This window comes from Cupressus sempervirens, chromosome 3 (assembly GCF_028749045.1).
Source record: "Cupressus sempervirens isolate cs-2001-9-10 chromosome 3, ASM2874904v1, whole genome shotgun sequence".
In the NCBI taxonomy this organism is placed as follows: Eukaryota; Viridiplantae; Streptophyta; class Pinopsida; order Cupressales; family Cupressaceae; genus Cupressus; species Cupressus sempervirens.
The window spans coordinates 39,885,906-40,462,621 of record NC_143120.1 but is presented as its reverse complement, the minus strand read 5'-3'; the positions used below and the strand labels follow the sequence as shown (position 1 = coordinate 40,462,621).

Here is a 576,716-nt window from a genome sequence, read left to right as displayed (position 1 = left end):
AAAGTTCAAGAATGAAAGTTATAAATAATGTAATCAGACATAGAAATCTGATTGTGTGAATGAAGATGTTGTCTAAATATTGGTGTATAATGTCAAGGTTCTTTGTTGAAAACTTGAGATTTTCTTGGTTCCTTGAGGGTTTACCAACCTATTTTGAATCCCTTGAGTTGAACTAAGATTCATTGAAGGTAAATATAGAGGGCTCTGCATCAAATTGGTAGTAGAGCTTGAAGATCTTGAGTGTGTGGGTAGAGCACCGAGGTAGGCAATCCACATCAGGATCTTAGAGATTTGGTATTTATTTTATTGAAGAGTTTTGGTTGCAGGGTTCTTATCCATCAAAGATGTTGTAAAAAAGTGTGTGTGTGGAAGACCTAAGAAGGGGTCTTAATATTGTCTCCATCAAGATGAAGCTGGGTAGAAGGTGTAAAGAGAGAAACCACTAAGAGAGGGTGGTAGTGCATCTTCCAGGGTCTTGGATGGGTAAGATGGAAATAGGTTGGTAGTTGTGTAATAGCAAGAGGAATGGTGGATTTATGGAAGCTTTGTATGAAAGCCATTAATGCTCCACTTATAGGAGTATTTGAGAAGGTGATTTTAAGGACAGTCCTATGTCCTTGAAGGGTAAGTTGATGAGAGAAAAGGCATGAAGACACAAACGTGAAGGTCAAGATTTTTGGTCTAATTTTTTTCTTACAGGTTATCGGTTCCATGTTTCCAAGAGACTTGGAAACTTTTAAAGGTTGGGAGTATGGTGCAGGAGCACCTAAAGTACAAAAACATGAGAAAGTTAAGATTTCTTATTTGAGATATTTAAATCCATTTGAGTCATTTATATTGTATTTGTTTCAAGTTTTAAAGGGTGTGAAGCCATTTTGTCAAAAATGCAAAAGTTACATAAAAAGTTGTAAAATGCAACATTGAGAAAGTTGCTAACAATACAAATAAATGATGTAAAAAGGTATATGGTTGGTCTTGGGGGTAGTTAGGAAGTTTTATAACTATAAAATGGATATAAATACCATTTTATGGTTGAAAAAAATCAATTTTGAGAAGAGGAAATACTTTGATACATTTTTGGTGCATTCTATTGTTGTGGTTTTGATTGGTTGTTTTCAGGCCTTGTACGGTCATGTACAGCCTAGAAACCATGTGATATAGTAATGAATAGATATAATTATGAATCCTCTTTCTCATTCTTTTTTTTTGGTTCCCTTTTATAAAGAAATGAATAAGTTATGAGCATTTTGGTGAAAAGGGGTATTTGCAGATTTGAGATTCCCTGAATACAGTCATATTGCAACGTGTGGTATGAAACATTTTTGGAGACTCATAACCTCTAATAATATTCATTAGAAATATATGTAAACTATATTTCATTTCCAATTGGTTTGAATCATTTTCATTTAGATTTGTGAAAGTTATGAAGATTTGAGTGAAAACTAGTTTTTAAATGCCTTCAATGGTGTTGCAGACAAAGATTTGATCTTATACAATGATTTATGAATGGGAAAAATAAATAGCTTATGGATTTGAAAACTAAACTAAAAAATGGATACTATGGAATTGGTTTGGTGTTATTTTAATTTTCTTTGTGAAATATATTTGATTCCCTAGCCAGGGTTACTATTTTTACTTTTAGTTTATGACAAAGAAAATGGGTCTTGATACAAAGACCATAACTTGTAATTGGTTTATTGGATGGGTATAATATTTTAATATATTTTATTATTTCTAATTTGGAACAATTAATCCAAAGATTTTGGCAAGAAAATTTCAAGAATGAAAGTTATAAATAATGTAATCAGACATAGAAATCTGAATGTGTGAATGAAGATGTTGTCTAAATATTGGTGTATAATGTCAGGGTTCTTTGTTGAAATCTTTGAGATTTTCTTGGTTACTTGAGGGTGTACCAGCCTATTTTTAATCCCTTGAGTTGAACTAAGATTCATTGAAGGTAAATACAGAGGGCTCTGCATCACTTGGACTCTTTTTCCTAGACCCAAGGATAAAAATGTAATTGGCACTAAGTGGATATTCAAGAATAAGCTAAATGAAGATGGAGAAGTTTCTAGAAACAAAGAAAGGTTAGTATGCAAAGGTTATTCTCAAGAAGAAGGTATTGATTATGGTGAAAAAACTTCTCTTGTTTCAAGATTAGGTAGTGTTAGAACTTTACTAGCATATGCAACACATAGAGGATTTAAATTTTATCAAATGGATGTAAGACCTGCATTCTTGAATAGAATTCTTGATTAGGAAGTCTACATAGAACAACCTGAAGGTTTTGTAGATCCTAGCAAAAGAGATATGGTTTGAAAATTTCACAAAGCATTATATGGTATCAACAAACCTCCTAGAGCTTGGTATGAAAGACTTCATAACTAGTTGATACAGATTGGTTTTCAAAGAAAAAATGATAACAACAGTCTGTATATCAAAGAAGGATCAGATTAGAAGATTATGTTGGTAGAAATATTCATGGATGACACTTTATTCACAAGAAATGATGACTTGTGCAAGAAATTTTTAGAAGAAATGAGTAAAGAATTTTAGATGTCTATGTTTGGAGAAATAAAATTCTTTGTTGGATTGGAGTTCTAGTAGAAGAAAGATGGTATCCACATTACTCAATCTAAATATATCAAGGAGATACTAAAGAAATTTGTAATGGAAGACTCAAGACTAGCTAGAACCCCTATGTCTACTAGACATAAGCTTTCCAAAAATGATAATTCTATAGAGGTAGATCAAACCACATATAAATCAATGATTGGAAAATTGAGTATATAGTGCATAAAAGGCCTGATATTTCATTAGCAATAGGTATGGTGGCAAGATTCTCAACAAATCTCAAAGAAAATCACATGATGACAATCAAAAGAATCATGAGATGTCTAAAAGGTATTGAAGACTATGGTTTATGGTACAAAATAGGAGGCAATTTGGATTTAAAAGTATTCATAGATGTTGATTGGGTAGGAAGTATTGATGACAGAAAGAGCACTAGTGGTGGAGCATTCCTTCTTGATAAAAGAACAGTGTCTTGGACAAGCAAGAAATAGAATTTTATTTCTCAGTCCATAGTAGAGGTAGAATATGTGGCAGCAGTAGTTAATCATTCTAATATTTTTTAGTTCAAACAACTATTGGTAGGTATGAAGATAGGGATCAAGGATCCAGTGGTCATATATTGCGATAACACTAGTGTAATTAATATATCAAAGAATCCACTAATACATACCAAACAAAACACATTGCTATAAAATATCATTTTTTGAGATAATTGGTAAAATATAAAGAAGTAAAATTGGAATATGTGAATGCTAAAGAATAAATTGCAGACATATTCACCAAGCCATTACCTAAAGATGCATTTTTATATCTAAGAGGTAAGCTAGGGGCCATTCCCCTATCTGAAGTTTAGTGATGCATCAACCAAAACATGTTGAAGATCAATTAGTTGGTGCAATATTGACAAATGGAATATTGCAAATGAATCAGTACATAAGGTACATTGATATTCACTAAATATTCTCTTTGACATGAGATGTCAAAGAGGGAGAAGTTTGCTGTAATATCTTATAGAAATTTTATAAAGAAAAAGAGAAAGAGATGTCAATAAGGGAGAATGAACTTGGTTTGATATCAAAGACAAAGTTTGCTATCAAAAGATGTTGAAGACAGAAGTTTTCCAGCAAAGGGAGAAACTGAAGGCAAAAGCAGTTCACACTGATAGAGGGAGTTCTCATCGATGAGAATTACAATTGAACTAAGGATATGTTCCTTACTTTATTCTTGCACTAAAAGAATTATTGCATTATGACATGTTGTGTTGCCATCAATGTCAAAGATGGAGATTGTTGAATACAATTGATTAATTGTGTATTGTCTTTATGTTACAAAAAATGTCATATCATTGTCAATTAGTGTATGTCAAGCTCTCTTGGGCATTGAAGATAGTTTCCTATGTCTACCGAGCATTTCAAATTTTTCCTAGTTCAGAAGATAGTTTCTATTGAGTTCACTCACGCGATAAAGGAAAGTTTGTGAAAGTTGAGTGTTCACCAAGCTCACTTGGTTAATGAAAGAAATGTTGGATGAAACGGTTGGTCTCGGATTGGTTTTGATAATTACGTGTGAACACACTTAACCAAATTCTCAAGATGATGTTGAGTATAATATAGAAGCCTAGCTACAGTGTGTGCAAAGCCAAAGAATTCAATAGGTGCCAAGTGAACCTTAGGTACCGAGCGAAGTTCAAGTGTCGAGTGATAAGTGTTGTCAAGTCACTATAGGTGCTGAGAAAAGTATAGATGTCAAGTGAAATAGAATTACTATAAGAGTTGAGTGAGACAAAATTCTTATATTTGTCGAGCATCAGCAACTAATAAGTGTCGAGTAACACAAAATCAGCATATGAGTTTGTGCCTTTACAAACTTAGATGTAAACTATTTTTTCTGCTGACTTGGGATGAATCTCGAAGGATCTTAAAGATAAGATTGAATCTTTTGCATTACCTATGTAATCAGCATGCAACCAATAAGAAATTGGAGAAGGCATGCAACCAATAGGAAAAGTGCAAGAATTGAGCAGAAAATGAAGAGTAAATATTTATTGTAGATTTGTACCTAACCCTAAGTCTTCAAAGCCTTTAAAAGGAGGATGAAACCCCATTATGATTATATATGAGAGAAGTGTATGGGTGAATTATAATGAAGTGATGAAGGGTGAAAAGGCTTAGAAAGAGAAGAACAATATTGCAGAATTCAATTGATCAAGAACAGAGTATTAGAATTTCAAGGAGAAAACTTATCAGATCAAGCAAGGATCAGCGTAGTTAGAGAAGAATGAGGATCTGGAATTAGCAATTAAGGATTGCAAGTCATTAGGTTAAGACTTTCTAATACTCTCTAGCAATTGTAATAGGAATGAAAATCCTATGATGATAGGTTGGTTTAATAGCCATGTTGTAAGCCTTTAGACAAGGTGCTAAATCCTTTAATAGGGTAACATTCCAAGTGAGTGTTTGTGAATCCTTTAATCAAGTCACTTTTAACTGCGTGTAAAGTCTTTAACAGGACAGGTCTTTCATAGTGCAGACCATTCGAAGTGGTCAAACTTTGTAACTTTAAACAGTTACATATTTCTACAATGATACTTTGTGGGTGTCATCCCACCCCAGTTTTACCTTCTCATTTTGGAGGGTTTTTGGGTTACCAAATTCTTGTGTTATCTATTTTCATACATGTCTTTACTTTTATGTTTATTATATGAATTATATGCATGTGAAAGTTATGAGTTAAAAGGTTTTGAAAAGGTTAAAGTTAGTTACTTCTAATTCACCCGTCACCCCCCCCCCCCCCCCCCTCTCAGAAGTAAATCTTCCCACTTGTAAATTCCAACAATTGATATCAGAGCCAAGTTCTCACAAGGAGGAGCCTTACAACTTGAAGAAAAGATCTGGAAATGGAAGTTTACAAACTTGGGAAGATCATAGAGAATCAAGAAATTGGTATACAACTTGCTTTACATGCTTTGAAAGAAGCTAGAGAGGAACTAAGAAAATCCTTAAAGAGAAGAAGAGAGATTGTCATAGCTAAAAATGATACACAATACAAGGAGATTGACACCTCAAAACTGTTTATAAATGGAGATTCCAAAGAATTTGATGCAGCAATAGCAAACCTAATGGAGAAGAATAGAGCCTAAGTAGAATAAATCAGAACACTTAAGCTTGAACAAGAATCACAAGCCATGATGCTTTGTGAGGTGACTAAACAGAAGAAAAGATTCATTGAAGATAAGGCTATGCTAGAAAAAGATAAGAGAAATCTAGCCAACAGACTGGAAGAAAAGTCAAGGACATTGAGATCTCTACACTAAAGATGCAAAATGAACAACTGCAAAATAACCTGTAAAGAGAGAAGGAGATTGCAAAGAGCTTCAACAAACCTAATGAGGACATCAAATACTTTGAGTAGCTATTAAAATCACTAAGGGCTAGCAATGATACTTCAGGACTAGGATACACCAACACTAAACAAGGAGAGTCATCCAAGATTGTAGAAGAAAGGAATAAAAAAGGTAAGAACACTAAACCTACTTGTCATTTCTATGGCAAAAAGGGACATACCTCTAATGTATGCAAGAGCAAGAATGCTCATCAGCATGACAAACCTAAGAATGTGAGTCACTATCATAAGTGCAACAAGCAAGGACATCAAGCACATGACTGCAAGACTAGGACTACCAAAACACCAAGATTTGAAGGTCACTGCTACAATTGCAAGAAGTATGGACATAGAGCTTTTGAGTGCAGATCAAAGCCTATGTGGACACCCAATTAGCCAACAAGAGGAAATAACTATGGACAACACTACAATTGGGACTACAACACGATGTAGAGTTGTCATTACTATTAGGAATATGGACACATTCCTAAAAATTTCATAAGAACACATTTTAGTGGAAATTATAGTAGATGGTTGAGTCAAACCACATGTTTCAGTTGCTTGAAGATTGGTCATATTAGCAGAAATTGACCAACAAGGACAAAGGCACCCAATTCAAAGAAGAACAAAGGTAAAGAAAAGGTAGATGCTGAGCACATCAGAGGAGAAATGACTAAGACATGGAAGAAGAAATATGGGAGTAGTTCATCAAATGAAGGGATCACTTCACCTAAAAGGTCAAGTGGTCACACTTCATCAAACTAAGCAAAGAGAAGGCATGAGGGACTGATTTACAAAGCTTTATCATACATCAACTCCTAAGCAAGCAAGTACTAAAAAGAAGAGATCAGCATGATCAGAGATGCAAAGTTAAATTTTAAGGATTTTAAAAGTGTTGTCAAGTTGCCCTTAGAAGCCAAGTAAAATCCTAGTACAAGCCAAGTTGATTGTCAAAATCAGTAGAAGTTGAATGATTAGTTGAAGCTAAGCAAAGGATACTCCTATGGAAGCTGAGTGATGGAAAGGCAATGGAAGATGAGTAATGTAGAAATCCTTAAGAAGCTGAGTGGATAGTTGTAAATGCACTAACCATTAAATGCAATGAAAATAGGGTATATTATCATGTTTTCAATCATTTTTCTTCATTGCGAATGAAGAGAAAAGATGAAAAAGAGTGCAGAATGACTTCAAAGCAGAGAATCCAATGTTTAAGTAGATTTTAGCAGTGATTCAACATGATTTCATCAATTTCAAGGTATTTACATTTGTATCAAGCTACGTAGTTTCATATTTCCTTTGTGTTCAAACCCTAGATCGTATAAATGGCTTCTAGCTCTAGGAAAACTCAAAAGAAGGAACCGTTTGAAGTTTAGGTAGTGTCCAATAAAGTGAAATAATTTGATTTTTTGTCAATCCCAGAGGTAGCATATAAAAATGACCCAACCGGAGCCCTATCTATCATACCCCCTAAGGTAGTTATGGTTCAACATGTTAGGAGATGTTACAATTGCAATATTGGAGCCATAGGTGACATGGAGATGAGGGAAGCTTATGTGAAAATGGAGTTTTAAAAGAAGAATATTAGATTGTTGAGAAGAAGGGTTTGACGCATGCCCTAAAATTCTCCACAGTATTCAAAACTGAATGGATCAGGCTAGTGCTTAGCAAAATACATGATGGAAGCTTATGGTTGGAGGATGGCCCAGTGAAAATCTTTAAGAGAATTGTACATAGAGTGATAGGGTACCCAACCCTAGATCAGCCAAAGACCCTTAAGAGTGATTCTAAGGAAGCAATAGAGAAGAATAATGGTACTAAGTGGAACAAGAGAGGGATGACAATTGACATCATTCAAGACCTTCTTGTTGACTTTGCTATTAGAGTCATTGCACACAAATTCTACCAATCTAGTAGACTTAACAGTGTGCCTTGCATTGCAATGGATGTAGGCTACAAATTGGTGAAAAAGGACCATACTTATGATCTTCCAAAATTGCAATTATAGAAAATTAATGAGAATTTAGTAGCTATAAGAAGAAACAAGGGAGCCCAATGCAAATTTGGTGCCATTTTGATTTGTATATTCTTTTATGTTCAGAATGAGTTTCCTTCTTTTGGTAAAGTAGTATGGAAAGAAAATAGGTCAATAATAGCTCAAGTTAATGAATACGTAGAGCAAATGGGAGCTAATTTTGAGACCTTAATGACTAGCTATTTTGAAGACTTTAAGAAGACCATAAAGCAAAGGCTAAGAATTCTAATTTCTTTCATACAGAAACATGTAAATGATGTATGCTTTCTTGTAGATATTGACTACACCTATATACAAGCTACCATACCAAGAGTTAGATGGTTAAGACCTCTTGGCTATGAAATAAATATAGATGAGGCATTAGTAGCTATAATAGCATTACTAGCTAAGGAAGTAGACAAGAGTGCACCACATTTTGGAACTTATGATGTGGTCAGATCAAAAGTGGATATGGAGTTGAAGACTACCTCCACACTGAAGAAGAAAGATAAACTTGTTAAGAAGTTAAAAGCCAAATTTGGTGAAGGCACAGCAGAAGAAGAAGAAGAAGGCAAGAAAGCCAAGCCTAGCCAAGCCAACTACAAGGGTAGATACTAGGGCAAAAACCCAAGTTGCAAAAGAATAGGGGAAAAAAAAAGCAACATAGGAAGGAGGGCCTATAGAACTAAAGAAGAGAAGAAAATATGTTGTACCTCTAGAATACTACAAATAAAAGATAGAGTCTGATGAAGATCAATTCAGATTAGTAAGGCATTCTACCAAATCAAAATTTGAAAATTTTTGTAATAACATTAGAGATAACGTAGATTTAACTAGTTTAAAGACCATTGATTTTAATAAGTTTTCAAGGGAACAACAAAACATAGTGGAAGATTCTATCTACACTATGATGGCTAAGTTCAAGACCACCCCACTTAAACTAGACAATTCAATGCCTAAGGAGCTAAGCTCCATTGTAGAAAATAAATGGCATTACTGCCTTAAAATGGAAAAGGAGATAAGGGAATCTACATTGGCTCATGTAATGCCTAACCTAACTAAAGGTAAAATAAGCAAAGCTAACAAGAAACATGAGATAAAATTTATACCTAAATATAGAGTCTTTAGAATTTTGCAAAATCAAATTGAAGATGTTGTGCTAAAATCCACACAAATGTGGAAATTAATTTATGGATTGAAAACTATCAAGGAAGGGTAGGAAGATCCCTTTGAGGGAAGGAATAATGAGGAAGAAGAAGAAAATGAGAAAGATGAGGAAGGAGAGAAAGAAAAAGAAGAGGCAACCATAGAGAAGACACAAGGTGAAGAGGCAACAGCTAAGGAGCATTAGCCAGAACAGAGTGTCCAAGACACCCAATTGCCACCACCAAGTCCTCCACATACAAAACTTATAGAAATAGTAATTGTTAAGGATGTTCCTAAGACCTCAAGTCAAAAAATCAATCCACTCACTATAGAGGATCTCAAAAAGATCCTTCACCAAACAACATTGCAATCACAACTGTGCACAAATCCTTTTTTGCTGAGTGTGGAAGAGTTACAAAAGACTGTAGCAGAGATCACTAGGGAGAAGGTGAACACACAAGAACCACCTTCACAACCTCCCATAGCTACATTAGATCAACCAAAAGAGAAAGAAGCATAGGATACAATTGCTAAGGTTGATCATACAATCACAACAACAACAACTATCGGGGAGCCAACAAAGGAACAAATAGGATAAGATGCTCCTACAACACAAAACCAAGGTGCACCTCCTCAAATAATTATCATTGATCAAGGTTTTAGATAAGAATAAAATGAAGAGGATAAAACTCCTAAAGAAAAGGAGTAGGAGGCAATATAAAAATTAGTGAACTTGCCTACCTCAGGGACTCCTACCAAAAAGCTGAGCATTGATGTAGTACCACTACAAATTTCAGCACTAGGCTTGAGCTCCACCAAGGTTGCAAGGGTTCTTCACTATGGATACCCTACACTTGATGAGAAAATAGTCATACCTAGTTATGGCTCCAAGAAAATGAACCTAGTATAGATAAATGAAGTGCAAGAGGCACTAGAGAGAAGGAAGAAATAAGAGATACTCATAACTGAGTATAGATAGAAGCAAGCACTTGTGGAATTCAAAGACATATTCCTTGATGCATTTAGCTTGCTAGTACTTGATGAAACTAAGCCCATCATGGAGCGATTTTCCAACATAGAGGACCAAGTACAAAATGAAGACCTTGATACAAATGTTAAATTATTAGAATGGTTAGAAAAGAAGTTTCAAATGAAAGTTAATGAGAAAATATCTAGTGAGATAGCACTTTCACAAGTTGAATTGTCTAAGAAGGTGGAAAAAGTGAAAATAGTACTTGAGAATATATTCTCAATGTACTCAAAATTGTGTGACTCCTCATTCTTCACACAAGAAACTAGCCAAATAATTTTTAGCTTGGAACAAAATTTCAAGATTTCTAGCACACAGCTACCCAAAGATCTAGCTCAAAGTGAGAAATATTTTGCAACTATACTTCACACTCAGAAAGAGTTAATTGAATTAACAATAGAAGAAGCCAATGTCAAGACCAAATTGATATAGATCCAATCTGCTATTACTCCACATCTAGAAGTACTACATAAGGAAATGGCCTATGTAGAAAATGTTCTAAAGAAAGACCCCAATCTTTCTACCCTAAAAGGCCTAGTACATCTTGTAGGAGAGATAGCCATCTAGCACAAATTATTGGAAATTGCTTTCAATAATTGGGATGGTTCTCTAAAGATGATCATGGAGGTAAATAAAAATTTTTGGCTAAATATTCTATTCATTCTTAGAACCCTTTGACATAAGTGTCAAAAAGGGGGAGATAAGTATTATGGGGGAGAAATTACATTTTTGGAGATATTTATAATAAGTATGGGGAGAAAATAAATTCTTTGATGGAAGTAATAAAGAATATCCAAAGGGGGAGATATACCAATTCTGTGGAAGTAATAAGGAGATAGAGCCAAAAGGATGCAAAAACTACAAGAAGATGTGAAATGGGGATCAAAAACATCAGCATGAGACAAATTCAGCACAAGAATATTTGGTTACAGTAATGAAATTTTGGTTACATAATTGGCACATCAGGTTAGGGGGAGTTACAAGATTTTGAGGTATACAAAATTTTGAACAAGTTTTTACAGTCTTGTGCATATTCGAAACAAAATGTGTAGTATACTCATAGAGATCAAATTCACAATGTTTAGTTAAGTGCTTTTGCCACTCATGTCAAAGGGGGAGACTGTTGGTCTCAAATTGGTTTTGACAATTGAGTGTCAACACACTAACTAAATTCTCAAGGTGATGCCAAGTATAATACAAAAGCAAAGATATAGTGTGTGCCAAGCTAGAGAATTCAATAGGTACCACTAAACTTCAAGTGTTGAGTGAACCTTAGGTGCCAAGTGAAGTTTAAGTGCCAAGTGATAAGTGATGTTGAGTCACTATAGGTGTCAAGCAACGTATAGATGTCAAGGGAAATAGAATTACTATAGGAGCCAAGTGAGAAAAAATTTCTATATGTGTTGAGCATCAGCAACTAGTAAGTGTCAAGTAATAGTGAATCAACATATGAGTTTGTGTCGTCACAAACTCAGATGTAAACCATTTTTTGAGCTGACTTAGGATGAATCTTGAAGGATCTTGAGGATAAGATCAAATATTTTGCATTACCTATGTAATCAGCATGTAGGCAATAAGAAAAAAGGAGAAGGCATGCAACCAATAGGAAAAGTGCAAGAATATAGCAGGAAATGAAGAGCAAATATTGATCATAGATTCATACCTAACCCTAAGTCTTTGAATCTTTTAAAAGGAGGATGAAACCCCATTATGAATGTGTATGAGAGAAGTGTATGGGTGAATTATAGTGAAGTGCAGAAGGGTGTAAAGGCTTAGAAAGAGTAGAACAACATTGTAAAATTTAGTTGATCAAGAATAGAGTATCAAAATTTCAAGGAGAAGACATATCAAATCAAGCAAGGATCAGAATAGTCAGAGCAAAACAAGGATCTAGAATCAGTAATTAAGGATTGCAAGTCATTAGGTCAAGACTTTCTAATACTCTCTAGCAATTGTATTAGAAATGAAAATCCTATGATGATAGGTTGGTTTAATAGCCATGTTGTAAGCCTTTAAACAAGGTGTTAAATCCTTTAACAAGGTAACATTCCAAGTGAATGTTTGTGAATCCTTTAACCAGGTCACTTTTAACAAGGCATAAAGTCTTTAACAGGATAGGCCTTTCATAGGGTAGACCATCGGAAGTGGTCAAATTTTGTAACCTTAAATAGTTACATACTGCTGCAGTGATACTTTATGGGTGTCATCCCCACCCTAGTTTTACCTTCTGATTTTGGAGGGTTTCTGGGTTACCAAATTCTTGTGTTATCTATTTGCATGCATGTCTTTACTTTCATGTTTATTAGATGAATTAGATGCATGTGAAAGTTATCAGTTAAATTTTTTTGAAAAGGTTAAAGTTAGTTACTTCTGATTCACTTCCCCCCCCCCCCCCCCCCCCCCTCTCATAAGTAAATCTTCCCACTTGTAAATTCCAACAGAAACCCGTGTTAACTGAGCTTACTTAGTTACTAAAGGAACTTTTTGAATATGTAGTATTAACCTAGCTCACTTAGTTAACACAGGAAAATCATTTCTAAGTTAGTGCCTACCAAGCAAGATAGCCTAACAAAGGATTTTCTTATTTTTGCATATTGAGTTCAATTGATTTATCTATTGGTTCTAGCCAATTGAGAAGATGAATATTAATTATTCTAAGTTGTATCCAAGCCAACTTGACAACATGAAAGATATAAATATAAGGTCAAGTTGAGGATTAGAAAGGAAGCATAGTGGAACATAATTGAAGATTTGATGATGCTAAGAGGAAGTAAATTAGAAGGATAAGAAGAATATCCTTGTTGAGATGAAAAGATACATTTGATCAAGAAGGATCAAGTATACAAGTCAGAATTGAGATCTGTAATCAAAAATTTAGTTGCATCAAGAATTAGGTCATCTCATTGTTACTCTCTAACCATTGTAGCAATGATCTAAATCTCTTAACAGAGTTGGCTTAACAGCTATTTGTAAATCCTCTAACAAGGTGGCATTTCTGTTGAATTATCTAAAGACCTCTAACAAGGCCACTCCTAATAGGGTCATTAAATCCTCTAATAGGGTCACACATAACAGTGTGTTTTGTAACCATTAATAGAGTTGGCTCCTAACAAGGCTCACTTCAGAAGAGTGAAAATCAATAACTAGTTGCAATTGGCGATTTTTCCCAAATTGGGTTTCCACGTTAAATCTTGATGTCAAGTGTGTTCATTCTATTTCTCTTATGTGTATGCAACTAAGTTAAAGTACTATTAATCACAAATAATATCTTAATATTTTCATGTTAACCATTTACCAAGCTATTTTAGTATTTATTGAGTTACAACATTTTGTCTATGTGTTTGTCAAGCTTCAACAGAGTTGAGTTTTCATAGAGTTTGTTTTGTACTGACATCTAAGGGATCTAAGATTTATTTTAGTCATAACTTATTCACCCCTCCCCTCTTAGTTACTCCTCTTATATTTTCAATAGGAGTAGTAATCAAAACTATGTTAGAAATGTTTAGAATAATTATGTATAATTTGAACAATAAAACAAACACTCACTATTCTACTTGTTGTTGCTTAGTATCTACTGAAAATACTTGTTAGAGTAATAAAGTATTTTCTTATTAATTAAATCATATTGATTTAATTATTAAGTCATTTATTATCTCTAATTTACTTAAGCTAAACTTTGGGCATATAATAATCGTAAGAATTTGCCTTAGGGAAAAATGATGCCAAGATCAAGAAACTCAAAAACAAAGCACAATATGGACCAAATGATGTATGATCATAATAACAATATGAGAATGAATTGATGTACATGTACACTAGAAGTGCTTGTATATAAAGGCCTCTAGAGTGACTAGGAGTTAGCAAAATGATAAGCCTCACAACTAAGCACATGTCCACCAAGAGTGGATTATCATCCATTAAGCATAGAAGTTTGTGTGATAATGAGAGGATAAGCTTACATTGGTGTGTCACATAAAAAGATGTTGTAGATACCATGTGCTTAATTAGAGTTTGAACAACTATGTTGTCTACATGACAACTCAGTTGAATATGCAAACTCATGTATTGTAGACACCATGTGCTAAAATGATTTGCTAACTCCTATGTTGCCAACAAGACAACTCATATGAGTATGCATACTCCTAGGTATCTACATGACAGATAATAAAATAATGCATTTAACCTAAGTAAACTTAAGTAAAGTGTAATAATAATTAATCATTTATACTAAAAATAATTAATTTTTTTATTAATTATTAGTATAGAACCTAGGTTTTACCTGTTAGGGTTTTGATCTATTTTTATAAGGATTGATCTCTTTGTAATTTATTAATTTACTTTTGATTATAGCAATCTTTCTTTTCACTCATCAAGAATGTCTCATCTTTGGATCTGAGAATTCTAACCTCCGTAGCTTTTTCTTCTCTCTTTTTGTGATAGGTGTTTTTATGTAGGTTATTCTTGGGAGTTTTGGGCTTGATCTTTCATCAACTTCAATATGGTATCAGAGCTCAAAATTTTCATGCCCATGTTCTGTTTATGAGAAGTTTGACTTAGCTTTCAAATCTGTGTTTTTTTTTTTCTTTCAGATGGTTTCATTTTTTAGTTTTTTAATTTTTTTGTATTAGATATGGGGGTCACCTTTTTTCAATGCACTTTGAGCCTAAAAAAACCTTGCCATTGAGCTCAAAGCACCAGAAAACACTTATTTTCATATAAAATTTGTCCAATTTGGGCATAGTTGAAATCTAAGACAAAAAATATTGCACCCAGATTAGGGACGTTTGGTGTAGGGAACCTTCCCTTTTTGATGTTTTGGTTTGATTTATGGTTTTCTTATATGTTTTTGTGTGTGTTAGAATAAGATCCAATGGGTTGAATGCAAGGGTTGTCAACTTCATGTTTGTAAGAGCAATGATGCTGACAAGGTGAAAAGTTTCTCTTTTGGATTTAAATGGTGGAAAGTTGATATTTTAGTGTAGTATGGGCTTGAGGAGTGTTTTAGGACCCTACATACCCTATCTAGGGCCCAAGAAGTCAAACTCACCCATCAATTTGCCAAAATAAGGCAAAAGGCTCATTTTGCAAAAAGTTGCTAGCAATTTTGGAAAGTTGCACAAGCAACTTTGACAACTTTTGCAAGAATGGAGCAAGATTTAGTTATACCAATTGTAACTACTTCTACTTGGGGATATAAGCATGGATTAAATATTTTGATATGGTTAATGTAATTTTGGATTGAAATAATTGTTTTTGGTACTTCTATACAGATATTTGTGATTACATTTGTGTAAACTGTGGAGTTTTCTTTTTGTTGTATGGATTTGTATGGATAAGCAGAGGAGATCAAAGTTGATACAGATGTAATGTTTTCAAATAAATTTCATTTGTAGTAGATAGTTGTGCTTGAAGTTCCAATCGTACAAAGTTAGGGAATTTTGAAGGCCACTAGACTGTAGTCACTTTGATTGTGTTGTATTGATAAAAATGGCTCTGACCTAAGAACCCATAGGTGGAATTGGCTAAAACCATGGGGGAAGTAGGGTTAGGGTCTATACATATTGTTTTTGTTTAAATTTATTTTTTTTCATTGAGTTCCTTGGATCAAATGGAAAGCACTGTGGCTGACTATTGAATATAGGTGAGCTAGGATAGGGATAATTGTGCTTTGGCACAGGCACCCATTGATTTGTGAAAAAGATTTGATGATCTCTACAGATGCCCTAGATAATCTCCTAATAATATTTAGAGGTATAATGAATTGAATCAAGGCTTGGAGAAAAATTTAACATTTTTTTATGCTAACTAGTCCAAAGGCTTGATTAATAGACTTGAAACTAGGGCTTGGTATAAAATACGGTTATGGGTACAACCATAAGTTAGAGTTTTGGATTTTGAAAGTATTAACACATACCTTAAAGAATTTTGAGGATTTTTGTGAGTTTATTTGGATAATTTGGGTGTTCTAACCCAAACCAATGGAACTAGAGCTACTAGGAATTAGGAAAAAAGGCCTCCTAGTGAAATTGAAACCAATTAGATAGGTAAAGGGCGTAGAAGTGGGGGTAAAGGTTTAGAGTGACACTAGATGGACTAAGAAGACTAAGTGTCTAAGTGAATGTGTGAAAAGATCCTAGGCCAATTTTTAGGATTCTAGGAGAAAAGACTAGGGAAGAAGGCTAGGTATTTGGGGAACTAGTTGGACTAGTTAAACCTTGTAACCTTGGTGTCTTCCAAGATCAACAATACCTTGGAAGAGAAGTTGATAGTGAGGATCTTGGATATCCTAATTAGGGGAAGACCCAACCAAGATTAACCATTGTATGGTTAGGGAAATAAAGGAGCATTTGGAGTTAGGAAGACCTAAAATACCAATGCATCTACATCATAATGGTATTAGAGCCAACTCTTAGGTCGGTACATGTTTGACAAAGAAGGAAGTCAAGAAGATGAAAGTATGCCACCCAAGGAAATGACAAAGGGTGCCATAGTGGATTTGGACAAAGACCTATTGGCCAAGGCTAACTAGGTAAAGACAAATAGAAAGAAAAGATCATAGAATGGGGAGATGAAAGTGATGAGGAAGATGAAGGCCTCATAGGGGAGAAAATAGAAAGTAAGGATCCTAAGGTGGATCAGGATAAGAAGATGTTTTTGGAAGCCTTTAAGTCTCTTAACAAGGATAGTACGGAGCACATCTCTTACTATAGTGGTAGTATGAATGGGGATGAGTTGATAGATTGGTTAGAAGCCATTGATAACTAGTTTGACTACAAGGAGGTACAAGAGGAGAAAAGAGTTAGTTATGCTAAGGCTGTGCTTAAGGGATCAACACTAGTATGGTGGAACATGATGCAATATGATAGGGTAGTAGTAAGGAAGAAGAATATCAAAATTAAGGCTCAGTTCTTGCCCATTGATTTTGAGATCCAAATGTATTAGAAGCTATAGAATCTAAGGTAGAGAGACATTACAGTAAGTGTTTATATTGAAGAGTTTAATAGGTTGATTCTTAGAGCTAGAAGACAATAAGAAGAGGTGGAAAAGGTAGCAAGGTACCTTAATGGCTTAAGGAATTGGATCCAAGATGAGATCACCATGATGGCCCCTAATAGCATGCATGAATTCTTCCAAATGGCATTAAGAGTAGAGGATAAAGCTAGAAGGAGGAATGAGTCATACCAAAGGGGAAGGGGAATATCAAAGGGTTTAGAGGTAGAGGAAACTTTGGAAGGGGACAAGGTCCTCGAAAAACTAATGAAGTTTAATCTACTAGTGATAGTGGTAATAACTAGTACAAGGGATCCTTTCAAAGGGGAGGATATAGAGGAAGGGGACCTTCTAGGTGTAGGTCTCAGTCATAAGGGAGGACTAATTCAATCTTTATTAGCAGGTGCTATAACTACAACCAAGTGGGTCACAAATGGGTAGATGTCCTGAAAGGGATACCTCATCTTCCATGGGGGAAAGAAGAAATCAATTGATGTAGGAGGATGACACACAAAGTGTTACTTCTCCCATTTCTAAATTAGGGCTAGTAGTGGATGGAGAAAACATAATGCTAAGAAGAATCTTGTTGAAGGTGCCAAGTATTGTAGACCCTCCACAAAAGAAGAATTTGTTCAAGACAACTTGTAGGTCTCATGGGAACATTTTCAAGGTGATAGTGGACTCTAGTTCCACTAAGAACATTGTGTCCACAAAGATAGTAGAAAAATTGAAGTTAAGGAGGATACCTCATACCAATCCCTAAAAGGTTTCATGGTTTAATAAGGGGCAGCAAATAATGGTGGATGAACAAAGTATGGTTGAATTTGAGATTGGTGAGTATAAGGACAAGGTCCTATGTGAAATATTGCCCATGGATGTATGTCACCTACTCTTAAGATGTCCATGGAAATATGATGTCAAGGATATTCATGATGGTGAGAAGAACACCTATATAATCACTAAGCAAAGCAAGAAATTCAAAATGGACCCATTGCAAGAACCTATTGAGGAGAAACATGTGGGAAGTGGTGTGATGTTATTGAGTGGGAAAGAGTTTCCCCAGGCTATGAAGAAGGAGAAAGGGATCTATTAGGCGTTACTAGTGAAACCAAAGGAGGAGAACAAGGAGAAAGCCAATATGCCACCAGAGGTACAAGCATTGTTGGAAAGGTTCCATGACATAGTGGATAATTGTTTTCCAAGTGCATTGCCACCAATGAGGTATGTGAGACATCTGATTGACCCTATACCTAGAGAAAAGTTTCCAAATAAAGTAGCCTATAAAATGAAACCAAGTAAAAATGAAGAGATAGCAAGGAAGATTCAAGATTTTCTAGATAAAGGCTTAATAAGGAAGAGTTTAAGCCCATGTTTTGTACCTCCAATACTTGCACCTAAGAAGGATGGAAAATGGAGGATGTGTACATAATCAAAGGCCATAAACAAAATCACAATCAAATATAGGTTCCCAATAATCTGAATAGAATATTTGATGGACAATTTAGGATGTTCATGTTAATTTTCCAAGGTGGATTTGAAGTTAGGATATCATCAAATAATAATAAGACTCAGTGATGAGTGGAAAACAGCCTTTAAGACAAATGAAGGGTTGTATGAGTGGCTTGGTATACCCTTTGGCCTAATAGATGCACCTAGCACCTTCATGAGGCTCATGAATAAAATGCTAGAAGATTTCATTGGTAAGTTTCAAATTGTTTACCTTGATGACATTTTGATATTTAGCAGGTCCAAGGAGGAGCACATGAAGCATTTGGAGATGGTCTTATAGAGGCTACATCAAGAGAAGCTACAGATTAACCAAGAAAAGTGTGAGTTTCTACAAGCTAAATTAGTTTACCATGGTTTTTTGGTTGCTAGTGGATGAATAAAGATGGACCCTGATAAGGTTAAGTCAATCTCAGAATGGCCTACACCTAGGTCCATAGGGGATGTTAGAATTTTCCATGGTTTGGCCTCCTACTATAGGAAATTTATAAGAAACTTCAATCATGTATGTGCCCCTATCCTCAACATCATAAAAGGTGGAGTCAAATGTTAGTTTAAATGAACAGTAGTAGAAAATCAAGGTTTTGAGATGTTGAAGATGAGAATTACAGAGCTACCTACTCTTAGGTTCCCCAAATTCAACCAAATATTTGTGGTGGAGTGTGATGCTAGTAATTTGTCCATTGGAGAGGTTTTAAGCCAAGAGGGACACCCTATGGCTAATGTCTTTGTAGAGAAGTGTAATAAGGCTAAACAAAGGTATTCCACCTATGACTTGGAATTATTCACTATGGTACAAGCTCTTAAAAAATGGAGACACTATCTCTCACCTAGAGAATTTGTGGTCTATACTAACAATCATGCTATAAGTTTCTTGAATGGGCAAGAAAAACTAAATCAAAGGAGCTTGAAGTGGGTAGAATCTTTGCAAGCTTATACATTTTTTTTATAAAGCATAAGAAAGGAGTTAGTAATAAGGTAGCAGATGCTCTTAGTAGAAGAGTCTTAACCACACAAGAAATACAACTTTAAAGTATAGGGATGGACAACTCGAAGGATCTCTACAAAGAATACAAATATTTTAGAGAATCATATGAGGCATGTGTGTAGTTTCAATAGGTATTAAAGGTAGACTTTAGTGAGTTTTTTTTGTAGGAAGGTTTATTGTTCAAAGGACATCTTATGTGTATACCCTAGTGCTCAATAAGGGAGAATGTTGTGAAGGAGAAATACCAAAGAAGCTTGGAAGGACACTTTGGAGTGGACAAAACACTTGAACAAGTGAATAGGCATTATTAGTGGCTTAAGATGTAGTCTAATATAAGGAAGTTTATGGAACAATGTCAAATTTGTCAGAACGAAAAAGGACAAAGTAGCAATAGTGGGTTGTATCAACCACTTTCCATACCTCAACGGCCTTGGGAGTGCCTTAGTATGGATTTTGTATTGGGGTTACCAAAGATAGCAAGGGGTAATGATAGTGTCTTTGTGGTAGTAGACCATTTTAGAAAAATGGCACACTTCATTCCATGTAAGTAAACCAATGATGCTTCTTAGATTACAGGTCTATTCTTTAGGGACATTGTGAGGATCCATGGATTGCCAATGAATATAGTATGTGACAAGGGTAGCAAGTTTTTGGGTTACTTTTGGAGGACCTAATGGAAGAAACTTGGCACAAACTTGTCTTTTTCTTCATCTTACCATCCACAATCAGATGGACAAATGGAGGTACTGAATAGGTCACTTGGAAATTTGCTAAGATGCTTAACAAAGTAACATGGACATTCATGGGATCATATCATAGGGAAAGTTGAGTTTTCCTACAAGGACTCCATTAATAAGAGCATCGGAAAATGCCCTTTTAAAAAAATGTATGGGGCTCATCCTAGAGGGATCCTAGAGCTAAGATATTTCAATCTATTAGACAAAAGGAGTGCACAAGCGGAGACATTTGCAAAATAGATGAAGGAGCTTCATGATCAAGTCAACAAGACTTTGCAAAAGCAAGTGGAGAAGTATAAGTCCAAAGCTAATCAAACGAGAAGAGATTTGTAGTTTAAGGTAGGGGATCTAGTGCTTGCCTACCTCAGGAAGGAGAGACTACCCAAAGGCTATCCAATGAAGCTATTGATGAAGAAGATAGGTCCATTAAGGATTTTGCATAAGTATGGAAAAAATTCCTATCAGGTGGATCTCCCTCTTGATTTGGAAATTTCAAAAATTTTCAATGTTTGTGACATGTATCCCTACAAGGGACCACCCTTAGGCTTAGGTCAATCTCCTCTTAGAACTTTGGATGATGATGATTGGGTGAAAGACTTGCCTACTCCAACACCTATGAAGTTGGACAATATACTAGATTCTAAAGTGTTCAAGAAGACAAGGAAGGGTAACTACAAGGAGTATCTCATCAAGTGATAGGGACTACCTAATGCTAAAGCTACTTGGATGACAGAGGCACAATTCTAAAACATGGGTCACTATTGAGGACCTCCTAACTCAAGGGACTTGAGTTATTTGTCCCAGGAGAGTATGGTGCATGATACCTCCCCTTTTTGAATTTTTGGTGTGATTTAGGATTGGTTTATATTTTTGTGTGTGTGTTATAATAAGATCCAATGTGTTGGATGCAAGGGGTGTCAACTTCATGTTTGTAAGAGCAATAATGCTCACTAGGTAAAAAGTTTCTCTTTTGGTTTTAAATGGTGTAAAGTTGCTATTTTAGTGTAGTATGGGTTTGAGGATTATTTTAGGACCCTACATACCCTATCTAGAGTCCAGGAAGTCAAACTCACCCATTAATTTGCCAAAATGAGGCGAAAGGCTCATATTGCAAAGAGTTGCTAGTAATTTTTTGTAACTTTTGAAAGAATGGAGCAAGATGTAGTTATACCAATTGTAACCGGTCATGCTTGGGGATATAAGCATGGATTTGATGTTTTGAGATGGTTAATGTAATTTTGGATTGCAATAATTTTTTTGGGTACTTCTGTATGAACATTTGTATTGCTTTGTGTAAACTGTCGAGTTTTCTTGCTATTGTACAGCTTTGTACAAATTGGCAAAGGAGATCAGAGTCCATAGGGATGTAGTTTTTCAAATACCTTTCATTTGTAGTAGATAGTTGTGCTTGAATTTCTAGGTGTACAAAGTTAGGGAATTTTGAAGGCCACTAGACTGCATTCACTTTGATAGTGATGTATTGATAGAAATGGCTCTAACCTAAGAACCCAGCTATGGAATTAGCTAAAAACATGGGGGAAGTAGGGTTAGGGTCTGTACATTTTTTTCTTTTACATTTTTTTTCAATTATTTCCTTGGATCAAATGGAAAGCCCTATGCTGACTATTAAATTCAGGTGAGCTAGGATAGGGATAACAATGCTTCAGCATGTGCACCCATGGCTTTGTACAGAAGATTTCATGATCTCTATAGATACCCTAGATAATACCTTGACAAGATTCAAAGGTGGAATGATTTGAATCAAGGGTTGGAGAACAATTTAACAATTGTTTATGCTCACTAGTCCAAAGGCCTAATTAATAGGCTTGAAACTAGGGCCTAGTGGAAAATAGGGTTATGGGTGCAACCATAAGTTAGATTTTTGAATTTTGAAAGTATTTAAGAGTACCTTGAAGACTTTTGATGACTTTTTGTGAGGTCATTTGGAGAATTTGGGAGTTCTAACCCAAAACAGTGGAACTAGACCTACTAGGAATTAGGCAATTAGACCTCCTAGTGAAATTGAGACCAATTGGATTGGTAAAGAGTCTAGAAGTGGGGGTAAGGATTTAGAGTGACTCTAGATGGACTAAGAAGACTAACAAGTTTCTAACTGAATGTGTAAAAATATCCTAGTTAGAGTTTTTGGATTTTAAGAGAAAATACTAGGCAAGAAGGCTAGGTATTCGGGGAACTTGTTGGACTAGTTAAATGTAACCTTGGTGTCTTCCAAGAACAATTATACCTTGGAGGAGAAGTTGATAGTGATGATCTTGGAGATCCTAATTAGGGGAAGACCCAATCAAGATTAACCATTGCATGGTTAGGGCAAGAAAGGAGAATTTAGAGTGAGGAAGACCAAGAATACCAAAGCCTCTGCATCAACATTTCCCAAGGTGGCAATTTAAAGATTTTTGGCATGGAAATGGAGATTTTTTATTTGCAAATTGATATTTTTGGCACAAAAATTGAGATTTTTCAGTACAAAAATCAAGATTTTTGTCACATAAATCAAGATTTTTTGGCACGTAAATCAGATTTTTCATATGTAAATCAAGATTTTTTGGTACACAAATCAAGATTTTTGTCACACAGATAGAGATTTTTTTCCACACAAATTGAGGTAGTTTTTGTACAAATTTTTTGTGCTTCCTAAGGTAATTTTGGTACTCATGGATGCCCTTTCCAATACATTTTGGAATCGATCCCCAGGTAGAAAATATTTTTATTTTGCCTTTCCAACTTTTTTTTTGTAAGGCCCCTACACCAACACCATATAGTTATCTCTAATTAACAAAGATATAGTAAGAACTAGGAAGCATGAGGAGGAGAGGTGTCATGTCCTTGTCTCTCATGCATGGTATGTGAATTATAGATTGTCATCATACACCATATGATAAAAGGATGATAAATAGGTTATGGGATTTAGGTACATCATGATTGGCATCTTCCTTATTAATATTGGACCTAAGATCTTATTAAAAATAATATACATTGTAGTCATTTGTCATAAATATCATATTCAAAACTCCATCAAGTCAGTAAGCTAGGACCCTATGGAATAAAGACTCAAGATGTTGTGACTTAGAAAACTATGCCAATGGGTTCATATTATGTTATGATCTATTAGGATAGTTGTTTTAGGAGACCTTTGTGGAAAATATGATTTAACACCTTCTCTTATAATGTAATAACTCATAATGATAATTAGATAGTGTTAGTAATCAAAATATATGTAATTGAATCAAAGAATACTAGCTATGATGATTTCATTTTTGTGGTGTTAACCTAAGGTATGTAATCAGAACTAATTTTCATGATTGGCTAATTTAGCAATATAGATCCAATACTTCATCATTTGATAAAAAATGGATTAGAATGTGGTTCAAAATGTGAGTTGGATCATTTGATTAGAAAATTAATGTTGATATGCAGATTCTTGCAGTTTAACATTTCAAAAACTTTATATGAAAATGATTGAGAAATAAAAGTTGATTATGACAATTAAGTAAGTTAAAATTGATTATATGATTTATGAATGAATTATTTGAAATCATTAGGAAAGGAAATTTAATTTAGAATATATTGATATGGATTTCGTAAAATTTGAAATTTTATGCATTTATGATATATATTTTATATGATCTCCTTGGACAACTGATGTTCGAGTTTAATGTGCAAGAAGTGGAACCATGGAAATTCTTAGGGGAAATGAGTTCCAAACCTTTGTGAACACAATTCAACAAAGGTGAATCTTTGGAAGTTTCAAAAGCCTCATTGTGAAAGTATGTTTCTTTGTAAATGTGAGTTTTCTTGCATGTGGTAATATTAATCATAAAGATGCATTAGGGACATGTCATGTTGATGTGGAATGTGTTTTTATGTGTCACCTAAAACTTGTGAATTTTGTTTGCAATGACATGTCATGTAGGGTTTTGGTCAAGGTAGCATTTTACCCTAAAACTAATTACCTTGTTAAAGAGTAAGTAAACCCACTTGAAAAGGGGTCAGATGGGTCACAATCAAAGGAAATTCGAATTTGGACTTGGCTAGGGTTTTGAGAGGTCATTAGGTGGTCCCAAAGTGTCTTTTATGTGAAAATGAGCTTCCCATGTGATAGTATAACATGTTAGGGAGCTAATTTTGACCATGATAGTGACTAGACAACCTAGAGGGCCCCTTTATCCATGCATTCTTCGACCGATTCGAAAATGGACTTGTCACATGTGTTCTCTTCCATGTTCCCACTATGTCAAATATAGAAAAATTAGAGGAGACATGGTTGTAAGAGGGAGTGTCTTAGTGTCTTTGCTAAAATAGTTAGTAAGAAGGCCTTATTAGAGAGTCTTGGACAAACTAGTGGGGTATTCACCCACTCTCTAAGTTTAGAGATAATTAGGGTTTTGGAGGGAGATTAAGGGAGCTTTACTAAAACTATCATTGCATTTAGCTTGGACCAAGGTTGGTGATTCAAACCATGTTCATTCTCTTCCCTTCTAGTACTACAAAACAAATCTGCATGTATGGATTTTGTGTCATGGAATCATGCATTGTGTGGTGAATCTTTGGATTGTAGATTTGGGTATTCCGTTGTAAAAAAGTGAATATGTATTGTGTTCATGTAAATTTCTTGGCTTTCTTTCTTGATTTTCTTTCTTTGATTTGAATGTTGAATGTGATCATGGGTGTGAAGGCTTTACTCACCCTTGGGAGGGAAGAGAAGCCTTGGGTGAAGGGATTAGTTGGGCTCAAAAATGTAGTAGAGAGCCTCTTCTCTTGGAGAGAAGGGGAAATTTTTCATGGAGTATGGGCTCCATTGAAGCCAATGTCTTGATATTATGATTGGGGTTGATAAGTGGAAATATGAATTTGGGGGTGATAAGTGGAAGATTGTGATGTGAAGCATGTATGATGCAAGCCTTGTAGAGGCATAATGAATTCAATGTGTGTAACTTGTAATGATGTGGCAAATCTCCTCTTAAGGATCCCACCTTCACCCAATGTGTAAATCTTGGAAGGGAGTATTATGACTCCAATGGTGAATCAATGTGTAAATCTTGGAAGGGAGTATTATGTGTTATCTTGTAAGTTTTCATGCATTATCATATGTTGTATGTGTGTATCCTGTTTGGATCTTGTTTCCCCTGCTTGGTGGGTGGCTTCCTAGAAGCCTAGGATGGGAGGTGAGCCTCCATGGTTCCAAGTTTTGTGTTGTGTTGAAATTTTTGTGAAGATGGATTCCTTAGAGATATTAGGGTTTATTCTTGGAAATGTTGGAAACCAAGTGTGTGTGGAGATACAAATCCTCCATGTCATTGTAAATGTGTCATAGGATGTTAAGTCTCCATGTTCATTTCATTGGGAAGTAAAGAGGTATATTCTTATTATTGTATATTGTTAAAAATGTGTAATGAAAGATTGAAAAAAAAAAATTATATAGTTTACTTGTAAGGAAACATTCATGGTGAGTTTTGTTTTACATTATGTAAATTGATGTAAAATGGAGAATCATGTAAATGAAACACTTCTTCCTGCAATTCAATTAGTGTAAATATTTCATAGTGGTTGCATCCTTCTGATATAGTTGATTTGATTCAATGCATAAATGGTTGTATTGTAAATATATATGTTTTTCATACAATATGATGGAAGAAAGTTAACATATTTTGATAGTTCATCCCTATGTATGAAGAATTAGGTCTCTTGGATTTCAAGTTCTAATAAAAAAAATTGAGGTGAGGCCATCACACCATCAAACATGTGTACTAAAATCCTATGGTAGGATAATAAAATTTATATTAAAAAAAAAATTTAAAAGCTTGGGAAGAACACATAATCCAAGTGCATAAGGGAAAAATCATGTAGGTGTAAATTAAGCCTCTAGAAAATGTATGGGGAATGAAGTTAATTCCCTCCCCAAGATTACAGAGCAATAAAATATAAGGGAATATATTGGATACCCTAGTAAGGACCTATAAGACTTAGGGGTTATAATATAAAATGACTAACACTAGGTTCCCTAAGTTTTTTCCTAAGTGACAAGTTTTCTAAAAATGACATAAATAAATATATAATCACATAAAGTACAAAGAAAAATAAAATAAAAAGAAATTATATAGTCAATGCACTTGAACCAAGACAAAAAAAGAGGATAATATCTATTTATCAATCTTTTAAAAAACAAAATTGACTAACCCATGTAACCTAGGCCTCACATTTAAACTATTTTCCTATTTAAAACATGAGGTAAAGGGGGCTTTGGTCCCCACTAGTCAGCCTTGCATTGGTCATGTCTTGGGTTATGCAAAAAGAGCAATGATGAAGACCTTGTTGATATGACTTAAGAACTTCATTCTTTCCTAGGCATCTAACAAACTTTGAAGAACCCTTGCAATATTTAAACACTCCTTACAACCCACACATGCCTAGAAAGGAGAAGGTAAATGCATGGGGAAGTGGGAGGAGTAGAGTTGGTGGTTGCAAAGTGGAACATGGCAGATTTTTGCCTTGGGATTAATGTTGAATAGACTTTGCAAAAAGGTGTTTTAGGGGGAGGTAAAACCATCTTTTCCTAAACCTTCTTGGAGAAAGAAGAAAGGGGACACATGACCCTAGACTTGGGAAATAATTTTCTTGGGAAGATGCAAGGGTTTTAAATTATGATTAATTTAGGCGGGCCATGTGCAGTTTAGGTTAGAAGCAAATAAGTGGTGAATATAGATCCCATCCAAATTAATGGTGTATGGATTTATTATACAATTGTTAGAAGTAAGGTGAGAATTAGATAGACATAGGTAAGGGAGAATTGGGTTAGATTTATATATGTATTAATGGTGTTAGTAGTAGTGCCTTTAAATAAACATATGTTAATATTTTAGTAGTAACCATTATAGTGAATGTGAGGGGAGACGTACCTAGTAAGTAGATTGTAAGGGAAATGACTACTTAGGTGAATCGACATGTAGATAAGATGATAGTTAAATTTCTTAATAATAATAATATATTAATAATTGAAAATCATAACTAAAATTTTAATTACAATTAAATTAGTTGCAAAATCTATAATCAAATTAGTAGTGTTTAATGAAGAGGTTTAATTGTGTGGGAAAATTGGTTAATAACAAAATATTAAATAATAGGTATATCAATTTTGATGATACATAATGATGCATAACATGAAATTATAATTCCTAGATTTAGGTGATCATCTATTAGAAAGTTGCGCATAAAGAAGTTGATTAGAGTTAAAGTTTGCATGTTGATTAATATCAATGAAGCTAGCAGAGCATTCCTTATCAGTAAGCAAAGTTTGTTAGGGACATGTATGCCTAGTTAGTTTTGGTGGTAGGATTATTGAAAAAAAAAATCATTGATTAAGGATTGGTGAATGGTAATACAATTGTAGTAGTTTGAAAAAAATAAAAAATAAATGATTAATACTACATATTTAATAAGGGATAGTCATTATGGGATAATTTAACATGTATATAAATCGATGTATTATGTAAGTTTCATTAAAGATTTTGAACTATCCTGATTAAATTGTTAGTGATTTATAAGATGAGTGTAACCATATTATATGGCACTCAATGAGAACAAGTAATAAGTATCATTGCATTTTTATGCTAGACCCTATGTAGTAAAAACACATCCTCATGTAATGAATAATAAAACTATATGCCCAACTTAAGATAAATCCAAACATTTTTACCTAACCTAAGAATTGAGAGAATTCCCACAAGTGCATGTTTCATGAGATCTCCTAGAGAGTAGGTTCAAGTTAAATTAGGTGAGATAGAGACTTACTATCAAGCATATTTTATAACTCATAGTTGAGTTAAAAGAGTACCTAGGGTTGATATTATAAATGTTTAGGGCAAATGCTCACTTGATATGCTCTATATCCTTCTGTAGATCATTTGTCACTATAGCTTATACTTTCATGACTGTAGCATGCCCTGAACTTATAATTAGAGATAATCAAGTTAATACTAAATAATCCTTTATGAGAACTTCTAAGTTATGTAACCAAAAAAAATGGTTTTGTTTTTCTCAATAAGTTTGGGCATGATAGTTTTGACTTGCATGTGGTTTTTTGGTCACAACTTGCTCATCCAAACTCCATTGTTTGCAAATGAGATATCGTCAGAAAGATGGTTCTGAGCCCATTGTGATGATGTAGTTGTTGGATACAATTGTCTAATTATGTGTTGTCTTTGATGTCACACAAATGTCATATTAGTTGTCAATTAGTGCTTATCGAGCTCACTTGGTCAGCAAGATAGTTTTCCTTGTCTACCAAGTGCTCCTAAAATTTAATCTGCGAAGATAGTGTCTACAAAGCTCACTTGGGTGTTGAAGGGAATTATGGAAAAAATAGTGTTAACCGAATTCACATGGTTAACAAAGGAAAGTTTGACAGAGTTAGTGCTAACCAAGTTCACTTAGTTACCAAAGGATTTTTGTAAGTTTGTAGTGTTAACCGAGCTTCTGTTGGTTAACATAAGAAATCATCTTAGAACCAATGTTTACCGAGTAGGGTCAACTAATGAAGGATTTTGTTATTTTGGCATATGAAGCTTAACTATTTCAAGTATTGGTTCTAGCAAACTGTGGTAATGATTATTGGTCACTCTTATTTGTAATGAGCCAATTTGATAATTTGGATGATATAAATATAAGGTCAAGTTGTGATTTTCAAGTGTGTGTACAAGTGTGTTGATTGAATTGAAAAAGGAAAGAGAGGGAGCAAACTTGAAGGATAAGCAAGTATCCTTGTGGAGCAGAAAAGTAATATTCAATTAGGAAGGATCAAATTTTAAGCAGAACAAAGATCTAGATTCAGCAATTCAGTTGCATCACAATCAGGTCATTTCATTGTTACTTTCTAACCATTCTAGCAGTGATGTAAAATATCTTAACAAAGTTGGTTAAACAACCAATTGTAAATTCTCTAACAAGGTGGCAATTCCATTGAATTCTTTTAAGACCTCTTGCAAGGCCACTCCTAATAGGGTGATTAAATCCTCTAACAAGGTCACACCTAACAGTGTGTTTTGTAACCTTTGACAGGGTTGGCTCCTAATACGGCTCACTTTAGAAGAGTGAAAAATAGTAACTAGTTACATTGGTGGTTTTTCCCAAATTGGGTCTCCATGTTAAATCCTGGTGTCTCATGTGTTCATGTTATTTCTCTTATGCTTGCAAACTAATTACTGTTAATGTTTTAAGATCTGCTAAAAGTAATTCACACTCTGCATATACTGAGTTATAGCATTTTTTGTGTCTTTATCGAGTGACAGTAGCAATCATTTTTCTCAGTCTAAATTTTATTATTAACATCTAAGGGGTCTGGGATTTATTTTAGTGGTAAATGATTCACCCCCCCCCCCCCCCCCCCCCCAGTTATTCCTTCTATATTTATAATAGTATTTGATTTAGACTTTTGATGCTTTTTGGTTTCCATTTCTTGTAGTCAAAGTTAGAGGTTCTATTTTCCACTTTGGGAGACATATCTTTCGGCATTCTCTTTTCCAGATTCTGCTCCAAGCACATCCTATTCAGTTTTTTTTTTTTTTGGCATTCTAGTGGATATCTTGGTTGTTTCAAGTCCAAAGATCAATTTTGTTACTTGAGCTAATTTTTCATGGGTTTTATTATCTCTTATATCAGCCTTATGTCTCTTTTGATCTATGTTGACGTCCTTTTGTAGTATTTTTGCAAATGCACTAAGATAGAGTGTCACTCTATTGTATTTCAAGATCTTTCACATCTTTTTATTTTGTTGTACTTGTGCTATATTGTAAATTTCCTTGGGGGTTTCATGTTGTCCATATTTTCCATCTTCCTCTTTCAAGTGAGTATTCCTTCCATGACATTAGCCTCATGATGTGTTGATGACATGTGCCATTATATGTGTTTGTACTTCTTTTGCACTCTTGATGTTCTTCATTCTTCTTTCTATAGGAGATATTGCATTTAGATTTAGTGTTCATGTCTTACCTCTAAACATTATAGAGGAGCTATGTTGGTTATATTTCTTTCTTGGTTCAATGGACAGAGCTATGTATTCAATATTTGATCCTATGTACTAGGCAATTACAGTGATTGGATACCTATGCATTTCAGTGAGATGGATCATTTACCATATAGATGTTCTTTCATTCCTATTTTTTGAGGCCATGAAGATACCTTCTACCTTTGATTGATCAACTCTTCAGACTTAGTCTTCTCTACCCAATCATGTTCTATACAATGGAGGTTCTTCAAATCAACATTTTGGCAATGTTTGCAACTTCATGCTTCAATGTTGTTCTTAATGATTATATTTTATTCCTATCTTTTGGGACATTCCCTATTTTGGAGGCTTCTTTAGTCCTTCACTAGTTCTTTTAGCATTATTTCCATCTCTTTTTGAGTAGGGATTTTTCCATTTGGTTTTCTCTATTTCTCTTCTTTTTAGAGATTTGGTTGTGCTTGGATACCTCATCAAACTTTGTTGTCAGGACTCAAATTTTCTTTTAACAATAGTTTCAAATTTTTTAGCTACTCTCTAAGGTTATCTTAAGGGGGGGTGTTAGAGTAATAAAGTATTTTCTTATTAATTAAATCATATTGATTCAATTGTTAAGTCAATTATTATTTCTAGTTTACTTAAGCTAAACTTTAGGCATATAATAATTTTTTTTTATTAATTATTATCATGCAACCTAGGTTTTACCTATTAGGGTTTTGATCTCCTTTTATAAGGATGATCTCTTTGTTTTTTATTAATTCAATTTTGATTATAAAAATCTCTCTTTTTGCTCATCAAGAATGTCTCATCTTTGGATCTGGGAATTCCAACCTCCTTAATTTTTGCTTCTGTCTTTGTGTGATAGGTATTTGCATGCAGGTGATTCTTGGAAGCTGTGGGGTTGATCTTTCATCAAATTCAACAATACTATCTTAAGCCTAACTTCCTTTGCGTAATGAAAACATTATCAAATGTAAAACATATAAAGCATTCAACATGGATTTGACACTAGGAGTTTTACATGGAAATCAAAATTAGGAAAAACTACCAGCAACATGTCACTTTTTTTCACTCTTTCAAAGTGAGCTCTATTAGGAGACAACCTTGTTAAAGGTTACAAAACACACTGTTAAATGTGACCTATTTAAAGGATTTAATCACACGTTTCAGAGTAGCCTTGTCAAAGGACTTTGATCATTCCATTAGAATGTCACCTAGTTAAAGGATTTACATAGACTATTAAGTCTTAAAATGACTATTAGGTCAACCTCTGTTAAAAGGGTTTCAATACAAATTGTTTACAATGACTAGGAAGAAAATAGTAGGTTTTGATCTATGATTACAACTCACTTTTGTAAATTCAAATCATTGTTTAGTCTTAGTGTTGATGCACTAATAAGCCTTCCATTGCTATCTCTAATCTTAATCCACTTGGAAACCCTTCAAGTAATCAGTCCACTCTTCTTAACAACACTTAAACCTTCTACTTATATTCACTTATTAATATTAGCATCATCTCTACAAGCTTTCTCCTTTAGCTTCGCATTCACTTACACACTTGTGTGTTCTTGATCCACCTTACTCCATATGTGCCTTTTTGCGTACACTTGCACTTCTTTGATCACCCCTATATTTGTTCAGATTTGTACCTCTTTAAATAGGCAATTCTTTCTTTACCATTTTCTACCACCACCATAGATCTTATGGTTTACAATCAAGTTCATCTTGATTCATTGTATTTGTCCATCTTCTTGATCTTCTTCTAGAAAATTCTCTTGAATTTGTCTGTTAGGTCTTTACCTAATCTTCTTCTTGAATTTAATGATCCAACTCATCAATCTTATCTTCAATGCAGTTTACTTCTCCCAAGAAATCAATTGTGTTAGCTTGATCTCACAATTTCCTTGAATTCATTCTCATATTGTCACTTGGAAATCTCTAAGTTTTGACACTTGGTCATCACTAAATTACTTGGTTGTTGTAAAGATTTCAAGCTCAGCATCAACTATCTCTCTTGATTAATGCTAATGTGCGGTCAACACTAGATTTTCTGAGTACTAACTATAGCTCTATTGACACTAGTATTACTCAATATTCCTTAGTAATCTATGCTATTTCTCGAATTGGCTTAGCTTTCTTGACATAAATAATCACTTTTTTTAATCAAAGTCTATCTAATAAAATGTCCATTATAACTCCCTTTTCATAACACAACCTTTCCTCTAAGTGTTATTGTTATGAGAAGCTTCTCAAATCCTCTTCATCAATCAAATAGATATGGCATTTAGATTAGGTAGCAATATATCTTATCAATAGATTTAACATTAATGAAAAAATAACAATTGTTCCAATTGTAATTTTCCAACAATCTCCCTCTTTGGCATTGATGGCAACATCGCAAATTTCTTAGCAATCTCAATGCTAGTAATAGCTTGGTTACCATATAATCCAAAAAAATCACTTTGATTCTCTTTTCTAAATTTCTCCCTCTGAAACAATTCTCTCTCTTTGTATATTCTTTCAATATCTCCCTCTTCGACAATAATCTTTGTTTCTCTTTGTAGTATCTCTCTCTCTCTCTCTATAGTAATCTCTCCCTCTCTTAAGTAATCTTTATTGGATACAATTGACTAATTATGTGTTGTCTTTGATGTTACACAAATGTCATATTAGTTGTTAGTCAGTTCTTACCAAGCTCACTTGGTCAACAAGATAGTTTTTCTTATCAACTGAGCATTCCTGAAGATTACTCTACAAAGACTGTGTCTACCGAGCTCACTCGGGCATCGAAAGAAATTATGGTAGGAAGTAGTTTTGAACGAGTTCTCATGGTTAATGAAGAAAAGTCAGTTAGAGTTAGTATTAATCAAGTTAACTTAGTTGCCAAAGGATTTTACAAGTGTTAGATTGTGGTGACTGATCAGGAAAGTACTGTACATACTTCATAAATAGTGGGGTTCGGGGCATCGCCCCGAAAAAAAAAAATTTGGAAGTAGCCGACATATTATGGCCGACATATGGCCGACATGTTATAACCCTAAAGCGGTTTAATACTTGTATAAAAAGGGCTTAGGGTTGGGTATTTTTCCATGTGTGGTGATACGAAATTGGTTCTTGCGGCAGTATTGAGCTGTAAGGGATTACGGATTGTAATCAGGTTGTAATCACTGGATTGTAATAAGATCGGACTTGCTGTTTGGTGCATGTAGCCCAGGGATTGGGTGAACCACGTTAAATCTTGGTGCCTTGTGTTCATTTTTGTGTGTTTTATTATTTTCTATTATTGGTTATATTTGCATGTAATTTTTATTTCTGTTCGTGGTTTATCCTAACAACAAGTTCACAGTGTTAACCAAGCTTTTGTTGGTTAATATGGGAAATCATGTTAGTGTATATGAGAAATGTTAGTATGCTAATTGAAACCAAATTTAAATAAAGCTTCTACAAACTAAACAAAATTTATAAACTTCAAGATAGACTAAGATGAACTCTCAATTGAGAATATGAGCCATTAATGGACTCTCTCAATGAGAAGCTCTCTTGTTGAGTGGCTTTGTCTAAATAGATAGGATGTATGCTCAAGCTTATGCTTCAAAAAGGGCTTCAAATGGAGTTGGAATTTGGGTGTGAGTGTATGGTTTTGATGTAAAATAGCTTCTTAAAATGGCATTATGACTTTACTTCATGGACTGTGTTATTTTGCAAAGGTGAAGGATCCAATTTATAGGCAAGAGGCTTGAGGGTTTGAGGGCTAAGATGCAAGGATGGGAAAAAGCTCATGGAGGGCTTAGATTGCATGAGAGGAGAGCACATGGATTGTGCTTCCTTACAGCCAATCAGGGAGTGACACATGTCATAGGGTGAGAGGATGGAGAAAAGGAGAAGGATGAGTCAACAAAGGAGGCTCAAGGGATAAAATCTTCATAAAGACCCTCATAATGGCTTGGAAGAGCAATAAAAGGGCTTGGAAGAGTCATTTATGGCCTAGTGGGCTTCATAAAGTTTTATGGTTGAGATATTTTGAGGGAGATGAGAGCAATTTCAACTTGGGCTTGATTAGGAGGGTTTTAAGCTTTCTTAGGATTGTGCAAATGATTAGAGGATGGATTAGGATGGTTTAGGATTAGCTTAGGGATAGGCAAGTGGATGGAATTTAATGAGGGTGGGTGAAGGAGGAGATATTTGTTAACTTTGGCTTGGGTTAGTAAGTTTTAACCCATGTTTAGGGAATGTGACAAGGTTAGGAGGGGATTAGGATTAGGTTTAAAGACATCTTCTAGAAGAGTCTAGACTTTGGATGAGGATAAAGACTTTCTAGAAGAGTCTAGACTTTGGATGAGGATAAAGACTTTCTAGAATAGTCTACAACTTCCTAGGATGAGGATGAAGACTTTCTAGAAGAGTCTAGAACTTCTTAGGATGGGGATAAATTAGATTTTTAGGAAATAAATAAAGTTTTATTTATTTCAAGGGTTTGGGTTGAGGAGATATTTATTAAAACTTTTTTAATAAACATGAGAATTAATATTTAATCTTAATTAAATATTTTGAGTTGGGATTAGGGGTAGGAAATGATGGGATTAGCCATAAATCAAAATTAAAGAAGGATTAGAAGATTTTGGAAGAGGTTAGTGGTCTTAAAGAAATTGGCCAAGTTTTGGACAAAAAATAAATTTTTTATTTATTTTGGGTTTTTTGGTCAATTTATTAATTAAATAATTAATAAATAAGGAAATAATGTTTAAATAAGATTTAAACATTTTTGGGAGGGATTCCTTAATTAAATATTTTTAATTAAGATAAAGGGATTTAATGGCATAAAAATAAATTAATTAATAAATGATGATGTCATCAGGAATTTTTCAGAAAATAAAAATACTTTATTTTCTAAAGGTTTTTAGGTTTCTACATTTTACCCCTCTTTGATGTGATGCCGCAAAGATAAGAAAATAAGATGCCCAAGTCTAGAGCAGAAGAGGACAGAATTGACTGCAAGATGCCCCCTCAAGAAGGCAGCGGGGAGAGAAAGCGAGGCTTGACAACTTCTTGAAAAGTACAAAAATCTGAGATGAGCAAGAAGACTCAGATTGGCTTAAGAGAAGAGGTTTAGTTAGCTCAAGCTCTCACTACAGGAGAATGATAAAGGGAGAATTAGAGGCACAAGAGGAAGCAAGCTTAAGATCTCAAGGATTGCAGAGGATGAAGGAGCATAGTGCTATAAAAGGAATCCAGGATGAGGAGATGGATAAGGGGATTAAAAAGCTGATGCAACAGGATTTCAAAGAGTCAGATTGGCGGAAGATGGATTTCGGAGATCCCTAGGACTAGGATTGTGGATCTCGAAAGATGAGGCTTGGTGGATTGATTTGGATTGGTGGATCCCTAAGACTAAGATTGTGGATCCATAAAGCTAAAGGTGAGGAGTGATTCAAAGAGATACTGATGCATAAGCTTGGGTAGGAGAGACGGATGCTGGATATGGATGGGGGATAATGGAGATGAAGGAAAACCATTGAAGCTTTTTTTTGAGCAAGGGGATACTTCAAAGAGAAGTACCACCAGGTAGTTGAGCACTAAATTTGCTATAGGACTATTAGTTAATTGCCAAGGTTACCAAGAACATCAAGGCTGTGTCACCAACCGTCCAAAGGACTGACGAACCGACTCGAAACAAACACACAAGGATTGCCTCAGCATCACACATGAAACTCGGAGGAAACAGTGTGGAACCGATACTGGGTAAACCACAAGTAAAAAAAAGAAACAAATGAAAGACTTGATCAAAACTGTACGCTCAGAGTGCCCCATTTGCAGCATACCATGATATGGAAGATCATGGCAACCTTGAGGAGGGAACAAAAAGATTGCTTGGAAAAGATACTTCAAGACCCAAAAGGGAAGATTCCAAATCAAATGGAAGCGAAAATCCAAAAGAGAATTGTTTGCCAATGAGATGGGTAGGACGAGGTGCTAACAGACCAAGATCGGACATGAGGAAAGCTATATCCTGCAAGGATCTATCAGAGAGCACCTAAGCTGGTGGATCTGGATGAGTGATGCGTCTAGCAAGATGAACTAAGAAGGATAACACTTTGGTGACAAGATATCTAGCTAAAGGATGCATTGGGATAGCTAACCAAGGGTTGTGCGATGTGTGCAAGATGCTGATCAAGGAGGAACTGACACGAAAGCTGGATAGATACAATGGTACTAAGCTAAAGAGGATGTACAAGCTAATGGACCAAGATATTTACAATCGGGCTAATCAATATATGGTACAAGTTAACGGACCAATGATAGGTATGGTACAGATGGATAAAAAGCTCAGGATGAGAGGATAGCGGGATGGCTCAAGTTGGTGCAAGAGGCAGAAGCTAAGGATGAGGTGATAACAAAAGATATGGATTTGGACAATGCTAAGGTTGGTGGTAGCTGAATGGATAGATGGCGCTAGAGTGAATTGCTAATGAGAAGATGACATTGGATTTGCATGAGGATAGCCTAGAGCGGGATACTAATGACAAGGGAGGATGGACAAGACAAGATCTCCAAGGAATACAGTGCCCCCAGTCAGAAGATGACATGTGGAAGGAGGTCTTATGATGGATGTGAGAGCATTCAAGCTAGGATGGAAAAGTGGAAGGCGCTAGGGAGATGGATGATAGCTGGGATGATTGGCTGAAGCTGCAGAAGATTAGTGGATGGTGTGAGATGGAAGCTGGAGGATGGAGGATAGGTGTATAGATTGGAAGATGGAGTTGGATGTCAAGATGCGACCAAAAGCATGAGGATGATAGGCTAAGCTGGGGATGGCTGGATTACGCATGATGCTTGTTTGCCAAGTTTTCATCATGGTACTTGTCCAAGGTGCTTGAATTGCCAAGTTTTCACCAGTGGACGCTTTATTTTTCTTTATTTATTTTTTTAACTTTTTAACTTTTTGACTTTGGACTTAGCTGGAATGATTTTGGATTTCTTCAGCTATTTTTGGCTTTTTTGGGATTTTTCACTGGCTGTTGGAATGTTTAATTTTGTTGCTAGCTATTGGTACACCGAATGTGTGATTTATGCAATAGATCAGATTAGATGGGATTGATGGTAGGAGATGGAGGGATGAAAAGGTTGGAAAGGAGCATGAGATGGAGATGCTTGTAGGATCAACATTGGCACATGTTGGGATGGGTGTGAAAAGAGCAGATGGGGAATAGATGGTAGACGGGGGCTTGATGGAGGATTTGTGGAAGCGCACTTGGGGATATAGGCACCCAAGATGGAGTTAGGAGATGGGGGACACGAGTCACTGGATGGGGGATTAGCAATGGTGGATGCCATGATGCATTGGGTTTCAACTTTTTTCTTTGGGATCCACATGGTTTTGGATTTTCTTTTCATAAGCTTTTGCATTGTTTTGCATTCTTTGATTGGATTTTGCCTTTTTGGAGTATGTTTTTTAGAATAGGCATATGATTGCCTAGGATGTGGATTTTTAGCTTTATGCATTTTGAAGTTGGCATTCACATTGTTGTGGTAAGCTTTGGGAAGATGGTTATGAGAAGCTTTGCGAGATGGAGAGGATATGTAGGAGCTTATAGTGGGAGGATGATGATGGATGATGTGCCTCGATATGTGTCTTTGCTGATCTTGCATAGGAATGGAGGGAATAGGAATTGAATGATGGTTGATAGGAGGATGGAGGATGGTAGATTTTGGGACATAGGGACCCAAAATGGATTTAGCGGATGAAGGGGGGATATGGTAGGTTGTTTTAGGTTGAAAAGATGGTGGAGGGGGGATGACATAAGATTTCTTGAAGGAGTGATGGGAGGCTGGCATGGGGGGTTTGGAGATAGGCTTGGTTTGGGGGTGTGGTGTACCAACACCTTTAGATGGTGAGCCTTTGGATACATATCCAAGACCATGAAATCCTAGATTTTTTTGTGCAATAATAGGCTTTTTGATTCCTTGCTCTTGTGGTCCTAAACCTTGACCTTGATAATGCCATCAATTGAGCATTTGAACTAGCTGAGGATACTTTTTGCTTGCAGAAAATGGTGGAAGTGCTTTATCAGATGTATTGCAATAGGGAGATACTATTCTTAATTCTTCTGCTGAGAGGAGGCCACTATGGATGAAGGTAAGTGAACCAAGAAGGTATATTATAGATGGTGAAATAGCTTGGATAGGTGGTAAGATGGAAGCATGGAGTGGAGGAGATGGTAGGATAGGATCTTGATTTAGCTGATGGGATGAAAAGATATCTTGTAGTAGAGGAGGTATGGCTTGAGGTTTTGGAGATGGAGGGGATAGTGACTGCACTATGGATGGAAGACATGGTACGATGATATCTTCATTTATGCTTTGGGGGATGTCAACATGCTTTTGGGAAGGATCTTGATAGGATTGGTTTGGAGTGGATGGTGCGATAGGAGGTGAAGGGATGGACTCTTCAAAGGCAGTGGATGGATAGATGGGAGATTCAGTAGTGGAGATGGTTGAGTAGAAGATGGATGCATAAGGGTCATTATGGGAGATTTGGGAAATGCTTGGAGGTGATGTGGATAGGATTTGGAGGGTTTTGATAGATGGTGGGATTTTGATGCTTGTGGGAAGTGGAAGGATATTAAGCAATTTGATGGATGGTATGGGGATGATAGCTATGGGAGATGGAGGTGATATTATAGATGGGGAAGCTTCATTACTAACTACTTCACATGGTTGGATTAGATGACATGGCTTATCGATTGCTGGAGGCGACTTTTCTTGTATTTCCTCTAGGAGATTCCTTGGAGACTCGTGTGTCGGAGGTGGAGGTGGATTGACAGGAATAGCTAGTGTGATGGGGGTGGAAGATTGGAAGCTTGGTTGATTGGGTTATGGAGGGGAAGCTGGGATATCAGATGGCATGACTAGATAGTTTGGAAGAATGCATGGATTTTGTGGGATGCTTGGGAGAATGTTTCTAAGCCTTTCAATATACCTGTCATAGTCAACAAGATTTTCATCATCATTGGAATAGGAGGTGGCGGGAGCAAGGACAATATGATCGAACACATCATGATAGGTTTGGGATTTCATGTTTTGATGATGAGTCAGATGGGGATGGGGTCTTGCATATGGATGAACACAGAAGCTCATGGTTGGATTTGGATTAAGCGCAGATTTTGGATTGGCTAATGAAGGATTTCCTAGGGAGAGTCAAAGCTGTATGACAGACCTAAGGAGGATTGGCTAGAGATTTTTGGCTTTCCTGTGGATGGAAGACTTCAAGGGCATGCTGTCAAAAAGTGAGAGTTTTGCTTTCCTATGCGCTGGATTGGTGGAGATTGTGTCAACTTAAGGATAGACTAATGATCCTATGGGCATGACACGAGATTGACCACTTGTGGATCCCAACCTTTAGCTCAAGGTGATGAAGGATAACAAGTAACAAAGCTAGATTACCCTAGACAAAGCTCTGTCAAAGGGATAACCTTGGTGAGGCTGGTGGATTGGTCAGATTGATTGGATAGAAAATTCTAGCAGAATGAAAACAACTCTCTAAAGGCTTGGGTGTGATTTTGGATTGGGTTGCTAGCTGGCTGGGGGGGGATGATTTGGAGAGACTTTGGATTTTGGATTTTTCTAAAGCAAGGAACTAGATAGATTCAGTTGCAGTGGGGGAGCTTGGATGATTTTCTAATGAGGCAGTGACTACGCTAAGTATGCCTTGAGCTAGGAGATTTTTGCTTTTTTGGGATTTTGACCAAAGTTGGAAAACATTCATTCAAAAGCTATGAACAAACAAGCAGAAAAAATTTTGGAGCAAGCACGTCAAACACACCAACATCCTAGGAAGCTTTCTACAAGGATGAAATTTTTTATAGCTAGGGAGTCCTCGATATACACAAGGTACGTGAGGCCCAAATCCATAGATGAAACCAAAAAGATGTCACACAGCCGAGAGGAGCAATAACCCACTTCTCCTCTTTCACTTTTGAAGGGTATAAAGTTCCTTGAGGCTTAGCCCGAGTGACAAAATCTTGATCCCAAGAGAGGTGTCTTTCAATTTACCTCCCGATTTTTATACTCCGCCGGAACGCTGGAGTTGAGGTCATCCCAAGGGGTGATGAAATCCCCAAGTAGGCCTCCTAAAAAGTGTAAAACAAAACCACATACATGATCTTGGGCTTTAAAAGACACGCGTTTATTCCAATTGATGATTTAGATTTTGTAAGCTATGATTGAAGACACTTGTGATTATGGCATACTTGTGATTATGGTAGCTCATGTGTTCATGTTATTTCTTTTATGCCTGCAAGTTAATCACTATGAATTTTTAAGATTAGTTAAATGTAAATCACACTTTGCATTTATTGAGTTACAACATTTTCTATGTGTTTACCAAATAACAATAGCAATCAATTTTATTGTTAACATCCAAGGGATCTGAAATATTTTAAAAGTAACTGATTCACCACCACCCCCCCCCCATCGCCCCCCCCCCCGCCCCCCCCCTCTCAATTACTTCTTCTATATTTCCAACAATTGGTATTAGAGCTTTTGGTGCTTGCAAGAAAGGTTTCAATGACCTAAGCTAAAAATCAAGATGTCTTACAGGAGAGAAATTCCAAAGCTTAACAGAGACAACTTTTCAGCATAGTAGGGACTCATGAGACTTCATCTGGCTTCCATTGGTGATTCAGGATTGAAATACCTTGACAAAGAATACACAAATCCTACTAGTACATTATCTATTGGAGATATTGCTAAGAAAGAGAACCATAACACCATGATGGTAGATATTGCATTTGCTCTTAGTTATGATGAATTTGATGAAATCAAGGACTGCAAAACTACTTTTAAAATGTGGAATAAGCTAAAAGATATCTATGGTGGTGATGACAATGTAAGGAGAGCCAAAGTAGAAAGCCTTAGAGGATAATTTGATTAGATGAGAATGAAAGAAGATGAAAATATTGCCAGATATGTGGAAAGAATCAAAGCTAGTGTACATTCAATTAGAGCATCTGGAAGAGAAATCAAAGAAGAAACTATTGTAATTAAATTTCTTAGAACATTACTTCCTATCTATGCAATTAGAGTATCGACTATTCAAGAAAGGAAATGTGAGACAAATCATAAGATAACTTTGGATACCTTAGTAGGAAGATTGACAACTTTTGAGCTAGACAACTTTGACAATTATGTTCCAGCTTCCAAGAATATTGAATCTAAATTTGAGACCAAGCTTTTACTTAAGGAGAAAGACAAGAAAATAAAGGACATTCAGTCAAAAAGTGAAGAGGAATCAGAGGAAAGTTTTGATAGTGATCTTGAAGTTGTTGAAGCTTTACTTGCAAGGAAATATTCTAGAGGCAAAGGAAAATACAATGGTAAAGTTCTCCTAATTTGTTTTTCATGTGAAGAAATTGGTCATATTGCTGCCAAGTGCCCAAATAAAGAAAACAAGGATGAGAAGAAAAGTCACAAGTGTGATGGCAAGAAGGATTTCAAAGGTCATAAATCATACAAGGACAAAGGTAAGAAGACTTTTTTATGGCTAAAGATTCTGATAACAGTGAAGATGAAATAGTTTACATTGTTGTAAAAGATGAATCTAATTATGAAGAAGATAAGATGGCACTTATCTCTCATGTGAGAAAAAATGATACATGGATCATAGATAGTGAATGTTCACATCATATGAATAGTGATAAAACAAAATTTGATCACTTTGAAGACTATGGACTATAATGGTGGCAGTGTAAGGTTTGGAAACAATGAACCTTGTTGTATAAAAGGGAAAGGCCAAATCTCATTAACCAAAGAACTTGTATGCGACAATGCTTATTGGGTTGAAAGATTAAAACATAATCTATTGAGTGTGGCATAGCTTATCAACATTGGATTCAAGGTGGAATTTATGCATGGCAAGTCAAGACTATTGGATGACAAAGGCAATCTAATTGGGTTAGGCAAACAAACAAAAGGTAACTTATTTTATCTTGATCTTGGTGATTGCTCATGTTTAATTGATCAAGTTGAAGAAAGTTGGGTATGGAATAGAAGGTTATGTCATGTAAATTTTGATAACATGGTGAAAATAAGCAAATTCAAGAAAGTAAGAGGTATTCATAGTTTGAAAAAACCAGACGTTGGTTTATGCAAGAACTGTCAAATTGGCAAAATAGGAAAGATTAGTTTTAAAAGCAAAAACTATCAGTCTGAAGATGTCTTGGAATTGTGCATACTGACTTATGTGGACCCATTGTAATAGAAAGTTATAGTGGAGAAAATTTCTTTATTCTTTTTGTTGATGAAAATTCAAGAATGATGACTATTATGTATCTTAGAGAAAAGTCAGAAGCATTTGAGAAATTCAAATGGTATCTAGCAAGAATAGAGAAGGAAATAGGGAAAAGATTAAAATGCTTAAGATTAGACAGAGGTGGTGAATTCATCTCCATTGAATTCAACAGCTTTTGCATTGAAAGAGAAATTAAAAGACAGGTATCAGCCCCTAGAACTCCCAAGCAGAATGGTATAGCTAAAGAAAGAAATAGATTTATCATGGATTGTACAAGGACTCTAATGATTGAAAAGAATGTTGCTATCAAATACTAAAAGGAAGCTATCAGTATTGCAGTTCATACTTTGAACCAAGTATGGTTGAAGAAGGATTCATATAAAACTCCTTATGAATTATGGTATGGCTACAAACCCAATGTAAGTTACCTAAAAGTATTTGGAAGTAAATGTCATATCTTGAAAGAATCTAGAAAAGGTAAGTTTGATGTGAAAGGTAATGAAGGTATATTGTTAGGATATTCTTGCAGAAGTAAGGCATATAGATGTTTGAATTTGTCTACTCATAAAATCATAGAAAGTGCATATGTGATAATTGATGAGTTTGTAGAAAGGACTGAAGAAGAAAGCAAGAAGGAACCAAAAGATTACAGGAAATTTGTTTACATCAAACCTGATACATTGCCAAACACATCTATCAATAAGGAGACTTCCACTCCTGAGTCTTCCTCAATTACTAAGTTGCAAGAAGTTTAAACCGAGTCACAAGGACCTGAGGCACATTCTCAAGCTACCAAGTCAATGCCTACCAAGTCTGAGCAACCAGAGCCAAAAGTTGAAATTCAAAATGAAGATAGTACAATTCATTCAAAAAGAAAAGAACCTGTATTGGCTAAGTATGTCAGAAGGCATCATGCACCAGATCAGATTATTGGAGATAAATCAAAAGGTACTATTACAAGAAGTAAGCTAAAAGGTACATGTTTACTTACTGATTTTGAACCTAGAAGTGTTAAAGATGCATTGGAAAATGAAAGTTGGATTGAGGCTATGAATGAAGAAATTGAACAAATAGAGAAGAAAAAAACCTAGACTCTTGTATCTAGGCCCAAAGATAAAAATGTGATTAGCAAAAAATGGGTATTTAGGAATAATTTGAATGAAGATGGTAAGGTATCAAGAAACAAAGTTAGATTGGTATGTAAAGGCTACTCTCAAGAAGAAGGCATTGATTATGGTGAAACTTTTGCTCCTATTGCAATATTGGAATGCATCAGGACCTTACTTGCATATGTAGCACATAAAGGATTTAAAGTATATTAGATCAATGTTAAATATGCATTTCTCAATGGTATTCTTGATGAAGAAGTCTACATTAAATAACTAGAAGGTTTTGTTGATCTAGACAAAAGGGACATGGTTTGCAAATTGCACAAAGCATTGCCTGGTCTGAAACAAGCTCCTAGAGCATGGTGTGAAAGAGTACATAACTACCTTATGCAAATTCGTTTCCAGAGAACTAATGATAACATTAGTTTGTACATCAAGGAAGGACTAGATAACAAGATTGTATTGGCAGAAATATTTTTGGATGATACTTTATTTATAGGGAATGATAATCTATGAAAAGAATTTTTAGAACAAATGAACAAAGAGTTTGAAATGTCTATGTTTGGTGAGATTAAATTCTTTGTTGGACTTCAGATATAGTAGAGTAGGAATGGTATCTACATCACTCAGTCTAAGTATATCAAGGAGATACTCAAGAAGTTTGGTATGGAAGATTCAAAACCAGTTGGAACTCCCATGTGTACTAGATTAAAGCTTACCAAAGATGGTGATTCAAAAGAGGTAGATCAAGCCTTATACAAATCAATGATTGGAAAATTATAGTATGTAGTTCATACAAGGCCTGATATTGCTTTAGCAGTTGGTATAGTGGCAAGATTATTGGCAAAACCTAGAGAAAATCATATGATGGAAATCAAAAGAATCTTGAGATATTCAAAAGGTACTGAAGACTATTGCTTATGGTATAAAATTGGAGGAAATCTAGACCTAAAAGTGTTTATTGATGTTGATTGGACAGGAAATATTGATGACAGAAAAAGCACAAGTGGTGGAGCATTATTTCTTGATAAAAGGTTGGTATCTTGGACAAGTAAGAAGAAAAACTACACATCCCAATCTACAGTAGAAGCAGAATATATTGCAACATCAGTGAATTGTTCTAACATTGTTTGGTTTAAACAGTTGTTGGAAGGCATGAAAGTTGAAATCAAAGAACTAGTTGTCATGTTTTGTGATAATACAAGTGCAATTAAAATATCAAAGAACCCAGTGATGCATTCCAAAACCAAGCATATTGCTAAATATCATTTTGTCAAAGAATTGGTGCAGGACAAAGAAATTACATTGGAATATATCCATACAAAAGAACAGATTGTAAACATATTTACCAAGCCATTACCTAAGGATGCATTCCTGTATCTAAGAGGTAAATTAGGGGCCATTCCCCTATCTAAAGAACACTAAATGAAGTTTTAGTGATGCATCAATAGGAACCAAGTTTAAGATCTATTAGTTGATGCAACATAGTTAGGAGAATATTGCATATGAATCGATACTCAAGGTACATTGATACTAATTTGGTATGTGTTATCTTTGGCATGTGTTGTCAAAGAGGGATAGTTTGCTATCATATCTTTTTGAAATTTATTTTGAGAAAGAAGCTATGTAATTCCTTCACAAAGGGAGATTACTACATAAAAGAGAAGCTTGTAGTATAAAATCTAAGAGCGAGAAACTTTCTATCAGAGAAAGTCTTGTTTTCAAATTTCATTGTCCTATGACATGTTGTGTTGCCATCAATGCCAAAGAGGGAGATTGTTGGATACAATTGACTAATTGTGTGTTGTATTTGATGTTACACAAATATCATATTAGTTTTTAGTTAGTGCTTACTGAGCTTGCTTGGTTAGCAAGACAATTTTTCTTGTCTATCGAGCATTCCTAAAGATTACTCTGCAAAGATTGTGTCTACCGAGCTTACTCAAGCATCGAAGGAAATTATGGAAAGTAGCAGTGTTAATTGAGTTCTCATGGTTAACAAAGAAAAGTTGGTCAGAGTTAGTATTAACCGAGTTAACTCGGTTGCCAAAGGATTTTTCAAGTTCGCAATGTTAATCAACCTTCTATTGGTTAACATAGGAAATCATGTCATGACTAGTGTTTACTAAGCAAGATTGGCCAATGAAGGATTTCATTGTTTTAACATAAGAAGTTTAATTATTTCAAGTATTGATTTCAGCTGACTATGGTAATGATTATTGGTCATTGTAATTTGTAATTGAGCCGACTTGATAATTTGGATTGTATAAATGAAAGGTCAAGTTGAGATTCTAATGTGTGTGCAAGTGTGCAAATGTATTGATTGATTAAGAAGGGAAGTGTGCGAGTGAACTTGGAGGATGGTTAGATATCCTTGTGGAACAAAAAAGAAACATTCGATCAAGAAGGATCTAGTATGAAGCAGAACAGAGATCTGTAATCAGCAATTCAATTGCATCTCAATTAGGTCATTTCATTGTTACTTTCGTACCATTATAGCAGTGATCCAAAATATCTTAATATAGTTAGTTTAATAGCCATTTTTAAATCCTCTAATAGGGTGATAGTTCCATTGAATTGTTTTAAAGACCTCTTACAAAGACACTCCTTATAGGGTGATTAAATCCTCTAACAAGGTCACACCTGACAGTGTGTTTATAACCTTTAACCGAGTTGGCTCCTAACAGGGCTCACTTCAGAAGAGTGAAAAATAGTAACTAGTTACATTGGTGGTTTTTCCCATATTGAGTTTTCAAGTTAAATCTAGTATCTCATGTGTTCATATTATTTCTTTTATGCTTGCAAGTTGATCACTGTGAATGTTTAAGATTAGTTAAAAGTAAATCACATCTACATTTACGAGGTTAAAACATTTTTTGTGTGTTTACTGAATAATAGCAGCGATTAGTTTTATTGTTAACATCCAAGGGATCTAAAATATTTTAGTGGTAACTAATTCATCGCCCCTCTTAGTTACTTCCTCTATATTTCCAACAATCTCTCCCTCTTTGACAACAATGCCAAAGACATCTAGTTGTCTGAGCTTAAAACTCTTCATACATATGAATTATGTAGATTTTACATGTTGGTTGTGTATATGATTTAGAATAGTGTACATGAAATAGACCCTAAACCCATATTTTACACATACATTTAAATTCTTATGATATAGAAAGTAAATATAAGAGACAAATATTCAAATGAAGAAATAAAAGGTACTTACCTCTGAAAAAGAATCGACTAAAAACCCTCTAAAACAGTGTTAAAAATTGTTGATTTCCATGATCCTCAATTGAAATTGCGAGATTTACAAAACTTAGAAATCTTTTATTTTCTGAGGGTAGTTCAACCTTGACCTAGATAGAGGGGCACAATTGTGTCCCAAAAATTTGACCTTGACCTACAATGCTTCGATGAAATTTTTGTTTATGGATCCCGCAAGTTCAATCAAAAGAGTAACTTCAATTTGTTGTTCCACACTTGTACGTGCAAGAAAAATAGTTTTTCTTGTTAGAGGGGGAGTTTTCCTTGGTCAAACCCTAGTTTGGAATCAACCTTGAAATGTAATTGAAATTGTAATATATATAAACAAAGTATATGGAACTATTCGCCTTACTTATGTAGAAATCCTTGTGGAGGATTCGAATCCTTGAATCTGCAAGTATGGATGCTCCAAATGAATGTAAGATGTCTCAAATCAATGGAATTAGATCTTCAACATCAATCTTGAATAGATCTCGGATTAGGAAGAGGCTTGAATGAAAATGGATGAATCTTCAACAAGAGGGCTCCATAGAGCCTAAATCCTTCAATGGCTACTAATGGATCTCCTTGAAGAATTGAATTCTTGAAGATGGATGTTTTCTTGAACTTGATAATGTTTGAATTCTTAATCACAAAAGAGTATAACTTTGTCTCATCTCCTTGTGCCTTGTTAGAGAAAATGAGGGAAGAAGGCTTTCTTATATAGAGGTCTAGGGCAAAAACTTCTAGAGAAGGCCGACATGGGAGCATTAAATCCAAATTAACCTTAACCCATAGAAATGGACCCAGATTAAATGCAATTTAAGAGTTTATCATTTTGGAGACCAAAATAGTTGACCCTAAAGTGGGAAAACAATTCTTTCTGAAACCTAACATCAAAAAATCATGGAACCTTGAAATTTGAACCTTGGCTCAGGGTCGAGGTAATTTTTGACCTAGGTTAGGGTTGAGGTCGACCTTGACCTAAAAGGTTTTCCTTGACCCTGAGGTCAAAAATCTCAGGATCTCAGTCTAGAATGCTAGAAAAGTGTAGAAAGAAAGTGGAAAGGGGGCCAGAATCAAGGGCAAAAGCCAGATCTAAGCCAAGGACCGATTCAAGGTGCTTGATATGACCCCAAATCACCTACTTGGAGGGATAAACACTCTTAACATGGAAGTACTTCTATTTTAACATGATACATTTAGCCCCCACTTTAGTAAGAGTATGGATTCGATACAAACTCTTGGTAAAGTAGATCATAATGAAAAGATAATCTTATCAAAATCAAAGGGATAAAGAGATCCTTAAGCCCCCAACAACTCAAGTCTTTGTCAACTCCAAGATTACAATAAGAGAGACATTTTTAGAAAAAAAAAAGAAAAAAAAAAGAGATGAGTAGCTAGCTTGCCTAGTAAGATGTGTGTATTTCACAATGAACCACAAAAAGGATAGGATGGCCCACTAGGAAAGCAATTGATAGTCACCCTATAAAGGCGTGTGCCTTCTAGAAACTTTTTGCATGTATATAATGTGTCTTCTGACAACTTTTATAAAGTACCATGGATCCATATTCTCATATCACCATAGAATACATTTGTAAAGTGCATATCTCTTTAGGATTTAGCAACTTATGTGCATTACCTTCAGAGGATTTAGCATATTAAAAATTAAAACTATATGTCTCTACAAGATTTAGCAACTTATGTGTGTTACCTTCTAAGATTTAGCATGTTGCAAAACAAAAGGTTAGAACAAAAATGCATAATATAGAATGAGGGAGGCCATATATATGCCCCCCTCCTTAAGATGGAAAAGAATACATACTATTTAGAAATGTTAAGGAAATAAAAGAATAAGAATAAAGCTTTCTTCGATATCAAGACAATATCCATAGAGAAGTCACAACACCCAGTCCAAGCCATGAAGGTCACATCTCCTATGAGACCTTGGAAGGGACAAATGCAAAGAGATGTCATGCAAGAAGAGAAAAGTAACCCTTGTGATGGATAGCACACTATTCAACTTCCAAGGTGAGAGATTTGTCAACCATGGAAACCCAATGTCAAACAATAAAATAGATTATGATTAAGGAAATAGATCCTCAATGCAAACCAAGATTTTCATGTATGATTGGATATCACATAATAGATAGATATTGCTTAACCAAGAAAAAGTGGATCCTGGAAAGATAGAAAAGAAGGAAATGGAATCCTTGCCCCCGAAGAGTAGGAACAAAGATGGAAGGGGACCTATTATATCGCTTGCAACACTATATATAAGACAATGAACCCCCAAGGATTAGGCTAACATTGTTTACATAATGTGGAACTTTATAATAGGAACATAAATTTTATTTAGAGAAAATAAGATCGAAATATAACTCATTTCCATAGGAAATATAAATAACCTTACTATTAATGATTTTCCTAATCTTATAATGTAAAGCTTGACATTCAGTAGTAGAGTGATCATGAAATCTATGATATAAATAAAAAGGAAGAGTCTTCAAGTGCAAACTATGTTTCTTTTTTGCATTTAGGTCTAGTAATCATCTTAGAAGAAAGGAGTTTAAGAAAAAGAATTTGGTCAAAATCCTTCATAGTTTCATCATGTTTTGAAGTGTTTTTTGAGATGTTGTTAACATTTATTTGTTGTTGAGGATTAAATCCCAATCCATAAGAATGCTTATGCCCCACATTCTATAAGGGCATTTGAATTCCCTATTTTTGCTTATTACATGCTTGACCATTGAATCCTTGTTTAACTAGGAAATGATAACTAGGATCATAATGAGAAGAATATTAGAAGGAGTCAATGGAACTTAATTAGTCACTATTTCATCATTAGTAGTTTTTCCAGTTTCATTGAGGATAGAAGTAGCGACAAATTTGTTACAAAATTCTTTAGAAGTAAAAACTCATTGTTCAAACTCTCTTTGTGGCTTCATAAAATCAAGATCAGAAACCTTATACTCTCCAATAAAGGTAGGATTAAAATCCAAGGTTCCCTAATCATCATGAGGAAGAGCATTAGAGGAAGAAGGATTACTATTAGAAATAGGAGTAGTGGGGATTTGAATATTTAGACAAGGATTTGGTGCATCATCTGCATGAAGCATATGCATCATGTTGGTATGTATAAACTAGACTTTATGGTGAAGGGTGGAAGGGATAGCATGCATCTCATGCAACAAGGTATACCCAAAAGAAGGTTATAATTGAGAGGTCTAGGCATAACATTAATAAGTGTATTCAGGATGACTGGACCTACTTTGATAGGTAAGGTAATTATTCCCAAAGTGATCTTATAAATGTTACCAAAGCCACATATAGGAACATTATCAAGTTGAATAGTTGAAACATTGATGTTAATTTATTTGAGTATGTCCATGCTACAAACATTGAGCTTAGATTCAACAGTAAACAGAATCATAGAGAGGCTGTCTGCATCGACAATGGAAGATTTGGTGAGAATTGATGCTTGGCTGGACAAAGGACTAGAGGGAGAAGAGAATCCTTGGACAGAAGTCAGGAGTAGAAAGAAGAAGAATAGCAGGGACCCTTCTCCGGTATCTCCCCCTTCTACTAGAAGCATGGCCAAGGCTGATCTCGGCCACAAATCTAACCTAGTGGGAAGGAAAAACAAGAATGAAATCAGGAAAGAGGAAGCCAGAAGAAACATTAAGGATGGTACGCAGCGCACCATCCAGGAAGCATGTTCAGTAGTTAAATCATGAAGATCTTATCTTGGAATATTCGTGGACTCAATGGAATCCACAAGCAAGAAGTTATTAGAAATATGATAAGGGATCAAAGGCCTGATGTGTTTCTAATCCAGGAAACTAAAATGAAGAAGGAAAGGATGGAAAATATTAAGTTCAACAATAGCATGAAGGGCATAGCCTCTAACTCTGAAGGAGCGTCTGGAGGATTGCTGTTACTTTTCAATGATAAGTATTTCAATATAGTAGCTGAGTATGATGAAGATAACATTCTTTTCTGCAGAGTTCAACATTTGCACACCAATGATTCCTGGTTTTTAGTGAATATTTACGCCCCCAATAATAAGAGAGATAGAAAAAACTTCTGGACCAAAGTTGGTAATACGGTGCAAGATTGTGACATTAAGAAAGGTATAATCATGGGAGACTTTAACACACCGCTAGAAGATAAAGAGAAAAAGGGAGGTATGCCCCTGAATTGGGAAAGTAAACAGGATCTTTCTAACTTCATAAATAATCTGGCCCTTATGGACGTAGAGCTTAAGGGCGAATCCTTTACCTGGTCAAACAAGAGAAAAGGCCATGATTGCATTCAGGTTAGGCTGGATAGAGCTCTTATATCTTCGGACTGGCTTCAATCCTTCAGCTGCAGACTATCTCTGCTTCCCAGAATTGGTTCGGACCACTCTTCCATTTCTCTTTTAGTTTCCCCTCTGGTACACAGGAGATACCATCCTTTCAGGTTTGAGAAAATGTGGACCTCTCACCCTGACCTCCTGGATAATATCAAGAAATGGTGGGGGATAGAGGTGGAGGGCTCAGCCATGTTTAGAGTCACCAGAAAACTTAGCAATGTGAAGAGGATGATTAAAATTTGGAACAAGTCTGATTTTGGTCATATCTTCCATGAAAAGAAAGAGTTATTTGATAATCTAACTATTATCCAAGATTGCATTCAGAAGGAAGGTTACACTGAGACCAACAGGGTTTCGGAGCTCAAGACCCTGTCTGAAATTCATAACATTATTAATAAGGAAGAAAAATTTTGGAGGCAAAGATCGAGGATCACTTGGCTAAAGGAAGGAGATCGGAACACTAAGTTTTTTCACCTAACCACCCTCAAGCACCGTGCTAGTAACAGGATCTATGGTTTCAGAAAGGGGCAGGAGCTGTTAACTGAAGAATCTGCCATCTCGGAAGAAGCTGTTTCCTTTTTCTCTAGCCTTCTCTCTGAGGACCCAATGCTTTCCAATTTGGACCAGGAGGATTTGTTACACTGTATCCCTCAGCTCATTCAACCTATCCATAATAAATAGCTCTGTGCTATTCCTAATGCTTCGAAAGTTAGAGAGGCTCTCTTTTCTCTGCCTGCTGACAAGGCTCCAGGCCCGGACGGTTTTCCCACTTTTTTCTTCCAAAGGTTCTGGCCGGTGATCATGGGAGAGGTTGTTCAGGCTGTCCAGGAATTCTTTGGAGCCAAATCTATTCTCAAGGAGCTAAACTCGACTTTTGTGGTTCTCATTCCTAAATCCCCTGGGGCGGACTCGTTGGACAACTTTAGACCTATTAGTCTGTGCAACTCACTCTACAAGATCATCTCTAAAGTTCTCACTTTAAGAATGCTCAAGATCTTGCCCATGATAATCTCGCAGCATCAATCGAGTTTTGTTCTAGGGAGACAAATTTTGGATTCTGTCCAGATGGTGCACGAAGTCATCCACTCTCTTGAGGCATCCAAACGGGAAGGTATGTTTCTCATACTGGATCTTTCTAAAGCTTATGACAGGGTGGACTGGTCTCTCCTTGGGAAGGTCCTCTCGACTTTTGGCTTTGACAGTAAAGTTTGCAAAATTATCTCTCAATTGGTGTCCACCTCCTCCTTGGTTGTTCTGGTTAATGGAGTCCCTTCTAATTTTTTCAAACCTTCCAGAGGCCTCAGACAAGGAGACCCCCTTTCGCCCATTTTGTTAATCATCTTAGCTGAATGTTTAGGAAGGATTATAGACTGTAGAAAGCGTGAGGCTTGTATCAAAGGGATCCTTCCCTCCTCTAATTGTGTTCCCTTCACTCATCAGCAATTTCTTGACGATACTATCTTGGGGGGGGAAGCTTCTGTCAAAGAGGCCAGAGCCCTGAAGAAGATTCTTGATACTTACTCCAGTGGGACGGGTCAGCTGATTAATTGGAACAAAAGCTCGCTCTTTTTCATCAACACCTCTGAGGTTAGACAAAGAAAAATTGCCAGGATTCTGGGTTGTGGGGTAGGCTCTTTCCCCTCTACCTATCTTGGTCTCCCTTTGGGATCCTCACCCCCGGAGTCTTTTTGGAATGGTATTTTGGACAGATTCAACAGGAAGATGGCTGGTTGGAAAGGGGTCTCTCTTAGTCAAGCGGGGAAATGCCTCTTAGTCAAATCTTCTCTTCAAAATCTGTCAATCTACACCCTAAGCCTCTTTGGAATTTCGGGGAAAATAGCTGAAAGAATGGAGAAAATCCAGAGAGACTTCCTTTGGAATGGTAATGAAGGGAAGAAAAGATACCCTCTTGTTGCTTGGGAGAAGGTTTGCCTCCCTAAGAGGTACGGAGGTCTGGGCATTAGAAAGATCACCCACCTCAATAAGGCTCTCCTAGCTAAACAAATATGGCGGATCTTCAGTAGCACCGGTGAATGGAGGGACACCCTGGTAAATCAGTACCTTAGATGACCCACTCTTCTTTTCACCCTTTTTAATGAAGATATCCCAAAAGGATCAAACATTTGGAATGGGATCATGAAAGCCAGGGACCTGGCTAAGGCCAGGATATCATGGAAATTGGGAAATGGGAAGGACATCCAGTTCTCGTCGGATAGATGGCTTTCCCAAGATCCACTTATCAATAACCCTATTTTTGAGAGATGGATGCAAGCTTGTACTGATCAAATTGGGTCCAAAGTTTGTGATTATTGGAATGGCCAGGAATGGAGTGACCTATCCCTCATCTCTGAGGACTTGACTCCTATAATGCTTATGCTCAATTCCATGATTCCTATCAATTTGGGGGATGAGCTGGTCTGGAGCGATAATCCCAATGGAAGATACTCTGTTGCCTCAGGCTATAATTCCCTTTGGAGCTTAAAAGAGAAGGCCCCTTGGGCGAAGGCTTGGATTTCGGGTCTCACTCCAAAGATCAACATTTTTTACTGGCTGGCTCTTCAAAACAAAATCCTTACTCATGACAATCTCATGAAGCAAGGACATGTTATGCCCAGTAGATGTCCCTTGTGTAAGAATCAGGCTGAGACCGGAAATCACATTTTCATCTTATGTGACTATGCCAGGGAGGTGTGGAATGTCATCACACATGATAATGAAACCCTCTGGTGCAAACCGGATAATCTCATGGATTTTTTCCATCAGTGGAAAGGTCTTTGTAAGATTGCTGGTTGGCAGGATCACTCGGACTGGATTTTACCCCATTTTTGCTGGGGAATTTGGAAGGAAAGGAATAATAGAATATTTAGAGACAGAGAGGAGCCAGCTATAATCCTTGGCAGGAAGGTCTTGAAGAATATAAAGGAAAATCTCCAAGTGCTGAAGGAGGAAGAAGAAGAAGAAGGGGACAGAAAGATAGCTAAAGAAAAAGACAGGAACCTCAAAAGGCAGGATGCTAGCTGGCTTCTCCCCCCAGATGGTTGGTCAAAAGCCAACTTTGATGGGGCTTCTAAGGGTAACCCAGGCCCTTCAGGTTGCGGTGGAATCATAAGAAATAGCTATGGGGAGGGAATAGCTGCCTTTGCTTCCCCGCTGGGAATCCAGACTATTCATCTGGCTGAAGCAAGAGCTGCGAGTAAGGTGGTCAAGTTGGCTTTTGAAGCCAGGATTACTAAACTCTGGCTTGAGAGGGACTCCAAAAACATTATTAATACCATTAATGGTATTTCCCCTCACTCATGGACGATTGCGAACATAATTGCTGAGACTTGCGCCACTCTCACAAAGTTCGATAAGGTCCACGTCACTCATGTTTACAGAGAGGCAAACCCAGTCGCTGATTGGTTTGCTAATAAAGGGGTTAACGCCACCAATAATCTGACCTGGCATGCCGGAAAAGATTTTTCGGCAGAGGCAAAGTTGCTTATCGACCAAGATAAAATCTTGGGAAGGACGGCTCAAATCCAATGCAATTATGGATAATAAAGATTGCTTAATAAATGGTAAGTGCCATTATTGGCATCGTGATTTTCACCAGCAAAAGGGGTTTCCTTTGACATTTCGACACGTTCGAAAGGACGATACCATTATTTTCAGAAAGGGGTATATTCACGGGTATCATAAAAGAAACATCACCATTTTTTCGAATGTAAATAACTTGCACAGTTCAGAGTTCATGAGAATTGTGGACGTTGATCAGGTAAACATGACGGGTGAGAGGAGCAGAAAGGAGCCGGTGGGGGAAGTTTAGAAGTGGAAGAACAAGGCCAAAGTTTGGAGAGAGCTGGAAAAGGGTGGGGTTACTAATTTCTTCGAGAAACTTCATGGCTCGGATCCTGAGATCACTAACAGCATGGTGAATTCGTGGAATAATGGTAAGGTTAAGGTGAACGGGGTCTACTTTCAAATTACTGAGGATGTGGTTGCTGAAGTCACAGGGATTCCAATGGAGGGGCATAAATTCTTCAGAGACAAGAAGATGTCTTCTAATGCAATCAAGGATTTTGTGAAAAACACTGAAGAGCTGAACAAGCTGGGCAAGAAAGAGACATTTTTTGTAATGGATACTATAAAGAAGCTCTGGAGGTATGTTCTCTACGCTGTCATTGAATATATAACCCTAGACCCCAGGTTTGATAGGGTTAGGACTCACCATTTTGTGATTCTGAATCATTTTCGCCATGGTAGTAAGATCTCCTTCCCGTATTATCTTTTTAACTCGATGAACAAGGCCATTTCTAGTTTTAAAAAGAAAGCTACCGTCAACCCGACCCTGCATGAGGGTCTTCTACTTCTGATTCATGAGCATTTCCACACTCAAACCATTAGCAAAAACCCTATCCAGGGGGCGGATGTTGACAAGAGCAGCTCCAATTTTTCCTCAGATTCTGACGATGTCGAGAGCATCAGCTCTGATGAGGTTTTTGAGCATTCAGGTAAGAAGACTAAAAGCCATAAGAAGGATTACCCCTCTATCAAATTACCCAGCAGAAAGAGCCCTAGAGGTCATACCCCAGCTAAAACTGGCTCTGCTGAGGTGGAGGAGGAAATGGATACTGATGATTCTGACAAGGTTTCGAAGGAGGAGCTGGATGAGGAGAAACTGAGAAAAAGACAGAAGAGGGAGGGAGAGAGCATGGAGCGCTCCAGTAGTCAGGGAAAGGATTCTCTGCCCATTCCCCTCTCCCCTATACATCCTCAGCCTCCTTTGGAGGAAAATGACAACTCTGGACAGATTGAGGGGGAAGTGCAAGTTAATAACAGAAGGAAGGCTTGGAAGAACTTCAATGTGAGAATGGCCACTATGGGAATCTACAGAGAGGTGATGAACCCCCAACTCCTGGTGGACCACCTCGAGAAGCCTAGACTCAATGAGCTAATTAACCCAGCTATGGTGGCTATTTCTGATAATGCAAGAGAAACGGGCATGAATCTGTTGAACAATGCCCACAATAGCATGATCGACAACTTCAGATCAATTAAATGGCTTTTCCATGAGCTTGAGGATGTCAGAGATAGGGTTTCCCAAATGGAAAAAATCAAGAGCAAGATAGGTGCAGAAAGCCAAGGCGACCGGAACAGCTGGGAGACTCTGATGGAGAGGAGAGTAAAAAATATTGAGAACTACAATCACAACCTGGCAAGTCAAATGATCTCCCTCCTCGCTTCGATCAACGACAACATCCTCTCTCTCTTGGAAAATCTCAAAGACAAGAACCAGATGGAGGAAGATGATAAACAGAACAGAGACAAAGATAGGTTGGATGTGGATAAAGCCAAGGATAGCACTATGGAGCAGGATTTGACGAACGCCCAGGATCATAAGGCAGAAGAGCAACAAGAGTGCGCCGAAGCTGCCCAGACCATGCTCGAGATGGAGAAGTAGTCTGCTAAGTTGGGTCTCTGTCCTTTGGTTTTTGTTTCTTCTGGCTTTGGCTTTTTGTCTGGTCTCTATTTTTCTGGTTGGTTCTCTAGCCTTTTTAGTGGGCAGTTGTTTCGTGCTGGGCCTTTGGGCTTATTTTCAGCCGTAAGGCTTATGTTTTGGCTGGGCATTTTTTCGCTTATTTTCATCCTTTCTTGTTGTTAAACTTATGGGTTTCAGGACCCCTTAAAACCTGTTTACCTTATCAAAAACATTGAGCTTAGATCCATTATCAATCAAGGTCCTACGAATAATACTTTTATTAATAGTAACAGCCACCATAAGAGCATCATATTTATTTTGAACTCCTTTAGAAGGTAAATCCTTTTGAGTAAATACAATGTTAGGAACACTCAAGGTAGTATGCATGCAGTGTAAGAAGTTATTGATTTTCTATTGATTAGGAGGTGAAGTGGAAAGAGTTGCTAGAGCTTTTTACAAGGCTTTATAGTAGGTAGGTGAAGTTTGAAGAAGCTCCCATAAATAAATCCTAGCAGTTGTATTTTGCAATTGGTTTATCAAATCATACTCCTTGCTAGGAAGATGGGGTGGAGAAGGAAGAATGGGTTGAGAAGGTGGCAATAAAGTAGAAACCACTAGATTAGGTTGAAGGTTACTCCTTGTATGATAGTGTAGGCTATAGAACCTTGGTTACTGAAAGACTCTAAAGACTCCATAGATTTACCTTTGATAGTAATGTGAGGACAACCTTTGATAGTCAACAAAAGTTTTGGATAAATCATGTTATTTGTCTCAATACTACAAACAAATTTATAAGAAGTGAGCAAATAAGACATCCTAGGAGAAGATGAAGTAGAATATTGATTCTCCATAAGATCATCACTAAGAGGGAGAGCATTAAGGGAAAAAATATCATTCTCCACTAATGCCTCATCATTAGAAGGAATCTCAAATGGAGGTAAAGCATCTATAATGTCATCTACTTCTAGTAAAATGTCTACATAAAGGGAGTGTGTGTTAGAAAAAGAGTTATCATCATTTATGAATATATCATCCATTGATGAATCACCATCTTGCATTGAAGTTTCTTTGTGAGGAGGGGATAAATCAATGTCTTTATCCAAGGGTTCATCCCAAAAAGTAGATTCATTCACAATGGTTTCATGAGGAAGAGAGTAATCAACATCCAAATCCAAAGGTTCATCCCAAATAGAAGGATTATCATCCCTATCAATAAGGTATTAGAAAACACTTGAAAATAACTTGTGCCACGTGATAAAAAGTAAAGAAATGCATATAAAATAGATCTAAATATATCCAAATGCATTCAAATGAAATTTATAAGGAAATCAAACACCACAAACATAGTAAAGGCATCTAATTCCACAAAGCAATGTAATTTTTTTTTAGTTTTTAAAGAAATTTTGTAAATTTTTTGAAATATAAATGCAAGAAATCTAATTAGCATACAAGATTTAACATAAAAGATAAATCTAACACCAACAAGATAATATAAAAGGAAATTTAACACCACAAAACACAATAGGGCATCTAATTCCACAAAAGAAAAGTGGGTAAGTGTATCGGGTTCACCAAAATGTATAGGATAAAATATGGTTGAATAGGATTTAGAATAGTGTACATGAAAGAGGCCCTAAACCCATATTTTACACATACATTTAAATTCTTATGATATAGAAATTAAATATAGGAGACTAATATTGAAATGAAGAAATAAAAGGTACTTACCTTTGAAAACAAATCGGTTGAAAACCATGTCAAATGATCTAAAAAACTATTGATTTTCATGATCCTCAACTAAAAATCCTAGATTTACAAACCCATAAATGTTTTTATTTTCTGAGGGTAGGTCAACCTTGACCTAGATAGAGGGGAAAAATCTTACCCCAAGGCACAATTGTGCCCCAAAAAAGTCAACCTTGACTTGCACCACTCTAACAAACTTTATGTTAAAAGATCTCGCAAGTTTGATGAAAACGGTATCCAAATATGTACTTCAATTCACTGTTCCACACCTATACTTGCAAGAAAAATGGTTTTGTTTGTTGGATGGGGGTTTTTTTTGGTCAAACCCCATTTTGGAATCAACCTTGAAATATAATTGAAATTGCAATATGTATAAACAAAGTAAATAGAACTATTCACCTTGCTTGTGTAGAAATCCTTGTGGAGGATTTGAATCCTTGAATCCATGAGTATGGATGCTCCAAATGAATGTAAGATGTATCAAATCAATGGCATTAGATCTTTAACACCAATCTTGAATGGATCTTGGATTAGGAAGAGGCTTGAATGAAAATGGATGAACTGTCAACAAGAGGGCTCCATAGAGCTTGAATCCTTCAATGGCTACTAATGGATCTCCTTGATGAATTGAACACTTGAAGATGGATGCTTGCTTGAACTTGATAATGTGTGAATGCTTGATCATGAAAGCATATAACTTTGTCTCATCTCCTTATGCCTTGTTAGAGAAAATAATGGAAGAAGACTTCCTCTTATAGAGATCTAGGGTACAAACTTCTAGAGAATGCTGACGTAGGAGCATTAAATCCCAATTAACCTTAACCCATAGAAATGGACCTAGATTAAATTTAATTTAAGTGTTTATCATTTTAGAGACCAAAACAATTGACCCAGAAGTGGGAAAATAATTCTTTCTAAAACCTAACATCAAAAAATCATGGAACCTTGAAATTTGAACCTTGGATCAAGGTCGAGGTCGACCCTAACTTACAAGGTTCTTCTTGACCCTGAGGTCAAAAATCTCAGTAGTCCAAAATGCTTGAAAAGTGCAGAAAGAAAGTGGAAAAGGGGGCAGAATCAGGGGAAAAAGCTAGACCTAAGCCAAGGACCCATTCAAGGTGCTTGAAATGACCCCAAATCACCAACTCAAAGGGCTAAACACTCTTAACATGGAAGTGCTTCCATTTTAAGATGATACAGGCTCATTCCTGCATCTGTTTATGACTGATCTATTATGTTGTATTGAATTATCTACCTTAGGCATGTCCCAAAGTAGAGTTGGATTGCATCATTGTATAGGATATTATGATTAGCACATGTGATTCAATGCATCTTGTCTTCTTAAGTAGCTTTGATTAGGGGAATCACCCCTAGTTTACCTCTAAGATATTCATGAGCATCTTTAGGTAAGGGTGTTGTGAATATTTCAGCAATATATTCTATAGTATTCACATATCTAGCTTCACTTCTTTGTCCTAAACTAATTCCCTCAAGTAGTGATACTTAATAGAAATGTGCTTTGTCTTGATGTGCATCACTAGATTCTTTGAAATGTTGATAGCACTTGTGTTATCATAATAGATAACCACTGGATCTATAATTTCTTCTTTCAGACCTTTGAGTAATTTCTTGATCCACATAATATTTGAATAGTTTTCTGTAGCTGCCACATTCTTGGCTTTAGTTGTTGATTTGGAAATACAAATCCGCTTCTTTCTTGTCGATGAAATCAATCTTTTTCCTAGAAAGAATGCACCTCCACTAGTGCTTTTTCTATCATCAATATTTCCTGCCCAATCTAAGTTAGTAAATACCTTTAGTTAGAACTTATCATTTCTTTTGTAATATAATCCACAGCCTTCTATACCTTTCAAATATCTCATGATCCTTTTCACTATCATCATGTGATTCTCTTTAGGATTCGCTAAAAATCTAGCAACTATCCCAACTGCTAAAGCAAAATCTGGTCTGTTGTGAACAACATACTATAGTTTTCTAATCATGGATTTGTATAGTATCTAGTTTTCATTAGTAGAATCATCAGTCTTAGATAGCTTATGTCCTATAGACATAGGTACACTTACTGCCCTAGAATCTTCCTACCAAAGGTCTTTAGTAACTCTTTGATATATTTGAATTGTGTAATGAAAACACCAAACTTCATTTGACATACTTGCAATCCATTAAAGAAGTTGATTTCACCAAACATAGACATTTCAAATTCCTTCTATTGGCTTCTGAATTAACAACTTTTGAATAACCTAGTGATAAGAACATTTACATCTAGGGGTAGCTAACTCTAATCCTCAATGCACCTATTTAGACATCAGGGTCAACTATAAGGCTATTTAACTCTCCTTCTTCTTCTTCAAGCTCTACAAAACCTAGGTAGGTGGACCTCAGATTCTTTATATGATACTAGTGTAAAAGCATATAACTGAATCTAGATAATAGATAAAAACCCCTTAATCTTCTATGTTTATGCAAACATTAATGGACATGAAATAGCAAATAACAGGGCACATGAATCCGATAAACTAAGTGAGGGAAACTCTTTTCAACTCTTAAGCATAAATGGGAAAAGGTATTCAATTAAAGATTGAATCAGTATAACCCAAGTATGCAATAGCAAAAACATGTAACATCTAAACTAATCAGTCCCTTATCCATTGGGCATTAGCTAAGTCTTAGCATAAACATGGATACCCAAAATACTTAGATATCTGATCTATCTATCTACCTTGCAAATAGACATATATCTTCAAACAAAATTCATACTTATCAAATCCTCTTATGATCCTTGTAGTTCTATCAATGCAATATGAAGCAAGTTCCTCAAGTCCTTGACCCAAAAACAAGATACACAACAACATACAACTTCAAAAAAAGCTACAACTGGATGATATGCACTGTGGGCATACATCAACAAAAAAAACTATAGACCCACAAAAAGGAGATAAACTTCATAATGAAATTGTCAATGAAAGTTTGTATTCAATTCCTTAAAATCAATACATCATGTATATGCAAAAAAAACTCAAAGAATACACTATGAATGACTGTATAAGTTAAAATTCTTTAAAATAAATATAACTGTTATTGTTCATAATAGAGGAATACTAAGAAAATATGGTCTCACAGTAACCAGACTAGAACTAGAATCAACCTTGTGGTTTCTTAGTTGCAGAAAATGGAATTAGAACCCTTACAAAGAGAAAAGAGAATTAATATATATAGAAGAAGAAGGCTCCTAGATCAGATTCTAAATTTGACATGTGTCCTACTCAAACTCCTCATCCTAATGTTGTTGAACACATCTCCTTTCATCTACTAGCAAATCAAATCCTGATTAATACTATTGTAGAGTATTTGAAATATCTTCCTTAAAGTAATCAACAAAACTCTTTTCTAAAGGAATATCTGATATTTGATAAGATGTGGAGAGGATTTACAATCTAATCTTTCTTTGTCCTATTATGTACTCAACTGTGAAACTCCAACTACTCATCATGCCGATAAAACATATCCTCTGCATCTGTCTTTAAAACAATCAATACTATTCTTTAAAGTGGCCAATGAATCTAATCACATCTAAGGATAATCCAAATCTGATCTTATTCCTTCTAAAATAATAAATTTGGATTTGCACTAAGAATGCCCCCAAAAACACAAAACTACCTATAGCTTCTTCTGATGAATAATTGTGTAAAAATAATTTATAGAAATGGAAAATTTGGATTCTCTTGATTCTGACAGTATATAATAGTCCATATCTCTGATAAAAAAGGTGCCTCTAAGGTCAATTTGAAAATCCATGCCCCAAGCCATGACAGAGGATTAAAATGATTTTTTTTTAAATTATATAGTATAAATTATATAATATTACCAAATTCAATTAAATTTCATGAACTCTTCAACTTCAAATTAGAGATATAATTGAATTTGAATAATATTATATTGATTATTTATCTTTTCATCTAGCCACTTGTCAAATTTCCATTGGTTGACTGCTTGGGCAGGACCCACATCTCCTATGCAACATTTGAAAATCATTTTAATCTCATGAGCTTATGATATTATGATCCCATTGTAACTTCATAGCTCTCAAATTTATCTCTCATGACCTTTCGATAATGTGGATTTTTTAATATCTCAAGAATCCAATTCTGATGTCCCGATCTCATGATACTATTGTAGCATCATACTACTTCTATTTTAGATCTCAATATTAGGACAATGACATAATATCTTAAGCCTTTTCTCCCTCCTCACCTAACACTACAAGCTGGCGTAACATTGGAAGCCTCCTCCGTTCTCCTTAAGAACCTACAAACTATCTTCTGAAGATACCACGTGCCATCTTTTGTTTGTGTATTCAAAACTTGTTTCTATCACTGCCAAGCTAGCCACGGCCCCCGCACAAACCTTGTTTCCTTTTGCCATGAAGGAGAACCTTCAGAATTTTTTACATAGTGATGGTTATGGTTAAAAATAATCAAAATTGCCCATGCATTTAGGAATGTGGGACTAATGTCTTAAAACAATAGTGTCAGGTAAAAAAACTCATTCCCTCATTGCTACTTCAAATTGGGACAACCACTTTTCATATTGGCTCCCTAATCTCTTGCATGTGACCCTCCTACATTTGGTAGCTCTTCAAATTCATCAGGCACTTCCTCACCTAAGTAGAAGATAAAACTTTCCTTCCTCAACAGGCCTCATGGCCATTTGGTGATCAAACCACCTATACCCTATAATCTTCCTTTAATTTGGAGGTCTGCTCCCCTTTCCATGTTCATGAGGCTTAGTCCTCTCTGTAGTGGTTTTTGATTTTGGCTATGTTTTCAATAGCAAGCTAAGGAGATTGATCTCCCCTGATTTGACTACCATGTGGATTGTTGCTCTAGTGCCCTTGCTCTTTTTTTGATGCTCTACTCCTTTCCACCATGCACATTGGTCTAGCTTGCAACATCTCCCAATGCTCTCCTCTCACTATGGAGCTCTGTACCTTTCCTTCCAACATGGACTATTCTCTCACGACGTGGGCTTTGCGCTTTCTTGTGATAAAATGATACTTTGAATTCTTCTATTCATGCTAATTCATCAATGATTAAATGTTTCAAGTTGGATGGCCACAAGTTAACCATGCCTAGCTTAACATTAGTTGTGGAGAAGTTTGTGAGCACCTTCAACTGGAAAACTAATTTATACAACATGATCAACAACAAACTTTGTAAATTTGGTACCCAACTTTTGTAAATGTAGAGCAACTACCTTGTAACCCATATGCATGGGTAAATACAAGTATCTTTTTCTCATGCCTTTTGCTTTCTTTTTACTCAAAGCTCCAAATAGATGGCTTCCTTCCAATATCCAAAAGATTTACACAAAACTCACATCTTCCCTATTTAATAATATCATTTCCCATCTATTCATCTCCTTACAACTCAAGAGATAGGATTGCAAATATTAAGGGGGAAAACACCTAAAGAAGTCCAATTATTTTCTTGAATTTTGTGAGCTTATTAGGAGAAGAACTATTATTTAGAAGTTCTATTCTACAAATAAGTTCACAGCTTACTATAGGATTTCTCACTTCTAAAAACTAGCCATGAGTTTTACTGGCATGTTCTACTTGCTCCCCTTTTGTTATTCACTGTGTATAACCCTATACCTATTTGACATTGAACAATGATGTCCCCACACTAGAATGTTTAAAAGATTACAATTACTATACCATCTTTTGAACAACTTGAAACCCTGATGCCATATCAATTTGCTAAAGTCAGTCGGGCCCCAAACAGGGTCTGGCTAAAAAAATTTCAAACTAAAACACTTGAAATCTCAAATTGATCCAATGAGTACCTGGTACTAACTAGACTCAAACTAGAGCATTGAATCATCATTTAAAACTCGTTTACCCTATTTTCATAGATTAAGATGTTCTGATAAGAAGACCTATAGGTTGGCTTTAAAAATTGACCCAAATAGATAACTGGGCTTTGAAAGCTAACATGTTGGTTCTTTGTTCTACATCCTTGCACCTTGTCAAATCTCGTATCATGATGACATATGTGTTAAAAGATATTGACCATCAAAGTTGCCTCATTAAAACTATCTGCAAATAAACATGTTAGAAAATAAGAAAGTGCATTTGGATTTGGCTTCTAAAATAGGGCAAATAGATACTTGAGGGTACAAAAACTAGGGAAATAGTTTGTTGCCATGAGAAGAATATATATCTATGATTTGGGCTCATGATGAATAAAAGGGTGCATTTGGCAAGTGGTCAAAGTTAGGTACTCAGAATTGTAGGACTAAAAACATTAGTAGAACTATGGTTTTCAAAAATAGAATGGACCTGGGAAAGTGTGCAAATGGATTTGTCAAGATTTGCAAACTGACACACTTAAAGAATTTTTGATGTGGAACATAGTGGTGCAAATCATTTGATCTCATCTATCACAGATTTAGAGTTATGGCATCCCAAACAAGAATACTGATCAATCTACATTCCATGACACTAGTAAAAAGTTATAAATTACATTTGGAATCACATTTGAAAACTGAATAAATGGACTCGTCATAGGCTCAAACCTAGAACATAGAAAGTCTTTAACCTCTAGAATATAATGGAAAAATAATTTTCTAATTTTGGTTAACTGGGTCAAAGTTATAGTCAGTCAAACATGGCCTCCTAGAATTTAGGGCAATTTGCATTAGCATGACAACAATAAATAGCTAAAGTTAAGGGATTCAAAACCTAGTCAAAACATATCAAAATAACTTGAAATTTTAAACATAGGTTCTTTGATATGTGCACTAAACACTCCCAAAGTAGCAAGTCATGAAACATAATCGGGTGAAAGATATTAAAATGCAAACTAGGCTTCCTATCGAAGTTTGACACTTGAGCAAAACATGCAAAATTGAACATTACTCGAAATAAAACTTCACAAAATGACTTGGAATGATAGTTTATAATTATAGGATGCATGGACATACTAAATTCAAGGTGTTAGAAACATAAAACACCTCTTAGACCTTAAAATGATAGTCGGGTACACAAGCAAGAAAATGTGTTTATAGGGCTCAAAATGACTCAAAAGTTTGGAATGGTACTCAAAATGGGAACACAATTTTGAGTCCCATCACCTTCATCATTTCATCAAAAAAATATTTGAATAATACTTCTCTTCCTCCAAATATCATATCATCAACAAATATTTCAGATAATAATACTTCATTGTTCTTACCATTCTTCAAATATAGGTTATTTTTATCATTTTTCCTTTCAAAACCAATCTTCACCAAATAGTTATGTAATCTTTCATACCATGGTCTTGGGGCTTGCTTCAATCCATAAAGGGCTTTGTTCAGTTTACATACCATGTTCTTCTTTTTTAGATCTACAAATCCTTTAGGTTGTTGAATGTATACTTCTTCCTCTAGTATACCATTTAAAAATGCAAATTTGATATACTTTGAAATTTGACTCCTTCAAGGCTTGCCACATGGTAAAAAATTTCTCCATAATCAACTCATTTTTGAGCATAACCCTTGCATACTTGTCTTGCCTTTTTTCTTCTTACTTCTCCATTCTCATTGAGTTTGTTCCTAAAAAACCACTTTGTCCCAATGACATTTTTGTCTTTAGGTCTTGGCAATAAGGTCCAAGTATTATTCTTCTCAATCTAGTCAATTTCTTCATTCATTGTTTGAATCCAATCTTCATTGTCTAAAGCATCTTCTACTCTTTTGGGCTCAAATTCACAAAGTAAGCATGTATAATCTTTTAGTCTTTTCTTGGTTATAACACTTGACTCGGCATCACCAATGATTTGTCTAGGTTTATGATGTCTTCTTACATATTATTCTAGTATAGGTAGTTTCCTTCTCTATTCTTCTATAGGTCCATCTTGAAAATTAATCTAAATTTCATTTGCTCTTTCTTGTTCAAGTTGTGGTTCATGTTCTGCATGTTTGGAATTCTCTATCTAATGGTCAACATTGCATATCTGTGACTTGGCATCTTTAGTCTATTACTCGACACCCATTCGTTGTTGCTCAGCAATTTGTATTTTTATTGCATCATTTCCTTTCTCCTAAGAGACTGTAGCTTGATTATTAGGAGTGCTTGGAGCATCATCATACTCATAGGTGGATGTATTATAGTCTTCAAGTTCTTCTTTACATGCAGTGTCACTTCTTTCTACAAACTCATCAACTCTCACATTTGTACTTTCCACAATTTTTTTAGTGTTAGAATTTAAACACTTATAGGCTTTTCTCTTGGTGGAATATACCTTCATCATTTTTTGCATCAAGCTTTCCATTGCTATTATCTTTAAGTATATAACATCTACTTCCAAAGATTTTAAAATACTTCACATTAGGAGCATAACCATACCATAGTTCAAAAGGTGTAGTATTTGTACCTTCCTTGACTTGTACTCTATTTAGATTATAAACAACAATACTGACTACTTCTCTCCAATACTTATTTTATACACTCTTCTCCATCATTAATGTTCTAGCACAATCCATTATTGATTTGTTTCTTTTTTCAACTATCCCATTCTGAGGAGGGGTTCTTGTTGCTAACATCTATCTTTTAATTCCTCAGTCATTGCAAAATATATTGAACTCATTTGAAATGAATTCACCACCTCCATCAGATCTCAAACACTTCATAATCTTGCATGTTTCTTTCTCAACTTTGGCTAAATACTACTTGAATAATTGAAAAGTATCAGATTTATCTTTAAGAAACATCACAATCATCATCCTAGAGTAGTCATCAACAAATATAATGAAATACTTAGCTCCACAATAACCTTAAACATCAATAGGTCCACATAAGTCAGTATGAAACAATTCCAAAATATTACTAGAAGTGTATGTTTTTCTCTTGAAACTAGACTTGGCCATCTTTCCCAATTGACATTGTTTACACATAACATTTTTAGGCTTCTTTAGTTTAGGCAACCCTCTCACTTTCTTCATCTTACTACTATTCACCAAATTGTTAAATTTCACATGACATAATCTCTTGTGCCATAACTAAACATCTTCTTGTTGTTCAAACATATATGTCTCACTTGATAGATCTAGATAGAACAAATTACCTCTTGTTTGATCACCACTTCCAACTAGCTTACCATTAGCATCATGTATCTTGTCCTTCCTAATGTGAAATTCAACTCAGTAACCTAATTTTTTCAGCTATGAAACACTCAAAAAATTATAATTGAGTCTTTCAACCCAATAAACATTGTCACATGTTATCTTGTTATTTAGTCGAATAATTCATTTACCTTTCGCATCACATGGAATATCATTACCAAATTTAACACATCCACCTTTGTATGGAACAATATCTTCAAAATTTATCTTTATCACCAATCATATGATTGAAGCATCCATTATTTATTATCCATATGTCACTTTTGTTTACATATGAAATTGATTCAGTTTTCTCATCTTCATTAGAATCTTCTATCATAGAAACATAGATAACTTAATCATCATTACTCTCAAATTCATTGTCAATTTCTTCTTCAACAATATAACAAGATTTCTTACCTGTTTCATCCTTGTTTCTCTTGTAGTCTTTGTCACCTTTTCTTCCTTTGTACTTTATTTCCTTCCTTTCATACTTATCCTCCCTATCAGGACATCTAGAAGCAATATGACCAACTTTGTTGCATGAAAAATAAATGTTAGGTAATTTACCTTTGTATTTACATCTTCCAAATATTTTTCAATAAGGGCTTCAAGTTCATCAATTTCATCATTAGATCTATCATTGTCACTCTTCACATGTTTACCTTTTCTTTTGCTAAGAACTAGTTGTGACTTGAAAGTAGATTCAATAGTGGTAGGTGTATGGTTATCAAACGTAGACATCTCAAAAGTAGTAAGCCTACCAATTACACCTAAGGTCAAAGTGTTACCTGGTGTGCATTTCATTTCTTGGATTGCAGAGATTCTAATGGCACGGATAAGGAGTATAGTCCTCAATACCTTACTTATCACTATTTCATCTTTGATTTCTCCATGTGCACCACAAATAGCATTAACAACCTCTTTAACTCTTGTATAGTAGTGTACTATGTTCTCACCTTCCATCATTCTGATGTCATCAAATCTTCCTCTCAGGCTTTCTAATTTGGCTCTTAGGACATTGATATCACCTCCATATATGGTCTTCAATTTTTCTTGCATTTTATTTGCACTATCACAAGATTTTAATTCATCAAACTTGGCTTAGCTTAAGGCTTAGGCAATCTCCAACATTGCTTGATTGTGTTCTTGTTTCTGCTTCGATTGATCAACTATCAAAGGAGTAGTGGGAACCTTTACATACTTATTTTCTAAAAAGTTGATAGCAACATCATTGATACTAGATATGTACAACCTCATCAAGGTCTGCCATGCAAGAAATTTCTCCTTGTTTAGCTTGGGTACATCCCTCTTATGAGTCATGATATTTAGCTTTAAGTATCTTCAACCATTTCTTTGTAAGCACTGAGCTCTGATACTAGCTATTAGAAATGTTTAGAATGACTGAGAGGGGGAGAGGGGGTGAATCAGTTACTCAAGGTCCTTATGTACCATTTGAACAATAAAACAAGCACTCATTGTTCTACTTTTCATGTTGTTGCTCGATCTCTATTGAAAATACTATCTTGAATATAACTTGCTTTGCATAATGAAAATATTATTATTCAACACAGATTTGACACTAGGATTTTTATGTGGAAACCCAATTTGGGAAAAATTACCGGCAACATGCCACTCTTTTCCATTGTTTTAAAGTTAGCTCTGTTAGAAGCCAACCCTTTTAAAGGTTACAAAAAATACCATTAAATGTGACCTGGTTAAATGATTTAATCACCCTATTAGGAGTGTCCTTGTTAGAGGACTTTGATTGCTCCATTTAGAATGTCACCTAGTTAAAGGATTTACATAAATTGTTAGGTCAACCTCTATTAAAAGGATTCAATACAAACTATTTACAATGACTAGAAAGAAAATAATAGGTTTTGATCTATGATTACAACTCACTTTTGTAGATTTAGATCACTATTCAGTCCTTGTGTCGACTCACTGATAAGCCTTCCATTGGCATCTCTGATCCTAATTTTCTTGGAAACCCTTAAAGCAATCAGTCTATTCTTCTCAACACACTTAATCCTTCTACTTAGATTCACTTGTCAATATCAGCATAATCTCTACCAGCTTTCTCCTTTAACTTCACATTCACTCATGCACTTGTGTGTTTATGAACCACCTTGCTTTGTATGTGCCTTTTTGCATACACTTGTACTTCTTCGATCACCCCTATATTTGTTTGACTTTATACCCCTTTAAATAGGTAATTCTTTCTTTACCATTTTCTACCACCACCATAGATCTTAGGATTTATGATCAGGTTCAACTTGATTCATTATATCTATCCATCTTCTTGATCTTCTTCTAGAAACTTCTCTGGAGTTCATATATTAGATATTTACCTAATCTTCTCCTTGAATTTAATGATCCAACTCATCAATCTTATCTTCAACATAGTTTACATCTCCCAAGAAATTAATTGTGTCAGCTTGATCTCACAATTTCCTTAAATTCATTCTTATATTTTCACTTGAAAACCTCTAAGTTCTGACACTTGGTCATCACTAAATTACTTGATCACTATAAAGCGTTCAGGCTTAGCATCAACTATCTCAATTGGTCAATGCTAATGCTCAGTCAACACTAGATTTTCTCAGCACTAAGTGTAGCTCAGTTAACACTAGCATTACTCGACATTCCTTAGAAATCCACACTATTTCCTGGCTTGGTATAGCTTTCTTGACATAAACAATCATTTTTCTTTATCAAAGCCAATCTAATCAAATGTCCATTGTAACTCCCTTTTCATAACTCAACCTTTCCTCTAGGTGATATTGTTATGAGAAACTTCACAAATCCTCTTCATCAATCAAATATATATGACATTTATATTAGGTAGCAATATATTTGACATCAATGACAAAACAACAATTGTTCCAATTGTAAATTTCCAACAAGCTAGGCTCAACCACTTAAGAACAAGTTCATGTCACCCTAGACTCTCTAACTACGCCATGTGACACATTTTCAAATTGTAATCTTTTCAAATTCTAGAAAAGTACATTTTGTAATATGAGTTCACAAATAAAAAGTTATTATTATTTGTTGTTGAAAATAAATTATCCTAAAGATCTAACTACAAAGAAAGGTGGTGGCATTTTTGAGCTCAATATTCCTTGAAAATATAGCTCAATAATTTTCTTACAATGGGGCTTCCTAAAAATAATATAATTTTAAATGAATAACCAATCCTCATTGTCTAACCTAACTTGAATTGGAGGCCCTAGGTAGAAAAAAAAGACAGTGTCTCTCAGTATACTCAGTCACATGAAAGTAGAAAACTAGTTATGTTAAATATTAAAGTGTGACCTTCATCATGGAAAGAGAGAGTCATGCCAAACTCCAAAATCACTTCATGGAAATCAAATAAATATAGATAGAGACCTCACACCTAGGTAAGGTTAATCTACTTCTTGTTTTAAGATGTAGACAATCTATTTGTAATTAGTGGTAGTAATGATAATCTTTTGCCACAAAATTATTTTCATTTAAAAAAATTAATGGTATTATTTATTTTAAAAGATTTATATTAAACTAAGTGGTATTATTTTTATTTATACATAAGATTTTTGAAACGCTAAGGAGGGAAAAATAAAAGAAAAAGGGAAAGAGAAATATTCATCTAACAATAAACTTGAGATATAGCCATTTTTTACTATAACACATCCAACTTTGTGTCATTTTTGTTTGGAGTCTTTGAAGCATGAATACATAAATTTCAAAACTATGCATTTGGTTTTATTATCTCTTGACTAAAAATTAGCTCTTGAGTTATGATGGTTGTTGTTATGGTGCCTTTCTATTCAATTTGGTTATAAAACCATGTTTATTTTGACAATTTTGAGTTCCTAAATAATTATTTGCTTGGGACAAAATAATTAAACCCTTCTCTTATTCATGTACTATATCAATGAAATGAACTTTATGTCATTTTACTTTTCTTTTTCCTCTGTCCACAAGCCTAATTCACACCTACAAAATGTTTGTGCTCAAATGTTAGCTAACCTTCCTAGTTTTTTGGTTAAAAATGTACCCCAAGTACCCTAGTTACATGGTAAGAGGGAGTTGGAGCTCCAACATTATGAAAAAATTTACCAACTCAATGGAAACTTCTCCAACTGGTTGTTCTTTAATTTGTCTTTAATTTTGGGCATAAGAAGTTCTTTTAGAGGTTATTTTGGAAAGGCAAATTTTACAACTAACAAGATATAAGGATCCAAAATGGATTTAGTAGGTATAGGATATATGAAGGTTGATTGTGGTAGATAAGGAACCAAAATGGATTTAGAGGGTGAAGGAGTTATAAATGATAGCTATTTAGGTTGGGTATGATGGAAGAGGAGGGATATTGATTAAAAAAATGAGATGGATGTTGATACCTTACTCATAAAATCTTAATCCTTTTCGTTGATATTTCATGTCTTAAGCATTCAATTTATAATATGATTCTATTTATTTCAAAAGAAATATACAATTTCATTATATGTGGATGGGGATGGGTGGTGGATTAGGTTATTCCTCTACTATGAAAGAACCACTACCAATGAAGGTAAGATGGTCAAGATAATAAGGTAGTGTATGTGCTAATCGTGGGCCTCTGTGATTCACACACACTTAAACATGATCCATATCTGAAGAATCATCCCAAAATAAACATGGGATTGTTCATGTGAAATGTCCAACAGGTCAATCTGTTGCCTCCTAACTAGAATGATTTTGCTATTCACTCTCAGATTGAAAAGCTAGCAACCAGACATCTAGAATGAAGGATTCTAAATCTGTATGATGTGCAAGATTAATCTATATGAGATGCAAACTTAATCTAGAAATAAAGAAAGCATTTTAATCTAAATAAATGCATATTTAAACTAGATGAGATTAATATGCAAGAATAACAAAAGCTATGAATGTAAATAAGTGACTAATTAATTTAGCATAAGTTTGATATAATTCATTTGCAACCTCTAAAATGAGTAATTGAGAGCTTCTTAAATAGAATTGAAGAACTTGATCAATGGTTGAGATCAAATTGAATGAACAGTTGAGATCTGAAGAAGATTCAATCAAAATAGAAAGTTTCCTTATGAAAAGGAAGTTAACTGATTGCTTTTGAGTGGAATAAGGAGTTAATTGATTTAATTCCTTTTTTGATTTCAGTCAACTCAGAGTTTCCATTTTTGAACTGAAGAGAGAATATTGGAGAAGATATTTGATTTAAAGAAATTAAATATGACCTCGTAATTGAATATTCTAATCAATTGAATAATTAAATTCAATAATTAGAATGAGGATATTTAATTAAATAAAATATATTTAATTCCTCATGTATATTAGCTAAAGGGGTGAATTTAATTTAATTAAAGTACTAGGACTTATAATTAAAATAATTCTATTAAAAGGTTAATTTAGCCAATTTCGATCAATATCTAGAAATTAAATGAAGTATGTGATCAATGCAGATTAGGGATTTTCTACATTTGACACTTAGGTCAAGTAGCAATTATCAAAGTTTAGAATTGCCTAGTAAAATGGGACTTTAAGATTGATTAAATAGACTAGAATTGGTTTAGCATGGTAATGTGCTAGTTTTGGGGTATTACATTTGCCCCACTTTGAACCAATGTATGAGTAGTACGTTGATTCAAAGAAATCAGAAGTATGAAGCATAGACCAAGAAATGAGATTAGTTTCGAAATTGATGATACAAAGACCAATAAATAATCTTTTTAAGGCTATCTCCATAATGAAGTTTAACCTTAGGTAATCCAGATAGAACACTTAGATACAGAATTGATAAGATTTTTAAGGTTATCTCCAAAACAAATCCTAACCTTAGGGAATCTAGATAGAACACATAGATACCAAAATTGGTGAAATGAAGAATGTCAAACTTCATAGAATTGTTCCTAGAATGAGACTCAATTCTCGGGAGTCGAGGTTAGACTTCTTGATACCTGTCCATTAGAAGATGACAAGATTAATCATGATTTATAGAATTACCTGTAGAACAAGGCTTAATCCTCAGGAGTCAAGATTAGACTATCTCGATACCTGTCCATTAAATAGTGATTAAAAGCAAGAGTTTAGAATTATCCTCAGAATGAGGCTTAATTCTCGGCAAGAGTTAGGATTATATCCAGAACGAAGCTTAACCCTCGGCAAGAATTTGGAATTATCTCTAGAATAGAGCTTAATCCCCTAGAGTCTAGATAGAACATTTGAATACTGGTCCATGAAAGATAACAAGACCTATCATGCATTATAGAATCATCCCTAGAACAAGGCTTGATATTGAGGGGTTAGGGTTTAGTTGTCCCAATACCTATCCATCGAACTATGATATGGGTTGTTATGAGTGTGATTAGCTAATTGAAAGATGAGATAGATGACATATGATGCTAGATAGAGGGAATAAGATTCCCTGACTGATGAGATGCCCCTAGCGATTAGGGCATTATATTTAGATTAAGTTGAATCCAGTTTTGAAAGATTTAATGATGTAATCATCCTATCCCCTTGGAAGTGAAATCAAAAGATGACACACTAGAACAGTGATGTAGAGCAATAAATTGAGATATATTGAAGAATTTTGAGGTTTGAAAGAATACAAAAGAGATCTGAAGGATCTAAAGAAAAGTTGAAGTAGATTCAAAGTGATTTCAAGGTTCAAAAGACCAAGTTTGACCATAGTTGACCAAATTCGACCAGAGTTCAATTTTTCTAGAAATTTTGAAAATTTTGAAGAAAATATGATTTGAAAATATTCAAAGATTCACAAAGTATCATAGAAGTGGACTGCACAAGTGTTCAATCACGTCGATCACAAAAATTTTAAGTGTGAATTTGAGTTGTTTAAGTGTGTTAGATTTCAAATTTGATCTCGACAATGAGTTCAAAGTAGCCAGATTAGCCAAGGAGGTGATTAATTGATCACTTATGCAATTAAGATGAAATGTGATACTTTGAAGAAACCAACAACCTCTCATACCAAAAGATGCAAGTAAAGTAGTGATCGAAACGTGCTCTTATGCAAGCAAAGTATGAAATGCAACCCTATGCTAGATGCAACCCTAGGTCTAGTTACCAAACTCATAAAATTATCATCACCGAGTGTTTATCTAAACCCACAAATTCATACAATTCCCACTGACATTGTAATAATGGAAATATGAATATGACACATGTTCTAGTTTCATCAAGATTAAATGTAAGAATTCGAGGCACAAGAAGCCAGAATGACTAGAACACTTGTCCCTTTTTATATAGCAAGCAAACATAAGCATCAGAGCATAAACACTAGGGTGACTAGAATGTTTCTTGCATGAAGACACACCAAACACACAAGAGATCCTTCTTATGCTAAGTAATTCGTAAGTATTATGTCTGTAACGACCCTTGCATTCATAACCTAAGACAAAATTGTGCTAAGTATACTCGCAATGACCTGTACATTCACTTAATAGGATGAGTATCAGTATTTACTATAGCATAGAGAATTCACTCAAACAAGCAAAGAAAAGAACCAACCTTAGTGAAGAGTCCATATAAAATGAGTCAAGGTACACACAACCATCCAATACAAGATAGAGGTTCTTATAGTGGACACCCCTTTTATATGGATGCTTCAGATCATTGGAACTAAACCATCAAACAAAAAGCAAAGAAAAATCATACCCCTAGTCCTCACTTCTCTAGTCAAAAGATACATCCTCGAGTTGCTCAAAGGGAAATGATAAAGCAAAAGAAAAACAAACAAAGAAAACCTTAGCATATTTCAAACAATATGAATGTTTCCATTTCAGTGTCAGTGTTATAGGATTGATGTCAATTGGTGACTGAAGTCATAAAGAATCTTGATTGAGAAGAATTTTCATAAGAAACTAAGCAATAGTAGATAGACTCGGCTAGAACAAGTGGTGATTGACATGAAAGAGATCTTCTATGAGAGGAATCTCAATAGTGATATGAGCAATGGTAGGTAGACATAATTAGAAGGACTAGTGACTATTGTGAAAGAGATTTTTCATGAGAGGAGTCTCAATAGTGACAAGAGGGATAGTAAACAGACATAGCTAGAACAATTGGTAACTGACATGAAAGAGATTTTTTGTGAGAGGAATCTCTATAGTGACATAAGCAACAGTAGGTAGACACAGTTAGAACAAATGGTGGTTGATGCAAAAGAGATTTTCTTTGAGAAGAATCTTGATAGTGACACAAGAGATAGTAGGGAGACATAGTTAGAACAAATGGTAATTGACATGAAAGAGATATTCTTTGAGAGAAATCTCAGTATTAAAGTAAGCGATAGTAGACAGATGCAGTTAGGACAATTGGTGACTAATGCGAGAGAGTTTCTTTAGGAGGAATCTCTAGATTGACACAAGTGACAGTAGGCAGATGCAGTTAGAACAACTAGTGACTAAAGCTTAAGAGATTCCTATGACACTAAAGGGTGTTGCCCCTTAGTTATGACAAGATTCATTCCATGGATGCACTAGCAAAAGCAACAAACTAAAGTAGGAAAGAAATTGTACAAGAGCCACAAGATGTGCTACAAGATATAGCATTTGAAATAAGAGACGCCTGCTTACCAGGTTTTCACCTTTTTGGTAGAGATTCTTTTTTTGCTACCATGATGCATGTTTGTCGGGCTTTCATCAATGACACCTTTCTTGTTTTTCTAATTTTTTTGTTCCTTTTTTTTTCTATTTTTGAATTTTTTTGGTATTACCAAGGCACCTATTGCTAAGTTTTCACCAAGATAATAAATTTTTCCAAGAATTTAAAGTATGTACAAAGAGCTTTTGAAAGCATGTCATCTATAGAACCTCTTTAGATGAAGAATGTTGATCAACTCCTTGAGAAATTCACCCTCAGTTGTTGAAAGTTGGTAAGCACTAGATCCAAACACTATAGTAACTATGTATGAACCAAGGCAATTGGGTTTCAACTTCCCTTTCTGTACCTATTGTTGTTGATTTTAAGGTTCTCCCTTAGGATGAGATCACCCACTTAGAAGTCACATGGCTTGACTTTCTTGTTGTGACTCTTAGACATGCATTTTTGGTAAGCTTGAAGATGATCACATGCCAATTTTTGATGCTCATCTAACAATTCTAGCTCTTGAAGCTGAGATATTCTATAGTCATCATTAGTAATGAGACCTTTCATAGAGATTCTCAAACTAGGAATTTCAACCTCAATTAGAAGCACTACATTCACTCCATATACCAAAGCAAAGGGTGTTGTCCTTGTTGGAGTTCTGATACTAGTTTTGTAAGCCCATAAAGCTAAATTAATTTGAATCTGCCAGTCCCTTCCAAATTTGTTGACTGTGCGATGTAAGATCTTAAGGATAGCCTTGTTGGATGCTTTTGCTTGACCATTACCCTAGGTGTAATAAATAGAAGACCTTGAAGTTGCATGATTCTAAACTTTTTTCCAAACTCGTTAAGATCCTTGTTTATAAAATGTCCTCCATTATCAGTAATGATAGAGGAAGGTATACCATACCTACAAATGATGTAATTCAAAATGAAAAGAACTATAGTTTTTCCATTTGCTACAAAGAGAGGGATTGCCCCTACCCATTTAGTGAAGTAGTTTGTAGTTGTAATAATGAACTTATGTCCATTTGAAGAAGATGGGTGAATCTGAACCACTGGATTGAAGGCCCATTGTTGAAATGGCCACATAGTGATAGATGGAATTAGCTCCCTAGCTAGAGCATGAATCACATTTCCATGGAGCTAACATTGTTTACAAGACTTGGCGTATTTGATTGCCACTTGCTCCATATTCAGCCAATAGTAACCAACTCTAATAAGTTTACAAGCTAGTGTCAAGTCGTTAAAGTAAGATTTGTAAATTCCCTTATGTATATTAGTTAATGCGCATTTGGAATCATTGGGTTCTAGATACCTAAGGAGTTTTCCTCAAGACCTCTCCTATACAATTCATCAACAATAATAACATATCGTGAAGTACTGTAGATAAGGTGACATTTTTTCATTCTAGGTTAGACTGTCCAAAATTGTTTGGTCACATAGATAAGAGTATATATGATGGTAGCAGGATGAGTCATGTCCTATAATAGAATAGATCATCTAGGATTCAAGGGAATTATAGGCAAAGTAGAGTAATGTCTCAATTAGGAACTCATATTGAAGATCATTCTCTAGCATATGTAACATGGAAGAAAGAGTATTCATTGCATCAGCCACTTTGTTGTCTGCCCAAGGAATTTCTTGAAAAGTGATATGAGCAAAGTATTTCTTCAGGTCATCCAACATGCATTTATAAGGTATCAATTTCTAATCCTTTGTCTGGTACACATCGTTGACCTGGTTGATTATGAGCTATGAATCACCAAAGATATTGAATTCATCAACTCTCCATTCAACTAAAATCTTCATGCCATTAATTAGGGCTTCATATTCTACAATGTTGTTTGTACATGGAAACAAAATCTTGTATGCCTTAGGTGGTGAATACTTATGTGGTGTTATGAACAAGAGCCCAACACCATATCCCTGTTATGTGAAGGAGTCATCAAAGAACATCACCAAGTTTGTTGTGTTAGCATTAGAATTGATTCATCAAGAAAGTCAATGTTCAGTGGAAGAAGACTTTGCATTGGTGCTTCTACTAATTGATCAGCAATTGCATGTTCTTTAATAGCCTTTCTCTCAACATACTAAATATCAAACTTGCTTAGTATCATGACCCACTTAGACAATCTTCCTGTTAGAGCTACCTTTCTAAGTAAGTATTTCAATGGATCAATCTTAGCAAACAGTCACGTAATATGGGCAAGCTTGTAGTGTCTCAAATTTTTGGGAGCAAAGATGACTACCAAGCACACTTTCTCAATGATGCTATAATTCATTTCATAAGAAATCAGCATGTGACTAAGATAGTTGATAGCTCATTCCTTGTTATCATTATCTTCTTGAGCTAGAAAGATACCAAGAGATGGCTCTATTTTTGAGATGTACAAAATGAGAGGCTTCCCATAGATAGGAGGCATCAGGATTGGTGGATTAGCAAGGTATTACTTTATTTATGTTAGACGCTGATCATAATCTTTTCTCTAGTTATATTTCATACCTTTATGCAGAGTCTTAGCGAAAGGTTGTGACCTATCTGCTAGCTATGAGATGAATATGCAAATGGATTGAAGTCTTCCTTGCAAGCCCCTCATCTGACTGATATTACATGGTGGAGGCATGTCCATGATTTCTTGAACTTTCTCCAGATCTACCTTAATTCCTTTTGCACAAACAATGTGACCAAGTAGTTTCCCAACATTACACCAGATGCACATTTCTTGGGGTTGAGTCTTAGAATGAATTTCTCCATACAGTCTAGGATGGGTCCCAAATATTGAAGATAAGTGTTGTGTTTTGTACTCTTAACCAAGGTGTCATCAACATAGTCCTCCATTTTCTTATGCATCATATCATGGAAGGCTGTAGTAATTGTCCTTTGATGCATGGAGCCAACATTTTTTAAACCAAATGTCATCACATTCCAACAAAAGGTTCCCCATGCACAAGTGAAAGTAGTCTTTTCCTGATCTTCTAGTGTAATTTCAATATGATTATAACTAGAAAATTTGTCTATGAGTGAGTACATTACATATCCTACTATCATATCCACTATCATACCAATGTTGGGGAGTAGAAAATTATCCTTGCGACATGCTAAATTTAGATCTTAGAAATCCATACAAACTCAGATAGACTTGTCATGTTTGGAAACTAGAACAATGTTTGATATCCATTTAGCATAGTTGATAGCATGGATGAAATCAACTTTTAGAAGCTTTTCCAATTCATCTTTAACAAGTAATGCAATATGAGGACGCATTTTCCTGAGCTTCTATTTAACTAGTTTAACTCTTGGTGCAATAGATAAATGATGCATTATGAGATCAGGATCCAAACTTGGCATGTCTGAGTAGTTCCATGCAAAATTAATATTTTTCTCTTGGAAGAAGGCAATAAATTCCTCTCTCTCTTCTATAGATAAAGACTATGCAAGATGTATCATATGAGGCTCTTCCTCTATTCCCAAGTTGATTGGTTGTGTCATTTCTATCAACACTAATTATCTTTCCTAAAACTGAATAGCAAGTTCATCAAATATCTTATCCTTAGTCACCTCAAAGAGGTTTTCACCTTTGGATACATCTTTTATTTTTACTATTTTAGGTTATGATACTACCACAATGTGGTTTTCACCATTGGACCTTCTATTTATTTTCTTTTGTATTGTGTGACTAAGATATTTGATGTCAACTTCAGTCATGTTGATGCTATGTTTTTTGGTGGAAGACGTTATAGGTTTGATAGTGTTTAAGTAGCAGGCAAGAGCATAGTCATTTTGGAATGTAGGGACTTCACTGGATGCATTAGAATTCCAATATATAAGTTTGGGATAGGTGAGTGAAACAGATGTGGTGGGTTTGATAGTGTTCACAGTGTAGTCATCAAATGCCTAGATAAGTAAGTCAAGACCTATAGCGACTTCATCCACAAGTGCGTTTGAATTCCTTGGAGTTCTAACGACATTAATCAAAGACTTAATGACACTAGTTGGATGAGACTCATCCAACCTAACCCTACACTATTTGCCTACTTCGAGTTGATTTTCATAAGCATGAACTTGATCTATATCTTTGTCTACAATTGCTTCTAAGGAAGAATCAAATTCATACTCTTGAGAATTTGTGCTACATGGAAACAGATTATAGAATTCCCCAAAAGTAATAGGGACCCATTCTCCTTCATCATCTAGATTTTTACAAAGTTTCTCAATGACTAAAGCATTACTTGACTCTCCTTGTTCCTTAGTAGTGTTGTCAGAAGAATCACTATCAACATTTGCAGTGCTGACACATGGTACAAAGTCATCTGGTTCTATGAAGCATTTAGTAAGATCAAAAGGAATTGGATAAGGATAAGGATCCTCATCGTTAACATCATCCTCAGGATCATTTGACTTAGTTTGTGACTCGTGCTCAAATGAACTCTCATATTCTAGTATAAATTTGTTAATCCCTAGATGAAATGGGATCTTCTTAAAACCTAGGCCTATTGTATCTTGAGACCTTCTAGCAATTACTTTGACAAGATCAATTAGGCCATTTTTGTTTCATCCAATTGGATCATTCCTCTTGTAGTCAAAGCATTTCATGAGTTTAAGACCTGGACCATACTTTTTAGGAGTACTCTCATGAGACTATTCTATGAGATCAACTAGAGTTTCCTCTCCATATATCCATGTAGCAATGGCTTTGTTGTCATATTCCTCCTCTAAAGGTATAATAAATTTTAAAAAGGTACCGTTGTAATTAGTTTGAGGTGATAGCACAAAAGGTCTCATCGCTTCAGACTGTCTCCCATAATGATCGGGAGACTTAGGAAGAGAAGTCAAAGATAGAACCAGTTCTATGTGATATTCACCCATCCTAGTTTATTTCAACTTATCATCATAATGATCTTTAGATTCCCTATTAGTATGTATAAATCTTTCAATATATTTCAACATGTTATAGGTGTAACTAGTATTTGTAGGTATGGTGACTTTAGAGCCATGAAATGGAAACTCGACACATTGATGGTAAGTTAAAGGCACAACTTGCATTTCATGTATCCATGGTCTCCCTAGTAGGATGTTGCACACTAATGGAATGTCAAGGACTTGACAAGTGACACCCCTTTTTACAACACCCACTAAAAGAGGCAACACAACAAGACCTAGGGATTTATGCTTGACTTCATCATATGCCTTGATGGTTATTTTGCAATGTGGATCAATAGACTCTTCAGAATAGCCCAATTTCTTGAACAAATTAGCAGAGCAAATGTTTAAACCAACTCCATTGTTAATGAGCACAAGATGGACATGTTTTTGATGTATCATGACTTCAATGTGTAACGATTGATTATGTAGATGACTTAGTGAAGTATCATCCTATTCAGAAAAGGACAAGTAATGAGGTGAAGTTAGGTGACCCACCATAGATTGAAACCTGTCAAGATCAAGATCTTGAGGTACATTTGCCTCATTGAGGACTTTTTTGAGAATCTACCTATGAGCATGTGAGATTTTGAGTAATTCAAAGATTGTTATTTGAGCACTTGTCTGTTGCAATTAGTCAAGGATACTATAGTTGGTATACATGGAAGATGTTTCAATTTTCATACCTTTCCCAGATGGACTAGCAAGGGGTTTGTCTTTGTGTTGATCTAACTTAGGAGCAGAAGGCATAGGGCCTTTGAGTACTATCTTGGCACAAGAACACGTAACAACATTGGCACAAGATTGTGATCATTCTTTGTTAGATGTAGTAGATGTAGCACCCCTTAAGACAAATGGTGTGTTAGGTTTTGCATTGTCTTGTTTCCCTTAATCGTGATAACATCACAATATTCAGAGCCCACAAGTTCAACCATGTTGATCACATCATCATCATTAGTGTATGCATAGTTGACCTTGTTATGAGCTTTTTGTTTAGAGTTTTCTCCTTTCTCGTAATGTGGAAATGGCTCCTTGAAAGCCTTGTGATCCGTATTCTTGTTGTGTCCATCCACAATGATTTCACCATCATCAATTAAGTCTTGGACTTTGTGACGTAGGTTGATGCAATTGTTGGTTTTGTGACCTTTTTTTGATGGTATTTGCAAAATGCAATCTCATTCCACCATGAAGGTCGTGTTTGTGGATCATAAGGTCAAGAATTATCCAGTGGAGAAATGAGCTTGCTTTGCAGCAAGATCTTATAGACCACATCCAGAGGTTCACCAAGAGGTGTATATTCTTGTTTTTGGCATGTAACCCAAGATGAGTTCCTCATTTTTTTTATAAATGTCTTGTTGTTAGGAGGATATTTTTCAACATTTTTAGATTCCTTGAGATTGTCTATGAGATTGAATGTTTTTTTGATAGGTTTAGGAGTAATGTTATCAACTACTCCATCGGGTACTACCTCTCGATTCTTGTTCACATACTTGGATTTATCTTTGCTAGAAGTTGATCCTTGCTTAGTGCCTTTTTGAAGGGTTATCTCACCCTTTTTTACCATTCCTCTATTCAAAGTGACCATGTCTTCAAAGGTGTCAAGACCTTGAAGTTGTATTTTATACCCAAAATCAGGTAAAAGATTATCTGTGAAGATGTCAAGTTTTTATGGTTCAGGAATCTTTCATGAGTATTTGGTGTATAATTGTTGTCACCTCTAAAGGAATGTGAGCAAAGGTTCCCCAACTTTTTGTTTGAGGTTACACAAGTCACACATATTAATTGGATGATGTATGTTGTGTGAGTATTGCCGAACAAACATGTTAGCAATCTCATCAAATGTTTTGATACCAATAGGAAACCTTGAGAACCATTCCATGACCTGACCATCTAGACTTCATGAGAACAAACACATAAGATATCTCTAACTGTGCATGAATTCCATAGACAAAGCACCAAATTCTCTCAAATGATCTTAAGGATCAGAGGTTTCGAAGTATTTGTTGTACTTGGGCACCTCAACTACTTTTGGAAAATGAGGCATGTCTAAACTCTTGTCAAAAGGAAATGGACAAGGAGTTTCTAAGGTGTATGTTTTGGTTGGTTTGTCCTTGTCATGCAACACTTGGGTCAATTGCTCTTGCATGAATTGAAGCTATTTTTGCAACTTGAAGTTTTAGTTTCTTCTTCTTGTGCAATAATTCTTTCGGCATTAAAGAGATGAGGTAGTTTTGCTCCTTCTTGAGCGAGTTTGAGAAAGTATTTCTCTTTCTCTTCATTAAGCAAGATTTCCATGACTTTTTGAAAGTGTTTATCCTTTTGACATTTTTTGATGTCTTCGGGAAGTATTTCTTGAGTTTCCTCATTCTCATCAATAAAAGGTTCTCTATGTCTTTCATTTCTTTAATGATCTTGTCCTCTACTATGTTCTCCATTTTCTTGGTCTTGATTTTCCATTTTAGGAATGTGGTAAGTTTCAATGTATGTTGGTTGAAAAGGTCTTCTGAATAAAAAATTAGATGTTTTGCTTGGAGATGTAGGTATTTTGCTAGTTTCAAGCTCCTCTTGATACAAGGGATTCCAAGTTTGCTGAAAGTTTATGGAAAATGTTCTTTGAACACGAGATGGTCTAACAAGTGAAGGAGATCGTGAAAACTCCTCACTAGATTCAGACCATGTATAAACTAGGCAGTGACCTCTATCACGATTCTGAACCCTAGCTCTACCTTGTCTAAGTCTATGGGGAGGAAACACGTTTCCACTACTTTTTGCAACAGTCATAGATAGTGTTGAAAATAAAAGCTTAGACAAGGACCACACTAGAATGTAGCCTCAAAGTGAGATAAGAGTATTGTATAGCCAAGTATGAGTTGTCTAAGAAACAGCTAGAACAACTAAGAGTTATGACTATCATGACACAAGGTATAAAGAACACAAAAGGACAGAATAAGATAACCAAGTGAGGAGACTAGTTCATGTGTAAATCAAAAGTTGTCAACTAAGAAAGAAGTCAAAGTTGGACATTGTTGCAAAAAAAGGAATGACCAAGTGTTCTAGACATAGATCATACTTGGATCAGATTTTGAAGAGGGAGCTCAAAATAGCTTGTTGTTTTGGATAGATTTTGATAGACTCATACAAGGAAATGACTCTAGGGTGAGGAAATATAGACAACCAGGTGAAAAGACACAATTGGTAGAGTAGTTTTGACAATTTCAAGGCAAGATGTCGCACAAAGATTCTCAAAGAACCACACAAGATAGTACAAAGAACCAAGTGAAATTTTAGAACAACAATTTTAGACTAGTTTTCTCGAGTGAGAACTTGCACAGAGTCGTGCAAGGATTTGACAGTTAACCAAAAAATATAGGATTTTGACAGAAAAAGATAGTGTTTGGAAAGGTTTCATGTGAAGCTACACAAAAAGTCATGTGAGGAACTACCAAGAACCCATCAAGGAAGTGTAAATAGACAGTTTTCTCGCATTAAATTTTGCAAAACTGGATGCGAGAAAAGGACTAGACTGATAGGTTTTGATTGAACTTGAAGAGATTTTCAATGGTTTTGACAGTTTCTAAATAGAAGACTAACTATGTTTACAAGTTTTAGATAGATATCAACATTGTTTTCAGATTTTGGACATTAGTTTGGTTTACAAGTAGACAATTATTTTCATAGGAAACAAGAGGTAGTTGCAAACAATCCAACCAAGGACAAAGAAACTCGGAGGGATAGGGGAGTCTTGACCTTTTGTTTATTTGAAAGATTTGGACAAGTTTAAAGACTCGAAAAAGACACTCTTTATCCCTATAACCAAAAATGGTAGAGGAAGCAAAACCTTTGTCTCAAAACGTATGTGCATGCGTTCACCTCACACAACTGTGTCACCCCACTAGAGGGCACCTGTGTTTTTGGTGTATTCCAAAGACTCAATAACATATACGCTGAATAAGAACCTTTATGGAAGGGGTCAAGTGCATATACCACCTTCCATCATCCAAGTACATGCCTATGGTGAGTATCTACAAGAGAGATTCTCCCCCCTCCTTGCACAAAGATTATGCCCCCTTTCAGAGGTGAACCAGGTAGCAACTATCTAAAAGTTTTTACTTGGCTTCTATTTACATTAATCCCGAGTGGCTTCGTGAATGAAGTTGAGGCTAGTAGCCCACACCAACATCTAAAAGTGCACACACTTGACTAGAAAGACTAGGGGTGGCACCAACCAGTGCAACAAGCAAAGCCTCCTCTTGATATATAATATTAGGAATCAAGAGGAAGAAATTAACATGGTTTTGGAGTCTTTCACTCTACAAAGCTTCTTTATTATAGTAAGTTGGAATCACCGGCAAAAGGTGTGTGCTCACTTAGGTCATTCCTGGAGGTTAAATCACTCCAGCAAGCCCTCTAAAGGTTGACTCGGACTGGTGGTTTAGATCTAAGGGCCCAAGTTTATGATTTCCCTCTAGGGGAAAGAGCATACTCCTCTACCTCATCACATTACCCAAGCACACATAACATGTTCATCACTGAGTTAGCTTATCAATCCCAACTTGTCTTTTCTCAAGATTTTGATTCCCTAAAAGGAAACTATCATCTCTTCATTAAAAAGACTCATATAGGAGAACCACTAACTTTCTTCCCTCCCTCAAGTACCATCTTCCAAAGGCATCTAGGTTTTTGATTTACCCTTGTACATCACTTCCAAGTAGCAAAGAGCATACTCCCCTATTCCTTTGTCTAGAGCCCTATGAAGTTCACAAGCCTTATTAAACTATGTGTAAGAAAGCAGTAAATGAAGACACAATGTTCTAGTGGGTTTGAATTCATTCTTTGACATGCGTATCTTCGACTAAGTGTCCTACAATCAAACTATCAGTATTTTTTATAAATTTGTAATAGGGTGTCTTCGACAAATGATCTGCACACCACTATTAGGCTATTAAAAATTGAAAACTGAAAACAAAATTCTTTAGAAACAAACATCAGTTAAATCATCATGATAAAACCATAATTTGGAAAATTGCATTTTATTTTTTTTCTGATGCTAAATTTTGTGCAAAGTTGTACAAATCTTGCACGAGAAAATGATGTGTACCACACGAGTAATCACACAATTATACACTTTTTTGCACGAGAAAGTGCAGAACGAGGAGCAAAATCTTAGTTTGTTCATGCAAGAATGAGATTTTTTGTGTGAGAAGCTGAGAAATTTTATGGACAAAAGAAACAAAAAACAAAAAACTTGTAGAATAAAGAACAAATGAGGCCAGAAATTTGATTTCTCAGCCCCACAGTGAGCGCTAGAAATGTATGTGCTAATTGTGGGCCTCTATGATTCACACACACTTCAACATGATCCTTAGATGAAGAATCATCCTGGAATAAACATGGGATTGTTCATCTAAAATGTCCAACAGGTCAATCTATTACCTCCTAACTAGAATGATTTTGCTATTCACTCTCATATTGAGAAGCTAGCAACCAAACATCTAGAATGAAGGGTTCTAAATGCATATGATGTGCAAGATTAATCTATATGAGATGCAAATTTAATCTAGAAATAAAGAGATCATTTTAATCTAATGAATGCATATTTATACTAGATGAGATTAATATGTAAGAATAATAACAGCTATGAATGTAAATAAGCGAGTAATTAATTCAGCATAAGTTTCATACAATTTATTTGCAACCTCTGAAATGAGGAATTGAGAGTTTCTTAAATAGAATCCAAGAACTTGATCAACGGTTGAGATCAAATTGAATGAATGGTCGAGATCTGAAGAAGATTCGGTCAGAATAGAAAGTTTCCTTATGAAAAGGAAGTTAACAGATTGCTTTTGAGCGGAATAAGGAGTTAACTGATTTAATTCATTTTTTATTTTAGTCAACTTAGAGTTTCCATTTCTGAACTAAAGAGAGAATATTGGAGAAGGTTTTTGATTTAAGTAAATTAAATAACCTCATAATTGAATATTCTAATCAACTGAATAATTAAATTCAATAATTAGAATGAGGATATTTAATTAAATAAAACATATTTAATTCCTCATGTATATTAGCTAAAGGGGTGAATTTAATTTAATTTAAGTACTAAGACTTATAATTAAATTAATTCAATTAAAAGGTTAATTTAACTAATTTTGATCAATATTTAGGAATTAAATGAAGTGTGTGATTAATGCAGATTAGGGATTTTCAACATTTGACACTTAGGTCAAGTAGTGATTATCAAAGTTTAGAATTACCTAGTAAAATAGGACTTTAAGATTGATTAAATAGACCAAAATTGGTTTAGCATGGTAATGTGACAATTTTGGGGTATTAAAGGTGGTAGTGTTATGATGGTTTGGGTACAAGGTGATAAGGGATCACAAAGAGGATTAGATGGGACAACATGATATTGATTTAAAGACAACATAGGATGATTTAGCATTCTTTGGAATAATGTCTTTACATGTTTGGATTTGTACAAATAATACAAGGGGGAGAAGTGTACAATAGAATCCTAAAATTATGTGGATGGAAGGATGAGGGATTCATGAATTTCAAAGGATTGGGGTTGGATAGTTTTAATTGGTGGGATGCTTTTCTTATTTTTGAGAGTGATAAATTTTACATGGATGAGAACCTTGATAATAATGACTTTAGATGATTAAGCTAGGTGATATGACCTGATAACTTTGTGATGGTTTCCTTTGTGGTTGGCACATTGAGGAATTTGAGAGAGGAATATGTGCATGTATTAGGCTTAGATGGAGAATTGGGATTACATGGAGGATTGGGAGTATGAATTGGTGGGTAATAAGATAATGGATTTGGATTGGGAGTGGAGGTTGTGTAGAGTTTGTAGAAGGATATATTTTGGGATATTGACAAGGGAGAAGATAGAGGTGTGGATATTGGACCAAAAGTATATGCAGGTGAGGCATAAGAGGGGGATGTGGATCTAGGGGATATAATGTATTTATTTTATCAAATATAGGATAAACATGAGCAATGAATATGTACAGAGGTTTGATGAGACAACTTGCTATAGTTGTTTCTTGGTCAAAGGTATTTTTTGTTGATGTTTGAACGGTGGAAGCTTAGAAAAATATTGTTCAAGACAATTGCATCAAGCGGATTGGTTACATAATCATGTTGAATAACAAGACTATCATTATAAAAAAAAATTGGGATAGATTTCGTGGATGTTTATGATAAGGAGAATCATAAAATAAATAAAATAAAATAAAATAGGTCATGAAAATCATTTGATGAATTGTGTGGGTAGGAAAGATAATATTGTATGGGAAAAGATGACTATAAAAGAAAAAAAAGAAAATGATTAGAAGAAGGTGGAAGAAAATATCTTAATATTAGTTTCAATGTCAAAATATTTTAAGATTCATTTTTTAGGATCAAATAAGAATTAAAATTAAGTTTGCATTAGTATAAAATTAAGCTCATATTAATTTTCATATTAAGATCAAATACATGATAATGTTAATTGGTTAGATTAAATGAGATGAATAGGATTGGGGATCCTAGAAATAGAATACCGAAAAAATAAAAGATTAAAAATTAAAGGAGAAGACATACAGGTCAAAACATGAATAAATGTACTAAAAGGTAATTTGGTAAGAGTATAAAGATTGTTATCAAGTTCACTGATATTTGATCTTTCTTTTTCTATTTTTAAATTAGCATTTCTATTGCTATTTCAAAGAAAAATAATTTCACCATGGTAGCATTAGTGGAATTTTATATATTTTTGTATTCCCACGAAGAAATAAAACAAACTTTCTTCCTTAATATTGTCAATCTAAGATTCTAATTAAAAACCTTTAAGCATGAAAATTAAATTAAGTGTATTCAAACATTTTTATCTTTAAGATGATATTGTCATGCTTTGCAATTTCGTTTTCAAATTCATATTGTATTGATCTTATTGTTGGATTTGCAAGTTATTGAAATTATTATTTTTCATATTCTTAAGCATAATTTTTAAGTTGGTTGGATTAGGCTTCAAAATCTTTACATCTTTCTAACACTTTCTCCTTTCTCTCGAGTAACTTAAAGGTTACAAATTGTTTAATCATTATAGAATCTAAACTACCTTACATTAGCTTATAAAATTAAATTGTTATATAAATTCATGTCATGTGTAATTATCAAATATGTATTATACCATTATTTTGATAATTAGCAAGTGCCACATAGTGGCATATACTTGCCATTTAGTCATAGTAGATAGTTTGAAAAAATTTGTTATAGTTTTTTTTTCAATTTTTAAAAATATTTTTTTACAAATGTTAGTAAAATATTAAAAATCTATGTATATTGTAAAAAGATATAATGATAAAATATAATATATAGTAATGCTTAAAAACTTGAATTAATTTAAATTATTTATTTCAATTAACTTAATAGTAGTAAAATTATATATGTATGTGTTGAGATAATAGGTGTTGCACACATTGCATAATATTGCTATATTGTATTATTTTATTTTATTATGTAATGTTGCACCTAGATGAATGTGCAACATATAAAGATTCTCATGAGATATACTTGATGAGTTGTATTGTAACATTGTGATAATATTTCATGTAATTATCTAATATTGGAGAAAATAAATTAAATGTCCAATATTAAATGTGGGGTCAATGGGTTAGGAAGTATATGGTTTTGGCACATGGTTTATGCAATACCACTTGGCGGTTTTGTGAGACTTGCTACTATGTAAGCAACTACAAGGGTAGTTGTAGAGACAAGACAAAAAAAAAAATAGAAGACAAAAAGGGAAAGAGTCGAGCGGGACAAAGCTTGATAGGTTAGCCAAGGGAGCATTTGTGAAGGTTGGAAGTATGACATAGGATGTGTGGATTCATGCTTGTTAATATAGATTGTTTAGTAGTAGCCATGGCTTTGAAGGCTTCCATGGTTGTATTGTAATGATGTTTTTGTTAAATAATACATGGTGATGGATGCTTTTGGAAGCCGAGTTTTTTTTCCTTAATGAGGGTTTTCTAGGGTGTATCTTGCATCACATTTTTGTGGGTATGTTGTCTATTCTTTTGCATCTGAATTTCAGTTGCATATTTGTTTCAAATCTTTTATGGGTTATGTGGAAATGGTTATATTCTTTCTTGCAAGTTTCCTTACAAGTGGTGTCAGAGCTATGGTTTTATTGTTGTAACCCTAGATTGAATCCATGGGAATGCATGAGAGGATAAAAGAAAGGGTGAGATATATGAGTTGTTTTTTTGCAAATCTAAGGGTTTTGGGTTTGTTGTTATGATGAGATGTTGGAAGATTTTAGGCATGTAAAATTGTTGGACAAATGATTTTTTTTAGATGTTCAATTTAAATGAGGCTTTTAGGGGGGAGCTTTCATAAATGACCTCTTGGGTAAAAAAAAACCTCATCATTGGATCGAGGTCAATGTTTCCATAAATTTTGATATATAATATGTCCTAGTTTGGCCATGTTTAGAAGAAATGAAAGAGTTTTTTTAATCCCATTAAAATTTTCATCACAAAAATAAAATCCCAATGAAAATGGTAAAAAGATTGTCTTAGTAAAACGACCATAATTTTCTCTCGAGATAATATCAGATTTCAAACTTCTTATAGGCGTTGGAAAGCTAATTTAGAGCTTTAGAACTTGGTGTGGGTTTGGTTCTATGATTTTGATATTTTGACATGTTTTAAAAGTCCAAAAGTTAGATGTTGTTTATTTTGAGCACAAATTAGGGCATAACTTAGGCATACAAAGTTAGATTTTGGACTTTGAGTAATCAACAAAAAGCTCTTAGAGAGCTCTACACATTGGTATAAATTTGATGTAGGTTTGACATAGTTTATTTGTTGATATACTAATATGAATAGTTTGTCATATATATTGACTATGGTAGCATTGTGAGTTTATGACATTGTATGTTTAGAGATTTAAGATTTGATGTCATTGTATACTCAATTTATATTTTAGATTGGTCTTATGATGATATGGTTATCAGTGTTTGGTTTGGATATGTATTATGACTTGTTGGGTTTACAAGTTGTGTAGTGTTGTAAGCGGTCTATACTTATAGGTTGCATTTATAGTTTGGTTATGAGTTGTCTTTGCCCATTTATCTTTCATTATTGATGCATATTCAAATTGGTGATTTGGATTTGAGTTGTCTATGTTTTAAGTCACATGATTTGCTGATTTTTTCTTTATGTAGAGGGGATGAGATGTTGTTACTAGGTATAGTCATGGTGGAGGATTGTGCTTGACTATTTTATGCTCATAAGTTAGATATATTGAGAGTTAGATACTTGGTTCATGGATGTGATCATGGTGCCATGGATTTTGGCATGACATGAATGGATATGTAGGTACATCCTTGATGTTCATTGGCTTATATTTCTAATTTGGTTATGGTGGTATATCTTCGTAGTTGAAGATCATGGTTAGTTGGTTTCTTTTAAGGAACTCATGATGTGCACTTTGAGTTCTTTAATGGTTTGATGCCTTGGTTGATTCTCATGGTTAGAGGATGATTTTTAATCATCATGTCATGGATAGTTTGGATACACAGTTTAGTGGGAGCTTGTGATAGTGATGAGGTGATAGTGCATGATTAGTTTCTAGTTTGGTTTGTATCTTCTTGGTTTGGAGATCTTGGTTTCACTTGGTATTGACACTTTGGTTGTGTGTATAGACCTGAAGGATCTTCATGTAGGAGATGGATTTTATGATATCGTAGGTGATTTGGTACCATGGTTGAGTGAGATTTTTTTGGCATTGATATATTTATTTAGCGTTTACAAATGTTGGAGGTTTGTCTTAGATCCTGTTGCTACATAAATGTCTTTGACATTTGCATGGTGCACCTATTATCTTCATGGTGTGTGAAAATGGTTAGATCTTGAGGACTGATGGGGTTTTTGGCTATCTTCATCGTGTGTGGAGATGGTTACATCTTGAAGACTTGTGGAGTTCTTGGTAAAGGTGTGGTTTATGCTTTCATTCGACATATTGTCCTTGGTGTGAGGATGGTTTCATTATTATGTCGTGGTATACTCTTGATACGCGTTTAGAGTTTTGACACGTTATGGTATGTTATTATGGAGCATGTTATCTCTTTGGTTGAAATGGTAAGATCATGTTGTCATGTAACTTATGTTTCTGAGGCCATGGTTAGAATTTTGACATTGATCTTGGTTTAGTTTCTTGGTATTGAGTACATTGATCATAAGTTGGATACTTCATGATATATTTCTATGTTGTATTTGAATTTGACATGGATTGATTGATTATAGGTTCTTATGGATACTTAGAGATGGTGGTGATGTTGATTTCTCTTGCAGTAGAGATGTGTTTGTTGAGACAATTGATGGTTTCAGTAGAAAGTCTGAGGGGCAATCACCTGATATGGACTTGAGAGGAGATTGTTCTTAGACGAGTCTTGGTTGGAGACTGGGAATTTTGATGAGCATTCTCATTCCCCACTCTTGGTCTACCTGGCAGTTTGCTATTTGAGAGGTATAGCCCATTTTTTCTCTTAGGTGCATTATGTTTATGCTTGTCTTTTATAGATATGGATATTGAGTTAGTTCTTGAGGGTTCATTTGAGAGATTGATTAGCATTGGTTATCTCCATTTGTATATATTATTATGTTGTTTGAGTTTGGGAGATGGTTTTATATTGGGCATATTCCTTAGATTAGGAATAGGTTATGAGTTTAATCTTCTTGTAAGAGGCTTATATCCATGATTAGACATAAGGTAGGGTTTGGGTGTTATTGAGGCTTCTTGGTTGGGGTTTTATGGAGGAGATCATACTTACATAGTTTACATCTAAAAGTGTGTGTAGAAGGACATGATACAGGTTATAATTTGCATGGTTTCTCTCTGGTCTTAGTTATCTTCTTCGATGTTCGATTTTGCTTACATTGGGTTTGAGATTGGTTGGAGATTGTGATCACTGGTTTGTGTTCATGTATGTTATGTGAGAGATGGCATGGTTATGTCTTTATCTCTTTCCCTTGTTGGTTGTGGAGAGCTTGGGAGACTGTTATAGATTTTTATGAGAATTGTTCTTACATGTTATTGGTTTATGTGTTGTGGATGTCCTTGAGACTGTGTGGATTCACTTCTTTGAGATGTTGTGAGTGGATTGGTTATAGATTTGACATTATTTTTTGCAATGGGAGCTTCTTGGTATATATGTGGCAAGTATTGCTCTTGAGGCTTGTGATTGTAGGTTATAGATTGGATATGTTGATGATGTGAGGTTAACTTGGTATACCTTTGGAGGTATGGATAGTTGGATGGATTTGACACTTACTGTGAGTGTTATTACAACTATAGATATTGAAAACTACGGATATATGTGATTACCTTTAGATCAGGTTTTTGTGCTTGATATTTTAGTTGGTACAAGATTTTATGATCTTCTAATGCGACAGGTTGGGTGGCATTCTCTTTGGATGGCTTCTATGTATGTCTGATGGTAATGACATAATAGAATGTAGCTTCATTCATGTTTGAGAAGTTGAATACTTGGATTTTGTTGTGGGTGCTAGGATAGAGCACATGGTGTACTTTGATCCATTATGGTAAATGTGATGGGATGGATTGTTCCTTTGTTCATTTATGTGGCTACAAATTGACCCTTTGCAATGTATACAAGTGGAAGATTGTTGAGATAATGGGTGTTGCATACATTGCATAATATTTGTATATTGTATTATTTTATTTTATTATGTAATGTTGCACCTAGATGGACATGCAACATGTAAAGATTCTCATGGGATATACCTGATGAATTGTATTGTAACATTGTGATAATATTTCATGTAATTATTTAATATTTAGAAAAATAAATTAAATGCCCAATATTAAATGTGAGATTAATGAGTTAGGTAGCACATGGTTTTGGCACATGATTTATATAATACCACTTGGGGGTTTTGTGGGACTTGCTACTATATAAGCAGCTACAAAGGTAGTTGTAAAGACAAGCAAAAAGATGGAAGACAAAAAGAGAAAGAGTCGAGCGGGACAAAGCTTGACAAGTTATCCAAGTGAGCATTTGTGAAGGTTGGAAGCATGGCATGGGATGTGTGGATTCATGCTTGTTCACATGGATTGCTTAGTAGTGACTATGACTTTGAAGGCTTCCATGGTTGTATTGCAATGGTGTTTTTGCTAAATAATATATGGTGATGGATATTTTTGAAGGTTGGGTTTTTCCCTCAATGAGGGTTTCCCAAGATATATCTTGTGTCCCATTTTTGTGGGTATGTTGTCTATTCTTTTGCATGTGGATTTCGATTGCATATTCATTTTAGATTTTTTATGGGTTTTGTGGAAATGGTTATATTCTTTCTTGTAAGTTCCCTTACAGTATGTAAGGTTAATTTTAATATAAATATAATACATAGTTTTGTGATGATTTAAAAAAAAATGTAATAGATTTAATAATAATACTAGTTTTATTATTAATCTATCTCTTAAAAGTGTGCTGCAAAAAATGATTGGTATAGATTAATTGAATACTCAGAGAGAAGCGTTGGCTGCCGGCTGGGCTAGGGTTTTTCCCCTAGCCTGTTCTTGGTGTTTGATCTTTACTATTTTTCTGTTCTGTTTGGATTGCTAGCTACTGGACATAATTTGCGTCGGTGTTTTTGGAGATCTTCTGCAGTCAATTTTGGATTAGGGTTTTATTGTTTGCATGGCAGGGCCTGGGATTTCTTCTCCGTTGGTGAGAACAGATGGTTCTTCTCCAACTATGCATGCAATGCGATCTGAATCATTTTATTCAGGGGAGAGCTCTAAGCTGAAAAAAGTTAATGGGTGTTTTCTGCGTAGCCATGATCGCCCTGTTCTGGTTATTCCTCCAACGGCTATAATGGAGGACATTGATTATTGGACCAAGCATGCTTTGATATGCAAATTTCTTGGAATCCAGATTTCCCTATCCGCTCTTGAGGCATGGATCCGCCGCTCTTGGCAGGTGGAAGGCGATATGGAGATTATGTTGGCAGGGAATAGTTATTTTTTTGTTGTATTCTCTTGTATGTCTGATCGTGATCGTGTTTTTAAAGGAGGCCCTTATTTCTACAACCATGTGGGGTTATTTGTCAAACCTTAGCATTCAGGTTTTAATTCTGCTGAGGATCTCCCTTCAATAGTGCCAGTTTGGGTTCGCTTGCCTCGTCTTCCCTTGGAATTTTGGCGTGAAGACATCCTTCGACAAATTGCTGCTTTGTTGGGGAAGCCGGCTGCGATCGCACATCAATCCCTCGATAAAAAGGTTATTTCTTATGCTAGAATTTGTGTTGAAATTAATTTGAATAACCCATTACCAGATTCTTTGGAAATTTGTCTGGGGGATTCTTCTTAGGTGCAGTAGTTAGATTATGAATCCCTCCCTTTTCGTTGCTGGATTTGTCATGAGTATGGTCATTTACTATGGCAGTGCCCCCGTAACTCAAGTTTCAAAGGAGTGGATCGTTCTACAGCTGGCAATGCTGGTGGTTTGGCAGATACTACAGGGAAAGGACAATCTCAAATGGTTAATACTACCAAGGGGATGAATCCACAAGATGCTACAGGTAAGGGTAAGGCTCAAATGCAGGATAAGGATGGATTTACCCCTGTTCGCCCTCGAGCTAAGGGACGTGGTCAAAAGAGGCCTTTGAAAGAAAAATTATCTGATTCAGGTTTTAACCGCTTTGAGGTGCTGGATAGTATGGTTCTAGAGGAGGGTATTCCTCCTCCTATCTCTTCTGATCCAGTTTGCCCAGATGAGAGATCTGTTCCTAATGATGCTTGTGGGGCATCTCAAGTTGTAGTATATCAGAACTGTGAGGTTCCTGTAGCTCCTGTGACAGCAACTCTGGTGACTCCTGCAGTGTTGGAAGATGATGATGTTGTTTTGGCTGACTTGGTTAAGGATGTGCTACCATCAGGTAAGGGCAAGGGATCTCCTCTCCCCTTGGGATTGCTGCCTCAACCCTTTAAGCGGGCTTCTTCTACTCCCCCTCTAAGGAGTGGGCGCAAAACAGACCAAGAGAAGATTAAACTCACAGGAGATATATTGATTGAGTCTGGTTCAGTGAAACCTTTGGATTCTCATTTTCCCAATTCTACCCAATGATGATTATTCTTTCATGGAATGTAAAGGGGTTGAATAGCATCCCTAGACAAAAGGTTATTCATAACTTGGTAGTTGATCATAGTCCTGATTTTTTTATATCCAAGAGACTAAGCTCTCTGTGGAGTCTATGGTCCAACATGCCTCTAGTATTTGGTCTCATGGCCAATGCCAGTGTGTTGGGGCAACAGGCAGTGCTGGTGGTTTAGCTATATTTTGGGATCCTCAAAAAATTTCTCTTCTTGGCTGGATGTCTTCTCACTTAGCTCTCTCTATGGTAGCTTCTGCTCTAGACTCAGGAGAGGTAATCATGGTTACTAATGTGTATGCACCTGTTGATCTTGTGGGAAAGGAGGAACTTTGGGAACATATTCAATATGTTAGAAATTGTCATCCTTATCATCCTTGGGTGTTAGCAGGGGACTTCAATTCAGTTTTAAGTCTGGAAGAGAAGCATGGTGGTTTGGCTAGATTGGGGCCTTCTTCTGCTCTTCTTCGGCAACACATATCTCTTTTGCATCTCTCTGATGTTAAGCCTTCTAATGGTCTCTATACCTAGAATAATCGCAGGACTGGTGTTGCTGCTATCTCAGAACGCCTGGATAGATTTCTTGTTTCTTGCTTCTGGCTTAGTGGCACCCTTACTATCTCTTCAGAAATCCTTGATTGGAGGGGTTCAGATCATTGGCCAATCAAATTTTCCGCTATAAGGGGCTTATGTTCCAAAGAATCCTCCTTTTAAGTTCCAGTTGATGTGGCGTCATGACTCCTCTCTTCATGATTTTGTTTTTTGTTGGTGGAAAGATGGTGCTCCTGCATATGGTACTGCAATGTTCTCATTTTCTAAAAGGTTTCAATATGTTAAAAGGCAGCTCAAGATATGGAATAGGGAATGCTTTGGGAATCTTCACTTTATGAAGAGGCTTGCTCAAGAAAATCTTGATGTCATCACAAGGGAGATTAGAGATCGAGGTTTCTCAGAGGATCTTGGCCAGGCTGAATCCCTTGCTTCCAGAGCTCTAGAATGGGAACTTCGAGAGGAAATTTTTTGGAAGCAAAAGGCTCGAGTTGATTGGCTCCAGGAAGGTGATCGAAACACTGCCTTTTTCCATAAAACAGTGCAATCTCGCCGAAATCAGAACACTATCTCTTCTTTGGTTAATTCTCAAGGTATCCAACTGAATTCCTTGCCAGCTTTGTTCCAGGAGGCTATTTCGTACTTCTCTACCCTCTTCTCTGAGGACTCTCCTCCTGCTGATAATGAAGAAAATATTATTTTGTCCTGTATTCCTTCCCTTATCACTCAGGAAATGAATGATTATCTCATGCATCCTATTTCTTTGGAAGAGCTGGAGGAGGTGGTCTTTGGCATGCCCAAGGGGAAGGCTCCTGGTCCTGATGGCTTTCCAGTTGAATTCTTTCAAGAATTTTGGGACATCATTAATCATGATTTGTTGGAGGTGGTTAAAGAATCCTATGCTAGCAAGTAGATGCTTCGAGCTTTGAACTCTACATTCTTGACTCTTATTCCTAAGAGAGAGGGTGCTAATCAATTGGAGTTTTTTAGACCAATTGCCTTATTTAATGTGGTTTACAAAGTTATTACTAAGCTGATTGCTGAGAGACTGAAAAGGTGGCTTCCCATTATTATCTCAGAAGAACAAGGTGGTTTTGTTGCTGGTAGACAAATTTTGGATGGGGTGGTTATTGCTACTGAGGCTATTCACTCTATGGCTACTTCAAGGGAGAGAGCCATGTTTGTTAAGCTGGATATGGCTAAGGCCTACGATATAGTTAAATGGAGCTTCCTAAGGAGTATTCTTCTTTCTTTTGGATTTAGCTCTGACTCGGTGAATTGGATTATGAGTTGTGTTACTTCTGCCTCTTTTTCTGTTCTTATTAATGGTCAACCTTCACAACTATTTGGTGCTTCTAGAGGCCTCCGCCAGGGTGACCCTCTCTCCCCATATCTATTCATCATCATGGCTGAAGGCTTGGGCAGATTCATTAAGCATCAGGTGTCCCAGAATTCTATTCAAGGCTGGCGGTGGGGTAATGGCTTACCTTCTTTTTCCCATCTTCAATTTGTTGATGATTCTGCTCTTGCCGATCTTGCTAGGATCAAGGAAGCTGAAGCCTTTCGACATGCTTTGGATGTTTATTTGGCAACTTCAGGCCAGAAAGTTAATGAGCACAAATCTTTCACTTACTTTTTTAACACTCCTGATTCTATTCAGCACAGGATTGTTGGTATCCTACGGTTTCAGATAGGTTCACTTCCTTTGACTTATCTTGGCATTCCTATTGCTGTCTCCAGGCAACCACGTCTCTTCTGGCAAAATTTGATTACCAAGCTTCAGGATAAGGTAAATCATTGGACTCATAGATGGCTTTCTACTGCTGCCCAGGTTACTCTTCTTCAAGCTGTTATCCAAGCTCTTCCTACTTATAGAAGCATGGTTCATGCTGCACCTATTTACTTTCTCAAGGAGTTTGATGCTCTTTCTCGACAATTCCTTTGGAGTGGTAATTTGCGTAGTACTAAATGGAGCTTGGTTAATTGGGCAACTGTTTGTAGGCCTAAAAAGGAGGGTGGTCTTGGTCTTCGATTTGCTCTATTGAGTAGTCAAGCTTTGGCTGCTAAACTTTATTGGCGATGGTGCTCTGGACAACATCAACATTGGGCTCGTATTATCACTCATAAATATTTTCATGGTGTTGATCCTTGCTCTGTTTCTGCACTTCCTCTTGAAGGTCGTGGCTCAATGGTTTGGCATACTTTGAAGACAGGTGCGATGTTGGTGAAGAGGGGTCTGTTCTGGATATGTAAAGGAGGTTCTCAGGCTTTGTTTTGGTCTGATGCTTGGGATGGATTCCCTTCCATTTTATCCATATACCCTCATCTTCAACCTCTTTGTGACTCTTTTCTTGCCGCTGGATGGGATAAAGTGGCTCATTACAAGACTCCTTATCAATTGGGACCTGTTGTTGGTTATAGATGGAAGCATTCCTCTGATTGGCCTCCTGGAGGTACAGACATGGATCGTCAGGAGCTTTCTCAAATTCTGGCCTCTAGAGAGTGTTCTTCTTTGCTTGGTCCAGATGTTTTGGCTTGGGGCGGTACCTTGTCTGGTAAATATCATGTCTCTGCTGGGTATCAGGAGATAACTAAACAATTATTTGGGGATGCTGAGGTCCCTTGGTGGAAGCAAGTTTGGAATAAAGTTTCTTGGTCCAAGTGCAATTTTTTCATGTGGCTAGTGGCTCACAACCGTTGTCTTACCTGGGATAATCTTTGTAAACATGGATTTCAGGGCCCCTCTTATTGTGTTTTGTGTGGTAATGGAGAGGAGTCTGTCTCCCATCTGTTCTTCCATTGCTCCTATTCTACTCAGATATGGCACCTTTGGTGGAGCGCTTGGGGTTGCTCTTGTCGGCATGCTTCCTCTTTGCCTGAGTTCTGGGCCCGCTTGGGTAGTGCTCCCTCCAAGTCTTCTTCTCTCCATGCTGCTTGGATTGCTGGCCCATCTTTCATGCTTTGGCATATCTGGTTGGAGAGGAATCGTCGCATATTCCAAGATGTTCGGCTTGGTGTTTTGCATCTTTGGTGGAAAATATCACATTCTTTTCAGGAAACTATTCTTGTGAAGTGTGAGCTTGATGGGGGTATGGATCCGGTTGATCTTGCTATCTGTAATCGCCTCAATTTTCATCTGCAGGATGGGGTTGCAGCTCATAGGTTTCCTTCTATGTCCGGGCAGCTTCACCATCAGAGGAAGGGTCGGGTTAACCGGGATGGGCACTGGACTCCTCCTCCCTGTGGAGTTCTCAAAATTAACATTGATGGTTCTTCCCATGGGAATCCTGGTCCGGCTGGTATTGGCGGAGTGGCTCGTTGTAGTTCTGGGGATGTTAAATTTTTCTTCTCAGTTCATAAGGGTGATTATACTAACAATCTCATGGAAGCTCAGGCTATTTTATATGCTGTGGAACAGTGTTGCTTGCGGGGATGGAGTAAGATTATTTGTGAGTCTGATTCCTAGGTGGTGGTGAACATGCTTTCTTCACAAGAGCTTGAGGATGTTAGTTGGCAGCTGGCCACTGTTGTTAAGCAGATTCTTTTCTTCTCTTCCTCTTTTCAGTTCATTAGGTTCATGTATATTCCTCATGAATGGAATAGAACTGCTGATTGTTTAGCCAAATGGGCTTCTAGTCATGATCCGGGTTGGAATATTAGGGATAGGGGGCAACTGTCCTTTGAGATAGTGCAAGAATTTGATGATCTTGTTGCTCAGGATCGAGCTCCTTGTTGAGCTCTCCTTGTTGTATTCCTTTCTGTCTTAATAAATTTTTACACCTCTTTTTGCAAATTGAATACTCAGAAAAAGTGAATGCAAATAGTACCTATGGCAAGTACAATAACTATCCAAATATGTATCAAAATCACGATACAATGTTACAAGCAGTTACAAAAGTCTATATTTGCCAACAAAATAGTCATTTATAAATAAAATATACTACAATCTCCATAAACTAAAATCCCTATAAATTGTGAGAGTCGCCCATGAGACTCTCATATACAAAATTAGTAAGATTAATATTATCGCTCCAAAATATTAATAAAAATCATCATCATCAATAAAAAAATTTAAAAAAAATTCTAAGACATTTTCAAAAAAATCTGCAAAAACAGAATAAATTAATATCGATGATAGAACAACTTAGATTTGTCTTTGCTTTGTTTCTAATTTAAGCTTGAAAATATATAGATCACGATGGCAGCGAGGTAACTTTCACCCCCATTACATCTCGTCAAAATGGATATTATAGTCATATTATTAAAAAAAATCCACATGTTTTTGTGATTCGATTTTTAAAATGCAATCGACGACCCACCCCAGATTAGGGGTTTGTTGTTCATGACCCTGTTGGAACTCTCAATCTGATATGGATCTGACTTTGCATTCATAATCCTTTTGGGTTGCTTTGCTGGAATACTTACCTATTTGCTTCGATGGAATTCTGACCTATTTAAAAACATATATGGCTAATATTTGGATTTGCATCAATATACATATGGAAGATTATGAATGGCAGTTGAGAGGGCTGGTTTGAATGGCTGACTGGGGGTTTATGGTGGATCTCATGAGGATTGCTGTCTTATCTGTGGATGTGCTCGCCAGAGCTTTAGAAGAGCTTTCATTCAGACTGAGGGAAGTGCTTTAGATTCAATGAAAACCCTCCATTTAGCTGTCTGCATTGGTTTTGTAACCGGTTGAGGGGCTCGCGAGATATCTATTCATGGTTGGTAATGGAAATTTGTGTGGTTTTTTTAAATGGTAGTGGGTTTCCTGGATTTAAGAGAAAACGTTTAATGGAAAAGATAGGACTACTTTCTGAGTGTGTGTTGTTTCTCTTTCCTCATCGGTTCTGAAGATTGCCATATTTCCTGTTCAAGAAAGCAATGCAAGTATAATATCTGCCAACGCTTTAACTGTTAAATAGTCTTGCAGTTTTTTCATGATGAAGAATTCTCATGTGTAATCGTATACTTTCATTGATTTTTGTTAAAATTGTCTCTACACAAAAAAGTTGAATGAATGAGACGATTATTTTGAATATGTCTTTTCAGGATATCTGTCCTCTATTGGAATGCAACTGTGCAATCCGTATTAATGATAGTTATAAAGGTTTAATAGCCAAGTTATTCCTCAAAAGAAGTGGTTCGATATAATCCCACCGTGACTTTGGTGTAGGGTTTCGTTTCTGTATATTTTTATTTTTGTTCACATAGTAAATTTTGGGTTAGAATATGGGTGGCTCTGAAAGCTGTGTCCAATAAGCTTAGATTAGATTCTTGAAATCTATTAAAGTCCGTCAATCTCGAATTTATTCTGTAATAGTTACATTGTAACCTTTCTTGCACCTTTCTATTGAAGTTAAGAACCCTTCGTTAATTTGGGTTGTGTTCTTAGAGGTTAATTATAATCATTTCACCTCAAGCGCTCCCATAGTAATTCTGTCGTCAAGAAACACTGTTGACCGAATAAGGTTGATAGGTTATTTGGGATGGTTTCTGAGTATGACTGGCACAAGTTCTCACTAGTCTGGGTGAATGATGTTAAAAGTTCTGTAGTAAGGAAGCCACCAAAAACGAGGGTCTTTTTTTAATAATAATAATGGATATAGTGTAGGCTCTTGAGTTTATTGGAAGGGGATCGCCAGATACCCCATTTTCAGAATCTTGGCAATTGTCAATTGTGAAAAGCTTCAATAACAATTCAAACGAAAAGTTTAATTTAGTTTTTGTACTTGGTAAATCATGGGCGAGGAAGCGTAAGCTTGTAATTCATTTTGAGAATTTTAAAATGGGTCATTGCTTGAATGTACGCGTTATCAATACCCTCAATATCTTGTTTCTAAACATGGGTCATTCTGGAATCCAATCTAGAGTTGTAGCCTTTTCAATTGTGATGTCGCAGATTTCAACAGATGTCATACTCTAATGAGCGAATCCCAATACGATCATATTGCAACCTCTTGAATCTAGGGGTTTCTAATCTTATTATTTGGTTGGAGGATATGACCCGTTTTTCCCATTGGGTGGAGGTTTTCCATAGTCTCCTTGAAACAATTCAATACTCAAATATGTTCTCGCAAAAGGATTTCTCAATTATATTCTGAGAGAATGTTTATTTTCAGTCATCTCGGGTCTTATTGTTATAAAATCGCCTTATAATCCTAATGAGGATGGTAGTTACCATATTTGTGAACTCGACTGCTGATAATTAGCTAGATAATATAGCTAAAGGTGATTTTTGGGTATAAGGGCTGATCTGTAAATGGCAAACATTTTTTGCAGTTTTATCTACGTAGACACATATATCTAACTTGTCAAACACCGTATTTGTTTTCTTCTAACTTTTCTATGCTATAAAGTTATAAACTATATAGAGGAACCATCCAGACAAATGTATTTCCATGTGCTAGATGCCAACTATTTTGAAAGTCTTTGCCATTGCCGCGTCAAGAATTTCTATTAATCGGTTTGACAGTTGTTTATCTCTTGGGGTTCTGTTTTTTTTGGTTTTATGATCTTCGATTCACCTGATTACCTTTCTTCAGAAAAGATGTTTGCCTATTTTCTTAGTAGCTTCATACAGGTCTCTAATTTCATGATCATGGACTAAGGTGCCAGTAAAGGTTATCTTGGGAATTGCATGTTTGTCATTTACAATACAGTAGAAGTTAGAGTTAAAATGCATTTTTTTGTTGGTTGTGGAACTCTCGGTGAGCTACTAAACCAAATCAGTATTTGGGGTGAAGCTTGGAGGACTTGTTGAAGTATCCATCACCAAGGAGAGATCATATTTGCAGAAAATGACCAATATAATTTATTTATTTGGACAGGCATCCAACTAACATAAATTCTACAATATAGTATTGACAAAGAAATTTTATGGCAAATAAATTAACAGCAATTTGATAACTAAAATATGCACTCTGAGTTTTGACAGTAGAATTTATAGTCAGAATTAGAAATATGAATGGTAAGAGATCCAGGACCCCAAATACACAATTAGTGTATTAAAAGTTGAATGGTGGAACCAATACTCGGGACAAAATCAGTTTGTAGAAATCTGAAATGTGGAAAAGAAGAACAGAAATATTCAGGAAAAAGTAAGGGCTCGATGATTAAGTTGACTAATTGATATGATTATTTTTGGATGTCTATTTGTATAAGATAAACATCTATATTATACATTGGCTTTTAACATCCTTTGCTTTGGGGAATGTCTTCCCACGAACTCACTACATGGTTTTGGCATGGGAACATCTGAGAGGAAGCGCCCCATGTTCTCTGTGGATACGTGCCCTTGTATCCAGGCACAGAGAACCTGGACCTCCCAGCGCTCTCCAAGAACCCTCCCAAGCAAGAACCTTAACCTGGATGCTCTCGACAACAGCACAGGAACTCAGTATCATGGAATCATCAACTGAACTTGCTTTAAGACATAAGTTTGATTTTGTCTATTTCCATTCCTAGCGATTGAGATTTGAATGTTAACCTCTTCAAGGATTTTGTTAACTTATGGGAGGCTACTAAGGCCCTGTTGTTCAAGAGGGGACTTCTCTACCCTTACAATGCCTTATTGAAACAACTATATGAATTGGGGTTGGATCCTGAGTTGTTTTAGGAAGCAACCATAATGTGAAGCCTTAATTAAGGACCCTGGAAGAATCCAACAAAGGTTACCATCATGAAATCAAAAACATTAAAAGCACCAACTACCAGCAAAAAGGCTATGAGGTCTGTTTCATTGTTCATTGCTGTAATTGATACTAATTTCTAGGTGTCAGGATTTGACTATCATAATGATAATGTCTTGTGGTCTTGATGTTAAGATATTTTCAAATTTGCTAAAATATTGAGAGCTTCGTAGGATGTTTGTCACAGATTTAGAAATCTGAAGCCAAGTCTGACTCGCCAGTCTTGTCATCACTAAATGATGGCATTATTTTTGTAGAAAAAAAATTCTTAAGGGCAATGTTTTGTAATACTTGTCTTCTGCATAGATGAATTTGAAATGGATAAGAAACAAAACACGAGGGCTTGTTTGGCACCTCTGCGGTTAATTCTTGTAGAAGATTATAAAGGTTACGTGTTGAATTGACAGCCGGCAACCATACCTTTTTAAGTAGGAGACTGGGACTGTTAACAAAGAAACATTATTCTGACCATAATGTAAACTTTTTTTAGTGGTAAACATGTACTTAAGTACCTAGAATAGCTTCCAATGTGGAAACTGAAAGCTAAATCATAAACGTTGAAGCCATCGTGATGTGATCATCCAGTTTACCATGGTATCAGTACATTTGGTGTCTGATCAAGATCTGAAAACATGGCAATATTGATTGCATTCAAATATGAAACCAAGTTCAAACACAGTCTCTTTTACAGAAAGTACGATGTGAAATTGATATTGATACGGAGTGGAAGAAGGAATCTAGTTTACTTGGAATCTCCTACTCATTAACAATGTATCATGTCTTTGCTGTCTTTGAGCTCAGATACTAATGCTTTTGAATGTTGTTATATAACAGTCAAGGATTACAGAATTGATGCTTGTTCAGATTTAGCATATTAACCTTATCTGTGTATGGTTGTCTAGTAGTTGAACTAGATTGGCCGTCTTCCGTTCAAATATTTCCCTGAAACTGTGATGACTGTGTGTCAGTTTTACGTTATACCCTTCCATATTACTAGGTTTTGAAGTTTTAACTTACACGGCATAATACAGTGCTTTCAGGCGAAGGATGAGGTCTCCCATTTGTGGCTTCACTGAGCTTGGGTCAAGTTAAAAGTCCCCATGAACCATTCAAAATGAAATATTAAATGCACAAATTAAATCTGAATGATTGTGAAAATCATCTGTAAATAATCGAAAACTCACCTTTAGCCCTCAAGCATCTGTTCTATTAGCTATCTGAGAATTGAGTTCAATCTAATAGTCATATTTACTGCTGATAACAATAATGCCAATAACGATTATGGATCTTACTGGTGTGACAGAGATGTTTTTGATTGTATCCCGGGCTACTGTTTAGAAGGTTGGGATCGTTTGTGCTTCTGGCTGTGCTGAGGCTGGTTGCTGTTTCCTGATTTGATTGTTGAACTGCATTTGTGATGAGGCCAGCCCTTTCCCTGCTAATACAACCAAAAACAAGTATGCTTACTATGTGTCCAAAAACTATGCGTAGCTCAAGATATTCCAGCTAAAATAGTCCAGAATAAACTGCAATGCACAATTGCAGATCAAATAAGATTAATTGTGCAGTAAACAACAAAGTTACCAATTTGGAAGTCATGCACACGACGCAAATGTAGATCAAACTGTAGATTTTAACACAATAGCAAAGCAAAATTTTCTCTGTAAAGTATCAAGTCTGTCATAGTCATGTGCATTGCTCACTAGTAAAAGCTCCCCAAATCATTGCTTGAAAATTTATGGATTGAGTCAAAGAAGAATTCAGAAGCTACGTTCTCCGTTTTGTTGGTATAAGAGCTATTCCTATGGATTTTGGCAAATTAGATGGATTCCTATGGATTTTAACAAACATTACTGTGGAAGTTCCATGATTTTAATATTACTACATTATCAAGCTATACAGAATTCAAAAAACGGACTGCAAAGTCCAGAAGACCCTGTGTAAATTTCTGCAGATCTGAACACAGCCAACATTCATAAGATTAGACCATAACTGAATGCAACTACTTACGCTTTTTTTTTATGTACTAAGTTTCTCTCAAGTAAATTAGGATTGCACCCATGCTTCGATTGTGATATTGTACCTTACTTTTCCTTGGTGAATTGCATCCCTTGCTCCTTTGTGTGGTTATTTGCAATAAATCATTTACTGAGGTTACGATCATATCTAACCAATAGCTTATTGCAAGATTAAGGTATAGTTCTTGTAGCGATTTACCATCATTTGACAAACATTTTCTAACTTCACATAATTCTACCTTTTGTGGTTATCTATTAATTCTGTATTTTCTTGATGTTCAACTTTGGCTGTGGCATATTTCATTTTCAAAATCAAGTTTTCCTTTGGCTTATAAAGATGTTTTTTTGCAGGTCAGGCTTAGACATCCTAATTCCCACAGTTTTGAGGTGATACGACTTGCAATGTTTTATTAGATCGTCAGAGGTTCAAATTACATTTTTGATGCACTTTGATGCGCCTTCTATTTATGTTCTCGTGTGACCATGTATGTGCGTGCAACATGTTTCATCATTTCATCATTTGTGACTCTGGAGAAACACAAAAACTGAGCCATCACTTAGGCTCTCTGGCATTTATGAACCTAAATCAGTACATCATCCACTGGAAGAGTGGCCTTTAGGTGATTTAAACGTATGGCAAATGTAGGTGCGATATGTTTTTTGAGGCTCTGGAAAAATTTAGTTGAATCAAAATGATATGTGAATTGCTGTTTCTCTGTCCTGTATGTGGTGAAATCCTGATGTTAACAGTGCTTTAAGTGTGCACTTAGAAGAAGATGATAGGCTTACATGCCCCAATTTTCAAGAATCTATTAGAGGTGCTTTTGTAACTATGAGCAAAGAACGACCCATTATGAACAGCTGATACTTTAAATGGATGCTGCTAAAAATTCAATGTACATTAATGGGAAGAGATATGGTCAAAGAACTACAAAAGTCTTTAAATTAGACAATTGTGCATATAACAATAGGCACCTGATTATTTCTAACCCAGTTTCCATCAATGTGAAGTTTGGCCATCATTTGGAGATAATCCATTCTGCCGCTCTGACCAAACTTGAGTTATTTTTGGAGGCTCAATTTCTAACGCTGAGATTTGGATAATTTTTTGAGAAAGAGTTGTTGGAAAAAATTTATCGTTGATGGGTGAAAACCAAAAAGGATTAGAAAACAAAAGTGGAAGAACAGAGAAGCGGCTACAGGGAAGAATAGAGAAGCAGCAGCTGCAGAAAGACCGTATATGGTAGCTCCGGAGAGAGCACACACAACAGTCCCAGAGAGAGTTCACACAACAGCAAGCAAAACTAATCTACAAATTATTTTTTGGAATCTGTTTGTAAACTTTTCTTAAAATTTCTTTATTACTATAAATAGAGAACATCTCTCTTACTTCAGAGAAACGTCTCCTCCTGTTTTGGATTAATACTACCATGTATGCACTTTTTGGTTACATTTGAAACCTTAAATTTTCTAGAATGAATATATGTGAGCTGTTTGACCTCACCTTCTGTAAGTGAACAATCAATTATTTCCTTGCAAAAGCAGAAACTTTCTTTTTAAAATTAGGATTGTAGGAGGAGTTTAGAATCAAAATTTCCATACGATTAAGTTTCCATATACGCTAGCGAAAATGTGTGTTACATGTGTTCGAAACTAAGATCTAATATGTGCAATACCATGAGGCTTGAATTGTTAGTTCTTGGGGGAACGACAAGTCAATCAACCAATCAAATCGAATGATTAAATTTTATTTGACAAGAATACAATAGTCACTTAGTAATATTTATTTACAATAATTTAAAATCATGAGTTTTCTAAATTTTAGTTGGTTCGAGTAATGTGAAAAATCATTTTTGTGTGAAAAAATACAAAATTAGAGATAGACTGAACAAAAGCAAAAACAAAAGGAACCAGCACCGGAAAGAGATAGAAAATAATATTCTTCTAATTAATTCATTATTTGAACAATATATACACTTGCTCTCCTATAGATTTATTCTCCCTATAATTTCATATCCAAAAACTTGACCTAAATCTAAACTTAAACCTAAAATCTCTATTTATACTTGCTAAGACGGTCTATGGAACATTTTAGATTATTACAAAATAGGAAAGTTGACCCAAAGAGACTTCTTGCCAAAATGGTTTATAGAAAACTCTAGATTAATATAGAATAGGGAAGAATGACCCACAATGATCTGAATGAATTCCAAGAAAAGATCTTATCCTAATGACGAAATCGGGATAAATTCTTCGTGCATAAATTATGTCCGAAATATTTTATGTGGGTGCTCTTCCACCATACTCCCCAGAAAATGTTATCTCAAGCCCACTTGAGATGAGCTCTTGTAGAGTGGTACCCTACTTTTTGATATCTTGTTCGGTCATCCACACAACATTTACATCTGAATAACCTTTGACTTTTACCAAATACTACTTGGACTCCTTTCCTTTTGTCTGCTTTATAACTCTGGTGTCAAGTATCCTTTTTAGCTATGGTGTCTGCTTAAATGGTAGACGTTGAATGTCTTCTGTATCAGTAATATGTCTCGTGTCAATTTCTTTAGTGGGTGCTTTGAATGGTGTGAGGTCTACTATGTTGAAGATGGAAGAAATGCCAATCTTAGGTGGCAATCGAATCTCATAAGCATTGGTTCCAAACTTCTTCAATATTTGACAAGGACTTAGTTTCTCAACATAAGCTTAGTAGATTTACCTTTTGGCAGCCTCTTTCTTGAGATTTGCCCATACTAAATCTCCCATTTCAAATTCTAAGTGTCTTTGTTTCTGATTTGCATGCTTCTTATATTTGTCAAAGGTTTGTTGAGGTTGTGCTTGGACTTCATCATGGATTTCTTTTATGACTGTAGCAAATTCTTCTCCTTGGGCACTAATTTGTTGCTGTGAACTCATATCTCTTAACTCAAAAATCCCTCGAGGATGAATTCCATACACCACTTGAAATGGTGGCTTTCCTGTACTTTATTGATGGAGTCATTATATGCAGATTCAGCTTGGGGTAGGAGTACATCCCATTTTGCTGCATGTTGTCTTTTGAGTGTTCTTATCTAATTGCCCAATGTTCTATTAACTACTTCTATTTAGCCACTAGTTTGAGGGTGGTACGCTGATGAGAATGATAAATTGGTTCCAAGTTATCTCCATAAAGTTCTTCAAAAGTGTCCTACAAACTTCACATCCATGTCTGAAACTATGTTGAGAGGTAGCCTATGAATCCTTATGACTTTCTTAAAAAAGAGATCTACCATATGAGAAGCATCATTGGTCAACTTACATGGTAAGAAGTGAGTCGTTTTGTTGAACCTATCTACTACAACAAATACACTATCATGCCCCTTTTGTGTCCGTGGCAGCCCCATTACAGAATCCATCGATATGCTTTCCCAAGGTCTAGATGATATTGGCAAAGGTTGATAAAGCCCTGCATTTGTAGTCCTTCCTTTGGCCCTTTGACAAATCATACATGTTTCCACAAAGTTTCTAACATCAGTTTGAAGTTTAGGCTAATAGTAGTACCTTCTAACCAATTTTAAGGTTTTATTCAAACCAAAATGTCCACCCATTGTTTCACTATGCTTCTCTTTGATAATGGTTGTCCTAATAGAGCACCTGGGTACACATAGTTCTCCTCCTTTGAAAAGAAGTTTGTCTTGTATCAAAAAATTAGGAAAATTAACACGCTATTTTTCACCAAACTCCATACATACCTTGTAGATGTCGCCAAAATCTGGATCTGCTACATACATGTCCTTGAGTGCTTCAATTCCCACACTTTCTAGCAGTATCTGGGAGATAGTTAGATTCCTTCTACTAAGAGCATCAACAACCTTGTTTGATATGCCTTTCTTATGTTTGATGGTGAAGGTATAGGCTTGTAAATACTCCATCCATTTCATGTGCCTATGACTTAATTTGTCTTTGCTATTTAGAAAACTGAGTGCTTGGTTATCGGTATACACAACAAACTCCTTTGACAACAAGTAATGTCTCCACCTTTTGAGAGCTTAAACCAATGCATACATTTCTAGGTCATATGAAGAGTATTTCTACTTGGCTTCATTGAGCTTTTCACTTGAGAAAGCCACTGGTTTTCCTTCTTGACTAAGAACTGTCCCAATAGCAACCTTGCTAGCATCACATTCTACTTGGAAAACTTTGTTAAAATCAGGTGAAGAAAGAATTGGCTGCTCACTAACATTTTTCTTAAGCAATTCAAAAGCTGCATTTGCTAATTGACTCCATGCAAACTTACACTTTCTTCCTCCTTTAATAGTTTCTAACATATGAGCACATATATGACTGAAATTTCTTATGAATTTCCTATAAAATGTAGCAAGACCATGAAAGCTTCTAACATCTCCAACTATTCTTGGGGGTGGCCAGGATATTATAGCACTTACCTTATCTTTATCCATCTTTAAGCTACCTTCGGAGATAACAAAACCAAGATATGTCAGCTCCTCTTGCATAAACAAACACTTTTCCAAATTTATTACCAATTTCTCCTCATGAAGTCTTCTCAAAACCATGTCAATGTGCTCTAGGTGTTCTTCCTTTCTCTTGCTGAAAATTAATATGTCATCTAAATATACTATGATGAACTTACCATTGAAGTCTTTGAGTATTTCATTCATAAGTCTCATGAAGGTACCAGGAGCATTAGAGAGTCCAAATGGCATTACCTTCCATTCATATAATCCATCATTGGTTTTGAGTGTTGTCTTCCACTCATCTCCAGCTCTTATCCTTATTTGATGGTACCCACTTTTTAAGTCAATCTTGGAGAAATACTTTGCACCTCCCAAACAATCAAGCAAATCTTCAATTCTTGGCATTGGAAACTTATACCTGATTAGAATCTTATTAATGACTCTAGAATCAACACACAACTTCCAAGTTCCTTCTTTCTTGGGTGCCAAAACAACAGGTACAACACATGGGCTTAAGCTTTTCATAATCAAGCCAAAATCGAGTAACTCCTTTACTTGTCTAGCAATCTCCTCATTTTGTTGGGGTGTCATCTTGTATGTAGTCTTATTGGGTAAAGTAGCTGCAGGAATGAAATCAATACAATGACTAATGTCTCATATAGGTGGTAAAGACTTTGGCATGCCTTCTGAAATCAAACCTTCATACTTATCCAAAAGTTTTTTCACTTCATTAGGAATTGTCTTCTTTGTTTCAGCCTCCTTTCTGTCATTTACAACGGGTTCTTGTGGTTGTGGGTTAGGCAACAAAAGAAAACAAGGTTTAGGTTCATACTTCTCGTAAGAATTCATTTTTATCAACTATCATAATTTTGGCTTCCCTCTCTTTATTTTCTTCCACTTCTTCATGATCAGCAAATGGAATCAATCTAATCACCTTTCCATCCTTCTTAATGGTGTATATATTGAGTTTTCCATCATGTTGTGTCAGCAAATCATAATGCTAGGGCCTACCAAATAATAGATGGCACGCATCCATGTCAACTATATCACACAAAATTATGTCCTTATACTTTCCAATCTAAAAATCAACCTATGCTTGCTCATTTACAAGAGTTTGTTGACCCTTTGTTAGCCATGAAACCTTATAAGGAAAAGGATGAGGTATCCTCTTAAGTTTTAACTTTGTGAACCATCTCAAGAGAAACTAAATTCTCAGTATATCCTAAGTCAATAATGACTTTACATACCTTGCCTCTGGATTTGTAAGCATTCCTAAAGATAGTTTTCTTTTGTGGTGGTTCCATGGTAGTAGACACTTTCAAAAGTGTTATTTTCATCATTAAACTTTCTTCTCTCGTAGGTACACTATTTGAGTCAGCCATCTCCTTCTCTTGATATTCATCATCTTGTACCAAATGTTTCTTCTTTCACCTTGTGAATTTGAACTTGCTCTATCCAGACACCTAGATGCATAATGTCCCTCCTTATTGCAATTGAAACAAATAATCAGATTTACCCTTCTACCACCAAATCCACCTCTTGAATTGCCTCTTCTACCTCTGAAGTTACCTTTGAAATTTTTTTCGCTTTGACTGGTTTCTTGGTTGATCTCCTTACGATCTTCATGGTTTAGTCCTCTTCCTTGGAAATTTTCTCTTCCCCTTTGATTTCTTCCTCTTCCTCTACTATTTTGTTCTTGCCTTCTTTTCAATTTGGCTTCCACCTTCAATGCTAGTTGATAACATTTTTGTACTGTATCGGGACACAATAAATTAAGTTCTTCTTAAATGTTCAATCTCAATCCATTAAGATATCTAGCAACTTTTACACTTTCACATTCACTCTACTTCGCCTTTAGGCTTAATTTTTGGAATTCTTCAATATAGGCAGTGACATGTAGCTCCTTTTGTCTTAAACTTTGTCTCCATCGATGAAGTTGGATTTCATAATCCTTAGGTAAGTATGTTTCTCTCACCTTGGCACACATCCTTTCCCATGAAGTTATCATGTTCTTACCTTCTTTGACCCTTTCTCCTTGAGTGAAATTCCACCAAGTGAGGGTTGGTCCCTTCAATTTTGACTTGCCAATTTTTACCTTGTCTTTTTTTGATATATTTTCACATTCAAAATGGTTGTTCAAAGCTTCTATCCAATCCACAACAACATTAGCATCCATCTTTCCCAAGAAGATGGGTAGGTCACCTTTGGCATCCTTCTTGCCAACTCTTTCAAGGGCTTCTATGAAGTCTCTTTGGTCTACAAGTAAGTTAACCACCTCTTGCTTAGGGGTATGCTTTTCTTCCCCTTCTTCCTCTTGCTCTGAGGAAATCTTTGCCCTTCAGCTTCTCAAATTCATCCAATAACCACTTATTGATTTTCTCATGTTCTTGCATCTTCTTTGCCAATTCAACATTGGTGACCATGTTTGATGTTTCAGCTTTTGACTCTGATCCAAACATAAAATCTAATTTCCTCAAGAGCTTTCCCCAAGCTTTGTTACCAAAAATGATGTAGAGATAAACTCAACGGAAACAAAAAAAAAACAAAAGGAACCAACACCAAAACGAGAGATAATAATATTCTTCTAATTAATTCATCATCTGAACAATATATACACTTGCTCTCCTATAGATTTATTCTCCCCATAATTTTATATCCAAAAACTTGACCCAAACCTAAACCTAAACCTAAAAACTCTATTTATACTTGCTAAGATGGTCTACGAAACATTTTAGATTATTACAAAATAGGAAAGCTGACCCAAAGTGACTTCCTACCAAAACGGTTTACAGAAAACTCTAGATTAATATAGAATAGGGAAGAATGACCCCACAACGATTTGAACGAATCTCAAGAAAAGATCTTATCCTAATGACGAAATCGGGATAAATTCTTCGTGAAGAAATCACACCCAAAATATTTTATGTGGGTCCTCTTGCACCAGCCGTCTACTTGTTTTAAGATCCAATGATATGGGAAGCTCCACAATTTCACCTTCTAGATGATTTCGGGAAAGCCTTCGTGTTTGAGTTGATTGACTAGGGTTTTAATCATCATTTTTCTACTTGAAACTATGTCAGCTAAATTTAGGTCCAGGTTGAGGGCTCTGCGGAAGCTTGGGACTAATTTGGCCAATGTAACTAAATCTCTAGGGAGAAATTTTTTTAATTTTAAATTCTTTTTGTGTTCGTAGCTAGGCTCGAAAAAGCACAGGCCAAGTGACTTTTAGTAGTAGGATTATTTTGCTAATTAAATCTTCATCCTGTTTTGCTTAAGTTTTATTCACAGAAATCTACAACAGCACTTAACTTTCTGTTAAGATGGAGCTTGGCTTGGATGCTAATTTCGTTGAAGCCGATGAGGAATTCTTGAGTACTCTGGTTAGGAGGAGTTCCAAAGTTGACTGAGGAGTGATTTGGAGGAAAATGTTGCTAAATATCCAGTGAAGCCTAAAGCCTAAAATGAACAAAGATTTTATCACATATGGTGAAGAAAATAATGATATTAATGTCGCAATTACTTCCCTGGAAATTGCAGCGAGCAGGATATTTTAGCGAGAAACAAGAATGAAGACGGATTTCGGCTCGTTTAACAAGGAATCCCCCCCCACTCTGGTTTTAAGCAGAGTCTGAACTTAATAGAGGAAGAATTTTTAAGGAAAATGAGGCTAGTGGTTCAAATACAATAATCAACAACATTGAAGTTGAATTGAATGAAGTTCAAAGCAGCCAGGCAAAGGTAGGTTGCAAAAGCTTTTAGGCAGACAAATCTCAAGTAACCACGGTTGAACATACCAAACAACATGAAACTAGAGGATATTTTAATAGAGGTTCCAGTTAATAGTGCCATATCCTAAAAGATGTAAAAGCATGGAGTTCGCTGTTTTGTAAGATTCCATTATATGTGAGTAGTCTTAAAATAAATTTGATAAAATGCTTACAGATATTTCTCTGAGTTCTCTTCACAAGTGGATTAACCTTGAGGAACATTAGAATCAGTGGTGGTTCATATTTGAATCTGAAATCCACTGCCATTAATAAGTTTGCATATCAAAAATAATAAAAACCTTACATATTTTTGAGCCTTTAAGCAGGAACAAAAAGACCAAATCACCTAACTCAAAGAAGTTGTCTGCTTTAAAAGCAGGGAATACACCATCAATGTTCGCGCTTGATGAAGATCAAGGAAATGTAGATGTTGTCTGGTTTCCTTTGGAAAGTTCTTCTTAAATGTATTAAGTCCATTTTCAAGCCCTGTTTACGCCTAGGCAAGTGAACAGGGCTAGCAGGAGCATTGAAGATAAATCCGGCGATTTGATGACCAGGGTTAGAAGGTGCGCTCAAATAAAGAGGCGAACTACAGGCACTCTCATACGCATAACAATTTCCATCGCCATTGTTGTTCATGACATGCAATCCAATCCCAACCACCCGCAACGTCTCTATCTCTAATATTTCTTCTCGAACATGCACACAAATCTCGCCTCGCTGAATCACAAAGCTCATGAAAAACACCAATTTGAGAATTTTAGAACACCAAAGCCCGTGCAGAACAAGCAATAATGGTACAGGGCGCTTGAATTTGTACTACTACGGAAAGACAAGGGAGCGATGGCTACATGCCTATATGAATTCAAGTAAAAAATTATAAAAATTGATGAAAAAAATAATAGATTGAAGATTGCAGACGTGCATTACCAGAAGCTCTTTTCCATAGCGGATGAGTATGTTTCGAAACAAAATTGTCAAAAGCACACTATTCATCAAGGATTGAGAGATGAGCACATTAATATCTACAAAGCTTTCATAGCGATCTATATAAAAATTAAACATATCCAATTTCAATTTTGTTGTAGCCGTTGAAAGATAAATTCCACTTCGCCACTATCCTACTGACTCTTAATTAACACCATACAACACGGTACCCTGTCTATGCATAGTGAATAGTGAAGTAGACATACACTAAGCATGTAACTGCCCTACATGCCCTTTTTTATAGTCCATTCAAAGACCTAGTTTCCTTGAATTTTTAAATTGTTTAAGAAATTTTAAAAGCATACATTTTTACCACATTCTACAACTCTATACCTATTTTTAGATAGTTTTAACAACAATTTTTTCATAAAAGTATATAAAGATTTTTTAAAATTATATCTACGAAGTTTGTTTAAAAATATAATTTAACATTTTCAATTGTATAGAGAACACTAGCAACTCACACCAATGTCGGAATAATTTTAGGTTCCATTTAAATCAAATTTCTTAAAAAATCTTTACATCTCTCTAGTACACTTTTAGTCCTTAAAAACTTATATATTTATAGTTGTTAAATTTCAATATCATTTTCTCACTATCTAATGATAAGACACACCACAATTGAAAATGTTCAGTTATATTTTCGAACGAACTTGTTAGATATAATTTCAAAAAATATCATTTAATCTTTGTTTTTTAATTATTTATTAATCTAACATAAAATTATTACTTTCTATTTTATTTGTGCATCAATACATTCACAATTAAAATATTTATTAATATAAAATTATTTTAAATTTTGTAATGCTTCACTCAGAGATCCTTGGAAACAATGATAAATATAAGTCAAGATTTTTTCTTTTTGAACAAGTATGAATGCACATGGCATATAACATACGATGATCACAAATATTGCAATAGAAGACAATTCACACATCTCGACACTAATGGATCTCCAAACGTCACTACCGACCAAAACAATTAACAATAGAAGACGCAAAATTAAATTTGAATCAAAACATTCCAAATTCAAAATGTGACACCAAAGGATTGAAGAGCACTTAAGAGGGTAGCCAAAACACTTCCTGCAAAGTTTAGGTCAAACCAAAAAGTGCCTGCTATCCTCCGGAATAGGTTTTTGCAAATACTAGGTGATACTTTAACTCAACACTAGGCGGTACTTTTCAGTATCGTATGACCTTTCTCAAGAAGGGATGCGACACTTTCAGGGTTTGAGTGACACTTCTCTAAAGGGTGTGTGATACTTTACAAGTATCGTACGACACTTCTTCAATGGGGGTGCAATACTGGAAAGTATCGCATGACATTTCTCTAAGAGACGTGCAATACAATCAGGGATTGCATGACAGATATCTATTGGGCGTGCAACACTTTATTGTATCACCCCATGCTGACACATGGTCACCCACGAATGCAAGAAAAACTCCTTAAGGACAAACTAAAGAGATAAATAGAGTTCAAAACCTCCACACCGGGGAGTGCCGGATCCACAAGTTGAGGCGTAAACACTCGAACACAATACTAAAAGATGGAAACTAAATTTAACCATCTAATCATGCAGTGAAGGGAAAGTACAAAAGGAACATCATAGTGTACGTAAACAATCATCGCAATAAACTAAAGTAACATCGTAATAAACAAAATAACCAAACTAAGTGTGTGGTTCCTTCCAACCATAATAACATCGTAAGACCATTGTGGCCCCTAGCCATCCCCGTGCATAACATCCCAGGCTACCGATCGGATTGTCAGTACTATCATATAAGGACGTCACTACTAAAACATGCTACAACATAAGCATAAGGAAATCTAACATGCTTAAAAGTAAAGTATAAGATAATCGTACAAAACCAAATGACATCATCTATCACATGCTAATCATCATAATAAGGAAATGCGTCAATAACTAACATCATCTAAACATGATAGACAAGCATTCCGATGAAAGCATAAATCACAAGAAAGCATACTCTGGAGCCCGAAGTACCAAGTGAAAACATCCAACAACAATCGCACTAGGACAAAAGACCGTCTCTATACACTGGTCCCTAGCAGTGGTATAGGTAGCTACATCTCCCAATCATGTGGAACCTGTAGGCCCACACCTGTCATGTTGATGGAGATAATGATTCAACCACAAACATAGACAAAGCAAATGTTCATGGCTAACACTCACACCAGACAATATGATGACTGAAACCAAGACATAGACAATGCATAAACTATAAGTCTTGGTTAGACACTCAATGGACTACTAAGTAGGGGCTGACATCATGGAGAGTTGCTTAGCATCAAAAAGCCCAAGCTAGCATTGATAGCTACTCTTCTCAATAGAGGGCGCACAACCTAGACAACAACTCTTCTTAATGGAAGGTGCACAACCCAAACATTTCATTATCTTAAAATTATTACCACCTAGTATTTTAATTTAGTTATCACTTATATAAAACTTCTTCTACCAACCAACTAGAAAATAATCACCAGGTTGTAGGATAGAAGCCCCTCCATATGCTACCCTACCCCACCCATGCTCATCCAACGATGAGTGCTTGTAGGCATGTAAATTTCCAACCCAACCCCAATGATCAGAACTTCTAAAAATACCATAGAAGATCGGGCTTCACAAGTCACCTGACAATTGTATGCGCACATACTCATGTGTGGCGCACCACCATCATGAAGTTCATAACACAAGGACTAGATGAGAACACATTGCAAAAAGCCACTCAATCGAAAACAAATTCAGAAGGACAGATGTAGCACACATCCTAATGCAACATAAAAAGTGCAATAAAGGTTCGAATGACATCCAAATGAATGATCCAAGTCCATGACCAAATTAATGCCAAAAAAAACCCAAGAAAATAGGGCAACACACAAAATGACATAAAAACTCCAAAAACTAGAGAACTTCAAAGTTAAAACCCATTTGGTCTTTTGGTACAAAACCCTTGAAAATCCAATAATATTTGGGTTTGGACACCATATGCAAAAACAACTAGCATAACAATGGGAAACCCCAAACACACATCCCAAAAACTAGGAAAATGTTCATACTTGACCAACTAGGTAGAACCAACAAATAGAAACATAGGGGAACGCTAGTTCTCAGCCTCCTAACAAACTACTACTAGAAATAGAAGCTAAAACAAAGCAAAAACAAGAAAATGGGAAAGCCCCCTACCTGACAACAAAAGGGACAGAAATCGAAATCAGCTTAATACAATAAATCACCCACTGAATCTGTTAGAAATCATGACAAAGCAAGGTCTACCTGAGCCAAATCCAACGAGACTGATCTCACGAAAATCCCATGCTCACATCTCTCAAAACGAATAGAAAACCAATCCTTGAGGAAGAGGATTTCACAAAAGCTCTTCAATCTTCTAATTTGCAAAATAGAAAAGTGAGGAATTAAATTCCTCTTTCCAAACTTATTCACTTTTCAAGTGAATAGTCGATTAGGAAAAATAGCTAGTTAGACTAGCTAGATTCTGAATTGACCCAAAAAAAAAAAACTTATTCCTCGTAACGAGAATTCACCTAAGGAAAAGTTGCCAAAAATTAAAATTCAAGAAGATTCAAAGCCTGAAAACCCAAAATCATAGAAATCACTTAACAACTTCCACAACAATGTGAACCTCTAAATGCACAGAGACACTCACTGGTTTAATCACATAATGCAAATGAGTTTAGATTTAATAATCATCTAAAGGTTTAATTTAAACAATTAAAATAAGGATACATTGACCATACAGGGATGACATTGGTAAAATGAATAGTTGAATCACTAACTCCATAGGCCACTGTTGGGATATAATTCTTGCACACTAAAACACATGATCAAGTGCAATTGCATATAATATCTAGCCAAAGTAATAATGCATTAAATACCTCATTAATCCATTTACATCACTCACGTTCACATAAAGCATAAAGAGACAAGAATGAAGTAAATCACCATAGCATAAAATCCATTGCATAACATAATCAGATATCATCACAGATGTACTGTAATCTCAAAATGGCATCAACATGCAAATATGATAAAATGAACAACATAGCAGTATAACATCTATGATACTAAATCGAAGTATAACATTTGACCCTTAGGTCATCTCAAAGTACATATAATAAGAGTATCAAGTATCTCTCAAATAAAAAATAGACAAGGTACATACTACAAACATGAGAGGCACTACATCCCCCCCCTCCCCCCCCCCCCCCACCAACTAGCATAAGCTTACTCCTGGAAGCTAGCAAAAAAGAAGGGTACAATCCCCTCAATTGTGTAGCATCCTCCCAAGTCGCAGAGGTCAGCCTTTGGTGTTGTAGGATATGAATGGGCTCCAAAGTAAGCTAATCGTCCACTACCTGCAAAGCATCCCAATCAAGAATATAGGTCACATCCGAAATATACTGCCTCAAAACATAAACATGAAAGACATCATGGATGTGCGATAGGCTAGGTGGAAACACTAGTCAATAAGAAACAAGATCAATCCTCTTGAGGATATCAAATAGTCTGACAAAACATGGTGCCAACTTAGAGCCTTTTCCATAATGAATGGGGCTCTTCCTTGATTGCACTGTCAAAAACACCCTGTCACCAACAGAAAAGTGACGATCCAACCTATGGGTATCTGCATATTTATTTTGCCTATCCTGAGAAGTAACCAAATGCTCCCTAATGCAAACAACTTGTTGCTTCATATTTTGAAGCATCTCTAGACCCAAAAGAATTTGGTCCTCTAAGCAATCCCAACTCAAAGGGGTAATGAAATGATCTATTGTACAAGGCCTAAAAAGGTGAGATGCTAAGAGAACTATGATACTTGTTGTATGCAAACTCAACAAGGTACAAATAGTCCTCCTATTATACCTACCTGTCCATAACATACATGTGGAGCATATCCTCTAGAACTTGATTCACTCTCTTAGTCTGACCATCGGTCTCTAGGTGATAATGTTGGAAATCTGATTGAAAAGATCATTGATGAAAAAGATTGAAGATCAAAGAGGGAGATTGTTGCAAAGAAGGAAGTTGGTTGTTAAAAGAATGTTTTCAATCATTGTTTTGTCATTGATGTCAAACTTGCTATTTGTCAGAATGACAATTACTTATAAGATCCAAGTACTATCACTTAATTGATTGATGAAGAGGATTTGATCAACAAGATGTAACACGAGTACCTAAGGGAAAGGTTGAGTTATGGTTTTGTAATGAAGTGCAAGGATCAGTTAAGACAGTGATTAAATGATGTATTGATAACATACTTAAAGATATAGAGGTTGGACACACTTAGAAACATTGGAGGTATAAGTTAGAACCAGGTTGACTACAAAGCCTAAACTAAGTTCATTAGTGGGTGCCGAGCAAATTTTTAGTTGGAGTCGAGAAAATAGAAAATCTAGTGTGTGTCAAGTGAACTTCAGGTGTCGAGTGAAGTTCAAGTGCCCAGCAAAGTAACAAGTGTTGAATATCAAAAAATCTTAGGTGGTGCCGAGTGAACTTCAGGTGTTGAGCATTAGTAAAATCTTAGTTAGTGTCAAGTAACACAATATGTGCCAAGCACCAGAATTTCAATAATGTCGAGTTGCTGCATTATTGGAAATGTCAAAGAGTTGCCAAATCTAAGATGACAAAGTTGTTACCTTGAATTTTGTGAACTAGTTAGAGGATAAGGATGATGAGCTGGTGGCACAGAATTTTATGTAAACTATTTTTGAGTGAATTCAAGTGGATTCTTCATGATATTTCTAGAAGAAACATAATATGGGTTAGATTCAATGAATCCTACCTAATCCATATGAATTGAAATTAAAGAGGGAAGAATCAAGCGAGAAAAAAGAACTCCAAGACTTCTATTTAAGGAGTCACAGACCAAGAAGCAAGAGATGTTGGTATCCCAAATTGTGAAGTGGTTGAAAAGGTGTTAAGGAGAAGACATCTAGGAGAATGAAGAACAAAGTATAGAGACTCTTCTTTGACAAGTGGTCAAGAAGAGAGGATTGCACTGGTATAGTAAGCATGAACACTCATGGAGACTAAGCTTGAAAGGAGGGCAAGCTGTTAGAGTTGTACAGATTGAAAGCCAGATAATGATATGAGTTGAGAAGTGATTTGAGATCTGCAAGTTGAGTTGTATTTTGTAATCAGGTCTAAACCCCTTATTGTTACTCTCTAGCAATTGTATTAGTTAAGGTAGAAGGAAAATGCTATGGACTTAGGTTGGTTTAATAGCCATTTGTAAATCCTTTAATAGGGTGATATTCCAAGTGAATGCTCTAAAGTCCTCTAACCAGGCATGCTTTGAACAAGGTGGTTAAATTCTTTAACAAGGTCACATTTAACAGTGTATTGTAAGCCTTTAATAGGGCAGGCCTTTCATAGAGGATAACTTTAGAAGAGTGAAAATTGAGTAACATGTTACTGGTGGTTTTTCCCCAATTGGGTTTCCACGTAAATCATTGTGTTATGTGTTAATTTTTTCATGTGTTATGCTTGCATGTTGATTTACAGTAACTTGCTCAATAGGAAAGTCTAAGCTTGGATGAACAGATAGTTAAATGGGCACACTTTACTGATGAAAAAGTTTGAATAGGAAATTCGGACCTTGAATAACTAATTCACCCCCCCTCTTAGTTATTCTAAAGAATTTCTAACAATTGGTATTAGAGCCAACTGTTGATTTAATTTCAAGTTACTAGAAGCAAGAAGATCAAGATGTCCAAGAGAGACATTCCCAAGCTCAAAAAAGACAACTTTGTTGCATGGAAAAGTCTGATGAAATTGCACTTTGGATCAATAGGTGATTATGCAAAAACCTCAATTGGAACAAAGCATGTAGACCCCGCTGGACCTCTTACTATAGATGATTTGAACAAAAGGAAGGAGCACAATCAGGCAATGCTAGAGATTGTCTCTGCACTCAGTTATGCTAAATTTGATGATATCAAAGAATGTGACACTACATTCAAGATGTGGAAAGCCTTGACAGATATCTATTCAAAATGTTCAAAGAGAAAAGAGAGAAAGACTCAGAGGAAAGTTTGATGACATGAAAATGGAGGAAGGTGAAAATGTTGCTCAATATAGTGCTAGAATTAAAGAAGTGGTAAGTGAAATAAGAAGTTTGGGTGGTCAATTGGAAGAAGAAACTTTCAATAGCAAATACATGAGAACCTTGCTCCCCATTTATGCCATTAGAGTTTCATCCATCCAAGAGCTAAGGTGTGTACAAGGAAACACACTAACCTTTGAAGGAATAGTGGAAAGACTTACTGCACTTGAATTGTCCAAATTTGACAACTACAGACCTAAGAATCTTGAATCTACGTTCAAGGCCAAGCTGACATTGAAAGATACTAAGGAGGTGACATCAAAAAAGAAGAGAAGAAAATGAAAACATGCATCCAATGATATAAGCACAGATGAGGAAGATGTGGAATTGCTAGAGGCACTACTGGCTAGAAGATTCCATAGAGGCAAAGGAAAATTCAAAGGTAAGTTGCTTGTCATTTGTTTTAATTGCAATGAAGCAGGTCATATTGCTACAAGGTGTACATAGAAGAAGAACTACATTTGAAGGAATAGTGGGAAGACTTACTGCATTTGAATTGTCCAAATTTGACAACTACAGAACTAAGAATCTTGAATCTACTTTCAAGGCCAAGATGACATTGAAAGACATTGAGGAGGTGACATCAAACAAGAAGAGAAGAAAAGGAAAACATGCATCCAGTGATATAAGCACAGATGAGGAAGATGTGGAATAGTTAGAGGCACTACTGGCTAGAAGATTCCATAGAGGCAAAGGAAAATTCAAAGGCAAGTTTCCTATCATTTGTTTTAATTGCAATGAAGTAGGTCATATTGCTGCAAGGTGTACATAGAAGAAGAACTACAAAGAAGGAAATAAGTACAAGAACAAAAGACAAGATGATAGCAAAAATTACAAGGACAAAGGCAAAAGATGCTACATTGTTGAAGAAGATTTCGATGAGAATGATGATGAAGTAGTGTATGTAGCCATGAAGGATGAATCAAATGAAGATGAAGCTACAACACTAGTAACCTATATGAACAAGAATGACAAGTGGATCATAGACAGTGGTTGCTCACATCACATGTTAGGAGACAAAAGTAAGTTCAATACCTTTACTCAATATGATGGAAATAGTGTTAGATTTGGTAATGATGCTCCATGTCAAATCAAAGGAAAAGGTTCAATTAAACTTACAGAGAAAATTTCATGTGATAATGCATACTATGTTGAAGGATTGAACTACAATTTGTTGAGTGTATCGTAGTTAGGCAATGTAGGTTGCAAAGTAGAGTTTGGAAACAAAACTGCCAAGATCTATGACATTGATGGAAATCTGATAGGAAAAGGTGAACAAACTAGGAGTAATGTATTTTATCTAAATATGGAAGATGAAACTTGTCTTGTTGTTAGACTTGATGATGTGTGGTTATGGCATAACAGATTGTGTCATGTTAACTTTGACAATCTGATTAGCATCAACAAGAAGAAGAAAGTCAAAGGTTTGCCTAAACTGAAGAAGCCTGAAAACACAATTTGCAAACAATGTCAACTAGGGAAGATGACTAACTCTAGTTTCAAAAGAAGAACATATACTTCCAAAGAAGTACTAGAGTTAGTCCATACAAACTTATGATGTTTAATAGAAGTGCAAAGCTACCTAGGAGACAGATACATAATGCTATTTGTAGACGACTACACTAGGATGATGACTACTATGTTTTTAAAGTAAAAATTTGATGTATTTCAAATGTTTAAGTGGTATTTGGCTAGAGTTGAGAAGAAAACAAGTAAGAGTCTAAAATGCCTAAGATATGACAGAGGAGGAGAGTTTAGATCAAAAGAATTTGAGATATTTTGCAGTGACAAAGGTATCAAAAGGAAAACATTAGCACCAAGAACTCCACCTCAGAATGGTATTGCTGAAAGAAAGAATAGGTCAGTAATAGACTGTGCTAGAACCTTGATGATGGAGAAAAATGTTGCTCTAAAGTACTAGAGAGAAGCTGTAAGTACTGCTATTTACACCCTAAATAGAGTCCAAGTCAAGAAAGGTAAAAATGCAACACCTTTTGAATTGTGGTATGGTCACTCACCTAATGTAAAACATTTCAAAGTCTTTGGTTGTAAATGCTATATTCTTAAAGACACTAAAAATGAAAATTTTGATGCAAAAAGTAATGAAGGCATATTCCTTGAATACTCCACTAGAAGTAAGGCATATAAGTGTTTGAATACTAACACTAACAAAATTGTGGAGAGTGCAAATGTAAATTTTGATGAGCATGCAAAAATTCAAGTATATAAGTCCAAGCAATTAGAAGATTATAGATCCTTTGTATACTTCTATGAAGGAATGACTATTGAAGATAATGTTTCCAATCAAGTTGGGAATCAACAACAAATCTCAGTATCCACAACCAGTGAATTTCAAGTTGCATTCAGAAGTTGAGTTGCAGAATGTAGGAAATGTACATTTTGATTTTGAAAATAGTACACATGGAAGAGATGATGAAGTACCAGATGAAGGAGAGCAAAATGACTCTGAAGTTGAAGGATCAAACATGGAAAGAAGGACATAATCAAGGTTGGCCAAGTATGTGAGGAGACATCACCCTGCTGATCAAATCATTGGTGATAAGGATGCCAGACCAATGACAAGGAATAGACTTAGAAATGAATCGTGTCTATTGAGCAAGGTTGATCCCAAAGCAGTGAAAGATGCACTACAAGATGATGACTGGTATAAAGCTATGGAAGAAGAGATAGACTCGACTGAGAAGAACAAAACCTAGACCCTAGTTTATAGACTAGCTAATAAGAATGTAATTGGTACCAAATGGGTGTTTAGGAAAAAAATTGATGAGAATGGTGAGATAACAAGAAACAAAGCTAGATTAGTTTGCAAAGGCTATGCACAAGAAGGACTGGACTATGGGGAAACATCTGCCCCTATTGCAAGAATTGAAGCAGTCAAAACATTACTTGCTTATGCTACTTACAAAGGTTTCAAAGTCTACCAAATGGATGTGAAGTCTACTTTTATGAATGGTATACTGGAAGAGGAAGTCTACATAGAACAACCAGAAGGATTTGTTGATGACAACAATAAAAATATGATTTGCAAACTGCATAAGGCACTTTATGGTTTGAAGCAAGCACCTAGAGCATGGTATGAAAGACTGCACAAATATCTTGTGAAGATAGGATTTGAGAGAACAGATGACAACAAAAACTTGTACATCAAGATAGAAAAGAGTAAAGACATTTTGATATCTGAAATCTTTGTTGATGATATAATATTTGGAGGAAAAGATGATCTATGCAAAGATTTTTCTAATCAAATGAAACATGAGTTTGAGATGTCAATATTTGGAGAAATTAAATTCTTTTTTGGATTGCAAGTACATCAATTGAAGCATGGCATATTTATGACCCAATCCAAATACATCAAGGAGATACTCAAGACATTTGGGTTAGAAGATTCAAAACCAGCCAGCACACCAATGGTTACAAGACATAAGTTATTCAAGAATGATGTGTCAGCTGAAGTAAATCAGACAATGTGTAGATCAATGATTTTGAAAAGTTGCAATATGTTGTACATAGTAGACTAGACATTGCATTAGCTATTAGAATAGTGGCAAGATTTTATGCAAACCCAAGAGAAAATCATCTGATGGCAGTAAAGAGAATATTGAGGTATCTAAAAGGAACTGATGGCTTTGGTTTGTACTACAAGAAAAGTGAAAAGTTTGAACTAAGAGCCTACACTGATGTAGATTGGGGAGGTAATATTGATGATAGAAAACACACTAGTTGAGGAGCACTTTTCTTGGGAAAAAGATTGATTACATGAACTAGCAAAAAGTAAAGTTGTACCTCACAAGTCCACTGTAGAAGCTGAATATGTTAAAATTGCTATCAATGGCACTAATATTGTATGAATCAAATATCTGTTGCAAGGTATGAAGGAAGAAGTGAATGAGCTTGTCATACTTTATTGTGACAATACAAGTTCTATCAACATATCAAAGAACCCTATAATGCATGCTAAAATCAAGCATATTGCAATCAAGTATTACTATATAAGAGAACTAGTGGAAGACAAACAAGTGAAGATGGAATATGTTAGCTCAAAGGAACAGATTGGTGGCATCTTCACAAAAGCACTACCTAAAGATGCATTTGAGTATCTTAGAGGTAAGTTAGGGGTGATACCCCTAGCCAAGGCTACTTAAGACAAAGCAAGATTGCCCTACATCAAATGAGCTTATTATTGAAATATTACATATTGATACAGAGGATACCTACTTTAGGACCATTCTTGAAGTAATTAAGGTGATGAAGCTCCAAATCAGTCACAAGCAAGGAGATAGAGGGAGAAATTGAAAGAACCTACTAAAATTACTCTTGCATAATAAGATGATGAAATAATATGTCTTTGGCATTGTTGTCAAAGAGGGAGAAATGTTGAGAAACTAATCAACAATATTTGATCAATAGTATAAGGGAGAAGTAGATAGAAATGATCAATAGTTGAGGGAGAAGACACAGAAGCTTATCAGAACAAAGAAATAGCAAAAGACGAGAAATGCATACAGAGGGAGAGAATGTAAGAAATGATACAATAGCTAAGAGGGAGATGTGAAAACTGATAACAAAATTTTCTTTTTGGAATTTGATTTATTGTTCTAACCTAGTTAGGACTTTGATAACTTGGTTGAAAAGTTTAGTTTGATGGTTGATCAATTTGGTTTGTCATCAATGCCAAAGAGGGAGATTGTTTGAAATTTGATTGAAAAGATCATTGATGAAGAAGATTGAAGATCAAAGAGGGAGATTGTTGCAAAGAAGGAAGTTGGTTGTTAAAAGAATATTTTCAATCATTGTTTTGTCATTGATGTCAAACCTTCTATTTGTAGGACTGAAAATTGCTTATAAGATCCAAGTACTATCACTTAGTTGATTGATGAAGAGGATTTGATCAACAAGATGTAACAAGAGTACCTCAAGGAAAGGTTGAGTTATGGTTTTGTAATGAAGTGCAAGGATAAGTTAAGACAATGGTTAAATGATGTATTGATAACATACTTAAAGATATAGAAGTTGTCCACACTTAGAAACATTGGAGGTATAATTTAGAACAAGGTTGACTGCAAAGCCTAAACTAAGTTCATTAGTGGGTGTCGAGCAAGCTAATTTAATCTAAGCAAATTTTTAGTTGGAGCCGAGCAAATGAAAAATCTAGTGTGTGCCGAGTGAACTTCAAGTGCCAAGTGAAGTTCAAGTGCCAAGCAAAGTAAAAGGTGTCGAGCATCAAAAAATCTTAGTTAGTGCCGAGTGAACTTCAGGTGTTGAGCATTAGTAAAATCTTAGTTGGTGCCAAGTAACATAGTATGTGTCGAGCACCAAAATTTCAATAGTATTGAGTTTTTGCATTATTGAAAATGTCAAAGATTCACCGAATATGAGGTGAAAAAGTTGTTACCTTGAATTTTGTGAACCAATTGGAGGATAAGGATGATGAGCTGGTGGCATAGAATTTTATGTAAACCGTTTTTGAGCAAATTCAAGTGGATTCTTCATAATGTTTCTAGAAGAAACATAATATGGGTTAGATTCAATGAATCCTACCTAATCCATACAAATTGAAATTAAGGAGGGAAGAATTGAGTGAGAAAAAGGAACTCCAAGACTTCTATTTAAGGAGTCACAAACCAAGAAGCAAGAGTTGTTGGTATGCCAAATTACGAAGTGGTTGAAAGGGTGTCAAGGAGAAGACATCTAGGAGAAGGAAGAATAGAGTACCAAGACTCTACTTCAACAAGTAGTCAAGAAGAGAGGGATTGTACTAGTATAGTGAGCATGAACACTCATGGAGACTAAGCTTGAAAGGAGGGCAAGTTGTTAGAGTTGCAAAGACTGAAAGCCAAGCAATGATATGAGTTGAGAAGTGATCTAAGATCTACAAGTTGAGTTGTATTTTGTAATCAAGTCTAAACCCCTTATTGTTATTCTCTAGCAATTGTATCAGTTAGGTTAGAAGGAAAATCCTATGGACTTAGGTTGGTTTAATAGCCATTTGTAAATCCTTTAATAGGGTGACATTCCAAGTGAATGTTCTAAAGTCCTCTAACTAGGCCCACTTCTAACAGGGTGGTTAAATCCTTTAACCAGGTCACATTTAGCAGTGTGTTGTAAACCTTTAACATGGTAAGCTTTCACAGGGTATCACTTTAGAAGAGTGAAAATTGAGTAGCATGTTAATGGTGGTTTTTCCCAAATTGAGTTTCCACATAAATCATTGTTTTATGTGTTAAATTTTTCATGTCTTATGCTTGCATGTTGATTTACAGTAACTTGTTGAATAGGAAAGTCTAAGCTTGGATGAACAGATAGTTAAATGGGCACACTTTACTGATGAAAAAGTTTGAATAGGACATTTGGACCTTGAATAACTGATTCAGCCCCCCTCTCAATTATTCTAAAGCATGTCTAACAGATAAGCCAAACTAAAATTGAGTTGTGCGCCCAAAGCATGTTGGAGAAACATTCGCAGTGTAAAAGTTAACACTGGATCTCTATCTGAAATAATTGAATGAGGGATCCCATGCAAACGTACAATATCCTCCAGAAAAACATGCACTTCAGACGAAGTTGTGTAGGATGCTCTCATGGGTGAAAAATGTGCTACTTTGGACAACTTGTCCACTATCATCATAATACAATCATGTCTCCATGATGACTCAAGCATATAACCTAAAAATCTCCCCTCAAGGGTACATCCAGACTCAATCTTTGTCCTCACCTCCTGATACCTAGTGTCACTAGGAAAAACCTCTAAGATACAACCTCACAAATCCACTCATAATGACATCACTGGTACCTTATGTTGCCTCCTACTCAAGGTATCCATGAAATTTTTTTGCTTCCCTTTAATGCAATGAACATCAAAGTAATACTCGCACAAGAACTCCATCTAGTGATGATGTTGTGCAATCAAGTTTGGCTAAGTAAAGATATACTACAAGTTTCTATGGTTGCTATGCAACTCAAACCTGTGTCCCAAGAGAAAATGCCTCTAATGGACAAGGGAATGCACTACGAATGTGAGTTCCAAATCATGAGTGGGGTAGTTAAGCTCATGGTCCTTGAGTTTCCTAGACTCATATGTAATCACTTGACCATCTTGCATCAACACCGCACCCATGCCTTCCAATGAAGCATCTGTGCAAACCATGAAATTACTTAAAGGAATAGGCACTATAAGGAATGGTGCACTTGTCAAACACTCCTTAAGAGCATTAAATGTTGCCTCACACTGGTCTGACCAAATGTACTTTTTTCCATTCCATTGAAGAGAAGTGATGGAATGAGGTACTCATGAGAAATCCTTCAAGAAGTGATAGTAGTAACTCGCCAATCCCACAAAACTATGAACTTCTAACACATTAGTGGGTACTAGCCAATCCATGATAGCATGAATCTTCTTTAGATCCACTACAATTCCATCACTAGTGATGATGTGTCTCAAATACTTCACCTCTAACGGGAAGAACCCACATTTACTAAAGTTGATATACAACTGATTGTCTCTCAAGCACTAAAATACTTGACGTAAATGGACTTCATGCTCCTCAATAGTCTTTGAATAGATCAATATGTCATCCAAGAATAAAATGACACACTAATTGAGGTACCTATGAAATAATCCATTCATCAAACTCATAAACACTAATGGCACATTGGTTAACCCAAAGGGTAGAATTATGAACTCATAGTACCCATATCATGTATGAAAAGTTGTTCGATGAATGTCGGCCTATTGGATATGAAGCTAATAGTATCTCGACTTTAGATCAATATTTGAGAACACTCGTGCTCCCTTCATCTAATCAAACAAGTCATCTATCCTCGGCAAAGGATAACAGTTCTTCACTATTACCTTATTCAACTGCCAGTAGTCAATGCACAAATGCAAAGAACCATCCTTCTTCTTCATGAAGATGACTGGTGCACCCCATGAGGATACACTAGGACGAATATGGCCCTTGGTCAATAATTCCTCCAACTACAATCTCTGCTCACTCAACTCCTGAGTAGTTATGTGGTAAGGAGCTCGTGAAATCGACTCTGCTCCTAATATAAGATCAATCCAAAAATTAATGTCACACTATGGTGGCATACCTGGAATCTCTTCAAGAAACACATTGACATACTCATGAAAGAGTGGGTGATCATCAAGTGTCACCGTACAACTTTCGGCTTCCATTTGAGTATCAAATATGTACAATATGTTTAAGTGCTAACAAGTTAAACTCCTCAAATAGCTTGTACATCAAGAAGGTAAGGAGGCAAAGATCATAGTTGTGCATTACACAGTCATTACAATTACCTTTAATAGAAACATCCACATACTAAATAATCATAACATAGATTGATTGAATTATGAAAAAGAGAACAAGTTACTCTAAAACTTTCCTTTAAATATCAATATTATTTGCCAATCAAAATAATTAAAATATCAAACATTTACAATATGTGTAATCGTTGTTAACTTAAACAATACTCACTTCATTTTGGTTCTTATGGAATATTACAAGATAGTCCCTATCTTAATACACATTAGCTACCCACTCAAATAGATTTCTAAAAATTATTGTGAAAGTAAATCACAAAGCTATTTTTCCAATGGATATAATGATAAACATTTAGTGGCAAGTATACAAAATTATGATGTCAATATCAAAGTGTAAATGCATAGTCACATAGGACTAACTATTTTAAAGAGTCAATGTGAACTTATTGTATTCATTAACTCTATTAGTTATTTCACTAGTAGAAGACTTTTTCAATAATCAAACACCTAAAAAGGAAGATCAACTATGATAAATGGAAAAGCATTCAATACTACTTATTGTTATTGGTATGAAACCCATATTCCACAATGTTTAGTATAGACATAGGAACACACTACACGTCAAGCAAGGCGAACCATTCAAAGCACACACATTCCTTTTGACATGTGATGAAAATATTTGATCCAATCTCCAAATCTGCATAATCTTCTATCATTCTTTAGGAACATAGATTAGAGGTGCTCAATCTCCCTATACCCCAATAATGACAATACATTTTTAACTGTCTTTCACTAGACACACCATACCAATTAAAACATAATTCAATTTAGCATTCTTCTATTCTAGACAGACTCGTACTCAAAGATGCATAACTTTTGAACTAGAATAAAACTTCTCAATCGCTCTAGTGAAGATGGGCATAATTAGCATTGGAAAAACATATCCAATTTTTAGGGAAATCCAATGCTTCATTTGAGAGATATGTGTTTCATTTGAAGACCATTTTTTCTATCATACATAGAACCAAAAACAATAACACTTCACATTAGCAAAACCCAATAATCTTCAACATAGTTAGAAGGAACCAATATATTAACAACCTATTTAGTTTCACTTAATCCCCCTTAAGAATCTATAACATGTTATTGTCATGCTCTTCCATTTAGGAAACAACTATTCATGAATTGTAACCAAATACATATGTAGCAAATCAAGAATTGATAATGAGAAAACTCAACAAAACTGAAACACTATTAAATATATACTTCCATTAGCAAAACCATCAACACATTACAACTGTGTGGCTCTCTGGCTGCCACTAGAGAGCTATATGGAAACTCTATCTATTCACTCTCTTCTTAACTATTCCATCCCTACCAACTCCTATTTCTCCTATTACAAATAAAGTTTATTTAATAGAACATGTTCGGTGGTCACAAACCTTTCAATGACTCTATGACCATTTGTATTCCCATGTTTCAAATCTTGATTACAATTATTATGAAATATCTTTCTCAATACAATAATGTAGATTAATAATCCCACAATCTTTTAAAATAACATTAATGATTTAATTTGAATTCTTTGGTGGAGGTGGTGTCCTACACCATACTAGCGAACTTGAAATGTTTCCATGCCCCATGGAAATGCTCTAGTGGGGATTTGAAAATAAATATTTTGCTTCTTTGTCTTCACCACTGGATTGATTTCTCTACTACTCCCTCTTTATTCTTTCAAATGTGACTCCTATCTATGGAGTTTATGCTGGCTGCCTCCAAGGTGCATCTCTCATCTGAAGTTCACTCCTCCATGCTACTACAAACACCAACTTTTGTCCCTCACCTAGGAGTCCTCGCTTGCCTCTGTCCCCAATATCTTGGCAATACACAATGGACCATCTTGTTAGAAATGTTTTAGAATAATTGAGAGGAGGGGGGTGAATCAGTTATTCAAGGTCCAAATGTCCTACTCAAACCTTTTCACTAAGTGTAGTGAGTCCATTCAACCATTCATTCATCCAAGCTTTAACTTTTCCTACTTAGCAAGTTACTGTAAATCAACATGCAAGCATAACACATAAAAGATCAACACAAAACATAGTGATTTATGTGGAAATCCAATGAAAAAACCACTAGTAACATGCTACTCAATTCTTACTCTTCTAAAGTGATGCCCTGTTAAAGGCTTACAACATACTGTTAAATGTGACCTAGTTAAAGGATTTAACCACCCTATTAGAAGTAGGCATGGTTAGAGGACTTTAAAACATTCACTTGGAATGCCACCCTATTAAAGGATTTACAAATGGCTGTTAGGCCAACCTAAGTCCATAGGATTTTCATTCTATCCTAACTGGTACAGTTGCTAGAGAGTAACTATTAGGGATTTTGACCTGATTACAACATACAACTCAACTTTCAGATCTCAGATCACTCTTCAGCTCTTTGCATTGCTTGGCTTTCAATCTCTGCAACTCTTGATAGCTTGCCCTCCTTTCAAACTTATTCTAATTGAGTCTCCATGCTCAATATACTAGTACAATCATCTCTTCTTGACCACTTGTAGAAGTAGAGTCTCTGTGCTCTATTCTTCCTTCTCCTAGATGTCTTCTCCTTGACATCCTTCAAACCACTTCACAACTTGGAACTCCAACAACTCTTGCTTCTTGGTCTGTTACTTCTTAAATAGAAGTCTGGAACTCCTTTTCCCTCTCAATTCTTCCCTCCTTTTATTTCAATTCATATGGATTAGGTAGGATTCATTGTATCTAACCAATATTTTGTTTCGTCTAGAAACTTCTTGATTACCTTTTGAATTCACCCAAAAATGGTTTACATAGAATTTTGTGCCACCAGCTCATCATCCTTATCCTTCAACTAGTTCACAAAATTCAAGATAACAACTATGTCGGCTCAGATTTGGCAAATATTTGTTATTTAAAATAATGTAGCAGCTTGACACTATTGAAATCCTGATGCTTGACACATATTGTTACTCGACACCTACTACATTTTTACTGATGCTCAGCACCTGAAGTTTACTTGGCACCAACTAAGATAAGATCTATTAGATTTCCACAATCCATGAGAATGAGATGCTTTCTGGATTTGATTGTGTAGAGTTTTTTATCATCAACATTTTAGATCATACTACATGATCCATCATCAGGATGTAGGAGAAGAACATAAAATGATCATTTTATGTTCTTCTCCTGTATCCTGATGATGGATCATGTAGATCATTTTATGTTCTCTTGCATCCTGATGATGGATCATGTAGTATGATCCAAAACGTTGATGATAAAAAACTCTACACAATCAAATCCAGAAAGCATATCTCACCAACTAAGATTTTATGATGCTTGACACTTGAAGTTCACTCTGCACCTGAAGATCACTCAGCACACACTAGATTTTCCTTTTGCTCAGCTCCTACTAAGAATTTTCTCGACTTTAACTAGCTTGCTTGACACCCACTGATAAACTTAATTTAAGCTTTATAGTCAACCTTGTTACAACTTATTCCTCCAACGTTTCTAAGTGTGACCAACCTCTGTATCTTTGAGTATGTTATCAATACATTGTTTAACCATTGTCTTAACTAATCTTTGCACTTCATTACAACATCATAAATCAACCTTTCCCTTAGGTACTCTTGTTACATCTTGTTGATCAAATCCTCTTCATCAATCAACTAAGTGATAGTACTTGGATCTTATAAGAAAATGTCATTCCTACAAGTAGCAAGTTTGACATCAATGACAAAACAATGATTGAAAACATTCTTTTAACAACAAACTTCTTTCTTTGCAACAATCTCCCTCTTTGATCTTCAACAATGAGCTTTTCAATCAAATTTCCAATAATTTCCCTCTCGGGCATTGATGGCAAACCAAGCTGATCAACCATCAGACTAAACTATTTAACAAAATGCTAACTAGGTTAGAATAGTAAGTCAAATGCCAAAAAGTAATTGTATTACCATTACCATCAATTTTCACATCTCCCTCTACTATCCTGATTGCTTCATTTATGCTTCTCCCTCTTAGCTGTTGTATCCTTTCTTGGTTCTCTCCCTCTGTATGCATTGCTCATCGTACGCTATTCTTTCTCTGTTTTGATCAACTTCCTCATCTTTTCTTTCAACTTTTGACTAGTTCTTGTATTTCTCCCTCAAACTTCATTTGATCAACATTTTCTTGACATTTCTCCCTCATACTTTTGATCAAATACTATTGATCAATTTTCTGCTATTTCTCCCTCTTTGAAAACAATGCCAAAGACATATTAGCATCTTACCATGCAAGTGTAGCATTTGTAGATTCATTCAATTTCTTCGTCTGTCACCTTGCTTGTGACTGATTTGGAACTTCAGAATTTCAATTACTTTAGGCATGGATCTTAAAGTAAACATCATCTGCATCAATGTGTAAAATCTTCAACAATCAGCTCATTTGATGCAGGAGAGTCTTGTGTTTACCTTAAGTGGCCTTAGCTAAGGTTATCACCCCTAACTTACCTCTAAGATACTCAAAAGCATCTTTAGGTATTGTTTTTCTGAAGATGTCAGAAATCTGTTCCTTTGAGCTAACATATTCCATCTTCACTTGTTTATCTTCCACCAATTCTCTTACATAGTGATACTTGATTGCAATGTGCTTGGTTTTAGCATGCATTACAGGGTTCTTTGATAGGTTGATAGCACTTGTATTATCACAATAAAGTATCACAGGCTCATTTACCTCTTCCTTCATATGTTGCAACAAATATTTGATCCATACAATATTAGTGCAATTGATAGTAGCTGCAACATATTCAGCTTTTGTAGTGGACTGTGAGGTACAACTTTGCTTTTTACTGGTCCATGCAATCAATCTTTTTCCCAAGAAAAGTGCTCCTCCATTAGTGCTCTTTCTGTCATCAATATTACCTCCCTAATCTTCATCAATGTAGGCTCTTAGTTTAGACTTTTCATTTCTCTTGTAGTACAAACCATAGTCATCAGTTCCTATTAGATATCTCAGTATTCTCTTTACTACCATCAGATGATTTTCTCTTGAATTTGCAGAAAACCTTGCAACTATTCCAATAGTTAATGCAATGTCTGGTCTACTATGTACAACATATTGCAACTTTCCAATCATTGATCTATACAATGTCTTATTCACTTTAGCTGAGTCATCATTCTTGGATAGCTTATGTCCTATTGCCATTGGTGTGCTGACTAGTTTTAAGTCTTCTAGTCCAAATGTTTTGAGTATCTCCTTAATGTATTTTGATTGGATCACAAATATGCCATGCTTCAATTGATGTACTTTCAAACCAACGAAGAATTTGATTTCTCCAAACATTGACGTCTCAAACTCATGTTTCGTTTGATCAGCAAAAGCTTTGCATAGAACATCTTTTCTTCCAAATATTATATCATCAACAAAGATTTTTGATATCAAAATGTCTTTACCTTTTTCAACTTTGATATACAAGTTGTTGTTGTCATTTGTTCTCTCAAATCCTATCTTCACAAGATATTTGTGTAGTCTCTCATACCATGCTCTAGGTGTTTGCTTCAGACCATAGAGTGCCTTGTGTAGTTTACAGACCATATCCTTGTTCTTGTCATCAACAAATCCCTCTAGTTGTTCTATGTAGACTTCCTTTTCTAGTATACCATTTAGAAAAGTAGACTTGACATCCATCTGGTAGACTTTGAAACCTTTGTATGCAACATATGCAAGTAATGTTCTTACTCCTTCCATTCTTGCAATAGGGACAAATGTTTCCCCATAATCCAGTCCTTCTTCTTGTGCATAGCTTTTGCAAACTAATCTAGCTTTTTTTCTTGTTATCTCACCATTCTCATCAAGTTTGTTCCTAAACACCCATTTTGTACCAATTACATTCTTATCAATTGATCTAGGAACTAAGGTCCATGTTTTGTTCTTCTCAATTTGGTCTATCTCTTCTTCCATAGCTTTATACCAGTCATCATCTTGTAGTGCATCTTTCACTATTTTGGGCTCAACCTTGTTGAGCAAACATGATTCATTTCTAAGTCTATTACTTGTCATTGGTTTGGCATCCTTGTCACCAATAATTTGATCTACAGGGTGATGTCTTCTCACATACTTAGCCAACCTTGGTTATGTCCTTCTTTCCATGTTTGATCCTTTAGCTTCAAAGTCATTTTTCTCTTCTCCATATGGTATTTCATCATTTCTCTCATGTGCACTAATTTCAGAGTTAGATTGTGCATTTTCTACATTCTACAACTCGACTTTTGAATGCAGCTCAGCATTCACTGGCTGTGACTTAGTTGATACTAAAATTTATTGTTGATTCCCAACTTGATTTGAAGCATTGTCTTCAACAGTCATTCCTTCATAGAAGTATACAAAGGATCTATAATCCTCTAATTTCTTGGACTCATCAACATGGATTTCTGCATGCTCATCAAAATTTACATTTGCACTTTCCACAATCTTATTAGTGTTAGTGTTCAAACACTTACATGCTTTTCTTCTAGTGGAGTATCCAACGAATATGCCTTCATCACTCTTTGCATCAAACTTGCCATTTCTAGTGTCTTTAAGAATATAGAATTTACAACTAAAGACTTTGAAATGTTTTACATTAGGAGAGTGACCATACCACAATTCAAAAGGTGTTGCATTTGTACCTTTCTGACTTGGACTCTATTCAGGGTGTAAACAACAATGCTTACAACTTCTCTCTAGCACTTTACAGCAACATTTTTCTCCATCATCAAGGTTCTTGCACAATCTATTACTGATCTATTCCTTCTTTCAGCAATTCCATTCTGTGGGGGAGTTCTTGGTGCTGATGTTTTCCTTTTGATACTTTTATCATTGCAAAATACTTCAAATTCTTTTGATGTAAACTCACCTCCTCTGTCTGATCTTAGGCATTCTAGACTCTTTCCTGTTTCTTTCTCAACTCTGGCCAAATACCACTTGAATATTTGAAATGCATCAAATTTTTGCTTCAAGAACATAGCAGTCATCATCGTGGAGTAGTCATCTACAAATAACATTATGTATCTATCTCCTAGGTAGCTTTGCACTTCTATTGGACCACATAAGTCTGTATGGACTAACTCTAGTACTTCTATGGAAGTGTATGTTTTTCTTTTGAAACTAGAGTTAGTCATCTTCCCTAGTTGACATTGTTTGCACATTGTGTTTTCAGGTTTCTTTAGTTTAGGCAACCCTCTGACCTTCTTCTTTTTGATGATGCTAATCAGATTGTCATAGTTAACATGACACATTCTTTTATGCCACAACCACACATCATCAAGTCTAACAGCAAGACAGGTTGCATCTTCGATATCTAGGTAAAAAAGATTACTCCTAGTTTGTTCAACTTTTCCTATCGAATTTCCATCAATGTTATAGATCTTGGCAGTTTTGTTTCCAAACTCTACTTTGCAACCTACATTGCCTAACTATGATACACTCAACAAGTTGTAGTTCAGTCCTTCAACATAGTATGCATTATCACATGAAATTTTCTCTATAAGTGTAATTGATCCTTTTCCTTTGATTGGACATGGAGCATGATTATCAAATCTAACACTATTTCCATCATATTGAGTAAAGGTAATGAACTTACTTTTATCTCCTGTCATGTGATGTGAACATCTACTGTCTATGATTCACTTGTCATTCTTGTTCACATAGGTAACCAATGTTGTTACTTCATCTTCATCTTTATCCGGTTCATCCTTCATGGCCACATAGACTACTTCATCATCATTTTCATCAGAATCTTCTTTAACAATGTAGAATCTTTTGCCTTTGTCCTTGTAGTCTCTGCTATCATCTCCTCTTTTCTTCTTGTACTTGTTTCCTTATTTGTAGTTCTTCTTTTGTATACACCTTGCAACAATATGACCTACTTCATTACAATTGAAACATATGATAGGGAGCTTACCTTTGAATTTACCTTTGCCTCTATGGAATCTTCTAGCTAGTAGTGCTTCCAACTGTTTCACATATTCTTCATTTGTGTTGCTATCACTGGATGCATGTTTTCCTTTTCTTCTCTTCTTGTTTGATGTTTCCTTCTCAGTGTCTTTTATTTTCAACTTGGTCATGAAGGAAAATTCAAGGTTCTTAGGTCTGTAGTTGTCAGAATTAGACAATTCAAATGTAGTAAGTCTTTCCATTATACCTTCAAAAGTTAGTGTGTTTCCTTGTACACACCTTAGCTCTTGGATGGCTGAAACTCTAATAGCATAGATAGGAAGAAAAGTTCTTAAGTATTTTCTACTAACAATTTCTTCTTCCAATTGACCACCTAGACTTCTTATTGCACTTACCACTTCTTTCATTCTAGCAACATATTGAGCAACATTTTCTCCTTCCTCCATTTTCATGTCATCAAACTTTCCTCTGAGACTTTCTCTCTTTGCTCTCTGGACATTTTTATCTCCTCCATAGATGTCTATCAGGGATTTCCACATCTTGAATGTAGTGTCACAATCTTTGATGTCATCATATTCTATATAGTTGAGTGTAGAGGCAATCTCCAACATTGCTTGATTGTGCTTCTTCCTTTTGTTCAAATCATCTGCAGTAAGAGGTCCAGCTAGATTTACATGTTTTCTTCTAATTGAGGTTTGTGCATATTCACCTATTGATCCAAGGTGCAATTTCATTAGACTCTGCCATGCAGAAAGGTTGTCTTTGTTGAGCTTGGGAACTTCTCTCTTGAACATCTTGATCTTCCTGCTTTTAGTACCTTGAAACTAAATCAGTAGATGACTTTCATACCAATTGTTAATAATGCTTTAGAATAACTGAGAGGGGGGGTGAATCAGTTATTCAAGGTCCAAATTTTGTACTCAAACCTTTTCACTAAGTGCAGTGAGTCCATTCAACCATTCATTCATCCAAGCTTTAACTTTTCCTACTCAACAAGTTACTATAAATCAACATGCAAGCATAACACATAAAAGATCAACACATAACATAGTGATTTACGTGGAAACCCAATTTGGAAAAAACCACCAGTAACATGCTACTCAATTTTGACTCTTATGAAGTGATGCCCTATGAAAGGCCTACCTTATTAAAGGCTTACAACACACTATTAAATGTGACCTGGTTATAGGATTTAATCACCCTATTAGAAGTGGGCCTAGTTAGAGGACTTTAGAACATTCACTTCGAATGCCACCCTGTTAAAGGATTTACAAATGGCTGTTAGGCCAACCTAAGTCCATAGGATTTTTCTTCTATCCTAACTAGTACAATTGCTAGAGAGTAACAATTAGGGATTTTGACCTTATTATAGCATACAACTCAACTTGCAAATCTCAGATCACTCTTCAGCTCTTTACATTACCTGGCTTTCAATCTCTGCAACTCTTGAAAACTTGCCCTCCTTTCAAGCTTAGTCTCCTTGAGTCTCTATACTCAATGTACTAGTGCATCCATCTCTTCTTGACCACTTGTAGAAGCAGAGTCTCTGTGCTCCATTCTTCCTTCTCCTAGATGTCTTCTCCTTGACACCCTTCAAACCACTTCGCAACATGGCACTGTAGACACTTAAAATCGTCCCTAGATACTATATTAATTAATTTTAATATTGCCCATGACATTGTAATTAATTATCAATTAATTAATTATATTGCTCACATTCCTCTACTTATTTAATTAAATTATTTTAATTAAATGAGTTCATTCTCTTAAGTATTTAAATCTAATTTAAATACTTCTAGCCTTAATGTGTTAAATTAATTTAACACACGATCCTCCATCTTTCCCCCTTTTTAAATAAATTTTATTTATTTAAATCCTCACATCCTATTAATTCCTCTAAACCCATAATTAAATTAAATTTCACTTAATTTAATCTTAAACCTAACCTAGAGCCTAGTCTACACCCATCATTTTCATCCTCTTAAGCCTACTTTTTCTCTAATCTCACTTAATAATTCCTAATCATCTCCCTAATCCCCTTCATTAGCCTAAGAGTGTGCTCACACATGTGTGAGATGGCATGCCTACACACTCTTGTCTCCCACTCTTCTTCTCAAAAAATTTCACACATGTATGAGCAAACTTTGAATTCTTGACCATTTGCATGGCTTACATGTCACCTTATGTGGCACCTACTTGGATTCCACCTCACCAAGCCCTCCCTCAAGCCTATAAATAGAGGGCTTGTCTCAAGCATTGGCATCTCCCATTATTGCATTATTATCATGTTGGTTTGAGATTTGAGCTTGCATCCATAGTTTGAGCTTTCATGGTAGTTTTAGCTTGCATTTTTATCATAGTTTGCATATCTAGTTAGTTCTTTCATGGCATATCATCTTCATCTTTGAATGCCTTCAAAAATGGCTCTCTCCATAGCCATTTCTTGAGGTATTCTTCATCTCATTTAGTCTAGATACATATCTTGCTTGCATACACACTTGCACTCATTCACTCAAGAGATTTCATTATTGTTGTGTTTGGGCGAGCACACCAAACATACCTCCCCATCCTAACACACCAACAAGGCCTCTCATGGGTGCCTTTGTTGAGCTGTAGAGGTGGCTGGAAGGTTGGATTTGTTGGTTACTTAGCGTTGCAAAACCCAAGCAAGCATTAGTTGATATTTGTTATTTTCATTTTGATGAATCTTTGATGCACTTGAAAGCTTTTAAACTAGTGTTTGTTTGTTAACCCATGCTTCTTGTAGGTCACATTTTCTAGCGCATAGGCACTCCAGTAGCTCTTGCTTCTTGGTCTATGACTTCTTAAATAGAAGTCTGGAACTCCTTTTCCCACTCGATTCTTCCCTCCTTTTATTTCAATTCGTATGGATTAGCTAGGATTCATTGTATCTAACCCATATTTTGTTTCCTCTAAAAACTTCTTGAATAACCCTTTTAAATTCACCCAAAAATGGTTTACATAGAATTCTGTGCCACCAACTCATCATCCTTATCCTCCAACTGGTTCACAAAATTCAAGATAACAACTATGTCAGCTCAGATTTGGCAAATTTTTGTTATTTAAAATAATGCAGCAGGTTGGCACTATTGAAATCCTGATGTTTGACACATACTGTCTTACTCGGCACCTACTACATTTTTACTGATGCTCAACACCTGAAGTTCACTCAGCACCAACTAAGATTTTCTAATGCTCAGCACTTGAACTTCACTCAACAACTAAAGATCACTCGGCACACACTAGATTTTTCTTTTGCTCGGCTCCTACTAAGAATTTGCTCTACTTCAACTAGCTTGCTCGGCACCCACTGATGAGCTTAGTTTAAGCTTTGCAATCAACCTTGTTACAACTTATTCCTCCAATGTTTCTAAGTGTTACCAACCTTTATATCTTTGAGTATGTTATCAATATATCGTTTACCCATTGTCTTAACTAATCCTTGCACTTCATTACAACATCATAACTCAACCTTTCCCTTAGGTACTCTTGTTACATCTTGTTGATCAAATCCTCTTCATCAATCAACTAAGTGATAGTACTTGGATCTTATAAGAAAATTTCACTCCTACAAGTAGCAAGTTTGACATCAATGACAAAACAATGATTGAAAACATTCTTTTAACAAAAACTTCTTTCTTTGCAACAATCTACCTCTTTGATCTTCAATAATGAGCTTTTCAATCAGATTTCCAACACATCTCCTATGGCCCTTTTGGTATATCTCCATGTCGACTTATCTATAGTGAGTTAACTTGCCCCTGCAACCAAGCAACTTCACAACAAGAATCAAAATACCCAACACTACCTAGTGTAGATTGTCTTCTATCTACATGCTCAGAATCTTCTAAGCTTTGATACCAATTTTGATGCAGAGATTTAATCCAATCTCCAAATATGCATATTCTTCTATCATTCTTTATGAACATAGATTAGAGACTCTCAATCTTCCTATACCCCAATAATAACAATACATTTCTAACTATCTTTCTCTAGACACACCATACCGATTAAACCATAATTCAATTTAACATTCTTCTATTCTGTAAAGACTCTTACTCAGAGATGCATAACTTTTGAACCATATTAAAACTTCTTAATTTCTCTGGTGAAGATGGGCATAATTATCATTGGAAAAACATATCCAATTTTGAGTGAAATCCAACAGTTAATTTGAGAGATATGTGTCTCATACCGAGACCTTTTTTTCTATCATACATACTACTAAAAAAAATAACACTTCCCATTAACAAAACTTGATAATCTTCAAGAAAGTTAGAAGGGACCAATATATAAGCAACGTATTTACTTTCACTTAATCTCCCTTAAGAATCTGTAACATGTTATTGTCACACTCTTCCTCTTAGGAACTGACTATCCATGAATGGTAACTGAATACACATGCAATGAATCAAGAATTGATAAAGAGAAAACTCAACAAACTGAAACACTATTAAATATATACTTCCATCAGAAAAATGATCTAAAGATTACAATTGTGTGGCTCTCTGGCTGCCACCAGAGAGCTATATGGAAACTCTATCTATTCACTCTCTTCTTAACTATTCTATCCCTATCAACTCTTGTTTCTCCTATTACAAATAATGTTTATTTAATAGACCATGTTTGGTGGTTACAAACCTTTCAATGACTCTATGACGATTCATATTCCCATGTTCAGAATCTTGATTACAATTTTTATGAAATATCTTTCTCAATACAATAATGTAGATTAATAATCCCATGATCTTTAAAAATAACATAATGATTTAATATGAATTATTTAGTGGAGGTGATGCCCTGCACCAACATGTCAATACTTATAGGATGTAGCTATCCTCCTAATGAATCGTCCACCCATACTAAAATATTAGCATTATGCATGCACACCATCCATCTTTGACATAACAAATAGAGTAAATAGAGAAAACTTTGTCACAAAAAGAACACCTAACTTCATCCTATATGATTTGATTGACGAAAATTCATCACACAAGGAATGCATTATTTAGTTTTAAAAGACAATCTTTCTTTTATAATTATATTATTATTAATTTTTTTAAATTACTATTATATTCTCATTTTAAAATTATTATCCTAAATTGTGTGTTTTGAAATTGAAGGAGTGACTTATTGTATGAAGATTTTATTCTTCCTTCAATGCACAAAACTACACAACATTACGAGATCGCAACAAGGATTCCCTTCACTTCAAATAGTCACGGGATCCTACACAGGCACAAAAATGCACCATAGTTTTCAACTTGCAAATGCCAAATGAGTAGAAAGATATTCATTTGATATTTGATTCATTTGATGTAGCTCCTTCAACACATGAAACTACACAACATCACAAGATTGCAACAAGGAGTCCCTTCGCTAAAATAGTCCTGTGATCCTACGCAGGCACGAAAATGCACCATAGTTTTTGACTTGCAAATGTTGAATGAGAAGAAAGATATTCATTCGATATTTGACTTATCCTATTTATCTCCTTCGATGCACGAAATTGCACAACATTGTAAGATCAAACAAGGAATCTCTTCGCTTCAAACAGTCTTGTGATCTTGCACAAGCATGAAAATGCACCACAATTTTTGACATACAAATGTCGAATGAGTATAAAGATATTCATTCGATATTTGATTCATTTGATGTAGCTCCTTCGGTGCACAAAATTTTTGTTTAACCGTTAATGAGGTTTATTTTGCATAGGCGCATCAGAAATATCAATATATAGAAATGTTGTTTCTTCGTTCGATGTTTCATATACCACTATAGTTGTAACGATTAGGCTTCATGAGTTGGGATACACTATAGTGATCACAGTATATTCAAAAGAGATTTTGGGTACTATATCACTATAGAATATAGCAAACTTTTCTATCACTATATGGAGAAGGCCTAAGCTTGACATAGCGATGAGCGATGAGGAAAGTATATCTCTATGACATATAGCGATCCCTTTTATCGCTATGCAAAGAAATTGTAAAAAAAAATAGTGATGAGTGATAAAGGAGGTTTATCACTATAACATATAGTGATCATCGACAAACATAAAACAAATATAATCATTACAATGATGAGTGATAGAGATGTTGTATCACTAGAAGTCATGGTGATGAGTATTTTTTATGATTGAAAAGGAGGAAAGTACATCGCTATGACGTATAAGAATCCCTTTTATCACCATGCGAAGAAATTGCAAAAATAATATAACGATGAGTGATAAAGAAGGCTTATCGCAATAACATATAGGGATCATCGAAAAAAAAACAAAAAATATAATTATTATAGCGATGAACGATAGAGATGTTGTATCACTATAAGTCATGGTGATGAGTGTTTTCAGTAATCGAAAAGGAGGAAAGTATATCGCCATGAAATATAGCAATCCCTTTTATTGCTATGCGTAAAAATTGCAAAAACAATATAGAGATGACCGATAAAAGAGGCTTATCGCTATAACACATAGCGATCATCGACAAACGAAAAACAAATATAATTATTATTGTGATGAGTGATGGAGATGTTGTATCGCTATAAGTCATGGTGACGAGTGTTTTTGATGATCAAAAACTTATATTGGTAGCACACACATTCCTTTTGACATGTCAATACTTATATTGGTATCGCAATATGGGTAGATCATGGCATCTATCACCTATATGTTATTAGAAGAAGTCTATCCAAACCTTGTGAAAGTTAGTAGCTCTCATCATTTATCACGTGCATGTTAGTGGTGATTCTTGTTACATCAGAGATATTTCCTTATATGAAAAGCAGAAGCTAAAATTTGAATCCAAAGGTAGAAAATGTTGTAGATAGAATGACTACCATTGAATCCATTCTGAGCATAGATTGATTCTGCCACTTATCTTAATATCTACCTGCACAAAAGATTTTTTAAATTATGTGATGCATTTATTGTATCTACTTCCATATCATCGAGTACACTTCCTTTTATTATGCATTCAAAGGTAGATTAAAAAAAACCCTCTGAATGCCTTATTATGGGATGACATAGTACCTATAAAAATTATGCACAAGGTCCAAGAGGCAATCCACAAAGACACATGAAACTTGTTGAGTGATTTCCCTTGAGGAATCTCCTCACACAACTCATTATAGCTGACATTAACCTCCATTAGATTGCTTAGATTAAACATCTCTAGAAATTTTTTCAATTAACCCATTCTTTGATAGATCCAAAGTGGTCAAAATAGTCAAGTTGCTAATAGAAGTAGATATGTTTCCACATAGATGATTGGAATGGAGATGAAGATTTGCAACCAACAGGAAAAGCAAAGTACTATAGTTGGGAAGTTATGGCTTAGTTGATTGTTTGACAAATTGGTGTAGTCAATGAATGTCATTGCCTCAAAAAACTATAAAGCATTTCAAAATTCAAATATCAATTAAAATAGTGAATAATAAATAATAAATTTATTAAATTAATAAATAGTTAGATAATATATTTTTTTCTAAAGTCAATATTATTATTATTAGTATTATAATTATTTTTAAATTTAAATTTATTTTATTAATAATTAAATAATTAATTATACTATTCTTCATTTGTATCATATATTTGCTCATTATTATGGTGGCTAGCGAGATCTCTCCTAGCCTCTAAGTACCCTTAGCTTGCTTAGGTTGGGCATCTATGGCAATAGTTTGTTGATAAAATCGTTATCCAATAGAGAGAAAAAGAGAAAAAGATAGATATAAGGGGGAATAGGGATGTAGAGTGTAACACCCTACCAAGGGATAAAAAAGAATTAACCTAAAGTTTTACTAAGTTTGCCAAACATTTTTAAAAAAAAGAAAGAATAACATACACGTCAAACATAAAGTAGCCTAAGCAATAACATACAATCATACATAAGCAAACATAACAGATTACATTCCTTAAGGATCCCAAGACATTGAGTCACATTTAATTTTAATTAATACTAAGTCCAACAATTGCCACATCCACATGAAAGAATAATTAAAAGTCCAAAGTCCATTTAAATAATGTCCATTTAATAGATATCATCACAGATCTACTGTCATCTCAAAATGGCATTAGCATGCAAATATGATAAACTGAACAACATAGCAGTATCACATCTATGATACTGAATCAAAGCATAACATTCAACCCTCAAGTCATATCAAAGTACATATAATAAGAGTATCAAGTATCTCTCAAATAAAAAATAGACAAGGTACAAACTACAAACATGAGAGACACTACAAATTTGATCTAATTTTTAGGATTGAGATTTAAATATAGTTTAGTTTTATTTTAAATATTTGTTTTCAACAAATTTAATTTTGTAAATTTTCAAAATTTTAAAGATTAAATATTTTCAATTATAGCTTTTAAATTATTGTAATTTAAAGTAATAATTTACAAATTTCACCTTGTTTTAAGTCTAATGTATTGCACATTATTGACAATAACTTTTAATAACTTTTAATAATTGTAAATTAATTTAAATATTATACTTTCTTCACTTATTAGGTCCATTTAGTAGATTCCCAAGGCAATAATAAGTATAGTTTTCTGAATCAAACTCCCTCTCATAATTTATTCATTCTTTCATACTCACATTCCATTTGGCCACATCTTAACCTTAGAAATATTACACTACAGATAATTTAGTCACAAATAAGAGTATAAACACAATCATTGTGTATTAAGTTATTACATTTTGATTTCACAAAAGTATGCATATTATCTTTTCTCTTACCACATTTGACATATAATATTTTTTCTTATCAAAATTATCCATGCATATCAATATAATTCATTAATTAAATTAATTAGAGTATCAAATATGTACAATATGTTTAAGTGTTAAGAACTTAAACCCCTCAAATAGCTTGTGCATCAAGAAGGTAAGGAGACAAAGATCATAGTTGTGCATTGCACAGTCATTACAATGACCTTTAATAGAAACATCCACATACTAAATAATCATAACATAGATTGATTGAATTATGCAAAAGAGAACAACTTACTCTAAAACTTTCCTTTAAATATCAATATTATTTGCCAATCAAAACAATTGAAATATCAAACAGTTACAATATGTGTAACCATTGTTGACTTAAACAATACTCACTTCATTTTGGTTCTAATGGAATGCTACAAGATAGTCCCCATCTTAATACACATTAACTATCCACTCAAATCAATTTTTGAAAATTATTATGAAAGTAAATCACAATGCTATTTTTCCAATGGATATAATGATAAACATTTAGTGGCAAGTATACAAAATTATGATGTCAATGTCAAAGTGTAAATGCATAGTCACATATGACTAACTATTTTAAAGAGTCAATGTGAACTTATTGTATTCATTAACTCTATTAGTTATTTCACTAGTGAAAGACTTTTTCAATATTTAAACACCTAAAAATGGAAGATCAACTATGGTAACTAGAAAAGCATTCCATACTACTTATCATTATTGGTATGAAACCCATATTCCACAATGTTTAGTATAGACATAGGAATGCACCACATGTCAAGCAAGGCACACCATTCAAAGCACATGCATTCCTTTTGACATGTGATGTAGAGATTTTATCCAATCTCCAAATATGCATAATCTTCTATCATTCTTTATGAACATAGATTAGAGGCTCCCAATCTTCCTATACCCCAATAATGACAATACATTTCTAATTGTCTTTCTCTAGACACACCATACCTATTAAAACATAATTCAATTTAACATTCTTCTATTCTCGACAGACTCTTACTCAGAGATGCATAAGTTTTGCACTAGATTAAAGCTTCTCAATCACCTTGGTGAAGATGGGTGTAATTAGCCTTGAAAAATTATATCCAATTTTGAGGAAAATCCAATGGTTCATTTGAGAGATATATGTCTCGTCCCAAGACCATTTTTCTATCATACATAGAACCAAAAACAATAACAACACTTCCCGTTAGCAAAACCCGATAATCTTCAACACAGTTAGAAGGGACCAATATATTAGCAACCTATTTAGTTTCACTTAATCCCCCTTAAGAATCCATAACATGTTATTGTCATGCTCTTCCATTTAGGAACTAACTATCCATGAATTATAACCGAATACACATGCAGCAAATCAAGAATTGATAATGAGAAAACTCAACAAAACTGAAACACTATTAAATATATACTTCCATTAGCAAAACCATATGTAGATTACAATTGTGTGGCTCTCTGGTGACATATGAAAACTCTATCTATTCACTTTCTTCTTAACTATTCTATCCCTATCAACTCCCATTTCTCCTATTACAAATAATGTCTATTTAATAGACCATGTTTTGTGGTTACAAAACTTTCAATGACTCTATTTCGTATTCCCATGTTTGGAATCTTGATTACAATTTTTATGAAATATCTTTCTCAATACAATAATTTAGATTAATAATCCCATGATCTCTAAAAATAACATAATGATTTAATCTGAATTCTTTGGTAGAAGTGGTGCCCTACATTATACTACCGAACTTGAAATGTTCCCATGCCCCATGGGAATGCTTTGGTAGGGATTTGAAAATAAACATTTTGCCTCTTTGTCTTCACCACTGGATTGATTTCTTTGGTACTCCCTCTTTATTCTTTCAAATGTGACTCCTATCTATGGAGTTTATGTCGGTTGCCTCCAAGGTGCATCTCTCATCTAAAGTTCACTCCTCCATGTTGCTACAAACACCAACTTTTGTCCCTCACCTGGGAGTCCTCTCTTGCCTCTCTCCCCAGTATCTTGGCAACACATAATGGACCATCTCCTATGGCCATTTTGGTAGACCTCCATGTCCACCTATCTATAGCAAGTGAACCTGCACTTGCAACCAAGTAACTTCACAACAAGAATCAAAATACCCAACACTGCCTAGTGTAGATTGTCTTCTATCTACACGCTCAGAATCTTCTGAGCTCTGATACCAATTTTGATGCAGAGATTTGATCCAATCCCCAAATTTTCATAATCTTCTATCATTCTTTATGAACATAGATTAGAGGCTCTCAATCTTCCTATACCCAAATAATAACAATACATTTCAAACTGTCTTTCTCTAGACATGCCATATAGATTAAAACATAATTCAATTTAACATGCTTCTATTCTGGATAGACTCTTACTCAGAGATGCATAACTTTTGAACCAAATTAAAACTTCTCAATCACTCTAGTGAAGATGGGCGTAATTAGCATGGAAAAACATATCCAATTTTGAGGGAAATCCAATGGTTCATTTGAGAGATATGTGTCTCGTACCGAAACCATTTTTTTTTATCATACATACAACCAAAAACAATAACAACACTTCCCATTAGCAAAACTCGATAATCTTCAACACAATTAGAAGGGACCAATATATTAGAAACCTATTTTCTTTCACTTAATCCCCCTTAAGAAATAACATGTTATTGTCATGCTCTTCCATTTAGGAACCGATTATCCATGAATTGTAACTAAAGACACAAGCAACAAATGAAGAATTGATAAAGAGAAAACTCAACAAAACTGAAACATTATTAAATATATACTTCCATCAACAAAACCATCTACAGATTACAATTGTGTGACTCTCTGGCTGCCGCCAGAGAGCTATATGGAAACTCTATCTATTCACTCTCTTCTTAACTATTCTATCCCTATCAACTCCAATTTCTCTTATTAAAAATAATGTTTATTTAATAGACCATGCTTGGTGGCTACAAACCTTTCAATGACTCTATGACCATTAGTATGAACCTATGTTTGGAATCTTGATTACAATTATTATGAAATATCTTTCTCAATACAATAATGTAGATTAATAATCCCACGATCTTTAAAAATAACATAATGATTTAATCTAAATTCTTTGGTGGAGGTGGTGCCCTGCACCAACATGCCAATACTTATAGGATGCAGCTATCCTCCCAACGAATCATCTATCTGTACTAAAATATTAGCATTATGCATGCATACCATCCATCTTTGACATAACAAACATAATAAATGGAGAATACTTTGTCACAAAAAGCACGTGCCTAACTTCATCTTATATGATTTGATTGATGGAAATTCATCACACACGAAATGCATTATTTAGTTTTAAAAGACAATCTTTCTTTTATAATTATATTGTTATTAAGTTTTTTAATTACTATTATTTTATATTATTATTATTTTCTCATTTTAAAATTATTATCCTAAATTGTGTGTTTTGACATTAAAGGAGTGACTTATCATATGCAGATTTTTTTCTTCCTTCAATGCACAAAATTGCACAACATTGCGAGATTGCAACAAGGATTTCCTTCACTTCAAATAGTCCTGGGATCCTAGGCAGGCACAAAAATGCACCATAGTTTTTGACTTGCAAATGTCAAATGTGTAGAAAGATATTCATTTGATATATGACTCATTTGATGTAGCTCCTTCAATACAACATCACAAGATCGCAACAAGGAGTCCCTTCGCTTCAAATAGTCCTGTGATCCTACGCAGGCACAAAAATGCACCACAGTTTTTGACCTGCAAATGTCAAATGAGAAGAAAGATATTCATTCAATATTTTACTCATTCTATTTATCTCCTTTGATGCACGAAACTGCACAACATCATGAGATTGCAACAAGGAGTCTCTTTGATTCAAATAGTCTTGTGCTCCTACACAAGCATGAAAATGCACCACAATTTGTGACTTGTGAATGTTGAATGAGCAAAAAGATATTCATTCAGTATATGACTCATTTGATGTAGCTCCTTTGCTGCACAAAATTGCACAAATCACCATTTCATTTAACTGTTAATGAGGTTTATTTCACATAGGCACATCAAAAACCTCAATCAATAGAAATGTTGTTTCTTCATTCAATGTTTCATATACCGCTATAGTTACAACGATTAGGCTTCATGAGTTGGGGTACACTATAGCGATCACAATATGGTCAAAAGAGATTTTGGGTACTATATCACTATATAATATAGCAAACTTTTTTATCACTATACGGAGAAGACCTAATCTTGACATAGTGATGAGCGATGAGGAAAGTATATTTCTATGACATATAGTGATCCCTTTAATCGCTATGTGAAGAAACTGCAAAAACAATATGAGTAATAAAGGAGGCTTATTGCTATAACATATAGCAATCATTAGCAAATATACAAATTATATAATTATTACAACGATGAGCGATAGAGATTTTGTATTGCTAGAAGTCACAACGATGAGTGTTTTCGATTATTGAAAAGGAGGAATGTATATCGCTATGACATATAGCAATCCCTCTTATCGCTATGTGAAGAAACTGCAAAAATAATATAGCGATGAGCGATGAAGAAAGCTTATCACTATAACATATAGCAATCATAGGCAAACAGAAAAAAAAAATATAATTATTACAGTGATGTATAATAGAGATGTTGTATCGCTATAAGTCATGACGATGAGTGTTTTTGGTAATCGGAAAGAAGGAAAGTATATCGCTATGACATATAGCAATCCTTTTTATTGCTATGCGAAGAAACTGTAAAAACAATATAGCGATGACCAATAAAAGAGGCTTATCACTATAACATATAGCAATCATCGACAAACGGAAAACAAATATAATCATTATAGTGATGAGTGATGGAGATGTTGTATCACTATAAGTCATGGCGCTGAATGTTTTCGATGATTGAAAACTTATATTGGTAGCGCACACCCTCCTTTTAACATGTAGATACTTATATTGGTATCACAATATGGGTAGATCATGGCATCTATCACCTACATGTTATTAGAAGAAGTCTATCTAAACCTTGTGAAAGTGAGTAGCTCTCATCATTTATCATGTACACGTTAGTGGTGATTCTTGTTACGTTGGAGGCATTTCCTTCTATGAAAGGCATAAGCTAAAATTTGAATCCAAAGGTAGAAAATGCTACAGACAAAATGACTACCATTGAATCCATTCGGAGGGTAGATTGATTCCGCCACTTATATTAGTATCTGCTTACAAAAAAGATTTTTCAAATTATGCGATGTATTTATTGTATCTAGTTGCATATCATTGAGTACCCTTCCTTTTATTATGCATTTAAAAGTCGATAAAAAAAAACCCTCTGGGTGCCTTATTATGGGATGAGATAGTACCTGTACAAATTACGCACAGAGGTCCAAGAGGTAAGCTCCATCAGATTGCTTGGATTTAACATCTCTGGAAATTTTCTCAACTAACCCATTCTTTGATAGATCCAAAGTGGTCAAAATAGTCAAGTTGCCAACAGAAGCAGATATGCTTCCACATAGATGATTGGAATGGAGATTAAGATTTTGCAAGCAACAGGATTGTTTGACAAATTGGTATAGTCGATGAATGTCATTGCCTCGAAAAACTCGACTCCTGCGAATATTTCCACTACGCCAACGACATGTCAATCTCACACTCGACGAAGCTCATCTCGATCCTGGAGCATCTTTTCGTCTTTATTAAATAAGTTAAAGATCATGAAACAACTTTATTGAGGTTTTGAAATTAATTTAAGATGTAAACAAATTGTCACTTAAGTGCATTTTTTATAAAGTCAATATTAATATGATTAGTATTATAATATTTTTTAAATTTAAACTTATTTTTATTAATAATTAAATAATTAATTATATATTCTTTATTTGTATCATATATTTTCTCATTATTATGGTGGCTAGCGAGATCTCTCCTAGGCTCTAAGTACCCTTAGCTTGCTTAGGTTGGGCATCTATGGTGACAATTTGTTGATAAAATCCTTATCCAATAGAGAGAAAAAGAGAAGTAGATACATATAAGGGAGAATAGGGATGTAGAGTTAGAAAAACAAACCAAAAAAAAAAGTAGAGAGACAGATAGAGATGTGAATATACATACAAATATACCTCTCTCTCCATACCCCCCCCCCCCCCTTAGCTAAAAAACCAAATAGTTCTATTAAAATCATCACGTTTCCACAATCCATTAGAATTCGTCTATGTGTTTCTAGCTTAGATTGTGTATGAATTTTTTAGCATCAACATTTTGGATCACACTCTATGATCCATCATCAGGATGAGAGATGCAAGACAGAACATAAGATGCAGAACAAAGTCTCATCTCAAGCACAAATAGAAGAAAGGAGGGAGGACACTAGAAACAAGGAATAAATTAAAGAAAACAACAAGAAGGAAAAATAAACAAAGAAAAGAAAAAACAAACTAAACAAAGGACCCTAATAAAGATAAACCTCTAAGTTCCTAATTACATGTGAACACACATGCATGTGTGTGTACATACATACATATATATATATATAGGATTGCACCTTCTTCCAAGTCATTTCAAATTTTAAAATTTATATATGTTTCCACAAAGCTTCAATTACTTGTAAGAATAGGTTAAAGCATTGTAGGAGTGTGCAAGATTATTGGATAGATGACTATTCAACTCATATTTGAGCTTAAAACTCACATTAGAACTAACAAAAACCTATATTAGAATTGAGTGTATTTAGTCATCAACAAATCAATGTACAACACTTTCATCAAATCACTATTGTTGGATAGCATATCATAGCTAAATGTTAAGATCTTGGCCAAGAATTGACACTCGCTGATTTAATTTACTTCTTGTGAGTGTAACTTTGTACCCTATACTTCAAATCCAAGCAAATGTATGAACACAATCAAAAGATAGCCATTGACATTTTCATTGAAGAAAGATGCAAAAACATATGACTTTGATAAAACCCTCAACATTTTTAGCTTGCAAGATGATTTACCCTCCTCTATAACTCAAATCCCTAAGAATCCTCACCAAAATACACATGAATACGAAAAACAAGGGAAAAATAATAGATCAAAATCATAACAACAATTGATAAAAAATAAAAATAGAAGAAAAATTGATCAAGATTATACTTTAAGAAAAACAATGTCAATTCATGAAAACTTTACCTCCTTTCTCACCAAATATCCAATATTAGTGTTTCCATTGGATGATATTAATATCTTTGAAATAAATGATAAGAAATTTATACAAAGAGATATAAATATAAAAAGATAGATGTAGACAAAGATATGGATAAAAGGAAATAAAGAGGAGTTCATGGGATATATAAGAGAAATATAGATACATATACAAAGTAGAGGTGGAGTGAATGAGAGAGGAGAGACAAAATGACATAAATGGATAGAAACATAGAGAGATAGAGACAAATAGAAGAAGATAGATAGAGCTAGAGAGAACTCAATTGAGGTAGATAGAGTTATTCACAAAGAGTAATGTTATTGTTCTCTATTTACCCCTCCTATTGATATATTTTGTAATAATTAATCTTCAATATATCTTAAGTGTGCCTATTGAACACCAAGGTGTGATTGCTAGTTAGACTTTATGATAGAATTTATTTATTCTGTAAAACAACTTTCTAATTATTGTCGATTTAGAAGCTATAGTTGATTCACTACAATATTTGGGGTCAAATTGTGATGATAATTTGCAACAACAATGTAATTTGTGGGTGATTTTCATTTTTTTTTTGCAATTGTCCCTAATGTCATCGCAATATCGATCTTGGCATCGTAATTGTGACATTGATGTGATTATAAACAAAAAAAATAAAACCATGACATAATTCCCCCCTTTTTTTGATCAATTGTGGAGTTGTATAGGAAAGAGGTGGAGAGCTTTAAATGAGGGTGGAGAGCTCTAAATGTTGCCGTGACCTTGTGATCGGTGCATTTCGTTGCTGTGCCCTTATGATCTTTGCATTTCATTTCCATGGCCTTGTGATCTCCTTGCACTTGCTTTGCGATTTTGTTACCATCTCATGTCCTTGTGATCTTTGTGCCCTTGCTCTACAATTTTATTCAAGGGGAGAATAGGTACCTATGTAATTATTCTTTTCTTTTCATTCTAAACATGTATCTCTTTATATATACAAAGAGATATTTTTTAAGGTGCTTATTACATATTAGCACATCAACAAAATTGATCCAACTGCATACATATTCCAAAATCCAAATAATAAAATAATAAAGTTGACTCAACCCGTGCTAAGTGACTTACCCCAAGACCCTGCACAAAAATAATGCAGAACAGGAAAAATGGGTAGAATTCGCAAGAAATTTTACAAAAAACATATCATAGCAGATATTTTTAGAAAGAAACAAGCCATAACCCAATTAAATTGTTCTATTTGTTGATTAGCTAGTTTGATTAAAAATTCTTGTAGAACTATCATCAGATTAGGTACAATAAAATGAACAATTAGCTGTTCCCAGCTAGTAGGATCAAATACAATTTTCCAAGGTGATATGATTACATATGCAGATGCATCACTTGCATGCCATGCATGAAGCACATTCCCCAACTTATAATGAATGGTTAGATATAAAGGCTCCATACATTGGCCCAACAATGGAAGCCAAGGATGTAACATGCATGTATTGGCATAATCTCCCTACGAGGATCCCAAGTATCTAATGCTTCTGTAAATTTGGGCATAACTATATGATCCAGAATGTTATGAAGTATTGAAGCCTGTAGTAACTTCTCACATGTCTCCAAAAAATGTAGCAAAGGTTCAGGGTCCCTTGGCTCCTAGGAATTTGTAGCAACTATTCTCACCACTAGAAGAATAACTTCAATGAAGAGTTGAGTGTAAGGAGCTAAAGAAGCAAGTTCTGCTTCTATGTAAATGCCATAATCACGAGGCTCATTCCCTTGCAAAAGCCTGTACCTCAATGACATTACCTCTAAACCATGCAAAGGATGTTAAAGTGGTTCCCAACCTTGAAACACTCTTATAAGAAATGGAAAATCTGAACATTATGCATAATAGAGAACATCTTATCTAGTGTAATACAAGATTGAGTAATTGCAACTATAAATTTTTATCTTCTATAAGGTACAACATTGACCAATTGTGCATATAAGGAAATATATTATTTGTAATACATGTGAGTTCCCATTACAATTCATTCTCTATGATGATAGATCTAACATATGTAATGCAACTCTTTATAGGTGCAAGACATCATTTAGTGGTATATGATTGTACATTTATATGCGTGGGGGGTTATTCTTTAATCATATTCAAGGCAATTCAAAAAAGGTTGGCAAATGGGTTATTATAAAATAAAATCAATTAAAAAGGTTGTGAGAATGTTAATTGGATATGAATAGGAAGAAAATGAGACCTATCCTCAACTTGAATTCCCAAAAGGAATGATCCAAATTGAGTAAGCACAAGAAAGTGATCAATGCACAAATGGATCAAGCAATGAAGAATAGGGAGAAAGGAGGTCCCATGGTCTTGCTATTTGAAAAGTATGTGTTTAAATATTGAATAGATAAAAGATAAATACTTACCTTGAAGTAGGATAAATCTAGAAAACATTGATTTCTAGTGTTTGTGAATAGTTTTAGGGATCTCTGCAACCTGTTTTGGACTCGAAATGTTGAGATGGAGAAAACCCATAAAAATTTTGTCCTTTTGAAGCAAGGTTGACCTTGACCTAGATAGTGGGACACAATATTATCTTGGGGCACAATTGTACCTTGAAAAGTTGACCTTGACCTGCACTACTTCAATGAAACTTTTGTTTGCGGATCCCACAAGTTCAATGAAAACAGTATCCAAATTTGCTCCTTAATTCATTGTTCCACACCTATATCTACAAGAAAAATGGTTTATTTGTTTGGATGGGGGGTTTGCCTTGGTGAAACCCTATTTTGGAATCAACCTTGAAATGTAATTGAAAGTGCAATATGTATAAACAAAGTAAATGGAATTATTCACCTTTCTTATATTGAAATACTTGTGGAGGATTCAAATTGTTGAATCCACAAGTACAGATGCTCCAAATGAATGTAGAAATGTATGTAGGATGTCTCAAATCAATGGCATTAGATCTTCAACACCAATCTTGAATATATCTTTGCATAGAAAAAGGCTTGGATGAATATGGATGGAGAAATCTTCACCAAGAGGGCTCCATGGAGATTGAATCTTTCAATAGCTAACAATGGACCTCCTTGATGAATTGGATGCTTGAAAACTTGAATGCTTGAATGCTAGTAGATCTTCACTTCATAGTAGGTAGATAATACATTTTCCCATAGATAGTGGATGAAAAGTAGATGGCAAAATGAGGAAAGAAGGCTTCCTTATATAGGGCACTATAAGAATTTACCTTAGGGCAGAATTCACCCAAGACCAAGGAACTGAAACACAAGCACAACAATAGACTAAAGAGAGAGTATGATCAAAATGATGATATATTCATTCAATATGCCATATGAAAGTACACTAGGAGTGCCTATATATAAAGGCCTTTGGAGAGCTTCTAGAATGCATAGAAGTCAACAACATGATAAGTCATACAACCAGACACATGTCCACCAGATATGGGTTATCCTCCATTAAGCACGGGAGTAAGTGTGATGATGTGAGGATAAGCCTACAATAGTGTAGCACACAAATTAATTTTGTGGACAACATGTGTTAAAATAGGAGTGTGAATAACTATGTTGTTTACATGAAAACTTAGTGAATGATGTAAACTCCAGTGTTGTAGACATCATGTGTTGAATTAGAGTTGTGTACTTCTATGTTGTCAACATAACAATTCATGAGAGTACACAAACTCCTAAGTGTCTCACCTAAATAAAAATAAAATAATGCAATATAATAAAATAATGCATTAACCTAAGTAAACTTAAGTAAAGTGTAAATAGTAAATACTTATTTACACCAACACCCCCCCTTAAGTGCAACTTAGGGGAATACCCTTAAGCTTACAAAATCTAGGATGAAATACATCATGGGTCCCGGCTACTAGGCCATGTTAGGTACCCATGTACATAATGAAATGAAATCTCTCATAAAGCAGAGAAAGAGGGAAAAACCCTCCCCCAAAAAGAGAGATGAAAAAAAACACACATGATGTATGGATGGATGGAGTAATCAAGACCCCCCCCCCAATTACGACATACATCCAGTATATACATAAGAGAAAAATGAGAAGAGGAAGAGAGACAATATAGGTTCCCCCCCCAAAAGATGAATGCCTACCAGTGACTGCTCAGATGAAGAAGTTGATCCCTAATTGCAGAATGGTGTTCCTCCCCTTAGGGAGAAACAAGGCCAAGGGCACAAATGAGATGCTTCTGCTATGCATGGAAAGAATCTCATAGGTAAGTGATGTCTTTGAAACCTAATCAATTGGTTGAAGAAACTATCTCAAAGAACTGTTTATCTCCTCAGCTAATGAAGAACCCCTCTGCAATTGTTGATCAGAAGTATCTACAATCACTTCAACCTGTAACGATCGATCATGTAGAGAATGAACAAGAGAGTCAGATGGAGCCCTCATACCAACTGGAGAAAGTGATGTTGCATCAAGAAGAAGAGGCAGATCATCAATAATATCCCCCAAATCTATCACTAATGCTAGACCTAGAAGACTGGATGTACCCTATTGTGCTAGACATATCACTGTGGTGATATATGTGTGTGGACTAGACTAATTTCGTGACCTCTCACTACAACTATTGATAGAACCCCATGTGTCTAAATCTGTTGAAGCGCTATCATTGGTGTCACTATCAATTTACACACGGTATGATGTGTGGAGAGGATTAGAGGACAAGCTTGGTGAACTTTCCTCAAAGTGTACATCCTTCTCCACAAAGATCTGATGGGTCTCTGGATCCAATAGTCTATATGCCTTCACATTGTCTTCATAACCAATGAAAGTACAAGGCCGAGGTGATTATGTCTTGCATCCCTTAGAAGTTATATTTGCCCATGTAGGACAATTGAAGACTTTGAAGTGTGTCACAATAGGTTTTCTGCCACACCATGCCTTAAAAGGAGTCTTGCCATCTAAGGCTGGATGAGAAGACCTATTAAGAATGTGATTGGCATTTCTTATGCTTTGACTTCAAGTGATGGATCTAGAGACTTGGCTTGTATCATGCAACTTGCCATGGACTTAAGAGTGCAGATCCTCAATGTTGTAGTATCTGTCTATTACAAACTAAATGTTGGTGGATTTTGAAGATCAAATCCCTCAAGTTTGCAAAAGTCTGTAAATCTTCTCTTCACATATTTTCTTTAATTGTCCATCCTTAGAACTTTGATGGCTTTCCTTGATTTGTGCTCAACATGAGACTTAAAGGATATAAACTTGTCCAACACTTCATTCTTATGATAAATAAAGTAGACCCAAGTGTATCTTGAAAAGTCATCAATGAAGGCAAGTATGTAGTGACCCTAGCTAACTGTTGTCACTACAAAAGGTCCTGCTAATACCATGTGAACCATTTGAAGAACAACTAGTGCTCTTGAAGACTTCCCGTTATGTAACTTCTCCTCTAGATGCATATCCACTATACCTGTCGAACATTCACTTGTGGAAAAGTTGATTTTGGGTAGACCTTTGACCATTCTATTTGTGCAAAGTTGCTAAAGATAGGGAAAGGAAAGATGACCAAACTGCTCATGCCATAATTGATTGCATTTGAGAATTGGATTGTGTTAACAAGGCCTATGAAGGAGACTTGGGCACAAAGTGAGAGAAAGAATACAACCTTTTGTCATGATTAATTTTCCTACGACAACCAATAAGTCATCTTTCAAATTGTGCACATATACTGAGTCAGGAAGGAACTCAACTCTATGTCCATTTCTGAGGTGAGTGATTTGGTAAATCGAGAGGAGATTAGAACTTAGGTTTGGAACATAGAGAATATCATGAAACTCTCCATTTTCCATTTCCATGTTTCCTTGCCCTTCAACTTCTATTTTTGTATCATCTCCAACGAAGATGTGTGGTACCTTTGACTACTTCAATAAAGAAAAATCCTCCTTTGAAGAACCCATGTGATATGAGGCACCAGAATCAAGTATCCATTCCTTTGAAGAGTTTGAATTTTCCATGAGTGCTTTCCCTTTTCCCTTTGAATCTTAAGAAGACCCTTTATCCTTATAAGCATTAGGCAATGGAACATTATGTTTGTCCATGATGTTGGTCAACTCATCAATCTTCTTATGATAACACTCATGTTCTTCATGACCCAATTTCTTGCAATAGACACACTTTCTTATCCTTATTATTGTCCCCCTTCTTGTTGGAATTTGAGGAAGACTTTCCTTGTTGATTAGATGACGGTGTTGTCTTTTCTGCATCCTCTGATTTGTTCTTCCACTTCTTATTCTTACTCTTTCCTTTATTTGAAGCTTGACCAGCTGAATTTTGAGAACCCTCATTATTGGCCACCAATGCTTTAGACTTAGGTGAATTGAGAATCCTCATTGATATCAACTTTTCTTCTATATCCAACAGATCAGTATATTCATCAAAAGAGGCTTTCTTATAGGCAGACCCTAATGTAGTCTTTGAGGTGTTATAAGAAGAAACAAATGTGGAATACTCTGATGGCAGCTTATTATGAATAAGATAGATCAGCCTGTCATCTTTAATAGGATTTCCACAATTAGTAAGCTTTATCCTTAATTCATTCACCTTAATGGTGAAATCTTGTATAGAATAAAATGACTTAAGATCTAAGAAGACAAGCTTATCTTCAATTTTGAAAACATCCTCTTCAGACACTTTACCATATAGGTTTTTGAGGGTATCCCAAGCTTCCTTGGATTTAGAAGACTTCTTAATTTGATACATGATCTTGTCATCAACCCCCAAACATATATCACCTAGGGCTTTCCTATCCATTGCCACCTAAGCTGAAATATCACTTGCTAATACATTATCACCTATTGGTTTAGGAAGGGTACCATCTACATATTGAGAAACTCCATTATGCATTAAATGATACCACATTTTGATGGACCATGTAGCATAGTTATGTAGAGTTAATTTTGAAAAATTAAAAGTATCTCATAATGCAAAAAATGAAAGAAAATTGCAAAAAAGAAGAAACGCAACACCAAGAACACCGCCCCCCCCCCTCAAAATAGATGCTTTTGGCACTTTATAACTAGTACGATTACAATGGCCACTTGCCAATTTTGGCCTTTGTGGACTTTTAATTTTACTTATTACAACCTCTTAAAAGATAAAAAATGTGGAACTTTATAATGTACAACAATTTGAAGTAATACAAAGCAAAGAAAGACCCTATTTTTGAAAGTGACACTTTTGTCCACACAACCCTACAATCTGATTGCAGATCTAGAAATTAGACAAAAAATAATGCATTTAGAAAAAATAAAAATTATTTTCGTGTCTAGATATGCCTATATGAAGCATTTGAAGTTGCAAAATGCAGGATTGGATAGGTACAATCACCAAAAGATATATTTTTTGACAAATCCGTGCACCAAAACTAGAAAAGAGTTGTACCACTAAAAAGTTTAGGAAATTCTACCCAATTTTTAAAAAATTGCACCTAATTTGGAGTCCAGATGACTAAGATATGGCCTCCCAAAGTCAAACTAAAATCAAAAATCAATCTAGAGAGGGTTACATCAGCAAAAGATGGGGTTAAATTTGATAGTCATATGACCATCTTAGCAGTTCAAATTTTCCCTGGAATGACGGTCAAATAGCCATCAAATTTTGAGCTCGTGAACTTGATGATGTCAGCTTGTATAGACGATATAGATGAATGATAGGGTAAAGTACGATCTGTTAACTGTACATGTGATTCAGCGTACGGCCTACTTGTGTCTTTGCTAACATGTGTGGGTGACTGGACTTGCCATGTGGGTGGGCCATACTGATTGTATGTGTCGCTGTGCAGTCCCAACCACGTGGCAAACTTCATGCATAGCAGGCGAGAAGATGAAGTTGCATGTACACTTGTTGGCCTATCGTGGGGTCACTGTAGGATTTTCCCGTGGCACAATGGAAGTGATGGTAGAGTTTGAACTTCCCATCGCTAGAGAACAATTTTGCAAGCTGACAGATTCAAAATGTGATGTTAGCTTTGCAATTTTAATCCCACATTTGTGGGTATTATGAGAAAAGTGGTGTTTAAAAACAAAACACCACACTCTGTTTGTAAACAAGAGGTGGTCGAGAGTTTGTCCTCGTCGTGGTTAGATGCTTTCCAAATTTATGCGGTTCGATTCGTCAATGTGCTTTGTGATGGTTGAAATGATGTAGATGCCTACCAATAAATGCAGAGCTTTCGGTTAGTGAGAATTAATGCCCACCTATAAAACAAAATATTCTCCCAAATTGTAGGGTCGGGATGTGACTATCCAGTTCTGCAAAAAAATTTCTCTAACTAGGAAAAAAATTCAAAAATACTCAAATCAAAAAATAAATTGTAGAGATCAAAATTAAATTTAGATCTAAAATAAATTCACAAATCGAATTAGATCATACCCAGTTTGCAAATTGGTGCCTTTGGGTGCCGGTTTGCAAAACAATTTGCCTCACGATCAACTTTAGCCTAGCATAGGCAAATTTATAGTTGACCTTCACTGAATTGATGTTTCGGATGCAATGGTGAGGTTAGATCTGGCTCTAGACACTCCCAACTTCTACAAAAAGAAACTATGGTCTCGAATGACTAGTGATGAGAATCTCCTTGATCTTTGATACCATGTAAGAATTTTCCTTAGGGCAGAATTCAACCAAGACCAAGGAACTCAAATACAAGCACAACAGTAGACCAAAGAGAGAGTATAATTAGAATGGTGATATATTCATTCAATATGCCATATGAAAGTACACTAGGAGTGCTTGTATATAAAGGCCTCTAGAGAGCTTCTAGAATGCATAGAAGTCAACAACATGATAAGTCATACAGCCAGGCACATGTCCACCATATATGAGTTATCCTCCATTAAGCATGAGAGTAAGTGCAATGATGTAAGGATAAGCCTACAATGGTGTAGCATGAAAATTAATGTTGCAGACAACATGTGCTAAAATGGGAGTATGAATAACTGTGTTGTCTACATGACAACTCAGCGAATGATGCAAACTCCAGTGTTGTAGAGACCATGTATTGAATTAGAGTTGTATGCTTCTATGTTGTCAATGACAGTACACAAACTCTTAACTGTCTCACCTAAATAAATGATAAAATAATGCATTGATCTAAGTAAACTTAAGTAAAGCATAAATAGTAAATACTTATTTACACCAACAAGCACAAACTCCTAGAGAAGGCCGAAATGGGAGCATTAAATCCCAATTAACCTTAACCCCTAGAAATGGACCTAGATTAAATGTAATTTAAGAGTCTACCATTCTAAAACCCAAAACAACTGACTTAGAAGCAAGAAAATGAATCTTTTTGAAGCTAGATGTCCCAAAACTCCCATAAATTAAAAAGTGGACCTAGGGATAGGGATGAGGTGGACCCTACCCTAGGTCAAGGTTGAGGTCATCCTTGACCTAGGTTAGGGTTGATGTTGACCTTGACCTAGAAAGTCAAAGTCCTCAGTTTTAGAGAGAGTTATCATAAATAGGCTAAAAATAGAGAGAGGCAAAATAGAGAAAAACTAGCTAGATCCATGCAAAGACCCTTTCAAAGCACTTGACATGACCCCAGACCACTTACTCAAAGGGTTAAACACTCTTAACATAGAAGTCCTTCCACTTTAAGATGATACATTTAGGCCCCACTTTAGCAAGAGTATGGACTCGATGCAAACTCTTGGTAAAGTAGATTGTTACGATAATGGGTGTTGCACACATTGCAATTATGTAATGTTCTTCCTAGATGGACATGCAAAATGTAAAGACTCTCATGGGATATACTTGATGAGTTGTATTATAACATTGTGATAATATTTGATGTAATTATTTAATATTGGGGAAAAGAATTAAATGCCCAATATTAAATGTGGGTTTAGTGGGTTAAGTAGCACATGGTTTTAGTACATGGTTTATGTAATACCACTTTGTGGTTTTGTGGGACTTGCTACTATATAACCAGCCACAAGGGTAGTTGTTGTAATGAGAAGGGAAAAAGGGAAAGAGTCGAGTAGGACAAAGCTTGATAGGTTAGCCAAGGGAGCATTTGTGAGGGTTGGAAGCATGGCATGGGATGTGTGGATTCATGCTTGTTCACATAGATTGCTTGGTAGTGGCTATGGTTTTAAAGGCTTCCATGGTTGTATTGCAATGGTATTTTTTGCTGAATAATACATGGTGATGAATGTTTTTGGAGGCTGGGTGTTTCCCTCAATGAGGATTTCCCAAGGTATATCTTGTGTCACAAATTTTATGGGTATGTTGTCTATTCTCTTGCATGTGGATTTTAATTCAGTATTCATTTCAAATCTATTATGGGTTATGTGGAAACAATTATATTCTTTATTGCAAGTTTCCTTATAGGTGGTATTAGGGCTATGGTTGTGTTGTTGTAACCTTAGATTGAATCCATGGAAATGCATGAGAGGGTAAAAAGAAAGAATAAGATATATGAGTGATTTATTGTAGATCTGAGAGTTTTGGGTTTGTTGTTATGATGGGATGTTAAAAGATTTGGGCATGTGAAAATTTTTGGTCAAAAGGATTTTTTTGGGTGTTTCATTTAAATGAGGTTTTAGTGGGTAGCTTGTAGAAATGACCTCCTAGGTAAAAATAGACCTCACCATTTGATCCGAGTCAATGTTTCCATAAATTTTGATATATAATGTGCCCTAGTTTGGCCATGTTTAGAGGAAATGATAGAGTTTTTTAGTTTCAGCCCGTGATGGCCGTCAAATTTAATCCTGTACAAAATTTTCGTCAAAAAAAATCGCTGTGAAAATGGTAAAAAGATTGTCTTAATAAAATGGCCATAACTTTCTCTCAAGATATTAGATTTTAAACTTCTTACAGGTGTTGGAAAGCTAATTTAGAGCACTACAACTTGGTGTAGGTTTGGTTCTATGATTTGGATATTTTGTCAAGTTTTAAGAGCCCAAAATTTAGATGTTGTTTATCTAGAGCATAGATTAGGACATAACTTGGGCATAAGGAGTCAGATTTTGGACTTCAAGTAGTCAACAAAAAGCTCTTAGAGCTCTACACATTGGTATAGATTTGGTGCAGATTTGGCATTATTTATTTGGTGATATATTGATCTAAATAGTTTATGATTTATATTGACTATGGCAACATTATGAGTTTATGGCATTATATGTTTTGGAGATTTAAGATTTGATGTCATATTTCATATTGGTCTCATGATAATATAGTTATTAGTGTTTAGTTTGGATATGTATGATGACTTGTTGGGTCTACAAGTTGTGCAATGTTGTAAGTAGTCTATACTTACAAGTTGCATTTATAGCTTGGTTATGGGTTTTCTTTTCCCATTGATCTTTCATTATTAATGCATATTCATATTGGTGGCTTGGATTGGGTTTTCTATGCCTTGAGTCATTTGATTTTCTGATTTTTTATTCATGTAGAAGGGATGAGATGTTGTTACTAGGTACAATCATGGTGGAGAATTATGGTTGACTATTTTATGCTAACAAGTTGGATACATTGAGATTCAAATGCTCAATTCATGGATGTAATCATGGTGCCATAGATTTTGGCATGACATAATTGGATATACAGGTACATCCTTGATATTCATTGGCTTAGATTTATGATTTGGTTATGGTGGTATATCTTCTTGGTTGAGGATCATTATTATTTGGTTTCTTTTGAGGAGCTCATGATGTACACTTTGAGTTCTTTGATGGTTTGATCCCTTGGTTGTTTCTCATTGTCAGAGGATGGTTTTTCATCATGATGTCATAGATAGCTTGGATACATGGTTTAGTAGGAGCTTGTGATAGTAATGAGGTGATAGTGTAGGATTAGTTCCTAGTTTTGTTTGGATCTTCATGTAGAAGATGGATTTTATGCTACCATAGGTGACTTGGTACCACGATTGAGTGGGAGTTATTAGCATTGATATACTTATTAAGTGTTTGTATATTTTGGAGGTTTGTCTTAGATCCTGTTGTAGCAGAAGCATCTTTAACATTTGTATGGTGCACTTGTTACCTTCATGGTGTGTGGAGAAGGTTCTTCATGGTATGTGGAGATGATTTTTCTTCATGGTGTGTGGAGACAGTTGCATCTTGAGGAATAATAGGGTTCTTGGTAAAGGTGTGGTTTATGCTTTCATTTGGCATGTTATCCTTGGAGTTAGGATGGTTTTATTATTATGTCATGGTATACTCTTGATATGCATTTAGAGTTGTGACATGTTATAGTATGCTCATATGGAGCATGTTGTCTCTTTTTAGATGGTAAGATCATGTTATCATATTTATGTTCTTAAGGCCATGGTTGGAACTTTGACATTGATCTTGGTTTATTTTTTTGGTATTGAGTACACTAATCATAAGCTAGATACTTCATGATATCGCTATGTTGCATTTGGAGTTAGCATGGATTTATTGGTTACAGGTGCTCATAGATACTTAGAGATAGTGGTGATGTTGATTTTTCTTGGATTAGAGAAGTATTTGTTGAGATAGTTGATGGTTTTAGTAGAAATTCTGAGGGGTAGTCACTTGATATGGACTTGAGAGGAGATTTTTCTTCGATGAGTCTTGGTTGGAGACTTGGATGTCTTGATGAACATTCTCATTCCCCACTCTTGGTCTACTTGGTGGTTTGCTACTTGAGAGGTATAGCCCATTGTTTCTCTCAATTGCATTATATTTATTCTTGTCTTTCATGGATATGGATCTTGAGCTATGGTACATGAGTTAGTTCTAGAGGGTTCATTTGAGAAATGGTTTAGAATTGGTTATCTCCATGTGCATATGTTGTTATGTTGGTTAAGTTTGGGAGATGGCTTTATATTGGGCATATTCCTTGGATTAGGAATGGTTTATTAGTTTGATCTTCTTGTGAGAGACTTACATCCATGATGAGTTATATTGTATGGTTTGCATGTTGTTGTGGCTTTTTGTTGGGGTTTTATGGAGGAGATCATACTTGCACAGTTTACATCTAGAGGTGTGTGTAGAAGGACATGATACAAGTTATTATTTGCATGGTTTCTTTGGTCTTGGTTATCTTCCTAGATGTTTAGTTTCACTTAAGTTGGATTTGAGATTGGTTGGAGATTGTGATCATTCATTTGTGCTCATGTATGTCATGTGAGAGATGACATGGTTATTTTTTTATCTCTTTCCTATGTTGGTTGTGGAGAACTTGAGAGAGTGTTGGAGACTTGTTATGAGAGTTGTTCTTGCAAGTTATTGGTTTATGTGTTGTGGATGTCCTTGATACTACATGGATTCACTTCTTTGAGATGTTGTTGGCTATAGGTTTGACACTATCTTTTGCATGGGAGCTTCTTGGTATATATATGTGGCAAGTATTTCTCTTGAGGCTTGTGATTGCAAGTTACAGATTGGATATGTTGATGATGTGAGATTCATTTGGTATACCTTTGGAGGTATGGATAGTTGGATGGGTTTGGCACTTGCTATGGGTACTATTTCAGCTATGGATATTTTGACAACTACGGATACATGTGATTACCTTTGCATCAATTTATTTGTGCTCATCATTATAGTTGGTACAAGATTTTATGATCTTCTAATGCAACTGGTTGGGTGGCTTTCTCTTTGGATGGCTTCTATGTATGTCTAGTGGCGGTGGCATAATAGGAGGTGGCATCATTCATGTTTGAGGTACTAGATACTTTAATTTTGTTGCAAATACCAAGATGGAGAACATGGTTTACTTTGGTCCATGATGGTAGATGTGTTGGGAGGGATTGTTCCCTTGTTCATTCATATGGCTACGGATTGACCCTATGCAATGCATACAACAAGTGGGAGATTGTTGAGATAATGGGTGTTGCACACATTGCATAATATTGTTATATTGTATTATTTTATTTTATTGTGTAATGTTCCACCTAGATGGATGTACAAAATGTATTCCCATGGGATATACTTGATGAGTTGTATCATAACATTGTGATAATATTTGATGTAATTATTCAATATTGGGGAAAAGAATTAAATGCCCAATATTAAATATGGGGTCAGTGAGTTAGGTAGCACATGGTTTTAGCACATGGCTTATGTAATACCACTTGATGATTTTGTGGGACTTGCTACTATATAAGCACCCACAAGAGTAGTTGTTGTAGTGAGAAGGGAAAAAGGGAAAGAGTTGAGTGGGACAAGGCTTGAAAAGTTAGCCAAGGGAGCATTTGTAAAGGTTGGAAGCATGGCATGGGATGTGTGGATTCATGCTTGTTCACATAGATTGCTTGGTAGTGGCTATGGCTTTGAAGGCTTCCATGGTTGTATTGCAATGGTATTTTTTGCTTAATAGTACATGGTGATGGATGCTTTTAGAGGCTGACTTTTTCCCTCAATGAGGATTTCCCAGGTTATATCTTGTGTCACAATTTTTATGGGTATGTTGTCTATTCTCTTGCATGTGGATTTTAATTTCGTGTTCATTTCAGATCTATTATGGAATATGTGGAAACAGTTGTTTCTTTGTTACAAGTTTCCTTACATAGATTGTAATGAAAAGATAATCTTATTAAAATCAAAGGGACAAAGAGATCCTTAAGCCCCCAGAGACTCAAGTTTTCATCAACTCTAAGATCACAATAAGAGAGACATCTCTAAAAAAAAAGAGAAAATAAAAAGAGTGTGATTATCTTGCCAAATGAAAACTTATGTCTTATTATGAAGCACAAAAGGAAACTACGCAACTGGAAAGGTGGAATTGAACCGCCTAGTGAATGTAGCTACTCACTAGTCAACCCATCAAGGATTTACCCTCAAGAATAGTAATAATCCCTATTGGCTATGATAAAGAAAGTCAAATCTAGACTAGAATAATTTTGTCAAACAGTTGGCAATTAACCAGGATATTAAGGTCTAGGATTTTTGTTTGATCTAAGACTCTAGGAGTAATCCCACAATCATCCACTAAGGCATAAATTAGAGAGTACAATTGAATCCAAATACTATTTCTTTATCCACTTGTTATTATAATAGTAATTACCAATGCAAAACCAAATGAAGAAAACATTCATATGAACTAGATATTTTCTTAGCATTTCAGATTCTGACATCTTATAGAAAGATAAGTGCAAACTTGTGGACATGACACTTTACTCAATCATAGTTCAAAATTTTTAACTATAAGTTCATTCACTTAAATGTGATAAAAAAGAGATTAGATACAATGACTTGAACCTGGGTGTCTTCAAAAGAAGTCAAATTGTTCACGTGACCTGGTATATGTAATGTTTTTGTTGGCTACTCCTTTAGTGATAGTCACAACCTAAGATCATCTATCCTTGATGCAAAGTCCAGATAACTACTATCATGGATTGTATAAACTCTGTGACTATTGCTACTATTGGTGGAACTCCTGTAGCTTATTAATCTCAACTCGCAGGTTACACCACTCATGAATACCTCAATTGGTCTTCAAGGATGAGAGAAGAAGAATGTTAGTTATTGGGTGAGTATAAGGGTGATGTTCAGACTAAGATTTGTTACCTCCTGACTATTTTTGGAATGTTACACTAGTCCACACCTTCCAGTTCTATTCTAGTCACTCCTATACTCCCTTGGATAACATAGCTACTACTCACCATATATAGAAGAAAAACCATGTGTCTTATTACTATTCTACTATACACTTCAACCAATAACTTACTTCCAACCCTGAAATCAATGTCACCTGTCTCCTTGCCAATTTTTTCTTGAAACTATATTTTGAATCCAAATGAGGTATTGGGGTGATGCCGAACTTCCTCACACAACTCGAGGGGTTTTTTCCTTAGAGTTACCAGTCACATTAAAGAAACTACTTGAAATAATCTTTAATATTTATCAAATTCATGGTACCAATCCAAAAGCAAAAAGATTCCTTTTATAACCTCGAAGTGTGGAGGGATGTAAAAATTCTAGCAATGTGGGATAAAAGACTATTTTGTCTTTTAGTCACTTAAGTCCTTTTGTCATAAAGTCACTTTAAACAATAAAGTACTTTATATTTCAACTTAATAAAATAAAGTGACTCAAACCTTAGAATTTCCCATTTAAAATCTCCTCAATTGAAACCAAGACTCCTGTGACTGGTGGGAATCCTAAATCATATGTCATTAGTCTATTTGGATGGGGAGATAGACCAATAAGGTGCCATAATAGCTAGCATGGGGAAAGGAACATTATAGTTCTCCCTTCTTGGGATTTCTTGCACTCAAGAAATCTCAATGTTGGATGTTGCAAGATTGACCCACTTTCCCAAGTGGCATCCTCATAAGGTAAATCCTTCTAGCAAATCAAATATTCCTTGATGGACTTGTTATGTAGCTTCCTTTCTCTAACCTCTATCATCTCTGCTAGAACTAATACAATCTTCCCTTCCTCATCAAGTGGGGACAACTTTTCCAATAGTGGCATGTTGTGATGGTTAAGTTGTTGCGTTGTTATCCTTGCCATCCAGGTTCAAATCTCATGGGGATGAGGTCCCCCATTTGTGGCCTCATTGGTTCATAGCTCCAGGTCAAAGCGTTGGTGGTACCGGTGGGTGTGTCACGCCAGCGCTACCAGTCACGTTAAAAAGTTTACCAGGCGCATTTAAAAAAAAAAAAAAAAAAAAGTGGGGACAACTTTATTGAGGGTACTATATGCTAACCAATCACTTTCTTGAGACACAAAACATGGAACACATTGTGAATTTTTTTGTCATCGGGTAATTCAGCTCGTAGGTGACTTAGCCAACCCTCCTAGTAATGCAATATGGATGAAAAAATTTGGGTTGAAGTTTTTGAGACCCACTCTTCTTCAAGGAAGTTTTCCTATATGGTTGGAGATGAAGATAAACCATATCACCCAACTCAAAACTCCACTTAGTCTATCGACGATCAATGTACATCTTCTACTAATTCTGGGCCCATAGAATGTTCTTCCAAAGAGATCTGAGGATATCTTGCTAATTCTATATCCAATCCTCAAGAGGTGCCCTATTTTTGTGCAAAGCCAAGTTTACAAATGATAGGAGCTCACTGCCATAGAGAGCTCAAAATGGAGACACCTAAATGGACATGTAGTAGGAGGAGTTGTAAGAGTACTCCCTTAGATACAACTACTTAACCTAGGCTCTCTATTGTTCTACCACATAGCTCTGGAGATAACCCTCCACCCATTTATTAACTATCCCAGTTTGTTCATCTATTTGGGGGTGGTAACTCATGTTAGGTGTCAACTTCATTCTGATCAATCTAAAGAGTTCCTACCAAAAAGTGCTAAGGAACTTTCTATCCCTACCACTCACAATGGTGTGAGGGGGACCATGTAAATGAAAAACCTCCTAAAAAAATAATTAAGCTCTCTAAGAGGTTGACCAATCTACTACTATGGAAAAGAAGTGAGTGAATTTCATCAATCTATCCATCACCACAAAAATGGATTCCTTGCACTGCACCTAGGAAACCCTATAGTAAAATCCATAGAAATACTCTCTCATTTCTATGTCAAAATGGGAAGAGGCTGCAATAATCTGACTAAAAACTCGTGTTCTGACTTGTTGTGCTGACAAGCCTAACACTCCCTGATATGCTAGAGGACATCATCCTTAAGGCCCTTCCATGAAAATATTTCCTTGATATTTCTATAAGTTTTGAAGAACCTTGGATGTCTTGCCGATGGTGCATCATGTAGAGTTTCCATAATCTTACCCTTGTGTTTAGATCCTAGTACGAGATAAATATGTTCCTTATAGAAAATAACATAATCTATTACCTTGTATCTTATGTCCTGAAGTTTTTCATCCATAATCTAACATGCTTAATTCTAATAATATTAAACTAGTAACTGAGACTTCTAATTTGCTGAAATCTCAAAAATAGCACAACATTTCACTACTGAGGGTCTCCTAGAAAGTGCATCAGAAACTACATTGTTCTTACCTTTGACATATTCAATGTCAAAATCGTAGGCTTGAATCTTGCTGAACCACTTTTTTTGTCTCTCATTAAGATCCTTCTATTCTAAGAAGTAGGGTAAACTATTGTGATCTATCCTAACTATGAATTTCCCCCTGCTAAGTACTATTCAAACTTAGCTAAAGTGTGCATAATAATAAGCATATCCTTATCATAAGTAGAGTATAGTCTCACCCCATCCTTGAGAAACTTGCTTTCATTAGCAATCTGATGCCTATCATGCATGAGAATGGTGCCAATACCATTCTCTGAAGCATCACACTCAAGAATAAACAGTCAAGAGAAATCAAACAATGCCAAGATTGGGCACATGCTCATCACCTATTTAAGCCTATCAAAGTTCTCCTCTATCTCAATTGTCCATCTAAAAGACCCTTTCCATGTGAGGTCAGCAAGGGGAGCCATTATCTGAGAGAAACCTCTAGCGAATCGTCTCAGAGCAAAGACCCATGAATCGTCTCAAGTCTGATACATTCCTCAATAGTGGCCAATCTAGGATTGCCTAAATCTTCTCTTAGTATACCTTTACGCTAGCTACACCAATCACATGACCAAGGTAAATATTCTTGGTCAACCCAAACTCATACTTGGACTCCTTAGCAAACAATGATTGCTCCTCCATGATAATAAGTACCTCATCTAGATGTTGTAAGTGCTCCTCCTAAGTTTCGTTGAAAATAAATATGTCAAAAAATACTAATATGCTCTTCCATAGCTACTTTTGAAAGATGTGGTTCATACATTCAACTGAAATGTAGCTGGTGCATTAGTAAGTCCAATTGGCATAACCAAGAACTCATAGTGGCCATAGTGACATCATAAGGTTGTCTTATGCACATTCTCCTTGCGAACCCATATCTAATGGTACACCAATATGAGATCTATCTTTGAGAAGTAAAGTGCCTGATGTAACTCATCTAGTAGCTCATCAATGCAAGGGATTGGGTACATGTTCTTAATTGTTCTCTTGTTGAGAGCATGGTAATCAATACACATGTGTAGAGTGCCATCCTTCTTCTTCACCATTACAACTGAAGAAGAAAAGGGACCAGAGCTAGGTCTGATGTGCCCCATGTCTAGAAGTTCCTTAATCATCTTTTATATCTCCTCCTTATAATGCCTGGGATGACAATAAGGTGTCATGATAATGGGTTTGTTACCCTCCTCCAACTCAATGATATGCTCAAACCCTCTATCTAGTGGAATCACTAGAGGTATGACCTCAAAAACCCTCTTGTGCTCATCAAGCATTGGTTGAATTTCAATATGAAGTTATTGTCCTAAGTGTGAGGTAGCCTTATAGGAAATGAAATAGTATACTACCCACTCCATGTCATCATGCCTCATAATAGCCTCCATCCTATGGGCTGAAATCAACCTAGGTTCACCCTCTAGCATAGCCTTGAGGATCACTTGTCAGCCATCTTGTAAGAACTCCAACTGCATATTCTCATGATCAACTATGTATCTGCCTATGCTCTATAACCACTATCTCCCAAATATGGCATCTAGTCCATCTAAATCCACCACATAAAAAATTTCCTCAAGAAGGAAATCGTCAAAATGAATCAAAAGTCCTGACACCTTCCCTACACATCTCAATCTCTCACCTCCTGCTACTCTAACCTCAAATTTAGGTATGTCATCAATTTTTAACTTCCTCTTGGTAATCCATCATGAGCTTATGAAGTTATGTGAGGCACTTGTGTCCAAGAGACATATAATATCTTATTCTCTAATAGTTCCTTTCAAACAAAAGGGGTGTCCTGTGGGATTGCTAGGAAGTGATGCTATGGTAGGAGGTTGTCCTTGGATGCCTTCCTTTTTCCTCTCTCTAGGTGGTCAATCCTCATTCTCTTCCTCATCATTGACATCAACATCATTTCTCTCATGTTATTCATTCTCCTCCTCTTAGAGAACCTCTACGTAATGTATCTTGCAGTGTCCATGGCTCTCTACAAGTGAAGCATAGCTTCTTCCTCTTGAGTTCATTCCAGGTCTCAAAGTCCATCCTAGGAGGTGTAGCCTTACGTTGGTTTTTGTTCTTGTTGGAAGAAGTGGTCCCCTTATACATCTTCTTAGGAGGTTGCAGTATCGAAGCGGGTGACTCTAGATCGTGTGCAATCTTAATAGCATCATCCATAGAGTTTGGTTTAAATACCTTAACCAAACCTCTATATTTATCCTATAAACCCTCGGTGAACAACATTACCTTACACTATTTTGACCTATCTAGAACCATCACTAAGATCCACTAAAAATCATCAATGAAATCATCCAAAGATCCGTCCTATCATAACTGTACCAAATCCCTATAATAGAGCTGTATATCCTTGCTGTCAAAGCGAGTAATCATCTTGGAGCTAAAAGTCTCATAGGATGTGATGAGACCATGAGCCTAGGTAACCAACCCATGATGCCACCAATCATATACCACTCCCTCTAAATGCATCATAGAAAATATGATGGCTTGTGTCTCCAACATAGGTTTAAGTGTTAGGTAAGTGTCTAGCTTGTGAATCCAAGCTCTCCTAGATGTCTTATTGTTGCCATCAAAAGTAGGGAAAGATAGTTTATTCATAGCATGATGTAAGTTACTTAAAAGTATTTGGTAGCAAATGTTATATCTTGAAAGAATTTAGGAAAGGTAAATTTAATGTCAAAGGTGATGAAGGCATATTCCTAGGATACTCCTACAGAAGCAAAGGATGGAAGTGTTTGAATTTGTCTACTCATAAAATCATAGAAAGTGCATGTGTAAGAATTGATGAGTTTGTAGAAAATAGTAAAGAAGAAAGCAACAAAGATCCTAAAGATTACAAAAGATTTATTTAGTATGAACCTGATACCTTTCCAAATCTATCTGGTAGATGGGAGGTTTCACCACTTGTGTCCCCAAAATATCCAATAGCTACTGAGTTGTAGATAGTGCAACCTGAGTCACAATCTGAAGGACACGAATCACAGTCAAAAGTTACTGAGCTACTACAAGAGCAAATCAAGTCTGACAGATCTAAGTCACAATCAATGGGACTTGAGCTTAATATTAAAGTTCATGATGAAATTAGTGAAACGCACTCCAAATCCAAAGAACTTGTATTAGCAAGATATGTCAGAAGGCATCATGCTCCCAATTAGATCATTGGAGACAAATCAGATGGAGCAATGACAAGAAACAAATTGAAAGGTACATGTTTACTTGTTGAATTTGAACCTTGAAATGTTAAATATGCTTTGGATAATGAAAGTTGGATTGAAACAATGAATGAAGAAATAGAATAGATAGAGAAGAACAAAACTTGGACTCTTGTTCCCAGACCCAAGGATAAAAATATAATTGGCACAAAGTGGATATTCAAAAATAAGCTAAATGAAGCTGGAGAGGTTTTTAGAAATAAAGCAAGGTTAGTATGTAAAGGATATTCTCAAGAAGAAGGTATTGATTATGGTGAAAATTTTGCTTCTATTGCAAGATTAAAAGGTCTTAGAACTTTACTAGCATATGCAACTCATAGAGGATTTAAATTTTATCAAATGGATGTAAAATATGCATTCTTGAATGAAATTCTTGATGAGGAAGTTGACATTGAAGAAGCTAAAGGTTTTGTAGATCCTAGCAAGAGAGACATCGTTTGTAAGTTACACAAGGCATTATATGATCTCAAGCAAGCTCCCAAAGCTTGGTATGAAAGACTTCATAACTACTAGATACAGATTGGTTTTCAAAGAACAAATGATAATAGTAGTTTTTATATCAAATAAGGACCAGAAAAAAAGATTGTATTGGCAAAAATATTTGTTGATGATACTTTATTCACAGGAAATGATGACTTATGCAAGGCATTTTCAAAAGAAATGAGTAAAGAATTTGAGATATCTTTGTTTGGAGATATAAAATTCTTTGTTGGATTACAGATCCAATAGTAGAAAGATGGTATCTACATTACTCAATCTAAATATATCAAGGAGATACTAAAGAAATTTGGAATGGAAGATTCAAGACCAGTTGGAACCCCTATGTCTACTGGACATAAACTTTCCAAAAATAATGATTCCAAAGAGGTAGATCAAACCACATATAGATCAATGATTAGAAAATTATAGTATGTAGTGCATAAACGGCCTGCTATTACATTAACAGTCGGTATGGTGGCAAGATTCTCAAAAAATCCTAAAGAAAATCACATGATGGCAAATGAAATAATCATGAGATATCTAAAAAGTACTAAAGAATATGGTTTATGATACAAAATAGGAGGCAATTTAGATTTAAAAGTATTCACAAATGTTGATTGGCCAAGAAGTGTTGATGATAGAAAAAGCACCAGTAGTGGAGCATTCTTTGTTGATAAAAGACTAGTGTCTTGGACAAGCAAGAAATAGAATTGTATCTCTTAGTCCATAGTAGAGGTAGAATGTGTGATAGCAGCGATCAATTGTTCTAATATTATTTGGTTCAAACAACTACTGGCAGGTAAGAAGATAGAAATCAAGGATCCAGTAGTCATATACTGTGATAACACCAGTGCAATCAATATATCAAAGAATCTAGTAATGCATACCAAAATAAAACACATTGCTATAAAATATCATTTCTTGAGAGAATTGGTACAAGATAAAGAAATTAAATTGGAATATGTAAATATAAAAGAACAAATTGCAGACCTATTCACCAAGCCATTACCTAAGGATGCATTTCTATATCTACGAGGTAAGCTACGGGTCATACCCCTATCTAAAGCTCACTAAATGAATTTTAGTAATGCATCAACCAGAGCATGTTGAATATCAATCAGTTGGTGTAGTATTGACAAGGGTATATTGCAAATGAATCAATACTTGAGGTACATTGATATTCATTGATTATTGTCTTTGGCATGAGACATCAAAGAGGGAGAAGTTTTTTGTCATATCTCATAGAAATTTTGTAAATAGAAAAAGAAAGAGATGTCAAAGAGGGAGAATGAACTTGGTCTTACATCAAAGGAAGAGTTTTCTATCAGAAGAAGTTGTAGCGGATAAAAGTTTTCTGACAAAGGGAGAAATTGAAGGCAGAAAGAGTTCACATTGATAAAGGGAGTTCTCATGGATGAGAATCTAAATGGAACCAAGGATATGTTCCTTACATTGTTCCTTACTCTAAAAATTTTATTGCACTATGACATGTTGTGTTGCTATCAATGCCAAAGAATGAGATTATTGAAACAATTGATTAATTGTATATTATCTTTAATGTTACACAAAATGTCATATCATTGCTAGTCAGTGTATGTTGAGCTCACTTGGGCATTGAAGATAGTTTTTTGTGTCTACTGAGCATTCCAGAGTTTTTCTAGTTCAAAAGATAGTATCTACTGAGTTCACTTGGGTGCTAAAGGAAAGTTTGTAGAAATTGAGTGTTAACTGAGCTCACTCGATTAATGAAGGAAATGTTGGATGGAACTAGTATTAACCAAGCTCACTTAGTTACCAAATGAACTTTGCAAGTATGTAGTGTTGACTGAGTTCACTTAGTTAACACAGGAAAATCATTTATGAGTTAGTGTCTACCGAGAAGGATCAGCTAACGAAGGATTTTCTTATTTTGGCATATTAATTTCAATTGAATTGTTTGTTGGTTCTAGCCAACTAAAGAGATGAATATTAATTATTCTAAGTTATCTTCTAGATTCTAGTTGACTTGACAATATAAAAGATATAAATATAAGGTCAAGTTAAGATTTAGAATTTGTGAATGCATGGATGATAATTGAAGATTTGATGATGCTAAGAGGAAATGAATCAGAAGGATAAGAAGAATATCCTTGTGGAGTTGAAAATATACATTTGATCAAGAAGGATCAAGTATACAAGCTAGAATTGAGATCTATAATCAGCAATTTAGTTGAATCTGAAATTAGATCATCGCATTGTTACTCTCTAACCATTGTAGTAGTTATCTAAATCTCTTAACAAAGCTGGCTTAACAATTATTTGTAAATCCTCTAACAAGGTGACATTTCCATTGAATTTTTCTAAGACCTCTAATTAGGCCACTCCTAACATGGTGATTAAATCCTCTAACAGGGTCACACCTAACAATGTATTTTGTAACCTTTAATAGGGTTGGCTCCTAATAGGGCTCACTTCAGAAGATTGAAAATCAATAACTAGTTGCAATTGGTGGTTTTTCCTAAATTTGATTTCCACGTTAAATCTTGGTGTCTAATGTGTTCATTTCTCTTATATGTTTGCAACTAAGTTAAATTAATATTAATCACAGATAATATCTTTAAAAAATTCATGTTATGTGTTTACCAAGCTATTTTAGTATTTATCAAGTTACAACATTTTTCAATGTATATACCGAGCATCAATAGAATTAAGTTTTCATAGAGTTATTTTGTACTAACATCTAATGGATCTGGGATTTATTTTTGTAGTAAGGTATTCACCCCTCCCCTCTTAGTTACTCCTCTTATATTTCCAACACAAGCTAACTTGCTAATCAAAGGGAAGGAATTTTTTCTTTACCTTGTTCACCATTTTCACCCAAGTTCTAATCTTCTCCTTTCCTTTGTCTATCAGTTTGCAAATGCTCCCACCACAATGAGGCATGACCTTTTAAGCTTGTAACTACAATTTTCACCATCCTATTATTAGGAGTGATTTCATACTCAAATAAATTTTCCATTTTAGAGATACAATCCACCACAACATTGTATCCAATTTCCCATCATAAGGAACAAATTCTACACCAGGCTTTGAATTTTCCCTAGACAATACTCTCAACAATCTTGCTTCATCATGATCTTCTTTAGGTTCTAGATTAGGGTTTGGTGTTATTGCTTCATCATCACTTACATCATCAAGATGTGCTCCTCTCCTCTAGGATGTCTCTACAACATCTAATCTAGCTGTAATTTGTCTCAATGTATTCAATATTGCATTATCAACATTTTCTCTACCTCGAACCATCTTTACAAATTAGGTTCCTACAAGATTGTAACCCTCTGCAAGTTGTTGGACAAATTCTCATATCTACTACTCCACAACCAAATCCACTTGAGGTTCTACACAATCCAATCTCCACAAGGATGAATCTCTATTCTGATACCACCTAACACAAGGAGGAACGAAAAACTAGGGCCAAAGGCTCACCCAGCTATTCAAACCACCCATGTAGAGTCAACACAATAGAAATAACAATAAATAACTCAAGAGATAGAGGAAGTAAATGAATTGATTCATATATTCATCCAATGATCGATTACATGCCCAGTTGTAAGGCCTTCTAGGTTATATATATATATATATATATAACAACTCAATTACAATCCTTGATGATCAAACTTTGCATTCTACTTTCTCTCTCTAAGCCTCTACCTCTAAGACTCTAATCAAGGTTTCTTAAATATATGCATAGCCACAAGTCATCCTGTTGTGAATAGAACTAAAATAAAATCTCATATTAAATGCTAGGCAAAGCCACAAGTTGGCTCGCAATAGATATCTAACACTAAATTAAATGTAAAGGTTGGCCTCAATAGGAAATGACATACAGACAACCTAACAAATGAAGACTCTATGAAATACTAACACTCGACATCCAAACAAACTCAGCAACCACATGAACTCAACATTCAAATGAACTTGACAACCACATGAACTCAGCATCCAAACAAACTCGGCAACCACATGAACTCAGAATCCAAATGAACTCAGCAACCAAATGAACTCGACATCCAAATGAACTCATTATCCACATGAACTCAGTAACCAAAGAACACTTGGCAGCAATGTGAACTCGACATCAACCAGGAATCTCAACATCCACTCAATGCTTGACATGAACTAAGACTTAGTAATGCAAGACATTGCAACTCAGTAGAAACTAAGAAAATTGAAAACATGCAAGATAATAGTAAAACCTAGGATGCTCCTACATCAAGAATAGACCCTGTTAGGAGACTATTACAACATTCAGTACATATGAATCCCTATTATGAGTCTATTACAACATTTAGTACATATAAATCCATATCAAGAGACTTTGAATCTCTATTAGGAGATTCCAAACCTATTAGTAATTGTCCCAACCCTATTAGGAGTTTTGGAAGATAGCTAGAGCCACTGCCAAAAAATCTTCAAGGTTAAGATCAAAGAAGCCACTATCTAAATGATCTTTGTATTATTCCTTGTAGAATAATAGAACTGAAATCTACTTCCTTCCTCTATCTTTTTCCTATCAACCAAACTTTTTCTCCTTTAGATCTTGTAACTAGATCTCATACTGCACATCCAATGATCCCTTGGATTGCTTACATGCATTCAACAAGCATTATGCTTCTTCTTACACTATGTATAGTTTATACTTCACAGTCTACTTGATCCTCTACATCCAAGTCTATCTTACAAATAAGGAAAACAACTTTCCTTTATACCATATCTTCATAATAATTCCTTGAGTTGGCCTTGAGGCTTTCCCAATTAATTAAAATAAGATAATTAATTAATTCACAATTGTGACAACGTCGTGTGAAACCATGTCTTGTGCACATGTTGGCATCACCATACGATTTTTCTCTATTACTGTGTGACTGCGCATCTCTTCATCTTAGATGAGATATAGTGATAGATCATCAGAACTATGTTTTCCAATGCTTGATTTTTGTATTGCTTCTAGTTAAAGAAGTGTAACTTTCGTACAACATCGAATCAGAATTAGTCCTTTAAACTACGTCATCAAGAAAACCTTAAAAACATGTCCTCCACTATGCATCATCTGAAACTTCCTCAGCTTTTGTGCATCTTAAGATTACTTATTGCTATTCTTCCAGTCTTAATAGAATTGTAGCTATGTTGACATCAACAACAAATACAGTCATGAATGCAACATATCAATACTCTACAATTCTTAGTATACTCCCCCAATGTAGTATCATTAGAATTCATGCTAATAGTTTCAACATAGGCTAGTTCCTTGTGTAAGATTTCCATGTGTGGGGTCAACATGGATCAGATGTTGATCAAGGTAGCTTGAATGTTAGCATCTTGTGCTTTCAGCTTGGAAAGCCTGCCTTGAGTGGATAGCAGTCTCTGAAAATGTGATTGAATTTGACCAAGAGAAAGTTTAAGGTATTACCTATAGTCTTTTGATCTCCCTCTAGTTGTTCAACATTATTCTAAATGTCTTGGGTGAAAAGATTCCATCACATAACTTGGTGTAAAGAGAGAAAATTTTCTCCAACACCTTCTTCACACTCTTCATCTTGGTTGCTAAATCAACCTACCATAGTGCAATGGCACTAGAGATCTTTTCATTACCTTAGTGTGAAATTTTCTTTTAGACCATTCTAATAGTTTAGTATTGGAATCTAGGTCTTCATCACTAATCTTATCAACAATATGTACCAGTTTCTCAATAATTGATTTGTCTTCATTAGTAGCTAGAAGACTGAAAGCATCAACAAATATATCTTTGATGTCATGAAGCACTTGCTTCTGCTTATGCTCCCTTGTTAACAACTCTTGTTATTTCTTCCTCTATAGAGCTTCTTGTAGAATGTTCATTTGCTCAATGGTGATTGTGTTAAGATCAAACTTGGGTATTCCAATCACCCCATCTAGGCTTAAATCTCCATAAGATATTTCATCTAAGATCCTCGATGTTTTTGCACTTGGCCTTGATATCTACAATGGTGTGGCATGAGTGCTTAGCCTTTGAAGAACTTGACTATTGGTAGAAGTAACAGAAACTATTAAAGTAACCAGAGTCTAAAAGGAAATTTGTTCCTCTAGGGTAGTAGTCACCTTCAAGTCTTCAGACTTATCATCTCATCTCACTTTTGTTTGTGCTTCACCTTGAGTTTGTGGAGTAGGTGCAAAAATATATACCTAACCTAATATAACTCCAGTTCCATCTTTCTCAACTGTAACTAAGGCTTGCTTAGTTGAAATAAGTGGCACTAGAGACAATACTACTTGTATTATAGTAATAACACTTAGCTTTTTAGTGCTTACACTTTGGTCTTCTGACTCTTTTATCTCTATAGTTGGTAGGGGCACATTAGATGTGTCAATTTGTTTCTCCCCTATTGCTGCCACTTCTGCCTTTTCAATTTTAATGTTCTTACCAATATAGGATCTGTACATAACTATGCTACCATGATGGAATCCTCTAATATCTTCTTTAAATAATCATCAATCAAAGGATTGATGTTCTAAGAAGAATTTTCAGGAACATCCTTGATTTGTATTGAGTCTTGTTGACTCGCTTGGTCTACATGTGGGGAATTGTCATTCCACACTTCTACATCTTGTACATTTTATTTATCTTGATGCTCATCTTCCATTGTAGCCTCTTCTGCTAATGCTTCCTTGGTGCCTCCCACACAACCATCCTTTACTGATACCACTTATGTTGTTTATTTTGTCTCTTTCTCAACTTTCTTAGGGTCTTGCATTTCTTGGTCACCTTTATCTTTTATTGTAGGAGTTGGTAACCCATAAATAGATTTCCAAATAGTTATGTTTTTCTTCACCACATCCTCAATCTTCTTATTCAATATATGGAAAGCTCTATATTTAGGGGAAAATTTAGACTTGTGCTTTTCCATAGCCTTGGTAATCTTTCTTTTATCCAATTCTAGCATAACTTGGGCTAGAGTGGATTCCTTGATTTTTCTCTCTATTTGCAAACTTTATTGACATTTTTGCTCAACTTGATCATATAGACTCTTAGGTAGGGAGTTGGAAATATCAATAGGAGTTTATTCGAATGTAGACATCATCACATTTATGGCTTCCTCAAAATTATTTTGTTCAACTTTTCCTAACTTATCAAAATCAATGTGTGCAGAGCCAGATAAATCTACATTTGATTTAACATTATCACACAAATTATCTAAGTCAAAGGAGGGATTGTGGCTTACCACCTTGAATTGACTCATGTCATCATATTCTATTTTCTCCTCATCTAATTTGACTACTGGAGTGTATTTTCTCCTCACATATGTCTTCTTTGTAAGTTGGCTCAACTCTATTGAAGCAATAGTCCTCTTTCCTTTCGATTTCTTAGAAATCCTAACTTTCTTAGTGGCTGACCTTGTGCTAGACATGGTAGCAAGTATTTTTGGCTTCTATTGTGAAATTTTCACAAGCTTCTCCTTGATTTTCTCCACATCAAGCTCCTTTTCCTTTCTCTTCTTCTTCTTCTCAACTAGTTTGGGTGTTTTCTCATCTTCTTCTTCCTCATCTTCTCCTTGTCCTTAAGTGAGTTCCAATGGAGATTGAGCTTGTTCATCTTCTTCATCATCTTCATCTTCCTCTTCTCCCCCTTCACCAAATCTCTCTTTCATATTTTTCACAAGTTTGTTCTTCTTCCTAAGAATAGTAGCTATTTTCAAGTCAATTACAATTCTAGATGTGGCTTTCTCATAGTTCTCAAATGAGGTGGCACTTTTATCAATTTCTTCTGCCAATAGAGTTGTGATAGCTAGAAATGCCTCATCTACATTGATCTTATAGGGCAAGGGCTTAAGCAATCTAACCCTAGGAATAGCTAGCTACACATATGTATAATCTACATCAACTAAGAAGAAGACATCATTGTAATGTTTCTCCACTAGTGGCATAGGAATCCTTAGTCTCTATTTCATGGATTTCTTAAAATTCTCAAAATAACTAGTCATTACTGACTCAAAGTTATCTACAAGTTTCTCTATGAATTCTGCAATCTAATTGGTCTTCCAAGCAACTTTTCCAATGGTTGGAAATGTGTTATGCACATAAAAGAATATACAAACTAGTAAAGATCCAAATTTACAAGATGTGCTCTTTGTTTTCCTTATGTCCTTCAATTTTTTAGATTGTTGCTAATGTTGCAACTCGAGAAGGTCATAGGTGTGGTCTCTCTTTACTATCTTGTATCCCAAATCCACAGCCATATAGGATACATTGTCTAGTCTACTAGATTGAAAGAACTTGTGAGCTATCACTCTCATAGTAAAGGCAATTAGGGGGTTTGAGATAGAATCTATAAACATCCCTCATTTATTTCACATTGCACCTATGTTCTTCTCAATTATCTCCTTAGAATCACTTTGCATACTCTTAGGTCTATCTAGGATAGGATACCCTATCACTTGGTTGATAATCCTTTTGGTAATCTTAAGTGGTCCATTTTCTAACCATATGATGTCATCATGTATTCTATTGAGCACAATCTTTATCCATTCAGTCTTGAATACATTAGGGAAATCTAGAGCATGGGTCAACCGTTTCTTTTCTACAATTTTATTATCTTCCCTTAAGACTCCATATTCACAAAGTTGATTGTACAAATCTCTTATCTCCATGTCTCCTATAGTTCCAAATTTGCAAGTATAACAACACCTGACATCTTGAATCATAAGAACTTTTGGTGGTACCATCGATAATGCACCAGATGGGTCTCCTTTGTATGCAATTTTAGGTATTCCTCATAAAGTTGGTTGTCTTACATCATTACTAATTAGTTTCACATTAAAAACCCTCTTTCCCTCTTTCCTAATACTTGCAAAAGAGCTAGCTACCATATTTAATACTTAGGGTTCATGGAAATTCAAATAGCAAAACTCAGCACCAATAAAATACCTCTCCAATATAATGAATATGTTGACTTGCAATCAAGAATGTCCTATTATAATTCTCTTTTGTACTCTTCATGCTATCTTCAATCATTGATGAATGCAAATGAGTTAAGAAATGACTATATAACCAATAGAATTTTGCAATAAATTCTTAATGCTTACACAGTTGCAAGCTCAATCATCATAGAGTTTCCAACTCACTCAATATACACATGATTTCCACTACACTTAGTTTACAAAGAAAGCTCATCCAATATTACCATACCTTCATTACTCGATAACAAGTAAAATTCTATCACACTCAGTAGTAACTGTGAAACCTTTCATGCTTGACAACAACATGAAAACTAACAAAAATATAGATTTCTTCAAGGTTCTAACCAATCCATTACATCTTAATTCATGCATATATTATATTTTCAAAACTTAGATTCTTGGAGCTGAGGTAAAATATATCATTGAAATATCAATCCCACACATACTTGATTGCCTACTTAGGGGTGATGTGATAACCTAATCTATTGGATGAAGTAACCTCATCTAAACTTGACATGTTGCAATCTTCCTTCTTCTTTCATGTCTTGTTCATCTACACTTTGACCTTCTCAACATTGACCTTTTCTTTGCCTTTATTGTTTCCATTACTTGGTGTTGGTGATCTAGTTGGACAATTTCTATTGATATAATTAGTCTTCAAACAACTAAAGTATGTAGTCTCACTCAACCATCTATTGTAGTTGCCTTTGAAATGTGTTCTAATTTAATTCTAAGGAACATTTCCATATTCTTGACAATAGTGACAAGTGCACCTTGTATTGTAATCCCAATTCTAGGTTTTTCCATTTCGTAGTACCTTTATCTACTTGTTTGATGTCCAATTGGCATTAGATCTACATTCATATTCTTTATGTACATACTATTTCTTGTTGCACTTATGATAGTGACCCTTGAATTTCTTCTTGGGGTTATGATTTTCATTTTTGCTCCTGCAAACATTTGTTGTATGACCTAACTTTTCACAATTATGACAAGTGGGTTTGTAGTTCTTACCTTTGTTGTTTCTTTGTTCACCATTTTTAAATTATTCTCCTTTCTCAATATTGGTGTATCCCAATCCAACAGTATCATTGTTAGATCTAGGAGGTCTCAATAGTTTCTCAAAGCATTTGATAACTTCACTAGGTTTGTTGAAACTTTCAAAAAAATCCTTTTCTTTTCTTAGTTTATTCCTCAATTGTTCATTTTTTAACTTTAGGGTTGCCATCTCAATTTCCTTTCCATTAAATTCATGATTTTCAATCATCAATTGATTCATTGTATCCAATTGCATGTTAGCAATCTTTTGTGCATATGATGTCTTCTCTTCCAATCTGTTGGTTACTGTTCTTTTGTCATCTTCAATCATGAATTTGTCTTCCTTAGCTTTCTTTTTTTGCTTAGTCACCTCACATAGTAATACTGATTGGACTTCTTATCATTTCTTAAGATTTATGAGCTCTTCAGTTAGGGCATCATTCTTTTCCATCAGATCTGCAACTACTGCATCAAATTCACTTGAGTTTCTATTCTCAAACAATCTAGTATTGTCTTCTTTTGGTAATGAGTGGCATTCTTCTCAATAGCTATCCCTTTCCTTCTCCTCAATGAACACTATAGTTCTTCTCTTGCTTCCATGATTTGGTGTAGGGAAATCTAGATTTTAATCTTCTAATTCTCACTAGTCTTTCCCAACTTTATAGTCTTCCATTTTCAAGATCTTTCCTCAAAGATATAAAGCTTTCCTTTCTCGAGAACAAGGCTCTAATACCAATTGTTGGAAATAACAATGAGAAAGTAAACTCTAAGAGGGGGGTGAATCAGTACTTTAAAACTTTAACCATAAAAAATTCACCACACATCCATCTCACAATTTAGCATGTAAACTAAAATAGCTAACTATGCATGGTCATCCATATCATGAAACAAATAACACATAAGACAATAAATTTGTTACCTAGAAACCCTCCAATGAGAAGGTAAAACTGGGGTGTGGATGACACCCATAAATCTTCACTATTGCAGTTGTAAAGTATAGCCAATTAAGGTTACAAGAAGTTTGATCATAAACTATGATCTACCCTATGAAAGGTATTCCCTGTTAAAGGCTTACAAAGACTATTATTTCTCACCCTACTAAAGGATTTAACCACCCTTCTAAAATTGTGCCTTTTTAGAGGACTTAAACTTGCAATAAAACAAGTACTCAGTTAAGAGATTTACACAAGCTTGTTAAGATTACTCCATTAGGAGATTTTCTCTACATCACTTGTTATATTGATTCAACACCGTGGTCCTTCGATTAGAACTTTGTTTCTAGATGTCTGATCTTCTCTTTCCTGATGTGTACTTGATCCTTCTTATCAAATATGTCTCCTATGTCCTCTCTCTACTTTCCTTTGTTCTCTCTAACTAATTCTAAAATTCATAACATTAAAACAACCTCCATAGCCACCATGAAAGCTTTCTCTATACCTAGCATTGGTCTCTCTTGCATCTCCTTCACTTCCTTCACACATACAAACTATTTAGGTTTTATCTCCTTAAGTAAACAAAATTTGGCTAGGGTTAGGTTAGAATCAATAGCTAAGGTTGATACATTTTTCTGCTTAGGACATCCCTCAATTTTATTGGTTGCATGTACTACATAGAGATTCATAATATACATCTATATACATCTTCTAGAATCATAAAACAATCGTTAGTTTGGCCCAAAAAATGGTTTACATATGAAATGTCCCTTTATTTATTTTATATGATATTTCACACCTCTAATCAAATTTTCAAAATCAAACAACTAATATCACAAAGATCCACCAAATTTCTCAAGAAACCCCAAATCGGGTATGTCGAAAATAGTGCCAAAAGCTTCACAGCTTCACCTATTATTAATAAATCTGAAAGTGGACATTTTTACAGAAATTTGAGCAGCATAACAGCCTATAAAATGAAATTTTTAGATCTGTATAACATGCACACAATAGCTCCCAAACGGAGGATAAAAACAATGCTCATCGGGCTCCCGAAAATAGCACAAAATAGCCCGAAATCACCACAAAAACTTAATAATCTATCATAGAAGTATAATCATATCCAAATACATATTTTCAGCTCTATTTTAGCATTTAAAATTCTGATATACATCAGCAACCCAAACTGATATGAAATACTCAACTGGAAACACCAAACTCTTACAAAATATACACCCGAAAACCCACAAATCTGCACTGTTCAGCATAAAGGCAAACTCTGCATGAGCATGCACATGGAATGGCTTCAAAATCCCATACTTAGCCTTCTTGGAAACCTGCAAACTCCTATTCTTGGGTCTCCCTGGAAACCTGCAAACTCCCGTTCTTGGGTCTCCTTCTCCACATGTTTGGCAGCCTCTAAAAAATAACAAAGAAAATGAGCAAAAATCAAGTTCTGAAATCAGCCCAAAATGCCTCCAAACTCCTTAAAAGAGGGCATAACCCTAACTCATGTCCAAGAGAGGTTAATAAAACATATTTTAATAATAATTTTCATTTATTAGTCCATTAGCTTCCAAAGATTATCCCCTTTTTCCGAAACTTCACCTTTTTGGGCCTGCCTACCTTAGAAAAGATTATCATTTTTAATTATTTGAAAAGGGGACATGACAAGTCCTCCCCTCCCAAATATTGCTTGTCCTCAAGAAATGGTTGAACAATAAACCAATCAATCCACCTAGATCCCAAATGTAGTCATGAACTATACTACTGCCAATTAACATAGGCTCCTGCAATATCCTCTGCAATATGACCAAGAGGAATCCATAATCAAACTGACAATTACAGCTCAACCAAACTCCAAAATCACCACTGCCATAGTCAGAAACCCATGAGACACAAACTCTTAGAACATCAAAACCCAAGTAAAGTGCACAAATCAAACTACCAACACAGTAAATACCATCAACGCATCCCACTGGCCTATACGGAATGTACAATCCAACTCTACAACAATGGTGAATGCTCTTGAATTAAACTATACCAAGTATGGAGAATCCACACACTGTACAACTCCTGCAGTCAACACAACTCTGCAAATCACCGGCCACTATCTCATAACCATAACTCCCATGCACTGCTGATGGTGAAAATACATTACAAGATAAAGAGTAAGAAATGGAACCCAAACCAAATTTGCCATGAACAAGTGATATAGCCCACTGTGACTGACTACCAGCTAAGCTAGGAGATGTCATAGCCAAAGGAGTAGAATCAGTAACAACAACTACGGAAGCATCACCCCCAAACTCCTACTCTAAGTCATGTATTATCAAGCTGTCAACTACAAAACCTATCACCATGTCATGCCCATCACAACTCTCATCTCGAGGCATCAAACTATCTCATAACTGATGAAAAGCCCTAGGAACCAAAGTACATCTTTGTATCATCATCTCATCAACATGGTCATCAAAGGTAAATTGATGAACGTACCTCACAGTGTAATGCCGATAGAATGCACCAATCTCAGTCAGTGGCTCAGACTGTAATCCAAATGAAACTAACTACAATTGATCATTAACCATGTTGGAATTGACTACTACCTCTGAAGATATCACCAAGGGAGTAGTATTACTAGCAGGAACCATGCCAACTGCCGACTCACCAACATCACACATGATCTTTGATACATCTCTAGTCTCTGTGCCATCAGTACTAGAGGCCACCAACATGTCAGGCATACAACAATCTGCTACAACACCCAACTCAACTAAACCTGACTCTAGTGGGAATGAACTTGATATGCCAATGTTAGTATCAAGGATGGATGCATCCCCATCTCCATTGTCTTTGACAATCTTAGCCATGGACATCCTCGGATCACCAAACACCATAGCTTGTGACTGTATAGAATCAGGCAAAGACTGTAGTCGCTCTAACTCCATGGTCACCTTAGCCAAATGAAACTGTGACTCCTTGAAAGCCAACTGTGTACTCTCAAGAATCTCAGAAGTCACCTCAAGCTGCTGATTAAGCTCACTCACCTCATCTTCCTTGGCCAACAATGCATCATATGTTGTACTGCCCCACTCCATAAGATAATCTCTATCAGCTACCAACTGCATATAATCTTGTCTTAGAATCTGGATAGCCTCCCATAAAGAGTGGAACTCTATCAAGGAAAGATAACTACCTCCCTGCTCATCACTAGTAGGAGAACCCCATCCATAAATGGCTAACAATTGATGAGTAGCATCAAAATGCTGACAAGTGATAGCAATGTCTTGTTCACTAACTCTCAACTGATTAGACACATGATGGCACTGGCTAGACTGTCTCCTACAAACCTCCTCTGATGCACTATCTAAAGGAGTATCCTCAAACTTACTAGTCTCTAGATTATTACCATCCATATCTTGTGAATCAACTCTAAAGCTCATAACAATAAACGGAGTATCAAAAACTGTAGCACTGCTGTCCAACTCCTTTGTACGCAAAGAAACTAAGTCTTCAAAACTGCCCACTACATCCTCCTGGATGTCATCAATGCCAATATGATCCTAGGACTCATCTGTACACACTGCCAAATATGAAAGATCATCAACACATTCCAGCAAGTATGGTCGACTGGATATATGAACAAAGCCCAACACCAGTGTATAAAAACTAATACCAACATCGGACAAGCTACTAGCACAAGAAAAGACTACATCGTGCAATCTGCTAAACAAATCCATGATAGCACCCAAACAAACACTGCTACCAAAAAGTGTTAAAGATCTCCTGTCAACTAAATCCCAAATGCCAATATAACAATCTCGAGTCCATATCTGTAAACTAGAATCAGTTGGTAACTCAAGCAAAATCCTCACTTGAGTAATATGACCAATACCAACTAACTCCACATACCTGTCATGATGAGATAATGAAGTTACAATATTGTCTTCACTCACCTTCAGCTGGCAAGATAAATCATGTGAAGTACTACTAGCCTCAACCTCATGTGACAAAGCATCTAACAGTGCCTGGTACTCTCTCTCAGAAAAGTCATGAATGCTCAATGTTTGCTCATCTCTACCAGGTATCTCACCATGATGCACAACAACATCCTCATAATCATCATCCTTGAGGTCAAATCTATCTATCACTCTTTGACTAAAATCATCAAATGTAGTTACCTGATCATGACCTTGAGTAGTCATTCCATGATACCACCAATCATAGGCTACATCTTTCAAGTGTAGACTTGCAATTTGAACAACATCACTCTCCTTCATGGGGTTAAGTGTGAAGAAGGTCTGTTATTTTTGTAGCCATGCTCTAGCTGAAATTTTATTTGTTCCATCAAAAGTAGGTGCTATAAACTTTCTTATTTTATTTTTGAGCTCTCTTCCACTTATGTCATGCTCCCTTCTGTACTCTTTCTTGGGCATCAAAGTGTTCATCATATCCACATATTCTCTAAAAGGAACTAAACTGTGAAAGTCATCATCTAAACCATTGTAAGTAGCTCTTAATGCAATCAAGTTACCTGTAACCTCTTCCATGGGATTAAGGGTTGGATTTGGAACTGGTGGCTCATCTGCATGCAGAAAAATAGTTTTTGTTGATTGAGAGGGTGTGAGTTTCAGATTTCTTGACTCCTCTGAAGTGCTCCCTTTCTCATTAATAGATGCAACTCCTTGCAATTTTTCTGTCAATATTCGCAAAGCCTCTCTAGTTTCTGCCAAACTATCTACTATTTGCTTCTGAGTATTTTGGATGTCTTGGAAGAATTTCTTTGCCATCTCATCTAGATTAGCCATACTTTTTCCTTCCTTGGATTTTATACTTTTAGTTTCAACTGGAGGTTTGATCAAAATTTCTTTATTCTTTTCTCACTGTAAATATCTCTTTTCTCTTTCACTTAGTTGCATGCAACCATAAATTTTGACATCCAACTGATTGGAAGCAACATGTAACCATAAATTATGACATGCAAGATCTAGGTAGTTGTCAAAACTGACATGCAATATCTGGGTAGTTGTCAAAACTGACATGCAAGATCTGGGTAGTTGTCAAAACTGACATGCAAGATCTGGGTAGTTGTCAAAACTGACATGCAAGATCTGGGTAGTTGTCAAAACTGACATGCAAGATTTGGGTAGTGTCAAAACTAACATGCAAGATCTGGGTAGTTGTCAAAATTAACATGCAAGATCTGGGTAGTTGTCAAAACTGACATGCAAACTTCTACAACCCTCAGGCTGGCAAGATCATGGCTCTGATACCATTGAAATGTCCCTTTACTGATTTTATATGATATTTCACACCTCTAATCAGATTTTCAAAATCAAACAACTAATATCACAAAGATCCACCAAATTTTTCATGAAACCCCAAATCGGGTATGCCGAAAATAGTGCCAAAAGCTTCACAGCTTCACCTATTATTAATAAATCTGAAAGTGGACATTTTTATAGAAACTTGAGCAGCGTAAAAGCTTATAAAATTACATTTTTAGATTTGTATAACATGCACACAATAGCTCCCAAACGGAGGACAAAAACAATGCTCATCGGGCTCCCGAAAATAGCACAAAATAGCCCGGAATCACCACAAAAACTTAATAATCTATCATAGAAGTATAATCATATCCAAATACATATTTTCAGCTCTATTTTAACATTTAAAAGTTTGATATACAGCAGCAACCCAAACTGATATGAAATACTCAACTGGAAACACCAAACTCTTACAAAATATACACCCGAAAACCCACAAATCTGCACTGTTCAGCACAAAGGCAAACTCTGCATGAGCATGCACATGGAATGGCTTCAAACTCCCATCCTTAGCCTTTTTGGAAATTTGCAAACTCCCGTTCTTGGGTCTCCCTGGAAACCTGGAAACTCCCGTTCTTGGGTCTCCTTCTCCACAGGTTTGGCAGCCTCTAAAAAATAACAAAGAAAATGAGCAAAAATCAAGTTCTGGAATCAGCCCAAAATGCCTCCAAACTCCTTAAAAGAGGGCATAACCCTAACTCATGTCCAAGAGGGGTTAATAAAACATATTTTAATAATAATTTTTATTTATTAGTCCATTAGCTTCCAAAGATTATCCCCTTTTTCTGAAACTTCACCTTTTTGGGCCTGCCTGCCTTAGAAAAGATTATTATTTTTAATTATTTGAAAAGGGGACATGACAACATAGAATTTTGTGCCATTACAAACAACTATGTCCAAAATTGTTCACTCAGCAATTGAAGTCTCTTTTGGAAGCATGAATGTTGATGATACTTCTATGGGGGAGTATTATAGAAACATGATTAGATCATTATTATAATTATATGTTACATTCATGATTGTGTTTGTCATTGATGTCAATAGAGTAGTTTTTTGTGGTATTTGACAAAAGAATAGTAGTAAAGATCAAGTTGGTACAAACATATGATTGAGAATTTTCACTAAGTGAGGTTAAAGATACTACTAAGTTTCTAGTATATTTAGCTAACCTTGGAAGCATAAAATGTTAAGTCCAGAATAAGTTATGCAAGTTTTGGTGAAGATTATTCTAAGATAGAGTTTATAGAAGCATATTATGGTAAACTTGTCATATCTCTTAGCATAATTGTTATTCTAAGAAGCAAGGTTAAAGGCATGTAGAAGACGTGATGATGATGATGTAGCTAAGATCACTCATCATAATATTACATGTATGGAAAGTTATTCAAGTTACAAGGCAAAAGATTAATGTTATTACTAAGTGTAACATGTTCTTAATGAGGTCCTATAATAATTAAGTGATAAGGTGTAATAGCCAACTTAGGGAATTGTTTTATAGATTTGGTATAAAGGAAGGACATTTTCCTTTGTTATGAATGAATGTATGAATGATTTCAAGAATCATGAAGAGTGGAATGTGAAGATAAGCAGAGCAGAGTGAAGTTCGAGAAAACTTTGTTGGTGAGGTTGTTATTTGGATTTGAGGTTCGTGACCTGGTCTACAAGGTTTGATAGTGACTGGTCTAGTTGACAGGATAGAGGAAAGAGGTTAAAGCATAGTACAAACAATTATTCTACAAGGAATAAGTTGAGAGATTAGTTGGATAGTGAGTTCAGTGGTCTTTCCTGAGAAGTTGTTTAGACAGTGGGTTCTTCTGCCTTCTACAACTCCTAACAGGGTTGGAATCTCCTCACATGGACTCTTATGTACTAAATGTGTTTATAGACTCCTAATAGATCCCATCCTCTAACAAGAAATACACACACACACACACACATATAGATATATCAGTATATCTTTATGGGCATCATTCCCAATGAGGTTTTCCCTCTAATCAAGAGTTTTTGTAGTTAAAAAATCTAGTGTAATTGTTATGTGCATCTTGTTATGGTTGTTGTTTACTTTGATTGAATGGTTAAAGATTAATTAAGGTTGATAAAATTTTTAATTGGATAACTGATTCACCCCCACCCCCATAGTTATCTTGGTAGACTATTATTTCTAACAATTGGTATTAGATCATCAAGTCCTTGAAGAATAAGATTAACATCTTTGGGAGATTAGTGGTGAGTTACTTCAATAAAGATAGTTCTAAATTTGATGGAGGAAGTTTTGACACCCAGAAGATGGATATTATTGGTGAGAGATTAGAATTGTGTACAAAATTGAGCATTGAGTTTCTGGATAGAGGCACAAGTAAAGACAAATCTAGATCCAAAGAAGACATGAAGATCAAGGAAAGTATTGATCTGCTTATGAAAAGAGAACCAGAAGGTATGGAAAATTTTGCTTGTTGGACATGTAATCAGTTTGGTCATTTTTCATCTACATGCCCTAAGAGAGTAAGGAAAATTAGAAAGATTTCACTTTCTGATGAAGATGAAGAATTTAAAGCAAGTATGGAAAGCTTCTTAAATGATTATGATGATAAGGATAATGAGCTTAAATTGGCTTAGATAGAGGAAGTATTAGAAGAGATAGCCTTGGTAACTATTATTGATGATTGTGAAGAAGAGGATAATTCTAGAATTGTTAGACAGAATAATGAAGTATTCTTTGAGACTAACAATGATTTGCAAAATGAAGGAGAACGAAGGAAGGAACAGAGTTCAAAACCTAGAATAGAGCTAAGAGTTGAGATAACAACTCCTACTTCTGGTAAGAATATCATAAAGAATCATCCACTAGAGCAGATCATTGGCAACAAAGATAAAGGTGTGATGACAAGAAGTAGAATCAATGAAGAACTGTGTATGATATCTCAAGTAGAACCAAAGAATGTAGATGAGGCATGTAAAGATGACTATTGGAAGCAATCTATGAAAGAAGAATTGGATTAGATAGTGAAGAATGAGACATGGGAATTGGTCCCTAAACTAGAAGACAAGAATGTGATAAGAACAAAATGGGTATTCAAGAACAAGATGAATGAATAAGGTGAAGTTGTAAGAAACAAAGAAAGATTGGTATGTAAAAGTTACTCATAGCAAGATGGTATTGACTATGACAAAATCTATGCTCCTATGGCAAGAATTGAAGTAGTAAGGTTATTCTTAGCCTATGCAGCAACATAAGAAATTCAAAATGTATCAAATGGATGTCAAGTTAGCATTTTTGAATAGGAAACTTGAAGAAGAGGTATACCTAGAATAGCCTAAAGGTTTTCCTTTAACAGATGACAAGGACATGGTATACAAACTAAAGAAAGCATTGTATGGCTTAAAGCAAGCACCTAGAACTTGGTATGCAAGGTTGGTCAAGCATTTGACAAAACTTGGATTTAGCAAAGGTATGGCAGAAAATAATCTATACTGGAAAGAAATAGATGATGGACTGATTATTTTGGTAATATTTTTTGATGATATCGTATTTGGAGGAAATGGTGATGAAAGTGACAAGTTTGTAGAAGAGATAAAGAAGGAATTTGAAATGAGCATGATAAGACAGATGAAATACTTCTTAGGATTACAAATATTGTAGGATAAAGAAGGAACCTTTATTTCCCAGACTAAGTATTTGAAAGATCTATTGAAAAGGTTTGGTTTGGAAACATGTAAACCATTTGGAACACCTATGGTAACTAAACACAAGTTATCTACAAAGGATGAGATGCCTATTATTGAGTAGAAGAAGTACATATCTATGATTGGAGGATTGCAATATCTGACTCATACAGGGCTAGATATAGCAAATGTAGTCAGAATTGTTGCAAGATTTCAAGCTAGTCCTAGAGAAGTACATTATGCAATAGTTAAAAGGATATTTAGATATCTAAAGGGAACACTAGAGTTCAGATTGTGGTATCATAGATCTAATGATTTTACTTGATATGCTTATACTAATGTTGATTGGGTAGGCAGTATGGATGATAGAAAGAGCACCAGTGGTGGAGCCTTCTTTCTTGGAGGAAAATTGGTTTCTTGGATAAGAAAGAAGCAAGATTGTATCTCATAGAGTATAGTAGAGGCAAAATATGTTGGAGCGGCAAACAATTGTAATCAAGTTGTTTGGATAAAGTAGATGTTGAAGGATATAAGAATAGAGTTCGGTGAGCTTGTCATCATACATTGTAATAACACAAGTATAGTGAATATGTCTAAGAATCTAGTGTTGCATTCTAAGACTAAGCACATTTCTATCAAATATCACATGTTGAGAGAGAAACTTGCAGAAAAGGAAATTAGATTGGAGTATATAAGCACCAAAGAGCATATGGTGGATATTTTCACCAAGCCTCTTCCCAAAGAGACTTTTGAGTATTTGCGAGGTATGATAGGGGTTATGCCCCTACCTATATTAAAGTAGATGATGCAAGAGTGCATCAGTCCAATGATACAGAGCACTATTATTTTTCTGGACTGAATGATGATGCTTCTTGTATGTGGGGTATTTGTGATGGACAAAGTCATCTAGGACTCTTGATGGATGTTATTTTGAACAATGCATTTGGACACTTGAGCAAGTCAGAGACAGTTGTGCAGAGACTGGTGGTTGCTGAAACTTTTCACATTAATGTCAATGGAGGAAAGATTATAGCATGAAAAATTGATGAAGGGTGCTCCCCTTAAAACCATAAACTCATAAGAGAAACAAAGAAACAACAACAAATGCAAGAACAAAATATGGACTTCTTATTTGTGTTACAAATGTAGAATTATAGAATTCACAAGTACAAAATGCTAACCCACATGGGTGCCTTCATTACAATAATCTGTAAGACTAAGATGTGAACTACTACCCAGAGTTGTTCTAGACAATGTTCAGGCCTTTCTTAAATAGGTAATTTTATGCCACCCAAGAAGGTTCTCGACATTGAAACTTAATACCTAAGGCCGACGAACCCTAACACTACATATAGAGTTGACCAAATACATATTTGACAATTATTTTAGATATTTCAGGTAGGCCAACTTTGAAAAGCCATAACTCACAAATCATTGCTCCAATTGGCTATTATGACCACTTTTTGGAAACGCCAATTCTTGATCTACAGGCTTAAAATGGCACAATCACCCTTCCATCGATTTTTTGGACCTCATTCAAGCACTCTAACATCTTCAATGGTGAGCCTGAAAATTTTTCTACAAATATTTCCACCAAAAATCTGTAATAACTTCTTTAATACTTAAACTAGAGTAATGAAATTTTTATGGTAGGCTTATAACTCTAAAATGAACCTTCATGTAGAAAATGAGAACATTCCAAGCTCATATGATAAACTTACTAAAAATAGCAAGTTTCCATAAATAGTGACCACCCTATCTACTAGTCCTTATTAAAATTGAAAAGACTGAAAATAAAATATTTTTGGGTGATGCAAGATTGCTCTTACACCCAGAATGCTCCTGCATCAGACACCTGAGGTAATTTTAGAAGGGACTCTATCACATTCTAGGTGTTTAGAGGAAAACCAAGACGATGAACCTCCTCCCTTGCTAGCCATGATGAATCCTCTACTGGCCTCCCTTTCCATTTGATCAGGTATTCCTCATAAGTTTTATTCTTTGTATTTTTGCCAAAATGACTATCCAATATCTCCTCAATCTCCTTTGTAGCTAAACTAGCTCCTGGAATACTCTATTGCACTTTTGCAACTTCATCTCCATAACCTTCGGCATAGTACTCTATCAAATCTTAAACATTAAATAATGGTAAAATAATCAATTCAACAGGCAACTCCACTTCAGAAGCATTTCTAGAATCATGCCTTTTCACTATCTTGCATGGTCCAAACTTCTTCATCTACAACTTATTATATTTCCCCATTGGAAAATGCTCTTTTCTCAAATGAACCATGACTTCATCTCCAATCTAAAATTCCTTATACTCTTTTTGACATCTGCCTTAGTTTTATATTATGTATTCATCTTTATAATGTGTTTCCTCACCTCCTCATGGATGTTCTTCAAATGTTCAATAAATTCTTCTACTTCAGCACTACTTATCTCTCCTTTATCCAAATGCCTCAATTCAGAAGCATTTCTGGGACTACTCCCATATACAATCTAGAATGGTGATTTACCAGTACTCCTATTCATAGAATTATTATATGCAAATTATGCCTATGGTAAAATCAGATCTCATCCTTTTGGCTTGTCTCCAACCAAACATCTCAACAAGTTTCCCAAACTGCGATTCACAACTTTTGTCTCTCCATTAATCGATGGATAATGTGATGAACTAAACTTCAACTTCATCTTCAATTTATCCTATAATGTATGCCCAAAATACCAAACAAATTTGGTATCTTGATCTGAAACTATACTCTTGGGAAGACCATGTAGTCTCACCACTTCTCTAAAAAACAACTTTGCTACATGTACAACATCACTAGTCTTCTTGTGACGAATAAAATGTGTCATCTTTGAAAACCTCTCAACCACCACAAAAATAGAATCATGCCCACACTTAGTCCTTGGGAATCTAAGAACAAAAATCCATGCTAACATCCTCCCATGGCTTTTCTGGTACAAGTAATGGTTGATACAACCCTTTATTTGCTTCACTCCTTTTGCCATCTAATATACTTTGAAACTTTATACAAACTTCTTCACATCTTGTTGCAACTGTGGCTAGTAATAATTCTCAGCAACCAAATAAATGGTCTTATCTCTACCAAAATATCCATCCAATCCTCTATTATGCTTCTCCTTGATGAGATTCTCTCTCATTGAACTTCTAGGAATGCACAATTGGGTTTCCTTTGAACAACATACTATCCTAGATCATGAAATCCAATCACTTTATCCTATCAAGTGTAATAGGTTTTGTAAAAGCCTTCCACACTTCACCAAAATTAGGATCATCTGGATAAGAAGTACTGAGTTCCTTGAATCCAACCACCTCTATCTGTATTTCTGTCAGAAAAAGTTGTCTTCAACTAAGAGCATCTACAACTCTATTAGACTTCCCACTCCTATGTTTCAAAAAAAAAGTATAACTCTACAAAAACTCAACCCGCTTCAAATGTCTTTGGTTTAGTTTTCCTTGACTATTTAAATATTGCAAAGCTTGATGATCAGTCTACAAAACAAACTCCTTAGGAAGAAGATAGTGTCTCTACTTCAATGCCTGAACTATAGCATAAAATTCTTGATCATAAATAGAATATTTTCTTTTGGCATCATTCAATTTCTCACTAAAGTAAGCACTACCTTCTTGGCTCATAACAACTCTTATTGAAATACCACTAGCATCACAGTCTTCTTGAAACACCTTGTTAAAATCAGGAAGCACTAAAATGTGTTGCTCAGTAACTTTTTGTTTCAACAGATTAAAAATATTATCTGCCCCAATAGTCCACTTAAATTATTTCCTATCCCCTCTCATTTTTAATGTTAGGTGTCCATAAATACTGCTAAAACCTCTTATGAACTTTCTTTAAAAAGTAGCAAGTCCATGAAAAGACCTTACCTATGTCACACTCCTTGGAGTAGGCCATTCAAGGATAACCTTTACTTTCTCTAGGTCCATTTTTAGACCTTCTATTGAGACTAAAAATCCTAGGTACACCAACTCCTTCTTTACAAAACTACACTTCTTTAGGTGTATCAACAATGTTTCTTCCCTCAACTTATCAAACACCTTGCAAATATGGATCAAATGCTCCTCCAATATCTTACTAAAGATCAAAATATTATCAAAAAAAAAAATAACAAACTTACCTAGAAACTCCTTCAGTGCCTCATTCATGAGCCTCATGAAAGTGCTTGATGCAGTGGTTAGCCCAATAGGCATGACTTGTTAGCATGAATGTTGATGCTATGGGGGAGCATTGTGGAACATTGTTTTTCATTGATGACAACATAGCAATAAGTTTATATAAGACTAATAGAGCAGCTAACTGAGATTTTTGTATTAAAGACATTACATTATGCATCTGCTTATGTGCAGTTACCAACATATACTATAGTATGTATTTAACATGTGGGCAAGTGTGTAGAACTTGAATTGACATCATAGGGAAGATGTTGATAATTTATAGAGAACCATAGGAAAACAGAGTACTGGAAAAATAGTTTTTGTTATATAACCAATATAGAGCATTGTATTTGGAATTAAGGGTTGCACAATTAGCTAGAGGTAGCACACTGACTACTAATGATGTCAGCAAGTGTGCAGGTATAGAAGTCACACGTGTGAAAGTTTGGGTATAACTATGAGCTGACAGCATTAATTAAATATGTATTTTATTTAATTAATATATGGTAAAGTATGGAGTTGACTCAAGGAATTGATATTGAGTGTGGTATAAAGGAAAGATGTTCTTTGAGTTTTGACACCATCACTAAGATCAAGAAGCAAAGGAGACTTGTGAATTGCAAAGTAGAGGAGCAAAGTAATCTGCTAATGCATGTAAGTACCTTAAGGGTTACTGTTGATGGATACAGAGTTCTAGATCTAATTACATGATCTGAAGGTGAAGAAGTCTGACATACTAAACAAAGAAAGAAGTGAAAGATTGTCACATATCTATTATTTTGAAAAGAATAGTATCGAGATCAATTGGATAGTGGGTTCGTTGATATGATCCTAAAGTTGTTTGGATAGTGGGTTCAGCTGCCTTCCACAACTCTTAACAAGGTTGGAATCTCCTAACAGGGATTCAAAGTCTCCTAATAGGAACTCTTTGTACTAAGTATTACAATAGACTCCTAACAAGGTCCATCCTCTAACAAAGATTATTCAAATTAGTACATTATTTGTGGCCATCATTTCCACTGAGGTTTTCCCTCTAATCAAGAGTTTCCCTAGTCAACATATCTAGTGTATTTATGCATGCACATTTCTTTTTAATTGTTGTTTACTTTGGTTGATTAATTAAGAATTGTTTAAGATTGATATATAACTAATTCACCCCCCTCCTCAGTTATATTAGTAATCTACCACTTCTAACAATTGGTGTTAGAGCATCAAGTCCTTGAAGGGAAGTTTAACAACTTTGGGAGATCCATGGTGAATATGTTCAGGATGGAAAGTCCTAGATTTGATGGCACAAACTACAGTAGTTGGAAGGATAAAATGAAGACTCATCTCTTATGCATGGGTCTAGGATATTGGCTTGTAACCAAGACATCTAAGAACATTGCAAAAGAAAACAATCTTGAAACCTACACTGAGGAACAGAGAGAAGTATTTATGTGCAACATAAGGGAAAGAGAAGCAATATAGTTAATGTTACCTAAAAGTGAGTACAATCAAGTAAAATAACTTAAAACATCTCATGAAATTTGGAAAACTTTATAGGTTAATTATGAAGGTGATACACATGCAAAGAGGGTTAGATTAAAAAATTTGTATTGTGCATTCCAAGATGCTAGAATGATGGAAGATGAATCTATAAGAAGTTATGTTGACAAAATATATGAGATTGTTGTAGGAATTACATCTCTTGATGAAAAGAAATATGATGATGAAGTAATATGGAAGATCTTGAAAAGTCTAACACCACCCTTCAAGATAATAATACAGATGATTTGAGTAATGTTACCTTGCATTACTAACTTCACCAAAGAAACATTGCTTGGGAGATTGGAAGCTAGAGAGTTTGATCTAAAATAATTCAAAGAATTAGAAAAGGTTGAGATAGCATTTAGTGCTTTGACTATCAAACCTAGTTTAGCAAAGAACACAAAAGAATAGGGAGACATTGCTAGTAGCAGCAAGTCTTTAAGGAAAAGATCCAAGAGGGAGTGGCTCTTCTTGTATAAAGAGAAAAGGATGGTAAGAATATCTTTAAATGTTGGACATGTAATAAATGTGGTCATTATGCATCTAAGTGTCCTAAAAGAGAAAGAAAGTATAAAGGAAGATTCAAGTCTAGAAGACTTAGAAACTGTTTATATGCTAATGAAGAAGAAGAGGAAGATTCTGATCAAAAAATGAGTGAAAATGAATTAGGATTTGTGTCTATAAAGGAAGATGATCTTGATAGAGAAATCAAAGAAGAAAGTGCACTGATCTCACAAGTTGAAAAGAAAGATTGGATCATTGATAGTGGTTGTTCACATCACATGACTGGTGATATGAGAAAATTTGTTAAAATTAGAAGCCATGATGGAGGAATTTTCAAAGTAGGGAACAATGTAACTTGTCACATTACAGAAATTGGATCTATCACTCTTGATGTTAAAACATACACTGATGATGTTTACTTTGTTGATGGACTGAAGCAAAACTTGTTACGTGTTGGACAACTTATGGACAAGGGTTATCAACTGTAATTTGGTAATAACACATGCATTATCAAGAACAAGAAAGGAAAACTACTTGGTACTAGCATAAAAACTAGAGGTAATGTATTTTAGTTAAACTCCACTGAAATAACATGTTTAGTAGCAAAGATTGACAATAGTTGGTTATGGCACAGAATATTTTGTCACATCAACTTTGATAACATTGTGAAGGGCAGTAATACACTTGCTATGAGAGATTTTCCCAAGATCACTAAGCCCACTGACACTATTTGTAAGTAATATATCTTGGCTAAGCAGAAGAGAGTCTCATTTCCTAGCAAGCAATTTCGTACTACACAAAAGCTAGAATTGTTTCAAACAGATCTAAGTGGTCCTGCAAGAACAAGAGGATTTTATGGAGAAAGGTACTTTATGATTTTTGTTGATGATTTGACTAGAATGATGTGGGTATCTTTTCTTTAAAAAAAATAAGAAGCATTTGAGAAATTTAAGATATTTAAAAACAAAGTTGAGAATGAATCTAGAGTTAAAATCAAGAGCTTAAGATTAGACAGAGGAGGAGAATTCACTTCTAAAGAATTCAATATCTATTGTGAAGAGCATGGTATTAGGAGACAACTATCCTCACCCCCATACACCTAAGCACAATGGGATTGTTGAAAGAAGAAACAAGTCAATTGTTGAAGTGACAAGAGCCATGTTATTTGAAAATGATGTACCAAAAACCTTTTGGAGAGAAGTAGTTAATAAAACAACATACACATTGAACAGAGTGCAAATAAGAAGAGATATGGACAAAAAATCTGATGAGCTATGGTTTGGTCACTCACCATCAGTCAAATATTTTAGGATATTTGGAAGAAAATGTTACATCAAAAGAGATGATGATATCGGTAAGTTTGATCCAAGAAGTGATGAAGGTATGTTTCTTGGCTACTCATTAAAAAGTAAAGCTTATAGATGTTTAAACTATAGAACAAAAACTATAGTAGAGTGCAAAAATGTTAAAATTGATGAAAATTTTGGCACTAAGGAAAAGATAGTGGATTATAACTTTGATGGAGATGATTACTCTAGAATGTTAAAAAAAGTAATGAGTTATTTTTCAAGACTAATAATGGCTTGTAGAATAATGTGCAAGTTGAAGATGTGAGAGAAGAATAGAGTGCAGTGCCAGAAATAAGAGTTGAAGCAAGAACTCCTACCCCAAATAGGAATTTGATAAGAAATCAATCCTGTTGATCAGATAATAGGAAGGAAATAAACATGAGTAATGACAAGGAGTAGAATTAATGAAGAATTATGTCTGATATCTCAAGTAGAACCAAGAAGTGTAGATGAAGCAATCAAAGATGATTATTGGATAAGAGCAATGGAGGAAGAACTCTAGTAGATAATTAAAAATGACACATGGGAATTAGTTCCTAGACCTAAGGACAAAAATGTGATTGGCACAAAATGGGTATTCAGAAATAAAATGAATGAACAGGGAGGAGTAATAAGAAACAAAGCAAGACTTGTATGCAAAGGTTACTCTCAACAAGAAGGAATTGACTATGAAGAGACATATGCACTTGTAGCAAGAATGGAAGTAGTCAAAATGTTCCTAGCATATGTGACAAATAAGAATTTTAAAGTATATCAAATGGATGTTAAGTCAGCATTCTTGAATGGAGAGCTTGAAGAAGAAGTTTACATTGGACAACTAGAGGGTTTTCCCCTAATAGAAGAGAAGGACATGGTTTGCAGACTAAAGAAAGCATTGTATGGATTAAAACAAGCACCAAGAACCTGGTATGCAAGGTTGGATAAATACTTAGCAAAGATTGGATTTGCTAAAGAAATAGTAGATAGTAACTTGTACTTAAAGAAAACAGAAGATGGTTTGCTAATAATCATTGTATTTGTTGATGACATCATTTTTGGTGGAAATGATGAAGCCAGTAACAAATTCTTAGAAGACATAAAGAATGAGTTTGAGATGAGCATGATAGGAGAAATGAAATTTTTCTTGGGACTACAAATTTTTCAAAACAAAAAAGGTATTTTCATCTCTCAGACCAAGTATTTGAAAGATTTGCTAAAAAGATTTGGTCTAGAAAACTATAAACTTGTTGGAACTCTTATGGTAACTGGTCATATGTTATCAAGAAAATATGAGATGCCTACTATTGAACAAAAGAAGTACAGATCTATGATTGGAGGATTGCAATATCTAACTCATAGTAGACTAGATATAGCAAATGTAGTTGGAATTGTAGCAAAATTTCAAGCCAATCCCAAAGACTATCACTATGCAGCAGTAAAAAGGATATTTAGATATCTAAAAGGAACATCAAATTATGAAATTTGGTATGATAGAAGCAATGACTTAACTCTTTGTACTTACATAGATGTTGATTGGAGTAGAGATAGGGATGACAGAAAAAGCACTAGTGGAGGAGCATTTTTCCTTGGAGGAAGACTAGTTTCTTGGCTCAGCAAGAGGCAAGATTGTAACTCACAAAGTATTGTAGAGGAAAAATATGTTGCAATAGCAAACAACTATAATCAAGTCATATGGATGAAGCAGATGATGAAGGATACTGGAATTACATTCATAGAACCTGTTATCATTTACTGTGATAACACAAGTACTGTTAACATGTCTAAGAACCCTATTTTACATTCCAAAACCAAGCACATAGCAACAAAGTATCATGTGCTAAAAGAAAAAGTTGTAGAGAAAGAAATCATATTGGAGTACATTAATGCTAAGGAACATATTGTAGACATTTTCAGAAAGGCCTTACCAAAGGATATCTTTCAGTACCTGAGAGGTATGTTGGGGTTATGTCCCTACCTAGCTCAGAGTAGAAGATGCAAAAGTACATCTATCCAGGGTACATAGCACCATTATTAGACTGGGTTGAATGTTGATGCTTCCTCAATGGGGGAGTATTTGTGATGAACAAAGTCAGCAAGGACTCTTGGTGATTGATAAATGGTATACAACAGTGTGTTTAGACACTTGTGTTATTTATAGAATTATATGTAAAAGTTATAAAAGCAATAGACTAGCTTGTGGTCATGCTAATAGATTTTTGTATGCTCAAGAAATTAAACCTTTCATGTACTATCTTTGACATTGATGTCAATGGGTGAGAGAATGACATGAAAAATGTTAGAGAAAGTTTGTACTATGGTAGAGGAGTGTTGCAATTAAGGCTTGGTATTCTTGGAACTAGATGTTTTTCATCTATGTTTCCATCAATGCCAAAGGGGGAGATTTTTAGCATGAATGTTGATGCTATGGGGGAGCATTGCAAAATATTGTTTGTTATTGATGACTACATAGCAATAAGTTTGTATAAGACTAATAGAGTAGCTGACTGAGATTTGTGTATTAAGGACATTACATTACACATCTGCTTATGCACAGTTACCAACATATACTACAGTATGTATTTGACATGTGGGCAAGTGCACAAAACTTGAATTGACATTGTATGGAAGATATTGATAATTTATAGAGAATTGTAGGAAAACAAAGTAGTGAAAAAATAGTTTCTATTGTATAACCAATATAGAGCATTGTATTTGGAATTAAGGGTTGCGTAGTTAACTAGAGGTAGCATACTGACTACTGATGACATTAGCAAGTGCATAGGTACAAAAGTCACATGTGTGAAAGTTTGGGTATAACTGTGAGCCAACAACATTAATTAAATATGTATTTTATTTAACTAACATATGGTAAAGTATGGAGCTGACTCAAGGAATTAATATTGTGTGTGGTATAAAGGAAAGATGTTTTCTAAGTTTTAGATACTACCACTGAGATTGAGAAGTAGAGGAGACTTGCAAATTGCAAAGTAGAGGAGCAGAGTACTTTGCTAATGCATGTAAGTGACCTTAAGGGTTACTATTGATGGATACAAAGTTCCAAATCCGATGCATGATCTGAAGGTGAAGAAGTCTAATGTACTGGATAGAGATAGAAGGAAAAGATTATCACATATCTATTATTCTAAAAAGAATAGTACCAAGATCAATTAGACAATGGGTTCATTGATCTGATCCTAAAGTTTTTTAGACAGTGGGTTCAACTACCTTCCACAACTCCTAATAGGGTTGGAATCTCCTAACAAGGATCCAAAGTCTCCTAATAGGGACTCTTTTTACTAAGTATTGTAATAGACTCCTAACAGGGTCCATCCTCTAACAAGGAATATTCAGATTAGTACATTATTTTTGGGCATCATTCCCACCAGAGTTTTCCCTCTAATCAAGGGTTTCCCTAGTCAACATATCTAGTGTATTTGTGCATGCACATTTCTTTATGATTGTTGTTTACTTTGGTTGATAAATAAGAATTGTTTAAGATTGATATATAACGGATTCACCCCCTCTTAGTTATATTGGTAATCTACTACTTCTAACATGACTAACCATTTGTACAGTCCTTTTATCTTGAAAGCAGTCTTCCACTTATCACCTTCTCTTATGTGAATCTAATGGTATCTACTTTCAAATATATCTTTTTGAAATACTTAGCTCCACTCAAATAGTCCATAATATTATCCATCCTTGGCAATGGAAATATATACTTGATTGTGATCTTGTTGATCACACAAGAATCTGTACACATCCCCCATTCACAATTCTTCTTTGAAGCTAATATGATTGGTACAACACATGGACTCAAACTATCTCAAATCAACCCCTTCTAAAAAAACTCATGAACTTGTCTATTCAACTCTTCACTTTCTGTTGGTTTCATTATGTGTGTTGCCTTGTTTGGAAAACTGGCTTCTGGAACCAAATCCATTTGCCAACTAATCTTCCTCATTGGGGGCAATCCATCAGGTACATTATTTGATACAATATCAAAAAACTCTCTCAACATATCTACAACTTTTGTAGGTGCCTCCTTTACTTCTTTTTTACTATCTTTTGGAATTATAGCAAAACACATATGCTCATGCTTCATACCTTTGAGAAACTATTTTCCATAAATAAAACATATTCTGATAACACTACATACATTTTCTTCTTTCTCCTTCAACGGCTTCAACTCATGTTTCACTTCGTCCTTGGTTAGAGTGTAGGCATTTGCTTGCCCATTGTGTACAACATGCCTATCAAACTGCCACGGCCTACCCAACAACATATGATATATGTCCATAAGTATGATATCACATAGTACCTCATCCTAGTAGCTTCTAATCTTGAACTTCATGGAGCATTGCTCATTGACCATGACCTTGTGGTCATCTTGCACCCAAGCAATATGGTATAGATGCAGGTGTTTCTATCTCTTTGGCTTCAACTTGGTGACCATCATTTCTAACATCACATTGTTAGTACTTCCACCGTCAATGATCACATCACAATAATTATCTTCACATCTGCACCTTCTACGAAACAAGCTCCTTCTTTGATCATATTCATTCTCACCACTCAATAGGATTCTTTTATTAACTAGGACTTCTCCTCTTTCAACATCTTTAGAATATGAGGATCTAGCATCTTCATCAACATGTGCAACTCTAGCCTAGCCGTTTATTCTTTGTGTTAGTGAAATAGAATCTATAACTTGTAATAGCACTTGTAGGATTTTTAGGTGTTTTTCAAGTTACTAGATGAATGAATATATATGTGAAATAAAGAGGCATGTCTCTTTAACATATTAACTTACATTAGTTATATTTATAACACAAGTAATATACCCTTAATATATTATAATGGTTATAAAACTATATATATATATATATATATATCACTCTTAATATAAGTTAATCATTTCATATATAATAGTTGTCATATATTATATATCTCATATATATAATAATTTATCTGACAGAATTATAGCATTAACACTCCCTCTTAATGAAGAAGGATAAAACACATAGATATTACACCATAGGTAATATTTCAAAAATAATACATATAGGAAATCTTTGATCAGAAGATTTATAGAATATGATATCATGTAAGTATTGGCCTATCAAAATATCAACATATGATATTCACCAATTACTATTTGATATCATATTTGGTAACATGAGCATTGACCTATCAGAATATCAATCAAATGATATTCACCAAATACTCTGAGTAATGGCCTATCAGAACATCAACTAAATGATATCCACCAAGTACTCAATGTGGTGATGGCCTATCAAAATATCAGGGCATGATATACACCAAGTATCAAAAATATATCTATACAAACAACTTGTAGATAATCAAATTAATGATATCAACTACCTAATTGTTGATTTACAAGATAAAGCCCTTACATGAAACACTTTCACAAAAATGAATCATGCTACAAGTTATTGTAAGGACGTCACTTTACAACAACTTCTCCTAATTCAAGTGATAATCATTTAGAAGTCGTCACTTCTTCATGATGTACACAGGGGACAGGCTAATACATGTATGACATCAAAAGTTCCCATGAAGTCTCCATGAATACTGTCATGTGGTGTTGTCACAATATTCACCATAAAATATGTCAGAGAATAAGCTTTCTCCCTCTTAGTTTGATATCAACCTTTCTGACCTCTTAGCACAAGGTTCTTTCCGCTGAAGTGTCAGACTTCCTCTAAATTTGGTATCATCCTTCCAACCTCTTTTGGAAGCAAGTCATGTCATGCTTCCCTATTTCAATGGGTATCCTAATAGCATAAAACCTTCCAGCCTACATACATGAGATTTTATCCCATGAATCATAGTCCTTTAGCTATCATAGTCTCTAACTAGTGTTGAATCCATCAACAAGGTCTACTCCTTCTGAACAAATATCATCAAAAGTTTGATTGAAGCATTTTTTATTTTTTGCTCCCTCTCTTTGTCCAAGGTTTCCTCTAATGAACTATTAGAGTCCCTCTCACAATTTCACTCATCAAGGATATTTGCTTCAAGAAACTCACATTATCCAACCTAATCATCAGATGATTTGTGAATCCTAAATCACAACTTCTTTGGAGCTACTATCATAAGATTGAGTCTGCACAATATTTGGTAGCATACCTAATGTACCAATCTTCTTTTCTTGCAAGAACATCCTCAGAGACAAAGGAAAAGATCAAGGCAAATAGCTCTTTATAGTAATTATAGAAATACAAATAAGAGAGAGACTACAAAGATATATATTGAAAGATGATAAATACTTATCTGCACATGGAGGTCATATCCATCAAGTCAAAAAATGCCTTTTTATAGCTTAAGCATAGTCAAATTTGAAAGACATCTCAAACTTGGAACCTCCTACATTATCATGATGTTCCACAAGGGTTGCTTCCTAAGTCCACCATAACACTTTGGATGCCTTAGAAATGAAGCATCTTATGGCACTTCTCTCATCATGACATTCATTGAATCACTGATTGTATCTCTGAAGGTGGGTGTACATGTAAGACAATCTCATGATTTATTATTACATCTTCCAAGGAACAAACTGACCATTTTGATAAATCTCATCATAGTGTGCTCCCTCTCATTGGAAGAGCCCTTCATAGTAAGAATTTATTTGATCTCAATAGCAACAAAGCATTTTACTTTGAGTCATATGTAGTTATGTATTTTTCTTTGTCAATTTTATTAACATCTTCTCCATATCTTAACATCATATCATACATTCCTGCAATCCATCATCTAAATAGTGGTTTAGAGTGGGCACCTATATGGAGCAACTTCCTGGCTGATGAACTTATCCACAATAGTATTCTAGTTTCTATTAGGTTGCCCATTTACAAAAACACACATGACTTTGACTTATGTCCTTATATATATTGCTTAGACATATGGAAAGCATGCTGGCAGGTTGGAATAAATTTGAAACAAAATTATGTTCAAGCATCGTAACATTCAAATACATCTACCATGTTTTCCATATATCTCTTGCGGTTATAATCCTCGAAGTAAGTGTCATTGCACATTCATAATATTATTTGAGTGCCTTAATGATGTTTGATAATCAGTAATGATTATGAAATCGATTGAAGAAATCACACAACTGACTCCTCATCACTATTGCTCCCATAACTCCTATAGCAGTGCTGTGTAATTTCCAAATACTTATCATGGAATGATAAATGCAAAATCCCACATGATTACATCTATTAGAGGCATTTCCTAAAAGACAAAAAAATCTCCCAGTCTTTTCAAGATTGCCACCACATCTCGTGACACAAAATATCATTGTCTCATGTCATTCAAAACCTTGTGAAAGTGCATTTTTGGCCATGTAGTTGTGCAATAGTTGAAGATGTGCATTGGCATCTTTAGGGGGATTGTGTATTCTAAGAAGTCAATCAAGTGCCTCCTTCAATCAACTACCATCTTTACACAATACTATTCCACTTGGATGGGTACTTGATGATATTGTCTACTTGTATGATCATGGCGGCTCCAATCTTCAATAACTATTGAGATAATAAATTATTCTTGCAAACTAACAGTTGTAGAACAAAAATGTTAACGCTTTCCAATATATATGGGTGTTCCATTTAATATATCATCTTCTCTTGTTGATGTAGGCTTTCTTTAAATAGATGTAGAGGAACAACAAGGATCATTATTAAGATTTTGTATGACTCGTGGCACTCGTGAGGAAATTTCTAAAATGGGAGATCATTTTCATAAAGCATCGTATCCTGAATGATGCATTTCTACTCTGCTCTCACATCCCAATGCTAAAAGAGAATTTCGCCCATATGAGTCGGTAAACTCCTCACCTTGGTCCCATAGTCTTGTTTGTCCCCTATAATGTTTGTAGAGCCCTTATTGTCCTTAATATCTATTTGCTCAAACTCCTCTTTCAAATAACTAGTGATCACTCTAGACACTAATGTTGTTTGATCACTCCTCTGACTCCAATGATGATGTGCAGTACAACTCATATGATGATAGCACTTTCCTGTGTTTTGTGGGTAATCATACTCTATCGTAATTAGGAAAATCATACATGGAATGTGTCCTACTGTCTTATTCATGGGCGGAAGATTGCATTCTATCTCTATAGTGAATGTTCAAAAATGTGTTCATGAGGACTTTGTGGTTTCTCTTTGTTTTTTGGTCCCTTATGTCAGTGCTTTCACGTGCATCTACATTCTGATTCACCGCATTCCAAACTAGAAATGAGATACAATATAAACTCTATGGTTATAGTTTCAATGATTCTATCATCTATGTTTATCATTGCCAATCTTTTGATTGCAACTCTTATGTTGATCCCAAGGAATCGAACTTGCTCTAATACCATGTTAGTGAAATAGAATCTGTAACTTGTAATAGCACTTGTAGAATTTTTATGTGTTTTTCAAGTTACTAGATGAATGAATATATGTGTGAAATAAAGAGGCATGTCTCTTGAAGAGACATGTCTCTTTAACATATTAACTTACATTAGTTATATTTATAACACAAGTAATATACTCTTAATATATTATAATGGTTATAAAACAATATATATATATATATATATCACTCTTAATATAAGTTAATTATTTCATTTATAATAGTTGTCATATATATATATATATATATCACTCTTAATATAAGTTAATTATTTCATATATAATAGTTGTCATATATTATATATCTCATATATATAATAATTTATCCAACAAAATTATAACATTAACACTTTGATCTATCCTTCCTTGGCACTAGGAACATTAAAATGCTCTATGCCCTTCTTCTTCGCAGTGAAAACATTTCCCATGGAAGCCTCCTCTTCTAGACCCTTGTCCTCTACCTATTCCTCTCTGATCTCTATTCTTCTAATCATGGAAATGATTGGAATCATTTCCCCTTTGGTTCTAATTTCTTCTTCTAGCCTCATCCTTGTTCTTCTGATCATCATTATGGCCTACATAAGATCATCCATCAGATCTTCCACCACGACCTCTTCCACTATTCTTGTTGTCAAACTTCTTGCTCAAATTCTCCTCAAATCTTAAGGTAAACTAGCATGCCTCATCAATACTATTCATTTGAACTAGACTCAACTCATCCTAAATGCTTGGCCTTAACCCATAAAGAGAACAAGCCACTTTCTCCTTATAAGCTTTTGCATGGTCAGTTCTAATGAGAACTCAGTAGAACTATTTAGTATACTCTTGAACAAATTTTCCTACTTGCTTCAACCCTTACATTTTCTTCAACAGATCAAGCTCATAATCCATGGGAATGAACTATCATGTTAGTGAACAGTTTTTCCCATGGATGTTCATGTATCAAAACTGAGGAAAGAATGTAAACTAACAAATGAATTCCTACTTGAATAGTTTAGGAATTCTCTGCTTAAAATTTCTTCAAATGAAATAGGTGCAGCTACCTTTATTGCATTGAAAGTTTTAACTAAACAAACTCAACAGAATAACTCTCTAAGAATGTAATTTGCTGGAGATGTTGGAACAACTTATTTTATCTCATCAATATGAAACAAACCTTAATGCAGAAGAACCACTCGACTTTAATTATCAAAATGATCCACATAGCTGAATAATTAAATTATTGAGCAGGCAAATTTCATGAACTCATTTCCCATAGAATTTCCAAATTCAGAATTCACATTTTCAAAACTGATAACAGATGTGGCTAAAAGCTTAAATAGTATCTATAGAAATACTAAAAATAAGTAGACAACAGTACCCACTTACAAAGCTTTCAACCCAAAATCAAACTATAGAGTTTGAAGTCTCTATTGAAGTTCTGAAATGTTACTTATAAACTGGAAATAAAACTATAAACAAAAGTAGTTTTGTCTACCAGTCTACTAGAGAAATTCGAACCCCTCTAACAATACAAATTATTACATTTATAGGCATGGGGCTGGACTTAAGCCAAAAATTACCCCACCAGGAATTAATTGTCTTTTGGAATACCTAATAACTGAAAATGCAAGAAAACCAAACGGTAAAGAAACTACAGCTAAGCAGTTCTTGATCAGTTTGGACTGTCGCCACCAACCGCTCCTCTTGCCAGCTTCCACGTTTCGTAGACAGTTGAAAAGGCAGAAATAATGGATTGATGTGGAAGACCAATGTAGGTGAGCCTTTGTTTCCAAATTTCCTTCATCTTTTTCAATTCAGCAACCTTTTCTTTATGCATCTCCAAGTGCTTCAGGTTGATAATTAATATAGCTTCAGTGTGAGCCACGTTGGAGAAATCCTGCTTGACTGGCATCCTTTTGCCCTGCCATTCCTAAAATTTCTTTTGCACTTATTTGATTATCTCATCTTATTGGGCAATGGAGTCATCTTCTCTTTCCATGAATTGTTTTACAAACCACTTAAGGTCATTTTGAATAATCTGATATATAACCTTAAGTTCTTGCAATGCTTCTTTGATTTCAGATACCCCTTGTGCCAGTGCTTCATTTCGCCATTCGATGCAATCTTTTATGACATACAAAGTTTTTTCATCAAGACCCGCTATAGGACATTCAGCTTGAAATTTTTGCAGCCCGAATTCCTGCACATCCTCTAGCGATATTACCACTTTTGCCTAGTTGTTCTTCTCTTTTTCATATCCATCGTTACTCTCCTCCACCTTTTTAGTAATATTTGATATCTCCTTTGAGGCGTGATCTAAATGTCCAATGTTTTTTTATAGTATTAAGCAGAACATCTTGTACCCATTCACCTGCTACTTTGGCTACTGCTTTGCACATGCGTAAATTCTCCAGCGATTACTAGTTGGTTGTAGAGGATACGTCAACAATGGCTGACATCTCATGGATCGGCTTGGCTTCAAGATGCAAGATAGCGTTAATATACTACGCCATGTTCTTAATTGTTTCCTTCATCTCCTACTTATCTTGCCTGTCTCTCCACACGCTTTCTACGATCTTCTTGTTGGATACTTCGAAGAATTTCATATCTGTCTCGCGGTTTGCCTTTCCAAGGTCGACCTTGGTTAAATGATAATCCTAAGGAGCTATGGAGTCTTGAGAACTTCCATCAGGTGGTGTGGCTATCTCAGTCGTCCATCGCCCTGAAGTTTTGTCAAAGTTGATCTTTGACTCTGTTCTTGCTTTTTTCACTTTAGGCATCTTACCAAGGCACTTGCTAACCAGGTCATCAATTGGCATGGATATGGGAACAATGCTTCTTTTATTTTCCATTAATGTCTCCAGCCATTTGGGAGTTACCTGTTCTTTTCATTTGATGCATTTTGATTTAACTGAATAACAACCTCATCTTCTGGTGGTGGTCAGCTATTGTGATTTCCTTTTGCACTTATAGTTGCACAAGTTGCTGGACCAGAAACACTGTTGATTCCAATGAAAGCCTTTATGGTAGTATCTCTAAGTTTTGGGCATGTTGATCTAAGATTAATCCCTTCATTTCCCTTTGGGGTCTTACCCTTGTCAACATGTAGCCTTCCATTGACAACCTCTTCAGTTTCACTTCCCTGAGACTGAGTAGTATTAGTTAGAGACTTACCCTCCCCTAACATCTCAATCCACTGACAATCCATTTACTTCCCTAAGAATAAGTGGTATTAGTTTCAAACTAGGAATTGAAATTAATTAATAATAGAAATACTATGAAGTTTAAAAAAATTATTGCCTACCTTAGTCCTTCACAGTTTCTCTGGAATTCTAATTTATGTGTAATGTGTTGTGAAATTGTAACTCTAGTCTCTTGCCTACCAATTGTCTCCCAAAATATAAATCAAAATTTTTGCATAAACCAAAATATAAAATCCAACAAAAATTAGAAACCTACAAAGAGCTAATCTTAGAAGTTATTTCAAGTCCTAAATGGACCAAATCTTGATTGTATAAGGACCAAAAGTGTCCAAGAATAAATAACTAGTCTAAAGAGTCTAGAATAGGCTAGTGTAGAAGTTTAAGTTTTTAGGAAAGGGTTTATTGTTTACATAAAGCTTTTTGTTATTTAAAATTCAAATATTTAAATGGTAACAGCTAGTTTAGGGATTGAGAGGGAAGTTTCAGTTTGTTAGAGTTTTTAGAATTAAATTCAACTCAACAATTGAAGGTGGTTGAAATAGTTTTTGAAGTAGTTATATTATTCAATAGGGAGTCTTTTATATGAAGGAAGGATTCTCTATTACGATAGAGAAAAAAAGAAAGACCGGTGTGTGTAGTAGTGAACGAACAGTAATACAACTACAATTTGATTCCACTTTGAGCCAAAATTTGATTGGTTTTTTCTCCATATGCATTGATAGGGTCTTCTCAACCGATTTATTTTCTATTACATGAAGTTTCTCAAATTTTAGTGAATTTGTTGTTTCGAGTTGTAAACCAGTAATTTCATTAACTGCTACTATTATTGCAGAAGGAACCTAGAATAATGGGAATCACTCCATGAATATAAACTTGTGAAGGCCTAATATTTGGAATGTTAACTCTAATTTTTATTATAGATTATTAATTGTGCATATGCATATCCAAGTGGGATTTGGGTGATCACAGTTCAAGAACAGTGAGGAAAGCATTGAAATTGGATACCCATGTATAGCAGTGGCTAATCTGGCCAAAAAAGGGGTATATTTTGTGAGTGGGAACATTATGCAATGTAAATTTGATGGTGAATCGATCATCAATTTGGTTCAAAAGTGTGTAGAATCATATGATTGAGAAAGTCTTAGATAACAAGGGTTTGGAGCCACAATTTAGGGGTTTTGATGTTGCAGAGCATCGAGGTCTAATTCCTTTTGGAATTGAGTAATTGGAGACATAATTAAACACTATCTAGGAGTTGGAAGTGCCAGGAGGTCCTTAAGCCATACTTACTTTGGAAAACTTGGTCATTTTCATGCATTAAAAACAAGGGGTCAGTCATGGTTAGGTGTATTGATCCAAAACAAGCATATGAAATTATTTGATATGTCATAGAACTTTGAAAAGGGTGTCTAGAAATGTTATCATCTTGTCAAGTGTTTTGTGGGAAGATGAAGTTATTATCATCCTAAGTCTGCTACAAGGTTATTGGACAACCTATTAGGTCTTTTGAATAGTTTGAAAGAACTTTGTGTATTGGAAGCATGGGAATCAAAATTGAGTCTTAGAATCCCTTGACTCTAAATGATTTGAAGCCTAGGAAACCAAATCCATCATTTAGGACCTGCAAAGAGGTAGTCTCTTATTAATGGTTGTTATAGATTATTTAGTTACCTAGTGAGAAGTTCAATTGATTATGCTCATGTTTTGGTGATTATAGAATAAGGGTGTGCATGAGGTGTGATTCAAATCCCAAGAAGACTAGTGGAAAACACTTAAATTGTTGAAATTTAGATGTGTTATAAGTAGAAGAAAATTTATAAGAGAGATAAACTAGGAAATCAGAGGATTGAGACTACATACTATATTAGTACATGTGTTTTGTACTTGATAAATAATCACTTGTATCTTTTCTTCCAATGTGAGCATTTGACACTGGTGTAGTGAAGGTTCAGTGAAAATATTTTCCTTATTATATTATTTAATAAAAATTATTTTTGATCTTTTTGACTAACCCCATCCCTATGAAGGTCATCTCAGCTTGCTCTATTTTTGGTTGATTGCTAAGGTTATTTGCATGTTTTACTCCTAAAATATATTTATAATGCAGTTAACTCTCATCAATCCATTAAGAGGATTTTATTAGGTCTTACTTTTCCTTTCCTTTCTCCTCAACTTGCCATCTTGCAATTTTTTATATTCATTTCCTTCTGTCTCTTAAAGCATAAGTTTTGTTACTTATCTTTCCATTATTTGCTATTTGGTCTAGCTTTTATGGTGTTTGTGGTTCCCTTTGAATTGTGATAATTGAAAATACAACAATCTTCAATAATTAATATTGTTCTAAATGAATGAGTAAATGTGTGAAAGTTTTGATGACATGGATCAGATCAGGCAGTCTATGGAAACCAAGTTAAACTATTCAGAAACAAATAAGAGTCCCATCCATCAAAATAATCACTATTTCTATGCTGACCATTTGTCAAATATTTAAACCCACCATGACATCTGCATATTTATGACATGCATTAAAAACTATTTCTTACAGAAAGAAAAAGATACTGAAAAGTTGTTTCAACTTCCACCAAGAATACTAGGCTCCTTGAATAAATTCAATGTATTAAAGGAACATTGATCTTTTTGGTCTGTCTAGACTCTACAATCTTTAGAATTGCAGATAAAATCTCTAGCAAAAACCATTGAAATGGCAAAAATTAAAAAATACAAAACAATAAATCAAAATAATGTTAAAGAGTTTCCTACTTAAAATACCAAATGTAGTCTGTCTTGATGAATTTCAAGTAAAGGAAAATAAGGAAGCTTAAGATCAAGTTTCCTCTATATAAAAAATTAATATCACTTACCTATGAATTCAAATTTACATAGCTCCATAGGATGCAGATACTAAAATCCTTTCAACTCTATACTACTTATTCTATTCTATGGTTTTGGACATGGACAGTAATCCTCTTTAGATGACTTGGATGTGCAAAACTTGCCATCTCTTCAATCTCTAAAAATGTGAGGATGTCCAAATTTATAAGATGTTGAGAACCATTGAAATTATGAATCCATTGTTGAGTGGGATGTTGAGAACCATTGAAATTATGGCAAGTCAATATGATAAAATTCAAGAAGAAATGGAGAATTCAATACATCAAATACTTAAAGACCATATTTCCATGAAACCTAAGAAGATAGGTGAAGGTGTACCATTGGATATTTTTCTCTGATATACTTTCCCTTTTAGCATATGCTCAGGCTCTAGTTCTACAATACTTGCTCCTGAATTAGATGTAAATGTAAAAGTCGATTTTCATTTTATAGTAGTTCACTTCTTGGGAGCTACATGGGCCTCTTTCTTCTATACATCCTCCTTGTGTATGAGAGTGTTATCTTTCTTACCCTTGTCCCTCCCTAGTTTTTTTCTCACTTCATAAGCAACAATATTATTATGCATGTATATTGATTTAGGCCTTAGGGGATCCAAGCTTCAAAGTAGGAATATTGACCTTTACCCTTATCAATTTTATATGATTCCAACAATTTTTGCCTCTAAATAAAGGATCTAGAGGGAAAGTATTTTTGAACCATCTAAGAGTTAATTTTGTGCTATGTCAGGACCAATGATTGATGTTATCATTCTCAAAAAATTTCCACCTTGCCTTTGAAAATTGGTTTCTTATACACTTCATACTTATTGTATAGCAGATCAAATGCATCATCAATATCTGTATTCTAGACCTTTGGAACAACATTCCAATCATCAAGACTTGTCATGCAACATGAATACTTTATACAAGGAGATTGGACAAAATGGTGAGAACACGATTTCCATCATCAAGACTTACAACTTTTGTGCCACTGTGACCAACATTGTCACCATGACCTAGTTCATGATGGATTTGTTCTTCAACAAATCCTTGTCATCAAGAAATTTCAGAACCTCCTTTACGAATATCAAAGTTTCCTTTTCTTACTCATTCATGGCCTTAGGCCCAATCTCTTCCATGGTAGCATCCAAGTGCCAGGCCTTCAAAAAGGGTTTGTCTACCCAAGCTTCCATCCAAACAAGCAGAATTATCTCACCCAAGCTTTACTCATGAATGAAACAAACAAGACCAAGAAGATATCTTAAGCATTTTAGTTTTGATTCTATGAAATAAATTGCACATTGAGGGGCAACCATATATATATATATAGGACAAAGAAGAAAGAAAAACAGATTTTGAAATAACAAGACTAATCCCTCATCTTCTTGATAATCCAAAATAAAATAGGCATGAAGCCTTTTACGATCAAAGACTAGCATTGAAATGCAAGGAGAAATGTTAGAAGGGTTGATATAACAGTCCTTGGCATGATTCTATGTTCCATGAAAGGATGAAGCTAGGCTGGCATTATATTTCAAACCTATTAATGGTTCCCTCAAACAAGAGTTTTGGTAGTAGCTTCAAGTTGTAAAGCCACTCATCATGCCTTTGCAATTGAAAAAGGTACTACAGGGGATGATGGTGATCAGAGTCTTGATGATAGTGAGCAATCAATAACTAGAAAGGAGAGTGATAATCATATAGCATATCATTTGGTAAGTAGCATATAAGTTCTAGATATTACAATTGCAGATCGTGATGACACTAAAAACAATGTATTTGAATGTATTGGAATAGTGAATCAAGTAGTGAGTGTAGTCATGGTTGCTTGTAGAGGTGTTAATGATACTCCTACCAAGCCTCATGACAAGTATATAAAGATTTACATAGCTCTAGATATAATTTTGTATGAGGTAGGTAGCACCAGACTTGTAGCTATTTTGGCATCCATGCATATGGGGAGGAATTTAAAAAAATGAATCTTTCAATTTTTAGTGATAGATGTAGAGAATCAAGTCCATGGTGCAAAAAGATGGAAATAACAAGGAGAGTAGCCCCTTGAGCATCTAGGAAAAGTAAAACTTCTTTCACAGGCTATGCTTGAGTTGTCAGAAGAGACCTTATAGTTGATGAAGAAGTGGAAACATGTCTTACCCTTGCCCCACAAAGCTCTGCACCTCAGACTTCACAGGACTAATCAATCAAAAAACCAGCAAATGAGGATACATATGTAGTCAATGATGTTGTCAATTAAATTGAACATGTAGGAAACTTTTAAAATGAAAAAATAAATAGTCAACTTTTGTTGTTTGCATCAGCTCTTGCTGAGCCAAACATTACAACATTAAAAAAAAATCAACTACAGACAATACAAAAATTCAATGTGAGAGAAGTTTTACTTTTCCTGTGAGAGAAGTTTTACACTAGGGCATTAGTTATATCCTTAAATATGCAACCATTGAAACCATTATATTTCAAAAAAATTGTAATATTTAGAAGGTGAAATTTGCACTCTTACCAAGGGATAGCAATGATCCTGGAGTAGATTTTATGAAATGGAAGGAAGAAGCTATCCCTAAGTCATGTCTATGATGTGTCCTATGGCCTGCCCAAAATATAGAACCCCATTACTTGGTGAGAAGATAAATTATAGATTTATGCAAAAAAAATTCATTGCTTGGGCAAACAGTAATTGCCAATTGGGATTTTTATGAATAAATTCCAAGGCAAAATGAGCCAACTCCTCCACTTGCCATAAGGTGAAATGAGTAGATTCCTCCACAGAAAAATGAAGAATTGTTGGCAAATTCCCCCATACTATATGCAAAGGTAACATTGAAAATTGGTGAACATTACCCTGGTTACCATTACCTAGTCAGCTGAATGAAAGGCAAATACCACCTAAAAAAACTCAAATGCAAAGTTTGCCTTGGCAATTAGATGGAGTACGACCTAGTAAACTCGATAAAGCTAGACAATTGGGCCACCATGGAAGGGCTCATAAATCACCAAAAACAACATCAAGAAAACCTCAAATTCGCCAAAATATGAAAATTTTCCACTATATTATACCCTATTGAAAAGAAAGGATAGCAATCTTTTACAGTTGTTATTCTTGGAACTAGGTGTTTTTCATCTATGTTGCCATCCATACCAAAGGGGGAGATTGTTGGAAGCATGAATGTTGATGATACTTCTATGGGTGAGTATTGTAGAAATATGATTAGATCATTATCATAATTATATGTTACATTCATGACTATGTTTGTCATTGATATCAACATAGCAGTTTTTTGTGGTATCTGGCAAAAGAATTGTAGTAATGATCAAGTTGGTACAGACAAATCGTATTGTTTATACATATCTCACCCTTGATTGTCATAATGTAAGGTATTATTTATACATATCTGGAAAATTCTAATAGAGATATAAGATTCTTAAACTTCACTATCAAACACATCATGGATTTTGATGCCTATGCACATTAGACTCATTAGTTGATATATTATGTCGACAAGGATTGAAACATTAGTTGTGGAGCACTTTATGTTATGATTAATTTATGAATCTAAGTTGATATTATCGTGGGTACATCTTGATTAGCTAATGCAAGTTATTTTATGAGTATGCTCCTTATTTTATTTGTTTTATCTCATGATGGAAATTACATGCTTCTAGGAATCACATTATAGCTAATTGACTTGGATATAATGTTTTTGATAAGGAAAATGGGTTTTGAAGGGACCCTGGAACCCTTTACATATCAAGAAAGATATTTAATAAAATCCTAGAACAACGAAAAGATAGTGAACAAAAAGTCGAGCAAAAAAGGCCATCAATAAAAGGACAACTAGAAATAACAAAATAAAAACTAATAGAGCAAAGAGAACATTAATCCATATTCATAAGGAGATTTGCAGCCTCCTTCTCCAACATGTTCATCTTCCCAACAACCTCTTTGATCTTTGTGAGCTCGTGGTTATACTTTGAGGCTTTCTTCTTCTTATTGGCTCTTTTCCTTTTCCTTGGGCCTTCATGATCTACCCCAACACCACCTTCCTCTACAATGATCATTTCCTTTTCTATTCTAGTACTTTCTTTTCTACTGATAAGAACCTTGAAGTTTTCATTGGAAGCCTTTAGGATATGGTAGCTCTAATTAGTTATGCCCCACAGAGTAGACTGAGTAGCTTCAACTTTATTGGTAAGGTCCAGCACCTTAGCTTCAAGACCATAGAAGGTGGCTAGGTTCACATACTAGTTGGAATCAATGCTCTCCCCCTCCCCTATTTCCTTATTTCCTTCTAGCAGATTCATTCTTTCATTCATCTGAACAATCTAATGTAAAAGCCATTTTATGGACCTAAAGTTGTCCATTGTGTTGTTCTTAGCATTGTTGAGAACATTGATGTTATCTTCCTTGCTAAAGTCACGCATGATTAACATTGGAGGGCCAATGAGCTTCTAAAGATCAACCTTCCCTTTTAGATCCTCATGAACTTGCAAGTTGATTTTTTTCTCTAGCTATCCCAAGCTCGATGCTCTCCATGTTCATAATTTTTCAAGTAGTCACCCTCCCTTATGTAGAGGAAGTGATAGAACCTATTTGGTCTATTATCATATCATCCATGGTATTGATAGGGCTTTCATTCCCCTGCTAGTCTTCTAGACCCATTTCATTGATTGGGATATGCTCCTTGTCCTTTGCGGTTCCAATTGCCTCCTCTTGAATGGGTCACTTCTCCTTTTGTTTAGGGGTCTTTCTTTTAACAATAGTCTCTTCCTCCACTTCTATATCCATCTCTTCTCCTTCTGCATCCTCATCCTTAGAGGACGACTCCATCCTTTTATTCTTTAAGGGCTACTTGGGCTTGCCTTTTTTCCTCTATCTCGTAGTGGAGTTTGTCTTACTTGCAGTGTCCAATTCCTCCATATATGTGTCTATGTCCTCATCACTAGCACTGAGCTCATCATCAGACTCACCAAGGTGACTAAAATGTTTTCCCGATGAAACTTTGGTAACCCTTTTTGCAGTTGGGCTTTAGGATTTTTTCCCTTGGATGTTTTCTTCTTGCTCTTACTTGGTTCAAAGTCCTCATCAGATTCAAGGCCTTCACTATCCTCTTCCTTTTAAGATTTCTTCATATTCTTTAGACTCATCTCCTTTGCCCTCAGCTTGATCTCTATGAACTTTCCCACCGTGTTGGCTTTGATAACCTCATATATAAGGAGCATGAGGCCATCATAAAGTAAAGGATTGGTGATGTTGTGATATCTTGCCCCATTAATGCTATTGTTCAGTGAGGAGTAAAGATAAAAAGGAATAGAGATCTTCACATTATGCCTAAACTGATTTAACAAGACAAAATTATATGAATAAACCCTAGAAAATCATCCATCAAGGGTGATGTATGAAATAATAGCCCTAAGGATAAACCTCCATAATTTGTTCAAACAATTGGGTGGAAAGAAAGTAATACCTTTTTTTCTTAACTAATTTCTTCCTCTCCTTGGGTGTCTTTGGGAAGGTGACAATAGCAAAGTCAAAGATCTTCCTGTATCTGTAAAACTTCTTTCCAACTATCAAAATGCTAGTGATCTTATAAATATACTCCTCTGCAATAGAGGACTTTCTTCCATTCACCGTCAAGCAACCCTCATTCCAATTCTGAAAAGCAATTGGGTGACTTGGGAATTTCCCCTGTGCAACCTCTCCAGATATGTCAAAATGCCTCCTTTGCCCAACACATCCCAAATATGCCCTCCTTGCCTCCATTTTTTATAGCTTACTTTCTCTTGGCGCCTTCTTTGAACCCCCATTTTCTTCAAAGAATTTCTAGAGATAACTAAAATTCTTGAAGTGAAGGGAGAAGCAACAATAAAATTAGAAAAAACCCATAATCCTTGTGAAATAATAGCAGAGTGATAGTGAGTACCACTACTAACTCTCCCACACCTCATGATAAAAAAAAAATCCCTTATTAATGTACATCACTATCTTTAATGATGACCCATTTAGCACCTCCTATCGCATCATAATTGATTCTTGAGATGACATGATTGGGCATGTTATCATTCCATTTTTGCAAACTATGACATGTCACAACCATGTTGGCCATAGCATTTGCAGCCCCATTGGCTTCCCAATATATGTTGCTTATAAAATAGTCCTCAAAGGTATTAAGGACAAAGATGTTATCCTTAATAATATTTTCTATGGTCCAAGAGCAACCGGATAGGCCTTTAAGACATTTGACAATTTTGAATGAGTCTCCCTATAGCCAAAGTTTAGAAACACCCCTCTCTCTGGAAAACTTAGTAGTTTGAAGGGAAGCCATGGCTTTAGCAACATGGTTAGCCTAAACACCCAAAGGAAGTGCCACTGCTACCAAGTCATGACCTAAATTATATCTAATCACTCCCCCACACCTAGCCAGCCCAAAATTTCCCTTAGTTACCCCATAAAATTTTGTTTTTCTCCACCCTATAGGGGGGAAGGTTCATCGGTAGTTAGCCCTTCCGTTGGTAGAGCCAATCTCATTTTATTTCTCTAGGAGAATCTCATTACATTCTAAACAAGACATGTTTCCCAATTTAGCATTTTCTACAATGGCACTCATCTTCTTAGAGGACACCACACCTAGGGGGAGGGGGATCATGAAAGACCCTATTGTTTGTTTCTTTCCAAAGTCCCCAGAGAATATAGGAGAGGCCCTAGACAAAGGAGAATAGGAGAGAAACAAAAGGGGGAGGGACCCACTAGATAAAGTAGTCAGAGATGTTCCTTAAGAAGGACCAGAACACCCCAACTTTGTAAAAGAAATCAGACCAAATATGTGAAGCAAACGAACAATGGAGGAATAAATAATCAACAGATTTTGTTTCATCTTTACAAAGACAACACATATTAGGGACCAACATTCCCCTCTTGTAAAGATTATCCATAGTAAGGATTATGTTTAGTAGTGCCCACTAGAGGAAAATATTGATTTTGGGAGTGAGGTTGGAGCTCCACACTTTGTTGTAGTTAAAGGATACATTCTTCTCTTTGAGGCTAGCAAGATAGGCAGAGGCCACCAAGAATAATCCCTAAGTATTATCTTCCTAGATGACTGTGTCTGGCAGATTGCTTATTGAAATAGAGTTTAGGAGCATCATAATATGGTTTAAGAAGGGATCTATCTCTTCCAAATTAACCCAAGCACCATCTACCTAGTAGTCCTCCACTTTCATTCCAAACCTAGCTTCAAAGATGTCCTTCCAGGCTTGGATATTTTCAAAAGATTTTAGAGGGCCTCTTAGAAGCCAATCATCCACCTAGAACCTTATGAGGTTTCGCTTTCCAACTTTCTTTTTAATTCTTAGTGTCATGGTTCTCCTCACTTTCAAAAGGCTATTCCATAAATTGGATCCATTTGGGATCTTTTTAGAGTGAAGAAAATTAGTCAAGCTTGGGGAATTAAAAAGGTATTTAGATTGTAACACCCTAGACCATTCACCATCACCTTGAAAATTTCTCCAAATCTGCTTAATAAGGAATGCATTATTGAAAGGCCTTAATTTTCTAAGCCCAATTCCCCCCCCCACATTAGGAAGGCATACTTTTTCCTACGAAATAAGGGGGATTCTTTTGTGCTCTTCAGCCCTTGACTAGAGGACCTTTTAAATTTTTTTCCAATTGCTTCCGCATATTTATTTGGAATCTGAAATAGACTTAGAGCATAAGTTGGGAGATTTTTAAGAGTTGACTTTATCATTTGAATCTTCCCAGCTTGTCTTAGGATAACTCCTTTCCATCCAACTAGCTTCTCATTGAACCTATCCACCAGCTCTTCCCAAAATGAATCTAGGGGTTTAGCACATAGGGAAAGTCCCAAATATATCAATGGCATCTCTTTAACATCACATGATGGATTATCAATTATTCTTCTTTGTTTTCCTTAAGGTGTGTTGACAAAGAACAAGGAAATTTTATCTCAGTTGATGAGATGACTTGAGGCCTTACAGTAGCTATTTAAGTAGTCAGTCAAAATTATAGCTTCTTTGATGGAATCCATACCCCCCAAGATGGTGTCATCAACAAACTTATGATGGGAGAACACTTCAGAACTAGAAGAGTGTTTAATGTCTTTCAAATAATTGCTATTGATTTTATTTGAGATCATTATCCCCAATCCTTCCACAATTATGATGAAGAGGACTGGGGATAGTGGATCCCCTGTATTAAGACCATGTGAGGGTTTAAAGGAGGATGGGGATCAATTCACCAAGACCGTCATGGAGGCAAAGGACACCAACTGAAGAACTATTTGATTGACCTTGTCATTGAACCCAAAAGTAGAGAGGACCCACAAGAGGAGATCCCAATCCAACCTAACATAAGCTTTAGAAAGGTCCAGCTTTACAAAAAATATTTTCTTATTATCAACCATCATGGAATGGATGACTTCATGGACAAGAGAAATTGAGTCCAGAATCTTCATGTTAGTCATAAAGCTAGATTATTGAGGAGAGATGTTGGGTTGTCATTTTGCACAATGCTTAATGGAAGGAATCCTTTAGAACTCCTCTCTTGAAAAGCTAATATGGGATCAACTCCAAGGTTCTAGACAATCTTGCAACCTACCAAAATCTACTCAATAGAAGATAAATGTGAGTGTTCACAAGGAGGCCTTTGCTGGTTTGACCAATTTTGGATAAGATGTTGAATTTTCTTGCTATCTCAAAAGAGTAACCACACAAAAAGAAATATATTTTTGCATTTTTTTGTTTATAATGAATGCAATTTTAACTATGCAACTATATGAATTCCTAAATTAACCAAGTGTTTGTAAAGAAAATAACGAAGATAGAGTAACAAGAAGTTTAAGCAAACGACTTGAAAAGTAAATCCCTAATAGACATAAGCTATAGAAACAACACGTCTGCAAGTTAAGCCTTTGAAAAGATTGGTAGGTAACCAATGAAAATAGGAGTAGCACTTCCTTAATTCCATTGATGCAATCATCAATGGTAATTTAGTAACCATAAGATGTTTTACTTTTCATTAGATCGCAAGGCCACAAAAAGTGCGCTCATGTGAGAGAAGAAGCTATGTAGGAACAATAGGTGATCTCTTCTCCAACTAAGTACATCAATAGAATTTGTAAACATGTGACAAACACGAGAATTAAAAGATCACAAAATCAAATCAACATAACAAAACTATTGGCTCCATGAACATACATTCACAAAATATAACACACTCTGGCAAGAATCGCTACACTCAGAATGAGAGCACCAAAAGCATATATTATTGCATCAAAATAATAGTCTAGAATACATATTTAATTCCTCAATTTATAGGAAATATTCTCCTAAATTTTTGTTGAGAGTGAGAGATCACTTCATGCAAATATATTCTTCTTAACTAATAAAACAAATCTATTTATGTACAAACTAATTCTCTAAATGGTGCTAAGTAGGACTCCACCCTTGTTTATATCATTTAATGGGTGCATGAGCCTTTACGTATCTTAAATCAAAGAAAGCATGAGAAAATAAGAAGAAGAAAACCATCACATGATGTAGGAGTCTCTGGAGATGCCAAAAATAGAAGCTCAACTCTCTCTAGATGTTTGTAGGAGTTGAACTGTCATTAGAATGCATTTCCAGTGCATGGAAAGCTCTAAATTTTGAATTGGTAGTAAACTGTCGGTGCACCTTGGGCTTCTTCAAAAACTTCTAGTGCACCTTTGGAGAAGTGCACCTTGTGCACCTTGCGCACCTTTGGAGAGGCGCACCTTAGTGATAGGGTTCAAAAAATGCAAAATTTTCCCAAGTGTTAAAACTAAAATTCTAGCTTCTAGGTTTTGTTCCCCTTTATACCAGAGCTATGTCTAGATGTTTGCTCTTGAATGTCTTTATTATCTCCATCACTTGGGTTACATCTGGAAAATCCAAAGCATCATACTTTTCTTCTACTATTTACCGATAGTTGCCCACTTCTATGCGAGTCTCTAAGAAGCCCTTGAGCTTTACATCTAATTCTAGTAATGCCTCATCTATCTTAAATGCTTGTCTAATGTCTTCATTAGTTGAAGTTTCTTCAAATATATTTCAAAATTGTTCGAAGACTATTTACACTAACAGGAGTTTATCTCTTGACTCATCTTCAAAAATGTTAAGGCACGCATCACTATAATACTTCTCTACTTCCAAAATTTTCTCTTGGGTTTGATCCTTGAGCTTATGAATATTCACGTGTAATGTCTCCATTACTTTATTACCATCTACAATCTTCTCAATCCAATCATCTATCTTAGCTAACTCATCCCCCATATATACATCCATCAACATATGATACCTTTGACCTTTTATTGACTGCAACGGTCGAAGGTCATTTCCCCGGGTATGTACCTCATCCATCAATCCAAAATCCTAGTTTAAAATAGCAACCAATTTTTTTGCATTATTCTGCATATGGTGCAATAACTTAAGGTTCCCCTATATTATCTACACACCCTTTTCCTCAAAACTTTCTCACCATAACTAATAAGCCTTAAAAAATGGATCCACTTGTATAACTGTCGTCTCTTTATCTCTCTTTTATAAAGTTGCTTCAAGGGTGGCCTCTAGATTATTAGGGTCCAAAAAACTAGCCACTTCATGCAAATAGCCTCTTAGAAGCTCATTCTATTTTCAAAGTCTCAATACTTTAAACTCATCTTTTTCCAAATGGTTAAATACTTCTTTAATTCCTATGGTGACCATCAATTTAGTCATGTCCATAGTTGGCTTTCCCAGCAAGACCTCTTTAATTTGATAATCTTTTGTGGTCAAATCCTTAGTATCTATATGTAGAGGAGGGATGTAAATGTGAGTGAACAAGTCTTGATTTTGATTCCTCATAATAAAGGCCAATGTTCACCCATCACCCTTATGTAACTTAGGTTTCTTGAGGGCTTCAACTAATTCTTGTGTTCCCTCATCCTAACTAGAATATAGTTGCCTTTTATGCGTAACCATCACCTCTTTGTTCAATCATCTTGGATTATTTTCCATTAGATACTTATAATTAGATGAAGAGGGGGTTTTTTCTACTAGACCCTTTCCCTTATTGCTCCTCTCCAGAGTTCTTTCTTTCTATGAAGTATCTACATCAGGCATCTATGTGTTTGTTGAGTTCACAAACCTTGCCTCTATATTTTGGGAAGTTTGCTGAGATTCTTCATATATCTACCTCTCTTATGATACTTCATCAATGGGTCTCTGTTGTGGCTCTTCTTCTTGCATCGGTTGCACCTATTCTTCATTGATTGGAGGGAGAGGAGTGGTTAAACCTTTATCCAAGAAAGATAAATCTTGACTTGGTGATGGTATGGCACCTTGAAGTCCTTGTAGTTGAGGTGGTGATTGACCCCAATCTCCTTCCAAAGGCTAATTTTTTGGTGTATCCCTTATCTTATCATCAACAAGTTCAATGCCCATAGGCATGAAGTCAAAATTTAACATATTAAATTCATCATTTCCTTGATTCTCTTGCTCTTCAATCCATTGTTGTAGCTCATCTTCCAAAGTAGTAATCTGAATAGGTTATGTAGGAATGGATGGCAATGCTATAGTGGATCTCATTCTCTACTCTTCCTTTGTGGCCCTATCAAGATGATTCCTTTGAATCAATGGAAGGTCATCCTCTTCATCTTCTTCATCCTCTTTGGGGATGGTTTCTAGAATTGAGGGAATAGGAATAACCCTTCTTATCACCTTTTGTCTCCTAGTTCTTCTTACTAAAATCTTTTTCTTCTTAGATTTATTAGCTTCTGATGGGGAACCCTCTTGAATAGGTAGAGATACTTCTTATGCTTCTTCTTGGTCAACTGAGGCACTTTTTGGGCTCTTTCTTTTGATCCTTGCCCTTGTTTCGATAGTGGTCCTTATAGATTATCCTAGACTAGATTAGCTTCTACATTTCCTAGCTCATAATTCTCATGGGCTTGAGTTGCCTCTTGGGCTTGAGTCCCTTTAGTTCCAAGCTTAGCTTGTTGAGGAGAATCCCTCTTCCTCTTATTCTTGCCTTTCTATGCCTTGAAGTATCCAACTTCCCTATCATGTTGGTACACCATTTCTAGCCTAATTAGAGATTGGGTTGTGAAAGTTGGTACTGTAAGCTTCACCCCTCTTCCCTTTACTGGGCAGGTTGTGGCCTATAAGACAATTGTGTCAAGAACCAGGTCTAACTTGAAAGGCTCCTTGATCAAATCTTTATTTAATTGGATAATATGTCTTTCCCTATAGTTGATATCTACATTCTCCTCCTTATCAATCTTTTCATTCATGATTCATTAATCAAATATCTTATCTTGATTTTACAAAGGATCCAATACCTGCTTATGTGTCTTGTTGAACCAATTTCAGTGGGACCTTGACCTTCAAAACCTTTTCTGCTAGATAAAGAGTCTTCCTATAATAATCCCAGATTTGGATATTGTATTCATCTATCGCATTCATCCAGTGATCTTCTATAGCATCCTCGTGCTCAAATTATTTTCTCGTCAAATATTGGACTCTACCAATATTATTGAAATATGGATGAGGGAAGTTATAATCCTCCTATACTAATCCCATTCTAAATCAAAAGTCATTATGTCATGCTTTTTCTTAACCCTAAAAGGACCTATAGTGATTGGCCATACCTAGGTCTTCTTATGATGTTTCGTCACTTTTTATACACAGATGTGATTTACCTTGCTATCTCTAAAAAAATGAGTCTATGAGACAAATACCTAGGGAGCTTCTTAGGATTTACCATTGTACCTGCTACCCTTAGGTAAGTGAATGTCTTATATTGGATGTAGTGGGCGCCTATTTCTGCAATTCTTGATGCTACCTCTACTGACATCCTTTTTGCATAATCACCTTCAATGAATCTAATTATTGCAAAAAATGAAAGTGCCATTCACAATTTGATACTCTTTACTTTGGTCTGACAATTTCTTCTTCACTAGTTGGGGGTATACCACATATGACCAAACATTAGCATCTTGCAAGCTTCTGCTCTTAAATAACCCTGGGTAATCGGTAGTCCTTGCTACTAATAGATATACCAAGTATGAGGTCATATAGAATCTTGGATCAATTTTGATGGCCACCAACTATTCATCCAAATTCTTACTAAGCATTGTAGCCTAGTCAATTAGCATCTTCATCGTTTTGATGGTTTTGATGAAGCATACCATCCATATGTTTAAGTATCCTATTGGTGGTAATCCTATGATCCTACTCAGGAGCACTATAGAATGTCTAATATCATCCTTCATGTAACCTCTTGTCATATCTACTTTTCCAACTTTTCTTCCCACAAGTGTCCTGTCAAACAAATATGGCAATTGAATAATTTCTATAGCTTCTTGTTCATGATCCCTATACCACCTTTCTGCTTGATGATAAGTCAACCTAATGTATTGATCTGCCCTTGGAAGATGGAATAGTTTCTCAATCCTTTTATGTATTAGATCGAGAAGGATCTCTCCTATTATGATTTTGACCACCCTCTCTTCTAAAACATAATTCTTATCCAAAGCCATGATCAACTTGGAAGAGTGTACTAAAATAGGGTGTGAAGTTGCATTTACTAATCTTGATCTTATGAGTGCAGAAACCATTGGGGACCTCTCATTTGGTTAGTTTTAGAGAACTAGGAATGCATTCTAATCAATATGACCCATTTATGTATCTTGGATCTCTGAATGCACATCTTTGAAATGGGATTTGGATTCGACACCTTGAAACTTAAAGACCACTAGTTTAGGAGAAATATTTGCTATGAGGGAGGATAAAGAAAAAGTCATTTTATCTACACAAAACAAAAATACATTAGTCCAGAAGGTGGAAAAATGAATTTTAAACAAACCCTAACTGCTAAAAAAAAGGCCCAAAACCCTAAAACATCATAAAACACCTAAAAAACCCTATTTTGGCTCTGAAAGACAATTTTGGCACACCTTGCAAACCTTGAAGGTGCACTAGGTGTTCCCCTTAACCTTAAATAATTTTTGACACCAAAGGGTGTGCACCTTATGCACCTTGTGAGGTATGCCATATGTGCCACCCCTTTCTTACAAAGGTGCCTAGGTGGATGAATAATATAGTGTGCACCTTGCGGGGTGCGCAATGTGTTCACCCTAATCTCTTGAAGGTTTAGTTTTAGAAACAAAAAATGGTGCATAAGTGTGCACCTACACACCATTCTATATGCTTATGTTAGGTTTTGGTAAGGTGCGCATATGCGCACCTTACATAAGATGTTAAGTTGTTTAGGTTTTCTTTTGCTTAATGAAATAGAGGTGCACACCCGGTGCACCTTGGATACATGCACAAGGTGCACACCTTTATTCTTAACTTAGTGTTTGTTCATGTGTGTGTGTAGGTATTTGAAGATAGTGCACCTCTATAGGTGCAAAGGTGTGCTACTGGAGGTCTCGTCGATGTGAAGTGTGAAGAAGGGGCAGTCTAGGGCTTTTATAGGCCCAAGATGAATTACAACTAAAATTAAATAGAAATTGTTATCAAAGCTAAAAAAAATTAAAGAATAACACAAACAAAGACAAGATCTAACTTAAGTAACTCATGAAACTTTTGCATTTGTATTAATTAACTTGAAATAATACAATAAGATGTCAGATCCCATAAAACATATCCCTATTTCAACTTAGCATAACATGTTCCTGTATTTCCTTTTATGAACAAGAAATAGAGAATAACTCTATACAGTACTGTTGGACCGACTAAAAAAATGGCAATACCCTTTCATTCTATGAAAACTTAGACACCTCTCTAGTGTTGGGAACTCACTTATATAAATGAGTTGCACCAAGCTTTAGGTAGAGAGATTAGGCCATATGTCATCATTAAATGTAACTTTTTAGTTTGTCACAAAATATCAAGTTAACCTTTAACAATTTGATGTGATAACTTGTAATCACATGACCAGTTATCTTCTCTCATCTATATTTTGTCTTATTCAAACATTCCTTCACTTATTGCTTTTGTGGTGAAGAATCTTCATGATTTGAATCATCCTATGAAATTTACTTTCTAACCCACTCCTCAAACTCATCATTTGTTGGTCGTCTATGCCCCAAGATCTAATTTTCCACTTGCTTGTATGGAATATACTTAACTATGGCCTGGATGACTTCTTTCTCAAAATTTTCATAAAATGCCCCCGAGTTAACCAATTTAGACATACATTCTTGAAAAAGTGTCATGTCCATACTTTTTACTATCTTTCTTACCATGTCATTCATTATGGTAATAGCCTATGTTCTCCATGTGGAAAAAGTCCTTGATATTTTTGTCTTTATCCAAAAGGTGTGGCACCAAGGTATCTTGGAAACATTCTATTAGGTCCTTTAGTTCCACCATTTTACTTTCAATATAATCTAGCAAGAAAAATAATTCCTAAGGGACTTAACAATTTTGACTATGTCCATGACATTTGAGGGAGGGTCGGGGTCTACTCTTACACACAACTCAATTTGCCTAATTTTTTCAATCCTCTCCACCCATTTGCGATATGTTGGCTTGACCAATCTCCTATTATCCTCCATTTTTCTAATGGACAAATAAAGAATCTTATACACTTCACAAATCTTGAGCATACCTCTTGGAGATGTGCACTTGTGCATGTGTGTAGGTGCTCACATCTAAGAGAATGTGCTCCCATACTAAGGCACTAAGTGCATTAGTAGACCATGGAAGGTGCACATGTGTGCTAGGTGTGCACTAGCACACCTTTTCCACATAAAAGTACATTTATGCTCAAAATCTCTAGTTTTTGACAACTGGGTTTCTCAGGAAAAGAGCCAAGGTTGATTTAGACACTAGATAAAGCCCTAAAAAGGACTCAGACCCTAGACTAGGGGTATAGAAAAGAAAAAATTAAACTAGTAGAAATGGGGTGTGTGTTGTGAAAACCACAACAAGAGATAATCAAAGGGTGGATTTTCAAGAACCTAGAAGCAAGAACCTTTGAGATGATCTTATAAAAAGCATTACAGAGGCTAATGGGTCTAAACTTGTCTATGGAATTAGCTCCAATAGCTTTTGGAAACAAAACTAGAAAGGAGGCATTAAGTTCTTTGAGAAGATTCCTTGATCCAAAGAATTCTTGCATGATTTCACCACATTCTCCTTGATAATGTCCAATAAAATGTTGAAAGAAGACCAAGGGAAACCTATCTAGACCTAGGGCCTTATCACCATCAAAGGAAAAGACTACCTCAGCCACCTCCTTCTCCTTATGAGTAGCTTGCAAAGAATTTTTTTCCTCACAATCAATAAGAGAAGGAATGTTTCTTATAAGAAAATCAGGGTCATTCATCGAGAGAGATAAGTCTTTAGATAGAAAATATTGAAAGAAACTCTTCGCAATCAACCTAATTTTGTCCTCCTCCTTTAAGATTACACTATTACTCAATAGCAGTGAAATAGGATTAGATGCCCTATGTTTTAAGGTCATTAGATAAAAGAATCTTGAATTATTGTTCCCCTCTCTAAGAAATTTAGTTCTTGATCTATGTCTCCTCCTTGTTGATAATATCAAAGTAGTCAGAGAGAAGATCCTTTTCCTTGGCCAAAGAAAAATCATCGTACCCTTCTTTTTGCACCATCATCTAGATCTTGCTTATTTCACTCTGTCCAACCTTAGCTTTAAAGGCATTTCCAAAGTCCATCTTGTTCCAAACCTTGATGTTGTCCTTCACATTCCTTAATTTTTTGCCAACCCAAAACATGGCTGATCCCTAGATGTCAATAGACCACCATTCCAAAATTTCATTTTTGAGGCAAGGATGCTCCAACCATATTTTCTCAAATCTAAATGGGAATCCCTTCCTTTTGATAAGAGCTTATGTTCCCAGGGAAATAGGGGAATGATCTGAATCAATTCTAGTTAGATCTGAGAGACAACAAGAAGAATCGATAGCCAGTCTAGAGAGATAAGGGCTTTGTCAAGTTTAACCTGAATAGACTCTTTCCTCGATCTTTTGTTAGTCCAAGTAAAATCTACTTTTTGAAGATCCACATCTAGAAGAGCAAGATCATTTATAAAGATCATAAGGTCCATTCTACTAGCAATAATGTTATTAGACCCTCTTGCTTCTCGTTACTTTTTAGAGGGGTATTAAAATCCCCCATCAAAATCCACCTTCCTTTATCCAAGTTCCCAAGAAGGCCCCTTAACCTATCCCAGTATCTTGCTCTACCTCTTTTAGAGTTTGGAGAATAAATATTTAAAATAAACCAACTATCCTTGTCCCAAGGATTAACAAATTTCATCAACATGATATTGTTCCCTTCAAAAATAACATCACCAGTAACCTGAAAAGAGTTCCAAAGGATAGCCAAGCCTCCTGAGGCTCCATCAAAATTTGAGCCTAGACAAGAATAGTCCTTGCAGAATTTCAATCTCTCTATTTTTTCCTTCTAGATTTTAGTTTGTTGTATCAAACAAACATCTGACTTATGGTCCCTGACAAGGTTCCTTAAGACATCCTATTTAAGTGGTCCATTCAGACCATGAATGTTACAAGATAGGATCTTTATTGCTTTTTTTGAGAGTAAGCCTCCTAGATAGTGAGTTGAATCTCATCCACACTATTCTTGTGTGCTTCCTCTTCTCTAAGCAAACTGGCCCTCTTTCTACCCAGTGTCTTAGACCTAGCTCCTACATCAACCTTATTTCTACTCCTAGTGGTAGGTGACGAGACAGAGGAAGGGTCTCTATTATTTTTCTTCCTATGTTTCCTATTTGCTAATCATTAGAAGGAATCACCCCTCCCTTTCTTTGGATATCATAAAAAATAACATCCTAGCTCAAACTTGTATTTCCCAATACATTGCATCCCTGACCCTCCTAAAATATGGACTAGGCAAATCCATTCTCATTAAGATCTTCCTGGCCCTTGATCTCACCTTCTTCAAAGGTTTACTCCCTGAGAGATTCTGGGACCACTGAGGGAGTGGCCTCTCCTATTGGTTTGGGAGACCCAATAGTACCCTTCATTCAAAATTCTTACTGAAGATATCACTTTCTTTCATTATCTGAACCATTGTGACATGGTCTGGAATGTCCTTCTCAAAATGAGCAATTCCATCTAGTGTTGACTTTTCCTCAATCTTATCCAACCTAGCCTCATTGTTAGATATTATTCTATGATCATAGACTTGTTGATAATTTGGTTATCTATACGAGTTTAGAAGATGAGGTAGAGCAGAAGAAGAAAAGAAAAGAAAAGAATGTTGGAATGTCTTAATGGGAAGAGTGCTTTTGAGAGGGGGGGTGAATTAGAAGTACTGACCTTTTCACTTGTTTTAAATCCTTAATAACATATAACTAAAATTAACATGCATGCATATAAACATTAAAAAATCATGAGAAGCAAACATGCATCACCACATAACACTTGAGATTTTGGTGACCCAGAAACCCTCTAGGAATAAGAAGGTAAAACTGGGGTGGGGATGATACCCACAAAATTACTGCAGCAATTGATTTCAACCACTTCTAATGGTTTGCCTTGTTAAAGGCCCGCCCTGTCAAAGGCTACAACACACTATTAAATGTGACGCTGTTAAAGGATTTCTACACCCTGTTAGGAGTGTGCCCTATTAGAGGACTTAAGAACATTCAACTTAGAATGCCACCCTGTTAAAGGATTTATATAGAGCTGTTAGGCCCACCTAACTCAATAGGATTTCCAAATTCCTAATACAATTGTGATAGATTATTAGAATAATACACCTGATCTAATGTAATCTCTAGTGCTGATCTCAAGTACTTGATCTACTCTTCTATCATTGATCTTTGCTAGATCTGATCTGCTGATTGTGTTCCTTGTTCTGTTCTGACAACTAGATGTGTAAATGTTATCCTCTCCACTAAATCTTTGACACCAATGTTCTGCAATGACCTTAATAATAGGCTCTTCGTTTCCTTCTTCTCATGACTCCTCTCTATTCAATGGCATCAAGACTCCCTTATAAAGATTAGTGGTTCGTTATGCATCCTTGATTCAAGTGTTCCCACTCAAACCCTTGAAATTCACCTATTGGCTACATGCAGTCTCCAATTTTCTAATTGGCTACATGTAGTCTCCAATTTTTTGATTGGCTACATGAGGATTGCATGGGTGGTTGGGAGGATTTGATCTTATCCTTTTATCCTGTCATGAGTCATGCGTAACCATTTTACATCTTGGCTTACGATTGCACAAACTTTCATGTTGATCCTACATTGCTTGACACATGAAGTAATAATGATGCTCGACACCATCTATTCTGGATTGCTCAGCATCCACTGTGTTTCTTGGTTACTCGACTCCTATAGAATTACTGTGTCACTCGGAACCTATAGAATTCTTGTGTTACTCGATACCTATTAACTTCTTGTGTTACTCGACACCTATTAACTTCCTATGTTACTCGAAACCTATTAACTTCCTATGTTCGACACACATTGGACTTCTACTTTGCTCGACACATATATCTTCTGATCTACTCGACATGTGTTAGAGTTCTGGCTTAGCTTCCATTGTATACTTAGCATGTATAGTGAAGATGGTTAAGTGTGTTTACACTCATTTCTTAATCTTACTTATTTGATCAAAAAAGAATAGATGGCTAAGAAGTTAGAAGAGGGTGAAAAGAAAAAAAATTGGAAGAAAAGGAGAAAAAGAGGAAAGAAGAAGAAGAGAAGAGAAAAGAAGAAGAAATGAAGGAGGAAGAAAGGAAGAAGAAGGAAAAAGAGAAGATGGGAAAAGAGGAAGAAGAGAAAAACAAAAAGGAGGAAGAAGAAAAGAAGGAAAGTGTACCTAGTTCTTCTAGGAAATCCCTTGCACTAGTAGCCTTAACATGATCTAATGATGATGATCGTATAGAGTTGATCTCATCACTTAGCAAGATCATAGAGAAGAACAAGAAGCTGAAGAATCTGTAGAGTTCACTAATGGAAGTGATAGATAGAATACAAAACATAATATTAGCATAGATGATAGAGTCAGATCCATAAGATAGAGAAAAAGTTGTAATCCAAGTTTTTGATGTTGAATTTACAAATTTGTCAGATATAGTAGCAATCAAGGCACAAAATCTACATGATGCAAAGATATTCAGAAAGATGTCTAACAATAATAGAAATGACTTAAAGAACCTATCAAGGAACTGAGGCAATTTCTGATAGAAGGAAAGATGGTATATGGAAAGTGTGTTGGAGAACACACTTTAATTAGGGATATATCAGATGATTTGTGCACTAAACTTAGTGAACTAGAGGCACTTATGAATGAAGCATATAATTCCTTAACTAAGATTGTTGATCTTGAAATCAAAATTAACAAAATTAATGATGATATCAAGCCTTTAGAGTTATAAAAGGAGATGAAGTTGAATAAATTTTCATTGCTAAGGGAACACCTTGCATTGAAGATTGATCTTGTACAAAGACAACTAGAAGAATTCTTGGCAGTGAAGGCATCCTATGACAAGTTTGCCTATACAAATTTAGATGTGGTAGAGATATCATCTTATGCTCTATGTGAAACTTTGAGTGTGGAAGATGCAGCGAAGGAAAAAAATGGGACATGGGGTTCACCTTGTTGAAGCATAATCTGATAATTGCATCTCATGGTTTACCAACCAACAACAACCTTGAAGGTAATATAGATTTTTTTTGGCTTATATATAAGTTTTGACACATTTTTCATTGATGTCAAAGGGGGAGAGATTAAAAAAAATCTCATGTGTGTGTGTGCGCGCGCATGCATGTGTGTGTAAGGGGGAAATATAAGGTATAAGTAATGGGGAGTAATGTAAAAGTTAGAGGTATAGGTGTTAAGTTTTAGCCTAGGAATCAGATGAAAAAAATAAATAAAGAAATAATAAAAGATTTACAAACAACACCAAAAGATATCCTAGGATAACCCTTCTAGAATGAAGGGAAAAAACCCAGGCACACAACACAAATATCATTTTATTGATCATAAAAGTTAAGTGTACAATGCCTATCACTAGATGCAAGAACTTAAGGAGAGACTCTTCATATAGCAACTAAAGGTCTCTCTAATTTCCCAAAATGTGACTCTTTATTATAATTACAATTATAACTTTTTAAATTTTGATGCGTCAACACATGTCAAATGACACGTGTGTTTACATTTAATATTATAATTTAAATATAAGTTTCCTTTTTAGCTAAAGGTGACAATAATAGTAAAACATTCATATTACCAAAGATAAAGATATCTATCACAACAACAATCCTTAACACTCCCTCTTAGCCAAAAAGAGATCTTTAGCTGAACAATCGCACAAGACTGCAAGAAAAATGTTAGTGATAAAATCTCATCATATTGAAATTCATGGAATCGCTCAACATGAAACCTTGAAAGGATTAATCATATTCATGGAATCATACAACATGAAAACCTATAATAATTGCTCATATTCATGGAATCACCCAATATGAAAAGCTGGAAAAATTACTCATTGCTAATAATGATGGAATCACTCAACATGACATATATTTAAGACTCACAACTAAGCCTTTAATCATGGACTCTCTCAATGTGAACTTTCATGGAATCTCTCAACATGACATCCAACATCCATCACAAAATCTCTCAATGTGAACTTTCATGAAATCTCTCAACATGACATCCAACATCCATCACAAAATCTCTCAACGTAATGACATCATGGACTCTTTCAACATGATGTTCACTATCACATAATGAAAGAATTATCATAGTTGATCTTTTAATCTCATTTATTCACAAAAGAATAAAATAGGCATTAACACAATAAGACTTAATTCCATTTAAGTCTCAAATTTTACAAGCATTACAAGTATATTTGAGTATGATGAGGGTTCCATAAGTACTCCCTCTTAATTATGAAAGCTCCCTTTTGTTGGTGTATTTTTCTAGATTAATTTTTCATCTTTTTTCACCTTAGGGTTCCCCTATTCAAGTTTCAATTCCTGTTGTTGTCCCTCTTTTGAAAAAATCCTAGTGCAAGGGTTTTTAGGCTAAAACCCTAGGTCTTGATTGAAAAAAGCCCTAAATCCTATAGATGTTTAAAATTGTCCGAAACACTATAAATTTATTTAATATATCCCTTGACATTATAATTAATTATTAATTAATTAATTATATTTTTCATATTCTTCTACTTATTTAATTAAATAGGTTCACCTCCTTAAAGTATTTTAATTTAATTTAAATGCATACCCTCTAATGTGTTAAATTTATTTAATACATAGTGCTCCATAAATCCCATTTTAAATAAATCTCAATTTATTTAATTTCCTTCACTTTTTTAAATTCTATAATCCTACGATTAAGTTGAATCCTATTTAATTTAAAATCATAATCCCACCTAAAACCTAGTCTACCACCCATCACTCTCATCCTTCTAAGTCTACCCAATAGTGAATCTCACTTAATTATCCTAAACACCTTTCTAAACACCCTTTAGCTCCTAAGTATTTTCTCACACAAGTGTGAGTAACCCCAAATCCAAGAAACCCCTCTTTTATTATTTTATCCAAAAAGCCTCTTACGCTCTTAAACACTTGTCCCCATTTCCTTTCTCCAAGGTTGCTCACACATCTGTGAGCAAACCTTGAGCCATCTCTATCACAAAAAGACTTACGTTGACATTTGCATGGCTTGTCTCCATAGCCCATGTGTCTCCCTTGTGGCACCTATGTGGATGCCACGTAGCTACCACCTCCCCAAGGCCTCTCTCAAGCCTATAATAGAGCCCTTGTCTCAAGCATTTCTCATCTCCCTCATTTGCATTGTTATCATGCTAGTATAGTTCTAGAGCTCTTATTAATTTCATGCATTGTTGCTAACTCTTTGGTAGTTGTTAGATTTCATTTCTTGTATTGATAACTTAATTTATTTTCTTTCATCCATATTCACCATCGTTGAATGCTTTGAGCATGGTTGTATCCATAACCATTGTTTGAAGCATTCTCTTCAAATCTAGTTAGCTTCATACATCTTGAATTCTATTTCAAATTATCTTGGGATTCATTCAATAGTTGTGTTTGGGAAAGCACATACACATCCCTCAGTATTGAGCACAACAACAAGACCTCTTGTGGGTGCCCTTGTTGAGTTTCTTCAAGGTTGCATGAGGACTCTTTCTTTTCGGTTGCATTAAGTTGTAAAACTCAAGCATAGGATTAGTTGTATTTTCCTTTACTTATCTTTGATATTCATGTGCAACTAACATTTTCTTGTTTACACGTGCTCCCGACAGGTTAGGTTTTCTTGTTTACAAATCCTTCTATTCCTTCATTATATTTTTATTTCACTTAAGGAAGGGGTATCTATTGTTTCATTGTATTTCTTCTGAGCCAGCAGCTAAAACAAATCAATGACCATCATTTATCTGTTGAGTGTCCTTTCCTAAATGGCACTATAACATGATGGTGACATAGGTCTAATGATGGGCTCATATACTTATGAATACAAAGATACAAATCAAGGGCTTGTGTTGGCCCACAACCCTTGGCTTCTATTATAGTCATGAAGCAGGATGTTACCACATGGAGTCAAATTCAGGCTCAAATGTTTCTGGTGGGACCAGTTCCAATAGGAAATAACCACATTTTGATTGGTCCACGCATGTCCATGACAACTAGCATGGATGGGTCAGAGTAACAAGTTGTACAATGAAGATGCTAAGATGTTTCCATGTAGACTCATCAATCGATTTTCTCTTTTATATTGTAGTGGTTCCTCTCCTTGCGAGTTAGCATTTTTTGTGTCTTCTCAAAATCTAATAAGGATTATGGTGAGGAAGCGAGATCATGACACATGTCTTGGTTTCCAGAGAGGTTTTCCAATGGGACCTGAGAAGTCAACAAGGACATGATAGATGATTAGGCGACATGGATAGTATTAGCAAGTCAAATCACATAGGCACCTATAGTCTTAAGAATAAAGGATAATCTAATGGTCCGCGTTGTGTTGCAAGAGACTTATTCTCCCATATCGATCAGGCATGATGCTTCCATGTGTTTTACTCGCACCAAGGTAATGCATTTCCACTTAAAAGAAGAATTGTACAGGAGGAATAAATTGATGATGGGGACTTAATTACCTAGTAATGATTTGTCATCCATTTTTTAGAAGAAGAAGGTAGATCGAGGGTTCACATGTTAGCACGAGGGTTTGGAAGTTGCATGGTTATTAACACAATGCATCCACATGTCCCTCCCACTCAATGTGTTGAATTTTCAAAGGAGCTCATGTAATAACTTTTTTGATCCCTCATTGGTTGGCAATAGGTCCCAACAGATGAGTTAGATGGTCAGTGAGAGTCAAAAGGATATATATGTTGTTCGATGTAAGCCAGAAGATGATCGATGATAGGTTTTAAAACATATAGAGCCGAGAAAGAAAGCTTTCTTTAGCATGGAAAAGTGATAGTTATTTCACATTAATTTGTGGTTTTAATGTTGATACAAAAAATTTAAAGATAATCACCTCATTCAATTGTTAACATCTACATACTGAATTTGCAAGACTCAAAATTTCAAGCTCGAGGGTTTTTCAAAATGAGAATTATGGTGCTTTGAAATTCACAAAGTAACCAAGTAAGTTGTTGATCTCTCTTCTTGTGCTTTGACTTAGAAAATTGCATGTTCTAATATTTGTATTATCACAAATAAGCCCTAATTTGCATTCTTAAGCCCTAGCTAAACCCTAGTTGTGTGGATCCTCTATTATAAGAAAAATTCCTCCAAAGAAGTACTCTACAAAATTTAATTATGAGGATAGAAGGCTTCAGGATGATTGTGTCAAACAATTTCCTATGTCAAAGGAGGGTAGAGAGGAAAAGCATGAAAAGTTTTAAAGAATGAAGTATGCACTAGTTTGAAAGACAAATATGGAAATGTTTGTGATACAAACATGGCAACCAAGGGTTTAGAAATTTTTACGTAGTGGTATGGTTCGAAAAATGTAGGGAGACCTCTCAATAATGTATGGCAGTACGACTTAGGTAAACTAGTTATGCATACTATCTTTCTAGATGTTTCCCTACTATTAGAGATGGTAGAAAAGTATGACCCAGTGTCACACATAATCAGAGACATAAATGGGGATGTCTTGTTAAAAATAGACATTGAGTCCATCAAAGAGGCTTTTGGTCTATATCCTACTGAAGATGTGAGTGATAGTATAGAATTCTAAATGTTTGAGGAAGCCTTTGATCAAACAAGGTTAGATGTGCAACATAATTTAATAACTTTCTTCTTGAAATAAGTAGATGAGATCAAATTAACACCTTTGGCTATTTCATACACCATAGTTAATTGTGAGCATTACAATGACACTTTGGTGAACACCCATACTACCCTCTATCAGGTATTAGGGTTGACAAACAGAAGGAAATTTAGTAAGGTTACAATGTGGATGTGCCTCATAATTAAAAAGTATGGTGATGCAGTAATTTATGATTTTCCTATACCTACCTTGAAGTAAATATCAATGAAGGATTAATAGTTTTGAAGAAAGGAGAATCCATAGATTTCAGATGGTACTCACTGCTTATGCATATGATTCTTTTCAACAATAAGACTATTTTGCATAGCACATGGATCTTGATCTTCAAACATATGATGAAACAATACCTATCTAGTTGTGGTCAACTATTCTATCTATGGATTGAGAGGGTTCTAGCTTTGTATTATTTGAAAATCAATTTGGAATCACTCTAAGAAGGAGAGTTTTCTAGTAGTTGATGATTTTCCCTATTCATTGAAGATTTTCTTAAGGCCTATTGATTTTAACTCAAAACCAAAGATGTGCCACTAGTGGGGAGATATTTATTTCTACCCCTATACTATAGTCATTAGAATGTATGGGTTTCTAGGAAGGCCTTTTGTGTTATGCAAGTATGTTCCATTAAGGATTAGTTTTCTTGAAGTTATGAGGCAGATTGCTATGATACATTATACTGACTTCTCTCCAAAAAAGGCTAGAAAAGGAACTTTATTTTATAATTATTAAAGATGGAAGAAATAATTTGGTTCAACTTCTCAAACCCTATAACTTGGAGGTTAGCTCAAAGAGGATGAATGATATAGAAGGTTTTTACAAAAGGTTGATGCGCCAGATAAATAAGACTCCAAGGGGTGTACATGAGTTTGACTACCCAAAGGACATCATCGTAAATAATGAGGTTTTGAAATCTCGAAAAAGAAAAAAAGCATATGGGTGTATGTACTAGGAGACATTGGAAGAGATTCAAGAAAAGGACCCAAATTATCATCCACTCTTAGATTGTAAGAGCTTGGAACAAAGGTTGAGAATACTTTTGAGTAATTTCAAAAATATATACGATACTATGACTAAGAAGTTGGGAAGGACAAAAAAACAAAAGTAACATTTCTTGATGATGCAAAAAGCTTAAATGTATTGTTTCAATCTACTGATATAGTCCCTAAAGAAATAAGAGGACATAAGAGGATAAGAGAGGAATCACAAGCCCATGATCATGAGTTAGAGAAAGATCTTGAGACTCTGAAGGGTTTAAGATAGTATCAAAGGAGGAGAATGGGAGAGAGTTTTGTTGATCCTAGAATAGTTGAAATACTAAGTATGGAAGCAATAGCACTAGAGAATCCAGCAAGAAGATCACCATCTCCAGAATATCCAAGACCACCCCCTATAGCCTCACCACAGGAAAGGCATAGTGATGACATATATGAAGAAAAGGAGAAAGAGATTGATGAAGAAGAGACTACTAGGGAGACAGAAAACATTCAAGGTATATAATAATTTGGTGAATTGAATATTCCTTATGAGGATGAGGATGATGATGAAGAAGAGTACATTTATGTCCTTGAAGAAGATGTGGCAAGAAAAGATCTTCAAATCCTTAGAGCACTAATCTTTGATATTACTACCCAAGAGATAAATAGACTATTCCCAAGAGAATTAAGAACAAAGTCTTGCAAGGTTGATGTAGTTGATGATGAATTTGTCAAATCAGTCCCCTTCAAGCAATTATTATAGAAATTCTATAGAGAGGATTAGCTCAAAATGGTTGAGGAGAAAAATATACAAAATCCAAATGATGATCTTTCCAAAGAGGTAGAACATGAGATGATGATAAGATTTGATGCTATTAGTCCAGAGGAAGGAAGAAATTTTGTAAATGAATCAAGAGTCTAGTTGTTTCCAAATCTCAATATTACTGATGTAATTGCAATTGACTCAATAATGAAAGATATGAGGTTAAAGAGACCAAAGAGGGAAGGTGAGGGATCCACTTTTGAAATTTATTATAGTCAAGACTTAGCTATTTTAACCACGTGGTGTCGTTCACCTCTTCTTCTAGTCAAGGCACTGTTGAGGACAATGAAGTCAAGGGAAATGTAATTTTGCAAAGAGTAGAAGATGATAAACTTTCCCACTTTACAAATAATTTATAGGAGCACATAGCCTATGTTCATAATGTTGCAAAAGGAATAGAGAAAAAACATGAGCAATTACAATAAATATATAATCATGTATATGTAGCATATGAATAGAGAATAAAAGAAAATGCCAACTTACAAAGACATGTAAACCTACTAGAAAAAAAAGGATATTTGAACTTGAAGCAACCAATAAATCTAGTATTGGATCAGCCACCTGCTGGAGAAAAGGCTACCTTATCAGAGTACTTGAGCATAGTGTCTTTCATCCCTATAGTTGCATCATCACATCCCAAGGAAACCTCTTCATAGAAAAGAAAAAGAAATGATGCTCTAATAAAAGAGGATAAGTATTGATGTTTCTTTTCACAAAATGAGGGAATAGATCTACTATGTGTCTAATTCTATGATCTTATAACCCAATAGATAAAGCACTGGTCAGGAGTGAGAATTGAGCAAGAAGATGAATAATTCTATGAAGTATCTAAATTTTAAATCAAAAATCTAATATGTTTTATGTTTTGTTTAAAAGATCTGAAAAGCTAGCATGTACTTGGTCAAGAGAGCTTTAGGGTTTTGAGGATTAGCTATCCTATGTCCTTTTTTGTTGTCTCTAGATTAGAAGAAGCAAAGTCAAATATATGTTTTATTGGGATTGATGATAAATAACATTGTAAGGAAAAGTGAGGATAAATCCAAGGTATACCTACCTAAATCTTACAGAGTTCAAAGGTGAGAAGACAAAATGTCTTGTTAGTTGGCGCTATTGGCTTGCATTGAATCACCTATTATGGTATTTAGCTAATTCCTAGGTGTTATTTTACTTTCTCTTAAGGTTTTTGAAATCTTGTCAAACCAGGAGCCAACAAGATGGCCACTCTATTGGGGACACACAATGGAAGCACTATTCAAAAAATTACAAAATATGTGTGTCAAATTAATGTATTATCATTTATAGAGTAGGCTCATCCTAGTGTACAAGGAGTATGTTAGGCTCAGATTGTGAACCATAACCCTAATACAAGTGTGATGTTCCTATTGTTCAAAATAAGTTGTAAAAGTAAGTTATGTTTAGTGGGATCTTTGGTTAACAATTGGGTGTAGTGGTGTATTTTATTTTGTAGATTATCAAGGTTGTCATTAAAAGGTATATTCCCTTAGTGGGTGGTGACTTGGTCAAGGTTTGAAAAGCTAGTGCTAGTTTAATGTTATAAAAAATAGCCAACAAAAGGAGAAATACAAGAGCTCATACATAAGCAAACCCTGGAGTCCCACTATATATGGAGTTACCATAGGTCAATAGAAAAAAAATGTGCAAAGAAAAAAGGGGAGTCAAGCCATACTTGGAAACCTAGGGATAGTCTTGGGAATCATCCACTATATCAATATTTGGAAGAAAAGGAAATTTCATCCTTAAGTTCTAGCTCTGAAAATACTAGGTTCCTCAGTGATTTCTTTACAACTTCTTTTCAAAATGAAGAAGCTTATTGGGACAAAATAGTCTCATCAATAAGAGACACAATTTTCCTATTTCGTGGATCTAAAGGAAGGAACCCATGTCTGGTATCCAAAGATATTTAGTTAGTCAGATTTGGTCCTAAACAAATTTTGTTCATAGAGAGAAATATCATTGATTTGAGTGATCCCACATAATCTGAAGCTACAACAATAGACCATGATGATTTTTTGGTTGAAGTGGAGGCTCTTGGGAAGAAATTTGTTAAGGAGGATGCCAAGCGCATATGCTTAGGGAAAGAAAAAGAGAAGGTCATTATGAATGCTCTTTTAGAAAGAGATAATCTACTTAGAAGAATAGCCATGCTCAACGAGAGAAATAAGAGGTTAGAAGAGAAATATTCACCCTTACATTTAGATGTATTTGGAGATCTCGAAGAGATTAAATCTAAAGTTCAAGAATAGGAATATGCTTTGCACAAGAAGGAAGGACCCATCATCACACAAGTCCAACCATATAAGCCTATTGATGAAAGTAGATCTGAAGCAAATATAGTGGACTTTACTATTAAAGTTGTTGATAAAGGAAAATAGAAGGTTGTGGGAATTCAATATATGAACCAATTATTACATCTAAGGATATTCATAGTATGTCTAAAATTGATTTGGAGTTGGAAAAGGTCAAGAAAGAATGAGAAAAAATGGCCAAAGAATTGGAGAAAGTGAAAAATGAAGCTCAAGTTGCAAAAATGAAGAGGAAGATCTAGTTCTTGAAGTCTAGTTCTGGTGTAACCATGAGGCAAGCTCAAGATTCACAAGGTATTTCTTCCAACCCCATTTGTGGACCAAAGATAAGCAACGTAGGGATATCCCAGTCAGGACCAACCTCTTTTTCTATTACAATAGGTCAGCAAAGTGTAGGGTAGCAAGGGAAATTAGCTTAACAATCTCAAGTTGTTAGACCTAGCTCTACCAATATTTTAGGATTTCAGAGAAAGCCAATATTGTTGGAATTCTTTTAGAATAATTGAGAGGGGGAGTGAATTAGTCATTCAAGGTCCAGATGTACAAAATAAAACTTTTCACAATTCAGTGAACCATTATAACTTTCTTAACCATGCATGCATTCATTGTGTGTTAACCAAAACTGATATGTTATTGTAACATTAACATGCAAAAGTATAAAGCATAAAACACAACATATCCATTAGCACATTTGACACAATGATTTAACGTGGAAACCCAATTTGGGAAAAACCACTAGTAACATGCTACTCCTTTTTCACTCTTCTAAAGTGATGGCCTATTAAAGGCCAACCCTGTTAAGGGTTACAATACACATTGTTAAATGTGACCCAGTTAAGGGATTTCAATCACCCTATTAAAAGTGAGCCTTGTTAGAGGACTTTAGGCCATTCACTTGGAATGCCACCTGTTAAAGGATTTTCCAATGATTTTTAAGTCAACCTTTCTCCAAAGGATTTACCCTAATTTGATACAATTGTTAGAAAGTAATAGTAGAGCTTTGATCTGATACAACTTACAACCTTACTTGCAGATTATAGATCACTATTCAATCCTCAACTCTGCTTGGCTTCCAATATTTGGAGCTCTGACAGATTGTTCACCCTTCAAGCATACATCCTCATTAAGCCTTCTTTCTTAGTTTGCCATTGTAGACTTCTTCTATTGGGTCACTTGATGAAGCAAACCCTCTTCCTTCTCCTTGCTAGATTTTCGCATCTAAAACTCTCTAACCTCTCCTTGTTAGATTTTCACATCCAAAATTCTCTAACCTCTTTGCTTCATGACCAGACATCCCTACATATAGGAAATTAGAACTCTTTTCCCACTCATTATCCATCTCAAAATTTAGGGTTCTCGATGGATTAGGTAGGATACAATGTATCTACCCTATATTTTGTCTTCTCTAGAAACTTATCCTAGAATCTATTTGAATTCGCCTCCAAAATTGTTTACATAAGATTTTGTGCCACTAGCTCATCAATCTTATCTTCCTCCTAATTTACAAGTTCCAAGAAAATAAAATTGTCGACTTTTATTTGGCAAATCTTCGATCTTTTTCATAATGTAGCAACTCAACATTATCAATTTACTGATGCTCAACACATACTATGTTACTCAACATCTATTGTAAAATCACTTGGCATCAACTAGATTTTACTGGTGCTCAGCATCAACTGAAAATCACTCGGCATCTACTATCTTGCTTAGCACCTACTAACTTGCTCGGCATCCACTAGAATTTACTTCCACTCAGCTCCAATTGACTTTTTGCTCAGCTTACACTAACTTTGTTCAACACCTTCTATCAACTTGGTCAAGCTTAGCAAATGAACTTTGTCCAACCTTATTCTTCTGAACTTTCTAAGTGTAGCCAATCATTTTGTAACCTTAAAGTAGATCATCAATACATTATGTTATCACTATCTTAACTGATTCTTGCACTTCAATACATAATCATAACTCAACCTTTCTCTAGGTACTTTTGTTACATCTTGTTGATCAAATCCTCATCATCAATCAAGTGATAGTGCTTGAAACATATAAGCAATTATCTTACCAACATATAGCAAGTTTGACATCAGTGACAAGACAATGATTAAAAACACATAGTCTTCTCTCAAAAAAATTCTTACTCAAATGAGCTTTTCAATCATATATCAACAAATATACATGGAAAGGTATAAACATATGTGTTTCATTGGAATTCCTAGTTATCCTAATTCCATTCCAAATGAATTAAGAGATAAGACTTTGAAGTTTTTTGGAAATAATGCAATTGATGGTGAGGAATATCTTATGAAATTCACCAACATGTTAAATGACTATGAGGTAGAGCATGAAGATGTGGTTATGAAGTTATTTGTACATTCACTCATAGAAGATCCTAGGGATTAGTTTAGAAGGCTCCCTAATGATAGTGTTAGTTCATGGGATGACTTTGAGAAATATTTTAAAGAACAATATAGAGATAATACCAATGTCATTTTTGTTTTAAATGAGTTTAACAACATCAAGAAAAATCAAAATGAGTTCACATTTGATTTCAACGATAGATTCCAAAAGGGCATCTACAAGTTATTCCAAGTCAAGAAACTAGATCAAAATGTATGACTAACTACATATTTCAATGCATTTGATAGCAAGATGGCATATATTTTGAAATATAAAGATCCTAAAACACTAAAGGATGCTTTTAGAGATGCTATAAATATTGAAAACAATAGAGGAGCCTCAGAGAAGTTGGGAAGGAGAGATGATCCAAAACTATTCAACCCTCAGGGAAATAAAAAAGAAGGCAAGAAACCTATTGTAAACAAGAAACTTGAAGAGGATAAGATGGATAAGATGTTAAATCTGTTGAAAAACATGAAACCTTCATTGGGCAATGCCAACAAGCCTAACACTGGTGATAAATCACAATTCAACAACAATTTCAATAGGCAAACTAGATTGCAAAATTTTCCCTACAATGCACAATGGAAGGATGGTAAATGCATAAATAATATTATATCAGGAGAAAATGATAAGACCACACTAGATCCATTACAAAGAAATATTACGAATGTTGTAGAAGAGGTACCTTGGTGTATGATCTGTCAATCTCTCGATTCCCCAGAATATTGTGCAATGGCCCAATCAAACTCTACATCTCAGCAATTAGAATTAGAAGAAGTTATTTATGGAGAAAGTCATGATGATTTGGCTTGGAATTTGGTAGATTCTTGTTGTGATTATATTGAGTTTGATTTGGAAGAATCAGAATGGGATGTAAAAAATCAGAGAGATGTATATGGAGCTTATCACCAACAATATTTTTAGATGATAATAAGGAGATTGAACCAAGCTTGTAATATGACATCTGAGGTGGGACCCATAAACTTCAGAAAACCATCCAAAGAAGATATTGATAAAATAACTACAGAGATGGTAGCCCAAGTCCAAAGTACTTACAATTTAAGAAATAGGACAATAAATAGTAATCTTGACAAATCATCTAGCATTTTATCAAAGATGTTACTCATAAAATGGATGACGTTGATAAAGGAAAAGACCCATTTATTATTAAGGTAAAAGATGTTAAAAACAAGAAATGGGAACCCAAAAGGAGCATCTCTATTCAAAGTGTAGATAAAATGAAAAGAGCTCTAGAAGAAAAAAGGCCTAAATTGAATGCAGAGAAATGAGAGTCTTGATGGTTAGCCTTGTGAAGATAAAGATATGCTTATCCATGATCCTCCATATACTTGTGTTGATATGATGACCATGTTGTCACAAATCACTGTAAAGGTTCCTTTATTTGAAATGTTTAGAATATAAAAATTTAGAAGTAAGTTCTAACCTTGTTGGGAGGGATTGGAAAGCATAGTGTTCCTAGGAACAATTTACCATTGGAAGATAATGCCCACAACATTCCCAAAGAAAGGGAGGATGAATAGGAGGTAGCATCCCAGATTCCGCCTATATACCTAGACAATTTTGTAGTAGGTTGCATTCAAAACATTGACCCTTTTATCTTGAGTCGAACCATAAATGGTAAAACTATGAAAAATTAGATGATTGATTATGGTACCTCAAATATAGTTATTCCTTTTAAGGTCATGGAATCCTTTGGTTTGAAAGTAGATACTAAGAAGGGAAAATGTTGTGCTCTGGATTCTAGAGAAGTCCCTATCATAGGCACCATTAGTGCACTACCATACAAATTAGTTGCATGCCTTGAGAGTGATCTCAGCATGAGTGTTTTAGTAGTGGATATTCCCCCTTAGTATGGTATGTTGTTGTCAAGGAAATGGAGTTCTTTTATGGGAGGTACTGACCTATCATTTTCCACTTTCCATATCGGTGATAAGACCATTAAGATAAATAGAGAGCCCATGGTAACCCACATGATAGAAGAAAACATAGACAATGATACCACATGCTTCCTAAATACTGACATAAATGCCTTCAGAGTTGAGGTAATGGTTCTAGAGAAGAAGAAAACCCCCACATTGATTGCACAAGAAGTAGATACATGTTCCAATTCAAAGGAAATATGGACTCTATTTTTTGATGGTGCTAGTTCCAAGGATGGAGCAAAAACTGGAGTGGTGTTTGTTTCCCCGGATAAGAAGACTTTTAGATATTCATTTACTTTAAATTTTACATGTACAAATAATATAGTAGAGTATGAGGCACTTATGTTTGGGTTGAAAGTAGTTGTCAAATATGGTATAAGGAATTTACATGTGATTGGTGATTCTGAATTAGTAGTATCTCAAGTTGGGAAAACATATGCATCTCAAAACAAAAGGCTAAAATAATATAGAAATGTTGTGTGGGTGAGATTGAACCATTTGATGATTTTTGGATCACTTGGATGGATAGGACAAACAAAAAAATGGTAGACCTAGTAACTAACATTGCTATTAAACCTACTGATATGTCCTTCATAGGGATATCTCAAATTGAGACACTGACAAGGCGTTCAATACTTGACAACATTGAAAATTGGCATGTATTTGAAGACGACCATGATATATTAAGTTCTTCCATAGTGAAGAAGAATACCATGGATAGGGATTGGATTGTAGTGCTTTGGTTGAGACTATAGATGGGAAGAGTATTATTTTTGGATAATAAATCTTGCATCTCAAAAAAAAAGGTACCTAAGGGACTGGTGATGTTAGAAAGTGTTTTTGATAGATAAGACAAAGTTCAATCAGAACTCAAGGACAAAAGGCCATAGGAATTAGAAGAAATAAATCTTGGAACCACTAAATCACCAAAGAATGTCTATATAGGTAAGAAATTGGCTCCCACTATAAGGAAGTCTCTCATTGATTATTTGAGAAAGTTTAGACATGTTTTTGCATGGTCATATGATGGCTTAAAATCATATAGGGAAGATCTTTTCAAACATGTTATCCCTCTAAAGGAAAATGGTAAACCTTTAGGTAGAAACAACGACCCATTAACCTCACATTATTTCCAAAAATGCAAGAAGATCTGATGAAACTTAGGGATGGAGGAATTACTAAACATATCAAACATTCTAAATGGGTTTCAAATTTGGTCCCTATTCAGAAAAAGAATGGAGATATAAGGTTGTGTGTAGACTTCAGGAACCTAAATGTTGCCTCCTTAAAGGATAACTAAGCTTACCAAATATGGAGGCCATGATGCAACAAGTGATAGGCTCAGAGCTGATGTCTAAGATGGATGGTTTCTCAGGGTATAAAAAAGTGTTGGTAAATAAATATGAGCAATATAAAACTAATTTTACAACACCGTGGGGTACATATGTGTATGTCAGAATGCCTTTTGGGTTGACTAGTGTAGGAGCAACCTTCTAGAGAGCTATGGATGTTGCTTTTATAGACTTCATAGATAATTTTATGGTGGTGTACCAGGATGACTTGACTTCTTAATCCAAGAGTGTAGATGATCATTGTAAATGCTTTAAGAAAATCTTTATGAAATCTTTAGAGTATGGAGTTTCCTTAAATCCAAGGAAATGCAATTTTAGAGTAACTAAAGGTAATTTCTTAGGCCATGTAGTATCTAAGGAAGGAGTAACGATAGATCTTGAAAGGGTACTTGCTATGGACAAAATTCCTAGACCAAGAAATGTGAAAGGAATCTAGTCTTTCTTTGGACAGATCAATTTCTTGAGAAGATTTGTGACAAATTTTGTTGAAATCAGTAGACCAATTTCCAAGATGCTCAAGAAAGGACCATAGATCAAATGGGATGGGGAACCCTCAATTGCATTTCAAAGTATTAAAGAAGCAATGAAAAATGCATGAGTATTAAGGACCCCATATTAAGATAAGCCCATGCATATCTTTTCTTTTACTTCCTTTCACATTGTTTTTGCAGTATTACTCTAGAAGAATGAAGAAGGTTTTGAGTATCCTATTGCATTCTTTAGTGAATCCATTTAAGAAGATGAGCTTAAATATGACATCAATGAAAATAAATCCTATGCTTTGGTGAAAGTAGTTAAGGCCTTTAGATGCTATTTGGTAGGTGTTATAGTCACAACTTTTGACCCTACTGTTGTACTTAAGGATATTTTTCTCAGCAGGAAGTTTGTGGTAGGTGATGTAGATGGATCAATAGGATACAAGAGTTTAATAGTGATATCTAGATCACAAAATTGGTAAGAGGTCAAGGTTTAGCAAAACTTATGACATATTTAAACCTGGATGCAAACCAAATAAATATTTTAGATGATGGTCATTGCCCATATATTTGTGATATGGATCATTGTGATTGGTATAAGAACATTAATCAGTATTTTCAATATATGGTTGCCGTGATCACAATGAATGACAATGAGAAGAGATCCTTGAAACTCTAGGCTATTAAATACCTTATTGTTGAAGGATAATTATGTTAGAATATATAATCCACCAATAAAAGTAAGAGGGGGGTTGAATTAGTTATCCAACTATTACAACAATTATCAACCTTATAAAATCTTAACCATGTGAGAAATATAATTAGCAACCATAACACGATACTCATACATAATAACACCATACATGTTAACTAGGGAAACCCTTTATAAGAAGGAAAACCCAGGTGGGGATGATACCCACAAGATGATGTACTAATATAAATATTCCTTGTTAGAGGATGGACCCTGTTAGGAGTCTATGATACATTCAATACATATTAGTCCCTGTTAGGGGACTTTGAATCCTTGTAAGGAGATTCCAACCCTGCTAGGAGTTGTGGAAGGCAGATGGACCCACTGCCCAAGAAGCTTTAGGGGTAAGACCAATGAACCCACTATCCAAATGATCTATGTATTATTCCTTGCAGAATAATAGAAATGAGTTGTACTTCCTCTTCTTCTATCCTGTCAACTGGACTTCTGCTCCTGATCTCGATACCAAATCACCAACTTTACATCCAATAATCCCTTGGATCACTTACTCACATTTACCAAATACTTTATTCTTGTTTGCACTTCTTAATCACAATTTGCATCCAATACACTCTTTTCCAAAAGGAAAATATCCTTCCTTTATCCTTGTCCTCAAAAAAATTCCTTCAATCAGCCTTAAGGCTTTCCCAGTTAATTATAATAGGACCACATTAAGATAATTAATTATTTCGCAATCACATAACATTGTTGGCTCACAGTCTTTACAACTTCTCACATGTGCAACTCTAGAACTTGTGCACTTTTTGATGTCATCATCAAACTATCCTCTATCACTGTATCACTTTGCACATCACTATTCTATCTCTGTTAGGAGATACAATCCAATCATCATAAACTACTTATTAGATATTGTCTCTATATTGCTCTTTGTAAATCAAACACATCTTATGTATAACTTTGACTTACTTTATGCCCACTTAGCCTCAACATCAAGACATTGTGTATAACATGTCCTTAACCATGGTTCACCTGAACATTAAATCTTTGTCCGTACAACTTCGATCTACTCTTCTAGTCTTCATAGAAACCATACTATGTTTTTGTCAATGACAAACACAGTCATGAATGCAATACATCAATCATGCTACATGCTCACCAATGCTTAGGATAGTCCCCCAAAGGAGTACCATCAGCATTCATGCTAACAATCTCCCCCTTTGGTATTGATGATAACATAGATGAGAAAATCTAAGTTTCAATAATACCAAAACAATACTCTATTGTTGCTACTACTATTGTTCTCATCTTTTCAAATTCTCTTCATCAATCAAATCTGAAATTCTTTGGAACATTTCTCTATTCTACATCTTTTAGGATTGGCATCAGTTGTTGACACGCTAAAAAACTCTTAGCTTCTCCCCCATTTAATGTTACTCCTCATTGCCATAGGAGATCTCAATCTCTCCCCCATACATCAATCTCTTCCCCATTAGAGGATATTTTCTCTCATACATACTTAGGAGATGTTTTTGATGCACGTTTCTCTTCCCCATTGACATCAATTAAAAAAAAGTTGTAATGTCAATCATCTACTCTAGGTCTTCAACTAACTCAAGTGTCCAAAGACACTATTCAAGACCAATTACCAAGAGTCTTGAATGGTTCTTCTCATCTCAGATACTCCCCCATACATGAAGCATTAGTATTCAGTCCAGTCAAATGATAGTGCTTTGTACCACTAGACTAATGCAATCTCTACATCATCTACTATGGAGTAGGCAGGGGCATAACCCCAAGCACACCTCTCAAGTACTCAAATGTATTTTTAGGCAAGGGCTTCGTAAATATATCTACAATCTAATCTTTAGTACTAACATACTCTAATATGATCTCATTCTCTGCAACCTTCTCTCTCAAAACATGATACTTAATAGATATATGCTTAGTCTTAGAATGCAATACTGGATTCTTAGACATACTCACTGTACTTGTGTTATCATAGTGTATGATAACAGGTTCTAAATTTTTTATCCCAATATCCTTCACCATTTTCTTTATCCAGATGTCTTGATTACAATTATTTGTTTCTGCCACATACTTTGTGAAATATGCTCTTGTTTCTTGCTTAGCCAAGAATCCAATCTCCCTCCCAAGAAAAATGCTCCACTGCTGGTGCTTTTTCTATCATCCATACTTCTTTCCCAATCCGCATCAATATAAGCACATAAAGTGAAATCACTTAATCTATCATACCATATCCCATAAATAGATGTTCCTTTAAAATATCTAAATATCCTCTTTACTGCTGCACAATGATACTCCTTAGGATCAACTTGAAATCTAGCTACAATCCCAATTGCATTTGCTATATTTGATTTGGTGTAAGTTAGATATTGTAAACCTCCAATCATTGATATGTACTTCTTCTTCTCAATTGTAGGTGTATCATCTTTGCTAGATAACTTGTGACCAGTTATAATTGGTTTACCAACAGGCTTACAAATTTCCAAGCCAAATCTTTTCAACAAGTCTTTCAAATAGTTAACTTGTGATATGAGAATTACATCATTGTTTTACACAATCTATAAACCTAGAAAGAACTTAATCTCACTAATCATGCTCATCTCAAACTCATTCTTCATTTCTTCAACAAACTTATCACTAGATTCATCATTGCCTCCAAAGATTATATCATCAACAAATATCTCTATTATCAACAAATCGTTCTCAATTTCTTTCAAATACAAGTTACTATATGTCATACCTTTAGCAAATCCAAGCTTTGCCAAATACTTGTCCAACCTTGCATACCAGGCTCTAGGTGCTTACTTTAGACCACATAGAGCTTTCTTTAATTTGTATACCATATCCTTGTCATCTGTCAAAGGAAATCCTTCAAGTTGCTCCATGTAGACTTCTTCTTCAAGTTCTCCATTCAGAAAGGTTGAGTTGACATCTATTCGATACACTTTGAACTTCTTATTTGCTGCATACGCCAAAAATATTCTTATTGCTTCCATTTTGGCTATAGGGGCATATTTTTCTTCATAATTTATTTCTTCTTGTTGTGAATAACCTTTGCATACCAGTCTAGCTTTGTTCCTCACAACTTCACCTTGTTCATTCATCTTGTTTCTAAATACCCATTTAGTTCCTATAATATTCTTGTCTTTAGGCCTAGGAACCAATTCCCATGTGTCATTCTTCACAATCTAGTCTAGTTTCTCTTTCATTGCTTGAATCCAATGATCATCTTTGCATGCCTCATCTGTGCTCTTAGGTTCAACTTGAGAAATTATACATAATTCCTCATTCACTCTGTATATATACATGTATGTATGTATGTATGTATGTATATGTGTATGTATATATGTATGCATGTAGAGATATGTATGTGTGTATGTTCCCTTATGATTGATGCATTTCATTGTCGTGCCCTTGTGATCTTTGCATCTTGTTGTCATATCCTTGTGATCTCTATATATGTATGTATGTATGTATATACATATGTATATGTATATACACATATGTATATGTATATACACATATGTATATGTATATATACATACATACACACACATATGTGTGTGTCTATGTATGTATGTATATAAATAAAGAGATCTTGGAACAACAAAAAACTCACTGAACACATAACATAGCCATATATGCGATGGCAACACCTATTTGTAAGTATATTCCCATTTTATCTCTCTCATTTTTCATGTGTTTATTTCACTTGAACTATTATTTCTTAGGGGCATTTTGTGATATTGGATTCATTTTATGCAAGAGGCGATGCAGATATTCATGGATGTACCTGTGTTAGATGTACGTGAATCAGTGAAGAATTGTGATGAATTGCTTGTGAGCAATGAAGATGGACTTCCCCTAAGAGTATTAGAAGGCGATGAGGACATTCCAGGTACTTTAAAGATTGATCCTTTCTTACAAATTTTAGATGTTAATAGGGAATTTAGATGTTGAGGGTGGGTGGGGCCAAATGAGCTTCCACCTTCACATGGTTGGCCCTGCTTAGTAGAGAATATTAAACTATTCTTGAAACCAAGTGAAGCTTAACATTAACCTTATATAATTGCATGACAACTAACTACGCGAATCTCTTGGATTTAGGCAACGTAGAAGGATGCCATATTTCAATATGCAATCTCAATTCATATGCATATGACATCAAGTGTAGCTGAAAAATGCAACAGGCTTGCACTTTTTCTTAGAGGTCTTTAATTAGGTATTTTTAGTTATAGACCATCACAAACATTCTCTTGGCCATAGAAACTAGAGTTCTAATGTTCATGATGGTCTATAATTTTAAAAATTTAATAGAACTATTAAATAAATGTAATTATGCTACATTTTTTTAGCTACGCTTGTTGTCCATGCATATAGAACACAATTGCACGTGCATTCTCGATTCAAAGTGGCATATTCTTATTTTGGATGAGACAAAAAATGACATGCACCAGAAGATGGGAAAATGATCTCACTTTTGCAGGTCTGGAACCTTTTTTTTTACTATATAAATTTATCCTTTCTTAAAGATTTTAGATGTTAATGGGGAATTTAGATTGGGGGGGGGGGAGGGCCAAACGAGCTTCCACCTTCACATGGTTGGCCATGATTAGTAGAGAATATTAAAATATTCTCAAAACTAAGTGAATCTCAACATTAACCTATGGTTGTATGATAACTATGTGAATCTATTGGTTTTAGGCAATGCAGAAGGATGCCATAGTTCAATATACAAGCTCAATTCATATGCATATGACATCAGGTGGAGCTTAAAAAACCCAACAAGTTTGCATTTTTGTTAGAGGTTTGCATAGATCTATTAAATAAATGTAAATGCAATGGGTTTTTAAAGCTCCTTCTATTGTCCATGCATATAGAATGCAGATGCACATGCATTCTCAATTCAAAGTGGCAAAATCTTAATTTGAATGTGACAAAAAAATGACATGCACCAGAAGATGAGAAAATGATGTCACTTTTGTAGGTCTGGAACCTTTTTTGTACTGTAAAGATTAATCCTTTCTTAAAGATTTTAGATGTTAATGAGAATTTAGATGTTAAGGGGGAGGGGGTGGGGCCAAATGAGCTTCCACCTTCATGTAGTTGGCCCTAATTAGTAGAGAATTTTAAACTATTCTCAAAACCAAGTAAAGCTCAATATTAACCTATGGTTGCATGACAACTAACGATAATAAAATTAATATTGTATTAGAGAGATGCATATTCTAGATTCAATTGTGCCATATCTTTGCATCAAACTTTCAAATATAGATATTGATCATGTTGGGTTGTGTCAGGAAGATTACATTACCGAGAAATCATCAAAATTTGTCTCATGGATAGAAAGGAGAGTTTACCCATAACCAGCCATGGTTAAGATATGATGTGATAGTTTAAGAAAATAATGGAATTGAAATAGTGCAGGCATTTTAGCTTGAATTTCCCTAGCCTTGCCCAACCACATTTAAAAAGGGATCTTAACTCATGCAGTTGGGATTTTTTTTTTTAATAAATAAATTCAATAAGTCATTGCAATTATGATGACTTGTTGTGATGGATAGTAGTCCAACTAACAACATTGTTGTTAGATCCTCATCGTAATTGTGATGGACTATGCTGACAGATAACCATCGCTTCCACAACATGCCTATCACACAACCGTTACAATTGTGATGGATAGCACTGACAACTAGTTGTCGGTCTAACGACAGACTAGAAGCTTATACCATCACACTTGTGATGGTTTATTATCACAAGTGGGAGGGCGAGAAGATAACTCTTGCTCTTGCATGTTCCAATTTACAAAACCTTTATTCATTGTAGTTATGACGGATGCCCTTACCGTTGTAATTTGTGACAACAAAAGTTTGACGCCTATCAGACGGGACCCAATTCATGATACTATCGTTCAGGCGACGAGTGAACATCACAATTGTGATGACCTGCCATCCTAATTTGGTCCCAAATGTAGTAGTGAGTATGCTCATCTTGCATGCATTTTTTATTTGTAAATAACAACTCCTAATAGGGTTGAGGCTTCTAACAAGTTCTAATTCCTCTAACAAGGATCAAGACACTATAAGATGTAATAGACTCCTGACATGGTCAATATCTTTCACAAGATACTTTCGATTAGTGGCTCATTTTCTGGGTACCATCCCCACTTGAGTTTTCCCTAGTTAACAAAATATGGTGTTATGAGGTCTCTTATTTCATGGTTATATGTTTACTGTTTAGCATACTTAGTTTGCTTTCATATGCAAGTAATAAGATTGTTAATAATATCTAGTTTTGGGCTAAAGTTAATAAAATACCAATTCACCCCCAATCTTAGTATTTCCTATTTAATTGACTTGTATATTATGTTATGATCACACACTATGACTCAAATGGACAAAGACTAATTAATAATTGTAATTGTGTTGATTTATATATTCATGATGATGATGTTATTTTACACTATTGTATGTATCATAATTCTTAATGTATGTGGTCACCATGGTGGTGCAATATGGTATTAAATGTAATAATAAACTTAATTGGTTATAATGAATTGTAGGGTAACTAAGTGTTATGTGAATCAATGAATTTCTTTAATTATACACCCATATCTATATTTGATCCATGTGAAGTTATTTTGTAAAGTGTGAATTGATAATGTATTATTGAATAGATTAAGAATGTTGTAAATGTAATTAATGAATTATGGTTTAGTATGGTGAGCTAACTCTGACTATGTGTATGTTGCAAGAAAGTAAGTGCACCTTAAGCAAAAGAAGAAGCTTCCATGGCTTGAACTATAGTGACAAGGGAGATAATAGTTAAGGTGTTTATAGGGGGTGGTATACAATGTTGTTTAATGGAAATCATGTAAGCATAAAGGTCAAGTAGAAATTGGGTTAAGAGCTTTAGTGGTTTAAAATTTCAAAATTTTCTTTCCTTGTGGTTTTAAAAGGTAATGAGAGGTCATTTTCATGAGTATATGTGCCAAAATAGACCCCTAAGGTCTATATCTATGTGCAAGTTGCTAGATGGATATGTAGTAATGTATTTTAGGCATGATGTGACACCTCAAAAGGATCACTTTTCAAAAGTGACAAAAATGGAAGTGGGAAAACTTCTCCACCATGAGGGATTCCACATGGCGAGTAGGGGGGACAACTGTGGGGGACAAAAGTGCATGAAGCCTTGTGCCTTATTAAAAAAATGTTGAAAATGGGTGAATGACTATTACACAGAGAAAGGGAAGAGATAGGGGATGGTTCACCCAATCTCCATTTTTTTGGAGATAGGCATTTGGAATTTAAAGTTTTGCGAAGCAAGAAGGAGATGAGGAGATGAAGGAGTTCATGCAATTTGGAGATAGATCATAAAGGAAAAGTTTGTATGAAGATAAGTGTTTCTACCCATTTTGCATTTATAAGCTTGTTATGTAGTGTGTGACTTAAGAGGTAGTTTAAGGGATGTATAAAGGAAAAATAATAATGTTAAGAAATATCTCTTGTAGTGACACCCATGATCTCTTTGGTGTGTTGAGATCTCTTGCTTGGGGGTATGGCTAAGACCCTTTTAGAGGTCTCATGATGTCATTATGGTAGGGTGGAAAAGAGCAAGGTGGTTATATTTTGGTAATTTTTTGTATACTTGTTAAAATAAGTATTTATACATGCAACTAAAATTTAAAAAGAGTTAATGCTTTGTTCATTGTTTTAAGATGTGTAAGAAGTGATCATTTTGCAAAAGAAAGCTTGCAGTTTGTATTCATATTCTAAAAAGGTAGTCCTTGAAATTTCTAGTTGTAATGGGTTGAAAGTTTTTCCAGTATGCAAGAGATCTACATTTGCACAACTCTATACTTATAAACATGGTTATAAAACACAATATACAACATATCTATTAAATTTCTTTGTATTTATAAGCCATAAACTTGTTTTGGAAAAAAACAATGGTAAAAATGAAGAAGGAAATAATGTGTTTTGGATTGGAAAATTTGTACATGATAACCTTTTTGCTTTAAAAAAGAAAATATTTTTTTTCTTCCAATTTATCTTTTGTCTTAAGTCCAAACAATACTTATGCAACACACTTTTTATTGGGTTTTCCTCTAATCTATTAACCACCTCAAATAACATTGTGTCATCCATGGACAACTCTTAGGTTATTAGATCAATTCTCGAGCAATCTTGATTTCTCTCCACACTTACTTTACCCAAGCATATCAATACTTATGCTTAAAGTCTCCACCATTCTAATAAACAAAAAAAGGGAAGGGTGGATCTCTCTATCTTAGTCCTCATGAAGAGAGGAAGATATCATGTCGACATTCATTGATTAACACTAAGGATCTTGAGCACACTTGACCCCTTGCATATAATCCTTGCTGAATCCAAATTTAATTTAGAAAATGTACTTATCATAACAATTTTTATTAAAAAAACTTCTATTTTGAAGTTGATCATTTATTCGTATTGTTAATAATATTTATTCATTATTGCTTAGATTATAATAAAATTATTTATTGACATCTTTTAAATAATGCAATCAATTAATAATATAATAATAAAAAAAAGATCAACAATAATTTTTTATTTGAAATATCCCATTAGCTATTATATAAATAAGGAAAAGTGAGAGTAAGATTTATCATCAAAATAAATAATAAAAAACGGATAATGCAAAAAGATGAAAGTGACCACTATGTCTATGTTAAGATATAAAAAAATCTTCTATTTTATTCAATCTCAAAAAGGAAGAAGTATTATTCTTTGTTAATTTTTAATTCTTTCATATCATTAGTTAAATTTTTATAATATTTATTTAAAAAATTGAAATAAAAGATAAATTTATAGATAAAACAAATAATAAAAATAAAAGAATACATATTCTAAATATTAAATAATTTCATTATTTCTTTAATTTAATGTCTCTCATCATATTGATCTACAGACCTCTAAAAGTTAAGTGCTAAAAAAAAAACCTTCATGCTTTATTTTATTTTATTTAATGCCTATAGTCCTACCAAAATTCACACTCAAAATTTAAAAACTGAAACATTCAATAATTTAAACTTTTTAATTAGATGTCATTAGTTTATAAACTAAAAATTGAATACATTCAATAACTTTAGATTGAATAACACTAATCTAAAATTAAAAGCACTCAATTATTTTATACAAACTGCATAACTTTGAGTGTAACAGTAATGTAAAGGATCATTTCATTATTTTTCAAATGCTTCATCCCTTTGATAATTCAACCTCTGTATTCAGAATGGCTTAACAACCTGTGAGTTCATATTGGATTTAAGTTATTGGTTAGAGAAATCTCACCATAAGTTGTCTTGAATTAAGAGTGTTACTCCAAATTCAAAAGGTGTAATCCAAATCTTGATATAACTACATTTCAACCATCGTCCCCATATTGGATTATCATCTTGCATAGTTCTTTACGTAAAATAAATTTTACACATTTTATACATTGCAATCTAAAAATTATATCCCTCTAATAATTAAACTTGTGATTCCATATTGGATTATGAACATTTATATTTAAATTGGATCCAATTTTATTCATTTAATTGCAAAAATCTTCAAAAAAAAAAAAATTATGTATAGATTTTTTAAGATCTAAACCCTACATACCTTGATAATTCATCCTATGTATCCATATTGGATTATCAATTGGTGTATTCAAGCTGAATCCAATTTATTGGATCCTAGAAATACCACCCAAATTACATATGGACAATACACCCAAATCTAAAATATTTACACCAGCAATAATTTGATTTATAGATCAATCAACACAAGCACAATTAGGGCAAAAATATTTTGATGACCAGTCCTATCGGCTGCCATAATATTCAAACCACTACCACTACAAGTCGTTGAATCTAACGGTGCAGACTACAACCCAACATTAGAACCCATCCTGAGTTGTAGATTCACTGCCATTACTTCTACAACCTCCATTACAAGTTGCTGATTTACAACAAGCACACACAAAGCCTTAGAACAACTACCCATTATCTTAAGTCACTGATTTACAACAAGCACACACAAAGCCTTAGAAAAGCTACCCATTATCTCAAACACTAGAAAGGGAAAAACTCTCGACTTACATGAGCTGATAGTTTCTGCAAAACTCTTTTACTAGTTCCTATTAGTCCTATTTTTTTCTTGTCCTCTTATCGTTCTATTGAATTAAATAAAAAATAAAAGATACAAAACAATAATATAGATCATCAAAATGAATGCAAAATGGTGCATAATAGTTAAGGCACGTGGGTATGTAGTTGCTAGGTGTTCAAACCTTACAAGCCAAATGTCACCTTCTCTAAAATTTTCAAAAATTTTCAACGCAAATAGAAAAGACTACCACCAAAAATAACATTGGCTAATGGAAAAAAAGAAACAAAAAATCTTAAATTCACTTTAATAAAAAATTGGAGAAGAAGCTTAGGTCAGATTGCTTTTGCATAATTCCCAAAACCTGAATTAATAGGTAAATGCATACTGAAAACTTTAGTCTTTGCCTAACAGAGACTAATAATTGATGTGAACCACCTCCTCATGAATCAATGAATTTAATCCAAAAAAAATTGCACAATTAAATCTTATAATATTTGGAAGACATATAGACCTCTTACATTAGTCTCTCCTTTTTAACATTAAAATGCATAAACCCTCAAACTTGATCTCTCAACGTATATTTGAATTGGGATTCTTAAAGGGTTCATGCATCAATACTTCCCAGAAAATTGAAATAAAACCTTATTTTACGCACGCCCAGAGGATGTCTATTATTTAAGCTCGAGCGTGTTTGGTGCTCTCGGCTGAAACAGTTTTCTAAGAAAGCATCCCCAACGGCAGGAAAAGCTTTAAACTGCTCTTCGAAGATGGGTCGGCCTCCGCTGGCTGGAACACCTGCATTTCGGTTTCTACTGAATGAGGTACCAGATAACTTTTCAGTTATATTTTTATTAAGATTTAAAATAATATTTTGTTGGTTCACTTAGAGAAATGCGGTGTGTTCTATGACTTGTATGCTCTAGTAAAATTAAGATTCGAAAAAAACATATTTTTCAAATGTTCCTTTATTGTTAAATTCTATCAAGAATCTTCAATGCGGTTTAACCAGAATGCATCATTAATAAAATATAGTAGACTGGGAAATCTCAAATCTAGAGATGTTTAATATTATGCCATATCATTTTGAGGCAATTCATGGATGGTAATATAAATTAAATTTGTTTTCACTGTTGTTCTGTTTTTTCCTCGGGAATCTTTAGGTTCTGATGTTTTGAGTGCTCTATTCGACCTGTAAGAACCAGAAGGATCATAGCCGATGCTGATGGATCCAGGAAAGAGACCCGAACCGTCAAAACCTAATCAAACTATACAGTCGAGATCAGACGAACATTGCAAATCGAGTAATCTATCTTTCAAGAGTAGTGGTTTTCAAAATCAATTAAAAAGATGCTAGATAGTTTTGAGAAGCAAACCTTATTGCATTATGATATCATTGCAGTGAGATAAGAGTGAGCCTAATAACATTTTTCTATGAGTGTCGAAGTTCAGAATTCTAGTTATCTGATGAAGCACTTTAGTTATAACAGCAACAAATAGAGCTCAAAACCCTCTGTATGTGGCTGGGTTGATTAGTGTCAGTGCTAATGGATAAACAATGCTTGATTATACTCAAGATTTGTCACATGCTAGACACCCATGAATAATAAAATTTGAAGTATAGACAATTAAAGTAAAAATAATCTCTCATTTTACTTTCTAAAATGGGCTGTCATAAGTGAATTGGTGAACCTGCTAACCTGTTAAACAATGGTGGTCAAGTATTACTATTCACTTTCCAACAATAGCATAGTAAATGGTGGTGATAAGAAATCAATGTTGTGCTCCAATGCTGTTAATCTGATCTCATTGTGAGAGTTCATAACTTATCACAGAACAGGTTAAATGCTTTTAAGAGTCTTTAGAATGCTACATGGACATTTTTGATACAATTCTTAAAATATTTTAATGTCATTAATGTTTTTTTACATTGGTTTGTTCCCTCTAACATGGTGTTAGAAAGGAAATTCCAGTAAAGTGATGAATTTTCTTGCTTCCCATGAGGGGCTTATGTGTGTACAAATCCTTCTATAAATAATCCAAATAGGCAGAAGTACCTTTTGGTTCTAAATTTTTCTTTTGATTATGTTTGAGCAAAATTGCTCCTTTACAGCAGCTGATAGATATCAAGTAGTCCATATGGAGAACTGTTGGCTTTGTAATCATTCCCCATATAGAATCAAGACAGAGTTCATTGAGTGTTTTTTCGCCTGAAATTAGTACAGATCACACCTGCCTTTGTAGAGAGTATTTGGTCTCACAAAAGCTTACAAATGGAATTAGAATAATTTACTCACAGAGTCTTTAAAACTTTTGTGTCCAACTGATTGAAGAAAATTCTGTTCACATGCTCTTGGTGGCAACTCAAGTGCCTCAAGGTAGAAGGAGTAGTCCTCTTAATGTATATGGGCCTTTTATGCCTTATTTGAAAAAAAACTGCTTATGTCTTGAAAGTGATAGTGACAACAAGTAGTGTCACATCGTAAAAGGTTTCGCCATTCTTTGGAATGAGAACCTCCTTGAAAATTAATGTCCAACACAAGTAGTATTTTGAGGCAGAAGGTAGTGATGCTCTACATTGAACTGAAACTGAAATTTGTATTTTTCCCATGAACAACTTTATGGTAGTCACTTCTTCTACACCTTGCACTGCATAATCTATGCCACAATGATTGCAATAAACCATACTATTTCGTGATGTTTTACCATGAGTGATCCTCCTTGCATTTGAAGGTCCTTTTAACAATGACATGGGAGACATTACAAATGAATCCTTGTTATGGAATCAATATTCAATAAAGGTCATATACTTTACAATGTTCACAGCAAATTTGAAAAATGTTTCCTTGCTACAATTATGTACATGCTACAGTTGCGATAAGAGTTTGTGCAAAATGCAATGATGAAATCCATCATTATTACAGCCCTGTCCATCCTTATCTCATCTATGATAAACATAAGAACCCCCTTGCCAATAGAATTGGAAATAATTTCATATGGTTGTCATATTGATATAATACAAGAGGTGAACAAATTCATTCAATGATTCTAACATTGCCATGGAATTGATGCATTCTTACGAACACCCACAAATGTGTCATAGAGTTGTCCATGCTCAATCAAAGGAAGTATAAATACAATACCCAAACGGGTATCACAGTGCTACCCATGCACAGCCAATCTTGCTAGAAGCTTTATGTCTGCACGCAACCTAAGTTCAACATGCCTACAAACCACAAATTTACTTGATAGTGCTTCCTATTCTCAATCAGCAGGAATGCATGTGTACGACATGCAAACAAGAGAGAGGAATAGGGAGAGGGAGAGCATATTCAGGGGCATTTTTGGTTTGGGGAGAGAGAGAGAGAGAGAGAGTTGCTTATATGTTTCTACATGTTCAACGAGTTGTTTTTTGATTGATTTTTCTATATTTTGCGTATTTTAGAGCTGACTTATGAATTGCTTTAGGTATCCATTTAACACTGAGTTAAGTATCTTCATATCTTGCATCCCTGCCACATGTCAAAATTTCTGTACAAATCATTTCATTCATCCTATGATGTCATCTCATGCCTGTACTTTCTGTCTGTAGTTTTTGTTCTGACTGTATTGCACTTCTGTCACTGCCTGTTTTTCATAGTGTTTTTATGTTCTGGGGGTACGTGTTTTTAGATTGCAGACATGGAAAAGGCCTTGGAAGAAAATAATGGCTTAAATCCTCCCAAGGAGACTGTAATTTCACTTGCTGAGAAGTTCAGGTTAGTTGAATTTGTGGATCAATATGTACAGAAGGTTTATACCATCCTGAGTTAGCTGCAATGCTTTGAATTGTTTCAACTTTCAAGCAGTTCAATTCTGTAGTTCTTGACAAATGGTTAATGTTAGCCTGGTTTTGATGGATTTGTTATGTGAAATTCAGTGCATCTCCTGAACGACTTGGAAAAATAACTATACAATGGAAGCAGGTAATTGCTTGGCAATTCCTCTTGTCATAGGATTATGATATCACGTACGAGATGTTACTTTGTTTTTCTGTATATTACTAGAATCTAACCCGTTCTTTGACTTGGGGTATTTGGATGCAGATTTGGAATTGGTTTCAGAATAAAAGGCACGCTCAAAGAGCTAGAAGTGCTAAGATGTCAGAAAACTTATATTTTTCACCTCCATCTTATGATGATGCTATGGTACAGCAAGCATCAACTAATTCTTCTGCTGCTCTTTCAGGTTTACTTCTATGCACTGACCTTGGTGTTGGTACTTAACATCATGTTTATATTCTTGTTCTTTAATAAGAAAAATAATTTAAATGCAAAATCTGGAAGTGTAATGAAAATTGCAAACACTGCAGTGTCAACCATTCCTGGAACTGCTAGGCAATAGAACCAGGACATGAGACACAAGACTAAAGTTATATTAAAGCTTTCAGCATTTCATCTGTGAGACAAATTTAAAGAAAAATTGTTGAGCTAACCAAACTATGATTATTCTTCACATGTTCAGGAGTGGACAGGACGTTACCGTTTTTGTGAAAAATATTGGGCAAATCAATAATGTTAGCTGTAGCATCTGTGAAAATTTGTATTACTATTTTCTCATCCTTAATCTATTCAAAACCATATGGAATCTGCAAGGATAAATTTCAGTAGTGAAAGAAAATTTCATGAGTGTGGGCTTTGCCCTGGGCTGAGCCTCAAACGATTCTACACATTAGCTGCACTCTCGTAAAGAGCTTTGAGGGCTTACTAGAGATAATTTTGCTTATATCTTCTCTTATGCCTGTTTAAATTTGCAACTCCTTCAAATCATCGTGTGTAATGTCTCCTTTTAGGATAACCAGTGAATTTGGGACAATTCCCCTTGCAAAATCAATTGCAAGAGACTTCTTTCCTTTACATCTAGATTATTACTAATATTTTATACACATACGCACACACACGCATATATATGTATGTATGTATGTATGTATCTATATACATATGTATGTGTGTGCGTGTGGAGAGAGAGAGAGAGAGAGAGAGAGAGAGAGAGAGAGAGAGAGGCACATACATACATATTGAATGCTGATCACTGCTATCTCTGGTTAATCAGAAATATGCTAAGTGATTTGATCTATATATCTGCACTTCGTGAAAATCATATTGATGACATTATCTCTGCTATATCCGGTATGCACATGATGGTCTTGATATTCAATCTGATGTTAGCCTTCTCTGATTTTAAAATGGAGAATATGCTATAATGACTTTCTATCACCTAGAGCAATGAATTGCTATTTCTGATTTAACAGTTAAGTATATGCAATTTATGTATATATGATGCTAATATTGCTCGTAGCAATATGTTGCAGTTTCAAGTGTGTTGATATTTTCTTGCAACAAGAGAATGATGTTGTTTCTGTTGTAGATGATTTACAGTTGCAACGGTGGTGCTGTCTCTGAATACGCTTTTGAATTATTGAACCAAAGTAGGCCAAAAGTCTTATGCTCAAACGAGCAGACACAATAAAGGATGAATAAGAGATAAATATTTTTCAATGATGTTTAATTGTGTGGAGTTGAACTGCATCTTATATCTTTGCATGGCAAGAAAGGATGCATTTTGTGAGACACCTCTTCTTTTCGTAACTGATTCACGTCTCTTCATAACTTCATCGATCTGCATATTAATGATTAGTTTATTAGCTCTTTAATTTCTGCCACATTATTAGTTATAATTATTGCTCATTATGATTAGTATAATCGACGGTTTATGTCTGTGTGATTTTATTGACTTCCCTCAAATATTTCTTAATAATTCCTCAAATGATATCCTCATAATCTTCAATTGCAGTTCTTGTCTATAGCTTTGATATTATTATTCACGGTAATTTTAAAGGATATGTTCGTGCTATCTCTTGTCTAATTTTGTTCTTCAATAACTGATATTCTTGGATGATCTTTCTTGTCCAATCTTTACATGTGATCCAACTCCAAATCAAAATAGCTGATTGTATATTTTGATGGATCTTCACTTAATCCAGTGATTATTCTTTCAATGAATGACAATCTTGGTTTTGTAATTAAGTGTCTTAATGAGCGAAGAATTTGCCATACCATTTATTAATATTATTAATTCAGTTATTGATTGAACAATATCATAACTCTATTTAATCGATGATAACAGTAGTCTGCTTTGTGTAATGTATCCCTTATGTTCCTTATATGGTGGATTAGGGTCCTTTAAGAGATGACATAGTTCTTCACACAGCATTCTCAATAGGGTTTGCTGATTGATTTCTTATGTATTCAGTCTGATCAATGATGATCATCTCTCTCCTCCTTTTTTATGCTGGTGATCTGTTTATTCCATAATATCTTGTTAAATATCGGTTGTGCAAAGCTATAGGGTTTTTCTTCTTGATAAGGACGTGTCCTCCATCTCTTCCACAAACTTCCTTACACTGATCACGATTAATCTTCTCCTTGTTTGCTTTATGATCGCTGTTATTAATCTCCATATAATGTCTCACAATAATTTGTCATGTCATGCACATTCTTCAGGTGTGATAAATGCATGGTGGTCTATATTAAACATCATACGTATATTATCTTCATATCTATTGACACCATTAGGAAAATTGTCTTATTTATAAGATTTCATGGTTTTATTAGAATATTATAATGTTTCATATATGGTCATCTTAGTTAGTCTTTAGTTTATTAGATAGTTTCTATTTTCGTCTTTTGTTCACGATTGTTTCTTTTAGAAACATTGTCTTTGTAAATCTATATAAGGAGCTTTCATTTCCTTTGTTTAATACAACTACAACAACATCAATTTACCATAGCGTGTTATCAGAGTAGGTCAATGGGATTTCATAAAATTTGGCAGATTTTTTAAGGAAAATTCGAGCCTTTTTTGATCTGGCATATTTTCCATAAACTTTCTTTTCGATTTTCAGAAATTAAAATCGTTAAGAGGTATTTTATGAAACTTTAATGGTTCGTCTTTGAGAATTTTTGCTTGAAATCGTAAGCTTGGTTAAGGGTTTTGATCCTGTGATTTCTTGGTTGTAGAAAAAGTCTTTAGTTTTTGAGGGTCGCATGTACTTGCATGTGCTGGTTTACCATGCAAAGTTACGTGTTTTGTCACCCTTAAAAATTCTTATTGGTTTCTATAATTTTTCCTTTAAAAATTTCTGATTTTGTAATTCTCAAAGTTGTGTGGGGTTCCTTTGTGGGTTTATAATATTTTTCTCAAAATTTATCTGGTGGGTTTTACCAATTTTCCTAATAAATGAAGCTTTGTATTCTCTTATTTGTGTCTCACAAATCTGTTTGGGTGTGATTCATTTTTCACCTCAAAAATCATGTTGGGTTTTGGTCAAATTTTTACGTCAAAAATTGTGTTGGGTTTTTGTCGATTTTTCTTTTCAAAAATCATGGTTAGTTGTTCTCGGTGTTTGTCTTTGTCTCCAAGGAAGAGCAACTTCGTTATCCAACATTAGGTTGGATATTTTGTGATGATTTCTAGTCAGATGCTTTGCTGACTCTTGGAGGATTAGTGACAGAGTCAATGGAAGGCTCTTATCTCTTTTTGCAAAGCATTTTGTAGAAGGGTTACCCTTCTTTGTTCTTATATGGACAAATTGGCTTCTTGGTCATTGACACTTTGCAGATCTAGGGAGGTCTCAACAATGGCAAAATGTTTTGTAGAATTTGTGACCAAAAGACATCAGTTAGACAATGACCATCAAGGGAGGTTATTAGAATATTATAATGTTTCTTTAATGGTCATCTTAGTTAGTCTTTAGTTTATCAGGTGGTTTCTATTTTTGTCTTTAGTTCATTATTGTTTATTTTAGAAACATCGTCTTTGTAAATCTATATAAGGAGCTTTCATCTCCTTTGTTTAATACAACTACAACAACATCGATTTACCATAATATGTTTTCCCTTGATACACTTTATTATATCAACTATCTACTTTCTATATATATTTAGCGATGTTACGGGGAGATTCATCTCCTATCTAGGAAATATGTCTCGGAGACAAAGACGCGTCTTAGAGACTTTTTGCGTCTCCTAAGACCTCAAAAAATGTTGGAGACTTCATGGCAAAGTCTCTTGGAGTCTCTGAAATGTAAAATTCAATATTAATTTATTTTATGTATTTTGGCCCTCATTTTGATGTTTTAAAAATTAAAATCAATGACAATCTGAATGATTTAATCATTGAAATCATTTTAATATTGTATTTAATAACTAAAAAACACTTTAATTTTTTTTTCTTTTTATCCTAGACTCTAAGCCGACCAACAATACTTAGAAATATTTTAAATTTTATTTAAATAGTAACATGGGATCCAACTTGGAGAGTAATGATTTTTTGGAAAGCATGATAGCTGAAGACCTTGAGATGGATGATCACAACCTTGTGGAGTATGTTGTCCGGCAAAATGGGTAGTTAGACGGTTACTGTTGTGGACACGGTTGTGTCGTTTCATTAGCACCGTATCAGATATTATAAATGTGGCTTTCACTTATGTATTTGGCATCATTTTATGGAACATTAATGTTATGCATGGAAGCAATTGATTAATGAATAGTATTTTACTTGATAAGTTATTATATGTTTCTTTCCTATTCAAATACGGGCTAAACATTTGGTGCCGTTGCTAGTTTGAATCCGGAATAGTATGGAAGGCCGAGGATAAATGGGAATAACTGTACTAGACAACCGGAAAACAAATGAGGATGACAAAACAAAAATTCTAGCAGGTGAGCATGAGGCAGCCTACAACTTTCACATCCTATATTGCATGAGCCTTGAAACATTCATACAGAGAGAAGCCGCAGAGAACGAGGTTACACCAAACAATGTGTGGGATGCTATGCATGCAAGCCCAACTATGAACATATTCTTAGGTCAACTTCTCCTTCTAATTGCACAAGCATACCCGGCACAAAAGAGATGCAAGGAAGAAGTGGAACGTGACGAACATCGTCAGGAGACCCTCAAGAATTTCTACGAGGAGAGAGATGCACGGCGTTGCAAAGCCGAACCATGAGCTTTTGAGCCGTGGTGCCAAGGGCACTTAGGAGTTTGTAACTGTCACATGAGTCGACACATGATGTATATAGATTAAATAAATAAAAGAGTGTTTTGTTTTGTTTTATATAATGTTATATTCCAAATGTCCAATCTCTTAAATAAAAATAGGAACTTGAGGGAGGATGTTGACGAATTACAATTTGTGCAGGAAGATATAATCCAAGCCGAGCGAAGGCAGCAACTAAGACAGCTTGCCAAAGAATGGACTGTGGGGCAGTTGGAGGAATCGCAGAGTGTGGTAGAAGGTGTGGGAGGCGCAGGAACCACCAAAGAGTGGCCATAGTTTGTTAGAACAATAAATACAGAGCAACTCCTCGTTGCTCGAGGACACACGACCCAGATTAACTGTGTTCGAGGAGACAAGGGAACAATTTCTACATTCATCTTGTACACCACTACGAGAGGGAACCCGTGAAGAAGTAGGAAAGTAGGCGAGGCCAACAGAAGACATCGCGGCACAAGAAAGTGTCATAGGGAAATTGCATGATGGTCAGAGTATCCCGTTGGGACCAACTCCTAATAGTTTTGGGACATGATCTAGTGGTCATCAAAGGACGAGAAACACAATGTCTCAAAAGCAAAAACTCCCAAAGTTCATAGGCTATGGCAAGGAAGACCATGTACGACATTGTCGTACATGCGAAACCATATGGACTGCCAACTCGGTCATTGACGCGAACGAGTGGCTGAACTTGTTTCCAGCTAGCCTATAGGGAGTAGCGGTGGATTGATTCTTTGACATGGACAAGGCGAAGACCTCCACTTGGGACGGTCTAAAGAAAGAATTTCAAGCAGGAATTCGATTGCTATGGGATGATAATGAGGTTGTCGTAGAGATCTACAACTGTAAACAAGGGAAGAAGGACACCGTTTGAGCCTACAATTGAAGGCTCAAAGATCTTGTTAGCCAGATGGGTACTCAACCCACGGATGAACTAAAGAAATGTTGGTTTGTTGAAGGACTCTACGGGGCATTGAGAAGGAAAATGAAGATAGTCCCACCCACATCATTTACAGATGCCTATGACCGTGCCCTGAACTTAGAAAGTGAGGGCAAGACGACAAAGAAAAAGAAGAAGAAAAGTAAATCCTCATCCTCCTCTGAGAGTGATGAGTCCTTTGACGAGGAAAGTAGTACAGACAGTGAGGAGGAACCTCGCAAGAAAGTACAGGCCCTCCAAAAGGACTTGGAGCGAATGAGGAGGGAGTTCAAGTCCATGAAGGGAACCACTGGTCGCACAGAGGAAGGAGGAATATGGTGTATGGATTGCAAAGAGAAAGGTCACCCAAAGGGAGTGTGCCCTAAAAAGGCAATGTGTGATATCTGTCAGATCTTGGGTCATTCTACAAGGGAGTGCCCGTTCAACATGAAGACACAAAGCCAACAGATATTGTTCACACAAGAACAACCATCCACCTCTAGCACTAATAATGAGACCTAGAGCAACAACAATGCCACATCCGGTGGCCACAGAAACAATTGCTGAAGAGGACGGGGTGGAAATGACAACAGGAATTGGATACAGTATGATTCCAAGGGAAGGCCCATAATCCAATGCCGGGAATGTAACCAATGGGGCCACTTCGCCAGAGAGTGTCCGAAGAACGACACTTCTCAAAAATTATGTCGATGGTGTGGTTTAGGGGACCATGAAGATGCCAATTGCCCAAAACAAGTAGACCTCCTTAACATTGACGAGGAGGAAGTTCTTGTTGTCAGTCACAACCAGGCCAAGAAAGCAACCTATCTTGACCCCATGCATAGAGAAGCAGATTGCGTGAGGCACGAGAAGACATAGAAAGGGCAATGAAGACTACAAAAGATATGAAAGATACTATTGCTAGATGATCGAAGGGGGAGAATAACTTGGTGAATCAAATGCTACAAATGGAGGTACCCATTAGACTTCAAGACCTATTATAAACGATATCACAACTAAGGATGACATTATTGAATGCCCACACAAACTCGGCAGAGACGAAGGAACAACCAACTGTACTAGGAGGGTTGGCCACGGATCCTATGTTGTTGACAGTAAGCAATGGTTGTCATCGACGGTGGTCGAGACGGGAATCCTCGAAACCATCTTGACGAACATCATTGTGGATGGTGGGTTCGGGGTGAACGTTCTTCCCGAGGAGACATGGAAGAAACTAGGCAAGCCTACCTTGTGGCCACCCACATTCAACACCCACATTCAACCTGCTTGGCGCCGACCAACAGGGGATAAAGCCCCTAGGGACCTTGGTGGTCAACAGGAACCATCGGGACGCAACCATTTGTGGTGGATTTCGTGGTGATTCCCTTGAAGAAAAAGGGATATGACGCCATTCTTGGAAGAGGATGGCTGGTGGCAGCCAAAGTGAATCATAATTGGAAGAAAAATATATTGTCAATGGAAAGCGGAGGGCGGAAGTTTGCCATTGATCTTCGAACTCAAATAGTAAGTGAAGAAATGGCATCGTCGTTGGAGTCCAAGTCAATCGGGAAACATCGGATAGATGAGGGAAGAGTCTGTATGGGAGACATGGAAGAAACTGGGCAAGCCTACCCTGTGGCCACCCACACTGCTTGGCGCCAACCAGTAGGGGATAAAGCCCCTAGGGACCCTGTTGGCTCAACAGGTAACCATCGGGATGCAACCATTTGTGTTGGATTTCGTGGTGATTCCCTTGAAGAAAAAGGGATACAATGCCATTCTCGGAAGAGGATGGCTGGTGGTAGCCAAAGTGAATCATAATTGGAAGAAAAATATTTTGTCAATGGGAAGCGGAGGGCGGAAGTTTTTCGTTGATCTCTGAACTCAAATAGTAAGTGAAGAAATGGCGTCATCGTTGGAGTTTGAGTCAGACGGGGAACATCAGACAGATGAGGGAAGAGCCTGTATGGATTCGAACGACGAAGACGTTTTAGAATTGGAAGAATGTTTAGGAGAGGAGACCAGTTCACTAAATGGACTTTTCCATTGGCAGTTGGAAGATTATGAGCTCTTCCATTCTTACATGCTTGGCACCAAGGAGCTTGAAGATGAGGAGGTATTTCTATTGGAGTTCGTGGAATACAAAGAAGGCATCGTGGAGATCAACGAGTCCCGCCCATTGCTTTGGAGGGAAGCTATAAGATACGAAGAGCCATCAATAGAGGCTACTAATCTTGGTGACGCGGAGAATCCGAGGAACATACTTGTTGGAGACGACTAGAACCCAGTGCTGAAGGTTGTGACATTTAAAATCTTTATGGAGTATAGAGATGTATTTGCTTGGACTTGCAAGGATTTAAAAGTAGTCCCGCCAGAGATGTGTGTCCACCACATACCCTTGGTACTCGGAGCCATACCTGTGCGAAGCGACCGTACAGAATGAACAAGAACTATGCAACATGTGTAGATGAGAAAATACAACAAATGCTGGAAGCTAACATAATATTCAAGGTCCAAACAAGCGAGTGGGTGTCACCAATTGTGATATCCATGAAGAAAGACAGGGTTCAAATCCAGATATGTGTGGATTTTCGGTGCCTGAATGCAATCATGATAAAAGATCTCTTCCCAATCCCGTTCACCGACACAATTTTGGAAGAAGTGGCAGGACACAAGATGTATTCCTTCATGAATGGATTCTTTGGCTATAACCAGATCTCCATTGCTGAAGAAGATAAACTGAAAACTACTTTTGTAGAGGATGGAGTGTATGCTTTCAATCGAATGCCCTTTGGATTGTGTAATGCACCTGCTACGTTTCAGAGGACCATTTTGCACATATTTGACAAAATGTCGGTAGGCAACTTTCGAGCATTTTTTGATGATTGGTCCATCTTCAGTGTAGAGGACAACCACTTAGAAGGTACTCCAGGAATGTATGGAGAGGTGATAGCGGGCAAGGCTGGCATTGAATCCTAAAAGGTGTTGGTTCATGGTTCCTCAAGGTAAACTACTTGGGTACATTGTTTGTAAGTTAGGATTGAAGACCGACCTCGACAAAGTAAGGGTGATCATGGAAATGGAAGCCTCGACAGAGGTAATTGAAGTCTTTTCTCGAGCACATCGGATGCTATTGACAGTTCATAAAGAACTACACATGAATTGCACTTCCTTTGGACAAGTTGACACGAAAGGGAGAACTGTACATTTGGAGTTCTGAGCAAGAGTCTGCCTTCATAGAATTGAAAAATAGATTGTTGGGGGCGCCCATCTTAGCATACCCGAATTGGGACAAGGAGTTTCACGTCCATGTGGATGCTTCGAACTTTGCCATAGGTGCAACGTTGGCGCAGACTGGCGACCATGGCCTGGATCACCCAGTATATTTTGCAAGCCAACTACTTTCAAAGGCCTAGAAGAATTACAACACCATTGAAAGGGAGGCCCTCCAGATGGTGTACTTGGTACAAAAATTCTGACATTACCTATTGGCTACACCATTCACCTTTTACGTGGACCACCAAGCGTTGATGTACTTGGTGAACAAACCAATTATCCAAGGCAGGATTAGCAGATGGTTGTTGCTACTGTAGGAATTCACCTTCATTACATTGTGCGACCTAGGAAGAGTCATGTCATTGCAGACCAGCTCTCCAGAATCAGATCCAGAGAGCCACCAGAAGGGGTCAATGATGATTTTCCGGATGCACACTTGTTCAAAATCGCCATTCTTTCAGGATGGTACAAGTCTATCGAGGAATATCTATTGACGTTTCAATTTTTGAGGGAGATGCCGCGAGTCGAATGACAAAAGCTAGTGTTAAGGAGCTTGACTTTCCAACTAATAAATGGTCTCTTATACAAGATGGGCCTTGATCAAGTGCTGAGGCGATGTGTAATGGAAGAAGAAGTGGAGTGTTCTGAGAGAAGTTCATGAAGGATTGGCAGGTGGCCACATGGGACCTGACACAACGGCACGAAAGGTCCTGCTTGCTAGGTTATGGTGGCCCACACTTTAGAACGATACACGGGAATGGGTGTTGAGCTGCGATACATGCCGGAGAGCCAACAAACCACTCTAGAGGGACTTCATGCTGTTAAACCCGTCCCACGCCCAAGAGTTGTTTGAACATTGGGGACTAGACTTCGTGGGTCTGTTGAAGGTGGGTAGGTCTCGACGTTGCCGATATGTGGTGGTGGCCACTGCGTATTTAACAAAATGGGTAGAGGCACTGGCACTACCTGACAACTCTGCAATAAGTACGACAATTTTTTTGTATGAACAGATCATCACACGGTATGGCATACCCATCCAATTGACAAGTGATAGATGGGGTCACTTTGTGAATCATGTGATTAGATTATTAACTACAGAATTCAAGATTTTTCATTCGTTGTCATGTCCGTATTACCCATGAGTTAAATGGCCAGGAGGAAGTGACAAACAAAATCCTTGTGGCCATCATATATAAATCATGTGGAGTAGAACAGGCAATTTGGGAAGAAAAGTTGCCTTCGGCGCTGTGGGCCTACTGCACAACATTCAAAATCACAATTGGACAAACGCCATTCCAGTTAATGTTTGGCCAAGAAGCCGTGGTACCTGCCGAATTCATGGTCCCAAGCTTGCGGATTGCCATTGAAGATAGACTTGGAGATATGGTGTTATATCCCAATTTTTGACCTAATTTAAAATATAGCCATTGAGGTTCACATGAAGTCAGTTGACAGTTAAATTGTTATAATCTTGCGAAATGGTAAGATAATCGTTATAATTATTTATACGAATTCATGGAATTGAATAGGTGGTTAGCTATTATGATTATTTATGATTAAATAACTTGTTATGGTAATATGATTTAACTGCAGAGAATTTCCTTGTAGGAAGCACGTCGAAGGTGTGGAAGCATTGTTAGAAAAGAATTAGGCACAGGAGCATCACCATCATTGGGCAAATGGGTTGTGTTGTGAGGTTCTCACACCATTGCCCCAAAACATTGGGGACCCTCTTTTTTTTTTGATCACCTTGGCAATTTCTTAGTTTTGTCCAACAATTTTAGTTTTTTTTGAAAATTTTGAGCCTTGGACACCTTCAGGCCAGTGGGAGAGACTTAGCTTATTTTCACCCTTTTTTTTTAAAACTTGATTTTCCAGAGCCACCAATTCTATCCTTAGGTTGAACAAATTTTAAAGAGCAACACTTGGTAGGATAAAATAGTAAATTTTCTACTTAGACGTTTTCCTTTGAAAATTCGGATATAATTGTGTAAATTTGAATAATCTTTCAAAAGGAAAATTTTTTGTTAGACTTAAGTTTTGAAAAATCTCAAATTTTTCTTTGGTGAAAATTTTAATTTTGTTGAAATGAGGCTAAATTGCAAAAATCGATTTTTGGCTCTAGAAGATATTTTATTTTATTTTTGTCAAATTTTTTTTATTGGCATAGCAAAATCGATTTCGGTAAAAATTGCAAAAAAAATGGCTTTAATAGATTAAAATTGCCTTGAAAACTTTTTGCCTTTAATGAAATTGGTAATTTAATATTGAAAAATGGCTTTTGGTTAGCCAAAATCCAATTTTAATGACGTATTAATTACTAAATTCTCATTAAATGGAAATATTTAACATCTCCAAGGCACCATTTAATTTCCTTTTGCAATTTAGAACTAATTGGCAATTTTAAAAGACAATTTTCATTTTGGCAAAATTAATATTTAGCTAAGTATTTAATTGTGGGCCATAATTTTGCATTAATTATTGTTTTTCTTTCTCCCAAGGTCCAAGTCGGCCAGCTTGGGGGGAGTAAGAAAGTTAGGTATAAGAGGAGGCCTCTCTCCCATTTCTTTGTCACTTCTCACTTCTCCTTCTCAAGGTGTTGGTGATTTTGCAAGAGCAGATCTGCACTCTTCTTGCTTGGCAAAATTTGTGGAAGGCGAAATTTGTGGGAGCCAAAATTTGTGGAGCCAAAATTTGTGGGAGCTGAATTTTGTGGAAGATAAAAATCTGATTTTTTCAAGAGGCTGTGATTTTTGCCCTAGGTTGGGTAATTTTTTTTGGAGGTGAATTGCATGATAAATTTATGATTTGCAAGGGATTTGAAGTTCTTTAGGTCAAGTCCTAATTCCGAAAAGTCGCTGTAAGATTATTGGTTAAGGTGAATTTTCATCATCTAGAGTTGCAAGGGGTCCTTAAGTTGACATCCTTCTTTCGTTCTAGTCTTAGGATTGCTTCCATTGCTTCTACTTGCCTTTTGGTCCACCACTCTACCATTGTGTAATAGGGCAACGAGCATGGAGGATGTTAGTGCAAGTAAGAATTCCAAGCGGACAAGACTAAGAAAGACAAAGAGGATATGATGCCCAAAACGCCCTTCTTCTCGAAAATGAAGAGAATAATTGACACCAATATTGATACAGTGGACATGATATGGATGAAGGACAGACTAAAGGAAGGACAATCCCCCTTCGCAATTGGTAAAGATAATTTCAAATCATTTAGAGTTGAAAGGGGTCCTTAAGCAGATTTCCTTCTTTCGTTCTAGTCTAAGGATTGCTTCCCTTGGTTCTACTTGCCTTCTGGTCCACCACTCTACCATCCCGTAATAGGGCGACGAGCATGGAGGATGTTAGTGCAAGTAAGAATCCCAAGCGGACAAACACTAAGAAAGACAAAGAGGATATGATGCCCAAAACACCTTTCTTGAAAATGAGGCGAATAACCGATACCAATGGCGGTACAATAAAAGGATATACAAAAGGCAGTTGCACATCACAGCCCAGGCATCAACACTTCCATTACGACCATGATGAGCGACAATGGCACAGCCTTTGATTTTGAAGACATCAGAGAAGAGGATATCAATGAGATAAGACTTGGATCGAGATTGGATGAGCTAGAAAAGGTTGCTATCAAGAAAAAACATTTGGGCACCCTTTCCTCTCTCAATGCTTTTATTGGATTTGAGAAAGAATATGAGAAGAATCACGAAAGGATACTACAAGCAGCAAGTGGCGTGGCAAAGTCAGCGGAACTTAGGGCGAAGCACTCACCTTGTCCTCCTATGGAAGAAGTTAACGAAAGGCTAGCTAAGTTCATTGCCTTAGCTAAGAAAATGAAAGAAAAGGGAAGAGTTATATTAGAAGATCATCTAATGCAAGCCCAAGTGGCAAATTTCCCCTTTCGTCTAGAATAGGACAAGTGTCTATTTCTGATTGGCCACCATTTTGGTGCCTTTTCTTTGGTTGCCACTTTTTGCACTTTTTTCATTGGTCCATTGACGAGGTGGTAACTTCTCATTGGCCGATGGGGTGGCAACCCTAATTAGGGTTTTGAGGATCTAATCTGGATCGTTGATCTTGTTTTGATCTCCATCGTCCATTGTATTTTTGGCCCCTATAAAAGGCCATTTGCTCTCATTTGTAATTGGAGAAATTGTTGCGAAGATAATACCAAAATTACTCTCTTCTTCATTGTTGCGATTTGCATGTTGATTAAGAACATTGGGTATTATTACATGTTTTCTACTTCCACATAGTTAGATTTCTTTTCAAGTTGTTTAAGTTGTTTAAGTGAGGTTGAAGTAGATGGATAGTTGTATGGATGCATTGGTAAATGTTTGATAGGGATCAATATTAGACCTCTAGCATCCTAGCGGCTGGTTGGGAAGCTTTGTGTGGTAAGCTAGTTTATTATTCCTTTGAATCATTGCACCTGTGGAAGTGAGGCCGCTGGTCAGCTCTCATTAGGTTTGATCCCCGTCCATTTGCTAACCTTCCATTCATAGGAATAGGAGTAGAATAGTGAGTATGGGTAGTCGAGCTTAGAGAAGTAAGTTAAGTGATAGAACTCATCCATTCACCTTCCACAACCATCGCTTTCCCATCAACATCATCACTGGCAGACACATCCTCCATCACCACCATCACCAACATTATTTGCCTCCGCACATTTCACAAACCGAGTCACCATCACCTTCATTCCACCGAAGTTCAAGTCATCCTTGAATGAATAGCGTAAGGCCACCTACGTGATTAGTAGCAAATCACATCGATAAAATTGAGCGAGTATCCAATGGTGTAGGGAACATTGGAGTTATACTCATGTCTCATGAGCATTAACTTTTCAAGAGAGGAGTTGTATGTTTGATATCCCATATTGAATATTCAAATCCTAATATGTTATGTGAGTGATACAAAACTCGCATCAACAGGTTGAGGGCCTAGCGACTTGAACATCAGGATACAATCGATGAAACCGCATGAGCTATTAAATAAACAATTTATATTATAAAATAAATAAATTAAAATATAATACATACTTTAAAGGTTTGATTGATCTTTCATCTTATTATTATAATATATATCTATGTACGCACACAGAGATATAAAAATGAAGTGACACCATCGTATTATTTTATTATAATAAAATAATGCCACTTCACCAATATATTTACATGTACATATATAAATTTAAATTATAATAATATTCAAATTATTAGCTTCCAACTCTTTTTCCATCTTTTATTCCTTTCTTCGTTTTTAACCGATTTAACACTTGGCAATTTTGAATTGACAAATAATCTTTTATGTTTTGGAAGCCAAGAAGTCACAGCTAGTTCTTTACAATGGAAGCCATGAAAGGAGCGGGGCATTATATATTTCATTCACCTGACTATTTACTTGCTGCGTTTTTCCTTCCAATATTATTATCGCCTCCCATATCATCCGACCTTCATTAATTTTCTCGAGTTGGGTTAGACAAAGGACGCAAGAACTCTCATTACCATTTCTTTTAAAATCGAAATCCTTCCTTGTTATTGGTGATTCCATTCCTAATCAATACTCTGCTACATGTTTGCCAAATATCTGTAAGACCATTGAAACCTTTTTCCTATTTCATAACAGTGCCATTCCAATACCTGCTGTATATGTTCTGTTCATGCCGAGGATTTAAATCTTCATTGCACTTTGGTTACGTCTACAACAACTGAAGAAGAGCTGATTACCAATTGATTTACAAGACTTAAGCCGGTTCCAAATATATCTTAGGTCATGTGATAATTATTTCTAGTTAATATTATTCCAATATTTTTTTATTACAAATTGATTTCTATATCTGCAGCTGAAGATTATCCTCATTTATAACTAAATAACTCTAGGGAGTTGCTTATTAATGGGCATAGTGAAATGTCCATAACATGGAATGATAAGTTATCTTTACCAGTAGACTTTGAAATCAGATGATATTTAATTCTGCAAGTTTTAAAGAATATAATCTCTCAAATCAGATTGTGAATAGCTGGAAGTATATGATCAATCATGTTCCAAGCATAGCTGCATATTTCTTATCATTTCTTACTGGTTTCCGATTTCCATAACAATTAAACTGTAGTTATAATCATCGGATAGAATCTCTTGAGAAAGAGTTATTGAAGATGCAATAAAATCATGATTTAAATATACAATTTGGAAATAAGAGTCAATGATATTTCCGCTAGTTTTAAAAAACATTTTCTTTCAAGTCATAGTTTGTGATAAGATGGAAAACATATAATATTCTTTTATTAGTCAAAGATCAATAGAAAAAGCGGGTTGCTCTGAGATTCAAACACTTGGGACTCACCCGGCTGTATAACCAAGGAAAAGGGTGAAGAGGTGAGAGAAAGGAATCTGCAATAACATGAAATAGTATTAGTTATGACATAACAATGCTTATCATTTTAAAAAAAAAGGAAACATTTAATAGCTCATGCATGGTCATTGTATTCTCTTACTATCAAGTTGAGTGGTGTGATAGATACTAGGATGCTCAATGGATGACAAGATGTTCCCTGTCTATTCCGGGTAGGGAGAGCCTTTCTCGATAGTGATTGTGTAGGGATAAGTTATGGTCTAAGGTTGGGTGGTTAAGCCTTTGACAATGTTTCACCTCTCCCCAAGTTGTCAGACGTGCAACAGATAAAGATAAGCTATGCATCAAATGTATGTCGGAAACAGGTATTTGTACTTTATGATGTATATTTAAGTAGAAGGTAAGATAATTTGAGTTGTGTTATCGTTACAGTTATTTATTAAAATGGAAGCAATTCTCATCATTAATATAATTGGCAACCAATTAGATCGGTTGATCTTTTAATTGAATATAGAATGTATCTATAGGATTGTTATTCAATTTTTCAATATATAAGATTAATGATTATGAGCATATCTTCTAATCTTATGTTAATTTCATAGTTCAACAAATTGGAAGGAAAAGAATGATACAGTGGTATTTGAAGCCCTAAATGATGCAGTGGTATCTGGAGCCCTAAATTATACAACGGTATCTAAAGCCCTAATTGATTCAGTGGTATTTGAAGCCCTAAGTGATATAGTGGTATATAGTGGTATATAGTGGTATATAGTGGTAATCGATGCCCTAATTGATATAGTGATATTTAATAGAAATCGTCGTAGTGGTATTTAATGGTAATCGTCAATTTATCCTAAGTGATACTTGTGGACTAATATGGGTGATTGCAGAAGCATTTTTACAATGATTTATTGTTTCAAATTCCATGGTATGTAGATTTTAATTTCTATAGTAAATTCATTGATGGTGTTTTCAATTTTTAGTTATGAACTCTTGTTTAACTGATTTTAACCTTCAATCTCTTTCATATGAACGAAACTGATTTAATTGTCTTCCTATGAAAATGAATAACTGTAATTCTTTGAGTATGTTGGTTGTTAATTAAGACCTAGGAAAAGTGGATGTTACATATGGAGAGTCTACGAGAACGCCTATATCAACTGAACAAATTGGATGAATGCAGATTAACAGTGCATTGGGCGATGGAGATGACGCAGACCTGTCGAAAGGCATGGCATGACAGACATTTGAAGAGAACAAGGTTTCAACCAGGCCAACTTGTGCTTCAGTATAATGACCACAGTGAGATAAAACTAGGAAATTCAAGGTTAAATGGTTCAGACTGTATAAAATTAGAGAAGTAGGCGACAATGGTTCTATAAAACTATGGACCTTGGACGGGTGGAAATCCCTGACGCCATCAACGGATCAAAGCTAAAAATTTATCATGAATGACAAGAAGGCGAGGTAAGGGGTAGCCGAAAATTAGACTTAAGAAAAAAGAAAAAGAAAAAAAAGAAAAAAAGAAAAAGAAAAAAAAGAAAAAAACAAAAAAAAAAAACAAAAAACAAAAAGAAAAACGGGAAGTTTATCGTGGACAAGTTTCCATGGAAGGCATCTGTGGACAACTGTCTCGCGGAAGACACTCGTGGACAAAGTGTCTTGCGACAAGTGTCTATGAAAATGCCCCGTGAAAACTTTCCCCGGACGTGACCACATATTAAGTGTTTGCCGTGGTATGAGGAAAGGCCATTCTCTCGCGGCAATTGCCAGTTATAAGCGATGGTGGAGAAAATCTTGCGGACGAACAACAAAATAGAGGAAAAAGAACCCGTGGAGTAGAAGTTAGAAACTGTGGCAGTGGAATATAAAACAAGAACCCATAGAGCACTTACAAAAACCATTTGTGGAGAAAGGGAAAATAAGGAGGAGCAACCTCGGGGAAGAACAAAATTGTACGCAAAACATTTTTGCATAGACTCTCGCGGAACAAGGAAGATTCGAGGGATCTTGTGTTAAGATAGAAGCAAAGAGGACTAAAAGACAACCAGAAACAAAAAAGTCCACAAAGAACAGCCACGAAGCCCTAACCGTTGGTGTTACAATAAAGACAACATAAGGGACTGTCAATCCGTTAGTATGCATTCCATAGGGAAGAGAAGGCAGTGGAAAGACCAGTTGAAGGAAAATAGTATGGAAAAGAATGCGAGAGTGTTGGCTTCAGGAGTCCGAGTTGGAGTCCGAGTTGCAGGGCTGGCAGCTTCGAGTAGCAAGAAACAAAAGGTGAATGCCGACTTGTCACATCTCACAGTTTAGTTTGAAGGGTTGATGGTAGTGAGCGCCAGAGATGGTGGCAAGAAACGGCGGACATAGACCTAATCAAGCAAATTCTAATCCATGCCCAAGTCTGTTGGCAATACAACTCCCCGTGTTCTCTATTAGGTTGTTTGAGACAATCCTAAGAATTATGATCGAAACCTACAACAGGAACAACTGAACAAGCACATTTGTATACAAGAAGCATCGAATGATAGTCTCCTTCAAAGCCTGAGATTCCTGTAGCGTACTTGGCATTCCTGGCCAAGGAGGTCGTGAAGTGGTGACCAAGGATCACAAGTTGCTGCAAGAACGCAAGGAGTATTGGGTAAAATTGGTGGGACGCGACCTCACGCCAAAGGAATTTGAGTTTGTTGTGAAAGGTACCAAGAGTTGAGAACTACGGCGAGATTTCATCCGAGAGGGCCATTGGAGATGTATTATGGATGTAATAAAAAGCAGGTTAACTGGGGTGAGTATGGCCTCAAATATTGCCCTGCGTTAGAGTACATTCATGAAGAACATCATGAATGGTACTGTGTATGATTGGGCCATAGTCCTCATAGATAGAATGAAAGAGTTTATGATGTTAAAACATCAGACATTTTATATGCCACATCATGCCATTGGATTATTTCTAGAGGGAAATAATCCGATCGACGATTTTTGAGTCCCATTGAGAGGGTAATTGGGGCTAGGAGAACCCCTAGTATTCTATTGGAGGCATTTGGACACGGGTGGTATGGTGGCCGGTTAGAAGAGGGTATTGCAAGGGTTAGATGTGTACGGTGGCATGGACAGTGGAAGGGAGGAGACCATAGAGAGTAGTGGGACCAATTCAGAGGAAGAGAGTACATCGGCAAGGGTTGCGAACGATGCGACAGTTGGAGGATCCACACTTTTCACTCCTCCCCAGTTGCCAATTTCGGCACACTTGACAGCCACCACCCCACTTATTCTTCCATTTGGCTAGATGTATGCGCTAGTTTTCATGACTCCACTTATGACCATGACAAAAACCCCATATGTTATTTATGCCCCACTTTTCATCCTGTACACATTTTGCAAAAGTGGAAAATTTTGTGTCTTAGTTTGGTCTAGGTATGTCTAGGTCTAGTCTTTCATCCTTAGGTGAAAAGATTCTCCATCGGATTTCCCATCTTTTCCTTCTCTCACATTTCATGGCCAGGTGGGTTTCTCCTTGATGTCGTATGGATAGCTTAGTACCTAATTCAATGGAGATTCTTGCATTTCATGAAGTTATTCGCAAAAATGGACTTGTCCACGACTTGTCTTACTTTTCCCATGAAGGAATAACACTTGCAGAAAATCAAATATTGCCTTCTCCTCGACAGGTTTTTAATCCATGAAGGTGATTCCTTGCAACGGTTAACAAATGAAGATCATGGATCAAGATAAGAAGATAACAAGTTGTTTTATGGAAAATCTTTGTTTTCATTGCAGTATTTCACTTTGAGAAATACTTGGGATTCATCGTGATGCTCGAAATCATCTTAAGCAGAAAACTTGAAGATGACTTCTCTTCGGCGAGCTTGCGACTGATGAAATCCATTTTCTATCGAAAAAAATTGTGAAGGAAAGAGGCGAAGAAGTGGGCCCCCTTTTGACTTTCGTAGTCCTTTTGTGGTTTTTCGAACCCAAAGAAAAGGTTAACTCGAGTTAGAATGTAAATAAAGCTTGAGCGGAAAATTGAAGATCGTCTTCTCCTCGGCGGGTTTTCAACCCATGAGGGCGATTTTCTGCATTCACAAAGAAATCAACTTTTTAAACAGATTGGGTTTGCAAATTACACATGAGGCGATGTCAAGATGTTAATAGAAACAATCTAACTGCTCTTGGAAAGGTATAGTGGACAGAATCTGGCTAAGCAGATATTTCCTTACAGAGTACTCTGTTCTTAATTTTCTGAAACTGAATGGAAAACGGGAAGGTAAATATGAAAGGAAAGAAAGTTACTGTTGGGCCAACGGAAATAGTGAAAAGACATCGAAATGTCTGTTAGAGGATCCCGCATTTACTGATTCAACGAATTTATCCTTTAATTCGTATGTGTGGCGCGGATCTTGAAGATTAACGGGTGAATTAGGATTTCTAAATAGAGGGAAACAATAGTTTTTCAAATTATTGCTTTTTCTTGAATTGTTATGCTGTTGAATTGCACAACGTTTTTAAATCTCTTATACTTGCAAATTCTATCCTTTGCGTTTTATTCAAGTTCAAAGTTTTGATTCACTTCTTCCTCAGATAAAATGGCAACCAAATTTGCTAGATTTGATGAACTTAGTGGAATCAAATCCACATTGCAGAGCTTCACAGATACCTCACTCCATTTCTATGACATGCAAGATTTTCAAAGGAGGCTGAGGTCGGAGCCAATTCATCCTATAACCGAGAAGCTTCGAGGAAGTGTGCTAGTGGAGGCAGCTGGGTTTCTGGTGGCAGTTGAAGCTCCTAAATTGCTTGTTGAATGCATAAATTACTACAACCTGGATACTAGACAAATTCTATTGCTTGAGCATATAGTTCTAATTTCTATTGATAGGCAAATTGTGGTGAATTGCCTATGAGTTCCAGAACGAGAGGAGTTTTCTGAGTTGACAGTAGGAGGAGCAATGTTTGAGTTCTCCTTGAAGAAGATGGTGTGGAGAAAAGAAATTATGCTATCCTAGTTTCAAAAGCCGCAGGGCGCTAAGAGTAAGGTTCCTAAAAATCTATTCGGCACTGATCTCAAGCCTGAGATCGTAGACATTCTGGTTCTCTTGCACAGATTGAAAGGTGAGGTAGAAGCACTCAATTTTGTTGAACAATATTTCTTTCTGGTACAAATTATCTGTTCAGATACACAGTATGTTGATTGGGCCTATGAGGTAAGTGAGCATCTGTCCAGAGCCCTTAGTGCCGTGAAGTTTTACAACACCTTTTATATGTCTTCTTTTCTGATTTATATGCTAGCTTTTCTACAATTGTGGCTAGGCCTTCCCAGAATAGAGAACTTTCCTGATGATGTGAAAAGCTATGAAATTCTACCCATGTTTACAATTGCAGAATAGTTATGTAGAATATGTCAAGGTTAATGACACATTTACGATGAGAATTTGCAGGGAACTCCAAGGATGCCCGGAGAGGAGGTTCAGCCTGGAGGCAGTGGCGGCTATTAGTCAGTTCGGTAGCTATTTTATCTAGTTCTCATCCTTCTCATATTTGCATCTTGCAGCTTTCGATGGATTTCCTTTGAAGCTGCCTAGGTATCCGAGCGATATGATCATGCTAATAGAGATCGTGAGTTAAGCGATCTAGGTGAATGTGCTGAGCACAAGCCTGAAGAAGAAAGGGTATGAATTCCTTATGAAGGTTGGAGCTTACAGTTGCGAGTCTCGTTCTGATGCAAAAAATATGCTCAAAGCATTTGAGACTAAATATCAATTGGAGGCATATGAGGTCGTGAGACCTATGTTCGACCAGAATGGATATGCAAGAGATGTGTTGCAGATTGGGAGCATGATCAAACATGTTACCACTGTCGAAGACTATTGGGCGGATTGTAGAGACGAGCTTGAAAGCAAAGATCGTGCTTTTGCTAAGCTCACAGTGGAGCAGATTAAAACAAATGGTATCAACTTTGATGTAGAAGGCTTGGAAGATGATGGCCAAAATATGTATAGTAATACATATTTAACTAAGTTAAGGGGCATTCCTATCAGTTCAGAGCCTTATGTAGATGTTGAGGAGAATTTAGATATTATGATGGCCAGGATCGTCAAGAGAACGGGGAAGTGGGTTGAATGGACAACCAAGAGGAGCTGGAGCAAAGGTGCAGCCACTCAAGCTTTTCTAGTAGCTACAACACCTTCTTCATCCCAGAGTGCTACACTAGGCATAACAATAGCTACCACTCAATGACCAACTCAACCTTCAAGTGGAGGTGATCAACCTCTAGACAAGAATGTCCTCATAGCCAAGACTTGTCACGATGGCTCCCTCTCGGTCATTGGAACCTAGATTGGTGTTGAAGAAAAGAAGACGGAGGAGCCAAAGGATAGTGCTACTACCCCTATTCCATCCCCACATGTCACACCAGTTCCATCACCTCATGTTTCTCCAGTCCCTTCTCCCCATACCACTCCAGTTCTCTCTCCTCATCATAGCTCTTTTCCACTAGCAAGTGCTACACTTCTGCAACCAAGTGGCTCTACAATACAAATAGTAGATTTGGGAGATGGAAAGAGCAATAGTAGTGAGTCTACCGAGTTTGATGAGGCAAAGAAGAAGACTCCAGAAGTAGATAAAGGCTAGAGCTCTTCTAAGCTCATCTCTCGAGATTTGAAGAATCCCTTCTCTTCGACTGCTGGACAATCACTCCAGCTAAGATGAAGATTTTTAGTATAGAATCACTTGGGACGGCCTCCAAGGTTATAGGTACTGACTCCTAGTTGGAGGATACTCTGGAAAGAAAGAGGAAAAGAAAAGATGAAAGCACTTCTGCCAAAGATATTGTATCCCTTGCAGTTCGTTCTGGATCTGTGTTGACAAAAGTAAAGAAGCATAAAACCTTGTCTATACTTGGGCAAGATCCAGAAATAGAGCACTTGACAATGGAGATAGCCAAGCCCAACAAAGGAGGAAGAATTGAAGACATGACTGCCAATGATTTTACTCTGCACTTTGTGGAACTTGGAGAAGCTAGGCATGACACCAAAGTTGGCTTGTGGAAGTCAACCAACGAGGTGATTGAGGGGCAATTAGAAAGTCTAAAGTTGTCCAAGACCAAAATGAAGGTTGAGATAGAAGAATTGAATAAGTTCATCAGACAGTTAGTCACTCCATTGGTAGCCATCTCTGGCGTATCAGTGACCAAAAATCCTACTATTGTTGAGGTTCAGGCCCTCATCTCTCAACTTCAAGAAGACAGGCATTTTGGTCAGATTGGTAAAGAATGGATTGAGAAGCTCAAATTAGAAGGAGCCGCTATTATAGAGCAGATTGGTAATGTTATCTTGAGGTTGGAAACGGAAAAAGGTAACATCATATCAAATAGCAATACTCTGGTTGGAGAAAGGACGAAGTGCGATGATTGCGTCTCCCTCTTGAAGATGATCATTTAGATGAAGGCAAAGGAAGCTGTTGAAGCAAAAATATTGCCGAAGGGAGACAAACCTCTGTTCGAGTGGCTTCAGAGCATGCAGTTCAAAAGGGAAATGATCCAGTCAGCAGAGAAAGGGCTTAAAGAAACAGAGGATAAAGTGAAGAAAACACAAGACAAAGGATTTGAACTCATGAAGGGACTACATACAGATTCACAGACTAGTGGTCAAGGAAAAGCACTCATTGGGATCAATGTCATGAAGGAGAACTTTTCCAAATTTCTGGATAGTTTGTTTGATGTATCTTCTAGTAGTCAAAACAGGGTTACTGAACTCCAGACACTCAACGGATGCATACACGTGGCCATAGAAGAACTACCAAATCAACTGAATGTTGTGAAGGAGTTGGCCAGAGAACATTCCAAATGGCTCTTAAGATATACCAATATACACGTGCCTAGACATGAAGAGCTCATCCCAATCATAGTTGACGCTAAGGCCTATAGAGAAAAAGCAGAAAAGGGGAAGCAGTCGAAGTGATTCACATTCTGCCTCCTTTTTTTTGTTTTCTTTTGTAATTATTGAAATGTGACAAACTGGTGCCTTGGCATTTGTCATTTTTGAGAAGATGAACCGATTGAACTTCCATTGTAACGGTCATCTTGAAATTGCATATGTATGAGATTGAAAGATTAATAAAAGGTCGGTGAATTTTTGGTGTGAAGTACTTTATGTTGCAGAGACAATTGAATGGTATTTTATATCAATTATTTTCTGTTTAAGTTCTGTTAGATTTAGTCTTATGTTTTCTCTTTTGTTTGAATTGAAGAGAGGAAAGAACAAAGTTTCACTCCCCTGTTCCGGAGCAACGAATGAATGTGATAAGTAGTGTCATTGTTCATTCAAAGAGAAATCCCTTCAACATTTTCCGTTTGTTAATCACAGTTCAGATTCAAATTAACTTAGTTCAGTACTAGCTATTACTTTTTTAAGCTTTATGAATTTATAGGATGTGTGAATTCATAAACTGATTTAAATCTTGAGAAATTTTTATTTGCCTAAGTTAGATCCTGTTTAGGTTTGGCTTGGTTCTACCTCTTTTGTTCTCAGGTCAAGAACATATCTTGAATTAGCTTTAGGAGGAGAACATAATTCATTGCAAATCTATTCTAGGGAGCTGTACCTACCATCCATAAGTGGCTTTTCAACTGTTTGTAATTAGATTTTGTTCCAAGTTTGGGTATTTAAGAGTTATAATTAAAAAGAACAAACCTGTTTACCAACAATTATGACTCTACAGAATGCCTCAGTAGATCCAGTTGCACTAGACTTGGTAGCAGTAGTGCCGACGACAGGGTTAGTGGAGATGCAGGCGCTAGAGCCCGAGCCTCAAATTCAATTAGATGTGGTCGGCTTTGATATTGTTGTCACCATAGCTTCATCTTTGTTGGCCAAGGCCCAGCCAACGTACCCAACACAGCTAGTCGAGAGTATTGAGATGACCCAGACAACACAACCACAGACAACACAATCGGAGAAGGTTGAGGTGATGGATTGAGCCAATGTATTCTTGAGATCGCAGTTCCAACTCATTCCTGCAGAGATTGGTTGCTCTATTCAGTCCCCGAGGTAGGGAGAGGTATCCCTAGGAGTAGTTGCCATATTAGAGCCATAGGAGTTGGGAGTACCACAGTTCGAGGATGCGCCAGGAGAAATGAGGAGGCCGCATTGGATGTGGATGTGGCTACCACAGAAGAGGTAGAGATGGATACAGATATGGAGCAGGATGCCGACACTGTGGACAAAGAGGATTATGGGTTGGATTAGGATAGTTGCAAGGCATACATCAGAGCCATGGAGGTTGTGTTGGAGAGAGGACAAATTGTTGGGTATCAGGCTTTGACCTGTAGGAAAGAGTTGCAGTTGGTTTGAGCCTATATTTAGACGGTTTGTCCTGAGCGTTTTCGCTCTTTCTTTGAGGACAGAGGATGGCCAACTGTGGAAACACCAGAGATGTTGGTTGATTGGGCTATAGAGCCTGAGTTGGGACTATGCAAAACTGCTATACAGAAGCTTGCACATGAGATAGTAGGGGCATATAAAGACTTCTACTATGCTCATCGACGTGTAGAGGCAGATAGGGAAGCAAAGAGGATTGTAGCTATGAGGTCTACAATAATTGAGATAGAAGCTCAAGAGAAGTTAGTTGCTGAATTGGTTAGCCAGCAGGTAGCATGGGCGGCTGAGCGAGTAGCGCTCTTGCGAGATAAGGAAGCGGTCAAACAAGGATTGCAGATAGCCTAGGCCTAGGCCATGGAGGCAGCACTTCTCGTGAAGGAGGTAGTGGAAGTTAACACACGAACGCAGAAGCACTTACGCATCCGTACTAATCAAGTTTATGAGTAGCGCTAGTAGCGGAGCACTTCAGGGACACAACCTCCTCCCTAGTCTATGTTGTTTCTATGTTTGTACGTTGTCTTCTAATTTTGTCAGTGTTGAGTTGCCAGGAGACAACTTTTATTTTTTGGGGGGGATGATGTTGTCCGGCAAAATGGGTAGTTAGACGGTTACTGGTGTGGACACGGTTGTGTCATTTCATTAGCACCATATTAGATTTAATAAATGTGGCTTTCACCTATGTATTTGGCATCATTGTATGGAACATTATTGTCATGTATGGAAACATCTGATTAATGAATAGTATTTTACTTCGATAAGTTATTATATGTTTCTTTCCTGTTCACGTACGGGCTGAACAGAGTAGATGATAGTATCATCATCATACTAGAGGCTAGATAGATATCTGATTTTTGTTTGCAGCATTAAGCTTTTTCATGTTGTTTGCATATCAGCAATTTAGCGTCAAACTATAATTTTTTGAATTTAAAATTTGAACATGTAATGATAATCTCAGCGATTATTAATCTGATATGATGATGATCATATCCAATATTCAGAAATCAGAAATGACAATGAGATACAGTAATTTAATTATGTGAGTTTAGAACTATTTCAGTCTATATTAATGGGACATTACTATTAGTGTTTGCTTTAGTCTTTTAGTTTTATAGTTGTATTATTTTGTATTTAGTATTAGACCCTTTAAAATATTATAAGAAAATTGCTGTCTCCAAGTACCCCCCTATCCTATTTTTGTAAAATAGTTGTACCTGTGCCATTACCAGTATCAGAGACCCTCAAGTCTCCCTATCTCCCGGTAACCTTGATATTTAACCACTAATTATCCTTACTAGCTGGAGGTGCTCAAAGTCTACCACCCCTTGACCACATAAATGCTTCACTGTTATTATTTTCTAGCTTGAGGTTCGGGACATCACATTCCAGGTCATCAGGTGGTAGACAAAGTTTGTCGTCTTTTATTGGAGCTTAAATGATTTTGTCTTGTTCTGCTGCAACCTTTTGAATGCAAGCTTCATATTATAACTTTCAATTCACTCGCTATGCTAATAAGATAATGGAGGTGATATATATACATCAACTTAGAGGCACGATAAGGATCATAGTTGAAAATCTTGGACTCCGCAATAACTTGGCAGACCCAAAAACTTCAAAAACTCAAGACTGGCATAAACTTGGGAAAAAAATGGGTAATAGCTTTGCAATTAAATTGAACATTTTATACACACAAATGTTCAAAACATTCTTCAATAACCCACATGTTGATAAATTTGTTGAACTAATTCTATCTTAAATAATTCAAAATTAGAATTTAATATATACCATAGATTTGAACATAGTTCAACTCTAAATGAGTGGTAATGCCATTTCCACTAGCCATGTCATATATAGAAGTGGCCTCATCTAAATTGATTTTTGACAAGTTGTGCTATAATGACATCTAAGTAGGCACACTCAAGAGTTGTATCCCAATTCCCTATCACCCCTGTTAACTCTTTTTCTTGAATCCCCAATCCTAGGTGAGAACACAATATCTAGACTATGGGATTTGAAACCTAGAACATACATTCAACACCCTCAACAAACCAAGGACAAGAAATTGTAACATTGACAAGGCAGCAAGGCATTCTTCATTTTGATCTCCACACACAGAGCAGGTTTATCCTAATAACATTGACACAATATCAGGAAACTCTCTCAACAAATCTGCAACTTTTGCAGCTACCTCCTCTACTTCTTCTTTACCATCTTTTGGGAAATCTGCACATATAATAAACCTTTTGACAAAAAACACTATGCAGATACACAACTGTGGATAGTTCTCAGACCTATAGGTAATGGGTACTAAAACTCTTACCATCTTATGCACAACCCCACTTGCATTAAGCATGTTGAGAACTAGTAACCACAACTCCTACACTAATCAACATGAAATTAAACTGATTTGCATTTGATTTTGTTTTTGAAAATACTTAAACACCAATATGGATCAGTCCCTTTGCTAGGGGTTACATAGTCAAGCATAACATCATAACAGAATTCTTATAAATAAAAGAAATCAACAAACACCCAGACATTAATGCCTTATATTAACAACTCTATTTTTCATATCATTAAGTTCTAACAAATCCATTTGTGCATCCAAGCTTACAAATATCCATTCAAAGCATTTAACTCTTCCCTTGGAAGAGACCTAGGAATAGATGTTTCATAAGCAATGAAAATTCTAATGACAACTCTGAATATCTTTGATATTTCAAACTCATATAAATCTGGATACAAGACTCAAGACCACAATTATCTGGACAAAGACTTAAATCTTTTTCTTGACGAGAATTAATGAAAAAACAACTGTATTGCAGAATATCTACCAGAGACAAATTGAAAGACTCTTGTCGGATTCAATTTGTATAATCTAGAGATCTCAAACTGGAGACAACTGTAATATCCCTTCTCCCGGCTTTAGTATTTGATGCTTAAACCTGTAATAATTGTTAGTATATGGAAAAGATAGCATAAACATATACGAGTATGAAACAATTATTAGTAACTAAAAATATAAATAATTATTAAATCGTCTAACTCCCATACTAAACCCACCTAATCCATAGAAGGAGGATTTACTTAGATTTACTTAACCCTCAATTAGAATAACTCTCAATCAGGGCACTGTCATGTTAAGAGCGCCTTCTAAGGCCTTTGGGAACTCTATGAATGAGTGAACTCATGAACAATACATACTTGGCAGAGATCACACCTCTAACCAAGCGTTCTAAGGTCTCTAAAATATGCATATGATTAATCACTTCAATATATATAGTCTCTAAGAAATTCCTACAAATCTTTCTCCGGGTTCCAATTTGGAATCCTGACATTCAATCAAGAATGCCCTTTAATCTCTAAGTTCTCTTAAGAGAATCTCGACATTCTACTGAATGCCCTCTACCCAATTCTTACTTGGTCTTAATGAGAACTACAAAGTTCTTGTTTCAAACATGACTATCAATCCTTGATTGATAATTTTATCTACTAAATGATTCATATTTATTTCTGATAGAAAAATATCAAATGAGCATACCTCTGGTTCCCTTTAGATCTGCACTATACAATCCTTCACAAAATATATATTATTTTAGTTCTCAACATTCATTCAAAATATATATTAGTTTATTTCTTTTACTTTCTCTACTTTGATGGTTTTGCAACTTAACTCTCTTGGGTATAATTGTTTTCCAATCTTCCCATATTTTATTTGTCATCTATGTCCTTCAAAAAACTCACAACCTTCATAATTACAATCTTTTCGAAAAGTCACAACGTCATAATTACAACCCTTTCGAATAGTCACAATCATTCATAATTACAACCCTTTTGAAGAGTCACATCCTTTCATCAAGTACCTTCCTTAATTTGCTTTTCATTTTTTTCCTCTTCTATTAATCCTTCTTTTTCTCCTATCTTCTCCTCTTCTTCCTTCCTCTTTCAAATGAACTTTTCTCCCTTTTATATCTTAATTTGAAGGAGTCTCATCTCATTATTACATATCTCTTAACTTTTCATTAATTTATATTATTCTATATTATATTAATATTTAGTATTTACTTATTTATTTTTATTTTATGTTTATTATTTTTTATAATTAAATCCTATTTAAAAAGCTAACATAGTTTCTACAGTATTCTCTCTTATCATTAATTTTATTTACTTATTCATTCATTGCAATCTTATTCTTATGTAATTGTTTTAAATAAATTATATATGTTATTATTTATATTTTAGTAATAACATTTAATTTTAATTTCTTATTTTTAATATTTTAATATTAATTTTAATATGTATGATTTTATTATCATTTATTTAATAATAATGTATTATCTAATTATTATTAATTATATCTTAAAATAGAGACTTGACAACTTAATGACAGTTCTATATAGCTGCACAAAATACTGGATTCTTTGCTCATAAAATCACATTATTACATCAAATATTCCTGTATCTGCAACCTAAAAACTAAGCACACTCTATACATACAGTGAAAAGGAAAACTATTAGAACCCTCAGAAATGAAAGAAGAAAAGAATATATAGAAGAGAGGAGAAACGCGGAGCTGATTTGATGATGACACTTGTCCTCCCCCTCCCAATCTGTTTTACAGTCAGTCTTCTTTCCAAACTGAAAATATTCTATTTGTTCTCTGATCTGCAAATATCTGGTTACCCCAACTGATCTGTCCTCTTGCCACTGAAAATATCTGCCTATTAACAACTGAAAATTATCCCCTTTGTCTTTGCACTCACATTCATACAGTCTATCTGAAAGTGATACCTCCCCTTGTGACCTCAGTTTGGCATTTTGTCTTTTTGTTCACAGCTACTTTCATATATGTTAGTGCATTTTGATTACCATTTTCCTGTCTTTTCACATTCTTGTGAAGTACAGCTCACCCACAAAGAGTAAAATGGTTGCTTAGTTTAATGATAAAATGATTTCCCCCCCTTTGAATTCAAATCAACTCTTTGCACAATTCTACAAATATATTTTTACCTTTCACATGCACTTTATTTCTTCTCATACTTTTGTGCACACATTTCACTTCTTTGGTAAATCTATTTCACATAATTTGGGTTTAAAAAGATCAACTCAGTGAATTAGTTCCCCTATGCTTATGTTCGTGAATATTGTTGATGTCAGTTTTGTACCACTACATAACATATAGCAATTGAACACTTGATATGGGATATCGAACACTTGATATGGGATATCGAACACTCAATTCCTCTCTTGAAAAGTTAATACTCATGAAGACATGAGAAAAACTCCAATATTCCTTACACCTATGGATACTGACTCAGTTATATCGATGTGATTTGTTGGTAATCACGTAGGCGGCCTTACATTGTTCATTCAAGGATGACTTGGGTTTTGGGATGATGGTGATGATGATGGGTTTGTAAAATATATGAGTGCCAGATAATGTTGATGGTGGTGATGATGGGGGTGTGTCTACCAATGATGCTTCTCCTTACTTCCTTCCTCAAAGCTCCAAATACTAAACTACTCACTGCTCTACTCCTATTCCTATGAATGGAAAGATTAGCAAATGGACGGGGATCGAATTTGATGAAAGCTAACCAGTGGCTCTACCTCCATAGATACAATGATTCAAGGGAAAATGATTAGATTATCACACAAGGCTTCCTAACTAGTTGCTAGGATGCTAGTGGCCTTGTTTATAGATCCCTATCAAACATCCACTAATATCACCATGCAATGATTTGTGTTGTGAAGACATCCGAATTGGTCAAGAATTTGAGGATATGTCTATCATCTTCACACACCTGGGAGTTCTTGAGATTATTTGGTATTGATGCAACCGATGCTGACTCAACTCTGAATTTTTTCAAGCCGTCCAACTTAATTGGTGCTAGTGAGCTTGCAGCTTGTTCGATGGCATTAGCCACCTGATTATTTGCTCTATAGCTAAACTTGATATTGAAAGCATCGAAGTCCTCTATCAAATCCCAAACTTTGTTTCTATATTTCTTCAATCTCTTGTCATGGCAAGCGAACTTCTGCTTTACTTGCTCAATTACTAAATATGAATCTCCAAGTACATGAAGTATCTTGACACCTTTCTTGATAGCACACAAGAAGCCTAAAATTAGAGCTTCATATTTTGCCATATTGTTGGTGCACAGGAATTGCAATCTATGTGCCTCCAAATATGTTGCCCCTGTTGGGCTGACTAACTCAAATCTGGCTACAACCCCTTGCTTAGTCTTGGAACTATCGAACCTTAGAGTCCATACTCTATCACTTTCTTGATAATCCTTTTGGGAACCCTTGGACTTGTCTGATTCATTGTTTTTCATCATTCTCAAGTTAGGTGGTTCTTTGTTTCACCCATCATGCTACTTTTTGTTTCGTTAACTTGTAAAGTTTCAACCTTCTGTTTGCCGTGTTGATCATCTTGTTTTAGTGCCCTTGGGATTATCTTCTCTGCTTGTTCTAAGGCAACTCTGCACAAAGTGCAAGATAATTTTGAATGGAAAGCATTGTGGATTCTGTACTAGTTAGGCAATAATAAATCTCTTATTGATGTTCGGTTACCCAACTCTACTCCTTGCTGTACAGTTCTAATTACAAAGTTCTTAAAATTGTTGAACATTCCTTCACCATCGTCTGATGAAGTGTTTGGATCTGACTCAATCAGGATCTTAGTGGAATCCCTCCCTGCACTTATGATATTCATTGTCAACACTTCTGTCTTCTTGGGTCTATAAGTGTTCATAAGTGTTCATACTTGTTTCCGCAAACAATATTTCATTTGATTCCCCATACTCAGTAATTGTCAATCTCAACCTTGGGGTGCTATGGATTCTGATTTAGTTGGCGAGTCCTCTCCATGGGAGCCACATGTGAGAAAAGTCAGTTGCCATGTATCCATTCAACCTTTTGGCCCAATCCCTACCTAGGATCAATCCATAGGTATCAGTCACATCTAGCACTGAAATATCTACCTTGTGTTCCATCCTCAGATTAGATGTCAACTGCATGTGTATGTTGTTTAGCTCACCTACCATCGACACTTCTGTCTTATCCAATTGGGTGAGCCTTCTGTTTGATCCTAAAGGCATGATTCCCAAACTTCTACAAATATTCAAAGGCATGACATTACTAGATGCTCCTGAATCTATCAAACAATTATGAAGAAGCTTCTCCAATATCCTCACTAAGAGCAGGAATGGGACTAGCTCATCTTTCCCTTAATAATATACTACTAGTGTCTTATGCACTTGCTTCGGCTTCACTTTGAAATCTGTTGGTTGAACTACTTTTTCTTTCTTCACCATTTCCTTATTATTTACTGGGTCTTGACTCCTTTGAGTTTGTTGTTCCACTGACGTTGATCCTTGAGCCACATAAATTGGTTGAGGCCCTGGCTGTCTATTGAAATTGTTAATGTCGCCATATGCAATCTCTTGTGTAGAGCGGTCTATCTTACCATATGAAATCACTTGAGATGAATTCGTCATGTTCCTTCTGAAATGTCTTGGATCACATGCATTGAGTTAGGAGGAGGCCTCCATTGAGTATGTGTTATTGCACTTTGAGTATGAGACCCTTGTGGTTTGTATTCCTTCAAACTGTTAAGGAATATATCTCTAATCTCCGTTATCTTCAACAATTCAAACAGAAGGACATTGATTTTGATCTTCTTCATGTCCTCTGTTATACTCTATCCTAATCTTTTCAACTCATCATTATTCACGACAGTGTTTCTTGTTCTTCCTCTATTTGCTTCTTGTGTTAACTGGACACTTTGTGATCCTTGAACATCTTGATTTCTATGTTGCGTACTTTGTTGAAGATTCTGTTGTCCACTTCCATTGTTATGGTTACCATGTCTGTACTTGGGTGCATCCCTTGAAGAATTTGGTACGTTACTTGCATTGGGTGTGGAGGCGTATTGAAATTGTTTGGAGGTATGGAGGACGTGAAAGTTCCAACATTCCTCTTATTTTTTCTTTGATAAAACCTTGCACTGCTAGCCGGTTGTTGAAATGTTTGGTTCCCACCTGTTCCTTGAACCATAACAGTGTCTCCCAAAGGTCAGAAAGAAAAATCCGACCCATTGCTATACTCATTTCGATCTATTACCTCGCTAACAAGCCCGTTGGTTGACTTGGGAGGAAATCTCCCTTGGTGATGGGGACACAACCCAAGCACAGAATTTACACAACAGGAAAGGGAAATTTTAACTTTGTAAATAAGCTAATACATTCAGTACAGAGAAAATAGACTTCAAAACATGCCCTATGGGCTTACAATAGCATAAATCTGGAGATAATTTCTCCTTTCGGTACCTCTTCTCAAACTCCACTCCGAACTCTTTTTACAATGCCAGAAATGTCCTTAAATAGACCTTGGAGGGTTAAGGATTAGGAATACATTCTAGAAAGTGCTAGTAGGTATCCATCGACCAAATAGAAGGCTCCAGAAGCCGAGTTAGAAGTCGGCGCAAAACTAGAAGAATCTAGAAACGGTAACCGAACTTTCGGGAGGCATAACTTTTGAACCGTAGCTCCGATTGACAAACTCTTTACATTTCCGGAAAGCTCTCGAAGCGCTCTATAGCCCTATGGACCAGCTTCGCTCGTCCCCCATTTTTTGGCCCTGTTTGAGGTCATTTAATGCCTCTAACCTGACTTTGAAGCATTCTTAGGAGGTCTCCAAAAACCGAAAAACTGCAATAACTTCCAACCCGTGGGGCCTTTTGACTTCATTCTTTTTTTGGAATGCTCTAAATTACAATTTCATTCATTCGGCCAATTTACACCTTCTAGTTCACCAAAATGATGGCTCAATTACATACTCCTATTTTTTCGGCATTTACACGTATCCCAAGGTGTTCAAATACTCTATCCTAGAACAATGATAGTGGAACTGTGAGAGTTGAAACCTTTATTTGACCCAAATGGGTATCCAGAAATGAAAACACATGAAATAGAAACTAAGTCTAAGTACATTTTTTTGGTTGACAGAGGATTGCCCTTACACCTCTGGATGCTCCTGCATCACTTGGTGTTCTTCATATGCTTCAAATTTCAGTGGAAATGAAATCTCCTCAAAAGTCAAGCATCGATCATATTTCAATGGGACAATTTCATACCCCGTGACCTTAATATCTTCTTGGTTGTTTGACTCATCTAGTATGTTCTGAAACAGGTTAGATGCCCTCTTGAACTCAATACATCCTAACTCCGAATGTTGATCAGTCTTATGCCCCGTTTGGTTGGGGAAGATGAATTTGTCTCATAACCAGGTTATATCATAACCAGGTTTTCGAAAACCCGGTTATGCGTTTTAGGAAGATAGTTGGACCGTTTGGTTGACATGGAAGATGAATATACAAATCCATATTCTGCGTTTGGTTGCCAATTTAGAAATTGGAAGTGGAACGAAATATGATTGTGAATATCTTTTTCTTGCGTTTGGTTGTTCATTTTCGAATTGGAATTGGAATTTGAAGTAAATTTTTTAAATCTTATTTTATTAGTGAAACACAAGTATTAAAATGAGTATAGTATTAATATTTATTATTACTAATTTATTTATAATTAGATTACATTATTATTATTTTTAATTCTTGAATATTCACAGTTTTGTTTTGTTAGTAAAGAATAAATAAAATGATTATTATTTTTTATTTTAATTCTATTTATTAGCAAAGAAAAGTAAAAAATGATCATACTTGCAATCATTCGTACAAAGTTATAAATTGTCCCATAGTTGAGAATTGTGATCATATATATTTATATATTTTTGGAAAATTATATAAGACGAATTTATCGTCGAATTTTATTTCAATCTTTTTACTTTGTCGAACTTTATCCAAACTTCATAATTGTCGAACTCGAACTCAAACCTTGTGACTTAGCTGTTAAATATGAGAACACTAGGAAATCCATGCTCTATACCATTATGCCCCACATTCGATGAGCAACCCTCTCATGCTGCTCGTTCTTCCTATTACTATCTATATTGTTAGATCGTCAATCCTGCATATATAAACTATGTATAGATCAAATAGATACCGACATTCAAATAACAATGTCATCAAAATATGTTCAAATTATGAATGTGATCCAGATATGTTTAAATTAGGTATGTGATCAATAATTCAATGTTACAAATGTAGCATAAGATAGAAGATAGAAAAACAATATCCATGAACTGATGAGAAAGAACAATATCCATGATCTGAATGGTGGTGTGAAAACACACCTTAAATATGAAAACACTGGAAAATCCACGCTTTATACCCTTATGCCCCACATTCAGCGAGCAACCCTCTCGTGCTGCTCAATCTTCCCATTATTGTCTGTATTGTTAGATGGTCAATCCTGCATATACGAACTAAACATGCTTGAAAAATTAAAACGTGATTATTTTTTAATGGAATACACTAAGGAGTAGCATTAGGAATATTGACCGTTTACAAACATGCATAGTAAATAGTCATCAAATAGCTCATTTTTTATTAGCATGTGTGGTCTCGCAATATCAACAAATCAGGAGCAATAAAAAAATACAAAAGAAAGACACTTTGTCAATACTATTGACAATCTTGTCAGGAAGCACATATATAGGAAACCAAATTGCGGAAAAAAGACAAGAAACTAAAAAAATATCCAAGCAAATTAGGAATATACGTATAACATGGGACAAAATCATGAACCGTACAATCATCTACCAGAAATTCTCAATACTTTTGATAATCTTGTCAGCGAGAACATACATAGGAAATCAAATAGGGACAAAAAGACAAGAAATAAAAACATATGCAAGCAAATTAGGACAATAGATATAACATAGGACAGAATCATGAACTGTACAATCATCTACCAAATCACATTTCTATCAACATATGCTCTCAAGTTCTACAATTTAGCATTCATCATTTGCCACTCGTGTATTCCACGTATTTATGGTTCAATTATAGCTCTAATTAACAATGCAATGAACAATTATACCAAAGATTATAAACTACGTGTAGATCAGGTATGTATACATCAAGTATGCTTAGCAAAATAGTAAAAATGTGCTTAGTAATGAGTTCCAGTATAGTATTGTAAGAGATCAATGCAATACCATTAAACAAAGCCAACTAACCCTCTGGAATTACTTCACATTCCAATCGTGTGAATGCCAATGAAACGAAGAACTAGATTGCATATTGACCAATGCCAATCATGCCAATGAAATGGGCAACTAAACTATGCATAGATCAAGTATGTATACATACGTACATACATGTGTGTACATACATACACACATACATACATAAATACATACATATGCACATACATACATACATACATACATGTTTGTGTACATATATACATCAATGCTACCAATAAATAGAGCCAGTGAAAAACTGGAATTACTTCAGATGAAAATCACGCCAATGCCATTGAAATGAACGACTAAACTATGTATTGACCAATACTAATCATGCCCGTGAAATGAACAATTAAACTATGCATAGATCAAGTAATTAGTTTCAGTTTAGTGCTGTGAGAGATCAATGCAATACCATTAAACAGAGCCAAGTCATAAACTATGTATGGATCAACTATGTATAGATCAATGACAATCATGGCTTTTATTTATACATAGTCAATATGTGCTCAATAATGAGTTCCAGTATGTGCTCATGTGATTACCTCTGATTACCTGTATATATCATAGTGCTAATCATAAAATAGAATTACCTCAAATGCCAATCATACCAAAGGCAACTCATAAAATAGAATTACTTCATATGCCAATCATACCAATGCCAATGAAATAGTCAAAATGTACTTAGTAATGAGTTCTAGTATAGTGATGTGAGAGATCAATGCAATACCATTAGATAAAGCCAAGTGGTAAACTATGTATCGATCAAATATGTATAGATCAGTGGCAATCATGGCTTTTATCTATACATAGTTGACCTATACATAGTTTATCATGGTTCTATTTCTATCTACTATCTGCTTAGCAAAACAATCAATATATGCTGTAACTGTTTGTTTCTAATCCGTTTAGCAAAACAGTCAATATATGCTATAACAATTTGTTTAGAATTTGTTTAGCAAAATAGTCAATATGTGCTCACTAATGAGTTCTAGTATAGTGCTATGAGAGATTAATGCAATACCATTAATCAAGCGAATCATGCCAATGAAATGAACAACTAAATTATGGATATATCAAGTATGTATAGATCCATGCAAAAGCATTCAACATACTTACGAGGTCATAAACTATGTAGAGATCAATGCAATACCATTCAACCTAGCCAACTCATACACTATGTATGGATATCTGTCCTATATTAATGTAGTATACATGGCAGATCAATGACAATCATGACTTTTATCTATACATAGTTTATCATGGTTCTATTTCTATCTGCTATCTGCTTAGCAAAACAGTCAATATATGTTGTAACTGTTTGTTTCAAATCTGTTTAGCAAAACAATCAATATATGTTGTAACAATTTGTTTAGAATCTATTTAGCAAAATAGTCAATATGTGCTCACTAATGAGTTCTAGTATATAGTGCTATGAGAGATCAATGCAATACCATTAATCAAAGGGAATCATGCCAATGAAATGAACAACTAAACTATGGATATATCAAGTATGTACAGATCCATGCAAAACCATTCAACATAGGAAACTCATAAACTGGAAGTATTTCAGATGCCAATCGTACCAATGCCAATGAAATGAACAACTGAACTATGTATTCATCAATGCCAATCATGCCATGCCAATGAAATGAATAGCTCAACTACGTATTGATCAATGCCAATCATGCCAATGAAATGAACAGCTAAACTATGGATATATGAAGTATGTATAGATCCATGCAAAACCATTAAACATAGGAAACTCATTAACTAGAATTACTTCAAATGCCAATCATGCCAATGCCAATGCCATGAACAACTAAACTATGTAACAATTTCTTGCCAATAATTAGTTCCATTTTAGTGGTGTGAGAGATCAATGCAATACCATTAAATAAAGCCAAGTGGTAAACTATGTATGGATCAAATATGTATAGATCAATGACAATCACGACTTTTATCTATACATAGCTGACCTATACATAGTTTATGATGGTTATGTTTTTATCTTCTATACGCTTAGCAAAAATGTCAATATATGCTGTAACAGTTTGAACAACTAAACTATGGATATATGAAGTATGTATAGATCCATGCAAAACCATTCAACCTAGGAAACTCATAAATTGGAATTACTTCAGATGTCAATCATACCAATGCCAATGAAATGAACAATTGAACTATGTAACAGTTTCTTGCCAGTCTGCTTAGAAAATAGTCAAAATATGCTCAGCAATGAGTTTCAGTATAGTGCTATGAGAGATCCAATGATAATAAAATGAACAACTAAACTATGTATTGATCATTGCCAATCATGCCAATGAAATGAACAACAAAACCATATAGTGATCAATGCCAATCATGCCAATGAAATGATTAACTGAACTATGTATTGATCAATGCCAAACATTAAACAGAGGCAACTCATAAACTGATCCATGCAAAACAATTAAATAGAGGTAACTCATAAACGGGAATTACTCCAGATGCCAGTCATACCAGTGCCAATTAAATAGTCAAAATGTGCTTAGCAATGAGTTCCAATATAGTGTTGTGAGATCAATATAGTTCCAGTTTAGTGCTATTAGAGATCAATGCAAAACCATTGAACAGAGAAATCATGCAGCATATGTTATTGCAATCCAGTTAGTAGCTGAAATAGCTAAACCGTACCAAATGTCATTGCAATCTAGTCCACTCTCTCGGCCTCATCCATCATCAAGAACCCTTTGGCTCTTTCACGTTGAAGCACGAAGGTATCATGTGCTTTCAGGATAACTACTCGACTCAGTTTAGGGACAGCTTTGAGAGTGGTATATGCGGCACTCAAAACATTATCCTCTTCAAATTTATCCACTTTTACAATTTGAGGCTTACGGTAGTTTTGCATATCACATCCAATGATGCAGCCAGAGTTGTCTTCTTCTTCTTTTCCCTCCTTGATGATGATGGTGGAGGAGTCCCTCTACCACTTGCACTCGACTGATTGGAATAATATAACTCTTCATCAAAATCTGGTTGGCTGTCAAGAGGTGTACCACAATTGGTATTGTCCTCACCAAGCACGTGGAATGCATCGTTCATAGGGTGCCCTTCTTCAACATCAAGGGGTGTTGTAGCTGCGAATCCTTTAGCAATGTCATTGCCAACAATTACAGCCAACTCATTGAAATATTGGAAAGGTGACCTCTTATACATTTTTGCATTTTTGAATTCTCTCCTCTACATGTAAGCGTTAATAGATGGATTAGGTTCTTAGTTTTTTATTACTAAAATAAGAAGGGAAACTTTCTTCAATCAAAAGAGTAGAAAGATCATCCTACCTTCAAAAGCTCATCCCACACAGAATCCTCAGCATCCACAGTTTGAGTTTCATCATTCCAAGCTAACCCACTTGTACTTTTCAAGTCCTTCATTACTCTATATACTACTTTCCATGTTTTTAGCTTATTCTTAAAATGATGTCGTGATAGATTCAAGTTCAGCCCTGCATTGAATGCCTTCTCTATGGTAGTCCAGGCCTCTTTTTTAAAACCACGTTCACCTTTTGTCCGAGATGAACTTGTTCGAAGAGCAAGTCTAGAAACTTGTGTTCCATCAGTTTTGTCCACATTTTATTCTTTGAAGACGAAGATTTGTTGCTTGCAATTAGGGATCCATCTATATCACTCAAACTAATGGGAGAACACATCTGGTTCACATGATCAAATCTGTCCATGCTCATCATGAGCTCAGTATATGCCATTGTGTACTCCTTGTATTTCATTTAAATTTGAAGGTGATAAACTTTAAATATCAATTTGTAATACATCGTAATGGAACGAGGCTAACATATTGAATAGGTAAACGTATTACAATTTAAAGTAATCATACGATTAAAATTGAAAATTACTGCTCTTTAAATTTAAATGGAATGCAGCAAGGAGTAACATCAGAAAAATAGGATTTTCAGCGAATTCGCTGTTGTCTTGTTACTAGTGGGCTTATGATCTTCATCATTTGATACTCCTTGCTGTATTTCATTTAAAATTGAAGATGATAAACTTTAAATATCATTTTTTAATACATCCTAATGCAATGAGGCTAACATTTAATAAACTTGAAAGCATTTAATTGAAGATGATAAACATTATTCAACTACAGCATGTGACAGTTTGAGTGGTTTTGAGGCAGCGGATAGGAGGAATAGTTAGGAGACATTTAAGCTACTCCTATTAGATGATACACATCATCAGCCTGCTGTACTAGTCAATTCAAACTTTTCCAAATCATCAGATACTATAAATTTAATTGTAACTGTGATGGTGGATGGAAGATTTGTGCACAAAATATCATTTACAGAGAATTGGTGTGCAAGTTGTAATAATTGATGATAACACATCAGCATCAACAAAACTACCAGCAAGACAAAATGGTGATATCAATGCCAGGTAAATAGTCGTGAGCCCCATTATGAAGCATGTTATTGTACTTTCTCAATGCAAAGATGTATAATAATTGTGCTTTCTTACATTTAAAACAATGTAATCTACATTTCAAGTTTGATTGTGTATAGCAGATATGATCAAGAGTTTTTGTACATAAAGTAGGTGCGAAATTGAAAGTTAATGCTCTTTTTATTTAATTGGAATGTAGCAAGGATTGATATCAGAATAACGGAATCACACACCATCATTGTCTATGTATACATCAATTTAATCATATAAAGCACATTGCCTTCTAATAAATCATTTATTCTCGGGATCTATAATCTTCCCACATCCTACTTGCTATATCTTCTCGAAATTGGGCCCACTCATTTCTATCCTTTCGAAACAACCCATATGTCTCAAGCAATGGTACCTCTATCCCATCATGATCATCTTCCTCTTCAATAGCTACTTCTAATGGAAGGCCATCCTCTATCGTAATGAAATTGTGAAGTATGCAACATGCTAAAACAATGTAGGATTGTGTCATGATATCATAAGATGTTGCATGTCTTAAGATTGGAAAACACTACTTCAGAAAACCAAATGTACGTTCTACTGCGTTTCTAAGAGAGGAGTATCGGTGGTTGTATTAAGATAATATCTTTAATATCTTTATTAAGATATTATCTCCTTAGTTAAATACTTTCTATAATAGTCAACTACTTGTCCGTAGTCCATCTTTCAGTCTAGATAGGAATGTTTCCTATCTTGTCTCTTTTGTCTTCTATCCAGATAGGAATGTTTCCTATCCTGTCTTCAGTTTTGTTTCTAATTTCGTCTTCAGTCTTGTTTCTAATTTCGTCTTCAGTCTACGTTGTTTCTTTTAGAAACAACGTCCTTGTAATTCTTTATGAGGAACACATTTGTTCCTCTGTTAATCAATCAATCATCTAGAAATCTATTAATCTGCCAATTCTTGAATCTTTGTAACATAGTATCAGAGCTAATACTTAAATTCTTTTGGAAAAAATTATAATTTATTATTTGTTTAAATTTTTTCAAAATTTTTTTAGTCGATTTTCTCTTAAACCCGCCTAGGGTTTTTTTGCCTAAAGAAATTTGGAAAACACGAACTAGGGTTTTTACAAATTGTAACTGTGCTTGTGCATATCGTGGATTCGTGACTCGTATCTGCAAATAGTGATTTTTCCTTGGCCGCACTCTCTGCAAATTGTGTCTAGAAGGAACTTGTAGATATTTCTTGGTTTGTGTTTGAATTTACAGGTTAATACCTCTGCAAATTGAGATTGGAACTTAAGCCATTTGCGCGATTTCCATGCTTCTTTTGGCCGTGTTTTCCTAAGGTCAAGGGCAGTGTTTTTTTGGGAGAAAACACAGTTTGTTTTGCCAACATCTCCTTGCTTATGCTGTCTTAGACAAAACCCCCCCTATTTTGATCAAAATCAAACAATTTTTTGACTGCAAACTCCATTTTTTTGCCATATCGACCTCCATGGCCGCCGATTGGTTTTTTGGCTCGAAACCCCAATTTTTCGGTTTGATTTTTTTTTTTGTTTGCAGATCCTTGGTGGGTTTTTTGAGAGCTCAACTAGGTTGTTCGATTTTTCTTGGTCCCTCGATTTTTGTGCCTCGAATTTTGAGCCAGCAGATTTAGAAAACGATAACATATTCCTTTTGGGTTTTCCGAGCTCTCTTTTGGGTCACTCTTTGATTCTTTTGGGTCTTCCATATTTTTGCCTTGAAATCCGTGCCTATTGAATTTCAATCTTGAAGTTTGTACCTAAATTCTTCGAAATGGCATCAATGGCCACAATTATAAACTTGGAAGTAGTGCATGCTGACTCTTTGAGTATTGTTGCCTAGATGAGCTTGTTCTAGGCACAAAGACTCGTCTGACCTTTGACCAAGCAGAATAGGACAAGTTTGATGATTGCAATCGAGAGGCTATTATGCTTCTCAAGCACTTTCTTATTGATGATCAGCTACCGCAAATTCCTTTCGGCAAGTCAGCTGCAGAAATCTGGAAATATTTGAAGGAGTTGCATGAAACAACACAAGTTGTCGAGCTTCCCGATCAAGGCAAAGCTACATTTTTTGCCTTCTGAATTTGTTTTTGTTTTTTATTCTGGGTTTGTTGATTTTCTCCTAAAAAATCATTTCATGTTGTTTGTAATACACAAGGTTGTGTGAGATTCTGGGTTTTATCATTTTTTCCACAAAAACGAAGTTTTGTAATTGCAATCTGTTTTGAGTCATAACACTCTTCTGGCAAAGCTTCTTGGTTTCAACATTCTGTAGATCCAAGGAGGGTCTCAATTATCTTAGAATGTTCTGACATCCATACGTTGACCATTAAGGGAGGGTATTAAGATAATATCTTTAATATCTTTATTAATATATTATCTCCTCAGTTAAATACTTTCAAAGATGAGAATTCTTGACCCTTTTGTTTACAATTTCCATGTTATTTTGAGAAACTACAATACTATGCAACCTAGTTTAGGCATCATAGTCACTCTACCTATATCCATCTAAACCTAAAATAATCCACAAGTTAATTGCACATTCTTTGCATTAAAAGTCACAAAAGTTTTGTTATCATGTAGAATTGAATATCATTTTGTATTTAAGAAATTTACAAAGAATTTTAAAACTTGCAGTTTTCCCTATATATATTCTATGCTATCTTCATTTTGATATATATTTTAGTCCAATGATGTTTGATACAAATATTGCAATGATCACTTCCAATATATGTTAACAAATACAGGTCATTAAAAATAAATAAGCTATTGATAAATTATAAATGTCCCTTATTGTTTTCTTAGAAATGTCACCAAATCTAGAAAATAAACTATTTTACTTGACTTTTTTTTCCTTTTAAATTAGATTTCAAATAAGAGAAGTTGCCAATTTCCATTTGCTCAGAAAGTAATTTATTGTAACTTATCGAAACATTCCTTATTATTTGTTTGATTCTGTTGTCATCTTGATTGAAATAATTTTAAATAATTTTAAGAAAAAAGAATATGCAATGTAGAATGCAAAATAAAAGATTATGCAGTCCGGAAAACATAAAATTCAATCTGTTGTAGAAGTTTAGTTAAACAATGATTCTTGGTTTTGGTGCTGAAATGGCTTAGCTTCTTTAGGTAAGTCATATCCTTACTGAATGATAGTATGGTCAAAATAAATTTAAAAATTTATAGTGTAATTAAAAAAAAAAGTGGAAATAGTTTTTAAAAATTATGCAATCATGGTAACAATTAAATGTCTTGACTATTCCTAACTTTTTTCCCTTCTACAACATATTATAGAGTATATATCACTATCGACGTAATCATTGCACCTTCTTTTGGTGCAAGCTCTGGTTAAATATTTAATTCTCAGTCTGAGAACTCGCCGCTTGGCGCAATGATTTATTCATATACAAAAAATATGTATTCAAGAGGGTTTTACCCAATTTCAAACTTGGTGCAAGATATTGCTGACCAAACTTGGTCACGCTGAGACACTGGGAAAATCCAGATGCAAAAACATAACAAATCACATGTGGAATTGGTCCATGAAAAATTAAATTATGTCCCGAGGCTCTGAAACTTTTTGTAATAACCCTGCTTGGCTATAGCTCTAACAAATACTAATATTTCTGACTTTTGACATTATGTCATAACATTTAGCATACAATGCCAATACTACTAAAAAGAACTCCAAGGTTGATTAAATCACATTCACCAAGATTAGGCAATTTTTGAACAACATTGATGATGCCCAAGCTCAATTCAATGGCAATGATAGATTTGCATTTGATTTACCATGCCATGTAACTAGAAAAAAACTGAACTACTCCATATTTATCTCTCAATTCAATTTACATCAGCATTGAATCAAATTACATCTCAGAATCCACACACTTTCTTCCAAGCATAATGTAAGAAATGGAAGATACAAACCTTAAGAAATTGATCCACAATACCTCAGCTGTAGGATCAATGTTCAATTCTAAAATTCCAAACCCTTAGCCAGATGCTTCAATAAGTATATAATAATCAAGATTATTCTCTTTAGCTACAACAAATACAGTAGGAGATGTTGGCCAATTGTATACTTTAGCACAATTGCCAAGAGCTTCTCAGATTCAACCCTTATACTTCAGCAAGGGTCACAAAATATCAGAACTTGGAAAAAGCCACAAAGGCATCAAAAGCAAATAAAATATCCAAGTACGCTTTTCTCAACAAATGGGCTTGTATTTATAACCTTTGGATTCCCTTTTGTTGCCAAAATGTAACTTCACTCAAGAAGCTTCACCACACAATATTAATTAGAAGCTTCCCCTAGATTCTTTCACTTGACTTGGCTTAATTAATTAATAAATAGCTCTTTCCCATGATAACTCATCCCTCAACTTAAGTGAAATTATAAAGTGAAATTATAATTTTATGATAAACCATTTAATTATTTAATAATAATTTGGCCACTAAAAATATAATATCTCCCAAAACTCTCATGATTTAAATATGCCATCTCAAACAGGAGTTGTACCTATTACTTCTTCATGTGACCAAACGCACTTTCCAAAAATAGAAAGGGTCCATCTCAATCAACACCAACTTACCACAAATAGTAAGTACACAAAACTAAGCGCAAACAAAGTCCAGTCTGAGCCAAACGAAGACCAACCTATAGCTTATTGAATTGTGGAGAAGACATTTTTTATGGCATTCAAGTTAACAGTGAAACATCCATATTCTGAAGTGTTCTCCATATGATTGATTGACATATCCATTCTCAAAACTAAAAATTCACTTTTAGCAGACTTCTCAGAATCATTATAGCTCTCTGATTTGCAATGGTGAACTGCGCATCATTATGAGTAGCAAACTTGTCTTCTCTTGAAGAATTAGTTGTAGGCATACAATCATTATGTAGCTGCCCGTATGCATAGTCTGGAGTAAGTATATGGTTACATCTGCATGTTGAAACATATGCGATGTATCCATGGACACATCACCATGTTGTAGCATATTCAATGCATTTAGAAGCACATTACCAGCATTTTGACATGAATACAAATTTGGGACAGCAAGATAGTAACTATTAGGAATATTATTGGTTTCCTTTGAGCTACATTTCTCAACCTCATGTGAAGCTTTCTTCTTAGGCTAGAAAGTTCTAATCATTCCAAACTTGGCTACTTTCTCGATGTTCATTGCTGTCTCAAATGCCTCATATAAGTTTTCCGGGTTCTCCACTCTCAATGTGTAATTCATTTTAGGATCAAACACACCCAAGTATAGAACTAGTGCCATAACATCTTGAGGTTTACGTTTCTCAGGAATTCTCTTCAGAGTCCTTACAAATCTGAGATTCAAAGTTCATACCAATTCACCACCCTCAATGTGAATACCAAAGAAATTAGTGAGCATGGTAGCCTCACTAATCCATTCACCAAAATGCTCATTGAATGCTGATTCAAATTCTTTCCATGAGCTGATATACTGGGGCAATGAACTCGAGAACCATTCCCTAGTGTCCTCAACAAAGGACTGTACAAAACAATCTCACTATGACATCTTCATGGCAAATCTCATAATCTTCGATCACCTCAGTGAATTGTCTGAAATGTTCTTCAGCTGACTCCTCTTTTCTACCACCAAACTTCGGAATGTGTTTTCTTATTTCAGCTGGTAGGTGATTTGGGTAACCAAGAATGCTACTGAAATCTTTGGCAACATGAATTTCAGTACTAAAGTTTCTTTTACTACATGGCTGGGGCTGATTACAAGCCATGGCTACATTTGGGACTACACAAGGCTGAAAGTATTCAGAGTACAGTTTTTTTGCTCTTACAAACATATGGCACAACCTTGCATTTCACTCACATAGAATAGAGACTCAGATGTATAACATATACAACTTGACTATACTATGCTTGATAGAACACTTCAATAGATTTGCATGTTACAATTAAGTACGTGAGCTGAAATTCACAAGTAAATATGCAAATGTGTTTATAACACATCCCTCTCAAACTACTACTGACTTCAGGGAAACTATTTTAATCAAAATGATTTTCAGAATTGATCGTGTTCATTAGAAACTTCTGAAAATACCTGAAATGTTATTGCAGCAGTTTACATTTGTAGATTCTGTGATTTTCATCAAATCTCTGATAGGTTCTTCATTAGAGTCGCCACCTCCTTGTAGAGGAAATCTTCAAACAACAGAAGCCATTTTTGGTCTTAATTCATTCTGGGTCTTCTCCAATCAGCAGAGTTATACATACAATCTTTCAAAGGGCTGCAAATAATCTATCGCTGGGCTGAAATCATACAGATCTTAAAATGATTTTCAGATTCCTCAAAACTCTCCTGGCTCTTTTTCCATGGCTAATCTCGTGCACTCCCCAGCAGAGTTGCCATTTATGTTAGCTCTTTTTCTTATAACCCCCAATCCTAGGTGAAAACACAAGATCTAAACTTATGGGATTTGAAACCTAGAACCTGCATTCAACACCCTCAACAAACCAAGGACGAGAAATGGTAACATTGACAAGACAGCAAGGTCTTCTTCATTTTGAGCTCCACATACTCAGATGAGTTTTCCTAATAGCATAAATCTGCACATATAATAAACCTTTTGATAAACAACACTATGCAGATACACAACTTTGGATAGCTGTCAGACCTATAGGTAATGGGTATTAAAAATCTACCATCTTATGCACAATCCTACTTGCATTAAGTATGCTGAGAACTAGTTAGCACAACTCCTACACTAATTAACACGAAATTAAATTGATTTGGATTTGATTTTGTTTCAGAAAATACTTCAACATCCATATGGATCTGTGCCTTGCGATGAGTTACAGAGTCAAACATAACTTCATCATAGAAATCTTATAAACGTAAGAAACCAGCAAATACAGAGATGTTAATGACTTTCAACTCATATCGTTAAGTTGTTCCTACAAATCCATTGGTGCATCCAAGCTTACAAATATCCATTCAAAGCATTTAACTCTTCCCTTGGAAGGGACCCAGGAATAGATATTTCATAAACAACAAAAGCTGTATAGACAACTCTGAATATCTTTGATATTTCAAACTCATTTAAATCTGGATACAAGACTCAAGACTATATTATCTGGACAATTACTTTGATCTCTTCCTTGAAGCGAATCATTGCACAAACAACTTTATTGCAAAAGACTTATAAGAGACAAATATTGAAATACTCTTGTTGCATTCAATTTATATAATCTTGAGTTCTTAAGCTGGAGACAACTTAATGATAGTTCTACATAACTGCACAAACTACTGGATTCTGTGCTCATAAAATCACACTATTACATGAAACATTTCGATATATGCAACCTAAAAAGTAAGTACACTCTATACATACAGTGAAAAGAAAAACTTTTAGAACCCACAGAAATGAAAGAAGAAAATATGTAGAATAGGGGAGAATCCTGGAGCTGATTTGATGATGACACTTGTCCTCACCTTCCCAATCTGTTTTACACCATCTCTCCTCTTTTCACTGAAATATCTGCCTATTTACAACTGAAACTTATCTCCTTTGTCTTTGCACTCACATTCATATAGTCTATCTGAATGTGACACCTCCCCTTGTGACTAAAGATGACAATTTATGAATCTAGAGTGTTTAAGTCATTAAACTTTCGCTGATAAAAATCTTTTATTCATATATAACCCTCTTGAAAATGAAAACATAATTGGTGGAAAGAAAGTTTCTTAGGTATTTTACATGTGTTTTTCTTTGGGGCCTAGTTTCTTTCATGGTGATGCGTGTAGTATGTAGTTGTACTATGTAAGACTTCTTTGCAAAATTTGTTTTCAGAGTCTTATTTTTTCAATATGCATGGTGCCATCTCTATAATGACATTGTCATTTCTTTCTTTCTGATTCATATCTTTAAAGTAGTAACTTATCAAATGCACAAATTGAGTGCCATGGGATGGGTTGCATCTCATAAAATATTATGTTCTATATTTAAATTCTTTAAACTAATTTGTTAAGTATGCATAGTTATTAATATTTCGTAAGGGAATTAATGGAATGTTTTAATATTTATATGGTGCATTAGATATGCAGTTGACCAACAAATGAAGGTTATTGTTCTGTAACTTAACCATCACAAGATTCTAATTCAAAAGCCTTATGGAAATTTTAGCTTATTGAAAAGCCTTAACTTTTCTGTGCATATTACATCCTATTGAAAAGCCTTATGGAAATTTTAACTAATGTATTTACATTTATATGTATCTTCTGTGAAGCTAAATCACAGTTTTTTGCAGAAGACTCAGGATTGCTCATACCCGAAGAGCAGCAGCCAAAACGTGAAGAAGAGGATATGCCAGATAGAGGATTTGCAGGCAGACATAGAGGACGTGGTCGTGGACGAGGAAGAGGGAGGGGTCGCTCACAAGCTGGAAAAGGTGATTCTCATTCTAGAAGATTCAATAAAATTTGTAACTGTTGTGGTCAAAAAACCATGTTGAGGCAAAAGCTTATTCATAAGAAATACATAAATTCAGGAGACAGTAAGAGGCAGAGAAGCAAAGGAACATAGGTATTGCTAAAACAGTTGCATAGAGAGAAATTGATATAATGAGACTCAATACCTTTATATGGTTGCCTGGAAACGGTTGTAGCTTCCAAACTAATTTATGGCTCTTTTGCAGAAGATACAGGGATACTATCGCTTGAAGACCAGCAGTTAAAAGGTGAAGAATAAGATGCATGTGAAAAGTCATAACCTCCAAATCAATGTATTTTTGTCTTCTCAAGCTAAAGCATGATCTTTTGCAGAAGACATGGGCCTGCTCCAACTGGAAGACCAACAATTAAAATGCGAAGAAGAGGATACAGCTGATAGAACATTTCTAGGAAGACCTAGAGGACGTGGCCGTGGTCGAGGAAGAGGAAGAGGTAGAGGTAATTTCAATTCACATAGATCTGATGAAAATTGTAACTTTTCTGATAAAAATAATTATGCTGATTGAATGAATAATATAAATAAAAAATGTGAATCCCGAAGACAGAAATAATAAAGAAAATGGGTCATTTCACTTTGTAGAGAGTGATGACACTCATGATATTGAATACCATTTTATGGTTGCACAAGAAAACTGTTAGCCACCAAGTCATTTTGGTTTTTACTTTCATGATTAATAATTATCTAGGATATATCCAAGAGGGGCTGCTTAGGAATTAACACATCAAAAAACAATTTTGATTTTTTGTTGCTGCAATTGATTTTCTCAAGTCAGAGTTACGATTTGAATTTCTTTGTACTGAATCTCTTACAAACTGACTGAAACAATGCATCTAATATAGAATTTAAGCTTTTAAAAATAGTTGATTAGAAATAATTAAACAATCTCTTAAAATAAGATGAATTACATGTAGTTCTTCAATTGAGTGTTCGAAACTTCAAATAAAGCCAAAACATGAGTTAGTAAATCAACAGGTCATGTCCTCTGAAATTAGTTCATTGTGTGTTTTTTTGACACAAACAACATAGAATAAAATAGTAGGGTACTCCATCCTCTCTTGAACAAATTCCTCTATTGTGCTAAACAGAAGAATTGTGTGGTTAGAAAGATGACTTCATGTTTCCAAATGAGTGATTTTTCTGTTCGAGATAGATTCTCATGATAAAATGATTTTTTGGAAACCTCAAAGATAGCTCTGAGTCAGTCAATTGTTATGAAACTCTCCACAATTGGATTTCACCTTTAGTTCACATCAGTGTATCATCATTGATAAGCCGACCTAATCTATTGTTGTAGTGGGTCTTGAGGATCATGGCCTTTTCCAACTTACTAATTATGCTGATTCTTGGGACTTAGCTATGGCTGCTTGACGCTCTTTTGTTAGCACGCTTTGGCATCAGCGATATGAGCACTGAGATGTGCATTATCTCTCTCTGCTTGCTTAGGAAGAGCTTGTCCTCGGTTTGCCAAAGATTCAGACTCAGCAGCTTGGAGTTTGTGATGCATGCCAGGCTGAGAAGCAACATTGCACACCTTTCACTAGAGGCAATTCATGGCGAGCTTCTTAGGTACTTAAGCTTCTTCATGCCGATATCTGCAGCCCTATGGCCACTCATGTTCTTGGATTTAGGTTTTTTCTGTTGTTTGTTGATGATTTCAGTAGAAAAATGTGGGTATATTTTCTTAAAAAGAAATCAGATGCATTTCCTATATTTCAAAAGTTTAAACCTTTAGTTGAAAAAGAGTTTTGGAAATCTATTATTACTCTTAGGTCAGACAATGGGGGGAATTTTGTTCTAATGAACTCTCGAGCTTCTTGGATACTCATGACATCAAACACCAGTTAACCACACCCCACACACCACAACAAAACAGTGTAGTTGAAAGTTGGAACGAAACAATCACCAAGATGGCTCGCTCCATGCTTGAACACAAACATGTTCCAAAGAAGTTCTAGGTAGAAGCAGTTAAACACTTTATCTTTTGAACCAGTTATCCACAGTGGTGGTCAAAGGTAAGAATCCGAAAGAGGCCTGGCCAGGTCGCAAGCCCAGAATCGGTCACTTGAAAGGTTTTTGCTCCTTTGCTTTTGTTTGGATCTCTGATGTGTCACACACTAAGTTGGATGTGTCAGAAACTAATGCTTGCTGGATACAATAGTCTTCACAAAGCCTATTGCTTGATTGACACTGAGACATCTCGTTTCCTATACAGTCGTGATGTAGTTTTTGATAAGTAACGAGGGCCATTCATGCTTGTTTCTCGTGCTCCTGATCCAATAGATTAGCCTATGAAGGCTCATGATTTGGGAGTTAGACTTCCATTAAACCCTATAGCTCCAGTAGCTCCTGCAGCTCCAGTTCTACTAGTAAACCTTGTACAGACACCTCCAGCTTCTCCTCCAGGATCACTCAGATTTGTAGATGCTTCACTTGAGTTTGATCTAGATTCTTCTGATGAGGAACTTGACCATAGAGCATCTCTTTGATACTAATGTTGGTCATTCTCCTCTTCAACCTAAGTGGTGGGCTAAGACACTTGTTGATCTTTGTGACAATGAGCTCATTAATGGGAGAGCTGCTTGGAAAAAGAGCAGACCTATATAGTCTGTTAACTTTTCTCTCATGACCAACATTCATAGTGTTTTGAACCTCAAACATAATCCGAGGCTAAAGGAATTCTAGAGTGGGACATGCCATGACATTTGAACAACAGAGCCCGTTGAATAATAACTCATGGGTCCATTCTAATCTTCCACCAGGGAAGAAACCCATTGGCTACAAATGGGCTTAGAAAATCAAATACAAATCTGATGGTACTTTGGATAAGTACAAAGTTTATTTAGTTGTAAAGGGCTTTTCTCAGCATCAGGACATTGATTATGAGGAGACCTTTGATCCTACTGCAAAAATAACACAATCAGATTAGTCCTAGCCATGGCAACACAGTTTAGTTGAAAGGTCCATTAGATGGACATCATGAGTGCTTTCTTGAAGGCATTGTCTATGTGCAACTTATATGCACCCGTTTTCAATGGAAATATAAGTCCTTTAGACCATTTAACACTTGATATGGGTGCGTATAAGTTGTCTAGTATCCATTGGCTCTCCAGAATGGTGATCTCCAAGAAGAGGTGTACATGACGCAACCTCCTGGTTTCAAGGTTGCTGGTAAAGAACATTAGGTTCTCATATTAGCAAACGCTCTTTATAGCTTGAAGTAGGCCCCTCGGGCATGGTACATGAAAATTGATAAGTACCTCAGTAATCAAGACTTCTAGAGGAGTTCTTCAAACTCAAATTTGTACATTAAGACTACTGACAGTGACATCATCCTTTTGGTTATTTATGTGGATGATTTGATTATCACTGACAGTTCAATATCTTTGATTTAGGGAATTAAGTTATGTTAGTCCTTTGATATTACTGACCTTGGGCTCATGCACTATTGACTAGGTGTTGAGGTTGGACAACAATCTTCTGGTATATTCATCTCTCAGTCTAAATATGCCAGGGCTCTATTAGACAAATTCCGTATGCAAAATTGCAAGCTTGCATCTACACCCATGGAGAAAGGTGTCAAGTTATCAGCCAAGTCTAATACTCCTCCCATTGATATTACTACATATAGGCAACTAGTGGGCAATCTCATCTATCTCTTTGTTACTAGGCTGATATTAGCTTTGCAGTCAGCTACATCTCCCACTTTATAACAACTCCCAAGGCTGATCATTGGATGGTAGCAAAGCGTGTGCTTCGTTATGTGAAGGGCACTACATATTATGAACTTCTTTAGTCTCGGAGTGCAATCCTAGACTTAGATTGAGTAGGCTATGTTGACGATAAAAAATCAATTGTTGGATGTGTTCAGCTTGGGATCAAGTGCTGTCACATGGACCAGTAAGAAGTAGCAAGCATTGTTTCTCTCCTCTACAGAGGCTGATTACAGAGGGACAATCAAGGTAGGCTATGAAGTTTGGCTTCGTCTGATGCTTGGGGATATGCAGATATCACCAGTAGGACTAACCACTTTGTTTGTTGATAACAAAGGCGTTGCCAAATTAGGACGAAGTCTAGTGTTCCATGAACACACGAAGCATGTGGATGTTCATTGTCACTACATATGACAACTGGTTGAAGATGAGACAATAGACTTGCAATATGTTCCTACCATGGATCAGACTGCGAATATTCTCACCAAGCCTCTTGGTCCTGATAAGTTTGTCAAATTTAGAGGACAACTTGGTGTCGTGGATAGATTAACCATTAAGGGAGGGTGTTACTTTAATAGATAAGCTTCTACTAGTAGTTAATGGTTATTTGTTTGTAATCTATTGTAAATATTAGAATGTTTATAATATTTAGTTAGGTTGTAGATAATTGTTAGTTTTATATTAGCTAGAATAGAAAGTTTCTATTCTTTACAATCGCTTCCTAAGGAAACATCATTTCATTCTTTTGTATATATTGATGTCTCGGTCTCTGTTAAAAACAAGCAAGTATTTTACCAATTACTTCGTAATATGTTTGCGTTTCGGAAGGGTCACAACCTTTTGTCATTGTTGCCCCTTTGGAAGATTCACAACCTTTCAGATTTACTACCCTTTGGATGAGTCACAAACTTTTAGAATTTCCTTATTAATTCCTATGCTCTTATATTCTTTTCTCCATCCCTCCAAATGAAGTTTCTTCCCCCAATTTTTTATCTCATGTTTGAGGGAGTTGCAACTTTTTCTTTTAGTCTTTTTGACCCTTCATTAACTTAAGTTTGATTATGTTATTATTATTATGTATTTTAGTTATATTTTAATTTTATTCTTTCATATTTTAATTTTATTATTATTCAATCGCAACAACTATAACAAAGTTATAAAAAAGTTTGAAAATGGCGAAGGCAGCAGGCAACGGGCTAATGTTGATGGCCAATGATGTAGGCCTTTGGGCTCGAGAGGATGCGATCCCCATGGAGGCTATCAGGGATCATGCAAAGAAGGAAATATGGAGTTCCCTTGTTTATCCTCAATAGAAGGGGTTAGGGCATGTGGTACAATGTGTTTTCGAAGGCGTCAGATGGTTGGACAAAGGGTTTACTCCAAGTTCTGGGGGTGATCAAAGTCCTGGGCATTTCTAGCAGCCTTCCGAGGGTTTTGGGCTCATCAAGCCTCGAAAGGAGTTGAATCATTTTGTCAAAAGAAGAAGACAGGGACAAAAGACACCGTCCAGTAACATGCAAAGGCTTGATTGGCTTAACATCGATACCAAGATACTAGGGCTTCCTTGAAGACGAAAGAGGAACCAATTGAAATTGAAGTTTTAGAGGAAGTTAGAGAGGAGATCAAAATCTTAAGTGATTTGACATTTATCTATAGGTTTACGAGCATTAGGTCGAGTAGGTTAGCGATTAAGGATTGACTACACAAAACTGGGCGTTCGAGGTTATCCTTAAATTTATGCTAAATCAATTTAGCATTGTAATTTTTGTAAACAAAGAAATTAAATGGAGAATAGTGGGCGCTAACATTTGGATCTTTGATAATTGTCCTTTGATCTAGGTAACTACAGGACCATCATGATTGGGCATACTTTTGCCAAACTATATGCCACTGCTCTGAGCACTATGCTATCTAGAGAGCTTGATAGGAAAGGTTTAGGGCAAGAGGCCAGGTTGGTTTTCGGGCGAACTACCAAACTATGGATCATGTCTTCACATTGCGAGCTATTATTGAGGAGGCTAGACATCAGTCTGAGAAAGTCTACTACTGCTTCATGGACTTCCGTAAGGCTCTTGTCTCTGTTCCTAGGTTGGCCTTATTCTAGAAACTTAGCGAGATTGGGATCTCAGATATGATGGTGACAACTATTATGAGATTGTATGAAAAGGTGATCGGTCGGTTTAGGACTCCGGAGGGCTTCTCTGTTCCAATTCAGAGGACTATTGGGGTGAAATAGGGTTGCCCCCTTTCCCCCACCCTTTTCGGGTTATATATCTATGAGCTTGAGGATTTCTTTGCAAACTTCTCACAACTTGGTGACGGGTGCTATTTACATAAGGTTTTGATCTCCATTCTCCTCTTTGCTAATGATGTTGTTCTTTTGGTCTCTTCCCTTGACAATTTACGACTCCCTGATGGTTTGGCTTTGTCTTGTGATCAGCATTAGCTTGTGGTCAACTTGACCAAGACTCGGGTTATGATCTTTAACTGCTTAGGGACATCTCACCTACATTTCTTCTTTCAGGGATAGGAGATTGAGATTACTTCCTCTTACATGTATGTTAGGGTGAAGTTTTTTGGACCTCGCTTCAGCTTGAGACCGACTATTTAGTCCAGAGTTAGTAAGGGCATGGAGTCTTTGGCCATGCTGGAGAAACAGTGCTTCAAACACCATTTTCAAGACATTTCGTCTAAGCTGTCCCTCTTAGACTCCTTGGTTCGACCGACTATTCTCTATTGCTCAGTGGTTTGGGGGCCTTTTGTTATTGCTTCTGATTGGATCTCTATTGAGTGTGTTCAAACGTTGCTTTTACAACGTATCATTAGATGTCACAAACTCACCCCTCAGAACATTGTTTTGGCCGAGTTTGGAGCTCATACTTTCAAACTTGCGGTCATTTTTGATCTGATCTGGTTTCTCCATTAGTTTCGTGGCTTTTCAGATTCGGTTGTCGACCAACACAGGTATTCTCACTTGGTATACTGTTCTTCTGTGACGGTTATGAGATCCGACATTTGTACTAAATCTCGCAGTTGGTATGCCCAGGCCACCTCTATGTTGAGCTCGATTGAGATTGAAATAGATTGTCTCCCTCCTTACCAATTCTCACTTGATGCTCCTGCTCACCTCCTCCCCTCACGGAAAGAGTTGAATGAGCATGTCAGACAGGATATCTATAGATAATACATTATTACTACTTGGAGTAATCCTCCTGGCGGATTAGGCCATTTATGCTGAGCTTTTTCTGGAGATTGATATTGGTATTATTGTTCACCCTACTTATCTTTACCGGTGTTGGAGTCACGCTTTGGGATTCTCTTTGGGCTCCGTTAGAGTTGGCTCCCACTGTCTTCGAGCCGAGGCTGATCACCACATTGATAGAGAGAACCGTATTTGTTGTCTATTTACTTTGGCGGAGGTGGAGACTGAGACTCACTTTATATTTTGTGCCCTATCTACTATGAGATTTTTCTGCCTATTTAGAGATTGTTTTTTTCAGCATTCTTTAGCTATATTGATCAGGGATGTCTTGCACTTTATCTACGGGAGGCCACACAGCTCCGTGATCATACTTTGTAGTCACTCATACCCTAGGGCCATACTTCAGATCAGCTCATCACTGCCTTTTTCTCCCCTTTGTCTCAACCATGGGGAGCGAAAAGACCATCTGATACCACTCACTCCAGATCAGTTCAACTCTGCACCAGCCTTTCCAGACAGCGACACTCATCCTGTAGTTCTCTGCATGGCTCTAAGTCATTGGATCATTCGCGGTTATACCCTTCTGTGATTGCTTTCTTTGTACCAAGGAAGGATCCTTAGTCCTTACCTTAGTTTTTCTTGCTTTTTGTCTTGTATAGTTTTTCTTCTGAGTCACCATTTGGTGCTCCTACTTTGGTCGACTCTTTTGTTTGTATGCTCAGTCCCATAAACCCATGTGGTTTTTTCATTGGACATTAATACTATTATCTTATCTTATCTTATCTCTTCACGATGCCTTGGAATTGCAACTTAGCCCAACAAATTTCCAGCCATATGAGAAATTGTTGTGGATTAAACTTCAAAGCTTACCCTGTTCGAACATTGTTTGGAAAAAGTTGGCAGAACATTAGGCATGCTCATCGATATTGATTTAGAGGTGATCGACAATGATTTGGACAAGTATGCATGGATTAAGGGCACTGTAATCATGTCAATTCTTGCGTCGTTGGGCTCATGGAGAACGATGTTAAGTGACAAGAAACGTTTGGGATCGAGGAGGATAAAAGTGTTTGCTTGCATGTAAGGCTAGGTCCCATTTTGAAAAGGATTGCAAGTCCATAGGAAGAACCAAGATGGTTTGGAAATAAAAAGATGCCTCGGAGTTTACTGTTACCCGTAATGTGCCGAAGGATCCTCGTTGTGGACAAGAGATTCCTAAACCTTTACCCCCCTTGCACAAGCTTGTCCCTGAAACCAAAGGACTAGTTGATGCTCAAAACAGGATTGCTGACAGGATTACTGTAGTGACTCAAGAGAAGGTGGGTAACTCAATGGAGTTGGTATGCAAACCAAAATCCGTTGTTGAGTTTTGAAGATGTTTTTGATGAATTCAACAATGTTGAAGTTTGCTGCATAGTGTAGTCTTCTATTTCCCTGCTAGATCAGGCAAAGATCGTCAATGCAAGGTGAAAAAAGGGGCAGAAAGCCTTTATGACAATTGGGAGAGGAGAAGGCTACATCTAAAGGCTTCACCTGTATCACAAAGTTCTTGAGTATTAAGGGAGAAAAAACCTCTCTTGGGAAGCAATGAAGATTATGACTTGGAATGTCGTGGGCTTAAAGGTCCCTGACAAATGCTGCCTCATTAGGAGGAGCTTGCAAACTTATCTTGGCGATCTCATCCTGCTCCAAGAGATGAAACTCTCTGCTATTGAAAGCTCAAATTTGAAAAGGTATTAGAGCCTGTCGAAAGGCATCTTTTTGACTTTTGGTAGATTGGGTGGTCTAGGCTTTCTGTGGAACTATAAGGCTTTGTCTCGATATCCCACTCTGACAGGAATTGGTGTGCCACTAAGGTCATCAATCTTGTAAACAGAGTTACATTCACATCAATCAATGTTTATGGCCATACAAGCTCAAAGGAAAAGCGAAATCTTTGGCACACAATCTTGGATTTTAAAGGTGAAGTTCGGACTTGATAATTTTAGGTGGTGATTTTAATGCAATCACTGATTTAACTGAGAAAAGCAGGGGATTGAAATGGGCAAGTCAAACTATGTGTGACTTCGGAAACTTTCTGCTCATGCAGAGGTGGGTTTGCATGCAGGGTAATGAGGAGTTTGGGTAGAGTAACATCTATCTCTTTGCTTGTGGGTGAGCATAACATCTTAGCTATGAAACTTCTTCACCTCGGGACCTACCTATCCCTAGACTATGTGTGACTTCAGAAACTTTGTTGTGGCATTTGAACTACATGACTGTCTAACATGCCATGGTGATTACACTTGGACAAACAAGCATAAAGATTTCATTGCAATTGTTGAATGACTCGACAAATTCCTGATTTATCTCGAATGGTTTTTAAGGATGCTAACCATTGAAGCTTGAATCTTGCCCCTTAGCTATTATGATCACTTCCCTGTACAGCTGAAGATTGCACCCAACTCTCTGAGGACAACTGCACATATTAAATTTCTGTCCATATGCTGGTGAGATAAGGATTTGCCCTCATTGCTAGAATAGTGGATTGAACTTGTTTGGTGGATATTTTGCAACTGACAATTTTTTAAAAATCCAGTCACAAAATAGGGTGACCAACCACAGCGTATGAGTTGAAGTCTCTCCGACCTTAAAGGGAAGGCTTCCCCTTCTCACTATTCCTTGGATCAACTCAAGGTAAGCAAGAAGTTGAGAGATTCGTAACGGGCCTTACCAATATTCTTTCCTTTTAACTCTCAGGAAAGAATCCACTTACTCGCCGAGCGACTAATGGGCAAAATGGAATCTCTAACTACACTTCTGTCTAGTAGTTGGAAATTGTGATACTGATAAACCAACACCAACTCAATGACTGATTGAAAGCGTAACAATTTGGCTCTAAGTGCTTTTTTGTCTAATTTATAAGAAAAATCACTACCATTGGGGTGTAAAGACTCCTAGAAGTAGATGATTTCTATTCTAAACTTATTTTTGGTTTTAATCTATTCTGTAAGAAAAACCTCTACCATTGTAGTGCAAAGAGTTCCAGAAGTAGGGAAATTCTAACTATTTTTCATGAATTTGAGATGGTAACACAAGCTACAGTCAAGGCTTTTAGTCTATGTATTATCACAACCGCTCCCAGTCAAAGTTTTAGCTCCGATTGCTTCTGAACTTACTGTGGTTTATTATTGAACACAATAATAACATAAATCAAAGACAATAAACACAAACTACATTCAACTTACTGTGGTTTATTATTGAACTGCAATTACATGGTAAGTGATTTACATTTGATCATGACTTGAGGTAAACATGTAATTAGGTTTGGAGGATGGAATTGCATGTACGTTGGGATGAAGGTAGTTAGATGTAAATGTAGATGGAGAATGAGATTATATGTAAATGTGAATTCAGGATGGAATTACATGTAATTGCTCTTTGAATGTAATTGCCTATGAAGGAAATGGATGCAATATGCTTTGACATGAATTGGTGGGATACAGAAAGATGTGATGCACTTGCATGGAAAGGTGGAAAATGAAATGGTGTGATATGCTCTTGCATTCTTGGAGAAGACTGCTTAACCTTTAAAAGAAAAAGGAAATCAAAACAGCAAGCAAACATCAAACAAAAATATGCACAAACCAAAAAACACATACCTTTGGTTATTGACTCAAATATGACAAATAGCAAGTTGGATTCCTATGTGCAATTTCGAAATTGGAGTTTTGGGAAAATCCAAGGATGTGAAAATAAATGTTTTCAACTTATTTAATGAAAAATTTGCTCAATACATGGCATATTTTTGGACAAATGTACAATGATGAACCAAAATATGCAATGAAATAGCAAAGGCTCAAAACTTCAACTTACTTGGAGGTAAAAGAGCCAAAAGTGGAGGATTAATAGGTTTGAATGATTGACTTTCCTCGAAATTCGAATTTCCAACAACTTTTTGACTATTTCAATGCTTTTAAATGCAAAATGATATGCTCAAATACTTGGCCGTTTTGGCATATAATGGGCAAAAATGTGCTCTCGACATGGCAAAACAAGCTCCCAATGCAAAAACGTGACCTTGCTGTTGGATTGTTTGAGCTGGAAATGCATTTTTATGGCCTCCAAATGCAAAAACATGAGCTGGAAATGAAGATTTCTGGGTCGTTTTTGATAAAAACATGCCCTATTTTTGCCAAAACATAAGACGTTTTTGCCTTATAAATGCAAAAACATGTTCCTTAAATGCATTTGCATACATTAAAATGTAGAAATGTGGATTTCCAATGCGAAAACATGGATGAAAATCCAAATTTCTGGGCGATTTTAACAAAAACATTGGGATAAATGTAAAAATCTGGGTCATTTTTGTCTTGGATATGCAAAATCATGAGCCCCAAATGCATGTATATGCATTGAACCTCAAAAGCGCCCCCTTTATGATGGATTTCGTGGCTTAAAAAGGACGAAATCTGGACGTTTTTGACAAAAAAGTGCCATCCAAATGCATGAATATGAGTCATTTTTGGCTTCAAGATGCAAAATCGTGGTCTCCAAATGCATATGCATGAGTTAAAATGCCCAAACGCACTCTATGGAGGAATTTACATGTTTTAAAATGCATCTATTTGGTCTCTTATGCAAATCACACTCTTCGAGTGCATTTGCATGTTTCAAAATACATGTATTTTGAGTCAAGATGCAAATTACACTCTTGGGGGGCATTACGTGTTTTAAATTTGTCTAGACAATGCATGTAGTGCAAAACCACACTCTCCAAGGCCCTTTGCATGTTTTGAAAACAATGCATTTTCATGTATTGAGCCTTTAGATGAAAATCACATTCTAGGACCCATTGCATGTTTTTAAATACATGGATTTACATGTTTTAAGTATTTCAAAATGACTCTAATCACTTAAGTCTGTTACCGTGTAAATCACTTACCATTACAACTTAAGTGATTAATTAAGCCCGTCTAATTGATTTTTGAGGAAATATCACTTAATTGGGTAAATTTTTTTTTGTATTTTATAATTAATAAATAATGTGCAAACATTGTTTCAAAAAGCAATATTTAAATAAAACATAAAGTTATTCAAAAAAAAATCAAACTATAGAGTTAATAAAGTCACTTAAGTGAAAAATTAAAAAGAAACTCAACTTAAAAATATAACATAAAAATGTCAATAGGCCTTTGGTCTATAGGTGAAGTTGAATGGCTCACAAAGAGCCCACCAGGTATCAAGTCTTGCTGAGTGCAAGGCTTTGACACCATAAGGGATGAGGTTGGGATTGTGCTCCAGGTGATTTTGACTGTGTGGATGCCCCTTAGTCCTTGGCTCTAAGCCGAAGAGGTTTTGGGCACGAGTGGGCCTGTATCGGGTTCCTAAATTGTTTCAGTTGCAGCCTTTGCTGGTTGGTAGCTTGCAGGCCTTGTGCCTCACTAGGTTGCCTCGTAGGTTTGAACCCTCCATCAAAAAATAAAAGAAAATAACATAAAGTGCTCTATAGTTACTTTAGGTGATAAATTAAAATGATAAAGTTAAAAACATAACATAAAGTGAATTTATGTTATATTTTTCAAAAAGTGAATGTCAACATTAAAATATAATTTGATTTTTTAAATCATGCAATTGCATATGGAGAATCCACCTTTTGGGTACTAAAATGGTCATATATTTTGACTGCCATGTCCGATTAGGCCCTAAGATATACTGAATATGTTAGTAAATAGATTTGTCATTCAGAAAAATGATGAAAAGAACTGACTCAAATTACCCATAATAAGGACAAAAGCCACTAACATTTGGATGAGTTATCATTGATTGATAACTCATCTTTGAATTGAGAGGTATAGCTCCCTCCAAGAAAGGTTTGCAACGAATTAAATGACTGGTTATGTCTTATTCTAGAAGGCGCAAAGGCTTTTTAACTTCTGTACAGTTAGTTGTATGGTACACTTCCTCTGCTTTCATGCTATGACTTTGCCATATAGTTACCTTCTTAACACATTCTTATGTTTGCCATTCTAGACCGTATGGTATGAATTACTTCCCTCTGTTTTCTTGATATCGTACGATGTTAAGTATTGATTACTTTCCTTTGCTTTCGTGATGCCGTACGATATGAAGTACTCTCAAGCTTGCTCTATTATAATATTATTACTTATGTTAGTGAAATAGGATCAATTAAACTATTCTGTAACTTGTAATAGCACTTATGGATATTTTATGCGTTTTCCAAGTTACTATATGAATGAATATATATGTGAAATAAAGAGGCACGTCTCTTGAAGAGACATGTCTCTTTAACATATTAATTTACATTAGTTATAGTTATAACACAAGTAATATACCCTCAATATATATATATATATATATATATATATATATATATATATCACTCTTAATATAAGTTAATTATTCCATATATAATATTTGTCATATACTATATATCTCATATATATGATATAATTTATCTGACAGAATTATTACATTAACACTCCCTCTTAATGAAGAAGGATAAAACACAAATATTACACCATAGGTGATATTTCAAAAATATTACATATAGGAAATCTTTGATCAAAAGATTTCTAGAATATGATATCATGTAAGTATTGGCCTATCAGAATATCAACATATGATATTCACCAGTTACTATTTGATATCATATTTGCTAACATGAGCATTGACCTATCAGAATATCAATCAAATGATATTCATCAAATACTCTGAGTAATGGCCTATCAGAACATCAACTAAATGATATCCACCAAGTACTCAATGTGGTAATGGCCTATCAGAATATCAAGGCAAGATATACACCAATTACCGAAAATATATCTATGCAAGCAACTTGTAGATAATCAAATTAATGATATCAACTGCCTAGTTGTTGATTTATAAGATAAAGCCTTTACATGAAACAATTTCGCAAAAATGAATCATGCTACAAGTTATTGTAAGGACGTCACTGTACAACAACTTCTCCTAATACAATTGATAATCATTTAGAAGTTGTCACTTCTTCATGATGTACACAGGGGACAGACTCATACATGTATGACATCAAAAGTTCGCATGAAGTCTCCACGAATACTGTCATGTAGTGTTGTCACAACATTCACCATAAAACATATCAGAGAATAAGGTTTCTCCCTCTTAGTTTGATATCAACTTTTTTGACCTCTTAGCCCAAGGTTCTTTCCGATGAAGTGTCAGACTTCCTCTAAATTTGTTATCATCCTTCTAACCTCTTGGAAGCAAGTCATGTCATGCTTCCCTAGTTCAATGGGTATCTTGATAGCATAGAGTCTTCTAACCTACATACATGAGACTTTATCCCATGAGTCATAGTCCTTTAGCTATTATAGTTTCTGACTAGTGTTGAATCCATCAACAAGGTTTACTCCTTTTGAACCAATATCATCAAAAATTTGATTTAAGCATTTTTATTTTTTTGCTCCTCTTTTTCCAAGGTTGCCTCTAATGAACTGTTAGACTCTCTCTCATAATTTCAATCATCAAGGATATTTGCTTCAAAAAACTCACATTATCCAACCTAATCAATAGATGATTCGTGAATCCTAAATTATAGCTTCTTAGGAGCTACTATCATAAGATTGAGTCTACACAATATTTGGTAGCATGTGTTCCAATCTTTTTTTTTCTTTCTCTCCAAGGACATCCTCAAAGACTGTAAGAAATGAATAATGTTGAGCAAGGAACGAGAAACAATCCAAGTAAGTTAAGTGTGAAACAATGTTACCATGAGATAAGCAACTCCAAGAGCATACACCAAGATGGTTCAACAATGGAGACAAGGATTTATAAGGGGAAAGCAAAGAAAACCCCTTGTGAGTTATTATGAATGAAGGCAAATGCCTAAAGAAGAGAGAGAGAGAGTGTTGGAGCAAAGGTAGCTCAATACAATAACATCAAGTGCTTAGAGTGGTGTGTAGTTGTGAAGAAAGAAGGAGGAGCATCTCTTATATAGAGATGAGAGAGGAGTTGCATTTGTAACTCCCATTTCTATGAATGCCACATTCATAATAGGTGTGTGCAAAGTGTCACAATCCTCTTAAGGAGGATAAACTAAATAAAGAAATAAACAAGAGTTGTCCTTACATGTGGAATAATGGACAAATAATGACATGTCCTCCACATGTGTACAAGTGGACAAATTACATGTAGGGACCCTTGGAATATCCTAATTAAAATATATCCAAGGAAAGATTAACCTTTCTAACACCCCCCCTTAAGCTTTACTTGGGGAGTGTACTTCAACGGGTTGCAAACCCAAATTTTTACAATGGAACTGAAATCTCTGTTTAGAAAGTGGTTTGGTTAAGATATCAGCCACTTGATCTTCTCCTTTACAATAAAGAAGAATAATTTGATTGTCTTCAACTTGTTCTCGAATGAAGTGATGTTGAAGTGAAATATGTTTAGTGCGAGCATGATATACTGGATTCTTTGCCAAGGCAATAGCACTTTGATTGTCACAATGTATAGGTGTAGGTGATTGTTGAAGTAGACCAAAATCATCAAGAAGTCTTCGAATCCACAAAGCTTCTTTAGCTGCATTGGTACAACCTTTGTATTCAGCTTCCGTTGAGCATAGGGAAATAGAGTGTTCCTTTTTGCTTTTCCAAGAAATTGGACCTGAACCAACAAAGAAAACATAACCACAAGTGGATTTCCCATCATTGGGATCTCCACCTAGATCGGAATCAGTATAGCCATGTAAAATGAATTCAGAGTTTGGATCATAAAATAAGCCTATATTAATAGTTCCTTTAATATATCTTAAGATGCGGTTAGCAACTTTAAAATGAGTTTGTTGAGGTTTAGACATGAAACGAGACACTAAACCAACACTATAAGCAATATCAGGTCTAGTAAGAGTTAAATAATTTAAACTTCCTACTAATTGTCTATACAAAGTTTCATCAACAAAAGGAGTATTCATATCATTTATTAATTTAGTGCCTAATTCACATGGAATTGAAACATGGTTAGAGTCATTCATCTTAAATTTTTCTAAAAGATCATAAGCATACTTGCTTTGAGAAACAAATATACCATTAGGAGTTTGAAAAATTTGCATACCTAAGAAGTAATGTAAGATACCTAAGTCGGTCATTTGAAATTTTTGTTTAAGTTGGAATTTAATATCAGAAATCAAAATGTCTAAACTAGAAGTGAGAATTAAATCATCTACATAAACAATAACAATGATAATATCATCGGTAGTATGTTTAATAAACAAATTAGGATCATTTTTGCTTCTAGTAAAACCTTGAGAAATGAAGAAAGAATTAATTTGAGAATACCATTCTCTAGGTGATTGTTTAAGGCCATAAATAGATTTGTTCAATTTGCAAACTAGATTTTCACTACCTTTCTTAACAAATCTAGGAGGTTGAGCCATATAGATTTCTTCATGTAACTCACCATTTAAAAAAGCACTTTTAACATCCATTTGATGAATGGGCCAATTCAGTTTAGATGCTAAAGCAAGAACTAATTTGATAGTAGGCATTTTAGCAACAGGTGCAAAGGTTTCATTATAGTCTAAGCCTTCAATTTGGGAAAAGCCTCTAGCAACTAGTCTAGCTTTAAATTTAGTAATTTCATTATTAGTATTCAATTTTGTTTTATATAACCATTTACATGAAACTAGGTTTTTGCCAGGAGGTAATGTGACTAAGTCCCAAGTGTGATTAGCAAGTAACGAATCATATTCCTCGTGCATGGCTTTCTGCCAATGAGGTTGAGAGTTAGCTTGATCAAAAGACTTAGGATCGTTAGAATTCATAATAGTAGTCATCAAAGCATAATTACAATAATTAATCCTTCTATGTTTAATTCCACCAGATTTAGAAATATAATCATCAGCTTCATTGATGAGATTTTGAGCCCATTTAGGTTTACGTTTAGTTGTAATGGAATTATCACTAGAGGAAGAATCATGAGTAAGAATGGTATCATTAGTATCTATTTGAGTATCATGAGATGTAGGAGTAGAAATAACCTGTGGTACTTGATTAAAAGAAAGAGTAGGGTTAAGAGAGGGAGGTTGGTCCTCCACTAGCACAATTTTAGTGCCACTGAATTCTTCATCCGTTGTAGTAGAGCAATCATGAACTCCAGTTTCTGCAATACAGACATCTCTAGCAACTTGAACTTTGTTAGTAGTGGAATCATAAACACGATAACCCTTAGTGTGTTCATCATAGCCAACAAACATATAAGGAGATGACTGAGCATCTAATTTATGCCTTTTCTGTTTAGGCGTATGGACATAAGCAGTGGAACCAAATATCCGTAAATGATGTAAATTTGGTTTCCTACCAGACCAAGCCTCTTCTGGAGTGATAGCTTTGAGAGCTTTGGTAGGAGTCCGATTAAGAATATAAGTTGCACAAAACATGGCTTCAGCCCAAAATTTATAATGCAAATTCTTAGCATGCAACATGCTTCGAGCCATTTCAACAATGGTCCGATGCTTTCTTTCTGCTACACCATTTTGTTGTGGTGTATAAGGAATAGTAAGCTCGTGCTTAATTCCACATGATTTCAAATAAGAATGAAAAGCATTATTCACATATTCTTTCCCATTATCAGTTCTAAGAATTTTAAGTTTATACCCAGATTGCCTTTCCACATATAACTGAAATTCAATAAATATATCAAGAACTTGATCCTTGCTATGCAAAAAATAGATCCAAGTTCGTCTAGAAAAATCATCAACAAAGGTAAGTGCATACCGAGAACCTTGGATGGAGGTATTCTCCAAAAGATCACTATGGACAAGATGCAACTTATGAGTTGCTCGCCATGATTTTCCACTTGGAAAGGGCTCCCTATGCATCTTACCACTCATACAACCTGTACAGGTAATCTTGGAAGGAATAATGTTAGGCAAGCCATCAACCATATTATGCTTTTGCATGAAAGTAATATAATCAGAATTTAAATGACCAAGTCTTTCATGCCATATATTGAAATTAATAGAAGTATGTAAAGAATATCGTGAACTAGCAAATTCATGGAATTTAAACAAATTGTCATTATCCATTTTAGCATAAGCAATTACTTTAAGAGTTTGAGGATCTATAATATAACATGTATCTTTGTAGAATTCAACTTTATAGTTCTGACATAGCTGTGAAACAGAAATTAGATTAGTTTTCAAGTCAGGGACATATAGAACATTATGCAATTTACCATTAGGAATAGTAACATCACCTAGTCCTTCAACTTTACAAGTCTGATTATTAGCTAACTGAATAGGAATGTTAGCAATATCAGGTTGTAAGGAATCAAAAATTTCTTTATGAGAGGTGACATGTTGGGATGCACCACTATCAACAATCCACTCTAGAGGTTTACAAAGATTAAAGCTACAAGTAAAAGCTTGACGAGAATTAGAATAAGTTGAATTTCCTTTTCTATGGTTTGAGGTTTGATGATTGGTACTATGATTCATAGGTTTTCTATCATTTTGTTTTTTAAAACAATTATTAACAAGGTGACCATCTTTGCCACAATAAGAACAATGAGGTTTGGGATTGGAATGGCTCCTCTGATTAGGATTACGAGTATTATTAGGGTGATGAGTATTATTATATTTGGGATGAAATTTATTGTTAGTGTTATTTGAATTAGATGGCTTGTAATTATGATTATTGGAACGAGAATTATTAGTTGAATTTCTAGAGACAAATGCATGTTCAGTGGATTTGAGAGTACCAAACTGGATTAGCTTAGCTTCTTCTTGTCTCAATAAAGTTTGGAAAATAACATAAGTTAACTGAGAAGATAAAGTAGGAATAGCAAGTTGTGCATGAATATTGGTTATAAACTGTTGAAATTGTCTTGGAAGACATTTTTTAAGAATAAGATGGATTAAACGAATATCCTCTAATTGAATACCTAAAGCCATAATTTGACTTTTAAGAGAATCAAATTTTAAGAGGAATTCATCCATACCTTTAAAATCTGCATACCTGAGATCTTCGAGTTGATCTTGCAATTGTATTTTGCGATATTCATCGCTACTGTCATACTTGGTCTTCAAGATGGACCACGCATCATGAGCTTTAGAACAGTGAGCAATTAAGACATATAAATCTGGAATAATAGAAATACCAATTAACCTTAAAGCTTCTTCGTTTTTAGCTTTCCAGGTATCTTTCTCATCTTGAGTAGCTGCTGAACCAGGCTCAAGAGAAGGGTCAGTGGCTATTTCAAAGAGATGTTTAAAACGAAAAATAAATGAGATATGAGTTTTCCAAGAATGATAATTTGAATAATTAAGTTTGATTTCTGGAATTAATGTTGACATGATTAAAAAAAAATTCTTTCCTTCTTTTTTTTTGAAAAAAAATGCCCTTAATTTGAGAATCAAATGATTTGGAGAAAAAAAAATTAAAATTTTTATGAATTGAACAAAATTGTTTGTTTTTTTTTATTTTATATTTTATTATTTTATGTTATTATTATTATTATTTTTTTTAAGAATATTTGATTTTTTTTTTAAATTATTTTAATTATAATTAATAGTGATAGTGGAATTTAAAAATAATTAAAGTTTAATTAAAATGAAAAAAGGAGGAGGGGGAAACGGTTTTAAATCAAAAATTGAGGTAAGTGAGCGGTGGCTGCCGCGTGGCAAGAGAAAGCGGCGGTCGGTGGTCGCCGCGTGTGTGGAGCGGCGAGCCGCGGGCGGTGGTGGGGGGTTTTAAAAACACAGAGTGCGCGGTAAGGGTGCAGAGGTGGTAGTGGCGGAATGTAACCGTCGGCGAGGATGTTGGCGCGGCGGCGCAAATGTTTGCGCGGTGGCGGGATTGTTGGCGCAGCGGCGCGATTTGTTTGCGCGGCGGCGTGATTTGCGCGGCCGAAACTGTGTAACAGTGCCTTCGGCGGGTGGCTGAGGCACGAGGTGGCGCGCGGGTGGCGCGGCCGCCTTAAACAAAAAATAAAAGAAGTTTTTTTTTATTTGTTTTTATATATATAAAAACTTTATACTATATTTTTTGTTTTTTTTTTTTAAAAAACAAAAAAAAGTAAAATATATTTTTTCCCTAAAAAATTTTTGATAAATAAAGTGAGAGGAAAAAAAAATAAAGAGATAAAAAACTTCACTATTGTAATATGTTTTGTTTTGGTGGCATGCCGTCCAAAACAAACAAAAAAAAACTACTAAGAAAACTCTTTGGCGGCAAGCCGTCCAAAGAGGGTTAGAAAAGAATAAGAAGCTTTATAAGAAAACCCTTTGGCGGCAAGCCGTCCAAAGAGGGTTAGTAAAAAAATGAAGCTTTGCAAGAAAACCCTTTGGCGGCAAGCCTTCCAAAGAGGGTTAATAAAAAAACTTGCATGCACAAGATTAGTTAAAACGAGCTAAGATCACAACACAATCTTCTTCTCTCAATAACGTCTCCAAGTAAGGTGTGCTCCAATGAATGGCAACCTTCACCACAAAACTTAAAACAAGGATTAGATAACCAAGCTCTGATACCATGTAAGAAATGAATAATGTTGAGCAAGGAACGAGAAACAATCCAAGTAAGTTAAGTGTGAAACAATGTTACCATGAGATAAGCAACTCCAAGAGCATACACCAAGATGGTTCAACAATGGAGACAAGGATTTATAAGGGGAAAGCAAAGAAAACCCCTTGTGAGTTATTATGAATGAAGGCAAATGCCTAAAGAAGAGAGAGAGAGAGTGTTGGAGCAAAGGTAGCTCAATACAATAACATCAAGTGCTTAGAGTGGTGTGTAGTTGTGAAGAAAGAAGGAGGAGCATCTCTTATATAGAGATGAGAGAGGAGTTGCATTTGTAACTCCCATTTCTATGAATGCCACATTCATAATAGGTGTGTGCAAAGTGTCACAATCCTCTTAAGGAGGATAAACTAAATAAAGAAATAAACAAGAGTTGTCCTTACATGTGGAATAATGGACAAATAATGACATGTCCTCCACATGTGTACAAGTGGACAAATTACATGTAGGGACCCTTGGAATATCCTAATTAAAATATATCCAAGGAAAGATTAACCTTTCTAACAAAGACAAAGGAAAATATTAAGGCAAATATACAAATGACTCTTTATAGCACATATAGAAGTACAAATAAGTGAGAGAATACAATGAGTAGATAAGTTTAATATTGAAGGATAATAAATACATATCTACGCATCCTTGATACGAGTTGGCTAAAATGAAGGTCCATATCTGAAAATGTCTTCTGAGATTAATTGAGACATTTCCTCTTTTGAATCAGCTCCTCAAAGCAAATTGAAGTAATAATTTTCATGGATCATGCAACTTGCGATTCTCTCCAGCTGACTTAACTTTAAAATTGAAGTCTATAGCTGGCATTAATTTTGTATCTCAATTATTGAAAAATTAAAAACAACAGCCAACCGCCACTGTAACATTTTAGTTATTCAAAATGTTTGCAAAGTCAAATTATAGCAATGGATGAAGGCGAAAGGAGGCTTCTTTTTGGCACCAGTGATTTTCATTTCTATTACCAAGCAAAGATGAGGAATGGAAAATATGTCATCATAATCTTCTTCTTCTTTGTCTTGAATGCACTCTCCCTTGTTTTGTGTTTGTCCAACGATGGCACCGTACTGTTATCATTCAAGATGAACCTCAGCAGAAGTTCTCAGGTTGTTTTAAATTCATGGAATAGTTCTTTTTAATCACCCTGCAAAGCATGGCTTGGAATAACCTGTGAAAAATCTCAAAATGTGGTGGCTGTGGATTTACCTTCTCTCGATTTGACCGGCAAAATCCATTCCAACATCTCAACTTTGTTCTACCTCACAAGGCTCGACCTCAGTTACAAGATCTTTCGGTTTCTCTAGGAAATCTCCAAAATCTACAAGAGCTTATAGTTGAAGATAATGATTTGTCTGGAGAGATTCCTTCCTCGCTAGGGCTGTTGCGGAATCTCAGTGTGCTGCACATGGGATTCAACAACTTCCATGGACAAATCCCGCTATAGTTAGTGATGCTTTTCAAGCTTGTTTTCATGAGCATTTCTCACAACAATTTGTCTAGAATTATTCCCACTGACCTTAGAAATTTAACAAAATTGCAGTCACTAATTCTGTTGTCTAACAGCTTGAGCGGCCCTGTATCGAGCAAGCTTGGCAATCGCCGAAATCTTTCCATCATTGATTTTAGCTCAAATTTTCTAGTTTCCATCCCACTAAGTTTAGCGAAAAAAGTTTGGTGCTTTATTACTTAAACAAGATTTCCCTTTGTTTATTACTAAATGCAAAAGTCTTGAAATATTGGATTTGAGTGAAAATTATCTTGAAGGGATCTTGCCGTCAGAGCTATCAGAAAACAACAGCGTTGATACCCTTTACAGAACACCATTGTTCCATTATAACTGTCCACAACTGCAACATTGGTAGTCGGTCCTGTCGAAGATTTCCTACTGTTCACTCCTCCGCCAATCCTTAGACTATAACTAGGCAAGAGCTCCACATCATTCTCAGAGTTCTTCACACTGGATACTTGAATCCTTCTGGTGCGCTTAGCTTTTGAGCTAGCGCTTGTTGCAGAGGCAGCCAGAGTTTCAAAAGGATAGCTCCCCTTGACACAAACATAAACACAATCACAAAGTTCAACCAGGTACCTAATGAAATTGCAAGACGTGTCTTTCCTAGAGGTCTGCTTAAATTGCTCACCTTCATGCTAGTAGAAAACCACAACGTTGCATCCTCCTTCAGGAAGACTGGCATATAATCCAGGCTCCAAACTTCTTCCTTCCATCTCTACAAGAATGGAGTCATCCACTACACTTTCCTTGCGGAAAAGGTTTACCATCATGGTCTTGTCTCCATAAAATCCAATTGCAGGTAAGCTTAGTTGATTTAGCGAATTGAAATTGATGAGAACCTGTGGGGGCTCACCTAGGTAGGCAGAGGCAGAAGAGGGCATAAGTTTATTACAGAGGCTCAGAACTTCATCTTGTGGAAGTTGTACCTTTTCAACAAAGCTGTAATCTTGCTTGTCAGGCACAATGCGCATAACCCTAAATAGACTAAGAGAAAGCGATTCCACAACTGCTCTTGCATTCCCACTTTCACCTTCATTTTCAACTTCATTTTGAACATGCAGCGACAAAATGTCAGCAGACGCCGTCTCTTCCTCCTTGCTATACATAGGCATAGATGACTTCTCTTTCATGGAATGGACAATGGCAAGTTCTGCCATTTCATTCATAGGGAGGGAAACAAGATCTGACATGCTGAGAAGTTAGATTATGCAAAGACAGTGATAGGGCTCAGTGCAATCGACAGAAGAAAATGTTTATACATGTAGTGAGAACGAAAAAGAGAAGTCCATTCCCCAGCTCAAAGTCTGTAAATTTAGAAAGAGATTCAGCAGACACGGGGGTTAAACCAATCTTTTATTTATATTCATGGCAATCTGAATTTAACATTTTAATGTTCCAGATATGTGAATCGAACACACTCTCAAATGCTAAATTCTTTCACTTTACAATATTGTCCTTCTAAACTTTAGAGGCAGGTAGGGAACCTGGCTCTGATACCATGTTAGTGAAATAGGATCAATTAAACTATTCTGTAACTTGTAATAGCACTTATGGATATTTTATGTGCTTTCCAAGTTACTATATGAATGAATATATATGTGAAATAAAGAGGTATGTCTCTTGAAGAGACATGTCTCTTTAACATATTAACTTACATTAGTTGTAACACAAGTAATATACCCTCTATATATATATATCACTCTTAATATAAGTTAATTATTCCATATATAATATTTGTCATATACTATATATCTCATATATATAATATAATTTATCTGACAGATTTATAACATTAACAATTTATCTCTTTGATTTCTTATTTACACATACTTATTCTGATTATTTATATTTACATATAGACATCATTACTTTTTTTATTTATGTTTACACTCTCTATGAGTTGTTCATCTGCGGAGGTGCATTATTTCTTTCATGGTAGACTTTTAGTTTCAACCCATTCACTGCATTGGGCACTTCTTTCCCGTCGAGCATCCATAATTTTATTGCTCCATTATCACCCACTTCGTGTATTTTATATGGCCCGACCTACTTTATTTTAAACTTGCCTGGTCTGATCTTGTTGTGCCCATTATACTCCAACACTAGTTGGCTTGGTTGAAATCTGTTCAACTTCAAGTGCTTGTCATGCCATGCTTTATGCTTGTTTTGTCTAACTTCTGTGGCCCATTGTGCATGCAGTCGTCGCTCATCAAGTTTATTTAAATTATAAAGTCTTTCCCTTAGGCTTTCCATATCTCCTAATTTGTTTTCGATCGTTGATTCTTAAACTTGGCACCATGAGTTCTGTTGGCTGCTACTCTTTGCCATCAATAATTGTATTCTTAATTCTAGAACCTTCACTCCATACTGCTGAATTTTTTATTAAGTCCTTCCTCTTTGTTTCCTGTACAGACTGTATGATGTATTTTTCTTGTTGCCGACACCTTTCTACTAAATCTGTGGTGCGGTGTAACCTTTTCTTTCCACGCGGTTCGTTCACCGTGTACTGTACGGTGGAATCTTTCCTTTTGTTGGGTAGTATGGTATGTTCTTCCTTTTGTACTGGCCAAACGGTATGTTCTTTCCTTCAACTTTAACTGTAACCGTCTTTCCTTCTTTCACTTCTCCGTATTCCTTTGGACATTCATTTTCCTCTCCTTTATTACCTTCGTCGACCCTTAACATATTATAGCTTGGAAAAAGGTCGTAGTCCTCCATTTGCCAATGAAGTAGGCTGTTTATCGAGTTCAGGTCATCCTTCTTAGACCCTCCTTCCAATCTCAATATTCCCTCTTCGTCAGGTTCCATTGTTTTCTTCCCCTGTTGTCACCTCCGGCTCCGCCTTCGCCTTCGGAATCCGATGACGCTACCTCCTCACCTACCATCTATGTAAGTCGATTACAAATCTTTGGCCTTCGCCTTCCATGGACAGGGTATTTCGTTTCCAATCATGTCTCACCTTCGCTTGTACTAGCCAGCCTCGTCTGAGGATGACATCATACCCTTTTCTTTTTAACAAGATGACACGAAATCCAATAAGAATGACTGCGTTCAGATGGTTACAAGTTGCGCCATCAGGGTCCCTAAAGGCTTGATCCCGTGCTGATCGACAGTGAGTAGTTGAAATGTAGGTGGCCACAACGTAGGTTGTCCTAGTTTTTTCCATATATCCTCTAGTAGTACGTTTACTCCTGACCCTCCATCTACGATTATGTCCACGAGTATGGTTCCTAGGATACCCATCTCTACTATTGCAGGATGTCTTCTCATTGTGAGTGCCAGCAGCATTGAGTCTGCTGCAGTCGCTCCGCTGCCATCCTTTCTTGTCTCTTCCGTTACTTTTGGGAGGGGTGTCATGTTCAGTATCGCCGTTCGTAACTGAGGCATTGTAAGAAAGTCATTCAGTTTCATAGGAACTTCCATTTGCATTACCTGCCTTATAATATTTTGTTCTGCAAGGTTCCTCTTCAAGGTGCCGACAGTGTCTTTTGTTTGTAATTTTTTCGTTTCCATTTGTTTTTCCAACTCCATTCGTGCTTGTGGCAACCTCTTCTTTTCTTCCTTTGCATTTGGGTACATTGCCTTCTTTGCTTGCTTGTGAGTGATGGCTAGTGTCTCCTCATCACATGTTTCGATGCTTAATAAGTTCATCCCTTGCTTAGGGTATTTTGAATTCTTGTGGTCTCACGGACCACACTATCTACATAACTGTGGCATTTCCTTCGTGGTACAACCTCTGGCGAAGTGCCCTTAGAGGTTGCACGCATGACATTTTATCATCGGCCATCCACTTGAGTTGTATTGTATTTGACTTCGGCCCCTATTGTTATTATTATTGTTACCGCCTCGTCTGCGCCAGTTATTGTTACGGTACCCTCTTGAGGTTGTGTCATTGTTCGTGTTCGTTCCTGCTCCTGCAGTGGACACTTCTTGCGTCAGTAACACTTGCTAGTGTTCCTTTGTCTTCATATTGAATGAGCATTCCTTTGCAGAATATCCTGCAATCTAGCAGATATTGCAAAATTGTTTTTTTAGGTAGGAGCCCTTTGTGTGGCCCTCCTCCATACAGTCTGTACACCGCAATTCCCTTTTCACCAAGTCAGGATTCTTTTCAAGTTTTTAAACTCCATCATTCGTAACATATCCTTTTGCAACGCTCGAACCTTCTTACTTGATTCTTCGTCGCTGCTGTTAGTTTCGGAAGATGAATCGTTTGAGTTCAACGATTTGTGTTTCTTCTTTTTGCTCGTTTTTTGCTCACTCTCCAGATTCATCGCTTGATTATATGCATCTATGTACGATGTTGGAGGTATAGTTTTCATTTTTTTCTTTAGTGCCGGCTGTAGCCCTTCAACAAACCATCTTTTCTTTAATCCATCTGCTGGTTGGCTCTCCATTTTCCCCACCAACTTTTCAGCCTTCTTGCATATACCCGGATTGTTTTATTCTTCCCTTATTTCATACTGTATATTTCCGCTACTATTTCATTATCATCCCATAGTAGTCGGAATTCTGTTATGAATTCTTTATTGACGTTTGGCCATGTATTTAATTTCTAAGTATCGGCATCCGAAAACCAATCAATCGCTACACCCCATAGGGTCGCCAGAAATTGTCGAATCCGGTCAGCTTTGTCCATTATGCTGTTTGGCATCCAAATTGTTTCACATGTTTTACAATGTTTGATTGGATCGATCGTCCCATCACCATTGAACTTCAACAATTTTTCCTTTGGTCCTGCCATTGCTACTTTCATCTGATTCTATGGTACTTGCTATGTACCCGTATTGTTTTGAGCACCCATGCTGTTTTGAGTACCTGCATTGTTTTGAGCACTGGTGTTGTTCTACACAACCATGCTGTTTCGGACAACTGCCCTACTTTGGACAATCGCGTTACCCAGTGTGAAAAGATTTTCTTCAAGCAAAGTTGTTCAATTCTCTACCTGTATTCGTTAGTTGGGGGTATCAGGAACGAAAAGTTCACTCCACGCTTGTGCTCCTTCGGCACTTTGAGCAATGCGAGTTACTTCCCTTCCGTTTAGATTCTCTACCCTCGGTGTATACAAGTTAAGGAACTCCTCTGTTGTCTCTTCCACCAAATTCAATTGCCGTTGAGTTTCTTCTAGCAATTCCTCGACACTCATCGGCCTGCTAGGTGAATGCACTCCCTCCGTCTATACTCCACCCCATCGGTGTCCGTCGATAAGTTGCTGAAGCTTTTGTTTGCGCTCCGCCTGTTGTGCTAAATTTAATACTTCCTGTGCTGTGCGTATCTCATCCTTATCTTTTATCTTATTACTATCTTAATTAAGCAGATTTAAGCAGATTCGGCATTAATCTTCATAACACTTTCTTTTTTCTAGGTTCGACTGGCAATGGCGCCAAATGTTTACCGTACAGGGTAAACGGATACTTATTGCATGTATTACAGTAAGATATAACACAGAACAGATACTTTATTCATACACACAATATGCACTCCAAGTACAACACTTACAATGATAATGATTATGATGATGCCTCAATAGCCCTATGGACGATGTACATATACTTTCCCAAAAGGGTGACTCAATCGTTACGCGCCCTTTTAGATACAATTTTACCTGTTGGCTACAATATAGAATTTATCGACAACACCCACCACGCGATAATATGAACTATTTCTTCTTACATCGCAACCCCAACATTTTCAATGAAGCCACCACCTCTTGGAAGAGGTTCTAAAATATCCACATACTTCCATAAAGGAGAATTAGATGGGGGTTCTTTTCTTTGTGGGATATTGGCATTACTTATTGAGGAAGATGTAAATCCCTTTGAAGCTCCTTTTCCTATGATAAGAAATTGTGTACATATTGACATATTGATATTATTATTGAGAATAAAATTTTAGCTTTTATGAAACATTGAAACAAAAACAAAATAGAACAAGAACTTACCTCTTTCTGACATGGTAAGCTTGCAAAGATGTAGTAATGGGACACAAACACTTCAATATAGCTAACAATCTAGACTTCCAACTCCACCTTGCATAAACTTCTTTTGCTCAATCACCTATTTGGTCACAAAATCACCTATTTGCACACCACAAATGATGTCAATAGCCAAAATAACCTACTTACATTCACTTTTTAGGGCAATCGGAACTCAAAAAATATAATGTTTTTTATAAAAAGTGACTTGAAAATCACCCGTCCATGGAAATTCATCCCAAATTCACCCAGGTTAGAATTTTGGACCGTGGGTTCGAACCAGCCCAGGGAAACTCAAACCCTGATCAAACCTAGGTCGAACCGGACCCATATTTTGAACTGTTTCGAACCCAGGCAAGGTTCTTGGGCCAAAATGATGAACCTGGGTAACTAAGCCTTTTTCCAAAACTTGGTTGGAGAAAAGCAGCGAGTGCTGAATCATGGAGGCATATTGGATCATATACTCAAACTTTCAGCAATGAGGATGATTCCATGCTATGCAGACAAATCACCATAGAGGAAGTTAAAGTTGTGTTTCAAATCCACCCTAACAAGGCTTCTAGCCCAGACGGGTTCACAACTTGTTCTTTTCCAAATTGTTGGCATTTCCTGGGAACTAAAATATGGCATTTGTTTGAAGACTTCCATAATTCTAATCGGTATGTTAAAGATATTAATAATACCATGATTGCATTAATTCCCAGAAAACTAGATTACTTGTCTTTCAATGATTACATGCCAATCTCCCTTTGCAACAGTATAATAAAATCATCGCCAAAGCGCTATCAAACAAACTTAAAAGGATGTTGGGAAGATCATTACAAAGGGGTAAAGGGCATTTATGCTAGGCAGAGACATCATTGATGGAATCGTTCTAACCAGTGAAATTACACACTCATTAAAGGCTGAAGCTAGGCATGATTATTAAACTCGATGTTTCTAAAGCCTATGATAGGGTTTCTTGGCAATTTTTTGAATGGAGTTATGCACAAAATGGGATATTGTGATCACGTTTAAAAAGTCAAATTTTTGGTCTCTATTAATGAGGTCCTATATGATTTCTTCTATGCTTCTAATGGTATTCGACAGGGATAACCAATATCCCCATTTTTTTTGTCATTATGGCTGAGGCCTTGCATTACATGATCAAGAGTTGCTCTCAAAGATTGGAATGGAAAGGAATCACTATTGGCAGCAAGTGTGAGCCCATCACCTACATCGAGTTTGTTGATGTCACAACACTCTTTAGGGATCCCATCGTCTAGGAGGCAAACTATATTAGGGATACCTTAATGAACTATGAATGCCAATCAAGGCAGCAAATGAACAAATAAAAATCTCAGATTTTCTCTTTATAAATGTCAAAAGGCATGTGCAGATTCCAATTGTCAACACATTGCATTTCATTGTTAAAGAGCTTCCGGCTAAAATTATGGGAGTTCAGGTTTTCTTCGGTCCTAATGCAACAAAATATTGGAAGGAGGTTATGGAGCGGATAAGGAACAAAGCTTTATCATGGTGGCATAAATGGCTCACCTTACCTGGTCAATTACCATGGCTTAACTAATGCTTTTTGTTGTTCCTATCTATACAATATGTCATATTTGGAGTTAATGAACAAGGCAGAGAAAGACATGGAGAGCACCCTTGAAAAATTTCTATGGGAAGGATCGAAGGAGGTTAGAAAGACTCACTCAATTAACGGGGATATTGTGTGCAAAAGGAAGGAGGCTGATGGGGTTGGGATTCCAAATCTTAGGAGACAAAATTTGGCTCTTGGTGTTAAACTCATTTGGAAAATGTACTTGTAACCCCATCTATATATTATACTATAATGATAATAGTAATAGATTATATTATTTTATTTATCTTTTTTTTTTATTTCTTTCTTTGTTGCTATATTTTTACTTTATTATTAAAATCGTATTTAATATTATTAATTAAATATCTATAGTTAAATACTAAAATATTACTTTGAGACAAGATATATAAGAATTAAATATATATTTTAATGTTATTATTTGTAAAGTTTATTACCAGATTTGATTGATTGTAGAATTTTGTTACAGGTACAAACAATAACACCAATGTTTTGAATCGCTTATAGAATCTGCAAACGTTAGTGCAGTAATAACAAAAATGAAGTATTATCAAACTCAGAATTATTTTTGATCCTTTTAGAGTGCTTGCATTAATAGATTTTGATGCCAAGATTACATCGGCCAGATTGGATAAATATCAATGGAAGGGGTGTGGGGATGAATGGCCATGTCTCCAATTGGAGACATGGACATTCATTCTCACACCCGTTCATTGTTAACTAATACTCATGATTAGTTACTGCCATAACACAGTGATTAAATGTATAACCAATCATTACATCTGCAGCCCAATATAAAGGATAGATCGATTAAGATCTAAACATTAAAGGAACCAAAAATAATCTCAGAACATATATATATATCTCATCGGTTTCAAACTGTGGAAGATACAACATGTACATATGCATATATGTATAACAGCATGTGCATCATGCTGTTAAACATATATACGTACATATGTGCTTATCAGAGTAATGTAGACAGAAGCTACATGCATTAACACTCCCTCTTAGCTAGGGAAGACAAAGTGCATGTATATATAAGTTCTTTATATGAAAAGTAATATCCTTAAGATATATATAAGAAAATCAAGTTTCATGATATTCTTTCTAGTTATCGTGTGTATACAGATATCAAGTCACATGATATCCACCATAAAAGATCATGGTACATCCATAGATATTAAGTTACATAATATCCACCATGAATTTGAGCATATTGATCTTCAACAGATATCAAGTCACATGATATCCATCAACATACTCTTTTAACTATCATGATTTTTCCTTGAATATCAAGTCACATGATAATAATCATGATAGTAATCTAATAATTATAAAATCGTCACCTTATATTAATATAATCAATATTTCATTATAAAAGATTATCACTTTAAATAATGAACATAGTGCAGCCCCATGAGTCATAGAGTCACACATATGACAAAAGAGTTTACACTTTAAACATCTTTATTTAAATAATACAAATTTATAAAGTTTAGACTCAATCTCATAAACTTACATTTTAATCAAGCCAAGTTTCTTTTTGAAATGATCAACCTTTGTTGGTATGTTTGCCGTTGCGCGAAAAGCTTGAGCTATCAACGAATGTCGCAAACACCAGATTGACCTAGAGCCACGAGAGGTGGTTAAGCCATGTTGCAAACCTCAAAGGAGGTGCTGACCACCAAGTCAACAATCTCCCCCTTAGTACCGACTGAGGGTTCTACAATGTTGGAATGAAGGAGACTTCCCAAGATTCGAACTTGTGATCCAAGGCTCTATACCAATTGTTGGTATGTCTGCCGTTGCGCCAAAAGCTCGAGCTATCAATGAACGTCACAAACACCAGACTTACCCAGATACACGAGAGGCGGTTAAGCCATGTTGCGGACCCCGAAGGAGGTGCTAACTAGCAAGTCAACAACCTTCACTTTAAGGAGAGCCTTGGTGAGAATGTCAGTTGTTTGATCGCTTGTATTAATATATTCTAATTGAATAGCTATTTTTTCTAGCATGTCTCTTACATAGTGGTAAGGAATTTCTATATGCTTAGATCTATCATGAAATACTGGATTCACAGATAACTTGATGCAACTTTGGTTATCACAGTGAATAGTGGTAGGTTTCATAGGTTCACCAAACAAGTTAGAAAACAACTTCTGAAGCCACATTGCTTCTCTAGATCCCATAGCTGTTGCAATATACTATGCCTCAGTAGAACTTTGAGCAACAAAAGCTTTCTTTCTGTAGATCCAAGAAATCATGGCTGATCCTAAACTAAAACAACATCTTGATGTGCTTTTCTAGTCTTTTACACTTCCGGCCCAATTGGAATCAGTATATCTATGTAACTCCAAGCTGGTATTTTCATATTTAAGTTCATACACAATAGTGCCTTGGAGATACCTCAATATATGCTTTAAAGCAACAAGATGAATCTCACGAGGTTCACACATGAACTGACTTAATGCATTCATTGCATAGCATATATCAGGTCGAGTATTTACAAGATACATCAAGGACCCAATTATCTATCCGTATAAGGTGAGATCAACTAGTCTGGATTCAACACTTGCTTCCTTTAGCTTGTGAAGGTTTCCATAGGTGTAGACATAGGTCGACAATACCACTTTTCAAATCTTTTCAAAATATCAATAGTATACTTCTTTTGATGTCGAAAGATATTGCCAGACTTTTGACGGACTTCGAAACCAAGAAAGTAATGAATAATTCCTAAATCTTTCATTTCAAATTTAGAAGCCAAATCTTTCTTACGCTAATTAATGAGATGTTCTTCTCCTATAATTAGAAGATCATCAACATAAAAAATTAAAATTAGCATATCACCTTTAGTTACCTTGAAGTAGAGATTTGGATCAGCTACGTTCTTGGTGAATCCAAGACTTCAAAGGTATTTATCTATCCTTTCATACTAGGCCCGAGGAGCCTGTTTGAGTCTATATAGAGCCCTCTTCAATTTACAAACATGAGAGAGGTAGCATCATGAGTTACATACCCTTCTGGTTGTTTCAGGTATACTTCTTCCTCTATTTTTCCATTAAGAAAAGCAGTTTTTACATCCATTTGATAGATTTTCCAAGCTTTGGCTACTGCGATGACTATTACAGCTCTAACAGAAGTGTACCTGGCAATTGGTGCAAAGATTTCTTCAAAGTCAATTCCTTTCTTTTGAGAAAAACCTCTAGCCACAAAACGAGCTTTATGTTTTTAATGTTGCCTTTGAAGAGCCATTTTGAAGACACAACAAACTTTTCCTTAGGTATCGAAACTATGTCCTAAACATCATTTTTTAGTATAGACTAGTTTTCTTCCGCCATGGCGTCTTTCCAAGCTTGATGTTAAAGTCCTTCAGAAGTACTAGAAGGTTCAGGATTTGAGCACTCACACAAGAAAGCATTATATGTCAATTTTCTAGGTCTTTTGATTTCTTAGAAGGTTCCTGAAAGGGCTGTGAATCCATCTCCTTCCTGTATTATTTTTCTTGCCCAAAGTGGCCTTTTAGAATGATTAAGACTCTCTTCTTGAGTCTTTGGAAGGATTTCAGTTTCAGTTGAAGTCTCTTCAAGGAACTCCCCTGAATCTCAGGAGCAGTAGTCTCTTTTGAAAGCAATGCCCTCCTCAAAGATGATATCTTTGGTTAGTTCTATTTGTTTCTGTCTAGGTATGTAGACTTTGTATCCTTTTACTGTTTCACTAAAACCAATAAGAATACCCTTTCTTCTAGAAGGTTCTAACTTAGTCCTCTTCTCCTTAGGTACATGAACATACACAGGACATCCAAATATCCTTAGGTGATTGATGTTAGGATTTTTTCTAGAAAATGCTTCTTCAGGAGTCTTATTGTCCAAATGTGAGTGAGGACATCTATTCTGACTATAGATTGTTGTGTTGGATGCTTCAGCCCAAAAGGACATACTCAAATTTTGATCAAAAATCATAGCCCGAGCAACTTCTACAATAGTTCTGTTCTTCCTTTTAGCAACCCTATTTTGTTGAGGATTATAAGGGACTGTGAACTCCCTCTTAATCCAAGTGAGTTTCTAGAACACTTTAAATATTTCAGAAGTATACTTCTTCTCATTATCTATTCTCAGAACTTTAATGTTCTTACCGGAGGAGTTCTTATTTATACTTTTGAATTATTTAAACTTAGAGAAAATCTCTTCAGATTCTTTCCATTTAAGGAAGTATATCCATGTCTTCCTTGAGAAATCATCAACAATTATCAAGTAGTACAAGAATCCTCCTATAGAAGGTATAGACATGGGCCCACATAGATCAAAATGTACTGATTTCAACACTTCTTTAGTTTTACTCAAACTATGAGGAAATGGCTTTTTAGTGTTTTTCCCTAAGGCACAACCTTTACATGATTCATTGTGAATATGGTTTAACTTGGGCATTTTGGTTACTATCTTCTCCATTGATGTTAAGGCACGGAAGCTGATATGACCTAGTCTTCTATGCCATATTTGATTTGAATACGAGGTGTCATGTACAAGTGTAAGGTTTGTCTTAGCACATAGCTCATATAAAAGTCCTTGTGTTACTCCTATTATTAGAGCCCTTTTAATGGTTGAATTTTTAGGCCATACTAATACTTTCCTTTCCATGAATGCAATTCTAAAACCATCATCTTAAAGTTCGGATATAGATATTAAATTCCTCTTAATACTTGGTACATAAAGAACTCCAGAAAGTTGAATAGAATATCCAGATTTCAATTTTATGGTGCAGGTCCCAATTCCTTTTACTGAGTTTGTAGAATCATCACCAATTGTAACTTCTTCATCTATTTCTATTTGCATGCTTTTTAGTTTATCTTGATATCCAGTGATGCGTCTAGAACACCCGCTGTCAACTATCCATGTATTGCTTTTGATTGATATTTTGCTGGATAATGCTGAATAGAAGGCATATTTCTCATATTCATTGCCTTCATTTGACTTCTTAGATTTTGTAAAGCATGCTTGAGGTTTAGATCTATCGGAACAATTTATTGCATAATGTTCATATAGATCACATCTGAAGCATTGGATTTTGGACAAGTCTTTCTTCTGTTTGGATTGTCCCTTTCCATGAAAATTTCTTTTCTTTTTGTTGTTTTTCTTCTTTACCTTCTTATGAGCATTTGTATTAAGAACTTGAACATCTTCATCTAGGGTTTTGTGTTTTCCCTTAATCATTAATCTCGATTCTTCTTGAAGACAATCTGATCTTAAACTATCTAATTTAGGGATTTTAGACCTAGCACTTATACCTTGTACAAAGGATTCCTAGGAGTATGGAAGTCTTCCTAATGCTATTAAGGATAATTCTTGATTTTCAATCTCATAACCAAGTGCAGATAATTGATCGCTCAAATCTGTGATTCTCATAAAGAAAACATTTATAGTTTCTCCTTTATTCATGCTTACATTATTCATCTGCCTTTTAAGAGCAAGTTTTCTGCCTGTTTTATTGATTATAAATGCATTTTCAAGAGCTTGAAACATATGATATGCTGTGGTACATTTTGCCACAATAGGTACTATGTGGTCTCGAACAACATCCGCAATTATCTTCATAGCATTTTCATTTTTCTCAATCCATTTTGATTTCTCAGGATCATCTGAAGGTTCCTCTTTGTCCTTTCTTACAAATGATTCCAATTTGTTTTCTTTTAACATCATTAATCGAAGTTTCTAAGATTCAAAGTTATCAACACTTCCAAGGTGATGTTCGAATCTCATTGTGTTTGTCATCTTTGTAGAGAGAGGGAGGACTGTTATTTGAAGTAAAAATCTGATCCTCGTAAACTTAGTGTGATCTTTCCTTAGCCAAGCTTTGATACCATGTAACGTTTATCACCAGATTTGATTGATTGCAGAATTTTGTTGCAAGTACAAACAATAACACAAATGTTTTGAATGGCTTCCAAAATCTGCAAACGTTAGTGCATTAATAATAGATGTGAAGTATTATCAAACTCAGAATTATCTTCAATCCTTTTGGAGTGCTTGCATTAATAGATTTCGATGCCAAGATTACATCGAGCAGATTGGATAAATATCAATGGAAGGGGTGTGGGGATGAATGGCCATGTCTCCAATTGGAGACATGGGCATTCATTCTCACACCCATTCATTGTTAACTAATACTCATGATTAGTTGCTTCCATAACACAGTGATTAAATATATAACCAATCATTACATTTGCGATCCAATATAAAGGATAGCTCGATTAAGATCTAAACATCAAAGGAACCAAAATTAATTTCAATCATGCCTTAATGATCTCGGAACATATATATATCTCATCGGTTTTAGACTGTGGAAGATACAACATGTACGTATGCATATATGTATAACAGCGTGTGCATCATGTTGTTGCACATATATACATATGTATGTGCTTATCAAGTAATGTTAGACCGAAGCTACATGCATTAACATTATTGATATATTAGATTTTCTTTTATGATATATTATTAATATAACCAACTAAATAATAAATTATAGCATAGTTACCGATTCGGCCTTCCGGAGGCTGGATGCGGAAGTGGATATGGATGGGTGTTGGAGGCAGATGGGTGCACTGTAGGTGCCACTCGGATGCCACTTATAGGCACTTGAATGCAGGTAGATGCCTATTTTAGGCATCCAGACGCATCCGGGTGCCTGAGTGGCATCCGGATGGCACCCATAGGGCACTTGAAAGAATCTGTTGGCTTCCTTGCCCATAAAAGAAAGAAAAAGGTTTTTTAATTTTTTTTCTTAATTCTATCTAATTGTGATAAGATACTAATCTGAACAACAGATTGTACAAGATCATGTAAAGCATGGATATCCTTATGTAAGATTTGCCTCTTTTATAACCTTATCGGCGGCTTATTTAGGAGCATTTAATAATGTTCAGTTTTCCATAGTTGTTAGTATAATTACTATCTAATTATACTTACTAAGAGACACTGATCTAGGAAGATTATTATTTGTTTATTCATAAGGGCTGACCTAGAAGAGTCATGTCCTTTGTAAGGACATGCCTGTTGGGTGCATTATAAACATAAGGTTAAGTATGAGGATAGAGAACACACAATACACAATAAAGTCTGCTCCTCTACATTACTGCCTTATGCGATTTGTTGCAGGGATAATAACATTTCCATAATAGTTATTATACTATTGGTAATGTTGAAGTAACTAAGATCGTTTCTGCATATATATTTTCATTGCCATTGTAATTGATGATTTCAAAATGCAGATTTGGATCTCATATGTGTATAATATGAGAGGAGGAGATATGTCTCTTCAAGAGACATGAAGAGACATCTCTCTATAGTTAATCACCATTTAGTTTATAAATAACTATATGCATAACTCATCTTATATATATAATATTGATATATTAACCATATACGTAATATAATATAATTTTATTATATTAATATATAATAATATATAATGCATAATATATATAATACATGTCATATATATATATATATATATATTATATATATAAGATATATAATGCATAATATATAATATATATTATATATATAAGAATCACCAATAACAATTTATTTGAAAAACATAAACATAGATTAGTATATCAAATAATCAATGTTTTACTTCTATTGACGCTAAAACATTAACACTCCCTCTTTAGTAAGGGAGAAGTAAAACATCATTAGATTAGAATCAGAATCATTATGTAATCAACACAATGTACATTAAAATCTCTTAGCAACATAAATTATTTCCTATGATTTCTACTTGCACTTAAGCAATGTCTAGAGATGTCCATAGTGATTAAAATTTTCATGATCTCTGCTTGCACTTAAGCAACGGCTAGAGATGTTCATGACACACTCATGATCTCTTCTTGTACTTGAGCAATGTCTAGAGATGCCCATGACACATTCATGATCTCTACTTGCACTTAAGCAATGTCTAGAGATGCCCATGACACATTCATGATCTCTACTTGCACTTAAGCAATGTCTAGAGATGTTCATGATACACATATGATCTCTACTTGCACTTAAGAAATGTCTAGAGATGCCCATAAGACACTCATGATCTCTACTTGTACTTAAGCAATGTTTAGAGATGTCCATGATGACATAATAGATTTGTTACCCGTGATCTCTAATTGTCTGGAAACAATATCTAGAGATGTCCATGATAACAGGACTATCATTTGTAAGATCGTCACCTTACAAAGATTACCTTCTGTTTGTTTCTTATCATGGTGTTCGGTAGATTCCGGCCCAAAGAACCATGATAATAGGCCTATCATATGTAAGATCGTCACCTTACAATGATTACTTTCTGTTTGCATATGCTAATGAAAGATTGTCATCTTTCATTACATATCTAAAACAACAATTATATAATCAGATATAGATAGAAATTAAAAATTCACCATACCAAACTTTACCTTTCAAATATTTCAATTTAACATTTCCCTTTAGAACTTCTCCTCATAGAGAAGATATCATCCATAAGGGATTGCATATCAATATTTTCTCCCTCTGAATATTGATCCTGGGATGTCAGGTCCTCTTGTTACTTCCTCATAAACTCTCTTTTCCCAAGGATGCTTGTCAAACTCATCACTCCCTTATGATATACATAGGAGTAGGTCCATCAACATCATGCAGTCACCCACATGAATTTCTAGACTCCCTCTGAGTATCAATCTTCTAAGGTCCAGCATTGCCTTCGGAGAAGTGTCATACTCCCTCTTAATGTAGAAGAATCTCATAATCTCAATCATCAAAGATACTTGCATCAAGAGCCACACTTTATCCATCTTGATCATCAGGGTCTTTGAAACTATTATCAGTAGATTTAGTCTGTACAATATTTAATAGCATATCTAAAGTGCCAACCTTCCTTTCCTGTAAGAATATCCTCGGACATAAAGAAAAAGATCAATGCAAATAACCCTTATGGTATGTAAAGAAAATAGAGAAACTATAAATTAGATAAATACAAAAGATAAGAATACTTATTTGCTTAAGAAGATTCAGAAATTGTCTTCTTAGATTATTTGAGAACATTTCCTTTTTTGTTTTTTTTAATGAAGGTTCAAGTGGGAATGAAACATTGACTATTATTCCCCCCACAATGTAAAATTCCCACTCATTTTAATATTGTTTAGTATCAAATATGCTGACTTCTTTCTATGTTAGAAAATTTAAACATTTGTTTAGCATAATAGTAGAAGCGAACACAAACTTGTCCACAATACGCCAATATCTTGATGGAGTATGATTGTGTTATTTGAATGACTGCAATTCATACGTCAAGTGCCATTTATCATTTATCGTAGTTGATTAAGATCACATAGTTGCATGAATTAAAGTCCTCTTGACTGTTACAATAATTAAAGCCCTTTTGAATGTTACAATTTATTGATCACTGAAGATTCCACAACATAGTTTTACTCCCTCTAAATCAATGTGATCACTAAAGTTTGACAAAACCATATCCTCTATCTGCTCCCTCTCTTTCAAGGTTGTAGTAGATGAAATGTCGAGCTCCTTCTTCTTGCAATAATATTCTTAGAGGAAAAGATCAAGGCACATAGCTTTTATAACATATTGAAATTGAAAGATATATAAGAGAGAGACTAATAAGATCTTTCTAGTAAAATGTAGATAATTATAAGCTAATGTCATTCTCTCTTATCCTACTTCTAGAATGATCCCCATTATTCCACACACAAACACACACACACACATATATTTATTATAAATTCCCATAATATATTATTTCATCTCAATATATTATTTTTCTCTAATTATTTATTTTGAACATAACATCAAACCACTTAAATATCATCATATTATTATATATCTCTTTATACAATGTGAAATGAATTTGTTTTATTATATATATCAATCTTGATTCATATATAAATAATTAGCCATACTAATTTAAAAGAAGAAAGAAATTTCAAAACTAACATATATATATATATATATATATATATATATATATATATATATATATATATATATATATATAAAACCCTAAATATACTCTATCAAGTATCACCTTTTATTCTTACTTGATCGGATGTTAGTCTCTAGTTCTCAAGACCTTTACTTTCCTCCTTATCCTTATATTGCGCATCACCTATCTCCCTTGAAGGTGTGTCCAAACTTTTCTTTGTATTTTCTTTAAGTATCCCGATAGGTCTCTCTGCTCGAACTTATAAAGTCTTGTTAACAATACTTTGCCTTTTATGCTTATATGTTTTATCAATAATAACACTATATCGTCCTAGCCTTATTTGGTGGACCATGGTCTGATAAATCACAATTTTAAAAAAAAATATTTTATTTTACTACAAAGGCACCAATGCTAAAGCAAGAAATTGTGGAAACTTCTCTGCAGAAATTGACGTGATCGGATGAGTTCGGATAGCAGGTGAAGTCGACATCAGTGAGCGAAAATTCAGTTACCAAATTCATCTTCCTTATTGGTTTAGTTTATTTATTCATCGTATCAATAAAAGTAAAGTCTGCATATAGTTTGTATTCCACACAAGGCTTGCTAAGGGTGATTTCGATCAAAATATATCGTAGTGATGGCTATCTTTATCATGTTTATATGTTTTATCAATAATAACAATATATCGTCCTAGCCTTATTCGGTGGACCATGGTCTGATAAATCACAATTTTTTTTCAAAATATTTTATTTTACTACAAAGGCACCAATGCTAAAGCAAGAAATTGTGGAAACTTCTCTGTAGAAATCGACATGACCGGACGAGTTCGGATAGCAGGTGAAGTCGACATCAGTAATTCAGTTACCAAATTCATCTTCCATATTGGTTTAGTTTATTTATTCGTCTTATCAATAAAAGTAAAGTCTACATATAGTTTGTATTCCACACAAGGCTTGCTAAGGGTGATTTCGATCAAAATATATTGCAGTGATGGCTATCTTCATCCAAGGTTCTTGCAGAACGCTATTAGCCGAGAGCTTATTTGATATGTTTATATCTTTATATCCACGATGAAACCCAAGATGTCACCAACCAAAATACGACGAGGAGGATGACCAACAGCTATGACTATAATATCCAAGACCTGAACATGCCTTCACAATTCTTTCTGTTGTATCTTTATAACCACTCTCTGGGCAGTTATATGTGCGAAGAAATTTAAAGTTTGTGGGATGTCTTCTACTGCATATTCTCCCTATAAAATGGTCATCACAATATTTGCTCCGAATATATAATGTCAATTACAAAATCAACATGCGACTGTCTTGTTCAACCAGTATGTCACGGTGTTAGAGAATCCCTTCATTCTGTGAGTGTTCCTCTTGACTAGCGCTCCAACACTAAGTGTGAATTTCGATGGGTGATTATGATTTTGATTTATTTTATCCTGATGTGAACGTTGTTCCTGAAGTGCCTGTGTGCTAAAGCAAAGGTGGAATTATGTTAGTCGGTGCTACGCCTTTCACTCCTTCACCTAAATGGTAATCTTGTCCTGACTTCAAGGATTTTCTTAACATGTAATTCCCATTCCTTTAGTCATCCTCCCGATTGTCGGCTTGCATAGTAAGCTGCTGTTCCAGTTTGGGGCTATGAATCACTCTTGCTACGATCATAATTAAGACTATGGTTCCATCCTATTGTTGTATTTTCCATGCTAACTTCCTCCTATTTGTGAACTTGTGATCTGCACATGTTTGGAGTGACTGGTATTTCACTTTTTCAGATTCCTGTCTTTCCGTAGAAACTTTTAAATCAGATTCAGCTACGACTCTTTCCAATACCTGCAAGAAAGCCATCAACGCCAACACTAAACTCACTGTATAAATCTCCAATGCGTATGATATTCTTAGATTGTATCTCATTTTCAAAGAATTGACAACCGATAACTTTGTAATGATATGTGTATATTTCCTATCATATTCATTCAATCAGCAGCATTGGGAAGAAGACAAAAAACTTCACATTTCTCTATGTGTTCTCTGCAAACAAAAAAACAAATACGAAATAAAAGTTTTCAAAGAGTGACTGTAGGCAATACATATTTTGAAGACTCGTTTCTCATCTACATGTTGACAAAGCTAGATGATAGAGATTCAACTTGAGAACGAGTTCAACCTCTGTGATAATGAGGGACCCTTATTTCCTCATTTCTTGGTTCTGCACCCATGTCATGTCCTATTTCGATGCTAGTGACCTTTTCTCATATTTGATGTCAATTTCCATATTTGGCAATTCTAAATTTTTAATGTTCAATATCTTCTTACATCTGCAACATGCTCTGATACCATGTTGAAGTAACTACGATCGTTTTTGCAAATGTATTTTCATTGCCATTGTAATTAAGATCATTTCTGCAAATGTATTTTCATTGCCATTGTAATTGATGATTTCCAAATATAGATTTGGATCTCATATATGTATAATATGAGAGGAGGAGATATGTCTCTTCAAGAGACATGAAGAGACATCTCTCTATAGTTAATTACCATTTAGTTTATAAATAACTATATGCATAACTCATCTTATATATATAATATTAATATATTAACCATATATGTAATATAATATAATATTATTATATTAATATATAATAATATAATATGCATAATATATAAAATACATGTCATATATATATTATATATATATATATATATATATATATATATATAATGCATAATATATAATATATATTATATATATAAGAATCACCAATAACAATTTATTTGAAAAACATAAACATAGATTAGTATATCAAATAATCAATGTTTTACTTCTACTGACGCTAAAACATTAATAGGTAACACTTCAGACAAGTCTGATATACAAAGGATCATCTATTACAAGTAGATTAAAGGCATTATAAGTTTGGTTGTTCAGAATTTGCAGAAACTTTACATGGTATTAGAGCTCTGGTAGTCAAACCTTGGCTCTACAAATTGACAATCAGATTTAAAATATCTAACAACTCCTACCTTCAATGGCTAACACAATTAGACCCAAAGATAGTTTTGATAGAAAAGAACATTTCATTGTTTGAAAATTCAGAATTGCGATGATTCTTGAAGACAATGATGTAATATAGTTTGTTGATAAAGAATCCAAGTGACCTGATGGTGATCCTCATAAAACTATCTGGATTAAAGGAAACAAGAAAGCCATGCAAATCATATTAGATGGGGTTAAAAATGAAATAGTACCTATGCTAATGAAACATCAAACATCATTTAATATGATAAATGCATTATTAAATGCATATGAGGTTAACAATGCAACTAGAACCCTTGAACTAAAAGGGCAACTAAATTATATACAAATAAAGAAGGGAGATTCTATGAATTCATACTTCCTAAGGGTGGCTAGTCTAAGAGATGAACTTGTAAGTATAGGGATCATAATTGAAGACAAAGAGCTAACACTTATGGCTATAGATGGGTTACCGGATTCATGGGAAACATTCTCACAAGAAGTAAGTGCTAGATACAATCTTTCAGACTTCAATAGACTCAAAGGAGATTGCCTTCAAGAAGAATCTAAGAAACATAAGAAAGGAGGAAAATTGAAAATTGAAGTTGAAGAACTTCATGTTCTCAACACAAATTCCTATAAAGGTAAGAAGAAGCACTTCAAGAAGAAGGGTAATCAAAGAAATGACAAACCCAAGAAAGATTTATCCAAAGTAAAATGCTACAATTGTGAAAAATTTGGACACTATAGATCTAATTGCCCTGAGAATTCAAAGTAGCAAGTAAACTGTACAAACACTAGGAAAGAAGGAAACTATGATCTTGAAAAACATGTATTGTATTCTGCACTATCAAATGAAGTATCAAGCACAACGTGGGTAATTGATAGTGGATCATCTCGACACATTATAGGATACAAAGAAGTACTAGACTCAATATCAAAAGAAGCTAATGGTGAAGTTACCATAGGTGATAATTCCAATCATTCAGTCAAAGGAATTGGGAACTGCACCTTGAAATTCAAATTGGGTATTTCTCTCCATCTCAAAAGAGTACTCTATGTACAAGGAATAAAAATGAATCTAATCTCTGTTATGACACTTAAAGATGATGGATATAATGTTGCATTCATTGATGGTAAAGTGATGACTTGGTCTAAGAACTCTTCATTTAAGAAATCAAAGTTGATTTGTCAAAGAAAGGGATACTTGTATGAATTAAACATAGAACCTATTCAACCCTTAATTCATGAAGTTGCTGATATAAACAGAATGTGGCATAGAAGGTTAGGACATCTAAACTTCAAAGCCTTATCAACTATGGAGAAGATGGTTACTGGTTTACCTAAGTTGAATAAAGATCATTCAAGCATATGCAAAGGATGCACTCTAAAGGGAGCACATTGAAGAAATTGAAGATGAAATTTAAAATCTTAATCTCGAGGAAACTCAAATTTCTAAGTAAAGATCGCTTTGGGCAATGGCCTTTCAAGAAGCAGTTTGGCTTAGAAAGTTACTTATGGGATTATTTGGTCAACCTATGAATCCTACTATTATTCACTGTGATAATCAGAGTTCCATCAAGCTTTTTGTGAATCCATTTTTTCATGATAGGTCCAAGCATATTGAAATTCCTTACTATTATGTAAGAGATATGGTAGACATAAATACTGTAAAATTAGAATACATTTGCACTGCAGATCAGATATTCTTACCAAACCTCTCCCTCGAGTGAAGATAGATCACTTTAGGAAAAGACTTGGTAAGGTTGAATTATAATACATTTGCATTCTTTAATTATTAATAATTTTGAATTCAATAATTTTGAATTAAAATTATTATTGTTAGGCTATTGACTGTTATGGGCTTCACCATTTGTATTCATTATCTAAGAGGTGACGATCTCTGAGATAATGAACACTTGTATAAAAGACATTATGACCGATGGCGATCTCTTAGATAATGTGCTGAACGTTAGAGAACTATTGTCAGATCTAGATGAGTTCAAGATCATATTGTGATGTAAACATTTCTATGTCTATGAGTCACAACTTGGATAAAAGAAGAGTTTAATCATTTTCCGGATTTTATCCTGTGCACTAGTAGATCTTAAACTTAAGATCATATTGTGATATAGGCCTACCAGTACCTATGAGTCACAACTTGGATAAAGGAAAAATTTAATCATTCTTCAGATTTTATCCTTTATGTTGCATTCCATGCAATACTGTTATCACTAGTATAAGTCATATCATAGGGATAGTAATATGACACAATATCATGTGTTCAATGATACCACATGCTTAGAAGATTCATATATATATATATATATATATAGTATCAATCTATGCTTATTCATCTTGATTGATGGTGCTAGATATGTTATCTCTTAGTATGATTATCATTTTAAGAGGGAGTGTTAATTCTATGTAACTATGATAACATACTAATCTAAGCAACAGATTGTACAAGATTATGTAAAGCATGGATATCCTTATGTAGGATTCGCCTCTCTTATAACCTTATATAATTAACCTTATCGGCGGCTTATTTAGGAGCATTTAATAATGTTCAGTTTTGCATAGTTGCTAGTATAATTTTTATCTAATTATACTTACTAAGAGATGCTGATCTTGGAAGATTATTATTTGTTTATTCACAAGGGCTGACCTAGAAGAGTCATGTCCTTTGTAAGGACACGACTCTTGGGCGCAATATCAACATAAGGTAAATATGAGGATAGAGAACACACAATACACAATAGTCTGCTCCTCTACATTACTGCCTTATGTGATTTATTGCAGGGATAAGAACATTTCCAGAATAGTTATTATACTATTGGTAACACTTCATACAAGTCTGATATACAAAGGATCATCTTCAATAAGTAGATTAAAGGCATTATAAGTTTGGTTTTTCAGGATTTGCAGAAACTTTACATTTTTAACATGTGGTGTAGTTTTATTTTGCTTAAATCATGAGTAAAATGAGTGAAATAATTAGATAGATGTAATGAAAGATAAGAGCGATACATTTGATTTCAACAACAATGAGACATTGATGCCTCAGAGAAACTCTTTGTGGGTGAAAACTTTAACCAAATAAGACTATATGCTAAGTGCTTAAAAATGGCTTATAAAACTGATTCCACAACTCCTTTTGAATTGCAATAGGTTTCTTTGCAAGGGTTTTTTTTGGCCTACTGTCTAGTTGAGCTTATATGCATTTATGCATTTTGCAAACATTTTCAACTTTGAGAGCATTTTAAGTTGCCATTTTGTGACAAATAGAGAGATGAAATTTTCTCTTCAAATTATAGGGCAGGATTTTTAAAAAATTAATCTATGCCTAAAATCCGAAACAAGTAAACAGATTGCAGTTTATGTACCTTGTACAAATAACTTTTTTAGGGGTTTTGCATCTAAATAAAATACTTGAAAGAAACAATGTAAATCATCTTTTGATCTTAAGGTAAGAATACAAAACTGAAATTACTAATCTCATTTATTTGCATATACACAGTATGTGTGTTTGTCTATATATATATATATGTATGCATCCATATGCACCCGAGTTTGCAATTGCTTGAGGACAAGCAATTTCGGGAAGGGAGGACTGTAATGTCCCCTTTTTGATAGGCACTAGCTACTTATTTTATTTTAGCCTTTATTTTCTCCGGAGGCTAAAAAAGAAGAAATAAGGAGGAAAAAATATATTAAATTAATTACTTATAAGGTTACTAAACAATGAAATATTAAAAAGTAACTTTATATTTAATTGATTTAATATTAAAGTGACTAACATAATAAAATATCAAAAAGTCACTTAAAAGAATAAAGTGTTGGATTCCTTTAGAAGCGTTTTGGAGTTGCTTGTGAAATCTTTATAAGGAGCCTTTTGGGGGTCATTTTACACATCTTGAGTTGCATATTCATCTATTGTGCTGAGAGCCTTAGTGCTTGCATACTTGCCTGAGGGTTTGAAGACTCTAAGGTGCCAATTTCGGTTGTGAGATATCAACCCTAGTTGGGAGTGGAGGAATTGGTATTTAGCCAATTCATTTGTGATTAATTGGGAGATAATATTCAATGATTTTTGTTCAGCCCGTGCATCTAATTTTTGACATCAGTTGGCAAAGCGAAAAAGTAGTCCAAAAAAGAAAAGCGAAAAAGCAGAGCCGAAAAAGAAAAGCAAAAAAGTAGAGCCGAAAAAGCAGATCCGAAAAAGCAAATCCGAAAAAATAAAAGCCAAAAAGCATGTCATGTCAGCCACTTATTCTAGGTTCTTTTGGTATTTACATTTGGCTATTGTAGATGGATACATTTGACAAGTAATATATGTCTTTTTGTTACCAAAGTATTCAGTCATTGTAAACATTGAAGTATTGAAAGGAAATCAACTTAATTCAGCTGTTCAATTTGTATGCCAAATGTTTGTAAAAACGTCTCATTGCATAGTCATTCATAGGATGCATGCCAAGTGGCTGTAGGTGTGCATTTTATATCAAAATTTCATGTACTTGCATTTGGAAAATAATAAAAAGAAGTTGCATATCACTTTGATTTCCAATTAGTTATTTTGCAATCATTTGTATTCATCAATATCATTGGCATTCAAAAATCATAGCAAAACAACAAACATCAGCAAATTGAGGCTGCAAAGGAAGTGTTTGACAAAATTCCTAAGGCAGAAAAACAAGGATAAAACTTCAAAAATTGTCAAGGCACTTTATAGGATGTTGCACTTTGCACATTCTTCCTTTCATTATGATATGCATCTGAATTTATGGGGAATGAATAAGCTTTGTAAAGTATTCCCTTCCGTAAGGACTAATAGATATATTTTATCTATCCTCCTCAACCTTCGAATTGCACTTGTCCACGCTTTGCTAGGATGAGCTGTAAGATTACTAAGGCACTTTTGGCTTGAAGTCTAATATCTGAAAACATGTCTTTTCAATGTATTCTTCTTCCATCTTCAGCAGAAAATCCCTCATGACATGCTTGATTTTAGGACATTAATGATGCTTATAGTTTTTATTGTGTTCATGAGAATCCTTTGATATTAATTTCCAACACTATTTCATAAATGGAGACCCTAATTGTTGCAAAAATTTGAGGCTCCATCAGATGTCACTCAAAATGCTGATCACATGCCATCAACATCCAACCTGGTAGTATCTTCAGATAGGCCTTTCCTCAACTTACAAGAAACTCTACAAGTCCCTCCTCGATCTTGGCTACATAAGAGTTTGCAAAAGAAAAAGAGATTAATACAAGAAGTTCCTCCAGTCTTAGATCTAGTTGATAATGTACTTCGAAAATCAGCAAAGGCTAAGAAGACCAAAATAATGTCCAGGCTTGTAGTTGACTCCACATTAGGAAACATTTGTGTTGAAATAGCAAGGGCAACCAAAGGAAAGATCATAGAAGATGCCAGTGAAGGGTATTTCTGTGTGAGTGAGGTAGATCTTGGCCCGCCTTCAACGGAAAAAGATTTTTATAACTTTGAAGTGTCTGCAGTCCAAATGCTACGAAGAGCCAGGAAATAAAAATAAAGGAACATCTTAAAAATCAAGTACAAGATTTAGTGGCTTATATTAATTCTATGGTTGATGTTTCAGATGTATCTATGGCTGCAACTTCCACATCGGCACTTACAGGTCCCAAAGGCATTCTTGAGAACAAAGTTGTTCAGAATATGTGGAAGCATTGAGCTCACAACAAGATGATAGAAGTATGAATCGACAAAATGAGGAAAAATGCTTCAGACTTTGTCTCTGAAGCCACACACACACACACACACACACACACACACAAACATATCGGTATCCTCTAGCAAAAGCAAGGCATGGAAAAAGAATTATAAACAATGAAAGAAGAACAGGTGGCCTAGCAAGGCGTGGTAGATGAGCTACAAAAGATGTCAAAAATTGATGTAAACACCCTGGTTACTGAAAAGGTCCTTGCTAATCTGAATGATAACCAGTCAAATATGTGGAGTAAGAGCATAAATTGAAAGTTATTAAATATTAACAAAGAGCTAGCAGAGTATGTTAAACTATTGGCATCATGTAACAGGCAAGAATGTACATATTGGAAGAAGTTGTCACTATCCTTGCAAGTGAAACCACAATAAAAGACCTTCACAATAGTGATTGTCAGATCCTCTTAGATATGCTCACTAACTGGATTAATTCAGATATAGAGAACAGGGTGTCTGATGCTGAAACAATGAAGAAGATTAGGCTGGTTTCATCACCTTAGAAGATTATAATATTTCAGCTTATCAGCATGAATTGGAAGAAATTCAGGATAAGTATTTCACTGCAAAATTAAGGATGACCGTCTTCATTCCCAGCTATGAACCTATGATGGAGATTCTCAACGCATACAGAGCCTTTAAGAGTGAATCAGCTGGTCCACAGTGATAAAACTTCATTTCTATCAGTTTTCAAATTTCTGGTAGAATTGCACATCTTAGCAACTTTGTCTTTGTTTCATAAATTTTGACTTTCGTTGAATCTTAATGCTTTCTCCTTATTTTTGGTTAATTTTGTGGAGTTTAATTAACTAACTCCTTTTTGCATAAAATTTTGAGGTTAATTAACCTTGTTCAGAATACGTAAAGAGAAGTTAATTATTAACCTTGAGGTAGGTAGTTGCTAAAGTTTTGTGTCTATATAAAGATTTGAAAGCAGTGTACAGTACTTTTGGCACTTTGTGACACTTGAAGCAGCAATAGAAACGAAGTGGTACAACTTCACAGATGAATGCAAAGGAATTTTGGAAAGTGTTTACAACTTTGTGATATGTTCATGTTATCATTATAGGTTCTTGTTATGAGGATATAACGATCTTTTTATAAATCCTGCCTTGGTTCATAAAGACAAACTGTCAAAATTTCTGGATATTCTTTATCAGTGGTTACCTTTATGCATAGTCTATGGCATCAAATCATGACAGTTAACAATATTTTCGTAATAAATGTTGGATAAATGTTTGTATATTATAATTAGGAAACTCGTGGAATAAATCTTTATTTCTTTGTAAGTTATATTCAGAAAACCCAAAAATCAAATCAAACAAGGGAGCTGACCCTCTACACACAAAGGAAGATCATAAAAGTGATCTATCCAACTGTTGCGAGATAGTTTGTCACTATTTGCCATTGGTCTCTAATACATAACGTGTGAAGTGACAAATCTGTTTACTGACATGCATATATGACTGGTCATCGTGTGTATATGACTGAGAGTCGTGCAATATGATTGTGAATTGTGTGTGTATGATTTAGCATCATGCATGTATGCATGGGCTTTTTGTGTGTATAACTGGGCATCATGTGTCGACATTAGTCCTATGATGGTTCATGTATTGCTCACTGTGTATTGTATTCTATAATTTATGAGGTGTCGTCGTTGTTATGATCCTACCGTCAGGACAATGTGGATGCAGTCAGTGATTAGTAACTGCTATCATTTGACCTTCCACAAGAATCTCGACAATTACATTGTGATGTGCAATTGGTTCTAGTGATGGACATTGAGATACAAAGAAAATACTCTTACGACATTTTCCTTTATTTGTGAGATTGCATTATCGTGTATTCCTGTAGAGTATATTTGGCTGAAGCCATATCACTGTTGTATAGGCGATTGCATGTGCTTGCTTGCTAAGTGTATTGCAGAAGTGTGAGACCGCTGTAGTGTGTGCGATCTGTATATGATTGACTTCATTATTCTGTAAAGTCTGTTCAGTATTTGTGAGATTTTAGTGTCCATTGTGTTTTCTGTTATCCATAGACAAAGCACTCAATTTTAAAAGAGAAACACAAGGTTTTTGATTGATTGAGTAGTATTTCAATCATAAGTGAGAACTTATTGTAATGGTTTTGAGAACTCAATACAAAAATATCTTTCTTGTGGGCTGGGGTTTTCACCCTCAAGAGGAGGGATTTTGGAGGATAAGATTTTGTGTTCATGTTGCTTTTGTGTTTTTAAGTCTCAATTCCTTGCATATTATATATATTCTGGTTCAAATTTAGCAGTTCTAACTGCCCAACGAAAACATTTCTTTTGGTCACGAATGAATAGAAGGCTGCCTCCTTTTGCTTCAGAACACCTAGCAAGATAAGCCTGCTGCTTAGACCCTCCCTGGTTTTGCAGAATTTTTGGATATAACCAAGATAATCACAATCCTTCCGACCTGATGTTGGTTAACAAATCTTTCTGTCACTATAGCCAGGCAAGTTGAAATCAGCCTCTCAAACTGAAACCATGATTTTGAGGAGAAAATTGTCAACTCCTCCATTGCTTTAGAAAAACAATTACAATCTTGTTCAAAAAATTGTCAAAATCTTTTGAAGATGAACACTGCTAGGTGCAACCCAAAACAAGTTCAAGAAATCACAACTTCTGAGGGAAAACTGAGAAACCCTTGATGTCATGCTGACTTCACCCTTTGATTTTGTGGAAAAATTGACAAACCCTAATCATGAGTTTTTGAGGAAAAAAGTAGAAAACCCTCAAGTAGAGAAAGAACCCATGATTTTTGTATATAAAATAAAAAACAAAAGAACAATCATGATTTTTATAAGAAAATCATGGAAAACCCTTTTGACTTCATGTAGAAAATAGAGACAATGTACAACAAAACAACCTCAATGAGTAGCCAGGACAAACTCATAGGTGGTAAAATTTGAAACTATTACAATAATAGATAATTGTCTATTAGTAGTTAATGGTAATCTATTGTAAATATTTAGTTAGCTTTCGCTTTTTTAGCTTTATATGTTAGAATAGAATATTTCTATTCTTTTTGATAGTTTCCTAAGGAAACATCGCTTTATTCTTTTGTATATATAGACCTCTCAGTCTCTATTAATAACAAGCAAGTATTTACCAATTACTTCCGTAATATGGTATCAAAGCCTAGACTTCAATTGTTTTTGAATTTTTTATAATTTCTTTAGAAATTATCTGCTCCAAAAAAATTCCAAAATTCTTTCTGAAGTCTTTTACATGCTTCGTAATACCTAGTCACAGCTAGGGTTTTAGAGACAAAGATCTGCGAATTCGTTTGAAAAAGAGGCATATTTTTCTTGGTCGTTTTTTCAAAAAATTGAAAATCTGCAAATCAGTGATTTCATGGGGAGTTTTTGGTGTTGTTTCCTCTTCCTCTCTGTTGTCTCAGCCAAAACGTCTCTGTTTTGAATAAAATCAACCATTTTTCTGCAATTTTGACCATTAATGGCCGTCAGCTAGGGTTTTCTTCGAAACCCTAATTTTTGGGCTCGGGAAAAATTTTGATCATAGATTCTTGGTGGGTTTTTCGAGAGCTCAATTGGGTTGTCGTCTGATTTTTCTAGATGCCTCATTTTTTTTGCCTCAATTTTCGAGCCAATGCATCCAGAAAATGACAACATATTCTTTTTGGGTTTTTCGAGCTCTCTTTTGGGTCACTCTTCGAATTTTTTGGCTCTTCCATTTTTTTGCCTCGAAGAACATGCCTTCACAGATTTTCACAGTTTTTCATTAAAAAATGTGCCATAGCATCTCTGACAAACATTCTTCTCGAGCACAACTCCAAATTCAATTGTGGAAATTATGGCACTTGGAAGCAGCAAATTATTGCAATTTTTGAATATCGGATAACCAATCAACTTGTTTTGGGTGTTATGAAGCCTCTGACTTCTCCTGGTCCTGATCAAGATACATGAGATTTGAATAATTGAGAGGTAGTGATGCTTCTCAAATTATCCGAGGCTAATGATCAACTTTCTTAGATTCCATCCGGCAAGATAGCTGTCGAGATCTGGACACATCTCAAAGGTCTTCATAAGACTTCTGACAAAAGCAGAGCTTTCTTTTTGAAAAACACTTTGTTTTCTATTGTCATGGATGAGCGCACCTCGCTTGAGGCACACCTAAATCGGATTCAGGAAATTCGTGATCAGCTACTTGCCATCGGTTGCAAGATGGAGGAAGGGGATATTGTGGTTATCACTCTTCGGAGTTTACCAAAATCCTATGAGCATTTTATTGAGGCTCTCAACATCACATCTTCTGGTGTTGATTTGATGTTCACTGATCTCTGCACCTTGTTGCTTCAGCAAGAACGGTGGAAACAACAGTTCGGTACCAACTCCAGTTCCACCTCCACAGAGCAAGCCTTTGCTACGAAATCCTTTCAGAAGGATAAAGGCAAGTTTCAACAGCCATCTCAGCAGAAGTCTTCTGCTCCAGCATCAGATGGTTCTCAAAAGAAGAACATCCAATGCAACTATTGCAACAAGTTTGGACACATGAACTCTATTGCAACAAGTTTGGACACATGAACTAAGCAATTAGGTTCGCAGCCTAAAGCAAACAGTGCAGAGCACATTGAGTAGACAAAATCTTCCGTTTATGCCTTCATTGCTAAAAGACCTGCAAATCATGTGAAGTCGTCTGCCTGGTACATTGATTTAGGTGCCTCTCGTCGTTTCACTCACCACAGAGACTGGTTTATTGACTACCAGCCTTATTCAGACTCTATTATTTTTGGTGGCGGAGAAGATTACACGGTTGTCAGTAAAGGCAACATTCAAATTCAGTCTGTTGGGAAGAATCTCATATTCCTTGATGTGTACTATGTTCTAGGGATGGAACTAAATCTACTCTTAGTCAGTTAGTTGCTACGACATTGTTCACACTTGGCAGTCACCTTTAGTTCACATCAGTGCACCATCACTGATCGGGTGACTAAGTCTACTGTTGCAGTGGGTCTTGAGGATCATGGTCTTTTCAAACTTACTGATTCTGGTGATTCTCAGAACTTAGCTATGGCTGCTCGACGGTCTTCTGTTAGCACACTTTGGCATCAACGATATGGGCACTTAAATGTGCATTATCTCTCACAGCTTGCTTGGGATGAGCTTGTTCTTGGATTGCTAGAGATTCAGACTCAATAGCTTGGAGTTTGTGATGCATGCAAGGCTGGGAAGCAACATTGCACACCTTTCACCAGTGGTGACTCATGGCAAGCTTCTCAAGTACTTCAGCTTGAACATGCCGATATTTGCGGCCCTATGGCCACTCCTTATGTTCTTGGGTCTAGGTATTTTCTGTTGTTTGTTGATGACCTTAGTAGAAAAATGTGGGTGTATTTCCTTAAAAAGAAATCAAATGCATTTCCTGTATTTCAAAAGTTTAAACCTTTAGTTGAAAGAGAGTTTGGGAAATCTATTATTACTCTTAGATCAGACAATAGGGGGGGAATTTTGTTCTAATGTTTTCTCTAACTTCTTGGATATACAGGCATCAAACGCTTGTTAACGACACCCCACATGCCACAACAGAACAGTGTAGTTGAATATTGGAGCAGGACAGTCATCGAGATGGCTCGATCCATGCTCGAACATAGACATGTTCCGAAGCAGTTTTGGGTAGAAGTAGTTAATACTGTAGTTTATCTATTGAACCGGTCACCAACAGTGGCAGTCACAGGTAAAATTCCAGAAGAGGCTTTTTTAGGTTGCAAGCCTAGAATCAGTCACCTGAAGGTTTTTGGCTCCCTTGCTTTTGTTTGGATCCTTGATGCGTCACGTACCAAGTTGGATGCCAAGAGTCAGAAACTCATGTTTACTGGATATAGCAGTCTTCACAAAGCCTACCGCCTAATCAATGTTGAGAAATCTTGTCTCATCTATAGTCGTAATGCAGTCTTTGATGAGCAACGAGGACCTTTCATGCCTATTTCTCCTGTTCTTGATCCAACAGACCAACCTATGTAGGCTCATGATTTGGGAGTTCGGCTTTTCCATTAGGTCCACCTAATGGGAAGGCTCTAGTAGCTCCTGCAGCTCTAGTTATACCTGTAGACACCTAAATTTGATTACATTGCTTTGGTAATCTTATTTAGTTATCTCTAAAGGCATCATTAATTAAATTCCTATTTAATTAATCCTTTGCCATCCCCTAGCTGATTAATTTAATTAATCATCTATAGTCCTAATTGATAAATCAAATAACCTATTATTTATCAATTAAATCCTATTCTTCCATCTAAATCCAAAATCCCCATTTATTAAATAAACCTATTTGATAAATAAAACCCTCAAATCTAATAACCCTTAACTTATTCCTAAACCCTCTTTTTAGCCTAATCCACCCCATCCACCCATACTAACTAAGCTTAGTCACTAACTCACCCACCCTCATGAATGCCATCTACTTGCAAATCCCTAACAAGCCTAATCTAATCCTAAACCCAAGCCTAATCCACCCCCTAATGTTGTCACATTCCCTAAGCAAGCTTAAGACTTTCTTAAGCCAAGGAAAGTCAACAATCTCAACTCCCTCCAGAATATCCCAACCACCCGACAATGAATGCTCTTACAAAAGCCATAAAGACTCTTACAAGCCATAATGAAGGGTCTTTATGAAGATATTATTCTTTGAGCCTCCTTTGTTGACTCATCCTTCCCCTTTCCTCCATCCACTCACCTTGTGACATGTGTCACTCCCTGATTGGTGCTAAACAAGCACAATCCATGTGCTCCCTTTTGAGTGCATCCTAGCCCTCCTTAAGCTTTCATCTTTCCTTCCATCTTAGCCCTCCATCTCTCAAGCCCTTAGCTTATAAATTGAATCCCCTCCCAAGCCATTTCATCACAATCTTGGAGCTAAAGTTATAATGCCCTTTTGAGAGCCAAAAGCCATCAACCAGACCCTTATGATGCCAAATTGAGAGCTCACAAAGCTACCAATTTGCCATTTTTCATCTCCATTGAAGCTAGTTTTTGGGAACCTTGAGCATACATCCCAATCTTTAGACCCATCTACCAAGCAAGGAGCTAAATCCCATTGGGAGAGTCCATTCATTTGGCTCACATTTCCAATTGGGGTTTCCTCTTTAGTCTCTCATTTATGTTATGGTTTATATGCTAGTTAATGCTTTTGTTTTTGAATAGATTAGTATTACTTGCTAACATATTTTTCATATACAATACCAGTGATACATGTACAGACACCTTCGGCTTCTCCTATAGGATCACCTCACTTTGTAGATGCTTCACTTGAGTTTGATCTACATTCTTTTGATGAGGAACTTGATCATCATGTATCTCTTCATACTCATGTTGGTCATTTTCCTATTCGGCCTAAGTGGTGGGCTAAGACACTTGCTGATCTTCATGATGATGAGCTCATTGATGGGAGAATTGCTCCGAAAAAGAGCAAAATTACAGATTCTGTCAACTTTGCTCTCATGGCCAACATTCCTAGTGTGTTTGAATCTCAAACATATTCCGAGGCTAAAAGAATTCTAGAGTGGGAACATGCCATGCAATCTGAACACTAGAGCCTGCTGAAGAACAACACGTGGGTCCTTTCTGATCTTCCACCAGGGAAGAAACCCGTTGGCTGCAAATTGGTTTATGAAATCAAATACAAATTGGAAGGTACTTTGGACAAGTACAAAGCTTGTTTAGTGGCAAAGGGGTTTTCTCAGCATTAGGGCATTGATATTGAGGAGACCATTAGATTAGTCCTAGCCATGGCAACACAGTTTGATTGAAAGGTTCATTAGATGGACATCAAGAGTGCTTTCCTGAATGGTGATCTCCATGAAGAGGTCTACATGATGCAACCTCCTGGTTTCAAGGTTGTTGGTAAATACCATCAGGTTCTCAGATTGGTGAAAGCCTTCTATGGATTGAAGCAAACCCCTCGGGCATGGTACATAAAAATTGATAAGTACCTCAGTGATCAAGGCTTCAAGAGGAGTTCTTTAGATTCAAATTTGTAGATCAAGACTATTGACAGTGACATCATCCTTCTGGTATTTATGTGGAAGATTTGATCATCACTGGTAGTTCGACATTTTTGATTTAGGGAATCAAACAAAATTAATGCTAGTCTTTTGATATGATTGACCTTGGGCTCATGCATTATTGCCTAGGTGTTGAAGTTTGGCAATAGTCTTCTGGTATATTCATCGCCCAGTCCAAATATGCCAGGGCCCTGTTAGACAAATTCTGTATGCAGGATTGCAGACCTACATCTACACCTATGGAGAATCGTCTCAAGTTATCAGCAAGGTCTGATTCTCCTTCCGTTGATGATACTACATACAGGCAACTAGTTGGCAACCTCATCTACCTCTCTGCTACTAGGCTTGATATTAGCTTCGCAGGCAGCTATATTTCACGCTTTATGACAGCTCCTAAGGCTGATCATTGGATGGCACCAAAGTGTGTGCTTTGTTATGTGAAGGGCACTTTAGAGTATGGACTTCTGTACTCTCGAAGTTCTAATCCTAAACTTAGTGGGTTCACATATTCAGATTAGCTAGGCTTTGTTGATGATAAAAAGTCAACTTCTAGATGTGTTCAGTTTGGGATCCGGTGTAGTCACATGGACTAGTAAGAAGCAGGTAGTTTCTCGCTCCTCTACAGAGGCTGAATATAGAGCGACTGTTAAGGCAGGATGTGAAGCTGTTTGGCTTCGTCGGATGCTTGGGGATATGCATATGTCACTAGTAGGACCAACTACTTTGTTTGTTGATAACAAAAGCATTATCAAGTTAGCATGAAATTCAGTCTTCCATGAACGAACCAAGCATGTGGATGTTCATTATCATTACATAGAACAACTGGTTGAAGATGGGACTATGTATTTGCAGTATGTTCCTACCACAGATCAGACTACAGACATTCTCACCAAGCCTCTTGGTCCTGATAAGTTTGTCAAATTTAGAGGACAACTTGGTGTTCTTGATAGATTATCCACTAAGGGAGGGTATTACAATAATAGATAATTGTCTATTATTAGTTAATCGTAATCTATTGTAAATATCTAGTTAGCTTTTGTTAGCTTTCATTTTTTTAGCTTTATGTGTTAGAATAGAATATTTCTATTCTTTTTGATAGTTTCCTAAGGAGACATCGCTTTATTCTTTTGTATATATAGACCTCTTAGTCTCTATTAATAACAAGCAAGTATTTCCCAATTACTTCAGTAATAGAAACTACTTGGCACAGCTCATGAGGTAGAAACATCAAGGCCCTACTCATAAAAAAAACCCTGATTTTACCTTTGAAAGAACTTTGCCAAGCGGTTTGTAAACCCTAGTAGAAAACAAGAACTTAAGAAACCTTCGATTTGTAAGAAAATGAAGCACTACAAAGTCATGGCCAGTTAGTTGCATTCTTCACATGAAGCAAACATAGACCATGGAGAGAACACGAGCTTTGTCGAGGAATGGATCTAAGACACGCAAACAATGAGAGGTCGTGGCTTTAGGTAAAACGAAAATAAGGGTTCTCAAAAACTCCTTCCGCAGCTGCAAAATGTGAACACAAAACACAATATGAAAAAGAAAATTGCCCATCTGCCAAAAACATATTTAGTGGCCATTGGGTACGATGAAATGACACCAAAACACGAGTCGTGGAAATTTCAGTTTGGTTCTCAAAAATATTGAAATAATGCCTTAAAACACAACACAATTTCCAAAAATCACGTTTGTCTAGCCTGAGACAAAGTTGTGAAACCCGGAAAAGCTTAGGATAAATGCCTTTGATTAGAAAAACCCTTTACAACTGCTGCGATTTTTGCCAAAAAATTGTTTTAATTTTTAACAACAATTAAATCCACAATTTGCCTTGAAAAATCCCCCACAATTTGCGCATAAAACCCTCATTTTTAAAGATAAAAACTCCGAAATTTACACTCACATAAATAAACTCACGATTTTTCCATTGAAAAAATTTAGAACATACCTTGATTTATTTGTTAAACAAATTGAACTATTTTTCTTTTCTAAAATTTCTATAAATTTTAGAATGTTGATCATGATTTTATTTCTAAGTAAATTAATCCGCAAAAAATAATTCTTATTCTGCTCTAATACCATGTTATTATAAATTTACATATACAATAGAGATGAAAGACTATTTATAAAAGATTTGAAGACAATGTTTCTAAATGTAATGTTCTTGAACTGCAACCAAAAGGAAATTTCAACAAGAAGAATAAGCTCAATGATCCTCCAAAATGAAGACAGAAGTCCTTATAAAAACCTTGTGAAAGTTTCTATGGGAAAAGGAAACATTTACTATTTCCAAATTATTTTTTACTCCCATAAGCTGACTTTCCCTGTACGAGGAAAGTAAATTCAATTTTAATTTTTTAATTTTTTCTGTCAACTTTATTTCTAATAAACTCATTTTTATTATCTATTGCTTTTTAATAAAGTTTCTTTTTTTAATAAAATTAATATTTCACTTTTACAAATAAAATGACTTCCTTTGTTGCACATCTCCTTGGCAATTTTATTGAGTTTTTTTATTAAATTGGTACAATACAAATTGACATATTTGATCACATGGACAATATAGGGACTTTACAAAGATGCCATGTTTAATTCATATTAGTAATGACAAACAATCTCAACATTCCATCTTACTTTCTATGCTTTACTTGATGCCTCATGAAGATGCTAGATGGAAAATTGTGAGTTCTTATAGATAAGACTATTTTCCTGGATAGGATTATTGCTTCAGCTTCCATTTTTATTTCCTCCATAATTCCAAATTGGATCTGCCATCAAGAATATATGACCTAATTTTTTACTAGACTATATGGGGACATCACAGATTCTTTCTCTACCAATGACTTGAACTTTTGAAATTCATTAACTATTACGATAATAGATAGTTTCTATTTCTGTTTAATGGTTATCTGTTGTAACCTTTTGTAAATATTAATTTTTTTCTAATATTTAGTTAGCTGTTAGCTATCTGTTAGCTAGAATAGAATGTTTCTATTCCTGATGATCATTTCGGAAGGAAACATCGTTTATTCTTTTGTTTATATTGATCTATTGATTTGTGTTAATAACAAGCAAGTATTTTACCAATTACTTTCCGTAATATTAAACTCATGTGATTTAGATTTCAAGAAAAACACCCACATTTTCCTAGCAAAATTCTCAATAAACAAAACGAGAGTATTTGGTACTAATGATTGATGTTTTGTTCTTTGATTCACAAACATCTACATCAAGCAGTTGTAGGACACTCAAGGCTGTCCAAGCTTTGTCCATTTGAAGGAGGATTTCTGTCCTACTTCCCTGCTTGGCAAGCTTTGCAAATACCCTGTATCTATTCTTTTATCAACTAAGCCCTCTACTAAATTCTCTTGAGCCAATTGAGAGAGGTTGGTTAGCTTGAGGTGCCCATATTGTTGATGCCATAGTGTACTATTATTTGATGCTTTCTTAGTTTCCAGTCCATGTTATTGAACCTCTCCAGTATCAACAAGCAGATATAAACCATGATCTTCAAAGTAAGTAACTATGATATGCTTGGATTCCTTGTCAACTAGATAGAACGTTCTTTTGCTGAATATAGCATCCAAATTAAGACAATGGTACATAATCTAACTCACTAAGAGCAAAATTTTGTTCTATTCTTGGTACATAGTACACATTGAGAAAAAATAGATTTTTCCCTCCAGTCAATATCTCCACATTTCCTTTGCTAACTACTCTGAATTCATCACAACCGCAAAAAGTCATTGAATTTGAATAAGTTGTGGACTGCACGAACCAATCTTTCTTATGGGTGAAATGTCGAGATGATGCAGAATTGATTGCCACACAAGAGACTTTTGATTGATTTTGTTGGTCATTGGGCCATGAAAGCATTAAAGGCTGGCTATTTCGACTCAGATTGGTCTGTGACATTAGCATTTAGGGGAGGTCCTCCTTGGTTGATTTTGTTCTTCAACCAGCCTCTTCCTGGAGTAATTCATATGACTAAGTCTATCACAATAATGACATGATACTTTATAGATTCTTTGAAGTATCTTAATTATTCCATTGTCCTTTGTTTTGATGTCACTCTCCTTTGCCCTTGTCCTTGGTTGCAAATGGCATTTTCCACACTCCGTTTAACACTATTGCTAACAAAATGTTTTTTCCATCTATTTGTTACACAAATCTTCAAACTTTAGGTCAACACTGGTAGATGTGATGTTGAGCATTTCAATGAAATGTAAATATCCAATCGTGGGCCTTCAGCATTATGACCTTGACATCTTCTACTTCCATTGTGTGACCTATGGCTGTCAATTGATTGTGAATGTCTTTTGTCTTGATTAACTGATCCTACAAAGACATATCGTCCTTCATCATGATTGAGTAAAGCATATTTTTCAGGTAGAAGGCTTTGCCTTTCTCTGATGCCTTCTTTATATCCCGTAGGTATATTCTTAGAGGGTTTTCCTATTTGAACATTTGGAAGCATTTCATCTATAACTGATAGCTTGATCAACATCACTGCTTCTTGATCACGCTCATCAAATCTGTTGTGGTTTTATGTGCAATTGTTTGTCAAGCATCAAATCTCATCGAGGCATTTATACTCAAAGATCATGATTGTGTTATTTCTAGGTATTGTAATTCTTTCCAGTGAAGCGCTGGCTGCCTTCCAACACGATATTGTGTAATGTAGACATCTCTACTACAATATAAAACTACGAAAAATAAGTAAATCTTTTTGCTGCTATTGTAGCTCTGATAGAATCCTATCTGGCTAGCAAAATAAAGCCTTAATTTTGTAAAACAAGATTGCCAAACACCCGCAAATCTTGAAAAACCATAAAAAACTTGTGCTTTTAGGTTTGAAAATCACGCCAAAAACTCTAGATGTCATCACAAGTTCTTTGTATTCAATTGTGTACCAAAAGGCAAAAAATTACATCATAATCAGTTTATCCTGTCATATTATGTGCCACATAGGGTCACCTGAAACTGATCACATCATGAAAGCTGTTAAAGTGCCCATCATAGCTCTATAATCTACTATTGGAACACACAGGGTTATAATATGAGACCGTCCTATAATAATACACCTGTAATTGCAGCTTTTGAATTACATTCTCTTAGTCTAGGAACTGATCTTGCAGAGTCACCATAGAAAACAAATCTACTTGAAACACAAGTGACTATCATATCTCAAATACATAGAACAACATATACAGGTTTGGCTTGTTTATCATATTAATTCAAACAAAAAGCACAGTAAGTATATTTATGCTGAATAAGCAAAGATAGAGCAATATTAAAATTTCATACTCTCTCTGTACTGGTCCAGGTTCTTCCACTCAATTGATGGATCAATTTCTGATATTTCATCAGTTGATGTTACAATTTCAATTGTAATGTCTTCACCTTTGTTCAGAGTAAAGCATAGTGCTTTGAAACCAAGATCTTTTGCCGGGGTGCCAATGGAGGACTTCTTATCACGTTTCATGGAGCTCTAGATAGCTTCTAATGGATGGTATGTTGTCCGTCTTGTTGAGTGGCCAATGCCTCACATATTTGGTTTTTGATTTGTTGAAATCCACTTTCCCAGACTTCAACAGCTTTAGGAAAATTACTCTTTGAGATCTCCTTTGTTATCGTGATCTTTTAGGCGCCATGATTTTAAAAAAAGATACCCATAATTTTATTTAAAAATTGTTGATTTGTTTTTGAACTGCTCCAAAAACCCTAGGTGTGTAAAAAAAGTTCCAGTTGCGACCATATTATTTTGTGGGACTGAAATCATGAAGAAATCGACCCATTTTCTGTTCAAAATTGTCATGATTTTGACAGAAAAAAGCCCTTGATTTTTATTGAGAAAATGCTGTATTTTTTTCAGAACAAACACCCACAAAATTCTTAGGAAAAAATGTATAATACGATAGAGAAACAAAATGATAATAGTAACTCTATGATGGATAAAAAGGATGTCGGGAGTCTGAACAATTGCATAATCTCTTGAAAACATGAATATTTGCAACAACTGTTTCTCTAAAATACAGTATTGCCAAATTGAGTACTTATCATATTAGTCTTGTCTAGTTGATATATAAATTTTCTTAGTTGTGATAATTTCTAGGATCGTTTCTGCAAATGTTGAATCATAGCCATTGATATTGATGATGTCCAAATGCAGATTTGGATCTCATATAAATATGAGAGGAGACATGTCTCATGAAGAGACATGTCTCTATGGTATAATCATCATTTAAATTATATTGTGTTAACATGAATAATAATATGTATAACAATATGTATGTATGTATGTATGTATTATATACAATAATATATATTATTAACATGGATAAGAATATATAGGAAATGATGATTACCAATAACAGTAATGTATATTAGATTGAATCAATTCGATTGAGGCTACAACTTTAACACTCCCTCTTAGATAGGGAGGATTGATATAGAACACATTATGCTCTCAAGTATATGAAGAGATATCATCTCACTTTTTATAACACACAATTGAACTAAATTCCATAACGTTAATATAAGCTTAAACACCACCTTAAGTGTGGCCTATAATAGTAACTATGTCATGGCGTTTGACAAGATTCAGCCCAAAGAACCATAACAAGTTGGTTATCACGATGTATGGCAAAATCTGGCCCAAAGAATCATGATGAGTTGGTTATCATAGTGTCTAGCAAAATCCGGCTCAAAGAACCATGATAACAGGTCTACCATTTATAAGATCGCCACCTTACAATGGTTACCTTCTGTTTGTTCGTTATCACGACTTTAAGCACTCTAGGACACCAATTTAATGAAGTCTTCCATGATAATAGGTCTACCATTTATAAGATCATCATCTTACAATGATTACCATTTGTTTAGATGTCAATGAAAGATTGTCACCTTTCATTATGTATCATATGTGAAATAGTAACCACCATGAACCCAGTTGGAGGGTGGTACAAAGGCTTTCACCTTAATTTTCTCTCACAGAGAAGAATGCATTATAAGGAGTCTCACTTAGAACATCTCCTCATAGAGAAGATATCATTCACAAAGGATTGCAGCTCAAAAATTCTCCCTCTGAACAATGATCCTGGGAAGTCAAGTCTAATAGTTACTCCCTTAGAGACCCTCTCCCCCAAGAATTCTTTGTCGGACTCGCTCTAAATTTGATATCTAATTTTCTGGTGATAAGTGATCACTTGTGATATACATGGGAGTGGGCCCATCAAAATCATGTAGTTACACACATGTATTTCTAAACTCGCTTTTGAGTATCAATTTTCTAAGCTCCTATGTTACCTTAGAAGAAGTGTCATACTCCCTCTTAATGTAGAAGAATCCCATCATCTCAATCATCAAAAGACGTTTGCTTCAAGAGCCTCACTTTATCTATCTTGATCATCAGGCTCTTTGGAGCTAGTATCATTAAATTGAGTCTGTACCATATTTGGTAGCATATGTAAAGTACCAACCATCTTTTCCTGTAAGAATATCTTCAAACATAAAGGAAAGGATCAAGGAAAATAACCCTTTTAGTATGTATACAATTACAAATAAGAGAGAGACTTTAAAGAGTAGATAAATGTAGAAGATAAAAGTACTTATCTGCATATGAAGATTCAAAAATTGTTTTTTTGGATTATTTGAGAATGGAACATCTCCCCTCTAAATAAAGTTCAAGTGGGAATGAACCATTGACTATTATTCCCCCCACAATGTAAAATTTCCACTCATTCTTACATTGTTGAACAATTTTGTATCAAATATGACAATTCCTTTCTAAGTTCCAACTTGCTCATTTTGTCTATTGAAGATCCAAACATTCATTTAGTAAAATAGTAGAAGCGAACATGTCCTTCCGTTTTATGAAACTCGTCCACAATGCGCCAATATCTTGATTAAGTATGATTGTGCCACATGAGTGATTCTACAACTCATACATCAACTTTCATTCATCAAGGAGAGACTCGTAGATGGTTCAAATGAATTTGTAAAAACTTCATTACCATCTCACAACAACTCAAATTTTCTTACAGTAACTTCTACAAATACAAGTGACATCATATAGAAGTCATCACTTCCTCATGATGTACACAGGGAGGAGGCCTATTAAAAAAATCACATGGTCATGATGTATGAATCACAATCTTCTTCCCAATAGCAATTTATTGATCACTAGAGAAATCCATCTCAACAGTTTTTACTCCCTTTGATCAATAACATTCTCAAAGGAAAAGATCAAAACATATAGCTTTTATAGTATGTATACAAATACTAAAGTAAGAGCGTGACTACTATAATACTCAAGGACAATGATAATATTAGGAATAGTAAGATATTCATAATAATCATAATAGTGTAATATTATTCCTTCTAAATAACATAATTAATCTATTCAAGATGACATCTTATTAGTTATTAATTATTTTCCTTGTTTATAATCATATTTCATATATCATTATATTTAATAACAGTGTTAGTAATTGGACATAATACTAATAAATTATATTGTTTAACATATTTTATATTACCAATTCCATTATATGTAACAATAATACATATATTTAAAACCTTCCTATTATTTATAACAATATCATCTCATAAAGATTAATATTTAAGAAAGCATAACATACCTTTATACTTATCGTGTTGGGTGGGTACCCAAGGATATCACTTTACATGCGATTTGGCTTACCCAGGGTTAATTGACCAATAATAATTTGCTCATTGCTTCTAAAGTGAAATAAGGTGATAGTGCCTTTTAACTCCTTTTGTCACCCACATGCCTGTCAGATAATGTATCACGTGGATGCCACGTGGATGGCTTTTATTTGAACACCTTCCTCGACGCTCATCATGTAGTATCCCGAATAGGATATTTGCCGGATTCCCGTAACAATACCCTTAGAAATTAAACCTTGTGGACAATTTACAGCACATTCGGAAACCAGTACAATTTTCCAATTATATAAATGTCCCCAAATATAACATTCAAAAATCGGGTATACGAACATGAGACACAGTGCTATAATAAACCAGAAGATTCTTCAAATTTATAGAACCCGTTATTTGCAATAACATTTAAAATATCAACATGCAACCAAGGTTCATAGATTGGTATGATAAAACCAGAAAACTCTAATAATTTCTCAAACAGTGATGTTGCTTTGTACAACAGCAATATAACATCCAACAACTAAATGTTATTGTATTTTACAACAGCAATACAATAACCAGCAACTAAAATTCAATCTTATACACAGAAGTTACAGTCAGATTGGAAAAACACGGAAAGAACCTGTAAGCTCGATGAGACACCTGAATTGATATCTCCCCTGACAATGGGTTTTCGTCCACTGTCTGCCTGCACGAGGGGCTACGTCCTCACACCGGCTGAAAGCTGAAGCTTTCTGAAAACTCTCCAAGAGAGAACTAGAAATCTGAATATGAAATCAAGCATGTCCAACAATGAGCAACTTTCTCCTTTTTAAAACAAAACCTTGACTCTTCAGCTCCTCTCTGGTTACGTCTTATTCCCTAGTGGCCCTTCAACTTCTACAAAGCATTTCATCTTGTTCCTCCTTGTCCCCTTTGTCCTCAATATAACATTAAATCGACCCTTTTAATATTTTGAGCCCAAGTCTCAAAGTCAATTTAATATTGCATGAAATAAGACTTCAATATTTTCTAATGTTCCAAAGGGAACATTACAAATCTCCCCTCCTTAAAATTGCTTGTCCTCAAGCAATTCGTACCAGGATCCCATACGAGTCTGCAGGCAGCCCTGAAATCCAGACTAAAAATAATGTTGGCCAAACTGCGAAGCCAGATGTCTCCCTGCAATCTATCAATCAACCGAATCCCTGGATCCCATATAATTCTTTGAAAAAACTCAGCACCTGCACCTGTAAATTGCTCAACATTGATCAATACCATGATCACAATAAAATCCTCATCCAACCAAAGATACAACCAGCCAACACTTGGATCCTCGATCAACCAATACATTGTGTCAAACCTGTCGCCACCTGGATCCCAAAACAATCGAACCCCACATCCATTCGCTATATAGAGGTAAAAATACTTGGTAGTGTCTATAACACAACATCTCTCTATAGCTTCTGCTAAACTCCCATGGATGTGATAACCAACCAAACCATCATGCCAACTGATACCATAGTCATCCTGTAACCATGTATCCATAAGAGAACCTTGTGACATAGAAGTAGCAAACCATGTTGGATACATATCAGCATGATGTACAATTGCCAGCTTTCCCTGCAAGTAATCCCCCACAAACAACTGAGTCGGACACTTGCAGCCGCTAATCCCATCTTCCGAAGATGGTGAACACCCATCCCACAAAGGATGATATAATTTTGTAACCAAGCTGGAACTAACTACTACCTCCGAAGATATCGCCAAGGGAGTAGTATCACTTGCAAGAACCGTGCCAACTACCGACTTACCAACATAACACATGATCTCTGATACAACATCCCTAGTCTCCGTGCCCTCAGTAGTAGAGACCACCACCATGTCAGGCATACCACAACAAACTATTGCAACACCCAACTCAATTGAACCTGACCCCAGTGGAAGAGAGCCCGATATGCCAATGTTGGTATCAAGGATGGATGCATCCTCATCTCCACTGTCTCTGACAATCTCAACCATGGGCATCCTCGGATCAGCAGACACCACACCTCGTGATGGTATAGAATCTGGTAAAGACTGTAGTCGTTCCAACTCCATGGTCACCTCAGCCAGATGCAATTGTGACTCCTCGAAAGCCAACTGTGTACTATCAAGAATCTTAGAAGTCACCACGAGCTGCTGAGTAAGCTCACTCACCTCTTCTTCCTTGACCAACAATGCGTCATATGCTGCACTGCCCCACTCCATAAGATGATCTCTGTCAGCTACCAACTGCATATAATTCTGTCTCAGAATCCAGATAGCCTCCCATAAAGAGTGGATCTCTGTCAAGGAAAAATAACTACCTTCTTGCTCAACACTAGTAGGAGAGCCCCATCCATAAACTGCTAACAACTGACGAGCAACATCGAAATGCTGGCAATCGATGGCAATGTCACACTCACTAACTCTAAGCTGACTAGACACATGATGTCGCTGGCTAGCCTGTCTCCTACAATCCTCCTCTGCCATACTATCCAAAAGAGTAGACTCAAAATTACTGATCTTCGAAGTACTACCATCCATACTCTGCGAATCAACTCCAAAGCTCGTGTCAAAATATAGAGTATCAAAATTTGTAGCATCGCTGTCCAACTCCTCTGTACTGAAAGAAACTGTCGGGGAGACTAAGTCCCCATAACTGTCCATTGCATCCGCTTGGATGTCATCAATGCCAATACGATCCAAGGACTCATCTGTAATCACTGACAATTCAGATGTGCCTGAATCATCATAAGCCCACTGCATTCTGAGTGGTCGACTGGAAATGCACACAACTCCCAACAAGGATGTATAGAAACTAATACCAACATCAGACAAGCTGTTGAAACACGAAAGAACAACACCGTGCAATCTTCTAATCAAATCTATGATAACACCCAAACAATCACTGTTACCAAAGAGTGATAACAATCTCCAGTCATCTGAATCCCAAATACCAATATAACAATCCCAAGTCCATATCCGTAAACTAGAATCAGCTGGTAACTCGAGCAAACTCCTCACCCGAGTGATATGACTAATACCAACTAGCTCCATATACCTGTCTGATACTGTCCCTGAATCCTGGGTATGAATGCAAGGTGTACTCTCACAATTATCAATAACCACATGTGATCCGCCTACTGAAGAAAATTGAGTATCAGGTGTGCAAGATAAGACTAAACTCAATTCCACGCCACGCTCGTCCACATGTCTCCTCGAGTCCTGTAATGCCAATGGAGTTCTCCCCAAAGAAACTCGAGTGTCCTCAAGCTCATGAGAAAGCTTGTCAACTTCCTCCTCCTTTCTCCTCAAGGTATCTGAATAGACTCTGGCAAGGCTAAGAAGATGGTCACGGTCTGATAGCAGATGTAAATAACTCAACTCCATCGTTCCCATTCCTTCCCTAATAGCCTGTAAGTCAACATAAGAAGACTTTGCCTGAATTCCATTATGTCTTCCCTGTAACTGAACTATCTGGATGTGATCCTCTATCATATCTCGTATCCTGTCATGGTGCGATAATGAAGTCATAATACTGTCTATGTCCACCTTCAGCTGGCTAGACCAATCATGTGAAGTATTTCCAGCCTCAACCTCATGTGACGAAGCATCCAAATGTGCCTGGCACTCCCTCTCAGCAAAGTCATGAATACTCAATGTTTGTTCTTTTCTGCCAAGTAACTCACCATCGTGCACAACAACATCCTCATAATCATCATCCGAACTCACTATGTTGTAGTCATTGCCTGTCGTAATCAAACCATCCTGAGTACCTATGACACCACCCTCTAGCAACCTGTATACAACTGTCTCAACTTGAGTATCAAGTTGACCGTTACTATCAATCTGCGTAATACCCTTCACCACTTCCTCCTGCGACTGAGTAGGAGCTGAATCTTCTATCTGGCTACTGATCTGTTTTCCAAACTCCTCATGCGAGTTCCTAGTAACTGTATCAGTCGATCTCTTGTTATCTGTCCTACGAGACGACCTGCGTATAAATCTCGTCAACTTATCCATGGTAGCTGGATCAGCCAACTTGTCATTCAACTCGTGGTTTATTTTGACCATATCATCAACTGCTTTCTTGATTTCAACCCAACTGTCTGAATGATTAATTTTTTTGTTGCTCTGTGGTTCCTCTTTCAAGAAGGTAGGCCGTGTAGGACGGTTAACTGACCATGAATTGTACCTCTTCCTGTCCATTCTGCAATCAATACTGTGCAAATTCCTGTAGCAGATATATATATATATTTATATTTTTCGATCACTGTGATAAATTGTTCTCAGAATTTGACAGAGTTTACAAATGCTGATATAGATGTACGGTGATAACCTTGTCAAATTATTCACTGACTTCACTCAAGTTTGTTTCCAGTCTGAGACCTGTTCCAAATGACACGCATTGATATTCTGGGCGTGATTATCTGCCGTCTCCAACTTTATTCTAACATTCAATGACCTGTTTACTAGCGTGGGAAGGGACCCAGCACCGGTTCAACACCCTTGATTCCAACTGTAATAAACTGCACAACTTCCTACAGGAGTTTTGATTAACTCAATGATGTTTGAGAACCCTGTCGGCAATTTGTAACCCGCAAAATTTCCCTTCACTGATTACGCCTCACGACCCGTCCAGGAGAAATGACTGTTAAACTAGGCTGTGTATTTAATTCCCGTGAAGGACTACTACACTAAACGTCAGTCTGAGCTTCAAATCCGACTGTGCCCGCAATGCAAGTTTGCTACAAGGATTTCGAAAACAACACGTCTTGCAACCGTTATACCACCAACACACCTTCATCTGGTTACCTCGACCCACTGCTTGAAACAATGTGATTTCCCAAACGTGCAACTGCTGTAGGAGAACAACGGTTTATCCTCCAATGGTGTCCTTGGTTGGAAATTAGATAGAATACTCCCAGCTTTAGAAAAAGCTTCATGCATGCACGACAGGTTGCATCAATGTTATTCCCTTGCCGAGTCAGAAATTCGTTTCATCTCATTCCCGCCTAAACACATTCGCAGAGACAACTGTCCAGGATAATTTCTGTAAAGATGCAATTTGTTCATACGGTACCTGAATCAACGCCTCTGTGCTCCCTTCGACACCCATAACTCCTTACCCTGTGCTGTGTAACGTCCTTCGACTGCCCGTTGCAGATACCCCTGTTCTAGGTGGCAATTATTCCTACGTTGTAACGCTCTAGAAATCCTTGCTAATTTTTGCTAATTTCTTCTAATTAAACGCTTGACGAACTTGCAAATTTAATATTCCCGCTAATTTTATCTGTTCTGCCGCGTGTTGCGAATAGGAGAATGGTCGGATATGACCCTCAAATTTTTGCTGCAGTGTCTCTACGACCTGCACCACTAGCTCGCATGCGAACATATGTGTTTTAACTCCTAATGAAAAAGCAACGGCCGCTATAATGCAGACTTGGTCCCGAAAACCGTCGGACCTGGGCGTGAGGTATCTCCACGAACGGTGAGTTACTGATGTCCTTACTTGCCTTCGTGGACGACTAGGGAACCCGAAACCGACTTCAACCAAGAAATATACTGGTCGACGGCTGAACAGTCACCTGGTAGTGGTTTCACAGGGTGGTTTTGTGATTGTTACAACATGGGATGCGCCTAGTCGCGTGTGGGAACACCCCCAAAAATGGCCGCTTCGTATTTAATAACACCCTACAGACGACCGTCACAGATTCCGCTCGAAAGTCCAAAGTTTATATTTCACAATGTATTCTATGGTTCTGAATCTTAACGTGCTCGCTGTATTTATCTCCCAGGGCCCTCTGACATGGATTTATAAATTTTGAACACGTTCACCTTCCGTTATCGTAACTTGCTCAGACGTGTCGTCTTGGCTTCCTGCAACCTTCTCTATAGCGGTTTTTTCCTCATTAAAGATTGCATCTCAGATTCTACTTGACACCACGAAAACACTCGCAACAGCAAACTTGCAGCGATGCTTCCCAGGGAGGTGATAAGTTGATATATTCGCACACTGCAACTTCACCCTCAGCTTGTTCACTACATCCACTTCTTAGAATTGACCTTCTCAGAAAATTTCATGCACGCTATTGTTTTGTAGAAAACTGTTTCACCAGGTAGTCTAAAACAAGACTATCGCCCACTAATCTGAGCTTCTCTTTCAGAGCATGAGGATAGCACGGTTGGGCTAGATTTTGCACAGCCAGCAGCCGAGCCAACTCTGAATTGACAATTCCTTTATTAATTTTTGAAAGATCGACCGCTTTTAGTAGCCTCCAAAACACCCTTCAATCTCTTAGACCTCTTATTCCACCACCTCTTACTTGTTAGTTTTCCTATGGGAATATATAAGTGCAGAAACATAATCTCCTGTTGTTCTAAACATGAGAATCCGAATATGTGCCCCTGTCAATTGTTTTCCCGTGGAAGAACTCTTTGTCACAGGTAAAGCCATTCCCCTATCTTGTAATGCTTCAAATATTTCCTCCGATAAATCCTTAAATTTATCTTATTTATAACTTCACAGGCTGGCAGGAAGACCAGCTCTGATACCACTGTAGTATCCCGAATAGGATATTTGCCGGATTCCCTTACCAATACCCTTAGAAATTAAACCTTGTGGACAATTTACAGCACATTTGGAAACCAGTACAATTTTCCAATTATATAAATGTCCCCAAATATAACATTCAAAAATCGGGTATACGAACATGAGACACAGTGCTATAATAAACCAGAAGATTCTTCAAATTTATAGAACCCGTTATTTGCAATAACATTTAAAATATCAACATGCAACCAAGGTTCATAGACTGGTATGATAAAACCAGAAAACTCTAATAATTTCTCAAACAGTGATGTTGCTTTGTACAACAGCAATATAACATCCAACAACTAAATGTTATTGTATTTTACAACAGCAATACAATAACCAGCAACTAAAATTCAATCTTATACACAGAAGTTACAGTCAGATTGGAAAAACACGGAAAGAACCTGTAAGCTCGATGAGACACCTGAATTGATATCTCCCCTGACAATGGGTTTTCGTCCACTGTCTGCCTGCACGAGGGGCTACGTCCTCACACCGGCTGAAAGCTGAAGCTTTCTGAAAACTCTCCAAGAGAGAACTAGAAATCTGAATATGAAATCAAGCATGTTCAACAATGAGCAACTTTCTCCTTTTTAAAACAAAACCTTGACTCTTCAGCTCCTCTCTGGTTACGTCTTATTCCCTAGTGGCCCTTCAACTTCTACAAAGCATTTCATCTTGTTCCTCCTTGTCCCCTTTGTCCTCAATATAACATTAAATCGACCCTTTTAATATTTTGAGCCCAAGTCTCAAAGTCAATTTAATATTGCATGAAATAAGACTTCAATATTTTCTAGTGTTCCAAAGGGAACATTACACATCAGGTGCCTTCTTTAGATACATAGGTCTCCTATCAGTACACACAGGTCTAGTACACATTTCTCTGAACAATACCACGCCTATCTCTAGGGTTGAGATTAGTGACAATCTCCATGTAAGAATCAACCTCTCCTACAATGTGCTCAGATGATGACAAAGAAACCAACGTTGGATGCCATACAATATAAGTATGTGGGTTTCAATTTGCCCACTCACACCTTCCTGCAGATCCTTTTACACCTCCTACGACTACTTCTGATGGTGAGCTTGGCTCACATATTCTGCCGCATTATAATGCTCCAATTGGAAGTCAAATTCAAAGTATGATTTGTCCAATGTGGTCTTCTTATTAACCAACGCCTATCCACATTATTTCCCATGTTGATTTTGGAGGATTGCTTAATTTACCGTATTATAAGTGGGGCGTTACACTCTTTAATCCTCATGTGGTCTTCATCATTGTTTGACCCCAATTAGTGTCTTGTCACCAAAATAACACCACCTTCACTTGGTGATACTATCCTCATCTTACGTCAATGGTGGCGTTTTGATGTGCCCAAAGAGTATGACCATTCCTTATTTAGGCGGCGAGACTGCAATAGGCCCACTATTTCTTCAAAATATCATTTCATATTTTGTCTTGTACATTATCCTTATTGCCTTCTCGGGACAATGCTTTTATAGGTTTGCTGTGTTATTTGCGAACTTGTTCACCTTCCCCGTATTAAAGGGTCTTCCACCGTCGAAAGTTCATAATTTCCTTTGAGTTGGTGAATTGGTATGGAGTAAGAAATATGTTATGACAAACATCTCTTCTTCATTAAATTATTCAACCCTAACTTTTATATGAGTCAAACGACTCAAAAAAAAAAAAATAGAATCCTTACATTGGCCTCATAATTTGGTTGTTTCCTTACATGTACAGGTTCCTTTTCATCTCTTTCCTGACTATAGCAAAGGCTGCTCTTACAATACAATCAATGGTTAAGAAAATATGCTTATGACATTCACCCTCTTCTGCTGTGTGACTTGTAATGATTCTTGGCAATAATGCCTTTTTCTCTTGTTGACCCATGCATCATTCTTGAGGGTTATTAGATGGAGACAAGATTTAAATTTTATCCTGGTAGTGTGCTATTGTCATCTGCGTGCCCACCGAAATTCGTTCTTTTCTCCCCTTATGTTCTTTTGTCGATGCAAGCACCTCCGCCTATAGGAGCCTACATGGCAAATGTTTATGATACTTTGAACCGTCTTTTATATTCTCTGATGTTCGGAATTTTTGTATTTGGTTTCTTCCTATAGTGCTCGATGGCGCTTCTTATGAACTTCCCACTCTGTGTCATTCTCTTTACTTCATCTCTCTATTGTTGAATAAGTTGCATCCTATGTGTACTGGCTGATTATTCTGAGACACTTTATTTGTGCAATGGTATTCTAAGCAATCGGGTCCTTGAAGAAATACTTCATTCCAACATGTATTTTCTCCTTTGAACTCTGCTCTGAAGATGAACTTGCTTTCTCATATGTCTAACATGGTGAATGATGCTTTCAAACATAATTTTGTACATCACTGTGATATTATCACTACATATTTGACATTTCCTGCCAACTATTCACAAAGACTCTAGTGCACTAGATGAACTTGCTCGCATCAATTCATAGCAATTGTATCTTCGAACTTGTATAGATGAACTTGCCCGCATTTTACAACTGATCATTCATTGTTATAACCAACCATCTTTGATAGCGACTGACATTTGATACCTGCGATCTCATTGGACCCATACAATATTCAGAATCCCAGTATCTCATCTCAGACATGACTCTGCTGCTTCCTCTAGATTTACGTGTACCATTTTCTAATATAGAGATTTATGTGTTGATCTTATTACAAACAATTTCAGATGATTATCTCAGATCACTTCAGGTGTTTGTTTTATTGCCTTCTCAGTATATCAGAACTAGGGTCCCTCAGTTTGCAATACTATGTTATGAATAGTTACAGGCTCGACTATCTGGTTTGTAGATCGAGTCTTTTCATGTGTTAATTTCAATTCTGGATCAATACATTTCTAGTCCTGCTCCGATACCATGATAATTTCTATGATCGCTTCAGAAAATGTAGAATGATAGCCATTGATATTGATGATGTCCAAATGCAGATTTGGATCTCATATAAATATGAGAGGAGACATGTCTCATGAAGAGATATGTCTCTATGGTGTAATCATCATTTAAATAATATTATATTAACATGAATAATAATAATATTATTGTATATAATACATATCTATATATATATATGTATGTGTATGTATGTATGTATACAATAATATATATTATTAACATGGATAAGAATACATAGGAAATGATGATTACGAATCAATCTGACTGAAGCTACACCTTTAACAAGTTGAACTGGTTTCTGTCTGCTGTATTGTTGTGAGGCTTTTTTCTTGAACTTATTTTTCTTCCAAGTATTTGTGGCACAGATGATATTTCAATCTGAGCTTGATCAATATGATTTATCCGCTTTCTGGATTATTGGTGAACCACAGGAAGGAAGGCTCCAGACAGTCCTAAAATGGAATTTGAGGCTAAATCTGCACGGGACATGGCCTGGTAAGTGGTTATCTTGCATTTATTACTAGCTTACAACAAACAAATACATACAGCATAATTGAGACATTGCATTTCATGTGTAGTTGGCATGCTCTGTGCCGTTTTCAGAAATTATCTAAATCACAGTAGCATAACATTTGAAAAAAACTGTGCAATTTCTTGAGTTTTTCCCAAGTCATCTAATAAGTTGTTTAGATAATGTATAGGTTCGCTTTTGCATTTACAACGAAAAATACAGAGCATAATCAGTCTGGATAATTTTTGTTAAACTTAAGGTTAGGGTATTTAAATCTTCTTAACTATGAATAGATTTTTTAGAAGTAAAAGTTAACCATAATGAGGGATTTTCTTTTTATTACCTCAATGAGGGTTTGAGTAAAAACATATAGTTCTACCCTTAAAATATTATGTCATGCCTCGTGATATAACAACTTGCTATTTTAGGACTAGCCATTTAAAAAAGCAAAATCCTCTTTGTTGAAAGTAAATTTTTGTTTTCAGAAGTTGTATGCAATTTTTACAATTAACAATAACAATGTTTATTATGTAGAACGTATTTATATATGCACCATTTCTACAAGTTGGCTTTGCAGAACCTGGTGAATTCTTTACTTGGACTTGAAAAATTGAAAAAACCATTAAATCTAGAGATAGTATAAAGAATTCAAAGCTACTCATCTAGTGAAGTTATTATTGCATACAATTATGGAAACTAGTAGAACATACTAGATAGAGTAAATAAGATAGCACAATAAAAGACTTATTCAGAAGATCTTCCATACATGTTGATTGGTTAAAGAAAAGACCAAAATCAAATGCTTTCTCTATCTAAGATTATTCAATATAAAGGAAGCCGACAATTATTGCTTCGAATGTTAAAGAGGAGGTAGCTGCGATAGAGCTCCTTCATACCTTTTATAATCTACCTTGTGTTTTTCTAACAAATATATTTGCTATGAGTCTATAGTAACTTATAATAAACTGTGATTTTCCTGATTCTCTATTCTTTGCTGAGGAGATGCAAAGATGATTTTATTTTCCTTTCATGGATACTTATTGCAAGTAGCCAGCTCTATTCTGTTATCCTATGTTTGGGCTGTGACTATACTATGTTCTTGCGGCTTTATATCGTCTTCTCATTTTGTCTTATCTCTGTGTGGGTTATGCTGTAAGGTGTCTTGTGGATATGAGGGGGCATCATGTGTCTTTGATTCTTGCATTAGTGATTGCTGTTATGTGTATAGTGGCTGACTCTGTCCTCGACAGTGCCTCTTCAGTTTCTGGGTAGCCTTCTCATCATTCACATATGGCAAGAAAAAGTCTATGGTGACGGCATATGTGAAGTCGTTGATTGATTTTTGTGCAGAGAAGTTCCCACATATCTCTTTCTGTTTCTTTTATATGTCTGAAAATTATTAAGTTACAGGAAGCTGTGTTCAACAGGACATATTCATATTTTGTTCTTATCTTTCGACCTCTGCAGGATCGGGTTATGTATTTTTCAAGCTCTTTCCTTTGTTCATCAGTTGTATATCGAGATATATCTGGATGTTGAATCTATGATCAATTTGTGTGAAAGTTGGATAAGGCTTATCGATTGACTGGTTATGATCCTTAATCATAAGCAAAAATTTGTAGTATTGATGTGAGACCTCAATAAATAATTGTCATTTTGTGGGGCCGAGTTTTTCTCCCTCAAGTGGGAGGTTTTCCCAGGATAAGATCTTGTGCTCCTGTTTTTTTTGTGTTCTTAAGTTTCAGATATTGAATTATTATTCATTCTGGTTCAAAATTTAACAGAATGAATCTATCGAGGAGTTGCAACAACTAAACATAAACAGCAAACTCAAAATTGGCAAACTACAAATAAGATAGTTTAATACCATGACTAACAAAATATTACAAGGCTCATTTAGACTAACTAGATTATCTCCCCTCCAAATGAAAAGCCAACTTCCTAGGCGATGAGTAGAGAACAAAACAATAAATCACATAATCTGAAGAAAAAATCCCAAATTTTTGGTTGCCTAGGATAACTGAAAGGTCCTGCTTGCAGAATACTGATATTTGTACCTTGAATAAAAAGCTGAATGTTTTACAACGAAGTATGGATGGGGACCAGCAAACAAAGAGTAATGGAGTGTAATACTTCTAGTGCTGCTAGTGTGAAGTTTTCAATAGGCTGGGAAATGAATTTGCCAGTATCCACATGATTAAAATCATTAAATGAGTTTTATCGGCCAAAACAAAAAGTTACCAAATCTGAATGTATACCTCACTTCAAAACTGCCTGCACAAATTTAGCACTATACTGAGACTGTACAATGGAAACTGGTGTGCCTCTTCTAGATGATAATGAATGATGGAAAGATCATGTTGCTTGTAATATCGATGCCAAACATGCTATGATTGCCATACAACAGAAAAATCAGACAAGGGATGCACAAAGTGAAATTAATCAAAGTTGCAATTGTATTGCTCTATCTCACACATCCTGATATCAGTATGTGCCTCACTGAAGCAACAGATGAATTCTGTGATGTCCCCCATTTGAAATAGGATTTTTATTAAATATAACTAAGATTAATAAATACTAATATTGTAATAATAAATCATAATTAATACGAAGTAATTATAGATGATTAATATTATAATCCTATATGAAATCTTGCAATTCACAAAGTTTATGAATACATGTAAAATATCAAATATTATACTTATTAATAAATAACTAAATATATATATTTAATGATATATTAATATTTAATCGTTATTTGATCTTATAACAGAAATCTTATCACAATGTAAGTGTTATATATAAGAGATAATTATTTAAATATAAATAACAAACAAAGTATAAAAAGTATAGGTTTATATAATAACAAAAAGATATCATGAGTAAAATATAATGATGATCAAACGATAATAACAAATGAATAATTAAAATCATGATCAATGGTCGTGACCCGTCCATTTTAATATATATATTTATGATTGGATTGAGGGAGGAAACATGCAGAAAAAAATATGCTATATTTAAAAATTTTCAGGCTTAGCGATAAGTAAGTTTTAGAGAAGGTGGTCCATGGATAGTAATATGGCAGGGAGAAATGCCAATGGAGAACAACAAAAGAATTATGTAGACATAAGAGTGTCTACAGATAATGGCAAGACTAGAAAGTGAATAAAACAATAAACAAATATAATAAGAAATAAAAGCAAATTTACTTAGATAGGGATCTAAATCAGAGCTATGATTACACGGTCAACATTTATATTGCAAGGATAATACGTGGACATACAGTAGATGGACTTAGAAGGTATGGAATGATGAGTTCAGCTTTGGGCATAAATCGATCATGGGACTCTCAGCTAGGGTGATTGCAAAAAAGATCTGAAGAAACATAGTAATCAGCATACAAAACATCAATGTCAAGGGGGTTTGTTTACTATTATGTGTAACCAAGGGTTAACGGTGATAAAGAATACGATAATGTTAACTAAGAATATATAACTGATGATCGATATTCTATGGGAGTATAGGGAACATCATCACTTCTTATATATTGAGTTAAATTACTGTCACGATAGCCTTATACATGAGTTCATTTGTGGGCATCAGGAGATGATCAGACACAGGTCAGAAAAAGTAGAGAGAGTCATTGTCTATAGTCAACAATGATTAAATTATACAACCAGCATCTAACATACAAGCTTTGGACTAGAATTCGATAGCACCTGAAATACTAAGCAGTGAACGCAGACAATACTTGAAGCAATAAGATATAAAAATGATATTTCAATAAGGATGTTAAGCATTGAAACACAAAAACATGCACATAGTAGTAAATTAGAACTAATAGAAGATAGATAAACTAAGCCATCAAGCTATCAAGACAATGATAAGAACCAACAGAAAACAATAAATAAGAGATAAGAGGACTGAAATAAGAATTAGTGAGATGCAGTGAATTAAATAATGATCAAATACATAGCAGAAGGTTGACATAGAGTTAAAGAGAACCAGATTGTAGAATTATTATTTATAGCAGAAAGACAGAATAATATCAATAGACAGACAATTAACTTAATTGAAGGAGCATATAGTTGCAGATTGAAGAGGCTACCAGAGGAATGTATTCTTGATATTTATAGATTAGAACAAAACATAAATTATATAGATATATCATAATTATATATTAGAGGGAAACTTTATAGTTCTCATAGAGACCAAGTAGATTCTTGGTAGAAGATATACGCTATGGATCTCGAGTTTCTTAAAAGAGAACTCAAAGATTAGAGGGCATTCTTGATTGAATGTCTGGATTCCAAATTGGAACCTAGAGAGAGGTTTGTAGAGAATCTCCTAGAGAATTTATATATATATATATATTGTAGTGGTTAATCATATGCATATGTTGGAGATCAGAGGCTTTGTCAGAGGTGGGATCTCTACCAAATAGTTATTGTTAATGAGTGTGTTTATTAGTAGAGATCCTGGAGGCCTTAGAAAAGCACTCTCAATGTGATGGTTGCCTAATCGAGAATTATTCTCATCAGAGGGTTAGGTAAATCTGAGAGGAGTACCTTCTAAGGATTAGGTGGGTTAGTATGGGGTTAGGAAACAGTTAATGGTTTTTTATCTTAGTACTGACTAACATCTGTTGTAGGTTTTATAAGTAGTTGATTTGATATTCTGATATATAATATTATTACCATGTACTAATGAATTGTTGCAGGTTTAGCCTTCATTCCTCAATCTGAAAGTGGGGACATTATAAATTCTGATTGTAGTATCCTTCATGCATTTCTTTGAATAATTTCCTCTACTTTCTATTGGGAAATGGGAAGCTCAAGCCCTTGCCACCCTTCAACATGTTAACAATTTTTTCAACCAGACTGTATAACTCTCTGAGCCTATATGTGGTAAATCCATGTGACTTAATCAAAAGAGTCCATTCATTGTGATTTGAAGCATCAACTATAACTTGAACCCCAAATTTACTCCAGCCTCTATCAACCCCTATCACCAACATGTTTGCATTATAGGGTATAGAATCCATATATTTCAAACATGATGAATTAACTGTAGTTTTTCCCAGTTTCGCTATTTTGGCTTCAAGGATGCCACCTTCTTTTACGATCTCTTTATTTAAGGGAATGCCATCAATAATCTTAGAGATCAGATTTGAAAACTCATTTTGGCATTTCTAGGTGTTAGACTATCTTACGGATGCCAAATTGTGTTAACTTACCATTTTTTTGACAAAGATGCCACATCATACTTTTCCGCATCTTACCATTCAATGCACTTATAGAGGTGTATAGGAGAAAGTAAGGTTGTAGCTTTTCAGTGGATGGAAATAATTCCAAGATCCATGCAATAGACAATATGCTAATGTCTTTTCCTTTTTGGTGTATGGCCAAGGCTTTCTTAAAGCCAGGCATATGGTGGAAATACTGTAGTGGAGGCTTTTGCAAAGTTGTACCATAAACATTACTTTTGTCATGCCACATAGATAAGGTATTAGGAAACTTAGTATTGTTCTTTTTTCTTCATTTCAGTACTTCGCACGGTGCCTTTCCCTTATGATGCAGATGAGAGTCAGGCACCCCATAAATCACTCACAACCAGAGAAATATTTTTTAGTAGATAGATCCAACATTAGAGTGGCTATTGGGCTGCTTGCCAATGCCTCACTAGGTCCTCCAAAATTGCTTGGTCTACCCATTTTCTTATGGTGTTGTCCTCAAGATAAATGCAGAAGTAGGTCCAATACCACAAGTAAACCTTAAACAAAAAGCCACAATGACATATGCCACCATCACCTTTCACTTAGTTTGAAAGGATATCGTAGCCACACACCAACCTTTTCCTACCTATCAGCCCTTTCAACCCAATTGATTTTTTGGCCATGAATATTGTCCAACTTGAAGAGTTGTTTCATGGATTGAATTCTCCTCTGAATTTATTGAACTTTGAATCCTCTTCAATAAAGCCTACAACTGCTTAAGTTGTTTGGGGAATGTATGAGTCGTAGAAGAGGCACTTTGAAGCTAGCATATGGTTTACGTCTCGTGCAAGGAGGGTTAGAACAGGTAGGGCCAACGACGCACTTAACTATCCAAGCACCTTCCTCAGTAAACACAATGGAAGCAAACACATAGAGAACAACACCAAGGAGAGAGAGAACAAACACTTTTATTGATTCATCAAGTTTTCAACATACATGCCCAGTTGTGAGGCCTTCTAGGTTACGGCTAGATACAAAATACAACTTCAAGATCTACAGTATAGCCTCAAATTCGCAACATCTTCTCTGAACTCTCTAGCTAAGTTCTACCCTAGACTAAACCAAATATGTCTACTTATACTTGCCAAAACGGCTTACAGAAGATCCTAGAACACTACATAAAGAAAGGCTGACCTCAAAACGGTCACCATTCATCCCTAGACAAGTACCTATCATTAAATTCATGATCTAAATTAAAGACAAGAGTCGACTCAAACTAGAACCAAAACATAGAAACCTCGGTCAAAGAAGGACCTGAGCATTAGCAACACAGGTTCATTCGGCAGATGAAGTAACGCTCGGTCAACACAGGAAGCGCTCGGTTTATACTGAAGGAACTCGGTTGACACTTGAAGAGCTCGGTTGACACTGAACTACTTGGTCAACACTGCAACTTGACAAGGTCTCAAAGAACTCGGTCATAGCTACAACTTGGCAAAGTCTAAAAGAACTCAGTCAAAACTACAACTCGACAAGCACATACAAACTCGGTAAAACTACTAGAATGAACAAAAGTACAGGATTACAAGGCAACCCAAGATGCTCCTGCATCAGACAACTAGGGTTGAAATAAATGATTCTTCTGAATCATGCAAGTGTCATAACTTGAGGTGACTCCAACATAGATTGAGAAATCCATGTAGCATCTTCAACTGGTCTATTCTTCCACTTCACCAAATACTCATAGTAATCTTTTTGTCTTATGCTCTTATTAACTCTCTGATCCAATAGCTATTCAACCTCTTCAATTTGTTTCTTAGGATAATCATCTGATACAACAACTTCATCATCTGACTCATGATACTTATATAAATTATCAATATTGAATATACGAGATATATCCATGTCATTAGGTAACTCAAATTCATAAGCATTTCCACTGTTAAACTTCCTCCAGATCTTACTAGGTCCAAACTTCTTCATCTTTTACTTACTGTATGTTCCAATAGGAAACCTACCTTTCTTCAAATGAACCATCACCTGATCGCCAACTTCAAAAGCATGATGTCTTCTAGACTTATCAACATTCTCCTTATACTTTTGATTACTTTGTTCCAACCTCAACTTCACTTCCTCACGCAAAGACTTCATAAAACCAACAAATTCTTCCCCTTCAACACTTCTCTTCAGCAACAACATCCCTCAACTCTAATATTCCTCTAGCCTGCATTCCAATAACAATCTCAAAAGGTGTTTTTCTTGTACTTATATTCACAAAATTATTATATGTAAACTCAGCTTGTGCCAATACCAACTCCCAGTTACTTGATTTATCTCCAACTAAACATCTCAGCAAATTACCCAAGCTTCTATTCACAACCTCTATCTCCATCCTTTTGTGGATGGAATGTAGAACTAAATCTCAACTCAATACCCATCTTCTTCCATAAAGTCCTCCAAAAACAACCAACAAGCTTACTTTCTCTGTCAGAAATAATACTTTTTATTAATCAATGCAATCTAACAATCTCTTTGAAGAAAATCTCAGCAACATGCTCAGAATATGATGTCTTCTTATATAGTATGAAATGTGCAATCTTAGAAAATCTATCCACAACAACTATGGAATCATACCCTTTTGCTGTCTTAGGTAATCCAAGAACAAAATCCATACTGATGTCACTCCAAGGTTTCTCAAGAAAAAAAATAGGTGTATACAAACCAATATTTTGATTTACTCCTTTTGCAACTTGACAAACTCCACAACTTCTTACAAACTTCTGAACATCTTTATACATTTGTGGCCAATAGTACTTATCCTTTAGCAAGCTCAATGGCTTATCAATTCCAAAATGTTCAGCCAATCCACCACAATGCTTTTCCTTAATCAAATTAACTCTTATAGAACTTCTTGGTATATATAACTGAATTCCTTTGAACAACATACCTTCTTGAATAAAATACTCATCATACTTACTCATGTGATTTGCTAAATTTGGTGCTTTGCACTCTCTCCATGCCTCAGAAAAATTAGGGTCAGTATCATAAAATTCCTTCATTTCATCAAAACCAAGAACTTCAACCTTCATCCCAGTCAACAAAGAACATCTTCTGTTCAATGCATCAGTAACTCGGTTAGTAACTCCACTCTTATGCTTAATCACAAATATGAAACTCTGCAGGTACTCAATCCACTTCATATGTCTCTGATTCAATTTATGTTGACTTCTCAAATACTATAAAGCTTTATGATCAATATACAACACAAAATCTTTAGGAATCAAATAATGTCTCCACTTCTTCAAGGCTTGAACAATAGCATAAAACTTTTAATCATACACAAAATACTTCCTTTTAGCATCATTCAACTTTTCACTAAAGAAAGCAACAGGTTTACCTTCTTGACTCAATACAACTCCTATTGAATTGCTACTTGCATGTGATCTCTTCTTATATGGTATGAAATATGCTACCTTAGAAAATCTATCCACAACAACAAATATGGAATCATACCCTTTTGCTGTCTTTGGTAATCCAAGAACAAAAACCATACTGATGTCACTCCATGGTTTCACAGGAACATAAATAGGTGTATACAATCTAGTGTTTTGACTTACTCCTTTTGCAACATGACAAACTCCACAACTCCTTACAAAATTCTGAACATCCTTATACATTTGTGGCCTATAGTACTTATCCTTCAGCAAGCTCAATGCCTTATCAATTCCAAAATGTCCAGCCAATCGACTACAATGCTTTTCCTTAATCACATTAACTCTCATAGAACTTCTTGGTATATATAATTGAATTCCTTTGAACAACATATCTTCTTGAATAAAATACTCATCATACTTACTCATGTGATCTGTTAGATTTGGTGCTCTACACTCTCTCTACGCCTTAGAAAAATCGGGGTTAATATCATACAATTCCTTCATTTCATCAAAATCAAGAACTTCAATTTTCATCCTGGTCAACAAAAACGTCTTCTACTCAATGCATCAACAACTCGGTTAGTAACTCCACTTTTATGCTTAATCACAAATGTGGAACTCTATAAATACTTAAAACCACTTCATATGTCTTTGATTCAATTTATGTTGACCTCCGAATTACTGTAAAGCTTTATGATCAATGTAAACACAAACTCCTTAGGAATCAAATAATGTCTCCACTTCTTCAAGGCTTGAACAATAGTATAAAATTCTTGATCATGCACGTAATACTTCCTTTTAGCATCATTCAACTTCTCACTAAAGAAAGCAATAGGTTTACCTTCTTGACTCGATACAACTCCTATTGCACTGCCACTTGCATCACATTCAACTTGAAATACCTTATTGAAATTAGGTAAAGCCAATACGGGTAACTCAACAACCTTTTGTTTCAAAGTCTCAAAACTCTTATCAGCTCCATGTGTCCACTTGAAATCCTTTTTATCTCCTCTCATTGTCTCAATTAGAGCATTACAAACAAAACTGAAATTCCTTTTAAACTTTCAATAGAAACTAGGCAAACCATGAAATGATCTTACCTCACCCATATTCGCAGGTGTAGGCCATTCCAAAATTGCTACAACCTTCGTAGGGTCTAACATGTTCAAACCATCAACTAAATCACAAATCCCAAATACACAATTTCCTCTTCCATAAAGAAACACTTTTTCAAGTTATTCATCAACTTCTCCTTTTTCAATCTTTGCAATACTTGTCTAACATGTTCAATATGTTCTTCCTTAGTCTTAGTGAATATTAGAATATCATCCAAGTAAACAATCATAAACTTACCCAAAAATCTCTTGAGAACTTCATTCATCAACCTCATGAAAGTACTAGGTCCATTAGTCAAACCAACAGGCATTACCAACCATTCATACAAACCATTTTTTTGTCTTGAAAGCAATCTTCCACTCATCACCTTCTTTGATTTTGATTTGATGATAACCACTCTTCAAATAAATTTTGGTAAAATAGTTTTCTCTACTTAAGCAATCCATTATGTCATCCATCCTTGACATAGGAATCGTATATTTCATTGTGATCTTGTTAATAGCTTTGGAATCAGTACACATCCTCAATTCTCCATTCTTCTCAGGTGCTAATACAATGACTTATACTTCTTACTGTGGGTAAACCATTTGGTATATCTTTATATTTCTTCAGCAAACTTGCAATTTCTTGTGGCACTCGGTCAATACTACCAACTTGTGTTGTTACTCAGTTGCCACTATCTGTCACTCGGTTAACACTAACCTATATCACTTGGTTAACATTGTTTTATGTCACTCGGTTATGACTAGCATAACTTGGTCTCCTAGGAAGTATGGCAAAACAGATTCCTCATCACTTCCCTTATTGCACAAAGTTCTTCTCACCATCAAATTTTCTCCAGCCTTAGGCTCGCTTAGTGAACCCTTGAAGTCTCTTTGAGTCATAGCATTTATGTTACCTTGTTCATTCTCAGAGGATCTACAGTCAAAGGATATATGCCCTTCTTTGCCAGATCTGAAAAAATTACCACGAGTACCACCTCTAGGATAAGAATTACCTCTTCCTCGGTAAGAACTAGTACCTCCTGGGTAAGAACTAGTTCCTCCTCGGTAAGAACCAGTTCCTCTTCGGTAAGAATTACCACCTTTCCATTCGGTCTTGCCTTTGTCATCAATTTTCTATTTAGATTTTCCCTTATTTGGCACAAAATTGTCAGATTTGCCACCTTCTCTACCTCTGCTTCTCTAGAATCTTCCACCTCTACCTCTTTGTCTTTGTTCATGCTTCTTTGTAAAGATCTCCTCAGCTTTCAAGGCATATTTATATGCTTCTTCCACACTTTCCAATTTCATAAAGCTTATTTCATCTTGAATCCCAAACCTCAATCCATTTAGGTACCTTGCAACTTTCTCCACATCATCATCCACATGTCCTGATCTGATGTCCAATCTATAAAATTCCTCAGTATACTCCTTCACAGTCATGCCCCTTTGTCTCAAATTTTGCATCTTTCTCAACAAGCTAACTTGATAATCAACAGGAAAGAACTTCTTCTTCACCTTGTTCACCATTTTCAGCCAAGTCCAGATCTTCTCCTTTGTCTATCAATTTGCAAATGCTCCCACCACAGTGAGGCATGACTCTTTAACCCAGTAATACAATTTTCACCTTCCTATTATCAGAAGTGTTTTCAAACTCAAAGAACTTCTCCATATCAAAGATCCAATCCAACACAACATTGGTTTCCAATTACTTCTTCTTCACCTTGTTCATCATTTTCAACCAAGTCTGGATCTTCTCCTTTCCTCTCCTTTGTCTATCAGTTTGCAAATGCTCCCAGCACAGTGAGGCATGACCCTTCAACCTAGTAACTGCAATTTTCACCTTCCTATTATCAAAGGTGTTTCCAAACTCAAATAACTTCTCCATATCAGAGATCCAATCCAACACAACATTGGTGTCCAGTTTTCCATCATAAGGAACAACTTCTACAACAGACTTTGAATGTGCCCTAGCCAATACTCTCAACAATCTTTCCTCATCTTGATCTTCTTCAGGTTCTGGATTAAGGTTTGGTGCTAATGCTTCATCATTACTAACGTCATCAAGATGTGCTCCTCTCCTCTAGGCTGTCTCCACAACATCTAATCTGGTTGCAATTTGTCTCAATGTATCCAATATGACATTGTTAGCATTTCCTCTACCTCAAACCATCATTATAATTAAGTTCCTGCAAGATTGTAACCCTCTGCAAGTTATAGGTCAAATCCTTTGATTTGCCACCTTACAACCAAATTCACTTAGGGTTCTACATGATCCACTCTCCACAAGGATGAACTTCAAGCTCTGATACCATTTGGTGCAAGGAGGGTTAGAATAGGTAGGGCCAAGGGCACACCTAACTGTCCAGGCACCTTGCTAAGTAAACACACAAAGAATAACACCAAGGAGAGAGAAAACAAACACTTTTATTGATTCATCAAGTTTTTAGCATAAATGTCCAGTTGTAAGGCCTTTTCGGTTATGGCTAGATACAAAATACAACTTCAAGATCTATAGTACAACTTTAAATTCGTAACATATGCTTTGAACTTTCTCAATCCCTTTTCCTCCTAAGTTCTACCCTAGACTAAACCAAATACCTCTACTTATACTTGCCAAAACGACTTATAGAAGATCCTAGAACATTACATAAAGAAAGGCCGACCTCAAAACAATCAACACTCATTCCTAGGCAAGATTCTATTGTTAAATTCATGATCTAAATTAAATACAAGAGTTGGCTGAAACTCAGAACTAAAACACATACAACTCTATTAAAGGACCCGAGCATCAGCAACACAGGTTTACTCGGTGGACGAAGTAACGCTCGGTAAGCTTAGGAAGAGCTCCGTTCATATTGAAGGAACTCGGTGGACATTGAAGAGCTCGGTTTACACTGAACTACTCGGTCAACATTGCAACTTGACAAGGTATGAAAGAACTCGGCTAGAACTGCAACTCGGTAAGGTCTAAAATAACTCGGTCAGAACTGCAACTTGGCAAGGACATAAGAACTCGGTTAAACTGCCAGAATGAATAAAAGTGCATGATTACAAGGCAACTCAAGATGCTCCTACATTAACGCCGATTCTCATCTTAGGTTGTTTCATACTTAGAGATCTATTTGATCTTTTACATTGAACATAACATCAAGTGGCACTTTGTGCATAAAGAAACATCTCAGCCATATATGTATGAGGAAAACAATGATGCCACTGATGTGTCCACGACTAGTTTTTATTTTGTTTGCAATAATTTCAAACCAACTTGCCTTTCTTAGCCCTCGGGATAGCTCTTCTCCAATTTGTGTCATCTATATTTGGCACTGACCTATTTTCCATTGCATTTTGGGGATGGGGATGTAGGACGATAGGGGATGCATTTTGGAGATGGTAGGCCATTTTTGGGGAATATGTAGTAAGTTTTTGAATTAATATATATGTATATCATAGTTAAAACCCTCGGATTCAAAAATTAGTCGACTAACTAATATTTATAAAAAAAGATTGGGTACTTGGTAAAAACTGAAGGAAACATTTCGCAATAACTTGACGAGTTTATCAAACATTTTAAAAATGCACGTTGCTGAATATGTAGGACATTACTGATATGCTTCATATATTAATCAAAATTAAAGTTCTATACACATATTTTCTAATCCTGTTCGAATCAATGATCTATCTGTATTGGGGTGAGTAGTGGTTTATGGTTTTTTTTAAAGAGGGATAAATGCTTTGACTAGGAGTTGTGAACCGGTGAGGCCACAAATGAGGGACCTCATCCCCAATGGGATTTGAACCTTGATGGCAAGAACAACACAACTTAAGCATCACTATATGCAACTATTGGAAGTGGTGGTTAATATTAAAACTAGTTGAAAATGTACATATTTATTATGCATACTTATTTCTTTGAATACATCTTTTTCTCTTATGTATGTATTTTTATTGTGAACATGCATTAGTGCAATAAATTGTAACTGGTAGAATGGTAGTAAGCATTGGATGATGGATTACATATAAAGGTGAACATGCATTTATGCTGTGGGAAAATTTGAAATACAAAAATACTTATTCATGCCCTAAATCTATTCACAACACCTGGATTCCAAATCACCCAAAATCCATTTGCAACGATTGATAAATATCTGAATTGTGCTCCATAGCTGTGTGTCAGCTAGAAAATCTACCCTGTCCATCTTCTTGTCATCATTTCCACTCGTGCATATTTTTTATGCCAAAGTTTTAAATTTTTTTTGTAGTGTTGTTGAATTGTGATTTTCAAGTTTATGTGAGAGCTAGCTAAAAAAAAATACTAGTTAGTTTAATACCATAATGGTTGAATTCTAAGGATCCTAACTGATAAATCCAGTTAAATCCACCTAAATCCTAGTCAAATACCTTAATAGAAACTCTTTGAAACTGGTGACATGTCTCCAAAATTGGCACAATTATCCAAGAGCACCACCAAATAATAAGCAAATTGAAATGGAAACACTCTAAAATGGGGTATTGGTGGACGTTGGGATGGGTATTATCATTGAAGTTTTCACTTTTGAATATTGAATATCAAATTTCCAATTCTTAAAAATTCAAATTATCGACAAATAGAAGATTATGAGTTATATTATATCAAAAATATTATGAGATGATTAGAAGAAGTAGCATGATATCAAAACAAGTACAAAATCATGTGATAATGTAGTGGAGGGAGACCTTTAATCATTCCCCAAGGCAAACTCCTCAGCACTGGAACTACTAGACCCCTCATGGTGAAGATCCACCTAAGGAACTCCAACCAGCCTTACATCTCTAGCTGCTAGTCTCATCATGACTGGGGACGGTACATGCAGATGTCATCATTTGAACATCCCAAGGATGTTTTCCCGTCCTAGCGACATCCCAACAATGATTTGGTGTCAGAAAAGCGGTGGTGGGCGGGTGGGGGATGCCAAATTGTAATGTACTCTTTTCTAGCACGCATTGTATACTGTTGTCGCTAGCCTATTTTTCCATCCTGCAATTGATGTGAATTTTGTTACTCTACAACATACAAAGTTGAATACTCAATATTTCTGGGATAGTACACAAATCTTAAATTGTGAAAGTCATACAACTGGAATCAAGAGAAATACAAAATAATATCAAGGAACATGGTTAGCTTTGTTGCTGTGTTAATAAAATTGTAGTATTACAATCCACAGATAATGTATGCAGCTCCAAATATATGCCTTGTTTTCCAATGATGCCTCCCAGCTCTAGATGCAAGACTCCTAGACTTAATCGCAGGTATCCAATTGTGTCAAGATTGTGATCACAGGTTGCTGGAAATAATGTGCAGGCCTACAATTATAAAAACAAACCTCAGATTTGTGTTCATAGACCACTAGCCAATGAATGCAGGTCTCTAATTGATGGACACAGGCCTGGAATAATGTCATTTGCTGCCAGAGAAGATTCGCGGCCCCCAAAATGCTCAACAAACTCCAAAGCAAAAATGCAGGTCTGCAACTTATGATTTCTATCTCCAAACCCTTCCAAATCAGACCAATTCACTTACAAACTTCAGCTTCTCTTGCATAGTTAATACAGTTGAGAAGTCAAATCAAATTGCTATACTTAAGCAGAAATTTGCACTACCAATTTTCAGACAGTCTTCTAGAATATTTCAGCTGTGGAATTAATGCATAACACAAAGTCCAAACCCTTATACCTCAGCAAGGGCATCCGATTAAATATTATTTTCTTTTGTTGTCTTGATATTTCTGAGGTTCTGATACCACTGTAAGAACCCCAAGTCGGTTCTAACTCCAACAAACATAAAAGTACTTCACTTTTGGATGTTTGACATTTTGTCGAACACATTGCATGAAACCTCTATCTTGCTGTCCTCTATTTTCAGATTACTTTTACTTGCTTGTAATAGTTTCAAACTTAAGTTTAGATGCTTGCAAAAGGTTATTAAATATCCAAGCAAAGAATTGAGGTACAAATGCAATCTTCTTTTGACCATTCAAATGCATATATATGATTTACACATGTAAAATGTGTGTCTACAGCCAGTAGACATTTCTACAGACACTTTGCATGAAAGTTAAATGAATGATGGCAATTATTACAATGATAAACAGACAAGAAACAAATTAACAGATTCACTAGTGTATTTGGTGTTTGATGTATATATTGCAGCAACTCACAATAATTCCGACACCAACTTAGTAAGAGACAATCCTCATATGAAGTGCAGCCAATTCAGTATTAAGCTGCTAGGAGACTCTACATCTCACCCTTTAGCAGATCGCTCCAGCCAAGAAACTCAAACACAACCCTTCAATCTGTGCTCCAACGACGACAATATTGGTCACAAATCAATGGGAAAGGGATGCCCAACAGTGTAGTATAATTTCCATCAAATAATCTTCAACTTCAACAATGGTTTGTACATAAGAAACCCTCTTACTTGGACGACAAAATCAGATATGATAAACTCCTAAAATGCAGATTCAAATTACCATAAACTTCCAACATCAAACCCTTCCAAGCTACAGCGAACACAATAATGGAAGGTGTCAACAGGATTCTTCAGAAATCACTCTGAACATTGAAGGTATTTCATCAAACCGCTGTAATAAACTTCACAGTCTGTCTAAACTGAACAGAGAGTTTAAATATTTGATGTAGGAATTTGGTTAAACACTTGGTGTACGTTCCTGATGTTTGTACGGCTTGCAAGCATAAATAACTGCCAGAGTAATATGACTGGTTGATGATCTTTTATTGGGCTCTTTTTCCCTGCCTCATGTCCTTGTACCTGGTCGTCAATGCTGACTATAAAGTGTATTATATTGAACCCGAATGCGCTTGTCACTGCACTTCTAGTATCAACATCCCTTACTAAACTCTGCTGCCTTAAGGTTAAATAATTTGCCTTTATGCCCACCTCTTAGCTGTCCAGAAATCAAATTTCCACATAGATTACTAGAATCATGGGGAACAGTTTGAACCGTTAGACCATTGATAAGTCATGACATTCGTCAACCTTCACTTTAAGAGTTCAAAAAGTTGGAGCACTGTAATAATCTGAACGTGAGTTTAAAATTCAAATGCTGTATTTGGTGTACTTTTACTGTTGAGGGAATTTCGTCAAACAATTTATAAACAGTCAAAGAATACCGCAATTTCATTATTAAAGAAACTTCCAGTACAACACAAGCTCAGAATTAATAACCAGTAGATGTTATTAAAGAAACCAGAAGTTTCAGACCTTCTAACAGTGAATGAAGATTGAACATTAAAACTCCACTATTCAGAAATTTCGGATTCAATGACTGAACCACCTTAATAACTCAAGTAAATCTAAATAAAAACATCCACACGAAGACTGGCATCATTTCAGTCATTATTTTGCTTTGAAAGTAACAGTCGTCCCTGAATAAGGAATGTAAAAACAACACAGATGATTAAGTTTATATCGGGTATTAGGAATGACAGACCCATGAGAGGTGAAGGAAAATGTTCAGACTTGTGACGCCAGTGATTACTCTCTAAATTGCATCCTTCTCCAAACTGGCCGCTAGTGGGAATAACATCACGTTTGCTCCTAGCCTGTTTACGTCTGCTCTTTCTCAATAACCAGTCATGAACTCATTCATTGCCGTGGATGGAAGACGGATGGATGAGCTAAGTTGAACTGCTAGTGAAGGGACAGTCGTCTCTCAATTCCAACCATGTGGTATTCCATGTCTATCTTCAGACTGGTGAACAAGCCTGCGTTTATTTATAAACCCGACAATCTGATGGAAGTTCTGCCTGAACCGACTTTTCTATCTCCTTCCAACTTGCTGTTTCACACCTGCAACGCGATATCTACATGCCCTAGATTTGACCACAAAACTCCCAACTTCAAATGCCTGTGCCCTCTTGCTGGTAGCGTCGAATGACTCTGCTTGCGATGCCAAACAAATTGTTTTAACTGAGCCCGCATTAAAGGTTTCAGTGTACTCCTACGCGGTTTAGTATATTGGTATTTCCTCGAATGACTATCTACCTTTGACCCTAGTCGATGCGATTTAACTTGTTACTCCTTAATCCTGCGTGAAGAGAATCCTCCAGCTGCTAGTATAGATGGAGCTTGCCCTTGTTACCTTCCACCTTCAGCGTGTGCAACTGTTATAACATACAGCCATGCCTTCTATTTCTAATCACAGTCGAACCCCTGGGATTTTGCAAACTGGGGTTATCCTCATATCACCAAAGTGGCAAGATTACTGGGGCTACATCCAGTTTTGCCAAGACTTTTAAGGGTTTTCATCCTTAAGAAATTCTAGTCACATTCAAGCAACCAGTAATTTATCTAAGCATTTAATATTAGTATTCTTCTGTGTGTTGCGTGACTCCACAGGATGATAGAATTCTTGGCTTTGATACCACTGTAATATCCCTTTCCGGATATTTTCTAAAACCCGTGTTATAAACTTACAAATTTAAATCTGAACAGTAAATCAGTACTCAATACAAATTTCAGAACTTCAATTGATTTGTAACCAGCAGATTTGCATACGAGAGAACTCAAAAAAGATTGTTTATTCATCGAATATTCAAAAGTACAATAAACCAGTAATTAATCACCAATGGTTGCCTAATAATGTTACTGTATTATACATCAGCAATACAATAACATGCAACAATTCAGAATATCCAATCTTACAAACAGAAATAACAGTCAGATTGGCAATATAGATAAAACCTGAAAGAAGGCTAGGTTTGCGTGCAACTTTCAAAGTTTCTTCAAGGGTTTGCGTCCTTAAAGAAATAACCAGCAATTGTTTCCAGCTCCTAGATTTATATTTGTTTGAATATTATAATCTTCATATATCCTTTCATGTGCAGCTTGTTGTACCTTTATTGCTTTTTTCAATGTGATGCACACTCATTCAAGCAATGTGGGATAAAACACCTTTTTGTCTTTTAGTCACTTAAGTGAACATAGTGCCCTTTTAAAATAAAGTGAGAAGTTAAATGAACTTTAATAATCACTTAGTCAGTAAACCATAAAGTCATCAGATATTAAAATAACTGACCAAATGAACTCTGATAAGCATGTGCAATAACTCGTTGGAAAGCTCTCAGCGAGACGCTTCCAACCCAGCACTAAGGTACCAAAAATACTGAGCTCTGATTACTTACTAAAAATAGTAAGCATCAGGACAACCTGCCAAAACTACTTTGATGGGTCTGGAACTGGAAATGTCTAGGCCAAATCTTGAACGAAACCCCGTAAAGAGCCTTTTCACCCCTGAAACCTAGGCGAAGTGAGCTGGCACACAGAATTATAATGTCCCAGAAAAAAGGGACATTAAATCAAAGCCTCACTACCACCTCTTTAAAGATGATAAAAATCATTAAAGAATTAGCTTCCATACTAATATAAACAAATTAATGAATTTGTTTCAAAAGAAAAGATGCCAACCATTAATTTTTATGTCGTCGGTATACATAAATATATGAGATGAACGTTCCTTTATTTGATCAGAGCTATCAGATTTCCACAATCCATCAATAAACAAAATTGATTTCTGAGCATGATTGTGTGAATATTTTTGTCATCAATGTTTCGGATCATACTACATGATTCATTATCAAGATGCAAGAGAGTCAAGGAGAACAAAAAATATCTATTGCAACATGAAGGAGAAATAATGCAATTCCACATACAATCAATATCTTGGAAAATTCAATCAATGACACTCAATACTGACTTGTCACAAAGAAAGGTAAAGTTAAACAGGTAGGTTGCTCAACTAGACACGCAACTAGCTCAACTAGACAACCAGGTACCTCAAGCAGCTCAAGCCTCAAACACCTAAAGCAGCCCAAACCAAATTTTGATATTTATACAACCTTGTTCATCAATTTTTGACATCAATGACAACATACTCAACACCTTTCACTTAGTGCAAACATCTTTCTCTCAGATTTTCATGGATCTATCATTTGCTAGACACGTCATTTCATAGATCTGTTTTCTCAGTTTTGGAGCTGCTGTATGATGGTCATTGTATTAATATGAAGGACACGAGGGTTGAATGGGTTTTCAACAGTCAGAGCATCTTCTTTGGACCTGAGTGGAGCTTCTTAATGTTGTCTTGATAGTTACAGATTTACATAAAATGTTAAATGAATGCTCAGTATTTCTGTTGCTGCAATAATGGTTAGAGATTGTGTTTCTGATTTCTGTAACGAAGGTCAGGTGTTTCTCCATTTTTAATTTTGTTGTATGCTGAATGTGAGATGATATAAGGTGTTTTTATTCTTGGTGAAGTTTGCTTTCTTTGACTATGCATTTACACATTGAACAAACATATTATTCCCATGAATATACACTACAAACACATTTTTAGATCAGCAAGTTATTGTTTTGTTTCTGATGAATGTATGCCAACTGTTTGGCATAATAAGGAGGTATAGAGATTTAGTGACTCACAAGTTAATGTTCTTTATCAATGAATGTTTGCCATTTGTTTGACATAATTCATTCATAGTTGAGTGGGGCGACGGAGTGCAAAATTTTAAGTGCAAATAGAGTGGGGCACTACAATACCAAATGAAAAAAAACGTAAGATTCAAAATACCTTTTCATTTGATGAAGTGGATGGGCTTTACCCAAAATCCCATGGACTAATTCTATGTTACTACAAACCAATTCAATTTGTGTTTACCTCCCAATTCAATTTTGGTTTTTGGCTCTAATGGATAATATTTTTCCTTCAACGTTTTTTTGTGTCCTTGTTTGTGCTTGTTGATGTCACACATGACTTTTTGTGGTGTTCTAGTAACCCAGAGACTTGCATCCTCCTCCCAAACCTTGAAGTATCCGTCCTCAAGACATCCCCACACCGGGTACTGGAGTACCCAAGCACCCCCACCTCAACTATTTTGCAACCATGCTGCCACTAGGATGTGTACTTGAATTTCTATTTTTGAATGTTACTATTGGGTATGTAATACGTTACTATGTTGAATGCCAATGGTTCTAATTCATGTTGAGATTTTGCTATGTTCAAGTATTTTAATTTGGTATGTTCTAGTGAACTATTGAAACATGTAACTAACATTTCAAGTTCTATATGTATACTATACAACACCCCTCTCTGGCCCATCCTCCCCTCTTCGCTGTCCTTTGGCCGTTCTCCTACTATCCCAAAAATGAGGCCCATTTTCCCCACGTCCCAGAAACTCACTCGGCGTCACGCCATCCCGAAGTACCCCGTACTATTGTAACACTGTTTCTAAGTGATTTTATGTGTATTATGTTAAAGTTCTCTTAATTTATAATTTAATCTAGGTTGTAGCATTGAGACTCATCAAGTATGTTCAGATTTTCTAGCACTGGGTTTGAGCCCTTGGGTTTTATTTAGTTGGCTTCCATTAGGACTTGACAAGTCTATTAATACTGAATTGGTCTTGTAATATTGATATACTTTAAATTTGTCTTGAAATTACCCAATTAATTTTTTCTCTACTTTTGCAATTTCTATATTGTTTTTTTTTTTGTTTTCTTTATAATTAAAAAAAATATTTAGTAATCGAATTCCATTTATACTTCGATGATGTTGTGTAAAAACCATGTAATTGGATTGCTTATATGTAATGTCCTCATTTTTGCCAGCATCGAAGTTTGAGAGATCAACTTATTATTGTGATCTTTGTATGGTAATTATTTTGGATAGAGGGTCTTTTGAGGTAGTGTTTTGGCTTGGGAGGGTCTTGTCTTCTCCACATTCTAGTACGCTATAGGTTGTTTTTTGTTTGGCTAAGATTGGACTTCATTTGGGCTTAGATTTGTGTACTTACTAGTTGTGGTAAGTTGGGTGTTGATTGAGATGGACCTTTTCTATTTTTAGAAAGTGCATTTGGTCACATGGAGAAATAATATGTGTGACTCCTATTTCCGATGACATTTAAATGTTGAGTATTTAGGGAGTTATTATATTTTTAGTGGCCAAATTATTATTAAATCATTAAATGGTTTATTATAAAGTTATAATTTAACTTTAGTCTTTATAATTTCACTTAAGTTGTGGGTTGAGTCATCATTGGAAGGGGCCATTTATTATATGCCTAAGCTAAGTATTAAGTATTTAAAGTGATGTTGTGTTGGAAAGCTTCAAGAGATGAGTTCATTTGGAAAACTTTGAGTTTCTAAAGTTGAGTTCTTTTGGAAACTTTTATCAACAAAACATTATAAATATGAGCTCATTGTAGTGGGAAAAGCACGCTTACATATTTATTTGCTTTTGTTGTGTTTGTGACATTCCCAAATGTCTGATTTTTCATGCCCTTGCTGAGGTATAAGGGTCTGAATTTTCAAAAGTGCTCGGCAATTCACAACCGAGGTATTGTGAATTAGATTTCTCATTTCTGTGATTTATTAATCTTCCATTTATGTGTTATTGTTGCTTTGGAAGAAGTCTTTGTGTTGGGAGTTGTGGTGGATTCAATTCTGAAAATTGCGAAGCTTGAGATTGTTGGAATCTTCTTATTGTATGACCTGTGGCTGGAAGACATCTATTGTGGGAGATTTAATTACATAACCGCCTGCAAGTTGCAAGAGTTTGATCTGAATTTATTGTCAGGAGTCTATACGTGGTGCCTTGCATTTGTGGACACTCAATGTTTTTCTATTTGAGAGATTAATTGGCATTTGTGGCTGTCGTTTGTCATCTGAGAAGGCAGCGTTTGGGTATTAGTGGGCGACAAACATAGCTGAAGGCCTACGTGAGACTCTACCAAGGCTGAACTTGACAGTTGGGGCTCTATTACATGGCACGATTCTGATCTGACATTTACTGTATACTAAATCTGCATTGGACGACTAGTTGCTGAGGCCTTTAGAGGCGTTAGTGGTCTTTGCATCTTGTGGCATTTGTAATTCAGAATTCCAAGGACATGAGTCTGCTATTGGATCTAATTTTGCATTGCAATTAGAGGTGGAAACTACCTGCCATGTTGGTGTTCAGTTTTGCTGTGATTGGTCAACATTTCACAACTGTTATTTGAGCGCTTGGCTGTTTTGATTAACATCATTTGTAGGCTGCAATTGATTGTGTAGTTGGACATCCATGGTGAAGATCATTATCAAATTCTTGGCATTCAATAAATTATTACTATTGCTTATTGTTTGAAACACAATTGGTAAATTAATTAAAGTTTGGTGTGAATACCTTGAGTTTCAGAATTGTTTACTCACATAGTTCATAGGGCAGAATTATAAACGTTTGGTATTTATGCAAACTTCTTAGAACCAATTGCATTCTCTAGTTTGGTTTCGAAAAATTAGAATATCAAATTTAAAGTAATAACATTAAAAGTTTACCAAATGTTTGATGAAATGCTTACTTTTGGTCAATTAAGGCATTAATGATGTTTGTTTAAGCAATAACCAAACAGAGGTTATTACAGTATACGATCTAACTCATAAAGAAGGCTGCATATATGCTTGAAGACTAAGTTACTAATTCAAGAAGAGAATATGGATTTGGGTACAACAAATTGTTTTCTTTGAGTATAGATATTGTTGTCTTGCATTTTGTCACCACAAAATGTAGGTAATAGTACAAGACTTTTCAACTTAGTTTCGCATTTCTCTGAGTTTAGTTCATTATTTAATTGGTTAGTATTGATCAATCAATCAACCCCAAATTATACAATGATTTCTCTTATTGAAGGTTTTTGTCAAGTCCTTTTAGATTTTTTGTTTGTTGAGCCTATGCTTGGTTTTTGAAGCCTTCAGCATCCCTTTTTGCATTTTTGAGTGTGTGTTTGATAGCTGTTGGTCTTTTGGTTTTGCTCAAATCATTGCTTTTGGTTTGCTCTTTGCTTTGGTCTATTTTAAGGCTTAATTGGAGTTGGCAATCAAAAGATATGACCATTATAGTGTCCAAAAAGTGGACTCTTCAGGTGCAACTGCACGAATTAAAATTTCATGTTATATTTAAAAGTTGACATTCACTTTTTGGAAAATATAACTTAAAATCACTTTATGTTATGTTTTTAAGTTGCTTTATCATTTTAATTTTTCACTTAAATGACTATATTTATTATTAACTATATAGTTTGTTTTAATTTTTGTGTTTTAATTAAAAACATCTTCGTAAATACTACTTTTTGAATGATATTTCCACATTATATATTAATATATAATGTAAATATTATTTATGACCCATATAAGTAATATTTCTTCAAAAATTAAATTAAAATGTGCTTAATTCATCACTTAAGTTGTGCATACCATGTCTTTAAACCCATTTACATGAAAATATGCAATTGCCTCTAGAGGCCATGATTTTGAGCTAAAAGAAAAATTTAGAACACATAAACAATTTAAATACATGTGTTTTAAAATGTGCAAAGACTCTCCAAGAGTGAGACTTGCATACAAGTGTTTTTACAACAAGCAATGACCCCTAGAGAGTGCGATTTTGCACTAAAGGCATTTTTTAAAACACTTATACATTTAAATTCATGCATTTTAAAATATGCAATCATCCTCTTAGAGTGAGTAATGCATATTTGTGTTTTTAAAATATGTGATGAAGCTTGGAGAGTGCGTTTTTACACTACTTGCATTATTTTACAATTCTAAAGCATGCAAATGCATTCCAAGAGTGTGATTTGCACTTCCAACCAATGGATTTTATATGTAAAGTATCTTGGAGAATCCGATTTTGCATTTAAGACTCATGTATTCACCTTCTAAGGCCCTGTTTTTGCACCCCAAAGCCAAAAACGTCCAACACATGGTATGTATTACATTTAAAAAAAAAAATGTAATAAGGTCTTGAGAGAGCAATTCACACTTCTAGCCATCATATGAATACATTTTAAACATGTAAATGCATGCATAGACCCTGATTTGGCATTTCAACACATACATATGCATTTGGAGACCACGATTTTGGATCTTGAAGCCAAAAATGACTCAAATATATGCATTTTTAGGCACGACTAGAAAATTTGGTTTTTCATTGACCTTTTTGTATTTTGGAGCCACATTTTTGCATTTGGATCCATTTATTAGCATTTAGGCAAGACGTTTTTGCATTCCCAAGCCAAAAATGACTAATATATATGCTTTTCTTTGGCCACGTTTTTGAAAAAACGACCGAAATTTTTGCACGATGGCACGTTTTTGTTAAAAGCATTAAAAAAATGACATTTCTAGCACATACATTTGGATTAATAGGGGTTGTTTTTGAGTTTTAATGCGTGCTATTGCCTTTGAAGATCACATTTTTGACATTCTCATGCAAAATCCAAACATATGAATACTCATTACTAGCAAGTGTGGAAGAAGTCAAATACAAATGTTTGTAAATCCGGATTTGGAGGAGAATTGGTCTTCAAGTCTATAATTTTCGCTATTTTGGCTCTTTAATCTCCAAGCAAGTGGATAAATTCAACCTTTGTAATATCCCTAATCAGATATTAACTAACTTTCTCCTTGAACAATATGTCCAAAACTAAAATATCGCAGATGTACTTCAGAACTAGGAAATTCTGCAGAAATCCCAATGGAAATTCAACTAACTTCTAGCATTCAATTCAGAATTAGGCCAAAGAATACCGTGCTATAATTAAACCAGAAAGTTCTCCACCAGTATATAACCCATTATTTCGCAATAACATTCAAAATATTGACATGCAACCCAGGATTACAAATTGATATTGTCCATTGTCTGCTAGCACGAGGGGCTACGTCCTCCAACTAGCTGAAAGCTGAAGCTTCCTGAGACTCTCAAAGAGAGAAATCTGAACTGAATAATAAAATGAAGCCTACTCCTCAATGAGGCTTTCCCCTTTTTAACACAAAAATGAGACCCTTCGACTTCCCTTTGGTTGTTGTCTTATTCCTCCTTGTCCTCATGTGACCACAAGGAATATTAATTTGTCCTTTAATAATAAATCTCCAGCATATATAATACTGCAAATTTGGTTCTTCTTAATAATTCTGATGTCCCCAAAGAAGGGACATTACAAATCTCCTCTCCTTGAGATTGCTTGCCCCCAAGCAATTAGTACCAGGATCCCATACAAGTCTGCAGGCAACCCTGAATTCCAAACTGAAAACAATTTCAGTCACACTGCGAAGCCAAATGTCTCTCTGCAATAAGGCTTTCAACTGGATCCTTGGATCCCATATAACTCTCTGAAAGAACTCAACACTTGCACTTGTAAACTATTCAACACTGGCCAACACCTGGACCACAATAAAGTCCTCGTCCAACCATAGATGTAATCTGCCAACAGCTGGGTCCCAAACCACAACACGTGCATGATCAGCCAGAACAACCTGCCATGTACTACTAACATATACAGGGAGATCCTCAACCCAACTAAGAATCTCACTCGAACTGAGATCACTATTACCACTGTGGTCACATGCGTGTGGGAACAACTCCTGGAGACCTAACTAACCACAAGGAAGTTCCTTCTGGATAGAAACAAAAGGGCCATCCACCTTCCCAACTGTCTGCAATATCTTGCTTCTCAGTGCCCATAATGGGTGGTGTGTCCAAGTTGCTCAATTGCCATAGTGCTGCTCCGCTAACTGAATGCTCTCTCGCTATACTGCTCATAATATCTCTATCCAAGGCTGATTTGCAATCAGCGTTATGTCCTTCTCTCAAGGCAGCAACCTCTTGGTTGCAACAAGAATCGATCTGAGGCTCCTCACTATCATTAAATTCGAATAGCGGATTCTCCATTTTTCGATCAACACCCATCTCAAAAAGTAAATTGCTATGCTTCACCCAATCAACACTATGCATGCTAGAAGTAATAACATCAGCGTAGGCTTCAATTTTCTTGTTCATTTGATTTGCATGCAAAGGCCAAACTGCTGCAATGTCATCTTTCCCATGCAAAAACTCATCATGTGAAGATTCTAAGTTGCTCTTACTTTGAATAGGACCAACCTCATCAAATTGTTTGTCAAGAATAATCTCTAAATCACCAGATAAGCTGCTAGAATAATCCTTACCATTAATCAAAGTGATTTCTCGCTTTTTTTTTCATCATGTTTAGGCTCAACTGTGTATTTCCCAATTTCCTCAATGTTGATCTGCACTTCTTGAGCTGTCTTTTCTTCCTTGTTCTTGTTCCAAATGTGATCAAGAGACCAAACATGCTTACGAGTGAAACATAACTGCTCTTTTGTAGAAAGATCTCGACTCAAATCATAATACTTCTTTTTTGCCAGATCATTCTTGTTTTGTAGCTTTGGATGGAAATCCATGTAATTAATGAAGGGTAACTCTTTTTGAATCTTTGAAGTTTGTTATACTCATCAAACATATCAAGCACCTTTGCCCTTATATCAAGTTGTGAGTCTTGAACTAACTGTTGCTGTAGTTTTATAGTATTTGTATGTCTATCACCAATAGTAGCCGATGAGTCCATATCTCTGGCACATGAAACATAACCAGAAGTTAGCTCATTTGTAGATGTCACTACTTCCCGTGCAGATATAGCTGGTTGATGATTACGTAATGTGTCTTTTCATTGTGACCTTATATTAGTTATTGAAGTGACAGTTGGCAGACCTTGCAACTCATCCCATACTTCTTTTAAAAGTTGTTGTCCTGTGGCTCTTTTTCTTTGATTCTTCTTGGCAGAATGAGTCCATGGCCTAAGATTCAGTTAGGGAGACAACTTTGTGCATAAGATATCATTGACTGCGCTAAGTGTAAGCTCTGTGTTTGATTGCTCAATGTAGGTCATATTCTTCTTTTGAATGTAATCCTGACCTTCACCATTTGCAGACTTCAAAAATGTCTGTTGCTGTTCTAAGATAGAAAATAGATGGGGATCAATTGGTGAAACAGATGAATGGTACACAACTGGATAAGTTTCATTGTCTTCTAGAAGCCCTGAAGGATGGAGGATTTTTGCAATGTAGGGATAGGTAGGATTGGGCTTCTTCTCGCCGCGACTACGGTGTAGGCTATTGGATTGCAATTTGAGCCTTAAGGTATCCATTCCAGCCTCCTGGAATCCCATAGCTGAATTGCAATGTAGCTTGTGAGTAAAATCAAGAGGCTCATCAAGCTTCATGTCATCCAATTGGAATTGTTGCTTGGTAATGAAGCTCAGGCAATGAGCGACACCTAGATCAGCATCATCTTGTCTCTCCTCTGAGAAATTTATTGAGCGTTTCATGACAGGAGATGGAGAGCAGTCTTCCTTGTAGAAAGAGGAATCAAGAACAGATACTAGGCTTGGCTGCTTAGCAACATCTGTAAAACCCAATGATTTGTAGTAGTGATCCAAATCTTTTGATGCATTATAATTTGTTTCTGCATCATAGTTTCTAGCATCTTTGGTTTTGGTTGAAGCTGGCTTCTCCATTTCCATAAGAGATGTTGTACTTCTATTGCTCTTTGAAAGCAGGGAAGCTTCATCTACCAAGCGATCATTTGAGCTCAAATTCACTTCATTGTCACCAAGCTCTGTAACAGATGCTTCCTTGATCTTCATCTTGTTGCAAGAAAAGCTATTTTCTTTGTCCAATCCATTTTTTTTCCTGGTAGTTTGTCTTGCAGACTTTGGAGACTACAATGGTGAGGAACTTTTGTTGGTGTCCCTTTGTTTCGTTGGGCTTCTTGAACGCTTAGCCATTCTTTCAGTTTTAACCTTGGTACCTCTTTGCTTGTTTTGGGTTGAAGAATTCAGGCTTCTCATAGAACTCAATGCCTAAGAAGATTGTTGTGTTCTTGTATTGAGTGAATAGCCAAGATACTCTATAAATCATTCATGATGCCATTGCTTCTCCCAATCTTGCTTGGCAATAAGTTCTTGTGTCTTATCATCTGACATATTGAGCCAATAGTTCAAGTCTCCAAACTAGATTACTCAGTCATGATCAAGAATTGTCTGAGGAAGTTTAACTCCAGAAATAGAAGGGAAATGCATCCTACACAATATTTCTAATACATCCGAATTTCTTCTTAACACATCTCCTATCCTCTCACCAGACGCTAAGTGTGAACACACAAAGCAAAAGCTTATCTGGTAAATGGACAAGCTAACTGATATAGATCCATGTAGAAATCAATTCAGATAGGAATCACTGTATTTTTAACATATTCCACCTTCATGAAGATCAAAATTATTAACACTGCTTGGAGATTCCTGACTTTGCTCAACTATATTCCTGTAACGGCAACAGGGATGCATATTATTTCTTTGAAATCCTGCAAATGTTCTCACTTCACTGCCGTCCTTGGGTGATGAAACGCTACCTTGTTAAATCATTCTTTTGCCTTAAAATGAATAAATACCTGTGTAAAAGACAGGATTTCTAAATACGTATCAGCCAAACTTCCTACTTTGTTTATTTCCGTCTCCAACTATTCTTAACGAGAAGACCTAGCTGGTTCGCAAATGAAGAGCAATCAAAATCCAATCTGTCCTACTGCCACGCCAATCTTAAAGCCACATTTCATAAAGCTAAGGTAACGCTTGTGGAAGGATATTCTCCGCCAACTCCACCTACCCTCCGGTGGTCATGCGTTGAAGAAAAAAACCTGCTACAAGATTTGGCGCACATCAAATGTACACCCCGCTAGACTCTACTCAAGAGTGAACAAATTGAATTTAAACTGCCTCGCCCTGTCAGTAGTGGATTTTCGGCCCACTTATCTCATTGTGACTGCAATGTATCTGACATATTTCCATCTCCTCCAACAGTTACGCCCTTGGTTGTCCACGTATTCATAGCTGGCATTGGTTCCCTTTTTCTGTCGTTAGAGCTGTTAATGGAGATTGGATGACTCGACTTCAACTTCCAAAACTCTCGACTAACACCACAACTTTTAGTAACGTCTTTGTTAAGAGTCGCCTCAGTTAAGTCTGACAATCCGCATAATTGGGCTCTCCGTTACACGGTAATATCAGAAAGCTTAATTTGCCCCTTCTTTCACCGCCAATGTGAGTAAGCAGAGATAGCACTTATAGCGTTTAACACTTCTTCATGGGAGTCGTAACATTTTATTTTCTCATCTGAAGGTCCATCTTCCCTTTGCTTGCTCCTGTGCATGCAACTCTGTAATATTTCGACCCTTTGGCTTAAAAAAATATATATTGTGGGATTCCCTGTCCTTAGATTTTACTATCTCCTCTTCAACCCGATATTCAATAGGATGCGTCTCCCATAGAAAATTCGCATGCACATATGCCTCTGTCCTTTGCTGGAACTAATTCATCCTGTATGCTATCAGAAATCACTATCTCTAGGTTGAGCATGCCATTTTCACCCAACTACAATCACTTTCTCAACTTTGAAGCTAATTGCCACTTCTTTACTTTGCTCTCACTCTTTTCTAGTCCACCTGACTTGAAGTCGCTATTTTTTCCTTTGCTCAGTATTTGTTCTTTGCATTTACTTGAGATTCCTCGAGTCTTCCAAGACCTCAATGGTATTAGGATGAGGATGACAATGATGTCGCTTTACGAAATTTGCTATTAGTTCAATAGCCTCAACTGTCGAAAACTTCACCGAAAGCTTGTTGATTCTCTTGCAATTTAGCATAGAAGAGCATTTGCTTTAGCATTTTGCACTACAAATTTTGTGCAAGTTGTTCATACCCATTCCCAACAATCGCATCAATTGAACTTTCCTTTGTTGGTGTAGATGCAGTTTCTTCCGTTTTGTCAAAAATCTGATAGGATGTCTAGTTTTTGAATAGAAAATGAATAGGTCTTTGAGCTTCACTCATGATCTTTTGAATTCTAGTAAATTTATTAATGAAATAACTCCAGATAGTACACATGAAGGATCTAAAACAAAGAATAATATCCGTGACCATCCTCTTGATGACTCTTCAAGTACTGATAATCATATTGTTGATACTTTAATTTCTGAAAATCATATTTCAGATACTGTTAGTGAGTTATGTCATGTGGATGTTCCATTCTCTGGAAGCTTTGATATTAATATCTTTAGCTCTGCCATTTCGAGCATCAATGTCCCTTTTTCAGGTTCCTACTAGGTTAGGTTCAGAAAGAGCTTTGCTAAAGTATCTCTGATAGAAATTTTAGAACTATGTAACCTCATATACTATTTGAATATCTGTGACTAGTACTGATCAACATTATGGCTACACCCAACAGGATGGCAGGAAATAGGCTCTGTTATAATTTCATAGGCTGGCAGGAAAACCAGCTCTGATACCACTATAATATCCCTAATCGGATATTAACTAACTTTCTCCTTGAACAATATGTCCAAAACTAAAATATCGCAGATGTACTTCAGAACTAGGAAATTCAGCAGAAATCCCAATAGAAATTCGACTAACTTCTAGCACTCAATTTAGAATTAGGCCAAAGAATACCGTGCTATAATTAAACCAGAAACTTCTCGACTAGTATATAACCCGTTATTTCGCAATAACATTCAAAATATCGACATGCAACCTAGGATTACAAATTGATATGATAAAACTAGAAAAACTTCTATAATTCCTTAAATAGTGATATTGCCTTATACAATCAGCAATATAATAACCAGCCACTAAACGTTATTGTATTATACAACAACAATACAATAACCAATTACATAGAAAACCAATCCTAAATACAGATTCAACAGTCGGATTGGAACAATAGGAAAATAACCTGTAAGCGTTAAAGAAACACCTGAAGTAATGTTTCTCGGGACAATGGGTTTGCATCCACTGTTTGCTAGCATGAGGGGCTATGTCCTCCAACTAGTTGAAAACTGAAGCTTCCTGAGACTCTCAAACAGAGAAATCTGAACTGAATAATAAAATCAAGCCTACTTCTCAATGAGTCTTTCCCCTTTTTAACACAAAACTGAGACCCTTTGACTTCGCTCTGGCCGTTGTCTTATTCCTCCTTGTCCTCATGTGACCACAAGGAATATTAATTTGTCCTTTAATAATAAATTTCCAGCATATTTAATATTGCAAATTTGGTTCTTCTTAATAATTCTGATGTCCCCAAAGAAGGGACATTACAACCTTGCTCATCAATTCATGCTTATTTTGTCATTTCTATGCATATTTTAGCTTGAAGTTGCACAATTGTCGATGTATATGCCATGAAAAGTGCATTTTGCTTTTAAATATGATGAAAAATATCATTTTAACACCTTTGGATTTTTCCCAAACTCCAAATTCGAATTTGCACTTGAAAGCAACTTGCTTGTTGACATGTTTGAGTCTAAAATCAAAGGTATGTAATTTTTTGTGCTTGTTTTCATTGTTTGCTTGCTTGCTTTCTTGTTTTTTTCTTCTTTTTGGAAGAAGTTACAAGTTCTTTCCTAGGAACTTGAGCACGTTTCATAGCATTCCATCTTTCATGATCTCGTGCAAGTGCATCATTTCAATCCACATCCATCATTATATGCCATAGAACATTGCATCTCATTCACCACATGCAATTACATGTAATCTCATTGTCCATTCGCAATTACATGTAATCTCATCTTCCATCTGCATTTCCATGTAATTCCATCCTTCATATGCATTTACATATAAACCTATTTTCCAAACCCACTTACATGTAATCTCATCCTTTGAACCTAGTTACATTTTTGAGTCAAGTCATGATTGCATGTAAATCACTTTACATGCGATTACATCCGAAGAATCCAACTTTAGTAGAAGGTCACTCTTTAAGTACCAAAATCGTCTTTGGTACACATTCATATGTATCCCAACTTGCATTCTTGGCCATATCCACGAAAGCCCATCATTTCCCATATGCAATCCATCTTTACAAGTCCAACTTTGGCCCTTTCCATCCAAATACATATGCTTTTTGGTTTATTTCCAGCCATCATGTGTTCTTTTAGTGTCTAATCCATACTTCAAATACCAACCCCTCATGGATTTGTCATTGTAACTCATATCCTAAAATTCTCAAGAATTCAATCTCATTGGAAGATGTTATCATCTTCATGTTATGACACACTCTTCAAGATATCTCAAAACTTCTTCAAAGAGCAGAGATATACCATCAAGAAGGCATGTTTTGATTCTTAAGAACCAATAATTCATTTTCCCAACGGTTTCCCAAGAACCTGAATTCGTGTGCGAATGTGCCAAGCACTTTGTCTCAATAAAAAGAAGAGGAGGTTGCAAATGTTTGTGGGAAAGTTGTTCTGAGTTTACATCTGGACATCGTTGAGAAGTTCTTCAAAGTGTTAGAGACTCCAGTTTGTGTTGAACAAGACGTTTTGATTGTCAAGAACCAAAATTCATTCGATCTTCATTTTCCCAATGTTTGTCTGAGAACCTAAATTCGTGTGCAAATGTGCCAAGCACTTTGTGTCAATAAAAAGAAGAGGTTGGAAATGCTAGTGGGAAAGTTGTTTTGAGTTTACATCTAAACACCGTTGAGAAGTTCTTCAAAGTGTCAGAGACTTGAGTTTGTGCTTATTTACAAAGGAGAATTCACAACAACTTGAATGAGAAAAAGCTTGATCACATCAAGTTTATCAAATGACATCAAAAGAGTCAGAGGCTATCAAAAGACGCAATACTATGATTATCAAGGTGAATGTAATGGCACGAAATACAAGAACTCTTGATCTTACTCTTGAATGAGAAAAAGCTTGATCACATCAAGTTTATCAAATGACATCATCAAAAAGAGTCAGAGGCTATCAAAAGACGCAACACCATGATTATCAAGGTGAATGTAATGGCACGAAATACAAGAACTCTTGATCTTATGATCATTCGGGTTAACATTGCCAAGTACAAGGCCCTTCAAAACAATCCCTTGGATTGTTTCAATTCTCTTCTGTCTTCTTCCTTCTTTATTTTTAACGTTTGTAGTTGGAGAGGATCTATTACAACAAAATATGTAATTACATGTAATCCAATAATTTCTCTTGTTAGTAAGACCGAGTCAAAGTTGGTTGAGTTACTTCCACTTTTTCATCTACTTTTTTCTCAACTCCTTTGGCTATATAAAGGAGTGCCCTCTCATTGTAAAAATCTTCTTTGTTGTATGCAAGATAGATCTGCCAAACTTGTGCAAGCTTAACTTTGATTGTGCAGTACCAATTTGGGATAAAACTGAATAAAAGACGCAATTGGATTCAAAGCTTTGACTGGAAGCAATTGTGATAGAGCAAGTTAGAAGCTTTGATTGTAATTTGTGCCTATTGTCTTTGATTCATGTTATTATTGTGTGTTCAATAATAGAGTGTAGTGAATTAAGAAGAAATCATAGCCGAAGCTTTGATTAGGAGCAGTTGTGGTGATACATAGACTAGAAGCTTTGATTGCAGCTTGTGTTACCATCTCAAATTCACGAAATATAGTTATAATTTCCCTACTTCTGGAAGTCTTCGCACCCCAATGGTAGTGATTTTTTTTATAAGTTAGACAAATAAGATTTAGAGCCAAATCGGTACGCTTTCATTCAGCCTTTGAGTTGATGTTGGTTTATTGGTATCATCATTTCCAGCTACTAGATAGAAGTGTAGTTAGAGATTTCATCTTGGCCATTACTCACTTTGCGGGTAAGTGGATTCTTTCCTGAAAGTTTAGAGGAAAGAATATTGGTAACACTCCTTACAAAATCTCTCAACTTCTTGCTTACCTTGAGTTGATCCAAGGAATGGTGAGAATGGGGAGCCTTCCCTTTAATGTAGGAGAGACTTAGTCTCATATGCTGTGGCTGGTCTACCTATTTTGCGATTAGATTTTTACAAAATTGTCAGTTGCAAAATATCCACCCAACATGTATGACCATATATATATATATATATGTTCAAACATCAAAGGTATGGAATATAAATGTATAACTATAAGAAGAGTGATACAAATAAATTCATATTAGTGATTAAATAAAATTTTATTCCATAATGAAAATTAAATTGCAATCAATATTTAATACCCATATACATTTCATCAAAAGTATCATGGTCAACATTTGTCGCAACCTCATTTGAACCACAACCAATTAGATTATTATTCCCACTGGCTATGTGTTATGTACAAAACTTGCCTCGTGATCATCTATAAAGAGTTGGGCAAGCTATGCGATTGTATTATTGAAGGGCTAGATCCCAATTCCTTATCACATGCTCATTGTTTTCATCTAAGGTGGTAGATTCTTTGCTGAGGACCCATAATCGAGTCTGGTTACCCAAGTTCCCCGTGAGTTTGGCCTGGCTGAACCCATAAGGAACCAAAGTGCCTAGGCTGCACTCCAAACAAACCTGAACATACCAGCGTTAGTGGGAGCCCAAAAATTGGCCCACCAACCTATAAACTGATTTTATAAAACAATGAATACCCTAATGCCCCTTATTCTTATCCTAAATAGATCTTTTTGCTCATTTCATTTATTTTTCATCAGAGCACTTGCATTATCACCATTTTTTTCTCAAGCTTGTTAAGAAGGTTGCTGCATCTTTCTTCCAAGGTGAAGGCTATGAGGAGTGAGACATGCTCGAAAGGCTTAGGAATAATTGGAGAAGGAAGATTTAGCCATCAACATTCAGTGAATCTTCTTTTTTATTGAGTATTCCATGATGTTTTAAAAAAGGATCATGTTTATAAATTATTTTGAAATAAACTTTGAATAGTTTCAAAATTTTCTTATGCATATCAAATGATTATAATGCTCTTTTTTTTTTTTTTTTTTTTTTCTCAATAATGTTTTGATTTTTTGCATTTTCAGCTCATTATTCATACACATGGCTGAAGTGGAAGTTCTAGTTCAATTGCCTAGGGCCAAAATGATGACAGCCCTTTCAAAATTGACGTAGGTTCACCATTTTGGCATTTTACAACAATGTTTAATCAAATGTTTAGTAATAGGAGATATTTTTGGCAGCATAATCATTGCAATATGGAGTATATGAGCTCATAACTATCGAGTGCAAGCTAACTTCCATGCCATCCTTTTACACGGAATATAAACTTCTTATAGGCTAGATAAGGCACCAAAATGTCTACTTTTATAATATATCAAAGACCAAAAGAAAACTAATGTGAGTGTAACCTCCCCATAGAGTTGAATTTAATAAATAATATCAAATAAAGTAATAAATATCATAACAATTTATTTATCAAATCGATATAATATAATCTTATATCAATTGATATAGTAATAATATAAAAATAGTATAATAATAAAATATTATTATTACCATCGAAATAATAATATCATTAGGATACACATAATAAAATTATTATAATGAAAATATATATATCATAAAATATAATAACTTGGGAACCTATCCAATCCATATAATTATTATAAATAATAAATATAACTTTAATAAACAAATAATATATTTCTAACATTCCCAAGATGACTGTAAGGTATAGTCGACAAAGATCACGTAGAAATGGAGCAATTTGGATTGTTATTCAAATAATTGAAGACTCCTCAACAATGACCATTGCTATCGATAAATAAAACTATATGGAGGGGTGACTATTTAAGAGGCGATGTCGTCAAATGATGGTGTATGCGTAACAAGGTTTTCAATACAATGTTGAGTTCAACCATAGAAATCTAAATAGAGTATTTGATTGATCCATGTCCGGTAATAGGCAACCCCTAATTGAAGGTGTTGTGATTGTTTAATCCATCCTAAATCAAGTTAACAGTTGGATTATAGTTTATACAATGATTGCAAACATTGTTAGTATAAGGAAGGTAGGCGTCAGTTGATAAATAATAGTCAGTTCTTTTATCCACACGCCTGATCGCAGAAATGAGAGGGGGATTGCACAATATTCAGGAGGATATTATGGAGTAGAAGAAAACCCAGTCCAAACTTGCTCACCATAGAAAGGAATATCGATTGTCAGCAAGAAGACAAAAAGAGGCCAGTGGAAGTGATAGCTTGGCAACCACAGTCAGTGATTGAGTTAATCTCAATCCTAAACCGGAATACATAGAAGATAAGGTGAGACAAAGGATAGCATTAAGATAGAGTTCACATCCCATAATATGTATCGAATCAGGAGGAGGGGAAGGTATCAGACAATCTGCAAATAGATACTAATCTGTGCAGTCCGGCATATTGAACAACAGTAACTGTGCATGAGGATCTACTCTTCGACAACTATATTCACATAAAACCCAAGCACAAAACTAGAGGACTTACCGTTACAACAGGTCGAAGGAGGAAGGAAGGGAATACAATAGTTGGTCCAACGAACTCATAATTATAGTGCCCTCAATACATAAAACATTGTACAATTGAGTTCACTCTTATTTCCTGATAATGAGTCGAGTCCCAAAAGGTGTAGAGTCTTGCAATGCAAGTATTCTTATCTATGAGCACATGATATAACACTTGTGATGTAATAGATCACTTCTTGGAATAACTATTGCGATATTGAAAGCGAAGCCTATATATTTTTAAAATAAGAAACCCCATACAATTGTAGTAGGTTCAATACCTATCATATATTTGAAATCTATTAAATAATACTAATTACAATCTATACGCATAACAGATCCATAAATTAAGTTCATACAAGTATTTTAAACCAACTAATTGTGCATACTTCAAAGATAATGATTAAGGGTTAGGATTTTATAAGAAAGAAGTCTTTTACAATTTGAAATCTGGAGAACATTGCCCTTCTATTCCAAGCTAAGGGACAGGGGACACTACAGTGAGCAGCAACAAATCAAAGACTAATGCATATTAAACAAATACTTTTCAACTGAGTAATTTGGACAACAGTTTACCTAAGTTAGAAAATGCTTTCAAGTCATCTCTAACTACTGGTAGTACAAGGAAAGATAAGTGTAGCAAAGATGAAAGTGATTGTGATTTAGATGATGAAGATCAAGATGAGCTTCAAGTATTGCTGGCTAGGAGGCTACCAAGAGGAAAAAGAAAGTTCAAAGGTAAACTACCTACAAATGTGAGGTGAGATTCTTGTTTCACTAATGCATCATCTTTAAAGGAGAGTGCATTGGAATGAAGAGAGGGTAGATAAGATAAGATAACTTTATAATTTCCAACAAGTGACCACAAAATGGGTCAAAGCATTGGCATTAAAAGATGTGGGCCAGCCGATTTCGTCATGCCACTCGGAGGCATCTTCTCTCTTGTCTTGGCAAGAGGATGATTAGTCTTTGATTTGTGGACAATATAATAGTCCACAAAAACGAGTTCCATTGTATAGGTCCTTCAAAAAAGAAATTAGAGAGGTTGCAAATAAGAGAATTGATCATTATTTTAAGGTAACGGGCTTCCTTTCAACATTATTGGATCACCTTATTAGAGGGAGATAGTGATTTCAATTATACCTCTTGATTACTTTGTCTTAGTTATGAGAAGATGGGGACTACCTTAACAGTGAATGAAAAGGCTTTAGTAGAGACATCAAATGATCAAAGATACATGGCCAAAAACATGTTTGTCCATCATTTTTGATTCATGAAAATATTACAGAATGAAGTCATTGATCAATGTTATATTAGTGTCCCATAAACGTATATTGTTCTTAAAGGTAGTGGATTGTGAGGGGCAAGTGAAAGTTGCAAGTTTCATTGTCAATATCTTCATAAAACCCACTGAGATGGTCTGGCCTACAGATGTTGTCAAAGTCATAATAGACTATGTTGAATATTGTGGGGTAGATAGATCTTTAATTAAGGCCACATATAATCACATTTTTTGGACACCACATGCAGTCCACTGAATTTAATCTTGCAAAATTCTCTCATACAAATTAAATTTGGTCAAAAAATTTTTACATAGAGGCAAAGGAGATTCAAATGTTTGTGATTAATCATCACTAGTCACAAGCCATATTCTGAAGCTTCTCCAAGTTGAAGTTGTTGAAGGTAATTTGATTTTTTTTTTTAATGTTTTATTTGTTGATTTTTCTTAGTTGATATATTACTTGTATTATTTTATGCCATGTTAGGTTGCCAAAACACTATTTGCATTTCACACAATTGTCTTGAGATGACATGTCAATGTGTGAGAGGCTTTGAGTGCAACATCTTCAACACATTTGGAGTGTATGGAAGTAGTCAAGAACAAAAAGAGCCCTGAAAGTAAGATCGTGGATCTTTGATAATGAGTGGAGGGGTTGTGCGGAATATGTTTTGACTTTCATTGAGTCCATCATGGGCTTGATTAGGTATGCTGGTACTGAGTGCTCATGTTTGGATGAAATTTATGATGGTATGGACATCATGGTGGAGAACACAAGAACAATAATACATGCCAAGGAACATAACCCAATGGATACATTTTTCAAAATTATGTAACATATTATGGTTGATTGTTGGAACACAATGACCACCCCCATACATATCTAGGAACTTGCTTTGTCGTTAAGGTTTTATAGAAAAGAGATACTTGCATTGCTAAGAGTGTGATACCATATAGAGTTGCAGAGGCTACTACTGGCTACAAGGCTGCATTTAGAAAGATATATATATATATATATATATATATATATATATATATATATATATATATATGTAGGCCAATTCGTACCTTCAAATATCATGATACTATCCCTCTTCATGCCAAATATAGGATGAACCATGAATGTTGATGATGGCGGAATGGAGATGTTTAAGGCTACTTTTATTGCAGCCTCTTGCAATTAAATCTCTCCCAAGTACTGTAATTTGTATCTTTTTATTATTTATTATAATATCTTTATATCTTTTTATTATTTATTATAGTTTTTTCTGTTTGATGCTATCATATTAAAATTGTTTTATCCATAATTTGATTATATTGAGCAAGCTGGTAATTCCTTTAAATTAATTATACGTCCACAAAAGGCACTCATTGTGGGTATTTCTTATGGACAATTGTTATTGTAAAGTGGGTGTGGTACCATTCAGCATTTCATAGCTGGACGTGGGCAGAGAGACAAGATTCATTAAAGATTTGAAGTGATTTAGGAATGGCGATGTTCATTTCTGGAGACTGCATTATGTATTTTCAGATTTGAGGTTTGTGTGAAAAATCTGGAATGTTACCTTCTTTATACAATTTGTAGCAGTTACTGCAATTTAATGGAATGGAGCGCTCTTTATTTTTAGTTTATGTATGGTTTGGAAGGCTGTAATTTCATTTTTGATTCAGTGCATTGTTATTATCACAATCCCTTTAAAAACTACATTAGAGAGAGAGAGAGAGAGAGAGAGAGAGAGAGAGAGAGAGAGAGATGGACCAATCCAGCCAGCAGGGCTTTTAACTTTTTTACACATCTAGCAATATGGGTACTCATTATTAAATTTGTACCATTCAATGCAAAATCAATCTATATCTATAATTACAAACCTTTGCTTATTTTTGTCTGACTGATTGGATAAGGTGAACTAAGGTGATCTATCATATGTAGTGCACTAATGGTAATTATCCTTGAAAGGACGAAAATGCATATTTGGGAAAGTTTTTCTCTTTATTTATTTTGCGCATCTTCTTTCTTCTTGAGCACTACTATTATCATTATATTAATTCTAATTGTTTTTTGCAGGTATGATGTTGCTGGTTTCTTAACCCATAGAATGTTGGAACGGGATGATCCTGTAAGTGTAGGATATGTTGACTATTTTTCAATTGTCTGTCTCACTTACTTTTTCACTAACTACAGTGAATCCATTTTATATCCTTTGTTTTTAGCTATTTTTGTTTCTCATGACATGAATGGAGGAGATAGGGTGGACAGTGATAGATTATAGTAGATGGTCTTCCACTAGTTGCATTTGAAGGAAATAATGTTGGAAGGAAAGGAAAGAGCTAATATTGTTGATAAATTGTTTATGAAATATAATTTTCTCACTAGCCCTAGAGTTCTGTCATGTCATGTTCTGACTGAAGTTCCTTTGTATTATATCATTTTTTAAAACTTCCGAATCTATTCAACTAAAGAGTTATGTGAAAATTGTGTAGAAAATTTTCTTTAGTGCAAGATTATACTTTCAGTTTATTTTGAGTAGAGTACTACAATAGAGGAAGATGCAGACATCTTAAGAAGAATGAGATGTCGGAGCTATTTCATTTGACATGAACTGAACTTCCTCCCAATACTAGTTACTACCGACAGATACATGGGAAACCTGACATTGTCTATGTCTACTTGATAAATTGCGTTTTTGGTCATGAAAAGGCATGGATCAAATAGCTACATCGGGGAGAGCATTTTTTGGATAACATCTATCATGTCTATCAGGTTGACACCATTTAGAGCTCTGTATAATTATAAGGCTGCAACTTTTATTAACCTTGTGATTTCTGATACTAGGGTTAAGAGGCCAAAGATTTGATCAAGTCAGGATATCTTTAAAACTCTCAAGGATAGCTTCTATCACATGCAAAATCAGCAAAAAAAGTTTGTAGATCAACATTATATTGAACACACTTTTGAGGTTGGCATCACGGTTTACTTGAGAATCTGAGATTACAACAATACAGTAAAGTAATTTCTTAAGAGGATATTCAGTAGAAAAGCTTATGCTCCATTTTTATGGAATGTATGGAATCAAGCAAAGGTCTGGAAACTTTGTACATGAGTTGGAATCGTTAGAACATTGTAAGAGTCATAATGTGTTTTAAACTTTTATGTTCTAAGCATGTGAGCTTCATGCCATTACATCAATAGAGTTAACTCTTTTAGTCTTTTAGCTGAAGAATAGAAGTTGATTTTGGTTCTTGAAGAGATTGCTGACAGTAGAGAATAGAAACTAAGAAAGTAATAAAATTATAGAATAGAAACTAAGAAATGTAAACATAATAGAATATGTGGTTGATCTTTGGAAGGATCTTCCAATTGAAGTTGCATCTTGGGAAGGAGAGAAGACTTTGGAGCATCCAAATTCCCACTTGCTTGTGGATAAGGAATTTTGGGGAAGGACTGTTATTTGTCCTTCTCAAGCACAAGTTTGTTAATGGACTTTAACCTGTTTTTCACAATTTTTCCTGTAGGCTGATGCGATGGTTGGAAAAGAAAATTAATCAACTAAATTGTTGTGGAAAAATGACTTTGTGTTATATAAAAGATGACTTATATTATTATTTAAAACAATATCCTAAATGTTGCTAGATTGAAGGTATGAAAAGGTAAGTATAAAGGCACACTATATTTTCAAAATAACGGAAAGAATAGTTGTCAAGAAAAATATAATATTATTTTATTTAGTAAAAAATTTATTAAAGAGAATAATTTTTTTTGAAAGGGGTCTTCTTGCTCATTTGAACAATGTTATTTTTCAAGAATGACAATGTGCATTCTTTCTTTCTGGAAGATGGAAGCGCTTTGGATTTGTTGGTTTGATAACAAAACCTCTTTTATCCTTTTAGTTCATTTCCACGTAGTGATAGCCAATTTACTCCAACCTGACTATGATTTCCAGTGTTCCAATTTTCAGTTCGTGTTGGAGATTTAAGAGCTTGCCGGGTAATGATTTGTTATTGTTTTGCTCCTTTATTATTTTATTTTTGTTGAATAATCTTCTGTTGCAATCTGTAAAATCCTCAAACTGCGGTAGGTTGTACAGCTTGATTTTGAGAGTTTGTTGCCTTTAGCAGGCTGTACTAATCAGCTAATTGATTCTAGCCCTGAACTACAGTCTAAATCGGATAACTGGTGAAGTCCATTGTTATTTTTATTTGTATGTTAACCAATGCTAATGCATATTTTGCAGTCTAACACAGGCATTGAGGGACATCAGGATGGGGAAAAAAAGGGCCTAAATTGGGGGACGGGGTGGTTGGGATGGAAGTGCTATAATATACTATACGTATAGTACTTGAAATGCTGGTTATGAAATGACTTATCATAGTATAAGAACTAATGAATTATAATACCAAATACTTGAACATAGCAAAATTGCAATCTGAATATCAAAAATATCATAAAGATGATTAAAATCAATAGCGTGGTATCAAAATAAGTACAAAATCATGTACATACATTCATTAATATGCATATATATTGGGTGTGTAACGGTAACATTTGTTGTAGCTAGTAAACCACCTTCCTATCACAAGTGACACACTTGTAACTTTTTCTTGCAGAGACCCCTAATGAGGAGACAGTGGCGTGAAGGTGATGGCGGTGTGGGGTGGGGACTTTGGAACACCAAGTCCTTGACACAGGTGTGTGAGGGTTTTTTTTGGTTTTGGGGGTGTTGTCGGCAAAAGTGTGTTATGACATTGGGATTAGTAAAACGTGTGTTAAGGGTGTTAGTAAGTAATGAAAGGGTGTAATGTTATGACGCGACGGTTGGGTCGCACCTCTTTGGGATCTTTATGTACACTCTCCGTTGGGTGAAAGGATTGATTTTGTATTAGTCATTGCTATCTATGTTGTGTATTGTTGTATGATGTACTTGAAGCATTGAAGCATTAATGAAATATATCTGGTTCTTGAAGCATTACATGTCTTTCCGTGTTATGTCTTATAGCTTGTTACTGTAGTATACATTAATCTAGTTTACTGTAGGCAATAAACATTTGGCGCCATTGCAACTGAATCTGGGAAGGACAACACAACAAATGACATACGTAGAATCAATGGGATTACCGATATCAGAGAATGTCAAGACTAATAAAGATGGAGTGACTGAGTTGTTCGAACTTCCAAATACTGTTTTGAGCAACAATTGAAACATTCGTACAAAGAGATGTCGTACATGCAGAAGTTCCTAAGGACACCGTTTGGGACACCTTGAATGTGTGTTTGGCTGCAAACAGACTCTTGCACTAGTTTTCTTGATAATTCGCGCAAGCATTCCCTGCACAGGCTAGGTGAATGGAGGAAATTGAAAGGGAGCAACGCCAACAACAAACCTTGAGAAACTTTGTTGAACGTAATTGTCGGGAAGAAGAGGAACGAGATGGGATCTGATAGAGATCCAACCCATGAGCCTTGGGCCTTAGGAATGTTGAAGGAAAAGAGCACTTGGAACTCTGTAATGGTCACATAGATGATCCATGATGTACGGAGATTATAAATAAATAAAGAGTGTTCGTTGTTATTTATGATTTTTTTTTAATTGATGCCAAACCAATTAAATAAGGATAGAAATAGAAAAGAGCAAAATGATGTTGAACATGCCACACATTAGGCTTTAATCCTCGTAGGACAATCCAAATGGAGGCAAAGACTTAGGCAACTGAGCGTAAGGGACCATGGTGGTGTCATGCAGGATGACCACGGTGCCACGAGAGGTGCACTGACTGACTGGGAACATGGTTTGCTTGACCGTTGGTGGGTTAGAAGTAGTGAGGACTTAATAGAAGAGACACATAAGATTAAGTTGGATCGAGGAAACAAGGGAGGAATTCAAAAATTTGTCTCGTACACCAGGGGTGCAAAATCGGTGCAAGAATGAAGAGGAAACCAACGTGGCTAGAGGTGCTGAAGCAGCATGAGCATGTGGTAACCGAGACAACCGAGACAATCAGTTTGTGCCTTACACATTTAACAAGCGAGTACAATTTGCTAACTTGCCCCTGCAGTTTGCTAACCTGCCCCTATTTTGAGAACCTAACACACCACAATGCAACATGGGTGCGCAGGCTTAGGCATAGACACAAACCCAGTACCAGGTACAACAAAAACAACCAATAAAGCCAACATAGCGAATTGTAACAATGTAGGAGGCACCAACTATGGTAGGACAGAAGTAGAAACTGCCTAAATTCACAGGTGATGGTACAGAAGACTTTGTGCGACACCGTAAAACATGTGATACTATATGGATGACCAATGACATAATGGCTCAAGATGATTGGGTGCGACAATTCTCGGTCACTCTAAGGGGAGTAGTGATCAATTTGTTCTCTGATGTCGATCAGACGAAGATAGCCACATGGCTGAACCTGAAGGAGGAGTTTGAGGTAGAGTTCCATCTATTAAGAGATGATAATGCAATTGTAGTAGAAATCTACAATACCAAACAAGCGAAGGACAAGACCATCAATAGATATGGGCAGAGGCTGAAGTAGTTAGTGGGGAAGATGGAAAGCTCACCAATCGATGGCATGAAGAAACATTGGTTCATTGAAGAATTAAAGCCTGCACTTCGTAAAAAAAATGAAAATAGTACTACCAATGTCATGCATCTATGTATATAATAGAGCGATGGACCTTAAAAGAGAAAGGAAGACGAGGAAGAAGAAGAAGAATAGATCATCTGATGAGGAAGATGATTCTTCCAGAGAGCAATGATGAAGAATAGAACAAGAAGATCCGGGCACTATAAAAAGACATGTTGCATATGATGAAAGAGTTTAAGAACATGAAGACTAACCTTGGTCGAAGCACTGAAGGCGACTTTTGGTGTACGGATTGTAAAGAGGAAGGCCACACAAATGGCTCTTGCCCCAAAAATCAGTTTTGCGACTTTGCAAAATAGTCAATTATTCCACTAAAGAATGTCCGTTCAAGATGAATACTAGAGGCCACCAACAACTCTTAATGACACAAGAAGTATCTACCTTAGGAGTCACTGGAATGGGGAATGCAAACACTAACATGACATTGTTTGGGGGATACACAAACAATCGACAAGGAAGAGGTGGAAATATGACAATAACGATGGAGGTTGTAGTCGTATACAGTATGACCCAAGTGGGTAACTGATGATACAATGCCGTGCCTGTAATCAATGGGGCCACTTCGCCAAAGAGTGTATGAAGAGTAAATCACTATAGTTTTTGTGGAGATCATGTGGTCCTGGAGACCATGACGAGTCAAAATGCCTGGAGCCAAAGGTGAACTTGCTGAACAGTGAAAGGAATGGTGAAGAAATGTTAGTGGTCACCTGAGCACAAGGGAAGAAAGTTGTGTACCCAAATCTCGAAGAGGAGAAAAGAAGGATGTGGGAAGCAAAAGTTGAAATAGAGAAGGAAATAATGGAGAAAGAAGGGAAACAAATGATACTGTGAGCACCTCAATGAGGACTATGGTGGAGCAAAACATCATAAGGTAGGTGATGCAAGTTGAAATCCCCATAAAACTAAATGACCTTGCAATGCCACAATTGAGAACAATGATATTAAACATAACATCATTTTCGAGGGCATCAGATAGACCAACGAAGAGTACTTACCATGAGAGAGAAAAATCCATTAGAAAGAAGATTCCTTTAGGGACAAAGGACCCCATGTTACTTGTGGTGAATCCAAGAAGACACGTTGCAGTGGTGAAGATGGGCATCCTTGGGACCATCCCTACGAACACTATTGTGGCCATCGACATTTCAATTGGTAGTTGCTAATCAACACGATATTAAGCCTACTGGGGCTCTAATGGCATAGAGAGTGATGATCGGAATACAACCCTTCATCTTGGACTTTGTAGTGATTCCATATAAGAGGAAAGGATATGATGCGATCCTCTAAAGGGGTTAGTTGGTGCAAGAAAAAGTGAATCATGATTGGAAGAAGAATGCTTTTTCGATGGAAAGAAGGGATCGTAAGTTCACGAGTGACCTAGGAAAAGAGATGGTGAGTGAAGTTCTGACATCCTCTTCTGATTTTGAAGTCAAAGAAGAAGATGATGAAGGGAAGAGAAGCTTAGAACCTAATAAAGAGGGAATCTTGGAACTAGAGGGATGTTCCGATGATGAATTGGATTCATTGAATGGACTCTTCCATTGGCAAATGGAAGATTATGAACTGTTGCTAAGTTACAACATGCTAGGGATGGATGAAGGAGATGAATGAGATGAAAATAATTCATTCCTAGTGGAATATGGCAGACATTAAGAAGCAGAGGCATGAATAGATGAAACAACAATGCATGTATTCGACAAGGAAAAACCCATCAAATATGAAGAACCTTCAATGAAGGCAATGAACCTAGGTGATGAAGCCAATTTGAAGAACATTCTTGTTGGTGATGACTGGAGCTTGTATTGAAAGAAATGACATTCAAGATATTTATGGAATACAAGGACGTATTTGCCTAGATCTATAAGGATCTAAAAGACGTTTCACATGAACTATGTGTCCAACATATTCCACTTATGTAAGGGGCTATACCTGTGTGGAAGAGACCGTACCGAATGAACAAAACTTATGCGGCACTTGTCAATGACGAGATTGTAGACATGCTTGATGCAGGCATCATATTCCGTGTGTAAACAAGCGAATGGGTGACAACAAAAACAATTTCACTAAAGGAGGCCAACCAGATAAGGATATGTGTGGGCTTCCACTATCTTAACATAGTAACCATTAGGGATGTATTTCCAATATAGTTCATATATAGTATTCTAGAGGAAGTTGCTAGACACAAGATCTATTCATTCATTTATTGATTTTCTGGTTACAACTAGATATCCATCGCGGATGAAGATAAGTTAAAAATGACTTTCATGGTAGAGGATGAAGTCTTTGCGTACAATCGAATGCCCTTCAGACAGTACAATGCTCTAGCAACATTCTAGACAATCATTTTGCACATTTTCAACAAGATGTTAGTTAAGAACTTTAAGACTTTCTAGGATGATTGGTCTATCTTCAGCGTGGAGGACACAGAAGTGGTAACCCTCAGGGAGTGTATGGAGAGATGTTGATGGGAAAAGTTAGCACTAAACCTTGAAAAAGTGTAGATTCATGGTACCTCAAGGGAAACTACTAGGAGACATTGTGTGCAAAACGGGCTTGAAGACGAACTCAGACAAGGTCTAAGTAATTGTGGAGATGCAACCTCCTACAGGCATGACTGGAGTGAAGTCATTTTTGGGACACATCGGATATTGGAGAAGATTTATGAGAAAATTTGCTCAAGTGTTCTTCTCCTTGACTCAGAAGGGAGACCTCTAGATGTGGGGAATAGAGTAAGATGAGGCATTTTGAGAATTGAAGACGAGACTGTTAGGAGCACCTATCCTTGCATACCCAAACTAGGGTAAGGAGATTCATGTGCACGTAGATGCATCAAACTTTGGAATCATGATGACACTAGCACAGACGGGTAACTATAAATTAGATCGCCCCATTTAGTTTGCAAGTAGACTATTGTCAAAGGCCGAAAAGAACTATAGTACAACGGAGAAGGAAGCCCCTAGAATGGTGTACATCGTACAAAAGTTTCAGTATTACTTACTGGCAACTCTATTTGTGTTCTATGTGGATCACCAAGCTTTGATGTACTTGTTGAAAGTATATCTGTTCATCTCTCTCTCTCTCTCTCTTTATATATATATATATATATATTTATATACATGGTTTTGTACTAAGTATCCCAAATCCCATTTCAAAAATTTTCCATATTGGTAAACTGGGTCTTCGAACTTGAAGTGAGAATGTAGACATTTTTTGATGTACCATAGCCCATGTTTATTGAAATAGACAAAGAAGTTTGCAATCAAACATGTATTTTGTAGCCTTGTACAACAGTGGATGGTAATACTAGCATGTAATAGTAGCTGTAATGTCCCCTATTTATGTTAATTAGGACACCATGGAATTACCTATTCGTTTTGCTAATATGAACTAAGGCTATGCAATAATAACAAAGATATGACTTCTAATTCCAAATGCTCTTATGAATAAATAGAATTAGTGAATTTGATACACTATGCAGCAGCATGAGATGTTTATGTAATGGCAATTATTAATATATGCAATGTATTATGATGTAGATAATGGAATATGTAATAACTAGAAATGGAGATTAATGTCTATCTATTTACAATTGTAATTCCAATGCTAGCGGAATACAAATTACAGAATACATCTACAATAATAGTTGGAACCTTAGTGTGACTCTATGGGCTATCTCTGATATGCCAATAAGTTTCACACACATTTCCTACTGGCATCTATGTTGAGTTCTTTTAGAAACTTCCACGATTTCTGAAGTTGAGTTTTATGGAAACTTCTGCCAACGAAAGCTTATAAATGAGAGCTCATTTCATTGGGAAAGACACACTTGAAAATGTATTTTCTATTTTGTGCCTTTGTGGCTTTTCCTGAGTTCTGAATTGTATGCCTTTGCTGTTGTATAAGGGTTACTGATTGAGAAGTGAATTTGATTCCATAGCTGAAGTATTGTGGTAAGTATGAAATTTGCTCTATCTTCCATATCTGTATATGTTGTTGCTTTGGAAGAGTTAATTGGTTGAGGATTACTTTTCTATCTTGTTGAGGTATAACGGAGAACTTTAGAAATTCTGTGTGTTGGAGTACTTCGGGTGAAATTTTTCTACTTGCAGAGGGTTCGATTCAAGCGTGATATTGCAGTTGTGTTTCCTTTGAATACATTTAATAGAGAAATTGTAAGTCGTGATCATTTGCAACTGTACTGGAGGAATTTGTAATGCCTTCAGAAGCTAGAAGATAAATGTTGGTATTCAGCGATTGGAGAGAGCTATTCAATCTTGCACATAAGAGAGCTATTCCATCTTACATGTCTGGTTTGAGGAAGGTGGCATTAACAATTCTTAGGCCATTAATCAATACTGGAGGCAACGTCATCATTGGAGGTGGCTAAGTTTGAAATCAGCTAGACACTAAGCTGAGAGAAGAAGGTTGTTGGACGGGTTAATTGGCTGGGCAGGAACAAACGTTGTTCCAACACCCAACATTGTCTCACGTTTTGCTGGAGCCATTTGCAATTTGCATTTCATCTATCTTGGTTGCGATTTGCAGAATTGGGAGCAATATTGACAGATTGTATGGGCTTACGTTAAGGTTGTTATTGTGTTGAAGAGCTGCCTCTGTTATATGTATCGGGTTCTTCTTTCATCCAGAAAATAGAAGGAACTGTGCTACAAAGAGAACTAGGCTTCATCATAGTTTAAATTCTGAAAGTTTGGTTTATAATATTTCATCAAGCATTGTCTTTCCTTCCTCTAATACAATTACAAGTAATTTCTGGAGTTGAATGGTTATATTCAGTTTTTACCATGTACGCATGATTGAAAAGTTAAATAAAACAAAGACATACAGAAAAATTGTTCATTGACATTGATAATTCTATCGGGCATAATTAGAGTCTTTATAGTGGTATTAGAGTGGTTTTCGGTCAGCTTGTAGGAATTCGGCTCAGTTTTTATTTTGTTCGGTGCTAACTTTGAAGATATTCAGATTTGGTTTCTAGAGTGACCAACACTTCTAATTTCTCTAGCTATGGATAGACATAGGGCTGACAGTTCTAGAAGTCGATGGAGTAATGAGGAAGTTAACATAAAAATGAACGCTTTGTAGGAGAGTATGGAGAAACTTAAGCTTCATCAACAAAGGCTAGTAGAGTGCTTGTCGGATCCAATGATAGTTGAGAGTGTAGCAAGGTATATGGTTTCCACCTTTGGAAGGCTGACATCGAGGTTGCAGGGAAGGAAGCTTGAGTTTTCCCCGATAGATGTCTATGATGTTGATGTTCCTTCATTTAATACGACACTTGTTAGTCCTATCTGTAGTATTGATGATGGACTAGTTTCATAGGGACATGTGGATGTGCCCGTGATGGATAACAACACTGAACTTGAGCAGGTTGAGGCTCCCAAAGTAGTCACTATGGTTAGTTTAGAGGCAGTTGATGATATAGTTGTCATTGACTTGTCAGACTCATCGGATGAGGGAGTTGTTATTGGCAACTTATATGTCAGCTACTGTAGTGTTGCTCCAGTACAAGAGGTAGCTGTTTCCTTAGGTGGGACCAAGGCATGTGTGGAGTCACCCAACTTTGATTTTGGTGATATAGGTGTTACAACAAAGTCAAGAGATGTGGATGCAGATGGTATTGACACAACTGATGAAGCTATAAGCTACACCGGGTAAGATATCCCGTATTAGATATTGGGTGACGACTCTAAGGAGGTTTTGCATGAGTCCCAGGATCAATGTTTACGTGATCTTGTGATTCAGGTGGAAACTAAGACATGCGAGGAGATTGATATTGCAAGGGCTTCCATTTCTTCGGATGAGGAGTTGGTTGAGGTACTTGGTAGTTGTATCTCGGTTGTGGAGTTGTGCGAGGATGATGGTGCACGTATGAGTGATCTTGTGGTGGAAAGTTCTGATTCAGTTTCCTATCACAGTGTAGTTTGTGAGATAGAGAGATTGCATAGGAGTTAGGGGTTACAGAGGCATCATGTGACTAGTCAGCTGAAGGTGAGTGATAGTGACATTTCTTCAACTCTTGGGCATTATGACGTTGTCCGTTAGATGCTAGCTACATCTAGTTGGGGTGCTCCTATGTTTGATGAGCACATTGATAGTACTCTTTCTCTATCGGAGGTTCATATGCTTTGAGAGGCTGTTGGGATCTTGAAGCATAATTACTCGCAACTAGTTTTTGAACAGGATTACCTTCTGGAGTGGGGTAGCACCTGTCATGAGATATTATTAGAGAAAGAGGAGGTGGTAGAGCTCACCCAAGAGCTTGAGGTGACCATGTGTTGAGAATAGATTGAAGAAGCTAATCAAAGAGGGAGATTGTAAAGAGAGATTGTTGAGAATATACAAGTATGACCAATATGCTTCAATCATTGTTTTGTCACTAATGTCAAACCTATTATTGGTTGGTAAGACAACTACTTATATGATTTAAGTACTATCACTTAAGTTGATTGATGAGGAGGATTCGATCAAAAAATGTAACAAAAGCACCTAGAGTAAAGGTTGAGTTATGACTACGTAATGAAGTACAAAGATCAGTTAAGATAGTCATAACATGATGTATTGATAATCTACTAGAGGTTACAAAGGCTGGTTACACTAAAAAAATTTAAAAGAACAAGTTACACAACTTTTTTCTACCAAGCTTGACCGAATGGATAGTAGGTGTCGAGCAAAGACAGTGTAAGCCGAGCAAAAAATCAGTTGGAGCTGAGTAAAAGTATATTTTAGTGTATGCCGAGCAAAATAGTGGATGCCAAGTAAAGTTTGGTTGATGCCAAGCACTAGTAAACTTTAGTTCGTGCCAAGTAATTTCACAGAGCATATCAAGCAACGCACTATGTGTCGAGCATCAGAAGCATGATAATGCCAAGTTGCTGCATTATGTAAAAGATTGTGAATTCGATGGACCTAAGTTGACAAGTTTGTTTTCTTGGATTGTGTGAACCAGGTGGAAGATAAGGATGATGAGTTGGTGGCACAGAATTCAAGGTAAACCATTTTGAGGCAAATTCAAAGAGGATTCTAAGAGAAGTTTCTGGAAGAGATATGGAATGTGAGATACATTGTATCCTACCTAATCCGTCTTAACTCTAAATTGGACGATGGAGAATGAGGGGTAAAATATCTTAATTTCCTATTTATAGGAATGGTTGGTCAAGAAGCAAAGAGTCATGTGTGAGAACTTAAGAAAGACAAGGAGTCAAGGGTTTTGCTTCACCAAGTGACCTAAGAGAAGAGATTGCATTGGCATGTTAAGTAAGAAGGCTTAAGGGTATGAATTGTTGAAGGGTGAACAAGCTATTAGAGTTGCAAAGTATGAAGGCCAAGTATAATTGAGGACTGAACGTTGATCTGTAATCTGCAAATGAAGTTGTAAGTTGTTATCAGATCAAGTCTTACTGTTACTCTCTAATGATTGTAGTAGTCCGGGGTAAATCCTTTGGATTAAGGTTGACCTAATAGTCATTTGTAAATCCTTTAAGTTGGTGACATTCCAAGTGAATGGTCTAAAGTCCTCTAACAAGGTTCACTCCTAATAGGGTGATTGAATTTTTTTAACTTGGTCACATTAAACAGTGTGTATTGTAACCTTTAATAGGGTTGGCCTTTCACAGGGCATCACTTTAGAAGAGTGAAAAAGAGTAGCATGTTATTGGTGGTTTTTCCCAAATTGGGTTTCTACATAAATCATTGTGTCAAGTGTGATTGATGAATCTGTTATGTTTAATGTTTACATTTGCAAGTTGATTTGATAGTAACCTACAAGTTTTAAGTGATTGCATAATCTTAAGGATTCATGCATGATGAATAATGTTTTATGGGTTCACTAAGCTGTGAAAAGTTTTATTTATACATCTGGACCTTGGATAACTGATTCACCCCCCTCTCAGCTATTCTAAAGTATTCCAACACTGTAGACTCTCTTCAGTGTACTCAACAGGCTCTTCAAGAGTCACAGTCACGATTGGATGGGGTGCCCATAGAGTTGGAGCATGTTTGGACCACACCAGACCCAAATCTTGATCAGTTGCATATTATGGTTGGCTGTGAGTTTGCTTCTTCGGTTGGGGATGATGGACATGATGATGTGGCCGACACATCTGTCTAGGATATGGGTACAATAGGTATGGATGAGGTGAGAGTATCAAGGGAGTTGGGCTCACATGTTTGTTTCCTTCTGCTGCAAGCAAATCTAATTTTTCATCTCATATAGCTGATAGCATTGGACAGTTGGCGGTGGCACATTTTCAGAGGGATCATCTGTGGGTCGCGGGGGAGCAGGTTGATGCTTCCATGTATAATTTCCACTGTACTGAGTCATCTATGGAGTTATTGCTTGAGAGCTCGTATTTGTGGGAGGATTCATACAGTGTATCTGAGGGTACTCTAATTTGGGGTTCTCATGCTATACGACGTTTGGTGGGGAGGATTGTAGAGACTTTGGCTACAATGCTTCCCAATAGGGATTACGAGGTTGGGTTTGCTAAGAGGATTGTCCACAATCTTGGTAGACCAGTAGGTTAGAGTCAGAGATTGGAGCCATCTTTTGATTCCTAGAGTGATATTGATGATAGCGATTGGAAGATTTTATCGACATTACACTATGGAGTGCTCATCACTTTTATTTTGGCCTACAGGTAGAGGATTTGGTTTCGCGTCGGTGTGGGTTGGCTCCAGTTTTGTACCATCCATTACGGGATGGGTTAGCACCTTCCTTTACCGATAGGACTGATAGCTGCAAATTTGACCCCTTGCAATCTCTACACACCCAGGATAGTTTGGCATAGTTTGGAGTTCATGGTAGTGTGTTGGGTACCTATGGTTGTCGCCATCTCCACAGTGCAGTTGGGTGTGAGTATTAGTTTGATGGGTACTCAGGTGTTGATAGAGTTGGTACTTCAGCTGACTTGAGTTCCAATGGGTTGTTGCCTTCATTAGCACCTCGGGTCATTTTTCTGATGATTCTGATGTTGATGTTCGTTATTTGGGTGTTGGTGTTGCAGGAGTTGCTTGTACATGGCAGGGGTGGTACATAGTTCTACCTTTGGGATCTAGGTGGATTGTGGATTCATTTTGCTCCGAGATTGCTTGGGGACAAGCAATCTTAGAGTGTGGACAAGCAATCTTAGAGAGGGAGGACTATAATGTCCCCATTTTTAGCAAGTTCTTATAGTTGGCCAAGTTAGTTCACCATAGTGACCCTCGTGAGCTGAAAGGGCGTTTTGGGGGTCTCAGTTGTGGATTTACTATTTTTAGTAAGTCTATTTTTAGTAGTTGCTATTTTTGGTAGGGCAATGGGTGGCTTGGCAATTGGTCGTCACCTGCAGTTAATCAGGTTAATAATTGCATGAGCTCTTATTTATTTATTATTCATTGAGTTGCATTATTATAAAAATGTTTCTATTATTATTATTATAATAATGTCTTTAAGAAATATTTTTGAAAAAGCAAGTTGGAAAGTTTCTAGCATTGAGTTCTTTTGGGAAACTTTCATGATTTCTGAAGTTGAGTTTTGTGGAAACTTCTGCCAACGAAAGCTTATAAATGAGAGCTCATTTCATTGGGAAAGACAGGCTTGAAAATATATTTTCTATTTTGTGCCTTTGTGGCTTTTCTTGAGTTTTGAATTGTATGCGCTTGCTGATGTATAAGGGTTACTTAGAAATGAATTTGATTCCACAATTGAAGTATTATGGTAAGTATAAAATTTTCTTTATCTTCCATATTTGTATATGTTGTTGCTTTGGAAGAGTTAATTGGTTGAGGATTACTTTTCTCCTTTGCTGAGGTATAACGAAGAACTTTAGAAATTTTGTGTGGTGGAGTACTTGGGGTGAAATTGTTTTACTTGCAGAGGGTTCGATTCAAGCTTGATATTGCAATTTTGTTTCCTCTAAATACATTTAAAAAAGAAATTGTAAGTCGTGATCATTTGCAACTGTACTAGGGGAATTTGTAACACCTTCAGAAGCTGGAAGATAAATGTTGGTATTTTGCAGAGAAAGCTATTCCATCTTGCATGTTTGGTTTGAGTAAGGTAGCATTATTAATTCTTTGGCCATTAATCAATACTGGAGGCAACGTCATTATTGGAGGCGGCTAAGTCTTTAATTAGCTAGACACCAAGCTAAGAGAAGGTTGCTAGACGAGTTAATTGGCTAGGCAAAAACAAATGTTGTTCCAACACCCAACACTGTCTCATGTTTTTTTGGAGCCATCTGCAATCTGCATTTCTCTATCTTGGTTGCGATTTGCAGAATTGGGAGCAGTACTGATAGATTGTATGGGCTTGCATTGTTTACCGTATAGGGTAAAAGGATACTTATTGCATGCAGTATAGCAAGATATAACACAAAACAGATTATTTATATATGCAATATGCACTCGAATGTTCACAATATGATTATGCTCATTACAATGATTCTGATGATGATATTCCAAAGTCCCTTTCAGACGATGTACATATACTTTCCCGAAGGGGTGACTTAACTGTCACGCGCCTGTTCGAATACTATTCTACAAGTCGGCTACAATATAGAATTTACCGACAATATCTTCCCCCCCCCCAAAGTAAAGTCGTCTCCAGACAACAATTACAAAATATCCAAGACAGATCAACAAAATAGAATACACTAACTGTGACTAACTATAATAGGATAGATCTTTTTCCATCACACCACTTCCACATCCATCCCATACTTGCACCATACTGGTCTCCAAAACACATTGCATCTGTAGCCTCTGCTAACACAATATTGTCTGCTTAGCCAAGCTGACCTTGGTAGCCTCTTGTGCTGCCTTCTTTTCTTCCAACTCTTGGGTACACTGAGCCAAGTGTCGCTTTATTGCCTTCAACTGGATGATCAGCTCCTCTCGAGCTCTCTATGTGTAATGGGCACTCCTAAATGTCCCAAAAACTAAACCAAATTGCTGAAAGGAATTATGTCAAACAGTTTGCATTCAACCTCTTATTTCTCCGTTTAATGTTTTAAACCCCTTATGACTCCAGAAATCAAATGTTTATTTGTTTGTTGTGTTTTGTGCATGGAATTGGTATCATACAACATAAACAAGAAAGAAACTACTATAATATGCAAAGTGGAAATGAACTGCTGCCAATAAAATGTTATTTTTAGAATTCGTAAAACCAAATACATAGCAGATTTATCAACTCACTAATTATTTCAGCATTATTGACATAATACTCCAGCCCATGCTTTTGAACTTGCTGCTATAGTACTTTGTCCTTCAATCAGTCCACTACCTTGGTAATATCATTCCCTCAAAGCGGCATAAGCGTTGGACAAGTAGTGAAGAAGATATGAGCAAAATACCAAATCTGCCTGTAGCCGGAAATGCAACTGAACTGCCTGATAATGAAGCCGATAACAAAGAATTCCAAAGGCCAAACCCCAAGGGAATGACGTTTAGAATGTTACAAGAGAGGATAAACGTCCTCAAATGCCAAGAACGGAGCTGCAACTCACACACCAATTTCTTCTCATATTCAACCTGTCTAATGAAGCCACAAATGCTTCCTTTTATTCTATTTCCAAGGGTCCGCTCAACTCATATGGGCAATGTGGGATAAAAGATGTGTAATATATAAAACATATATTAAAATACCCCTTATGTCTCCCTTGGGTACACATCCCCATAAAATAAATATTAAAGTAACACTTTAATATTTTACAATTAAATTAGACATTACTTTAATAAAACTTCAGGCATTAAAATGTATTGGCACTCGGACTCCGAATAATGCGAGTGATAGCTCATCGGAAAGCTCTCACCGAGGAGTACCAAATCCAATCACCAAAATTGACCTGCACTGTGTCCTGCCGACTTACTAAAAATAGTAAGTATGCCTGAAACTGAGTAACTCAACTTCGTTTTGGCCCAAACTGGAAATGGCTAGGCCAAAACACTCCAGGATCCCATTAAACCCTTCGTTAGCCCTCGGGACCATGTAGAACAAGGCTAACGCACACACACTTGGTCAACTATTAAAATGGGGACATTACACTATGCACCCACCAAGACAGACTCAAGTCCAATCAACACCTACTCTGAGTGCCTCAAAGTGTAGCATCCCTCTAGAAAGGCTTGCTCCAGTGCTCTCTCAACCTCTGACATACAAACACTCCATGCCTGTAGTAGCTCCAGGTCTCATCAATTGGTCACACTTCCCAAATTAGCACCTTCAAACCCCCACAAAAGTCCATGGAAAGCACCATTTTTGTAATTTTCTTCCGATCCCATATTTTTTCTACCATCCGCTTATGTTTTACTACCTGTTTATGTCTTTCCTTTCCCTTTGGTATCATACATTATTCATTATGAATTGTTTTGATTTGTCGTCATTTTTTTTTTGAAAACCTCCTATCACCCTTCTTCTGTATTTGTCGGTATATTGCAATCTCCTTCCCTTTATATTAGTCTGTACGGTGATCTCAGATATCTGTGTTTTGTAGCTGATTATGCCTATGTCGTACGGTTGGCATCATACCCATAGTCTACTGCCATACAGTGTACATTCTTTGTCTGTACAGGGTCATTCCTCCTCTTATAGCCATATGGTGTCTATGTTAGTCTCCTCTGTGATTTCCTATTGCCGTATGACCTTACGGTTTCATTTGGTGACTCGTGACACTTTAGGGCTGTACAGTATCTGTTCTTTATGTGTTCTCCAAGTTCGTACGTCCATATGGTATCCCTTGCATTGGATGGCCGTACGATATGCATTTCCTTATAGTGATGTCTATACGGTGACTTTAATCTTCCATTTGATGGCCGTACATTTCCAATTTCTATTTGATAGCCGTATATTGTATCTACTTTCACTCCTATATTGCTTTATGTCGTATGGTATCTATTTCATTCCTTTCGGGCCGTATAGTCTCTATCTTATGCCTACAGGTAATCTCGTCCGTACGATGTTTTCCCTCTGCTCAACCCCTCGTACGGTGGTGTTTCTCTATTCATGTTGTCTTTGCCTTATTTGTACGGACCGTACAGTGATCCTGTGTACTTCCTTTCCACACCTTTCCCAAGCCATACGGTCTCCATCCTCTGCCTGTAGGTGCTGTCCTTGTTCGTACGGTAGCTTTTTCTCCTTCACTTATGCGATATTGCTTCTCCTTTAGTCCGTATGGCCCTATAGTGCTTACTTCTTCCCAATTTCGATGTTGTATTCGTACTGTACTTCTTTATATGCAATTCGTACAGTGTTTTTCTAATATTGCCACTGTACATTGCATTCTTAAGGCTATAGAGTGTTATATAATCTCTCCTTTACTTTTTGATTTTCGCTTTGACTTCTTATTTATACATATTTATTATAATTACTTATACTTCTTTTACATATATACATTATTTATCTACTATTTTTAGATTGTCTCTCAGTTGCACGTCCACGGAGGTGCGTTATTTCTTTTATGATTGATTTGATTAGGATCTAGGACTATTACAGAGGAATGCTAACTGATTACATAAAGTTAATTTAAAACTTTTAATGAATCAAATTAACGTAATTGAAAAGAAAGAACGACACAAAATTAGATGATAGAATGAGAAATGAGAGATAGGGACACAACACATTTGATCTTAGAGTTCGTCCGTATGGACTACGTTTTCGGGTCTTGCTCCAATAGGGGGACCGATCCAATTAACTCCAAAATCAGGTACAAGTGTTTACAAAATCACTCCCTTCAAGAACAACAACATCATGCTGTTCCAAAGTACAGGAATGATCACACCATAATTTCTCTCTCCTTCTTAGCACTTGGACGTTCTCTTTATTTAAGAATGATTGGTAAGAGTCTCCTAACCCCCTTTTTATACCAAAAAAAAAAGCCAAAATGAGGCTATAACAAAATTTACAATAATAGGTCCTTCAATTAATTTCCCCCTCGGAATAACCCTTTAGCAATTTTAAAAAGATTTGGCTTCTACCAATTTTGGGGTAAAAAAAAAAACAAAAAACCTTATTTTACTAAGGTTGGCAGAAGGTTAGTTTAAAAGATAAATAAAATATTGCGCATTCATATCCCCAAACGCTAAAATAGCGCACCGGTGGTTAAGAATTTTGGGAAGCCGCCAGTCGAGGGTTCTAACCCTGCTGGCGGCCACCTTTAAATAGATTGGTGGCCTTGTTAAACTTTAAATATAATAAAGCGCCTATCATGCTTAAATGCCATGTATGGTGTAGTGGCATTAGTTGTCATTAGAAATGGGGTAGTTGTGGGTTCGAATCCCACTAGAAACTTTTGCCACTTGCTGCCCAGCTGTCCTGTTGGAATGATGATGTCATGTTGACATCATCCAAATATATATATTTTTATTTGAATTTCAAACTGCTATATCTTTCACATATGGACTCTGATTTTGATGAAACAAATGCTGCTGGAAAGCTCTCGATGAGATCTTCAATTTGAAATCCATTGATGACCACTTTTGAGATTTTTTTTTCACCTTTGTACCTGGTTTGACCAAACTTTGACTGGCCATAACTTTTGCAGACAGACTCCATTTTCGTCCGTTCGAATTGCATTGGATTTAGAATTTCAAGAACTTTAACATGGTGCTGATTATTGGAGTTTTGAAGATACTTCAATATTTGGTGAAAATATCCTCTGGATCTATCCTCCCCACTGAAGAGCTTTTGGACATTTGAAAGTTTGGATTACTCGGAAAGTAGGTGAGGGTATAGTTCTCTTACTTTACCAATCTCAATCCATCTTGCCTTGCTTGGATGCATCCCCTTCAATCCCACTCGGAGGTATTCAACTGGTCCTCTTCGTGAAGTTTTGACATTCCTGTCTAGGATAACATCTTGGGGCGATTCTGACATATACTCTAGTGAAAGATCATCAATTAATGGAACCTGAACACTGATATCTTCATCCAAGATCATTGGAGGCTCATACAACTTCAAATTCTCAACATTGACAACTGAGTAGATTTGCATATATGGAGGAAGATTAAGGCGGAAAGCATTGGGACCGATCTTTTCCAAGATCTCAAAAGGACCATACCTAATAGGCTTGAGCTTCCTTCCTTCACCTTGCATTCTTTCCTTACTGATATGTAACCAAACTCTATCACCAACTTGGAAATGGTGATTGATGCGATGCTTATCATGGTGAGCCTTGTATTTTGCTTGGCTTTGCTCCAACTGTGCTTCTATTGCCTGATGGATTGCTTGGACCTTTTGGATGAACTTTAAAGCCCTTTCTACATCATGGTGTCCATCAATAATGTCATCCTTCTCAAAAGAAAAATCCATTGGCATTTTAGGCAAATAACCAAAACAAATCTTGAAAAGAGACCTCTTTGTAGAAGAGTGTGCCACATGGTTGTAAGCATGCTGCACACAGTGAAGACTTTCATCCCACAACTTAGGATGCTTTCTGTAGTAACCTCTAAGCAGATGCACAACTATCCTGTTTACTACGTTTGTCTCTTTGTCGGTCTGCGGATGGAAGGTTGTACTCTTCTTCAGCTTGGTGTCCATGAGTCCTCACAAAGATTACCAAAATTCCCCTAAGAATTGAGAATCTCGATTCGATACAATAAAAGTAGGTAACCCAAAATAAACCCATACAAATTGAAAGTACAAATGAGTTGTCAGTTCAGCAGTGATTTGCTTTTTACAAGGCATTAAAATACACATTTTGCTGAACTAATCAACTACTACATACAAATAATCATGACCCTTCCTAGACATGGGCAAACCCCCCACAAAGTCCATAGATACACTTTCCCATGGACGGGATGGTACAAGTAATGGTGTGTCCAAACCCAATTTCCTATTAGTTGGTTTGCTAGTTGCACACATTACACATCCTTTTATATACTTGGTGACAGTTTCTTGCATACGAGGCCAGTAACAATATTTCTACAATTGAGCCAATGTCTTACCCCAAAATGTCCTGCAATTAGAGAGGTATGTGCTTCATGAATCACCTGTGCTTCTTCATCTTTAGGAATGCATAAGTTTCCCAAGTGGTACAACAAATTATCTTGCACATAGTAATCTTTCTCTTCTACATGTTTACCCTGGATTAAAGCTGCATAGATATCCTTAAAGTTCTCATCATTAGCATATTGTTCTTAAAGCTTTCATGAACCATAGAACTATTCTGAAGGATTATCAAGGCATTCTTAACAGGAGGCCTAGAGAGCATATCTGCTACTTTGTTATGGGAACCCTTCTTATACTTAATTACCAAATGAAACTGTTGCAGAAAACCCATCCACCTAAAGTGCCTACTTTGTTGCAACTTAGATTGTGAGTGCAAATATTGAAGTGGCTGGTGATCAGTGTGGATTACAATTTATTTTTCCATTAAGTAATGTTTCCATTTTTTAACACTCTGAACTAAAGCATAAAGTTCCTTATCATAAGTGGGATAGTTACTTACTGCTCCTGAAAAAGTTTCAGAGTGGTAGCAAATTGGTTTACCTGCTTGCATTAATACAGCTCCCATGGCAAACCCACTCACATCTGTCTCAATTTTGAATGGTTGATGTAAATCAGGTAGAGCCAGAACTAGTGCAGTACTCAACTTTTCCTTCAAAGTGTCGAAAGCCTTCTGTTGTGGACCTCCCTACTGAAAAGTTGCCTTTGTACTAGTTAATGCGTGCAATGGTGATGCAATGTAAGAGAAGTTTGCAATGAACTTCCTCCAATATTGAACTGCACCTAAAAAGCTCCTGACTTTTGTAACTGTACTTGGCTTAGGCCATTTTACAATACATTTGACCTTTGTAGGGTCTACTTTCAATTGACCATCTCCTATGACATAGCCTAAGTACACTAAGGATGTCTTAGCAAATTCGCATTTAGACATCTTTACATATAGGTTCTCTTTTCTCAGTATATCAAATACTTTCTTTACATGAATTACATGATCATCCCAAGACTTACTGAATACATGAATATCATCTAAATAACCTATGACAAAATCATCAATGAAAGGACAAAAGACATCATCATGACTCTCATGAATGTAGCTGGTGCATTACAAAGCCCAAATGGCATAGCCAACCACTCATAAAGTCCTTGTTTTGTCTTAAAAGTAGTTTTCCAAATATCATTTTCTGCAATTCTTATTTGATGATATCCACTACGTAAGTCTAGCTTAGTGAAATAAATTGCATTTTTCAATTGATCAAGTAAATCATCAATTCTAGGAAGAGGGTACCTGTTCTTTACCGTTATCTTGTTCAGAGCTCTGTAGTCAATGCACATTCTCCAAGTCCCATTTTTCTTTGGAACCAACACAATAGGAGAACAAGAAGAAGTACTAGGATGGATAACTCCTTTCTCGACGAGCTCCTGAACTTGCTTCTTGATTTCTTCATTCGGTAAGACTGATAATGGTACATGCCAATATTAGGAAGTGGCGCATCTGGCTGCAACTGGATCTCATGCTATATCTCTCTTTTAGGAGGCAATCCCTTCAGTTCCTGAAACAAGTCATCATAAATGGAAACAACTTTGACCATTTCAGCTTAATGTTTTGGATCACATCCCTTAAATGCCTCAGATGTTTCATCTTCTTTGGCTTTTACAATCATCAACGCAAAATTCTTACTAGAGTTGACTAGCCTTTTCATTTGACCAGCATTGACTAATGCCAGATTAGTCTTAACCTTATGTGCCCGTACAATGTATTCAATCTTATCTTTAAAAAGATGATACTTATTTTCCCCCCTATAGAAGATAGCTTGTCGGTCATACAAATAGGGACTCCCAAGTACAAAACCACAAATATCTAAAGGGACTACATCAGCTTCTACCTCATCCACAAAGTTTGCAGTGATAGCAAATCTTAACTTGCATTGCTTAATTACCTATAACTGTGCATCATCACAAACCCATCCAAGAGGATATGATTTTGGATGAGGTGTTGTAGTCAAATTAAGCTTCTTAACAACTTCCTCAGATATCAAATTAACTTGAGAACCTGTATCAATTAATGTATCAACTTTAGTATGCTTGATAACAACTCGGATGTGAAATAATTCATTCCTTTGCTTATCATTCTTAGGAGAAGATTCTTTACTTGTACTTGGACTTATGCTAGAGGAATTTGTAGCTGATGAGAGAGATATACCTTTTCCCTTACCTTGGATCCCAATGGCAACAATCCTTGTTTCATCTCCAGAATCAGATCCAAGATCTTGTTGAATTACAGTAGCAGTTTTCTGTTTACCTTTGTTTCCACCATATCACTTTGGCCTCTTTTTAAGATGCAACTTCTAGCACTTAGAATCATCATGTCCTTCTCTCTTGCAATGTGAGCATGTGGGTTTCTCACCCTCTTTCTTTACTGTAGCTGTCTTTTTACCCTTTCCTTTGCCTTTGGACATTTCCTCAGACTTAGATGGCTTTTTATCAGACTTATCAATGAAAGTACCCTTACCTCGACTCTAAATGTGTTCCCTAGACACATACTTCATCCAAATTACAAGGATTTAGGATGAGAATAGAATGCCTTAGGTAAGAATGAAGACCACCTATATACTTGAGTAAAGTGTCCTGGGTATACAACGGGACATTTAATGAAATAGCCTTTTTACGAAACTCATGGGTGTACTCCTAGACAATTTGACATTTCCCTTGCCTAAATTTTGTCAGTTCATCATTAACTACTGCATATGGCCTAGGGGGTAGATTGCTTCTTTAAAACACTAACAAATTCTGACCAAGAAAGATTGAACTTATCATGTTGTGAAGTTTCATGCCGAGTCCTACTCTCCCAACAAGTTAGAGCTACACCACTTAACTGAAGAGTGGCTAACTGAATTCTATCAACATCATCTACAAGGTTTTGAACTCTATAGTAGACTTCTACTTGTTGAATCTAGTCATTTAATTTCTTAGCATTTAACTCCCCACAATACTTGGGCAAGTCAAACTTTACATCCAACTTAATTTGAGGCTTATGTCTACCCTTAAAAATATTAGAACACTCAAAAAGGGAAGAAGAAGGAGAAGAGGGGGGAGAAACATAAGAGGGAGAAGACAGAGAAGAGGGAGGCGTGTTTGGAGAATCACGATCGCCTCCTTTCTTTTTCCCTTTGTCCTTCCAAGCTGCATGTCTTCGCATCTTTTCTTCTCTTTCCTGTACAAAAACATCTACCATTGTTTGCAAATTCTGAAGAGTCTTCTGGATACTCTTATCTTGAAAAGCTTGTCCACCACCTTTGTCTGCCATTTGTGATGATGGTTTAGTCCTTTGTTTTCCGATCTCAGGATTGTATTCCTTGAGCTTTCCTTTGCCTTTCTCAATCTTGTCTTGTTAGCATTCAAATCAGCAATACTAGTCACACAATAGCTGTGATACCAAATTTGATTTGATTAGGATCTAGGACTATTATAGAGGAATACTAACTAATTATATAAAGTTAATTTAAAAGTTCTAATGAATCAAATTAACATAATTGAAAAGAAAGAATGAGAAATGAGAGATAGGGACACAACACATTTGATATCGGAGTTCATCTGTATGGACTATGTCTCCGGGTCCTGTTCCAATAGGGGGACCGATCTGATTAACTCGAAAATTAGGTACAAGTGTTTACAAAATCACTCTCTTCAAGTACAATGACATCACGTTGTTCCAAAGTACAGGAATGATCACACCTTCATAATTTTTCTCTCTTTCTCAGCACTTGGACGTTCTCTTCATTTTAGAATGACTAGTAAGAGTCTCCTAACCCCCTCTTTATACAAAAAAATTAGCCAAAATGAGGCTATAACAAAATTTACCCTTTAGCCATTTTTAAAAGATTTGGCTTTTACTAATTTTGGGGTAAAAAAAAACAAAAAACCTTATTTTACTAAGGTTGGCGGGAGGCTAGTTTAAAAGATAAATAAAATATTGCGCATTCATATCCCCAAGCGCTAAAATAGTGCACCGGTGGCTAAGAATTTTGGGAAGCCACTGGTCGGGGGTTCCAACCCCGCCAGCTACCATCTTTAAATGGATTGGCGGCCTTGTTAAACTTTAAATATAATAAAGTGCCTATCATGCTTAAACGCGATGTATGGTGTAGTGGCATTATTTGCCATTAGAAATGGGGTAGTTGTGGGTTCGAATCCCACTAGAAACTTTTGCTACTTGCTGCCTAGCTGTCCTGTCGGAATGATGATGTCATGCTGACATCATCCAAATTTATATTTTTATCTGAATTTCAAACTACTATATCTTTCACATACAGACTCCGATTTTGACGAAACGAATGCTGCTGGAAAGCTCTCGACAAGATCTTCAATTTGAAATCTATTGTTGATCACTTTTGAGATGATTATATTTTTCACCTTTTGGCGACCTTTGTACTTGGTTTGACCAAATTTTGACTAGACATAACTTTTGCATATGGATTCCATTTTTGTCCATTCGAATTGCATTGGATTTAGAATTTCGAGAACTTTAACATGGAGCTGATTATTGGAGTTTTGAACATACATCAATTTTTGGTGAAAATATCTTCCGGATAAATGATAGACTTTCAGCTTTGACCCATTCACTGCATCGGCCACTTCCTGTGGAGCGTCCATAATTTTATTGCTCCATTATTGCCAACTTCACATATCTTGTATGGTCTGACTCATTTAACTTTAAATTTGCTTGGTCTGATTTCATTCTGCCCATTATATTTCAAAAGTAACTGGCCTGGTTGAAATCTATTCAATTCCAAATGCTCATTATGCCATACTTTTCGCCTATTCTGTATAACCTCTATAGCCCATTGTGCCTGCAATCATCGCTCATCAAGTTTATTTAAGTTATACTATCTCTCCCTCAGGCTTTCCATATAGCCCTGTTTGTTGTCAATCACAATTCTTAAACTTGATACCATGAATTCCATCGGTTGCCATTCCTTGCCATCAATAACTGTATTCTTGATTCTAGAACCTTCACTCTGTACTACTGCAGTTTTTATTAAGCCCTTCCTCTTTGTTTCCTGTGCAAACCATACAATGTGTTTTCCTTGTTGTCGACACCTTTCTACTATATTTGTTGCAGTGTAACCTTTTCTTTCCACGTGGTCCGTTCATTGTGTATTGTACGATGGAATCTTTCCTTTTGCTGGTTCATATGGTATGTTCTTTCCTTCAGCTTCAGCTATACCCACCTTTTCTTCTTCTGTTTCTCTGTATTCCTTTGACATTCATTTTCTTCTCCTTGCTTACCTTCGTCGACACTTAACATATTATAGCTTGGAAAGAGCTTGTAGTCCTCCATCTGCCAATGGAATAGGCCGTTCACCAAGTCCAGGTCGTCATTGTTAGACCCTCCTTCCAGTCTCAATACTCCCTCTTCGTCTGGTTCCATTCTCTTCTTTCCTTCATCATCACCTTCATCTTCACCTTCACCTTCGGAATTTGATGATGTTGCCTCCTCACCTACCATTGCGTGTGTAAGTCAATTATGAATCTTCGACCTCCTCATTCCATGGATAGGGTATTTTGTTTCTAATCATGTTTCACTTTCGCTTGTACTGACTAGCCCCATCCAACGATAGCGTCATACCCTTTTCTTTTTAGCGGAATCACCACAAAATCTAATAGAAATGGTTGCATTCCAACGGTTACCGGCTACGTCATCAGGTTTCCCAACGGCTTGATTCCATGCTGATCCACAATGGCTAATTGAAATTTAGGTGGCCACAATGTAGGTTGTCCTAACTTTTTGCATATATCCTCTGGTAACATGTTTATGCTTGACCCTCTGTGCATAATTGTGTCCGTAAGTATTGTTACCAGGATACCCATCTCAGCTGCTGTCGAATGTCGTCCCGTCATGAGTGCTAGTAGCATTGGGTCTGCTACAGTCGCTCTGTTGTCTTTCTTTCCTGTTTCCTCCGTTGGTTTTCAGAGTGGTGTCATATTCAAATTGGCGTCCGTAATTGAGGCATTGTAAGAAGGTCATTTAATTTTATAGGGACTTCTATTTGCATTACCTACCTTATTATGTTTTGTTCAGCCAGGTTCCTCTTTGAGGTGTCAGAAGTGTCTTTTGCTTGCAACTTTCCTATTTTCATCTGTCTTTCCAACTCTATTTGCACTTGTTGTAGCCTCTCCTTTTCTTCCTCTGCATCAGGGTATTTTGCTTTCTTAGCTTGGTCACTTGTAATGTCTAGTATCTTCTCATCACATGCTTCGATGCTTAACAAATTTAAACCCTGCTTCAGGCATTTTGAATCATCGTAGTCTCCTAGGCCACACCATTTGCATAATAGCTGTGGCGTCTCCTTCGTAGCACAATCTTTGGCGAAGTGCCCTCAGAGGTTGCATGCATGGAACTATATCATTGGCAGTCCACTTGTGTCATACTGTATTCGACTCCGACCTCCATTGTTATTATTGTTATTATTATTACCACCCCTTCCGCGTCAGTTATTGTTGCGATGTCCTCCTGAGGTTGCATCATTGTTCGTGTTTGTTGCGGCAGACACTTCCTGCATCAATAACACTTGTTGGTGTCCTTTTGACTTCATATTAAATGGGTATTCCTTTATGGAATGTCCTGCAACCTGGCAGATATCACAGAATTATTTTTTCGGGTAGAAATCCTTTGTGTGGCCTTCTTCCTTACAGTCTGTACACCAAAATTCCCCCTTCACCAAATCAGGATTCTTTTTCAGATTTTTAAATTTTTTCATCATCCGTAGCATGTGCTTTTGCAGCACTTGAACTTTCTTGGTTGATTCTTCATCCCTGTTGCTATTTCGGATGATGAATCATCTGAATCTGACAATTTGCGCTTCTTCTTCTTGCTTGTTTTCTTTTCGCTTTCCAGATCCATCGCCTGATTATACACATTTGTGAATGATGCTGGAGGTACAATCTTCATTTTTTTTTTCAGAGCCGGTCATAGCCCCTCAACAAACCATCGTTTTTTCAATCTGTCAGCTGGTTAGCTCTCCATCTTCCCCACCAACTCTTTCAACCATCTTGCATAGGCACAGATTGTTTCATTCTTTCTTTGCTTTGTGCTGTATATCTCTACTACAATTTCATTATCATCTCTTAGCAGTCAAAACTTTGCTATGAACTCCTTCCCGACTTCTGCCCATGTAGTCAATTGTTGAGGATCTGTGTCTGCAAACCAATCGATTGCTAAACCCTGTAGGGTCGCTGGAAACTGTCAGACCCAATCATCCTCGTCCGTTACACCATTTGCCGTCCATATTGTTTCACACATCTTGCAGTGTCTGATTGGATCTACCGTCCCGTCTCCATTAAACTTTGGCAATTTCTCCTTTGGTCTTGCCATTGTTACTTTCTTTTGATTCTAAGGTGCCTGCTGTGTACCTGTGCTATTCTGAGCACTTGCGCTATTCTGCACACCCGCATTGCTGCTTTGGAGAACCGTCCTACTTCCAATAACCACGTTACCTAGTGAGAAAAGATCTTCCTCAAGCGAAGTCGTTCAATTCTCTGCTTGTATCCATTCGTCGGGTGTATCAGGAACTGAGAGTTCATTCTACGTTCATGCTCCTTCGGCACTTCAAGCCATGCGAGTTACTTCTCTTCCGTTTGGATTCTCTACCCTTGGCGTATACAGGTTAAGGAACTCCTCTCTTGTCTCTTCCACCAAATTCAATCGTTGTCGAGTCTCTTAGAGCAATTCTTTGGCACTCCTTGGTCTACTAGGTGAATGCACTCCCTTCGTCTGTACTCCTTCACCCCCTCGATGTCCGTCGGCAATTTGCTGAAGCTTCTATTTGCGCTCCGCCTGTTGTGTTAAAATTAAAACTTCATGTGCTGTGTGTATTTCATCTTTATCTTTTATCTTATTCCTATCCTTATTGAGCAAATTAGGCATTAATCTTCATAACACATCCTTTGTTCTAGGTTCGACTGGCAATGGCGCCAAATGTTTACCGTATAGGGTAAAAAGATACTTATCGCATGTAGTATAACAAGATATAACACAGAACAAATACTTTATTTATATACGCAATATGCACTCCAATGCTTACAATATGATTATGCTCATTACAATGATTCCGATGATGATGTTCCAAAGTTCCTTCTGGACAGTGTACATATACTTTCTCGAAGGGGTGACTCAACCATCACGTGCCCATTCGGATACTATTCTACCCGTCAGCTACAATATAGAATTTACCAACAACACACGTTAAGGTTGTTATCGTGTTAAAGAGTTGGCTCTGTTATATGTATCAGGTTCTTTCATCCAGCAAATACAAGGAATTGTGCTATGAAGAGAACTAGGTTTGATCATAATTTAAATTCTGAAAGTTTGGTTTATGATATTTCATCAAGTATTGTCTTTCCTTCCTCTAATACAATTACAAGTAATTTCTGGAGTTGAATGGTTATATTCAGTATTTACCATGTATGCATGATTGAAAAATTAAATAAAACAAAGACATACAGAAAAATTGTTCATTGACATTGATAATTATATCAGGCATAGTTAGAGTCTTGACATAGCATGTATAATATATATATTCATGTATCAATGGTGCCATATGGATGCCATCATATATATATGACCAATCATGATATGCTGATGCATAATGTAGTCATGTAGGCGAGCATGGATGCATGTGTGTATATACTCATGTCTGTATGCTTATGCATGTGTACTTGTATATGAATAAGCATGCATGGATGTGTCCATGTATATACATTTATATATTTGAGCACTTGTGTATGTATGCAGGTATGCACGCATATTGGTATGTTGATGCATGGGTGTATGGGTGCATGAATTGATTCTCATTTAGGTAAGGATGCATCATGAATGAATGTACTAAGAAACTATTCCAAAGAATGCAGATGCAATGATGTGCTAACTTCTATGCAGTTGCTATATATACATGACCAGGTATGTTTTTATTCCCTTGCCTTTATTATTTACATTTGTGTTCTTGATTAGAGTTAAGAAATATCACAGTAGCTTATAGTGCTATTTGACTTTCGATGGATAAGAACAGAATATAAGTGCTAAATGCATGGATCCTGAATGTGTATGTTGTACACTTATTATCGTGTTCATGTTTGTGTTCTTTGAACTAAAACATATGAAATAGCTTTATTTATTTAATAATATTTCTGATAGTTTACAAGTATATTATATACCTTGTGTAAAAATCTGAGCCAGATAATACAAAATTTTAAATACTTAGCTCCTTAAAAGAAAGAACCTATAAATCACTACTAGAAGCCATTTATGTGAAGAGAAAGAGTCACGAGTTAAAACTCCACCTTAGATTTCATCACTTTGGGGATTTTAACTTGGGTCTCTACAATAAGAACCCAATGCTTTTAAATGCTTAACTGCTTGGACTTAAATAGCTCATTGTATTTCTCAATGCAGTCATCTATAATTGCAACTGTTGTTGTAAATAGGAAGTTCAAATTTTTGTTATAAATGTAATGGACAAGTCTTGTGGTTTATATTTTTGTCACATTGGGAATGCAAGACATTAATAACTGGCTTCTGAGCATTTTATATATCTAATTTACAAATTTTCTTCATAGAGAATTGCATCTTCCTAGATTTAGTACAATTTGAACATAAGAGTTAAAAGAGATGAACAAATGAAAAATATTTAATTTATTGTAGATATTGAACTCTGCAGTTTGAATCTTTTGGCTTCTAAACCTACCTTTTTATTCATTTCAGGAAGTTCAGGTGAGATTTGCAGGATTTGGGGCAGAGGAAGATGAATGGGTTAATGTAAGAAAATCAGTTCGACGTCGTTCTCTCCCATGTGAAATTTCTGAATGCATAGCAGTTTTGCCTGGGGATCTCATACTCTGCTTTCAGGTTATGATGCTGGCCTAAATATGTAGTTCATTTGTAGATTCACATTTCATCTGAGCGTTTTGGGACATAATAAACATACTCAAGACAATGTAAAATTATTGTCATGAAATTATTGCCTGAGATATTTACATTGTATCTCTCTACTTGTTCAGGAAGGAAAAACACAAGCACTTTACTATGATGCTCATGTCTTGGATGTCCAGAGAAAGGCGCATGATATAAGGGGTTGTAGGTGCCGATTTTTGGTTCAATATGACCATGATCAGTCTGAGGTATATATCACATTTACTATGAAAGGGAACATGTATGCAGAATTTAGTTGAATTTAAAGTTGGCACATTCTATAATATATGTTTTGAAGTAGGAAATTAATTTAGTTAGCTTACATGCTTAGAATTTGAGAACTGAAGTTAGATTTTGACAAATCAAAACTTTTGGTAAACTGAAGTTAGCTTTCGACAGATCAAAACTTTTGGTACATGCTTCGAAGTAGAATACTAAATCAGTTTGCCAGTTCAAATTCATAAGACAATTGGTAGTGAGTATTTGTTTCTTATTAATGTACACTGGAAAAAGTCCAACACCAGAATGCTATCACAAATGGCCATGGGGTTTTGATAAACTCTTAACCCTCATACTTGGCCATTTAAGACAGAATTCTTATGGTAATATCTAAAGTTTAGCAACATTGTTATTAATGTCAGCAGACAAAACTATCAGTGTGGGTTTCTATTAATAAAGTGCCATGTTATTTACAAAGATTTATTGTACTGAATCTTGAAAGGGAAAATTACAAATTACATTGCTTCGACTTTTAAGGATAAATTGATTCAAAGACTGATTAGAAAACAATCATCTTATGAGTGTTACACTAAAGAAAAGCAAAATAGATGGGTAATCCTCTTTGATCTGTTGGGTGGATATTTTGCAACTGACAGTTTTGGGTAAAAATCTAGTCACAAAATAGGATGACCAGCCACAGCGTGTGAGACAGAGTCTCTCCTACCTTAAAGGGAAGGTTCCGCCTTCTCACTTTTCTTTGGATCAACTCAAGATAAGTAAGAAGTCGAGAGATTTTATAAAATGGGTGTTATCAATATCTTTCTTATTTTTCAAGAAAGAATCCACTTACTCGTGGAGCGAGTAATGGGTAGGGTGAATCTCTAACTACACTTCTATCAAGAGCTGGAAACAGTGATATTGATAAACCTTTACTAACTCAAAGGCTACCTAAAAATGTACCGGTTTGGCTCGAAGTCCGGTTGTACTTCTATATGGAAAAACTTTACAATTAGGGCACAAAGACTCCTAAAAGTAAGAATGCTTAGTATTTTGCAAATTAAAAAAAAGTATAAGCTACAGACAAAGCTTCTAGCTATATATTTCCACAACCGCTCCTGGTCAAAGCTCTGGCTTCAATTGTTTCTTAATTTTTTTCTATTCAATTCACAAGATACAAGTACCAATAATACAAGATAACATGAATCAAAGACAACTTGGATGAATTATAGACAAAGCTTACAATTCACACAAATAACAATCTCATTTAATCAAAGTTAAGTCTCAAATGCTCCTTTGTATTCACTTTCTCTCAAAATAGTGCTTACACAAACAAAGTTTTGTTGACACAATTTCTCCAGAGCTCTCTTGCATAAAGATAATGATGATTTTACAATGAAGGGACCCTCTTTTATATAGGCACAGGAGTTGAGAAAAAGATTGAGGAAAAAGTGGGAGCAACTCAACCAACTTTGACTTAGTCTAACTACAGAAGAAAATAAAACGTTACATGCAACTCGCATTACATTCTTTTACATACATGTAACTTGTATTACATGTAATTATGCTTTTTAATGTAATGTGTTCTTTACAACTACTAAAATAAAAACAAAACAACAATCTTAGAGATTGTTTCTTAGTGCCTTGAATTTGACAATGATGTCGCACACTGTGGGAAGATCAACAATTTTCATAGTCTTCAATATGGCTTCAACTCTCACTACATTTTCATATGCTGATTGCACAACTTTGGAACTTGTTGCCATAGTATCTAACAAGTGTTTGTCAAAGATTTATACAAAACAAACTTATTCATCATATGTGAACCAAAATCTTCAGAATCTATATCAGCATTGATCCTGTTGGTATATTCTGAATTTTCTATCTCTGCTGCAATAAGATTACCAAATTCATCAGTAACATGACATCCCATCTGTTCCAAATCACAAGTAACACTTGTTTCGACTGATTTGCAATCTCCAAAGGCCACCTGCAACTTTGTGATCAGCTTCTTTAATGTCTCCTCCTTGTAACCAATGAGCTCTTGAAATCTGAAAAACATTTCACATGATGAAAAAATGTCACATAAAACTAGGGCATCCAAATTGAATTTCACCATTTCATCCCAATTATCAAGGTTTTCCTTCAAGTTATTTGCTTCTGAAGTCAAGGAAGAAATTAAGTTTTGCTCCATTTCATTCATCTCTTTGTCACGCCTAAGAACTGCAAATGTCTATGTAATGGCTTGAGCTCCTTCAAAAATGATTTCCTATATCCAAGACTTAGTAGCTTTAATTAGTCTTCTTTCTTTAGATGTTTGAGACATAACAAAAACACTTTGAGAAGATTGTTTCTAGATAACTTCATTCAAATGAGAGATCTCCTGTTTCAGCCGATTCTTCTTTTCTCAAAGCTCATGATTGCCTTTTGATACATTAGCCAATGGATCTTGAGCATCTTGCAAACAACCCAAATGTGATTGCTTTCCAACTTCAACCTTAGTAAACTTGTAGTCAGAAGAAGTAAGTTCCTCAACAGGTTTATCTACCAAGGGCTCAACAACCTTAACAAATTTGGTTTTATCAGAATCAACCAAAATTCTGAAAACAATCTTATCTTTCAAAGATTTGGATTTAGTCTTCTTAATAGGAAGATTATTAGGAGGAACAACCACTTTCCTTCTCTTTGTTGTTATTCTACTCAACCATGCAGGCATGCTGAAACTTTCATCTGTAGAAGCAGGCACAATGAAGACCGTTGGCATTGTTCCAGATTGTATATTTGTAGTGACTGAGCAAGATTTAGTTTGTATTGCTGAAGGCATAGGAACATGTTGAGAAGACTCCATCATGAAAAGTTCAAATCCTGTCAAAGATGTATCAAGTTGGGAAACTTGACCATTGGTAAGAGTCGAAAAATCTTCAAACACATTTGCTAAGTGATCATATTGTTCATGTGCTGGGATGCGAAGAGCAACAGAAGAAATAGGAAGAGCAATGATATTAACCTTCGAGATTGGAATGGAGTGAAAACAATGGAAAATGAATCCACATCATCATTAACCTCATGCAAAAAGGGTTCTTCATATATAGAAGATGTACAGGCTTGTGCAGGTTTTGGAGGAGATATGATCGTGATTTCTCCTTCTTCATCTGAATCTCCCTTATTAGATTTTGTTTCTAGTTCTTCTTCTGATTTTGCTACTAATTCTTAAATTGGCTTAGGAACTTGAGATGATTTTGTTCCTTTTCCACCCTTCAATTTGAATTTGAGGGAACCCTTAGCATCAGAAGATGAAGCATCATCTTTCCCTGTAATTTTCAGTTGTAATTCCTGCTAAGAGGACCAAAACTTCCACAATCCAAGGCCATCTTAGGATTTACGCTTTAAGGGCTTTACTTTTCAACCATTTGTTAGATTTACTAGGATGGATTGAAATTTGTCCATGATTGATGTACCTTCCTTCTGTTGCCATTGAGTAGCAAAAGGACATTTCTTATCGAAGTTGACTTGATAAAATTCTAGATCAACGATGTCGCCATCATCTTCAATTTGAAAATCTGAAGGGATTTCCAACATATTAAGATCAATTATCTACTGTAAGGTTAATCTGTAGTAATTCATCTTCATGATGTCAAGTTCTATCCTCATATCTATCCAGATGTCTTTGATGCGATGAACATGAATGTAGGCTCTTTTCATTTGAGAATTCATCTCTCACTAGTCAAAATCAAATCTGGCCTTAAACTTCTTCAAGGTAATCAATTGCAACTCTGCTTCCATATTCTTTGCTTTAGGCACAGAAATGATTGAATAATTGCCAATAGTCAAAGGCTTAGCTGAGGTAATGCCAAAACCAGGCCTATGTGAAGCATGCTGATCACTTTGCATGTCCATGAGCTGTCTAGCTAGTTCCATCAAGATGATTCGATCTGTAGGATACTTAGGTAAAGTATACGACTTTCCCTTGAAATGTCCAACTCTCAAGTATGTGAAAGTGGGAAACTAAAGAAAGATACAGCTGTATTGGTTCACCTTCTCCCATGTTGTATCAGAGACTCTTTTGATAGACAACTGCTTATCAAACAAGCACCGGAAATGTCCAAGGAAAGCATCTTGGACTCTTCTGTAGTGGAATTTACTATTTGTTAAAGTGATTTGGTCATAGTAATCTCAAATAGGAACTTGAAGACAATCTTCTTTGGTAGAAAGACCAGAGAAAGATCCCATGGCAATAGCGATATAAACTAGATAAGAATTCATGTAGAAAGGTACCGATGTTCCTACATTACATATTTGCTGGCAGAGTGCATTATTGATAAGTTCTCAAAAAATGTGTTCTTTATTCTTCATAATTTGAAACATGAACTTATACTTCCATGGCTCAAAATTAGTAGAATCTTTAAGGCAACAAATCCGACTGAGAAGGATGATGAGATCCTTATACTCTTGTTTGAAATTTGACCGATGAACAGTCTTTGGCCATCTTGAGAAATTGCTTCTGTTATTATCTAATCGGTAAAGATTGACATACTTCTAATAATTACTCTTTTGCTCATTCCAACTGGCCAATGCTGATCCTTTAGTCAAATCAGCACATTCTGATTTATGCGGAACCTTGAATATTTGTTCTATAACTTTAGAATCTAGGCTAATGATAACCTTGTCATCAACATCTTTGATAGTCTTCATCTTGGGAGTAAGCCGCCATGCACATCCATAAACGAAGTCAAGTTCTATAGCCACCATAGAAAACGTAGATACCAAGTGAATGTTACTTCTCCTAATACGCTTCATTTCAATACTTGTCAAAGCTTCAACTCTTTGTAGAAAATCAACCACGTCCACTTGACCAATCTTTGTGTCCAACACATTATCCAAAATATATATGACTGAAAGAGGAGCCGCATAAGCCAATTCTTTATCATATTGATATTTCATTTTTCCTTTGGATTTGGATGGCGAGGCCATATCTTGTGCTTGTGCTACAACACAAAAATTCCAAAACACAAATACATCATCACAAGGAATCTCCATAGAAGTGAATTCCAGATCAGTAGTGAAGATTCAAAAATGGATTGGAGACTTCACAAATCTGACAAAGTGACTTCAAAGAAAAAGCATATGCATATGCAATGGAGCGAAAAGTGGAATGGAATGAGCGGAAAGCATAATGAAAGTGAGAAAATGGAAAATGAAATGAAATGAAATGGAATGAGAATGTGTGAAGGTGAAATGCATGGGAATGCGTGCAAATGAAAATTGCTAATTTTAGAAGTGACTTAGTGTTTTCAAGGCATTATTGTATGAAAAATGAGTACATGTAAATGCAACATGTAACGGGAGGTGGATGGTGAAATGAGATGCAAATGTGCGTGAAGAATACACTTCACATGTATGTGCGAATGAAGGTCAAGATGGAAAGCGTAGAAAGATGCAGAAACATGTATTTGCTCACGAAAGCGCAAATGCATATGAAGGGATGGAAATGGAAAATGGAAGTGAGATAATGAGTTTTATAGTCACTTTTGGTAAAAAGAAGTCAAAGTACATGGGAAGTGAAAATGACATCTTTTTGATTTTTCAAAATGTAACTTTTAATCAAAATCAAACCTTTTTGATGCAATTACACGTAAGACATTTTGTGTAATCATGTTGTGCGAATGGAAGCAAAAAGTGAGATGGGTGAAAATGGCATTACATGCATATGCGGATGGCGAATTAGATGAAAAACATGTAATCACATTTTGTTGAGTGAGAGATGAAGTGTTGTGATATGGAAACAGAATGTGGAATATGACGATGCTTTCACATGTAATGAAGCAATAACAAGTTCTTGGGAAAGAGCTTGTAATTTCGCCAAGTGGAGACAACTAGCATGCAAGCACAAAACACAAAACACAAAAAAAACAATGTACCTTTGGAAAATAACTCAAACATGCCAAGATGCAATGCACTTCAAAATTCAAATTCAAAATTGGGACTTGGGAAAGAACCAAAAATATGAAAATGAATATAAATTTCATATTTAAAGGAAAAATGCACTTTCCATGGCAAAGATTTTCACAAATGGCAACCATCAAGTGATTTCATGAATAAAATCAGCAAGATAAGCATGAATTTTAAGCAAGAAAGAAAGAGTCTACTTGCATGTGCCAAAAATGAAAGAATTAGATGCTCCAATGTTTGAAAAATTCTCCAAAAATGGTAAGACGTTTTCCAACTTTGCAAATTCAAATGGGATAAGGCAGCAAACAAGGAATTCTTGTTAGAAGATGCCAAAATGTGCCTTAAAAACACTCCAAGATCCAACGTTTTTGCAAATGGAAACTCATGGGATGTTTTTGGTGAAAATCGTGTTTCACCAAGGAGCATGAGTAAATCGATTTGGTGTTTAAACACAAAAATGTTAACCAATATGCAATGTAATCACCAAATAAGACCAAATCGATTCATCCTCATGCAAAAACGTTGATAAAAAATGAAAATATTTGGAGTTTTCTTCAAAAATATGCCCTAGGATTGAGCTCCCAAAAACGATTTTTAGCATGTTAAATCCATTCTTGATGCAAGGAAACTCATTGCCAAGTAAAAACGTCTTCAATGGAGAAGATTTCATGCAAATCCACCAAGTAAATCTCTCACAATGAGTAAAATCAGGTTTTTGGGGAGCAAATGCATGCATTCTTTCAAAATCAGACTTTTTAGAGGGCACAACACATTTTAAAATATGCTTTTGATCACAAATATACCTTTTTAGGTGTATAGCATGTTTTAAAATATGCATCAAGTTAAAATCGGACCTTTTTGGGTGCATAGTATGTGTTAAAATATGCATCCAAGTAAAATCACACTTTTTGGAGGAGAATGCATATTTTACAATGCAACTTACCTTTTAGATGTTTAGACATAAAAACTTCACTTTTCATGTCATAGCATCGAAAAGGTCCACTTATTATGAACTTTTGATGTAATGACATCAAAAAGGTCCACCAAAGTAAACTTTATATCTTTTGATGGATTTTACATGTTATTGCATATAAAATGTCCACTTATGAAGACTTTAAGTTATTTAATTCACTTAAATTTATAAACATGTTACAAAATGGATCATAAATAATATTTATTTATCATATTATGAAATATAATACATAAACATCATTCTAAAGTAACATTTAACTAAGCATTTGATTTTTAAAACCAAAATTCAAATGAAATTATATAGTTGTTTAGTTATTTCAAGTTAAAAATCAAAAAGTAACTCAACTTAAAATTATAACATGTAAGTGCACTATAGTCACTTTAGGTTATAAATTTAAAATAAAAGTGACTTAAGAACATAACAAAAAGTGAATATAATGTTATATTTTTCAAAAAGTGAATGTCAAATTGAAAATATAACATCATATTTTTTTATTTTTAAAACCAAAAATTAAAATGAAATTATATAATTATTTAGTTACTTTAACTGAAAAATCAAAAAGTAACTCAACTTAAAATTATAACATGAAGTGCACTATAGTCAAGTTATAAATTTAAAGTAAAAGTGACTTGAGAACATAACAAAAAGTGAATATAATGTTATTTTTTTCAAAAAGTGAATGTCAAATTGAAAATATAACATCATATTTTTAATTCAAGTTGTTGCACCTAAAATGCCCACTTTTGAGGCACTAAAACAAGCATAACTCTTGACTGGCAACTCCGATTGACCTCTAGGTTAGACTGAATCGAAGGGGAAAACGAAAGGCATGACATGAGCAAAATCAAAGGACTGAAAAAAAGCGAATGCAAACTCAAAAGCAAAGAAAGGATGATGAAGGCTTCAAAAATCAAGTAAAGGCTCAATAGAAAGCAAAAAGAAAAAAACTTGATGAAGGCCTTTAGTAAAATAATTTGATATTTGAATTGAAATGGATCAATCGATCGACATTAAACAATCAAATATCAAATTCAAGATTAGAGAAACGCGAAACTAGTTTGGAAAAGTTTTGTGCTGTTACCAACATTTGGTGGTGACAAAATGAAGGATAACATGATCCATAATTAACATTTTCATCTATAACACAAGGGCATATATGAGACATTTCTTTCCTAAGGGTAACATCCTATAGAGGGAAGTGAAAAATGCTCTAATACAGACTTAGACCATTGGCGTTAAGAAAATATATGCTCCTTTGTTAATGTTGTCATTGATGTCAAATAAATATCTATGAGATAGCTATTAATAATGTCAGAGAAAGTTGTCGAGAGAAGTTGTCATTGATGTCAAAGAAGAGATTTGATTGCACACAAGATACCAAGATCCAAAAAGTCTAGTTGTGAAGAAGTCAATGTGTTCAACAAAGTACATGGTTAAAAGTAGAAGGATATTGAATTATCATTATTGAAGGACATGCTTGTGGGTATTGAATGCAATGTGCTTTTGTTAGATAGTTCAAACTATAGTAGAGGTTGGCTTATAATTAGAGGTTCTTGTAGGTCAAAAGAGTGGTTAGGGGATGCAACTAGGGGTTGTGGAGCCTTACCAGAAAGTTTTGCAGGCAATTTTAGACAGTTAGTAGCCGTCTTCTATTTTTTAGGAGGATACCTATTGTTAGGAGATTGGGAGATGGTCCAGGAGTTATTTTGAGTCATTGCAAATTGTTTGAGATAGTTTCCTATATTTTAGGAAGGGGCCCTATCTTTTTAGAAGGTAACTGACAGTGGCATTGCTATATTTATCTTAAATTTAGAACCAAAAAACAAAGAAACTTGAAACACAAAAAAAAAGACACCACTAAAATTTTATCTCGGGAAAACCCTCTAGCTTAACGGGAAAAACAAGACTACACTCAAAGTAGATGCTTGGTTGAATTATGAAAACATTCAACACAATGCTTTACAAGTAAATCAGATGAATGAATTCTTCACTGAGGCTATTATCAGATAACAAACATTTAAAGAATATGAATTGCTCATTTTGAATCACAGATTACATAGGCAAAACTAATCATATGATGATAGCATAAAGAATGGTATACTGCTGAATAATATTAACCAAAACTATCTTCAGGAAGCCACTCTGCTCTGTGATAGTACTCTACAGTCACTACTTCCTTACTGACATTGCTCTGTTCAGCCTATTACTGCCTTTTTTGCACCCATATCTCCTTTACAGGGTGTGAAAAGGCTGCCTAGTTCTACCAGTTCTACTGGTCAGTCTAGATCTGTCAGATCTCGTAGTGGTTTCTTATGTCAGGGACACTCCTCCATGAGTTCACAACGACAATTAAGGGTTCCTATCCACTTACAGTCTTATCCTTCTGTGTCCGATTTCTTTTTGCCAAGGAAGGACTCCTAGTCTTTGCATTGTCCTCTCTCTTCTTGTTTCTTGTTATTTCTTGTTGTTTCCTTTTCTCGGACACTTGTCTGGTTGTAAACTCTAAGTCCCATAGATCTCTTGTGCTCTTTTGTTGGACATTAATAATCTTATCTTATCATTGTTCTGTGCCACCATAACCACACGCTGATCAATTCAATTGTATATCAATTACTTTACATTCCAAAATCAAGAAGATTGTGTAGACTTAAAACTTGAGCCAGCAAAAACAGACAAAGATGACTGAGAGATGTAACCCCTAATGAACCCACAACTCCCATTTTGTTTGCATAGATACACTCTCATTAAAGTAGAAAGGCTCCACTGCATACATGACTCAAACATTCCAATGACAAAGCATGAGAATGATAATTGCTTTCAATATGCTGATGTTGCTTGCATTCCAGCCGTTATTAGAATGATCAATGACGGTTACTAAAATTTCTTGTTTCATCTTGAAATCCATTGAACCAACAAATCTGGAACCTCCATAAAGGGAAGGGACATGGTAATGATAATGACTTGAAGAAAGAGTTTAACAATAGTTGTTTGCAGTAATGAGGAGGGACATGATAGACACATGAAACAACAATAGTCTGTTGAAGGATTTCATGCTATCTTAATGGCCACACGAAGACTCTTTTGATGCACACTGATGACTAATGGATAGCCAACAGTTACAAAAGGAAAAAGGTCTCATAAATTACAAAATAGTTACACAAGAATAAACTCACCCTCTATATCTAGTTGCCATTTGTATTTTACATATGTTATAGGGACCTACTACAGAAGAAAATGGTCTTCCATGTCGCTTCATAAAGATGATGTTCAGCATTGAAGACTTCTTGCAGTCACAAAATGCTCAACCATAAGAAAGGATAGAGATCACAACATCAGGGATTATACATTATCTTTACATAGAAGTATCTCACCCATAACACTGATGCAAACACATAGGTATGCAGATAGCTTCTGTATCTACCAAAATCTAGCACTCTCTCTTAGCAAAGTAGATATCTTACCAAAAACTCAAGTCATGGAATCTCTCAACATGATACTCATAGTGGCTACACCCATTGTAAAGAAAACAATAATTATCTCAGATTTTGTTAGTGTGATAACATCATGGAGTCACTCAACATGATGTTCACCATGGCTACTCCCATGTGTGAAATAAACACAAGCTTTCATCATGCAGTCACTCAATGTGATATTGTCATGGAGTCTTTCAACATGACATCCACTATGGCTTCCCATGAGTGTAAGAACAATAAGGACTTTCACCTCAAATTTCTCCATCTCAAAGAAAAAGGCATTACAAGGGCGTAAACCTCAAATTCTTTCATCTCAAATAAAAATGTATTACAAGAGGTTTCACCTCAAATTTCTGCTTCCCAGAGAAAAATGCATTACAAGTGCTTTACCTCAAATTTCTTCGTCTCAGAGAAAAATGAATTACAAGAGCGTTCACATCAAATTTCTTCGTTTTAGAGAAAAATGCATTACAACACATGATTAGAACAACAAATGTTGAGAATCCCTTTTAACAAGGGCAACATTATCACATCTTGGATTATCACAATAAATTGCAATTGGCGCTAATGATTGACCAAACAATGAGTTTTTGAAGCCGTTGGTTCCCAAAACCACAAATTAGAAATCCAACAGCTTGTCAATTCTCCAAAAGGATCCCATAATCAATTCTGGCCAACGAATGAGAATGACTTCAATTCCCTTGCACTTTAGGCTTTGAATCACTTGATTCAAAGCTTTTCTATAGTGAATTTAAGCTTTGCGAGTTCTCCAGTTGGCAAGGTCCTCAAACTTGATCAAAATGAAATTGAATGCTAAGTGCTTAAAATGGTTGAATGCTGAATGTTTGAATTGATTAAATGTTTTGTATAATGTTATCAATAATTGGTTTGATGTTTGCAAGAAGGAAGTATATAAAGTTTTGACTTTGAATACAGATCCAATAACTACAGTTCAATGAATTTAAAAGACTAGTACCTTTTCTTATTTGGTCAATAGAGTTAAGTACAATGAAAATTATCATGTGCAACTATATAAAGTTCTATGCACTTAAACTATAAACAATTTAATAATCAAGACATGACGGATCAAGTATAGATACACAATTTTAAACCAGTCCAGATTGCACTTGAATACCTAAGGTAGGGAGACAAACTAGACATAGATACGGAAACAACTCAATATTTCACTATATCAATGATAATTGAGTTTAAAATGCCATAAATGACCTTGTCCACCTATTTGACATTTAAATTGTTTATGGAATTTAAAGATGATTATAAAAGTCGAATCAACTGCAGTTTACATTGCCATGCCTTTTAAATAAACAAAAAGCAAAAAAATCTTTTATTTATCATTAAAATATGATAAATAAATTTATATTACAAAGTCACCTTTCTTACTCCTTATCCCTGCATACAAATAGATATATGAATATTTCTTCTTGTTGAAAATGTGTCTTCTTTTGAATTGTTTCTTATCAAACTGAGTAATACTTATCTATATATTACCCTTTATAAGATATGACTTTTCAAATAAAAAAGTCAGATCCCTTAAGAATTATACTCTCTTAATTATATTTAAACCAAACATTATTCCTTTTCAAAATCCTTGTAGTAGGTAACTTGGTCAGATTTATAATCACCACTTAAATTGATAATTATCTTCCATCCATCGTGATTCATAACATGCAAACTTAATTACCCCATTTTTGGTATTGCTCTATATGTGAATCACTAAATAAATAGTGAATGACTCCCTTTCTAATCATTTCATCATATCATTTGCTTTCTCCAGACTCTGACGACAATCATGTCTGATTGGGATCTGAATGTTTATCCACCATTTGTTTATGTACAAAGACGGCATCATATAATTTGAATTCATTGGTCCTTGGATCATGAACACTCCCGATGAGTATATAATTTGCTTGTTCGAATATTTCTATTTTCCGAGGCACCTGATCATTGAAGTGCTCCATTCAATATTTTTTTACATTCGATGTCCCGTGTATTTAATTTGCATATGACTGCGTATATTATCTGGAGTTCTTGGTTATATTTGCTGCCTTTATATTTGCTAATTTCTTCTTCTTTAATCAATGGCGATGACATCATTATTGCCGCTTTGCAAGATCCTTGTTTGTGTCAAATGGGCTTGGCATGTATATTCATTTCTGTCTGAAGTCAATCCATTGTGGCTTTGTTCCTCATACGCATATCCAGATATTGTTTGTTGGCATTTAGTTATTTCTGCAAATTTATCTGAGACCACCATTGATAGTTTTCTATATGATACATAAGATGCTATGCTCAATATATTTCTTTTTATATTGCTGTGGTGACTGCTAAATACACGTTGCTGGGTAGTTGACATTCATCATAATTGCTGCTGAGACTTTCATTTTATTTCACTCCTCACCAACGTTCCTTGTGAATTTTGTTTTCTGTTCAATCTTTGTGTTATTTAGGCACACTAAGTCTGATTTGAATTTCTAAGGTACTCCAACAATTTGTTATATTAGAACACAGTTATTATTTTTGATTGGTCCTTTTCACTGTTTACATGTTCCCATTCTGATCACTATATCATGTTCTTATATTTGCAGCTTCTTCCTTGTCTCTTTGTTATCACATTTGTAAACATAGTATTTTATATTTGTAGAAAGACTCCTTTCCCGAAGATGCTTCTGGTACTATCCCATTCATCCGCTGTTTTTTGGCAACCATATATACGACTTCTATTACCTTCACTATGACATGTTGATTAGATGTTATGACAATCATCCATCAATGACAATATATTAAGTCTCCAACATTATTTCAAAAATGGAGATCCAAAATTTTGCAAAAAATAGGGCTTCATCATAATCGACACTGTTTCTTTAGCTTACTGATCCTCTGCAAAGGACTTTACACTCTTCATCTGCAGCCCAAGCTCCCTTTGAATCTTCAAAAACTTGCATTGACCTCTTGACCTCCTCGATCCAGATTGTCTGCAATGTTTTCCTTAGTTCTGAAATGTCAGACTTCCTACAGTCCAAGGCTTTCCTTGTAGACCTCATCCTAGATCACTCTATCTAGAATCTCAAGTTGCCATTTGTATTTCACAGATTTTATAAGGACTGACATAACTCCATATTATCCATAGAGGTATTGAGAATGTAAACTTATTGATAATAGTGGTTCGAAATGTACAAACACATTAGAAGAATTTTATGGTCAAGAAGTCTATAAGCTGTAATAAGTCCCAATTAAAGAGCTGTTCTCCTCACCAATGATGAATACCATTGTTTCAATGATATCTTTTGGTTCCCATATGGTTTTAGATACTTCTGGGTTACCAAGTTAACAATCTAAACATTAGTGTCGTCCGTAAGTAGTTGAGGGTTACTCCTAAAATTGTTTAGCTTATTAACACTTTATATGTCCAATCCTGGCATACTTGCTGCTTGTTTTAGAAAGGAAAGAAATGTGACAATATATATATACAACTTCTATTAATAATGGAAATGAATCACACAAGATCGTGATTCTGTAAAAAAGGAACATGGGGCATTTCAAAAGTTGGTTTGCATTTCGAATACTACATCTAGAGATGCCTAAAAATTCCTTAACCGTGAACACTAAAGCTGAGGTTGCAATACGAGACAATGTGCAAAGACTTTTCAAATCCACATTGAGCTTGTTTGGAAGAAAAACAACTCATGATTTGAGGGAAAAACAAATCAAGCGCAACTTTTCTGATGAGAATTTTGTGGATCTAACAATAAGTTATGCTTGAAGGTAAAGAGTGGAAATTATTTCATTGGCTCTTGAAATTCTAAAGTCTAAAGGTAAGAATAAATGAGTTTTCATGTTTCTTTATTATTGGAAGGTGAACTGATTTCGAATGGAATTGGTTATAGCAACTGAAAAGTCACCCACTTTTATTATTTATTTTAAAATTATTATGCAAAGAAGGATCGACAACTTTGATTCATTTTTCCCCTTGTTTCTGTGGCAATTAAGTGTGACTCTAAACTTGATTATGATTGTTGTTCACTAGTTACATATAGAATTTTACTATTGAATGGAATAAATTAATTACAAGTATCAAACTGTGTTTTTAAGAATCAGCGGTTATAAGGTGATTTGTGAATCACTATTTGTTCCTTTCCTTTGTTTATTCATTACTCGAATTTATGTTTGTTTGTGGATGTTTTGTGGTGATGAACATTCATTATGTGAGGCTCCTTTTGTGAAATAATTTTTAATAATAAAATTAAATTAAAAAATAAATGAATTCTCAATTTATAGTCAATTAATAATCAAAATATATTTTGTTGAATATAACATATTAATAGTCAATTTTATTTTATTTTATTTTGGCGAAAGGTGGCAAGCCACCGAAATATATATATATATATGAAGCTGGTTCAAGGGTTCGTGAAGGGAAGAACACAGCAAGAAACCCTTAGGTCTTTACCCAAATTACAAAAGTAAACTGATACATCGCTGAACATTAACACAAAACTGATATCCTTCGCTAAAAAATACATTTGTGGCTAATGCAGATTGACAATGATTACATAACCAACACAACAATACTAGCATCGTGTTAAAGCCAGTACGATACTCTCCAAAAATCCAGTTGAACAAAAGTGAAAACTGTCAGTATGGATCCCACTCCATTTGAGAGGGTTCGCTATCAACCGAAATGTCCAACCTGTAAAGGGATGATCTATTTGCATGATGTTGAGAGGATGTCGAGATGAAGACCCCACCAAACCAGATTGCACCAATACTTCGTGGTCATGCATAATAAGTGCATCTACTACACTAGCCTTAGCTCGTAGTTGTGCACAAGCCTGAGGTGATAGATTAGCTCTATAGCACCAGATTAGATGATCAACTTTACCAAAATTACCTGCACCCAAGGCTTTAGAAAAGGAGAACACAAAATTTCGGATGTCTGAACTACACATGTTGTGCAAAAAACCACTTATCCTAGCATAGGGAAGCCCTCCCATAACTAATACATACTCATGCAGAGCACTACGAATACCTTCCATTCCAAGGAGCATACCAAAACCAAGTCTGTCTGCAATATGCTCCACCAAAGTCGAATCTTGGAGGAGTTTAGTGGCATACGTGAAGAAATGAGATAAAATGTTTGAAGGGGGAAAGAGATGCGGCTGCAGTGAGCACAAAGTTGCCGGACCCAAAATTTCTTTGAAACAAAGCATACAGATTTCACAATTGATATTCAAAATTTCCCTTGACTCAAATGCAGGCACACTTCTGAACCATGGGAGATGACGATCACATCCCGAGATGAACACTCTGAAGAAGCTACACATACTGTCCTGAGACTCCATGACCGCATATTTAACCAGTTTCATGACGCTGGCAATTAATAAAGAACCAGAGGCACCTTTTCCCACCTTACAGAGAGGCCAACTCAATTAAGGACCTTTCGAGTACCATGAGGTGAATTGAATCTACCTTAACTCTCAACTTGCAACTCGAAATACTCCAAATCTACTATTAAATCTTGAATTAACTTGTGCGAAATTAAATACGATAGATCTATACCACCCTTCTTAAACATTGACACGAACTTCCAATTAATATTTTGTACCTGTGAAATACGAAAACCCGAGCAATACATCCTTCATTGATCGATTGACTTGGCAAGCACTGACCCCCTTCACTCTCAGACAACACCACATAGTACATGGCGGCCAGTGAAATCCGAGTGAACTCGATCACCAATGTAGAAAGAGCTATGGTGAACTATAAACCAAGTAACTCGGTAAGCATTAGACCTGATCATACTCGGTCAGCAATGTTTGCATGAGTCAAGTAACTCGGTAGATGAAGAAGCCGACCACACTTAGTCAAGTCTGCATGAGTCATAACTTGGTAGATGAAGAACCCGACCACACTTGGTCAGCAATGTCTGCATGAGTCAAGTAACTCGGTAGATGAAGAAGCCGACCACATTCGGTCAAGTTTGCATGAGTCATAACTCGGTCAGCAATGTACCCAAGCACACTCTGTCAATTTTGCATAAGCCAAGTAACTCGGTAGACGTTCAATCCGCTTTTGGACTGAGAATCGCAAAAATAAATGAACTTGACCATGTTCGGTCAAAACAGTCAATTCACCCGACCAAGCCCCACTAAACTTGACCATGTTTGGTCAACACTGCATGAGGTCAATATCCAATCCACCCAACTAAGCCCAACCAAAATCAATAGACTCTGCAATAGGTAATTCAGCCAACACACTCGGCAAATGATAAGCCCTAGGATCTCCAAGACTTCTAACTCAACAAAAGTGAAAGATGGAGCAATCTAGCACTTTATTAATATATTTATAGACAATAATTAATATACATTTATAATGAAGAGATGTGATCGGTTGTTTGAGAGGCATGACTTTTTGAAAGAAGCATGTCTTAGAAGATATATTAATAGAGATTGAAAATGGAGAATAAAAGTGGGGGAAATCAGAAAACATAAAATATTATTACTTTGAAGAGAAAAGAAAGGAAAGGAGTCGTAGAGCAATTACATAATTGATATGCAACAGAGACATCATTGAAAGAAAGTATACAATTTATAAATAAGGCAGTAGCATATCTATTAGTTTATGCATAATATGTTTATGGTTAAGTATTTTAATAATTTTTATAATTAGGGATAACTATGTAATTATGATGGAGACAAAAATAATCAATAGTCTGAAATTCACTCAATCAAATTGATTCAAGTGGAAGTAATCCACTACTGGGTAAAGAACCAAACCACATAATACGTACAAAACATTTCACACAACAGTTGTATTGTGGAAGAAATATAAGAAAATAAATTAATTACATGTCGTCTGCAACTATATATTCAATACAATTAAATCTCTTACATAGCCAATTGTTGGAAATATAAGAGGAGTAACTAAGGGGGGAGGGGTGAATCAGTTACCACAAAAATAAACCCCAGATCCCTTAGATGTCAATACAAATCAAAACTCTGTGTAAACTAAACTCTGTTGCAACTTAGCAAATACACAGGCACTCGGTTTACATTAACAAATGTTGTAACTCAGTAAACACAGAAATAACTCGGCAAATGCCTAATATGAAAATCTTAAGATATTATATGTGATTGGTGTTACTTTAACTTAGTTGCAAACATATAAGAGAAATAGCATAAACACAAGATTTTAATATGGAAACCCAATTTGGGAAAAAAACTACCAATTGTAACTAGTTATTGATTTTCACTCTTTTGAAGTGAGCCCTATTAGGAGCCAACTTTGTTAAAGGTTACAAAACACACTGTTAGGTGTGATCTTGTTAGAGGATTTAATCAACTTGTTAGGAGTGGCCTTGTTAGAGGTGTTTAGACAATTCAATAGAAATGCCACCTTGTTAGAGGATTTACAAATAGCTGTTAAGCCAACTCTGTTAAAAGATTTAGATCACTGCTAAAATAGTTAGAGAGTAACAATGAGATGACCTGATTTCTGATTCAATTGAATTGCTGATTACAGATCTCAATTCTAGCTTGTATACTTGATCCTTCTTGATCGAATGTATCTTTGCATCTCAACGAGGATATTCTTCTTATTCTTCTAATTCTCTTCCTCTAAGCATCATCAAATCTTAAATCATCTTCAACACATTCACTCCTCAACTTGACCTTATATTTATATCTTGCGCATTGTCAAGTCGGCTTGAATACAACTTAGAATAATTAATATTCATCTTCTCAGTCGGCTAGAACCAACAAACAATTCAATTGAACTCAATATGGAAACAAGAAAATCCTTCATTAGCCGACCCTGCTCAGTAAATACTAGCTCAAAGCGATTTTCCTGTGTTAACCAAGTGAACTTGGTTAACACTGCATATTCACAAAGTTCCTTTGGTAACCGAGTGAGCTCGGTTAACACTCAACTTCTGCAAACTTTACTCTGTCGCCCGAGTGAATTCAGTAGACATTGTCTTCTGAACTAGGCAAACTATGGAATGCTCAACAGACACAGAAAACTGACTTCAGTGCTCGAGTGAGCTCGGCATACACTGACTAGCAATGATATGACATTTTGTGTAACATCAAAGACAATACACAATTAATCAATTGTTTCCAACAATATCACTGGGTAAGAAAGGAAGCATCTCTGTGGTTGGTATGAACATTATTGCCTACCTTTTTAGTTAAACATACTAATAAATTTAATAAGAAGGAATAGTAGATCATTATCTTTAAGGGAGAGGCCTATGTAAATTCAACCAATCGGTCATTCCCAAGATAGGGTAGGGATCAAGGACCCTAAGCACCTTGCAGACATGTCTAAGAAAGGGTTAAGCGATTGGATCTATAAAACCTTGAGAAGCTGTTGATTTTTGGTTATAGCTTAACAATTTAGTTTAAACAACATCAATTACTTAACTAATCAAAAGTTTGACATTTTGTCAAACACTTGCAAGCAACTTAATAGCACTAATATGAATTGCAAATGTTATTGGTACACCATTTACCCCAATTTCAAATAATTTAAAGATAAAGGCAATTTCTCAATAACAATAATGATTGCCAAACTAGTTTAGATTTCAAGTAAATATTTTGTAAATGTGTTTGCTAGACCAAATGAACGCTAAACTTCTGAAATTCTGAATGAACACTAGTTTTGAAATTTATTGCAAATGTATTCTTCAAACTAATTGTGAAATCAGAATTTCAACATGAATTGCTTGGACCTGATGTTCACTACATACCAATTGCAAATTTTTAGACCACTATTAAATGAGCAGCAAATTTGAAAATGCTGAACACTAAAGACAAGAATGCAGACCACAATTTTGAACGTAGGTCTGCAATTATGTTTGCAGATTTCAAAGATGCCCAGAATGTTGATTACTTGGGCTGCCAAACAACAATATTAATCTGGTGTCCAATGCCAAATCAGTCCACTCTCTGAATTATCAGAACCGACACTTCAATTAGTAATTTCTTCAGCCAATAGCCGCCTCCTAGCAACAGCGAAAACACAGATAAAGAGACGTCAAATGCATATAGATTCAATTGCTCAACGCAATTGAATACAGCTTGACCAATTCACAGTATTACATTTGCCACAAACTCTTATCACTAGTGATTTGTAACACAAGAGGAAGGATGCTCAATCCAATGCAATCAAACTCAAACTCCGATCTGCTATACCTCAGTAGAAGATGAAATACAAAACTCAGAGATTCAAAACCCTCCTAGGAAACATCAAGCAATACACAATATCTCCCAACTCCATCAAAACTATCTTTTCAGGTGGGTACCTTGGAAGTCTTTTGGGACAAACTGTACTTCCTGCTATTCTAATATATGTAAATCGTGGAAATTGGATGAACTAAGTCCCATACTTCTTAACTTTTACTTCCGCTTCCAATGAGAGCCTCTTAGTAGGTGTCCCTTGTAATATCCTTACCGTCTTCATGGCAAAGACGTCATAAAACATCTTTTAATCTTTGGTGTTGTGCAAATGAAGCTATGGATACCACTCATGCACCAAATGTTGTCCTAGCCCATTGCCAATCTCTCCTAGGGCCTTAAGTCCAGGATTCTCATAAAGTCTCGCAATCAAATAGAAAAGATAGGACCCCATGTAGAATTGCTTTTGATTTTGCATTGCCTTAAGTTGCAATTCTAAATTTTCACTTATAATTCTAGCCCAATCAAATTTTCTCTTTATGTTTTCAATTGCATTAATAAAATAGTACATCTAGTTCTCGAATTGCATACCTTCAGCCATGCCCGTGATCCGGCTGAGAAGCACAATAAGGTCACCATATTTTGATTTGAAATCTAACTTGGTGAGGCTTAACAATCTGGCGACTCCCTTCTTGCCCTCGTGTAACCAATTCTACTTTAGATGAATGAGGTAGACCTCCTGATTATCTTGAAATAACTTGGCTGCTTGATCCATCATTACCACTTTCATGCCTCTATGCTAGGGAATATTGACCACTTGTCCGTTGATGTTAGCCAATGCTTTCTTCCCTTCATAAAAAATGATGGACTTGGTCACAATATCAAACCAGGATGCACACTCCATTACCAATTTTGGACAAGACAAGGTAGGAGGGAAAGCCGCTGCATGTAAGATTCCGCTCTTGTAGATCTTATTTGCTATGGGGGATCGTCCTTCCTTCAATCTATCCTTCAATTGTACCATGTTCACTGTACCAATATTGATATCACTTATTCACCTCACTTTCGAGAAGGTGGTCTTAGGTATTATGTCTTCCTTGTCGTTTTTGGTATTTGTTCCCTTTGGATTTTTGTTTGCATTTACATCCACCATCCTAAACACATATTTCTGCCTCTTCATTCTAAATGATATGGACTACACTTATCAATCTCTAAACTTCTTTCTATTGATGAAATCTAGCTTATTTCTGCTTCTCCAAATCCCATCTCTACACTAATCAATCTCCAAACATCAATCCTAGGGGTGGGACTACCACTTATTTCTGCCTCTTTGTTATTTTTGGTTGGACTACACTTATATCTCTGAACTTCAATCCTAGGGTGGTTAGTTTATTTCTACCTCTCCAAGTGTCCTGTCATGAAATCTACACTTATATCTCCCAACTTCAGCCTATCAATGGAAATGATGAAGTGGTGGATGAGTAGTGCAAAAAGAAGATAAGGGAAATGAACCAAGCAAGAACAAGGAATAAAATTTGCCTTTAAAACCAATCTTCACCTCTAAAAATTAATGAGAATCATACCTTAAATCTGCCTTCTATCAATAATCAGGCCTCTTTAAGTTCAGATCAGATCTCAGAAAATTCAGTCCCTTTCAAAAATATGATGCCCTAGCAAATGAATTGCCTACAAAATCTGCCCTAAATCAGAATTTCGTCTTCCCAAACCCGCCTTCAAATGCAAAAAATCAGAACTTAAATCACTTTGCCTCATCACCAAATAAAATCGTCATAGCTAGAAGAAGAAAATCTCAATCCTTGGAGTTAAAATCAGGCTTTCCCTCACAAATTCAACCTAGGGCAGAAATTGCCCAACTTGAAAAAATCAGATCTGCTCCTTCAAATTCGCCCTAGGGCAAAAATCGCCCAACCAAGGAGAAAAAAATCGTTGCCAAAGAAGGAAAAATCAGGCCCCAAAAATCGCCTTAGCTAGAAATTCGTTCCCTAGAAGGAAATCTCTCCAATTTACAAGAGGCGGTGGAAAGAATGAATGAGGAAATAAGAGGCGGGAAGCCCCTCTTATACCAAATTTTTTGCCTCTCCAAGTGGGCTGACCTGCTTGTAGGGAAACAAAATTATGTCAGTCCCTCAATTAATGGCCCAAATTTAAATGTAGAATTAAAATTACTTAGCCCTATAGTGAAAGTGGCCCATTTAATTGCCAGTTTGATCCAAATTTGCAAAAATAGAAACAAGGTAAGCCTAGGAGATGTCAAAATTTTTATTTAACAATGCTTTGGTAATTAAAAATATCATTAAAATCAAATTTAGCAAGCCAAAATCAATTTTCAATTCCAAATTACCAACTCCTTTAACATTTTAAAAATCCTCTAGGTAAAATTTCAACCAAATTAATGAGATTTTGCAATTTAATCCAATTCCAATTTTGCAATACACTTTCAATCTTTTAACAAAATACATCCTTTTCCTAGCACTTGAAATTCAAACTCTAAATTCAATTTCACTATCAAAATTTCTTTTCACTGAAAAATTTCAAGATTTTCCAAAACAACTAAGTCCACAAATTCATTTTGAAAATGCTCAAGCTTATACAATTATTTCAAGTTTTCAAAAAATCCATCTAATTCCAAAATTTGCAAATTTGTCCTGCGAGATATCGTTCTAACCATAAAAAAAATGTTGTTGAATCCTGTTAGGCCTAAGGACAAAATTACATTTTCCAGAAAATCAAGTTTCTCACCGGATGAAAACAAACTTAATCCCTCCTAGAAACCAAGACGTTCAATGTGTAAAATCGCCAATTCAAAAACCTCTGGACAACTCCAAAATTTTGCTAAGGTAAACGAAAAAATTACAACACTTGTGAAAATTGCCAAGGCCTGCCCAAAAAAGGGGGTCCCCAAAGTTTTGCGGCGATGGTGTGAAAACCTCACAATAGAACTCAACTTGAAAAATTGTGAAAGTTTCATGAAACTTTCCAACACAACATTACTTTAAATATTTAATACTTGGCTTATGCATATAATAAATGATCCCTTCCAATGATGGCTCAACCGTCAATTTAAGTGAAATTATAAAGTTAAATTATAACTTTATAACAAGCCATTTAATTATTTAATAATAATTTGGCCACTAAAAAAATAACTCCCAAAATACTCATCATTTAAATATGTCATCTAAAATAGGAGTCGTACCTATTATTTCTCCATCTCAATCAACACCCAACTTACCACAAATAGTAAGTACACAGATCCAAGCCCAAATGAAGTCCAATCCGTGCCAAACAAAGACCAACATGTAGCTTATTGAATTGTGGAGAAAACAAGACCCTCCCAAGCCAAGCCACTGCCTCAGAAGACCCTATATCCACAATAATTAGCCTACAAGGATCACAATAATAAGCTTATCCCTGAAACTCCGATGCAGGCAAAACTGGGGACACTACAAGCTTGGTGTCTAAGCAATCTGTTGCATTTGTGTATTCTCATAGACTAGAATAATAACTGGGATACAACGGTCTTCTCACTATAGCTTACTACTAATTCACCTATAGTTGTTTCTTTATAGCATGAATTAAGTTAATACAATCCAATTCAAATATAATAAACATAGATTCGTTTATGGATAACTATTTGAACTTTGGAATACTACAACTGGTATTAGAACATGCCCCTGCCATCTTGCAGGGTAAAAAGATGGAACAAGGAATTATTCTAGTCAATAAGAAGGAAAGTTATAATGGGTGAATTATGTGTAGGCTTCATGTATGCTTTATGTCTTCAAGCATTTATGTGTATAGTTTGTGTTTGCTTTGTGTTTTCATGCATTAATGCTTTGCGCACTCATATATTCATGCATATATATTCCATATTTTCAATTACATAATCCATGAATGGTTCTAATTTGGTCTATCTAGCATAATAGAATAACAAGAAAGAGTTGAGTCCAAGACATACTATCACACAAATAGGACTTTGGCCAAGTTCGAGATAGTTTAAGATCATTTGTCTAGAGAATGAGAGAAAACTTGTCTTAAGTTACCAAATGTAACTATTATTTAATGAGGAAACATGGAATTGCTTGAGGATAAGCAATTTTGGGGAGGGAAGGATTGTGATGTCCCTTTTCTGAAATAAAATGTAATAATATTAAATATAAAAATAAACAAATTCTCAATTAATAATCAAATTATATTTGCTCAAATATAATATATTAATAATCAATATAAACTTAACATATTTGATAGACAATAACCAATATATATTTATAATGAAGAGATTGGATCGGTTGTTTGAGAGGCATGATGTTTTGAAAGAAGCATGTCTTAGAAGATATATTAATGGAGAGCAAAAGGGGGGAATCAGGAAAACTTAAAATATTATTGTCACACTGAAGAGATTCTTAAGGAAAGGAGTCATAGAACAATTAATAACTAATATACAAAAGAGACATCGTTGAAACAAAGTATACAACTTATAAATAAGGCAATGACTTATCTATTAGTACATGCAGAATATGTTTATGGTTAAGCATTTTACTAATTTTAATAAATGGAGGTAATCAAGCAATTATGATGGAGACAAAAATAATCAATAATCAGAAATGCACTAAATCAAATTGATTCAAGTGGAAGTAATCCACTACTGGTTAGAGAACTAGACCGCAAAATATCTACAGAACTTTTCACACAGCAGTGGCATTGTGGAAGAAATATAAGAAAAAAAATTACATATCATCTGCAACTTTATATTCAACACAGTTAGATCTCTTACATAGCCAATATCACCAGGTAAGAAAGGAAGCATCTCTGTGATTGGTATGAACATAATTGCTTACCTTCTTAGTTAAATATCATAGTAAATTTTATAAGGAGTATCAGAGCATTATCTTTAATTAAACAAACATGCTCAAACTAGTTATTATTTCTAAGCTGGGAAGAAGAACAGAAATGCAATAAGGGAGAGGCTTGTGTAAACACAGCCGATTAGTCATTCCCAAGATATGGCAGGGATCAGCGAACCCAAGCACCTTGTAGACATTTCCAAGGAAGGTCAAGAGCTTGGATCTATAAAACCTAGAGTGAAACCGTCGAGTTTGGTGTCTAAGCAACCTGTTGCATCTCCACATTCTCATAGACTAGAATATTAACCAGGATAGCATGGTCTTCTTACTATAGCTTATTACTAATTCACCTATAGTTGTTTCTTTATACCATGAATTAAATTAGTATAATTCAATTCATATATATTAAACATAGATTCATTCGTGCATAACTAGTTGAACTTACTTGGGGACATTATACATTAGAAGGCTCTTCTGCTCTCTAGTTAAGAGCATACCGTAGTTATTCAGAAAATTAAGAAAAATATCCATTCATTGCATATTTAATCAAAGGGAGCTATACCTACCAATTCACAGATCCAGCCAATTAATGGTTTGTTTAACTGCTAATTAATAAGGGAGCTTTTCAAGGGTCTGAGTCATTTTATTTTAAAAGGCCAATCTGTTAACCAACATATTTTTGGAGACTCTATTGGGGGTTGAATCAAAGTTCTAGTGTCTTCTTTTCTCAGAAATGTAAAAGATGCCTTCCTTAGAACAGATGTTGTCGACTCTGTTTTTGGAATCTTGAATCATATATTGACTTCAGCAAAGAACATCATGTGCTACTTCTATGATTGATGATGATGACAGTGATGAATATGAAAACTATCCCTCTTGTGACACAATCATGGGTAACTCTGTAGATGTGAATTTCCTATAAAGTTTCTATGGCTGCATGAAATTTCAGCCCCATGAGGTACACCCATCTTTATTTTGAACCTTAGAAGATACATAAACATATGTTGATAATAAAGCTCTCTTGCTTGTTCCTCATCAAGAAAACTCTAATGTCTTCGAAGAAAATAAATCTGCACTCATAGATAGTGTAATATCGGAAAATAAGATTGTTAATGAGACAACGCAAGAAGATATAAAAGTAGTGTAGAAATGCATTGCTCATCTATGGTGTACAACAAACTGAAGGTCCCTATAAATGGAGTGAAAAGTCATTTGCCAATGCAAAGAATAACAAGCCACTTTCTTGTTGATGAAGTTATCTTAGAATACACAAAGGATGGCAAGGAAGTGGAAGTAACAGAAAAGAAAGGTTCTGTGGAACATATCCTGGTCAAGAAGAGAGTATAGGTAAAATCTCACAATATCTTTATCTTCTTCAAGACAAGAAACTTCTTCTTCTAAAAGTATTGATGAGCTTTCTATTAATGACACTTCTATAAAGGAATTTGAAGATCGTCTTAATGATAATTCTGAAAAAGTTGAATATGTCAATGGGAGTTGTAATGAAAAAAATCTTTGAATGATAAGTAAAGAAATGTCCGCCTGTTGAATCTTTCTCTTCAAATGAATGTCTTCAAAAATTGTCCCAAGTGAGACACAAAATATAACGTGAGGTGAAGGATGTCCATTCATATTCCATTTGCATGTGTTTCAAGTGGTTGTGTGAACTTTTCAGACAATGAGGAATTTTGTTCGATTTCTACAAATATTTCAGATGCTTGCATTTCTATGGCAAGTTTCTTGGCCATCAATGAGGATCCAGATTTAATCTTGCCAACGCCATACAGGTTGCCTCATCAAAAACTATATGAAGGCTGCCCAAAAATTTGAGTCAATTTGTCTCAATCATTAGCTTGGCCAAATCAAAGGTGGTGAAGGTATTGATAAAAAGCCAGAAGTTTTTTGATGGAATACTGTCATTGATGTCAAAGGCATTCATGAGATTGATGGAAAAACATCATTGATGTCAAAAGTATGAAGATAATATTGTAAGATGTTTGAAGACATATTGTTAAGCTAAAAGACTTGAATATAAAAGGAATAATAAAGAACCATACCAATGACAGTCTAGCCATAGAGTGTAACTATACACTTCTTTCCTGAGACAGGCAATGAACAATAGTATTGAAGAAATGAACATCTACAGCAAGTTCATACTGAAAATTTGTACAGTTTTGTCATACAGTGATTATATAAGACAGGTATTAGTGATCAGCATGTACAGGAATTCCAACATTGACAGTAATCACACATGATGGATTGATGTTGATATCACTAATCTCACTATCCTAATGGTCATACTAATAAAGATGCTATCCACACAGGTGACGGAATACAAGACAAGACAAGACAACATTTTAATTGGTATGTGTAATACAAACAAAGCTTTCGGATCATGCATCATTACACGTTAAACAACAACACCAATAGAGGAGTATGGAAACATTGAATGAAACAAGAACTGATGAATGTGGAAAAGTTTATTAATACTGTGTTGCAAACATCAATGAATCTGTGTAAAGGCACTGATTAATTTCCAGTGGTGTTTCAGATGAATTAACAATTGCAAAGCACTGGAAACAGTGAAATAAACATTAGTGATTTCCGCCGCAGTATTGGAAAATGGATACTCAGCAATAGGATATAAATGATCGAATCTGGAAAAATAAATGGTTGACAGCATATGGAGATATAAGCCCTTCCAGCATTTACTATATGAGCAAAACATCAATGGTCAAAAGAAGATACACAAGGCAGCAATAGAAATGATACAAGTTTGAATTTATAAGTGTATACATTGGACCATACAGCTAGTACCAAAACGAAGAGGGAGGCACAAAAATATAAGCCGCGATAGTGAATATGAAGTAATACTAAGTGGTAAGCATCCACAATATGAAGAGTATATAAGGCAGAGTAATTAACTGTAGTCGGCTTGAATTGCCATGTCATCAGAGGCTACAAATGACAATATTGCTGAAGAAATGTCAAACAAAATCAAAGCTGTCGGAGATCCGTAAGATCTATGAAGCAGTAATGGTATATAATCAAATGTAAATTGCAGTCCTCACCATGAATCACGTCAGCCATATCATAAAGTTTTGGAAGGCCCGATAAACTATGGAAGACATGAGTGAAGGGTTGACATTGCTCTCCGTACATGACAGAAATGTATCAAAGTCTGTCTGCAATTAAAATATTTAATGAAGTGTAATTTAAAGTGACAGATTCCACATCAGAAGCAGAAAGTTTGGTTACTCGTGAAAGGAAAAACAGCAACTTTCAGATTGGCATGGAAATAAGACAGATGATGACTAAAATGAAGGGAAGAAAGATTAGTTATAAAACAAGGTCATTAGAAGTTTCTAACGAGTCAGAGGTCATAAACATGGGGTTTGGAACCTCTAGTTGGTTGGAGCCTACAAAACCTTGTAAAAGAACAAGTTTATATATAATGAAATTATTTGTCATGATTTTATCTCACGTTGGGTCTCAACCATAGTGATAGCGGTTTGAAGGACGTGGGGATAAATTGATGGGGGACAAGGTTTTGGGACAAGGGGACAAAGGGGCCTCAATTCAGGGATTGCAAGGGGATGGCGAGAAGGGATGTGGGGTCTATAGTATATACTATACATGTGATACTTAAAATGCTAGTCATGAAATATGTATAACAATATAAGACATAAATATGAATTAAAAGTTCATCAACACCGCTATTGCTAGTTTAGTTTTACACTGCATTGAACATTGGACATTGAACAATGAACAATAAAAGAGATCTAACTTCTAACTTATATCAAATAAATTAAATAATCAAATATTCAAGATTCAAATTCAAAAGTCATAGATATCTATTATCAATTTAGCAAAAGTATGAGTATCACTATCTTATCAATCATTCAATGTCATCATAAACTTAATTATATCAAGTAGCATCAAGCATGATAGGATCATAATGTTCAATGTTCAATGGTTCAAACTTCACATATCCAAGTCTCAATATAAAAATCAAGTACAAGCTACAAAATTAAAAGACAAAAGGTCAAGTACTCAAGGCCTAAGGGCTGCCAAAATGCTGTAGAGGTTGTCTAGAGGTCTCTAATTATCCATGTCAAGCTCATGGTCAAGCACAATGAACTCATCATCTAAACTTTCAACCTCTTCAAAGGTAAGAGCTGTGAGAGGAACACCAACCAACCATGCATCAACAGTATCCGCATCCTTCTCAACCTATAATGGCTCCTTCGGCTCTACTTCCCATTATGCTGCAAGTTTCTCCTTGTACACACGTCTTGTGATCTTTGATATGCAAGGCACAATTTACAACCACTAGCTTCTCTGCTTTCTCAAAGGTGAGTCTTTTTCTCTTAAGAGAGCGGATGAAGCTATAAGTAGATCAGTTCCTCTTAGAAGATGAAGGACTAGATACCCAAGATAGCACAAATGACTAGTATGAGAATAAAAAAAATGAAATTCATTACTAAAAGTAAAAGAGAAATTGAAATTGAAAACATATAGTCTAGAATTCTGATTCGTCCTACACTGGGGTAGTTTCCACATCCAAAGAGGACGGATGCATGATACTTTTGGAAGCTTGTGGCTGGCTTTTGACCAGCTTCCACAAGGCTTCCAGAAGTATCACACAACACTCGTGGGCTTACAACCAATAACATTAAAAAAATTTTTAAAAAACCCAAAAACAACCTAAATTTCCCATTATGCATGTGCCTAAATTATTTTTTTAGGTTATTTTTTCCTATCGAACCTTAAAACAACTCTACAGGTGAATTTTGAAGCATTCACAACTCATTTTGGAACTTTGTTTGCACCTACAACCACTTCTCATTTGGTCTCTAGTTTGCATTGCCATTGTGAAGCCAAGTTCAATATTTCCAAAGACGATCGATCGAAGGGTGAGCGATAGCTTTCTCAAAGGAGTTTAAATCATTCATGGTAAGCGATCAATCCAATTCTTGAGTATTTTGATGATTTTTTTTGAGTTCTTGATGAATTTTTTCAAGTTCTTGAAGAATGTTTTTGAGTTTATTTTTCAATTTAAAAAAAAAAAGATATAAAGAAGCAAGTTTGGGTATCTATTTTAGTATCTTTTTCACTTCTTTCCACTTGTATGTATGATGTTCATAGTTGATAGGACCTAATTAAAATTTATTTATATTCTTATAGAATATGTTGCAAATAGCTAGGTCATAATGCTCAAGTTGCCTAGCCAACTCCATCAAAACTATTTTGTTGGGTGGGTACCTTGGAAGTCTCTTGGGACAAACTATACTTCCTGCTACTTTAATATATGTGAATTGCGGAAATTGGATGAACCAACTCCCATACTTTTTAACTTTTACATCCCCTTCCAATGAGAGCCTCTTAGCAAGTCTCCCTTATAATATCCTTATCGTCTTTATGGAAAAGGCGTCATAAAACATCTTATAATCTTTGGTGTTGTGCAAATGAAGCTGTGGATAACACTCATGCACCAAACATTGCCCCAGCCCATTGCCAATCTCTCCTAAGACCTTCAGTCCAAGATTTTCATATAGTCTCGCAATCAGACAAAAAAGATAGGACCCCATGTAGAATTGCTTTTGATTTTGCATTGTCCTAAGTTGCAATTCTAAATTTTCACTTATAATTCTAGCCCAATAAAATTTTCTCATTCCATTTTCAATTTCATCAATAAAGAAGTACATCTAGTTCTCAAATTGCATACCTTGAGCCACGCCCATGATCTGATTGAGAAGCACAATAAGATCTCTATACTCTGATTTGAAATCTGACCTAGTGAGCTTTGACATCTTGGTAACTCCCTTCTTGCCTTCATGTAACCAATTATGCTTTAGATGAATGAAGTAGGCCTCCTGATTACCCTAAAAGAACTTTGTTGCTGATCCATCATTACCACTGTTGTGCCTCGATGCTGGGGAATATTGAATACTTCTTTGACCACTTGTCCGTTGATTTTAGCCAACACTCTCTTCCCTTCATAAAAAATGATGGACTTGGTCACAATATCAAACCGGGATGCATATTCCATTACCAATTTCGGACATAGGAAGGTAGGAGGGAAAGCCGCTGCATGCACAATTCCACTCTTGTAGATCTTTGCCATGGGGGATCGTCCTTCGTTCAATCTATCCTTCAACTGTACCATGTTCCATATACCGATATTGATATCACTTATTCACCTCACTTTTGAGAAGAAGGTGGTCTTAGGCATCATGTCTTCCTTGTCTTTTTTGGTATTCGTTCCCTTTGGGTTCTTGCTTGCACTAACATCTACCATCCTAAACACTTATTTCTGCTCTTTCGTTCTAAATGATATGGACTACACTTATTGATCTCCAACCTTCTTTCTATCAATGGAATCTAGCTTATTTCTGCCTCTTCAAGTCCTATCTCTACACTTATCAATCTCCAAACTTCAATCGTAGGGATGCCACTGCCACTTATTTCTGCCTCTTCGCTACTTTAGGATGGACTACACTTATCAATCTCCAAACTTCAATCCTAGGGTGGTCTAGCTTGTTTTTGCCTCTCCAAATGTCCTATCATGAAATCTACACTTATATCTCCCAACTTCAGCCTATCAATGGAAATGATGAAGTGGTGGATGAATAGTGGAAGAAGAAGAAAAGGAAAACGAACCAAGCAAGAACAAAGAATAGAATCTACCTATAAAACCGATCTTCACCTTTAAAAATGAATTAAATTTTACCTTAAATCTGTCTTTACCAATAACTGGGCCTCTTCAAGTTCAGATCTGATCTCAGAAATTTCAATCCTTCTTCCAAAATATGATACCCTAGCAAATGAAATGCTTGCAAAAATCTGCCCTTTCCACTGAATTTTGACCTTGCCAAAACTGCCCAATTTGAAGGAAATCACTGCCGTAGGGCAGAAAAATCTGCTCTAAATCAGAATTTCGGTTCTTCAAATTTGCCAAAAATTGCTAAAATTCAAACCTTAAATCACATTGCCTCTTCACCAAATAAAATTGCCAAAGCTGAAGAAGAAAATCGCCTCTAAGGATGGAGAAATCAGACTCCAAAAATGCTGCCAATCTCGCAATAATCATGCCTTTTCACCACAAATTCAACCTAGGGCAGAACTTGCCCAACTTGAAAAAATCAAAATTGCTCCTCCAAATCGCCCTAGGGTAGAAATCGCCCAACCAACAAGGAAAAAAAATCATTGCCAATCAATGGAAAAATCAGACTTCACAAAATTGCCCTAGCTAGAAATTCTCCCAACTTGAAGAAAATCACACATCCAAGGAGGAGGAGAGAAGGAATGAGGAAATAAGAGGGGGGAAGCTCCTCTTATACTAAACTTTTTGCCTCTCCAAGTGGGCCGACCTGCTTGGAGGGAAAACAAAATTAAGTTAGTCCCTTAACTAATGGCCCAGATTTAAATACAACATTAAAATTACTTAGCCTTATAGTGAAATTGGCCCATTTAATTGCCAGTTTTGATCAGAATTTGCAAAATAGAAACAAGGTAAGCCTAGGAGATGCAAAAAATTTCATTTAACAATGCTTTGGCAATTAAAATATCATTAAAATCAAATCTAGCAAGCCAAAATCAATTTTCAATTCCAAATTACCAATTTCCTTTAACATTTTAAAAATCCTCCAAGCTAAATTTCAACCAAATGAATGAGAGTTTGCAATTTAATCCAATTTCAATTTTGCAATATAATTTCAATTTTTTAGCTAAACAATTCCTTTTCCTAGCAATCGAAATTCAAACTCCAATTTCAATTTGACTATCAAAAGAAAATTTCCTTTTCACCAAAAAAATTCAAAATTTTTCAAAACGACTAAATCAAAAAATTTCATTTTGAAAATGTTCAAGCTTATCTAATTATTTCAAATTTTCAAAAAATATCATCTAAGTCCAAAATTTGCAATTTTATCTTGGCAAATATTGTTTTAACCATCGAAAAAAAAAGTTGTCGTTGACTTCTGTTTGGCCTAAGGACAAAATTACATGTTTTGGAAAAAAATCAAGTTTCACACTGGGTGAAAACAAATAAAATCCCTTTCCTGGCCCGAATGTATCCAAGGTGTAAAATTTTTAAATCAAAAACCTCTAACTTCAAATTTTGCTAAGGCAATCAAAAAAATGGGGTCCCCAAAAATTTTGGGGCGATGTTGTGAAAACCTCACAACAAGTAGCAGGACGTACAATTTGTCCCAAGAGACTTCCAAGGTACCCACTTGATAGAATAGTTTTAGTGGAGTTGGCTAGGAAACTTGAGCATTATGACAAGATGATGAAACTTATAGGTGAGACAGGGATTACCTTCCCATTTGGAATAGACAATGATACTTGCCCCAATCTTGTTGCCTTTGGAGCTGTGGAGGAGTTAGAATAGTATCATCTAGGATGGTATAGAGCAAGACAAAGATTCAATCTTAATGGTCTTATCAAAACATCTCACAAGAACACATTCAAACATATTCCTATGATAGAAGATTTTTGGGCCAATGCACAAGATGACATTCTGACGCAGTGCAAGACAGAAGAATCCCCAAAGGAGATGTCCAAAACTCCAACAAACAACCACACAATAGAAATACAACAATAACGCAAGATTTGATACCAAATCACAACTTTTTATTCATAGATATAACTGATTACATGAAATATGTTCAGCTGTAAGGCCTTCTAGGTTAGGGCCAACTACAAACAACAATTACAAAATCAGTTCTGCAAGATCCAACAAGATCCAACTTACAAACCCAATCCCAGCTAGTTCAAACACACAATTGGATAAGAACACCAAGAAGAATCCACACTTGTATCCTCAGGTCCACCAAGCAACCTTCTGGTTCCTAAGCCACAACCTTAGTGCTTTGAAATTTGCATCTATACTTCATCCCTTTCTCAAAGTTGGAATGATCACTACCTCCTCCTAAAGACTCCACAAAACCCCTTACACCCAACTAAGTCACAAGTCAGCCCAACTCATTACAAACTAAATTAAATCCCTTACATTAAATATAGGTTGAGCCACAAGTCGGCTACAACACTAAATTAAATACCCATACATAAGTTGAATGCCAAAAGTTGGCTCACAAACAACTCGACACCAACAGAAATTTCTAAGCAAAGCCGAGCTCCATAGACCATGCCAAGCAACCATAGACCATACTGAGCTCCCAGACTATGCCGAACACCAGTATTTGCCAAGCTCCACAACACTTAACCAAAATCTCCCAAATATACAGGGTTGCAAGCAAACCCAAGATGCTCCTGCATCACATTCATGTGAGGAAGCTAGCTTTCTCAAGATTGTCAGTAGGCATGATGAGGGCAATCGGATGGAGAGGCCTTGATATTCCCAATCAACTAGAAGATGATAAAAATGTGCTAAGAGAAGATTATGATATAGTAGATGGAAGAGAATTGGGTCCAGTGGATTGGGATGATCATCAGGATTCTTAGAGGCAGTTACAAGGATAGTTGATCTACACACTGAGACATGGTACAATGAGAAGTTAAAGCAATTACAAAGTCGGAAGGTACGCCTTACTTATGAGAAGAAGAAGTTGGAGAAAGGTCCAACGGAGTTAGTGGATAGAAAGATAGGGGCAGTAGCCAACAACAAAGAGTAGTTAAGAGCAAAAAGAGAAATTTGGAGTTTGAGAAAAGTAAAGAACATCAAGAGCCTCTAGCAAAGAGACAGAATGCAACACTGTCAAAGGAAAGCATAATTGAAGCTACGAACCAAGAGATTAATACAAATAGACAAGGGGTCGCGGTAGAGGTGAGCTCTGATTCGGAATCAAGTGGTTACAGTAACAACACCGAATACTCTTCTCTCTCAAAGAACCAACATGGAGATGATATGACAGTCACTAGTGAAGAAGAGGATAAGCTGATTGATATTGAGGAAATAAGCCAGGTGCTTGAGGTCGTTGGTGATGCTTTGCTAGTCGAACCAAATCCATATTTTGGGAGATGCACTGCACCGCTATGGTTAAGGCAAATGCTTATGCTAAGAGGCGAGGTGGTGACTGTCTGAACAGTTGAAGATATTCAAGGGTTACTGGAAAAGGAGGATAGTGAGAAACATAAAGAAATTGCAGAAACAATGGCAAAGGTAATCAGGAGCGATGATGATGGTCACCGAAAAGTTTAGATTGCTATACCAAAGGTTAGCAAGGTAGCGGATGATTGTAGCTCAGGATTATGCTATAGGGGAGCATAACTTGTGGAGAATCATAAATGACATGGAATGTGAGGAGATCCAAGAAGGCATGGTTTCAATTAGAGAAAGATTGAGGAAGGCAAACGAGACGATTGTAAAGTTGGATGTTGAAAACAAGTATTGGAGAGATTACCAGCCTACCCAATAGTTGCATCAAGCAACCCTTCTACAAGAGAGTGGGAGCAACATAGAAGAGATATCGGCTCAGTTGCACGAAATCAAAGATTGGATCAATGATATAATTTAAGATGGGTGAAATTTTTTGTTTTCCTTTATCTCGACATTGAGGTCATTAGTGGCTATTAGAGATGAATTCAGAACATTTGAAGGGGAATGGAAGGATTTCCTTCTAGTCAAAGACTTAGCCATTCCTAGGCTATAGGCATTTATCAAGCTACCGAAGAGATATTTAAAGAGAACCAAGCTGGTGGATGGAGGAATGAGTACGGTGGAGTCTTGGTATGTTGCCTTGACCATCAGATTAAGGATACTTGAGGAGATACAAAATGAGATTGCACAACATAGCCTAAGCGTTGACACTTCCATTTCAACCATGATGGGCGATGTTGGGGTTGCACTTGATTTTGAAGGTATCAAAGAGGAGAACGTCAATGAGACAGAGTTTGGATTGAGATTGGATGAGTTGGGGAAGGTTGCCATCAAGAAGAAACATTTGGGCACCTTGCCTCCCTTAGTGCTTTTATCGGGTATGCGAAAGAATATTAAAAGGATCATGAGAAGACATTGCAAGCAGCGAGCAACATGATGAATTCAGTGGAGCTCAAGATGAAGCACACGCCTTGCCCTCCTATGCAGGAAATCAACAACAGGCTAGCCAAGTTCATTACCTTGGCTAAAAAGATGAAAGAAAAGGGTAAAATTATATTAGAGGATCATTTGATATAAGCCTAAATGACAAATTCTCCTTTCTTCTTAGGTAGGATAGGTGTCTGATTCTGATTGGCTACCATTTTGGTGCCTTCTCATTGGTTGCCACTTTTCCTTTTTTTCATTTGTCCATTAATGAAGTGGTGTCTTCTCATTGGCCAATGGGGTCGCAACCCTAATTAAGGTTTCTGGGATTACTCTAGATTGTTGATTTTGCCTCTTAATCTCTATCGTTGGTTGTAATTTTGGCCTCTATATAAGGCCATTTGCTCTCGTTTGTAAAGGGTTGAAGAAAATTGTTACTTAAGATAATACCAAAATTGCTTCTCTTATCATTGTTGTGACTTGCATGGTGATTAAGAACACTTGGTGTTATTGCATGGTTTCTACTTCCAATAGTTAGACTTAAATTTCATTGAAGTTGTTAAAGTAGATTTTATTTCAAGAAAGTTGTTAAAGAGTAAGAGTAGATGGATAATTGCATGGTGATATTAGTGAATGTTTAATAGGGATCCATAAACTAGGCCACTAGCATCCTAGCGGCTTGTTAGGAAGCCTTGTGTGGTAATCTAGTGTTTTTTCCCTTGAACCATTGCATCTATGGAGGTAGAGCCGTTGGTAAGTGTTCATCAGATTTGATCGCCATCCATTTGCTAATCTTTTCATTCATAGGAGTAGAAGTAAAGCGAGTAGTTCAGTTGTTAGAGTTCATTTAAGAAGAAAGTTAGAGAAGGAGAAGCATCATTAGCAGTCATACCCTCCGACATAATCACCATCAACATCATTTGATGCTAGTATACATTGCAAAGCTAGATTTCATCATCACCACAACAGAAGTTCGACAATCCTTGAATGAACAACATAAGGCCACCTACATGATTAACCATCAAATCACATTAATATAACTGAGTTAGTATCCACAAGTGTAAGAAACATTGGAGTTTTTCTCATGTCTTCATGAGTATTTACTTTTCAAGAGAGGGTTGAGTGTTTGACATTCCTTATCAAGTATTCAATTCCTATATGTTATATAGTGGTACAAAACTGACATCAACACTATTTTGATATATGTGAATTGCAGAAATTGGATGAACCAACTCCCTTCCACTTTCGATGAGAGCCTTCTAGCAGGTGTCCCATGTAATATTCTTACCTTCTTCATGGCAAAGGCGTCATAAAACATCTTATAATCTTTGGTGTTGTGCAAATGAAGCTTTGGATAGCACTCATGCACAAAACATTGCCCCAGCCCATTGCCAATTATTCCTAAGGCCTTAAGTCCAAGATGTTCATATATTCTCACAATCAGATAGAAAAGGTAGGACCCTATGTGGAATTGTTTTTGAATTTGTATTGTCCTTAGTTGCAATAAAATAGTAGATCCAGTTCTTGAATTGCATACCTTGAGCCATGCCCATGATTCCGTTGAGATGTAAAAGAAGGCCAACATACTCTGATTTGAAATCTGACTTGGTGAGCTTTGACGATTTGGTAACTCCCTTCTTGCCTTCATGTAACCAATTTTGCTTTAGATGAATGAAGTAGGCATCTTGATTATCTTGAAAGAACTTAGTTGTTTGATCCATCATTACCACTGTCATGCCTTTATACTGGAGAATATTGAATACTTTTTCGACCACTTGTCCACTGATGTTAGCCAACACTCTCTTCCCTTTATAAAAAATGGACTTGGTCACAATATCAGACTGGGATGCACACTCCATTACCAATTTTGGAAAAGGCAAGGTAGGAGGGAAAGCCACTGTGTGTACAATTCCACTCTTGTAGATTTTTTTCGCCATGGGGGATTGTCCTTCCTTACAACCTATCCTTCAACCATACCATGTTCACTGTGCCAATATTGTTATCACTTATTCGCCTCACTTTCGAGAAGAAGGTGGTCTAAGGCATCTTGTCTTACTTGTCTTTTTTGGTATTCGTTCCCTTTGGGTTCTTGCTTGTTCTAACATCCACCATCCTAAACACTTATTTTTGCCTCTTTGCTCTAAATGACATGGACTACACTTATAAATATCCCAACTTCTTTCTATCGATAGAGTCTAACTTTTTTTTGCCTCTCCAAAATCCTATCTCTACACTTATAATTGCCTCTCCAGCCTAGGGACGGGACTACCACTTATTTCTGCCTCTTCGTTATCTTGGGATGGACTACACTTATATCTCCCAACTTCAAGCCTAGGGTGGTCTAGCTTATTTCTGCCTCTTCAAATGTCCTATCATGAAATCTACACTTATATCTCCCAACTTCGGCCTACCAATGGAGATGATGAAGTGGTTGATGAAAAGTGCAAGAAGAAGATAAGGGAAACGAACCAAGCAAAAACAAAGAATAAAATCCGCCTTTAAAACCAATCTTCACCTCTAAAGATGAACGAAAATCTTAGCTTAAATCTGCCTTCTACCAACAATTGGGCCCCTTCAAATTCAGATCTGGTATCAAAAATTTCAGTCCTCCAAAATTGCCCAACTAAAAGGAAAATCGCTGCCCTAGGGCAGAAAAGTCTTCCCTAACTCAGAATTTTGTCTTTCTAAATTTGCCCACACTTGCAAAAATCAGACCTCAAAACACCTTGCCTCTCCACCAAACAAAATCGCCCTAGTTGAAGGAAAAAAATTGCTGCCCTAGGAGGAAAATCAATCCTCCAAAAATCATCCAATCTTGCCTAAAATCAGATCTCCCACAAATTCGCCTTAGGGCAGAAATTGCCCAGCCTCTAGGAAGGAAATCGCTGCCTAAAAATAGAAATCCTCAAGCCAAAAATTGCTGCCAAAGGAGAAATTCCCCCAGCTGAAGAAATCTCTCAACGCCAAGCAAGAGGAGTGGAAATGGAATGAGGAAATAAGAGGGGGGAAGCCCCTTCTTATATCCTCTTGTTGACCTCCAAAGTGGGCCGACCTGTCTGGAGGGAAACAAAATGTTAAGTTAGACCTCCCAAAATGGCCCAATTTTAAATAAAACATGAAAATAACTAAGCCCCATAGTGAAATTGACCCTTTTAATTGCCATTTTGACCTAGAATTGCAAAATAGAAATAACTTAAGTCTAGGAGATGTCAAAATTTTCATTTAACAACATTTTGGCAATTAAAATATCATTAAAATCGAATCTAGCAACGAAAAATCAATTTTCAACTCCAAATTATCAGTTTCCTTTAACTAAATTAATATTAATTTTGCAATACAATTTCAAATTTTGCGATGGTGTGAAAAAACTCACAACAATTGGGTGAAGAAAATATACCAAGAGGGAGAGTAGATACAAATGTTTGTGGAAAACCACCACATGTCACAATCCATTTTTAGAACATACTCCAAATTGGAGTTGCTAAAGGTAAATTAATTTTAAAAAAATACTACATTTCATGGATTTGTAATTTAGTTAAAAAATAAAATTTGTAATTTTATTGTCAATTGACATATTGTTAACTTGCATAGGTTGTTGAGACCCGTTTTGCATCTCATACAACTGTTATGAGACGACTCCTCATGGTAAAAGATGCATTGAGCCAAATGGTCATTTGTAATCAAGGGGCGTATGGAAGGCCTCAAATTCAGAAAGAGGTCAAATGGTTAGGGATTTGGTCTTGAGTGAGAGTTGGTGGGCTTATGTGGCATATGTATTGGATTTCACTGAACCCATCATGACTATGCTCTGCTTTTTTGATACAAATACACCTTGCTTGGGGGATGTGTATGATGGCATGGACACCATGGTTGAGAAGGTACAACATTCTATACAAGCACATGAGAGTGACTCTATATAATGCAAAACTTTATGCAATCAAGTGAAAGCAGTCATCCACCATCGTTGGAATAAGATGACTACCCCATTGCACCTCGTTGCATATGCCTTATCTCCTAGCTACTATAGTGAGGAGGTACTTAGTATGCTATGTAGAGTTGCAGCATTTGTAGATAAGGAGGTTGTTGAGGGGTACCAGAAAGCTCTTACAAGATTCTTCCCAGTAGAAGAAATGCATGTAAAAGTGAAGAAAGAATTTAGGCTGTTTGCTTCGAGGTTAAAGCATTCTCCATTTGCACTAAAGGACCAAAATTGAATGGGAGCTATCACATGGTGGTACATGCATGGTCAACCTTTCAAGCATCTTGAACCTCTTGCAATCAAGGTCCTATGACAAGTAAGATTTTAATCTTGTTTTGTTTTAAACTTTTATGCTTACACTTGCATTCTAGAATTTAGTGTTTTCACATATTCTTTAAAATTAATTTGCTTTTCATTTGTATTTTTTGTGACAACTATCTAGATTGTCAATTCTTCTGCTGCTGAAAGGAATTGGAGTACATAATCTTTTATCCATTCAGTGAAGCACAACTGGTTGGGCTCCAAGAAAGTTGAGGACTTGGCCTTTCTCCACACCAACTTGCATCTTTTGTCATGTAAGAATGATCATTACAAGGAAGGGGTAACAAAGCTTTGTGATGTAGCCTTTGAGTGTGCAGATTTGGATGCAACACCTCATGAGTTTACTATAGTGAGAGATGTTGATGATGATAGCATGGCACGTGGCGCATCTTGCATATTTGGAACCATGTTTGGTTCCAATGACCTTTCAGCAGTTGGAAATGATGATAGGAATGTGGATTTTCTTGTGAATCCTTATGATTCAGACTCTGATGCATATTAGTTGATTGAATCTTCAATCATTAACTAACTTTTTATTTTGTTGACATCTTGAACATGACCTATTTGAACTTTTTGTCTAAAGACTAAACTCTAGTGTTGGACAAGCACGTATTGATATATCATATGAATTTTGAAATATCTTGAATTTCGATGAAGGGTGAAGTATCATAGTCATACTATCAAATGATTTATTTTTGTATATTTCTTTGCATATACATACATACATATATATGTTTCCTCCTGCATCCGCATCCAAAAAAATTTTCCTGCATCTCATATCTGCTTCCAGAATCTGTATCCAAATCGATAACTTAGCATCTAATTAAATTTTTTAATAATCAGAATATAGGTTCTAAAGTTGAACAAGAAACTTTCGATAGGAGACGTATGGCTAGTGTGGTAGTTGTTGATTTGGGTCCATGATAATTCCATGACAAAATAGGATACTCTTGTGCCTGTGTTTTCATTTTGGTCTTTTCTCTAGTTGGATAGCCCCTAAGAGTAGAAAATTCGGTCCACTCAGTGCAAACCTTCGCTGCTGTCTCAATGTCATACATCTTATCAATGCACTTGAAGAATCCTCCCTTCACCTAAAATTCAAATATTAAAATCAGTAAATTAAAATATTAAATATTCATTAGTGTAAGTGTACTAACTTCCAACTTCTAAGTTCTAAATGTCTAAGACATAAAGATGATTGCGTTGATTGGGATTACAATTACATGATAATTGATAAATTTATTAATTGATAATAGTTTAACTCATTATCATTCAATGGTGTAACTCTCCTAGGACGAGGCATGCACCACTTCGGATTCAAAGCATAAGCATCCATGTGTAAGGGAGTGTTGAGCCTATCCCATCTACGTTGAATAATAGGCCGAATATGCTCACTGTAAAATGCTAAATAGGGGTCCCTCTCTTGTACAACTACCCTCATTTGGCCAAGCATAGTATCAATGCACTCATACACCTCTCCAAGGGTAGCTACATCCCAATCCCCATATTTGATGACCTAGAAAACTGGAACCCCGACCTGACTATAACTTGAACAACTCCGATTTCACCAACTTTTTCTCACAAATCAGATGTTTGTCATTTTGTCAAACACTTGGTAGGCAAGCTCTCTAGCAGTGAAATTAGAAATGCAAATATTTTTTAATGTTTCTTTGATGTAACCAAAACTACAAGTGCTGGTTGCATTTAATTCTCTTTCAATACTGCAATATGAAAGTTCTAAGCAAATTGAAAAACAAACTTGGAAATAGTTTGCACATATAACTTAATAAGTTGGGATGATTGCTAGAATACCAGTTGGCCACTAAATAATTATTTCACCATTAATACCATAGATCGGAAATATAATTTATATTCATACTACTCAGCAGACCAACTAACAATTTATTTATCAGGATTAGATCAACTTCAATTATAGAAGAACCTGATTTGCATTGGAATCAATTCTCTCACTGGACGACAGGATATGTGTTGAAATCATTCACCTCCTATCAAATCATAGCTTTTCCATGCATCCAGATCGAACCATATGAGAAATAGTGGTTTCTATCTTATATGCAAATCACATAAAACTGCCCATTCCAAGTAACAAATGCAACTCGCCCAGAATCATACACAGCCCACAGTAAATTGCCTGTTGGTACTTGGGAACAAATCGCAGGGCTTAAAACTCAATCGCTGGGCTTGGGAAACACACTGGCAGGCCTTAGAATTATTATTGCAAGCCTCAAATACCTGAGTGCAGGTCTTCCAGGATGGTTGCAGCCTATTGTAGATGTAAAATACTACCTTGCACAGTAGGATATCCTCTAATTTAGCAGATCGAGCCCCCAGAACTGATAATAAATATCTAGTAATGGATGATTAAATTCTCAACATGCTACAGATTTTGCTACAATACGCAGTAACTCCCGAAGTTGCAAGATAGAATACCAACAAGCATTTATTATTTCTAGTTACAGACAATTTCTCCAGCTTCAGTAGACTTCTCAGATGCAGTCAAATACAGCAGAGAAGTTAAAATAAATTCATTCGCCAAAGACCTCTTCCAAGGAACAGAATTCTCAGAAATGGAAGATGCAACACTCAGAAAACTGATCCACAATACTTCAGACATGGAATCCATGCATATCACAAACTCCAAACCCTTATTCCTCAGCAAGGGCACCAAACCCAACAGCTTCGAAAATACTCACAAGACCACAAAAGCAAATAGATAAACAATAATTGGATGCTTTTTCCTTCACAATGAGCTCTTATTCATAATTCCCCAAAGGCATTTGTTGACTTCACTTCACTTCACTTCAAGAGCTACACAAACAAAACATCACTTTATAACATATAATAATGAAGTACCTTTATAATAATATTAACCTTAATAATTAATCAATAAATAAAAGCTCAATCAATAAATAGTCTTATCTGATGCAAGTGACGACCTACTGCTGGCGCCACCAGCTGCATTGCCAAATTTGGCAACTAACCAAATTAGACTTACTAAAAAAAGTAAATCTGCCACTAAGACCCTCAAATCACCCTGCCAGCTCACGAGGATCACTATAATGAACTATCTCAATTGTGTGCAAAAGCTCGTAAAAAATGGGAACATTACAGTCCTCTCTCTTCGAGATTACTTGTCCTCAAGCACTTCAGCATCCACTGAAACTTCCATTAGGATCCTATAAGAAGCTAGTGTTATCCTTGTCATTACTGAACCAACTGCATGCCAGTACATCATCAGTGTCAATAACATGACCTACAACATAGCACCAAACACCTATGTTGATGATGTAGAAGTTAGGACATCACTAAAAGACTACTTCATAGGAGATTTCATCACAATCTCCTTTACTGTACCTACCCAATCATCCTGCAAACAATCCAATTTAGACACAAACCAACACTTCACCCGAAGCAAGTCCTGAACGTGTGAGTTAAATATCAAACTGTAAACACTCATCATAGTATATACTCTAACGCCATTATGACTATTGCCATCCTCATCCTCAGGCTACTGTTTTGACTCTCCTCAACAACATTTTTATAAACCAACATGTTAAGAATATTAACTAGATAAGGTCTGATAGTACAGACCGTACTTTCTCTTCTTATTATATATCTCTAAACTGGCAGTATATTATATATATAACTCTTCCTAGGAGCCGGTGACTTTTCAAGAAGCAATAGTATGATGCTTAACTAAACTAACATATAGTTAGGTGTTATTAATTTGTCTTCTCTAATCGCCAACTTAGAGGGAGTTTAGTTAGTGCTAGTTTAGGAAGGGTTATGTCCCTTTGAGGGACATACCCTTTAGGAAGGATACATAGTGAGGTTATAGATGCAGATTAATGACACACAGCTACAACAAAGTTTGCTCCTCTAAGTATCTATATCCTACAAATAATATCAGAGATACTTCCTCACAATCAAAAGTTGAATATTCATTATTGGATCTGCATAAAATTAGGAATTAACTCCATCAATATTCAGAATTCTTAGAAGACCATTCTTAGCATTTAAAGACTGGATTAAGTCTGATTTAGAGATAAGAAATTTGCAGCTATCTTTTATCTTTAATGGCATACACAATCAGACCCGAGGACAAGTTTAATGGGAAAAAGCGCTTTGAAGCTTGGAAATTCAGAATCATGATGATTCTTGAAGAGAACAATGTTTAACAATTCGTTGATAGAGCATCCAAACAACCCTCAGTTGAACCTCACAAATCTATCTGGAGCAGAGAAAATAGAAAAGCTATTCAAATCATCTTGGATGGAGTAAAAAATGATATTGTACCTATGCTTACAAAACATCAAACTACCTTTGATATGATGAATGCATTACGAAATTCCTATTAAGTAAATAATGCAATTAGGGTTCTTGCACTAAAAAGGCAACTGAATCACATTCAGATAAAGAAAGGAGAATTGATAAATTCTTACTTCCTAAGAGTTGCTGGCATTCGAGATGAACTATGAAGCATAGAAATCATCATTAGTGACACAAAATTAACACTTATGGCTATAGATGGATTGCCAGATTCATGGGAGACATTTGCACAAGGAATAAGTGCCAGAGATAAGCTTCCAGACTTTAACAGACTCAAGAATGATTGTCTTCAAGAGGAATCTAGAAAACTAAAGAAAGGAGGGAAACCAAAAGTAGAAGATGAAGAACTTCACGTTCTTAATACAAACTCCTATAAGGGCAAGATGAAGCATTTCAAGAAGAAAAAGGAAAATCAAAAGAATAGAAAATTCAAGAAAGATCTATTTAAAATAAAACGTTTGAAATGTGAAAAATTTGGACACTAAATGGAAAACTCAAGAAAGATCTATCTAAAATAAAGTGTTTCAAATGTGAAAAATTTGGACACTATAGATCTAATTGTTCTAAAAATTCTAAACAACAAGCAAATTGTCCAAAAGTCATTAGAGAAGAAGATACTTATGATCTTGAGAATCGTGTTTTGTATTCCTCTCTATCAAATGAAATTTCAAATAAAGCATGGATAATTGATAGTGGATCTTTTAGACATATAATGGGATGCAAGGAAACTCTAGATTCTTTATCAAAGAAGGTTAACGTTGAAGTTACCATTGGTGATAACTCAGCACATTTCGTTGACGGAATTGGAAATTGTACTTTGAAACTAAAATCGGGAAATACTCTTCTTAAAGGTGTACTCTATGTACCAAAAATTAAAAGAAACCTATTCTCAATTACAACACTTGAAGATGATGGGCATAATGTTGCATTCGTAGATGGCAAAGTATTAACTTGCACTAAGAACTCCTCTATCAAGAAAGCAAAGTTAATTGGTCAAAGAAAAGGATAATTGTATGAATTGAATATAGAACCTAGTCGTTCTATTCAAGCCCTAGTTCACGAAGTTGCAGATACAAATGAAATATGGCACAGAAGATTAGGGCATCTAAATTTCAAAACTTTATCAACTATGGAAAAAATGGTTACTGGATTAGCTAAATTAAATAAAGACCACCCAAGTATTTGCAAAGGGTGTGCTCTGGTTAAGAACACCTGAAGTCCCTTTCATGATAGTACTAGGAAAACAAATAATGTACTAGAATTAATTCATTCTGATTTATGTGGATTCATGTCTGTTCCTTCTCTTGGAGGATTTTGGTATTACATCTTGTTCATAGATGACTTCTCAAGGAAAATGTGGATTTATTTTTTAAAATGCAAGGAATAAAAAAAAATCCTACAAAGGTTTAAAGAATTCAAAACATTAATTGAAAAATTTTTAGGGCATAAAATTAAAACCCTCAAAACTGATAACGAATGAGAATATACCTCAAATTTGTTTAAAAGGTTTTGTAAAGAATAAGGGATTAAGAGGGAGTACACTGTTCCTTATAATCTAGAGAGAAGGAATAGGACAATTATAGAAGCTGCTAGAGCTATGATTTTTGATCAAAATCTAGAATATTATCTTTGGGCAGAGGCCTCTTGTACTATTGTATATATTCAAAACAGAAGTCCTCACTCCTATCTTAAAGATAAAATCTTTGAAGAAGTATTTACTAAAGTAAAACCTAATATAAGTCATCTTAGAATTTTTGGGTGTTCTGTATATATCCACGTTCCAAAAGAAAAGAGAACCAAGTTAGAATCCTCTAGGAGTAAAGGTATTTTTGTAGGGTATAGTGAAACATCTAAGGCATATAGGATTTTCATACCTAGACAGAAAAATATTGAACTTAGCAGAGATGTAATTTTTGAAGAATATCTTGCATTCAAAAAAGCCATAAGTTCTGATGACCCTTCTCCTTTATCTAATTCTGAAAGAAATAGTGAATCTAGGTCCCAGAGGGAGAACTTAGAAGAAATCAAAAATGAAATTCAAAATATGAACCTTGAAGAAAATTCAAAGAAAAGACCACTTTGGGCCATTAAAATAGTTGAAGCAGCTCAAGACTTTGTTGCACCTTCTAGAATAGTCAAAGAAAGCAAAAGACCTAAAAGATTCTCTAGTTATACAACAAACATGAGTGATTTATCCAAAACAGAGCCAACCAATCTTTTTGATGCTATTAAACATATAGCTTGGAAAGAAGCTATGACTGAAGAATACCAATCTATTATGAGAAATGATGTTTAGGAAATTGTTCCAAGACCTAAAGAAAGATCTAATGTTTATTCCAAATGGATATTTAAAATAAAGCATGTTGCTGACAATAGTATTGAGAAGTATAAAGCCAGATTTGTAGCCAGAGGATTTTTTCAGAAAGAAGGGATTGATTATGAAAAAACTTTTGCTCCTATTGGCAGATATACCTCTGTAAGAGCAGTCTTAGCAATTGTTGCATCAAAGGGATGGAAGGTGCATCAGATGGATGTAAAAACAACATTTCTAAATGGAAAGAATTCAGAAGAAGTATATTTGGAGCAACCAGAAGGATTTAAAGTTCCTTGTGGGATTATTTGGGCAAGCCATGAATCCTACGATTATTCATTGTAATAATCAGAGTTCCATCAAACTCTCAGTGAATCTAGTTTCCCATGACAAGTCCAAGCATATTGAAATTCCTTACCATTATGTAAGAGATATGGTAGACAAGAATTCTGTAAAATTGGAATACATTTGCACTGCAGATCATACAGTAGACATACTCACCAAACCTCTATCTAGAGTGAAGATAGAACATTTCAGGAGGAGATTTGGTAAGGTTGAGTTGTAATCTATTTGCACTCTTTTGATTATTAATAAAATAATTTTATTTTGTTAGGCTATTGACTGTTATGGGCTCCACCATGTGTATACATTATTTAAAGAGGTGACAATCTCTGAAATAATGAACACTTGTATAAAAGACATTATGAGAGATGACGATCTCTTAGATAATGTTCTAAACTGTAGATTTTACTGTAAGATCTAGATGAGTTTTAGATCATATTGTGATATTGACATTGTTATGCTCATGAGTCACAAATTGGATAAAGGAAGAATCTTAGTATTCTTCGGGTTTATCCTCTATTCTAGTAGATCTTAAAACTTAAGATTTCATTGTGATATAGAAATACCAATTTCTATGAAATCACACCTTGGATAAATGAAGAAATTACTCTTTAGATTTATTTTGTATAATATCACTACTAGTAATGATTTGTCATATCACAGGTTTAGTAATATGACTTTGTATCATGTGTTCTATGATAACACATACTAAGAAGAAACAAACAGATATAGAGTATTAATTCTTGCTTGTTCATCTGTATTGGTGTTGCTAGATATAATATCTCTCTATAGGATTATCAGGTTAAGAGGCAGTGTTAAGAATATTAACCAGATAACCTACAGGTCTGATAGTACAGAATGTACTTTCTCTTCTTATTATATATTTCTAAATTGGTAGTATATTATATATATAACTCTTCCTAGGAGCCAGTGACTTTTCAAGAAGCAATAGTATGATGCTTAACTAAACTAACACATAGTTAGGTGTTATTAATTTGTCTACTATAATTGTTGACATAGAGGAGGTTTAGTTAATGCGAGTTTAGGAAGGGTTATGTCCCTTTGAGGGACATACCCTTTAGGAAGGATATATAGGGAGGTTATAGATGCAAATTAAGGACACACAACTACAACAAAGTCTGCTCCTCTAAGTATCTATATCCTGCAAATAATATCAGAGATACTTCCTCACAATCAAAAGTTGAATATTCATTATTGAATTTGCATAAAATTAGGAATTAACTCCATCAATATTCATAATTCTTAGAAGACCATTCTTAGCATTAAAAGACTGGATTAAAAGTCTGATTTAGAGATAAGGAATTTGCAGAATCTTTACACAACATGCCACAATTTTTTTCTCCCTTTGATCTCAATGCACAATAATGACCTTTAGAGAAGGCCTTTTGCACCAAAAGCAATGTTGTCTCTTCCTCAGGTCTTGTCTGGATGCATTATCGAATTTCCTTATTGACTTCCCCTTGTCCTCAGCAGCTGGCGGGTACTCCTCATCAACAGGTGGAGGAATAAAAGATTTTTAAGCAAGCTTGCTTTGAGAAGATGACTCAATCCCGTGCCTTCCTCATCACCTCCTATAAAGAAGGGGGATCCAAAGACCTCACCCATCCACAGAGTGGCTTAAACAATGACGTAGGGAGGGTATGAAAAACTAGGGCCAAACGCACACCTAGCTATCCAAACCACCTTGCAAGAGTTAACACAGCAAAAACACAACACAAAGAACAACCAAAGGATGAAGAAGAGCAAACACTTTATTGATTCACCAAATAATCAGCATACATGCCTAGTTGTAAGGCCTTCCGGGTTACGGCTAAATACAAAATACATTCAAAATCCACGATCCAACTTCAAATTCGGATTTCCAGATACATATGCTTCCAACTTTTACATCCTCTAAGTTCTACCCTAAAACTCAATCCTAGACCTCCTTAAATACTTGTGTGGTCATAGGTTGGCCTATCACAAAATTAAACCTTATATTAAATACATGCACCGCCACAAGTCGGCTCACATCAAATATTAACTACCAATATCGAAATTAAATATGTGCAAGGTCGATCCAAACTAGAACCAAACATAGACAACTGGGACAAAGAAGGACCAAGACAAATATCCACACTCGACACCAATAGATTCACTCGGCACATGAAGGAACACTCGGTCAACACTAGATTGCTATAGTAACTTAGCATCCATTAGAGCTACAGTAACTCGGTATCCACTAGATTACTATAGTAACTCGGCATCCACTAGAACTACAATAACTCGGCATTCATTAGAGCTACAGTACCTCAACATCCATTAGAGCTACAATAACTTGGCATCCACTAGAGCTACAGTAACTCGGCATACATTAGAGCTATAGTAACTCGGCACCAACATGCATAATAAACAAAGATGAGTAGGAGAACAAGGCAACCCAGGATGCTCCTGCATCAAATAACCGAGGTTGAAAGAAATGATTCGCCTGAATCATTGAGATGTCACAACCTGAGCTGAATCCAACTCAGATCGAGAAATCCATGAAGCATCTTCAATAGGTTTGTTCTTCCACTTCACCAAATATTCATAGTAATCTTTTCCTCTTATGCTCTTGCCAACTCTCTAATCTAATATATGTTCAACTTCTTCAATCTGCTTCTTAGGATAATCTTTTGATACAACAACTTCATCATCTAACTCATGATACTTATACAAATCAGCAATATTGAATATAGGAGATATATCCATGTTATTAGGTAACTCAACTTCATGAGCATTATCACTCTCAAACTTCTTCAAGATCTTACAAAGTCCAAACTTATTCATCGTCAACTTACTATATGTTCCAACAGAACATCTTCCTTTCTTCAAATGAACCATCACCTCATCACCAACTTCAAAATCATGATGTCTTCTAGACTAATCAACATTCTCCTTATACTTCTGATTACTTTGTTTTCCCTGTACTCCTATTCATAGAATTATTATATGCAAATTTAGCTTGTATCAACACTACTTCCCAATTACTTGGCTTATCTCCCACTAAACATCTCAGCAAATTTCCCAAGCTTCTATTCACAACCTCTATCTGTCCATCTATCTATGGATGGAATGTAGAACTAAACTTCAACTCAGTACCCATCTTCTTCCACAAAGTCTTTCAAAAATAACCAACAAACTTACTGTCTCTGTCAGAAATAATACTTCTTGGTAATCCATGCAATCTCACAATCTCTTTAAAGAAAAGTTCAGCAACATGCTCAACATTTGATGTCTTCTTACATGGTATGAAATGAGGCATTTTAGAAAATCTATCCACTACAACAATATAGAATCATACCCCTTCACTATCTTAGGTAGTCCAAGAACAAAATCCATACTGATGTCACTCCAAGGTTTCTCAAGAATAGTAATAGGTGTTTACAAATCAATATTTTGACTTACTCCTTTTGCAACTTAACAAAACCCCACAACTCTTTACAAATTTCTGAACATCCTTATACATTTGTGACCAATAATACTTATCCTTTAACAAACTCAATGTCTTAACAATTCCAAAATGTCTAGCCAATCCACCGCTATGTTTTTCCTTAATCAAATTCAACCTCATAGAACTTCTAGCAATACACAACTGAATATCTTTGAACAACATACTTTCTTGAATAAAATACTCAACATACTTATGTGATTTGTTAGATTTGGTGCGCTGCACTCTCTCCACTTAGAAAAATTAGGGTCGGTATCATACAACTCTGTCATGTCTTCAATTCCAAGAACTTCAACATTTATCTCAATCAATAAAGAACATCTTATGCTCAATGCATCAACAACTCTATTAGTAACTCTACTCTAATGCTTAATGACCAATGTGAAACTTTGCAAGTACTCAACCCACTTCATATGTCTTTGGTTCAATTTATGTTGACTTCCCAAGTACTGTAAAGCTTTATGGTCAGTATACAACACAATCTCCTTAGGAATCAAATAATGTGTCCACTTCTTCAATGCTTGAACAATAGCACAAAATATTTCCTTTTAGCATCATTCAACTTTTCACTAAAGAAAACAACATGTTTACCTTCTTGACTTAATACAACTCCTATTGCACTACCACTTGTATCACATTCAACTTGAAATACCTTATTGAAATTGGGTAAAGCCAATACAATTAGCTTAGCAACTTTTTGTTTCAAAGTCTCAAAACTCTTATCAGCTCCATGTGTCCACCTAAATTCTATTTTATCTCTTCTCATTGTCTCAGTCATAGCATTACAAATAGAACATAAATTTCTTATGAACTTTCTGTAGAAACTAGCCAAACCATGAAATAATCTTACTTCACTCACATTCTCAGGTGTAGGCCATTCCAAAATTGCTTTTACTTTTTCAGGATCCATATCAAATCATCAACTAAAATCACAAATCCCAAGCACACAATCTCCTCTTGCATAAAAAAACACTTCTTCAAATTAATCATCAACTTCTCCTCTTTCAATCTCTGCAATACTTGTCTAACATGCTCAAGATATTCTTCCTTAGTCTTACTGAATCAAAATGTCATCTAAATAAACAATCACAAACTTACCCAAAAATCTTTTCAAAACTTCATTCATCAACCTCATGAAAGTACTAGGCGCATTAGTCAAACCAAAAGGCATAACCAACCATTCATATAAACCATCTTTTGTCTTGAAAGAAGTCTTTCATTCATCACCTTCTCTAATTTTGATCTAATGATAACCACTCTTCCAATCAATCTTTGTAAAATACTTTGCTTCACTCAAACAATCTATTATGTCATCCATCCTTGGCATAGGAAACCTATATTTCACTGTGATCTTATTAATAGCTCTAGAGTCAGTACACATTCTCCGTTCTTCATTCTTTTTAGGTGCTAATACAGCAGGTACAACACATGGACTCAAGTTTTCTCTAATCAAACCTTTCTGCAACAACTCATGTACTTGTCTATAAAGTTCTTCATTCTCTATAAGTGTCAATCTATATGGTGCTTTGTTCAGCAAACTAGCTCCAGGAATCAGATCCATGCAGTGACTTATACTTCTCCTCTACAACAATCTCTTTATACTTATTCAGAAACTCTACAATTTCTTTTGGTACTCGGTCAATACTATCAGTTGTTGTTTGGTGACCACTACTGGCACTTGGTTAGTATTGACATAACTCAGTCTGCTTGGAATTATAGCAAAACAAACCTGATTCTTTTTTATTTCCTTTTCAAATTGTTTCCTATTAACCATGCAAATTTTTACAATAGTACAATTAATCTCATCTGAACTTTCAATCAAAGGCAGCAATATTTGTTTCTTCCCAATCACCCAAAGAGTATATTGATTCAATCTTCCATCATGTATAGCATATCTATCATATTGCCAAGGTCTACCCAACAAAATTTGACAACAATCCATAGGCATAATATCATACAAAACTTCATTAATGTAATGTCCAATCTTGAACTTCACAAGGCATTGCTCACTTACCAATATCTTATGCTCATCTTTGATCCATGAAACATGATAGGGTTTAGGATGCTTCAATTTCTGCAATTGCAACTTTGTAACCAACTCTTCTGATGCCAAATTTGTAGAACTTCCACTATCAATGATCACCTTGCAACATTTTCTAGCCATCTTACATCTGGTTTTGAAAAGACTTCTCGTTAAAATAGGTTCTTCATCACTTCCCTTATTACATAAGGTTCTTCTCACCATCAGATTTTCTCTAACCTCAGGTCCACTTGGTGAACCCTCTTCATCTCCTTGAATCACAACATTTCTGTTAATTTTCTCTCTTTCAAAGGATCTACATTCAAAATACCTATGTTCCTCTTTACCACATCTAAAACAATTACCATGAAACCACCTCTAGAATAAGAATTACCTCTTCCTCGGTAAGAATTAGTACCTCCTCGGTAAGAATTACCACCTTTCCATTCAGTCTTGCCTTTGTCATCATTCTTCCATTCAGATTTGCCCCTATCTTGTATAGAATTATTAGATCTGCCACCTTCACCATAAGATCTACCTCTGCCTCTTTGGAATCTACCACCTCTACCTCTCTGTTTTTGTTCATTCTTCTTTGTCAAGATCTCCTCAGCCTTCAAGGCATATTGGTATGCTTCTTCCACACTTTCCAATTTCACAAAACTTATTTCATCTTGAATTCCAGATTTCAATCTATTTATGTGCCTTGTAATTTTCTCAACATCATCATCCACATGTTCAGATTTGATGTCCAATCTATAGAATTCCTCAGTATACTCCTTTACACTCATGTCTCTTTGCCTCAAATTTCGCATCTTTCTCAACAAGCTAACTTGGTAATCAGCAGGAAGGAGTTTGTTCTGTACTTTGTTTACCATCTTTGGCCAAGTCTTGATCTTTTCCTTTCCTCTCCTTTGCCTATCATTTTGCAAATGTTCCCACCATAGTGAGGCATGACCCTTTAACCTTGTAACAACAATTTTCACCATCCTATTATCAGGAGTATTTTCATACTCAAAGAACTTTTCTATATCAGAGATCCAATCCAACACAACATTGGTGTCCAATTTTCCATCATAAGGAACAACTTCTATAGTAGGCTTTGAATTTGCCCGAGACAACACTCTCAACAACCTTGCTTCATCTTGGTCTTCTTTAGGTTTTGGATTAGTGTTTGGTGCTACTGCTTCATCATCACTTACATCATCAAGATGCGCTTCTGTCCTTTGGGTGGTCTCTACAGCATCTAATCTGATTGCAACTTGTCTTAATGTATCCAATATTGCATTATCAACATTTCCTCCTCCTTGAACCATCTTTATAAATCAAGTTTTTGCAAGATTGTAACTCTCTACAAGTTATAGGTCAAATCCATAGATCTGCAACCCTACAACCCAATTCACTCAAGGTTATACATGATCCAATCACCACAAGCACAAACCTCAAGCTCTAATACTAGCTGACGTAGGGAGGGTATGAAAAACTAGGGCCAAAGGGACATCTAGCTATCCAAACCACCTTGCAAGAGTTAACACAGTAGAAATACAACACAAAGAACAACAACCAAAGGATGAAGAAGAGGAAACACTTTATTGATTCACCAAATAATCAACATACATGTCAGCTATAAGGCCTTCTAGGTTATGGCCAGATACAAAATACATTCAAAATCCACAATCCATATTCAAATTTGGATTTCCACGTACATATGTTTCCAACTTTCACATCCTCTAAGTTCTACCCTAAAACTCAACCTTAGACCTTAAATACTTGTGCAACCACAGGTCGGCCTATATCAAAATTAAACCTTACATTAAATGCATGCACTATCACAAGTCGGCTCACATCAAATATTAACTACCAATTTCAAATTTAAATACATGCAAGGTCACCCAAACTGGAACCAGACACAGACAACTCGGTCAAAGGAGTAAGACAAATACCGGCACTCGACACCAACAGATTCACTTGGCACATAAAGGAACACTTGGTCAACACTAGATTGCTACAGTAACTCATCATCCATTAGAGCTATAGTAACTCGGCATCCATTAGATTGCTATAGTAACTCGGCATCCATTAGAGCTACAATAACTCAACATCCACTAGAGCTACAGTAACTCGACATCCATTAGAGCTACAATAACTAGGCATCCACTAGGGCTACAATAACTCGGCATCCATTAGAGTTGTAGTAACTCAACATCCATTAGAGCTATAGTAACTTGGCATCCACTAGAGCTATAGTAACTTGATATACATTAGAGTTACAATAACTCGACACCGACATGCAAAATGAACAAAGATAAGTAGGATAACAAAGTAAGCCAGGATGCTCCTGCATCATACAATCCCTCCATAAAGAACATCACTGGTCTACGCCCTAAGATATCATAGACCATAATTGGGAGCCTCTTGAACTCAACTGATGTAACTCTCTCATCCACTAGACTGCTTTAGCTGTGCTAACTCATGGAAGTACACCTCTAGATCCTTCCTATCAAACCACTCGATCAAACGATCCACGAACTCTTGATAGGAAGTGATTTTGTTGTGCAACAAGGAAACTAACCTATGGTACCTCCAAATGAAATACTCCGAACCTAATGGCATCCACCTTAGACATAGCACACAAATCCAAATCAGTATCAATCTTGTGAGTCCAAGCTCAAGCTGTAACTCTCCCACTGCCATCAAAATGCTCCAGTGTTATCTTATTGGCAACCTGTTGTAACTTTGTCTGTTGAGCCCTCTGTATTTTAGGTGTCAGCCTCGTCCTAGAATGCTCATATTTCTTAGTCAGGAACCTATCAAGATTCAGATGCTATTTAGTCGCATGTGCTAAAGCATCCCACTCCACAAACTGTGTCGTCGTGTCATCAACAAACGGAGCAACCTCAAACCCAACATTGACTGCATCCACCTTGAGTCTCAAAAAAGTGGGCCTCTACGACCTATTATAGTGCCAGTATAGCTTTCATCTTTGGCAACTGACCTCTCGATCCTCAACTTGAACCTAGTCTCCATCTTCATATCTATCAGCATCTCGGGTTCTCTAATCGACTTGAGATCTATGAGAACCAACATAAACATCTCAAGCCCTTTCCCTACTCTATTCTCGAGGGAGTGCTATTCGCTGCAAAGTGTCAAAAAGATGCTATAGCACAGCTTCCATTTGTTGTCTAACAATCAAGTTCCTGAATGTTTGTATAGCCTCTCTATCAATCACTGAACTTGCATCAACATCTCTGAATACTGTACCAGATGTGTTTACCGCATAGGTTGATTAAGAAATGCACACAAATAATGAACACGAACAGCAATACTCTTTTATTCGCATATGCCAGAACATCACATTATGCTTGATCAGATAAGATGAATGATGATTTACAATGATCCTAGACGGGATATAAATACTATCCGTCGAACCTTTCCGAAGAAGTCCATCGGCCACAACATTATGTCCGCTACAAACTATTTACCCGTCGGCTACAGAATACAGAAACACTGACGACAATCATCCCGTCGGCTATAGAAACACTGATGATGATCGCCCTGTCGGCTACAAAAACACTGATGACAATCCAGTCAGCTGACACCATCCCCCCCAAAAAGAAAAAGTCATCTCCGGACGACAATTACAAAATATCTAAGACAAATTAACAAACAAAATACATTAATAGAGTGACTACAACAAGAAAAATCTGCTTCTATCACATCACTTCCACATTTATCCTGTTACATCTGTAGCCTCTGGTAACACAATACTGTCTCCTCAAGTTGACCTTGATAGTCATCTGTGGTGCTTTCTCTGCTTCCAACATTGGGTCCAATGAGCTAAGTGTTGCTGTACTACCTTCTGGATGACCCACTCCTCCCGAGCTCTCTATGCATCCACCAAGACAGCCTTTCAGCCAACAGCTACTCCCAGTGCCTTTGGTACACAGACACTCCATGCCTGCAGCAGCTTCAAGTCTTCTCAACTGGTCAGACTCCCACGACTGATATCCACAAGGATTGGGGGTCCAAGGGGCAACACCCCCGACAGGGTCCTATTAACACTCCGAATCCCACAAAAAAATGCACAGAACACACTATTTCTGTCATTTTTTGCGGATTCTACACTCTTTATGGCAACCACTGATACTTCCCCTTCCCTTTGACATCATTTGCCACTCATTCCGAACAACTTGAATCTGTTTTTTTTTTAAAGAAAACCCCTCACACCCATCTTCTACACAAACTTGAATAATCTCTCCGCAAATGAGAAACAGAACTCCAACAATCTTTCGCTGAAACATCTCCTTCGACAATGAGAAACACAAAATTCTGAGAATCACAGTGGATGTGTTCTAATACTACTTACAGTCGTACGGGCAAGAGCACAATAGCATCTGCCAAGCACACAAAAAAATCTGAGAACCTTGCCAACGCTATCAAACTTCCGAAAACCTAAGCTTCAGATCTCCCGACACACAAACAAACCTTTCGAAGGGTACAAAAAATGATAGAATACTTAGGAAATCAAGTCTGCAAGCCCACGCACGAGCATGAATTTGGAAGTCCACAAAATCGTCCTCAGCAAGCATGGCAATGCAATTCTTCAACAAAGCGTCCGATCCGCTATTCCAACAGTTGGAAAGCCTGGCCCTTTCGGAGCCCTCTCAACTCATGAGTAAATATCCTTCACCAATTTCCATGGATTGGCGAGAAACGCCGCACGCGCACATCTTCCAGGCAGCGGATTTGCCAGGGGTGAAGGAGGTACGTTTGGTAACGAAGCGCAGAAGGTAATGGTGAATTGTCGTTTCAAACTCTCACCGGACTGCCGCGAAAGACTGACTACTGCGCGGAAAGAAACATTGAAAAAGCTTCCGTAGGCGGAATACAGTGGGAAAAGAGTATTTAATACTCCGCGGACATGTTATATAGCGGGAAAGGACCCCGCGAACAACCTGCCGCGGACAAGTGCCTGCGGAGCACCTCTGCGGACGGGTGCCAGCGGACAGTTGCCTGCAGAGAAACTCCCGCGGATAGCTTGCCCGCGGCACAATCCGCCAACCTTTTTTTTATTTATAAATTTTTTTCTCAAAAAAATGAACACCTCAATTTTGCCTCCAAGTGTCGCCATTCTGCAACGACTTCTTCGATGGTGATGAAATCTTTCGGGCGCAGTATGTTTTCAATTTGGACCCGTTGACTACTTGAGGGATCTCTTCCCCGTCCAAGGTTGACAATTTAATTGCTCCATTGTCGCTGACTTCTCGAATCTAGTATGGTCCGACCCATTTGACTTTGAACTTCCCCGGCTTGATTTCATTTCGCCCGTCATACTTGAGTACCAGCTGCCCCGACTGAAACCTGTTGAGTTTGAGATGTTTATCATGCCACGCCTTACATTTGTTCTGTGTCGCCCACCGTGCCTGCGGTTGTCGCGCATCTAGATTATTTCTTTGTTGTCGGCACCCTTCAACTAATTTTGCGGTGCGATACATTCTCTTCTTTCTATGCGGTCCATTCACCGTGTATCGAATGGTGGGATCTTTCTTTTTTCTAGGTTTGGACTGGATGTTCTTCCCCTTAGCTTCCGCCTTTCCTCCTTCCGCTTCTCTGTATTCATTTTCCCTTGTTTTGTCACCTTTGTCGACCTTTAACATATTGCAACTCGAAAATAGTTCGTAGTCTTCTATCTGCCAGTGGAGAAGGCCATTCATCGAGTCTAGGTCATCGTCATTCGATCCTCCTAGTGTCAATACTCCTTCGTTCGGTTCCATTCTCCTCTTTCCTTCGTCATCATTTCCTTCGTTGTCACTGTCGCCTGCACCTTCTGAGTCTGACAATGCTGCCTCCTCACCTACGATTTGTGTGTGCAGGTCAATTATGAATCTTTTGCCCCCGCGCTCCATTGATAAGGTATTTCGTTTCCAATCATGTTTTACTTTTGCTTGCACCAACCAATTCCATCCTAGAATAGCATCATATCCTTTTCTTTTCAATAGAATGACCTCGAAGTCCAATAAAAATGGTTGTGTTCCAATAGTTACCGGATGCGCCCTCAAGGTTCCCAACGGTTTGATCCCGTGCTAGTCTGCCGTGAGCAACTGGGATGTAGGTGGCCACAGCGTCGGCTTTCCCAACTTCTTCCAAGTATCCTCCGACAACACATTCATGTCGGACCCTCCGTCGACAATTATGTCTGTCAGAACATTTCCCAAAATCCCCATCTCGACGACTACCAGATGCCATCCGGATGTGAGTGCCAATAGCATTGGGTCTGTTGTCATCACTTCCCTACTGTCCCTTCCTGTGTCCTCCGTTGCTTTCGAAAATGGTGTATGATTCAGAATGGCCGTCCATAACTGGGGCATTGTGAGGTCACTTATCTTGACCGATACCTCCGTTTGTAAGATCTTTCGTATGATGTTTTGTTTTGTGGCGTTCCTTGCCAAGGTGTCGGTGATGTCCTTTAATTGAGATGTCTCCGCCGATGATGCCTTTCCAATTTCTGCTTGCGCTTCCCCCAATTTTCTCTTTTCTTCCGCCGGGTCCGGGTACACCTTGGCTTGCCTTCGTGTAATTGCCAGAACCTCCTCTTCATCCGTGCCGACAGTGATCAAATTTATTCCAGACTTTGGGCACTTGGCATCTTCATGGTCGCTGAGTCCGCACCATCTGCACAATAATTTTGGTGTGTTTTCTGTTGTACAATCCCGCGCAAAATGACCCCACAAATTAGATGCTCGGCATTGAACAATCGGCCGTTCATTTGCATCATACTGGATTCGACTTCGACTGTCATTACTATTGTTATTGTTATTTTGCCCTCTGCTATTATTCCTGTACCCACCCGAAGTGGCACCATCAATGTTTGCATTTCCATTCCCTCCTGACGTGGAAGTTGCTTGTGTAAGAAGCACCTGCGGAGATCCTCTGGTTTTCATGTTAAAGGGGCATTCTTTTGTCGAGTGGCCCATGATTTGACAAATGTCACAGAATTGGTTTTTTGGACAGGATCCTTTAGTGTGATCGTCGGTCTTACACTCCATTCACCATAGCTCACTACCTTTTGGCTCCTTTTGCATGTTTTTAAACTCCATCATGCGGATCATGTCCTTTTGTAAGGCCCAGACCTTCTTGCTACTGCCTTCATCGTCGCTACTATCTTCTCTGGCAAGCTTGTCTTCATCAGAATCAGATGCGCTAGTCTTCTTCTTCTTTGTCTTCTACTCACTTTCGAGGTCCAATGCTCTGCTATAAGCTTCCGCATATGACGATGGTTGCACAATTTTCATTTTCTTCCGCAACTTGGAGCGTAGGCCTTCCACAAACCATCTTTTCTGAAGTTCGTCCGCCGGCTTGTTTCCCATTTTGTTTATTAAGTCTTTTAATCTCTTGGCGTAGACACAAACAATTTCATTCTTCCCTTGCTTGATATTGAAGATTTCTACGACAATTTCATTATTGTCACGCAACAGTTGAAATTCAGCTAGAAACTCCTTTTTGATGTTATTCCAACTGTCTAGCTTCTGTGGATCTGTACTAGTAAACCAGTCAATTGCCACACCATGTAGGGTGGTCGAAAATTGCCTCATCCAGTTGTCTTCATCAGTTATCCCATTTGCCTTCTAGATCGTTTCACATGTTTTGCAATGTCGGATGGGATCGACCGTACCATCACCATCGAACTTCAGTAGTTTTTCTTTTGGTCCCGCCATCACAATTGGTTTTTGTAAACAGGCACTGCTCGGTCTTGCAATACTGGCGGTGTTCACTCCCACACCGTGGCTTTGCACTCCCACACCGGTGATTTGCACTCTTGCACCGGCGGACTATTCTCCCACACCGGTGGACTGCACTCCCACACCGGTGGTCTGCTCTCCCACACCGACGGACTGCACTCCCACACCGGCGGACTGCACTCCCACACCGGCGGTCTGCTCTCGTACACCGACGGACTGCATTCCAACACCGGCGATCTGCACTTCAACACCAGTGATCTGCTCTTTCACACCGGCAGTTTGCACTCCAACACTAGCGGTCTCAATAGCTGTGATCCTTGGTGAAGAAAAAGGATCTTCTGAAGTTCTCCCGCAGAAGTGCATCCTAGATGAAGAGGTCACTCCACGCTCATGCTCCCTCGGCACTCTGAGCCGTGCGAGTCGATGTTCTTCCGTCTGAATTCTCTTCCCTCGGCGAACACAAATTCAAGAACTCCTCCCGTGCTTCTTCCACCAACTCCACCCACTGTCGAGTCTCCTCCAACAATGCCTCCGCGCTTCTGTTTCCGTCGGCAGTCTTCTGGAATCTCCTTCAACGGTCTGCCTGCTATGCCAGAATTAAATGTTCTTGTGCAGTACGGATTCCATCTTTTCCCTTGGCCTTATTTCGATCCTTGTTAAGCTGATTTGGCTATAATCCTCATTCCTCCCACCTTCCAAGTTCAGAGGGCAACGACGCCAAATGTTTACCGCATAGGTTAATTAAGAAATGCACACAGATAATGAACATGAACAACAGTACTCTTTTATTCGAATATGCCACAACATCACATTATGCTTGATCAGATAAGATGAATGATGATTTACAATGATCTCTGACGAGATATAAATACTATCCGCCGAACCTTTCCGAAGAAGTCTGTCGGCCACAACATTATGTCCGCTACAAACTATTTACCCATCGGCTACAGAATATAGAAACACCGACGACAATCACCCCGTCGGCTACAAAAACACTGACGACAATCACCCCGTCGGCTACAGAAACACCGACGACAATCCAGTCGGCTGACAAGATGAACCACCTGGACTACCAACATGACCAAATTGTAACTTTGACTCACCTTCCCTAGGTGGAGTGATACAACCTCTTTGGATATAAGGCATGCCTGACACAAATCTCCTATCATCTCCATCAATACAGATTACTAAACTTCAAAGCAAAGCACTACACAATTTAATGACTACAGAAAATAACTAAGCCCAATTCTTGCAGGTTGGTGGGAAACCTCTCTGATACCACTATAATAACCCTCACCTGGCTATAACTTGAACAACTCCGATGTTACCAACTTTTTTCTCACAAATCAAATGTTTGACATTTTGTCAAACACTTGGTAGGCAAACTCTCCAGCAATGAAATTTGAAATGCAAATATGTTAGGATGTTTCTTTGATGCAACCAAAAAGATAAGTGTTCCTTGCGTTTAATTTCTTCGAATTTTGCAATATGAAAATGCTAACCAAATTGAAAAACAAACTTGGAAATAATTTGCACATACAACTTCGTAAGTTGGGATGATTGCTAGAATACCAGTTGGCTACTAAATAATTATTTCACCATTAATACCATAGACTGGAAATAAAATTTAAATTCTTACTACTCAACAGATCAACTAATAATTTATTGATCTGTACTACATCAATTTGAATTACAAAAGAACCTGATTTGCATTGCAATCAATTATCTCACTAAATGACAGGATATGTATTGAAATCATTCACCTCCTGTCAAAACGTATCCAGATCGAACAGTATGAGAAATGGTGGTCGTTATCTTATTTGCAGATCTCATAAAAGTGCCCAACCCTTCCAAGTAACAAATGCAGCTCGCCCAGAATCATACACAGCCCACAGGAAATTGCCGTTGGTACTTAAGAAAAAATCACAGGGCTCAAAACTCAATCGCTAGGCTTAGGAAACACAGCCGCAGGCCTTAGAATTTTTAGTGCAGGCCTGAAATACCTGATCATAGGTCATCCAAGATGGTCCCAACATGTTGTAGGTGTAAAATACTGCTTTGCACAACACTACATCCTCTAATTTGGTAGAACGAGCACCCCCCCACCCCCCCAAACTAATAATAAATCTCCAGCAATGGATAATTAAATCCTCAGAAAGCTACAGATTTTGCTACAATCCACAGTAACTCCGGAATTTGCAAGATAGAATACCAACAAGCATTTATTATTTCTAGCAACAGGCAATTTCTCCAGCTTCAATAGACTTCTTAGATACAGTAAAATACAGTAGAGAAGTTAAAATAAATCCATTCACCAAAGACCTCTTCCAAGTAACACAATTCACAGAAATGGAAGATGCAACACTCAAAAAATTGATCCACAATACTTCAGACATGGAATCAATGCATATCACAAACTCCAAACCCTTATACCTCATCAAGGGCACCAAACCCAATGGCTTCAGAAATATTGACAAGACCACTAAAGCAAATAGATAAACAATAATCGGATGCTTTTTCTCCCAAAGGCATTTGTTTCCCAAACTTCACATCACTTCAAACACTTAGCAAACACCATATCACTTTATAACATATAATAATATAAACCTTAATAATTAATCAATAAATAAGAACTCAACCAATAAATAGTCTCATCCAATGCGGGTGACGAGCAACTTCGAGCGTCACTAGCTCCACTGCAAAATTTGGCAACTGACCAAAATAGACTTACTAAAAATAGTAAATCCGCAACTGAGACCCTCAAATTACCTTGTTAGCTCACGAGAGTCGCTATAATTAACTGACTCATTTGTCAGTAGAAGCTCACCAAAAATGGGTCAATGAGTTTGACTAAAAAACTACACAGCTAAATCCTAATAGCAATATCACAATTTGGCTTGGTGTGGAAATAATGTCCTACTTATCAATTGATGAGCTTAAGAGGCTTTCTAATGAATGGTTCATAAGGCACAACACTTGGTGAAGGCTTTGCAAATGGGGTTGCAATAAGAGTGGGTTTAACCATGGAGGAAATGCCATAGTTAAGCACACTCAAGCTGGAGTAGTACTAGGATGGGTGACCTCCCGGGAAGTCCCGGTGCTTCACCTTTGTGAGCATCACCTAGATCCAATGAGTGCTAAGTGTTCCATTTATTATCATGAGAGATGGATTCATGTTGAATCACTACTCATGAAATATGGATCAATGAGTTCGACTCAAAAACTACATAGTTAAATCCTGATAGCAATATTACAATTTAACTTGCTGTGGAAATTATCTCCTACTTATCAATTGATGAGCTTAAGGGGCTTTCTAATGAATGGTTCATAGGGCACAACACTTGGTGAAGGTTTAGTTAAATCCTGATAGCAATATTACAATTTGACTTGTTGTGGAAATTATCTCCTACTTATCAATTGATTAGCTTAAGGGGCTTTCTAATGAATGGTTCATAGGGTACAACACTTGGTGAAGGTTTTGCAATTGGGGTTGCAAGCAGAGTGGGTTTAACCATGGAGGAAACTCCGTAGTTAAGCACACTCAAGCTGGAGTAGTACTGGAATGGGTGACCTCCCAAGAAGTCCCTGTGCTTCACCTTTGTGAGCATCACCTAGAGCCAATGAGTGCTAAGTGTTCCATTTATTATCATGAGAGATGGATTCATGTTGAATCACTGCTCATGAAATATGGGTCAATGAGTTTGACTCAAAAACTACACAGTTAACTCCTGATAGCAATATCACAATGAAAAGCAAGGTTTGAAGAATAAATATTATAATTGTTCCCTTGTGGATATATCACTCGTATAGAGCAGTGATCGGTTGCTGATGCAACCTTATCATCAAAGTCCAAGAATCACAAGAGTCACATCAGACACAACATTGTATCAAGCATATTCATATCTCCATATCAGAGACGACTCAAGGAAGTAAGTGGCTTGCATATAAACTAGAAATATTATCAGAGACGGGATATTTCCTGTGATCATCCTTATACAACAGCACCGTATAATCTTTTGTTTATCAGAGACGGCTGGCAGGGAATGTGAATGACACATATCGGCACATCAGAGACAACCATAGCATCAGACTATGGTCATAACCTTATTTGAATTCCATTGACATTGGAATAATCATTCTAATTAAATACACACATTATTCATCTCCATCTACAGTCATCACATTGATCTGCATCACAATACATTGCATACATCAATTATTGCCATTACCTAAAAATTTATATTGCTGCATATTGTACCAATTCCATTGGTTCTCTTAATACATAATTCCATTTGGAATTACCAGTCACATCTGTATTTTGCATAAATTCATTTATTAAAAGAGAAATTAAGGTAATTTCCCGTAGTGTCCTAAGTATTGTAAAAGGGGGACATTACATTGCATCTTATCCAATGACATCAATCTATCAACATTGGTGAGGTTACAAATGAGGGACCTAAGGCTCCATGGGATTTGAATCTTCATGGAAAGAACTTCAACATGACAACTTAACCATCATGACATGCCAATATTGGCATCATCTAGAAAGTATTAGTGCTAAGTATTTCAACCAATTGTGAATTTTGTCGTCTAAGCTTTCTAATTTCTAATGATATTCATTTGCTTTGCACAGTTTTATTAATAAATGCTGGAGCAGACATCTAGATATTCTTAATCATAATTGTACAATAGAACACTGATACCAAATGTATATAAACCAGTGTACCATGGGGATGTGTCCACAGTATTTCCATCTGTTGTTTGTAGGTAAGATTTCAATGATAAATCTTATGAATAGTTATTTGAAACTATGTACTTGTGATTCTGAGGAAGTTATCAGACCGAGTATGTGTAGTTGTCTTAAATGTGTTCATGTCCCTGGAGAATACCTCGTTTTGAAATTTTGAAGGATTTTAGCTATACTGACAAGATTTTTAAAAAAACATACAGGAAGTGGTACCTTTAAGGAAAGTCTGCCGGCGTCCAGAGACAGATTTTCGATTGCAAGCACTACAAGCTTCGAAAAGGTCATTACCTGTTGAATATAGTCAAGGTCCACAGCAAGCAGAAGATTCTGCACTATGTAAAGATTCTCTTGATATGCCAGAAGCAGTAAAAGGTAGTGCTGACTTAATGGATCTGAATAATCCACATGCATCCACAGAAACGACTTCCATGAGTATAGATGGTGACCGTGACATGCCCATATCTGCTATTCCTCTACAATTTGTTTCAGATACTGCTGCAGATTTAAATGAGAAAAGTAGTAACCCTTCCACGTCCCCTTCCATGATTCAAGTTTTAGATTTCAACACTGAAGATGTTGAAATGAAATCTACCTATGAGTAGCAATTAAACCATTGCCAGTTTTGTTCATGTAATGTAATTTTTTAATATTTTAGCAGCAGCTTATGCAAATTATAGTTAAGTTTCCCTGTTTATTTCATTTGTTCTTTGTCCAGATTTTGTTTTATGCTTATTTCGAGCTGATGAAATCAGCATTCCTGTAAATGCCTGTTTTCTCACATTTAGATGAGACATCACTTGAACACCATAGCAAGAGCATATGCATGAGATATGCATCTCTTCTTTACGTACAGGCAAGGTACAAATAGCCTTTTTATGTATAGCAAATGATTCTTTGTTGCCACTAAAATGATTCTACTTTGCAAACTGATTGGCATGAAATCAATGCTGACACCTACACAAACCACTGTTTCATCAATATATACAGATTGAAAGAAGGGGCTGGTGTTTTATATTTAATACGTATGAGCCTGTCACTGCACACTGTAAAGTCTTAGTATAGGATCTGTCAGCTCCTTATCAGACTGGACTTCTTATCTAAAGATAGATCAAATTGTTCACATCTGAATGGAAATATCATTTATGTTTGAATATTAGTGGGCATTTTGTAAGAGGCAAGTGGCAAATGCCAAGCATTGAGAAAATCCCTTTTGCATAATTTCTGAACTATTTGATAGCATATATGGTGAAATATTAGTGGGCATTTTTTAAGTGGCAAGTGGGAAATGCCAATCACTGAGAAAATTCCTTTTGCACAACTTTTGAACTATTTGAGTTCAACCAATGACCTGTGGAAATTCGTTTTCATAAAATGCACACAAAAGGGTTTTACCATGGTAACGGTATCCTGGTCTGCTTGTTTTACAATTCTATATAAAAATCTTAGCAGCTACTGTGGCCTTTTAAATTTGCTTTATAGTGTAATCTGTGGAGTGGAACATTATGTAAAATTTTATTAACTTTTTGAAAAAAATCTTTGAAATCCATGTGATTTGTATCAAAGTTTCATGTCTAACATTATAAGTAAATAAGGCCATTTGAACTTTTACTGGCTATATATGAAAGTCTCTAAAGCATCAAATGTATTTAATTATGACTCCGATTGTTAAAATATATCAAAGTATTGTAAAAACAGTGGAGCAGCTTTTAATCTTTGAGCCTATCATATGTAGATGAAGTATCAGTCAACATTTACAGACGGGCTTCATATTGTGAGTAGTACAATTTATATAATTAAGAGTGATCTGCTATTATCAAAGTTATGCAAAAAAAGATTTTAATTGTGAGTAGTACATTTTTATATAACTAACATTGTTGGGTTTCGTATTAAATTGTGACTGCCTAATCATTCGACTCCATTTCTCTTTATGCCAGTAAGTTGAATAGAGGGCAGGAAAAAATAAGTGCTTTCAATTGGCCATTTGTGCAAGGTTTTAACTGATTTTGAATGGCTCCCATTGATACATGTTCTTTCCTTCTTCAGAGTTGCATATGTACCATATTGTATATGTTTGTGTGACAAATCTAACAGTAGACAACGTGTGTATTTTTGTGACATATTTTAGAAACATTTCAAATCTTGTCTTCTTAATGAAAAGCCGAATTCACTTCCAAAATGTACATAGAACTCTACACTGCGGCAGCCCGTGAATAAAAAGTTAAAACGCACAAAACCACGCATAAAAAGCGCATGTCATATATTACGGAATGCAGGTGTCATTGGATGATGGAGACTCAGACCGTTGGTTTGACAGATGAGAACGGAGATGTGTGATTTGCCACCGACATAGGTGGTTCTAATGTTTTTTAAAATTTTAAAATGTTTGGTTCCATCTTTTATCTTAGGGTGTGGTCCTATGAGGGGGATGCATGATCTGTTTTTGTGGAGTGGGTGTCCTATGAAATCAAAAAAAGTTTGCTACGGGATTAATTGGAAAGTAGCTACCTCTATATTTTAGGGTGCAAATTTAAGTGGGTGGAAAAAATGGGGGGCTAGAAATTGCCCCATCGACTTAGGCTTTTCTTGTGCCACTTGTCAATCATATATCAATTTCCAATTTTTATCAGTAATTTTTTTAAACATATTTATTTATTTAATAAGTGAATTGAATATGTTAAAATAAAATAAAAATATCAAAACCACCCACTTTCATAAATTATGGTGCTTAAACTTTTTAAGAATAACACCAGTACAAAATTCTAAAGAAAAGAAGGGTAAAAATTTATTAAGACAGAAAGGAACAACAAGGAGAGCTCAACAAGGAGCTCGATCTTGAGCAACAAGATCATCAAATTCTTGCGCCATCTCAAAGGACAGTTGCCTCCTATCCCTAATATTCCAACTCGAATCATGACTAGAAGCCCATTTGGCTAAACAATCAGCAGCTCTGTTCCATTTACGAGGAATATACGTGAACCTAATGAACTGAAAAGAGTTAGAGAAGAGAATAATATGCTTAACAACAGTGGCCAGTTGCCAACTAACATCCTGAAGCTCCTGCGAAGAAAGCATGTTCACCACCACCTGGAAATCAGACTCACAGATAATCTTACTCCATCCTCGCAAGCAACACTATTCCACAACATATAAAATAGCCTGAGCTTCCATGAGATTGTTAGTGTAATCACCCTTATGAACTGAGAAGAAAAATTTAACATTCCCAGAACTACAACGAGCCACTCCCCCAATACCAGCAGGGCCAGGATTCCCATGGGAAGAACCATCAGTGTTAATTTTCAAAACTCCACAGGGAGGAGGAGTCCAATGCCCATCCCGGTTAACCCGACCCTTCCTCTAATGATGAAGTTGCCTGGACACAGAAGGAAACCTTTGAGCTGCAGCCCCATCCTGAAGATGAAAATTGAGGCGATTACAGATAGCAAGATCAATCGGATCCATACCCCCATCAAGCTCACACTTCACATGAATAGTTTCCTGAAGAGAATGTGATATCTTCCACCAAAGATGCAAAACACCAAGCCGAACATCTTGGAATATGCAACAATTCATCTCCAACCAGATATGCCAAAGCATGAAAGATGGACAAGTAATCCAAGCAGCATGGAGAGAAGAAGACTTGGAGGGAGCACTGCCCAAGCGGGCCCAGAACTCAGGCAAAGAGGAAGCATGCCTACAAGAGCAACCCCAAGCGCTCCACCAAAGGTGCCATATCTGAGTAGAATAGGAGCAATGGAAAAACAAATGGGAGACAGACTCCTCTCCATTACCACAGAAAACACAATAAGAGGGGCCCTGAAATCCCCGTTTACAAAGATTATCCCAGGTAAGACAACGGTTGTGAGCCACTAGCCACATGAAAAAATTGCACTTGGACCAAGAAACTTTATGCCAAACTTGCTTCCACCAAGAGATCTTAGCATCCCCAAATAATTGTCTAGTTATCTCCTGATACCTAGCAGAGACATGATATTTACCAGACAAGGTATCGCCCCAAGCCAAAACATCTAGACCAAGCAAAGAGGAACACTCTCTAGAGGCCACAATTTGAGAAAGCTCTTGATGATCCTTGTTTGTACCTCCAAGAGGCCAATCAGAAGAATGCTTCCATCTGTAACCAACAACAGGTCCCAATTGATAAGGAGTCTTGTAATGAGCCACTTTATGCCATCTAGCGGCAAGAAAAGAGTCACAAAGAGACTGAAGATGAGGGTACATGGATAAAATGGAAGGGAATCCATCCCAAGCATCAGACCAAAACAAAGCCTGAGAACCTCTTTTACATATCCAGAACAGGCCCCTCTTCACCAACATCGCACCTGTCTTCAAAGTATGCCAAACCATTGAGCCACGACCTTCAAGAGGAAGTGCAGAAATAGAGCAAGGATCAACACCATGAAAATATTTATGAGTGATAATACGAGCCCAAAGTTGATGTTGTCCAGAGCACCATCGCCAATAAAGTTTAGCAGCCAAAGCTTGACTACTCAAGAGAGTAGAACGAAGACCAAGACCACCCTCCTTTTTAGGCCTACAAACAGTTGCCCAATTAACCAAGCTCCATTTAGTACTACGCAAATTACCACTCCAAAGGAATTGTCGGGAAAAGTAAATAGGAGCAGCTTGAACCATGCTTCTATAAGTAGGAAGAGTTTGGATAACAGCTTGAAGAAGAGTAACCCGGGCAGCAGTAGAAAGCCATCTATGAGTCCAATGATTTACCTTATCTTGAAGCTTGGTAATCAAATTTTTCCAGAAGAGACGTGGCTGCCTAGAAACAACAATAGGAATGCCAAGATAAGTCAAAGGAAGTGACCCAATCTGAAACCGTAGGATACCAACAATCCTGTGCTGAATAGAATCAGCAGTGTTAAAAAAGTAAATGGAAGATTTGTGGTCATTAACTTTCTGTCCTAAAGCTGCCATAGAAACATCCAAAGCATGTCGAAAGGCTTCGGCTTCCTTGATCCTAGCAAGACCAGCAAGAGCAGAATCATCAACAAATTGAAGATGGGAAAGAGAAGGTAAGCCATTACCCCACTGCCAGCCTTGAATAGAATTTAGGGACACTTGATACTTAATGAATCTGCCCAAGCCTTCAGCCATGATGATGAATAGATATGGGGAGAGAGGGTCACCCTAGCGGAGGCCTCTAGAAGCACCAAATAGTTGAGAAGGTTGACCATTAATAAGAATAGAAATAGAGGCAAAAGTAACACAACTCATAGTCCAACTCACCCAGTCAGAGCTAAATCCAAAAGAAAGAAGAATGCTCCTTAGGAAACTCCATTTAACTCTATTGTAGGCCTTAGTCATATCTAACTTAACAAACATTGCTCTCTCTCATGAAGTAGCCATAGAGTGAATAGTCTCAGTAGCAATAACCACCCCATCCAAAATTTGTCTGCCAGCAACAAAACCACCTTGTTCTTTTGAGATAATAATGGGAAGCCATCTTTTCAGTCTCTCAGCAATCAACTTAGTAATAACTTTGTAAACCACATTACATAAGGCAATTGGTCTAAAAAACTCCAACTCATTAGCACCCTCTCTCTTAGGAATAAGAGTCAAGAATGTAGAGTTCAAAGCTCGAAGCATCTGCTTGCTAGCATAGGATTCCTTAACCACCTCCAACAAATCATGATTAATGATGTTCCAAAATTCCTGAAAGAATTCAACTGGAAAGCCATCAGGACCAGGAGCCTTCCCCTTAGGCATGCCAAAGACCACCTCCTCCAGCTCTTCCAAAGAGATTGGACGCATGAGATAATCATTCATTTCCTGAGTGATAAGGGAAGGAATACAGGACAAATAATATTTTCTTCATTATTAGCAGGAGGAGAGACCTTAGAGAAGAGGGTAGAGAAGTACCAAGTAGCCTCCTGGAACAAAGCTGACAGGGAATTCAGTTGGATACCTTAAGAATTAACCAAAGAAGAGATAGTGCTCTGATTCTGGCGAGATTGCACTGTTTTATGGAAAAAGGCAGTGTTTCGATCACCTTCCTGGAGCCAATCAACTCTAGCCTTTTGCTTCCAAAAAAATTTCTCTCGAATTTCCCATTCTTCTAGAGCTCTAGAAGCAAGGGATTCAGCCTTGCCAAGATCCTCTGAGAAACCTCGATCTCTAATCTCCCTCGTGATGATATCAAGATCTTCTTGAGCAAGCCTCTTCATAAAGTGAAGGTTCCCAAAGCATTGCCTATTCCATATCCTGAGTTGCCTTTTAACATATTAAAGCCTTTTAGAAAATGAGAACATTGTAGTACCATATGCAGGAGCACCATCTTTCCACCAACAGAAAACAAAATCACGAAGAGAGGAGTCACAAAGCCACATCAACTGGAACTTAAAAGGAGGATGCTTCGGAACACAAGCCCCTATAGCAGAAAATTTGATTGGCCAATGATCTGAACCCCTCCAATCAAGGATTTTTGAAGAGATAGTAAAGGTGCCACTAACTCAGAAGCAAGAAACAAGAAATCTATCCAGACGTTCTGAGATAGCAGCAACACCAGTCCTGCAATTATTCCAAGTATAGAGACCATTAGAAGGCTTAACATCAGAGAGATGCAAAAGAGATATGTGGTGCCAAAGAAGAGTTGAAGAAGGCCCCAATCAAGCCAAACCACCATGCTTCTCCTCCAGACTTAAAACTGAATTGAAGTCCCCTGCTAACACCCAAGGATGATAGGGATGACAATTTCTAACATATTGAATATGTTTCCAAAGTTCCTCCTTTCCCGCAAGATCAACAGGTGCATACACATTAGTAACCATGATTACCTCTTCTGAGTCTAGAGCATAAGCAACCATAGAGAGAGCTGAGCGAGAAGACACCTAGCCAAGGGGAGAAATTTTTTGAGGATCCCAAAATATAGCTAAACCACCAGCACTGCCTCCCCAACACACTGGCATTGGCCACGAGACCAAATACTAGAGGCATGTTGGACCATAGACTCCACAAAGAGCTTAGTCTCTTGGATACAAAAAACATTAGGACTATGATCAACCACCAAGTTATGAGTAGCCTTTTGTCTAGGGATGCTATTCAACCCCCTAACATTCCATGAGAGAATAATCATCATTGGGAAGAATTGGGAAAATGAGAATCCAAAGGTTTCACTGAACCAGACTCAATCAATATATCTCCTGTGAGTTTAATCTTCTCTTGGTCTATTTTGCGCCCACTCCTTAGAGGAGGAGTAAAAGAAACCCGCTTAAAGGGTCCAGGCATCAACCCCAAGGGGAGAGGAGATCCCTTGCCCTTACCTGATGGTAGCACATCCTTAACCAAGTCAGCCAAAACAACATCATTATCCTCCAACACCGCAGGAGTCACCAGAGCCTTTGTCACAGGAGCTACAAGGACCTCACAGTTCTGATGTACTACAACTTGGGATGCCTGACAAGCGTCATTAGGAATAGATCCCTCATCTGAGCAAACTGGATCAGAAGAGATAGGAGGAGGAATACCCTCCTTTAGAACCATACTATCCAGCACCTCAAAGCGGTTAAAACCTGAATCAGATAATCTTTCTTTCAAAGGCCTCTTTTGATCACGTCTCTTAGCTCGAGGGCGAACAAGGGTAAATCCATCCTTATTTGCATTTGAGCCTTACCCTTACCTGTAGCATCTTGCGGATTCATCCCCCTGGTAGTATTAGCCATCTGAGATTGTCCTTTCCTTGTAGTATCTGCCAAACCACCAGCATTGCCAGCTGTAGAACCATCAACTCCTTTGAAAGTCGAGTTACGAGGGCACTGACGCTGTAAATGACCATACTCATGACAAATCCGACAGCGAAAAGGGAGGGATTCATAATCTAACTGCTGCACCCAAGAAGAAGCCCCAAGACAAATTTCCAAAGAATCTGGTAATGGGTTATTCAAATTAATTTCAACACAAATTCTAGCATAAGAAATAACCTTTTTATTGAGGGATTGATGTGCGATCGCAGTCGGCTTCCCCAACAAAGCAGCAATGTGTTGAAGGATGTCTTCACGCCAGAATTCCAAGGGAAGGCGAGGCAAGCGAACCCAAACTGGCACTGTTGAAGGGAGATCCTCAGCAGAATTAAATCCTGAATGCTAGGGTTTGACAAATAACCCCACATGGTTGTAGAAATAAGGGCCTCCTTCAAAAACACGATCACGATCAGACATGCAAGAGAATACAAAAAAAAAAAAATTATTCCCTGCCAACATAATCTCCATATCACCTTCCACCTGCCATAAGCGGCGGATCCATGCCTCAAGAGCGGATAGGGAAATTCGGATTCAAAGAAATTTGCATATCAAAGCATGCTTGGTCCAATATTCAATGTCCTCCATTACAGTCGTTGGAGGAATAACCAGAACAGGACGATCATGGCTACGCGGAAAACAACCATTAATTTTTTTCAACTTGGAGCTCTCCCCTGAATAAAATGATTCAGATCGCATTGCATGCATAGTTGGAGAAGAACCATCTGTTCTCACCAACGCAGAAGAAATCCCAGGCCCTTCCATGCAAACAATAAAAACCCCAATCCAAAATTAACAGCAAAAGATTTCCAAAAACACCCACGCAAACTATGTCCAACAGCTAGCAATCCAAACAGAACAGAAAAAATAGTAAAGATCAAACAACAAGAACAGGCTAGGGGAAGAACCCTAGCCCAGCCGACAGCCAATGCTTCTCCACATTCTCACACACCATGAAAATGATAGATTTCCCCACTACAAAATTCATGAGACCTCTCACTTTAAAATAATCTTAAAAAATCACTAGAGTACTTACTGATTTTTTTTAGGAAGCCCCCCTCCATGGGACCATACTATTAGTTGTGTCATAAATGATATTCTTTTTAAGTAACTGGTATTATTTTCATTTATTGTATATGTCTTGAACAATTGTGAATATATTACTTCTAGTATTAGAATAGTCAAACAACTGAAAACAACATAAGTATGTAATAGATGTTGTCCTTACTATTTGGATACAAAATGTACCCACGACCTTACTAGAGCCATCTATCCAAAAGAATAAAGTTTCAAGTTTATATCATGTAACCCTAATAATATATTGATTTGAACTTCCAAATCGATCATGATTAGTTTATACATGCTTATATATAATTGTCATTTCCCATCCTTATAATCGGCGTCTCGTTTGGGTAGTATTGTTAATAACTAAATTAATAAACAAGGTTAGTTTAGTTACTAACCAATAGTCATAAAATAATAGTTGTCGATTTCTTGAAACGAAATAAAGTTGGCCTAGAGAGGGACATGCCTTTCAAGGACATGCCCTTTGATTATTGTATTTAGGTAGGGTGTAGATGTGGATAAAAGACACACAGAAAATACAAGTCTGCTCCTTTAGCATCTCAGCCATATACAATTTATTACAGGGATAAGAACATTTCCAAAATAGATATTATACTATTGGTAACACTTCATACAAGTTTGATAAACAAAAGATCATCTTCAACAAGAAGATTGAAGGCATTGTATCAATTTGATTGTTTAGAATTTGTAAACAATTTACATAGTATCAAAGCTTTGGTAGTCGAACCTATGCTTTGGAAATTAACAATCAGACTTTAAATATTTAGCAACATCATTCTACCTTCAATGATGAGCGTAGTCAGACCCAAGGACAGGTTTGATGGAAAAGAACATTTTGTTGCTTAGAAATTCAAAATCATGATGATTCTTGAAGACAATGACGTAAGATAGTATGTTGATAAACAATTCAAGCAACCTGATGTTGATCCTCATAAAACTATCTAGAGTAAATGAAACAAGCAAGCCATGCAAATCATATTAGATGGAGTGAAAAATGAAATAGTACCTATGCTAATGAAACATCAAACAACATTTAATATGATGAAGACATTGTTAAATGCATATGAGGTTAACAATGCAACTAGAACCCTTGCACTAAAGAGGTAATTAAATCATATACAGATAAAGAAGGGAGAATCTATGAATTCATACTTCCTAAGAGCGGCTAGTCTAAGAGGTGAACTTGCAAGTATAGGGACCATAATTGAAGGCAAAGAACTAACACTTATGGCTATAGATGGGTTACTGGATTTATGGGAAACATTCTTACAAGGAGTAAGTGCTAGAGACAATCTTTTGACTTCAATAGACTTAAAGGAGATTGTCTTCAAGAAGAATCTACGAAATTTAAGAAAGGAGGAAATTTGAAAACCCTAGTTGAAGAACTTCATGTTCTCAACACAAATTCCTATAAAGGTAAGAAGAAGCACTTCAAGAAGAAGGCTAATCAAAGAAATGACAAATCTAAGAAAGATTTATCCAAAATAAAATGCTTCAAATGTGAAATTTTTTGACACTATAGATCTAATTGGCACGAGAATACAAAGCAACAAATAAATTGTATAAATGTTACCAAGAAAGAAGAAAACTATGATCTTGAGAATTTGTATTGTACTCTGCACTATCAAATGAAGTATTAAGCAAAGCATAGGTAATTGATAGTGGATCATCTTGACACATTACAAGATACAAAGAAGCACTAGATTCAATATCAGAAGAAGTTGACGGTGAAGTTACCATTGGTGATAATCCCTCTCATTCAATCAAAGGAATTGGGAATTGCACCTTGAAACTAAAGTCAGTTATTTCTCTACATCTCAAAAGAGTACTCTATGTACTAGGAATAAAGAGGAATCTAATCTTTGTTACAACTTTTGAAGATGATGGATAGAATGTTGCATTCATGGACTATAAAGTAATGACTTGGTCTAAGAACTCTTCATTTAAGAAATCAAAGTTGATTGGTCAAAGAAAAAGATTTTGTATGAATTAAATACAGAACCTAGTCAACCTATTCAAGCCTTAATTCATGAAGTTGTTGATATAAATGAAATATGGCACAAAAGGTTAGGACATCTAAATTTCAGAGCCTTAACAACTATGGAGAAGATGGTTACTAGTTTACCTAAGTTGAGTAAAGATCATTCAAGCATATGCAAAGGATGCACTTCGGGCAAGAACACCAAAAGTCCATTTTATGCGCTTTGGGTAAGAAAAGCTAACAATGTTTTGGAATCAGTCCACTTAGATTTATGTGGACCTATGTATGTTCCTTCTCATGGAGGACTATGGTACTATATACTTTTTATAGATGACTTCTCTCGAAAAACTTGGATTTACTTCTTAAAATGTAAAGAATCAGAAGAAATCTTTAAGAGATTTATAGAATTCAAAACCTTAATTGAAAACTTATCAAGCCACAAAATTAAAACTCTTAGGAATAATGGAGGGGAGTATACATCATATTTGTTTAAAGAGTTTTGTAAAGAAGCGGGAATTAAGAGGGAGTATATTGTTCCTTATAACCCACAACAAAACGAGGTAGTAGAAAGGAAGAATAGAACAATTATAGAAGCAACAAGAGCTATGATATTTGACCAAAATTTAGAATATTATCTTTAGGTAGAAGCCTCTTGTACTATAGCCTATATTCAAAACATAAGTCCTCACTCCCACCTTAGAGATAAAACTCTTGAAGAAGTCTTAACGAAGGTTAAATCTAATATAAGCCATCTTAGAATATTTGGGTGCTCATTATATATACATGTTCTAAAAGAAAAGAGAACTAAGTTAGAATCCTCTGGGAGGAAAGGTATTTTTGTCAAGTATAGTGAAGCATCTAAATCATATAGGATTTTCATACCAGGTCAGAAAAACATTGAACTTAGTAGGGATGTAATATTTGAAAAAGATTTAGCATTCAAAAGAGACCTAGTTTTGAAGATCCCTCTCATTTACCTAGTTATGAAGAAAATCATGAATCTGAGTTTCAAAGGGAGAGCATTGAAGAAATTGAAGATGAAATTCAAAATCTTAATCTTGAGGAAACTCAAAATCCAAAGAAAAGACCACTTTGGGCCATTACAAGTGTAGAGGAAGCATGAGACTTCACTGCACCATTTGGAACTTTTAGAGAAAGCAAAAGACCCAAAAGATTTTCTAGTTATGCAGCAAACATGAGTGATTTATCTAAATCAAAACCAACCAATGTTTCAGATGCTATTAAACATAGAGCTTGGAAAGATGCTATGATAGAAGAATACCAATCTATTATTAAGAATGGTGTATGGGAAATTGTTCAAAAACTTAAAGGGAACTTTTGTTGTTTCTTCTAAATGGATATTTAAAATCAAGCATGCTATTGATAGTAGCATTGAAAACTATAAAACCATATTTGTAGCCAGGGGATTCTCTCAGAAAGAGGGAATTGATTATGAAGAAACCTTTGTTCTACTTGTCAGATACACCTCTGTAAGAGCAGTCCTAGGTATTGCAACAACAAAGGGATTGAAAGTACATCAAATGAATGTAAAAACAACATTTCTAAATGGAAAGATTATAGAAGAGGTATATTTGGAACAACCCGAAGGATTTGAATCTCATAACCCTAAAGTCTTTGTTTGCATGCTCAAGAAAGCTCTCTATGGGCTTAAACGGGCTCCAAGGGCATGGTATGAAAGAATTGATAAGTATATCTCTAGTTTAGGACTCTCCCAGAATGAAGCTGATCTAAATCTCTATTATAAAAAGGATAAAGATGATATGATAATTTTTATACCATATGTTGACGATTTACTAATAATAGGTGATGATCATCTTATAGATCAATGGAAGAAAAATCTAATCAAAGAATTTGAAATGAAAGATTTAGGACTCCTTCATTACTTCTTAGGACTGGAAGTATGGAAAAATTTTGACAGCATCATACTTAATCAAGGGAAATACATTAGACATCTTGGAGATATTTGGAATATGGAATTGCAAACATGTGTCTTCTCCAATGGAGACTAATCTACACAAATTTAAGGAAGCAGTTGTAGAATTACCCTCCATAGATTCTACTCTTTATAGACAGATGGTTGGGTCTCTTATGTACTTGGTAAATATAAGACCTAATATTTGCTATGTTGTTAATGCCTTAAGTCAGTTTATGTGTGAACCAAAGAAGATTCACCTAGTTGCAGTCAAACACATTATTAGATACTTACAAGACACTCTTAACCTTGGACTCAAGTATGAGAAAGTTGACTAGGACTTACATGGGTACACAAACTCAAATTGGGTTGGAAGTGTTACTGATAGGAAAAACACTTTAGGATGTTGTTTCAGTTTAGGTTCAACAATGATATCTTAAATATGCAGAAAGCAGACATCAATAGCATAGAGTTCCACATAAGTTGAATACATTGCTGCAACAATGGCTTCAATAGGCAGTTTGGCTTAGAAAGTTACTTGTGGGATTATTTGGTCAACCCATGAATCTTACTATTATTCATTGTGATGATCAAAGTTCCATCGAGCTTTATGTGATTCCAGTTTTTCATGACAAGTCCAAGCATATTGAAATTCCTTACCATTATGTAAGAGATATGGTAGACAAGAATACTTTAGAATACATTTGCACTGTACATTAGACAATAGATATTCTTACCAAACCTCTCTCTAGAGTGAAGATAGATCACTTCAGGAAAAGACTTGGTATGGTTGAATTATAATACATTTGTATTCTTTAATTATTAATGAAATAATTGAGTTAAAATTAAAATTATTATTGTGATGTTTTGAGTTCCATCAAGCTTTATGTGAATCCAGTGTTTCATGACAAGTCCAAGCATATTGAAATTCCTTACCATTATGTAAGAGATATGGTAGACAGGAATATTGTAAAATTAGAATACATTTGCACTGTAGATTAGACAACAGATATTCTTACCAAACCTCTCCCTAGAATGAAGATAGATCACTTCAGGAAAAGACTTGGTATGGTTGAATTATAATACATTTGTATTCTTTAATTATTAATGAAATAATTGGGTTAAAATTATTATTGTTAGGCTATTGATTGTTATGGGCTCCACCATTGTATTCATTATTTAAGAGGTGATGATCTCTGAAATAATGAACACTTGTATAAAAGACATTATTAGAGATGACGATCTCTTAGATAATGTGTTGAATAGTAGAGAACTACTGTCAGATTTGGATGAGTTTGAGATCACATTGTGAAATAGACATTGCCATGCCTATAAGTCACAACTTGGATAAATGAAGAATTTAATCATTCTCTAGATTTTATCTTGTGAACTAGTAGATCTTAACTCAAGATCATATTGTGATATAGGCCTACCGGTACCTACAAGTCACAACTTGGAGAAAGGAAGAATTTAATCATTCTCCAAATTTTTCCCTGTACATTGCATCCCATGCAATAGCATTATCACTAGTATAAGTGATAATTCATATATAGTAATATGGCATAGTATCATGTGTTCAATGATTCCACATGCTTAGAAGATTTAGATAGAAATAGAGTATCAATCTATGCTTATTCATCTTAATTGATGATGTTAGATATGTTATCTCTCAGTATGATTAATAAGTTAAGAGGAAGTGTTAAGTTTATATCATGTAACTCTGATAATATACTGATATGAACTTCCAAATCGATCAAGATCAGTCTATACAAGCATATATATAATTGTTATTTCCCTTATAATCAGTGTCTCTTTTGGGCAGTATTGGTAATAGCTAAATTACTAAACAAGCTTAGTTTAGTTACTAACCAATAGTCATCAAATAATAGCCACCAATTTCTTGGAATGAAATAAAGCCGACCTAGAGAGGGACATGCTTTTTCAAGAACATGCCCTTTGGTTGTATTTAGGTAGGGTGTAGATGTGGATAAAGGACACATAGAAAATATAAGTCTACTCCTTTAGCATCTACAACCATATACGATTTATTGAAGGGATAAGAACATTTCCATAATAAATATTATATTATTGGTAATGTATATGCTACTTTAGTATGTTAGAAACACTAAATTAAAACAATCAAAAGCATTTGCATACTAATTTAACATAACTTCATGAGAGACAAAGTGAAGTCCTCACATGAGAATATGAGCCATGGATAGGCTCTCTCAATGAGGATGATCACTTGATGTAGAGGTGTGTCTAATAGCTAAGATGACTTGATTATGTATGTATGCTCAAATGCTCAAATGGGCTTCAATGGAGGCTTTTTGATAGATTTTGGTGAATGGATTTGATGTAAAAATGGCTTCTCAAAATGGCATTATGGCTTTACTTTCTAGATTGTGTTAAAATGGCTTGGGAGAGGATTCCTTAAATAGGCAAAGGGCTTGAGGGATCAAGGGCTAGGATGCAAGGATGGGAGAAAGCTTATGAAAGGTTTAGATTGAATGAGAGGAGAGCACATGGATTGTGCTTCCTTACACCCAATCAGGGAGTGACACATGTCACAGGGTCATTGGTTAGAGAAAGAGGGGTTGAGGGGTCAACAAAAGAGGCTCAAAGCTAATAAAGACGCTCATAATGGCTTGTAAGAGCAATGAATGGGCTTGTAAGAGTCATTTATGGCTTTGTGGGCTTCATAAAGTTTTATGGTTGGGCTATTTGTGAGAGAGTTGAGATATTTTCACTTGGGTTGGATTAAGAAAGTCTTAAGCTTGACTTAGGAATGTGCAAATGATTAAGGCTTGGATTAGGCTTGGGTTAAGATTAGATTAGGCTTGTTAGAGATGGGCAAGTGGATGACATTTAATGAGGGTGGGTGAAGGAGGAGATATTTGTTGGCTTTGGCTTGGGTTAGCAAGTCTTAACCCATGTTTAGGGAATGTGACAAGGTTAGGGGGGGGGCGGGGTGATTAGGATTAGGGTCAAAGATAAGGGTTGACATCTTCTAGAAGCGTCTAGGCTTTGGATGAGGATGAAGACTTTCTAGAAGAGTCTAGAACTTCCTAGGATGAGGATAAAAAAGGTTTTTTAGAAAATAAATAAAGTTTTATTTATTTCAAGGGTTTTGGTTGAGGAGATATTTATTAAAACATTTTTAATAAACATGAGGTTTAATATTTAGTCTTTATTAAATATTTTGAGTTGGGATTAGGGGTAGGAAATGATGGGATTAACCTTTAATCGAAATTAAAGAAGGATTAGAAGATTTTGGAAGAGGTTAGTGGTCTTAAGGAAATTGGCCAATTTTTGGGCAAAAAATAAATAAATAATTTATTTTTGGATTTTTCATCAATTTATTAATTAAATAATTAATAAATAAGGAAATAATGTTTAAATAAGATTTAGACATTTTTGGGAGGGATTCCTTAATTAAATATTTTAAATTAAGATAAAGGGATTTAATGGCATAAAAATAAATAAATAAATAAAATAAATAATTAATTAATAAATGATGATGTCATTAGGGACTTTTTCAGAAAATAAAAATACTTTATTTTCTAAAGGATTTAGGTGTCTACAGGTAACACTTCATACAAGTCTGATATACGAAAGATCATCTTTAGCAAGTAGATTGAAGGCATTGTATTAGTTTGATTGTTCAGAATTTGTAGAAAATTTGCATAAATCACCCCACCCTTCCCTCCAAAACACGGGGAGCAAAGGGGGACTAGACACAAATTTGTACATATTTAAAAGCTAATCGATAATTCCATGGATAATAACATATCATAGTGTTGCATTACTATTTAAAGCTAGGTTTAAACTCCTTTGCCATCACTGGCTTCCATATCCTTCAACAGTTGGACAGAAAATAATGCATCATTCCATCCCACAACTTCATATTCATTTGCATCAGAAACAACATTACTACCTGGTGTATCTGCATGATCTTCACTATGACCAAAGATAGGCTCATTGCCATAATCTGAGAGGGATAATTGTTATAGCATTCTTTCAACTTGCTCAAGGTCTTGAACACTTAACGGGCACTTATACTGCTCCAAGTACTGTATAGCTTTGACATTGTCTTTATGAATAAGAATTGAGCCTTTTTTAACAAGCTTTATGAATTGGCTCATCATGATCGTCAAGGACAAGAATACTTGAGACATAATAAGAAAATATGTGAGTTTTAAATCAAAATCAATAAGCCTTCTAATCTTCCTTTGAAACATATCTTCATTGCTAGCCTTCTATAGAAACCATGCTACCTCAGTAGTCAATACAAACCAAAACTCATTAAGCATAGACCTAAAGAAATCCACATAACTAGCAAGAATCTCACTCCATGAATGCCCAAGAAGCCTATCCCATAAAATGGGGTAACCAAGGATGATCAACTATATTTTATGAGTAAATTCACATTAAAAAAGAACATTCTTAAAAGATTCAGTCTCAAAATAAAACCCACACTTGATATTGGAGACACCTAATGACTCGGGTTTTCTTATGGCGAGTTTTTGAAGCAACAACCATTTGAAGCATAGTTTCTTAGGTTCAACTTGTGATTTCAAAAACAAATCTAAACAAAAAGACTAATTAGAAAATAAGCAATTTAAGCCCCATTCTTGGGTCACCTATTGAGAAATGGAGGGATCTATAATAAGCATATTGTATAATTTTGTTGTAATATTCTGCAAACAAGTGCCATTAGCCCACTTAACTTACTTAGTATAAGATGTTGAATCAAGTAATTGTTTAAATTTAGAACAACCAATTGTGTTAGAAATTAGAGTATCTATCTTCTTTAGAGAATTTGGTATAGAAAAATATTTCTAATCTCCTCTTGAGGCTTCAATTCATTATTGATCAGAAAATCTTTGATATATGAGATTCTACAAATGTTCCAATGTTTAGCAGAGCAACTCTATGCCAAAGCCAAAGACTTATCATTTAGATGAAGACCCCACCAAACAAGCCTATCAACTATTGCATAAGAGGGGTAGAGTCCTACAACCCCTTTGCCTAATAAATTTTTTCTTGTGTGATGCCATGCCTTCCAAAATGAAGCAAACACCTCACATCTAAAGATTTTGAGTTTAAAGTCTCACAATAAAAACTAAAGGAATGCGATTTTTTTCCACTTCTTCCCTTTAGCAATGGAGGAACAAACAATATTGTTCCTAACTAATACTTTCTAGGTCTTATTTCCATCTATAGGTTTTAAAATCCACATAGATGCAAGGGCAACTCCATGTAGCTTGATATCTTCAATTCCTAGCCCAAGATGCTTTAGCTTACAACACCGCTACCAATTAACAAAGTGCCTTTTTTATTACCCAAACCATCTAACCAAAGGAAGTCCCTTAGGAATTTTTCAATCTTATCAAATTGGTAGTTAGTAACTAGCCAAGCTAAAGAAAAATATATATGATGAGATGATAACACTTTTTTAGCTTCTTGAATTCTATCCTTGCCAAGGACAAAGGGTGGGTTTGCCACTTCATATGTTTCTTTTGAATCTTTTCACCCACATGTCTTTAGTTGATGGTTCAATAGAAAAGGGGATATAAGTATCTAACAATATAATTAGGTACATACCACTACCAACTATTAGCCGCAATCTAATCTAGAGCCGACTCTAACCATTCAAGAACAAAGGAATTAAGGGGACAATTTTTTCCCAAGAAGCAAATTGAATCCTGTTTAAAGCATTTTTGAAATTATATTCTGAGAGCTCTAGAAATAAGGTAGTGTCATCAACAAATAGAGAGTTAATGATTTCTTCATCATTAGGTAAGGATATGCCTTTTGGGGGGTGGGGCAAATCAATAGATCTAGGGATATAGAAAAGAGAATCAACAACAATAATAAATAAAGAAGGTGCAAGTGGACAACCCTGTCTTATAGATCTCTGCAAAGGAATTGGATTAGTAAGCTCCCCATTAATATTTATAACAATTGATGCATCTTTAAATGGTATTTGAACCCATTTACAAAAAGATTCCAAAAATCCAAATGCCTGCAACATACCAACAATAAAGGGTCACTCTATTATCTCATAGGTCTTTACAAAGTCCAAAGGGATCATAGCAACATTGTGCTCATCATTTTTAGCCCAATGCATAACAATCTGACTGGTGATTAGGTTTTCCAAAATAGACCAACCTTTGATGAAGCTTGTTTGAGTACTAAGATAATTTGTTTAACAACTCAACTAACCTTTAGGCTAAGACCTTGGTAATGATTTTATATGATAATTAATGTTATAGGTGTCCAATTTTTAATCTTACATTTGTCTCCAGCCTTGGGAATTAGCTTGATAAATCCCTATATTAACTTTAGGACCCAAGTAGCCCAACTCATATGTTGATTAATAAAAGGCTTGTAGCTCTTTACTTGTTTAGTCAATATTAAGTTTATAGACTCTATTGGGAAACCATCTATTCCAACTGCTTTGTCATTGGCTAGAGAGGTAATAGAATAATTTATCTCTTCTAACACAATGGGTTTCTCAAGTAGTTTAATGTCTTCGTCGAGTAGTTTCTTAGGGATTAACTTGAGACACTTATCAAGAGCCATTTGGTTCTTTAGTCCATTCTTAGTAGAAAAAAGATGACTATAAAATTGAAAGAAGACAACTTTAATAGAGTTAGGGTCTATATATATATATATATATATATATATATATATATATATATATATATATATATATATATATATATATATATATATATATATATATATATATATATATATATATATATATATATATATATATATAGTTTGGCCTTCATCGAATTGAATAGACTTAATAAGCTACCTTTTGTTCTTATTTCTATTGCATATGATTGATGGATGTAAAATGAGGCCAATGGGTGGGTTTATAAAGGGCTCAAAGTAAACTTTCCCCTGATCATACTTAGAATTTTGCACCTCATATAAACTTGTGATGCAAGAGTATCTTGGGTTTGTTCAATGACTACTTTGGAGTTCATGGGAGGAGGCTCAATAGTTTCTTTGGAGGGTGCTTGCACTGGTACTCGCTTGAAGAAAGAGTGGTGCTCAACATGCTCTGTGAGCTCAACATGGTATGGGAGCTTGGCATGGTCTTGGAACTCGGCATGGTCTATGGAGCTCGCCATGTATTGGTTGTTCGACAATGCTTGTGGGAGCTCAATGTTGCTTGGGAGTTTGCTGGCACTCGACAATGTGTCCATGCTAACTAGAATTCTTGGTGCATTTAATGCATGTAGCGTATGATCGTGACATGGATCAATCTAGGAGTTTGTGTGGACCTATTTATGGTCTTGGTTATCTCTCCTATGTGAATTTGATCTTGGTTGTAAACTTGGGGCTTGTCCTAAGTATTTTGTGTGGTTATCACGTGTTAGCTACAGGTTAAAGTGAGGGTTAAAATTTTGTATTTAATATTTGTTATGAGCCGACTTGTGGCTTAAATATGCATTTAATGCATGGGGTTTATTTAATTTTGTAATTGCTATGATGACTTGTGGCTTAGTTGGGTATAAGTAGGGGGTCATGTGGAGTCTTTTATTCATTCATTCATGGAGTGATTCATTCATTTTGGAGTGAGTCCAGAGAGTAGTTGAAGGGAAAGTTTTTCCTAAGTCTGTGGAAAGAGCGCTAAATGTGAGGAATTTATAGTAGGATTGTGGTGGAGTTGCAAGTTTGTGAGAAGGGCTAGTGGTTGCAGTTTAGAAACAAGGAGGTTGCTTGGTGGCTTGCGAGTACAAGTTGAGATCTTGGAGGTTTCTACTAGATTGTTGTTATGTTACAAATTTGGGCTAGCTAGGATTGAGTTGTATCTTGAGGGATCTTGCAAAATTGTTTTTGTAATTGTTGTTGTATTTGGCCCTAACCCAGAAGACCTTGTAGTCGGGCATATTATATGAAAACAATTATTTTCTAGATAAAGAGTTGCATTTGGTATCAAATCTTGCATTGGTGTTGCATTGTTATTGTGTTTCTGATGTACGATTATTTGTTGAGGGCTAGGACATCTCCTTTGGGGATTCTCCTACCTTGCACTATGTTAGGTGGTATTAGAGCCAAGGTTGTTCCTAAGTGTGTAGACAGATCATCGAAGCTGAGGCAATTTGTACTAGGACTTGGGTTGAGCAAGTTGACCTAGGAAGATCTTGATCTAGTGATGGATTGTTCTTTCTGGAGTTCTAGACCTCTTGGTTGTGAGGTGGAAGATCATGGTTTTGACTTGTGAATTGCAGAGGACTTTTAGATGGATTGATGAATGCGGAGATGGAAGATTGATCTTGTTGAGGCATGATCATAGAGAGTTTGAGTATTGCAGATTTGTGTTCTTAGACTTGTGATTTGGTTCCTGATTGTTCATGTGAGGTGGCAAGTTGTGATCTGACTTGCAAAAAAATTGAGTTCATCACAAGGAGCATGGGAAGGATTTATTGCAGAGGGTTTATGAAGATCTTGGAGAGGATTGGACCCTGGGATGATTTTGAATCTGTGTGATGTGGTGGAGAGAGTTTTCTGAGATGTTTGCTCTATTTGAAGCTAGTTTGGCTGATCAAGCTAAGGAGGTATCTGTTCTATTCAAAGATAGTTTAGTTAATCTAGTTAAAGACAAGATGAGGAAGGCATTTCGTAGATGTTTGTGGAGTTGGTGTCTATCGATCCCGAAGAGAGTGGTTTGGTCAGTTAGGAGACTTGTTCGAGAGAGAAGATGGCATAGCAAGGTCAAGATTGGTTTTGTTGATCAGTTTAAGGATACTAATGCAGAACCTGCAGAGCAACTTGAGCTTGTTGTGGATATTCATAATCTTGTTGATGCTGGGATGGAGATTGGTTTTCATGATCATTTAGTTGAGTCTGACATGGAGATTGCAAAGCACTCGGTTGTGGATGATCTAGTTGTTGTTGGTGATGAGTTGTATGTTGTAAAGCATCTTGTTGTGAACAATAAGATTGTTGGTGTTGAGAGTTTGGCATGTGTTGATGGAGATCTACATATTGTTGCTGATGTGGAGTTTGTTGTTGTTGGTGTGGATTCACTAGTTGTTGATGTGGATGTGGATTTTCTGATGAAGCATAATGTTTAGTTTGTTCCTAGGAGTGAGCATGTTGATTAGGCGGTTGAGATTCTAGTGTTGGACAAAATGATGCAGATGCAAATGATTTGCATGTTGGTTTTCTTGTCCCTATTAGAGTGGAAGCCTTTGGTGAAGATGAAGATGGTTGTTGATCTTTCTTTGGGCATCAAAGTGTGGGACACACTTTTCTATTTATCGGGGGAGTCTGATGTACGAGCATCTTGGGTTTTCTTGGTGACTACTTTGGAGTTCATGGGAGGAGGCTCACTAGTTGCTTTGGAGGGTTGTTGGACTGGTACTTAATTGAAGGGGTGGTGCTCGACATGCTTTGGGAGCTCGACATGGTCTGGGAGCTTGGCATGGTCTTGGAGCTCAACATGGTCTATGGAGCTCGACATGTATTGGTTGCTCGACAATGCTTGTGGGAGCTCAACATTGCTTGGGAGTTTACTAATACTCGGCAGTGTGTTGGTGCCAACTGGAGTTCTTGGTGCATTAAATGTATGTAGCATGTGATCGTGACGTGGATCGATTTGGGAGTTTGTGTGGACCTATTTGTGGTCTTGGTTCTCTCCTATGTGCATTTGATCTTGGTTGTAAACTTGGGGCTTGTCCTAAGTATTTTGTGTGGTTACCACGTGTTAACTATGGGTTAACCTGAGGGTTAACATTTTATATTTAATATTTGTTGTGAGCCAACTTGTGGCTTAAATATACATTTAATGCATGGGGTGCATTTAATTTTGTAATTGCTAGGTCGACTTGTGGCTTAGTTGGGTATAAGTAGGGGGTCTCGTGGAGTCTTTTATTCATTCATTCATTTCGGAGGAGTGAGTTTGGAGAGTAGTTAAAGGGTGAGTTTTTCCTGAGTCAATGGATAGAGCACCAAATGTTAGGCAGTTTACAACAAGATTGTGGTGGAGTTGTGAGTTTGTGAGAAGGGCTAGTGGCTACAGTTTACAAATAAGGAGGTTTCTACTAGATTGTTGTTATGTTATAGATCTGGGCTAGCTAGAATTGAGTTGGATCTTGAGGGATCTTGCAGAACTATTTTTGTAATTGTTGTTGTATTTGGTCCTAACCTAGAAGGCCTTACAATTGGGCATGTTGCATGTAAACAATTATTTTCTAAATAAAGAGTTGCATTTGGTATCAAATCTTACATTTGTGTTGCATTGTTATTGTGTTTCCACTATGTGGTTATTTGTTGCAGGCTATGACATCTCCTTTGGGGATTCTCCTTCCTTGCACTATGTCGCCTTGGACTTGGGACTCAAGAAGGGGACCAAAAATAGGTCCCAAGAAAGGATGTATTGCATCCCTAATTTGGCTAGCAAGGATATATTATGTCCTTGATTGAGTAGGAACACACTATGTCCCTTCTGACTAGGGCCTAAGACCTCCAAAATAGGCCTTGGTCTTCAAAAATCAAGTATAGCTTTCGAGAAAAGTTTGTTACAATGCAAAAACTATATTCCAAGTGATTAGATGAAGGAAAGGGAGGAACCAAGTGGTTAGATCCCACCTCATCTTTTGTGCCATGAGATAGGAATGCCAAGGAGGATCCATTAGGTCCTATGTTAAGTTTACCTAGGAGAAATGAGAATAGATGAGAAAAAAGTGGAGAACTGCAAATAAATGATCATATCACATTAGATATGTGCTAAACCGTCATTAAATTATGGTGCTTCCAATTTAAGGTGGTACACTCTCCTATTTGTAATTTTTCTTTTGCATTACTAATTGATGTTGGTTAACCTAGTTTCTATTAGGATGCTTATGAAGAAGAATGTACAAACAAATGGAAAGTTGTTATGGAAGAGTAGATGGAATCTCTTCATAAAAATGCGACATGGGAGCTTATCACATTACCCACGAGAAGAAAATATGTTGGGAACAAGTGGGTCTTCAAGATGAAAAGGGATTTAAATGATTATTTAGAGAGACATAAAGTTCAATTGGTGGCCAAGAGGCATGCTCAAAAAACTAGTATAGATTTTATCAATTTATCTCACTAGTTGTACATTCGAGTACTGTCAACATTGTTTTAGCTCTTTTTGGTAGTCTTGATTTGGAATTAGAGAAAATTACATGTTAAAACAACCTTCTTTCATGGTGATATCTCAGAGGAGATTTATATGTAGCAACTAGAGGGTTTTAAGGAAAAAGACAACGAGACTCTTGTCTACAAATTGAAAAAACTATTGTATAGTTTAAAATAGGTGCCAAGAAGTTGGTACAAGCAATTTGATTTCTTTTTGATGAGTACAAGATTTAGTAGATGTGGAGTTGATAATTGTGCCTATATTCAAAGGTATGACGATGACAATTTTTCTACTTTTGTATCTAGATAATATGTTGGTTATGGGTCTCGGCATGGGTAGAATCATTCATTTGAAAACTTCGCTTGCTAGGGAGTTTGACATGACAAACTTCATAGAAGTGCAAAATAGGTTATTGGAATGAGGATACATAGATATAGAGGAAAACATAATAGGACATTATGGTTGTCAAAAAAGACTTATGCGGATTTGGTTCTACAATACTTCAATGTGTAGAATACATAACCGGTTAGTACTCCATTTTCTAAACCCATATCAAGTTATCTTCATAACAGTGCCCTGGCAAAGAAATATAGAAGACATGTATGTCTCATGTACCAAATTCATTAGAATTTGGAATTCTTATGTTCATCATGGTATGCAATAGACTACACATTGCACAAGTAGTAGGAGTTGCTATTCATTACATGGAGAATCCTGGTTTTGATCATTAGACAATTGTAAAGTATTACAAGTTAGGGTTATCATTGTACCAAAAGATCAATTTCGCAATGCTTGATACAACCATTGGACTTATTGAATACATGAGGCAGTTAAGCCATGTCATGAATCCTAAAGAGAAGCATTGATTATTAGTCCAACAATCACCAACTCAACCTTACTCGAGTACATTCTATCTCTAATACCACTTATTACAAGTTAGGGTTTTTGTTGCACCAAAAAATCAAATTGTCTAATGTCGGAGCATCTTGGGTTTCCTTGTTATCCTACTTATCTTTGTTCATTCTGCCTATTAGTATTGAGTTATAGTGGTTGTTAGGCTACAAATCCTGTTGAGTTCCAATGATTGTCGAGCTGCAGTTCTTGCTGAGTTCAATGTTGGTCAAGTTCTTTAGTATTGGCCAAGTTGCTCAATGTTGATTGAGCACTTTGGTGGTCAAGAATTCCTTCATGTGCTAGGTGAACCTAATGTTTTTTGATGCTCAATTCCTTCTTTGACTGAGATTTTCTATGATTAGTTCTTAGTTTGAGCTGACTTATGTATTTAATTTAGGTTATGAATTTAATGTAAGGATCTTGCCTTGGGATGTGTGAAAATTGGTTTGAGGTCGCCCTTCTATTTTGTATGGATCTAGAATCTTCTATAAGGCATTTTGGAAAGTATAAATAGGAGTGTCTAGGCTTAGGTTAGAGAGCGAAGTGAGTCTAGATAAAGTGTGAAGTCATGGGAGCTAGAAGAGTTAGAATGAAGGATCTGTAGAAAACTCCAAGTATGGAATTTTGTAAATCTTACTGGTTGTAACCTAGAAGACCTCACAACTAGGCATGTATGTAGAAAATTTGATGAATTAATAAAGTATTTGTTATTCCTTGTCTCCTTGGTTTTGTTCTTTGTGTTGTTTGCTTCTATTATGTTTACTTAGTAAGGTGGTTGGATAGTTAGGTGTGCCTTTGGCCCTAGCTTTTCAATTTCCTCCTTACATCATGTGGTATCAAAGCCAGGTCATCCTTGAGGAGATTGGATCATGTAGAACCCTAAATTGGATTTTGTTATAGGATGGAAGATATGTGGATTTGACCTATAACTTATAGAGGGTTACGATCTTGTAGGAACTTGTTTGTCAAGATGGTTCAAGGTAGAGGAAATGATGACACTACTATAATGGATATATTGAGATAAATTGCAGACAAATTAGATGTCATAGAGACAACCTAGAGGTGAGGAGGGCATTTGGATAATTTGAGTGATGGTGAAGCAATGTCAACAAACCCTAATCTAGAGGTCGAGGAAGATCAAGATGAGGAAAGATTATTGAGAGTGTTGTTTAGGGAACATTCAAAGTCTATTGTGGAAGTTTTTCCTTATGATGGAAAATTGGATACCTATGTTGTATTGTATTGAATCTCTAATATGGATAAGTTCTTTGAGTTTGAAGGTACTCCTGATAATAGGAAGGTGAAGATTGTAGTCACTAGGTTGAAAGGTCACACCTCACTGTGGCACGAACATTTGTAAACTGATAAACATAGAAGAGGAAAAGAAAAGATCAGAACCTGCTTGAAAATGGTGAACAAAGTAAAGAAGAAGTTCCTTCCTGTTGATTGCCAATTTATCTTGTTGAGAAAAATGCAAAATTTGAGACAAAAAGACATGAATGTGAAAGAGTACACTAAGGAATTCTATAGATTTGACATTAGATCTAGACATGTGGATGATGAGGTTGAAAAATTTTCAAGGTACTTGAATGGATTGACATCTTGACGAAGGGCCACACCACCCTTACCAACTCACAACCAAAAACATAAAAAATATGGAGACAAAGAGAAGATAAAATGCTTCACAAAGCATGCTTTTATTATACTTGAAAATTCTTACAACATCAACAATATGACATCATAAATATGACTTCTTCCAAAAGAAGTTTACAAATGTTTCAACATAAGAGAACTCCCAAATAAGAGCTTCCACAAGAAAAGTCTTCACACCAAGAGCTTCACCAAGAGCTTCCACCAAGAGAACTTCCACAAAGAAGAGTTTTGCCAAGAAGAAACTTCCTCTCAAGATCTTACACTCTAAGATCTTTCACCTCCAAGCTTGCTTACAAGAGGTTACACCATGAGAGCTTGATTAGAAATGCTCATAAGCCTTTCTTATACAGGCACTTATCACCCAAGATATTTACAAACACAACCAATGTGAGATAAAAGGTAAATACAACCACCTTAAAACAAATATTAAATTCTTACCCAAATACAACTAAGCACCACCATGTGGCCAATTAGAAAATTGCATTTCCTTTGTGGATCACAACAAATATTAAATGCATGATTTAACAAACTTTCCACAAACTTCTAAGATGCCACCTACACACCTCGATAAATGGAATGACAACTATTTATCTAATTTTTCTATTTAAGCCACCTATGCATCTTGAAAATAGAAATTCCTCTTTTTCTCATCTTTTGCTATTTTTTATTTTGAATTATTTTCCTCTAATTTTTGTCACTCTCTCTCCAAGTTTTTTTAATTTTAATTTTTTGAAATTTTGATCACACCCCTTTTATGTGATGCAAGTTGCTCCTGCATTAGACACCTATGGTAGGAAAAAATTTATGGATATGAATTCATAAAATGAAGCAACTGACAATGACAAAAAAAATCCTCTTCTTCCAACACCTCGCTGGAACAAATATCTACCATCAATATATTTCCTTCTTTCTTCTTTTCCAACACATAGTCAGAACAAGTGTCTGCTATTGAAAATACTCCTCCGCAATGAACTTTGTCCAAGTATAACTTTTTTCCTCCTCCAATGTTGTTGAATTAAATACACCTATAATAAACTCAACAATGCGATACCAATCTTCCTTTTCGTACCACACATCACCAACAAGATCCTCATATAAACCATCATCATTATCTTTCAAATTCATCACAAATTCAACATCCCATTATTCATAGAAATTTACCTCTTTTACATCTTCATCTTTGATTTCTTCTTCCATGTCTTCAACAAGGCAAGTAACCACTTCACTTGTTTGACTTCCAACCAAGGAATTGTATGCATCCTCTTCTGTTGTAGTCTTCAAATCATCTTCATCTACTTCTGGCTCACAAATCTTTTCATCTTCATGCTCTTCATCTTCTTCAATTTAAGGTTCACAAATATATGTATCTTCATCCTCTTGCTCTTCTTTTGTACCACATGTGTGGTACTTCACTAGATCTTCTTTCTTTTCTACATCCAAGGAATCCTTAACATCTCTTTTATGGTGATGTGCTCTTCTCTTTCACAAATCTACTTCTAATTCATTCACTTGCTTCTACAAATCAAAGAATACAACTCGTAATGCCTCTTGATTTCTTGCTCTAATTTTCTCAAATCTAGGAATCCTCAAAATCCATCCAATTAAAAAATTCATATTCTTCTTTCTCTTTTCCATGATCAAGTCTTCATAAGACAAGCTTTGTGCAACAAAAAATCTTTGTGCAAACTACCTCACGATCAATGATCTATCTAGACAATCAAGAACTCCTTGAAAATTTTTACCCAACTCAAGGTTCTGGTGCAAAGTGCCTCACATTCGGCAATCTGACTACATGCCTAGGAACTCTGGATCTAATACCATTTGATGAAGGACCACACCACCCTTACCAACTCACAACCAAGAATGTAAAAAGAATGGAGACAAAGAGAAGATAAAATGCTTCACAGAGCACACTTTTATTATACTTCAAAATTCTTACAAAATCAACAATATTACATCATAGATACGAATTCTTCCAAAAGAAGTTTACAAATGCTTCAACATAGGAGAACTCCCAAATAAGAGATTCCACAAGAAGAGTCTTCACACCAAGAGCTTCCACCAAGAGAACTTCCACAAAGAAGAGTTTCACTAAGAAGAAACTTCCTCTCAGGATCTTACAGACTAAAATATTTCACCTCCAAGCTTGCTTATAATAGGTTACACCATGAGAGCTTGATTACAAATTCTTATAAGCCTTTCTTATACAAGCACTTACCACCCAAGATATTAAAAACACAACCAATGTTGGATAAAAGGTAAATACAACTACCTTAAAATAAATATTAAATTCTCACCCAAATACAACTAAGCACCACCATGTGGCTAATTAGAAAACTACATTTCCTTTGTGGATCACAACAAATATTAAATGCATGATTTAAGAAACTTTTCACAAACTTCTAAGATGCCACCTACACACCTCGATAAATGGAATGACAATTTTCTTATTTTTCTATTTATGCCACCTATGCACCTTGAAAATAGAAATTCCTCTTTTTCATCTCTTTTTTAATTTTTTAATTTTGAAATTATTTTCCTCTAATTTTTGTTAGTTTCTCTCTCCTCTAGTCTTTTTTTAAATTTGGTTTTTATAATTTTGATCACACCCCCTTTTTGTGATGTAAGTTGCTCCTGCATCACATCTGGAATTAAAAATGAAATAAGTTTTGTGAAATTGGAAAGCGTGGAAGAAGCATATCAATATTCCTTGAAGTTTGGTTACAAAGTTGTAGTTACATAGGTTGAATCATCCTAAATGCTATTACGTTTCATGGAACATAGATGAGCATAAGATACTAGTAAGTGAACCATTAATGTGTGCTAAAATTCAAGATTGGATACTATTTTGATGAAGTTATGTGTGATATTATGCCTATGGATTGTTTTCGTATTCTATTGGGTTGACCTTGGAAATATTATAGACATGTTATGTATGATGGAAGATTGAATCAATATACTATTTGGACAAATGGAGTTAAGGATAAATTGATGTCTTTGATTGAGTCTCTTGATGAGATAAATTGTACTACTATGAGCATTTGCATGGTAAGTGGAAATAAAATTGAGAAAGAGATGAAAAATAACTAAGTTTATTTTGCTATAATTCCTGAGGGGTTGAGTTGTGTAGTAATGGATGAGTGGTAGAGTATAATAATGACAAAGCGACAAATAGAGGCCAAGAAAAAAAAGACAATAGAGGTTGACTTATAGTAGAAGTTGACAATGTTAGTTGAGTGCCAATAGAAATTGGAAGCTTGTTGAACAAGTAAAAGGAGATTATTGTAGAGGATATAGGATATACTTGATCGATTACCACCAGTAAGAAGTATAAGTCATAGTATGGATATGATTCTTGAGACTAGATTGCTGAATAAAGCACCATATAGATTGACACCTACTAAGAATAAAGAACTTAACAAACAAGTGTAGGAGTTATTGCAGATAGATTTGATCAAAGAAATCTTGAGTCCATGTGTTGTACCTATTGTATTGGTACCTACAAAGAATGGATAATGAATAATGTGTATTGATTCTAGAGTTATTAACAAGATAATAGTGAAATATATGTTTCCTATGCCGATGATGGATGATATAATGGATTGTTTGAGTGGAGCAAAGTATTTTACCAAGATTAATTTGAAGAGTGGCTATTATCAATTCAGAATTAGAGAAGGTGATGAATGGAAGACTTCTTTCAAGACAAAAGATGGTTTGTATAAGTGGTTCGTTATGCCTTTTGGTTTGACTAATGCACCTAGTACTTTCACGAGGTTAATGAATGAGGTCGTAAAGAGATTTTTGAGAAAGTTTGTGATTTTTTATTTGGATGATATTCTGATATTCAGTAAGATTAAGTGTAAGAATTTGATATAGCTTTGATACCATGTAAGAATTTGGTATAACTCTGATACCATGTAAGAATTGTTGTTAGGGAAAAATCACCCAAGACCAAGAAGCTCAACAACTAGCATAAAATAGACCAACAGAGTATGATCAGAACAACAATATGATTTTCAATTGATTGCATAGTACACTAGAGGTGCTTGTATATAAAGGCCTCTATGATGCATCTAGAATGCCTAGAAGTTAGCAACATGATAAGTCTTACAACTAGGCACATGTCCACTAGGTATGGGTTATCCTCCATTAAGCACAAGAGTTAGTGCGATGATGAGAGGATAAGCCTACAAAGGTGTAGCATGTACAATTATGTTGTAGACAACATGTGCTAGAATAATAGTGCGAACAACTGTGTTGTCTACATGATGACTCAATTTTTTATGCAAATTCCAGTGTTGTAGACACCATGTGCTAAAATAGAGTTGCATGATCTTGTGTTGTCAACACAACAACTCATATGCGCATACTCTAAGGTGTCTAACCTAATAAATAATAAAATACTGCATATATCCTAAGTAAACTTAAGTAAAGTGTAAATAATAATTATTTACACTAATACGAAGGAATATCATTTTGAGCATATTAGGAAAGTAATACAGAGGTTAAAAGAGGAGAAGTTGTTGATTAATTTGAAAAATTCGTCCTTTGTGTAAGAGGAGATTGTGTATTTGGGATTTGTGATTTTAGATGATGGTTTGAGAATGGATCCTAAGAAGGTTAAAACAATTCTGAAGTGGCCTACACTTGAGAATTTGGCGAGGTAAGATCATTTCATGTTTGGCTAGTTTCTATAGAAAGTTTATAAATAATTTTAGTTATGTTTGTCATGCTATGACTAAGACTATGACATGAGATAAAAAGGATTTCAAGTGGACACAGGGATCTGATAAGAGTTTTGAGACTTTGAAATAAAATGTTGTTGTGTTGCCTATATTGGCTCTACTTGATTTCAATAAGGTATTTCAAGTTGAATGTGATGCAAGTGGTATTGCAATAAGAGTCGTGTTAAGTCAAGAAGGTAAACCTGTTGATTTCTTTAGTGAGAAGTTGAATGACGCTAAAAGGAAATATTATGTGTATGATTAAGAGTTTTATGCTATTGTTCAAGCTTTGAAGAAGTGGAGACATTATTTGATTCCTAAGAAGTTTTTGATGTATATAATCATAAAGCTTTAAAATATTTGGGAAGTCAACATAAGTTGAATTAGAGACATATGAAGAGGGTTGGATGTTTGCAGAGTTTCACATTTGTGATAAAGCATAAAAGTGGAGTTACTAGCCAAGTTGAAGATGCATTGAACAAAATACATTATTTGTTGACTGAGATGAAGGTTGAAGTTCTTGATTTTGATGAAATGGAGGAGTTATATGATACTAGCCCTAATTTTTCTAAGGTGTGAAGAGAGTGTAGAGCACCAAATCTATCAGATCAACCAAGCAAGTATGCTCAATATTTCATTCAATAAGGTATGTTGTTCAAAGGAATTCAATTGTGTATACCAAGAACTTCTATGAGAGTTAATTTGATTAAGGAAAATCATTGTGGTGGATTGGTTGTGCATTTTGGGATTGATAAGACATTGAGTTTTCATAAAGATAAGTATTGGTCATAGATGTATAAGGATGTTCAAAAGTTTGTAAAGAGTTGTGAAATTTGTCAAGTTTCAAAAGGAGTAAGTCAGAATATTGGATTGTATACACCTATATTTTATGTTCCTGAGAAATCTTTAAGTGACATTAGTATGGATTTTGTCCCTGGATTACCTAAGACAACAAGAGGGTATGATTCCATATTCATTATTGTGGATAACTTTTCTAAAATGGAACATTTCATACCATGTAAGAAGACATAAGATGTTATGCATGTTGTTGATATATTATTCAAAGAGATTGTTAGATTGCATGGATTACCAAGAAGTATTATTTTTTATCAAGATAGCAAGTTTGTTGGTTATTTCTTGAGAACTTTGAGGAAGAAGATGGATACTGAGTTGAAGTTTAGTTCTACATTCCATCCACAAATAGATGGACACAAAGGTTGTGAATAGAAGCTTGGGTAATTTGTCGAGATGTTTAGTTGGAGATAAGCCAAGTAATTGGGATATGGTATTGGCACAAGATGAGTTTGCATAAAATAATTTTGTGAATAGGAAAAATGGAAAAAAAATAAAAAATAAAATATTTTGAGATTGATACTAGAATGCAACCTAGAGTACATCAGATTCGAGAGATGTTGTTAGTGAGAAGAAGAGAAGTGTTGATGGGGAAATATTTGCTAATTTTATGAAGTATTTTTATAAGGAAGTGAAATTGAAGTTGGAACAAAGAAATTAGAAATATAAGGAGAATGTTGATAAGTCTAGGAGACATCATATTTTTTAAGTTGGTGACAAGGTAATGGTTCATTTGAAGAAAGGTAGATTTCCTATTGAAACATACAAGTTGACAATAAAGAAGTTTGGACCTTGTAAGACCTTGAGGAAGTTTGACAATGGTAATACTTATGAAGTTGAGTTGCCTGATGACATAGATATATCTCCTCTATTCAATGTTGTTGATTTTCATAAGTATCATGAGACATATGATGACGTTGTTGTACCAAATGATTATCCTAAGAAGCAAATTGAAGAGGTTGAACAAATATTGGATCAAAGAGTTGGTAAGAGCACAAAAGGAAAAGATGACTATGAATATTTGGTGAAGTGGAACAACATACCAGTGGAAGATGCTACATGGATTTCTCAATCCGAGTTGGCTTCATCTTAGGTTGTGACACTTGCATTATTCAAGAGAATCATTTCTTTCAACCGTGGTTGTCTGATGCAGGAGAGCATCTTTGATTGCCCTACTATCTTGCTCATCTTTTTTCATTCTACTTGTTAGTGTTGAGTTCTAGTGGTTGTCAAACTACAGTTCCTTTTGAGTTCTAGTGGTTGTCAAGCTACAGTTCCTTTTGAGTTTTAGTGGTTGTCAAGCTACTGTTCCTTTTGAGTTCTAGTGGTTATCAAGCTGTAGTTCCTACTCAATTTAGTGTTGACCAAATTGTTCAGTATTGGTCGAGTTGCTCAATGTTTGCTGAGTGCTTTGGTGGTCAAGCGTTCCTTCATGTGTCGAGTGAACCTAATGTTTATTAATGCTCAATTCCTTCTTTGACCAAGTTTTTCTATGATTGGTTCTTAGTTTGAGTTGACATATGTATTTAATTTAGGTTATAGATTTAATGTAGGATCTTGTCTTGGGATGTGTGTAGACCATTTTGAGGTCAGCCTTCTATTACGTATGGATCTAGAATCTTTTGTAAGCTATTTTGGCAAGTATAAATAGGGGTGTCTAGGCTTAGGTTAGAAGAGGGGAGTGAGTCTGGATAAAGTGTGAAGTCATGCGAGCTAGAAGAGTTAGAATGAAGGATACGTGAAAAAAAACTCTAAGTCTATAATTTTGTAAATCCTTTTGGCTTAATCCAGAAGGCCTCACAATCGAGCATGTATGCAGAAAATTTGATGAATTAGTAAATTATTTGTTGTTCCTTCTATCCTTGGTGTTGTTCTCTGCATTGTTTGTTTTTGTTGTGTTTACTCGGCGAGGTGGTTGGATAGTTAGGTGTGCCTCTTGCCCTGTCTTTTTAATTTCCTCCTTGTGTCACTATCAATGCTTCATACAACCACTAAAATTATAGAACATAGGAGGCAATTAATCCATGTCACAAATCTCGAAGGGGATTCTAACATGAAGAGGATTCTTAGATATCTAAGAGTCACTTCAGATGTTGTTATCTTTTATAGTTGGAATAGTCTTCAAGTAGATGGGTTTTTAGATGCAAATTTTGGTGGAGATAGAGATAGGAGAAATTCCACTATAGTTTTTGCTCTCTCTTTAGTTGGAGGTTTTATTAGTTGGGTTTATGAGTTGCAAGCAATAGTGTCATTCTCAATAACTAAAGTTGAATACATGGAAGCAACATAGGCTAGCAAGGAAATAATCTAGATTCATAGTCTTTTGGGTACGTTACAAGTAACACAAGACAACAATGAAATAGTCAAAGTGTTATTCACTTATCACATAGCTCAACTTATCATTCTAGAATAGAGAATATTGAAATTTAATATCATTTTGTTTGTGAACTTGTAGGAGGAGGACATATACTTTTGGCCAAAATTCACATTGATGTTACCCCTACAGATATTATGATGAAGGCTTTAGGTAGAGAGAAATTCATTTGGTGCATAACTTCTCTTGGTTTGCAAATTACTTGATAATATGTAACATTGCCAATGGTCTTTCAATAGAGAAATTTCACAAGTTTGTATTTTGACTTCAAGTGGGAGAGTGTTGGAATGTGAAGTCATAATAGATAACCACTAGTTGTGGTTGAGTCATCATATGAGGTTGAATCATCACAAATTACTACTATAGTTAGAAAGTTTGTATGAGTTGAATTACTATAAATAGTTAATCATTTTGGTGGCTTGCCAAATATAGTAATTTTGACAAGTGTTTTACATTTATTTGTATGAGTCATATATACTAAATTAATAATTGGTCTATAATTTAGACTCTACAACTCGGTATGCCACTAGAAGCAATGATTGTTCACATGTTTCGAACATTATTGTAAATGTGAAAATTCCTAAGAAATCAAATTGAGAGACATTTGCCCATGGTTTTTTACTGGTATATCTTACTACCCTGCACTTTCTTATCCTGATGATGGATCATGTAGTGTGATCCGAAACGTTGATGAAATAAACAAACACAATCTAATCCAGAAAACTCAGTACTTTACAAATGGATTGTGGAAATCTGTTACTGTTAATTGGTATAATTTAACCTATTTTTTCCACAAAATTTTGTGTTATGTGTGTCTTCTCTTCTTTGTACTTTTCTACATGTTAATTTTCATCATAGGTTTTCCTTTGCACACTAAGATTTGACAAGGTCCAATTCTCAAATCCCCCCCATGTCTAATCCATGAGCATCCAAGTTGTAAGAGCAATCTTGCATCATCCAAAAATATTGTCTAGTTTTTCAATAAGGACCACCTTTAGGTAGGATTTCTATTTTTAGAAAGTTATTCATTTGATTATTAATTATTCCAATTGCTTCCTTGGAGGTTAAGGTTTCATGATAAGATCAAGTCTCATATTGAAGATATTAAGATTTCTATTTTGACAAGATATCACAAAAACTTTGAACTAAGTTTTGAAGGCCTTAAAGACTTTGAAAGGGATCAAAAATTTCTTAGATAGTAATTTTCAATCTAAAGGCTCAAAGAAGTTTGAGAGTTTTCCAATAATTTGTTATAATAAACAATTAAGTGCATGGTTCACAAGATATGGTTTTTGCAAATGCTTCTACTTTAGGAGAAAAAATAAAACCCCTTCAAAAAAATCCAATGAGTGTCGAAACTTGTTTGGGGAATATTCTCAACATATTCCAATGTAGGAGAAAATAATATAAAATTGGTCAACCTCAAATAAGGGGGGTTACAAATTTTGAAAACATTCTAGGTTGGTTAATACTTCCCAACATAAAGAAGAAAAATAGGATTTACTAAAGGAGTTTTAAAGGTGCATATGGTGGATCTAACCTGCAAATTATTGTAATGAAACAACCTATGTGGTTGTAGAATGTTATATTATGAATTTTGTAATGTCGTTTCATTGAAGTTAATAGGAAGGCAAGTGTTTATCTTCTTGCTATTGCTTTGTTCTTTCCATTTTCTATTTGTTTCCCTACTATGGTATGTGTGTTTGTATGTTAGTAAAGGGATTTCTCTTCATCAAAAAATTTCCTTCCTTATCTAAATTTGGGCCCAACATCCTCTTTGTAAAGAAATGTTTTTGGTCAAGCTATGCATCACTCCTAAACTAAATCTATAAATGATAGTGATTTTCATGTCCAACTCATCAACTTTGTCCTTTAATTTTCCAAAGTCTTTAGTTGACATCTTGTAGTTATTATAGGTCTTAGGTTGTGTAGCTTTACAAGTCCTAGTTCCATTATCTTCTTCCTCTAACAATACATCCTTAGTTAAGTCAATGGGTCCCAACCTTAGACTATTAGAGACATGGGTGGGTGAGTTTGCAATCTCATAGCCCTCAATCTTCATAGCACCACACTTGTCCATCTCCTCTTTCTGACTCTTATCTTTGTTATCATCACTCTTTTGGCCACCAATCTCGTTTGAGCAAGATTCCACAACCTATTTGTACTCCTTTACCAATAGAGTGAGTAACAATCCTATATAAGTGCTTAGGGGTGCCCACTTCCCCATGGCTTCTTCTTCAGACCCTACCTCCCTAGTCAGAATATGTGATCTCTTTGCAAACAAGATGTAAAATACTAAAGATATTTAAGCTCTAAAATGGAACTCTAATGTTGTAATTAAGGATGGGTAGGGTTGATGAAAAACATATTAGGCTAAATTGTATAAAATGTATTTTGGTGAAGCACATTGTTGTAAAGAAAAATGATATATCTAAAACAAAGATGTAATCATAGAATGTTATAAATCCAAAAACTCCAAGGTAATTATATAGCATTAAGAAGAAGGTTGAGATGTGTAGAGTTAGACAATTTTATCAAAATAAAAAAGGAAGTAAAAATTTATAATGGGTTTAACCTAGGCTAATTAAATAGATGCAACTGAACAAGCACACACATCATATTATTTAGATACATTGAGAGTAAGTAGTTGGATAATGTGATTTAGAAATTGAACAAGATGGAGACATTGTTACTTATCTTAATTAATGAATAATCTTAAATTGATGTAACTAAGAATTCTTATGTCAAACTTTAGATGTAGTACCTCTATAGCAATAAGTTAGATATGATTTTTCGTTGAATTTTTTTCCATGTTGAAGGATATGCTTGTGGCAATGAGATCAATTATGAAATCATTGATTTGTATTTGTGCTCTAAACGTATCTTGACAATTAGTATTGTTTTTCTCTTGAACTTGACATGTAACCATTTTCTTTGCATTGCCTAAATATGTGGAGATTGGTGGCATTTATATGTATATTAAAATATTATTATTATTATTAGTATTATGTTACAACAAACTTTTTCTTACATCCAAAAATTGGACAATATCAAGAAATAGTAGGTAGCAACTAAGTATACCCAATTTTTAATGCACGTAGTCAAAGTTCAAGCTCTTGATTACTTTAGTGGTCTAGAATGCTTGATAAGAAGATGCATATGATGATTAAAATAGATGCATTGAACGTTTTTAAATATAGCACATTGCATCACATTGTTTCAAATGTGTGTTTAGTCTACTCAAAATAGAAGGATAAAGATGGCAGACAACCAAATTTGAATTTGAAAAATAAATTGGAAAGACACAAGTTGACAGCCAACAATTAAATGATGTTAGTTTTATAGACAATTGAGATTAATAAGTGAATGAGACATATGTATAAGTGTGTGAATTGATAGGGTAGAAGGAAACATGTAATAACATATGTACATAAGGTAATCGATTCAAATTAGGGATATAGGAACATACGTGTCAATGAATTTTAAAAATCAGAAAAATAGTCTAATTTTACTCACCATTATATTACTTATGATCATATCTATTTATTAAAATATTATATTATTTTTTTATCAACTACACATACACTTGCACATATACTTAATGTTATAATTGAACCATAATTAGAATTATTCAATAGTTTTTTTATTATAAAGTCTATATCAACTAAACTATTAAACAATTACATATGATCATGCTCTGCAACAAAGGGTATCCCTTATATTCTTTAGTTGTATCGCTCAGCTTAAACATCACACATTAAGTTTTGATTCTTAGGCGAAAAATGTTAAATCAGTAAAATTGACTAACTTTTTTCAAAGTAATTTTTTCCTTAATGCATAATGTTTAAAGGTAGCCCTTTTACACTTTTATATTGCAAATGAATCTGTCAACATATTGTTTAGCATTATATATATTTAAATCCTTGAGGTTAAACTTTAGATACATATTGTTGGGATCTAAGCTAACGAGCATTCTAGATAAGCCAACACCCTCGAGCTATTCAACTGTAGTTCCTTTGTGAACTATACTCTCTCAAATATTAAATTTGTCTGCCAAAGCATTTACACTGCTAAAAATACATTAAACGTCTTAGGACTAGACACTCTAACAGTCATATAGATATATTTACCATGTCCATGTACCCCTATTCATGTTAGGTTGTGTGCTACAGATATATCTGAGACTCCAGCCTGCAATCTATATTAAATATACAACTTATCAATCATTGTCTATGTTCCTGCTCCATTATAACGTATCCAAAGAAATTTCTTCCACCAGTTCATGAATGTAGAATCATGAAAAACAGCATCTTTGGAAAGCTTGCACTGTTCATTCCATTCAATTGTTCAATATGTTGGCATCATTGGAACCATCGGCAGTTGAGGAGAAAGCTTCTTCATCACGAGCCCAAGAGCACGGATCCCGTTCTTGGGTTCGTTGCTTTGGTTGCATTCCCCCTTTTTCTCCCTGTCCTCCAACCATTTCTGAAGAAGCTTATGGCGTCTAGGTCTGCCACTATCAATATAATGCCCTGAATCTTTATGCTTGCCAAGGCGATAATAATGTGCTATGTCAAGAGGCTCGACAAGCAATCTGTATTCAGTCCCTGCATTCACCCACTTCACTTGACTGGGGAGATCATTTGGCAATTCTTCTTTCTCCACTAGTTCGGTTATTCTGTCCCAAAAAGCAGCAAGCTTTAACCTGTTTTTGTTTGCCTTCATATCATTCTCTGTTTTGTGACTCTTGAAGGATTTATAGTAATCAGTCAAGCCGTCCTGTGGTTCAACTTCACACCTTGTTTTGTACCATTCCAGTTCAGCCATGCAGTCCTGAATCTCGTCCAGCTTTATATTTTGTTGCTCCATGTTTGTGCTCAATTTATTCTTCTTGTCTTCAATAGCTTTTAGTCCAAGCCAAGCTTGAACATTCTGTTAAAACAGGGGAAAATAAATGTAATTAACTTTTATCATAACTCTTATCCTTTGAGGAAACTTAAAAAACAGAAACAATGTTACAGAATTAAAGTTCTTGTTTTACCTGATTACCAATCCCCATTGCTTCCAACTGTAAGTCAATTCTAACATCAGCTGCCGAGGATCTCTCAGACTTCACAGTCTTTGAACATGATGCTGTCAGACCTGAACTTTTGGCAATGTGTTTTATTGTTTTCTCGTAATCAGTGTGCTCCATGATGCAAGCCCCAAATAGCTTACTGTTTTCAAGAGCAAAATACAACATATGCAGTGAGGTCTCTGGGTTTTCTATACAGCAGACAGTACCACTGGTGGAGCAGAAGACATAATAACCAAATGGCCTCTAAGGACTCCTCTTTATCAGCTCTCTCGCAGCACCTCCTACCAAATTAGCAGGCCCCACAACAAGAGATGTAGTCTCATGTGTTACTACTTGACATGCATCACGGATTACCTGCCTTATAAACTCCTGAGAATCCTCTTTTGACAGTGGATGGCTTCCATCCTGAAGTGGCTTCTGATTTTCTTGCTTGTTCTGATTCTTCATGGAGTCGTACCAGTAGGGCAGCAGCTCCTCCAGGGCTTTGGAGACTGGTGCTGATTTGAATGGCGAGAAGCAAATTCTGGGGACAATGTCATGCCTTGAAACTATGTGACAGAAGTTGGGAGACCACTTTTCTCTTTCAATTGCCTTGGAAAATACCTTGTCTCCCACTAATGGACACCCAAATGTGATGCACAGTGAGGAGACTTGAGGGTTCTTCCCGAGTGCCCACAGTGTCGCCAGGGATGCTATTGCTCCACCAAAGGAATGGCCTGTGAAGATTATAGTCTTCTTCTCATTGTTACCATTCTGAGCTTTATGAGCTTCGAGAACCTGCAAGGTTATGCTTTGTTGGGATGATAAACAACAACAGAAAAACAATCAAAGTAGATGAAAAGATTAGTGCTCAGAAGTTTGTTTTAGAATGTATGGCCACACTCAATGTTGTAGTCTCTCTTAAGCAGACCTTTCACACCAAAACACCGATTTGGGATTTTGGTTTATTGAACCCCTTTTCAGTGAGAAGTATTCAGCAAATTAGAAAACTAGAAGAAATCAAAACTTATTTTGTCCATGAAGTAAAGGATAACTAAGCTCGATAACTACAAGAGATTGACAGTTTTGGAATTTAGGGCTTTTCAAGCGGCTGGAGTTTAATTCAAGTTAAGTATATTTCCAGCAGGATTCATGTCAACTCCATTCCACACGTCTCTGTAATATGTGGGACCGAACCTTTCTTTCATGTTCTTCTTTTTCATTTCATGTGGCAGGAAACCCATTTGTGTTCTTTGAGAATGCTTATCGAAAAGAGTATATCATAAGAGTCTATGTGAGAAAGCTACAAGAACATGTTTAGGAAAGGTTTGCAATGATCTATTGGCCTGTGTATGCAATTTATTTGCAGAGATGCACTCCAAAACCATATTCATGCATAATGAATATGTCTCCAGTGTTGGAAATAGAAAGAGGTCAAACGTGATACAATCGATGGTACAAGATGTGATGGACTAGTTATTATAAAAATATATAAAGACTAGATGTCATATGTTGCTTTTACAATTGTCTTTGTTAAGAGTTTCTGAGGGAAAAATCTCAGACCAAAGTATGAGGAAACTAATATGAATGTTTAAGAGGAAAGTTTAGGAAATCTAATGGGTTTCATATATTATGGTGTGCATTTATGTTGGACTGGTCAGTTTCTTTATATCTATAAATGTGTTGTTGCTATGACAATTGTCTTTGTTGGATATTTGTAAAAAGTTCTATTCTGTAAAAAAGAGTTTTTAGGGAAAAATCAGACTAAAGATTGAGAAGATTAATATGTATGTTAAAGAAGAAACTTCAGAAAATCTAGGTTTCATATTCTATGTTGTGTGCATTCATGTTGGACAGGTCAGTTTCTAAAGGTGTTATTAAATTATTCTTTATTTTTATTTTCAAGTATAGAATAGTTTAACAAGTTCATTTTGAGTTTATAATATCTGAATGATTCTAATGATAGGATGGTAAGAAGACAATTATTGATAGACTATATATTTATGTCTAGATTTTTCACTTGAAAAAATAGTTATATAATTAAAAGAATATTGAGAACTAGCAATAGAAACAATGCAAAGAAGATGAAGGTAAAGGAGAAGGGAGGGAGAAGAGGGAGAGAAAGGAAAGAGGCAGAAAGATTGAAAGGAAGAAGAAGATAGTTAAAGGAGGAGTAAGAGAGATGGTTAAAGGTAAAATAAGTCAAACATACGGAAGGAGGGAATGTGAAGAAAAAATAAAAGTGAAGATGCCGAGTGAGTGAAAGGAAGGGGAAGAGAGTTAGGGAGGGAGAGAGCAAGAGAGATGGTTAAAGGAAAAAGAAGACAGAGGTAGGAAAGGTGGAAGGGAGAAAGAGGGAGAGAAAGGTGTGGGGAAGGAGAGGAAAGGAAGAGGAAGAGAGTGAGGGAGGAAGACAAGAAGAGAAATGATTGAACGAAAAATAAGACGGGGGTAGGGAAAGAGGGAGGCATAAAAAGGGAGACAAAGAGGAGAGACAAAGAGAGGAAATAAAGAGGAAGAGAGGTAGGCATCAAGAGATGAAGAGAGATGGTTAAAGGAAGATCAGAAAAAAGTAGGGAAGGAGGGAAGGAGAGAAAGGGGAGAGGTAGAGAGAGGAAAGGAAGAGAAAGAGAGCTATAAAAGGAAAGAGGAAGAGAGAGTCAAAAGAAAAGGAAGACAATGGTAAGAAAGCAAGGAGGGAGAAAGGGGGAGAGGGAGAGAGACAAAGAGGGAAACAAAGAGAGTTAGGGAGGGAAACGGGAAGAGATGGTTAAAGGAAAAAGAAGACGAAGGAAGGGAAGGAGGGAGGGAGAAAGAAGAAGAGAAAGGGGAGAGGTAGAGAGAATAAAGGAAGAGAAAGAGAGTTAGACAAGGAGAGAGGAAGAGAGGTGGTTGAAAGAAAAAGAAGATGAAGTTAGGGAAAGAGGGATGGAGAAAGAGAAAGAGAGAAAGGGGAGAGGGAGAGAGTTAGGGAGGGAGAGACAAAAAAGAGAGGAAGAGAGTTAGAAAGGGAGAGTGAAAATTAGATGGTTAAAGGAAAAAGAAGACAAAGGTACAAAAGGTTGGTGGGAGAGAGAAAAGTTAAGAAAGAGGAGAGGCATAGAGAGGAAAGGAAGAAGAAGAGAGTTAGGGAGGGAGAGAGGAAGATAGATGGTTAATGGAAATAAAAGATAGTGGTAGGGAAGGAAAGAGGGAGAGAAATGGGATAGGTAGATGGAGGAAGGAAAGATGAAGGGATTTAGGGAGGAGGAGAGGTGGTGAAATGAAAAGGAAGATGGAGGTAGGGAAGGAGGGAGGGAGAAAGATCAAGAGAAAGGAGATAGGGGGGGGGGGGGGGGGAGAGGTAAGGGATAAAAAAAGAGTCATAAAGAGAAAGAAAGAGGATGGTTAAAGGAAAAAATAAGATAAATGTAGAGAAGGATGGAGGGAGAAAGAGGGAAAGAGAGGGGAGAGGCAACGTGGGAGAGCTCATTTAATATGTATTTGCATAAAATAATTCTAGAATTTGACATTAATTTTAATGAAGGAGAATACAATCTTAGGTCTCATGTTATGACTTTTTGCTCCAATCCATGTTTTTTTAAATGATAGAGAGTAAATGAGAGAGAAATGTGAAAATAAAATATTTCTGTTACACAAAAAAGTGAAAAAAAATATAGTTATACAGAAATCTTCAATGATATAATTTGTTCAAAATAATTATATAAATGTTATGAATATTTTATAGATTAATATTTATTTTACACAAAAAAATAATGATTATTAAACATTAACACTTAATAAAATTTAAACAGAAAATAATTAACTACTTTGTATTTAAAATCTAAATTTTCATTTTTATAATTTTCACAAATAGAAATATAATCTACAAAATAAACTATAAAGCAACACCTCAAAGAGAATTATTAAAAAATGAAATAAAACTATTAAAATGTCCACTAATAATGACTACTAAACAAGATCATAATGAAGATCCTTATTTTCATTAACACAATTTCTCCCACATGTTAGCAAGAATGATATTTACAAATTTGCCATAATAATACTAACCTTATTCTTGAGGTTGGATGATCGCAATATGGAAAGAAATCTGTCTAAAAAAGCTTTTCGTACCACAGCTGGCTTTGGGTTTTCTGAATCACCATCTCGCAGACACTCAAATTCTCCATTATTATAATCACTGATGTTGCATTCATCAAAGTCCGTGTCTGTCATATACTCTCTTGAAGTTTGGGAGCCACTGAACGCAATTATCCAAACGTTTTTATATTCAACTTTATAGAAATCTCTGTAGTTGTAAGCGTTTTGGCATGCTTCCATGGCTTCCAAAATGAGACGGGTGCCCACCAAATAGGTGATGTTCACTTCAGCCCTGTGAACAAAAGCCATTGCAAATTGAAACAAAATTAAACCTCCCAATAAAATACAACAACAATAATGATAATCATAGTTTCATTTAATTTTCTTACTTGGAATTGGAAATCTTTGAGGTATCCATTTGATCTGCAATTAAGTTGAGTTGCCTGCACTTCCTCTGTTCTCAACTGCAATTGTATGCTTGTTTCATTAACATGCATTGGCATTTATACTGTTAATTATTATCAATTTCTTCTATCTTCGAAGGAAATCAATTTGGTGAAGGAATTTAATATTCTTTCTTAACCATTGCACACTTCAATATTCTATGCTTGATCATGGAAAATCATTTAAAAGAATTCTTTACTTTACGTTTCTATTTCTATTTCTATTTTTTTGTTTAATTAAAGATGTTAAATAAATTTGGAGACTTCCAACTTTTTTGTGTGGTGGAAGTTTATATATTTTTGAAAGTTAAAAAAAGTTAAATATCTATATTTGATTATAAAAAACTAAAAAATAATCATAAAACATGTTTAGCTTTCAAAGTTAGTAAAGACAATTCTTTTCTTTATTGGGTCTGGTTGAAGTAAAGGATAAACAAACATCTATATTTGATTGTATTGGAAAATAAATAATAGAACATGTTAAGCTTTTAAAGTTGGAAAAGACAATACTTTTCTTTATTAGACTTATTGAAGTAAAGGATGTACAACATGGTTAAAATAGAAAAGTATGGAAGATAGTTACCTTCACATTCTTTAATATTACATGTGAATTCCACTTAGTTAATTAATTCTAAACATCACCATGGACGATTATTTAATTGATCTTACTAATTCCATCATGTTCTCTTATCAATTAATCAACTAGTTCTTAAGTAGATCCGCATGTATTTAACTTAACTAGTTACATTTTAACTATTACCAACACTTCACAATAAATCTATTTTAACTCTTAACAACACCATAATAAATAAGTGATTTGTCACTATTAATTATTTATTCAATTCTTAACTAAATCAATACACATAATTAATTAAATATATAAACAATGAATCAATTATCTTTGTTAGGATTATATGTTGTATAGAGTTGTATATAACATTAGACAAGCCTTATGTTTCAAAAATATTCATGAAAACTCTCTAAGCACGAATTCACCATTGGAAGTTCAGCCACAGGTGTAGATCCATGATTTTTAGAGCAAAAAGGCATATTCGCTTATACATTTCAAGTTGAGTACTTCATCATTCATTTCACTTTTAGTCTAGACCTATTTTCATATCTTAATTAGGTTAATTGCATATATTTAGCACCTAGATCTATCTTACTCTTCTCATTTAATCAATTGGTTCAATTTCACATTTACATTTACACATCTTTAATCAAATTAACATTACATAAAAGAGGACTTGTGTGCATGTTTCCTTGATGCAATTTGGGTTTAGCATTGACATCCCTTGAGTTTTGCTAATCTAACTTGGATTATATTGAGAGTTGTGTTTGGAAGCCCCTATTTCTCTTGTATTTTAAATTTTAGTGTAAAAGTGGTTAGTTAAAGAAATTATTTCACATAATTTATATTACTAAAATCATTGGTCTCCATTTCACCACTAAAAACTTACATTTGCACTTTTAACAATCTTCTTTGGCCTTAAATTATAACATTTGTAACCCTTACTTTTAGTAGAATATCCAAGAAATATACCTTCATCACTTCTAAGATCAAACTTCCATATTTTATCATCTCTTTTGATATAACATTTGCTTCCAAAAATTATGAAAGATTTAATAGTAGATGTATGACCAAACCAAAGTTCACAAGGTAACATGTTCCTTTTCTAATCTAAACTCTGTTCATGGTGTATATGGCTTCTCTCAAATGCACATATGTCACTTACCCTCAAGTAACATTTCTCTTATTGCCTCACAAACTGTCCTATTTCTTCTATCTACTATTTCATTATGTTGTGGTGTTTTAGGGGTTGAAGTTTGTCCGTGAATTCTATTATCCTCACAATATGTGTTGAACTAATTAGATGTTAATTATGTATCTTTTTCTGATGCCTGGTGCAAGGAAAAAGAATTCCCAAAGGAGATGTCCTAGCCCCCAACAATTAACCAAACGACAGAAACACAATACAAGATACAAGATCTGATACCAAACTCAATCCTTTATTTATAAAAAAGAACTGATTACATGTAGTGTGTTGAGTTGTAAAGCCTTCCCACTTATGAAAGAGTACAAAGAAAGTAATAGTTCTACAAGATCCCTCAAGATCCAACCTAAACCCTAGCTAATCCAAATCTGTAACATAACAACATTCTAGTTGAAACCTCCAATGAGATCTAAACTTGTGCTCGCAAGCCTACAAGTCATCTCCTTGTTCCCCAAGCCATAGCTACTAGCTCTACCAACAAAATTCACCCTATCAGCTATTCCATCTTCTTCATGTTGGATCATAATGATTGAAGACTTCACAAGACCTTATACTTATACCCAACTAAGCCACAGGTTGACCTAGAGTTACAAAATAATTAAACCCTTACATTGAATACATATTTGAGCCACAAGTCAATGTACAACAAAAATTAAATACAAAATGTCTTAGTCGGCTTACAACACCCATTAAATGCACCTAGGTTAAAGATCCAAGGCCTAAATAAGTTCATACATCCCACGATGGATCCACATCATGATCACACACATTAAATATGCCAAGTTGATCGATCCAATCCACAAGAACTCCATTCAATGTGCCACACTATCGAGCATCTGCAAAAACCACAAGCATCGTCAAGCTCACACAAGCACTACCAAGTTCCACGGGTGCCGAACAACCAACACACATCGATCACTACAATGAATACCGAGAAACATAGTATAAGCCAAGAAATGTAGTAGAAGTCTAGTTCCCTTAGTTTCGGAGCACCTTTAATGACCACGCTCCTTCAATGATCAACCTCATTGGTCAATACTGCATCCAAAACTACCCAATAACAACTAAGTTCTCCAACTCCAAGATGAGAACCATTCCAGAATATAGGATTGCTGACTACCCTAGGATGCTCTTGCATCAGACACCCTAGGTATGAAAAGATGTTCTTAACAACTCAAAGAACATCTTATGGGATTCAATGCATAAATCTTGAAATGGTTCTTCGCATACATATCCTCCAAGTTATCACCTTTCACACTCTTCCCTTAATTCCACTTATGTCAATCCTTTCTAGCAACACTCACATGGTTTCTCTAATTATACACATCCTTTCTCACTGTAGCACATGTTTATTTTCTATATTGATCTTTAACCCTCTCAGAATCCTTCATCTCAACTCGGCTCCCAAAGCTCAGGTTCCTGCTACTGAGTTCTTCATTTTGCAAATGAATTAGTGAAAACTTCCTACCAACTTTCTTGATTGTAAATATATTCTTAACACAATCATGCATAGCCCTGCAATCATACTGCCAAGGTCTACCAAGTAATATGTGACAACTAATCATGTCCACAATATCACACAACACTTAATCCTTATACTTCCCAATATGAGAATCAACAAGACACTAG

The 576,716-nt window shown here is 35.7% G+C and overlaps 2 protein-coding genes, 1 long non-coding RNA gene and 1 pseudogene across 13 annotated transcripts; 2 read left to right on the top strand and 2 right to left on the bottom strand.

Annotated features, from left to right (window-relative positions):
• Positions 1 to 101,224: 101,224 nt before the first annotated feature.
• On the top strand, positions 101,225 to 108,118 carry LOC149564690 (uncharacterized). The gene is made up of 2 exons (XR_016361892.1): positions 101,225 to 101,733; positions 107,070 to 108,118. It is a non-coding gene; the product is annotated as an uncharacterized LOC149564690 (long non-coding RNA).
• Positions 108,119 to 115,066: 6,948 nt separating this feature from the next.
• LOC149564689 (uncharacterized) lies at positions 115,067 to 115,957 on the bottom strand. The gene is made up of 2 exons (XM_089816914.1): positions 115,867 to 115,957; positions 115,067 to 115,656 (listed from the first exon to the last, which is right to left on the bottom strand). Exons 1-2 carry the CDS (start codon positions 115,930 to 115,932, stop codon positions 115,327 to 115,329), a joined length of 396 nt encoding a protein of 131 aa, XP_089673040.1. The 5' UTR covers positions 115,933 to 115,957; the 3' UTR covers positions 115,067 to 115,326.
• A 149,956-nt stretch (positions 115,958 to 265,913) lies between these two features.
• On the top strand, positions 265,914 to 530,540 carry LOC149564688 (protein SAWADEE HOMEODOMAIN HOMOLOG 2-like). Of its 10 annotated transcripts, none has more exons than XM_089818241.1 (12): positions 265,914 to 266,199; positions 269,048 to 269,133; positions 269,295 to 269,340; positions 269,461 to 269,602; positions 318,309 to 318,446; positions 318,693 to 318,734; positions 318,820 to 318,939; positions 393,541 to 393,604; positions 433,897 to 433,948; positions 464,183 to 464,326; positions 464,479 to 464,598; positions 529,540 to 530,540. In XM_089818241.1, exons 1-12 carry the CDS (start codon positions 266,146 to 266,148, stop codon positions 529,936 to 529,938), a joined length of 1,407 nt encoding a protein of 468 aa, XP_089674367.1. In that variant the 5' UTR covers positions 265,914 to 266,145; the 3' UTR covers positions 529,939 to 530,540. The 10 variants fall into 10 exon arrangements, with proteins under 10 accessions (XP_089674367.1, XP_089674363.1, XP_089674361.1 ...); XM_089818237.1 differs by having other exon boundaries at positions 265,987 to 266,199; positions 318,820 to 318,945; XM_089818235.1 differs by having other exon boundaries at positions 266,006 to 266,199; positions 318,285 to 318,446; positions 318,823 to 318,939.
• A 37,191-nt stretch (positions 530,541 to 567,731) lies between these two features.
• On the bottom strand, positions 567,732 to 573,329 carry LOC149564687 (protein EDS1-like; annotated as a pseudogene). The gene is made up of 4 exons (XR_016361890.1): positions 573,259 to 573,329; positions 572,840 to 573,161; positions 568,775 to 569,587; positions 567,732 to 568,665 (listed from the first exon to the last, which is right to left on the bottom strand). The product of XR_016361890.1 is annotated as a protein EDS1-like (transcript).
• Positions 573,330 to 576,716: the final 3,387 nt, after the last annotated feature.

Excerpts from the sequence above, each read along its gene's own strand:
- LOC149564688 (XM_089818232.1), top strand. The coding sequence starts at position 266,146 with ATGGGTCGGCCTCCGCTGGCTGGAACACCTGCATTTCGGTTTCTACTG. Across the intron at positions 318,735-318,819 it reads TGAAGACCAGCAGTTAAAAG|AAGACATGGGCCTGCTCCAA; the intron begins GTGAAGAATAAG and ends GATCTTTTGCAG. Across the intron at positions 393,605-433,896 it reads TCTGCACGGGACATGGCCTG|GTATGATGTTGCTGGTTTCT; the intron begins GTAAGTGGTTAT and ends TGTTTTTTGCAG.
- LOC149564689 (XM_089816914.1), bottom strand. The coding sequence starts at position 115,932 with ATGAATAGTGTGCTTTTGACAATTTTGTTTCGAAACATACTCATCCGC. Across the intron at positions 115,657-115,866 it reads GCTATGGAAAAGAGCTTCTG|CGAGGCGAGATTTGTGTGCA; the intron begins GTAATGCACGTC and ends TTTGTGATTCAG.